General features: G+C 44.0%; 1 protein-coding gene, 1 non-coding gene and 1 pseudogene across 2 annotated transcripts; 2 read left to right on the top strand and 1 right to left on the bottom strand.

The window, feature by feature from the left end:
• The first annotated feature begins 19,309 nt into the window (after positions 1-19,309).
• On the top strand, positions 19,310-19,427 carry LOC126163865 (5S ribosomal RNA; annotated as a pseudogene).
• Positions 19,428-245,393: 225,966 nt separating this feature from the next.
• On the top strand, positions 245,394-575,713 carry LOC126162862 (transforming growth factor-beta-induced protein ig-h3). The gene is made up of 7 exons (XM_049919639.1): positions 245,394-245,684; positions 529,914-530,114; positions 546,897-547,202; positions 558,811-559,020; positions 561,277-561,564; positions 569,740-569,943; positions 575,234-575,713. Exons 1-7 carry the CDS (start codon positions 245,486-245,488, stop codon positions 575,623-575,625), a joined length of 1,800 nt encoding a protein of 599 aa, XP_049775596.1. The 5' UTR covers positions 245,394-245,485; the 3' UTR covers positions 575,626-575,713.
• Trnas-cga (transfer RNA serine (anticodon CGA)) lies at positions 496,459-496,534 on the bottom strand. Its single transcript has one exon. It is a non-coding gene; the product is annotated as a tRNA-Ser (tRNA).
• Positions 575,714-576,716: the final 1,003 nt, after the last annotated feature.

Raw genomic sequence — 576,716 nt, 5'->3', positions numbered from 1 at the left:
TTACTTTTAAGAGGCACAAACAGATTTATTTTACCTCTCGTAACTTCAAGAGAAAGACGTTATAATCCAGAATCCGCATTAAACATCACGTTCCTTCATAACCAACTGAGCAGAGCCAGTTTTCGTTGGGAAATGACAAAGCGGAAGTCATGGTAAACAGAAATACAGTCGCCAGTAAACTTACTTACATTATAAAATTTTATTTTATTTGATGAACCGATAGCCATTTAAAGGGACAGGGCTCTTATTTTACTTGTACTTGATTGAACTAGAGACGTTTAAAAATTTGGTGCTGGACTGTGATTCGAATTCGTATCTCCTCTTTCGAGGATCTGAATCTCTCGGAACAGTATAGTTCAGTCATTTCGTTCCTTTTCCCAAGACTGCAATCTTCTCTAGCTCTCTTCCAAAGGTAAGTATGTGGGTCTGAAACCTGATCCAGTACAAAAATATTCATAATTTCATTTCTAGCTTTATCAAGTGCACACCCACCTGCTAGTGAAAATTAACGCGCAATTTCAATGTCTGTTCATGTGTTGCCAACAATCGCAACAGGTGTCGTTATTTCTGGTCAAACACGCACACATCTTACTGTTCATGAGTAAGCAACTGATACTTAAGCTATATTCGTGGATGCGCGGTAGGTGTGCAGTTCGATTGTCGCTTAGGCACAAAAGTTTGTATCCTTATTTTAGATTCAGACACCTAGCGGCTCGTAAGAAAAACCGATACGTAACATTTGATTTTTCTTAGTTAACAATCGGATTACGTGTTGGGTTCGTATCTCCGTCACAGAACTTCACATCATGCACTTCATCTTTAAATGCATGCACACTTTGTTACTTCAGAATGGAGGTATATCAGACATCTTTCGTGGTTAGATAACAGGGATGAAAGGGTCTTGATAGGAGTCACGGTTTATTACAAAAATTGTCGTCTTTTATTTTCAAGTTTAGATTTGGTTACTGGTATTGGCAAAACTTTCGGTAGTTCATGACTCTTCATGGCTAATAATCAATATGATGTGATTAGATTAGATTACATTACATTAGATTAACTCTTGTTCCATAGATCATGAATACGACATTTCGTAATGATGTGGAACGTGTCATTTTAATGAAAGATTTCTTTAAATACCATGATTCAATTTCTTTACAACAATTTTTTACACACTCTCTCATTGCTTTTTATTTCTCTCTCTCTCTCTCTCTCTCTCACACACACACACACACACACACACACACATTCTTTTTTATTTTTATTTGTATGTTCTGCTCGACTATCGGCGAGGCAGGAAAACGCCTGTGAATGACTTTCTTAGTTTTGAGTGCACTTACGAAAGAAATATAAAAACAACAATGAGAGTTACTGATTTATGATGCTCAGTTTGCAGTCAGTTCTGAGTATTATTAGTAACTACGCTCCAGTCCCTAAACCTAGTTACAGAAAGCGAATCAGACGCATTACGTATTCCAGGCCGTAGCAGCCGCGACTTGGATACACCAGCTATGGTCACTTCCCAGACCGCTGTAGGATCACATCGGTTCGTCTTCTTCCTGCTGGTACTGTAACTGAGATTTGGCAACAAGGCAACGTATGTTTGGCAACTCTGTGATCGACGAGTTACTTCCTGGTGTGCACGGAATTAAGCCTCAAAGTTCACTTGATTTTACCTGTCATTTCCATTGAATAATCTGAGTTATTATAGCTTGAAGGGTAACAAAAGATTGAAAATTTACGGTTTTCAGCCCAAGAAAGTCGTTGCAGGTGGAAATCGCAACTAATCTCGACCTTTAAATAGCGGTTTACGAGTTCTAGTTACTATTACCGTCGTAATAGGAAGCTGAGACCCATAACCCCTCGCCAGCTCTGTGGTAACGTGCTGACATGTGAAACAGCGTCTGATACGGTTCGCAGTACCAGTCTCACTGACTGAAACGTTTTTATCCCTTCTGTGAAAGAGCTACAAGCAGTCAGATCAAACATCAATACGGAAATCGCAAGAAAATGCTTTCAGCTCATAGTGCAATGTTGAAAAACTTACAATGCTGCACAACAGGTAACGCCTCTTTCCGCTGCTGACAAGCGAATTTTGGGTTTCTAGGAATACGTAACTATATTTATGAAATGCCACATTTGCATACCTCTTGAGTATGACACAGCATACCAATTAAACACAGACCCTATCAAAATCTAAGTGAGTAGTATTTTACTAATTCGTGTCGATAGAGGCATGCTTGTGTACAGATACTTTCGTCGTAAGGTTATCATCGTTAGTTTTATTTCATTTCTTATAATACAGTGCACAATTTTCGTAAGGTTTCCTTTAGTGTTGTTAAAACAATAGTAAACATGAGAGAGAAATTAATCATCAACGATATATGCGAATTCTCTTATGTTACCTATGACAGTCTGACAATGCACATGCAGTTTATTGATTACATGCATGTAGAAAATTTGTTCTGAGTTAAAGCTGTCAATCAAAGTTTGAAGAAGAATAAAATATCACTACCACACGACGGCTAATGTAGAAAATACTTTTCTGACATATTATGGCACGATGCGCTCTCCCTGCACATCTTCGAGATGCATCTGCTGCCTGCTGTCTATTAAACCTGAATAGGACAAAATGTCACAGTAGTTAGTCCTTTTTCCACATGCGACTACTTTGGGTTGAGAAGTGAAGGGAATTTGTTCAAAGTTCCATTAGATTGGTAACTTCAGCAGAGAGCAGAATTGCGTTTTAAAAAATGTAGCACTGAATGTATTCGAACTCGCGACATCTTATCTATGCTACAAGCTGACACGGAACTACAACAGCTCCAGAGCTCGGCAACTATTCCTTCAGAACTTTTGGATTCCACAGCACTGTGAGATTATGCATATGGCCATGTCTTGACTTCTGAGAGACAAACAGTTACAGCTTTTCTTTTGGACTGAACGACGTTTTCTAGTAACAGATAGCGCAATAGAATAGCTCAAGTGAAAAGGAACACTTCTTATTTAAACTTCTGCATCCTACAATGTTGGCAGTTGTGTGTAGGTGGCAGTAACGTGATTTTATTTCTGTGATTACAAAATAGTCGAATGTATGCACTGGGTAGCCGAGGCAGCTAGTTCATGGTGATTCGGTCAACCAAGTAAATGAATTTACTGAACATGCTGCAAATTACTACAGGGAGCCTGTGTGTCAGAATTCTCATCCAGTGTGGCACAACTGCGTTACGATAGAAAAATGACTCGCAGAGAAGAGGATTTCGTGGTCTGTTGGACGTATGGTAGGTTGTTATACCTATGGTCTGGGTTCGATTCCCACTTCTGTCAATGATTTTAGATAGGGAGAGACAGATTCCATTCTCTCCTGGCTACACCAAGTGAAGGAGATATAATGGCTGCATGGTCAGAAAATTCACATTAAAGATGATATTCCTTCTTTACCAAGTAGACGGTAGGTTGAACCACAATAAAGTCTGGAGTGGCGACATGTAGAAACTCTACCACCAGTAACCTTTCTTATACTAGTTATTTATTTCAAGTGACGACACAAACGCTATGTATGGTCACAGGACACTTATTCCATCTTTTATTTGAGCTTCTGTATGTCGATAAAATTGGTTCTGAACTGGGAATGCAACTCAGACCGCCCTTAACGCGGAATTTGATCCCTTCGTGGCAATACAGCTCGGCTACAATTTGTTGTTTGTTCAAAACTGCAGATTCCTCAACACCTTCACATATTATGCGTGAATGGGATCGAATCCTGGCCCGGCACTAAAGATTTAATTATGTATTATCAAGCTCTAGCATGAGAACACCTGTCTGCTGGTGGATAATAATTTTGATTTTTAATGTATTTTCATTCGCTGTCACACTAACGATATCTGACGTTTTTAACTCCCAGTGAGACACAGAACTATTTGCGAGATGACTGTAAGTTCAAGATGCTATTCTGAGCAGCTGGTGGAGAAAAATTCGGTAGCTGACGTCTCTTTGTGTGTAGTCAACAACGATATGTGTGGGGCTCTATTCCCAGTGAGCGCTGAACTCTTCGTCATATTATTTCAGTTCAAACATGCTCACATGTCACTGCTGGTGCAACAAACCCATATTTAACGTTAGTTTTCTCTAGAATATAACAGCGATAGGTGCCGGGTTGGAGTCCTGGGAAGGAAAAAATTAATTTTTCGTCTCGTCATTTCAGTTATAACATCTAGTTACTGCCGCGAAATTCCGATATGTCACATTTGACTGTGCTTCGATAGCAATCCGATTAGGTTCCGGGTTCGAATCCGTGTCCAACACACAGCTTTACCTCACGGCATTTCAAGTAAGTTACTTGTGAAGAAGCAATATTTAACATCTCTCGTAGTTCGTTAACAGGGACAATAGATGCTGGGTAGGAATTCGCGTCTGTTAAAAATGTTTGCGTTATGCAATTTAAAGTTGATATTTGCTAACTGATACTGTCTACAATCGAGGTATATCACTCTCTGTATGCCTAATCAGGAATGACTGTTAGTTTCCGTCAGTCACGAAATCTTTGCTTAGTCTGCATGAGCTGGGTTTGAATCCATATGCAGAACATGACGGTTCGTCGTGTCATTTAATGTTCATACATATTCTCAACTAGCTGCTCGTGAATAACTTAAATTTTTAATGTCATTTTGTGTTAAATAGTTCAAATGACTCTGAGCACCATGGGACTTAACTTCTAAGGTCATCAGTCCCCTAGAACTTAGAACTACTTAAACCTAACTAACCTAAGGACATCACACACATCCATGCCCGAGACAGGATTCGAACCTGCGACCGTAGCGGTCACGCGGTTCCAGACTGAAGCGCCTAGAACCGCACGGCCACATCGGCCGGCCCCCACCATCTGGTATCAATGCATTACCTTATAATCCATTATATATAATCATTTTCATAGTACACTTGATATTATAGATGAGTAGGACACAAGACAGGACATAGATAATGTCCGTTTGACGTCAACAGTGTGTAACATTTTACTTTTTTGAATAGGACAATGTTCCTCTCCAATAATTTTTAGATTAGTTACAATAAGCTTACGCTGCAAGAGAATTCGCTTGTATTTTTCAATATGTGGTCTGTTGTCGGTTTGAAGGCCTTCCATAACATCGGCAACGTAGTGCAACTCCACCGAGAGCTGTCTGGAGTAGGGTGGGGTTAGCTATGTGAAAGTTGTGAGCTGTCGAAGACGATCTTCATATTCCTAATGCGATTAGGACATCGTATACTCTTGACGACGTTTAGCACCTGTGCGGTCAGTCACCCAATTTCAGAATTCATTTTGAGTAATCCTGCTAAATTCCCAAAATACTGTCTTTTTATATTGATGAGTAATATGGATAGTCGTCACGTTCATGTGCCGTCTACAACGCAAATTTAATGTTACTATCCTAGGAACTAACCTGCAATACGTTTTGTATTTCATAATCGGAACTATCTGCATTAACCGTCATCAGAGCAATGTCAGGGAACAGAGTGCAGCAGTGCCTACTTGAGGACCTGCTTGAGTCGTGTTCTAAGGAAAGGGTAGTTGCTGGTTCACATTATATTACACTAGCGAGAAGTACCGACTTTTCCTTTTCTCTGCAAACATCCAGAACTAAATTCAGTAACTAAATGCTAAGAATATATTTTCATTGTGCCAACTCAAAGATCAATAGATATGGATATAGATATAGATTTTTATATTTAAAGCCATTCTCGTTCTGCGTTGGAATAAACATCATTCATTATTTGCTTGTTCTTGTTACGATTGTTATTGTCATTCTCTCACTCGCAAGAGTCTTATGCTGATGCTGTATGAATAAATTATGCCATTGGATACAAAGCGGTTTAGTTTTGAGACCTAACCCACGAGGGGGGAAGGCACAGTGGTCTGCTTCAGGAATTCCAAGCAATAAAACACAAAAAACAACCCAGGAAGGGTTCGAACAGCTACTTTCACGCAGAGACATGCATTTGGAATCTGTTCATCGTTACGGGGTCAAACAAGAGGGTCACATTACTGAAACAATGATCGGGCTACTTAGTATATAATAGAGCATACAGATTTCAAGAAGGAAACGTATGAAGACGCAGACTTCCTCGTTATCAATATGTGCGGCATATCTTTCGTGTTAACGAAAGTAAATTCCCGCTTTACCTCTTCTTACGTGTCAAATGAAATGAATGCCATGAGGAATAGAATATTTGTTGACTGCGTCTCTTCTTGCTTCCATCCTTACCAACATATTTCTTCATTTTCGTGGTAATCATGACAATCTATGTGCATGCTGCAAACGATTGCAAGTGGACAAATTCGACATCGAGGTGCAAAGCGTTTGGTATCTTACATTATATTCAATTCGAATAAGATTCCGGTGTATTTTTACTTCGTTTGTATTTTTAGATGATTATGAACGTTACGGAAATTTATCTCACATGCTTTATGTTGAATGAGAAACATTGAATGATCCGTTTTGCTTTCCCTACGTTGAAATGATATAATGTCGGCGTCAACAGCCTTCTTCCACGCCGGAAGCTGAAACTTGTATCATTCTGGATTAATGATAATTGAATGTCTCATATGTATACATAGCCCACAAGGCGACGTCAGAAACCACCAGGGGAGAACGCCGCATAAAAACCAAACGTGCGCGCGCGTCTCCACTCTGAAGAACCGTATCGGAGAATCACGGCAAGCATTTCGCTGAAGAGCTGCCTCGTCAGAGAGCCGAGAAATGGCATCGTCGTAGCAAGTATTTGTCAACACTCTGATAGTGCATTTACTTCCGGGTGTAGGTCGGCGTTACTTCGCTAAATTCACTTAACATTCGTTTTCCACATCGAAGACTCGTACGATATAATCCGCTGCAAGATGACACAATTAGAAAGTATATTTAATTTCTGGACTCCAAGAACGGCGTTCTTCACATAAGTAACACCTGTTTGTGTGTGCATTCGGGTGGACGACGGTGCAATCCCGTGCCCGGCCATCCTGATTTAGGTTTTCAATGATTTCCCTAAATCGCTTCAGGCAAATGCCGGGATGGTTCCTTAGGAAGGGCACGGCCGATTTCCTTCCCCATCCTTCCCTAATCCGAGCTTGTGATCCGTCTCTAATGACATCGTTGTCGACGGGACGTTAAAACAGTAATCTCCACCTCCTCTGTTTCTGTGTTTAAGGTTGCGTTTTGAGGCTCAGGCAACATCGCAGTGACTATAGTCCGCCTCTGGCCGCCAGTGTGTCGTTAGCTCAGAGGTTCCCTTGTGCGTTGTAGTGCTTGTACTATAAGTTCGAATCACGGTAGAAGCCGCTGACTAAAACATTTTATTTTCCATTTTAATTAATGGAGTTGCAAACTGCTAGTAAACATTTCTTATGCGAAATCTGAAGAATGCCTTTAAACATCAATCTTCGTCCGATTTCGACTTAGTAAATTAAGTTAATATCATGGATTTCTGCTTTGCAAATTCCAAGGTGCTTCACTGTAAAATAGGTCCTGAAAAGATTCAAACCGACTGTCAACGATATAAATTTGAGCTTTGTTCGTCATATAGGTCTAACATGTCAGAAGGTTGTTTATGAAGTGCACATGTTCATTAATATAGTTCACATCTTCTAAATTTTTGCAATAGCATTTAACTGTAGACGTTTTCTAACACCGGCGTTAGCAATTCCTTTCCGTTCTCTGAAACCTTCAAAACGACAAATTTATCTGGATTAAATCTGATGACCTTAACTATCACTTCCGATCAACAATAAATACTTCATGAACCCATACATGGAACTCCAAATGTGCAGTGTGCCTGCACTGCTACAGAGCATGCATTGCAAGGTATTCACACAGTTTATCGCATAGACTTACCATAAGGAATCAAACAAGAACTGTAATACATTTTACACCACAGACGCTCACTCTGGCTTGACGAAAACATCCAATCATTGACCAAAAGTTGCACAAATAATTAAGTTTGAAAGGAAAAGAAACGAGGTATGAAGCATTTATAAATTCATCGAATGTAGTGAGGTGGTTTAATTTCGTCCCAGTCTATAAAATTAATTTCGGGCCATACTCAGCTCTTGCCGATTACCCGCCTACTAATCAGGGCGTCTGTCTCCGTTGCTTTTGAGCGTGAATGGCAATTGTAGAAATTTTCTGTGGAGCAACATTTAATAATAAAGCGTTTCAAATCATCAAAAGCGATGAGCGGTAGCAGGCGCTTTCGATAAAGAACGGGGGAGTGCAGCGCCGCTGCTGTCGCCACGGCCGCTGCCAGTAGCCAGCAAATGGATCCCGGAGCTTTGCCGCATACGGCGTCCAGAGGAGGACAGTCTGCAGGAAATCTGCCGCAAAATCGTTACTAGATAAAATTTTGATATCGGTGTGTCACAAAGCGAAATAGATTGAATCTGCGCTACCATTACATTCACGTCTTCAGCATTCAGATAGAAGAGGCTATAAAAATATTTTATGCCAGCTGCTCTCGATCCACTGACATTATGAACAGAAACAACGCACGCTACCGCTAGACCACAGGCGTAATCAGCCTAGATTCTCTCTATCTTGGGACAAGTTTTCCTCCAGGAAGTGCCGCAGTCTACAGTGTTGCCAGATTGTGCAGATAACCGGACTTAGAGAATTAGCGAGTTGGCCAGTTTCCTTGTCCCATGTCGCGATCGGCGCGGATTTAGCCTCTGAAGCGGCCGGCCGCCGGTCAAGTTTTATGTCAAAGAGTGTACGTTTGTGCCGCTGGGACGAGATTCTTGATTCAACTGCTTGGAAGTTGTACCCAGATCTACTGTGCATTCCACCTCTGTCGTTTCAGACGTTTCTGGCTGAGGAGATTCAACGTCTATATTCTCCTCGAAATCAGTTATAATGTCAGAAACTGTACTGTCAGACGTTTCTCCCGATAGAGAAATATTGGAGATAGATCTGGAAAGAAGTATTTTTGGTTGTAGCTCGTTAAATATATCAATATGAGGTAAAAATTATTATTTACAATATCAAAGAAACTAAACAGATGTGCAGATGAAAGCAGTATGCTTAAAATCAACAAATATACGTACTGCCTCTCCTGTTGAACTGTCTCCAGGGAAGCCAAGTGATCAAGGAGAACCCATTTTCTTGGTTTTGCTGAGGCATGTGAACCTGTTCCAAGCTTTCTTTCTCGTTTATTTCTCTGATACGAGTCCCGAATATTCCTCCAATGAAAGATAAGTTTATTAACAATAAGCGCACGCTAGCGTCATTGCATTGTTTCAAGTTCTTGACAACAAGATAGGGTTACGCCTTACACATCTCTAGAATTTTCATTCTGAACGTCTACTGTATACACTGGCAGAAATGTGAAAGGAATAATGTCCGTGCTTGTTCACAAAATTTCCCCAAATTATACTTGTCAGTTTCTCCCGTGCAGAAACTTTTGGAACAAGCTAAGGCAACTTTCATAGCCGACTGACTCTTTATTCCCATCCAAATGTCCTTCCATATTCTTATATTCTGACAGCATACATCGTTATGGATGACATGGACATTTAATCTTGCCAAGCTGCACTCAAAAGATGACTCCAGGATATACAAAAGACGAATTTCAATTGTGAACTGTGTCAGACCAGAAGGGCCTTGTAAAACAGTTGTGCACTTTTGGCACAAGTTTTTTGAGCACCATCTTCTACCAATGAATTGAAGTGAAAGTGACAAATTACTTATTGCAGCATACTGTTTGCGCAATCTGTTGAGAAACGCCTTCCTCAAAAACGAACACCTATTGATTACAGAGAGCTGTACAACAATCTGGTGGTGGTTTTTCACAACTGGAAGGTATCATCAAGATACCAATCTACCATTTACTTTCAAAGTGAAGGTATTGTAAAATGTAACTTTCTCGTTGTACTTTAGATTGTTCATTTTATAATGTACTTGCCGTTTTCAATTTTTATCGTCACAAAAAAGAGTAATGCGAAAATTGACTTGCAAGTTCATTTTCATCATTCTAATTCTACATATGCATGGATTATACTGATTTTCATAGCAGGACTGAAAAATTTGCATTAATGGGAAAATAATATATATTCCACTCACCTGCCAGTTTCAACTGTGCACCAATTTCTTCCCAAATTCAGTCTCTGAACAAAGTGTCCCTATATTTAGGGGTCTTCAAATCGTAAAGGCAAGGATGTTGCGAGACCAGCTCACAGAGCATAACACCCTGTGAGTGGCTCATTTCAGTTTTCCTTGACTGGCTCGACATCTTTCTGGCAGCCGTACGTCTTTGTGTCGTCCGACTTCCGTCGCAATACTGCTCACTGGTGCAGTGCTGCGGCACCTGCCGCAACAGTCGCACGTCGCATCCCAAACTCGGACTGCGCATGCGCCAGTCACGTAGCAACCCGTCGCAGTCGCTAGTGTGCGTCACATCTTGGACAACGTACCTTTAATCTACCGTAACTTAAGAAAATCTACCATGAACCATGGACCTTGCCGTTGGTGGGGAGGCTTGCGTGCCTCAGCGAAACAGAGGCAGATAGCCGTACCGTAGGTGCAACCACAACGGAGGGGTATCTGTTGAGAGGCCAGACAAACGTGTGGTTCCTGAAGAGGGGCAGCAGCCTTTAGAGTATTTGCAGGGGCAACAGTCTGGATGATTGACTGATCTGGTCCTGTAACACTGCCCAAAACGGCCTTGCTGTGCTGGTACTGTGAACGGCTGAAAGCAAGGGGAAACTACAGCCGTAATTTTCCCCGAGGGCATGCAGCTTTACTGTATGGTTAAATGATGATGGCGTCCTCTTGGGATCTTCGAGCGGGGACTACTCAGGAGGATGTTGTTATCAGGAGAAAGAAAACTGGCGTTCTACGGCTCGGAGCGTGGAATGTCCGATCCCTTAATCGGGCAGGTAGGTTAGAAAATTTAAAACGGGAAATGGTTTGGTTAAAGTTAGATATAGTGGGACTTAGTGAAGTTCGGTGGCTGGAGGAACAAGACTTCTGGCCAGGTGAATACAGGGTTATAAATACAAAATCAAATAGGGGTAATGCAGGAGTATGTTTAATAATGAATAGGAAAAGGGTAAGCTACTACAAACAGCATAGTGAACGCATTATTGTGGCCAAGATAGATACGAACCCCCCGCCTACCACAGTAATACAAGTTTATATGCCGCAGATGACGAAGAGATTGATGAAATGACTGATGAGATAAAATAAATTATTCAGATAGGGAAGGGAGGCGAAAATTAAATAGTCATGGGTGACTGGAATTCGATAGTAGGAAAAGGGAGAGAAGGAAACGTAGTAGGTGAATATGGATTAGGGGGAAGAAATGAAAGAGGAAGCCGCCTGGTAGAATTCTGCACAGAGCATAACTTAATCATAGCTAACACTTGGTTCAAGAATCATGAAAGAAGGTTGTATACATGGAAGAAGCCTGGAGATACTGGAAGGTCTCAGATAGATTATATAATGGTAAGACAGAAATTTAGGAACCAGGTTTTAAACTGTAAGACATTTCCAGGGGCATAAGTGGACTCTGACCACAATCTATCGGTTATGAACTGTAGATTAAAACTGAAGAAACTGCAAAAAGGTGGGAATTTAAGGAGATGGGACCTGGATAAATTGAAACAACCAGAGGTTGTAGAGAGTTTCAGGGAGAGTATTAGGGAACGATTGACAAGAATGGGGGGAAAGAAATACAATAGAAGAAGAATGGGTAGCTTTGAGAGATGAAATAGTGAAATCAGCAGAAGATAATTAGGTAAAAAGACGAGGGCTAGTAGAAATCCTTGGGTAACAGATGAGATATTGAATTTAATTGATGAAAGGAGAAAATACAAAATACTGTACATGAAGCAGGCAAAAAGGAATACAAACGTCTCAAAAATGAGATCGACAGGAATGCAAAGTGGCTAAGCAGGGTTGGCTAGAGAACAAATGTAAAGATGTGGAAGCATGTATCACTAGTGATAAGATAGATACTGCCTACAGGAAAATTAAAGAGACCTTTAGAGAAAAAAGAACCACTTGCATGAATATCAAGAGCTTAGATGGAAACCCAGTTCTAAGCAAAGAAGGGAAAGCGAAATGGTGGAAGGAGTATATAGAGGATTTATACAAGGGCGACGTTCTTGAGGATAATATTTTGGAAATGGAAGAGGAGGTAGAAGAAGATGAAATGAGAGGTATGATACTGCGTGAAGTGTTTGACAGAGCACTGAAAGACCTGAGTCGAAACAAGTCCCCGGTAGTAGACAACATTCCATTGGAACTACTGATAGCCTTGGGAGAGCCAGCCTTGACAAAACTCTACCATCTGGTGAGCAAGATGTATGAGACAGGCGAAATACCCTCAGACTTCAAGAAGAATATAATAATTCCAATCCCAAAGAAAGCAGGTGCTGACAGATGTGAAAATTAACGAAATATCAGTTTAATAAGCCACGGCTGCAAAATACTAACACGAATTCTTTACAGACGAACGGAGAAACTGGTAGAAGCCGACCTCGGGGAAGATCAGTTTGGATTTCGTAGAAATACTGGAACACGTGAGGCAATACTGACCCTACGCCTTATCTTAGAGATTAGATTAAGGAAAGGCAAGCCTACGTTTCTAGCATTTGTAGACTCAGAGAAAGCTTTTGACAATATTGATTGCAATACTCTCTTCCATATTCTGAAGGTGGCAGGAGCAAGATACGGGAAATGAAAGGCTATTTACAATTTGTACAGAAACCAGATGGCAGTTATAAGAATCGAGGGGCCTGAAAGGGAGGCAGTGGCCGGGAAGGGAGTGAGACAGGGTTGTAGCTTCTCCCCGATGTTATTCAATCTGTATATAGAGAAAGCAGTAAAGGAAAGAAAAGAAAAAAAATGGTTCAAATGGCTCTGAGCACTATGGGACTTAACATCTACGGTCATCAGTCCCCTAGAACTTAGAACTACTTAAAGCTAAATAACCTAAGGCCAGCACACAACACCCAGCCATCACGAGGCAGAGAAAATACCTGACCCCGCCGGGAATCGAACCCTGGAACCCGGGCGTGGGAAGCGAGAACGCTACCGCACGACCACGAGATGCGGGCGAGAAAACAAAAATCCGGAGTAGGAATTAAAATCCATGGAAAAGAAATAAAAACTTTGAGGTTCGCCGATGACATTGTAATTCTGTCAGAGACAGCAAAGGACTTGCATGCCAGTTGAACGGAATGGATAGTGTCTTGAAAGGAGGGTATAAGATGAACATCAACAAAAGCAAAACGAGGATAATGGAATGTAGTCGAATTAAGTCGGGTGATGCTGAGGGAATTAGATCAGGAAATGAGACGCTTAAAGTAGTAAATCAGTTTTGCTATTTGGGGAGCAAAATAATTCACTATGGTCGAAATAGGGAGGATATAAAATGTAGACTGGCAATGGCAAGGAAAGCGTTTCTGAAGAAAAGAAATTTGTTAACATCGAGTATAGATTTAAGTGTCAGGAAGTCGTTTCTGAAAGTATTTGTATGGAGTGTAGCCATGTATGAAAGTGAAACGTGGACAATAAATAGTTTAGACAAGAAGAGAATAGAAGCTTTCGAAATGTGGTGCTATAGAAGAATGCTGAAGATTAGATGGGTAGGTCACATAACTAATGTGGAGGTATTGAACAGAATTGGGGAGAAGAGAAATTTGTGACACAACTTGACTAGAAGAAGGGATCTGTTGGTAGAACATGTTCTGAGGCATCAAGGGATCACCAGTTTGGTATTGGGGGGCAGCGTGGAGGGTAAAAATCGTCGAGGGAGACCGAGAGATGAATACACTAAACAGATTCAGAAGGATGTAGGTTGCCGTAGGTATTGGGAGGTGAAGAAGCTTGTACAGGATAGAGTAGCATGGATAGCTGCATCAAACGAGTCTCTGGACTGAAGACCACAATAACAACAACCGTAACTTATTTATAAAGAATAATTTCTATGGCTTTCCTCCGTTTTCGGATTTAAAGTGTAACTATTAAAATAAAATGGTTTAAATGGCTCTGAGCACTATGGGACTTAACATCTATGGTCATCAGTCCCCTAGAACTTAGAACTACTTAAACCTAACTAACCTAAGGACAGCACACAACACCCAGTCATCACGAGGCAGAGAAAATCCCTGACCCCGTGTAAATATTATCAAACAATTTAAATTATATGTTAAATAATTTCCTATATATACACTCCTGGAAATGGAAAAAAGAACACATTGACACCGGTGTGTCAGACCCACCATACTTGCTCCGGACACTGTGAGAGGGCTGTACAAGCAATGATCACACGCACGGCACAGCGGACACACCAGGAACCGCGGTGTTGGCCGTCGAATGGCGCTAGCTGCGCAGCATTTGTGCACCGCCGCCGTCAGTGTCAGCCAGTTTGCCGTGGCATACGGAGCTCCATCGCAGTCTTTAACACTGGTAGCATGCCGCGACAGCGTGGACGTGAACCGTATGTGCAGTTGACGGACTTTGAGCGAGGGCGTATAGTGGGCATGCGGGAGGCCGGGTGGACGTACCGCCGAATTGCTCAACACGTGGGGCGTGAGGTCTCCACAGTACATCGATGTTGTCGCCAGTGGTCGGCGGAAGGTGCACGTGCCCGTCGACCTGGGACCGGACCGCAGCGACGCACGGATGCACGCCAAGACCGTAGGATCCTACGCAGTGCCGTAGGGGACCGCACCGCCACTTCCCAGCAAATTAGGGACACTGTTGCTCCTGGGGTATCGGCGACGACCATTCGCAACCGTCTCCATGAAGCTGGGCTACGGTCCCGCACACCGTTAGGCCGTCTTCCGCTCACGCCCCAACATCGTGCAGCCCGCCTCCAGTGGTGTCGCGACAGGCGTGAATGGAGGGACGAATGGAGACGTGTCGTCTTCAGCGATGAGAGTCGCTTCTGCCTTGGTGCCAATGATGGTCATATGCGTGTTTGGCGCCGTGCAGGTGAGCGCCACAATCAGGACTGCATACGACCGAGGCACACAGGGCCAACACCCGGCATCATGGTGTGGGGAGCGATCTCCTACACTGGCCGTACACCACTGGTGATCGTCGAGGGGACACTGAATAGTGCAAGGTACATCCAAACCGTCATCGAACCCATCGTTCTACCATTCCTAGACCGGCAAGGGAACTTGCTGTTCCAACAGGACAATGCACGTCCGCATGTATCCCGTGCCACCCAACGTGCTCTAGAAGGTGTAAGTCAACTACCCTGGCCAGCAAGATCTCCGGATCTGTCCCCCATTGAGCATGTTTGGGACTGGATGAAGCGTCGTCTCGCGCGGTCTGCACGTCCAGCACGAACGCTGGTCCAACTGAGGCGCCAGGGGGAAATGGCATGGCAAGCCGTTCCACAGGACTACATCCAGCATCTCTACGATCGTCTCCATGGGAGAATAGCAGCCTGCATTGCTGCGAAAGATGGATATACACTGTACTAGTGCCGACATTGTGCATGCTCTGTTGCCTGTGTCTATGTGCCTGTGGTTCTGTCAGTGTGATCATGTGATGTATCTGACCCCAGGAATGTGTCAATAAAGTTTCCCCTTCCTGGGACAATGAATTCACGGTGTTCTTATTTCAGTTTCCAGGAGTGTATATAGTCTACAGTACTGCCCCTAATTTTAATGTGTCTCTGTTTATTTCGTAAAAAAAAGATGTTTTTAATTGTGCAAAGTCCACTTTTCGGCCTGTCATTGATATATGTGAATAATTTCAGTAATTATTTTATCAAAGTCCGATAGAGTTCTACGAGATGTATCCATAGACACCTCGTTTGTTGCAATAGGATTATTCATTGCCGACATATTCACTTTTACAATTCAGGAATTATTTATAGTATTTAACTTAAGATATCTTATAAACTGATATGGATATCGAAGCCGCCTCTTCACTCACGTAATCGTCCATTTTTTCCGCTTCAAATGGACCTACTGGCTCTTCAGTGACACATACGGTTCAATCTTTATTAATTTTGGGGTAAGTTTTAATATTACACTGGACGCGAGAAGGGGCCATGAGAAACGAGCAACCATTGTGCTGTCCATTGAAAGGGTTCTCCTGGTCACGCGGTCACCTTAGCGTCCGATGGAATTGCAGAGACAACCCCATCTGTGGGGCATAGTGTGAACGTGCTACACGTGCTACTGTCAGGCTGATTTGAGCGCTCAACACGAATGAGACCAGATTTTAGCCGGCGACCGTGCGTCCGCGATCGCGTGTGTGTGGCTGAATAAAGTGTTTCTTCACTTTATAATAAGCTGTCGTTTTGCAGTCTGCATATTTATTTCTCAACATATTCACCCTAGCGACGAACACATTTCTCCCAGCAAAGGACAAGTTTGTTGACATCGTCATTGCAGAATGTTTGACTCTGTTGATAGGACCGCAACGTCAGCTCTCCTTGCACCGCTTCATCTCTATCAACGTGAAGTCCCCGAATGTATTCTTTATGTTATGGAAACATGAAAATCGGAGGGGGGCAGGTCGGGACTGTATGGAGGATGATCGATGACAGTGAACCCAAGACGTCAAACTGTAGCAGATGTCACAGCGGTCGTGTGTAGTCTGGTATTGTCAGGCTGAAAGAGAGTGTGCTCCATGTGTGGAAGGACTCTTCGAATTTGTGTTTTCAGTTTTCTGAGGGTCTTGTAGGACCTTGTAGAGTCTATGGTGGTGCCCTCAGGCATGAATCTCAAATGCACAACGTATTGAACTTTCCAGAACACATTACTGATGTCAATATAATCTCCACTATGCACAGGTTTCATTTTGCTATGAATCTCAATTGCGGCCACGTTTCTGCTCCTAGAAACTGCATTGCAGCACGCTGTTTCTCACACGCCGACATACACTAGTCACATTAATGTGACCGCCTGTAAAAACTCGAATAACCGCCTTTTGCGGCGCGAAATGCTGCGAGATGTGCCGGAAGAGAGTCGGTGAGGTTGTGGAAGATACTGACAATTATGTAGACCCATGCTGTCTCCAGTGCCGTGCCCGTCACGGTTGAGGATTCACGACGTGAACAGTCCGAGTGAGGCGGTCCTCCACTGGGTTTAAATACGGGGAATTTGTTGCCCAGGAGAGTAGAGAATACTCATCCGATGCTCTTCTAACCACGCACGTACACTGCAAGCTCGTTGCATTTTCCTGTTGGTAGAAACTATCGTGCCGAGGAAAAATAAAATGCATGTATGGGTAGACGTGGTCCCCAGCTTAGATGCACACACGCGTTGATCCGCTGCGCCTTCCAGAATGACGAAATCACGCAGGGAAGGTCACGAAAACATTCCCCAGACCATAACACTCCTCCTGCCAGAACCTTTTCAACGATTGTTGCAAGGTGTTCGCTTCCAGGCGTTTCACTCCGTACGCGCCAACGACAATCTGTCTTCTGAAAAGGCCACCTGCCGCCGTTCAGTGGACGCCCAGTTGTGGTACTGGTAAGCAAATTCCAGGCTTCGTCAGCGTGGGTCCATGAGCCAGGCGCCAGCCGCGAAGGCCCCTTGGGTCATCTAAGCGGTCAGTTGCTCAACAGTTGTACGTCTACTCGCCTGTATACATCTCTGCAGCTGTCATTCACTCTTGTCATCTACAGCCCCTGGTGGACAACAGTTACCTTGGCGCCAGTTTTGAGTAGCTCCATTTCGCCAGGCACGGTATACTTTAACCACGGCGGTACGGAAACAGTTTAGAAACTTAGCCGTTCAGAAATGCTTCGACCTTAGGCCCAAAAGACAAATATCATGCCCCTTCGGACGTCAGATAAACCGCTCTGTTTCGCATTATGAGAACGACTGCACTATTTGCTGTATCTCTCGATACCCTTTTTACTTTATGTCCTCCACTGCAAGAGCCTGCACCTGCCGTCCACGAATATTTATCGCACGTCTACGTCGAAGATGGGCGGTGGTCTTATTTAATTTGACTGAACCGTCTCGTTAAGTTACACACCGCTACAATTAGGAGTCTCCTAGTTGCATAGATCTGCAACTTGCACCACCGAAGCGGGAAAGTCGACCGAGTAATATGCGTGACATGTAATATCTCAGCCTATATTGAGAACAGAAAAAGAAAATTCTGAGGCATTACTTTGCAGCACGCCCTCGTACTTATGGTGATTCCCAGCTGGAGTTTGTGTCAATTACGCCACTCGTATCACGCTTTATTGGTGGCATTTACGCACTCTCATAAGCTAGAAACGATATATCTCCTCCGTAGAGGGTAAGATGCTGTGACTAATCTTGCAAAAAAATGGTTCAAATGGCTCTGAGCACTATAGGACTTAATTGGTGAGGTCATCAGTCCCCTAGAACTTAGAACTACTTAAACCTAACTAACCGAAGGACATCACAGACATCCATGCCCGAGGCAGGATTCGAACCTGCGGCCGTAGCGGTCGAGCGGGTCCAGACTGTAGCGCCTAGAACCGCTCGGCCACACTAATCTTGCAAACAGGTACAGATACAATGCATTAATCACTGATTTCACTAGTTTTGGCATTAATATTATATATTGTTGTTTTTCCGCTTCTTCTGCAGAATATGTGTCCTCCGGTTTCCAGAGTAGTGAGTTGTGTTAGCTGCACATGACTCTATGTGAAGCAACAGGTTGCGCATAAAGTTACGCCGCTCTCCTGTTAACGTCAAGTTTGCTTACATCCACCTTCCAGGCAATCAAACCCCTTCTAGCTCTCCACTGTGACAAAACGAACACAGAAATAGTGACAGCTAAGTGCTGTTTTGTCTCGTTATTGCACTCTTCATCTCAGTGTTACAACTGAGTGTCCGATTATAATAGTGTCTAACAGTAACTGTGGTGGACAAACAAAAAAGGCAAGGCATGGTTCCCTGGAATTATGGAAGTGTAACTCACTTTTTTACGTACTCGTGACGCCTGCTCTCCCCGTGCTCACGACAATGGAACAAGAAGAAGCCAGACAAACAAAGTAGACCGACTGAATCTCCGTGAAGTCTGGTACAAGAGCTGACGTAGACCTACGAAGAGATGACTCGCAACATTTTCTTCCGTTTCAAGAATACAGACTCTCAGAATAAGAGCGTCACTGTCTGATGTTAACCGTGGAAGGGAGCTGCTTCGCCGAGCGATCGGTCATTGCCTGCTATGAAATTTCAAGACCCTAGCAGCATCTCATGGTATACTACAATCGCTACAACGCTACAACAGTTATTAATGTCAACAAATAATAAATGTTTAAAGCTGTAGTACTGCAACCAAAAATTATTGTTCGGTAAGGAGTGCTGTCGGCCAACGGCCTTGCCACAGGGATAACACCGGTTCCCGTCAGATCACCGAAGTTAAGATCTGTCGGGCTGGGCTAGCACTTGCATGAGTGACCATCCGGTCTGCCGAGCGCTGTTGGCAAGTGGGGTGCACTCAGCCCTTGTAAGGCAAACTGAGGAGCTACTTGATTCAGAAGTAGCGGTTCCGGTCTCAGAAACTGACATACGGCCGGGAGAGCGGTGTGCTGACCACATGCCCCTCCATATCCGCATCCAGTGACACCTATGGGCTGAAGATGACACGGCGGCCGGTCGGTACCGTTGGGCCTACATGAACTGTTCAGGAGGAGTTTAGTTTTTAGTTTTTAAGCAGTGCTGTCGAAAACTTGTTATAAATGGAATCGAAAGACACAAGTACGACAAAATTAGACAAAACAGAAGAGCAACGAAAAAAATTTAAAAATGGGACGATTAACTTAAGAAATGACAGAAAAATGCGAGAACAGTAGCGGGAGCTGGACAACTGTTAACATCAACGTCCTACGTTCGACGTTGCGATGCAACACAGAGTGCTCACTCAGCAGACGAGTCCAACAGCAGCGCCGCCTTAATGACCGCTGATCTCATGCAATGGGCAGCCTGCCCGTGGGTCTTAGTTTTCGGAACCAGTTTGGAAAGCAGTGTTATTTCGCGATCTACATTCAAAAAATAAACAATAGCTCAAAGACAAAAATACACACTGCTCTAAGGTGAGGTCGTGTCAACAGAGAGAGTAACCGGTCACAGTAACAAGTGACGAACCTACAATGAAAGAACAAGCTGCTTCCAATATTGCGTGAAAAACTGCCGGAAAAAGCTGCATGTGTGCACTTTCACCAAGACAATGCACCAGCGCATCGGGCGAACGTAACACCGCAGTTTCTACGTGAAAACAACTTTGAAGTGATTTCTCACGCTTCCTACTCACGTGACCTGGCTACTAGCGATGTCTCGCTTTTCCAACGATGACAGGCAGTCTCCGTGGACGAACATTCACTGGCCGTGCCGCTAGTACATCAGCGATTTTCTGTTGGTCAAATCATACTCTTAAATAAGTGTTCGCAGAGTTCGTGGAACCAAGGCGTCGACGTTGTGAAAAATGTCTAGGGCTGCACGGAGATTACGACAAGAAGCGACACAAATTTCACAGTTTCCGTGTGGTTAGGTTGAGAGAAAAAAAATAGAGGTGTTATGACTTGAATGCACCTCGTGTGTCTCTTGGGAATAAGTAATTTTTTGTCGGAGGGGCTTATAAACGCACGAAGCAGTTAGCATTAGTATTTCTATGAACGCGAGGCTAGTAAAACCTTTAGGAACACTGGTACATCAAGAAAATGGAAGGAAGAGAGAGTGTAATGTCACTCAGACGTCGGTGTCAGAAACGGAGCACAAGCTCGATTAGGTCAATGACAAGTAAGCAAATTGGCCGTTTACTTCTCCTGGAAACCACCGTGGCGCTAGCATTAATCGATTCAGAGAAACTTATACACTCCTGGAAATGGAAAAAAGAACACATTGACACCGGTGTGTCAGACCCACCATACTTGCTCCGGACACTGCGAGAGGGCTGTACAAGCAATGATCACACGCACGGCACAGCCGACACACCAGGAACCGCGGTGTTGGCCGTCGAATGGCGCTAGCTGCGCAGCATTTGTGCACCGCCGCCGTCAGTGTCAGCCAGTTTGCCGTGGCATACGGAGCTCCATCGCAGTCTTTAACACTGGTAGCATGCCGCGACAGCGTGGACGTGAACCGTATGTGCAGTTGACGGACTTTGAGCGAGGGCGTATAGTGGGCATGCGGGAGGCCGGGTGGACGTACCGCCGAATTGCTCAACACGTGGGGCGTGAGGTCTCCACAGTACATCGATGTTGTCGCCAGTGGTCGGCGGAAGGTGCATGTGCCCGTCGACCTGGGACCGGGCCGCAGCGACGCACGGATGCACGTCAAGACCGTAGGATCCTACGCAGTGCCGTAGGGGACCGCACCGCCACTTCCCAGCAAATTAGGGACACTGTTGCTCCTGGGGTATCGGCGAGAACCATTCGCAACCGTCTCCATGAAGCTGGGCTACGGTCCCGCACACCGTTAGGCCGTCTTCCGCTCACGCCCCAACATCGTGCAGCCCGCATCCAGTGGTGTCGCGACAGGCGTGAATGGAGGGACGAATGGAGACGTGTCGTCTTCAGCGATGAGAGTCGCTTCTGCCTTGGTGCCAATGATGGTCGTATGCGTGTTTGGCGCCGTGCAGGTGAGCGCCACAATCAGGACTGCATACGACCGAGGCACACAGGGCCAACACCCGGCATCATGGTGTGGGGAGCGATCTCCTACACTGGCCGTACACCACTGGTGATCGTCGAGGGGACACTGAATAGTGCACGGTACATCCAAACCGTCACCTAACCCATCGTTCTACCATTCCTAGACCGGCAAGGGAACTTGCTGTTCCAACAGGACAATGCACGTCCGCATGTATCCCGTGCCACCCAACGTGCTCTAGAAGGTGTAAGTCAACTACCCTGGCCAGCAAGATCTCCGGATCTGTCCCCCATTGAGCATGTTTGGGACTGGATGAAGCGTCGTCTCACGCGGTCTGCACGTCCAGCACGAACGCTGGTCCAACTGAGGCGCCAGGTGGAAATGGCATGGCAAGCCGTTCCACAGGACTACATCCAGCATCTCTACGATCGTCTCCATGGGAGAATAGCAGCCTGCATTGCTGCGAAAGGTGGATATACACTGTACTAGTGCCGACATTGTGCATGCTCTGTTGCCTGTGTCTATGTGCCTGTGGTTCTGTCAGTGTGATCATGTGATGTATCTGACCCCAGGAATGTGTCAATAAAGTTTCCCCTTCCTGGGACAATGAATTCACGGTGTTCTTATTTCAATTTCCAGGAGTGTATTTACATAGGTGGTCAGGAATTTAAACTGCGGTTCTCCTTCACGGCCCTGTAGTGTGCTGACTGTTGCGTATCTCACTCGGTGGCACATCAGTACTTATTGGGACAGAATAATGAGGAATGATAGGCTACCGAGATTTTTCCGCAATCTTACGCACCACAGTCTGAGAGGTTATCGCATTAGGCAGGGTGATCCTAACAATCATGTGAGTCGCCTTTATTTATACGCCTAGTTATGTTATCCAGAAGCCGACGTATCGTGTTGATTGAAGGCCACATGTACATTATTTTAAGGGGCGTTCAAAAAGGAACGAGCCGGAGTCTGGAATGCGCAAACCGGTGACCAGAGGGTAATATCGTGGCGTGTGTAATGTGGTGCCGGCCGAAGTGGCCGTGCGGTTCTAGGCGCTGCAGTCTGAAACCGCGAGACCGCTACGGTCGCAGGTTAGAGTCCTGCCTCGGGCATGGATGTGTGTGGTGTCCTTAGGTTAGGTTTAACTAGTTCTAAGTTCTAGGGGACTAATGACCTCAGAAGTTGAGTCCCATAGTGCTCAGAGCCATTTGAACCAATTCTGTAATGAGGTGTGGCTCCGACCAGAGCGTGGAAATTCACAGCCCGTCGCTAGGGGACACGCGCGCACGTCACGTGACTATACAGAGCTAGAAGCATCATGCAACAGTCGTCCAACACCGCCAGTCGCATTGCAAACAGTGACATAGAGGCATCAAAAGACGAACAAAGAGGTGTTGTTCGTTTTCTGACAGCGGAAGGAGTAGGAGGAACGGACATTCACTGACGAATGTCACAAGTGTATGGCGAACACTGCATGTCCCTTGCAAGGATCAAGGCGTGGCACAAGCGCTTCAGGGAAGGGCAGGTTTGTTAGCCGATGATGCACGGTCTGGAACACCACACTGCATTACCGATGACATCGTCCAGCTGGTGGATGCACTCATTACCCAGGACCACCGAGTGACAGTGAAAGTCACAGCCGCCGTGGTCGGATTAAGCATCGGAAGTGTTCACACCATAATGAAGGAACGACTGCACATGGGCAAAGTGTGTGCCCAATGAGTACCCCACAGTCTCCAACCACACCAAGAAGCATGTCGAATGGCCCACTGTCTTGCTCATCTGCAGCGCTATGCTCGGGAAGGAAATGTGTTCCTGGCACGAGTGATGGCCGAAGATGAGTCTTGGTGTCATCTATTCGAACCAGAATCCAGTGGAAGCGTCCATGGTCACTACCACCACAAAAAGCCAAGGTCACCCACACGAGTGCAGGATAGGTTATGCTGACGTTCTTCTTTGACCAAGATGGCCCCTTTCTGATTCATTTCCTGCAGCACGAGACAACAGTGAATGCCCAGCGTTATTCGCAAACTTGACCAACCTCGCCAAGCGACCAGATCAAAACGACCAGGCAATCTCACCCATGGGGTCATTCTGCTCCACGACAATGCAAAGCCTCATACGGCCAACACGGTGGCAGCATTCCTGCAGAAATTCAAATGGGAGCTTCTCGGCCACCTCCTATACAGTCCCAACCTCCCTCAGTGATTACGCCATTTTTGGTCCCATTAAAAAGGCTCTGAGGGGCAAACGATTTACCTCGGACGACGACGTCCAGCTGTAAGTGCGGAACTAGTTAACATCGCAGCCCCGGGAATTTTATGAGATAGCCATTCACTGCCTTGTGTCACAGTGGAACAAGTGTCTCAACAGCCAATACTTCTAACATACAGGTTTATGTAATTATGCTTCCGGCTCGTTTCTTTTTGACCATCCCTTGTAATTGAATTTTCTCCTGTGCCATTCATAAATGTGTCGTAAAGCAAATGGGAGGATGTAGTTTACCGCCTATTTAGTATTGCCAATGCCAAAGTTAGAAGCAGCAGTTCGGAACGGTGAACAAAATCAACTGCAGCACGATTGCACGATTGAAGGAACCATCACGGTTTTGCCTGAGAGTTACGAAATGTAATTTAAATCAGAATGACTGGATGGAGATTCTAACCCAGCTTCTCCCAAATAAGAGCTAACCAATGTTACACCTAACTTGTTTGAAGCATTCGAGGCACCGCATCGGATGTAAGGCAATTGACGAGACTGGAAATCCCCTCTGAAGGGTTCACACCTAAACTCTCTCATCCCCACTACCAGGTCGCCTGGTATTTGACTGTAAGGACCGTGACTCTGAAAAGGATCAAAACTCTGTCAACCTCTTCATCTCAGAGTACCAGTTGCACCCTACGCCCTAAATTATTTGTTAGATGTATTCCAGTCTCCATCTTCTGCAGTTTTGACCCTCTACAGTACCCTCTATTACCATGGAGGTTATTCCCTGATGCCCTGATGTCTTACCACCTGTTCCATCATCATGCCCATACTTCTTGTCAGTATTTTCCACAGATTTCTTTCTCCACCTATTCTGCTGACAACTCCTCATAACTTGTCTTATCAGGCCACCTAATTTTCAATATTTTTTGACACCAATAGACTTCTCTTTTCCAGGTATGTCCTCGTTCCTTTTGCTAGTCTGCTTTTGATGCACTCCTTGCTTCGTCAGTCTCAGATTATTTTGTTTATAGGTACCAGAATTCCTCAGATTCGTTACTTCGTGATCAACAATTTTGATGTTAAGCTATTCGGTATGTCATTTCTGCTACTTCTCATGTCTTTTTCCGGTTTACTCTCAGTCCATATTCTGTACTCATCAGTCTGTTCATTCCATTCAACAGAGCCCGTAATTCGTATTCACTTTTAACGATCATAGCAATGTCATCATTGAATCTTATCATTGATATCCTTTCACTCTGAATTTTAATCCCGCTCTTGAACCTTACTCGTATTTTCGTCAGTGCTTCTTCGATGTATAGACTGAACCATAGGATCTGCACCCCTTACATGCCTTTTTAATGTCGCATGGAGTAGCCTCTCGGTCTAAGGTCCCTTACCACGGTTCGCGTGGCTCCCCCCGTCTCAGGTTCGAGTCATCCTCGGGAATGGGTGTGTGTTGTCCTTAGCGTAAGTTAGTTTAAGTTAGGTTAAGTAGTGTGTAAGCCTAGGGACCGATGACCTCAGCTTTTTGGTCCCATATGAACTTGCCACAGATTTCCAAATTTTCCTTTTTAATCTGAGCTCTTCGCCTTTGGCCTTCCAGTCTTATAGTTTCGTTTTGGTTCTCGTACATGTTGTAACTTTACTCGTCTTTCCCTATAACTTGCTCGTATCTTTCTAGGAACTTCGAACATCTTGCAACGTTTTACACTGTCGAGCGCTTTTCTAGGCCGACGTATCTAGTGAAGGTGTCTTGATTTTTCTTCAATATTATTTCCATTATCAACCGAAACATCAGAACTGCCTCTTTGGCGTCTTTAAGCCTCCTAAAAGCAACCGGATAGTCATCTAAGATATCTCAATTTTCTTTTCCATTCTGCTGTATATTATCTTGTTAGCAGCTTGGACTCATGAGCTGTTAAACTGATTGTGCGATAGTTCTCGCACTTATCTGCCCTTGCAACTGTTAGGGGTTGAGAGCGAAGTGTGACGATACATGGCTTGAGCAGAAGGTGCAGAAAGAATTCGCGTTTGAGAATAAGTGCCTTGTAACGTAGACAGTGTCCTTACCTTATATTTCATTAAGGTGCAGTGTGCCTCATTAATACAAACGTATTGTGTTATCCACGACAGGTCTATGTTACTGGAAAGCAACGTTGTTCAGTGTGGCTTCAGGTGGTTCCTTGTTGCGGTGAAAAACACAATTTTATTAAAGGAGTTATTGTGTTTATGTTCGATTGTGTAGTATACATTTAGTATAGATTTATCGTATTTCTGCAGCTAGACAGCTGGAAAGTAAACGACGTTTCATACACTCAGGGCCACATCCACTTGCTATCACAAAAATATGCTTTCACACAGGATGCATTACAATCTTCGTGCCTTATCCTTCGTCCTCCGCTGGAACTTCAACCAACTTCCAGTACCAAACGATGAAATTCGTGTAGAAGTATACCACCCCTAGTCACAGTGCTGCACCTCTTACTATCCTTCCACTTTCCTTCATCCCAATTCTTCCCCCTCTATGGCTTTTATTTGCTACCTACGGTTTTTTCAAAGCCCCTTAGTCATATTCATCATTCCACACCCATCATCAACATGATCATTTTCATCTACCATCGGAATCAAAATTACACCACAACAGCATTGATTTTATGGTATGTGATTTTATTTTAACTGTGGCATAGGATCATCTAAAAAGTTTTAAAAATCATGAAAACTGTTGAGCAAACTGTAATTAATGAAACATTTAGTTTGATACACATAATACGTATCTGTTTTTTAAATTTTTTGTTAAGTACATAAAACCTTTGGCTGAAGAGCCCGCCCCTTGGCGGAGAACTGAAATAGCAACAAAGGAAAAAAAAAGAATCTCAGTTTGATTTGAAATTGACAGTCGTTTCAGTGGGACACAATCTCCCACAGAGACATTCATTACCTTATTTCAGTTATTTGTAAATAACTAAATCGAGGTAGTTAACGAGAAGCTTGCTTCCATTCAGCACGAGTTAAATTAATAGTTGTATAAAATGGCTATAATGTCTGTAATTCTGAAGGAAAACGATACATCCTGTTTAACACAAACTTCTGTACGTTTCCCAACGAGCATATCTGGCAGAATGTGACACGCTGGCTTCAGACTGATATCGTCAAATTGAATAAAAACTAACATCACGAAGTGATTGGTTGCTGAGTTATTCATAGCAAACTGCGCTAAACGAATAGCCAGGTAGATTCACCATGGAAAAGTAAATTTCATATATAATTTCATCCATAATGAAAGCTACTGAAGCTAGGGACGGTTCCTTTGAAGGTGACATTGAAGAAAATTCTCTGACACTCATAAATGGAAGGGTTCATTTTTTGAAAAATCCGGTTTCGCACTTACGCCTATCTTCAGGTAATTATATTCAGTTTCGTCTTTACACACTCAGTGCTGGAGTTCACAGTTTAACATAAAACGCAAATGATAAATGTCAACTAAAGAGACGTAAGTGAAAGCACGGTAAACGCGAAAGTGATATGAGTTGAATACACTAATGTTCTTACAAATAACTCGAGAATCCAAATGCTAATTGCATATTTGACTGCAAAGTATTAATCGGAAACACCATATTCTTTATTCACCCACAAATTCCCCTAAAGTGCTACAAACTGTGGACGAAATCTGAACACGCACCATCCTACGTGTTTACATTCGAGTATGGAAATTATGGTCAAAATGATTAGAGCGAAGAGGTACAGAAATATTTGTAATCAAGTTACGAAATTGATAACACTGTCACTGTCAACTAATGAGACTTTTGTTATTTTTGCTACATTATATTCGCCCTTATTGCTGTTAGTTGTTTCATCTGAGGAATAAAAATAGTAGTCTCATGATGTATTATTCACCAGTGTCTTGTCTGTTTAGAGGCCTATAGCGCGTGTTGCACCTGTCTTCAGTGGTATCGTATCAAGCATATCGCTTCTGCGTGTAGTTTCTAGGCATTCTGATAAGTTTTCAATTCCATTTTCCATATGTGAGACAGTTACTTCGTCAGTAACGGACACTGCCTTACTCAAAACAGCTCCGCTTGTTTGTATGGACACAGCCACCAGCATCAGCGTTTACTTGCGGCTTGCGTTGCATACTCCGTCAGCCGTCGCCAAATTTGCTGGCACAATACAGTATGTGCTTTTGTCAAGCGCTATTGTACGCTTATTCGCAGCCTACGCAACGCACATACTGAGCAGCAAACTGAGGTCCTAAAGCGAAAGTGTTAGGAGGTAAATATGAGTTCAGCGTGTTCTGGCGAGATTTGAAACACGGGCTCTAAAGACCTTACTGTCTAGCACCCAGAACACATTATCATCATCACTGTCATCAAGTTTAAAACAGTATGTGTCAGGTATTGTTCTTTTATGCTTACGACTGACAACTGCGAACATAACAACGCCAGCAGCGTCTGTGCTGTGCCTTTTGGGACATACATATCGCTTACTATCCACTTAAGCAACACTGTTCGCATACGTCGCGTAAATATGTCTGAACAACTTCCTACCACTGTCCTTTGTTAATAATTCGCTATGAATACCTGCTGTCCTTTTTTAAATGATTCCAGTGTTAGCGAATTAACAAGCAATCACTAAAACGATACACTAGCACGCTAGGTACAGCGTATTCTGTTAGATATAATCACTTATCGTCGAATAGCACTTCTAACGAGTACAATACTGTGTAATGTTCACTGCTTGTATCATATATCATCTACAACATTTGAGAAAGAATGTAATGAACAAATCGTCTGTCGGATGTAGTTCCGCATACATGACTGTTGGTAGCTCGTGTTGTACCTTGTCTTACGCACGTCACTGCTTTTCACCCAAGTGAGAAAATTAGCTCTAGCAATGACAGATAAAACTCTCCTTCTTTTGATGTGAGATTTATTCATTTGAGGATCGTGTTAGTTGATGCAGCTGTACTTACCCGACACTGCACCTACGTGCAAATCGCTCCAGCTTCTAATGCAGCGCGAGTTTGAAGTGCCACTGTAGGAACGACACGCTGACACTGTACTGACAGCTTCTCTGTGGGAAGAATGCAAAAATTTCAGTAAGCGTCGTTTCTTTCACTTTAGTTTTAGTTATGCTTAATCTTCTGTTTAGAGGCCTATAGCGCTCTGACGTATGCTCAGTTCGTCTAATGACTTCGAAAAAAAGTGTTCGATAATAATAATTTACTAGTGAAAATTCAATCAACTCGTAACAAATTCTTTTCTTTATAATCAAAATTCTCCGTGACATATTACTTGAGTAATTACTTCCGTCAAACAGAAGACCTAACAATTTAATAATAACGTAATTCTTTTAAGCACTTTTCCGTCATCATTACATGAAACCTATCATGTGGAAATAATATTGGATTTTATACACAACATCCGTATTGGGACTAAATATTGAAATAACTATTAAATCTTTTCCCTTTAGAATATTAGTTGCAGTTACATAACGTAGTAGCAAATATATTTTTAAAGCCGCAGAATTATATCGTTCGCTATTCAGTTCTTGACACTTAACGAAACACGAAATATGTTTACGAAATCCAGTTCCTATACAGTAACGCTCCTTAAATAAGTGAGTCTAACACTTTATTACAATATTTATACGACGATTCAATGTTAATTATTCTCGTTCAGAGAGAGTAAATCTCTCTTCGAACGACAACGTCAACGAAGTTACCCTTGACTTCCTGACAATCAACACTCTCTTTCTTTACTACCAAAGAAAATGTTTCGTAATATTGACTATTTGAAACATGATTCCCTTATCGTATAACTAGAAATATTTCGGAATTTTTCTTCACAGCCGGCCGCTGTGGCCGAGCGGCTCTAGGCGTTACAATCCGGAACCGCGCTGCTACTACGGTCGCAGGTTCGAATCCTGCTTCGGGCATGGATATTTGTGATCTCCTTAAGTTAGTTACGTTTAAGTACTTCTAAGTGTAGGGGACTGATGACCTCAGATGTTAAGTCCCATAGTCCTTAGAGCCATTTGAACCATTTTTTTTCTTCACAATACATTTAATATTTCCTTTTAAACACACGTGAGCACTTTAATAAGTTATTTTATTCAACAATAACTATTAAATATCTTTGTCTATTATCCAGACCTTAAAGATTATAAGTAGCAAATTTCTCGGGTTACTTTAAGTAACTCTCATTCTTAAGGTTGTTTATTTTTATTAATTATATTTCTTTCTTTCTTTCTTTCTTTCTGTTGGCAATCAGTAGTTGGCATTCTATTAATTGATAAGTCGAGAGACTTCCTTTTTTCACTTTGAAGAAATAACACTTTAGTTCTCGTTTGTAGTACACTTAATTGTCGTTATGTTACGAGGGAGGCAGCTGCCTACTAATCGGAATGAATATTACTAAAAACAAATATAAGTTCGACGTTTAAATGAAGTAAGCTACAGTGTTGTTTCAGGCCTTGGACCGATATACCCCGTGAACTAAGATGTTAAATTAGCAAGTCGTAACTTTCCTTTTCCAGTAGGTGAGACCGCTTTATCTATTTGGATCAAATGGTTCCGTGCTTAAGTCGCTCACCCCAGTGAGGACCAAAATTAAACCTGAGGATCTGTTTACTGCTGTTCCCACATAAAGTTCCCGCCATGTATGTAATATCTGCCTAAACCGATCTAACCACGAAATGGAGCTACTTTCTCTAGCATTGCCCTCAAATTTACAACCACATACAAAAGCTACCACTCAGCTAGCCTTGAGCGAGCAAGACAGGCACACTACTTCAACAAACTGCAGAATACTCCAGAATACTCACATCTTCGATCCGAACCAAATATCACCGAACCCCGAAAATTAACCTCTACTCACACAAACAAGGTCAACAGCAGTTTAAATACCTCCAGCATCGCTATATAAAAAAATCTCACGAAATTACTTCCACGTTAATCTGTAGCAGGCTAAGATCCCGACCCCCAAACTCCCGACACTCAACCAAGTGAATAGTATCACGAAAAAAAACTGTTTGTCACCCTATAATGATAGGTTGTAATTTGCTGAAAATCGTTGGAACACCAACACAAGTCCGGCGAACAACGTACTACTGCATGCTCTTCGATCGAGTCAAGAGAGAAATGACTTCAGCTCGAGTCCAGAAGATACTGATTTCCAGTCGATGCAAAGCGATACTGACTATCTATCTGCCACATGTTAATTTAATTAGAACTATTTTTAAAAACAAATGAACAGCGTTCCCCACCGCCAGTAACGATCAAATTAACATTCTTATTCTGGCCGCTGGTGCTGGCGTGGACGGCTGCGCGGTGTTTTAAACCGAGCGATCCTGGGTATTACTTTGCTGTCAACCGCCTCTTCGCCATTATACTAACCTATTACGTTTGTCTTCACTACTGCCACATAACAGAGAAATAAACATAAGAAACACACAACATACCTCTTTACATATAATACATTCAATACACCGTACCTTACCTAAAGTTGACTGACTTTGCGGTTGATATGTTGTAAACATAATGTAACACTTGCTCCGGAAGATTTGGATCCTTACAAGTCCCAACTTGTAATGTAGGGAAATATCTCATAGACCTGCAGGTACGGAGGGGACAAGCTGTGTACTATCTACAAAGAGGAAGTATGGAGGAAGCGCGGGCTCTAGCCAGAGGCACGGGGTAGTGGAGACGTAGTACTGAACATGGGCGTCCGCAGAAATTTATTCAGTCTGTGTACGGGGTGGGGGAGGGGTGGCAAGGCCCCCCCCCCAAATTTCTATACTTGACTCAAATGACTTGCTCAGTTTCGAGACGTGTTATGCTACAGAACTAATTTTATAGGTGACAGAAAAAAAGTATTATATTCCAGAGAATTGATGGTTGTCCAGGTATATGAGAATTCTGTAAGAAATAAAAATTCTGTGCACCAGATTTCAGGGCCGAAGGGGGGGGGGAGGGGGGAAGAAGAGTCCCCAATTGCACCCCCACCACCCACGCGCCCCCTACCTCTTGATGATGCCTACGGTACGTAGACAGGCAGACAAGCACAACGAATGTGGACAAGTACAAGTCCAGGTCAATGGTGCATTCCCTTGTCAGGTGTTAAAGAGCAAAATGGGATGACATAGCCCAACAAGAGTCCCGGTTCACTTCATCTCTGGGCATGGCCCTATCCATCGCAATTAATCAGAGTTCAGAGCAAAGCAGATGACACGTGTGTGTGTGTGTGTGTGTGTGTGTGTGTGTGTGTGTGTGTGTGGTGAGACTGGAACCCCAAAAGACGTCATTCTTCACTGCTGCGGCGCAGATTCCGATTCTGACTAGTGACACAACTCAAAAATGCATTACTTGAGAAAAACAGACTTAAAAAATTCTATAATACATATACTGTAATAGTATATGCGTCCTTTAAATTTCAAGTAACTAATTTTGGCAGCAAATTCCGTTATAGTCTGAATAATAATAATATGGACATTAGTTCTGTTTTCGTCGAATGTGATGTGTTATCGACTAATTATTAATTGATTCAATGGGTTATGACACATTTCCTGATTTTCTAAAAGCTTTTCTTGTTTTTATTACGACCGCTCAGGTAACATTTATGCCAATTTTCCACCTCAAATAACATTTTTTGTACTTACTGTGATATAATACGACATTCGAACCTCCATCACGCGAAACTAGTACTTATGTTAAAACAAAAAAAGAAAAATAAGTTGAGATTGTTGTATTAGAAACATTAAAAAACGCAGAATTGTAATTTATGAAAATTAGTAGAATGTAACAAGGAACATCAGTTAGGTCGTCCGCCCCCGGTAGCTGAATGTTCAGCGTGACGGATTGTCAATCCTCTGGGCCCGGGTTCGATTCCCGGCTGAGTCGGGGAATATTCTACGCCCAGGGACGGGGTGTTGTGCTGTTCTCATTATCATCCTATCATCATCATCTGCTGCATCTCGCCGATGTGGCGTCAAATTGAGAGACCGGCACCCGGCGAACGGTCTGCCCGATGTAATAATTAAAACTTCTGTAATCGTCAAAGCAGTGTCTGATACTAATGTAAGGTACTGACACTGTATACACACAAACCAAACAATGCAGTAATTATCGATATCAAAAATTATATTCAACTTACCTAATACATGAAAAGTTTCACAAGTCAGAATGTGCAGCTCTTCTTGAATGACCGTTTCCCACCTGCCAGTAGCGACGCAGTAGCGACACTCTTCTTGCCACGGCGACACTTCAAATAACCTGTAACGAAAGTGACACAACTTTCCTGAAGTGAAGAAATTGCGAGGCAGAATCTGACGTTTATCGTGCACGTTGGGATACTTCACACGTATTTTTCAGTGGCAAAAAATATAAATTGCCGTTTTTTTTAAGTGTGTCACATTTCTTGATGGGGTGCGATAAGTGTAATCCAGGCAACGTCCTTTTACGAAATCCTGCGTTCCGGAGGGACGTCACAAGCGTTGCCGTTTCTTGCAGACACACACTCGTAGAAAGAACTGCAAGCGTACATACATCACAGCAAGACGTGCAACATGATACTCGCGAGCACTACTATGTGCGACAGCTGCAGGAAACTCGAGCGACTGCCGCCGCAGCACTGCAAGGACGCTACACAGCCAGTGTAGTCTGTGCCCAACAGACGGCCACGATACGACTCAGCTATACGAACAGTTGCGAGGCCTATAGTGTAGTGTGCCTCTTCTGGATCCTCTCAAGCACAAACCGTTGCAAGGTTGCTGTCCTCAAAGCTCGTCCGAATATGGATATGTGCATAGTAAAAATACACAACTCGCCATTAAAATTGCTGCACCAATAAGAAATGCAGATGATAAACGGGTATTCATTGGACAAATATATTATACTGAAACTGACATGTGATTACATTTTCACGCAATTTGGGTCCATAGGTCCTGAGAAATCAATACCCAGAACAACCACCTCTGGCCGTAAATACGGCCTTGATACGCCTAGGCATTGAGTCAAACAGAGCTTGGATGGCGTGTACAGGTACAGCTGCCCATGCAGCTTCAACACGATACCATAGTTCATCAAGAGTAACGACTGGCGTATTGTGACGAGCCAGTTGCTCGGCGACCATTGACCAGACGTTTTCAATTGGTGAGAGATCTGGAGAATGAGCTGGCCAGGGCAGCAGTCGAACATTTTCTGTATCCAGAAACGCACGTACAGGACCTGCAACATGCAGTCGTGCATTATCCTGCTGACATGTAGGGTTTCGCAGGGATGGAATGAAGGGTAGAGCCACGGGTCGTAACACATCTGAAATGTAACGTCCACTGTTCAAAGAGCCGTCAATGCGAACAAGAGGTGACCTAGACGTGTAACCAATGGCACCGCGTACCATCACGTCGTGTGATACGCCAGTATGGCGATGTCGAATACACGCTTCCAATGTGCGTTCACCGCGATGTCGCCAAACACGGATGCGACCATCATAATGCTGTAAACAGAACCAGGATTCATCCGAAAAAATCACGTATTGCCATTCGTGCACCCACGTTCGTCGTCGACTACACCATCGCAGGCGCTCCTGTCTATGACGCAGCGTCAAGGGTAACCGCAGCCATGGTCTCCAAGCTGATAGTCCATGCCGCTGCAAACGTCGTCGAACTGTTCGTGCAGATGGTTGTCTCGCAAACGTCCCCATCTCTTCACTCAGGGATCGAGACGTGGCTGCACGATCCGTTACAGCCATGCGGATAAGATGCCCGTCATCTCGACTGCTAGTGATACGAGGCCGTTGGGATACAGCACGGCGTTCCGTATTACCCTCTTGAACCCACCGATTCCATATTCTGCTAACAGTCATTGGATCTCGACCAACGCGAGCAGCAATGTCGCGATACGATAACCGCAATCGCGATAGGCTACAATCCGACCTTTATCATAGTCGGAAACGTGACGGTACGCATTTCTCCTCCTTACACGAGGCATCACAACAACGTTTCACCAGGCAACGCCGGTCAACTGCTGTTTGTGTATGAGAAATCGGTTGGTAACTTTCCTCATGTCAGCACGTTGTAGGTGTCGTCACCGGCGCCAACGTTGTGTGAATGCTCTGAAAAGCTAATTATTTGCATATCACAGCATCTTCTTCCTGTCGGTTAAATTTCGCGTCTGTTGCACGTCATCTTCGTGGTGTAGCAATTTTAATGGCCAGGAGTGTATATCTCTGACAGCGACAATCGATAGGTTTTGTCCTGCCTTTAGCAACGACGAGAAAATTCAAAAAATTAGAGCTAATATAGAGGCTTAGCGACAATCATTCTTCCCACGCGCCATTCGCAAGTGGAACAGGGGAAGTGGGTGAGGGGGAAATGAGTTAGCCATACCAGAAGTACCCTCCCTTACACAGCATTAGGTGGCTTGCGGAACGTATTGTAGACGTAGATATCGTATTAAATGATTGTACTGGTCGGTCGCGAGATTTTGAAAATGCTCAAATGTTCAAATGTGTGTGAATTCCTAAGGGAGCAAACTGCTTAGGTCATCGGTCCCTAGACTTACACACTACTTAAACTTCCTTAAACTAACTTATGCTAAGAACAACACACACACCTATGCCCGAGGGAGGACTCGAACCTCTGGCAGGAGGTACCGTGCAGTTCGTGACATGACGCCTCAAACCGCACGGCAGCGGGAGAATTTGGCTTTCAGATAATTCCTCTCGCGCTGATACGGAAGTTGGCAGCGCGAAATGGTTCCTGGTTTAGTAAAATTGCTAATTAGAAAGCTCAGTAAAAAAAGAAAGTGGCATGTAGTCTTCAGTCAAGTTTGTTCAAATGGTTCAAATGGCTCTAAGCACTATGGGACTTAACATCTGAGGTCATCAGTCTCCTAGAACGTAGAACTACTTAAACCTAACTAACCTAAGGACATCACACACATCCATGCCCGAGGCAGGATTCGAACCTGCTACCGTATCGGTCGCGCGGTTCCAGACTGAAGCGCCTAGAACCTCTCGGCGAAAGCGTTGCAACGTACTTCCTCATACACAAGGTGCATGTCAGTGAGTTCTTCGGAATCTATGAGTTCTGCGAAACTGTACCGGTACTGCTCCATCGAACTGTAGTGTATTTCTCTGAATAGCTCTGAGTAACGAATGGGTCCGTCGTTCAAACACGTTCTGCCGTGAGACAATATAAATACGATACAACAGAGCCACCTTATGGACAAGTAAAGCAAACAAAACCTGCACCATGACTTCCTCGTAACCAGGCTCGTCCTCCTCGCTTCCTTGCAGGAAATAAAGAATGTACGTATAAATAAACAGCACAGTACGTGTAAACTTCCGCGCATATTAGCTGTAAACAAGCTGGAAAACAGTAATGCTAGACAAAATTTCCTGTTGGTGTTATGAATCACAGTTCTCTTTAAATGTGGATAAATATAAGCTAAATCCCGCAAAGAAGATAAAGGATGCTATAGAATCCGATTACAATTTTGCTGGAGACATATTGCCCACATCACACGGTATGTTATATCGAGCAGCGATAAAATGAGTGCTAGGGAAGCCTCAGATTTGTGAGAAGGTTTCTCGGACAGCGCAGGGCAACTGCGAAGGAAATCTCGTACACGAGGCTAGAACGATTAATTTTACAGTTTTGCTCCAGCGTTTGGAGTGCTTATCAAGCCGCCTGACAAAAGGCGTCGAACGAATTCAAAGACACGCTGCCAGGGTCGTACCAAGTCGGTAGAACTCATACGAAAATGTAACAGAAATGCTCGGGAAACATAAGTGGGAAGCCTTGGAAGAAACACGATTGAACTCTCGTGTAACCCTGTTGGATAAAGTTAGAGAACTTTTAATTGGAAGAAGATTGTGCGACCATTGTGCTGTCTTTATCGTGTATTTCGCGTAGGGACTGCACAGGACATACGCTGAAGAGCCAAGGAAAATGGTACACCTGCCTAATATCGTGTAGGGCCCCCCGAGCACACTAAAGTGCCGCAGCACGACGCGGCATGGATTCGACTAATGTCTGAAGTAGTGCTGGAGGGAACTGACAACATGAATCCTGCAGGGTTGTCCATAAATCGGTAACAGCCCGATGGATTGGAGATCTCTTCTGACAGCACGTTGTAAGGCATCCCACACATGAAGGGCTTATTCTTTAGTGGTACAAGTCCATTACCTCCACTTTTCTGCCTCTAATGCTTCTGAAATTAATGATCCAAACAAACAGAAAGAAAGGTTCATCTTCAGCAAGAAACCATTGCTTGGATATTTCTGGCACCTCAACTTCATATTTTTCAGCGCTCATTTAACTTTAGCACTCTGTAAATCAAAATTAACAAAAATGGACTTGTACCACTATTGAAATAAGCCCTTCATATGCTCAATAATGTTTATGTCTAGGGAGTTTGGTGGCCCGCGCAAGTGTTTAAATTCAGAAGAGCGTTCACTGTGCCATTCTGTAGCAGTTCTGGACGTGTGGGGTGTCGCAATGTCCTGCTGGAATTGCCCAAGTGTCACCCGTCAGAGTCGTATCTAGACGTGCAGAGTCCATGGATTCATGAGGTTCTCTCCATAACCGTCCACATCCATCCACTCGATACAATTTGAAACGAGACTCATCCGACCAGGCAACATGTTTCCAGTCATCAAAAATCCAATGTCGGTGTTGACGAGCCAAGTCGAGGCGTAAAGCTTTGTGTCGTGCAGTCATCGAGGGTACACGAGTGGCCCTTGGGCTCCGAAACCCATATCGATGATGGATGGTTCGTTGAATGGTTCGCACGCTGACACTTGTAGATGGCCCATCATTGAAATCTGCAGCAATTTGCTGAAGGGTAGCACTTCTGTCACACTGAACAACCCTCTTCAGTCGTCGTTGGACGCGTTCTTGCAGGATCTTTTTCCGGCCGCGGCGACGTCGGAGATTTGGTATTTTACCGGACTCGTGATATTCACAGTACGCTCGTGAAATGGTCGTACGGGAATATCCCCACTTCATCGCTACGTCGGAGATGCTGCGTTCTATCGCTCGTGAACCGACTTAAACACTAGGTTCAAACTCATTTTATAACTAGCCACTGGAGCAATAGTAACCTATCTAACAACTGCGTCAGACACTTGTTGTCTTATACAGGCGTTGCCGACCTCAGCGCCGTATTCTGCCTGTTTACATATCTCTGTATATGAATACGCATACCTATACCAGTTTCTTTGGCGCTCCAGTGTAAAGCTGATAATACTGGTACGGCGATCGTATGCAGTAAACCATACAGTGGCTTGCGGAATATACGCAGAACAGTACTTTCAGCCATCTCGAACACTAGACTTGTAGCTACTGTTGTTGTTGTTGTTGTTGTGGTCTTCAGTCCAGAGACTGGTTTGATGCAGCTCTCCATGCTACTCTATCCTGTGCAAGCTTCTTCATCTCCCAGTACTTACTGCAACCTACATCCTTCTGAATCTGCTTAGTGTATTCATCTCTTGGTCTCCCTCTACGATTTTCACCATCCACACTGCCCTCCAATGCTAAACTTGTGATCCCTTGATGCCTCAGAACATTTCCTACCGACCAGTCCCTTCTTCTTGTCAAGTTGTGCCACAAACTCATCTTCTCCCCAATTCTATTCAACACCTCCTCATTAGTTATGTGATCTACCCATCTAATCTTCAATATCCTTCTGTACCACCACATTTCCAATGCTTCTATTCTCTTCTTGTCCAAACTATTTATCGTCCATGTTTCACTTCCATACATGACTAAACTCCATACAAATACTTTCAGAAACGACTTCCTGACACTTAAATCTATACTCGATGTTAACAAATTTCTCTTCTTCAGAAACGCTTTCCTTGCCATTGCCAGTCTACATTTTATATCCTCTCTACTTCGACCATCATCAGTTATTTTGCTCCCCAAATAGCAAACCTCCTTTACTACTTTAAGCGTCTCATTTCCTAATCTAATTCCCTCACCATCACCCGACTTAATTCGACTACATTCCATTATCTTCGTTTTGCTTTTGTTGATGTTGGTTTTATGTCCTCCTTTCAAGACACTGTCCATTCCGTTCAGCTGCTCTTCCAAGTCCTTTGCTGTCTCTGACAGAATTACAATGTCATCGGCGAACCTCAAAGTTTTTATTTCTTCTCCATGGATTTTAATAGCTACTCCGAATTTTTCTTTTGTTTCCTTTAGTGCTTGCTCAATATACAGATTGAATAACATCGGGAGGCGCTACAACCCTGTCTCACTCCCTTCCCAACCAATGCTTCCCTTTCATGCCCCTCTACTCTTATAACTGCCATCTGGTTTGTGTAAAAATTGTAAATAGCCTTTCGCTCCCTATATTTTACCCCTGCCACCTTTAAAATTTGAAAGAGAGTATTCCAGTCAACATTGTCAAAAGCTTTCTCCAAGTCTACAATTGCTATAAACGTAGGTTTGCCTTTCCTTAATCTTTCTTCTAAGATAAGTCGTAAGGTCAGTATTGCCTCACGTGTTCCAATATTTCTACGGAATCCAAACTGATCTTCCCCGAGGTCGGCTTTTACCAGTTTTTCCATTCGTCTGTAAAGAATTCGCGTTAGTATTTTGCAGCTGTGACTTATTAAACTGATAGTTCGGTAATTTTCACATCTGTCAACACCTGCTTTCTTTGGACCTGTCTCATACATCTTGCCTGTCTCACACATTTTGCTCACCAGATGTTAGAGTTTTGTCAGGACTGGCTCTCCCAAGGCCGTCAGTACTTCTAATGAAATGTTGTCTACTCTTGGGGCCTTGTTTAGACTTAGGTCTTTCAGTGCTCTGTCAAACTCTTCACACAGTATCGTATCTCCCATTTCATCTTCATCTACATCCTCTTCCATTTCTATAACATTGTCCTCAAGTACATCGCCCTTGTACAGACTCTCTATGTACTCCTTGCAGCTTTCTGCTTTTCCTTCTTTGCTTAGAACTTTGAAACTAGACTGAAAGCCCAATGGGTACCTAGTTGCTTACCAGCAGCTATTACCCAATTATACAGCGGAGCTCGATTGAATTTTCAGGGAGGTTAAGTTTCTACTAATACAGTTGATGGACATGGGAAGACTAAAGAAGGCTCCACATGTGATTACGGAGACAGGCTGTGACACGTCCTTGTTGTTCGGGAGGCCTGTAACATGGGAAAGTTCGGGTTGAGATGTTGGGCAGAGTGCTAGAGACAGTGAGTGACCCCTGCGTGGGCCCCCGCCGTACGTTCCGTCCATCCATCCAGCCATCTGGGCTCGTTGGGCTGGAGGTCAGTGCGGCCGCATTGCCACGAATTACTTAATGCGATCCGCGCCGCGCCGCGCCGCGCAGTCTGGACCAACAGCTGAGCCCTAACTGACCCCACCCGCGCCGCCCTCGCTGGCCCTACCTCATGGCCGGCGGTCTCTGCGGCGCAGGAGAGTTCTGAATACACACTTAAACATCACCATTTCTCCCTTAAGTGCGTGGCTGAATGGTTCTCCAGTTGAATCTCAGTTCATCATCGTCATCATCATCACTACCCGAGTGGCCACCTTTCGCACACTGTTTTCCACATTTTGTATTCAGCCAGTCGCTCTCCAGGAGGCCATCGATCGGCACTGTCTTACACTTTTCTTCCACATTCTTTGTAGGCACCCTCTCTCCATTATCCCTTGTTGACTTAATTTCCAAATTTGATTTGCCTACCTGTCGTCATCCATCCTTCTAGGTGACCGAGCTACAACAGCTGCTTTATTTTTATGGCTTCGGCTTGCTGGCTTTCATAATTTATCTGATTCTCTTGCTATCATAATATATATAAATGACCTTGTGGATAGTGTCGGAAGTTCCATGCGGCTTTTCGCGGATGATGCTGTAGCATACAGAGAAGTTGCAGCATTAGAAAATTGAAGCGAAATGCAGGAAGATCTGCAGCGGATAGGCACTTGGTGCAGGGGGTGGCAACTGACCCTTAACATAGACAAATGTAATGTATTGCGAATACATAGAAAGAAGGATCATTTATTGTATGATTATATGATAGCGGAACAAACACTGGTAGCAGTTACTTCTGTAAAATATCTGGGAGTATGCGTACGGAACGATTTGAAGTGGAATGATCATATAAAATTAATTGTTGGTAAGGCGGATGCCAGGTTGAGATTCATTGGGAGAGTCCTTAGCAAATGTAGTCCATCAACAAATGGGGGTGGCTTACAAAACACTCGTTCGACCTATACTTGAGTATTGCTCATCAGTGTGGGATCCGTGCCGGGTTGGGTTGAGAGAGGAGATAGAGAAGATCCAAAGAAGAGCGGCGCGTTTCGTCACAGGGTTATTTGGTAAGCGTGATACCGTTATGGAGATGTTTAGCAAACTCAAGTGGCAGACTCTGCAAGAGAGGCACTCTGCATCGCGGTGTAGCTTGCTGTCCAGGTTAAGAGTGGGTGCGTTCCTGGATGAGGTTTCGAATATATTGCTTCCCCCTACTTATACCTCCCGAGGAGATCAAGAATGTAAAATTAGAGATATTTGAGCGCGCACGAAGGCTTTCCGGCAGTCGTTCTTCCCGCGAACCATGCGCGACTGGAACAGGAAAGGGAGGTAATGACAGTGGCACGTAAATTGCCCTCCGCCACACACCGTTGGGTGGCTTGCGGAGTATAAATGTAGATGTAGATGTTATTCATATGGTACCTTCCCAAAATGCCAGAGCTTCTTATCCAGAAGTCCATTTCCAACAGCAGTAGCCTCTCTGCACTTACCTTCCTCTCCGCCATGGATTTGTACACTCCTGGAAATTGAAATAAGAACACCGTGAATTCATTGTCCCAGGAAGGGGAAACTTTATTGACACATTCCTGGGGTCAGATACATCACATGATCACACTGACAGAACCACAGGCACATAGACACAGGCAACAGAGCATGCACAATGTCGGCACTAGTACAGTGTATATCCACCTTTCGCAGCAATGCAGGCTGCTATTCTCCCATGGAGACGATCGTAGAGATGCTGGATGTAGTCCTGTGGAACGGCTTGCCATGCCATTTCCACCTGGCGCCTCAGTTGGACCAGCGTTCGTGCTGGACGTGCAGACCGCGTGAGACGACGCTTCATCCAGTCCCAAACATGCTCAATGGGGGACAGATCCGGAGATCTTGCTGGCCAGGGTAGTTGACTTACACCTTCTAGAGCACATTGGGTGGCACGGGATACATGCGGACGTGCATTGTCCTGTTGGAACAGCAAGTTCCCTTGCCGGTCTAGGAATGGTAGAACAATGGGTTCGATGACGGTTTGGATGTACCGTGCACTATTCAGTGTCCCCTCGACGATCACCAGTGGTGTACGGCCAGTGTAGGAGATAGCTCCCCACACCATGATGCCGGGTGTTGGCCCTGTGTGCCTCGGTCGTATGCAGTCCTGATTGTGGTGCTCACCTGCACGGCGCCAAACACGCATACGACCATCACTGGCACCAAGGCAGAAGCGACTCTCATCGCTGAAGACGACACGTCTCCATTCGTCCCTCCATTCACGCCTGTCGCGACACCACTGGAGGCGGGCTGCACGATGTTGGTGCGTGAGCCTAACGGTGTGCGGGACCGTAGCCCAGCTTCATGGAGACGGTTGCGAATGGTCCTCGCCGATACCCCAGGAGCAACAGTGTCCCTAATTTGCTGGGAAGTGGCGGTGCGGTCCCCTACGGCACTGCGTAGGATCCTACGGTCTTGGCGTGCATCCGTGCGTCGCTGCGGTCCGGTCCCAGGTCTACGGGCACGTGCACCTTCCGCCGACCACTGGCGACAACATCGATGTACTGTGGAGACCTCACGCCCCACGTGTTGAGCAATTCGGCGGTACGTCCACCCGGCCTGCCGTATGCCCACTATACGCCCTCGCTCAAAGTCCGTTAACTGCACATACGGTTCACGTCCACGCTGTCGCGGCATGCTACCAGTGTTAAAGACTGCGATGGAGCTCCGTATGCCACGGCAAACTGGCTGACACTGACGGCGGCGGTGCACAAATGCTGCGCAGCTAGCGCCATTCGACGGCCAACACCGCGGTTCCTGGTGTGTCCGCTGTGCCGTGCGTGTGATCATTGCTTGTACAGCCTTCTCGCAGTGTCCGGAGCAAGTATGGTGGGTCTGACACACCGGTGTCAATGTGTTCTTTTTTCCATTTCCAGGAGTGTAGATGATCTGCTTCATCCTTTTTGTTATATTGCTGTCCCAGAGACCAGAGTTGGATTGCCTTATTGCTACGTTTCCTGGGCCTGTTCTGTTACTTACGTCAACTATGCTTCTGCCATTGGATGACACCGACATTCCCAAAGTGTCTGAAAGCATGACATTCTTTGATTTTTCTTTGTGCAACGACAAGTTCTTCTACATTTTTTTTTCTCCCACTGCTAAATATTAACTTCTTTTACGCGTTAAATTTCAGTCCTTATTCTTCAGTTTTTGCATCATGTTGCTTGCATTGTACTTCTCACCAATAATAACGATCTGATCGTCAGCGAAGAGAAGTGGCTACTGCCAACCGCAAGAGTAAAAGCCGTCTCGTGACGTTCCAGGCACGTGGCGTGTTGAGGAAAGTATATAAGCGGAACGGAGATGAATGGGAAATCAATGCTGTACCAACTCATCCACTTCCCACACCTTCATCTCGTTAAAGACCAATTTTGGGCCCGATACATTAATATCAAAACCCAGTGCCGGTACCCAAGTTCCCATCCGTAAACCACCAATCCAGATACCCTGCTGCGCCACTACGACCGTAATCCACCTTCCATGTAGCTTTATGACTTATCCATCCCCACTGGGTTGTCAACCAACTTCTAGTCCCCAACAGTAAAATCCATCCCGAGATATACCTCTCTTTCCAACTCTTATTACAACGCTCCAAACTCACACCATCCTTCGATTTTCGCCTTCCCCCTTCCTCCACCTTGCCGATTTTTAGTCGCCGCCTGCGGTTGTACAAGGCCAATAGCTAATGGCTCTGAGGACTATGGGACTCAACATCTGAGGTCATCAGTTCCCTAGAACTTAGAACTACTAAAACCTAATTAACCTAAGGATATCACACACATCCAAGCCCGAGGCAGGATTCGAACCTGCAACTGTAGCGGTTTAGCGGTTCCAGACTGAAGCACCTAGAACCGCTCAGCCACTTGGGCCGGCAAGGCCAATAGCCGTACTCTTTATTCCACTTTCATCATGACCATTAACATTGTCATGTATCACCAGCATCACCATTACACCGTGTTATGATTCACAGTCATCAGTGAACTTACTATAACTGTAAAATAAAATCGCCAAACAAGATATTAAAAACATCTGTATTTTCCAACAATATGTTTTTTTACAAAAATAATGTGTTATTGTCACCTTTTTTATATCTATCAACCAGCTCTTAAGTATATATAGCCTTTGGCTGAAAAGCGGTTTTTATCCTCTGCCAACCTGCCACTTTGTGGGGAGTTGAAGTAACAACAAAGCAAAAATAATGGATTCGGTCTGAAAGGGGGAAATCTATTGCTATAAGCAACAATGACATAGGGCATATTGTTATGACCCAGCGCTTGGGAATTAGCATGCCGAAAACGGTAAAGCTGGTCAGCTGTTTGCGATTGTTTGCATGCTGCTGTCATGTGTATCTGCAGAAGCGGTTGAAGGACGATGAAACCACGAGTAGATGACAAGGTGTAGAACGTCCATGCCTCATCACAGAAGCTGGATGTCGGAGGCTTACCTGCTCTGTAAAGCACGTTAGTAGGCGATCTGTGGCAGATGTGACGATGAAGTACACGGCTGGAGAAGGCACAAGTATTTCGGGGTACGCCGCTCAGCGCACATTATTGAAAATGGGCCACCGCAATAGACGACCTCTGCGTGTTCTCACGTTGAACCAACGACATCGTAGATTACGACGGCATTGGGCATCTGGTTAGATGAATCGCACTTCTTTTTGTCGAAGGTCGATTGTCGTGCTAGGACAGGCCGTCATGTCATCCAGGCTAACAGCTGTTGGAAACACCGACAGAGCCACGGACGCAGTCCAGTGGGAACAGTACTGTACTATAAGAGACAATCGCCTGTCCTTCCAGTGGACCTGTGGTAGTGCATTCGATTCCACTACGCCAGCTGTGGACTACGTGAACATTATTGTCGACCTCCTGCAGCTGTTCATGCATTATGTTTTCCCCTATGGTGACGGCATCTTCCAGCAGGCTAACTACCTGTGTTACAGGACCAGGATCGTGTTACAATGACTTGGGGAGCATGACAGTGAATTCACGTTGATGTCCTAGTCAACAAATTTGCCTTATCTGAATCCATTGGATCACATCTGGAATGCTGTCGGGCGCCAGCTCCTCGCCTACAAACCACTGACCTGTAATTTACGAGATTGTGTGGCATGGCTGTTGATACCTAATGCCACAGCTTTCTAAACTTATAAAGGACATGTCGAATCCAAGCCAAGCAGAATCGCTGCTGTGTTGCACCCCAATGATGATCTAACAAATTACGAGATGATCACAATATTTTGGTTCTTCATTGTATTAAGTAAAATGTAGTGAAGAAGTTTGGAATGAAACCCAGTACAGAGTTACTCACAGTTTCGTGCGCTTAACGTCTAAATTTTCGTATATAAAGAATTCTGGCGACGCTATTGGAATTGTCTACGACTGGTTCGTGATCACAGTGGAGAGGTTTCGCTCTGGATAAATTTTACCTCACTTACACCTTTAAGTAAAATAATCATTCTTTCTTTTCCATAGTCTTTTATCAGGCCATGTATGGGAGCCTCAGTTTCAAGATTTGACAGATTTTCATTTTTTTATTTCACTTTGTGGTGGAACTTCCTTCTTAACGTCGCAGTGGCCAAGGTGACCTAAGGTTAGTTAGTCGTGTGCGCCACCTGTCTGTGAATTGTGTAAAGTGTAAACTTGGTTCTGTGTGTGACCGTGTGTTAACTGTTTGTGCTAAGGACTATGGGACCAAACTGCTGAGGTCATCGGTCACTAGGCTTACACACTAATTGTTCTGAGTTAACCTAACTTACACTAAGGACAACAAACACACCCATGCCAGAGGGAGGACTCGAACCTCCGAGGAGGGGAACCGTGACAAGACGCCTGAGACCACGCGGCTACCCTGCGCGGCTTAACTGTTTGTGTGTTGTACTGTCTGGAGTGGAATTTGGAGATCAGTTCAGCATTTGCCTATACGAGCGTGGGTAGACATCAAAAAACGACACTCAGGCTGTTTTGTGTACCATCCCGCTGTCGTTAATTCGCTGCGCGGATTCGATCCAGGTCTGGTTCACTTAAAAAAATGGTTCAAATGCCTCTGAGCACTATGGGACTTAACAGCTAAGGTCATGAGTCCCCTAGAACTTAGAACTACTTAAACCTAACAAACCTAAGGACATCACACCCATCCATGCCTGAGGCAGGATTCGAACCTGCGACCTTAGCGGTCGCGCGGTTCCAGACTGAAGCGCCTAGAACCGCTCGGCCACACTGGCCGGCTCTGGTTCACTTCCCTGTCTTTCAATCAAGAACGCTGCGCGTTTCGTTTAACGAGTAGGTCAGTTAAGTTAAATAATAGTTCCTTTTTACATTACTTCCAGCATTACCTGATTGAACGGTGCTAGTTATTGTGACATTATTAAGTTAATGCTTAATGAAGGCAAGTAGACATTATTTATTTACTTTTATGGTCGACTGAAACAAAGTCAGTGGCCAAGAAAAGTTTTCTGTCTTGGTTAATGCGCATGTTATAAACATGGAATAGTCAGGGTTCCACCTGTACAGATGAGCCACGGTTGGCAGGTCTTTCTGTGAAGCTGCATAAGGCACGCTCCACATAAGACCTGTTTCAAAAACTCCATTGACGCTGAGTTTCCCGTGGTGTCTTCAGACTTTCCCTCATTACTTCCCCGAACTGCTTACTTGTCAGATGCCGATGCTGCATTAATCATATTGTGCACACAGTGGCTTGTTTCTAGCTTCCTAATATTCTCATAGCTGGTATACAATTACTGTTTCGTGAATCTTTCTGCTTAATTCCACGATAGCAACCGCATTACTCATTTCTTCTCTTATTGTCTTTATCGAGCGAGGTGGCGCACTGGTTGGTACACTGGTCTTGCTTTCGGGAGGACGACGGTTCAAACCGACGTTCGGAAATACTGATTTAGGTTTGCCGTGACTTCCCTAAATCGGTTCAGGCAAATGCCGGTATGTTTCCTGTGAAAGGGCACGGCCGATTTCCTTCCCAATCCTTCCCTAATTCGATGCGACCGATGGCCTCGCTGTCTGGTTCCCTCTCCAAAATCAACCAACCAATCTTATTGTCTTTAACGTCCTAAGCTACAAGATTGCAGAGAATTAAATACATCACGAGGTCTTTTGTTGATTCGCACTTCTCTCATGGTGATATCATATGCCTATTTTTACTGAAAGCGTGTCTTCACTGTCCTTTCCAGTTTTCCTCATCTCACTTTCTCTTCCCTGTCCCTCCTTCTTCCTGACCACCGTTACACCGAACGCGTCGTTCTTGAAAGCATTATAACGTTTCAGTCACCCCCTGAAATATTTCGCGGTTCTATATTTTCGCAATTATTTCTGTAATCTTGTCACCGCATATCTCCTGTGCCTCATTCGTCTGACGAATTTAAAATCTCTTTTTATAATTTATAATTTTTTATCTCGCACGTAAAAATCCGCCAGTGACATCGTCTCCTGAAATTTAACAAGAAGTCCTAGTGTAGTATCTTCCTTTCCTCCGCTATTTTTCTCGTAGTTAAGTGGATAATTCATTCCGTTTCCGTGTGAACTAGAGCCGCGTTATGTGGAATCGTTTACTTCTCAGTATTTAAATGAATTCAGCGATGTCACAAGAATTCACTTTACTTCTGTACAACATCTGAAACCACACTAGTTTTCATTCTGAAACAATACCGCTGGCAGAAGACGAAGCAACGATCAGTGTCATTCCATAGACCTATCCTACAAAAAAGGGTTAATTAACAGAAACCCTTTCAGAACGAAATTTTTATAACATTTACCAAAATGGAGACTCAGTTTTTCAGTTTTACCATACTGTAATAAACATGCTATTGATCTGTTATTTTTGCTTTCTGCCCGTTGAATGTTCCGCTGATAAAATACACTCCTGGAAATGGAAAAAAGAACACATTGACACCGGTGTGTCAGACCCACCATACTTGCTCCGGACACTGCGAGAGGGCTGTACAAGCAATGATCACACGCACGGCACAGCGGACACACCAGGAACCGCGGTGTTGGCCGTCGAATGGCGCTAGCTGCGCAGCATTTGTGCACCGCCGCCGTCAGTGTCAGCCAGTTTGCCGTGGCATACGGAGCTCCATCGCAGTCTTTAACACTGGTAGCATGCCGCGACAGCGTGGACGTGAACCGTATGTGCAGTTAACGGACTTTGAGCGAGGGCGTATAGTGGGCATGCGGGAGGCCGGGTGGACGTACCGCCGAATTGCTCAACACGTGGGGCGTGAGGTCTCCACAGTACATCGATGTTGTCGCCAGTGGTCGGCGGAAGGTGCACGTGCCCGTAGACCTGGGACCGGACCGCAGCGACGCACGGATGCACGCCAAGACCGTAGGATCCTACGCAGTGCCGTAGGGGACCGCACCGCCACTTCCCAGCAAATTAGGGACACTGTTGCTCCTGGGGTATCGGCGAGGACCATTCGCAACCGTCTCCATGAAGCTGGGGTACGGTCCCGCACACCGTTAGGCCGTCTTCCGCTCACGCCCCAACATCGTGCAGCCCGCCTCCAGTGGTGTCGCGACAGGCGTGATTGGAGGGACGAATGGAGACGTGTCGTCTTCAGCGATGAGAGTCGCTTCTGCCTTGGTGCCAATGATGGTCGTATGCGTGTTTGGCGCCGTGCAGGTGAGCGCCACAATCAGGACTGCATACGACCGAGGCACACAGGGCCAACACTCGGCATCATGGTGTGGGGAGCGATCTCCTACACTGGCCGTACACCACTGGTGATCGTCGAGGGGACACTGAATAGTGCACGGTACATCCAAACCGTCATCGAACCCATCGTTCTACCATTCCTAGACCGGCAAGGGAACTTGCTGTTCCAACAGGACAATGCACGTCCGCATGTCTCCCGTGCCACCCAACGTGCTCTAGAAGGTTTAAGTCAACTACCCTGGCCAGCAAGATCTCCGGATCTGTCCCCCATTGAGCATGTTTGGGACTGGATGAAGCGTCGTCTCACGCGGTCTGCACGTCCAGCACGAACGCTGGTCCAACTGAGGCGCCAAGTGGAAATGGCATGGCAAGCCGTTCCACTGGACTACATCCAGCATCTCTACGATCGTCTCCATGGGAGAATAGCAGCCTGCATTGCTGCGAAAGGTGGATATACACTGTACTAGTGCCGACATTGTGCATGCTCTGTTGCCTGTGTCTATATGCCTGTGGTTCTGTCAGTGTGATCATGTGATGTATCTGACCCCAGGAATGTGTCAATAAAGTTTCCCCTTCCTGGGACAATGAATTCACGGTGTTCTTATTTCAATTTCCAGGAGTGTATTTTTCTACACGATATCCCAAATTAACTCTTCCTTTCGCATAAGAGTTTCTCGGCTTTCTTGCCGTATCAGATCTGTTTGTAAACTCAAGTTTTCTACGACTTCCTCCGTCGACATCGTCAGGAATTAATGGTCACAATAATAGGCTGTGTGGTAATTTCGCAAGCATCTGGCCGAATCAGGTCATGGAGACATCACCGAATCACGGAAATTTCGTGTGCAGCTATATTTTATGTCGCCGTCTATAATAAAGAACATTAATAGTGAGAGAGAGATACGAAAAAAGTTGTCATATTTCGATGTCTTCCTTGAATGAAAACTGGGGGAAATGCTCGGCAGTTCTGTTTATAGCAAGACAATACATACTGACCTCTCTCTCTCAGCGTCCATAGTATTCATCATCCTGCTCAAAAGACAGCAGTTTTAATCATGCTGACACAAAGAGCCAAGACTGTTTCTGACAAGGACCATCAGGTATTCAAAAAAATATTTTACGGAAGAATGGTTATATTGAACGACACATGTAAGTTAGCTGTATCTAAGAAAGTAAACACGAAGATAATCAATTACCACGAAATGTCCAGACTAGAGCACCCCTTTCTTTCTTCGGAGCTACATCAAATAAAATAGACAGATTCCTGGACACACTAGGTATTCAATCTATTTTCCGACCATCTTAGACAGTGCTTCTTGCTAAACACAGTCATAGTAACAGTGCTCCCGGAATTTATAAACTTTCTTTTGATTGGTGTAGCAGATACTTTGGCTAGCCTTTACGTACTTAGAAAGCACCTACGTCACAAAAAATACCGCCATTTGGAAAAATCTGCCACTGCCAAGTACGGCCTCGCAAATAAAAATACAATTGTGTTTCATGAAACGAAAATCTTATCCCATGCATCTACCTACTAGAATTTGTTAGCAGAAACGTTGTTGAGACAAAAATGTGCAGGGTACATGGAAAATGGTGCTCGATGCTTCAAGCTACAGAGAAATAAGTTGAGTTATCCACCACCTAAAGGAATCAGCATCGCTACTAACGTTCCACCAGCACAGACATTAACAGAATTTACGGTAGAATATGCAAGTTCCGTGATTTCGTGATGAAATAATTAATAATAATTAAATAAGTCGTAGTAGATTTATACATCCGTAGATCTCTTTTCTAAGAACGCTGCACATGGCTTGGTATTACAATTCAAGAACAACAAAATAAAGTAATTCACATACATGGACATTTACATACTTACAGCTCTAGTATGACGAGGATGGGACAGGTAGTCAGTCGTGGCCTTGTCGTAAAAACTATCCTGGCATTTTCCTGAATTAATTTAGGGAAGCCATGGAAACCCTGAGTCAGGATGGATGTATGAATACGGGAGCGTCCAGCCTCCGGGATACAAGGCCACTCTATTTAAAACAATGATGTCTCTTTCGGTTTACTCCTAGTGTACAATACTGTTTTAAAAATAATTTATTTAGTGATATAAAAGGATAGTTCTGCACTGTTCATTCATCTCTCACTCCTACTCACTGCACACAATATGCGCACAGTGTTTCGTAACACTGCAAACACCTCATACACTGTTAGTTGACAGCAGAAAAATTTTGTGTACCGTAACATCCCATTTGCTGTCCTGAATATCTGAATTACCATACCGGTTCTAGGCACTTCAGTCCGGAATCGCGCGACCGCTGCGGTCGCAGGTTCGAATCCTGCCTCCGGCATGGATGTGGGTGCTGTCCTTAGGTTAGTTAGGTTTAAGTAGTTGTGAGTTCTAGGGGACTGATGACCTCAGATGTTAAGAATCACCATACCTAAGTAACGACTGAAATGTTAATCTCAGAAACATGCCTAACTTCGGAAGTACGTTTTTCCAGAAAAAAGAAGGAAACGATATAGTGTGAAAGTGTTATGTGGAATTCCAGATGTTTTATTATAGTTATCATTATTTACTTGTCTTACATTTTTTTAGCAAATCCCTTCTCTGTGTTACCTAACTAATCCTTCAAGGTATACAATTTATTGATTAACAGTTGCTTTTAATTGCCTTTTTAAGTACACTGTGGTTACGAAAGTCGTGGGATAGCGAAATGCACAAATACACAAGCCGGGAATATCGCGTGCGCAAGGTATGAAAGGGCAGAGCATCGGCAGAGCTCTCATTTGTATTCCGGTGATTCATGTGGAAAGGTTTATGACATGATTATGGCCGCACCACGGATATTAACAGACTCTGAACGCGGAATGGTAGTTGGAGCTAAATGCATAGAACATCCCATTTTGCAAATCGTTAGGGAATTCAGTATTCCGAGATCCACAATGCCAATAGGGCACCGATAATAGCAAATTTCGAGCATTGCCTCTCACCACGGACGACGCAGTGGCCGATGTCCTTCATTTAACGACCAAGATCAGCAGTGTTTGCGTAGAGTTGTCAGTGCTGACAGAAAAGCAACACTGCGAGAAATAACCGCAAAAATCTATGTAGGACTTACGACGAACGTATACGTAAGGACAGTGCGGCGAAATGTGCGCTACGGCAGCAGACGACCGACGCGAGTTCCCTTGCCAAGGGCACGACATCGCCTGCAGCGCCTCTTCTGGGCTCGTGGCCATATTGGTTGGACCCTAGACGATTGGTTGGTTGGTTGGTTTGGGGAAGGAGACCAGACAGCGTGGTCATCGGTCTCATCGGTTTAGGGAAGGATTGGGAAGGAAGTCGGCCGTGCCCGGACCCTAGACGACTGGAAAACCGTGGCCTCGTCAGTTGAGTCCCAGTTTCAGTTGGTAAGAGCTGATGGTAGGGTTCGAGTGTAACGCAGACCCCACGAAGCCATGGACCCAAGTTGTCGAAATGGCAGTATGCTAGCTGGTGCTGGCTCCATAATGGTGTGGGCTGTGTTTACATGGAATGAAGTGTGTCCTCTGCTCCAACTGAACCGATCATTGACTAGAAATGGTTACGTTCGGCTACCTGAAAGACCGATTTTCAGCTGTTCATTGACTTCATGTTCCCAAACAACCGTGTTATTTCCCCAGACGACAACTGTTAGCGATTGGTTTGAAGAACATTCTGAACAGTTCGAGCGAATTATCTGCCAACCCAGATCTCCTGACACGAATCCCATCGAAAATTTATGGGACATAATCGAGAGGTCAGTTCGTGCACAAAATTCTGCACCAGCAACACTTTAGCGTTATGGACGGCTGCAGAGGCAGCCTGGCTCAATATTTTTCTGCAGCGGACTTGTTCGAGTCCGTGTCACGTCGAGTTTCTGCGCTACGCCGAGCAAAAGGATTTCCGCCACTGTATTAGAAGGTTTCCAATGACTTTTATCATCTCATTGCAAGTTTGTTTTAGCAATTTCGTTAATCGCCTTTGGCAACAGTTTTCTTCATTGCTAGAAAACGCTGTTTGGACTTTTATGTCAATTCTTTCTTGGTAAATGTAAGTCAGTCTGGATCCTGTTCTATGATCTCGGACACGTTGTTTGTGCAATAATTCAAAATGTTCAAATGGGTGTGAATTCCTAAGGGACCAAACTGCTTAGGTCATCGGTCCCTAGACTCACACACTACTTAAACTAACTTATGCTAAGAACAACACACACACCCATGGCCGAGAGAGGACTCGAACCTCCGGCGGGAGGAACCGCGCGGTCCGTGACATGGCGCTGTGCAATAACTATCAAAGTTATTTTTGCTATGTACAAATGTTTGGCAAATGCACTCAGTCGGTACAGTTACTATCTACAGTGTTTTGAACAGATCCTTACAATGTGCTCGATTACTCTTTTTGCTTTTTATTATTCCTATGGTCTTTTTCTCCAGTTTGAAAACTGTGTTCATATTTTGTGCATTTGTTCTCCAGATAAGAATGTCATATCTAGGAAATGGGTGTACACGTGAATAACATGTAATTAAAAAACACTGAGTGCTACACACTGATGGCATGACTCTAAGGGCATAACAGGCTGACGACATTTTGCTTATAAGTATCTTTGTACCTCTATATCATTTCAACTGGGAATCAGTATTCTTTTCTAGAGATTTTGCATTTGTTACACAGCCTATGGGGATGCCAGCTACATGTAATTTAACAGTGCCATTTTTCCCTCTTTGAACTGAAATGAATGGCATTAGCTTTCTTTATGTTCAGTGTCACATTATTGCTTACTGACTAATTGTAAACTGCCTTGGGAGTTTCATTTGCTTACTCAGCAAAGAGTTATCTTTTTTTTTTCTCAGTTAATACACTACTGCTGTCATCGGCAAAGAGAACTTTTCCCCCATGATTAACACTGCTGGGAAAGTTATTGATGTTCATCAGGAGCAGTGTTGGTCCTGACGTGCTACTCAGAGTAACTCCTGTATCAAAGTATTTTTATTACGACAAGTGTTTTAGTAAAAGCTTAGATTTATTTGAGGCTGCGTAATCTCAACTCTTTTTGTACCCCATCTTCTTGGCGTGATCAGAAACACTCATTAGCTACCCCTCTTATTCCTAATTCTTCTAGTTGCTCAGTGGAATCTTACGATCAACAGTATCAACAGCCTTAGGAAGATATAAAAATATGCATGTCACACATCTATCTTTGACAAGAGCACCAAGTACAGCTTTTGTGAATTCTACTATTGCTTATTCCGTATTTCCGTCAGTTGGAAATCAAACTACTATTCACTTAAAAGATTGTATTTATTCAAGTAAGTCACTAATCTGTCTTTCATAATTCATTCTAGTAATTTTGAGACTGTTGACAGCAAGGGAATGGGCTGGTAATTTTCTACGTCTTCTGCATTGTCTTTCTTTAGCAGAGGTAAAACTCTTGCTTGTTTTAAACACTTCGGAAACGTTATTGATATGAAGGACTCATATGTTATGTCTGTTAAGGAAGCTCGTGTACACCCTGCATACTGTTTCAGTACACACAATGGCGCTTCATCTAAGTCTACCTACATTTTATTTTTTGTACAGTTTAATTGACCTCGTTCTCTTTGGTTGGTAGTAACACCATCGCACTTAGTGCATAATTATTCACAGGTTTTCCATTTGTGTTGAGGAATTTTTTTTGTAACTTCCCTTCAATACTCGAAAATGCTCATTCGCATAGTTTGCTAGGTGATGTGTATCATTATTACTTTATTCCCCTGCATTATCAGTAAGTTGTCATGGCTTTATTTGTCTCTCCCTGTTTCCTTTTTATGACATCTCAGGCTGCTTTGCTTTTATTCTCTGCATTGTATCCTGTTTTGTCATTAGATAACTTTTCTGCAGCAAACAGTACGTTCCCATAAATTCTTACGTAGCCACGACTGAAATTTAAGAACCCTGACTAATTATGACTCTTTTTCATGGAACTGAGGTACTTAAGGGTTGACGAGGATTTCTTAGTACCAGCTGTTATCCATTTCCTTTTGTGAGACATTGATACTGATGTGGGTTCTTTTGAAATCTCTTTTCAAAGTACAATTTAAATAATGTAGAGAATTTAGAGAATTTCTCATTTGCATTGGTTTCTCTGTGCACTTCACCCCAGCTTTGGTTTGCCAATTTCTTTGAAAAATCTTGTGTACTGATTTCTGATAAATGTCTTTTGTAGGCCTGTAGTTTAAGAAATTTTTTCAAACCCGACTTTACGGTTATTATTTAGCAGAAGTGGTCTGGTAGTCCATGACCTTTTACAGCTACATCACACTTTTTGCTTTCCATATTTGTGGCCACGTGTTCAGTTACTGTTGCTCGTATTGTTGATCTAATGACCAACAACGACATGCCAAAACTTTGAAAGATACGTGTGAGTGAGCCACTAGTTTCATTTGTGATATTTGGGCAACCATGCGAACTACATAGGAAAATACTATATGCTCTCTAAGTACGATACCTTCCCGACTGTGACGAAAGAGGAATTCGTTGAAAGCTTGAGTATGCAAACACATGTGACGTGGCAAGGAAAGTGAGAAACATATATCCAATAATGTCATCACGAAAAACTAAATTCTCACAATTTTTCTACTCTCCGGACCATACCAGCAGAATGAACGCAATACAAAACTGTCTCTATATAAGTTTCACTCTTAGTTTGCCCATTTATCGACAACCACGAACATTTGAATTATTCCATTCTTTGTGTTGTTGAAAAACTTTAAAGCGTAATAGAATAGTCACAGCTTTGTTTAGTGTGCTGCATGGGAATTAATGTCTGCTGGCCTGGCACGCCGGCCAACCTGAATGATTTTTAAGCGGTTTCCCACGCTCCTTTAGGCATGTGCTGAACTGATCTCCATCTACGTTTCAGAAAAAAACGATGCACAAACGGTTAAAATACGATGATACATTAAACTAAGTTTATACGATACACAGACCGATGAAGCATAAGACTTCTCTCCCTTAGGTTAACTCCCAGCTGTGGCAACAGGAACGGCATCCGGGCACAAAGTTAATATAAAATAAATTTCCTTATTATGCAAATATCTGACCCCTTACGTAGCTGTAAACTCTAGAAAAGAGAGAGGTTTGTGTAGTGAGTGTCTGAATTTCTGAAGGAGCTGGACAAAAGAAGAATATAGTATCACTTTGCAGAAAGGATTGAGCCGTTTGGTCACCAGCTTTTCTCAGACACCGAGCAAAGTGGCGCAGTTATTATTGTGCCAGACTCCCATTCATGAGACGTGGGGTTCAGTTCCCTGTTCACTCACCCATGGATTCCCTGCATCACTCAAAAGGAAACGTCTACTTAGCTCCACTGAAAACGCCGTGACCATCATCCATCCTCATTCTCCTTTTATCCAGATTTTCGCTCCGTCTCTGACGACTTCCTTGTCAACTGGTCGGTCAGCCTACGTGTAAGTTCGAATTTCTCAGATTTCTCCGTCATGATCTTTGCACAAAATGAACGGCGAAAGAAGTAACTGTTTACCGGACTCTTCTTGGAACCTATGATTTCCGTGTTTGGAGAGTAAACCTCTCTGTGTATTGCACCATGTCTCATGTAGTAGCGTCTGGAGTTTCATGAGCATCTTCGCTACGCTCTCGGAGTCACTAAACGATCCATGAAGAATCAGGCTGCTGTTTTTGGACCTCGTTTATCTCCCCTATTGATCCTACTTGGTAATGATCCCAGACTAAGGACGAGCACTAACTCAAGGATCAGATACAAACCTTAAGCTGCAATTTTTCATCCAACCTCCTCAAACGTAGAGCGTTCTTTCCAACAGAATAGTATACGATCAGACCGCGTCAAGCTGGTAGGTTACTTTTGGTAGAAACATTTGTTGGAAGTTCGATTCAGAAGAAGGAAGTGTTCGATATCCAGACAACTCCATGATTTAGCAATTTTAGACTTTCGTTTTAGGTGGAAGGTGGCATGTCTGAGCGCACAGTGTACGCAAAGAAGCACAGTAACTTGATCTGTCAGAAAAAAAAATCATGTGTTATGGACTAGGAATCCATGAACAAGTAAACAGTTATTGTTGACGATGGGTCATCAATCCGAAGTGTGGCTTGCACAACTACTGTAGCCTACATCCTTTGAACCTTTTTACTACAGTCGAACCTTGCTCTTTCTATTCAATCTCTGCCCGCCCCCCCCCCCACCCTCCCCCCTTACCCACACACACACACACACACACACACACACACACACACACACACACATTTCCCTCCATTACCAAATTAAATATCCCTTGATCCCGCAGTATGTGTCTTATCAGCCTATACGTTCTTTCAGTCATGCTGTGTCAAAGATATTTTCTCCTCGACTTGAACTCGGTCCCTCTACAATGTTTATGCTATCAACCAATCTTATATTCAGCATTCTCCTGTAACACCACATTTAGGAGCTTTTATGTGTGTAGTCGGTTCGCTGCATTTCTTGATCAGAGTTTCCTCTGAGTCCTAATTCGTTCACTTCCTGCGCTTGTAAAGACTCCAAGCAAGAAAAGCTGGTGACATTTTGTCAGCTTCTCGACTATAAAGTGATAATTGTTACAAAAATACGTTTAGAAGAGTATCTGATATCTTTTTTAAGTTATTCTGGTGATATAGTGTACTAACTGGCAATAGAAACATTTTATCAATGGCACTGGTTTCAGCTAAAATGTGTATATATATATATATATATAGTACTCCAACCCCAATACTTAGAGAATTGAGTTCATGTTAGTAGGAGAAAAAAAAGAAAAGACAGTCAGTAAAGCAAACACAGCACGTCGTCCCACGGAACGAGGAACCATTCCACCAGTACCCCTTTTTCCTTACAACACCCCACTCCGTCCACCCCAGAAGGTTTCACCGCCTCCTCAGGAAGTGATAATGCCCCAAAGGGTAGAACGTACATGTAATCCATGGTTCATCTTGTACACTGCCGAAAAAAATTAGTAAACCATTTTAGAGGTTTTCAACTCACTAAGATTTATTGTTGCAATAGTGCGTGTGAAGTACATGAAATGATTACATTTATAGATCAGTATCACAAGTTGTTCTGAGGTACCAGGTATCGACTCATGCTGAAACACATATCCACAGTTATCTCGCAAACGGCTCCTTACCTTGTTGCGATGTTTTCTTTCTACTGTCGTATTCTTTTACACATACCTGTGATGATAGATACTTGAGATAAAGCCTTACTACCTGGTGTAACCTTGTGAGGTGTCAGGCAAATCCAAGTCTCAGAGGATTTCTAGGTCTCACGGGATTCAATAAAAAATTTATTTGCATCGACTCTCTTGCAACACCACGCCTATGTGCACTGAATGGAAAAAACACACCATGGGTATGGGATCAACAAGCCAATGAAGAATTTTTAAAAGTGAAAAACGCACTAACAACAGCACCGATTTTAGCACATCCTGATCTAAAACAAAATTTTTGTATGGCCAAACCAGGTTTAGGAGTTGTGTTATTCCAAGAATACGAACAGGCAAGGCTAATATCATATAGAACAATTGCGTTTGCCAGTCGTGTACTCACAAAAAGCGAGAAAAACTTTACAGTCACGGAGCTGGAAGCATTGGCCATTGTATGGGGCTTCCAACGTTTTCGATACTTCCTATTTGGAAGAAAAACCGAAGTATACACTAACCACAAAGCATTAGAATTTCTGTTATCCGCCAGACTAACTCATGGGAGGTTAGCCAGATCGATGTTAATACTACAAGAATTTTACTTCACTATTGCACACATACCAGGACCAGTGAATGTATTAGCAGATGCTTTATCACGATGTCCACAGGGTGCATCCAATAACATAGGTTTGGAAGCTGCAGAAGACCAGTTTACAATGTACTATATGAAACAAGTACCTTTCGAAAACTACATTACAACAGCATTGAAAAAGAACAGGACAAGGATTCCGAAATACTAGGAATCAAACACAAGTGGAGAAGTAAGGATTTTCCAGACATTCGACAGCACTATCTTGTAAAAAACAATGTTTTATTTTTTAGATGAAATGTTGCAATGAATGAATGGTTAATTTATATCCCAGATGAACTAATTAATAAGTACATATGGTATACACATTTAAGTAATGGCCACTTTGGACCAAAGAAATGCTTTTTAAAAATAAAACAAACAAGCCATTTTCCTAATATGGAAAGATGAATTAGAACAGAATTAGTCAAATGCAAAAAATGTATGAGGGCAAAACACGTCATTTTCCAAACCAAGCCACCTATGTTTCCAATAATCCCTAAAAGATTAAAACAAATAGCTGCAACAGATTTGATGGGGCCCCTCCCACCTACAACAAATTTGATATACTTTCATATTTGTCGTTTTGGAACTTACTTCTAAATATGTTACCTTGACACCATTGAAACGGGCAACAGGTCTTACTATAAGTAAAGCATTTAGACAAGATTTTCTCAGACAAGTAGGTCGGGTGGAACGAATAATTTCGGATAATGGCCCACAATACAAATCAGTGCAATGGCAGAACACGTTAAAACAACACAAAATAAAACCCATCTACATATCTAAGTACAAACCCAGTGTAAATCCAGCAGAACGATCTATGAAGGACATAGGCACTTTATGCCAATTATATGCAGGCAAAAGACACAACACTTGGGATATATACTTTAAAGATTTTCAAGAAGTAATAAATGAAATGCGACATAGCAATACACTACTACCTCCAGTTACTGTACTTAAAAATATTGAACCCCCAAACATAACCAGAGAAAATGTTAGATTTCCTATTGTATCATGTAGACAGCACAAACAAGTCATAGCAACAGCACTCTCCAACATCAGGAAGGCAGCCATTAAAAGAAAAGAAAGAGGAGATAGAACAGCAATTAAAAGAACATTCTCAGTAGGCCAGAAAGTATTTGTAAAAACACACCATCTCTCCAGCAAACAGAAACACAAAATACATGAGTTTTCTGCTGCATACAAAGGACCGGTCATAATTAGCTGAATTGCTCATGATAATGCTGTGGAACTAATGAACACAAAAACAGGCAAAACCTTAGGACTTCACCATGTGAACCATATCAAAAAGTTTGAAGATAAATTTTATTACTGGTAAATAATTAGCACAATATTTCAAGTTTATGTTGCAGATAAGGAGAAAGAAAAATGAAGAGAGAGTAAGGTGGGGAAAAGAAAGTAGTTTCAATAAAAACAAAAACAAAAATAACACCAAGAATAGCATAGATTAAGGTGAAGGGATAAAGCGTAGATAGTCTAACAGCATGAAATACTAAAATGCTATACACCACGACACTACACAAAAATAAAAAACGAATTTGAGGATTCTTGTAGAAGTTAAGACTCAAAATATCTTAGAATTGTAACATGGAAAGGGCACCAAAATTTGTAAAGCTTTTTAAAAAGGGGTAAAACAATGTAGGTAATAGACATATGTTAGATGATTATAAGTAAAACTTTTTGTAAGAACTATTGTAAAAACTCCAGCAAGAAGCAAATGCAACGACCCACAAGTTGCAATGAGAGAAGTATCAAGAAAGGAAAGGACATAATTAGCAAGACACGATTCCTACAAGGCAGAATTATCGAGAGAAGGGAAAGGACAGTGAAACCAACAAAGAGCACTTGTATCTGAAGTCGGCAGTAAATCTACAGCTAAGGCAAACCCTGCTGGGACACAACGACACGGAAGGCCAGAAAGGTCCCGAGACGCCCCGACTCAGTGGAGCAAGCAAAAAACGGCCCGACGAGAAGACTGCTTGGGCAAGCCATCACTGGCAAAAAAAATATGTGTAAAAGTCACACTACTGCTATTAAACAGCACGCACATGTACAAAACTGAAGAAAACTTCCACAAAGTAGAACTGACACGTCCAAACAATTTATCAAACTGTTACTAAGAGTAGAACTTCAAAGCGACTAGTTATCAATAAATATTCCCATATCCTGCCCAGAGAAGAACCAAGAATCAAGTAAGAAGCAGAGAATAAGCAGGAAGAACAGAAGTTGAAGATTCGCAACACTGAGACCAAGAAAGAAGATGGTTGAAGAATAGACAGACGACATACCTTCCCAAATCCCTATTCTATTGTAAACTAGTCGTCTGCAAAGTATTACAACGAAAAACGACCGCTTTCAGAGACACATAACGATGACAACAAGTAAACCACGAAATTCTGCGCTCACAGCTCCATTCCATTGTGGGACATGCACAACAGCAACACACAGTTGCAAAACCAACAAGGAATGACGAAAGAGGCTGTACATCAAATACTTGCCCACATCCATCTCGCTCAAGTCCATCAACTTCGTGCATAAACATTCATAGGATAACGAAAACATGTAAAAGCGTGTGATGTAGGAATTGTGCAGAAGACGCGTGTGAAAAACTAAATAAGTAAAGCACACCAGACAGCTAATAACCTACAAAATAACAGTCATTGACTATGGACTATCGACAAAAAAAGTCATTAGTTCTGAAATGGACAGTATATAAAGAACAAAAGTAAGGCATAATAAATACTAAAACTATATGCCACTTATTTCCTCCTCATAAAAGGAAAAGAATAACTATATTTTACTTATTTTCTCATTATAAAAACAAAGAATAAAAAATTACCTTGTTGGATGTTTTCCCTTTTTTTAACATTTGTGCCATTTGTTAGGATAATATCTCAATACTTGTGTATGTATATTTCTTTGTCAAAGAAATTCTTGGAAATAATTCTTATTTGTTAGTGTAACAATGTTGAAATGAGTGTCTAGAAACAAAAACATTTTACTTGTACATGATATTTAGAAAATGTGTTAGGAATAGATTTTACTTAATTACTACATTCATATATAAAAAAAATTTCTAAGAAAATCGATGTGAAAGACTCCTCACTTTCGAAAGCAAACTTCTTAAAAAACAAACCTTACACTTAAATAAAGAAAGAAAATAATTAAAAATTAATAATGATAATAGCATAAAAATATTCTTCTCTGGTAAATATAAACATATTTTTGAGAATAATGTGGTAGAATATAAAAATATAAATTACTAATACAAACTAGCATAGAACTAGAATAACATGGCTGAACAGTAGGCAACAAAATTTAGATAAAGGAATACTTTTTGACTGACTTAGACAACGATTCAATCATTGCCTAACTTCAGTGCAAAAATTAAGTTCAGAGGGTGGTGATATGTAAGGTGTCAGGCAAATCCAACACCTTCCATGAAAACCCTGACATGATAGCAAATCCGGCAGTATGTCACATAGCTCTGAATAAATCCTGACATTAAATTAACCAAAGTAATATGATCAACGAGTGAGGAAATGGAATACCACAGACTAACACAAGAACGCCTAAATGCATGTCATAACTTCCCACCGTGAAACAGACGCAGTTCCGAGTGAAGAAACGAGAACAGAAGCCAAGAGCAGAGTCGTGTAGGCTAGGAGGCCCTAAGATAAGGGATGGACACCCACGTCGCCAGCCGACCGCCAGGAACACCCCCCAGCCCATGTTAAAAGATAGAGCTCTCCAGAAGAACAGTATAGATCTTACGATAACACTAAAAGAACCACACCAGCTGAAAGTTTTAGCGTGAGACTATACGCGTCTCTGTTACGTTGCAAACGTTAAAAACATTGCCCCACCACGATAAGTATAACGTTTCTCATTGGATATACAGAATTTTTGTAGGCGGAGCTTAAGGTTAACATTGAGACCCTGACTGGTCAGTTGAAAACACAGCTAGATACCTTTTTTTTAAACCAACTTCCGGTAAATTGTAGTAAGGAGAAGTCAGGAGGAGCTGCTTTCGAGACGGCGAGGTGCGTGTAGCTGCGCTGCCCGCTGCCCCCTGACAATGCCTGAACACCGACAAGGTAATGAACGCACGCGGTGCCGCCATAAGGCTTCACTCAGAACTGCAGAAGTCTCATCTGTTACATCCCCTTTTTACGTAATACTAGTGTCGATTGTCAACTAAACTTCGTGGTATTCACATTTGCTACTAGAAGTTAAAATCTGAAACGTGATGATTTTTCTGTTATATAATTATTGAGAAGCCACATCAGCCACTGTAATTTACGACAAGTTAAATAAGTAATTAAAGATAATTGAGGGTCACTGTAGACCATTTTCATAGTTTTCTCTTTTATGAAACTTAACTTAAATCTAGATTATAGATGTGATATGGCATAGGTCATCCTTCGATCAATTGTACAACTTGGAAACCCATTCAGGGAATATTCATTCACATTTTTGTTGAAGGCAGTTGGTTTTTATCATGCTGTATTAAAATATTTCCTTTTATCAATAGTGCAATTTATAAACAATGTTTTGTGAGTAGAATAAAATTTCCAATGGTAAACTTAACTGCTTTTTCGACGTTATTTTACCAGCTAACTAAAAATAGGAAAGCCTTGAACACCTTCCACTAAATTTAGTTAGTATTAGGATTCTTTTACAGGGAGTGCAGTGGAGCTGACGCTGAAATAATTAAGTATTTGATTATATCATCGCTAGTCTCACTGAACTCTTCTGAACTCTACATGCCATGTGTGGTCTGGCGTCTCCTTACCAGCAACAGGTCCCAGGTTCAAACTAGTCAATTCCCTAAAAAACACGCTCAGAGCGTCGTTGCGCGAAAGTGGAACGGAGACACGACTTAGAACAGACACCACGCAGAATGTTAAAACCTCCATCGACGCTTAGCAGGCACTAAGTGGCATCTAATCAGGCGTACAGATGGCGAATACTGTCCTCAGATATTGTGCCACGCCTGCTCGACCTATTCATGTACACTCATGCTCATAAATTAAGGATAACTGCAGAATGTGGTGCCACAAAGCGTTGCACTACACAAAACTGGCTCTAATAGTATAGGCACATAAGGAACACACACGACACAGATCTGTAAGTTCACGGTATTGGTGATGAGTTGTGAAAACCGTCCCGAAACACATGTGCTACAAAACGCCACTGTTTCCTGCGCATGTACCCCGACATCAATATGGGATATGGTCACTATATACATGAACACAACCAGCGCAACGGGTTGGCATACTCTGGATCAGGTGGTCGAGCAGCTGCTGGGCTATAGCCTCCTATTCTTGCATCAGTGCCTGTCGGAGCTCTTAAAGTATTCCTTAAATTATGAACGTGAGTGTAGTTTTGCAAGAGTAGTTTGGTTGACGAGTTGCACGAGACACTTCTCGTTCCATCATATCCCGCACGTTCTCCGTTGGAGACTAGTCCGGACGACGTATTAGTCAAGGAAGCTGCTTGCAGAGCACGTTGAGTTTCACGGACAGTGTTTGGGAAGGCAGTATCCTATTGGAACAACATAACACCTTCCTTTTGCAAGAACGCCAAAAGAACGGGTCTAACGACATTCTGCACGTGCCCCTCCAGGAACACCAAAGGTGAACGTAAGCTGTAGCTTATTGCACGTCAGACAATAAGGCGTAGCAAAAGAAGGAAGACTGGGTTTAAATTCCTGTCCACATTGAGGTCATTAGAGACGGAGCACAAGGTTCGATCATGCCAAGGATGGGGAAGGAAATCGGCCATGCCCTTTCAAAGGCCGGCCGGTGTGGCCGAGCGGTTCTAGGCGCTTCAGTCTGGAACCGCGCGACCGCTACGGTCGCAGGTTCGAACCCTGCCTCGGGCATGGGTGTGTGTGATGTCCTCAGGTTAGTTAGGTTTAAGTAGTTCTAAGTTCTAGGGGACTGATGACCTCAGATGTTAAGTCCCATAGTGCTCGATCAGTTGTAGAATTTTAGGGCCACGTATTATGTTTGAGTATAATGACTTTTCTGGAGACTAGAAATCTACTCTGTAGGAATCATCATGGGTTTCGAAAAAGACGATCGTGTGAAACCCAGCTCGCGCTATTCGTCCACGAGACTCAGAGGGCCATAGACACGGGTTCCCAGGTAGATGCCGTGTTTCTTGACTTCCGCAAGGCGTTCGATACAGTTCCCCACAGTGGTTTAATGAACAAAGTAAGAGCGTATCGACTATCAGACCAATTGTGTGATTGGATTGAAGAGTTCCTAGATAACAGAACGCAGCATGTTATTCTCAATGGAGAGAAGTCTTCCGAAGTAAGAGTGATTTCAGGTGTGCCGCAGGGGAGTGTCATAGTACCGTTGCTATTCACAATATACATAAATGACCTTGTGGATGACATCGGAAGTTCAGTGAGGCTTGTTGCGGATGATGCTGTGGTGTATCGAGTGGTTGTAACAATGGAAAATTGTACTGAAATGCAGGAGGATCTGCAGCGAATTGACGCATTGTGCAGGGAATGGCAATTGAATCTCAATGTAGACAATTGTAATGTGCTGCAAATACATAGAAAGAAAGATCCCATATCATTTAGCTACAATATAGCAGGTCAGCAACTGGAAGCAATTAATTCTATAAATTATCTGGGAGTACGCATTAGGAGTGATTTAAAATGGAATGATCATATAAAGTTGATCGTCGGTAAAGCAGATGCCAGACTGAGATTCATTGGAAGAATCCTAAGGGAAAGCAATCCGAAAACAAAGGAAGTAGGTTACAGTACGCTTGTTCGCCCACTGCTTGAATAATGCTCACCGGTGGGGGATCCGTACCAGATAGAATTGATAGAAGAGAAGATCAAACGGAGAGCAGCGCGCCTCGTTACAGGACCACTTAGTAATCGCGAAAGCGTTACGGAGATGATGGATAAACTCCAATGGAAGACTCTGGAAGAGAGACGCTCAGTAGCTCGGTACGGGCTTTTATTGAAGTTTCGAGAACATACCTTCACCGAGGAGTCAAGCAGTATATTGCTCCCTCCTACGTATATCTCGCGAAGAGAGCATGAGGATAAAATCAGAGAGATTAGAGCCCACACAGAGGCATACCGACGATCTTTCTTTCCACGAACAAAACGTGACTGGAATAGTAGGGAGAACCGATAGAGGTACTCAAGGTACGCTCCGCCACACACCGTCAAGTGGCTTGCGGAGTATGGATGTAGATGTAGATGTAGAGCCATTTGAACCACTTGAACCCTTTCAAAGGAACTATTCCGGCATTCGCCTGGAGCGATTTAGAGAAATCACGGAAAAACTAAATCTAGATGGCGGAACGCGGGTTTGAACCGTCATCCTCAAGAATACGATTCGAGGGTGCTAGCTACTACCTCGCTCGGTAGTAAGACTTGTGGTAGGGCCATTCTGTCTAGGACTAATGCACTATACGAGACAGCACTGACCAGGACTACGTCGTACTCGCAAAAGGCCATTTCATGCCTGCAGGTAGACTCTGCTTTCGTGGCTGAAGAGCACGGCGCGCCATTCCAAGTGATCCTCTGACTGCACCAGTCGAACCCCGCACTTCGATGCCATGGCGTGAGTGGAAGATGGGCTAGATGTGTGCGTATCCATAGTCCCACTGCTAATATTCGGTTTGCAGCAGTTCGTGTTGACACGTCTGGGCTCACGAGCCCTCTTATTTATGCTGTTGTAGCTGTACGACCTGCCGCTGCTGCCCCTGCAATCCTACGATCCTGACGGCCGTCTGAGCTGCGTGGACATCTAGAACCTTGTCTACGGGTGTGAGAACGTTCACGTGACCACTCATACCAACATTACTGGACAACCGAACAGCACGCCCAACTTATGTTGCAGTTCTCTGGAAGGACCACCCCGCCACTTGGAAGGCCACAATTTCACCTATTTCCAACTTACTTACTTTGATGTAGGAAGCACTAGCACTTCTCCGTGGCATGGTTGCCTGCTTCTTTCACACCTCTGCATCGCACTGGCTTTGAGCATTCCTTGTTAAAGGGTAGCTACAGATGGCTCTCTGAACTTATACCACAAGGCAATCTGTTGGCGGACGACGGTGAAACCACTATCATTACATCTACTGTAACTTAGGAGGCATATGCCGACATCAGATCAAAATCGACGTCGTCTTTCCAGATGTAATAATTTTTTTCCGGCAGTGTATATGTCATCTGTTTTGAAGATGTCATGAGATACAGATAGCTAGTACACTACTGGCCATTGCAATTGCTACACCACGAAGATGACATGCTACAGATGCGAAATTTAACCGTCAAGAAGAAGATGCACTGATATGCAAATGATTAGCTTTTCAGAGCATTAACATAAGATTGGCGCCGGTGGCGACACCTTCAACGTGCTGACATCAGTAAAGTTTCCAACCGGTTTCTCATACACAAACAGCAGTTGACCGGCGTTGCCTAGTGAAACGTTCTTGTGATGCCTCGTGTAAAGAGGAGAAATGCGTACCATCACGTTTCCGACTTTGATAATGGTCGGATTGTAGCCTATCGCGATTGCGGTTTATCGTATCGCGACATTGTTGCTCGCGTTGGTCGAGATCCAATGACTGTTAGCAGAATGTGGAATCGCTGGGTTCAGGAGGGTAATACGGAACGCCGTGCTGGATCCCAACAGCCTCGTATCACTAGCAGTCGAGATGACAGGCATCTTATCTGATGGCTGTAACGGATCGTGCAGCCACGTCTCGATCCCTGAGTCAACAGATGGGGACGTTTGCAAGACAACAACCATCTGGACGAACAGTTCCATGACGTTTGCAGCAGCATGGAATATCAGCTCGGAGACCATGGCAGCGGTTACCCTTGACGTTGCATCGCAGACAGGAGCGCCTGCGACGGTGTACTCAACGACGAACCTGGCCGCACGAATGGCAAAATGTCATTTTTTCGGATGAATCCAGGTTCTGTTTACATACAGCATCAGGATGGTCGCATTCTTGTTTGGCGACATCGCGGTGAACGCACACTGGAAGCGTGTATTCGTCATCGCCATACTGGCGTATCACGCAGGCGTGATGGTATGGGGTGCCATTGGTTACACGTCTCGGTCACCTCTTGCTCTCATTGACGACACTCTGAACAGTGGACGTTACATTTCGGATGTGTTGCGACCCGTGGCTCTACCCTTCATTCGATCCCTGCGAAACCCTACATTTCAGCAGGATAATGCACGACGGCATGTTGCAGTTCCTGTACGGGGCTTTCTGGATACAGAAAATGTTCGACTGCTGCCCTGGCCAGCACATTCTCCAGATCTCTCACCAATTGAAAACGTCTGGTCAATGGTGGCCGAGCAACTGGCTCGTCATAATATGCCAGTCACTACTCGTGATGAACTGAGATATCGTGTTGAAGCTGCATGGGCAGCTGTACCTGTACACGCCATCCAAGCTCTGTTTGACTCAATGCCCAGGCGTATCAAGGCCGTCATTACGGCCAGAGGTGGTCGTTCTGAGTAGTGATTTCTCAGGATCTATGCACCCAAATTGCATGAAAATGTAATCACATGTCAGTTCTAGTATAAAATATATTTGTCCAATGAATACCCGTTTATCACCTGCATTTCTTCTTGGTGTAGCAATTTTAATGGCCAGTAGTGTACTTTGGGGCACGTACCATTCCATTCACTTCCGTTCGCGTGTACCACGATTATAATTCTTGACGTACGTTTATGTGGTGCCGCGTGGTTTGATTTCTGCTCGAGCTGACAGATGCAGATGGGCCCCGGCGAGCGGCCGCTGGTTGCGTAACAGATTTGGCGAGTCGCACTCAGGCAGTTAACGAGCCGCGACCAGGGGTGCAGCAGGAAGAGCCAGTTAAAATAATGTGCCGGAGGCTGCCGCTCACGCCACTGACGAGCTCGGTACGCGCTCCTGCCGACGAGTAAGTGTCAGCCGGGACTGGAGAGAGCAGCCACTGGCCAGGGGCGTCACCAGCCTCTCCGTAGAACTCATCAGAACGTACAGTAACAAAGCGCAAAACCGACTCCACGCGGAGCGGAAGTGTTCGATCAGGCTTAAACGGTGAACGTTCGCTAATGTTCTTCTCTCTCTAAGACACCAAAGTAACGGCTACTGTTGTACTAACTGCTCTGGAACAAGCCTACCAAAAAAACTAACTTTTTATTTATTAACTCTGCTTATACATACCTTCTCCATACGGAAAGGCGGTATTTTCCGTGACGAAAGTACTTTGCTGATACATGTTTATGATTTCAACTTAAAACATGAAAATAAACTAAATGATCACCCAGAAAATGGGGGAGGGGGGGGGGGGAGGAGTCGAAATATGAGGGCTATTCGGAAAGTAAGGTCCGATCGAACCACAGCGAAAATAAAAAATGTTTTATTTTCAACAGTTTGCTAGACCTTCCAGCTACTTCTCTACGCCCCGACTTAAGGGGAGGTTTACTATCTTTGGCCCGAAAAAAGCATGTTCTTTGAGAATTTTTTTAGGGATGTGTTATAGATATCAATGTCAAATTTGTTCAAAATGTTTATTGATATTTCCTCTACAAACTGGAATTTTTGCGACCGGAAATGTCGAAGAGCAAAGGTGTAAGTGCTGTCGGAACGAAATAAAATTTCGATGTAGACCTCTACGCGCGCCCGTCTCGTGGTTGTGCGGTAGCGTTCTCCCTTCCCACGCCCGGGTTCCCGGGTTCGATTCCCGGCGGGGTCAGGGATTTTCTCTGCCTCGTGATGGCTGGGTGTTGTGTGATGTCCTTAGGTTGGTTAGGTTTAAGTAGTTCTAAGTTCTAGGGGACTTATGACCACAGCAGTTGAGTCCCATAGTGCTCAGAGCCATTTTTGAACCTCTACGCGCGGTATGTTACAGGTCAGCCGGCTACTCTCAAATCAAAACTGAGTTGATGTTAGCGAAGTATATAAGATTCTTTAGAAGTTGTACCTCGCTTAAGTTATTTGGACCATCGATTTTTCGACTTCGCCGGCCAAGTAAAAACATTTATAGTTGATGGATCGGAATAAAAGTGGTCCAACTCCTAGAAAATTTAGTTAGCTTCGTCGGAAACAAAGAATCATGCCAGTCGGTTCAGTAGATTTGTAGTCACCAAACCGCGCGATAAAAAAAAAAAAAAAAAAAAAAAAAAAAAAAAAAAAAAAAAAAAAAAAAGTCATTGCGAGAAAAAGGCGTCTGAAGTTTTGACTACATATAAATGCAATATTATGCAATTTTCGTTCAATCTGCTATTCCGGGTCCATAAACTAGACCTTCCCCTTTCTCACAGAGGGCGTTCTGCTCTATCTGGGCCATCCTGCGCTGCTCCAGAGCCGCTCGTACGGCCGGTGACAAGCGGTTTTCGGCCGCTTGAATCCGGAGGTCGTCCGAACGCTTGGCGAACTGCGTCGAATAGAGTCCCAGGGTGACGACCATCATTGTCATGGTCTTCAGAATTGCTGAATACCCTTCGTTGAAGCTGCTCATTGCCAGGAAAGTCGATGTCTGCTCAGAACTAAAAAGAGCGACGTGACGCGATCGACTGGCATACTGTGCAAAGCTTCATCGGATTTTCACTGTGTTTTCCATTTCAAGACCTAACGGTCCTTACTTTCCAAATAGCCCTCGTACATAATGCTATAACTTGGTTATTTACACAAATGAGCCGAAACATCGTGACCGCCTACTTAAGACCGCATTTCTCCGCCTTTGGAATGCGAAACAGCAGCGATTCTGCTTGGCAAGGATTAGTGAAGTCTTTGATGGGTTTCTGAAGGTATGTGGCACCTGCTGCCTTCACACAGGCCACGCAGTTCCCGCAAATGGACGCTCCTGAAGTTTCGCCATCCATTCTCAAACGGAAAGTTTCTAGGAAAAGTTTCAAATTTTTGAGCACATTTCAAGTTTTATTCAGCATTCTCGTACTATTTTCATTTCATTTTATGTTTTGTAAAACAAACAATTACTTTTGTTTCATGATCTGTATATTAATCAACTTCAGATTCCTGCTGCATTATCAATGAGACGTTTCCAAATTTCTCGAAAGTCATATATGTGGCTTATCTTTTCCAGGAAAATTTGTACATGATGGAATACTCCTGATTTCACTTTCTCAGTCGGTGTGTGTGTTTTAGTCTCGAAGACATAATGCCATCTCTCGGCAAAACATAAAGGTAAAATTTGTTGAACTGTGTTATCAGGTCTGATAACATTTTTGCACGATGCAGAAATGTTTGTAAGACAGAGTACTTCTATGCCCAGTTACGATGACCGATGGTGTGCAAGTACAGATCGGTGTGGGTAGGTTTTCTTTAGACGCCGTGGCCAAGGCATCCATTTCGTCTACGGTGGACTAGGACATAGAGAAAGGGCAACCCATTGTCTCACCTCCATAGTGATTGGTTGGTTGGTTGATCTTGCGAGAGGGGACCAAACAGCGAGGTCATAGGTCTCATCGGATTAGAGAAGGATGGGAAAGGCCGCACCCTTTCAAAGGAACCATCCCGGCAGTTGCCCGGAGCGATTTTTGGAAATCACGGAAAACCTAAATCAGGATGACCGGACGCGGGTTTGAACTGTCGTCCTCCCGAATGCGAGTCCAGTTGCTAACAACTGCGGCACCTCGCTCGGTCTCCATAGAACTGGATGTTACGTTCACGTAGTCCGCAACTGTTATTGTGGCTTCGATTACTACCACAGGTCCCGTGGAAGCTCGGACAAATTCTCGCCATAATTCACCAGCAGCACACATCCGTGGCACGGTACATGTTTTTGACGAGCCGTGGCGGCGTATCCACACGTGAGCATGGACCTGGTGTAACAGGAAACGCGCGATTCATCCGACCAGGTGACACGTTTTCGTAGATCCACGGTCCGATCTCTAGAATCCCGTGCCCACTGCAGTTGTAACTGACAGCGTCTTTGGGTCAACATGGGATCATATAGGATCGCCTGCAGTGCAGCCCCATGTTCAACAATGCGCACTGAAGGGTGTTCTACGAAACATTTGTGCCTGCACTAAGGCTGTACTCTCTCGTCATATCTGCCACAGCTTACCAACTATCCTGCCTTACAGAGTGGGCAAATCTATGACCTCCACGTGGACGTCCAATATCTTGTCCCCTACTCGTGGTTTCTCCATCTTTCTACCGTTTTCCATAGACGCTCAGGACACTAACACGCGGACAGCCAATCATGTTCGCCGTTTAAGACATTCTCGTTCCCAGGCACCAGGTCATAACAACCTGCCCTTTGTCAGAGCCTATTATTACGTAAATTGAAGGTGGAGAGAGGAGAAAGGAAAGGGAAGGAACTGATGGTATCTGCTGCATCCGAACATTATTGCAATCAGCGGCGACTAGTGTCAATCTGTGCTGAACCGGGACAGGAACCTGGGATCTCCTGCTTACTATGCAGCTGCGTTAATCATTTTGCTTCACGGACATAGTGTTAATCGCAACGCGCGGCCAGTCTCGGCACACTCATCGGCCGACTCACACTCTCACCTAGCACCACTACCTGTCGGCAGTCCTCGGCCATGTCCTCCGTGTTCGCTGATTATAGATTCTCGCTGGAAGTCGAACGTAAATGTGCATCCGCATTAATGATTATGGATTCACAGTCCATCAATGCGTATCAAATTATACACTGAAGAGCCAAAGAAACTGGTACATCTGCCTAATATTGTGTAGGGTCCCCACGAGCCCGCAGAAGTGCCGGTACATGACGTGGCATGGACTCGACTAATGCCTGAAGTAGTGCTGGAAGGAACTGACGCCACGAATCCTGCAGGGCTGCGCATAGAACCCTAAGAATATGAGGGGTTGGAGATCTCTTCTGAACAGTTCGCTGCAAGCGATCTCAGATATGATCAGTAATGATCATGACTGGGAAGTTAACTGGTCAGTGGAAGTATTTAAACCCGTAAGAGAGTTCCAGGAGCAACTCTGTAGCAATTCTGGACGTATGGGTTGTCGCTCTGTCCTCCTGGAATTGCCCAAGTCCGTCGGAATGCACAATGAACATGAATGGATGCAAGTGATCAGACAGGATGCTAACGTACGAGTCACCTGTCACAGTCGTATGTAGAAGTACCAGGGGTCGCATATGACTCCAACACCTTTACAGAGCCTCGACCATCTTAAACAGTCTACTGCTAACATGCAGGGCCCATGGATTTATGAGGTTGTCTCCACACCCGTACACGTCCAATTCATTGGGAGAGTCCTTAGAAAATGTAGTCCGTCAACAAAGGGGGTGGCTTACACAACACTCGTTCGACCTATACTTGAGTATTGCTCATCAGTGTGGGATCCGTACCAGATCGGGTTGACGGAGGAGATAGAGAAGATTCAAAGGAGAGCGGCGCGTTTCGTCAAAGGGTTATTTGGTAACCGTGATAGCGTTACGGAGATGTTTAGCAAACTCAAGTGGCAGACTCTGCAAGAGAGGCGCTCTGCATCGCGGTTTAGCTTGCTCGCCAGGTTTCGAGAGGGTAAGTTTCTGGATGAGGTATCGAATATATTGCTTCCCCCTACTTATACCTCCCGAGATCACGAATGTAAAATTTGAGAGATTCGAGCGCGCACGGAGGCTTTCAGACAGTCGTTCTTCCCGCGAACCATACGCGACTGGAACAGAAAAGGGAGGTAATGACAGTGGCACGTAAAGTGCCCTCCGCCACACGCCGTTGGGTGGCTTGCGGAGTATAAATGTAGATGTAGATGTAGATGTAGAACATGTTCCCAGTCAACAACAGTCTAACGTCGGTGTTGACGGGCCCAGGCGATGCATCAAGGGTACACGAGTGGGCCTTCGGCTCCGAAAGCACATATCGATGATGTTTCATTGAATGGTTCGCACGCTGACATTTGTTGATGGCCCAGCACTGAAATCTGCAACCCTTCCTAAAATTGTTGCAGATTTCGTCGTTGGTCCCGTTCTTCCAGGATCTTTTTCCGGCCGCAGCGATGTCGGAGGTTTGATGTCTTACCGGATTCCTGATATTCACGGTACACTTGTGAAATGGTCGTACGGGAAAATCCCCACCTCATCGCTACCTCGGAGATGCTGTGTCCCATCGCTCGTGGGCCGACTATAACACCACGTTCAAACTCAATTCAATCTTGATAACCTGTCATTGTAGCAGCAGTAACCGATCTGATATCTGCACCAGACACTTGTTGTCTTATGTAGGCGTTGCCAACCGCAGTGCCGTATTCTGTCTGTTTACTGAGCTCTATATTTGAATACGAATGCCTATACCAGTTTCTTTGGCGCTTCAGTGTTTGAGCGTATGGTGAGTCAAAGAGCAGAAACCATGCATTCATATAAAATCTCTTTTTTTTGTATATTTCCCCATTTCTGGCCTCTATCGTCACTAGATTGATTCCCCTTTCGTCGCTGCTCCGCTTACATACTTTCGCTATCGTGTCAATTGCTCGCAATGCTACGAAGGAGCATTCAGTCTCATGGTACGTAGTGGTCATAATATTTAGATCATTGGTGAATACACGAAGTGCGTTCATTTTTTAAATACGCAGTACGTTACGTGTACGAACAAATGATGCACTACGCAGACATAAATACAGTGAAAGAGCGTACATTCTCAAACAAAAACTGAAAACACATAGTAGAATTTTAACACACGTCTCCTTTATACCCATACCCTGTGTCTAATAATCTATATTACTGCAAGTACGAAGTACAGCCCTGTACCATAGAAGGGTTGTGAGAACATCTCTTATGCTACCTCATGCATAGATGCGCAAGTTCAGCATGGGATTCCGCCAGAGTGCACCCTCCACATGCATCTGCACGTTCTTTCCTCGCGCTTGGGTGCAGTGAAACATGCACAAGTCTTCAGCTCTACGGTACTCAATGAAAGGTGATTTGATCACTTTACTTAGACATAAATAGCGACCGACACAAACGCCTTTCAGTCTTTTATAATGCTTTTCATTTTTGTGAAGCTGGTTTCCATTTGAGTTATAGTAGCTTCACTTTATTTGCCACATATCCAGCTTGTCAAATGGTTCAAAAATGGTTCAAATGGCTCTGAGCACTATGGGACTTAACTTCTAAGGTCATCAGTCCCCTAGAACTTAGAACTACTTAAACCTAACTAACCTAAGGACATCACACACATCCATGCCCGAGGCAGGATTCGAACCTGCGACCGTAGCGGCCGCGCGGTTCCAGACTGTAGCGCCGTTAACCGCTTGGCCACCGCGGCCGGCTCCAGCTTGTCATCTCCAGTTTCAAAACGCATCCTTTATCTCCTCTATTTCCTCTTTTTCCTTCACTCGCTGCACCATGTCCGGTATGGATGTGTTTGCGAAACTTACTGTGTATAATTCGTTGTAAGATTCAGAAGTTGCGGTTTTAAAACTATTTTGTTACCAACAAGTTTTTTTTTAAACAAAGCCGTCATCTTTGTTATCATTATAATTGAATGTATTACCCTCAAAATTATAATTATCATCCGGTTACCGGTTATTTCGTATGAGACTTTGTGCAGAGCGTACCATTCTTGTTTCTTATGTTCTTATCTATATATATACACAGGGTGATTCAGCTGCCCCTACCAATGAGTTTTGTATGCAACCCACAATACGTTCGAAAACCACACACCAAATTTTCATATTCTTTCGCCTGATCTGCACAAACTTTTGCTCCTAAAGAAAAAATTAACAGGACCTTTTTGTAGAAAATTTAATGCAGTTAAATTTTGTGCTGTTATTGGTTTTCGCTAGAGGCTGTAGTTTTCGAACTATTCAAGACAAGCATACAAAAGTGACCTTCAAATGCGTTTTTCTTGAGTAATTCGAAAACCGTACCCTCCAGCGAAAACGTATGCCAGTACAGGTCTTAACTACGAGGCTTGACTGAAAAGTAATGCCTCCACCTTCGTAACTCTTCAACAGTTGGCAGCATTGGTAAGCGCCAGGTATTGGCTTGTTCCGTAGCCTCTTTTCTACAGCTCCAGTTGGCGGGAAGCCTTAGCAATGAACGGTCGTGTTGTTACAGGGTAAAGTATGGAACCCTGCGCAGACGGTCGGTCAATGCGATTTAAGCAACGTGCAGTCATTGAATTCTTGACAGCAGAAGGTGTCACCCCAAAGAAGATTCATCAGAGAATGAAAGCAGTTTATGGTGATTGTGTTGATGTGAGTACTGTGCGTCGTTGGGCGAGTATGTTTAAAGATGTTGAGGCTTGCTGCTTGACAAACAAAGAATTGGACGTCCTGTGACAGCAACGGCCGAGTTTCACAAGCAAAATGTTGACAGATATTTAGGACGATCGTTGTATCACTCAGAGAGGAACTGCAAGCACAATCGGCATTTCACAAGAACGTGTGGGGCACATTATTGTTTTGCCTGGCTATCAGAAGATATGTGCACGATGGGTACCCCAGATGCTGACTCCTGAAATGAAAGCGCACAGACTTGAAATTTGCCACGAACTCCTCTCGCGTTACGAGAATGAAGGTGACGCCTTTCTCCATTCAATTCTGAAAAGGACATCATTATGCTTCTGATGAAGACGTTGAGAGAACTGAGAGACTGTGATTGCCGGAACAGAGTGTCGACTTCTTCCGTGACGGCTTCAGAAAACTTGTTCATCGTTGGCAGAAATGTATCCAATTGGCTGGTGATTATGAGGAAAAGTGAATATTGGTAATTAAAGAGCACATTCTAAGGATTATTTCTGCGTTTGATTTATTAAAATATTCCCATCCACACCCAATTAACGAAGGTTGAGGCATTACTTTTCATTCAACCCTCGTACATTAAATTTCCTACAGGAAGGTCCTGTTCGTTTTTTCTGTAAGACTAACACTTTGCGTGTAGTGAGCGAAAGAATACGAAAATCTTGCACGTGATGTTTGAAGGCGTTGCGGGTTACATTAAGCCCATAGATAGGGCCAGCTGAATCAGTCTGTGTATGCAAGGTGAATCACGTAAAATGTAACATCCCTTTTATTTCGTAAACGAGTTCAGATACCCAAACAAGGTTTTCGGCAAATGATAGATCGCTAAGAGGTACATACTTTGGTATGTAATAAAAGATCTTAACTCGTGTATTGATCAAAATGCTTAAGCGAGTATGACATTTTTTTTTTAACGGAACGATATATTTGTCTTAACGCTTGAAAAGACGAGTACAGAGATATAATGCTCGTCAATTTTGAGGTCGAAACACTTTTCAAAAGAATCCGAGAACTATTTTTAAGTTGAAAAGCATTTCTCTCAAAATCGCCAGTTCCGTTGTAAACAAGCTCATGCCAGGATACTTTGGTTCAAATGGTTCAAATGGCTCTGAGCACTATGGGACTTAACTACTGTGGTCATCAGTCCCCTAGAACTTAGAACTACTTAAACCTAACTAACCTAAGGACATCACACACAGCCATGCCCGAGGCAGGATTCGAACCTGCGACCGTAGCAGTCGCGCGGTTCCGGACTGCGCGCCTAGAACCGCTAGACCACCGCGGCCGGCGATACTTTGGTATATCGAGCCTTTCTACTGTTTACTTGTCTTCACTGCAGAATTAGTAATAGCAGGCTTGTCTGTCGGCAGGTCATATTTGTTTCAACATTTTTTGCAATCAGACGCGTACATCATTGAGGAGAAGTTAGACATGCTGCTTTTATATACTGAATGTTAAACGAATGCTGTCAAAATGATAACTGAAAACTGCCTGAAAGAACTGTTGTTCTTTCCACAAAAACCTGGAAACCTACTCACATTTCAAATAGTTTTCCCAAGCCCATGTGACGCGTCAGAAGCTAACATATCTAGTGCATGTCGTAGTTCCATATACAAAAATCATAACTGACCCTGTATCTACTTATTCGTATAGGAAATGAGGTTTATCTTAGTAGCGCCAGCCTATCGTATTGCACGTAACGACGGAGCGTAGCATGTGAGCTATGCTTGGCGTTGTTTACACCTCAGTAGCGGATTATGGCCGTATTGCCTTACAGTTTCAGTGCATTTCTCGGACTCATTTGCGAAAGGTCTCCACTTCGATATTAACAAGCGCTGTATCACTGTAATTGTCTTTCCAAGACCTACTGAATGCAGTTATGAAAAGTATACGGTTCCGTTAAAAAACACACGTTACAATATCTCGGTTAATACCAGAGTACGGAGCATTATCCATACATCAAATTACGTGCCCCTCAGCATATTACCAATTGCAGAAAACCTCGTTTCAGTATCTGAAATTGTTCAGGAAATAAAAGAGGTGTTACGTCGTATATCACTCATTCTCTTGATACAAACGAGAAGTAATTTTGTTATGCAGGAAACAAATTACTGTCATCTAGAGTTTAGAAACTGCTGATTTCAGTGACGAAGAGAGGCACATGGCCAGATCTGAAGTCGTAGTCTCCAAATAGCTTTCATGTTACTGTAGGAATCTCAGATTCGTTTGTGATTTAGAAGTTAAAAGAAGTCTGTGATGAGCCTGTCTTTCAGCACATCAGATCAAAGTATTCTAATGAAACTGAAATCACGTAATTCAAAATTCATTGAACGGAAAAAGAGAAGCTTTTAGACAATAATTGTGCTGGATTCGCAACATCAAGAGGGATATTGGCAGGAATAGCGATAAATTGAATAACATCGTGGTCCAGGGTAGTGTCTTTAATTTGTATTGAAAACCGTAGGGATTTCAGGTAGAATCCCATCCACTGTTTAACTTCCAAATGAAAATCATCAGGAACTGCAGCCGAAGACTTCCGACAAAAGGGGTGACACTCGTTCTGCCAGTGGCCTAGTCAAATAGGACACAGAAGCAGGCAGAGGTTCGGGGCACACTGATGCCCTTGTGGTCGGAAAGTGCCCCTAAAAATGGTTCAAATGGCTCTGAGCACTATGGGACTCAACTGCTGTGGTCATAAGTCCCCTAGAACTTAGAACTACTTAAACCTAACTAACCTAAGGACAGCACACAACACCCAGCCATCACGAGGCAGAGAAAATCCCTGACCCCGCCGGGAATCGAACCCGGGAACCCGGGCGTGGGAAGCGAGAACGCTACCGCACGACCACGAGATGCGGGCAAAGTGCCCCTAAAAAGGCGGACGAATCAACAGCATATTGCTGCAAAAAGCAATGGAAACCAGTGCATCAAAGACACGGAAACTGTATCAACAGCACTTGTGGCCTATAGTTGATGAGGTGTCGTGATGGTCTCTCCATTGGCAAAAGATTCCAGATTAATCCCTCTTTCGGATCTGCAGGAAGGGACTGCCAGGCTGAAAATGACTATGAGACAAAGATTGAACAACCAACGCAAGGGTGACATTCTTTGAGTCAGAACATGGAATTTCATAAGTTTGAATGTTATAGGAAAGCTAGACAATGTGAAACAAAAAATGCAAAGACACAGTCTAGATATAACGGTTGTCAGAGAAGTGGAATAGAAATAAGATAACAATTTCTGGTCAAACGAATATTTGGTAATATTAATCGCTCATAAACAGGAAGGTAGGGCAAAGAGTAAGTTATTGCGAACAGTGCAGTGAATAGAATTACTCTTATCAAAATCGACAGCAAACCAACTGCAACAAGAAATGTTCACGTCTACAAGTCAACTTCACAAGCAGACTTGGAAAAGATGCAGAAATTATATGAGGATATTGAATGCGTAATTCGGTATGTACCGGGAGAAGAAAATTTAATAATAATAGGTATAGTAGGGGAAGGAAAAGACAGCTATGGAAGAATATGGGATCGGTAGTAGGAATGGAGGAGGACAGAGACTATTTATTTTCTGGAATACATTTCAGCTTGAAATAGGGTGTACGCTGTTTAAAAATCTCAAGAAGAGGAAGGAAAGGCTTGGAGACGCTAGGAGTTCCTACTGAATTACATAATGGTACACACAGATTTCGAAATCAGATAGTGCACTGTAAGGCATCCCCAGAAGCAGTTATAAACTCAGATCCCTATCGAGTAATGGCAAGCGTCCTGCTCCTGTTTCACACGGAAAGCCCTACGTGTCTACGGTCAGTCTATTTGTCTAACGTGGTGGTAATACATTACACTGCCCAAAAGATAAGAAATACCCTCAAGGACTGTGTTCGGTGGAGCCCCGGTATAATATGCCCATGCTGAGGGTTTGTAGTGTTAGTGATTCACTTGTCACGGTCGTCTGCGATCAGATGACGCATAAGAGGCCTTTCTGTGCACCATCTGTTTCGACTCTGCAGGCGGTATCTGTGCTGAGTTTAGAGGTGAACAGTGTTTGCAGCATTGGTTCTAGTGTACAATCAGGTTCCGCCAAAGAGTACGTACTCCTGCTGAACAGTCATTTGAATGGGGTCACATTGTGGGTCTTCAGGCAACTGGGTGGACGTAACGACGGACTGTCGCATATGTTGGGCACAGTGAATCGGTGGTGTCTCGCTGCTTTTAGTAGTGGTCTGTGGAACAAACCCATAACCGTAGACCAGGTTCTGGACGTCTGCGTAGTACAGGCGCACTTCAAGATCGACGCGTTATCGAGCAGCGATGGCCGAACGAACATCATCCACGGACGAAACCCGGGCACGAGTTTCACCTGTTGTACCACGGCCACCAATGGTTAGGGTCTGCCTCCTGAAGCACTAAGGACACGCGTGCCTCCGGCCGGCCTACCACTGACACCATGACACCACGAAGGATGGCTACTCTGGTGGTATCGTGAAAGAGGTTGTAACGTTGGAAATGCATATCCTCTTATTTCCATCTAGTGTACTGTAATTTTTTTCCTTGCTTTGTTACCTCAAGATATGACATTTCTGTCTCTTTATATATTGTAATTGTTTTACTGTTTGTATATATATATATTTATGCATTTATGTTGGTTTGTTTCGTAAATATTATTTGTATTTTTACGCTGGGTCTTGCCTAGGGAAAACTACTATCGAACGATTACATCGATAGGTCGTGTGAAGAATCAAAGTGTGTAGGATCTTTGGTAGTGTTAACTCTGCCGCGTGGAGCGCGGGCAGAGGGAGTCTGGCTGGAGTAGCGAGTGGAGCAGGTGTGTTGTGTGAAGCTCCTGCGAGTTGCCGCGCTTTTGGGGTTTGGCAGCGTGTAATTGCGCTCGACTTGCGATGATAGTTTCTGACATGGTGTCGCGGACGGGAAACATTAGCTGGCGCACATCAAGAGCCTGTTTCGTCTGGTGACCGTGTCGAGAAGAAGGCGCGCCAACATCCAGCTTCTGCAACAGCGACGGCCAACAATGAGTGACTGTCGCCACCTCCTCGATCGACGGCTTCATACCTTCAATCAACCAACAAGGAAGACTGGAAGCACGTAAATTTTTTGAACTGTATGGCAGACCTCAGCTTTTCAAACTTTTAAAATTGTTGCATCACATAATTACAGCAACTTATCATGAACCTTTGTTGCTCATTGTCCCAATTGCATAGTGAAGCAGGGTCCCTTCCTTTTCCGGAATGAACCCGAGTGTCGTTGAAATTCAAACGCCAGCATCATTCCACTTCACTACTTTAATTTCAAAGTTCAGTTAAAGTATTCATAGCTGGCTACAATATTTGGATTACACAAGCACAAATTAAGAGTGCGAGTTTTGTTACCGTATTTTAGCTTACCTGTGACTGCAGCTCAGCTTGGTACGTACTAAATTTTACAATTGTTAATTGTTCAGAATCATTTAATTCAAGTTCAAAGTTAAATCACTTCTTTCTAAATTGCGTAGATTCAAGTAGCTTTTGAAATGATTGTTGAGGTAGTCCAAGACTAACCGTATTTTACTGAATTTCGATGTGCTTCAGAAAGAAAGCTCACTATTATCTTCAGTCACTAACTTAACTTTCGATTTTCCGGTTTTATTAATTCTTTTGCTAAATTAAGTCAGAGTGTAGCAAAATTTATTACTTCTGACAAACTTTCAGTTTTCACACTACACGTGTCAACCTTCAGTTGCCACGCTTCTAGCGCTAATTATATGTGTAATAACCTTTCTTTTTCAGTTACTATAGTAATTGTCCTTAGGACTGGCGACCGTAATTTCCCCCAAATCTCAAATATCTAATTACCGCTAGTTAATTGTTAACGTAATGGCCGCACATTTACTTTCTTTATTAACTTTACGCCTATTTCAAAATTAATTTCAACCACTTTCATTAGCATTTTTCCTTTCATTTAGATGTAACCCTTTCCTCCCTCTTTACCGACAAATTAACCTCGGTGACTATTGCTTTTCCCAAATTTCCATTAGGTACATGCGGTTTAATTTTTCACTGTCGTTAAGGTCGATAAGAGAGGGGGAGGTTACAAGGTGACTGGTGATTGTAATGGTGGTCTGTCAGTTGTCGTCAGTGATGAGAGTAGCTTTTAGTCTGTGTGCAAGTGATGGTCGTACATGGTCATGGCGTAGGCCTGGTGAGTTTCCTGCTCTGGGGTGCATTCACCCACGACACATAGATCCCATCGCAGGTTCGATATTGTTGGGGGTCATCAGTTTCAACCGCTAACGTATTCAGTGTTTTTGCAAGGTAAGGTTACCACTGCCCGACAGATTTCATGGGCTGGTATCCCAGTGCTACTGCTATTTCTTCAACAGGAAGGTGATGTGTTTTTTCATCAGGGCAGTGCACGTCCACATAATATGGCTGCTGTGATTCCATATGTTCCTCGCGATGTGAAACAACGACCCTGGCCAGCAAGATTATGCAACGTCCCCTTAGCAAATTTATAAATTACAGTGCTGATAAACCCCTTACGTTATTTGATTTCCAAACATCTGAGCAAAACTGAACGTACTCAGACATCTCTCTCTTTACTTATTCTGATCATCACTAAACTGACACACAACATTTTTAGCGCAACGCAATCTGACTTTCAAAAATCCCTACAAAAGAATGGCCCAGACTAACAATAACCTCTACCTTTCATGAATCACTTACCTCACAAAAATCTTCGTTACTCGAACTACTGCAATACAGCGAGCGCCACTACTGCCAGCTAAATAAAAGATTCTAACTACTGATAGGCATAGTTAGCAAATGAAAGATTTTGATACAGAACAAACAATGTATTTGCCTTAATAGTGTTCAAAAGTCATAATATATATATATATATATATATATATATATATATATATATATATATATATATATATATATATATATATATATATATATATATATATATCAGTTCATGACATCCAGTCTTACAAATTTACAGTCTCTGATGGACACACGTCCAGGTCATCCGCTCTCAAAAATCCGCCGTCTCACTTCCCCACATCCACCACTGCTGGCGGCTCACCTCCAACTGCCAACGCTACGCTCTGTTCACATCCAGCTGCCCAACACTACAATAGCAAATAACAATGCAAACCAGCCACAGACTGCACACAGCACAGCCAGTGATTTTCATACAGAGCGCTACGTGGCGTTACCAATATAAAAACCTAAACAACCTACTTACAAGATCACCAGATCTCTCGCTAATTGAACACGAGTGGGACATGATGAAGCAAGAAACCACTCGTTCTTCGTGGCCTGCAAGAACCATTGCCAAACTGCAATAAAAGGCGCGGGATATTTTGGAACAATGAGTCCCAGGATGCCATTTTTCACCTTAGTGATCATTTTACATGTGAAAGTACAAACCTGCGTTGCTGTCGGAGGGGGTGGTGGGTACACTGTGTGCTGATGTAGTTACATGGGCAACCTTTACTGTAACATGTAGTTTTTCATTGCCGGCCGGTGAGTCCTAGCGGTTCTAGGCGCTTCAGTTTGGAACCGCGTGACCGCTACCGTCGCAGGTTCGAATCCTGTCTCGGGCATGGATGTGTGTGATGTCCTTAGGTTAGTTAGGTTTAAGTAGTTCTAAGTTCTAGGGGACTGATGACCTCAGATGTTAAGTCCCATAGTGCTCAGAACAATTTGAACCCTTTTTTTGTTTTGTTTTTCATTTGGTATGAATTTGTTTTCATATACTCCTGCAATGTAGACCTACGTATCACATCACTTACCAATAAAATGAGTTTGTCCTTGAGTGAGATGCATTTTTTTCCCGGCAATGTAAACACACAAACATTCGTCGTCAATCAGTCTATTAGTGAAAACCGTATTAAAATCCTTGTAGTAGTTTCTACGATTAACATTCACATACAGTCAGAAATATGCGGCGGGGAACTTTAATTTAGTAACATGAGTAAATTAAGAACAGACTGATGTTCAAGAGAATGGATTGCTGAGAAATGATGGGATGCTTCTGTAATTCTCCAGACCTGTAGAGAGTGTGACAGTGAATCTCACAGTAATATCATTTCGGTAAATGAGGAATGGACATATCTAAAAAGAGCAGTCACAAAAGTTGGACAGACGAATATATGCACAAGTAGAGTAAATGTGTCGAAATCTAGGGTAACAATAGAAATTCAACTGATCCTCAAAAGAAGTACGTACAGAAACATATGTATTCAATTCTCTCTTTCCACTAAACAGATTAATAATAGTTTAACTGCTTTCTTTTTTTCGTTTCTGAATCCGCAACTCAGGTGAGTCCACCATTCACATATGTATTAAGAGAATTTAATAAACATTTGTTTGGTTTAAACTATAACTATTTGGTTTCATGAATGTTATTAATCCTACAGGATATATCCAATCATTTTTAATATTCTACATCTACATATATACTCCGCTAGCCACCAAGCGGTATCTGGCGGAGGGCAGAATTCGCGCCAAAGTCATATTCCCCCCCCCCCCCCGCCCCTCACCCCCCTGTTCCACTCGCAGATCGCGCGAGGGAAAAACGACTGTCTGAACGCCTCAGTACGAGCTCTGATTTCCCTTATCTTTGAATGGCGATCATTCCGCGATTTGAAAGTTGGTGGTATTAATATATGCTCTACATCCTCGGCGAAGATGCTCGTTAAGTCGTCTACTTACTAGGGAACGTCTGAGAATTAATTTTGTATTAATTTTGTATAAAATATACAGACTTTAAAGCGACGGTGCACGATCAATCCTTCCACAAAAAACGAGTCAAGCCAACAAATTATGAACTACGTTGCCCACAACGATAGCAGTCTATAAAACTGCCGGTGCACTCGTATACTGATAAAATGAATTTTGATGTTCTCTGATCAGTCAGAACATTTTGACCACCTGCATAATATTCGGCATGTCCACCTTTGGCACTCATAACAGCGGCGACACGTCGTGGCATGGAAGCAGTGAGGCCTTGGTAGGTGTCTGGAGGGAGTTGGCACCACATCTGCACGAACAAGTTACCTAATTCCAGTACATTCCGAGGAGGGGTTCGATGGGCTCTGAGGTCACACTCAATCAGATCCCAGATGCGTTCAATCGGGAATAGATCTGGCGAGTTAGGGAGCCAGCACAACAATTGGATTTAGACACTGTGTTCCTCGAATCACTCCAGCGCACTCCTGGGCTCGTGACATGACGCTTTATCTTGATGAAAAATGCCACTGCCATCGGGAAACATGATCCTCTTAAAGAGGTGTATATGATCTGCAACCAGTGTACGGTACTCCTTGGCCGTCATAGTGCCTTGCACAAGCAGCACTACAGATGGCTTGGTTCAAATGGCTGTGAGCACTATGCGACTTAACTTCTGAGGTCATCAGTCGCCTAGAACTTAGAACTAATTAAACCTAACTAACCTAAGGACATCAAACACATCCATGCCCGAGACAGTGTAATGTCTCTTGCAGCGGTCTCTCCGCGATATTTTCAGAAATTTTATAAATTATATAACTCAGTACATATCTCGAAATATCTGTTCTTATCTTACCGATTATCAATGCAAAGTAGTTTCAAGCCCAATTATTCCTTGGAGCGTCCATTTACTCCATGGAATAGCTTCTCTGCTATCTATGTTTTCTCTTAGGAAAAAGAATAGGGGACTTCTTGCCGATTAGTCGTGAAAGAAGGATGTATATATATGTATTGTTGAGCTAGTCGCCATTTTGATGAGATTCTGTATGAGAAGGAATTTAATACATGAACTAAACTAAAGTAAGTGTGTTCACGTATTATTTAACTGATTATTATTGACAGTGTCTGCTTACTACGCTGTGTTGCACAGGATCAGTGGGGAACGTCTGATTTACACTGGACGAACCTGCCGTTTTGTATGCTCAAGATATCCAGTTACTTAAAATAAATAGGCTAACACGGTCTTACCAGCAGATCTCCGGTCTTCCCCATGTGATCACCGAAAGTTAATAATTATTACAAATGTTTCCAGGAGATCGACTGACAATTTTCGTCGCACCGAGACTTCGAAATTGCTTCACTGCCTTATGGAATTTAAGTTAAGCTCAATTTAATCAGGATAGAACAGTATTGAACTGTGTGAATGTGATAAGCCTGCTTTGTCAATGAAAATTCCCTTAATATACGCATGGTTTTGCTATCCTGATCAGTGAAGCTAAATCAGGCCGGTGTGAGAGAGGTTTTTAAATTTTTGATCCCACACAAAAGATATTAAAGCAGGATTCGAACCTGCGACCGTAGCGGTCGCGCGGTTCCAGACTGTAGCACCTAGAACCGCACGGCCACTCTGGCCGGCGCACTACTGATGCCCACGTGACTATTCCCCAGTGCATAATGGAGCCTCCACCAGCTTGTCTCTGTCCGACAATATAGGCGTCAAAGAGGTGTTCCCCTAGAAGACGCGCTACGGTCGCAGGTTGGAATCCTGCCTCGGGCATGGATGTGTGTGATGTCCTTAGGTTAGTTAGGTTTAATTAGTTCTAAGTTCTAGGCGACTGATGACCTCAGAAGTTAAGTAGCGTAGTGTTCAGAGCCATTTGAACCAACCAACCCTAGAAGACGACGGATTCTCGCCCTCCAATTGACATGTTGCACCAACTCCAGTGTCGATGGTCACGTGCCAATTTCAGTGGTAGCTGCCGATGTCGTGGTGTTAACATTGGCACATGCATGGTTCGTAGGCTGCGGAAGCCCATCGTTGTGAGTGTTCGGTGCACTGTGTGTTCAGACACACTTCTATTGTGACCAGCAGCCTGTCCTGTTTTACCAGTCTGCCCAGTCTACGACGTCCGACATATGTAATGAGGGGTAGCGCCCAACTCGACGACGTCTGGACGTGGTTTTACCTTGGTTCGCCACGGCCTGAAGTCACAACACTCCTCGAACACCCGGCAAGCCGCGCAGTTTCCGAAATGCTCATCCCGAGCCCCCGGCCATCAAAATCTGCCCTCGGTCAAACTCAGATTCCTCGCGCGCGTTCCCCATTCTACGCACACGCACCACGCTCGCTGATATGACATGCACAGAGCGTGTATCTGACTAGCTGTCATTCCTCGCCAGGTGACGCCGCTGTCGTCTGGACGGGTTTATATCGATAGTAGGTCGGTGGTCATAATGTTCTATCTGGTAAGTGTTTTTCTGCCTGAGGTGAGCAATAGCAATAGACGTATTCCTTTCCTTCTGTAGTCTTCAAATGGCGTCTGGTACAATAATTTCCTGTCCTGATATACACTAGGCCACAAAACTATATTCTTGAAGTACTAGTGTCCGCCGTGCAATTTGCAGGAATGAAATTGCCCTACGATCGAAACAACGAAAGAATTTCTTCCTTGAAAGTAGAAGCGAAACTTGTCAAAACTTCGTAAAATAGCAAGGCTCCTCTTTCCATAACAATGTATTTTCTTCCCCCCCGCCTCCCCCCTTAGCAGGCGTGCGATTTTCCAAAACGATAGTGTGGTGTTAGATGACCCCGTTAATTTAACTCAATTGACTCTGAACCGGGGACATGATCATTGTAGTCCATATCAAGATAGAAATTTTCATTCGGATAAAGATAATGAGGTATCGACACCTCACACTGTTGTTTTGCAATTAATTCAAACTGTTCTTGAAATTAATCATCCCATTTACACGCTTCATCCTACATGAAAGTTCCGTGGCGACAGGTGAAGATAACGTTATCAAGGAATAAATCGGCCGAAGAAACCCCAAAATCACAGGAAAAATATGAATTTTTTACGGCACTCTGGTATGGGAAAATTTTTATTGTTCCCATTTTCATTGGATCCACGTGAGACATTATATTATATGTCCAAGGATTTAAATCTGTGACTTGGCAAATTCCAATTTGTTTAAGTTGCTCATAATACCACCTTCCCCAAAGGCCTTTAGTACTAAAGACAGAAGGTCTAAGTGTTCTCAAATGAAGTGGTGCTAATTAGAATAGAGGGTTACATGCTTCAATAATTCTTCTCCCAGACTTCAGGTGGTGTTCTCAAAAAGGCTGTTGAAGATACTGAAAGTCCAAAAGATATTCTCTTAAACTGGTAACATCTTTCGTTATGTAAAAAGTTTGTATTATTTCTGCTATCTTCATGTAGCAATAGTTGCCAGTAACTATTCGTTAGATCGAAGCTGCTTAAATATTTTAATCCTATAAAATTTAGTAGAACACATTCCAAATTTTCCGGTTGACCACACTGAGCATAATGTTGCTGTTCACTGCATAAGTGCCGATGACTATAAGCATTGCTCTGTCTTTCTTTGTTACAGCAATAGTGGGTTAAAAAACTCACTATCTGATCGTTCAATTACATGATTGTCAAGCCTACTCTTTAGTTCTTTATTGACTGCTTCTCTTTTGGCCAAAGGTATCGGCTGAGATTTATTGCGAAATGATTCATGATCCTTGACTTTAATTTCGCAGGTGCATCCCCGAATCATACCAGACGTTTTTGAAAATAATACTTCTATCAGTTCTTCCTGTTTAGCTTCAGGCAGGGGCTCTAATGTCTGATACTTTTTCGAATACTAGTGAGAGCATCTTCATCATTATTAGCCTCTCGTAGTCCAGTGTCTTCGTCTGAATTCTGTACAACTGTAGTGCTCTCTTCATGCCGGAATCGCATTAATATCACGTTCATGCATGCAGCACCCCTTTCGGGTTGCCGGCCAATCCTTTAAATCTTCTCCCCTTCTCTCCAGGATTAACTTGTGTGAAATTCTCTTCAAAATCCACCTCCAGTTCCTTCTCTGTCAACGAGTATATACCGATAATTAAGCCAACATTGAGAGAACTCTGCTTTTACCCATCTTCTGGAATTCTGAACTTAAATAGTGCCTGACCTTTGAGGGATTTCCTTTAATTACCTGCAGTACAAATAGTGTACTCCTGAACTTAAATTTACACCTGTTTTAAGGAAAATCCTGGGAATGCAACCAGATAAGTCAGCCAAGAAAATAAATTTTCGGAGACACCACGCATCTCACTCGCTTAAGTCACAAAGACACGTATATACTGATACGTAAGACTTAACGTAAGTAACTTTCGCACGATGTTTCACTATCAAATAATGTAGCGCTATGAAATTTAGACCGCATATGGAAAGAACTTGTACAGTAAAATATACAAGGTAACTAAAGGAGATACGCAATGAGATGAACAGAAGTCACCGAGATTTATGGTGGTCCCGTGCACAGGGCGTGGTTATTGATAGGGTGTGTCATCACCGCGGACAGCAATGACTGGTCTACAACGTGCTCCCATCGTGGCAACAAGATAAGTAAGAAGTTTTTGTGGCAGGCTGTTCAATTCCTCCACCAGAACAGCTGAAAACTGCTGTATTCTCATCGGTGCCTGTGGACATGGTGCAATACGTCTCAGCAACGCATTTCACATGTGCTGGATGGCATTTAAGTTGGAGTACAGTCAGGCCAATCCATTCGCCAAATATTCTCTTGCTCGGACAGCTCCTCTTCCTGAGCTGTTCGATGCGGTCGCAGATTCTCAACCATAAAAATGGAGTCAGGGCCGAATGCTCCCCTGAAAGGACGAACTTAAGGCCATTTAGTGTCATAATAACGCTGACTGGTGAGTGAACTGTCCTCAATGATTAGGAGGTCAGTATGCCTCTCCACACCATAACACCTGTGCCGTGACACCCTAGACCCCAAGCACCGACGGCACCATGGACAACTTATTCGTCACTCAGGTTGCAGCGCGTTCAACCAACACCGACTCAGAGGAAGGCCTCGGTGCTTGTTCGTGACGTCACGCCAGCTAGGCACGGCGAACGCCAGGTCTGTTGCAGGCATACTCATAATGATGGTGTCTCCCTCTCTGATACAGGAAAATGTGAAACTATTGGCGGTAGTTGACCAACACACATTGCTCTGAGAGATTTCTGCAATCAATTAATTGTGCAGTTCATTACAGTTCTTAACAAATAGTGTACTCCTGAACTTAAATTTACACCTGTTTTAAGGATTGACATACAAAAACAACTTTATGGTCCAGCAGCAACAGAATTCGTGCTTATTCACCTTATTTGTAAATCTGAGGAAGTTACGTTTGTACTGGGATGCTATTACAAGAAACTGTGAACATATTGGTGCTCTTCTTTAGGTATCTTGGTTGACTGTGGGGTGAGGAGCACTGAATGTTAATGAAATATCTTGCTATTGTACACGTTGGGGGAGGGGGTGGGGGACAGCAGAAGAGGAAAAAGAGAGATACTTGTTTTAAGAAATAAAATTTTTTTACCTTATAAAGTATCTCCTTTCAGTTGCAAGAGGGGAATATTTAACTTTTTTAATGTGCATGTTTAAAAAGTTTAAGCTCAGCAGTATTTTCGATATATGAAGCTATTTTGTTTCCTGTTTAGAATTCCTTTAGTTGAAAACGACTGTAATCTAATGACTGGCAACTGTTGGACATTTACACATGTAAATAAGCTCACATTTCCAGTGACGATGTCAAAAGAAAATAAATAAATAAATAAAAGAAACGAGTTCATTGTAAGGGGGTTGGGGTAAGTTTCGATAACAAAATGGATCAAGTAAATATAGTTACTTGAATGTAAAATTTCCGAAGCTTGCAATGGGGCAAAGCATCTTCTCATATTGATCTACGTTTGTTTCGACAGGATTCAGTAATACAGAACTATGATCTTCACATGTAGCTTTACGATAGTAAGAAAATCTTTCATCTAAATAAAACTGCAGCCAAAACAATATGTGGTGTCACCGCCAGACACCACACTTGCCAGGTGGTAGCCTTTAAATCGGCCGCGGTCCGCTAGTATACGTCGGACCCGCGTGTCGCCACTGTCAGTGATTGCAGACCGAGCGCCGCCACACGGCAGGTCTAGAGAGACTTCCTAGCACTCGCCCAGTTGTACAGCCGACTTTGCTAGAGATGGTTCACTGACAAATTACACTCTCATTTGCCGAGACGATAGTTAGCATAGCCTTCAGCTACGTCATTTGCTACGACCTAGCAAGGCGCCATTATCATTTGCTATTTATCTTGTGATGCATGTACCATCAGACCGATGTTCACCAATTATGGATTAAAGTTAAGTATTCCATCAGCTACGTATTATTTTTACTAGACTCAACTCCTTTAACTGTTCCAGGCCTCACGCCAGCCTGCGTGAGCTTAAACGCGTGCCTTTCGGCTACCAATCATAGTGGCTTGGCTGTCTTGTCAAGTCACAACACAATACCAAACATTTTGTCCGAAAATTAGAGATTTATAGTGCGTTTCAGCCTGCTACAGACCTGGCGTTCGCCGTGCCTAGCTGACGTGACGTCACCAGCAAGCGCCGAGGCCTTCCTTTGAGTCGGTGTTGCTTCAACCCCTGCAGAGCAGACGACATTGAACTTTGCAACCTGGAAACCCCGCGGCCAGGCCAGCAGAGGGCGTCAATATCGCTCCACCCAGGTTACCAGGACGCATACACGGCGGCAGTGGAGGTCGTCGGCAAACTGCACCTCTTCTTACATCCGCTGTACCACGTGCCGACAACAGGCCCACAAGCATCCAGCTATGAGGCGGCTGTTCACCTCAACACACGAGCTCTGGACAGCAGTTATAACGCAGCCAGCAACCTGTAGATCTCCACTATGCCGCGCCAAGGACAGGGGCGCCGACTTGTGGACGGCACGACGCCTCCTCAACTGGGACCCTAGCTGATCAGCGACATGCTCGTAGAGACCTGGTGAAACTGTACTGCCGTTCTCCTTGCCGACAAGATGTTAAAGTGTTAAAACGGAAGTTTCTATCCTAGTCGGACTATGAGATTTCTTTACTGTTGGCTCTCAATACTTCTTCAGTGAAGTACACCATAAGAGTTCTTAAGTGTTCATTCTTCCTGGATGATGCTTGAATTTCGACTTGGTTTTAAAGCTGGACAGCGAAACTTATTTTTCCTTCTTAACCTAAGGCTATTAGGACTTCAAGACTCTACTCATTAAAGAGCGTGTGACTACAGAAAATTAATTCATTGCTTTTAACGTAAAGTGAAATTCTGAAGGTGGCAGGGCTAAAATACAGGGAGCGAAAAGCTATTTACAATTTGTTCAGAAACCGGAAGGCAGTTATAAGATTCGAAGGGCATGAAAGGGAACCAGTGCTTGGGGAGGGAGTGAGACAAGGTTGTAGCCTATCCCCGATGTTATTCACTCTGTTTATTGAGCAAGCAGTAAAGGAAACAAAAGAAAAATTCGGAGCAGGAATTAAAATCCATGGAGAAGAAATAAAAACTTTGAGGTACGCCGTTGACATTGTAATTCTGTCAGAGACAGAAAAGGACCTGGAAGTGCAGCTGAACGGAATGGACAGTGTCTTGAAAGGAGGATATAAGATGAACATCAACAAAAGCAAAACGAGGTTAATGGAATGTAGTCGAATTAAATCGGGCGATGCTGCGGGAATTAGATTAGGAAATGAGACGCTTAAAGTAGTAAATGAGTTTTGCTATTTGGGGAGCAAACTAACTGATGATGGTCAAAGTAGAGAGGATATAAAATGTATACTGGCAATGGCAAGGAAAGCGTTTCTGAAGAAGAGAAATTTGTTAACATCGAGTATAGATTTAAGTGTCAGGAAGCCATTTCTGAAAGTATTTGTATGGAGTGTAGCCATGTATGGAAGTGAAACATGGACGATAAATAGTTTAGACAAGAAGAGAATAGAAGCTTTCGAAATGTGGTGCTACAGAAGAATGTTGAAGATTAGATGGGTAGATGACATAACTAATGAGGAGGTATTGAATAGGATTGAAGAGAAGAGAAGTTTGTGGCACAACTTGACAGGAAGAAGGGACCGGTTGGTAAGGCATGTTCTGAGGCATCAAGGGATCACAAATTTACTATTGGAGGGCAGCGTGGATGGTAAAAGTCGCAGAGGGAGACCAAGAGGTGAATACACTAAGCAGATTCAGAAGGATGTAGGTTGCAGTAGGTACTAGGAGATGGAGAAGCTTGCACAGGATAGAGTAGCGTGGAGAGCTGTATCAAACCAGTCTCTGGACTGAAGAACACAACAACAACAACATAAAGTTCTTAGGAATTCAAGATCGTGTTCACTGAAGCATGTGTAACGCTTTCAAGTATTACGAAACTAAACTTATTTGTGTACTTTTGGACTGCGGAAGTTTAAGTGGCTCCGTTATTAATGAAGCTTCATTTACTTTCTTTCACTTACTGTAGTACTAGAATCCATTTTGTTTCACTTATTGTAGAACCGACATTTCTTTTGTTTCATCGCGGAGAATATTTGTGTACAATAAACTTTTGTTTGTTCTCTATGCCTAGGCTATTTACTTGTGCCACCAGCGGAGGACATCTCAACCTGGACCACCTAACGATCATATTTGACAATGTTCCTGAGTGCATTACGTTTTCCCACCTCTCGCCGTATGAGGGTACGTCCAAAATCACTACTGAAATTGAATCTTATCTCATTCGAGAACAACACGTGACCCCACTCCTGGCTGGTTCAGTCTCTATGCTCTCGGCATAATCGCCAACGCTGCTTGCACTAGCCGTTTGTCAACGGAACACACCGCACTGGTCGACGGGCAAAGAGACCACCCCTCTGCAGTCGCCGTGCCCACAGCGCTGTGTGAGATCGCGTGCCTCGCAGTCCCGTTAAATGTGATTGCAATTGCACCCACTGCTTGACGTGGGTCCTTCTTGCCTATTGCACAGTGTTTCAGTCATTTGCATGTGTAGTTGACAACGGTCGACCACCTCCTCTCCTCTGGGCAGCAGTGCATGCAGTTTGGAACATTCCCCATGCAAGTGCAGCAATGCTGTGAGCATTACCAAACTCCTAGATTATACTCATCACATTTTGTCTTTTTTCCAGTTCCCTGGTGGGAACATATGACGTCAGTTTAATGTCTACGCCCTCCGCCCCCGGTAGCTGAGTGGTCAGCGCGATAGAATGTCAATCGTAAGGGCCCGGGATCGATTCCCAGCTGGGTCGGAGATTTTCTCCGGTCAGGGACTGGCCGTTGTGTTGTTTTCATCATCATCGATGCACAACTCGCCGAAGTGGTTCAAAAAATGGCTCTGAGCACTATGGGACTCAACTGCTGTGGTCATAAGTCCCCTAGAACTTAGAACTACTTAAACCTAACTAACCTAAGGACATCACACACATCCATGCCCGAGGCAGGATTCGAACCTGCGACCGTAGCGGTCGTGCGGTTCCAGACTGTAGCGCCTTTAACCGCTCGGCCACTCCGGCCGGCTCGCCGTAGTGGTGTCAGATCGAATGACTTGCACCCGGCGAACGGTCTACCCGATGGGAGGCCCTAGTCACACGACATTTACATTTTTAATGTCTTCCCCTGGCCATGTTGTAATGAAGAACACCGCCACCGTGCTCAATATTTGCCCGCTGAAAGACTCTCTTTGTGTTTAACCGTTCCTCGTGTTGCGCAGCCAGCCCCATTTGGCTCTATAATCACGTTGACTCACTCCACGTGACCTCCAACTTCCTGTGAGACCTGTGGCGCCATGCTCCCTCAGTTTCATTTGTTACGACGGAGTAATTAATACGTTATGTTACCTTATCTATATTATCCTTAAGTCCTGCGAAACTGTGTACGTCTCAACATACACTCCTGGAAATTGAAATAAGAACACCGTGAATTCATTGTCCCAGGAAGGGGAAACTTTATTGACACATTCCTGGGGTCAGATACATCACATGATCACACTGACAGAACCACAGGCACATAGACACAGGCAACAGAGCATGCACAATGTCGGCACTAGTACAGTGTATATCCACCTTTCGCAGCAATGCAGGCTGCTATTCTCCCATGGAGACGATCGTAGAGATGCTGGATGTAGTCCTGTGGAACGGCTTGCCATGCCATTTCCACCTGGCGCCTCAGTTGGACCAGCGTTCGTGCTGGACGTGCAGACCGCGTGAGACGACGCTTCATCCAGTCCCAAACATGCTCAATGGGGGACAGATCCGGAGATCTTGCTGGCCAGGGTAGTTGACTTACACCTTCTAGAGCACGTTGGGTGGCACGGGATACATGCGGACGTGCATTGTCCTGTTGGAACAGCAAGTTCCCTTGCCGGTCTAGGAATGGTAGAACGATGGGTTCGATGACGGTTTGGATGTACCGTGCACTATTCAGTGTCCCCTCGACGATCACCAGTTGTGTACGGCCAGTGTAGGAGATCGCTCTCCACACCATGATGCCGGGTGTTGGCCCTGTGTGCCTCGGTCGTATGCAGTCCTGATTGTGGCGCTCACCTGCACGGCGCCAAACACGCATACGACCATCATTGGCACCAAGGCAGAAGCGACTCTCATCGCTGAAGACGACACGTCTCCATTCGTCCCTCCATTCACGCCTGTCGCGACACCACTGGAGGCGGGCTGCACGATGTTGGGGCGTGAGCGGAAGACGGCCTAACGGTGTGCGGGACCGTAGCCCAGCTTCATGGAGACGGTTGCGAATGGTCCTCGCCGATACCCCAGGAGCAACAGTGTCCCTAATTTGCTGGGAAGTGGCGGTGCGGCTCCTACGGCACTGCGTAGGATCCTACGGTCTTGGCGTGCATCCGTGCGTCGCTGCGGTCCGGTCCCAGGTCGACGGGCACGTGCACCTTCCGCCGACCACTGGCGACAACATCGATGTACTGTGGAGACCTCACGCCCCACGTGTTGAGCAATTCGGCGGTATGTCCACCCGGCCTCCCGCATGCCTACTATACGCCCTCGCTCAAAGTCCGTCAACTGCACATACGGTTCACGTCCACGCTGTCGCGGCATGCTACCAGTGTTAAAGACTGCGATGGAGCTCCGTATGCCACGGCAAACTGGCTGACACTGACGGCGGCGGTGCACAAATGCTGCGCAGCTAGCGCCATTCGACGGCCAACACCGCGGTTCCTGGTGTGTCCGCTGTGCCGTGCTTGTGATCATTGCTTGTACAGCCCTCTCGCAGTGTCCGGAGCAAGTATGGTGGGTCTGAGACACCGGTGTCAATGTGTTCTTTTTTCCATTTCCAGGAGTGTACATGCAATTGTACAATGGACATTGCCCTTTTATTCCTCTCAGTATAAATCTGCCTCCAGGCCTTTCACACGTTCGCGTATTGACATTCATCGTGATTTTAAACCCGTTTCCCGAAACGTTCGGACCGAGCCATTTCCCAAACCTTATTTAGCTTGCCTGCAAACGTGTCGTACATTACGATCGCTGTTCCTTGCACGTTTCGGCTATCGATTCTGTACTCTGTCCTTTGCAAGCTGTAGTCAATTTGGTTAATGAAACGAAATACGAATAAGGTATATTTGGCTAGGAGACCGGTCTTGGAGAGTTAGGCCACATGATGCAAGTCTTTTTATTTGACGCCACTTCGGCGACTTGCGTGTCGATGATGATGAAATGATGATGACAACACACACTCCTTAGCGGATAAAATTCCAGAACCGAGCGGGGATCGAAGCCGGGTCCCCGTGATCGAGAATCCACAACGCTAAGACCTCCGGCTACTGACGATTTGATTGGTGGTTTCGATGAAATGGCTCTGAGCACTATGGGACTTAACTTCTGAGGTCATCAGTCCCCTAGAACGTAAAACTAATTAAACCTAAGGACATCACACACATCCATGCCCGAGGCAGGATTCGAACCTGCGACCGTAGCGGTCGCGCGGCTCCAAACTGTAGCGCCTAGAACCGCTCGGCCACTCCGGCCGGCCTTTGGATTAAATCACTTCAGTGGGCTATGTTCGTGTTTCACGTGCCATGTCTCGCCGATCCAATCGAAATTCTCTTCGCTGTGGATCAGTATTGCGATTTCGACTTTTGTCATTATTTCTTTCCCATTGCTCTCGTTCTGCTTCGAGGATCTCAGTTCGATTGATCATTAAGCACACCTGCTCCATATCCAAATGCGACGTGGGGGCCAACTTTCCGCGTACCACAAATTATTACGTTTGTGTTTCGGTTAACATTAATCCTTCCTCTTTAACCGGGTCGTTGAATTTGGAATTGTCGTTCCAGTATTTCTGCGTACACTCTCCCATAGTACCATGATGTCTTGCACAGTTCGGTGGTGTCAGTCTTTTTGATTTTTGTTCCACGTTTTTGTCCAGACTAAAATTTATTCAGGAATGCTGTTTCAAATTTCAAGTTCCTCGAACGTGGAATAATTTTGAGATACAGTGATATCTCAGATGTATGCTTCGCCTTTAAGTTGGCTGATGCACGAATCTTTTTTTTCTGTCCTGTTTTAGGAATGCATGTTCGAACTGTTTGATAAAAGCTACGGAATGGACACTTTGTTTCGGTTCATATTCTTGGAAACATCGTGAGCTCATCCCGTTGTATATAATTATTTGAGGCGCGAAACAATCTGTGAATGTTACATTTTATTTGAAAAGGAGGTGACATACGCGGTAATATTTAAGAGAAAGCGTGTTTTCTTCAGACTGTTTTGACGAGAATTAACAATTCCCTTTGCACAATCTAAAGACACTACCATTCTGTACTTACAGGTGGGCTTTTCTTCGCTGGGTGGTGATATGTATGAACAAGATAAAAGATATAAAAGCATTCTCTGTTTTGTCTTTCACAGCTGTTATATTTTTATGCAAATAATCTACATAAGTGCTAATATTACGTGTTTAATTAAGGTGGAAGGAGTATATAGAGGGTCTATACAAGGGCGATGAACTTGAGGACAATATTATGGAAATGGAAGAGGATGTAGATGAAGATGAAATGGGAGATACGATACTGCGTGAAGAGTTTGACAGAGCACTGAAAGACCTGAGTCGAAACAAGGCCCCCGGAGTAGACAACATTCCATTGGAACTACTGACGGTCTTGGGAGAGCCAGTCCTGACAAAACTCTACCATCTGGTGAGCAAGATGTATGAAACAGGCGAAATACCCTCAGACTTCAAGAAGAATATAATAATTCCAATCCCAAAGAAAGCAGGTGTTGACAGATGTGAAAATTACCGAACAATCAGTTTAATAAGCCACAGCTGCAAAATACTAACACGAATTATTTACAGACGAATGGAAAAACTGGTAGAAGCCGACCTCGGGGAAGATCAGTTTGGATTCCGTAGAAATACTGGAACACGTGAGGCAATACTGACCTTACGACTTATCTTAGAAGAAAGATTAAGGAAAGGCAAACCTACGTTTCTAGCATTTGTAGACTTAGAGAAAGCTTTTGACAATGTTGACTGGAATACTCTCTTTCAAATTCTAAAGGTGGCAGGGGTAAAATACAGGGAGCGAAAGGCTATTTACAATTTGTACAGAAACCAGATGGCAGTTATAAGAGTCGAGGGACATGAAAGGGAAGCAGTGGTTAAGAAGGGAGTAAGACAGGGTTGTAGCCTCTCCCCGGTGTTATTCAATCTGTATATTGAGCAAGCAGTAAAGGAAACAAAAGAAAAATTCGGAGTAGGTATTAAAATCCATGGAGAAGAAATAAAAACTTTGAGGTTCGCCGATGACATTGTAATTCTGTCAGAGACAGCAAAGGACTTGGAAGAGCAGTTGAACGGAATGGATGGTGTCTTGAAGGGAGGATATAAGATGAACATCAACAAAAGCAAAACGAGTATAATGGAATGTAGTCGAATTAAGTCGGGTGATGTTGAGGGTATTAGATTAGGAAATGAGACACTTAAAGTAGTAAAGGAGTTTTGCTATTTGGGGAGCAAAATAACTGATGATGGTCGAAGTAGAGAGGATATAAAATGTAGACTGGCAATGGCAAGGAAAGCGTTTTTGAAGAAGAGAAATTTGTTAACATCGAGTATAGATTTAAGTGTCAGGAAGTCATTTCTGAAAGTATTTGTATGGAGTGTAGCCATGTATGGAAGTGAAACATGGACGGTAAATAGTTTGGACAAGAAGAGAACAGAAGCTTTCGAAATGTGGTGCTACAGAAGAATGCTGAAGATTAGATGGGTAGATCACATAACTAATGAGGAAGTATTGAATAGGATTGGGGAGAAGAGAAGTTTGTGGCACAACTTGACCAGAAGAAGGGATCGGTTGGTAGGACATGTTCTGAGGCGTCAAGGGATCACCAATTTAGTACTGGAGGGCAGCGTGGAGGGTAAAAATCGTAGGGGGAGACCAAGAGATGAGTACACTAAGCAGATTCAGAAGGATGTAGGTTGCAGTAGGTACTGGGAGATGAAGAAGCTTGCACAGGATAGAGTAGCATGGAGAGCTGCATCAAACCAGTCTCAGGACTGAAGACCACAACAACAACAACAATTTATTTTCTATTTCATCTTTATGCGTCACAAGCTCGCGGCTACTATGCTGTCAGACCTCAGAATAGTATTCCCATTTCACTGTTTATCGTTGCAATGTCTACATCGGGGCCTGCCATCAGATAGAAAACAATCGTGCTGCCATTCGTTGGCACACCCTAAGACCGGAGAAATTCGGCTTTAGGAATCACCACTCAACAACACAACAACTCCTCTGCGTAGTCGAGCATATAACACACGGCTACAACATGAACAAAGCCACAGGGGCCGTGTTCCTAGACATCTAAAAGGCTTTCGATCGTCTCTGGCACAACGGACTCATACGCAAACTAAGCGAAGCTGGTTTCCCGGACGGACTCGTACGTCTCATACACTCATATCTCACGAACAGATGTTTCAACACTAACGTGCAGGATAAACAATCAACGCAACACGGTATCCAAGCTGGAGTACCCCAAGGGAGCATCCTAGTGCCCATCTTGTTTAACCTGTACATTAATGACTTCCCAGCGACACAAAACACGACGTTAGCCGTCTACGCGGATGACACAGCCATCCTCGCGCAAGACTGGAAACCGTCGAACATCAGTTCACGAATACAGACAGCACTCAGAACAGCTGAGCCTTGGTTGGAGCGATGGCGTATTAAAGTAAACGTCGACAAGTGCGAAGCAGTTCTGTTCACACGCAGACCGAAACTACTGCGCAAACACCAACACTGTAGACCAATAACACTACATACACGCCCAATAAGTTTCCGAGAGAAAGTCAGGTACCTTGGTGTCTCGCTGGACCGGAAACTTACATGAGGGGACCACATCGAATACGTTGCCAACCGAGCGCACGCGAGACTCAAACAGCTCTACCCAATGCTCAACAGGGAAAGTACACTGAATAGGAGGGTGTCGAGGTCCATATACATGAAACTGATTAGACCTCTGATGACGTACGCAGCTCCCGTCTGGGGATATGCAGCTCCTACACGACTGCGCCGCCTGCAGATCATACAGAACAAGGTACTACGAATCATTAGCAACGCTCCACGCTACACACGCACCGTGGATCTTCACCATGAATACCGCCTTGATACCCTCAAGGAAGTATTCAAAAAACACGCCACACGACTATACAGGAACTCGAGACACTCGAACAATCCTTTCATCCTCACTCTGGGAAACTACGATCACAACCTCAGGTGGAAGCACAAGCGGCCAAAGACACTGATAGCTAGGGCATAGCCACCTATGGTAAACTAACATACGCAAACAGCGACAAACGTCGGCAAGCCCCTGCATATCAGCAACACTGACTGGCAACTACCAGCTGCTATTATTAGAGCCGACCAACAGGCCACAGCAGGGACACCGACGAGCTCGCCCACAGACGCACAAACAATCTGCCAACATTCCCTCACACTGTGCCTCCGGTATATGACCTATCGGACACAAGATCGATAGCAAACCTAACTGTTGCAGGTTGATGACGCTGAACGAGGACTCTGTACCAGCACCCAGCGCCAGCCGCCGAGCAGCACAAACGCACAACGTCAAGGTATCGACATGCATGATACCCACTACTAACAAAGCCTATCCTTGCACGACCTATCGCAGGCAGCAAGACAACTGCTACTGCTCTTACCACCCGACCTAACTTTCGCAGAGGTTTTTTTCTTTGGCTCTTGCCTTGGCACTTTTTTTCCTCTGCCCTTCAAACCGCTACCCTTCGTCAGATTTCGACCAATCTATCTCCAGATGAGCGCGTATTAATGGTTAATCCTAACCAGACGTACGCAAACATCGCAGTACCCACATCCTGCGACACCTCACTTTAGTGAATACTAACCCTTATGCAGAGATGGCAGTAGGCCTTTTGTGTTGGCCATCATGCCGGTGTGGGCGTGGAGGGGCTCCACCTCTATAAACAAACAAAAAAATTCGTTGTTGTGTACGCGAAGGATGCAGTCCTCATGATTCGTTGCTTTCTACTTGTGTGAACCCATGCGTCATTTGCGGAGTTGTGAAAAGTCCGTGGTGAAGTGCGCATCACAGTCAGTAAAGAAAACTTCTGAATTTCTAGGTATTAATGGAAGTACAGTAAATCTGACTACGATAGGATATAAAGAAACGTCAAGCCTCGTGTCATTAAAGTACTGGCAAGCGACAGACGTTTGCACTGGACGAGTTTACCCACGGAGTCATAAGAAGGAAATTCCACAACTCTCATGAGGAAAAGCAATTACCAACAGCCGTATTGGATTTGCTGATAACAGAGGGGGAAGACTTTCCTGATATGAGTGAAACAATCATTTGATGTGCTATTTGGAAACTAGATTTCAGATACAGGAAGTTCAAGAAAAACGCAAAAAAAATAGTGGAAAATAACCGAGTAGCAAGAAAAGGAGAGCAGTTTTAAGGAAAATAAGGCATTTGCGAAGCATTGGATGGACAATTTATTACACTGACGAGAGCTGATGTGGCGCAAATCATTGCAGAAGGCTTAGATGACAAGAACAAATAAACTCGTTATGCATCAGAAAATGTATACGATTATCAGAGAGAATATGTTCGAGAGTGGAAAGGAGGAATTCAAACACTGCCTGATTCAGGAGAAAGGATTATGATGTGCCGCATTGGGAACAAAGATGCGTTCGTGCAAAATAATAGTTTATGTTTTATTGGGAAAAAAGAGGTGCAGATAATCCGTCTGCGGTGAATGCCAGACACTACAGTGAGTTGTTTAAGAGTGTTCTCCAATAATTTCCGAACAGATTATAACGTTATAGTGACGTCTGTGGGTAGTGGCCGAGGAAATCCTCGCGTCTCTGAGAAAATAACTCACGTATATCATTTGTTCATGGCAGTTGTTTTCACCAGAAATCTGTATTCTTAGATATGGCATCCATGCACCACATGGAAAGATAAGCGTAATTGTATCCATGCGTCACCTGTCATGGGTAATTTTCCGTAGGAGTAAAACACAATAATTATTATTTAATTAAGTACAATAAAATTTATCATTTAACAATATCTTAGAATGCCAGAATGTGCGAAACAGGTGAAAATTATTGTTATCTTGGAGGAAACAATTTTGTTGCGAAAGGTGGTTATATATACACATCGCATTTTTTTTTCAAAGATATCTGTCATTTTGTTTACAGATGTGTTAGTCATGTTGAATATGCTATGCACAAAATTGAACGAAGTTATACGTTCTTAATTGTTTTTGCAATATTTCCACATTAATAACAACTATATATGCTTTCTCTGTTAACTAACCTGAAAGATGGCTACACTGAGTCACAGCGCCAGAGATTGCGCCAAAGAGTATTATTCCGCCGCCTCCACTGGCGCAGTAGTTGTTCAGAGAATGTCGAGGGCAGTTATAGTTCAGACGTTGTCGTGGGCAGTGCTTGTTGAGAGGATGTCGAGAGCAATACTAGTTGAAAGCATGTCGTGTGCAGTTATTGTTCTGCTGGGCGAGAGAGTACATGCTGTTCGGTTGGTGTAATGTATGTATGGAAGATGTTGCAATGATCACAGTGTATTTTTCGTCAATACACATGGAGGTAACAATTTTTTTTATTTCAAATCTCGTTAATAATAATGCCTCTTGATCTCAGGTTCAGTCAACAAAGCGTCTGGCTCGTGTTCATGTATTAGACTTGTAATTCTGGTTTCTATGTGCGATTATAGTATTTCTGGTTTTTCAACTATTTCATTGTAAATGGTGTTTAAAATTTCTTGTCGTATTGAGGAAGAACCGTGCCAGATACATGTACGTTGAGTCTCACTACCACACACAGAACAGTTACACTTGTGCTTTGTTGTTTCGTAGCTTTTATAGTTGCAGGGGACTTAATTAATGAGTTGTGTTAACGGAAATTTCCTTTCACTCTTTATTGTTATTTTATGCAGTCAGATTGCGTGCTAATACTACTCAGGGCCAACCGGTTAAGAGACTTCGTAACCGGATATACAGCTACTAAAATTACTTTTATTGTAATTATTTAATTAAGCCTCCATGCAAACCTCATTCATATATCAACTCATAAATCTCTAATGTTGTGAGCCAAGTAATTCTTTTGGTGTTGGCTGCGTCACAATACCGTCGTTTGACCTTGTCTTTACGTGGCCTACCGCTGACGCTGCGCTTGCTTTATTGTACTCTCAGGGGCGTACAAATTTAAGCTACGAGTGACGCTGTTGTTACCTATAGTATTATCTTTGACGCATTTACTCGACGGTGAAAAGTGCAATAAAAATATTGAGAATGGCTGAAAGGTTGTCAGCCAAAACATCTGTATACCAGTTAATAATATCCCGAATGCACTTCCGAAAATTGATGGAATATTCGATCCGCCGAGAAAACCTTAAGAAACCTGTAATCAGTCTGTCGGTCTCATTTAAGGCGAAATTTGGTGTTGAAGCCGTGTGTTCTGCTGTTCAGTTGTTGAGTGCACGATCAAGAGTTACTCTTCGATATTTATGAGTGACACCGGCGTGGCGGGCCTGTCCACTCTCCTCCCCCCCCCCCCCTTGTTTTTTGAAAAGTAATTTCAATTTTTTGAGTCTTAGTTGAAAGAAAATGATGGTGTTGAAGGGTTATATCTAAGCTTAACTAATGGCGCGTACCAAAAGCTCTTGTGCAAGAAGAATGAATAGTTCTTAGGTTTTACTAACATCGTACCACTCATGTTATTCATAAAAGAGACAATATTCCTAGTTTTGGTCAATTATGTTGGTATGACTATGTAACTCTATGAGTATGTAACTCTATGTAACTCTATGAGTATGTGGGCGAGTTATTCGGCCACCTCGAGCTGATGCTAAGGAGAGCTGAATTTGGTTGCCTGACTGGGTGCGAGTCGGTGGGGCGAGGAAGTCACACGGCCGCCACAGGCGATCTCAGGAGCAAAGAAACGAGGACGTCGCTGGAAATGGGTAAATGCCAGAGCTGGGAATTTGGATGGCTGTTGCCCACATGTCAGTTGTGTAGGATAGATAATGGCGGAATATCGGACAAGCTGGAAGATGGCTTCTTACAGCGCTACAAGAATCTATAATAATTCACAGTTAAGTGTTAAAGTAGATCTCAATATGTCTGCGATTTCAGTGAGGCGCATCCAATCACATAACAATATCTACAACATCTCTAAAACCACCGAAGTTAATATTTCACAGTGAATACACATTTTCACACGCACTGTCCGAATTAGCAACTTTTAAACACTTCATGCTTTTTCAACATGATAGCATTGTGTAGTAGCTATCATCTCTAAAAGCCACTCGTCTACATCTATTTTATATATTGACTTATAATGTCTTTCATATATTTTTCATCATCCAAATGTTTGGCAGGGCATCGTATTTTCCACAGTTACGTAGCAAATGAATGCAGTATGAAAACCTCATAACGATGTATTTATTTGATGAGCAGTTTATTATTTTGCCAGTAACTCTATTGAAATGTCGATTGTGAGTGCTATTAAACAAAAATGATGTATTAAGAGACACCACAGCTGAAAAGAGAATCAAAATAGGTTTCTGTCAAGAAGGCATAAATAATTACACTACTGGACATTAAAATTGCTACACCAACAAGAAATGCAGATGACAAACGGGTATTCATTGGAAAAAAAAATTGGCTCTGAGCACTATGGGACTTAATTCCAAGGTCATCAGTCCCCTAGAACTTAGATTTAAACCTAACTAATCTAAGGACAGCCGGCCGGAGTGGCCGAGCGGTTCTAGGCGTTACAGTCTGGAACCGTGCGACCACTACAGTCGCAGGTTCGAATCCTGCCCTGGGCATGGATGTGTGTGATGTCTTTAGGTAAGTTAGTTTTAAGTAGTTCTAAGTTCTACGGGACTGATGTCCTCAGTAGTTAAGTCCCATAGTGCTCAGAGCCATTTGAACCATTAACCTAAGGACATCACACACATCCATGCCTGAGGCAGGATTCGAACCTGCGACCGTAGCGGTCGCGCGGATCCGGACTGTAGCGCCTAGAACAGCTTGGCCACTGCGGCCAGCTGTCCTTAGATTAGTTAGGTTTAAATAGTTCTAAGTTCTAGGGGACTGATGACCTCAGAATTAAGTCCAATAGTGCTCAGAGCTATTTTTTTTCTGTAATCACATGTCAGTTCTAGTATAATATATTTTTCCAATGAATACCCGTTTGTCATCTTCATTTCTTCTTGTTGTAGCAATTTTAATGTCCAGTAGTGTAATTATTTATATCTTCTTGACAGAAACCTATTTTGATTCTCTTTTCAGCTGTAGTGTCTCTTAATACATCATTTTTAATAGCACTCACAATCGACATTTCAATAAAGTTACTGGCAAAATAGTAAACTGTTCATCAAATAAATACACACATATGACACATTATGAGGTTTTCATACTGTATTCATTTGCTACGTAACTGTGGAAAATACGATGCCCTGCCAAACATTTGGATAATAAAAAATATATGAAAGACATCATAAGTCAATATATAAAATAGATGTAAACGAGTGGCTTTTAGAGATGATAGCTACTACACAATGCTATCATGTCCTCCACAGCTCGTCCGATTATGGATATGTGCATAGTAAAAATACACTACTGGTCATTAAAATTGCTACACCAAGAAGAAATGCAGATGATAAACGGGTATTCATTAGGCAAATATATTATACTAGAACTGACATGTGATTACATTTTCACGCAATTTAGGTGCATAGATCCAGAGAAATCAGTACCTAGAACAACCACCTCTGGCCGTAATAACGACCTTGATACGCCCGGGCATTGAGTCAAACAGAGCTTGTATGGCGTGTGCAGGTACAGCTGCCCATGCAGCTTCAACACGATACCACAGTTCATCAAGAGTAGTGACTGGCGTATTGTGACGAGCCAGTTGCTCGTCCACCATTGACCAGACGTTTTCAACTGGTGAGAGATCTGGAGAATGTGCTGGCCAGGGCAGCAGTCGAATATTTTCTGTATCTAGAAAGCCCCGTACAGGACCTGCAATATGGGGTCGTGCATTATCCTGCTGAAATGTAGGGTTTCGCAGGGGTCGAATGAAGGGTAGAGCCACGGGTCGTAATACATCTGAAGTGTAACGTCCACTGTTCAAAGTGCCGTCAATGCGAACAAGAGGTGACCGAGACGTGTAACCAATGGCACCCCATACCATCACGCCGGGTGATACGCCACTACAGCGATGACGAATACACGCTTCCAATGTGCGTTCACCGCAATGTCGCCAAATACGGATGCGACCATCATGATGCTGTAAACAGAACCCGGATTCATCCGAAAAAAATGACGTTTTGCCATTCGTGCACCCAGGTTCGTCGTTGAGTACACCATCGCAGGCGCTCCTGTCTGTGATGCAGCGTCAAGGGTAACCGCAGCCATCTTCTCCGAGATGATAGTCCATGCTGCTACAAAGGTCGTCGAACTGTTCGTGCAGATGGTTGTTGTCTTGCAAACGTCCCCATCTGTTGACTTAGGGTTCGTGACATGGGTCCACGATCCGTTACAGCCATGCGGATAAGATGCCTGTCATCTCGACTACTAGTGATACGAGGCCGTTGGGATCAAGCACGGCCGTTTCGAATTACCCTCCTGAACCCACCGATTCCATATTCTGCTAACAGTCATTGGATCTCGACCAACGCGAGCAGCAATGTCGCGATACGATAAACCGCAATCGTGATAGGCTACAATGCGACCTTTATCAAAGTCGGAAACGTGACGGCACGCATTTCTCCTCCTTACAAAAGGCATCACAACAACGTTTCACCAGGCAACGCCGGTCAATTGTTGTTTGTGTATGAGAAATCGGTTGGGAACTTTCCTCATGTTAGTACGTTGTAGGTGTCGCCACCGGCGCTAACCTTGCGTGAATGCTCTGAAAAGCTAATCATTTGCACGTCACAGCATCTTCTCCCTGTCGGTTAAATTTCGCGTCTGTAGCACGTCATCTTGGTGGTGTAGCAATTTTAATTTCCGGTAGTGTATTTAAACACAATTTAATGACAATTCGTTGTCATTAAGTGAGAGTGTACTCATGCAGAATACTAACTTATTTATTTATGAATCAATCTTCAGTTGTAATTATTGTTAGTGATCTGAGTGTGAATGAACATTTATAATATTTATTTATTTATTTAAATATTGTTGTTATGTATTAGTTTAGTCTGGAAAGTCGTCATTTTCAATCAGATCTTGTATGTAGAGCTTAAGAACGCCAATCGAAAAGCAGACAGTAACAGAACTCCACAGGAATCAATTCGAGACGCATATTTTTCGAATGAAAAGGTCAAGGGAGCTATTCTGGACACTTAGATGTTCGTTCTGGAAGAAGGCAGACCTGACTGTGGTATCACGTGGTTTTTCGATGTAGTGGGTGATAGATTCTGGGCAGTGAACGGCCCCCACCATGCTTTAACTTTTGAAGGGTATATTTCGAGAAATCTGAATGTGCTCCACGCTCGGACTCTGTAGCTTTTTCTGCTTGTATTACAGAACTGAGGACAGAAAGACCTTGAGTTACTATTCTTTGTATGGTGGTATGTGCAGTGAATGAGCTGCACGGCATGAAAGCAGACGTGTGCCGCTCGACCCTATGACTACATCGAGCTATGTTTTTTTTAAACAGAGCCACGATTACCTCCAAGTACCTAATGTACGAGTAAAAGCACGTAAAGACGCAACTAGTTTGCTCGTATGGAATGCCATTTAGATAAGCAACTCAGTATCAGTACCCGTTAGGTACCGAAGATCTACGAGTGGTGACCCGACCAGAATTTAGTTTGAAAAATTATTGAGTTTGAAGCAGTTTTCACGGTTGTTTAGGACATAATACACAATAATCATACATACACTGTCGATAAATTGAACTGTTAATATTATGTAACTTTTTTTAAACTCTATAATCGCAAAATAAGTTTTAATCCAGGCCTAAATTCGCACGCATTAGGAGTTTTAAGTGCCATTATACACTGAAACGCCAAAGGAACTCGTGTAGGTATGCCTATTCAAACGCAGAGATATGTAAACAGGCAGAATACGGTGCTGCGGTCGGCAACGCCTATATAGGACAAGTGACTGGCACAGTTGTTGGATTGGTTACTGTTGCTACAGTGGCAGGTTTTTAAGATTTAAGTGAGTTTCAACGAGGTGTTACAGTCGGCGCACGAACCGCGGTACACAGCATCTCTGAGGCAGCGATGAAGTGAGGATTTTCCCGAGTCTACTGTAAATATCAGGAATCCAGTAACCCATCAAGTCTCCGACATCACTGCGGCCGGAAAAAGATCCTGCAAGAACGGGACCAACGATGACTGGTGAGAATCGTTCAACGTGACAGAAGTGCAACCCTTCCGCAAATTGCCGCAGATTTCAATACTGAAACATCAACAAGTGAGAGCGTGCGAACCATTCAACGAAACATCATCGAATTGGCTTTCAGAGCCGAAGGCCCACTTGCGTACACTTGATGACTGCAGGACACAAAGCTTTATTGCTCGCCTGGGCCCGTCAACACCGACATTGGACTGTTGCCTGGCCGGACGAGTCTAGTTTCAGTTTGCGTCCAGGGGATGGACTTGTAGGAGTATGGAGACAACCTCATGAATCAATGGACCCTGAATGTCAGCAGGGGACTGTTCAAGCTGGTGGAGGCTCTGTCATGGTGAGGGGCGTCTGCTGCTGAAGTGATATGGGACCCCTGATACTTCTAGATACGACTCTGACAAGTGACAGGTACGTAAACATATTGTCTGATCACCATCATAGATTCGTGTCCATTGTGCATTCCGACGGACTTGGGCAATTCCAGCAGGACAATGCGATACTCCACGCGTCCAGAATTTCTATAGAGTGGTTCAAGAAACATTCTGAGTTTAAACACTTCTGCTGGCCACCAAACTCCCACGACATGAGTATTATTGAGCATATCTCTGATCCCTTGCAATGTGCTGTTCAGAAGAGATCTCTACCCTCTCGTACTGTTACGGATTTATAGACAGCTCTGCAACATTCATTGTCTCAGTTCTCTCCAGTACTTCTTCAGACGTTAGTCGAGTCCATGAGACGTCGTGTTGTGGCACTTCTGCCTGCGCGCGGGTTCCTTGCACGGTGTTAGGCGAGTGTACCAGTTTCCTTGCCTCATCAGTATATATGGTGTGAGGCATCCAGATTGCTCCAAACAGTGGTTTGCGTCGTAATTTTTTCAACTTTTGTCAATAGTATCTCCGGTTTATACACGCTTGTGATCTATACCCTATCTATTGAGTCATGTCCCCCTCCCCCCCCCCCTCTTCTTCCAACAATTTACTACTGGTGACACTGGTGCTTGTTGTTGCTTGCCATTCCAGATCACCAATTGCCTTGCTGCATATCAGTTTTTAAGAAGGAAGTCACAGATTTACCGGGTGATCAAAAAGTCAGTATAAATTTGAAAACTGAATAAATCATGGAATAATGTAGATAGAGAGGTCCAAATTGACACACGCGCTTGTAATGACACAGGGTTTTATTAGAACCAAAAAATACAAAAGTTCAAAAAATATCTGACAGATGGCGCTTCATCTGATCAGAATAGCAATAATTAGCATAACAAAGTAAGACAAAGCAAAGATGATGTTCTTTAGGGGAAATGCTCAATATGTCCACCATCATTCCTCAACAATAGCTGTAGTTGAGGAATAATGTTGTGAACAGCACTGTAAAGCATGTCCGGAGTTATGGTGAGGCATTGGCGTCGGATGTTGTCTTTCAGCATCCCTAGAGATGTCGGTCGATCACGATACACTTGCGACTTCAGGTATCCCCAAAGCCAATAATCGCACGGACTGAGGTCTGGGGACCTGGGAGGCCAAGCATGACGAAAGTGGCTGCTGAGCACACGATCATCACCAAACGACCCGCGCAAGAGATCTTTCACGCGTCTAGCGCCATCCTGCATAAACATCGTACGTTCCAACAGGTGTTTGCCAGCCAGACTGGGGATGATGCGATTCTGTAACATGTCGGCGTACCTCTCACCCGTCACGGTAGCAGTTACAAAACCAGAATCACGCATTTCCTCGAAGAAAGAAGGCCCGATAACGGTAGATGTGGTAAATCCAACCCATACCGTGACTTTCTCGTCGTGCATTGGAGTTTCCACGACAGTTCTAGTAGTTTCGGTAGCCCAAATTCTGCAGTTATGGGCGTTGACGGACCCTCGGAGCGTGAAATGAGCTTCGTCGGTCCACAACACGTTACTCAACCAATCGTCATCTTACGCCATCTTTTGAAACGCCCACACCGTAAATGCCCTACGCTTCACTAAATCGCCAGGCAACAGTTCATGATGCCGATGGATTTTGTATGGATAGCACGGAGGGTACGCCTAAGTGCCAACCAAACACTAGTGTATGGAATGCCGGTGCGACGTGCGACTGTACGAGCGCTGACTTCCCCGTGCATAGACGAACCCGCTACAGTCTCCATTTCTTCCTGAACTGTCTCAGCAGCATTACGCCTTGTGCTCGGTCGGCCATTACGGGGTCTATCGTCTAAACAGCCCGTGGCTTCGAACTTCGAAATCATTCTCGCCACAGCTGCATTTGTCAACGGACCTTTACCCGTTCGAATCCCCTTTCTATGGCGATAGGATCGTAACGCTGAACTACCACATTCCCCATTCTGATAATACAGCTTCACTAAAAGCGCCTTTTCAGGTAACGTCAACATGCTGCGACTGCTGGCGCATCTGATTCTTTCTCTTTTTTTTTTTTTTCTTTATTGTATTTCAATTCCCCATCGGGGCGGGCTGGCAGCAGCATATGCGCTGCTCTTCAGCCGAAAGACATAGAACAAACAATAGAAGACATTTAAAAAGAACAAAGGAGAGAATATGGTGAACGTAGATGTAAAAAAGGGGGATCGTCATGGAAGGCAATAGACAAAAAAACGGGGTGACTGTAAAATGGAGATAAAAAACTGTTAAAACTGTTTAAAAGTAGCACACACAAAAAGCCACACACTGCAACAATTAAAAGAACACAAGGCACAGTATGACTGGAGCATGAAAGGTATCAAAATGGTTCAAATGGCTCTGAGCACTATGGGACTCAACTGCTGCGGTCATAAGTCCCCTAGAACTTAGAACTACTTAAACCTAACTAACCTAAGGACAGCACACAACACCCAGCCATCACGAGGCAAAGTGTTGTGTGCTGTCCTTAGGTTAGTTAGGTTTAAGTAGTTCTAAGTTCTAGGGGACTTATGACCGCAGCAGTTGGGTCCCATAGTGCTCAGAGCCATTTGAACCATTTTGATACCTTTCATGCTCCAGTCATGGTATCGACGGATGGTGTAGCACATAACAAACACTGATGGCGAATCTCAAGGCAGTACACAATTAAAATCACACCTCTTGACGCACAAGAGAAACAGCACTAAACATGATTCTTTCTCTCATTACAGCTCCTTTTATACACGATTGTCATGCGCAGTCACTGACGTTCTGCTGTCCAGCGCCATCTGTCGGACATTTTGTCAACTTTTTTTGTTCCAATAAAACCCCATGTCGCTCCAAGCATGTGTGTCAATTTTTACCTCTCTATCTACATTATTCCGTGGTTTTTTAAGTTTTCAAATGTATACTGAATTTTTGATTACCCGGTATATCTGTGGTGGATTTGGTGCCAGCTGGCTCTTTTGATAGTAAAGCGTAGAGTTTGTAAAACATGGGCGAGCCTCTCTTCAGAATCTTCAGAAGTTGCCTCTCGAGATAATAGAATCGAAATAAGCAAATAAGGCTTCGCATACAGAGTCGGCTTGTTGGATCTGCCAGTACGATGGTCACTAGTGTGGGCACGGCGGCCCCAGATGTCTATCTGTTGCTCGTATCTCGGACAGGCCTCCCAGCTGGCGGGCAGCAGGGCGGAGCCATCAGCGAGATGGCGGCTGACCGCCGTCCCTGAATAACCAACAGGCCGCGGGCGCCTGATGGACGAGCCGGCCCGGGCAGCTGATGGATTAGCCGGGAAGCGCCGCTCCGGCCTGCCCTGCTCTACCGTTAATTAACTCGGCCCGATGCGGCGGCCGCCGCCGCGACGCCTGTGGACGCCGGCCTCACCGCGGCACCTCCCACCCAGCGCTGGCCCGCTAATGGACGCGGCGGCTTCGTGGTCGGCCGTCCGCGGGCGACTCGCTCCTTGGTAGCGCCCACAGGCCATCATTTGCCGCTCCAGCGCTCTCTGTCGCAAACTCGTGCTACTGTTTCCTCCAACACCACTGCAGGGAATCACCCCTCCAGTTCGAGCCGTACAAAGAGTAAAGTTTTTATTATACACTCCTGGAAATGGAAAAAAGAACACATTGACACCGGTGTGTCAGACCCACCATACTTGCTCCGGACACTGCGAGAGGGCTGTACAAGCAATGATCACACGCACGGCACAGCGGACACACCAGGAACCGCGGTGTTGGCCGTCGAATGGCGCTAGCTGCGCAGCATTTGTGCACCGCCGCCGTCAGTGTCAGCCAGTTTGCCGTGGCATACGGAGCTCCATCGCAGTCTTTAACACTGGTAGCATGCCGCGACAGCGTGGACGTGAACCGTATGTGCAGTTGACGGACTTTGAGCGAGGGCGTATAGTGGGCATGCGGGAGGCCGGGTGGACGTACCGCCGAATTGCTCAACACGTGGGGCGTGAGGTCTCCACAGTACATCGATGTTGTCGCCAGTGGTCGGCGGAAGGTGCACGTGCCCGTCGACCTGGGACCGGACCGCAGCGACGCACGGATGCACGCCAAGACCGTAGGATCCTACGCAGTGCCGTAGGGGACCGCACCGCCACTTTCCAGCAAATTAGGGACACTGTTGCTCCTGGGGTATCGGCGAGGACCATTCGCAACCGTCTCCATGAAGCTGGGCTACGGTCCCGCACACCGTTAGGCCGTCTTCCGCTCACGCCCCAACATCGTGCAGCCCGCCTCCAGTGGTGTCGCGACAGGCGTGAATGGAGGAACGAATGGAGACGTGTCGTCTTCAGCGATGAGAGTCGCTTCTGCCTTGGTGCCAATGATGGTCGTATGCGTGTTTGGCGCCATGCAGGTGAGCGCCACAATCAGGACTGCATACGACCGAGGCACACAGGGCCAACACTCGGCATCATGGTGTGGGGAGCGATCTCCTACACTGGCCGTACACCACTGGTGATCGTCGAGGGGACACTGAATAGTGCACGGTACATCCAAACCGTCATCGAACCCATCGTTCTACCATTCCTAGACCGGCAAGGGAACTTGCTGTTCCAACAGGACAATGCACGTCCGCATGTATCCCGTGCCACCCAACGTGCTCTAGAACGTGTAAGTCAACTACCCTGGCCAGCAAGATCTCCGGATCTGTCCCCCATTGAGCATGTTTGGGACTGGATGAAGCGTCGTCTCACGCGGTCTGCACGTCCAGCACGAACGCTGCTCCAACTGAGGCACCAGGTGGAAATGGCATGGCAAGCCGTTCCACAGGACTACATCCAGCATCTCTACGATCATCTCCATGGGCGAATAGCAGCCTGCATTGCTGCGAAAGGTGGATATACACTGTACTAGTGCCGACATTGTGCATGCTCTGTTGCCTGTGTCTATGTGCCTGTGGTTCTGTCAGTGTGATCATGTGATGTATCTGACCCCAGGAATGTGTCAATAAAGTTTCCCCTTCCTGGGACAATGAATTCACGGTGTTCTTATTTCAATTTCCAGGAGTGTATATACTAAGATGGTATCTGTTCTTTCCGAAAGAACAGATACCATCGGTGACCATGCAGCTCGTTAGAATCGAATTACAATGAAATGAACACCCTTAGCTGCTTACAGGCGTTGACATTCGTCGACAGGGACAGATGAAAATGTGTGCCCCGACTGGGACTCGAATCCGGGATCTCCTCCTTACATGGCAGACGCTCTGTCCATCTGAGCCACCGAGGACACAGAGGATAGTGCGACTGCAGGGATTTATCTCTGGCACGCCTCCCGCGAAACCCACGTTCTCAACGTATTGTCCTGCACTACATTCGTAGTGCCCCGCCCATTATACTCGTTACTCGCGGCGCGTTGCCGAGTCCCTTAAGAGTTCGGGCACTGTGCATTCACACAGAAGAAGATGGTCAAATGGCCGGTGAGCCTTAACTATACATATACTAAGATGGTATCTGTTCTTTCGGACATGTCCGAGCCTTAACTATATATATGTCCTTGGGGGGGAGGATGTACCATACTAACAAGTAAAACCGAAATCATTAAAAAAAAATCAGCTTAGCAGTTTATTGAAATAATTTGTATTTATTGTACATTTATTTTAAACATAGTTGCATTCCAATGCAATTATAACGAGAAATATTGCACTACTGAAAAATGTTATAAAAATGTTAAGTTGTGAACGTTAATTTCCGTCACAACGAGGTTGACTATTGTGACATTTCGAATTACATAATACGGAAGACGATTTACAAAAGCATTTTTTAGTCGAACACTTTTTTAAGCTAATGCACTTTTTGAACCCTTGTTCTCCAACAATAGATTGTTTGGTAACCACTTCCCATAGACTTATTTTTTCTCTTGCTACTTCTTCGACATTGATAAAATTTTCCTTGCACAATTTAAATTGGCTCCTAGTGTACAATGACTTCAGTTTACCAGTTTGGCATCCTAAATACCTATCACTACTGATATTATAGGTTTTGAATCAATTTTTGCCCTGTCTGCATCCACTACTTTAATTCTCACATTGTGTCCAACCGAAGGTTTCGAAATTTTGTTACATGAGGCTGCTTTCATTTTCTTAGCGTGCAATTGAAGACCTTCTTTGGAAGCTTCTCGGATCCGTTTCATTTTATTAACACTGTTGGAAGTAGTCAGCGTCTCGTCACAACCATCAGCTGGTGGCGGTGTCTCGTTGTTAACTGTCATCAAATCCTGTGTCTCTGGTGCTTCCTCACCTGCTGCAGTCGCACTTTTCGCACTTTCTACCTCCGTTCCTTCTGTTCCACTACTTGATACACTGGCGTCAGTTCCTTGGCCATCGTTTTCAATTTCCTGTGCGTCACTGGAATGGAGTTTTACATTGTTTCCAAGTCTTCTCCAGTGTTCATATTTTTTATTCAATCACTTGGAATAGCTGAGGTCGCAATGCCTATTTTCATTGGAACCCTAAACATGGCTTCATATGGTGAACATCTGATCCCTTCACGATAAGCTCTATTTTTCATTGCTTGCCCGAACCTCATCCCTTCAGACCATTTTGAAGATTCATTTGTTTCCATCTAAGTTGATAACGTATTTTCGATACCTCGATTTGCTCTTCCGACTGATCCCTGAGACTGACTGTGCCTCGGTTTCCCGTGGACTATCTTTATGACACTCCAAAACCCACATAAACTTTGAACGACTTGGTTACAAAACTCTCTGCCATTATCAGAGTGAAGGATACTTGGAGCACCAAAGATGGAAAAAACGTCCAAAAGATGATATGTTGGCTCATTGGCCCTTTTCGAAGTTAGTGCTCGGTTAACAAATTTTGTTAAATGATCTTGGTGTACAAGTGTGAACTTCGACTTATTGTCTGGGTTTGCCTGCATGTCGATTAAGTCAACTCGGCATCGTGAATTTATTTCACTGTTTATTATAGATTTCACTACAACATCCCTTTTCAATGTTTTTTGCTTTGTCTGACATGGTTCACATAATCGATTGATTCAACAGTCGCATTCTTGTACTTACGATTCAGTTCCACAATCATCCGTGCTCGGCCGCCACGGCCTATAGCAATGTGGTTCTCATGCAGTACCTTAAACATTTAATCAAAACGATCGTAATAAAGAATTTCTTCTTTTCCAACAGACACCGTTGATACGAGTTTCTCTTCACCTCCAATGTTGAGAACATCATATCGCTTCAAACATCTGTAGTGAACAGATTTTTTATTGGAAACGATTTTTGCATTTTTCACTTCACTTAACAGGATATTATATTGCCCAGCAGTTACATAAAATATTGTTGTCCTTCTTCTTGTTTACTGATTTACTTAAAAGTTGGTAAAATCTGTTACGCATAACATCACTCATTTGATGCAAAGCTCCAGAAGAAACACCACTAAAACGAGTCGCAAAGATGACCATACGCACGATGCTCAACTCTGAAACCAAGCAGCGGTGAGCGGACTGAGAACTCAAAATTGCCAACAAAGAAACTTATCTGAACACAAAATTGACAAGAATGAAACATGTCTGAAACTGCACGATGGAGGTGGGAGTCTTCAATCCAGCTTTTAGCAAAAAAATGGTTCAAATGGCTCTGAGCACTATGGGACTTAACATCTGTGGTCATCAGTCCCCTAGAACTTAGAACAACTTAAACCTACCTAACCTAAGGACATCACACACATCCATGCCCGAGGCAGGATTCGAACCTGCGACCGTAGCAGTCGCACGGTTCCGGACTGAGCGCCTAGAACCGCAAGACCACCGCGGCCGGCAGCTTTTAGCAGTTTGCATTCGTAAATTCTAAGATTTTACCTTAGGATTTACCAATATCTCTTGGTAAAAGTTCGAAATATGAAATGAGAAATTTCGGACTTTTACCACACCGCGATGGTAAATCACTGGTCAATTCTAGCATTCACCAGTTATCTTACTTTTACTGTAACAGATAGATTAACGAAGCGCACAATGAATGCTAAATGATAAACTTCGTTAATCAATGAAAAAGCGAGAAACGACTGGCAGGCGCAGTGGGATTCGACCAAGACTGGATTATGGTGGGCTGCAACCTACAGTAACATTATCCACTTTATTTACCGACTGGAACAGAAGCAGGAGATTTATGTCAACTGTTACGCTGATGCCCCTAAACTGTGGCAAGTATCCAACCCACCTACTACGAATAGAAGGAATCTCCATTACATGATGAAATGATTGTGTGGTATTGTTAGCAGGGAGGAATTTCCACTGCCAGGATGCAAATCTTATTACAGATGACACTACATTGGGCAACTTGCGCGTCGGTGATGATGATGGCAACACAACACCCAGTCCATGAATGGAGAAAATCTCCAGCCCTGCCGGGAATCGAACTCGGGCCCGCTCCATTGTAGGCAAACACGTTACCACTCAGTTAAGCAGGTGGACTCCATTACACGATGTATCCTCTTGAGACGGAGACGTCAGCCATTTATTATTCTCGTGTACCGGAAGCAAGACACAACAACAATTTGTTATCCGAGTATTGGCTAACGCAAAAGTTTCCCTATGAAAATCGGCTGCAGTATGACTGTAAAACCAAAAGTGTGAACCATTATTAAATGTGATGTTAATATTTATTCATCCACTTTACAGGTTGTTGTGCTCCGTGGCCTTGGATTATATAATTTTAACAAATAAAGCAACCAGCCCCTTTTTTATGTATTTATATTTATGCCAATATGCGTTTCAGGATTTCTCCCATATTCAATTGGCGTCATACATATTTAATCTCCAGCTATAGTCCGATCCACGCACGATGGCGGTTCGCACAGTTCGAGAAACGGAAGGGGGACTGCATTGTTGCCGGTTCCAAGCGACAGTTGCGGTACTCGCATTACATGTACTTCGAGCTTGTAAAAGTGTATCCTGCAAATTATGTCTCTCACTAACTCGCTACGATCACGTTTAATTCTCGCTTTGTTTACGACATTTATAGCAGAGCGCTCACAACACTACTGAACGCTCATCAGCTGTTGGAGAACGGGTCACGTACGTGCGCAGAATGAGCCTAAATTCGACCGCTATCGTTTGTGACTTCGGCTGTAGTACATCGTTAAAAATACTGCAATTCTGCAGGCAGCTGCAACATCCAAATTGCAGTAGATGTTTTAACGAAGTACTGACTGCAGATTAAACATGTAATACACCTACTAAAATGGGTGTGAGCTCTAAAACCGTTTTGTCATACAAAAATTAACAAGAAGTTCCTGGTTTCTTCCTTTATTTTTGTGAACTAAATGTCATGTTCACATCTTAAATAAATGTGATTTAAAATATTGTGTACATGATGTGTAGATATATTGTATTAAATTATGTTTTCTGTAGCTGTTTTGGTTTAAATATCCGCCCTTGAATCTTCTTCTCGTTGCGGGGGTCCTACAGCTTACGCCGCGTCCCGCATCTTTGTCTCCAAACGTCTCGATCTCGCCATTCTTCCTCATCCTCTTCTATTCCTCTTCTCTCCATCGCTTCTAGGATATCACTTAAACACATTTCCCGTGGTTTTACTCTTATTATCCTTCCAACCGTTGCCATGAAAGTACTCTCTTGGGCCATCTGTCTTCAACCATTCCTCTGAGTGCCCAAACCATCCTAACTGTCTTTCTTTTGTTTTATTCGTAATACTATAATTATTCTGTATCCTTTCTCTTATTTTCTCATTTCTTATGTGGTCAAGTCGCGAAATTCTTCATGCGCTTCTCAAGTGGTGATTTCTAAAACTCTGAGTCTCTTATTTCGTTTCCGTGAGTTCTCAAAACTCACGCCTACAGCTTGTTTTTGGCTCCATGATGGATTTGTAGAAGTATATTTAACCTTTAAACTCATTTTTGAGGACCAAAGTACAGGATTTTAATTTTGGATAGCCGATATACCCTGCATGATCAGTTGTTCGACGTTTCTATCACATCTTTAGCCATGTGGAAGGTGCTACCCAGGTACTCTTTACATAATGCCACGCGGGGTAGACGCAAGGTCTACGGGCGTCCTGCAGCGGTTCGCGAGGCTCCCCCCGTCGGAGGTTCGAGTCCTGCCTCGTGCATGAGTGTGTGTGTTGTCCTTACCGTAAGTTAGTTTAAGTTATATTGTTGTTGTTGTGGTCTTCAGTCCTGAGACTGGTTGTTTGATGCAGCTCTCCATGCTACTCCATACTGTGCAAGCTTCTTCATCTCCCAGTACCTACTGCAACCTACATCCTTCTGAATCTACTTAGTGTATTCATCTCTTGGTCTCCCTCTACGATTTTTACCCTCCACGCTGACCTCCAATACTAAACTGGTGATCCCTTGGTGCCTCAGAACATGTCCTAAGAACCGATCCCTTCTTCTAGTCAAGTTGTGCCACAAACTCCTCCCCAATTCTATTCAATACCTCCTCATTAGTTATGTGATCTACCCACCTAATCTTCAGCATTCTTCTGTAACACCACATTTCGAAAACTTCTATTCTCTTCTTGTCCAAACTATTTATCGTCCATGTTTCACTTCCATTCATGGCTACACTCCATACAAATACTTTCAGAAACGACTTCCTGACACTTAAATCTATACTCTATGTTATCAAATTTCTCTTCCTCAGAAACGCTTTCCTTGCCATTGCCAGGCTACATTTTATATCCTCTCTACTTCGACCATCATCAGTTATTTCGCTCCCCAAATAGCAAAACTCCTTTACTACTTTAAACGTCTCATTTCCTCATCTAATTCTCTAAGCATCACCTGCTTTAATTCGACTACATTCCATTATCCTCGTTTTGCTTTTGTTGATGTTCATCTTATATCCTCCTTTCAAGACACTTTCCATTCCGTTCAACTGCTCTTCCAAGTCCTTTGCTGTCTCTGATAGAATTCCAATGTCATCGGCGAACCTCAAAGTTTTTATTTCTTCTCCATTGATTTTAATAACTACTCCGAATTTCTCTTTTGTTTCCTTTACTGCTTGCTCAATTAGATTAAGTAGTGTGTAAGCCTAGAGACCAATGACCTCAGCAGTTTGGTCCCATATCAACTTACCACAACAATTTTTACACAATTCAATAACATTTCCGTCAATGTCCAAGTTACTTCCCTCTTATTGTCAACATTGATATTCCATCTTCTCAAAATAAATTTTCAAACCCCATTTTTTACACTCTTTCAACAACTTCTTAAGCATGAAATATATATCTTCTATATGGTTTACTGCAACGACATGACCACCAGCATAGAAAGATGTTTACATACACTAGTTCCCTACTTCAGCTCCCACGCCCACGCACTTTCTATACCATAGATTCAGTGCCTTCTGTTCATACATGTTAAAGAGTGCGGGAGACAGCATCCTTTGTTCAGTCCTTTAGTTATTCTGAAGGCCTCTCTAGAAATTTCTTTCCCCACTTCAATGACACATTCTGGCGACTTACAGGTCTTTATGATATTTCTTACATAAATTGTTGGCAGTTCCCCTAACCACAACACTTCGAACAATAGATTTAGTGACACTATGTCGTATACTTTCTAAAGATCTGTGAACACAAAATGACTGCTTAGTTTCCTTTCCTGTCGCTTCCCCCGATCTGTCTTAGGGTAAAAATGTTATTTACACGTGACCTACCTCTTCTGAAGCCGTTTTGTTCTTCCACTTCATTTACTACCTTCTCCATTCTTAATTTTAACATCCTCCTGTATAGCCTACTAACCTAACTTATGATACTTACGCGACGATAATTGCAACACACTTTCTTGCTTCTTTTTTCATGTAAGGGACTTAGATACGCTAATTTCAACTTTACTGGTATTTCTTCCCTATGCTGCAAACATTTATTAAATAACTAGCTTAGGTATTCATGCAGAAAACTAGGACTTTACCTCACTAATACTATTGGCACATTTCCAGGCCCTGGAGACTTCCAAATTGTGATTTGAGTAGCCATCTTCTGTACCACCGAGCGAGGTAGTGCAGTGGTTAGACACTGGACTCGCATTCGAGAGGATGACGGTTCAATCCCGTGTCCGGCCATCCTGATTTAGGTTTTCCGTGATTTCCCTAAATCGCTCCAGGCAAATGCCGGGATGGGTCCTTTGAAAGGGCACGGCCGACTTCCTTCCCTAATGCGATGAGACCGATGACCTCGCTGTCTGGTCTCCCTCCCAAAACAACTCAACCTAACAACAACCTTCTGTACCTCTATCTCTTCACCCTTCTGGTTCCCCCATATCTTCCACTTTATTTCTTCGTTCTCTGTCCGTTATTCTGTTAGCAGGCCTTTAAATGCTTCTCCCACTTTATCAGTCTGATAATCTGCAAGTTTACTCTTTCTCTTACTTCTTTCCTCAACCCTGCAACAATTTTCGATACCGCCTTCACTTTCCTCATGTTTATCCTCCCAAATTTCATATTTCCTTTTGACATGTCCTTTTTTATTTCACTGTTAATTCTAGCACACAAGGCTCTACCACATTTGTCCCATGTTCTGAACCAGTTATTATAGAACATTCCGTTTTAGATTTACTTTTTCTTCTGTGTTTTGCGTCCACCATCGAGGGGTCCACTTTCTTTCTTCTTCTTGCTGCCCAAATGCTTCAAAAGCTGCTTCATGTACACATTTTTTAATTCCTTAGTACATACGTTCCGCCGTTCTTTATTCAAAGCGCCTCACTTTATTTGGCAACCGTAGTTTATAAATGACTTTTGTTTTAAGCGATCTAAGTTTTATTTAATAGTATCCACTGCCCTCGTGGGAATATTTTCCTCTTTAATTTGTCTTAGGCCCATGAATGTTACCATAACATTTCCACGGAACAGGAACTGACGTGAGTCGCATTCTGCAGCCGTGTGGACTCTGACATCAGAATTCTTATGCTGGAATTTTTATTTTGAATAATGTAGTCTATTGCTGAGATAATACTTCTGTAAGGACTGTTCCATGTGTACCCGTCCACCTGCTTGTGAGGAAAGAAGGCTACGGCACGCTTACTCACTAACAGTGTTTCGAGCAAATCAATGACACAATAGCCCAAACCCTTTAGTTCTGCTACTGGCGCGACCGCGATTTTCTGTCCTGGTCAGTCAAGTAGATCAGAAGGTAAGAATAACAGTATTATTATCAGTCATAGGCGAAACGCTAGACCAGACAAACTTCACCACTATAAAAAAATAAAAATAAAAGAAAACAGCGGCCATGAGTGCGCTGTCGCTGGATCCGGTTCAGGAATACGGAGTTCAAAAGTCCACTCGACTCTAGAAATTTAGCTTTTTCGTTTTCCATAGATTAGATTAGATTAGTAATTGTTTCATAGATCATGAATACGACACTTCATAATGATGTGGAACGTGTCAGGTTAATAAAAGGTGTGTACACAAGATATTACATTACACAAAATATTACATGACACTTTTTTGTGGGGGGTGGGGTGGGGAAATTACCCCCTTACTAGATCCAAAAATTCATCTAATGAGTAGGAGTTGCCATTCAGAGGTTCTTTTAATTTCCTTTTAAATGCTATATGGCTATCTCTCAGACTTTTGATGCTATTAGGTAAGTGACCAAAGACTTTTTTGGCAGCATGCTTTACCCCCTTCTGAGCTAAAGTTAAATTTAACCTTGAGTAGAGAAGATCATCCTTTCTCATAGTGTTGTAGCCATGGACACTGCTATTACTTTTGAATTCGTCCGGATTGTTAATAACAAATTTCATTTATTGATGTTCTTCCACAAACATCTGAACAACACCACAATCCCTTGATGGACATGGGACTACTGATCGTGATACGCCCTTGCCTCCTTTCGACCTTTTTGCTGTCTTACGCAGTCAGTTAGAAAATGGCTACGTTTGAATGTGGGCTCTGAAAGATCATACAAACTGGTACTTTTCATGTACACAAAGCGTCGCCGCTGATAAAAGAAACGGTCACTGACAAAGGGAAAAAAAGTCTTCCAAAGGACGGTAAAGTGGGACGAGTACGATTAGTGTTTAATATCCCTTTAACGTCAATTTGGAAATATGTGGTAAGGTCTTATGGGACCAAACTGCTGAGGTCATCGGTCCTCCGAGGGAGGACTCGAACCTCCGACGGGGGGAGCCGCGCGGGCCCTGACAAGACGCCACAGACCGCGCGGCTACCTCGCGCGGCCCCTGTCATGGCAGGTAGCAGGTTGGGGGAGTGGGAAGTAACTGTACCATAGACTATAACAATTTTAAGCAAGCAGACCTTAACAATACGATCCAATAAGGGTAAAAATGAAAACAAAATACATGTAGCGAGCAAGACCTTCAAGTATATGACGGTAGTCCAAATAATAACGACTTAAAGTCAAGTACAGAGAAGAAAATATGTTAGCAAACTCTTGACCCTCGAATATCTAGTTCAGTGGCAATCCGGAAAATGACTACACAGTTCAACAAACTTACTAACCTTCCAACTAAACAAGTGAAGATCTTTTATGTACACTCCTGGAAATTGCTGCGATGGAGCTCCGTATGCCACGGCAAACTGGCTGACACTGACGGCGGCGGTGCACAAATGCTGCGCAGCTAGCGCCATTCGACGGCCAACACCGCGGTTCCTGGTGTGTCCGCTGTGCCGTGCGTGTGATCATTGCTTGTACAGCCCTCTCGCAGTGTCCGGAGTAAGTATGGTGGGTCTGACACACCGGTGTCAATGTGTTCTTTTTTCCATTTCCAGGAGTGTATTTGTGTCAAATTACAACACTGACTGCAGTTTTTCGGATTTGCGGTTACCGCTTGAACAGGGCACCATAACTGACGTGCAAGACGAAATTAAAATTAACAGCTTCCGACATGGATTCCTTGGAAGTACATGTTGGCAAAAAAAAAAAAAAAAAAAAAAAAAAAAAAAAAAAAAAAAGTTCAAATGGCTCTGAGCACTATGGGACTTAACATCTGAGGTCATCGGTCCCCTAGAAGTGAGAACTACTTAAACCTAACTAAGCTAAAGACATCACGCACATCCATGCCCGAGATAGGATTCGAACCTGCGACCGTAGAAGTCGCGCGGTTCCGGACTGAAGCGCCTAGAACCGCTCGGCCACCGCGGCCGGCTACGATTACACATCTGCATAATTTAGACTTCAACCACCGTTTAAAAAATCATATAAAGTTATCTGAATTAACCATGACAAAATGCGAATGCTAAATCTTTACATTAATGGGACCCAATAAATATGAAATTTTAGCGGCGAACTGCAATAAAAAATGAAGAGTATAATTCGTAAAACACTGATAGCAGAATTAGACGTGGTAAGACGAAACATTTCGTACTGTAGAGCTACAGTTTTAACGGCGAGCGAGTTTAGAATGTTACACACGGGAATGCCTAAAAGTTTACACAAGAAACGAATAGAATGGCAAATTAACAGCGCAAGTATCGACTTAATCACAATGGGCGAAGTATAACAAGCACTCACCAAATTATAATAAGCCATACTACACTGCTGGAAATGGAAAAAAGAACACATTGACACCGGTGTGTCAGACCCACCATACTTGCTCCGGACACTGCGAGAGGGCTGTACAAGCAATGATCACACGCACGGCACAGCGGACACACCAGGAACCGCGGTGTTGGCCGTCGAATGGCGCTAGTTGCGCAGCATTTGTGCACCGCCGCCGTCAGTGTCAGCCAGTTTGCCGTGGCATACGGAGCTCCATCGCAGTCTTTAACACTGGTAGCATGCCGCGACAGCGTGGACGTGAACCGTATGTGCAGTTGACGGACTTTGAGTGAGGGCGTATAGTGGGCATGCGGGAGGCCGGGTGGACGTACCGCCGAATTGCTCAACACGTGGGGCGTGAGGTCTCCACAGTACATCGATGTTGTCGCCAGTGGTCGGCGGAAGGTGCACGTGCCCGTCGACCTGGGACCGGACCGCAGCGATGCACGGATGCACGCCAAGACCGTAGGATCCTACGCAGTGCCGTAGGGGACCGCACCGCCACTTCCCAGCAAATTAGGGACACTGTTGCTCCTGGGGTATCGGCGAGGACCATTCGCAACCGTCTCCATGAAGCTGGGCTACGGTCCCGCACACCGTTAGGCCGTCTTCCGCTCACGCCCCAACATCGTGCAGCCCGCCTCCAGTGGTGTCGCGACAGGCGTGAATGGAGGGACGAATGGGGACGTGTCGTCTTCAGCGATGAGAGTCGCTTCTGCCTTGGTGCCAGTGATGGTCGTATGCGTGTTTGGCGCCGTGCAGGTGAGCGCTACAATCAGGACTGCATACGACCGAGGCACACAGGGCCAACACCCGGCATCATGGTGTGGGGAGCGATCTCCTACACTGGCCGTACACCACTGGTGATCGTCGAGGGGACACTGAATAGTGCACGGTACATCCAAACCGTCATCGAACCCATCGTTCTACCATTCGTAGACCGGCAAGGGAACTTGCTGTTCCAACAGGACAATGCACGTCCGCATGTATCCCGTGCCACCCAACGTGCTCTAGAAGGTGTAAGTCAACTACCCTGGCCAGCAAGATCTCCGGATCTGTCCCCCATTGAGCATGTTTGGGACTGGATGAAGCGTCGTCTCACGCGGTCTGCACGTCCAGCACGAACGCTGGTCCAACTGAGGCGCCAGGTGGAAATGGCATGGCAAGCCGTTCCACAGGACTACATCCAGCATCTCTACGATCGTCTCCATGGGAGAATAGCAGCCTGCATTGCTGCGAAAGGTGGATATACACTGTACTAGTGCCGACATTGTGCATGCTCTGTTGCCTGTGTCTATGTGCCTGTGGTTCTGTCAGTGTGATCATGTGATGTATCTGACCCCAGGAATGTGTCAATAAAGTTTCCCCTTCCTGGGACAATGAATTCACGGTGTTCTTATTTCAATTTCCAGGAGTGTATTTTACTCATATTTTACAAATGTACCTAATGCTACAGTGCCTTGAAGAACATAGAAATGGCTCGTGAACGTGAATAGGGCTACGATAGGATACGATACCATGGATATACAGTCCATTCATGATAATGATTCTAAGTATTGCATGCAACATAATAAACTTCATTAATACAATGATGAAATCTTCTCGGATTATCAACCAAGTCAAGGCGTCGTTCTGTGGCAACGTTTCGATAAGTTTCGTACTCGTCATCTTCGTCTGAAGACAACGAATAGGAAACTTGTCCAAACGTTGCCGTAGTCTCAGCTGATAACCCTAGAAGACTTCATCAATGAAATTCGCCGAGAAGTCTTGTATTTCCATATTCATTAATACACTTGCCACACATAAGCTTGCGTAACACATACGTTACAGAGCCTACAGAAAAAGGTGAAAACCAAAAGAAGCAGATTTTACTACTGAAAAGTTTGATAAGAAAGCACCTGCTTTCGAAGTTACCGACACAGGTCTTAACAATTGCTCTGTAAAAGCATTAAACGTAACAGGAGAATATGGATACGACAAAACACGTCCTAAGCGTAAATAGCGCGAATACCAGCTTGGCGGCACCTCCGAAATAGGAAATTACAGCCAGCCATTGAGTTACTACTTACGGGAAACAAACAACAGAGCAGGGCACCACGAGAAAGAACAGCATTTGCTACACGCCAAACAACAGACCTACCCCAGGGCATAACGACCGCGGGAATGGTGAACTTCACAGAAGATTTAAACGTAGAAATTAAATATAAGTTGCTATCGGTGGACACATCACAAAAATAAGCGTCAAAAAAACATCAGACTTTACGTAAATAACGATAGCTGATCGCTCGGTGCACTTAACCTAACATTGTCCGCCTGCTTAGCTGGGTGGTAACGTGCTTGCCTCCCGTGCAGCGGGTCTGGGTTCAATTTCCGGTCGGGTTGGAGATTTTTTCCGCTCGTGGACTGGGTGCTTGGTGTCATCATCATTTCATTCTCATCACCGGCGCGCAAGTCGCCCAATGTGGCGTCGACTGAAATAAGAATTGCACTTGACGGCCGAACTTCCCCACAAGGGGCCTCTTGGCCAACGATGCCATACGCTCATTTCATTTCAACCTTACATTTAATATTTCTGTACAGCCACAAAACGAATCACGATGTGTGGTTCCAACAAGTACGAGGGTGAGTCAAATGAAAACCTTAAATTTGTAATAACAAATCGAAATTTCGCGCCGTTATCCTGTAAGTTGGTAAGCGTGCTACAAACAGCGTGCAGAATGGCCTGTAGGTGGAGCATAGTGCAGATGCACACATACCGTCGCAGTATCAGTATAAAGATGGCCGCCCCACTTGCGACTTGCACCAGGGAAGAACATCGTTCTGTTATTCGGTTTTGGCGTAGTGAAGGTGTGAAACCTATTGAAATTCATCGCCGAATGAAGGTTCAGTACAGTGATGCATGTTTGTCACAGCAGCAAGTCTACGAATGGAGTAGGAAGTTCGCAAATGGTGTGACTTCAGTGGAAGATGCTCCTCGTCCAGGTCAGGCACAATGAGTTATGACTCCACAGAACATTGCAGCAGTTGCACTGAATGACAATGCAGCATGTTTGCAGATTAGTCAGCACACCACATTATGCATGATGTGCTCCAGTGTCAAAAAGTGTCTGCAAGGTAGGTTGCACAGCAGCTGACTCCTGAAATGAGAGAAAGACATGTTGATGCTTGTGAAGAACTTCTTCGGCGCTTTGAATGAGAAGGTGATGGCTTCCTTGCAAGAATCGTTACTGGGGACGAAACCTGTGTTCACTTGCACCAACGAAGAGAGCGAGCAAGGAATGGCACCATTCGTCATCACCAAAACCACTGAAGTTTCGAAGAGAACCATCAGCAGGGAAGGTTATATTCTCTTTTGGGACGAAACAGGCGTCATTTTCGAGCATTACATGCCTAGAGGGACCGCTGTCACAAGTGCATCATACACAGATCTCCTAAAAAATCATCTGCGGCCTGCAATCAAATAAAAGCGACGTGAACTGCTGTCAGCAGGTGTCCTTTTGAAACATGACAATGCAAGGCCCCACACTGCCCGTACAACAGTTGCAACAATCACAGACCTGCATTTTGAGTGTCTTCCTCATCCACCGTACTCACCAGACCTTGCCCCAACTCATTTCCATATGTTTGGACCACTCAAAGACGCAATGGGAGGAAAGAAGTTCCGTTCTGATGAAGAGGTACGCCACGCGGTGTATGAGTTGTTGCGCGGACTACCAAAAGAATTTTTTTCTAAAGGAATTTATTTACTTTGTAAGCGTTGCAGGACTTGCATTGAACGTGGATGAGATCATGTTGAAAAAGTGCGTGCGGGAGATTATGTTGAAAAGTGATACAGCTTTGTACCACTTCTGCACAATAAATAATATTTTAAAAAATATTTAAGGTTTTCATTTGCACACCCTCGTACGTCAGAAAAACATTTCACAACCCAAACAGTGACGCACTACAAGGCACAGCTAATCAAGAAGCTGAAAAGCAAGAAACTTCGAGGAACAAGCAGAAACCTTATCATTAATATTTGTACCGCTTCGAGAAAGTAAGGTTATTCCGTGCTGCGGTTAGCGCTGCAAGGATGTAAGGCGCTAGGCTAGTCGAATACTAGGCCTGCGGCCACTTCCTCCGTATTCAGCTGTGCTCCGCCATGTAAAATACGCTGCAACCAACGCGGCTCACCAACAGCTCCGACCGCCTCCAGTCAGTCAACTCAACTGCCTCCCCAAGTCATCCTACACTCAAGTCAAATCAGAGCTAGGCTGTGCACAGCTACTCCACGTTGCAGGACGATATCGTGTCGTTACTAGGCAACGGCCGAAGACATGACCAGCAGGACCGAGGCTACCGCTACTCGATGTGCAACAGAAAACTGGATGGCGCACGGCTCAATTCCGTCGATGAAGAGGTCATTAGAGATGGAGCTGTTATGTACTACTTTGCATAGAATGGTAAGGAGATGTGGGCTACGGAGTGGTGCAGCAGATCTACGTCTACATCCATATTCTGCAATCCACCTGACGGTGTGTGGCGGAGGGTACCTTGAGTACCTCTATCGGTTCTCCCTTCTATTCCAGTCTCGTGTTATTCGTGGAAAGAAGGATTGTCACTATGCCTCTGTGTGGGCTCTAATCTCTCTGATTTTATCCTCATGGTCTCTTCGCGAGATGTACGTAGGAGGGAGCAATATACTGCCTGACTCCTCGGTCAAGGTATGTCCTCGAAACTTCAACAAAAGCCCGTACGGAGCTACTGACCGTCTCTCTTGCAGAGTCTTCCGCCGGCCGGTGTGACCGAGCGGTTCTAGGCGCTTCAGTGTGGAACCGCGCGACCGCTACGCTCGCAGGTTCGAATCCTGCCTCGGGCATGGATGTGTGTGATGTCCTTAGGTTATTTAGGATTAAGTAGTTCGATGTTCTAGGGGACTGATGACCTCAGATGTTAAGTCCCATAGTGCTCAGAGCCATTTGAACCAGAGACTTCCACTGCAGTTTATCTATCGTCTCCGTAACGCTTTCGCGATTACTAAATGATCCTGTAACGAAGCGCGCTGCTCTCCGTTGGATCTTCTCTATCTCTTCTATCAACCCTATCTGGCACGGATCCCACATCGGTGAGCGGTATTCAAGCAGTGGGCGAACAAGTGTACTGTAGCCTACTTCCTTTGTTTTCGTACTGCATTTCCTTAGGATTCTTTAAATGAATCTCAGTCTGACATCTGCTTTACCGACGATTAATTTTATATGGTCATTCCATTTTAAATCACTCCTAATGGGAATTAACTGCTTCCAGTTGCTGACCTGCTATTTTGTAGCTAAATGATAAGGAATCTATCTTTCTGTGTATTCGCAGCACATCACACTTCTCAACATTGAGGTTCAATTGCCATTCCCTGCACCATGCGTCAATTCGTTGTAGATCCTCCTGCATTTCTGTACAATTTTCCATTGTTCCAACCTCTCGATATACTACATCATCATCCGCAAAAAGCCTCAGTGTACTTCCGATGTTATCCACAAGGTCATTCATATATATTGTGAATAGCAACGCTCCCCTGCAGCACACCTGAAATCACTCTTGCTTCGGAAGATTTCTCTCCATTGAGAATCACATGCTGCGTTCTGGTATCTAGGAACTCTCCAATCCAATCAAATATTGGTCTGATAGTCCATATGCTCTTACTTTGTTCATTAAACTGTAACTTACCCTTAGAAAAATTAATGAATTACTCTGCTGATAAACCTTTACGTTATTTGATTTTCAAACAGCTGAGCAGAACTGAACGGACTCAGACATTTCTCTCTTTACTTATTCTGATCAGCACTAAACTGACACACAATATTTTGTAGCCGAAATAATTAACGAATACATAAATACAGTAAAGAGAACTTCTACTTAACTTATAGCTTTCTCCGAGCGTTGCGAATAAGCTTTATATAAAAAAAAAAATAAAAAATAAAAAAAAACGAGCAGCCATAAAGTCCAGCTGTTACCAGGAAAGAATTAAAGGAGATTGTACGGTGTCAGGCTCCCACTACTTGTGCATGAACGAACTGTGGAAGGCTGACTATGATTGAAGACTGTCGAAGGCTGCTACTGAGACTGACGGTGTAGCTTGCCACCAGCCGTCCTATAATGTGGCAGCAGAGGACGTTCGCAGTGCCCCGCGGGATTAGCCGAGCGGTCAGAGGCGCTGCAGTCATGGACTGAGCGGCTGATCCCGGCGGAGGTTCGGGTCCTCCCTCGAGCATGGGTGTGCGTGTTTGTCCTTAGGATAATTTAGGTTAAGTAGTGTATAAGGTTAGGGACTGATGACCTTAGCAGTTAAGTCCCATAAGATTTCACACACATTTGAACATTTTGACGCTTGTAGTCGGCGCCGCTGAAGGTGTGGCTCAGCGGGCGCACATCATTGCATCCGCCGAGTCCCCGCGCGACCGCTATCGGCGTCTGTCGGAAATGTGCGTTTCCGCTGCCAACTGTGAGACACCAGTGAGGGTGGTGTCGATCTATGATACCACAGGAGCAGGAGCTCGCACGAGGAAAGAACCAATCCGCCGTTCGCCTTAAGAGACATAGGGAAATCCCGGGAAACCTAAATCTGGAGGGCTGACTTCCTACAGGGTGTTTCAAAAATGACCGGTATATTTGAAACGGCAATAAAAACTAAACGAGCAGCGATAGAAATACACCGTTTGTTGAAATATGCTTGGGACAACAGTACATTTTCAGGCGGACAAACTTTCGAAATTACAGTAGTTACAATTTTCAACAACAGATGTGAAAGATATAGAAGACAACGCAGTCTGTGAGTGCGCCATTCTGTACGTCGTCTTTCTGCTGTAAGCGTGTGCTGTTCACAACGTGCATGTGTGCTGTAGACAACATGATTTTTCTGGTGTTGGAATTCCACCGCGCACAACACAGTGTTGTTGCAACAAGATGAAGTTTTCAACGGAGGTTTAATGTAACCAAAGGACCGAAAAGCGGTACAATAAAGGATCTGTTTGAAAAATTTCAACGGACTGGGAACGTGACAGATGAACGTGCTGGAAAGGTAGGGCGACCGCGTACGGCAACCACAGAGGGCAACGCGCAGCTAGTGCAGCAGGTGATCCAACAGCGGCCTAGGGTTTCCGTTCGCCGTGTTGCAGCTGCGGTCCAAATGACGCCAACGTCCACGTATCGTCTCATGCGCCAGAGTTTACACCTCTATCCATACAAAATTCAAACGCGGCAACCCCTCAGCGCCGCTACCATTGCTGCACGAGAGACATTCGCTAACGATATAGTGCACAGGATTGATGACGGCGATATGCATGTGGGCAGCATTTGGTTTACTGACGAAGCTTATTTTTACCTGGACGGCTTCGTCAATAAACAGAACTGGCGCATATGGGGAACTGAAAAGCCCCATGTTGCAGTCCGATCGTCCCTGCATCCTCAAAAAGTACTGGTCTGGGCCGCCATTTCTTCCAAAGGAATCATTGGCCCATTTTTCAGATCGGAAACGATTACTGCATCACGCTATCTGGACATTCTTCGTGAATTTGTGGCGGTACAAACTGCCTTAGGCGACACTGCGTACACCTCGTGGTTTATGCAAGATGGTGCCCGGCCACATCACACGGCCGACGTCTTTAATTTCCTGAATGAATATTTCGATGATCGTGTGATTGCTTTGGGCTATCCGAAACATACAGGAGGCGGCGTGGATTGGCCTCCCTATTCGCCAGACATGAACCCCTGTGACTTCTTTCTGTGGGGACACTTGAAAGACCAGGTGTACCGCCAGAATCCAGAAACAATTGAACAGCTGAAGCAGTACATCTCATCTGCATGTGAAGCCATTCCGCCAGACACGTTGTCAAAGGTTTCGGGTAATTTCATTCAGAGACTACGCCATATTATTGCTACGCATGCTGGATATGTGGAAAATATCGTACTATAGAGTTTCCCAGACCGCAGCGCCATCTGTTGTTGAAAATTGTAACTACTGTAATTTCGAAAGTTTGTCTGCCTGAAAATGTACTGTTGTCCCAAGCATATTGCAACAAACGGTGTATTTCTATCGCTGCTCGTTTAGTTTTTATTGCCGTTTCAAATATACCGGTCATTTTTGAAACACCCTGTAAATAAGAGTTCACTGTCTCATAACTGCGCCACATTCTGGATGGGACGTTAAACACCATTTTTTCCTTTTTCATTGCTCTGGTCCCAAACACAAATCCTCGATGTTTCGCAGTTCCCGGAACGCGCTCCTTGCGATAAGCCGCTCGAATACCAGGAGGGAGTGGCAGAGACTTAACACCGCCGCATCTCAGGCACGTGTGCAGAAGCGCCGACGTCCTCGGCAAAGCGCTCGCCGCAGCGTTGCATACCGGTTTCGCGGCTCGCACGTATTTCGCCGCACCGCCAAGGCGAGGCGGACTGTTTACGAGCGCGTCCGTGGGACGGGGCGCAGCCGCTGGCGCCGCCGCCTTATGAAGCCGTATAAAACGCGGGCGCTCCTCGAAATTTGCGGCCCGGCCGGCCGGCGAGAGCTGCGCTGACGCTGCCGCCGGCGTTGCTGGTGCCGTTCCTCAGATGACGTGGGGAGCGCCTGCCGCTTACGCCGCAGATCCCAGGGCATTTCCAGCGCGCGGCGGGCTGCGTTCTGGATAAGCCAGCGACGGTCTTAGGATCAAGCCGCGCCGAACCGGCCCTCTTTTGACACAGGCACACTTGTCAAGCCTGAGTCGAAAATTGACACATGTAAATCAAATTAAACATTCGCTTCCAAATACCAAATACGCTAATGGCCATTAAAATTGCTACGCCACGAAGATGACGTGCTACAGACGAGAAATTTAACCGACAGCAAGAAGATGATGTGATATGCAAATGATTAGCTTTTCAGAGTATTCACACAAGATTGGGGCCGGTGGTGACACCTAAAACGTGCTGACATAAGGGAAGTTTTCAACCGATTTCTCATACACAAACAGCAGTTGACCGGCGTTGCCTGGTGAAACGTTGTTGTGATGCCTCGTGTAAGGAGGAGAAATGCGTACCATCACGTTTTCGACTTTTATAAAGGTCGCACTGTAGCCTATCGCGATTTCGGTTTATCCTATCGCGACATTGCTGCTCGCGTTGGTCGAGATCCAATGACTGTTAGCAGAATATGGAATCTGATGGTTCAGGAGGGTAATACAGAACGCCGTGCTGGATCCAACGGCCTCGTATCACTAGCAGTCGACATGACAGGCATCTTATTCGCATGGCTGTAACGGATCGTGCAACCACGTGTCGATCCCTGAGTCAACAGATGGGGACGTTTGCAAGACAACCATCTGCACGAACAGTTCGACGACGTTTGCAACGGCAGGGACTATCAGCTCGGAGACCATGACTGCGGTTACCCTTGACGCTGCATCACAGGCAGGAGCGCCTGCGATGGTGTACTCAACGACGAACCTAGGTGCACGAATGGCAAAACTTCATTTTTTTCGGATGAATCCAGGTTCTGTTTACAGCATCATGACCGTCGCATCCGTGTTTGGCGACATCGCGGTAAACCCACATTGGAAGAGTCTATTCGTCAACCTTAAGAGAAGAGTGTACCCTAAAACATCAATTTTTTTAAAAAATTAATGGCTGCTCCACATCTTTGGAGTGTTTACTCTTAAATTCCAAAACTATTTGGCTGTATTCTATTTACAAGAATTTCTTGGAAATATTTGATATAAAGAATGCTGCCAAAGCGGTCAAGATAGCACCTGTCTATCAGAGGCTTGCATCTGATGCACTACTGGCAAGATGCACTGATGGCAAGACACAATATGCAAATGAAAGTCTGCACAGTGACATCTGGTCCAAATGTTCAAAAAAAAAAATACTTTTGTTCTGATCCTGAAGAAGCTGTTGTGTTGGGCTGATTTGGTGGAAGAGACCAAACGGCGAAGTCATCAGTCTCATCGGATTAGGGAAGGAAGTCTGCAGTGCCCTTTCGAAGGAACCATCCTAGAATTTGCGTGAGGCGATTTAGGGAAATCACGGAAAAACCAAAATCAGGATGGCTGGACGCCATATTGAACATTTGTCCTCCAGTGTGCTAAACAGGGTGCCACCTCGCTCGCTCTGCAGAAGCTGTTTCTCACAATCAGTACAATATGGGGTGTTCGAAGACTGAAGAATGCAAGAGTCCCAGAACTCCTATCCAGAAGATCTGCTTACCTAGAGATCAACGACTGATTAAACAGTCCACAAGATGCTGCCTGGAAAAAGAAAAAGTCTACCCTGGACTTGAAACTACAACACGAAGAGGCCTTATAGGGGCTTTGTATGTGTATTGTCTTACCATTTAATAAAATTTAAGAACCTATTTTCCCATAAATTTGATGGTCTAAATTCAGTGCCAAGCTTTTTATCCTAAATATTAACCGATCTAAATGGAATTTTTGCAGGGGGTAGTACTTGAGGTATTTGCATACTTCTATGCATCAATATTATCGAAAATATAGTGTGTCTGGTTTATTATTAAAATATGTACCGATGCTTAAAGGAAATTTAAGTTTGAAACTTGAAGAAAATACTGAAAGTAAATTAATAACATTTACCATAAAATGAATACATAGAAGTGTTGAACTACGTCTTTTAAATGTTCCTAAAAACTCTGGAACGTGAATACTGAGGTCTGAGTACCAAAAGTCGGTTTTAGAAAATACCATGAAAATAATATTAAAAATTCAAAATTCAAAACCAGCTAAGTTCAGGACTTCAGACTTAGGGCATTGCTACATCTCTATGTGATAGACGTGGTTTTAAAATTCAGTTGAAATCGGTAAAGTAGAAGGTAAGTTAAATTTTTGGGTGAGTCTCCATTTAAAAGAGAACTCGGGCCACTTTGGAGCATCGAAAGGGGGACGTAACTAGTACCTAAGATGTATGTCACGGCAATAATATGGTACTATGTGCTAGTTAATTGTATGGAATCAGCAGAATAAGGTGGGTCACCATGGACACGAGACAGAATGGCAGAAAGGAGCTATCGTGTTTATGCACAAACGAAAGTTGCCCGATTTGTTGTATGAACGTGAACTGTACAACGTGTCTACGAGGAATCGTGTACCAGTCGCAGGTAAGTCATATGGACTAGAGACGAAGGTCACGCCTTGTAAAGGTGGTCTGTTACTTGAGAGACTATATTAAAATATGCTACTGATGATAGAGAAGTGTGTATCCGCGTGAAAAGGTTCGAGCCAAATGCGGGTGTGCCCCATAATCCTACCGTCTCCACTTCCCTGCGTACAAGGCGCTGTTCATTACTCTTAATCGCTAAAAAGATTCCGAGATTCACAGTGTCAAGAGTGTGTCGAGAACATCACATTTCAGGCGTTACCTCTCACTACGGACAACGCAGTGGCCGACGGCCTTCACTTAACGACCAAGAGCAGCAGCGTTTGCGTAGAGTTGTCAGGGCGTGAAAGAACGGTAGAAATCAATGTGGGACGAATGTCGAATGTATCCGCTAGGACAGCACGGCGATATTTGCCATTAATGGGCTATGGCAGCAGACAACCGAAGCGAGTGTTTTGCTAACAGCACATCGCCTGCAGCGCCTCTTCTGCGCTAATGACCATATCGGTTGAACTCGACAGGAATACCGTGAGCTCGTCACACGGGTCCCGATTTCAGTTGGTAAGAGCTGATAGTAGGGTTAGAGTGTGGCTCGGATCCCCCAAAGCCACGGGCCCAAGTAGTTAACAAGGCATCGTCAAGCTGGTGTTGGCTCCATAGTGGTGCCGGCTTTGTTAACATGGAATTTCTTGGGTCCTCTGCTCCAAATGGACCGACCATTGACTGGAAATGGCTATGTTAGGATACTTGGAAACCATCTGCAGACGTTCATGGACATCATGTCACAAACAACAAATGAAATTTTGTGGATGACATTGCGCCAGTCACTGGGCTATAATGTTTCGCGATTGACTTGAAGAACATTCTGGACAATTCCAGCGAATGATTTTGGCACCGAGATCATCCGACATGAATCCCGTCGAACATGAGACATAATCGAGAGGTCAGTTGGTGCACGAAATTCTGCACCGTCAACAATTTCCCAGTTATCAACTTTTACACAGGCAGCTACCTACAGAAATAGAAGCAAAAGGAACTCATTTACTACCCACTTTACTTGACAATAATCCACACACACGAGGAAACATTGTACAGAGTGAACGTTCATGTGCAAAATTAGCAATACGCACAAGAAGCATTAATCTATCTCAGTTACACCTCATACACACATGACTTGCCCGCAAGGTACTGTGAAAAACTGTATTGAAGAGGTGTTACTCACAGGGAGCGCAACTGAATCAGCTTCCACTGACATGGGAGAGATAACTGCGTTACCCGCTAGGTAAGGAGTGCTATTTAGACATGCACAGAAATGAAGACATGACGTATTCCCGAGATACTGTCGTTTGGGACAGTGACCAATATTTTCATAAAAAAGGATTTGTTTTAGTTTATACTCACATTTTTTCTTTATCTTGCCTTCTGGCTAAGGCCTTCGGTACATCGTAGCGTCCTCAGACCACCCTGTGATAAAAAATTCTGAATACGTTGTTAAAGTAATGAGGTAATCCCAAAAGTAAGGTCTTCTATTTTTTTTGTAAATACATAGACCTGTTTATTTCTACAGTGGTTTACATCAGTTTACAGCTTGAACATTTAGCTATTTTTCGACATAATCACCATTTCTGTCGATGCATTTTGTAGACGCTGTGGCAGTTTTTGTATGCCCACGTCATACCAGCTCGCAGCCATGCTGTTCCGAAGTTATGAAACTCTTCTTTCACCACGTCGTCGGAGCTGAATCGCTTTCCGGCCAAAAGTCCTTTTAACCTAGGGAACAGGTGACAGTCACTGGGTGACAAGTCAGGACTATAGGGCGGGTGGTTGATTATGTTCCACTGAAACTGTTGCAGGAGAGCAACGGTTTGTCGAGCGATGTGTGGGCGAGCGTTGTCATGGAGAATGTGTGCGCCCTTGCTCAACATTCCTCTTCTCCAGTTCTGAATTGCATCTTTGAGTTTTTTCAGAGTGTCACAGTACCTGTCAGCGTTAATTGTAGTCCCAGCGATACAGCTCCGACGACGAGGAGAAAGAAGAGGTTCATAACTTTTCTGGACAGCATGGCGGTGAGCTGGTATGACATGGGCGTATAAAACCTGCCACAGCGTCTACAAAAATGCATGGTCAGAAATGGTGATTATATCGAAAAATAGCTAAATGTTCAAGCTGTAAACTGACGCAAACCACTGTAGAAATAAACAGGTCTATGTACGTATTAAAAAATGGGAGACCTTACTTTTGGGATTACCCTCGTAGAATCATTTACCTAATATTTGCTCTCTACAATGGCAAACGTATCGTACTAAACACAACCTTAAAACATATAGGTAGCCCCTTACTCCCAGCATGCAGTCGTCACACTCGCTAGCAAGTAGATGTGTCACAAACTGAAAGAAAAAATCAATGCCAAGCTTTAAATAGAGCAAACAGCTGCCACCAATGATGAGAGTGGCCACTACGCATAGAGTTTGTTTTACTTCTTACTCTGTACATAGCGTGAAAGCGTTTCTGAAGAAGAGAAATTTGTTAACATCGATTATAGATTTAAGTGTCGGGAAGTCCTTTCTGAAAGTATTATGGAGTGTAGCCATGTATGGAAATGAAACTTGGACGATAAATACAGGGCTATTACAAATGATTGAAGCGATTTCATAAATTCACTGTAGCTCCATTCATTGACATATGGTCACGACACACTACAGATACGTAGAAAAACTCAAAGTTTTGTTCGGCTGAAGCCGCACTTCAGGTTTCTGCCGTCAGAGCGCTCGAGAGCGCAGTGAGACAAAATGGCGACAGGAGCCGAGAAAGCGTATGTCGTGCTTGAAATGCACTCACATCAGTCAGTCATAACAGTGCAACGACACTTCAGGACGAAGTTCAACAAAGATCCACCAACTGCTAACTCCATTCGGCGATGGTATGCGCAGTTTAAAGCTTCTGGATGCCTCTGTAAGGGGAAATCAACGGGTCGGCCTGCAGTGAGCGAAGAAACGGTTGAGCGCGTGCGGGCAAGTTTCACGCGTAGTCCGCGGAAAATTGGCTCATGCCACAACTGGAGACCGACAGCGCCGACTTCATCTTTCAACAGGATGGTGCTCCACCGTACTTCCATCATGATGTTCGGCATTTCTTAAACAGGAGATTGGAAAACCGATGGATCGGTCGTGGTGGAGATCATGATCAGCAATTCATGTCATGGCCTCCACGCTCTCCCGACTTAACCCCATGCGATTTCTTTCTGTGGGCTTATGTGAAAGATTCAGTGTTTAAACCTCCTCTACCACGAAACGTGCCAGAACTGCGAGCTGGTATCAACGATGCTTTCGAACTCATTGATGGGGACATGCTGCGCCGAGTGTGGGAGGAACTTGATTATCGGCTTGATGTCTGCCGAATCACTAAAGGGGCACATATCGAACATTTGTGAATGCCTAAAAAAACTTTTTGAGTTTTTGTATGTGTGTGCAAAGCATTTTGAAAATATCTCAAATAATAAAGTTATTGTAGAGCTGTGAAATCGCTTCAATCATTTGTAATAACCCTGTAGTTTAGACAAGAAGAGAATAGAAGCTTTCGAAATGTGGTGCTACAGAAGAATTTTGAAGATTAGATGGGTAAATGACATAACTAATGAGGAGGTATTGAACAGAACTGAGGAGAAGAGAAATTTGTGGTACAACTTTTCTAGAAGAAGGGATCGGTTGGTAGGGCATGTTCTGAGGCATCAAGGGATCACCAATTTAGTACTGTAGGGAAGCGTGGAAGGTAAAAATCGTAGAGGGAGACCAAGAGATTAATACACTAAGCAGATTCAAAAGGACGTAAGTTGCAGTAGGTACTGGGAGATGAAGAAGCTTGCACAGGATAGAGTAGCATGGAGAGCTGTACCAAACCAGTCTCTGAAGACCACAACAACAAGAACAACGTAGCAGGCACTTTTATCGATAGTGGCTGCAGTTTGCTCTATTTAAGGCTTAGCACTGGCTTTGGCCCCCAACACAATATTAAAAGAAAGATACTTTTTACTATTTTAAATTCTTTTGGTGTGGAATCCTCTGTGGTACTGAACCGTAGGCTGCAGCCACCACACAGCCTGCGCGTAATGCGGCCCTGAGTTACTGCGCGCCACATACACAAGCGTTTAAGCAATCGTTCTTCTCACGGTCTACACGCGAATGGACCGGGAAGAAAGACTAAATCGTGGGTCAACGGGAAGTACTCTCTGCCATGCACTTCACACTGATCTGCACAGTATAGAGCGAGTGGCCAAAAATACAGAAAAATTAAAAACGAAATATACGCTGATGTGACAAAAGTCATGAGATACGTCCTAATATCGCGTCAGACCTCCTTTTGCCTGATATAGTGCAGCAACTCATCTACATCTACATCTACATCTACATCCATACTCCGCAAGCCACCTGACGGTGTGTGGCGGAGGGTACCTTGAGTACCTCTATCGTTTCTCCCTTCTATTCCAGTCTCGTATTGTTCGTGGAAAGAAGGATTGTCGGTATGCCTCTGTGTGGGCTCTAATCTCTCTGATTTTATCCTCATGGTCTCTTCGCGAGATATACGTAGGAGGGAGCAATATACTGCTTGACTCTTCGGTGAAGGTATGTTCTCGAAACTTTGACAAAAGCCCGTACCGAGCTACTGAGCGTCTCTCCTGCAGAGTCTTCCACTGGAGTTTATCTATCATCTCCGTAACGCTTTCGCGATTACTAAATGATCCTGTAACGAAGCGCGCTGCTCTCCGTTGGATCTTCTCTATATCTTCTATCAACCCTATCTGGTACGGATCCCACACTGCTGAGCAGTATTCAAGCAGTGGGCGAACAAGCGTACTGTAACCTACATCCTTTGTTTTCGGATTGCATTTCCTTAGGATTCTTCCAATGAATCTCAGTCCGGCATCTGCTTTACCGACGATCAACATTATATGATCATTCCATTTTAAATCACTCCTAATGCATACTCCCAGATAATTTATGGCATTAACTGCTTCCAGTTGCTGACCTGCTATTTTGTAGCTAAATGATAAAGGATCTATCTTTCTGTGTATTCGCAGCACATTACACTTGTCTACCTTGAGATTCAATTGCCATTCCCTGCACCATGCGTCAATTCGCTGCAGATCCTTCTGCATTTCAGTACAATTTTCCATTGTTACAAGCTCTCGATACACCACAGCATCATCTGCAAAAAGCCTCAGTGAACTTCCGATGTCATCCACCAGGTCATTTATGTATATTGTGAATAGCAACGGTCCTATGACACTCCCCTGCGGCACACCTGAAATCACTCTTACTTCGGAAGACTTCTCTCGACGTGGCATGAACTCAAGTCGGCCGGCCGGGGTGGCCGAGCGGTTCTAGGCACTACAGTCTGGAGCTGCGCGACCGCTACGGTCGCAGGTTCGAATCCTGCCTCGGGCATGGATGTGTGTGATGTCCTTAGGTTAGTTAGGTTTAAGTAGTTCTCAGTTCTAGGGGACTGATGACCTCAGAAGTTAAGTTCCATAGTGCTCAGAGCCACTGAATTCAAGTCGTTAGAAGTCCGCTCCTGATATACTGAGCCATGCTGCCTCTATTGCTGTTCATAAACGCGAAAGTGTTTACAGTGCAGGATTTTGTGTACGAACTGACCTCTGGATTGTGTCCCATAAAAGTTCGATGGGATTTATGTCGGGCGATTTGGGTGGCCACAACATTCGCTCGAATTGTCCAGAATGTTCTTCAAACCACTTGCGAACAATTGTTGCCCAGCGACACGGCGCATTGTCACCCATAAAAAATGCCGTCGCTGTTTGGGAACACGACGTCCATGATCGGCTGCAAGTGGTCTCCAAGTAGCCGAACATGCAGAGGAGCCAGTCCATGTGAAAAGAGCCCACACCGTTATGGAGCCGTTACCAGCTTGCACAATGCTCAGTTGACAACTTAGGTCAATGGGTTCGCGGGATGTGCGCCACACTCGAACCCCACCGTTAGCCCTTACCAACTGAAATTTGGACTCATCTGAGCACGACACGGTTTTCCAGTCTTCTAGGGTCCAACCGATATGGTCACGACCCTGGAGAGGCGCTGCAGGAGACGTGCTGTTAGCGGTGGCAATCGCGTCGGTCGTCTCCTGCCGTAGCCCATTAACGCCAGATTTCGCCGCACTGTCCTAACGGATAACTTAGTCGTACGTCCCGCACTGATTTCTGCGGTTATTTCGCTCAGTGTTGCTTCTCTGTTAGCACTGACAACCCGACGCAAACGCCGCTGCGCTTGGTCTTCAAGCGACGGCTTTCAGGCACCGCGTTGTCCGTGGTGAAAGGAGTATACTGGGGCACACTTGTATGTGGCACCAGAATAAGATAAGAACATTAATAAATTAAAATGAAACTAGTGTACTATAAACGATGATTCTCTCTGATAGGCTCGATAATTTCGATCGCTGACCGTACGTGATCACAGAGCCATAGATACTGTACTGCTTTGTTGGAGTAAGAGAGCGGTGGGCGCACAGTTGTAAGTAGGTGTCTGAGAGTGAAAGATGAGTAGGCAGTTTCTGTGGTATGCTGTGTTAAGCCACCTAGAGTTAGATTAATGTAGGTATGTCAATATTGTTGAACATGGCAGCAGAAGTCTTCTTGGAAATAGGGTAAAAATTTGAATAACTATGATTTCCGTTTTTGCCAGTGCGTTAGTATAGGTGAGTTGGCTGACAGTTTATAATTGTTGAGTAACCCCAGAATGGATTCAAACGATTTTGAGAAAGAGGCTAGTTAAATATTTCGTTTTTGTAGTGCTTTTAAAATTTGTTTCCAGAGCTATGCGTAATTTCATGATTTTCATTTATGTTGGATTAATTAAGCTAAATAATACATGCTGTTCAATCTCATTGGTTGTGAATCAATTGTGGGTAATGTAGCTTCAAATGTCAAATGTTTTTGAAAAGACAAACTTAACTTCCGATATACTTTTGCTAAAAAGCTGAATGTTAGTAATTCACCATAATCTGTACCGCCTGTCCGCCCCTGGTAGCTGAGTGGTCAGCACGACAGAATGTCAATACTAAGGGCCCGGGTTCAATTCCCTGCTGGGTAAGAGATTTTCTCCGCTCAGGGACTGGGTGTGGAGTTGTCATCATCATCATCATCATCATCTCCATCGACGCGCAAGTCGCCAAAGTACCGTCAAATCGTTAGGGAATTCAATATTCCGAGATCCGTACTGTCAAGATTGCGCGAGAATACAAAATTTCAGGCATTACCTCTTTTAACGTACGTACCGCCATCTGTATATGTGCATACCGCTGTCGCATGAATTTTGTCGCGTCAATGTATAAGCATGCCTAATACGATGTAGGAAAACCGTTTTCATTCAAAACAGCTTCCAGTTGTCTCGGAATGAATAAATGCAGGTCCGTATGGTTTTCTAGGGAATCTTATACCATTCTTACTGCAAAACATTGGCAAGTTCAGGCAAGGATGATGGAGTTGGACAGCGCTCACGCAACCTGCTCTCCAAGAATTACAGAACTAACATTCTGCATCAACATTTATACTCCGCAAGCCACCCAACGGTGTGTGGCGGAGGGCACTTTACGTGCCACTGTCATTACCTCCCTTTCCTGTTCTAGTCGCGTATGATTCGCGGGAAGAACGACTGCCGGAAAGCCTCCTTGCGCGCACGAACCTCTCTAATTTTACATTCGTGATCTCCTCGGGAGGTATAAGTAGGGGGAAGCAGTATCTTCGATACCTCAACCAGAAACGCACCCTCTCGAAACTTGGACAGCAAGCTACACCGCGATGCAGAGCTCCTCTCATGCAGAGTCTGCCACTTGAGTTTGCTAGACATATCCGTAACGCTATCACGCTTACCAAATAACCCTGTGACGAAACGCGCCGCTCTTCTTTGGATCTTCTCTATCTCCTCCGTCAACCCGATCTGGTACGGATCCCACACTGATGAGCAATACTCAAGTATAGGTCGAACGAGTGTTTTGTGAGCCACCTCCTTTGTTGATGGACTACATTTTCCAAGGACTCTCCCAATGAATCTCAACCTGGCACCCGCCTTACCAACAATTAATTTTATATGATCATTCCACTTCAAATCGTTCCGTACGCATACTCCCAGATATTTTACAGAAGTAACTACTACCAGTGTTTGTTCCGCTATCATATAATCGTACAATAAGGGATCCTTCTTTCTATGTATTCGCTATATATTACATTTGTCTACGTTAAGGGTCAGTTGCCACTCCCTGCACCAAGCGCCTATCCGCTGCAGATCTTCCTGCATTTCGCTGCAATTTTCTAATGCTGCAACTTCTCTGCATACTACAGCATCATCCGCGAAAAGCCGCCTGGAACTTCCGACACTATCACATTGGAACATGGCTTTGCCCTGATCAGCCAAAATCGTCAATTAACCCTTAGCTGTAATATGACCTTGCAGAGTAATAATGGGGCCCATCGAATACCACGATATGGCTGCCCATGTCATCACCGAACTCTACCACGTTTCAGTCTTAGGACGCAAACTCGGCCAGAAGTGTGGATCAAGACTCATTCGACCAAATAACTTCCTTCCATTGCTCTATAGACCACGTGTTGTGGCTTCAAAAATTGTTCAAATGGATCTGAGCACTATGCGACTTAACATCTGACGTCATCAGTCCCCTAGAACTTAGAACTACTTAAACCTAATTAACCTAAGGATATCACACACATCCATGCCCGAGGCAGGATTCGAAGCTGCGACCGTAGTGGTCGCGCGGTTGCAAACTGAAGCGCCTAGAACCACTCGGCCATAACGGCCGGCGTTGTGGCTTCGGCACCACTTTTTCCTGTACGGAATGGGGTTTTGCATCACTGACGAATAGTTCTGGAATTCAAGTTGGCCCTGCAGTTCGCTCCTTATTGAGCTCCCTTCGTTTTGGTGGTGACAGGGTTTGCAGCTTTCGGCCGCTTATTTTTCGTCACAATCCTCTTCAATGGCCGTCTGTCACTATCATTCATCGCACACTTTCGACCGCGCTGTGGCTTAGCAGATGATGATGTTCCGCTTTCCCGGTATGTGGTGTAAATCTACGAAACGGTGCCTCTTGGACCACCAAACTGTCGGCCGCGGTGGCCGAGCGGTTCTATGAGCTTCAGTCCGGAACCGCGCGACTGTTACGGTCGCAGGTTCGAATCCTGTCTCGGGCATGGATGTGTGTGACAGAGCGAGGTGGCACAGTGCTTAGACACTGGACCCGCATTCGGGAGGACGACGGTTCAATCCCGCGTCCGACCATCCTGATTTAGGTTCTCTGTGATTTTCCTAAATCGCTCCAGGCCAATGCCGAGGTGGTTCCTTTCAAAGGGCACGGCCGACTTCCTTCCCCGTCCTTCCCTAATCCGATGCGACCGATGACCTCGCTGTCTGGTCTACTTCACCTAACAACGCCCATGGATGTGTGTGATGTCCTGTTCTAGGGGGGGCAACGGCCTTGCCGCAGTGGTTACACCGGTTCCCGTGAGATCACCGAAGTTGAGCGCTGTCGGGCGTAGTCGGCACTTGGATGGGTGACCATCCAGGCCGCCATGCGTTGTTGCCATTTTACGGGTCGCACTCAGCCTCTTGATGCCAATTGAGGAGCTACTCGACCGAATAGTAGCGGCTTCGGTCAAGAATACCATCATAACGACCGGAAGAGCGGTGTGCTGACCCCACGCCCCTCCTGTGCGCATCCTCTACTGAGGGTGGTCCCGGTAGGCCACCCGTGGTCCGAAGACGGATACTTTTTTTTTTTTAAGTTTTAGGCGACTGGTGACCTCCGATGTTAAGTCCCATAGCGCTCAGAGCCATTTGAACCATTTTTGAACCACCAAACTCTTCGGCTGCGTCGTTCGCATTCATTTAGCCCCGACATGCTCCCACATCTACACGGACCATTGTTCAGACCACGACTGACACTTGCAACGCATTGAGGACGTTGTGTAAGTGCATTCCTGATCAAATACAACTTCGCAGCCTGCAGGCTTGGCTAGCAGCTATTTCTCGTGGTGTTCCCATATTTTTATCCATCGTCTGTAGATGAAGTTGTAGGATTCTGAGATGATTGCTATGAAAAGAACGCTGTCGATTTCCTTCCCCCTCCCTGTCCAATCGCAGCTGGTGCTTCCGTCGTTGGCAGCTTGTCATCTTCCTCGCAGGCCGCAGCCTGAAGTGAAGAGCGCGACGGCATTACAGTTATGCCCTTACCGCCTCCCCATCAAAGGGACGTAGAACGCGATGGAGACGCGGGCGAGCCCGCGGCGACACCTGCCGTCGGCGCCCCATCGGGCTGATCAAAGCGGCGCCGGCGTCTGCCCGAGCAGCGCGGGGGCTCAGCCCGTGTTGGCACAGCACTCGAGGCCACACGCCCAGGCCCGGGCGCCGCCTAACGAACGACCCCCTCAAAAGCCGAGCGGGAAGGGAGCTGTTTACCTAGCGGCGGCCGGCTCCGGCCCATCCGCGAGGGAACAGCCAACGGAAATGAAGGAGAGTCGGCCCACTCCACCTGTGTGACGTTCCGTGTGGCAACAAGTATATTTACGCTGTAAACCTTGCCTGCATCCTGCGAGTCCACATCTCCCTCGAGTGTAACCCTTATGTGTCTCAGAACTTCTGTAGCCACTGATATGAGACCAGTTTGCTTAAATATTATCGTGACACACTTTCATGGCATCAAAAAAAAAAAAGGACCTTTACACATTTATTACACTACTCGCCATTAAAATTGCTACACCACGGAGATGACGTGCTACAGTGCGCGAAATTTAACAGACACGAAGATGATGCTGTGATATGCCAATGATTAGCTTTTCAGAGCTTTCACACAAGGCTGGCGCCGGTGGCGACACCTACAACGTGCTGACATGAGGGAAGTTTAGAACCGATTTCTCATACACAAACAGCAGTTGACCGGCGTTGCCTGGTGAAACGTTGTTGTGATGCCTCGTGGAAGGAGGAGAAATGCGTACCATCACGTTTCCGACTTTGATAAAGGTCAGATTGTAGCCTATCGCGATTGCGGTTTATCGTATCGCGACATCGCGTTGGACGAGATCCAATGACTGCTACCGGAATATGGAACCGGTGGGTTCAGGAGGGTAATACGGAACGCCGTGCTGGATCCCAAAGGCCTCGTATCACTAGCAGTCGAGATGACAGGCATCTTATTCGCATGGCTGTAACGGATCGTGCAGCCACGTCTCGAACCCTGAGTCAACAGATCGGGACGTTTGCAGGACAACAACCATCTGCACGAACGGTTCGACGACGTTTGCAGCATTATGGACTACCAGCTCGGAGACCGTGGCTGCGGTTACCCTTGACGCTGCATCACAGACAGGAGCGCCTGCGATGGTGTACTCAACGACGAATCTGGATGCACGAATGGCAAAACGACATTTTTTGGGATGAATCCAGGTTCTGTTTACAGCATCATGATGGTCGCATTCGTGTTTGGCGACATCGCGGTGAACGCACATTGGAAGCGTGTATTCGTCATCGCCATACTGGCGTATCAGCCGGCGTGATGGTATGGGGTGCCATTGGTTACACGTCTCGGTCACCTCTTGCTCGCATTGACGGCACTTTGAACAGTGGACGTTACATTTTAGATGTGTTACGACCCGTGGCTCTACCCATCATTCGATCCCTGCGAAACCCTACATTTCAAAAGGATAATGCACAACCCCATGTTGCAGGTCCTGTACTGGCCTTTCCGGATACAGAACATATTCGATTGCTCTCCTGGCCAGCACATTCTCCAGATCTCTCACCAATTGAAAAGTCTGGTCAATGGTGGTCGAGCAACTGGCTCGTCACAATACGCCAGTCACTTTTCTTAATTAACTGTGGCATCGTGTTGAAACTGCATGGGCAGCTGTACGTGTACACTCCATCCAAGCTGTGTTTGACTCAATGCTCAGGCGTATCAAGTCCGTTATTAAAGCGATGAATGAAAGTTTGTACCAAGGCCAGGAGTCCAGCCCTGATATTGGCCTCACTAGGCAGATGCAGTAACCCTTACACCACACTGACACAGCAGGTTTTTACAGCTGTACTGACTATCCTAACACGCCTCCCTGCTCAATCCAAATTCTCGTTCACACCTCTGTCCACTTGGTATTCCCTTTGAACTCGAACAGCGCTGTGGAGGCTCTTCAACTGTATTGAAATGACACCTCAGCATGGCATGATGTTCGAGTTTAGAGACAATAGAAAGTGGACGGAGGCGTGAATAGAGATCTGGACTGAGGAGGGAGGCATGATAGGGTAGAGCATCCAGCTGTGTATAGCCACTGTGCTGTGGTGGCGTAGTGGTTAGCGCATCTGCCTGGTGGACAGGAGACCCATGTTAGAATCCCAGTCTTGGTAGAAATTCTGATTTGTTGCTTCGGTCTGCATGTGAACATCATTCACTTTTGAGATTGAAAAGATCTCTGGTATCATATACGTAGTTTCATTTGGTTGAGGCATCTGTGCCTGCGTTTTACTCAGGCTCCTCCGTTTCGTTCGATGCTAAGGCGCTATTTCAGTACAGTCAGAGAGCTTCTGTACCGCTCTTAGAGCTTAGGAGGATTACTAATTGGGCTGAGGCTTGAATGGGAATTTGGACTGAGGAGTGAGGAGTGCTAGAGTAGTACGTGCAGTTGTGTAAAGCCACTGTGCCGGAGTGGTGTAGTGGGTAGCGCATCTTTCTAGTGAGCAGCTGACCTGAGCTTGGCACAAATTTTCATTAAACACTTTGGTTTGTGTGTATAAATTCCACTCAGTTTATGGCCAAAGTGTTTCAGAGAAAACCTAACTGAAGCTCGTGTGCGTTTGATACGTAGTTGGATCTTCACTGCTTTTCTGTAGCTCAACCTGTCAAGAATGCTGAAAACGCCAAGCTGTTAGACATACCCGTGAGAAACGGAGTGAGACACGCTCACGACACTGATATCCACAACTGAGTTAACAGTGATCAGACGAGGAGTTTGACTACAGCACTTCGCCGTCCGGGGCCTCATCGGTCTGAAGTAAGCACCGAGTTGCCAGAATCACAAAAACCGCTCAGTTCATATACCTACACACGAGGACACAATTTCCGAATACATTTCACATGTCAGATTTATACTGTTACGACAGACTGCCTTGTGATCAGAGTGTATTTTGCAGGCAACCTCAGACATAAATCCAATATAATTCCTATTTTGTCGAGTTGTTAACGACGCGCGTCTATTTTAATTCCTTCTCCATTTGTTTCGTACCTCTGCTTTCCCACCTTTCTCTTTTGGTCATTCTCAAATGAAATGAGCGTATGGCATTGTTGGCCGGGAAGCCCCATGCGGGGGAGTTCGGCCGCCGTAGTGCAAGTCCTTATTAGTTGACGCCACTTCGGCGGCTTGCGGGTCAATGATGGTGAAAATGATGACGGAGGACACACAACACCCAGTCCCCTGCCGGGAATCGAATCCGGGCCCCCTGTGTGATAGACGAAAACGCTACCTCTACGCTACGGAGGATGACTTGGTCGTTCTTATCCCATTTATTAATTTATATGATTTCTTTCTGTCCTCTTCTATTCCCTTACTCTTTTCTCGATGATTTATCAGTTATATCCATTCATAAAGAAATCTGTATTTATTTACTGGTGAATGCATTAACATCTGAAGTTGAATCAAAATTCATTTTATCACTGTCTTTGGTGCAAAAATTTTATCTGCGTTCTGTAGTTTTGAGACAGAAAATTTAATCTTATGTTTTAATATTTAAGAAATACTGCTGTCATTATCATGACGATATCGTTAAGGCACGCTGTTAGAAACGCAATATTGTTGTTTCGAGTCCTGCAGTTTGCATGAACTTCAGTCTATATTGCCCTTCGTTATTATGAGAAGGTGGTCATGAACACTACTGACTTAATTAACATGCATGTCCGCCAATGCATCAGCATTCCGGCTCCATAGTCTCGTGTTTAGCATTGCTTCCTCATACAGTTGGGGTCGCAGGTTCGAACCCCACTTTGGGTAAAAAAATGGCTTTTAAATGTGCCATTATACATGTGGCCTCTATAGTGATAGAATGAAATTGTATTAAAGCCCACACATGAGTGTACGGAATTTTCAAATGAAGACTACGCAACAAGGTGGACACCCACCACAAAGTGTATAATATGACGTTGATGTTTGGTAGATACATCTACATATGACAAACTTTAACAATTTTGAGCTGGCAGTGTGGTCTAGTACCCAAACCACCATTTTTTTTGCTTACAGTAATGTAACAAAGAGATATTAGCTCCTATTAAGGTCCCTCTTTGTCCCCAGTCTCAGTATGTGAATGAGTAAGATGGAGAATTCTAGAATATGGTCTTTTATTTGCGTTGTTGTGTATTACTACAGAACTGAAAGAGAGAATTAAAATTAGCAGAGATATATGTTCTAGTACTCTGCAACGGCGCCAATCCACGACATCCCCGAACCTCACATTGCCTCACTCTTGATCCATTCTCAAAAAAAGAAAAAGAAAAAAAAAACGACGCATCACGAAGGAACTATCCGAATGGGACAAAATTCGGTACGTGTGACGTACATTTACGGGCAAATAAATGATAACAATTAAAAAAAACTGAATGAATTATTAGAGAGAAAGAGCTTCACAAACTGAGGAAGTCAACAACGCAAGCAGTTACTCGGCTTCGCATTGATTGATAAAGTTGGTCGATGTTCTCCTTCTACATCCACATCTACATATGTACTCCGCTAGGTACCAAGCGGTGTGTGGCGGAGGGCACAATTCGCGGAAAAGTCATATTTCCCACCCTCTGGTCCACTTGTGGATCTCGCGAGGGAAAAACGACTGTCTGAACGCCTCAGTACGAGCTCTGATTTCCCTTATCTTTGAATGGTGATCATTACGCGATTTGAAAGTTGGTGGTAATAATATATGCTATACATCCTCGGCGAAGATCGGATTTCGGAATTCAGAGAGCAGCCCCTTCCGTTTCGCGCGCCGTCTATCTGCAAGGGTGTCCCACTTCAAACTCTCATACTTGACGGATGTTACCGCTTCCAAAGACTAGGCATTTATTTTCTACTCGTACGTCAATGGGGATTTTCGCCTTGTTATACGCAGTAGGTTACACTTACTAATATTGAGAGATAACTGCCAGTCATTAAACCACGCATTTATTTTCTGGAAATCCTCATTGATTTGTTCACAACCTTCGTGTGATACTGCTTTCCTGTAGACTACAGCATCATCGGCAAACAGTCTAATGCCGCTGTCAATACCATCAACCAGATCGTTATTTAAATCGTAAAAAGCAGCAGACCTATTACGCTGCCCTGGGCACACCTGAATTTACGCTTGTTTCTGTTGAAGTCACCACGTTCAGGACGACATGCTGTTCCCTGTCTGTTAGAAAACTTTCTGTCCAACCGCATATGTCATCGGATAGACCGTAAGGGCGCGCTTTTTGGAACTATCGCGCCAAATTCTGTCCATTTGGGGCGTTATATCGTCAAAATCCCGAGATGATTGGAGGCCCTGCCCATAATGCTCCAAACGCTCTCAATCTGGGAGAGATCCGGCGAACTTGCTGGACAAGGTAGGGTTTGGTAAGCACGAAGGCAAGCGTAGGAACTATCGCCGTGTGGTGGCGGGCATTATCTTCCTGAAACGTAAGCTCAGGATGGCTTGCCATGAAGGGCAACAAAACGGGGCGGAGAACTTCGTCGACGTACCGCTGTGCTGTAAGGGTGTCGAGTATCACAACCAAAGGGGTCCTGCTATGAAAACAAAGGACACCCCAGGCCATCACTCCTGGCTGTCGGACCATACGACGGCCGTCAGTCAGGTTGATATCCCACAGCTGTCTGGGGTGTCTGCAGACACGGCCTGACATCTACATCTGCATCTACATACATACTCTGCAATCCACCATCGGTGCGTGGCGGAGGGTACCTCATACCACAACTAGCAACTTCTCTCCCTGTTCCACTCCCAAACAGAACGAGGGAAAAATGACTGCCTATATGCCTCTGTACGAGCCCTAATCTCTCTTATCTTATCTTTGTGGTCTTTCCGCGAAATGTAAGTTGGCGGCAGTAAAACTGTACTGCAGTCAGCCTCAAATCCTGGTTCTCTAAATTTCCTCAGTAGCAATTCACGAAAAGAACGCCTCCTTTCCTCCAGAGGCTCTCACCCGAGTTCCTGAAGCATTTCCGTAACACTCGCGTGATGATCAAACCTACCAGTAACAAATCTAGCAGCCCGCCTCTGAATTGCTTCTATGTCCTCCCTCAATCCGACCTGATAGGGATCCCAAACGCTCGAGCAGTACTCAAGAATAGGTCGTATTAGTAGTTTATAAGCGGTCTCCTTTACAGATGAACCACATCTTCCCAAAATTCTACCAATGAACGGAAGACGACTATCCGCCTTCCCCACAACTGCCATTACATGCTTGTCCCACTTCATATCGCTCTGCAATGTTACGCTCAAATATTTAACCGACGTGACTGTGTCAAGCGCTACACTGCTAATGGAGTATTCAAATATTACAGGATTCTTTTTCCTACTCATCTGCATTAATGTACATTTATCTATATTTAGAGTTAGCTGGCAGTCTTTACACCAATCACAAATCCTGTCCAAGTCATCTTGTATCCTCCTACAGTCACTCAACGACGACACCATCCCGTACGCCACAGCATCATCAACAAACAGCCGCACATTGCTATCCACCCTATCCGAAAGATCATTTATGTAGATAGAAAACAACAGCGGACCTACCACACTTCCCTGGGGCACTCCAGATGATACCCTCACCTCCGATGAACACTCACCATCGAGTACGACGTACTGGGTTCTATTACTTAAGAAGTCTTCGAGCCACTCACATACTTGGGAACCAATCCCATATGCTCGTACCTTACTTAGGAGTCTGCAGTGGGGCACAGAGTCAAACGCTTTCCGGAAGTCAAGGAATATGGCATCCGTCCGATACCCTTCATCAATGTTTCGCAAGTTGTCGTGTGAAAAAAGGGCGAGTTGCGTTTCGTAGGAGCGATGCTTTCTAAAGCCGAGCTGATGCATGGACAGCAACTTCTCTGTCTCAAGGAAATTCATTATATTCGAACTGAGAATATGTTCGAAAATCCTGCAACAAACCGATATTTAGGATATTGGTCTGTAATTTTGAGGATCCGTCCTTCTACCCTTCTTATATACAGACGTCACCTGCGCTTTTTTCCAGTCGCTTGAGACTTTACGTTGGGCAAGAGATTCACGACAATTGCAGGCTAAGTAAGGAGCCAATGCTGTAGAGTACTCTCTGTAAAACCGAATTGGAATCCCATCAGGACCTGGCGATTTATTTATTTTCAGCTCATTCAGCTGCTTCACAGCCCAAGGGATGTCTATCACTATGTCCTCCATACGGGAATCTGTACAAGACTCAAACGGCGGTACGTTTGTACGATCCTCCTGCGTGAAAGATTTCTTAAATGCTAAATTTAAAATTTCAGCTTTCGTTTTGCTGTCTTCCGTTGCCAGGCCAGACTGATCAGTGAGTGACTGGATGGAAGCCTCTCAGTGACTGGAGCAGAACTTTCTTCAGTGATGAGTCCCGCTTCGAACTGAGCCCCCGTGACCAGGGAAGAGGAGTCTGGAGACGCCCCAGACAGCGGTAGGATAGCAACCCGACTGTTGCCCACCGTACGGCCCTACAACCAGGGGCGCTATTTCTTTTCAGAACAGGACCCCTTTGGTTGTCATCCGCGGTACTCTGCATAGGGGTACATCGACGCTATTCTACGCCCCGTTTCGTTACCCTTCTTGGCAAGTCAGCCGGCCAGGGTGGCCGAGCGGTTCTAGGCGCTACAGTCTGGAACCGAGCGACCGCTACGGTCGCAGGTTCGAATCCTGTCTATGGCATGGGTGTGTGTGATGTCCTTATGTTAGTTAGGTTTAAGTAGTTTAAAGTCTAGGGGACTGCTGAACTCAGATGTTAAGTCCCATAGTGCTCAGAGCCATTTGAACTTCTTGGCAAGTCATCCGGGGCTTACACTTCAGCACGATAAAACTCGCCCGCACATGGCGAAAGCTTCTCCGTCTTGTATCTGTGCCTCCCAAACCCTACCTTGGCCAGCAATGTCACGGGATCTTTCGCCAATTGAGAATATTTGGAGCATTAAGGGCAGGATCCTCCAACCAGCTCAGGATCTAGACAATCTAACGCGCTAATTGGACAGAATTTGGCACAATATCCCTCAGTACATTCAACAACTTATCAGACAATGCCAATCCAAATACCTGCTTGCATAAGAGCCAGAGGTAGACCAACGCGTTACTGACTTGCTCACTTTGTGAAGTTCTTATTGTTGAATAAATTATCCATTTTTTTCTGAAATCGTAATTATTTTTGCCTGTACACGTACATCACATTGCGTCCCATTCGGATAATTCCTTCACGGAGCGTTGCTTCTTTTTTAATGTGTGCTTTGTGGAGAGTTTCAGAATTTATGTCAGGCCACTGGGGCGTGTAACTCTGCTCCTCGGGAACTGGATATGGAGATCCTTTCTCCCCTCTTTGTTCGCCAAATACTGCTGATGGAGATTGCTCCATCCTCCTGGATTCGAACCAGCGTTCTTCTCTTCGAGTGATACCAAACCAGCATACATTGACGACCTCGGGTGGCTGCTGAATAGCTGCGTAATCGCAACACTATGAAGGGCTTCATTAAATGCAAGTCTGAACTATTGTGTTACAGATAACGTTACTCCCATAAGGAAATTACTGCAATCGATTGCAAGCAAATTGCAATACTTAACAAAAGAAAACTGAAATGAGCGTTTGGCGTCATTGGCCGGGAGGCCCCTTACGGGGCAGGTCCGGCCGCCTTGGTGCAGGTCTTATTACATTCGACGCCACATTGGACGACCTGCGCGCCGGATGGGGATGAAATGATGATGAAGACAACAAAACACCCAGTCCCTGAGCGGAGAAAATCTCCGATCAGCCGAAAATCAAACCCGGGCCCCTTAGGACGGCAGTCCGTCACGCTGATCGTTCAGCTATAGGGGTGGACTTAACGAAAATAATGTACGTATATCTTACTCCCCTCATACGAACTCAAATACTTCAGTCGGTCCATAGTGAGTGTTTGTAAGTTGAAGATTTTCTCAAAGAACCAAAATCTTTTAATTTAAAAAGACTGTTTGCTTTTCAACCGTAACGGTCTGTTGTTGTAGCATCTGAGTCGTTAAGCGTCTAAATTTTCTACACATTCTTGTCTGTTGCATGATTCATCAACTACATGCGCACGAAAAGACGCTTTTAATATAACGCCGGAAAAAAGACACAGGAGTGGTATTATCTACCTCGTCATCGCTGGTGATTGTCAGGGTTATTATGTCAGGAGCTATTTCTGTTCGCTCTGATGTGAGGCTCAACGAAGGGCACCGCAGGACAGGAAGTGTATTGAAATTGCAGAATAAATCCTGCCTGTAAATATCCAATTAACTTTCTCAAATGATATCATTACTGGCAGAACCTTTTTTTGCAGGTGCCTGAAGGTCTGATTTTCTTTCCTCATTCGGAAAGATGTTATGGGTGCAATGAACTATTCTTCTTAATAACAGGCACTGGACAATAAAACGAATTTTCGCTTGCCATCAGCTTTCGTTAGTCGTGGTGCTGAAAATGAGGCTGTCAGTAAATCAGTCCCTTCTCGTTAAAGTAATACTGAAGTACGTGACGCTTCCAGTCTTTAAGTGTGTTAGTCAAGAAAGAAACGGTAGTGCAATATACAGTAGTCTAAACCACAATTACATTGCTTTATTTCTTTAGAGCCATCACGAGAAAATAGCTTCACGAAAAAAATACTTAATGGTACAATCTCTGAAAAGTCAGTATTAATCTGGATAAACGTCAAAGTATACTGTTTACTTCCAAGATACGTGACTCCATACTGTACATCAAATCACGATTATTTTAACAGAGGAGTTCCTTGAACTGACACCGTAAAGTATTTACGACTCAAAATTCCCAAAAATAAACTTCACGTGGAGTATAAACATCACAGGGGCATTCACAAAGGTTCACGGAAAGTTTCACAAGTTCTAATCTCTCCTCGAGGAACAATTGTTCAATATTGTTTCTCAACTGAAATTCTGTTCCCTATGATTCAGAAGGAGTCTGTTTATAAGGGACAATCAAATGAAAACGAGGCAGATGGAGAAAGGTAAGTAAACTGCTTATTACTTCAAAAGGAATCACCATAACTTTTAATGCATTTGTCCCGTTGTGAGACAAGAAAGTCAGTTCCACCTTGGAAAAATCTGTGTGGTTGCCTATGGAATTATGATTGTACCCAGGTGTGCACCTTTCGTTAGTCGTGGTGCTGAAAATGAGGCTGTCAGTAAATCAGTCCCTTCTCGTTAAAGTAATACTGAAGTACGTGACGCTTCCAGTCTTTAAGTGTGTTAGTCAAGAAAGAAACGGTAGTGCAATATACAGTAGTCTAAACCACAATTACATTGCTTTATTTCTTTAGAGCCATCACGAGAAAATAGCTTCACGAAAAAAATACTTAATGGTACAATCTCTGAAAAGTCAGTATTAATCTGGATAAACGTCAAAGTATACTGTTTACTTCCAAGATACGTGACTCCATACTGTACATCAAATCACGATTATTTTAACAGAGGAGTTCCTTGAACTGACACCGTAAAGTATTTACGACTCAAAATTCCCAAAAATAAACTTCACGTGGAGTATAAACATCACAGGGGCATTCACAAAGGTTCACGGAAAGTTTCACAAGTTCTAATCTCTCCTCGAGGAACAATTGTTCAATATTGTTTCTCAACTGAAATTCTGTTCCCTATGATTCAGAAGGAGTCTGTTTATAAGGGACAATCAAATGAAAACGAGGCAGATGGAGAAAGGTAAGTAAACTGCTTATTACTTCAAAAGGAATCACCATAACTTTTAATGCATTTGTCCCGTTGTGAGACAAGAAAGTCAGTTCCACCTTGGAAAAATCTGTGTGGTTGCCTATGGAATTATGATTGTACCCAGGTGTGCACCTTTCGTTAGTCGTGGTGCTGAAAATGAGGCTGTCAGTAAATCAGTCCCTTCTCGTTAAAGTAATACTGAAGTACGTGACGCTTCCAGTCTTTAAGTGTGTTAGTCAAGAAAGAAACGGTAGTGCAATATACAGTAGTCTAAACCACAATTACATTGCTTTATTTCTTTAGAGCCATCACGAGAAAATAGCTTCACGAAAAAAATACTTAATGGTACAATCTCTGAAAAGTCAGTATTAATCTGGATAAACGTCAAAGTATACTGTTTACTTCCAAGATACGTGACTCCATACTGTACATCAAATCACGATTATTTTAACAGAGGAGTTCCTTGAACTGACACCGTAAAGTATTTACGACTCAAAATTCCCAAAAATAAACTTCACGTGGAGTATAAACATCACAGGGGCATTCACAAAGGTTCACGGAAAGTTTCACAAGTTCTAATCTCTCCTCGAGGAACAATTGTTCAATATTGTTTCTCAACTGAAATTCTGTTCCCTATGATTCAGAAGGAGTCTGTTTATAAGGGACAATCAAATGAAAACGAGGCAGATGGAGAAAGGTAAGTAAACTGCTTATTACTTCAAAAGGAATCACCATAACTTTTAATGCATTTGTCCCGTTGTGAGACAAGAAAGTCAGTTCCACCTTGGAAAAATCTGTGTGGTTGCCTATGGAATTATGATTGTACCCAGGTGTGCACCTTTCGTTAGTCGTGGTACTGAAAATGAGGCTGTCAGTAAATCAGTCCCTTCTCGTTAAAGTAATACTGAAGTACGTGACGCTTCCAGTCTTTAAGTGTGTTAGTCAAGAAAGAAACGGTAGTGCAATATACAGTAGTCTAAACCACAATTACATTGCTTTATTTCTTTAGAGCCATCACGAGAAAATAGCTTCACGAAAAAAATACTTAATGGTACAATCTCTGAAAAGTCAGTATTAATCTGGATAAACGTCAAAGTATACTGTTTACTTCCAAGATACGTGACTCCATACTGTACATCAAATCACGATTATTTTAACAGAGGAGTTCCTTGAACTGACACCGTAAAGTATTTACGACTCAAAATTCCCAAAAATAAACTTCACGTGGAGTATAAACATCACAGGGGCATTCACAAAGGTTCACGGAAAGTTTCACAAGTTCTAATCTCTCCTCGAGGAACAATTGTTCAATATTGTTTCTCAACTGAAATTCTGTTCCCTATGATTCAGAAGGAGTCTGTTTATAAGGGACAATCAAATGAAAACGAGGCAGATGGAGAAAGGTAAGTAAACTGCTTATTACTTCAAAAGGAATCACCATAACTTTTAATGCATTTGTCCCGTTGTGAGACAAGAAAGTCAGTTCCACCTTGGAAAAATCTGTGTGGTTGCCTATGGAATTATGATTGTACCCAGGTGTGCACCTTTCGTTAGTCGTGGTGCTGAAAATGAGGCTGTCAGTAAATCAGTCCCTTCTCGTTAAAGTAATACTGAAGTACGTGACGCTTCCAGTCTTTAAGTGTGTTAGTCAAGAAAGAAACGGTAGTGCAATATACAGTAGTCTAAACCACAATTACATTGCTTTATTTCTTTAGAGCCATCACGAGAAAATAGCTTCACGAAAAAAATACTTAATGGTACAATCTCTGAAAAGTCAGTATTAATCTGGATAAACGTCAAAGTATACTGTTTACTTCCAAGATACGTGACTCCATACTGTACATCAAATCACGATTATTTTAACAGAGGAGTTCCTTGAACTGACACCGTAAAGTATTTACGACTCAAAATTCCCAAAAATAAACTTCACGTGGAGTATAAACATCACAGGGGCATTCACAAAGGTTCACGGAAAGTTTCACAAGTTCTAATCTCTCCTCGAGGAACAATTGTTCAATATTGTTTCTCAACTGAAATTCTGTTCCCTATGATTCAGAAGGAGTCTGTTTATAAGGGACAATCAAATGAAAACGAGGCAGATGGAGAAAGGTAAGTAAACTGCTTATTACTTCAAAAGGAATCACCATAACTTTTAATGCATTTGTCCCGTTGTGAGACAAGAAAGTCAGTTCCACCTTGGAAAAATCTGTGTGGTTGCCTATGGAATTATGATTGTACCCAGGTGTGCACCTTTCGTTAGTCGTGGTGCTGAAAATGAGGCTGTCAGTAAATCAGTCCCTTCTCGTTAAAGTAATACTGAAGTACGTGACGCTTCCAGTCTTTAAGTGTGTTAGTCAAGAAAGAAACGGTAGTGCAATATACAGTAGTCTAAACCACAATTACATTGCTTTATTTCTTTAGAGCCATCACGAGAAAATAGCTTCACGAAAAAAATACTTAATGGTACAATCTCTGAAAAGTCAGTATTAATCTGGATAAACGTCAAAGTATACTGTTTACTTCCAAGATACGTGACTCCATACTGTACATCAAATCACGATTATTTTAACAGAGGAGTTCCTTGAACTGACACCGTAAAGTATTTACGACTCAAAATTCCCAAAAATAAACTTCACGTGGAGTATAAACATCACAGGGGCATTCACAAAGGTTCACGGAAAGTTTCACAAGTTCTAATCTCTCCTCGAGGAACAATTGTTCAATATTGTTTCTCAACTGAAATTCTGTTCCCTATGATTCAGAAGGAGTCTGTTTATAAGGGACAATCAAATGAAAACGAGGCAGATGGAGAAAGGTAAGTAAACTGCTTATTACTTCAAAAGGAATCACCATAACTTTTAATGCATTTGTCCCGTTGTGAGACAAGAAAGTCAGTTCCACCTTGGAAAAATCTGTGTGGTTGCCTATGGAATTATGATTGTACCCAGGTGTGCACCTTTTTGTCCGAAGGAAATCAACGGGCACGAATGTCTTTCCTAAGGGCTCCAAAAATATGGAAACCACGTATTGAGAGATCGAGACTGTATGGAGGATGTGTGAGGTCTTCTCAACGAAGCATCTGCAGCGTAGACGAAACAACCTTGGCAACATGTGGGTCCCCCCCATATTGCACGAGTTCATCCGACTCTGATTTTCTTCTGGTGGCACATCTGTTCAAAAATGAAAAAACTCCATTATCCAAGGAGTGAGCGTAGCGGAGCAGATTCAGGAATCCTGAATCGCAATTCTAGGCAAGGTCCTAGTGGAGGTGGTTTCCTCTGACCTGTTACGAAGTGTCAAATGTGTATCTGTGTGGTGTGGATGACTGCGATGTGTGCTTTTACAGCCTTCAGTTCGGTTTGTGTTCTTATTGATGAACGGATCGAAGAGGGTGAAACTTGATGTCAGTATGCAGCCTTACTCTCTCGAATAGTACCAAGGGGCCGTTGAGCTTCACGTCCCCATTCGGCGTACTGATTAGCGTCAACGGTGTCACATGCGCTCGTTTCAAGAAACACTGCAGAGAGGTTTGAAATTTAACCCAGGATCTTGGCACAAAGACTGGTAATAAGAAACTTCACGCCACCACCTCTCCTCCTCTTGGCCACCAAATATTGGCACCGGCCGGATTCGAACCGGCGTACCTCCGAGTCGAGCGTGACAGCACACGTATGCGTTATCGACCTCTGCTATAGAGACAGATGCACGTCTAGTTGCTTCAATGTAAATTATACGCTAGAGAAGACATTGGTTAGCCCACATATAAGTAGTGTAGTAAAAGCAGACTGTACTGCTGAGGCCCCCTGTTCTGTAATTATTGTGTTGATGCATACGTTCGCAGCATTTTTGTTTTGCCATATTGGCATTCCGGTTGCTACGGATTTATTTGTCTATTGTCATTTTTTCTTTGTGTCCGCCCCCGGTAGCTAAGTGGTCAGTGCGACAAAATGTCAATCCTACCGCCCTGGGTTCGATTCCAGGCTGGGTCGAAGTTTTTTTCCGCTCTGGGACTGGGTATTTTGTTGCCCTAATCATCATCATATCATCCCCATCGACGCGCAAGTCGCCGAAGTGGCGTCAAATCGAAAGACTTGCATCCGACGAACGGTCTATCCGACTGGAGGCCCTAGTCACACGACATTTACTTTTTTTTTTCTTTGTAGTTCGCTGTTGCTGTCTGAGTTCACATATTGTCACTATTCCATTTAGAGATAATGAGTGGATCTGTGGACACTAGGAAATGGAGTGCCTAGCGGAGAAATCGGAACATTTCCGAGATGTTATTCTGTCTGAGTTCGATAGAGATGTGATAGCGGCGGAAGCATCCAGAAATATTTGCTGCGTGTGTGGGGATAATGCCGATGGGCAGAGAACAACAAGGGATTGGTTTTCTCATTTTATGGAGGATCGTTTTGACATTAGTGACTCTCCACGTTCGGGAAGATCTTCAGGTTTTGATAAAGTTCGTTTAAAAGCCTTAATCCACAACGATCCACGTCAGTGTACTCGAGATCTGGTAAATGTGAGAAACTGTGATCTTTCCACCATCGCGCTACATTTGCGTGCTATGGTGAAGATTCAAATATAGGGTGTATGTCTCCCGCACGATGTAAGCCAAAATCACAAATAAGCGGGTACCCATACATCCATCTCTGCTTGCTCGTCGTCAGTTCACTCGAGAACAGTAACAACAATTCTTATCCTGTATCGTTACAGGTGACGAGAAATGGTGTATTTGTGCTAATTTCAGGTAAAGAAAGGAATGGATGAGCTCACACAAAGTTACAACTCCCTGTACAAAGACCTGCGCGTATCCACAAAAGGTAACTTTATGTATCTGGTGGAACAACGACGGTGCGGTGAGCTTCCCCGAGGTGTGATCATCACTGAAGACATTTATTGTCAACAACAGACACGTCTCGCAGACGCAATTCAAGAACAGCGACCAGAAAGACTGTGTCAAGTGACGCTGCTCCACGATAAAGCCCGCCAGTATTTTGCTAGACTGACAAAGCACACTATATACACAACTGGCCATAAAAATTGCTACACCAAGGAGAAATGCAGATGATAAACGGGTATTCATTGGACAAATATATTATACTAGAACTGACATGTGATTGCATTTTCACGCAATTTGGGTGCATAGATCCTGACAAATCAGTACCTAGAACAACCACCTCCGGCCGTAATAACGGCCTTGATACGCCTGGGCATTGAGTCAAACAGAGCTTTTATGGCGTGTACAGGTACAGCTGCCCATGCAGCTTCAACACGATACCACAGTTCATCAAGAGTACTGACTGGTGTATTGTGACGAGCCAGTTGCTCGGGCACCATTGACCAGACATTTTCAATTGGTGAGAGATCTGGAGAATGTGCTGGCCAGGGCACCAGTCGAACAGAAAGGCCCGTACAGGACCTGCAACATACGGTCGTGCATTGTCCTGCTGAAATGTAGAGTTTCGCAGGGATCGAACGAAGGGTAGAGTCACGGATCGTAACATATCTGAAATATAATGTCCACTGTTCAAAGTGCCGTCAAAGCGAACAAGTGGTGACAGAGACTTGTAACCAATGGCACCCCATACCATCACGCCGGGTGATACGCCAGTATGGCGATGACGAATACACGCTTCCAATGTGCGTTCACCGCAATGTCGCCAAACACGGATGCGACCATCATGATGCTGCAAACAGAACCTGGATTCATCCGAAAAAAATGACGTTTAGCCATTCGTGCACCACCCAGGTTCGTCGTTGAGTACACCATCGAAGGCGCTCCTGTCTGTGATGCAGCGTCAAGGGTAACCACAGCCATGGTCTCCGAGCTGATAGTCCATGCTGCTGCAAACGTCGTCGAACTGTTCGTGCAGATGGTTGTTGTCTTGCAAACGTCCCCATCTGTTGACTCATTGATCAAGACGTGGCTGCGCCATCCGTTACAGCCATGCGGATAAGATGCCCGTCATCTCGACTGCTAGTGATACGAGGTCGTTGGGATGCAACACGACGTTCCGTATTACCCTCCTCAACCCACCGATTCCATATTCATCTAACAGTCATTGGATCTCGACCAACGCGAGCAGCAATGTCGCGATACGATAAACCGAAATCGCGATAGGCTACAATGCGACCTTTATCAAAGTCGGAAACGTGATGGTACGCATTTCTCCTCCTTACACGAGGCATCACAACAACGTTTCACCAGGCAACGCCGGTCAACTGCTGTTTGTGTATGAGAAATCGGTTGGAAACTTTCCTCCTGTCAGCACGTTGTAGGTGTCGCCACCGGCGCCAACCTTGTGTGGATGCTCTAAAAAGCTAATCATTTACATATCACAGAATAATCTCGCTGTCGGTTAAATTTCGCGTCTGAAGCACGGCATCTTCGTGGAGTAGCAATTTTAATGGCCAGTAGTGTAGAATTTTGGTTGGGAAGTCATTCCGCACCCACCTTATTCACCTGACTTTGCGCCCTCAGATTTTCACCTTTCCCGGTCTCTATCGAACAGCCTTCAAGTAACTTCCTCTGCGGATGAAAATGCTCTGCGAACATTGTTCGACGAGTTTTTCGCCTCAGAATCACTTGATTTCTACAGCCGGGATCGAAAAGTTACCCCAAGGATGGCGGATTGTTGTAAATAGTGAAGGAGAATATGTTATTGATGACTTAAGTCTGTGTACGTGTATCTTCAGTGTTTATTAAGCTTTTGGAAAAACGCCGCAAACTAACCTAACGCTACAAACCAACCTAATAGATTAGTATACTTATGAATGCATCTCGCTCCATGTCACAATCCAAGAAACTCGCACAGGATCCACTAAGTCCTACGTGAAATTAAATAATAGGTGAACGTTAAGTACTCACTTGTACAGGCTACTGTTAAAATACTACTGCCACGCTACTGATATGCCATGATACTAAATCACTGTTTCAGTGTCATATTAACACAGAATTCTCCACCTTTGTCACGTTTACGTACGCATTCGCGACCAGTGAATATCTGCGCAGCACTGAGAAAATTGCGGAGCAAGCTAGCGAGCATAATCCAACTTAGTATCACAGAAAGGACGCAATAGCGAGGCTTAAGTATTAATCACTGTCTAATCAAGTCTAATACCAGAAATAAAATCGTCATAAAATTCAGACAATACCAAAGGTCACTTCCTAAGCGATTTAACATATGCCGTTGGTCAAAGGAAATCAGACGTGTACCACAACATCTCAGATCCGACCGACACCTGCGACGTGATCTGCTGTCTTCTGAACCGCGTCACCGTCTCCTCGGAACAAGGGGCTGCTACCGGTATAAGTAAAGTCTCTAAAGTCAGTTTTCTTCAGTAACACTATCTGAACAGCTTTACTACTGCAAGACGTGACGACTGTTTATACCCACTCGAATATATCATCAAAATTTTATTATATCTAATCCTTTTTTGAAATATTACAATGCATCATGCACTGTTTTGCATCCACCCCGCCTCAGGGAAAGTGACAAGCCCATCTCTCCTGATCTAAAGGCTTTTTCTTCACATAAACTGCGCCTTACTTCTTTTCAAACCGGAAGGTTCGAGAACGAGGTTGGCACCTCTCCACGTGGAACCTCTTCCGCCGACGACAGCAACGTAGCCACACTGTCCGCCATCGCCTCTGTCACATTAAGCTGTTATTCCTCGCGTCTCTTAAGAACAACGAAAAACGTGTGTCCCATGATCATTTCTAAAGTTTGCTGCTTCTCTCTCTTTCAAATTGGGTAGGTCTAAATTTGTGGTCTGATTTTGATGTGGAATGCGGCAATAGAATTAGAATTTTCTGCTATATCTTATCAAATACAAGGAAAGATAATTCCTTTTCTAAATAATCTTCTTACGAAAATTTGCATCGGGGAAAAAGTGAGGGTAATCCACTGAGATAACACTGCAACCTCTCAAGCAATCAGCGAGAACTTTTCCAGTGCAGTGCCATCGAACGTGAGGTTAAGAAATCGGATAGGTTATTATGTGAGCAATCTGCCATGTTTACAACATGTTACAAGAAGAATGTAAGACAAACGTAATTGTCTTAAATACTGAAATCACAAAATTGTTGGATGTAAGGTCCGCCAGTTATGCAAAACACCGTTTTCCCAAGTTCCCAAACATGTTTCAGCATCACTGTGCCATCATCAGTGGGTTTCCGTTTTATTTGATCCTTGCGCTTGGTGTGCACAATTTTTCAGGACCATTTGTGTATTATTTAATACAGGTAGCTTGTCATGTTTTCGTGTGGCAAGCCCTTTTATTCTCAGCATCACGGTGAGGTGCAGTGAAGCACACGTGAATATAGCACGTAATAAATCACAGTAAAAATGTAGTGTAAAAGGATTCTGCCTTGAGCAAACACAATGTACGTTTTTTTCTTTTTCTGTTTCCTGAAGGCAGAATCCTTTGCCAAAACATGTTTATTTGAAAGTAAACACAGACACCAAAATGTGAACTTTAACCTCAATTTGAATAACTAAAAGTACACAGGGTGTATACGCCCCGGGACAACCGGGAAATCCGGGGAAAACCCGGGAATTTTTTCGTCCGGGAGAAAACCGGGGAAAAGCCGGGAATTTTTTAGAATTCCGGAAATTTTTCAGTGTTCTACTTTCCAGTTAACTTTTTGTAATTTTGGCTAGTAAAAACTGACACTCTAACGTCTGTCAACAGCAAAATGTGTCAATGGCTTTAGGACGAAGACTGTGCAATACTTCATAAAAACAAACTGCTTACGATTTTTTGCATTAGGTTCGTTTGAGCACTTTCCAGCGGGCTCAAACGCATGCGTAGTTGGATCGCATATGATCAGTACCTTCTCCAACTTCTGGCTACTTGGAGTGTGGCTGTTAGTGATTTTGCTGTTTCCTCTTCGTTCCAAGCTCGCACGTCAAATGAAAACAAAACGGATTTCTGTGGCTGGGAGCAATCAAGTGAATTAAAATATGTTCACATAATGGAAGGCTAAAACTGTTACTAGTTTGTTTACTGATTTTATTTTATTTCCACGTTTTTGGCTGTCGAGCATTAAGCGCCTTGCAGAATAATGAAGTTATTTTTGTCGGTTTGCTAAAGAAATTTGGCTTTTACTAATCTTTTCCGCAGAGTCAACTTATATGTAACGAAGTGTTTCAGTCCCAACTGTTAGATAGTTTCAACTGTTCGCTGATTTTCAACTGCACTTTTTCATCTTCTGGCACGTAAGGCATTAAGCCATAATAAAGAACCTAACATGAGATAATACAAAAGTGGTACTCCAAGAAAATTTACGTCCCAAAAACCACACGGAAAAGCTTAATATCAGGTTGGGGCCTACTTCATTGTGTATCTGGACATACGAATGTGCACTTTAAGCCGAGTTATGCATTTTAGTATGATTTACCAAATTCCGATGCTCTTGCAGTAGCCTCTGATGTCCTGTTTCCTTTATGACGTAATGTAAGTTCTGACGAACATACAGGCTTCCTACGTCATCGTAGCTGCGCACGCACAGTAACGCCTTTTTCTGATGCTCTCTGGAAGCTCCTGAAACGAACCAGTTTCTAAAAGATCGCAGGAAAATAAAGTTTCAAAGAAAATTTCCTTTTACGCAAGATGAATTATGTTACGTGTGAGATTGTTGGATGAATTTCTTTAGTCTCAGAGCGTTTGACTCTCATTTAAAACTTAATACTTTGAGGAACAGTCGCTCAGAAGAATTTCGCACCCAGAAAAACAGACATTTATTCATTATTTAAAATTTTATTGGCACATTTGTGTGATGTGTCTTAAAGTGTAACACACGAAAAAATGACCAATATTACATGTATACTATATGTACACTATGCGTATTAATTTAAACCATAAACGTTTCCAATTTGTGTTCGCGCTACTTAACAGTTATGTTGACTACATCACGTGGCCTAAGCTCTGAATATCTGCTGCCATCGGCTGGCGGGATCACGTGACATGAGCTATGATTGGCCTACAATGGCACATCACAATCTCGATTTCAATGCTTCTGAAACAAGTGTGCTGTGTTTGGTGGAATTCGAATTTATACTTACGTTATACGAAAATATGAGGAAAATATGTAGCAGCTCTCTCTCTCTCTCTCTCTCTCTCTCTCTCTCTCTCTCTCTCTCTCTCTCTCTCTAAATTGTATAAATTGCCAGAAAGTTTTACGCCGGTGTATGAAACCTTAAACAACTAGGATTGATAAGTTTTACAGTCTGGAGGGAAAGTATCCTATCCCGTAACACGGAAAAAGTGTATTTTCACTGGAGGAAAAGTGTATTTTTAACCGAGAAATCTGGGAAAAATCCAGGATTTTTTCCTTGTCCACGTATACACACCCCTACAACTTGTGGATTACGTTTAAAACCAGGTAGAAGAAATCGCTAAATTCCAAATTCATGGAAGCTAAATGACGGTGAAAGTCATTTAATGCCAAATTATGGAAGCTAAAAATTCTTTGTACCTGTTCGTCAAAACAACATCTTCTCCACATTAAACTAGGTGCCAAAATACTTAATTATGGATTGACTCAGCCTGGTCTTAATTAATAACTGTCAGCTATACTACTTTAGCTATGTCAAATCTTACGTTAGGTTGTGACGCGTATTCCCTGGAGTGGAAAGGAAGCTTCAACAAAGCAGTTTCTTGCTCTCAAGATGAGTGTGTGGTGAATTGAAATTTACTTACATACGACGGTCATTCCGTAAGTCATGGTAATTATGATACATCGTGCGAACATGTAGCAGCAACGTAATCGCAGTAAATGCATTCGAAAGCCCACGGCAAACATTTCGGAAATCAATGGACAGGTTTGCTGCAGCATGAGAAGATGACTTGGTACGAGCGCCTGAAACGTTGAGTGTGAGTTTGGCTGTGCTTCAATTTGGATGCTCCCGCACCCACGCTACTCACCAGATCTCTCATTCAATGCGACTTCGACGTCATTCCACAGCCGAAGAAACCGGTGCGTGGGATGCACTTTTCCAAACTGGGCGGGTATCTCACCGCATTTCGGCGACAGGTAGCTCACATTGATGGCGATGCCAGTGGCATTCAAAACATTCCCCATTGTTGACAACTATGTGTGGGTGCACTGCGGGACTACTGTGGAGGCAAGTAGTTGATTTTGATCCATTTTTGTTCAATCTGTACTTGTGCTCAATAAATTTACGCAGATTTCCAATGCGTGTGTTTCATTGCAACCTTTGCAGTGGCCTCCTGTACTGGATCACTATTTTATGTTGGCATTCAGATACACACTGCCTTGTTGGTCCAATGCACACTGTGGAATTCCCATGTTGTCGCAGAATCGCAAGATATACGATAGTTGCCGTCACTTATAGACTGACCTTCGTTATTAAAACAATGCACGCTAATCGCTAAGCTTATACTGCAATTTTCCACCTGCCACATGGAGTGGGTACGCGTTCTTCGTCGTCTTTCGATTATTAAAAATAACTTGAGAAACAGCTACACGCTTAGGACTCACAACAAGGTAATATGAATCAGAAGCATTGTGTCCGTTAGTCGTATGCTCTTGGATATCAAAGATGGTATAGTACTCCATATCAGACGAGGACATCAACAAACGATTCCCAAACCGAAATACAGTTCTGTATCATGAAGGACATGAAAGTAACTGGTGAGAATGGTTGTGGATACACGTGATAGGATCAATTAATTAATTAACATATGCGAAACTAGAACACAATTGCCAATTTCTTGGGTAACAAACAGATTCAGAACGAGTTCAACAAAGAAACAGATATAAATATTCATGAAGGAGGAACAGCGACCAGCTGCGAACACTCTGAATTTTATCGCAGAATTATTTCAACCAGATAATAGTAATCATCAGTGCATAAAAGACCTAGTGTGATCACAGTGACATGAACTTCAGGCGTCTTTAGATCACAATTTGAATACAGAAATATATATTGCAATGATTACAAAATATGCAGCCAGTGAAACCAAAGTGGTAGAATTTTAATTTTGTATTAGATTGTTCGTAACAGATCGCTGTTGTTCCTTCCGGAAAATACTCGTATAAAGGTCGCTGCACAACGGGTTCTTATTGCTTCCAACATCAACAGAAAAAAAGTAACAATCAGTGCCGACTTTGTCGAAATCCTAACTTGATGGAAGCGACAGGAAGCGACTAACCACACGAGAGAAGCTGTGGAAAAATCATGTGCAACGTGGAGAATGGGCAGTTTGCATCAGCTCTACAAGAAAGGTGGTTGCTGCGGAGAGGTAGATCGTGTTCACTGTAGTACTCAGTCCGAAGTAAATCAAAAGCTAAAACACTCGACTTAGACTCAATCATGGCAGCTTCCTTGCTCATTTGTACAACAGCTAAAAAAAAAAAAAAATCATATTCATGTATTACATTAATTCAGACGTGGGAGATCTTCGTTTGTTACAAATTCCACCAACATAAAGGACAATTACTCTCAAAAGTGAGAAAACGTAAGATACCATATCCCACAAGCATTACTAGTCTTCTAATAAAGAATGATGGGGCAGTTCTTAGATGTCTGATAAGATTTGTTTTGATTAGGAATTATAAAATCTAATCACAAACCTATAGATATGGCGCAACAATCATTTTCAATGGTTTATTATAAAATATTTTTATCTCAGAATTGAGACTTTACAAACCTATTTGTAAAGTCTCTTTTTTTAGTAAAACTTATTTATAAGCTTTTACATTTTTGCTAATGGTGAAGAAGTATTGTTTAATGAAATTAAAGTAACATTTCCACTTGTACGTTAAAAAAGTATTCAGGCTTTTCTCTAATTCTTGATGGCTAAATAATGTAGTTGTTGCAGCCTACATACCTTAATTATTGATGTTTAAATATTGCACACACGATGTACACACGCTAAAGGTAAGATAAAAAAATCTAGGATAATGCACGCTACTTTTACCATCGATTATTGGGAGAATTATCATTATCTTATTACCTTTCAACACAAGTTTACACAAATGTGACTTATTAATGTCCATTGCTTCCTTCATAATTTTGGTACTGCATTTATAAACTACGCTAAAACTATACGTCGTCGACCAAGTGTCTAGATGACTGGATAAGTTTTGTTACCTCTTAGTGGACGAGCATGGACGTCGCTAAGGGAAGGGGGAGGGGAGGCAAAAGGGCCACATGTCTTCGCCCCCCCTCCCCTTTCTGGAACCTGTACGGAGTTTTCATTCATTACAGAATCCTCATACATCAGAATTCTCTGGGGTATAAGAAGTTTTTGCTTCATTTATGAAATTTAGTTTTTTTGAATGACACGTCTCGAAACTGAGCAACTCATTTACATTAAAAACGGAAATTTTAGCGTCTTGCACCTGCCTGGATAAATGTCTGCGGACGTCCATGTGGGCTATTGATACGCTGTTGTCCTGCAATCTTCCCCCGGAAGACTTATCCGTTTTTAAGATCGGCTGAGTAATTATTTTGACAAGTTAATTAGAGTTGGTAGGTTTTATAGATGTTATTGTGCTCTTATGAGGTTTGATTGTTAAGAAGAATTGTTAAATGGGAATGAGAGTCAACGGAGCTGTTTTGAGAATACTGACGTACTAGGATGCGTTCATAACAACCAACACCCCTTCGCACAATTCTTCTCTTTAATTCAATAACATTTTCTGGCTATGAGGGTAAACACTACATTATCTTATCACGTAAAAAATATGTGAACTGAAACACAAACTTTTTGGGTAACATTTATTTCTTTCAATTGCAGTGACCGTTTCTAATCTTTTATTGCAACAATCAATTGTTTTTCTGGACAATATGCTTTTAAACCAGTGTACTTTGTCTAAAGTATTTTTGATGAGTAGATACGCTTCGTTAAATGCAAATCTCTAAGGTCTACAAAACAGATTCATACAGCTGCCGTAACTTCAGCACTGGACTCGAAAGATTCTTCAACCACGAATTTGTTAGATGTGAGACTAGCAAGTGGGCGAATTTCTTGACATGGGGCACAAGTAGAAGTAAGAGGATACCTAATCTGATAAATAGGATGGATATCGACTAGTTCTTGGGGAGGGTCAGTGCAAAAGAAACATTTTCAGTTGATGCAGGGACAACAGACCACGCGGCTGCTACGGTCGCAGGTTCGAATCCTGCCTCGGGCTTGGTTGTGTGTGATGTCCTTAGGTTGGTTAGGTTTAAGTAGTTCTAAGCCTAGGAGGCTGATGACCTCAGATGTTAAGTCCCATAGTGCTTAGAGCCATTTGAACCATTTGAATAACAGTCTCGATGATTAATCTGGTCTTGCAACAGCCAATATGTCCTTGCTATATTGGTACAGCGAACGACTGGAAGCCAGAGTAAACAAAAGCCACTATACCTCCCGAGAACATGCAGCTCCACTGTATGGTTGAGTGATAATGGAATTATCTTGGATAAAATGTGTAGGAGGTATCAGATCAGCGGGCGGGAGTCAGTCTTCCCCTGAGGGAGCCCGTTGTAACACGGTAAAAACGTTGGTTTTTGGTGTAGCTAAGATAGATACAAAGCCAACACTCATAACAGAACGAGTTATTCTGCCTAGTAGCACCGCAGATAACGAAGAAATTCTAAGCGCGTATGAGATGTTAAAGAAATTACTCAAATAGTAGAGGAAGACGAGTAACGGATATTTGATACCGTGAATGTGAAGAGAAGAAAAATAGAACGTGGACTGGGGGAAAGGAAATAAAGTGAAGTTGCTTGGTAGAATTTTGCACAAAGCATAATTTAATCACGGGTCTTGAGTCTTAAACTAAATTTTGTTTAAGACTCAAGAATGAAAGTTGTATACATGACAGTGAGCCAGAGAATTCAGATTCAGATTTTAAGCTGCAAAACGTAACCAGAGATGTATGTGAACTCAGACCTAACTTACTGGTTATGAACCTCACACTAAAACTGAAGAAAATGCAGAAAGATACGAAATTAATGAAATGGAGGATGGATAAATAAGAAGAACCAGAGGCTGATGAAAGTTTCAAAGGGAGTATTAGGTAACAAATGACAAACAGGGGAACGAAACACAACGGTACATGAATGTTTGGTTATGACAGATAGAACGCTGAAGAGAGCAGAGGATCAAATAGGCACAAAAATAAGGTTCTTGTATCATACATGGGATAATAATTTTAATTGGAGAAAGGAGCGAATATAGAAGTGCAGCAAATGAAGCACATAAAAGAAATACAGACGTCTAAATATGTGATTGACAGAAAGTGCAAAACAGCAAAGCTGATATTTCTATAGAAGAAACGCTAAGTTTTAGAAACATGCATCATTGCGGAAAAAAATGTTTCTGCCTGTCGAAAATTAAAGATACCTACAGAAAAAAGAGAAGCACCTCAAGGAACATCAAGAGCTCACTTGGCAAGCCAGTACTAACTGGAAAGTGGCAGGAATATGCACGGTGCAAGACAACTACATATACAAAATTTTGCAGTGTTTACAGAAGATAAAAAGAAACTTTCTTATATGATGAAAAAGTCGCTGGTATGCCATTTTCCGTCTATGGGTAGATGAAGATTTTGCCGCTAATGATGTTCAGAGACGGTATTCAGGTTACTGTGTGGCGACCATTGTTTTAGATATGTTGCTGACCTCCTATAGATTCTCTCTCTCTCTCTCTCTCTCTCTCTCTCTCTCTCTCTGTGTGTGTGTGTGTGTGTGTGTGTGTGTGTTTGTGTGTGTTTGTGTGTGTGCGGGGAGGGTAGGGGAGGGGGGAGGGGAGGGGGGAGGGGAGGGTATGAAGCGTTTTGTGCAAGAGACACCGACAGATTCTGCGGAAAAACCAACTGAAGCGCCAAAGAAACTGATACTGGCACACGTACTCAAATACAGAGGTATACAAACAGGCAGAATACGGCGCTGCGGTCGGCAACGCCTATATAAGAAAAGTGTCTGGCACATTTGTTAGGTCGCATAGTGCTGCTACAATGGCAGGTTAACTAGATTTAAGTGAGTTTGAGCGTGGTGTTACAGTCGCCGCACGAGCGATGGGACACAGCATCTCCGAAGTAGCGATGAAATGGGGATTTTCCCGTATGACCATTTCACGAGTGTACCGTGAACATCAGGAATCCGGTAAAACATCAAATCTCCGATATCGCTGCAGTCGGAAAAAGATCCTGTAAGAACGGAACCGACGGCGACTGGCGTGACAGAAGTGCCACCTTTCCGCAAATTGCTGCAGATTTCAATGCTGGGCCATCAACAAGTGTCGCCGTGCGAACCTTTCAACGAAACATCATCGATATGGGCTTTCGGAGCCGAAGGCCTAATCATGTACCCTTGATGACTTACTTACTTACTTACTTACTTACTCACTCCTCGGCTCTACAGCCCCTGAAGGGCCTTGGCCTGCATCACAATATCCTGCCATTATATCTGACCCATGGTTTTCCGTCTCCATCCTCTGATACCCAGTTTTTTCATGTCTTCTTCAACTCCATCCACCCATCTCTTTCTGGGGCGACCCCTCCGCCGTCTGCCTCCAGCCTTGCCATAAAAAATCCTCTTACTGCTCTGTCTTTTTCCATTCTGGCCACGTGCCCCCCCCCCCTCCCCACACCGCAGCCTTCTTATTTTAATGGTAGTAACAATGTCAGGTTCTTCAAAACGTTCTTGATTTGGGCAATATATTTTACGTAGCACCTTTCTCTCCCATATGCTAACGAACCTTTCCTCATTTACAGTCATGGTCCACGTTTCGGCACCATACATAACAACTGGTCTTATAATTGTTTTGTAAATGAGGATTTTAGATTTTCGTGATAGAAGCGAACTCCTAAGCATGGGTAATGCGGCAAAGTAGCATCTGTTACCTGCTGCTATTCTGGCTTTCACCTCCCTGCCAATGTCATTCGTCTCAGTGATAGTCGACCCAAGGTATTTGAAGTCTCTCACCCTTTCAAGCTCGCTGTCGGCTATCCTGGGATTTGGTAGGTTTTGTTGGTTGGCTATTACCATATACTTGGTCCTTTCGACGTTGACTGTCAGGCCAAGTTCCCTTGTACCTTTCTCCAGTTGTTGATACGCTTCGCCTATCACAGCAGTGTTTCGTGCGTGTAATACCACATCGTCAGCGTAAGCTAGGTACTGTAGTGAACGATTTAAGAAGGTTCCTCCTTTATTCAACTCTATCTGACTTATGACTTTTTCTAGGCAAAGGTTGAACAGCAATGACGAGATATTGTCACCCTGTCTAAGTACCTTTTTCACTTCCACTTCTCTGGAGATTTCGCCCTGTACTTTTACTTTATAGTTTGTTTCGCTGAGGGTCATCAAAGAAAGTTTAATGAGCTTCCTAGGTACACTCCTGGAAATTGAAATAAGAACACCGTGAATTCATTGTCCCAGGAAGGGGAAACTTTATTGACACATTCCTGGGGTCAGATACATCACATGATCACACTGACAGAACCACAGGCACATAGACACAGGCAACAGAGCATGCACAATGTCGGCACTAGTACAGTGTATATCCATCTTTCGCAGCAATGCAGGCTGCTATTCTCCCATGGAGACGATCGTAGAGATGCTGGATGTAGTCCTGTGGAATGGCTTGCCATGCCATTTCCACCTGGCGCCTCAGTTGGACCAGCGTTCGTGCTGGACGTGCAGACCGCGTGAGACGACGCTTCATCCAGTCCCAAACATGCTCGATGGGGGACAGATCCGGAGATCTTGCTGGCCAGGGTAGTTGACTTACACCTTCTAGAGCACATTGGGTGGCACGGGATACATGCGGACGTGCATTGTCCTGTTGGAACAGCAAGTTCCCTTGCCGGTCTAGGAATGGTAGAACGATGAGTTCGATGACGGTTTGGGTGTACCGTGCACTATTCAGTGTCCCCTCGACGATCACCAGTGGTGTACGGCCAGTGTAGGAGATCGCTCCCCACACCATGATGCCGGGTGTTGGCCCTGTGTGCCTCGGTCGTATGCAGTCCTGATTGTGGCGCTCACCTGCACGGCGCCAAACACGCATACGACCATCATTGGCACCAAGGCAGAAGCGACTCTCATCGCTGAAGACGACACGTCTCCATTCGTCCCTCCATTCACGCCTGTCGCGACACCACTGGAGGCGGGCTGCAAGATGTTGGGGCGTGAGCGGAAGACGGCCTAACGGTGTGCGGGACCGTAGCCCAGCTTCATGGAGACGGTTGCGAATGGTCCTCGCCGATACCCCAGGAGCAACAGTGTCCCTAATTTGCTGGGAAGTGGCGGTGCGGTCCCCTACGGCACTGCGTAGGATCCTACGGTCTTGGCGTGCATCCGTGCGTCGCTGCGGTCCGGTCCCAGGTCGACGGGCACGTGCACCTTCCGCCGACCACTGGCGACAACATCGATGTACTGTGGAGACCTCACGCCCCACGTGTTGAGCAATTCGGCGGTACGTCCACCCGGCCTCCCGCATGCCCACTATACGCCCTCGCTCAAAGTCCGTCAACTGCACATACGGTTCACGTCCACGCTGTCGCGGCATGCTACCAGTGTTAAAGACTGCGATGGAGCTCCGTATGCCACGGCAAACTGGCTGACACTGACGGCGGCGGTGCACAAATGCTGCGCAGCTAGCGCCATTCGACGGCCAACACCGCGGTTCCTGGTGTGTGCGCTGTGCCGTGCGTGTGATCATTGCTTGTACAGCCCTCTCGCAGTGTCCGGAGCAAGTTTGGTGGGTCTGACACACCGGTGTCAATGTGTTCTTTTTTCCATTTCCAGGAGTGTATTTCAGCCTTTTCCATTACATTCCGCAATGCCACTCTTGAGATTCTATGGTAGGCTTGTTTGAAGTCGATATAAAGCTGGTGTATGTTAATTTGATATTCGTCACATTTTTCAAGTAGTATGCGCAATATGCGCAATGCGCAATAGGCTTTCGGAGCCGAAGGCCTAATCGTGTACCACTGATGACTGCGTGACACAAAGCTTTAAGCCTCGCCTGGGCCCTTCAACATCGACAGTGGACGGTTGTTGAGTGGAAACACGTTTCCTGGTCGAACTAGTCTCGTTTCAAATTGTATCGAGTGGATGGACGTGTACGAGTATGGAGACAACCTCATGAATCCTTGGACCCTGCATGTCAGCAGGGGACTGTTCTAGCTGGTGGAGGCTCTGTAATGGTGTAGCGCGTGTGCAGTTCGAATTTTATGAGACACCTGATACGTCTAGATACGACTCTGACGGGTGACACGTACGTAAGCATCATGTCTGTCCATTGTGCATTCCGACGGACTAGGGCAATTCCAGCGGGACAATGCGACACCCCACACGTCCAGAATTGCTACAGAGTGGCTACGCTATAGAAACATTCTTCTGAGTTTAAACACTTGTAACCTCCCCTTCACTTATCGACCTTCCTAAGTTAATTTGTCGGTAAAGAGGGAGGAAAGGGTTACATCTAAATGAAAGGAAAAAATGCAAATGAAATTGGTGAAAATTAATTTTGAGAAAAGGGTAAAATTAATAAAAAAAGTAAATGTGCGGTCAGTACGTTAACAATTAATTTGCGTTAATTAGATATTTGAGATTTGGGGAAAATTACGGTCGCCAGTCCTATGGACAACTACTATAATAACTGAAAATGAAAGATTAATGCACATACAATAGATGGAAATAGGAGGATATGCATTTCCGGCGTTACACACTTCCGCTGGCCATCAAACTGTCCAGACAAGAACATTATTGAGCATATCTGGGATGCCTTGCAATATGCTGTTCGGAAGAGATCTCAATCCTCGCTTACTCTTACAGATTTATGGACAGCCCTGCAGGATTCACGGTATCAGCTCCCTCCAGCACTACTTCAGACATTAGTCGAGTCCATGCCAGGTCGTGTTCCGGCACTTCTGGGTGCTCGCGGGGACCCTACACGATATTAGGCAAGCGTACCAGTTTCTTTGTCTCTTCAGTGTAGTTCCCTGCTTGGCCAAAGCTGCAGCCAGTGTTCCTGAAACACCTGATGGTTTGAGCATGTTAGACAGTTAATAGTATGCTAGTATGCAGAGGCCAGTTGTGCATTAACGTGACGTACAACATTTGTAGCAACATTTCCAATTCAATACTCACAGCACGGAAGTGTGGACACCGTTCTGAACATCACGTGTGTCAAAAGCTTAATGCACCCCCGCGGGGGTAACGGTATCCCGGTCGCATTTTTGTCACAAAAAGTGTTTCTTTTTTTCTTCTCTAACACTCTAAAATTTTGTGTATGTAATTCTTCCTACACCCTGTATAGAAGGACTGTACAGGGGAAACGAACATGAAGGTAGTAGATGAAGATCATTTAGAATATATGATGCTGTGGGAAGAATGTGACAGAGCATTGAAATACCTAAATGTGTTGTGTGTTGGCAGAAGAGCCAACACCGTGTTGCTAGAGGAGGCCGAAATGCACGCGTTTAAGCTCACGCAAACTGGCGTGAGGTTTGGAACAGGACAATGTAATTAATATAGCCAATAAGGTACGTTGCTGCTGGAATACTTAACTTTAATCCATAATTGGTGTACATCGCTCTTGACGGTACATTTTTTACAATCTCAATATAAACTGGTAATGGCGCCTTGCTAGGTCGTAGCAAATGACGTAGCTGAAGGCTATGCTAACTATCGTCTCGGCAAATGAGGGCGTATTTGTCAGTGTAGCATCGCTAGCAAAGTCGGCTGTACAACTGGGCGAGGGCTAGGACGTCTCTCTAGACCTGCCGTGTGGCGGCGCTCGGTCTGCAATCACTGACAGTGGCGACACGCGGTTCCGACGTATACTAGCGGACCGCGGCCGATTTAAAGGCTACCACCTAGCAAGTGTGGTGTCTGGCGGTGACACTACAAAATGTATTCAAGGCGTCTGAAGTAGAAGACATTCCCGTGTAATTTCACCTGGTGCCCGCATCTCGTGGTCGTGCGGTAGCGTTCTCGCTTCCCACGCCTGGGTTCCCGGGTTCGATTCCCGGCGGGGTCAGGGATTTTCTCTGCCTCGTGATGGCTGGGTGCTGTGTGCTGTCCTTAGGTTAGTTAGGTTTAAGTAGTTCTAAGTTCTAGGGGACTGATGACCATAGATGTTAAGTCCCATAGTGCTCAGAGCCATTTGAACCATTCACCTGGTGTGCAAGATATTTGTGGTAGGCGGAATACGTTCAGATTTCAGAAAGAATATTATCGTGACATCAGTTTAATGAGCCATGGTTGCAAAATAACGACACACGACTTATTTAATGAAGAACTCAACAAGTGAAGGAATCTGATTACGGGAAAGATCAGTTTGGGTTCCGGAGGGAATGCAGGAATCCGTGAGGCCATACTGACCCTATGATTTATATTAGAAGATAGACTACAGAGAGGCAAACCTATGTTTACAGCATTTGTAGTTTTAATGGAAGCTTTTGAAAAGGTATAATGGATTACATTCTGAAAGGAGCAGGGATAAAATAGAGGGGGCGAATACTTAAATAAACGAAGTGAAAACTTATCTATGGCAGCTGTTATAAGAGTTGAATGACGTGAACGGGAAGAAGTAGCTGAAAAGGGAGTCAGACAGACCTCTGCAGTGAACAACGAGTAAAGAGAACCAAGGACAGATTTGACAGGGAAACTGAATTTAAGAGAGAATAAGTTGAATAATAGACACTTCGAGGTTTGCCGTTGCCATGGTGGGCAATAGCAAAAATGGATTGAGAAGAGCAGTTGAACTGAAAGGATAGTGTTTTGAAAAGGGGTTGTCTGAATCAAAATGTTCAAAAGTATGTGAATTCCTAAGGGACCAAACTACTGATGTCATCGGTCCCTAGACTTACACACTACCTAAACTAACTTAAACTAACTTATGATAAGAACGACACACACACCCATGCTCGGGGGAGGACTCGAACCTCCGAAGTTGTCTAATAAACAGCGCCAGAAGTAAAATAAAGATCGGAAAATGAATGAGACTCCAAAAATAATAGATGAGTTTCGTTATTTGGACTGCATAATAAATGACGACGGTCAAAGTAGAGAAAATGTAAAATGCAGATGGCAATAGAAAGAAAAGCGTTTATTAAAAACAGGACTTTGTTAATATCAAATATAAATTCAAGTCTTAGAAAGTCTTATCCGAAATTATTTGTCTAGAGTGTAGCCTGGTATGGAAGTGAAACATGGACAATAAATAGCATAAACAAGAAGAGAATAGAAGGTTTTGTGATGTGGTGCTACAGAAGAATGCTGAAAATTAGATATATAGCTGGATTAACCATTGAGAAGACACTGAATCGACATGGGAAGAAAATAAATTTGTGGCAGAAAGGGGAGGAGGAAATTATAGAGGGATACCATGGCTTGAATACAATAACCTGGTTCATATGGATGTGGGTAGCAACTGTTGTGTAGAAGTGAAGACTACCACAGGACAGAGTAGCGTGAAAACATGAATTAAATCAGTCAGTGGGCAGAAGATCACTGCAACAAGAGGGTGGATGTTTCAAGTTTTCAGTTGCAACAAGAGGATGGATGTTTTAAGTTTTAATTTTTCTTTTGCAAAATTACCTTTGAGGGCAAGTGCATTTTCCAGACCATTTTTTTTTTTAAAAAGCAGACCCATATTATGCACTTCTTTCATCAAGTTCATATAGGATAACCATTTGGAGAGATAAAACTGACTTCAGCTTTATTTTTAAATGAAGATCCGCCGCCTTGGATCTATTGCTGTGATTACCGCTTTATTTATGACGTGACATGCTGGACACAAGACTCATCTACAGTAACAAATTGGCCCCACATTCAGTTGGACACTTGATTCATAAATTGCTAAGACATTCATCTCAGCATTTGCTTACCGCGAATGTGTCTCCCATTTTGCGTAAAAAAAAATTTCATACTTAATTCAATTATGACATTCTGTAGTCTTTCTACTGATGTACTTATCGAGTCACCTATTTCATACATGTTTAGTCGCTGATGGTCCAACGAACTTTATCGATGTTTTCTGTATGGATGGAGTTTTTGGACGTGTTCCATGTCATTGTTGTTATTATTACTGTGAAAACATGCAGTAGTAAAAAGCTTTTTCAAGAACTAATTTTCACTCTGCAGTGGAGAGTGCACTGATTTGAAACATGGTGACAGATTAAAACTGTTCATTCTGACCATGACTCTGCTATATCCTTTCTACCAGAAGTGAGAGTCCTGCAAGATATGGAGGGGAACTTTTGTGAAGCTTGGAAGGTAGGTCATGAGGTACTGGCGGGAGTAAAGCTACCATGGAGGGTCGTGACTAGTTCTTGCATAACTCACTCAGTAGAGCACTTGCCCGAAAAATGAGAAAGATTCCAGATTCGAGTTCCAGTGGGGCACACAGTTTTAATTTGCCAGGAAGATTTAAGAAAAGTGGACTCAAATTTGGAATCACGGTGGTTCAAATCTTCGGCCAGTCATTCTGATTCAGGTTTTCGCGTGTTTTCACTAAATCACTTAAGGCAAATGCCTAGATGGTTCCTTCGGAAAAGGACGCAGCCGAATTTTTCCCTGTTCTTTCCTAATACGAGCTTTTGTTGATCTCGTTGTCGGCATAAACCCTAATCTTCATTCCTTTCTTTATCTGATATATTTATTAGACATCTCCATGCTTAATAACGATTATTACACGCTTTTATGCTGCTCCTGTATGTTGCTATGTCCATCTGCCCACCTTCCGTTCGATCGCCGTCCCAGTCTTCTCTGATCTCCTAGAATCCAGCAAAGAAGATTCAAACGAAGAATTGATAGCAGTAGTTGACAACTATTTTGCAGGCCGGGAGGAAACTGATTTTCGAGATGGGATTAAGGCTCTGGAACATCGTTGGATCAAGCCTATTAATCTACAAGGAGACTACACTGAAAACTAAAAAAAGTTTCAGTGATGTAAATACCGTACTTGTTTTCTATTCCTTTCCGAGAACTTTTCAAACCCCCCTTGTGCTTCACGAGGCGCTGTCTAAGAGACCCCAATGATGTAACACGTGTCAATAGAAAACAAAGAAGGTTCTAATGAAATTGTTAGCAAAACATTGTAGGATTCGCTATTTAAGGTGGATAGGATGGGTATAAAATCAGTCAGCCAGAACTGACGTTGGAGGGCAAGTTCGAAAATTCTCGTATGGTCTGAAACACCACGTCTCGTGAGTTAAGGGCGAACTTTGCATGAATTTTCATTGCCAATTGTCCGCTCCAAAGAAAGAATTCTACGATGTCATGGTAATATAGTTGAACCATTTGACCTAAACACAACCAACAGGACTATTTTAAAAACCTAAAACAAAACATTTCCATACATCGAGTTGATGTTTGGCTTACGTTACTGTACACATGTACCAACATAACAGATACAAACGTCACCTTTGTGCCTGGGCTAAAATTATAGTTCTTCCCCAAATAAAGCTAGGACGTATTGTTATGACCCCAAAAGTTCGTTTTCATTCCATGAACAAACAGCAGCCACATTTATCTTTGTCCATTTGAAAAATTACTCACGTGTACTAACCAGAGGTCCGGTTTTGTCTGGACAGTCCCGGTTTTCACATAAATGTCCTGGTGTCCCGAGTAAATCATTCGAGCCATATAATCGTCCCGGTTTTTCATCGAGAAATAAAATGCGTGCAATAATATTTTTCATTTAAATAAATTTCTGCGAAAGAAAAGTTTCCTAGAAGTGAAACCTTATATAAATACAGGGTGGCGCATGATTGAATTGGGGCAATAGCTTTCAAATTGTGCTTTCAACTTCGTGTAGCTCATTAAAATTACGCCACATGTCGTTGCGAGTTCATCGCTTCCGTGTGAGTCCGCCATTTCAGTTTGTCGCGATGGCGGACAAAGAACGGTTGACCGTCGCACAAAAGACAAAGATTGTGTTACTGTTCGTAGCGACAAACAGCGTTACATTGACACAGAGAATGTTTCGTGCTCATTTCGGCACATGGTGGGCTCCCAGTCCACAGACAATAAGCAGATCACATCAAAAACTGGAAGGTACTGGATCTGTTTTGGAGAGTCAGCGGCCACATGCACCAACCGTAGGTTCGCCGCTAAACAATGCAGCAGTTCGAGTGGCTGTGACTCGTAGACCGAGTAAATCAACAAGAAGAGCCACTGCCGAGTTGGGAATTTCACGCCCATCTGTACAAAGAACTATTCAATCCAACCTTCGCTTGTATCCATACAAGATGACTGTGGCACATAAGCTTACTGCGAGAAATAAGGAGCGGCGACTGCAGTTTGCAAGGTGGGCAATCGAGTAAGACCAAGAGGCAGCGCCGCACAACATATGGTTTTCTGACGAAGCTTATTTTTAAGTGAACGGGGCACGTGAACCTCAGCGAATAATCCACATGAAAGGCACCTACGAGGAGAATGTGTGCGTGTGGGTCGTATGTCAAGCCATGGAATCATCGGTCCGTTCGTCTTCGATGCTACAGTAACTGGTGAACGCTATTTACACATGCTGCGAAACCAGTTCTTTCCTCAAGTCATGGTCACATGTCTTCCATTGCAGACACAATGGTTCATGCAGGATGGAGCACGCCCCCATACTGCCAACCTTGTGCTTGATTTCCTATACGAAAGACTTAGGGTACTGTCAAACAGATTTCCAGAACGTTATGCAGAAGGAGGAATGCGGCCGTCTCACAGCCCGGAAATTAACCCAAGTGACTTCTTCCTTTGGGAGTTCCTTAAAGAAAAGGTGTACCACAGAAAACCCGAAAATGCAGTGCAACTTACGGTCATCGTTATGGAGTTATGCCGCGCCATTCCAGAAGATTTGTGTCATAGAATCGTCGCAAATACAAGTATGCGACCTGAAGAAGTTGTAAACCAAAACGGCAGTCACATTGAACATGTGATTCATTACGTTGTATTTCCAAGCTGTATTTCTTACTTCTACATCAATAAATTACAATTCATGTCAACAACAAATGTGTTATTCATGAAACAAATCAGGTGATTTATCGTGCGCCACCCTGTATATATTTTCACAGTATACAGGGTGTTACAAAAAGGTACGGCCAAACTTTCAGGAAACATTCCTCACACACAAAGAAAGAAAATATGTTATGTGGACATCTGTCCTGAAACGCTTACTTTCCATGTTAGAGCTCATTTTATTACTTCTCTTCAAATCACATTAATCATGGAATGGAAATACACAGCAAAAGAACGTACCAGCGTGACTTCAAACACTTTGTTACAGGAAATGTTCAAAATGTCCTCCATTAGCGAGGATACATGCATCCACCCTCCGTCGCATGGAATCCCTGATGCGCTGATGCAGCCCTGGAAAATGGCGTATTGTATCACAGCCGTTCACAATACGAGCACGAAGAGTCTCTACATTTGGTACCGGGGTTGCGTAGACAAGAGCTTTCAAATGCCCCCATAAATGAGTCAAGAGGGTTGAGGTCAGGAGAGCGTGGAGGCCATGGAATTGATACGCCTCTACCAATCCATCGGTTACCGAATCTGTTGTTGAGAAGCGTACGAACACTTCGACTGAAATGTGCAGGAGCTCCATCGTGCATGAACCACATGTTGTGTCGTACTTGTAAAGGCACATGTTCTAGCAGCACAGGTAGAGTATCCCGTATGAAATCGTGATAACATGCTCCATTGAGCGTAGGTGGAAGAACATGGGGCCCGGTCAAGACATCACCAGCAATGCCTGCCCAAACGTTCACAGAAAATCTGTGTTGATGAAGTGATTGCACAATTGCGTGCGGATTCTCGTCAGCCCACACATGTTGATTGTGAAAATTTACAATTTCATCACGTTGGAATGAAGCCTCATCCGTAAAGAGAACATTTGCACTTAAATGAGGATTGACACATTGTTGGATGAACCATTCGCAGAAGTGCACCCGTGGAGGCCAATCAGCTGCTGATAGTGCCTGCACACGCTGTACATTGTACGGAAACAACTGGTTCTCCCGTAGCACTCTCCATGCAGTGACGTGGTCAACGTTACCCTGTACAGCAGCAACTTCTCTGACACTGACATTAGGGTTATCGTCAACTTCACGAAGAATTGCCCTTACATTGCAGGTGTCCTCGTCGTTCTAGGTCTTCCCCAGTCGCGAGTCATAGGCTGGAATGTTCCGTGCTCCATAAGACGCTGATCAATTGCTTCGAACGTCTTCCTGTCGGGACACCTTCGTTCTGGAAATCTGTCTCGATACAAACGTACCGCGCCACGGCTATTGCCCCGTGCTAATCCATACATCAAATGGGCATCTGCCAACTCCGCATTTGTAAACATTGCACTGACTGCAAAACCACGTTCGTGATGAACACTAACCTGTTGATGCTACCTACTCATGTGCTTGATGCTAGTAATGTAGAGCAATGAGTCGCATGTCAACACAAGCACCGAAGTCAACATTACCTTCCTTCAATTGGGCCAACTGGCTGTGAATCGAGGAAGTACAGTATATACTGACGAAACTAAAATGAGCTCTAACATGGAAATTAAGCGTTTCCGGACACATGTCCACATAACATCTTTTCTTTATTTGTGTGTGAGGAATGTTTCCTGAAAGTTTGGCCATACCTTTTTGTAACACCCTGTATAAGCATACAGGATTTGGCTTATGCCTAAAGAAAGAGTAAGATATATGTTGAAAAGGAAATCAGGTACTACCTACCTCCGCCACTAACTTGCCGATCTTTCACTTTGTTTCTCTCAAGACAAGTAAAACAAAATCAAAGGAGCTATGAAGGAGCATCACTTAAACTGTTTCTCCTAACGCGACTGCAGTCACATGGAATTTAATTTTGTGAAGAATGTGAGTGATGGTTCAAATGGCTCTGAGCACTATGGGACTTAACATCTGTGGTCATCAGTCCCCTAGACTTGGAACTACTTAAACCTAACTAACCTAAGGACATCACACACATCCATGCTAGAGGCAGGATTCGAACCTGCGACCGTAGCAGCAGTGCGGTTCCGGACTGATGCGCCTAGAATTGTGAGCGATGCAGCGTGCGTTAGTAGCACTTATTGAATATTGTTTCTCATGTATGCACGCTTGCCGTAACAATCTGAAATCTTAAATTGTAATATGAAATATATGATTTTTATGTGATTACTGATTAATAATATTACGTATTTTTTAGGATTAACAAATTGTACTTAAGTACGGAGCAAGTCACTAAACATTACAGAAACTATATCCAGACTATTACAATAAAAAAGTATATATATCAGTATATTTCTGAAGTAAAGAGTTTTATTTACGTGTATTGTACCTACAATGAACCTGCATTTTCCTTTCCAATTCACAAAATGAAGATACATTCTTGCTACGGGATGTTCAGCTGCTTCATCGTCGTAGTCCTGTTATCAGTTTCAAAATATCACAATAGCTGACAAGAAATGAATGAGGAAGTGCAGTAATGAAGTTCGGGATGAACACAAGTGTTCCTGATGTTTCCCTCTGTAATCTGGTCTGCGTGCTCTTTCTGTCTGATTAATTGATCCGTTTTTTTCACACTTACATTTTCAATGCTTGTATGCACTTTTGTCATTCGTTAAAAGTTTCTGAGAGACACAGTAATTTCTTAGAACCTGTAGGATGCTCAGATGCAGCATATATCTGGGATTGTTATTTGCAGCATCTCTATTAAGGAAAACGGCTATAGTTCAAGTTTAATTAGTCTTTTTTCCTCTGTTTGCCTTATTCGCTTACCATTTTAACGTCTTTTTTACTGTTCTAAAATGTTTGCGCCACTGCGAACATAAGATTTGCCTCTACAACGTTGTTGAGGAAATTACTGAGAACTACTGTTTCGGATCTAACCGTCCCAAAATAGTTTTATTAATTGCTCTCCCATTCTAACGGAATTTTTTTCCCAGTTGTAAAGCTAGAAAATGTGAAGATACTCAAGTTTTCACATGGTATTCCGAAGTGGAAACACGGCTGAATACTCTCGGTAAAATAAACTCAGTCACTAGAAGACTTTGAAAAGGCTCGCAGATTCCTGTTGTCTTGTGTCATCTAAACAGGCGCAGGGGAAGCATTTTATTCTTCTTGCAAAAAACCGCCGCTCTGAAGCGCGAAGTGAACTCTGCGTAAACCAGAGACTCAAGAGGAAATTCACGGCTCAAATCATCCGCCACGGAATGTCTTGCGTCATTACAGAACCCCACTTAACCTGAAAGAGCTAAGCGTAAATTGGCTTAGTCATCCTAATCAAAGATTCTTTTCTAAACGCTTCTCTCACCGCTAGGGTGCAGCAATGCTTACGTACGTCAAACAGAATTTCCTCACTTTTCCGAGCAAACACTGGAATGTGATCTCTGAGCTGTTTCCGACGGGATCAAAAGAACATATACATAGTTTAGGATGTGCTTGGTTAGTTTCCCTGTGTACACGACACGAGTAGTCGAGGGAGGTGACACTGTTCTAAGATATTTACATTGTTATCAGGGGTATCGGTCTGTTCATTTATTATTTTCGTGACGAAGTATGAGCCAGCTGAGTTTGTGATTTAGAGGCGTGGGGTTTCAGTGATTTCATTTATAACTATCCCGAAACGAGATATTGCATATATTATAATAGAGAATGTCGTCATATTACATACAAGATAGTTTTATTTTATATTTTATACAAAAATTCCATAAGTAAATTAACTAATTTGTTTCGTGGCACTGAAACGTTAGCAATAATTTACTGAAGTTCAATATATATTTTGTTAATCAGTTGCGTTGTAAAATCTGTAAATAGTATGTATAATCATTGATACTTAACCCACATTTGGGGTCACACGTTTTACACAAGTCATAAGGCATAGTTAATAAGAAAAGGTTGTAAGGTGAACACAGCAGCGAGTAGCTAGAAGAAACAGGTTGAAGAGATAACGATCAGTAAGTAAAGCAAGAAATTATTGCCTAAGTTTGAAGAAAAGTGAACAAATGATGAGATCTGCTAACTGTTCCTTAACATCTATACAGTTTAAGAAACTCGCACATCATGACGTTGAACTGTCCCACGCCACTGGAGGCATAAAGAGAGCACAGCCCATGTACACGATGTAGAACAAGTTTATTAAAGAACACAAATCGAAAGAAGCTCCTTCTTGGCTGAATTATGTACAAGTACTGGTTGTGGTAGATTGTGGTTATCACTAACATGGCACAAATTCGTAATAGGGCAGACGGCTCCAAAACTGACAAACTCTAGTCTGAGTTCAGTTTCGAGCTGAAAAATACAACACAATGTAACAGCAACGGCCAGTACCAAAGTCCACTGCAGTCTCCAGTGAAGCGATTACTTCGTGACGATGCCTGAGGTAGCTGCCGGTAGTTCCAAGTGCGGTAGTGAATGAACATAGCAAGGCATCAGAGATTCTGATGACTTCCTTAAGCCGTCGGCACACGGACCGTGCATCCGAACGTTGAGCGTTGAGCGTGCCGAGTTTCTGACGTCTAGCGTGGAATAGCATGTTCGGGAGTCTTTCCGAACGTGCAGAGCAATATCTGGCATGCCAGATATTCTGAGCGTGCGTCTGAGCGTTGACCAATGAGGTGGCACAACGCCACCTACGTCACACGCACGCCGTCTCCCTTCAGTACAGAGTTGTGAGGCGCCATATTGGCATTCATTTCAAGCCTGTATGTATATATGCCGTTTCTGAGCAGCAGCAAATTGAAAATCACTGGAAAACTTGTTGTTAACTGTGTGATTCATTCCAATAAAATAATGAGAAACATCATATTCGTGGCAAAAGAATTATTGTAACTTGCGTATTATGAGAGTAGGCTATTTGAAGCCAGCGACCCACTGAAGATCTACCCAAAACGCATTGTTCTTTGTACAATTTATTATAATTAAACTTCAGTTCGTAACATATCTACGTTTCGGTTTTCTGCACGTCTCAAGATTCTATTATTTGACATGTAATACATAGTTGCTGTAGAGTAATGACTAGCGTCACTGCCTGCTGTCGAAGAGTTTGACTGGGCGGTGGATCGCGTCTTGCCATTTCCAATTTTTTTTCCCTAACATTCGCGTTTTTGTTGTGTTCTGATACTTTGTTATTAGTTTAACGTAAGTATATACTATAATATTTGAGGTTATGTAAATATAAGTTCACGTTTTTTTGAGGGGTGACTTTGTTCGATTGTGTTAATTTACAGGACAGCTTGCGCTACTTGTATAAAGATATTTTGCTCCTTTTTCTTTTACGATTCGTAATTCACATATTGCAAAGATTCTGCTACTGTGTAGGAACACTGATCAAGAAAGACTGAAATGGTTCAAATGGCTCTGAGCACGATGGGACTTAACTTCTGAGGTCATCAGTCCCCTAGAACTTAGAACTACTTACACCTAACTAACCTACGGACATCACACACATCCATGCCCGAGAGAGGATTCGAACCTGCGACTGTAGCGGTCTAGCGGTTCCAGAGTGTAGCGCCTAGAACCGCTCGGCCACCCCGGCCAAGTAAGACTGACCTTGGGGTTTTACTAAAATGTGGGTATGATGAAATAATGTTTATCTTATGCGGAGAAGTATTCCAAATTTGTACAGCACTGTTTGTAATGGAACTTTTATAAGCTTGTGTCCTTATTGATTGGACATGGTACTTTCCTTTTCGTGGACGATGGAGGAAATGTGCGTTTTAATAGAGCTAATGTGGGAATTTTACGCACGCCCTTTGAGTTAACAATGTGATCTACGAACTAGAAACATCCCTCAACTGCCGCTGGAGTGCGTTGCGATCGCGTATACCACGTTGGGGCCCACGTACCGTTTGCACGAGTCGCATCGCTCCTGAGCGTTCAGCAGCACGTTGAACTTGGCACGCTCAACGTTAACGTTCGACAGCACGGGCCGTGTGCCAACGGCTTTAGCGAGAGCTCTGGTTGATAGACCATTACTGTAGTTGATGTCCGGCCCAGAGAGCTCGAAGGAAAGAACTGGCGTGGCAAAGCTCAGCATTAGCCTAAATAGCCTGCCAGCACCAGGATACAGCTGGATATGTCTGCAGGCACGTGACCCCACGAAAAGCAAGCAGGTCCAGAGGGCCAGCGACATCTGATGACGCTCACGCTGTTGCCTTTTGTCCCAGCGAGCGCGTGACGTGTTCTGTCTGTCGAGTGCAGGTGTGCGCCCCGTGGCTTAGCCTGATAGGCTACTCGCATGACGCTGGTGTGAGAGGGGTTGCTGCTAGAGGAGCGACTGACCCATACACAGGGTAAGTCCCACGAACCTGAAGCTATTGCGTAACATTTTCTTTTGTGGACGCACGAAGGTCTTCGTACGGGGAGTTGCTGTGTTGATTGGTCACAACCATTCCTCGTAACAAATAACGATACAGGATAGGAATGGTTAGTGCTGTTCACGAGCCAACTGATGATGAGCAAGCAGAGATGCACGTATGGCCATCGTCGCATTTTTGTGATTTTGTCTTAGAGCAAATGGACCCATACTTCCGATTTTTGGACCTTCTCCATTGTATGCCATTGTCGCACGATGACAGACCGATCACATTTTCCAATTATCAAGTACAGCGTTGTGGACCATTGTGTGTTAATGCGTTTAAACGACCTTCATCAAACCCTGAATGTCATCCTGAATATTGAGAGTCATTAACGTCAAAATGATCCTCCTTAAAACGAGGAATCCATTTTCATGCCCCGCTCTGTCCAATGAGACTATCCCCATTCAAGACGCAAACGTTTCTGGCTGCCTCCGCTGCTGTCACACCTCTTCTAAAATCTGTTCAACAAAAAATACGCTACTGGCCATTAAAATTGCTACACCATAAAGATGAGGTGCTACAGACGCGAAATTTAACCGACAGGAAGGAGATGCTGTGATATGCAAAAGATTAGCTTTTCAGAGCAATCACGTGCTGACCTGAGGAAAGTTTCCAACCGATTTCTCATACACAAACAGCAGTTGACCGGCGTTACCTGGTGAAACGTTGTGATGCCTCGTGTAAGGAGGAGAAATGCGTACCATCACGTTTCCGACTTTGATAAAGGTCGGATTGTAGCCTGTCGCGATTGCGGTTTATCGTATCGCGACATTGCTGCTCGCGTTGGTCGACATCCAATGACTGTTAGGGGAATATGGAATCGGTGGGTTCAGGAGGGTAATACGGAACGCCGTGCAGGATCCCAACGGCCTCGTATCACTAGCAGTCGAGATGACTTATCTTATCCACGGGGCTGCAACGGATCTTGCAGCCATGTCTCGATTCCTGAGTCAACAGATGGGGACGTTTGCAAGACAACAACCATCTGCACGAACAGTTCGACGACGTTTGCAGCAGCATGGACTAAGCTCGGAGGCCATGACCCTTGACGCTGCATCACAGACAGGAGCGCCTGCGATGGTGTCTGGTCAATGGTGGCCGAGCAACTGGCTCGTCACAATAGGCCAGTCCTTGCTCTTGATTAATTGTGGTATCGTGTTGAAGCTGCATGGGCAGCTGTACCTGTACACGCCATACAAGCTCTGTTTGACTCAATGCCCAGGCGTATTTAGGCCGTTATTACGGGCAGAGGTGGTTGTTCTGGGTACTGATTACTCAGGATCTATGCACCTAAATTGCGTGAAAATGTAATCATATGTCAGTTTGAGTATAATATATTTGTCCAATGAATACCCGTCTATCATCTGCATTTCTTCTTGGTGTAGCAATTTTAATGGCCAGTAGTGGATGTCGGATACGTTCTGATTTCGCTACTGGACATCCATTTTCTAGCGACCACAGCTCCAAACGACAAAATGATAATATGTAAACTCAAGTAGCAACAGCGAACTACAAATAAAAAATGGCAATCGGTAATTAAGCCCAAAGCAGCCGAATTACCAACATGCATAGCAACAACGCTGCGAACTTATGCACCAACCTTTAGTCAAACATTTTTAGTAAGTGCAGAAAAATTAAATACTGTTTGTATAAAATGCATGTACAAATTTTAAGTTTCATTATTAGGCTATAACAAGTAAATTACACACTCGACTCACATTTGAAGGGGGGGAGGGGGGGGGGGGTGGCAGGTTTGTAGTCGCTACTGTCTGTCAGTGGTAGCTGCCGATGCTGTTGTCTTAAAACAGACATGGTTGGTTCCCTTCCACAACATCGCCAACGCGGGCTTGTGCTCCATCTCTAAGCCTGCGCATATATGTAGACCCGAGGGATATCTGTGCAAGCAAACTGCACAGGTATACTTGTGCAGGCGACAAGCAGACAAACGTTCCGCTTTACTTCAGTTGAGTTTATGGCACCAAGAATTGTGAACGATGGGATCAGGGTGAAGATTTAGTGTTGGCAAACAATTTTAAAAAAGATAAATCCATGGAATATCATGCAAAGATTGGTTGTTGACGCGTGTTTGGTGCACCTGAGTCACATAAATACAATAATTGTGTATAGAAGTAACAGACTGCTGTATTTACTTGAGAATGAACAAAACAGTGTGCTAGTAATTGAGTTCATTGGTGTCTCTTTTAATCATAAAGAATGATACCATTATGAGAAATGTCATTTCTCTGCACGAACAGCTAACAGCCACTTTGAGTCTTTTTGCAACAGGGCGATCATACCAGCGCCTCAAATATTCAACTATAATGTCACCGCAATCTCTTGGTCGCATAACTCTAGACACGTGTGATCCCATATACAAAGTTCTGGCAAAAGATTTTATTGGGGTATGTCTGAAACATGTACTTTTAATTTTAGTGTGAAGAATTATGTTCTGTAAAGGTACTTAAAAAAGACGTAGACATGTTTTTTGACGGAAACTGCGCTTCAACTGGATCACATATTTCTTGTACACCAGAGATGGTAAAAGGCCCCCACCATTTTAAATTTTTTGAAATTAATAAATTGGTGAGGGACTGGCTCGTAGTATATTGTCTTATGTACGCCTAGGGGATCCTACTGCTGCTATATGAAAATCCTCAGTGATAATCCATCTGTCCCACATTGTGTTTCATCGGTGTGCTAAGAAATAACAAAGCACGATTCTGTTTTGAACAGTACATCATTGATCATTTTCTCAGCAATCAAACGCTGGCGTATTTCCAGGTCTCTTGCCCTCATAGCTAGACCCCAAGAGATCATAGGTATCTTACAGTGCTCGAGGATTTTTGGAATGATCTCGAACTGAGAGCAGTACATCATTGGACAAATCCTCACTTTTATTTTGTTACTCTGTGTGTTTGATTGGACTATTTTGGGATCAGTGACGTTGAAGCTTCATAGTTACTGTCCGCCACTTCATTTACCTTATCAAAATATGGCAGTGTGACTTGAGCCTCCTGGCCGCTATGCTGATAGTAATGAACAAAAGGACTGTGTTTGTCCGAAAAAAATGTACATGTTATTTTAAAAGTACATTTAAGGATTTTCACAAGATTTATTACAATTCGGCTATTTATCTGTGTTCGTTTCAGTTTCCTTATTTTGCAGCAAAATGAGAAGAATAGGCTAAATTATTTTATGAACGAAACTGCATTCGCGCAATCGACATACCGAGTCTTTCGAAACCTTTACATCAAAGTCCAAGGGTGATAGATCACCTCATAAGGAACCACTTCAGTTCGAGACAAAATGTTTATTGATATTTCCTTGCGCTAGGACGACAACCTTTCACCAAACTATCGGGGTCTGGTAACCTGCTGTGCTGCATGCTACCTACCGCACTAAATTGACAGAGTGGTTTTGAACAGTGTCTTTAAGTAGAAAAAGATGTTTGAGCAGCGAATCAGGAACTTTAATTTTGCTCGGCCTATTCCCTTTCACGGAGCAGATGACTGGATTATTAGCAACACACACTGCATAAACACACCGAAGAATGCCTACGCTATGCTGTCCTCCTGCTTACTGATGGCGAAAAGCGTCAGTGAATGTTTTGTGTCTAACAAAAGTTCCCCATCAAGTGATCTATAACCCCTAGACTTCTGAGGCAAAGACTTCGAAACAGAATGTAGAGGCATAGTTCGTAGAGCAGATCCCAAATCCGCTTATTAGCAACGCAGACATAGTATGATAGTTCTAGGGATAGTGGATGCAAAGATTTCTGTTAGTACATTGTGGAAATAATCGTGGAATTTCTAATAGACATTCCAAGAGACATATCGTACAGAATACTAACTTTTTATGAAACTTCGGAATCGTCAGCTAAACATTCCAAATACCTCCAGTCTTCGAGGAAATTACGAAAATAACCCGCTGTTTGATTGTTGCAGATAACGTCTTTCCTCCTATACTATATACACTACTTGCCATTAAAATTGATACACCAAGAAGAAATGCAGATGATAAACGGGTATTCATTGGACAAACATATTATACTAGAACTGACACGTGATTACATTTACACGCAATTTGGGTGCATAGATCCTGAGAAATCAGTATCCAGAACAACCACCTCTTGCCGTAATAACGGCCTTGATACGCCTGGGCACTGAGTCAAACAGAGATTGGATGGCGTGTGCAGGTACAGCTGCCCGTGCAGCTTCAACATGAAACCACAGTTCATCGAGAGTAGTGACTAGCGTATTGTGACGAGCCAATTGCTCGGCCACCATTGACCAGACGTTTTCAATTGGTGAGAGATCTGGAGAATGTGCTGGCCAGGGCAGCAGTCGAACATGTTCTGTATCCAGCAAGGCCCGTACAGGACCCGCAACATGCGGTCGTGCATTATCCTGCTGAAATGTAGGATTTAGCAGGGATCGAATGAAGGGTAGAGCCACGGATCGTAACACATCTGAAATGTAACGTCCACTGTTCAAAGTACCGTCAATGCGAACAAGAGGTGACCGAGACGTGTAACCAATGGCACCCCATATCATCACGCCGGGTGATACGCCAGTATGGCGATGGCGAATACACGCTTCCAGCGTGCGTTCACCACGATGTCGCCAAACACGGATGCGACCATCATGATGCTGTAAACAGAACCTGGATTCATCCGAAAAAATGACGGTTTGTCATTCGTGCATCCAGGTTCGTCGTTGAGTACACCATCGCAGGCGCTCCTGTCTGTGATGCAGCGTCAAGGGTAACCGCAGCCATGGTCTCCGAGCTGATAGTCCATCCTGCTGCGAACGTCGTCGAACTGTTCGTGCAGATGGCTGTTGTCTTGCAAACGTCCCCATCTGTTGACTCAAGGATCGAGACGTGGCTGCACGATCCGTTACAGCCAAGCGGATAAGATGCCTGTCATATCGACTGCTAGTGATACGAGGCCGTTGGGATCCAGCACGGCGTTCCGTATTACCCTCCTGAACCCACCGATTCCATATTCTGCTAACAGTCATTGGATCTTGACCAACGCGAGCAGCAATGTCGCGATACGATAAACCGCAATCGCGATAGCCTACAATCCGACCTTTATCAAAGTCTGAAACGTGATGGTACGCAATTCTCCTCCTTACACGAGGCATCACAACAACGTTTCACCAGGCAACGCCGGTCAACTGCTGTTTGTGTATGAGAAATCGGTTGGAAACTTTCCTCATGTCACCACGTTGTAGGTGTCGCCACCGGCGCCAACCTTGTGTGAATGCTCTGAAAAGCATATCACAGTATCTTCTGCCTGTCGGTTAAATTTCGCGTCTGTAGCACGTCATCTTCGTGGTGTAGCTATTTTAATCGCCAGTAGTGTATGTTGCAACCATTTCGACAAGCTTAATTAGATTCATTTGTTAAAGAGATATTTTACCGACTGTCTCGGGCGAAAGAAGTTGTGGGAAATGGCTTTAGAATACTTACTTCTCACTTTAATGTACAGTGTGTCTCAAACCTTCTGGGTGAAATTGAAACGAGTCATAATGGGTACGCTACCGATTACATTGAGGCAAGAAAAATATATTTATTATCTGATGGACGTACATAGTGTACACCGCATTACAACAACTTACCTTACAGTAACTGTTCAAAGTGACGTCCGCCAGTGTCAGTGCACGCGTAGCCACGGCGCATGATGTTCTGCCGCATTCACTCAAAGATTCATGTTGTCTGCTGTAGGCAGCTTGGACCCTAGCAAGCAGGTCTTGATCCGTTTGTACAGGTGTTATATGCTCTAACGTCTTTACCTAACCCCAGAGAATAAAAAACCATAGGGGTAAGTCCCGGCGACTACGCTGGCCACGGGACAGGACATCCCTTTCAATCGAACAATGATGGCATGTGTTGTTCAGATGCCCGCAGATGTTAACAGTAAGTAGGCTGGTACACCATCGTGTTGAAACGATATCCTATCGCGGACAAGAAGGGGTACTGTCTCCAAGAACTGTGGCAGCACATCTCGCAGGACCGGCAGCGATGGCCGAGTGGTTCTAGGGGCTTCAGTCCGGAGCCACGCGGCTGCTACGGTCGCAGGTTCGAACCCTGCCTCTGGCATGGACGTGTGTGATGTCCTTAGGTTAATTAGGTTTAAGTAGTTCTAAGTGTAGGGGACTTTTGACCTCAGATGTTAAGTCCCATAGTGCTCAGAGCCGTTTGAAACAACTCGCAGGAACACCAGGTGACGTGGAGCAGCCAAACGGGGAGGTACCAAATAAAGTCCTGTCCGGTGATCTTTGACAATTCCCAGTGGTCGCCCAAGCGTTTACACAGAATGGTTGCTGGTGGCCATCGATGTGGCGTGGGGATTGTCCTCACTCCAGACATGGCTGTTGCTGTTGTCGATAACTCCATCACGGGCGAATCATGCCTCGTCCGTGAACAATACGAACTGTACGAAGTTCGGCACTACTGCAAAGCCGTGGATAACCTACTGGCAGAAATGAAAGCGGGGCTTGTCCGTTGGGTTGCTTGCGCACCTTTCCTTATGACACAGTTTTAATACCGGTTGCAACAGTACTCTCCACACTGTATCCGTCGAAGTGCGCGTTTCACGCGTAATTTGACGGGTGCTTACGAATATCGCTCGGTGATCAGCCATACGAACCTAAACTAGCTTAAAGTCAGGTGTTCGGACGTCTTTGGGGGGAACCCTGGCCGCCTCTCAAAATGGTTCAAATGGCTCTGATCACTATGGGACTTAACATCTGAGGTCATCAGTCCCCTAGAACTTAGAACTACTTAAACCTAACTAACCTAAGGACATCACACACATCCATACCCGAGGCAGGATTCGAACCTGTGTCCGTAGCGGTCGCACGGTTCCAGACTGAAGCGCCTAGAACCGCTCGGCCACACAGGCCGGCCTGACCAGTTATCTTTGGCGCAAAACGACCATGTTTCTCGTAAGTTGTTATCCACGGAGATAAACGTATTCCAATTAGGATGACGCCGTTTGGGAAAGCGTTCTCTGTACATTCGTGCTGCTGTACTGGTACTACATCCTGCCGTGCCGTACATTAAATACCTGTCTGCCAACTCTCGTGACGAGTAACTTTCTGTCTTTGACTGCGCGTCATCCACTGCACACGAAAACACCTCACCATGGACACATCACAAGCCGTCTGATGCAATGGACAACTCATACCAGGGATGGTGGTGTGCGTGCGGCACAAGTTAATGCGTCGGTGCGATGCGTGGCGTGCGGTCGTCAGATGACACACGTGCTATGAGCTAAGTCGTGCGCAGTATGTCTGTCCGGTGGTCAGGGGTGTACGCTGTTTATCACCCGCTGCCTGTGTCGGTGCACAACAGACACCCGGGATCTTTGCGAGAGTGCCGCAAGACTGCATGCGCCGTTGCAATGTATATATTGAGACTGGTGGTCGACGCTTTAAACAATTACTATGAGCTATGTTGTTATTATGCGTTGTACGCTGCGTATATCCGTAACACAATACATATGTATTTCCGACCACTGGTTCCTTATCTCAATATAATCGCAGTATCACCTGTTTCAGTTTGGTCCATAAGGTTTGAGACACCCTGTATATCGTACACAAATTAATTTAGAGCCACAGAACACAGAGAAAGGAGTAAAGGCTACTGTGCCTTACATATCAACCTGACGATACACGAATCCACTACTTAAGCACTTCGAAATAATTCGTAACATGAAAATGCTGCAGACGGGACTACTGTCTGTACAGACTGCGATACTTCGCTGTCCAACATGACTGCTTCAGTCACATAACAAAAAGAAAATCCCTCATAATACTAAAAAAGTCAGCGAGTATAGTATTTCATGAAGCAGCTTATGAGTGAAGGTACAATACTTTGACAAGCTAAACAAGCTCTTAAAACCAGACTTTTAAATGCCACATTTTTTACTTTAACATTATGCTTATTTTTTATATTAATACTGTTTAAGGTTGGAATGAAAGTTGTATTAATACTTGGTGTACTTCATACAGGGGTTACAAAAAGGTACGGCCAAACTTTCAGGAAACATTCCTCACACACAAATAAAGAAAAGATGTTAAGTGGACATGTGTCCGGAAACGCTTAATTTCCGTGTTAGAGCTCATTTTAGTTTCGTCAGTATGTTCTGTACTTCCTCGGTTCACCGCCATGATTTCATACGGGATACTCTACCTGTGCTGCTAGAACATGTGCCTTTACAAGTACGACACAACATGTGGTTCATGCACGATGGAGCTCCTGCACATTTCAGTCGAAGTGCTCGTACGCTTCTCAACAACAGGTTCGGTGACCGATGGATTGGTAGAGGCGGACCAATTCTATGGCCTCCACGCTCTCCTGACCTCAACCCTCTTGACTTTCATTTATGGGGGCATTTGAAAGCTCTTGTCTACGCAACCCCGGTACCAAATGTAGAGACTCTTCGTGCTCGTATTGAGGACGGCTGTGATACAATACGCCATTCTCCAGGGCCGCATCAGCGCATCAGGGATTCCATGCGACGGAGGGTGGACGCATGTATCCTCGCTAACGGAGGACATTTTGAACATTTCCTGTAACAAAGTGTTTGAAGTCACGCTGGTACGTTCTGTTGCTGTGTGTTTCCACTCCATGATTAATGTGATTTGAAGAGAAGTAATAAAATGAGCTCTAACATGGAAAGTAAGCGTTTCCGGACACATGTCCACATAACATATTTTCTTTCTTTGTGTGTGAGGAATGTTTCCTGAAAGTTTGGCCGTACCTTTTTGTAACACCCTGTATAAATGTAAATAAATGTAATTAATCACACAATTAACACTTCGTTTACTTACTTCGTCACTGCCACGTCTTTTCTCGCCACCCAAATTTGAAAATTTTGCTGAGCGGCTATCTGGACCCCCTTGGAAAGCAAATAAATCGCAATACCTGAGCGTTGGCTTGTGTAAGTCGTTTGTTGCTGCTCCAGACTTCTTTCACGCGTCAAACTGTTTTTTCTCTTTACGATAGTTGCTCCTCAGATTATTAACTTTCTTTACAACTGAATCCTTGGCAGCATCAGCTTCAGATATCTTAGATAAGATATCTGTATGGTGCGAAGAGTGACAATTGACCCTGAATAAAGAAAAGTGTGAAGTTATTCACGTGAGTACTAAAAGAAATCCGATAAATTTCGATTACACGATAAGTCACACAAATCTGAAGGCTGTCAATTCAACTAAATACTTAGGGATTACAATTACAAATAACCTAAATTGGAATGATCACATAGAGAACGTTGTGGGTAGAGCAAACCAAAGATTGCGATTCATTGGCAGAACACTTAGAAGGCGCAACAGGTCTACTAAAGAGACTGCTTACACCACGCTTGTCCGCCCTATTCTGGAGTATTGTTGTGCGGTGTTGGATCCGCATCAGGTGGGACTGACGGATGACATCCAAAAACGTTCAAAGAAGGTCAGCTCGTTTTGTATTATCTCGAAATAGGGGAGATAGTGCCACAGACATGATACGTGAATTGGAGTGGCAATCATTAAAACAAAGGCATTATTCGTTGCGACGGGATCTTCTCGTGAAATTTCAATCACCGGTTTTCTCCTCCGATTGCGAAAACATTCTGTTGGCACCCACCTACATAGGGAGAAATGATCATCACGATAAAATAAGAGAAATCAGGGCTCGCACGGAAAAAATTAAGGGCTCGTTTTTCCCGCGCACAGTTCGAGAGTGGACCGGTAGAGTGGCAGCTTCAGATATCTTAGGTAAGATATCTGTATGGTGCGAAAAGTGACAATTGACCCTGAAAAAAGAAAAATGTGAAGTTATTCACATGAGTACTAAAACTCTCTGCCAGGCACTTTATTGTGAATAGCAGAATAATCACGTAGATGTAGATGTTTCCTTCCGCTTCCTCAGTAACTTTGTATAAGCAGAACCTCTCATCTCACGATAGTGATACTCCTTGCTCTTCACGTCCCACCTACTAAATTCATAATTGTAAAACTCAATGAACTCTTCTCTGTATAAATAGATTTCACTTCTGATTTGAGAGGCTTTGGACACAAATATTTTAACGAAAACAAAACGAACGGTTTCCCAAACTAAAGGAAGGCTCTCTCTACTCTGCAGGCCCTACTTCAGCTGAACAGAGTCCTGTGCAAGTGTCGGATAAGCCGCACGCAACTGCAATTGTAGCCACAAGCGCAAGTAGAAAGAAACGTTTCTCGACTCTTGCTGGCAATTCGGAACAACTGCCGCCTTTACGGTTTCGTCGATAGTAGGTGGCACGCACGCCCAGTTTTACCTGCGGAGATAAACAATGCACGTAAACCTCTCCGCTATACCGCAACGTGTATGGGTGGCCTAACGATCTTGCTGCCGACGGAGAGTTAAAAGTGAAATTTCGTTCCTTGCAACACGAGTCCGCCTCGGCAGCAGAGGTCACTGCCACACGCCATTGCGACGGCACCCGCATCTTACAAGGGAACCTCCCCATCGCACCCCCCTCACATTTAGTTATAAGTTGGCACAGTGGATAGGCCTTGAAAAACTGAACACAAATCAATCGAGAAAACAGGAAGAAGTTGTGTGGAACTATGAAAAATATAAGCATGTGCATATAAGCGCATCAAGGATAGCGTGAGTTCAGGAGTGCCGTGGTCCCGTGGTTAGCGTAGCACCTGTGAAACGAGAGGTCCTTGGTTCAAGACTTCCCTAGAGTGAAAATTTTAATTTTTTTATTTCCAGACAATTATCAAAGTTCTGGCACTCACACATAATCAACTTCGCTCTTCAAAATTCCAGGACATGTTCAGATTTGCTTGGACATATGCAGGATTTGACGGTCTACACACGGAAAAATTTGATATCGTTAAAAACATGTTTTGATAGAGCACAGGGAAAACTATGCGACTGTGAAACTGTTGCATTCATTTGTTGCAGTTTATGCGACAAACTCTTATGTTTTCATCACTTTTTTGGGAGTGATTGTCACATCCACAAGAAAACCTAAATCGGACAAGGTAGAAGAATCTTTTTACCCATTCGCCAAGTGTACAATCTAGGTGGGTCGACAACATATCAGATGTGTTTTCCTGTGGAGGAATCGGTTGACCTATGACTTTGCGATCAAATGTTTTCGGTTCCCATTGGAGAGGCACGTCCTTTCGTCTACTAATCGCATGGTTTTGCGGTGCGGTCGCAAAACACAGACATTAAACTTATTACAGTGAACGAGACGTCAATGAACGAACGGACAGATCATAACTTTGCGAAAAGAAAGAAAGAAAACTTGTCACTGGAGGGAAGACTTGAACCAAGGACCTCTTATTCCGCAGCTGCTCACGCTAACCACGGGACCACGGCGCTCCTACGCGCATGCTGTCCTTGATGTTGCCTATCTTACGCATGGACTACTCAGTTTGTATATTTTGCTTATTTTTCTCATAGTTCCACATTACTTCTTCCTGTTTTCTCGATTGATCTGTGTTCAGTTTTTCAAGGCCTATCCACTGTGCCAACTTACAACTAAATCTGAGGGGGGTGCGATGGGGAGGTTCCCTTGTTAGGTAAGGCTCCGCGTTCTGCCCCAGACGACCGACCAACCGTCGTGTCATCATCTGCCAGCTGCATCTTTGGCTTGTGGTATGAAGGGGCATCGGGTCAGCACACTGCTCTCCCGACCGTTGTCGGCTCTTTTTACCTTGTAGCCCCAACTTCTCAGTCCTGTGGCTCCTCAGTTGGCATCACGAGGTAATCCATTTCAATCTTCCCACCAAGAAACGTCCCAGATCCGGGAACTGAATCCGGCTAGACAAACACGGTGCCCACTGAGCTATGGAGGCAGATGCTCCATAACCAGCTGGATTACAAAGGCGATACCTTTTAATTCGCTGTATTTGGTCGGAAGAAGTGGACAGGTGGGATCGCCTAGTTTCTGACCGTCAGGCTCTACCCTAACGCCCTGAGTTAAATCTCAAACCTTTCCACAGTCTCTCGAGGTGTGAGGATATGTGGCACTATTGAATAGTGGCTCCTTAAGCGTTATTCAATAGAGGTTATAGGCGGACCTGGCTTTCCCCCTTAGGATTAAAGACAATAAGGATTCCCGATATTTCTGCCTAATAATCCTTGAATGACCAACCAGTACCGCTTAGGTTTCGGATGTGTTGAGCTTTAACCCTATATTCTATGCTCATTTTGATAGTGCACACAGGTCGGTATTAAGATTGTCGACAACCGTCTTCAGGTTTATTTGGTTTACAAGACACAGCTGGAGGTCATCAGCATACAGGTGATATTTGCAGCAAGGCAAAATTGATGACACATGATTGACATACAATGAAAAGAGTACAGGACCTGACACCGAACCATGGGGACGTCTGATACTACCTGTCTCTATTCTGGTTTTATAGTGCCGGACAAAACGTGTTGCAGGCGAGACGTCAGGTATGTGCGAATCCAACGCACTTGGCGAGAAATTTAAGCTGCTAAGTTTGACAAGTAAAATGTCAAAGTCGACAGTGTCAAAGGCTTTACTGAAGTGTAAGAAGCACATGATAGTCGCCCCTTGTGCATCCATGGCAAGCTTCAGGTCATCTGTTGCCTTTATTAAGGCTGATGTTGTGCTCTGATGTTTACGGAAACCTTACTGGTATTCATCTAGTCGGTTGTTTGTAGTTACGTTCTTTTTTTCCTAAATAATCTATAACAAAATAAAAATGATGCTCTGTTACACAGGTAGTCTCCACAGCTTTCACATGACGCAGACACATTCGACACACAACGCTGACGAAAGGAAAGTCTAATTCACTATTTCAGCACGTCTTGGAAACATCCATGAAAATGGGTCACAATGTACAGCCACAAACTATTAGCTAAGCGTCACCATCTAAAATGCCGTACTTATGGATCCTTGTAGCATGTCGCTCCAAGGATCCAACTTCGTTATCAACAAAGAGCACCAAGAACAGCTTTTTGAGGCTGCTCTGTCTTTGGGATCTTAATATCGTTCTTTCCATCTTTTATGTAGTCCATCTGAACTGCGTACCCTATAGATTTGTTATTATACATTATATTTGGCTATCTATTGGCACCCTTTCTTTAAACATGATTCAGACATTTTATCTCATATGTTCCTATGTCTTCCAATACATGTCCTATACATGTAATCTAAGTTTTATACCTATTTCGTATGCTATTTACTATGTGTAATTCTTTTTTAGCATTGATCCAGAGTCGCAAGTGTCTATTAGCAGCATCCTCGCACGTTTTGAACGTGAACGCACCAAGCTACATGTTGCAGACGGAAATGTCCAAAATGTTCCAGCTCATCTCGAAGAGTTCCGTCACATATTTCAGAACATAGACATCCTTATAACACTTCTATCGGATACCTGGTTCAAACCAAGTATTCCCACAAGTTCGATAAATCTAGACGGCCACATCTTTCTAACACATGACAGATGTCACAGATAGGGGGTGAAGTAGGGGTGACCATACTCTATGATTTATCACCTACACACATCCAACAATTTTGACAATTGGTGGTAAGGTCTAATGGGACCAAACTGCTGAGGTCATCGGTGCCTAAGCTTATGCATTACTTAATCTAACTTAAACTAACCCACGCTAAGGACAACATACACACACATGTCCGAGGGAGGACTCGAACCTCCGACGGGGGGAGACACGCGGACCGTGACAAGGCGTTCTAGACCGCTCGGTTACCCCGCGTGGCATACATGTCCAGCAATAGTGAAGATAAAGAAGTAGAATGTATGTTCACAGAGATCAAATCCCTTAACATAAAATACCTGATATGTGTCGTCTACAAATCTTCTAAAGTAGGCGGTTTTGCCTGCCTCGAAACTGCTCTTTCACGTCTCGACTCGACATACGAACATATAATTGTAGCTGGTGTACACAGACATAAATTTTCTATACAACAGTCGCTCCAGTGTGAAATTTAAGCAGATGCTTTCTTCCTCAAATGTGTCGCTACTTCAATTTGTTCCTACCATCATACGAACAATAGTCACACTCATGTACATATATGGCATATCTCACCATGACATCATTTTCATTACTTACTCACTAGAATATCCTGGAAAGAAAACATAACTGACTGCATACCGAGACTTCAACCTCATTCATTTATCTGTTCTTGCAACTGAAGTGCAAAAAATAGTTTAGGGAACGAAAAAGTAATGGATTTACTAACAGTTTTACTCAAGTGTATGGCAAGTACACACCCCTAAAGATCGGAGCTGTAAGAAGGAAAACTGCACCTTGGCTAACTGAAGAACTAAAACAACTCATTAGAGTCAGAGACGCTGAACATCGGGCGTACAAACAACGCCCTACACCTGAAAATCATATTGCTTACAAATAGATGCGCAATAGAGTCGGTCAAGATGTGAGAAATGCTAAACTCAGGCATGTCCTTACATTAACCGACACAAGAAACAGACTGTCTGGCCTATGGAAAAATCTGGGTGGTCGTTGTATAGGCAAAGTAAAAGCTGCAGTTGATACCAACCGGTACTTCACATTATCTTCAATCACAAACGAAACAGAAAGTCATTGGTTATTTCATGGGGGCAAACAATAGTAGCCACGAAAAATTCTATCTAAAGCAAGTTACTTGTAATACCGTCGAAAAAGCCATAAAACGTATAAGATCAGCACCTACTGGACACGACGTGTTAAGCCACCACCTAAAAAGGACGTTGCCACCGCTGATTACAGACCTATTTGCCTTCTTCCTGCAGTGTCCACAGTCTTAGAACATGTAATCTACGACCAGCTAACAAATTACCTAACTACTAACAACCTACTAAACGAATACCAATCAGATTTCCTTAAACATCGCAGCACATCATCCTCCTTAAGGGGCTCCGGAAAGGCTCAAAATCATGAAAAGTTCAATTTTTACTTTTTTGCGTTTTCTGAATCTGCAGACTATTACCTTTTAATAGATATATAATTTGTTCAATTCCGAAGACTACAACTATTTTTAAATTTTTTTTGAAATGTGTTCTACATGGGCGTGACCCACTGTGGCGCTGTTAAACTGCTGTCAAGTGGTGGTATTATAATGTCCGTGTTCATCAGGTACATTTTAGTGATGTGAGATAAAGTATGTGTTGTGGGTAACCTGTGATGGTTCAATATATATCGCTGGTGTGATTGTCGATTGTTTCATGTTTATTTACTCTGTCGTTATCTCGAAAATATTCGTAATTAATTCTGTTTCTTGAGTCTCTGTTTTGTTGAAGTATAATAATGAGTAAAAGTAAAGTTGCTGTTGCGACTTTCTATGATGGCAACATTGTAGGGTGCAAGGTATTTAGAAATATGGGAATGAAGATAGGTTCTAACATGGTACGAGCGATGCTTGCTTTAGAGAAGGAACGCGTTTGGGCTGCAGACAGGGCTGTAAAGAGTCTAGAAATACAAGCAAGAGTAAACAGGAGGAGGAACAAGAGGAAGCTGGAGGAGGAGTTTGCAGAGGATGAAGATAATCCATCCTATGGACCTGGAATGCACTAAAAAGTTAATCCAATCTTTGTCGCTCGATTCCCAAAACTTTTATTTTCTCATACTAATTACATGTTTTCTAAGGATCTTCCAAACATATTAGTTTCAAACTTTCAGTAAATGTTACACAGTACCTTCTGCATAATTTAACACAGCCTTTTTCCAAAAAACTGTATATTTTTGAATATATAAATAAAAAATTGCAAAAAAATGTTGTGAATTTTCATTACAATTGACAAAAATCATCTTTAATAACTGAACTAAAATTTTGTAAAATCCCTGTGTTAAGTTGTAGCCCATATTCCAATAAATAATCTGTAAAAAGTTCAACTTCCTACCTCAAATACTTTGTGAGGAAAGATGTAATTTATAAGCGTTATTTTAACATTGCAAGTATAGGGCGTTCCGGAGCCCCTTAAGAGAGGCAACAGATGACTTGAAGCTGCCCATGGATGCACAAGAGGCAACTATCATGTGATTCTTAGACTTCGAATTTTTACTTCCCGAACTTAACAGTCCAAATTTCTCGCCAAGAGCAGTGCACCAGTTTCGCTCACACTTGACGTCTAGCCAACAATGGGTCATGTCCGGCACAATAACGTCGTAATGGAGGTAGGTAGGTAGGTAGTGCCACCTGTCCCCCAGCGTTCCGTATGACGTCCTGCACTTTTTCCGTTGTCCGTCAATGATGTATCATAAGTTTTGTCGTACTGCGAGTACCACATGCAGGCTGATGACCTGTAGTTGTATCTAAGTGCAAAACCAATAAACCTGAAGAAGGCTATCGAGCATCTCAATACCGAACGGTGTGCACTGCCAAAATTAGCGCAGAACGTGGGGTTAAAACTCAACCCATCTAAAACCAAAGCGGTACTGATTGGTTATTTAAGACTCATTAGCCAGAAATATCGGGAATCCCTGCCATAATTAATCGTAAATCAGACAAATATCAAGTTCTCTCCCTCAGCAAAGGGTCTAAATTGAACTGAGCACGTAACTGTAATGTGCAAGAAGGGATCAGCATCTCTTCATGCCCTATGAAATATAAAAAACTCTTCTCTCTTGAGCTGAAAAAGAAACTAGTACAAACACTTATACTTTGAATTATTGATTACAGGGATGTTGTCCTGCAAGGTGTTTTTCAGGAAATGTCACGGCGCCTGGAGCTGGTTGCGAAAGCTTGTGTTCGTTATTTATTTTATTTATTTAGCGTATGGCAAGTACAAATCACGTATGAAAAATCTAAAAGTACATAACACACAAAACAGTTACAATATCACAAACAAACATCCAGGTTAAAAATATAATCGATTGCACTGTTAGTCGCATCCATGAAGTCCCTTATTGGCCCAGGGTAGGCCCTCAGAGGGCATTCTACCACGATATGATGAATTGTCTGTCTGTCGGCGCCGCAGTCGCACTGTGGTGATGGCACTATGCTCCATTTGTACAAGGAGTCCGCACAGCGGCCGTGGCTCGTCCTGATCCTGTTAAGGGTAGACCAGATTTTGCGGGGCAAGTCAAAGCCCCGAGGTCTGTTAGATGTTCCCAATAAGGTGTTAACCTGAGGCGGTGTCTTTTCCTCCCATTCTTCTCTCCAGCGGTCCTCAAGAATAAAAGCGTTCTTTATCAGATCTTTGGCACTTGCGAGAGTTATATCTGTGATGTTCGACTCTTCGATCATATTTCAGCATCAGATGCACAGCTATCCCGCGTGCGTATAGAGATTTCCATATACTCTGTCATCCCTACTGTCTTATCAACGTACACTGTCCCTCATATCTCTCCTCGACCTTAGCGAGCAATACGGCAGAATCATACGCTTTTATCAGAGTAAAATTCCTTTCTATCTCACTCCACCGTTCTGCCACTTTCTGGAAGTCCTTCTCATTAGCAGGAACCTGACTCAGGAATGGCCTCCCGCATTATATTAGAGACAGCTTCAGAAGACGGTTAATGACATATCTACTAAATCAACAATAGTGAGTACCACTGACGCTGTATGCACTCGTTACCCCTGTACATCATTCTTTCGAACCAGATCCTCCTCGTTTCTCAGTATTCCTAGCAGGTGCATTGTCCTGAAATCTCCTTTCTCCAGAACTCGCAATACCAGGAAACATCTATTTCGTACACCTGTAAATTCTTTTTTTATCTGCTACTATCTTTTCTGTTATTCTCATTATTATTATCTTATTATTATTTTTACTGACAGAAACAGTAGCAATAGAAGTACTGCCAGTTTTAACTTTACTTCATTGTCAGCATTATTTACTCACATTGCCTCTATAGATACTCACATCATTTTAATAATAATAGTCTTATTAGAATTGTTACTTCTTAGGTAATTACGATGCAAAAAATGTCGGTTGGCTGGTTTGAGGCAGAGCACCAAACAGCGAGGTCGTTGGTCCCATCGGATTAGGGTAGGATGGGGAAGGAAGCCTGCTCTTTCAAAGGAACCATCCCGGTATTTGCCTGAAGCGAGTTAGGAAATCACGGAAAACCTAAACCAGGATGACCGGACGCGGGTTTGAACCATCGTCCTCCCGAACGCGAGTCCAGTGTACTACCCATTGCGCCATCTCGCTCGGTGTAAAAAAAAGATACTGTATGATTGAAACCTTGGTTCAATGTACGAGGGCTGATCAACAAAGATTGAGTTTGATTTTTTCACCGACGTTTATTACCCCATTTCAATGTTTATGTTGTTGTTGTGGTCTTCAGTCCATAGAATAGTTTGATGCAGCTCTCCGTGATACTCTATCCGTTGCAAGCTCCATCTCCCAGTACCTACTGGAACCTATATCCTTCTGAATCTGCTTAGTGTATTCATCTCTTAGTCTCCCTCTACGATTTTTACCCTCCACGCTGCCCTCCAATACTAAATTGGTGATCCCTTGAGGCCTCAGAACATGTCCGACCAACCGATCCCTTCTTGTAGTAAAATTGTGCCACAAATTTCTCTTCTCCCCCATTCTATTCAATGTTTACGTTACATTTTACAAATAACTCCTCTCCTACTTGAATGACATTTTTATAGCTTTTATAGCTTTTCTGCCAGTCCTTGAACACATGGTGTAGGCCATTCTTTGTCAGGTCCTTGAGAATCGCCTGACTTTTCTTGGGCACTGTTTTAAAGTTCTGAGGTCGAATGCCCCAAAGCTATGCGTTTAGTGATGGGAATAAACAAAAATCACAGGATGGAAGGTCGGGGCAATAAGGCGGATGTGGTACACGGGTAGCATTGAATTGAACCGGAAATTGCACGACTTGGTCTGCGACATGAGGCCATGTACTGTCATGATGAACAGCCACCCAGTCGGAGGAAGTTCTGGTTGTTCCCATGCCTTGTGCTTCCTCATTGTAGCCAATACTGACAGGTAGTATGCCGCAACAGTAGTGCGAGGGGGAACAGCATGCTGGTAAAGCACTCTATGATCGGCCAAAAATGTGATCACCATCACATTTCCTACAGATGGAACAACTGTCGACTTTTTTGGTGTTGGAGAACCTGGCGGTTTCCACACTGTGATGGCTGGTTTTCCTTCAGGATCATAACGATGCAGCAATGTTTCATCACCGGCGATAATGTACTGCAAAAATGAATCCCGTATCTCAGCAAACAGACGCTCGTCTCCATTCGCTTAGCCTTTTTTTCGGGAGTCAACAGTCGTGGCACCCAACTGGCATAAAAACCGGTCACATGGAGATGATCATGCGTAATCGTAAAGACATTGCCGTATGAAATTCTCCACACTTCACTGCGGTTACTTAATGTTATCTGCTGATTGTCACCGACAATCACAGGAGCTGTGTTGTTGTTGACTTCAGCTACAGCAGAAGCCGAAACACCAGGCACTCCTTACTTAGCACAGCACAGACAAGACGGCGTTCTTTGAAGTCCTTGAAGCACATAAATACTGTTGCACGAAGTAGTGCATCTTGAATGTACGCTTGTTGCAGCATTTCGTAAGTTCCAGTGGCTGTTTGGTTTAAACAAAAACACCATTTTATTGCACTGCACTGCTCCTGTCGCTTCACCTTCAATATCTGGTATGCAAAATGCAAAGAGCGTCTGCGAAGTAGAGCACTACTCCCAACCTACCGATACGAGAGTGCTGCGCCTATGGACATTACAGATAAAAACCAGCTCTTTTAAAATATTCATGGTAGAGATGGGAAACTATCAGTCCCAGTCTTTGTTGATCGGCCCTAAATCAGGTCCTAGGCGCTTCAGTCTTTAACCGCGCGACCGCAACGGTCGCAGGTTCGAATTCTGCCTCGGGCACGGATGTGTGTGATGTCCTTAGAAAGTTAGGTTTAAGTAGTTCTAAGTTCTAGGGGACTGATGACCTCAGCTGTTAAGTCATATAGTGCTCAGAGCCATTTGAACCATGTGGACCCCTAAATCAGGTCAGGATAAATAAATTCGAGCGTGAAACATCAGTTTCGCTTCCTAAATTTTTCGTTTTCATTTTTCTATCACAGTCTAACAGTTTATTCCAAAAGGCTTTCTAGAACTGCCGTAAGTCTATAAAACTCTCTGATTGATTCAATAATGGCATTGCTGCCTTTGGTTTTTAACTGTACCATGTAAGTCACAGGATGATTTAATGTTGATGTCAGTACCTCTGAAACATTCAACAAAATATTTAAATAGATTAATATGTTCCATAGGTTTGTCTCCCATTGACAGTTTTATTATTGTGAAGTGTTTCCTACTGGCTGCTTGCAGATGTGTTTTATATATACAGATATTTCAGAATTGCATGTCTTTTGTTATTATGCTCAGTTCATTAACTGACTTTTGTAAATTAGCTTCCTATTCTGATACGGGTCGTTACTACATTCAGACCCTGATTATTTCCCATTTACGAGAAACGTCTGTACAAAAGTTAAATAATGCAGCTGTTAAGGAACACATATAAATGACCATCCATCTTAAAAGGTAAAATATCCGTCACTCTGTGATATAACCGATAAGATGATGCAGTGGCACTTTGTATAGAACATTTCGTTACTTTGTGGATGTAAGCATTCAGGGAAAGAAAATGGTGCAGTATACGTAGACAGTACTTGGCACTGATCCCTGGAAAATATAACAAAGAGCCTTTTTACAAATCTACGCCCTCAGTCCGGAGCCGCGGGACTGCTACGGTCGCAGGTTCGAATCCTGCCGCGGGCATGGATGTGTGTGATGTCCTTAGGTTAGTTACGTTTAAGTAGTTCTAAGTTCTAGGGGACTGATGACCATAGATGTTAAGTCCCATAGTGCTCAGAGCCATTTGAACCATTTGAGCCTTTTTACAAAAAACATTTACTAGACCACAGATTTCCACTAGCCTTCGTCACAAGGAATTTACGTTTTTCATTAACGCACTGCTTCGCTGCAGAATACACAAGACAAAGCGAAAATTGCCTCTTGAATTTCCAGATGAATCTTAAAATTTCGTAACTTGTTACTGGTTCCTTGGTCTCGGGAAGTCGCTGCGGGTAACCTTTGACCTCCAGAGTTGGCTGACGTCATAAAGTTCCCCTTGAGCTCTATCCTTTGTGTGGCTCTCACAGTAAGCGTTCGTGCAGGCTATGTGTGTTAGATCGCGCCAAGACCGCTGGCGGAAAGACGTTTGTGATGCAGTCTTCACTACTGACTAGATTCATTTTCAACTAATTTCCGGAATCAGACCGTTATTGCTGGTAACGTTTGTAGAGCGTATTTTGGTGGCTCAGTGTGTGTGTTCTCCAGCTGGATTACCAACAGCCTTTTTCTTACACTTGACACTCCATACCTTACAAGATTGTGCACAACGTCTGACAGGACAAAAGCTTCCAGTAGCTCCAATAGAACCAATCCTACTAAAGCACTATAAAGATGGAACAGATTATTGGGTTACATAACATTTGTTAGATATGTAGCCATAAATCTACAGTACCGTCTGTTTCTGTTCAGGCCTCAAGTTTAATCTACTTGGCAACTAAAACAAGTAGAAAGATTTATATTTTCAATAAACTAGATAAAAAAGCAGTAGTGTCGTAGCTCAATGAGGAACCTGAAACTTTAGGTACAGGGCAGGAGCATGTAGACAGTAGAGGAAATACGGCTAAAGTTTAAAAGAATAGTTGATCACGCACTGGATAATGTGTACCTACTAGAAAGTTTCATAAAGGGAGCGATCAGTCACTGCAACGACACTTCTAGAGAAACAGAGACTACTGCAGAATAGGTTTAAAAGAAAGCGTAGGATTATAGATGGAGAGATGAATGAAACTAGTTTGGCCTGCAAGAGAGCAGTGCGGGAAGCCTTCAGTGACTGCAGTAGCAGAATATTCTCAAATGAAGAACCTTTTGTCATGCATAAAGCTGTACATGGCACCATCGTTAGTGTCCACTCACTCAAGGATGATATAGGATGGTGGCAAAGCAAATGCAGAAATCTTTAACTTCGTTTTTAAATGTGTAAACCACTAGATAGGACGACCGGGCCACCGCTGATCTATATGGGACCAATGGACAGTCTCTTGTAAGTCAGATCGACGCTGATTTGAATGTGGGGGGGGGGGGGGGGGGTAAAAACCCAATTTCTACCTGAACAGTATGGATATGAATGCGCTGTATAGCTTCCAGCAGTCCACGGCCGACTCGAGTCCCTTTGCTAACAGATCGACATAAATCTCAGATAATGCCATGGATCGACTAACATGGTCACTGGGACTTCAAACAATGGTAACAAGTAGAATACTCTGATGAATCACAGTTTCGACTGTATCGAGCTGACGGATGCATGGGGTTGTGGTGTACGCCCCATGAAGCTGTAGATCCTGCAGGTTAACAGGTAGTGTCCAGGCAGGGGGTAGCGTGGTTATGTTCTGGGCTGCGTCCATGTGGTGGCAATTAGGTACCATCATCCAGGTGCAGAGACAAATGAAAAATGCATGTTATGTGGACATTCTTGTAGGCCATCTGCATACCTTTTTGGATTAGAGATGCTTGATGATGAAAATGACATCTTTCTACAGAACAATCGACATGTCACTGCTTTTTGGTTGCACGCAGGTGGTTATATGATCCTTCCACTGATACACGACCATGGCTTGGCTCCTCAGATCACCAAGTTTTAATGCAAATAAGCTGTCGATACCAGCGTACGCCGAGTGAACCCAGCGCAAAACAGCCTACAGAAGAAAAATAGTGGGTGGCACTGCAAGATGGTGGATCAATATCCCTCCAGAACGATTTTTACAATTCGTGGAGTCCATGTGTCTACGAGTTACTGCTATTTTGAGGTCTTGCGGAGGATCGAATCGTTATTGACGTCACATTCTGTGCATTCCTACAGCTTCCTGATATTCAGTGTATTAGGTCTTTCTACTAAAAAGGTGCATGTGGCCCATTCACGAAAGGAGCATTCAGAACTTTTTATATTCCTCTGTACCAGCTATTATCAGTCAATTTCTTGTCCAAGGTCCCACGGACGCGACATGTAGCTCTCTGAGGAGTATTCGTAGGTTTCGCCCTGGAAACAGGTCCTTTTCTTGAGAGTTGTTCTTCGAGTAGTGGCCAGTTCATTTTTTCATCATTAACTTTACACTCTTTCCCCGGGTGTCATATATCAACAAGCGTCCTTCTCAAACACCATTCGCTAGTGGAACAGGAATTAGGGAATAGATAATGGTACCAGAAGTGGCCTCCACCGCACGTCGTAAGGTGGTTTGCGGAATGTAGATGTACAGAGTGGTCAGAAACAGCCGAAAACCTTGCAAGGGTGTTGCAGGGTAGGTTGTGCTGAGAAATAATTGTTAAGAAAAAAGTTCGATTCGTTGCGCCGTTTCCAAGTTAATTGACAGTGAAGTTAACCGATCAGGCCGTTTGCGCGCGCAGATTCAGTTGCTCTTATACGTTGATGACAGCGCATGTGACAGCTTTTTTGGCTAGTGTTCGATCCTTACTACCGCCCCATGTCCAATTTTTATCGCTTCTTGTTCGGTTTTATGAAACCAAAAGAATAACACGTTTGGCAGCACCGTCTCTGGCGGGCGGCTTGAATTTGCACGGGAAGCGGCCTGACTAATTTCAATGTTGATTGACTCGGAAACGGCGCAACGTATCGATTTTCTTCTTAAACACTTTTTTCTCAGCAACATACACTCTACAGAACTCTTACAAGCTTTTCAGACTATTTCTGACCATTCCATCGTCGACAAACTGTAGTTACCAGTAACGAAATGAAGGCTGCCATTTACTTTACTTGCAGCTGATAGTACGCGATAGTTTCACTCCTTGCTTCCATGTATTGTTCTTGCCAGATATTTGCACGCCGTAACTTTCATTGGTTATTCAATATTTTTATCATCGTCACCTCCCCTCACTACATGCGAAGAAACTATGCGTAACACAAGAAATCCTTCAGGTGATCGACGAAAGATGGAAATACAGAAACGTACAGGGAAATTCAGAAATACAAAACTACATTTCACTTAGAAATGAAATAAACAGGACGTGCAGGGAAGCTAAGGCGAAATGGCTGAGTGGAAAATGTGAAGAAATTGAAAAATAAGTGGCTGTCGGAAGGAATGACTCAGCATAATGAAAAGTCAAAACAGCCTTCGGTGAAATTAAAAGCAATGGCGGTAACGTAAAGAGTCCAATGGGAATTCCATTGTTAAGTACTGATGATAGAGCAGATGGATGGAAAATGTACTTTGAATGTCTCTATGAGGGGAAAAGAGTTGTCTCATGACGTGATAGAAGAAGAAACAAGAGTCTAAGGGAAGAGATAGGGGATCCAGTATTAAAATCGGAATTTAAAGCAGCTTTGGAAGAATTAAGATCAAATTAGTCAGAAGGGATAGATAACATTCCATCGGAATTTCTAAACTCATTGGGGAAGCGGTAACAAAACGACTGTGCACGTTGGTGTGTAGAATGCATACGCTTCAGACTTTCGGAAATACATTATCCATGCAATTCTGAATATAGCGAGAGCCGACAAGTGCCATTACTATCGCACAATCAGCTTAACACCTCATACATCCAAGTTACTGGTTAGAATAATATACAGAAGAAAATTAACGATCTGTTTAGCTCTAGGAAAGGTAAAGCCAGCAAGCAGGCAGTACTGATGGGTTGTTGCGGTTAATAATGGGAGCAAGACTGAAGAAAACTCAAGACACGTTCATAGGATTTGCAGACTTGCAAAAAGCGTTTGATACTGTCCGATGGTACAAGATATTCGAAATTCTGAGAAGAAATGGTGTAGGGTTATAGGTAAAGACGAGTAATATACAAATCCGTACAAGAACGAAAAGGGAATAATAAGAGTGGAAGGCGAAGACTGAAGAGCTCGGATTGAAAAAGGGTGAGACAGGTGTGCAGTCATTGGCCTCTACTGTTCAATCTATATATCGAAAAGTTATGAGGGAAATAAAAGATGGTTCAAGAGTGGGATTAAAATTCAGAGTGAAAGGATATCAGTGATAAGATTCGTTGATCGCATTGTTATTCTTAGTGAAAGTGAAGAAGAATTACAGGATTTGCTGAATGGAATGAACACTCTAATGAGTACATGATATGAACTAAGAGTAAACCGAAGACTGACGAAAGTAAAGAGAAGTAGCAGAAATGAGAACAGTGAGGACTTACTATCAGAACTGGTGATCACAGAGTAGATGAAGTTAAGGAATTCTAATACTTAAGCAGCAAAATAACCCATGACGGAAGGAGCAAGGAGGACGTAAAAAACAGGCTAGCACTGGTAAGGTGTGTATTCCTGGCCAAGAGAATTCTACTATCGTCAAATATTTGTCTTAATTTGAGGAACAAATTTCTGAAAATGTGTGTATGGAACATAGCATTGTGTAGTAGTGACACATGGACTTTTAGAAAACCGGAATGGAAGAGAATCGCAGCATTTAAGATGTGGTGCTACAGACGAATGTTGAAAATTAGATGGACTGACAATTAAATGAAATAATCGTATGGCATTGTTGGCCGGGAGGCCCCATGCGGGGAAGTTCGGCCGCCGTATTGCAAGTTCTTTTTAGATGACGCCACTTCGGCGACTTGGGTGCGTCATTGATGATGGAATGATGATGGACACATAACACCCAGTCATCACGAGATAGAGAAAATCGCTGGCCCCGCCGGGAATCGAACACGGGAGCCCGTGCGTGGGAAGCGAGAACTGCTACCGCAAGAGCACGAGCTGCGGACAGATGGACTGATAAGGTAAGGAATGAGGAGGTTCTCCGCTGAGTTGGCCAGGGAAAGACTGTATAGAAAACAGTGAAAAGAAGAATGGACAGGATGATAGGACATATGTTAAGACCTCAGGAAATAACTTCCATGGTACTAGAGAGAGCTGTAGAAGGTAATAACTGTAGAGGAAGACAGAGATTTGAAGACATTCAGCAAATAACTGTAGGTCGCACGCGCCACTCTGAAATGAAAAGGGCACTAGTTCTGAGCCATCAAACGTGTATTCAACTGCTACAGCGTTTTAATGTTTCACGTCAGGCACGATTTCTTTTCATGAAGATATAGCATTTCAATATCATTTTTTCCAGGATCACACTTCTTTGGTGCACACCCGAAGTTAATTGTATCTCTGTGGATAACAGTCTGTCAAGTGTGGTCAGGATTTCGGTTCCGCTAAATAGGTCAGGTATCCATTACAAGCAGGAGGTGGGTAGAGGGGGCTGTGTGGCATGGACTGGGCGGTTGTTTAGGTTATGGGGCCTCGGGGACACACAGAAAGTGCTTCAGTTTCAAAGAGTGCAGGTCAAACAGTGGAAGACAGGCTAAATACAGTTGGCGGAAGAGTGTTTGTTGCTGCTAGAAGTGGTTTTTCTTGTAGCGATATCTAAGTACATAGCTCCTGTGAGTTAGCACCGGTAGCACTGGTAGAGGTCATTCTTAGCAACCGGAATAAAATAATAATTGAATCCCTTTACCGACCTTCCATCTCAGATGATATAATTGCTGAAAGTTCAAAGAAAACTTTAGTCTAATTTCAAACACGTACCCGGCTCGTACAAATATAGTTGGTGGTGATTTCAATTTACTCTCGATATATTGACGAATATGTTTACATCCGGAGGTGTGCATAAAACATCATCTCAAACTAGGCATTCTCTGAAAATTATTTCGAACTGTTCGTTCATGAACCCTCTCGAACAGCAAACGGTTGTGGAAAAACGCTTGACCTTTTAGCAACAAATAATCCTGCACGAATAACGAGCATCAAAACAGATACAACGATTAGTGAACATAGGGTTGTCGTAGCGAGATTGAATACCGTAACTCCCAAATCCACCAAATATAAACAAAAATATATCTTTTCAAAAAAGTAGATAAAAATTCGCTTGACCCTTCCCTGAGAGATAATCTCAGTTCGTTCCAAATTAATGATGTAAGTGTCGACCAGATGTGGGTTGAATTCAAAGAAATAATATCGACAGCAATTGAGAGCTTTATACCAAATAAATTAACAAAGTTTAACCCCCTTAGTACACACAATAGGTCAGAACACTTTTGCAGGAATAACGAAAAAGGCATCCCAAATTCAATCGAACGCAAAACCCCCAAGATTTGTGATCTTATACAGAAGCCCGAAATTTAGTGCGGACTTCAATGCGAGATGCTTCTAATAGTCTCCACAACGAAAATTTGTGTCGAAACCTGCAGGAAATCCAAAGATATTATGGTCGTACGGAAAGTATGCTAGCGGCAAGACACAATTAATGCCTTCCCTGGGCCATAGTAATGGAAATAATATCGATGACTATGGTGCTAAAACAGAATTACTAAACACAGCTTCCAGAATTCCTTCACCAAAGAAGAAGAAATAAATATTCTCGAATTCGAATCAAGAACAGCTGCAAACATGAGGAACTTAGAAGTAGATATCCAGGGAGTAGTGAAGCAACGTAAATCACACAATAAAAGCAAGTCTTCCGGTTCAGATTGTATACCAATTACGTACCTTTCAGACTATGCTGATGCATTAGCTCCATACTTCACAACCACATACAACAGCTCGAACGACGAAAGATCCGTACCGAAAGACTGGAAAGTTGCAGACGTCACACCAACATTCAAGAAAGGCAATAGGATTAATCCACTAAGTTAAAGGCCCATATCATTAACGTCGGTATGCAGCATGAATTTGGAACATACATTGTGTTCGAACATTATGAATTACCTCGAAGAGAACGGTTTGACACGCTGTCAACACGGATTTAGAAAACGTCATTCTTTTGAAAAACAACTAGCTCTTTACTCACACGAGAAACGGTTTCAAATTGAGTCTATATTTCCAGATATCCAGCCAGCTTTTGACACCGGGCCTCACAAGCGGCTCGTAACCAAATTGCGTGCTTATGGAATGTCTCAATTATGTGACTGGATTCGTGATTTCCTGCCAGAAAGCTCACAGTTTGTAGTAACTGACGGAAAGTCATAGGATAGAACAGAAGTGATTTCTGTCTTTCCCCAAGGTAGTGTTTATAGCCCTTCTGTTGTTCCTTATCTACACTAACGACTTAGGAAATAATCCGAGCAACCGTCTTACGTTGTTTGCAGATGATGCCGTTTTTTATCGCTTCGTAAATTCATCATAAGATCAAACCCCATTGCAAAACGATGTAAATAAGGTATCTGTATGGCGCGAAAATCAGCAATTGACCCTAAATAATCAAAACTGTGGAGTATTCCACATGGCTGCTAAAAGGAATCCGTTAAACGTCGGCTACTCGATAAATCAACCGTATCTAAAGGCCGTAAATTCAACTAAATACCTAGGAACTACGAATACGAACAACTTTAATTGAAAAGAACACACAGAAAACATTGTGGGGAAGGCGAACCAAAGACTGCATTTTATTGGCAGAACACTTAGAAGATGAAGTAGAGCTACTAAAGAGACTGCCTACATTACGCTTGTCCGTCCTCTTTTGGAGTACTGCTGCGCGTTGTAGGATCCTTACCAGATAAGATTAACAGAGTACGTCGAGAAAGTTCAAAGAAAGGGAGTACGTTTCTTATTATCGAGAAGTAGGGGGGAGTGTGTCACGGACATGATGCAAGATTTGGGATGGACACCATTAAAAAAAAAAAAAAAAAAAAAAAAAAGGCGGAATCTTGTCACGAAATATCAATCGCCAACTTTCTGCTCCGGATGCGAAAATATTTTTTGACGTCGACCTGCATAGGGAGAAATGCTAATCATAATAAAATAAGAAAAATCAGAGCTCGCACCGAAAGATACACTGGTTAGCCAGAGCATTACGACCACCTATCTAATAGCTAGTATGTCCACATCAGGAACGTACAACAGCGACGACATGTCGTGGCATGAAAGCAGTGAGGCTTTGGTAGGTCGCTGGAGGGTGTTCGCACCACATCTGTATATACATGTCCACTAATTCCCGTAAACTCCGAGGAAGGTGGTGATGAGCTCAGACACGCTTTCAATCACTTCCCAGATGTGATCGATCGGGTTCAAATCTGGCGAGCTGGGGGCCAGCAAGCACAAAAATTGGAACTCGGCACTGTGTTCCTCGAACCACTCCATCAAGCTCTTAGCCTTATGAGACGGCGCATTATCATGATGAAAAATACCATTGCCGTCGGAAGACACGGTCGTCATGAAGGTGTGTACGTGGTCTGCAACCACTGTACGATACTCCTTGGGCATCGTAGTGCCTTGAACGAGCTCCACTGGACCCACGGCTGCACACGTGCATGCTCCCCAGAGCATAATGGAGGCGCCGCCAGTTCGTCTCCGTCCCGCAGTACAGGTGTCAAGGAGCTGTTCCACTGGTTAGATTAGATTAGATTAGATTAGTACTTGTTCCATAGATAATGAATACGATACTTCGTAATGATGTGGAACGTGTCAGGCTAATGATAGGTACCCATACAGGATATTACATTACACAAAATATTACACGACACTTAATATTTAATTTTTTTGTGGGGGTTGGGGAAATTACCCACTTACTAAATCCAAAAATTCATCCAACGAGTAGAAGGAGTTGCCATTAAGAAATTATTTTAATTTCCTTTTAAATGCTGTATGTCTATCTGTCAGACTTTTGATGCTATTAAGTAAGTGACCAAACACTTCTGTGGCAGCATAATTTACCCCCTTCTGAGCCAAAGTTAGATTTAACCTTGAGTAGTGAAGATCATCCTTTCTCCTAGTTTTTTAGTCATGTACTCTGCTATTGCTTTTTAATTCGTTAGGATTGTTAATAACAAATTTCATAAGTGAATATATACACTCCTGGAAATTGAAATAAGAACACCGTGAATTCATTGTCCCAGGAAGGGGAAACTTTATTGACACATTCCTGGGGTCAGATACATCACATGATCACACTGACAGGACCACAGGCACATAGACACAGGCAACAGAGCATGCACAATGTCGGCACTAGTACAGTGTATATCCACCTTTCGCAGCAATGCAGGCTGCTATTCTCCCATGGAGACGATAGTAGAGATGCTGGATGTAGTCCTGTGGAACGGCTTGCCATGCCATTTCCACCTGGCGCCTCAGTTGGACCAGCGTTCGTGCTGGACGTGCAGACCGCGTGAGACGACGCTTCATCCAGTCCCAGACATGCTCAATGGGGGACAGATCCGGAATCTTGCTGGCCAGGGTAGTTGCCTTACACCTTCTAGAGCACGTTGGGTGGCACGGGATACATGCGGACGTGCATTGTCCTGTTGGAACAGCAAGTTCCCTTGCCGGTCTAGGAATGGTAGAACGATGGGTTCCATAACGGTTTGGATGTACCGTGCACTATTCAGTGTCCCCTCGACGATCACCAGTGGTGTACGGCCAGTGTAGGAGATCGCTCCCCACACCATGATGCCGGGTGTTGGCCCTGTGTGCCTCGGTCGTATGCAGTCCTGATTGTGGCGCACACCTGCACGGCGCCAAACACGCATACGACCATCATTTGCACCAAGGCAGAAGCGACTCCCATCGCTGAAGACGACACGTCTCCATTCGTCCCTCCATTCACGCCTGTCGCGACACCACTGGAGGCGGGCTGCACGATGTTGGGGCGTGAGCGGAAGACGGCCTAACGGTGTGCGGGACCGTAGCCCAGCTTCATGGAGACGGTTGCGAATGGTCCTCGCCGATACCCCAGGAGCAACAGTGTCCCTAATTTGCTGGGAAGTGGCGGTGCGGTCCCCTACGGCACTGCGTAGGATCCTACGGTCTTGGCGTGCATCCGTGCGTCGCTGCGGTCCGGTCCCAGGTCGACGGGCACGTGCACCTTCCGCCGACCACTGGCGACAACATCGATGTACTGTGGAGACCTCACGCCCCACGTGTTGAGCAATTCGGCGGTACGTCCACCCGGCCTCCCGCATGCCCACTATACGCCCTCGCTCAAAGTCCGTCAACTGCACATACGGTTCACGTCCACGCTGTCGCGGCATGCTACCAGTGTTAAAGACTGCGATGGAGCTCCGTATGCCACGGCAAACTGGCTGACACTGACGGCGGCGGTGCACAAATGCTGCGCAGCTAGCGCCATTCGACGGCCAACACCGCGGTTCCTGGTGTGTCCGCTGTGCCGTGCGTGTGATCATTGCTTGTACAGCCCTCTCGCAGTGTCCGGAGCAAGTATGGTGGGTCTGACACAACGGTGTCAATGTGTTCTTTTTTCCATTTCCAGGAGTGTATATTGTGAGGCTACAGTGAAGATCTCTAGCTCTTTAAATAAGTGTCTGCAGGATGATCTTGGATGAGCTCCGACAATTATTCTGATAGCACGCTTTTGAGCAATGAACACTCTCTTACTCAATGATGAGTTACCCCAGAATATGATACCATACGAAAGCAGAGAATGAAAATAGGCGTGCTAAGCTAATTTACTGAGATGTATATCGCCAAAATTTGCAATGACCCTAATAGCATAAGTAGCTGAACTCAAACGTTACAGCAGATCTTCAGTGTGTCTTTTCCAGTTCAACCCCTCATCAATGCAGACAGTTGGAAATTTTGAATATTCTGCCTTAGCTACCGATTTCTGATCAAAGTCCATATTTATTAGTGGTGTCATTCCATTTACTGTGCAGAACTGTATATACTGTGTTTTGCTAAAGTTTAATGAGATTCCATTTGCAGAGAACCACTTAATGATTTTCTGAAAAACGTCGTTTGCAATTTCACCAGTTGATTCTTGTCTGTTGGGTGTTGTAGCTATACTTGTATCATCGGCAAAAAGTACCAGCTTTGCATCTTCGTGAACATAGAGTGGCAAGTCATTAATATATATTAAGAATAGCAGAGGACCCAAGACCCAAGAACCTTGCGGCACCCAATTCTTGATTATTCCCCAGTTTGAGAAATCACCAGTTTTTTGCATATTATGTGAACTGCTTAGTTCAACTTTCTGCACTCTTCCAGTTAGGTATGATTTAAACCATTTAAGCGCTGGAAGATGACGGATTCGCGCCCTTCCACAGGCGTGATGTAGAAGGTATCGGGATTCAACAGACCATGCAACGCACTACCACTGCACCAACTTCCAGTGCCGATTGTCACGTACCCTTCAGTCGTCGTTGACAGTGTCGTGATGTTAACTTTGGCGCGTGCGTGGGTCATCGGCTGTGAAGGACCATCGTTAGCTGTGTTCGGTGCACTGTGTGTTCGAACACAGTTGCGCACTGCCCAGAATTAAAGGCCGGCGTTAATTTCACCACACTTCGCCGCCTGTTCTATATTACCAGTCTACAAAGCCTACGACGTCCGACATCTGTGATGAGGGGCGGCCACCCAATCCCTCGACGTCTGGACACGGTTTCGCCACGTGTCGAAAAAACTCACCACAGCACTCCTCGAACATCCGACAAGACGTGTATGTTCGGAAATGCTCGTACTGAACCTCTGTGCCATCACAATCCTCTCTTTCCAAGCTCAGACAGATCGCGCGCCTTCCCCGTTCCAGACCCGCACAGCGCTCTCTCTGATACTACATGCATCGTGCGTGTGTCTGACTAGTAGTCATTCCTCGCCCGGTGACACTACTATCGCCTGGACGGGTCATATCGACAGTAGGTCGGTGGTCATAATGTTCTGGGTGATCATTGTATAGGTTGTAAGGTGGCTATAATTTCACACCTTACAAACACTCATCTGCATACTTTGCCGTGATCTACAACCACAATTTGGCATCATTTGATAGGTTGTACGTATGTGAATATTTAAAGAAGACTGACATTGTCACATACGCCTTGTAAATAATTGTTAATGCTGTTGCATGAAAGGTGATGAAGTGTCTTTATTAGCAAGTGTCTTTATTAGCAAAACGGCGTAATGAATGATTGCCTGTACTAGTAGAGGTTGGAACGCCAGTGGAGGTGAAACGGCAGGCGGAACTCAAGCCCTGGGTGGAAAAAAGCCCTCACAGGTGTGCCGCTCCTACTTGACATAGGAAGTGCCAAGACGGACAGTCTGGACATCTGGGAGCGGAAACACAATACAGCGGCGGCTGGCCGGTGTTGTAGCTAGGCCGGAATGATTATACTTCGGAAACTCTGAAAATCTTGGACGCAGCTGAGAGTAACGAGGACGGGTCACCTCGGAAATCACGCAGGCTGGGTTATTTCCGCGGATTTTACTCAGAAGCGTACCATTGTATGAGTATAGGTATTTCCTTGCAAACTATTCGCGTTGGACGACAAAAGACAAAAATATGGTTGGTCGGCATTCGGAAGAATCTGTAGGGAGGGAGAATATTCCGTGGTTTCGAGAAGATGATTTGTTTTCTGAGTTATGAAGGTGGGGAGCCTAGCCTTGCTCGGGAGCCAGCGGTAGAGAGAAGAGGTTCAAATGGTTCAAATTGCTCTGAGCACTATGGGACTCAACATCTTAGGTCATAAGTCCCCTAGAACTTAGAACTACTTAAACCTAACTAACCTAAGGACATCACACACACCCATGCCCGAGGCAGGATTCGAACCTGCGACCGTAGCAGTCCCGCGGTTCCGGACTGCAGCGCCAGAACCGCTAGACCACCGCGGCCGGCAGAGAGAAGAGGTCTTCCGTTTTTGAGCGCCCATGTGTGATGGTCACTCAGTATCAGCTTTGTTGGTACAGGCGGATTTGCTGTCTTTGGAGAGTTTATAGTTAGAACGGTTAGGCACTGTACTGTTGCGAACTTATACGATTCTGGACTTTGCTTCAGGGTTGGAAGTCGTCGTTGAGTACGCAGCGTTCAGTGATTGAGAGCACTTCTTCTGCCTATACTTACATTGAGACGTTATTTGAACTCCGTCCTTGTGGTTGGGAGTTCGCGTTTCTCGTCTATAGAACACAGAGAGGAGAAGGCAGTATTAGAGTATATTAGTCAGAGGATCGCCTTCTGCCGTCCTAGTGTTTGAAAGAGTTTTATTTTGTGGCGGGAGTTCTTCCATCGTCGCAGACGTGTACGAGAACCATCACTGACGAACCGGACGCAGTACATACGGTGATATTGCTAATTGCTTCGGCTTATTATGGCTATAAAGCTAAACAGCTGTGATCGCGCTAGTTTATTTCCACTGAGGTTCCACGCCACCGTAGTTCATCTTTGAAAGTAGTGTCTTCTAGTGTTTGGTACATAGATGATGTCAGTCATTTCGCGTTATTTATGTTAGATCGCGTGGCCATAAAAAAGGGCGGAGTTGGGCAATTGATCAGCAATTTTTCGTCAGGAAGTACAGACAATTTTAATATAAATGGTTGTTCTTAATCTAGAATAAACGTATAATGAGAAACAACGTTCATCATTTAGTAGTATTAGTTGCCTTAATCATTCATTTATGTTGAGGCTGTAATTTATATGTTAAAGAGCATTAAGAGATCCTAAGATCTGCTTCAGGGGGTAGCCAGACAGGGCCAAATCATCATTTTAGCGTTCAATATTTTCCGTTGCGCACAAGCATTTTACACCCGCGTGGAGTAGCATCTTGGAAGGTGTTCGTTCTTTCCGCGCACTGTTCGTGAGTAGAATAACAGAGAATCACTGTGAAAATGGTTCTATGAAACCTCTTCCAGGTAATTAAGTGTGATTTGCAGAGTAACCATGTAAATGTAGATGCAGATGTAGATGAAGAACAGCTAGTTGTGTTTGCCTATCGAGAAGTCGTTCGTCAAGTCTCAAACCGGATTTTGTATCCAATATGATCCTCATGTGTATTGTTTTGAATATCAGTTCGCGCTACCGACGACACTTCTTGAATTATATTACCAACGAAGGAACTGCAGTGGTTCCCACAGTGAACTCGCATTCGGAATGACGGCGGTTCAAATCCCTGTCCGACCATTCAGATTTAGTTTTCCCGCGGCTTCACTAACTCGCTTAGAGCAAATGCCAGAATGGTTTCTTTTATAGAACAAGGCAGGCCGCTTTCCTTCTCAGTTCTTGCACATTGGAACTTGTACTCCGCCTCTAATACCCCCGTCGTCGTCTGGACTTTAAAGCCCAATCGTCCTCATCTTTTCGCGAATCACAGATTTTAAAATTTTTCTTCGCATGATTAAATGCAATTAGATGATTGAAGAGGGCGAATGGGAACTTGCCCCATCCGAAATATGGAACATATAGATTTTATCCACTTCCGAATCCTCATCCGCTTCTATTAATTATTGTTTGGGACTCTTCTAACATGCAGATTATGTGTACTCTGAAATTATGTTCCCGATCGTGATTGTAAATACTGTTAGCTTCGCAATGGCTACGAATCCTGTTTCATAACGTGGCGATACGTAGTAGCAAAGACTAAATGACACTACTGTCTTCTGTCTGGAAAGTGTCTATTACCATTAGCTTCACCTTACATAAAAATCACATTTCCTTGCTCATAATACCTATAGCATGTCACGGTTAAATAGAACACTTATCAGGTGACTCACTACTACACACGTGAAACGTTCAAGACAGATTGACCTTAAGTGAAACCACGCGTCAAACTCAAACATGTTCCCACACCAACACAATAACCGCATCAGCAGATTGGCTGGTATCGATAGTAACACAAAATGAGTTTCAGTTGATGATTACAATGGTCAGTTGTAGATTTCGACCTTGATTACATTGACTATAAAACTCCATCGTAGCACTAAAATGGAGGAAAATTGCATGAATGCTTATCTGATCTTTTTTCATGTTTTGGTATGAGGATTACGTACCAAAATTTATAACTGTATTTTTGATAGCCCCTGTAGATGACATGGCAGTCTTTATTTCCTACTTCTCCACTTCTCAGGAGAGATAGCCAGTGGTACTTCACAACTGGTTATTTCTTATGTCAATTGGAGTTACCGCAAGTGTTCCGAAGTTTTTCTATTGAACTTTTTTTTAATTTTTACGGTCAACTAAACGTTGTTGGTATTGAATAAGAACATCATTCCTGAATATCCTTTTCCTTTAGTTCAAATTTTTGGTCAATTTGTTGCACACAGACAGGTTACAATAAAGAAAAAAAGCAATGATAATGATGTAACTTCAGTCTACATGCGGTTGTTTATTATCATGATGAAGTACTCAGTCGTTCGAACGCCAATTCTCTAGACGTTTCCTCCTCGGGTCCTCTCTCTAACGTCTTAGAACAGGAGGAGCGATCTCTTTATTAACAATCCCTTCAGTATTTATGAACAGATCAACCAGGACTCTTGACTTCTCGAGTTTTTACGTCCGAGGTGAAGAAACGCGACGATCGCTGGTTGGTTTCAGGGTCGTAGGCATAAAACCATCTATGTCAATAGTGACAGCCCTTGAAAGAAAATTTAGACCGCTTTGAAACAGCTGTTTAGATTCGCTGCAGACTTGCGCAAGGTCTTGCTTCTGATCTCCTTGAAAAAGACATATCCGAAACTTCACTGCAATTCGTTTCATGTTCAGTTCTTCTCCCAGAATACGTTTCCATGTACCACTGCGTATTCCCAAGGTGTTGCAGAGGTAGTGGATGGTCTCTCTGTGATCTTTCGCACTCAGGTCTCTCATTTTCTGAATACGTTCTGGTGTGGTGCGACTTGACGCCCAACCGGAATAGTTGTTCGTCAGTTTTTGACGACCTAAAGCTTGCTTCAGCATTTGGTGCGTTTCAGCAGCGGTTTCCTCTTGTCTGAAACAAAGCTTAATGCAGCTCACTGCGTTTTTTACGTCAGTCATCGAAAAGCCCCAGACCGACGGAAACACGACAATTGGAATACCAACTAAACCACTCGTGTCGCAGCCACTCGTCGCACACATTCAAGAGTGATATGTGGGAGGACGCTAAGAGGCATTTCACCGTACTCGTAACCATTTGTGCAGAAAATTCTGGTTTCGGGGACTAGTAGATAACATCTCGTAGGACAGCGTTCCATACTGAAGTCAGTGGTGACTCGTAATTACGCACGTGCAATTATCTGCCAAACGGTTTGAGGGTCCGTGGTTACTGACGCGATACCGCCTCCTGTATTTTTACCCACTTCACCATGCCTGCTGAGGATGAAAAGGCGCCCAGTGGGAACTGTTGGGCCGTCCGAGGCCTGTTCGGACGGACTTTATTTTAGGAGTTCGATACCAATGGCCTTGCTTCGACGAAAACAGCGGTTCTCGTAAGATAACCGAAGTTTAGCAACATCTTATGTGGCCAGCTGCAATTCACTCATTTCCCTTTGCTTTTATGACAAAGGGGAGAAAGTGTAGTCGGCAGACTTTGCGCCAGTGTCCTGGATTAAGTTTCAGATTGCGACCGAACCGCTGAATCTTTCCATCAGTAAATGGGGTATGTTCTCCACTGACTCGGTTGTTTTAACCCCCTCCACTGACGGAATGACCCACTTCCCAATTCCGTATGTATAAAACCAATACGGACTTGTAGCTGTCACGCCTTTGCGCTTACTGCTACGTATTTTAACTGTAAATAGCTCAGTCCCAATGGTAAGAGGTAGTAGTGAATTCACGTAGTTAATATTTGAAACCAGCACAGCTGCCACACGCTCAGCTCACTTTTACTCCACTCCTACCATCGCCATTGCACCACATTAACTAGGTGCTACGTGGACCTTGCTAAATTCACTTGCGTATACATTTTTGACCGTTACTCGCCAGTATTTACTTAATGAATAGTACACTCCTAACCGGACTATTTCCCTAAGAGCTGTGATGATTGAACGGGTTCGATCCATGGCCTACAGTGCCCTACAGTTCACACGGTAACACTGCCTACCTGACCCACTTAACTTGGTAGTGAGCTTATGTATCCAATCACCACTGCTAGCAGCAGTGGATAATCCTATCAGCACGACGAGAGCAGCAGACTTACCGTCGAATCCTCCTGAAAATACTTATAACTACGGTCGCCAGCTCTGAAGGAGCGAAAGAATAAATCAATTTTTGGGCTCGTTTCAAAGTGAAATGGCTTGAGTTGAATTTAAACTTAATTCTGAATATTACTATTTCTGATCATTCTAGATGATTCTACAAAGCAAATACCCTCTCAATTTCTGTGAGTTGGCTTGGTAATTACTCTTTGGACCATTGATACAGAATTAGTTAAGTGACTTTACTTGAAAGGTTGCTCAGAAAAATTTAAGTAACTGTAAATAAGCGACTCATTCTGGTGTGACCATTGCTCTTTTCAACATTCTTATACGCTAAAGTATTCTACAACCAAAAGAATTGTAAATGAAAGAGGCGATGGTGGCCTCAGTCTGATTTCACTATACTATGTTTGAGGTTACTACACTTTACAATGAACAACATGCGTCGTAATTTTACTCATTACTATATTCTGTCCTCTGCACTTGCATAAAAGAAAACTGGTATTCTCCTTTTACATGTATACAAAGTTCGACTTAACAATTGCAAGCAGTCTTGCCTTGGGTAGACGTGTCGGTGCTGGTGGTGAGATGCACGTGGTTAACGCAGCTCTTCACGCCTCATGCCCTTAATGGCGGCTGGAACTACGAGCTGTAGCACTCGTATAAGCTACTGCACGTCCGCCATAAATTCTGGGCGCAGGAACTCTTACAATCAGCCCCAGTGGCATAGAGGCAGCTTCGACAACCATTCGTCGCGTTCTACTCCACAAACGGCGACGATATTCGCCTCTTCGCTGTTGCACAATCACTTTTGCGTGAGCACAGTTACGCATGTCCGATCACGTCAACACTCCCCAGGCCATTTTTTGTTCAGTTCCTGTGTCTCCAGCTACCCCTAGCTACGCTCGTATCACCAAGAGTGGGGGCGTTCCCCTACCACCTTTTTACCGAAATCATTTAGTATTTAAGAATATTTATATTTACTACCCTGGAGTCCATACCAGTCATAATAATTTACTACTAGCGCTTTACAACATTAAATTATACAGTAATAACTTATAATTACCAAGAAAAAGAATACATTTGACTCCGAGAGCTTAGTGCATTGTCTGACAGGCAGCGCTAATTCCCAGTTTCGCCAATAGATGGCATCAGGGTGCACTCCCTGGCAGTCTCACACAAGCGCGCCCGTTTCAGACGCGCGGGCTCCAAATTACTGTCAGCCCACCATCATTTCAGTTCCATTACAAGATCTCTGTGCGGTGTCACGTGGAGTGAGGTCAGGTAGGCCTGATAGTCATCCGTCCGTCGGTTGGGAATGTCAAGCTCGGCGGCACCCTTGGTGCTGTTAGAGTGGAGTAGGCTGTGAGCCGGCACCGGACGTCACCCTCTCCCTTCCCTCGTCATCACACAACACAAACATGACACCGCACTACGCTAACCCATTACAGCCACCTACACTAATCAGAAACACTTAAACACACGATCTCACACTTTACCATAGAAAGGTGCCACTGCGCGAAAGACAGAAAGACCTTCCTCAATTACTAGCTTGAACCCGCCTTTCGAGGTCTCCTAGCCAACAATGCTATACCACCTAATTTTATACCCGTCTTAGAGTTCACTGTTAATAATGCCACATCTTTTACAAAAATTTGTACATTTAAAATTTGCAACCCTCCCACCCCCCTCCCCCCAAGCCCACTCCTCTTGGATGAATTTCTGTTGATGCCATCGCCAAGTACATAGCAGCTGATGTTTTCGCGAGCACGCTAGTGGAGTAAGCGTGAATTTTACTCGTGACAACACCTTCAGTTAAACTGCGCAGTTTATCAAATGTCCTGTCTGAACCATAAAATGTAGAAGTACCAGATACAACTGCGCAGTTCAGACATGCGGTTCACCTGCGCGAGACATACGTTTTTTGTGACAATGACCTGCGCAGTTCTCTCCCGCAATCGTACAGTTCGCACCGTTGCCGCAAACCTGAATGTCAACCTATTGCTGTCGTAACTTCCACGGGAACAGAAAGAGAGAAAATGGTGCTTTTTTTACTTCTATTGAGGGCTACCGGAATCTCGATCTGTGGCATACAGTATGTGCATCAGATTCCACTCCTCAGAAGAAGCGTCTGCGTAGATGTTTCTGATGTGTTGGCAGAAGAGCCAACACCGTGTTGCTAAAGGAGGCCGAAATGCACGCGTTTAAGCTCACGCAGGCTGGCGTGAGGTCTGGAAAATGACAAGGAATTATAGTAGCCAAAAATAGTACATAGCTTCTGGAATACTTAACTTTAATCCATAATTGGAGAACATCGCTCTTGATGATACATAATTACAATCTCAATATAAACTGGTAATGGCGCCTTGCTAGGTCGTAGCAAATGACGTAGCTGAAGGCTATGCTAACTATCGTCTCGGCAAATGAGAGCGTATTTGTCAGCGAACCTTTCCTAGCAACGTCGGCTGTACAACTGGGGCGAGTGCTAGGAAGTCTCTCTAGACCTGCCGTGTGGCGGCGCTCGGACTGCAATCACTGACAGTGGCAACACGCGGGTCCGTCGTATACTAGCGGCCCGCGGCCGATTTAAAGGCTACCACCTAGCAAGTGTGGTGTCTGGCGGTGACACCACAGTTTCAACCGAAAAACTGGAACTTCCGGAATCAGATGTGACTCGTCATAGTATAGTGCTTTTATTTCATTTATCCGGATCCAAAGGACACAGAAACACAACATAATTTAACACTGCAATATAATATTACACGCAGAGAATTTCGTACTTCATGAGTCCAATGTTCAGCAGAGAGGATGACGCAGTCATACGCCCCAAACAAGTCTTCCGTGTTACAGGGTTCATAGTCCAGCCTTGCCTCACATTGACAAAATTCATCTTCACTGATACCCCACTTCTTAAAATTAGTCTTCCATCAAGTCACCCCTGTTCTCAATCTGTTGAGGGTCTCCCAGGTCCCTCACTGGATATGGCAGCCTGATAGTATCTTCGCTTTTGCTCTCCATGATCCTTTTTTTTTTTTTTTTTTTTTGGTCATCAGTCTACTGACTGGTTTGATGCGGCCCGCCACGAATTCCTTTCCTGTGCTAACCTCTTCATCTCAGAGTAGCACTTGCAACCTACGTCCTCAATTATTTGCTTGACGTATTCCAATCTGTCTTCCTCTACAGTTTTTGCCCTCTACAGCTCCCTCTAGTACCATGGAAGTCATTCCCTCATGTCTTAGCAGATGTACTATCATCCTGTCCCTTCTCCTTATCAGTGTTTTCCACATATTCCTTTCCTCTCCGATTCTGCGTACAACCTCCTCATTCCTTACCTTATCAGTCCACCAAATTTTCAACATTCGTCTATAGCACCACATCTCAAATGCTTCGATTCTCTTCTGTTCCGGTTTTCCCACAGTCCATGTTTCACTACCATACAATGCTGTACTCCAGACGCACATCCTCAGAAATTTCTTCCTCAAATTAAGGCCGGTATTTGATATTAGTAGACTTCTCTTGGCCAGAAATGCCTTTTTTTCCATAGCGAGTCTGCTTTTGATGTCCTCCTTGCTCCGTCCGTCATTGGTTATTTTAATGCCTAGGTAGCAGAATTCCTTAACTTCATTGACTTTGTGACCATCAATCCTGATGTTAAGTTTCTCGCTGTTCTCATTTCTACTACTTCTCATTACCTTCGTCTTTCTCCGATTTACTCTCAAACCATATTGTGTACTCATTAGACTGTTCATTCCGTTCAGCAGATCATTTAATTCTTCTTCACTTTCACTCAGGATAGCAATGTCATCAGCGAATCGTATAATTGATATCCTTTCACCTTTTAATTCCACTCCTGAACCTTTCTTTTATTTCCATCTTTGCTTCCTCGATATACAGATTGAAGAGTAGGGGCGAAAGGCTACAGCCTTGTCTTACACCCTTCTTAATACGAGCACTTCGTTCTTGATCGTCCACTCTTATTATTCCCTCTTGGTTGTTGTACATATTGTATATGACCCGTCTCTCCCTATAGCTTACCCCTACTTTTTTCAGAATCTTGAACAGCTTGCACCATTTTATATTGTCGAACGCTTTTTCCAGGTCGACAAATCCTATGAAAGTGTCTTGATATTTCTTTAGCCTTGCTTCCATTATTAGCCGTAACGTCAGAATTGCCTCTCTCGTCCCTTTACTTTTCCTAAAGCCAAACTGATCGTCACCTAGCGCATTCTCAATTTTCTTTTCCATTCTTCCGTATATTATTCTTGTAAGCAGCTTCGATGCATGAGCTGTTAAGCTGATTGTGCGATAATTCTCGCACTTGTCAGCTCTTGCCGTCTTCGGAATTGTGTGGATGATGCTTTTCCGAAAGTCAGATGGTATATCGCCAGACTAATATATTCTACACACCAACGTGAATAGTCGTTTTGTTGCCACTTCCCCCAATGATTTTAGAAATTCTGATGGAATGTTATCTATCCCTTCTGCCTTATTTGACCGTAAGTCCTCCAAATCTCTTTTAAATTCCGATTCTAATACTGGATCCCTATCTCTTCTAAATCGACTCCTGTTTCTTCTTCTATCACATCAAACAAATCTTCACCCTCATAGAGGCTTTCAATGTATTCTTTCCACCTATCTGCTCTCTCCTCTGCATTTAACAGTGGAATTCCCGTTGCACTCTTAATGTTACCACCGTTGCTTTTAATGTCACCAAAGGCTGTTTTGACTTTCCTGTATCCTGAGTCTGTCCTTCAGACAATCATATCTTTTTCGATGTCTTCACATTTTTCCTGCAGCCATTTCGTCTTAGCTTCCCTGCACTTCCTATTTATTTAATTCCTCAGCGACTTGTATTTCTGTATTCCTGATTTTCCCGGAACATGTTTGTACTTCCTCCTTTCATCAATCAACTGAAGTATTTCTTCTGTTACCCATGGTTTCTTCGCAGCTACCTTCTTTGTACCTATGTTTTCCTTCCCAACTTCTGTGATGGCCCTTTTTAGGATGTCCATTCCTCTTCAACTGTACTGCCTACTGCGCTATTCCTTATTGCTGTATCTATAGCGTTAGAGAACTTCAAACGTATCTCGTCATTCCTTAGTACTTCCGTATCCCACTTCTTTGCGTATTGATTCTTCCTAACTATTGTCTTGAACTTCAGCCTACTCTTCATCACTACTATATTGTGATCTGAGTCTATATCTGCTCCTGGGTACGCCTTACAATCCAGTATCTGATTTCGGAATCTCTGTCTGACCATGATGTAATCTAATTGAAATCTTCCCGTATCTCCCGGCCTTTTCCAAGTATACCTCCTCCTCTTGTGATTCTTGAACAGGGTATTCGCTATTAGTAGCTGAAACTTGTTACAGAACTCCATTAGTCTTTCTCCTCTTTCATTCCTTGTCCCAAGCCCATATTCTCCAAAAACCTTTTCTTCTACTCCTTCCCCTACAACTGCATTCCAGTCGCCCATGACTATTAGATTTTCGTCCCCCTTTACATACTGCATTACCCTTTCAATATCCTCATCCACTTTCTCTATCTGTTCATCTTCAGCTTGCGACGTCGGCATGTATACCTGATCTATCGTTGTCGGTGTTGGTCTGCTGTCGATTCTGATTAGAACAACCCGGTCACTGAACTGTTCACAGTAACACACCCTCTGCCCTACCTTCCTATTCATAACGAATCCTACACCTGTTATACCATTTTCTGCTGCTGTTGATATTACCCGATACTCATCTGACCAGAAATCCTTGTCTTCCTTCCACTTCACTGACCCCTACTATATCTAGATTGAGCCTTTGCATTTCCCTTTTCAGATTTTCTAGTTTCCCTACCACGTTCAAGCTTCCGACATTCCACGCCCCGACTCGTAGAAGGTTATCCTTTCGTTGATTATTCAATCTTTTTCTCATGGTAACCTCCCCCTTGGCAGTCCCCTCCCGGATATCCGAATGGGGGACTATTCCGGAATCTTTTGCCAATGGAGAGGTCATCATGACACTTCTTCAATTACAGGCCACATGTCCTATGGATACACGTTACGTGTCTTTAATGCAGTGGTTTCCATTGCCTTCTGCATCCTCATGCCGTTGATCATTGCTGATTCTTCCGCCTTTAGGGGCAATTTCCCACCCCTAGGACAAGAGAGTGCCCTGAACCTCTATCCGCTCCACCGCCCTCTTTGACAAGGCCGTTGGCAGAATGAGGCTGACTTCTTATGCCGGAAGTCTTCGGCCGCCAATGCTGATTATTTATCAAAATTTAGGCAGTGGCGGGGATCGAACCCGGGACCGAAGACGTTTTGATTATGAATCAAAGACGCTACCCCTAGACCATGATCCTACAGGTGACATTATTCTCCACAGGTCAGTCTGGCGGGGTTGTGTTGAAGCTGGAACTGGTACTGTTGTACCTAGTGGTCAAGCGTGAGTTTCGAACAATGGATGTCATGGATTTGTTTCTTGCTTCTACTACCACATCTACATCTACATCGATACTCTGCAGATCACACTTAAATACCTGGCAGAGGTTTTATCGAACCATCGTCACAATAATTCTCTACGATTGCACTCTCGAATAGCGCGCGAAAAAAACGAGCACCTTTATCTTTCCATGCGAGCTCTAATTTCCCTTACTTTACCATAACGATCGTTTCTCCCTATGTAGATCGGAATCAACAAAATATTTTCGTATTCGGAGGAGAAAGTTGGTGACTGAGAAAATGAAAAGATCCCACCTCGACGAGCGCTTTTGTTTTAATGATGCCCACCCCAAATCGTGTATCATGTCCGTGGCACAATCTCCTATATTTCTCGTTAGTACAAAACGTGCTGCATTTCTTTGAGCTCTGTCAATGTACTCCGTTAATCCTGTCTGGCAAGGGTCCCACAACGCGCATCAGTACTCCAAAAAAGAATGGACAAGCGTAGTGTAGACAGTCTCTTTAGTATAGCTGTTGCATTTCCTAAGTGTTGTGCTAAGAAAATTCATTCTTTCGTTCGCTTCCTCACAACATTTTCTATATGTTCTTTCCAATTTAAATTGTTCGTAATCGTAATTACTAGGTATTTATTTGAATTTACGGTCTTTAGATTTAATTGATTTATCGTGTAACCGAAGTTCAACAGTTTCTTTTAGCACTCATGTGGATGACCTCACACTTTTCATTATTTACGGTCAACTGCCGATTTGTGCACCATACAGATATCTAAATCGTTTTGCAATTATACACTCCTTGAAATTGAAATAAGAACACCGTGAATTCATTGTCCCAGGAAGGGGAAACTTTATTGACACATTCCTGGGGTCAGATACATCACATGATCACACTGACAGAACCACAGGCACATAGACACAGGCAACAGAGCATGCACAATGTCGGCACTAGTACAGTGTATATCCACCTTTCGCAGCAATGCAGGCTGCTATTCTCCCATGGAGACGATCGTAGAGATGCTGGATGTAGTCCTGTGGAACGGCTTGCCATGCCATTTCCACCTGGCGCCTCAGTTGGACCAGCGTTCGTGCTGGACGTGCAGACCGCGTGAGACGACGCTTCATCCAGTCCCAAACATGCTCAATGGGGGACAGATCCGGAGATCTTGCTGGCCAGGGTAGTTGACTTACACCTTCTAGAGCACGTTGGGTGGCACGGGATACATGCGGACGTGCATTGTCCTGTTGGAACAGCAAGTTCCCTTGCCGGTCTAGGAATGGTAGGACGATGGGTTCGATGACGGTTTGGATGTACCGTGCACTATTCAGTGTCCCCTCGACGATCACCAGTGGTGTACGGCCAGAGTAGGAGATCGCTCTCCACACCATGAAGCCGGGTGTTGGCCCTGTGTGCCTCGGTCGTATGCAGTCCTGATTGTGGCGCACACCTGCACGGAGCCAAACACCCATACGACCATCATTGGCACCAAGGCAGAAGCGACTCTCATCGCTGAAGACGACACGCCTCCATTCGTCCCTCCATTCACGCCTGTCGCGACACCACTGGAGGCGGGCTGCACGATGTTGGGGCGTGAGCGGAAGACGGCCTAACGGTGTGCGGGACCGTAGCCCAGCTTCATGGAGACGGTTGCGAATGGTCCTCGCCGATACCCCAGGAGCAACAGTGTCCCTAATTTGCTGGGAAGTGGCGGTGCGGTCCCCTACGGCACTGCGTAGGATCCTACGGTCTTGGCGTGCATCCGTGCGTCGCTGCGGTCCGGTCCCAGGTCGACGGGCACGTGCACCTTCCGCCGACCACTGGCGACAACATCGATGTACTGTGGAGACCTCACGCCCCACGTGTTGAGCAATTCGGCGGTACGTCCACCCGGCCTCCCGCATGCCCACTATACGCCCTCGCTCAAAGTCCGTCAACTGCACATACGGTTCACGTCCACGCTGTCGCGGCATGCTACCAGTGTTTAAAGACTGCGATGGAGCTCCGTATGCCACGGCAAACTGGCTGACACTGACGGCGGCGGTGCACAAATGCTGCGCAGCTAGCGCCATTCGACGGCCAACACCGCGGTTCCTGGTGTGTCCGCTGTGCCGTGCGTGTGATCATTGCTTGTACAGCCCTCTCGCAGTGTCCGGAGCAAGTATGGTGGGTCTGACACACCGGTGTCAATGTGTTCTTTTTTCCATTTCCAGGAGTGTAGTTTTGATCTTCTGCTGAACTTACTAGACGATAAACAACGGCATCCTCTGAAAATAATTTAAGATGGCTGCTTAGTTAGTCCCCCAAATCGTTTATATAGATGAAGAACAGTAGCAGAGGATCTGTAATGCTACCTTGTTTTTATTCTTTACTGCTACTTGTCTTCTTACATCTGGAGTGCTATTACCATGAGTGAAAATCTCATTTTGACCGGGACTGGTCTTAGGTACCCGGTGACTATGTACCTTGTCCTATGATGAGCCGTATCAGCTTGGTTAGCGTGTGCAGCGTTTCTCCAGACTGGTGTGGCGCACTCCGCAGCAGAGAAACACAGAGCAAGGGTGTTGGGTTGCGCTCCCCTTGTCGTGTTTGTAGTTTACGGATAAGATTGTTCTTCGTGAATACCTTTTGTCTGGTGTCTGCAGGAGTTTGTTGTTTGTAGCTTAAGGCACGATCCAACCTCTAACTCTAGGTATCGGGTGTGGGGTGGGGGGAGGACAAAGTGATTAAGATTGCTTCCTTTCCAGGCGACTTTCAGATTCTTCTTGCCTCCTTATTGCGTAGGTGGACCGAACGAGGTGGCACAGTGGTTATAACACTGGACTCGCATTTGGGAGGACGACTGTTCAAACCCGAGTCCGGCCACCCAGATTTAGGTTTCCCGTGATTTCCCTAAATCGATCCAGGCAAATGCCACGATGGTTCCTTTGAAAGGGCAAGGCCGATTTCCTTCCCGGTCGTTCACATAATCAGAGCTTGTGCCCCATCTCTAATGACCTCAATGTCGACAGGACGTCAAACCCAGTCTTCTTTCCTTTGAGATGGTACAACGCACACACTTGAGTTTTATCCAGATTGGGTTGCAAGTGTTCGTTGTTAGAGTAGACAGCAATTTTTTCGAGAGCATATTTTAGCTTGAATTCTGCTTCTTCAAATGTCCCTTCCCTCCAAACGACAGCTGCGACGTCTGCATATATGAATGACCGGGTTCCATTGTTAAGTGGCTAATCATTGGCGTATATGTTACAAAATATTGGAATCAGCACACTTCCCTCGGAAAGGCCATTCTTCTGCACTCTCCATCGACTCTTTGTGTAATGTAGAGTGACAAGAAATCGTCTGTTCTGCAGAAGACACTGAATAAACTGCGTCGGTCGGTAGTCCTTAATTTTGTACAGCCTATTTCGTTAATTTCTTATGATTTATGGTATTATAAGCAATTTTAAGATCGATAATGTCAAGTTCTATAGTCTGCTTCCTTTCATACCCTTCCTCGATGTGCCGGGTTAAATTATCTGACTAGTACACTACTTTCCTGGTCTGAAACCTCACTGTTCTTAAACCATGTTCTTGTCGACAAAATCACAAATTCGATTCAAAACAATTCTCTCCAGAACTTTAAACAGAAATGATACAGTTCTGAAATTCTTAGTGTTGTTCAGTTCTTTGCCTATTTTAAGCAGTGCCACGACTTCTGCCTTTCGCCAGGTCTTTGGGATTACCATTCTAGCAATACAACTGTTCATTATGTTCAAGATACAGTTGATAGTTACAGGGCTAAAGTTCTTTATTTTCCCTGAGCTCGTGTCATCGAAGCCTACAGCTTTGTTACTTTTTGACCGATAAATAGCAGTTCTCTGTTCTTCATCTATATAAGATCACCATTCTCCAACAAAAATACTACAATGATAGTGTAGTGAAGAAAATAATTAACTTTAGATCCGCTTTTTGCGTAGAAAGAAGAAACACATCTACAGCTTTCCTGGGGGAAACCAGGCTTCTCAGAAACGTATTCAGAAAAAAAATCCACTCTTGTGCAACACAGCTTGCATTATTCACACATGACATCAGAGTCAAGTGAATATGTAGGCTGCATCTGCCTAGATTTACCTAGGGTGTTTAACACTGTACTACATCGTGTACTAGTACTCGAGACACTATCATACGAAGTGTCTTCGCAAATATCTGACTGACCCGAGGAATCTTCGACTAATAGAAACCAGAAAGTTATACTGGACGGCGCATGATCCATAGAAACGAAAGTAACAACGGATGTGCGCAAGAACGATGGAGAACAGACTTTCTAGAATAGTATCCCGCAGGACAAAAGATGGAACGAGAGGAAGAGGAAGATCCAGAATAAGGTGGCGATATAAGATCCTGGAGGAAACAGCTGCGATGAACAACAACACCAACTGAACAAACAGTGAACTCGACGGAAAGGAATGGAAGAGGCTCGTAGAGTAGGCATAATGCAAGGGTACTTCCACAAAATATGAATGAATCGGGAGACTTATGACTACTGAATGAGACATGAATCACTATTATTTATCCCGACAAAATTATTGAGAAAAAAAATTATAATCGATGACAACATTAATATAATAAGGCATTGGCATATCTGACAAAGGGGTAAGGAAGGAAGTGCTAATAATCATCAAGTGAATTAATTGTAATCACAAAATGTCCAGTGGTTGTTGTGATGTTAATTAAAAGCAGGTAGGACTGCAGAAGGAAATACCTTGGAGCTGAAAGCAAACTGCTCACTGACGTTAAAATACAAGTCTTCCGAACGAAGCGTGAGTCGAATTACTACAAAATGACTTTAATGACCCTACACATCGTCTCGTGGTTGCGGCTCGATCTTACTACACTATTGCAGGTGGAGTTTGAAGTGGTTACAAAATCAATCGTTGGCGGAACCAACGACCCCAACAAGTGGCCAAGTGCAGATCATATCGAAATACTCCTAAATCCTCAATACATCAGCTGAGATGACATGGCAGGTCGATGGAGTAGACGGAGTAGCGTGGAAATCCGGCGACGGAGAGCCCTGATGATCATTGAAGTCTGACCCAATTTTAATTGAAGGAGACTTCTTATTGCCGTCTTAGGCATCTCTCAATGAATCTGATAGCCTGAGTTCCGAATCTTCCGAGCGCCGACCGATAAAACTGCTCCTTACAAAACACTAGTTTTCTTTCGCTGCCTGGTTAATCAGTATCTTACATCCTACTATCCTCCACAGAAAAAGTCTCATCACTCTCTCTGTCTCTCTCTGCAACCAATGAAGCGGTCTACATCGACTCCATTTCGTTTCTCTTTCTGACTTTTAGTTTATTTATATTAGCCAATGCTGATGGTTTTTACATAGTTGTAAACATTTGTTTTTTTACTGGTTCAAAACTTTCATTGATGCCTCACGTTTTCAAAAGGCCAGGTCTGTGGATCCTAGTATATCTTCGAGATGCTTATTTATAGCTTTCAATGCTTTCTGGAGAAGCGGCCAGCTTTCTACATTTTGAGCACAATTGTGCCTTCTGCTACAAAGCGAACTTACTCACTCCACTTCCAGGTCGTAAAATGTTTATGCTAGGGGTTTTGCTCCACGGGAGATGCTATATTCGTACTCAAAGCTGGGGGCCCTACAGTGACGCCACAAGAAATTGTCGATGGGCAGTGGTCGATTGGTCCCCAGCTCTCCTTCGACGTGGCTTTAACGAACTGGATATAAGGAGCAGTCGACTCTACCGATAGTCACTGGTACTGCTGTTTATCCTTTTCGTCGGTGTCAGTTAAATATTCCAATCAAATGGGTCTTCCATTACGGATCTGCATACGTTTTGTGGCTGTTTCCGAAGAAACGGTTCCGTGACATTATGGTCGTTGTCACATACAAAGTAAAGGAAAGTAATGAAGGCAGCTATCTTTAGATGAAGATATTGCCTACAATAAAAAGAAAGCACCTCACACCATCTGATTACTAAATAGTGGTGAACATCTTGAGCACGTTACATAGAATAAGTATTTAGAACTGATATGAACTGGGACGATCATGTAAAATCAATATTAGGAAAGTCGAATGCATGGTTTAGATTTACGACGAGCGTCCTGGGCAACAGTGGAACATCTGCAAATGAAATCGCACCCAAGACGCTAGTACGATCAGTTCTAGAACATTGCTTCAGAGTTTGGAGTCCTTATCAAGTATATATGACAACAGGCAACGAACGAATTCAGAAATGTGCTGCTAGGATCATGCAGACCATAGGAAAGTGTAACAGAAATGCTCAGGGAATTTGCATGGGAACCCTTGGAAGAAAGACGATGCAGTTCGATAAATGTGAAGAACTTGTTTATCGTAGATGAGTGTGGGGCCATTATTCTGCTACCAACGGAGATGACTCCGTGACCACGTTTCTGCACCAACATACACTGACGGAAAAAAATAATTAATGCAGAATAATTAAATTTCGGTTCAAATGGCTCTGAGCACTATGGGACTTAACATCTGAGGTCATCAGTCCCCTAGAACTTAGAACTACTTAAACCTAACTAACCTATGGACATCACACACATCCATGCCCGAGGCAGGATTCGAACCTGCGACCGTAGCGGTCGCTCGGCTCCAGACTGTAGCGCCTAGAACCGCTCGGCCACTTCGGCCGGCTGACTCACTGGTATTAGAGTCATACAATATTACGTTTTTTCGTCCTGTCAAGTCCACAATTTTACATTTTTGAACATTTAGAGCAATTTGTCAATCTTTGCACCACTTTGAAATCTTATCAAGATCTGACTGAATATTTATGCAGCTTCTTTCAGATAGTTTTTCGTTATATATAACTGCATCATCTGCAAAAACTGTGAGGTTACCAATCATATTGTCTGCAAGGTCATTAGTATACACAACATGAACAGCAGGGGACCCAACTCACTTACCTAGGGAAGTTATTTCTACATCTGGCGATTATTCTCCATCCAAGATAATATGCTGCGCCCAGCCTACCAAAAAGTCCTCAATCCAGTTACAAATATCACTTGATACCCCATACGATCGCACGTTAGAAAATAAACGTAGGTGTGGTTCTGACAAGGAAAACTCCGTGATAAAATGACCCAGTGGATAGCCGTCAAAACCTGAACACAGGTCGGGCATGAAAACAGAAAGATGTACTGAACTGTGAAAAAGAAGCAAAAGGGAAACAGTGAACATTCCAAGCTAAAGAGATGCAATATCGAGCGAATTTGAGTAGCCACAGCATCGTGGTTCTGTGGTCACGGTGTTGGACTGTGAAGGGGAGATTCGTGTTCGAATCGGCTTTTCAAATTAGCTCGATGTTACACATCTTGAGCTTGGACTGTTCACTGGTTCGATTTTGCTTCTTTTCTTACGTTCAATATGAGGCGTAGCGCCTTCGCATCGCTCCTGTCACTTGTTAGGACGATATCGTTATAGGCATGAGTCATCGACAGATGTCACCAGCTGACATGGACCTGAGTTACAGAGCAGCACGTAGTTGTACTAGTAGGCGGCAGAGGTCAGCAGTCGACGGACAGTGCTAGCAGTCGTAGTCGAAACAATGTTGTAAAATTATGTTTGATTAATATTTAATGTATTTGCATAATTATAATTGTTTTATGTTGTTGTTGTTGTGGTCTTCAGTCCTGAGACTGGTTTGATGTAGCTCTCCATGCTACTCTATCTTGTGCAAGCTTCTTCATCTCCCAGTACCTACTGCAACCTATATCCTTATGAATTTGCTTAGTGTATTCATCTCTTGGTCTCCCCCTACGATTTTTACCCTCCACGCTGCCCTCCAATACTAAATTGGTGATCCCTTGATGCCTCAGAACATGTCCTACCAACCGATCCCTTCTTCTGGTCAAGTTGTGCCACAAACTCCTCTTCTCCCCAATCCTATTCAGTACCTCCTCATTTGTTATGTGATCTACCCATCTAATCTTCAGCATTCTTCTGTAGCAACACATTTCGAAAGCTTCTATTCTCTTCTTGTCCAAACTATTTACCGTCCATGTTTCACTTCCATACATGGCTACACTCCATACAAATACTTTCACAAATGACTTCCTGATGCTTAAATCTATACTCGATGTTAACAAATTTCTCTTCTTCAGAAACGCTTTCCTTGCCATTGCCAGTCTACATTTTATATCCTCTCTACTTCGACCATCATGAGTTATTTTGCTCCCCAAATAGCAAAACTCCTTTACTACTTTAAGTGTCTCATTTCCTAATCTAATACCCTCAACATCACCCGACTTAATTCGACTACATTCCATTATCCTCGTTTTGCTTTTGCTGATGTTCATCTTATATCCTCCCTTCAAGACACTGTCCATTCCGTTCAACTGCTCTTCCAAGTCCTTTGCTGTCTCTGACAGAATTACAATGTCATCGGCGAAACTCAACGTTTTTATTTCTTCTCCATGGATTTTAATACCTACTCCGAATTTTTCTTTTGTTTCCTTTACTGCTTGCTCAATATACAGATTGAATAACATCGGGGAGAGGCTACAACCCTTTCTTACTCCCTTCCCAACCACTGCTTCCCTTTCATGTCCCTCGACTCTTATAACTGCCATCTGGTTTCTGTACAATTTGTAAATAGCCTTTCGCTCCCAGTATTTTACCCCTGCCACCTTTAGAATTTGAAAGAGAGTATTCCAGTCAACATTGTCAAAAGCTTTCTCTAAGTCTACAAATGCTATAAACGTAGGTTTTCCTTTCCTTAATCTTTCTTCTAAGATAAGTCGTAAGGTCAGTATTGCCTCACGTGTTCCAGTATTTCTACGGAATCCAAACTATCTTCCCCGAGGTCGGCTTCTACTAGTTTTTCCATTCGTCTGTAAAGAATTCGTGTTAGTATTTTGCAGCTGTGGCTTATTAAACTGATTGTTCGGTAATTTTCACATCTGTCAACGCCTGCTTCCTTTGGGATTGGAATTATTATATTCTTCTTGAAGTCTGAGGGTATTTCACCTGTTTCATACATCTTGCTCACCAGATGGTAGAGTTTTGTCAGGACTGGCTCTCCCAAGGCCGTCAGTAGTTACAGTGGAATGTTGTCTACTCCGGGGGCCTTGTTGCGACTCAGGTCTTTCAGTGCTCCGTCAAACTCTTCACGCAGTATCGTATCTCCCATTTCATCTTCATCTACATCCTCTTCCATTTCCATAATATTGTCCTCAAGTACATCGCCCTTGTATAGACCCTCTATATACTCCTTCCACCTTTCTGCTTTCCCTTCTTTGCTTAGAACTGGGTTTCCATCTGAGCTCTTGATGTTCATGCAAGTGGTTCTCTTATCTCCAAAGGTCTCTTTAATTTTCCTGTAGGCAGTATCTATCTTACCCCTAGTGAGATAAGCCTCTACATCCTTACATTTGTCCTCTAGCCATCCCTGCTTAGCCATTTTGCACTTCCTGTCGATCTCATTTTTGAGATGTTTGTATTCCGTTTTGCCTGCTTCATTTACTGCATTTTTATATTTTCTCCTTTCATCAATTAAATTCAATATTTCTTCTGTTACCCAAGGATTTCTACTAGCCCTCGTCTTTTTACCTATTTGATCCTCTGCTGCCTTCACTACTTCATCCCTCAAAGCTACCCATTCTTCTTGTACTGTATTTCTTTGCCCCATTCCTGTCAATTGTTCCCTTATGCTCTCCCTGAAACGCTGTACAACCTCTGGTTCTTTCAGTTTATCCAGGTCCCATCTCCTTAAATTCCCACCTTTTTGCAGTTTCTTCAGTTTTAATCTGCAGGTCATAACCAATAGATTGTGGTCAGAGTCCACATCTGCCCCTGGAAATGTCTTACAATTTAAAACCTGGTTCTTAAATCTCTGTCTTACCATTATGTAATCTATCTGATATTATATAATCTATCTTACCATTATATAATCTATCTGATAATCTATCTGATTATCTATATAATCTATCTGATATCCATTATATAATCTATCTGATCTAACCAAGTGTTAGCTATGATTAAGTTGTGCTCTGTGCAAAATTCTACCAGGCGGCTTCCTCTTTCATTTCTTAGCCCCAATCCATATTCACCTACTATGTTTCCTTCTCTCCCTTTTCCTACACTCGAATTGCAGTCACCCATGACTATTAAATTTTCGTCTCCCTTCACTATCTGAATAATTTCTTTTATTTCATCATACATTTCTTCAATTTCTTCGTCATCTGCGGAGCTAGTTGGCATATAAACTTGTACTACTGTAGTAGGTGTGGGCTTTGTATCTATCTTGGCCACAATAATGCGTTCACTATGCTGTTTGTAGTAGCTTACCCGCGTTCCTATTTTCCTATTCATTATTAAACCTACTCCTGCATTACCCCTATTTGACTTTGTGTTTATAACCCTGTAGTCACCTGTCCAGAAGTCTTGTTCCTCCTGCCACCGAACTTCACTAATTCCCACTATATCTAACTTTAACCTATCCATTTCCCTTTTTAAATTTTCTAACCTACCTGCCCGATTAAGGGATCTGACATTCCACGTTCCGATCCATAGAACGCCAGTTTTCTTTCTCCTGATAACGATATCCTCTTGAGTAGTCCCCGCCCGGAGATCCGAATGGGGGACTATTTTACCTCCGGAATATTTTACCCAAGAGGACGCCATCATCATTTAATCATACAGTAAAGCTGCATGCCCTCGGGAAAAATTGTTTTATATGTGTAGTAATTAGCAGTGTGTGTGTTGTATGAGTGAAGAAGAATAGAAGTAAATGAAAATTGATTTGTTTATTCATGAAGTACCAGTTAAACAATACAGGGGATTTACTATAATTAAATGTGCAGTCAATTTATGGTATTAATAAATCGTGAGTAGAACACAAATTAATCGGTAATTTCAGAAGGAGTAATTTTATATTTGATACTTTTCTAAATTTATTTATTTAGCAATTGCCATAGAAAGAAATGTTTTACTATGGTTGGTCATTGAAGTAAAGCGCGGGTTAGCGCAGGGTAATACTGCAACCTGATTTGCTGTTTGTGATATCAGCCAATCATAAAAATGCAGGCTCGCGCCAATCTATGCTGGGAACAAAGCCTTTGGTGAGGCTGAGGTTTCGAACTAGTAACATCTCATTGAAAGCAACTCCGACGTAAGTACTGTAAAATCGCGGAAAAATGCTAATTACGAGTTCGCGAAGTAGTACAAAGTGTATTTAAGTGAACGGTATAGTGGAAGTCGTGTGGAATTTCGGACGGAATATCAAAATTATTGCTTTTGACTGTTAGTTAAAACCGCGTGGCTTGTTCGATCTAAGACTGGAACAGGTATCATGTGTAGAGCAGAGTGCACAACATTTGAGCGAGCATTTTCATAACTAAATGATCCGGTGAACTCTATTAACTTCCATAACGGGTGTAAATACCATAAACTGGCTACGTGTGTGATTGTGGTGTGTGTGTGAACTTAACATTGTGTTACCACTTAGTACGGACTTGGCAGTATTAACTGTGATCTTTATCGTAAGAATACACCTGAAATTTACATTGCCAAGTTAAAACTTTTATTTCAGTAGCTAGCCACATCCCGTTTACCGGACAATTCTATGTATGTTGCGACCTGCAATAGACAGTAGTGGTCTAGTATTTTCTACTACAGCTTTTAGCTAGACAAATGAACATTGCTGGACACTGGCAGGGCGGTTATAAGTAACGCGCCGCGCCGCAAATACACCCTCTTCCTGTTTCCGTGCTTGACCTGTGTTCAGTTTTTGACGGATTATCCACTGGGCCATCTTACCACGAAATCTGAGGGGGAGTGCGATGGGGAGTTTCTCTTGTGAGTCGGGTGCTGTTCGGAATTTAAGAAACACTGCATCTGCTTTACTGCCTTGATGCAAAGCTCTCAGTGTGTAGGCCACTCAAGAAAGCGCGGCGAGAATAGGCTGTGTTGTTCCGCGGAGCGGCGCGGCCCGGCGTGGCGCGAATACGCGTGTGACGGCCTGTGAAATCACGCGCGGCTGACAGGTGAAAGCGGCATGCAGCCGGCAGCGTGCTGCTGGCTCCGGTTACAACAGCGGCGGCGCGGGTCTCGGTCGAGAGAGCCGACACGCTATCGATTGTTGCCGGCAGCCGCGCTAGTTGCCGGCTCGGTCCGCGTGGCGGCGCTGGCGAGCCAGCGGCCGGCCGAGCAGTTAGTGGGACGCGCACGGGCCGCTCAGTCGTGGCTTGGCAGGCGATCGGTTGGCACGCAGGGCTTTGGCAGAGGAAAGGGCTAGCGAGAACCGTACAGGGGCGATTGCGATGGGCATGTGGTCTGCGAAGGTGACGGCGCTGCTGCTGGGCGCGGCGTGGTTGGCGGCCGCGGCCGCTGCAGACGCCGAGCCGCAGCGACTGCCCGACACGTCGGGCATCACTGGCGAGCTGACTGCCAGCTACGGCGTCGACGGGTTCTTCTCGCTATGGCTCGTCTTCAACAATGACGACAACGTGCACATGTCAGGTGAGTGGCGGCGGCGATGCAGATTCCATTCTAGCACACACCTGTTCCGTCTGCATTCCTGATGGATTCCGGCGTCGACACCGCCAACAGCCACTCGTACCGAACTACTCTTCAGTGTTTCGGTACAAGTATTAACATATTACGAGCCGGTAAGCGTTATTCCTGAATATATACGATGAAGACTTTCGACGTAGGTTTTGGGCTTTTATGAAATACCCAAAACATTAACACTGAGAGATTATTTATTTATTAAAACAGGAACTGACCAATGGCGCGCGCTCTCTCTCGCTCGCGCGCGCGCACACACACACACACACACACACACACACACACACACACACACACACACACACAGACTTCCTTACAAATTCATCTTCAGGCACACTAGACAGAAAATTTGAAAAGATTTATATTATGGCGATTTTCGTAGTAAATGTACGATATGTGTGTAGAATACGCACCAAACTACTCGTCAGAATGTTAACTAACACAGCTCTTCTGCAATTAACTTACACATCTAGCATGAAAAGTGCGCGAAATATGGCGCGCCCGTACACATCGACCTACGGTGAGCTGTTACCACAACTTCTGTTTCGCATTCACATACACTGTCTTACCAACTCAAGATGAAATTCTCACATTCCACCCTTGTCTAGACCTCAGTTTACACTACTAATCAGTCTGTCACCACAACCAAGATTTGTTGGGAGGGGAAAGGGGGGCGGGGAAGGTTGAAGCACTATCACACTCCACATTAAAAGCGTCTGCATTAAAACGTTCCACTATAATATGGATGCACTTACAGACCAAATGCCAAAACAGTGGTACAGAAAAAAGTCAGTAGCCTATTACCATAAAGCCACTATTGTACATAAACTATACAATAAAACCATTTAAACGTACATTTTCACAAATGTTGTTGTTGTTGCACAGCGCAAAATTATTTATAATTTTTTGGATTTTTATTCAAGGAAAAACAGTGGTCTTTATAATACCAGAACTTATTTCAGTACACGCAGTCGTGATCGCATTTAAGTTCTTTATTTTTATTTGTAGATGACCGGTTTCGATGTTCCATGAGATCTTCTTCGGCTCTTACAGTCCCTGATGACCGTACGTGGAACAGGCACATCTGTACAGGCGTGGAAGAAGATGATCTCTTAAGAGATCGAAACCGGTCATCTACAAACAAAAATACACAAATGCGATCACGCCTGTGTGTATTGAAATAAGTTACAAAATTATTTACCTTGCTGCATCAGCTTTCGATATTTCAACACTACAGCAGCTGCTGTAAAAAACAATACTTCCAGATGACAAAACCCAAAATGTGACAGATTTCTTGTGAAGCGAAACGTCTGATTAAATTATGTGGTAGAACCACTGAACGAGTAGAAGGCTATTGCGCTGAGGTGTGTTGGAAAGATATCTACTATCTATGACAGTGACAAGTCTTATCAATCTCTCGCACACAACTCAAACAGTCGATGGAGAACAGATCTTCCGCTCTGCAGCGGGGTGTGCTGTTTTGAAACTTCCTGACACACCCGGAAAGCGGAAGGCAAATATCTGGGCTCGAGTTCCAGTCTGTTACACATTTCTAATCTGTCAGGAAGTTTCAGTTGCAGAGACGTTTGTTATTCCTGCAACACACGAAGCGCCGCCCGTTGTGACCGAGCGGTTCTAGGCGTTTCAGTCCGGGACCGCGCTGCTGCTAGGGTCGCAAGTTCGAATACTGCCTCGGGCATGGATGTGTGTGATGTCCTTAGTTTAGTTAGATTTAAGTAGTTCTAAGTCTAGGGGACTGATGACCTCAGATGTTAAGTCCTGTAGTGCTTAGAGCCATTTGAACTATTTGAACACACGAAGTATACTGAAGAAACGCTGGGAGTGAACAAAAAAAATGGAAACACCGAAAACACAACATAATTAGCATGCCTAATACGATGCAGGAAAACAGATGGTATCAAATCAGCTTTCAGACGTCTCTAAATGGGTAAGAACAGATCCTGGATGATTTTCAAGGCAACTTTATACCTTTCTTCCTGCAAAATAGTAGCACTTTCAGTTAACGATGATATAGCGATCACACACCATTCTCTCCAAAGTAGACTACAAAGGCTCAATAATATAGAGATCTGGTGACTGTTGGCCAGGCGAGATGCGACAGTTCACCCCGTGCTGGTAGAACCGGCCCTGGATTACGTGCGCTGTGTAATCAGCGATGGAACGCAACACCACAATGCCATGGGATGTACCTCATCTACCAAAATGATGTATGATTCTTGGCTGTAGTGCAGCCTTCCAGATTAACTATGGAATACCACGGTATAGCTGCCCAAACCGTCGCCTAACGCCCGCCATTTTTCACTCTTGGAAACAGTGTGAAGCTAGACTCTTCGGGACCACGTCTTCCTGTTACGAGTATTAGCACGACTGCTGAGTGGCGTTGGAATTGCAGCTCGCTACGCAGTTCCCTGCTTGCGGAGCCCCCTTCGTGTTTTTTGGTTCGGACGATGTTCGCGAGTGCGACGTTCAGTTCTGCAGTGACTTCCCGTCACAATCCTCTTCAATGACTGTTCTGTCACGGTCAAGTAACACACACTTTCAACTCCGCTTTCACTTAGACGAGGAAGTTTTTCCGTTTCTGCTGTATGCGATATAAATCTTTGATACGGAGCCTCTTGAAATATCAAACACTGCGGCTACCTTAATTACAGATGTACCCTCCATACGATTACCAACAATCTGCCCAGTTTCAAAAGCACTGAGAACCAATAAATGCACTGATAACTACACAGAACTGACCACGACTGACATTTGCAACGCATGGAGAATATTGCACATGTGCCATTCGTGATCAGGTACATCAGCGCAACCTGTAGGCTCAACTAGTACCTTCATTTATGTTCAAAGATGCATTTCTCATGGTGCTTCCAGATGTTAGTCCAAGCCCCTTATCTGTGACTTAAAAATTCACACAACACATGAAACAAATTAAATTTGAGACTTTAACATTGTTTCTCTGTTGTCTATTGCAGCTTACCAATTAACGTTACGAAAAAAAATCGGATATTAAAGTGTACTTGCATTTACAGCGTCCATAAAGAAGCTAGAGGACGCAGTTCTGTTCGCTTTATGTATAGATACCATTTTTGTTTATTTCCAGTTAAGTGCTTGGTCTTTAACCAGAAAGCATACTATGTACTGTAGTTTTTTTTTAATTAATTACATATATTCCGCAGTTCTATATCAATATTCTGCACAGAAGTCGGTCAAGCATCACGTATGTTGTCACTGGTTTCCTCAGTGGTTAGAATAGAACCTGAAGATGACCATTGGCGTCCGAAACGCGTAATTTCATTTTGAAATTGTGGTGATTGTGCAGGTAAATAAATCAGTCTCGTCGCATATGTTTTGGACTTATTCACCGAAAGCCAGAGTGTGATAGAGAGCTACGACGCATTAATTTTGGGTTACTAACTGAGTGGACGCATTAACAAAAGTAAAAAAAAAAAGGGTAATGAAATGTAGGCGAATCAAATCAGGCGATGCTGAGGGAATTAGATTAGGAAATGAGACACCAGAAGTAGTAGCAAAATAACTTACGGCTGAAGCAGAGAGGATATCAAATGTAGAATGGCAATTGCAAGAACAGCCTTCCTGAAGAAGAGAAGTTTGTTAACAGCGAATATAAATTTAAGTGTTTGGAATTCCTTTCTGAAAGCATTCGTCTCGAGTGAGCATTGTACGGAAGTGAAACGTTGACGAGAAGGTGTTCAGACAAGATGAGATTATAAGATTTTGGAATGTGGCGCTACAGAAGAAGATTAGATGGATAAGTCACGTAACTAATGAGGAGGTACTGAATAGAATTGGCGAGAGAAATTTGTGGATCGGTCGACAGAACACATTCTGAGACGTTAAGGAATCGTCCATTTAGAATTGGACAGAAGTGTGTGTGTGTATGTGTGTAAGGGGGGGGGTCAAAAGTTGCAGAGGGAGACAAGCAGACGAGTACAGTAAGTAGGTTCGAATGGATGTGGGTTGCAGCAGTTATATGGAGACGACTTGCACGAAATAGAGGAACAAAACAGTCTTCTGACTGAAGACCACAACAACAACAACAGAATGGAGAGAAATGAATGTCTGCTACAGCAAAAACTGCTACTACTTCCGCCGCCTTCTTTTTTGTAAGCTTCAAATTCCACTGTCGGTATCGACTGTTACTGGCATTCCATGAGAATTCCTATAGTTCTCAAGGCATTCGCTGCACTGATGCACAAACATTACCTCCGGACTACATTGATGGGCGCCTACAGAATTTTGCAACAAATGAAAGTCACAGCATCTACGTCAAACGCTTCAGTGTGGTTGTCGGGGGTTCCCGGAGGGGAGAATTCAGGGTTAATTTCCACTCTCCACATCAGAAACCATTACTTAGGCACTTGTAGCTTATTTACAGTAAAATGCTGAAAAACATTACTTACTTCCATTGTTATACTAAATATGATTTTCTGTTACATGAATTTATGTTTAAGGGTCAGCATTCACCCATATTTAAAATAAATGAATTTAATTACCTAACATTAAGATACATTGCGCAAGTGATCCTTGTAGTACAGGGGGTGTGTAACTTGAAGAAAAGTTCCTGTCATTATATGTCCAGAAACCAATACTGGGCCGGCCGCGGTGGCCGAGCGGTTCTACGCGCTTCAGCCCGGAACTGCGAGACTGCTACGGTCGCACGTTTGAATCCTGCCTCGGACATGGATGTGTGTGATGTCCTTAGGTTAGTTAGGTTTAAGTAGTTCTAAGTTCTAGGGGACTGATGACCTCAGATGTAGAGTCCCATAGTGCTCAGAGCCCTCTTTGAACCAATACCGGTTAAGATACGGGCCACTGACAATCCATAGTTCACAGTCTGCATCTTATTAACATTTGAGGCAGGATTCACAAGATACGGCACATACGGGCTTTTGGGCAGATGCAAATTCTCGAGCAGTCATGGAGGTGAAGCTTCAGCGTCAATGTATGGGCAGATATTTTCGGTAATACTCGTAGGGCCGTACACTTCGCTGATAGATTAGTAGGCGATGTGTCTCACCGATGTGTACAATGAATTTCCAGCGCTGCTGGAGAATGTAGCCCTTGCAGAAAGCAAACGACTGGGGTTTATACACGGCGGGGCACTACCCCATTTTCCGCTGATCATGCCACCGTGCCTCTGTGCAACGTTCCATGGGCGATGGGCTGCTCGAGGAGGTCCCTCCCTTTCAGCGGACCTGAATCCATTACTCTTCTGGTTGTGAGGGCATTTAAAGGAACTGGCGCATGCCCACCCATCAACGGTCAGCAGACGTTGCAGGAGCGTGTGACTAATGCATGTGGCGCAAACGGAACGGAGGGAGGGGTATTTGAAACAATGCATCATTCGCTGCGAAGGAAGTGTCCGGATGCGTCGTAACCACACGCAGCACTGCCTACAGTGTCGGCTTTCACGTAACAGATTGGAATGAGAGGACAGGAATAAGCCCCATCGCAAAAGATATTTGTTTCCGAACATATCATTACAGGGACGTTTCTTCTAGTTTTTATCTATACTACCTCCTGTAGAAATATGGGACAAGTTTTTTAAACAATCTTTTTTAAACGGCTCACAGAAAAAAATCTCCCTCTCTTACATTACCGTGACGTTAACGATATTGGCGACGACGACGACGATGACGACATGCTATGATAATGATGAGGAGGGGGATGAGGAAACATGGCTGTATTTAGGGCGTTCAACACTGACGTGTTTGTGGACTAAGCATACGTCCAGAAATTCAGCACTGTCTGTAGCACTGCTTTACAGCCAGGAGAGTTGGGCGCATCAGTCACCCCGAATAGCAATCTTAAACTTTCTCTCCGTTTACTGGGCATTTTCATAGTCCACCAATCGAGGCATGTCATTCCAGGACAGGCTAAGAGAAGAAGAGACTATCATAACCGTCCAGCATAATAATGAAACTCTTTTTGTGCCGTTGCCTTGCGCAAGAAGAGGACACATTCTCAAAAGCTGGTCATAATGCAGTAAAGACAATCTGCAGTCTCCAATACAGCTTTATTTGCACGCACTTTTACGGTGAAACAAACTGAGAAAATGACGTTGCAGGAATTCTATGTAGAATCCATTAGGTGATACGTTTTCTGTAACTTTACCGTAATACAGGCGTCTGGCAATGTTTTACCACACAGGTAGTTCGCAATCAGACAGCAACATCTTGCCAAAACGCAACTTTTGCTCTGCAACAGTGTGTGCGGTTTAATGAAACTTTGTGACATATTAGCTCCGTGTGGGGAACCGTGACTTGAAACCAGACAACGATTTTCTGTTGTATAGGAAGGACCATTAGATGTTCTCGGATAGCTGAGGTGGTAAGATAATTCTGCTGTGCTTTACACTGCTAGGAAATTCAAATCCTCATCGTATTATTGATTACAGTTGTCTGATGATCCTTTAACACGTTGAGCACGCGTGACAAATTAAAACTTTATACAGTAAGACAGTCAGGGTTTGGATGAAACTGGGGAATGTGTTCGACAAACTGAAGATCTGAACGCGAGGCGTACTCGACTAACAAACTTGCCACGGAAGTCACGTATCTTGGTTCGAGTTCCTGGAGCGGCCCACAGTCTCAATTTGTGACGCGATTCAACGATGTGTATTCTTCGTAAAAGAGTTGTGTAATAGTGCCTGAGCACTGTGGTGAAGAAGACGGAATTCATCTGGTGGTGCCGGATACAGCGACACAGGAGAGTCTCTTCGCGGTTTGGATGAGGTTCTACAGGATATAGTGCTGCTACCTGGACCTCTGAGTCACTTCGCAAGGTGTGCTGTGGTAGCGAGCAGCTCGCGATGGGCAGGTGTATGGACTAGAATGCCTGTGTGGCACAGCCAGCACCCCTTATAGAGGAAAGCCTGCGCGTCCGCTCAGTGACATCACGCACAGAATCTGGTGCCAGTACTCTCGCAATTCGTTTGGCCACAGCAGTAGACTGTAAAGGGATCCGGACGACGAAAATTCGTAAAGAACCCCTTGGATACACAAAAGCATGACGACACCAACCTTACACAGGTGTGACCCATAGAAGCAACTGTGAAACAGTAGCAGAATAATTCAAAGTAATTCTCAGACTGTGTATCCTGTAGAACTATGAAATATTTAATGGTAGTGCTTCTTATGAGATAGACACTGTTTTTGCTTTTGTATTTCAGCTGCTATTTAACAGTCAATATATCATTTCATAACTTACATAAAAACTGACAATGTAATGAAGCTAATACAGTGCCAGTTATGTGCTACCCATTAGGTTAAACATGAGCACATAATTGTTTTCAAGTACTTTAGTTGTGTATCTATAAGACAGCAGTGTAAGCCACTGGCATTTATCTGAAATTGCAGACCCAAAAAGTAAGAATTTGTAAAATACACAAGTATTTTTTGTATTTTTTTTATTTTTTTTCATGTTTTCACAGTTTCTCCCTTACATTTGCTGAAAGCCTATTGATCCATTCATGTACTCATTCATTTCTCATTTCTATGATTTTGAAGCAAAGTAGTTATTCGTGCATTATAAAGTCGGAAGCTTACTATAATCACTAATAGTAACATTCCTTGCATTTCACTTCAAATTCCCATCAATAATTTATTAAAAACAAGCGACTGAGACACTGCTTTTACTTAATTTTCAATTTTGGGTATACCACATTCCTTGTTTTTGAACAGGCAACATCCTGAAGACTTTTACAGCAGAAAAAAAACAGAACTAAATACTAGAACCAGAATACATCGAAACTCGTCTGTATCTTATGTGCATGCACTTTATCATAAACTGACTTTTATTCCTAACAACAAACAGTAAGTATAAAGATATACTGAGATATTTAACTACTTAAGTATGAATGTGCTTGGGCTATACTGCTTGAACCTGCAGAAATATAATTCATACAACCTAAACCATCTAAACTGTAGAATTGCCAGGACAAGAAAACAAAACACTGTTTTCTTCGGCACTTAAACAGTTAAGATCTGATATATTAGTCAAAATGTCGCTGACCTTCCACACTGCGTAAGTGCCTATTCTTTGTTAGCACACTTAACCTCTTTTAAGAAATAAACAAAACAAATACTCACTCTTGCACTTGGAGAAGGAGTAAAGTTATCTCTGCGAGTACTTGACAACTGTTTCTTCCTCGTTGCTTAACCCTCCGGAAATTTAAACAATTACTTTTGGTCCACCGTCGTAATTCCCTCTACAATGCGGCGCAGAGCATCGAAACGGCATTTTGCAGGCAACGAAATTTGCACAGGCAAGAAAAACAGATCACCAGTTTAGTGCACAGAAAGTAAACAACCAAATCACGTACACTGACGCAGGAACACCATTCACAATAGTAGTAAGCTGACGCGAAACGCGCCGCACGACTGTTCACAAGCACTGTCCCATAAAACTGTTGAAGACTAGCTAGACTCCACGTGTAGCCATGTTGTGACGTCACGCACTACGTGGACAGGCTTTCTATTACAGGGGGTGCTGGCACAGCACAAACAGCGCATTAAGATCGATTTCCGCGATGCTTTGAGAAGCTTGCAGGAGGGGACGGATATTATTCCTACGAAAAAAAACTAAATTCCGTTCGAACAGGCCATGAAGGCCCTACGGTATCTACCGAGCGCCGTGTCATCCTCACCCGACAGGCGTCGCTGGATGCGGATGTGGAGGGGCGTGAGGTAAGCTCGCCGCTCTCCCAGTCGTTGTCAGTTTTCGTGGCCATAGCTGCTACTTTTCAGTCATGTTCCTCCTCAATCGGCCTTACAAGGGCTGAGTACACCGCACTTGGCAGCAGCTCTCCGCAGACTCGGACGGTCACCCATCCAAGTTCCAGCCAAGCCCGACAACGCTTCACTTGATCTGACGGGAACCGATGTTAACACTGCGGCAAGGCCGTTGGCCATTATTCCTCTGAATGCTGTATCCTGAAAGAGAACACATGTCCGCAATCGAAAAATTATTAAGTTTTACTATACTTGGACAAATGAAAAGCCTAAACTATTTACATTACTGGCCATTAAAATTGCTACACCACGAAGATGACTTGCCACAGACGCGAAATTTAACCGATGATGTGATATGCAAATGATTAGCTTTTCAGAGCATTCACACAAGGTTGGCGCCAGTGGCGACACCTACAACGTGCTGACATGAGGAAAGTTTCCAACCGATTTCTCATACACTAATAGCAGTTGACCGGCGTTGCCTGGTGAAACGTTGTTGTGATGCCTCGTGTAAGGAGGAGGAATGCGTACCATCACGTTTCCGACTTTGATAAAGGTCGGATTGTAGCCAATCGCGATTGCGCTTTATCGTATCGCGACATTGCTGCTCGCGTTGGTCGAGATCCAATGACTGTTGGAAGAATATTGAATCGGTGGGTTCAGGAGGGTAATACGGAACGCCGTGCTGGATCCCAACGGCCTCGTATCACTAGCAGTCGAGATGACAGACTTCTTATCCGCATGGCTGTAACGGATCGTGCAGCCACGTCTCGATCCCTGAGTCAACAGATGGGGACGTTTGCAAGACAACAAGCATCTGCACCAACAGTTCGACGACGTTTGCAGCAGCATGGACATCAGCTCGGAGACCATGGCTGCGGTTACCCTTGACGCTGCATCACAGACAGGAGCGCCTGCGATGGTGTACTCAACGACGAACCTGGGTGCTAGAATGGCAGAACGTCATTTTTTCGGATGAATCCAGCATCATGATGGTCGCATCCGTGTTTGGCGACATCGCGGTGAACGCACATTGGAAGCATGTATTCGTCATCGCCATACTGGCGTATCACCCGGCGTGATGGTATGGGATGCCATTGGTTACACGTCTCGGCCACCTTTTGTTCGTATTGACGGCACTTTGAACAGTGGACGTTACATTTCAGATGTGTTACGACCGTGGCTCTATCCTTCATTCGATCCCTGCGAAACCCTACATTTCGGAAGGATAATGCACGACCGCATGTTGCAGGCCCTGTACGGGCCTTTCTGGATACAGAAAATGTTCGACTGCTGCCCTGGCTAGCATATTCTCCAGATCTCTCACCAATTGGAAACGTCTGGTCAATGTTGGCCGAGCAACTGGTTCGTCACAATACGCCAGTCACTACTCTTGATGAACTGTAGTATCGTGTTGAAGCTGCATGGGTAGCTGTACCTGTACACGCCATCCAAAGTGTGTTTGACTCAATGCCCAGGCGAATCAAGGCCGTTGTTTCGGCCAGAGGTGGTTGTTCTGGGTACTGATTTCTCAGGATCTATGCACGCAAATTGCGTGAAAATGTAATCACATGTCAGTTCTAGTATAATATATTTGTCCAATGAATACCCGTTTATCATCTGCATTTTTTCTTGATGTAGCAATTTTAATGGCCAGTAGTGTATAAAATAAGGACAAAGATGAAAAAAAATTCGTTAAAAAAGACTTTCGAATAGCGGGAAATCATCTTAATACACTGTTGAAAATTCACCGTTCTATCTTTGTCAGAGACATCCGTATGGATTACTCGTTGGCACTAATAAACTATCATTGCGAGTTCCTTTAGAAATCCCATAGTTTATTCAAAACCCCAGTCACTTCCGTAGTCCTGTACAGGGTGCCCCAGGAAGAATGGTCAGTATTCAGAGACATGGCAAGAAGCAACACATGTCTTCCACTAAACAACTGCTCGTAGTTCTTAAGGAATGCCTTTACAGCCAATGTATACTACGTATTTTTTTCTTGTTTCCACCACCTCTCAAAATATCGAAAGAAAAGAGCTTGCAGTAGAAAGGATTTGTTTCACAGTGTATAAAATGCAGAAGTACTCATAGCTCTGAAGGTATGCGTTTTACAGCACATGTTTACTGGACTTTTTTTGCCCCGAACGATCGTTCCTGTCATGTCCCTGAACACTGACCATTCCTCCGGGGACACCCTGTATATTCAATTTTTGCTACATGGTCGGAGTCTCGTAACGCCACTTTCACGATTCAGTACCGGGCAAAGTGGCGTGACGTTATGTTGACGTTCTGTCTAGTGGGAACTCGCCGCTATTTGACGGTGATGTTTCCCTCCCGTTCCCTAAAGTTCCGTTGTCGTCCACTGTCAACTGACCTTTAGAGTAGATGTGACGAAACTCATCCATAATTTCTAAAGAACACTATTTCGAAATTCACACTGCACGTTAGCGAGATTTCAAGTCATTGGCTTCTAGACGTCTGTATGATTTTCTGACGTTTCCCGAGGGTGAGCGATTGTTAGTTTTTGTAGACTAATAGCATCACCAACGGAGAGTAAAAAAGGCTGGGAGTTCTTAATAGAAAAGCTTTTGAATAGCACGAAAACAAATTTTATACCGACCTAGTTATTATTATTATTATTATTATTATTATTATTATTATCGTATGCATCAATTACAGTAACACACATTTAGCAAAACAAAGAAATATATATATATAAAAATGAACATGTGAAATCATGTAAGTACACAAGTTTTAAAACGGTTCAGACTACACTCGGATGTTGATGGACTCGATCCAGCGTAGTGCCTCGTGGGATGCTTGCTGGGGCTTCTCAATGCCACCAGTAATCGTTCAGATCCAGTCGAGACTAAATACTTCATTATCAGGAAAACTGATCGTATATCTCTTGCTCTGGTGTTTGCCTGACCTCAGTTTTCACCAAACCGAGCTACAACTCCTGAGCAATTACCGGCCTGTACAGTCTATGACACAGAGTGGAGCTATTTAGGAATTGGACATTAGTATACACAATGGCCGTAAGAATTTGAGTGTAGCGTCTGTTCCATTCATCACGTTTAATGCGAGGACAAATGCCGAATGACTGAGTGTAAGAATCGACTGATTGGCTTCGGCCTCCCAAAAGTCATTAAGTGAGTTAAGTAGGAACTTCTGCTTTTTTGCCGCCGCGCGTATCATTCTAGTTAACGGGTAGCGGCAAACTCCGTCATCAGCAAGAAATTCACGTCAGCACTGCAGGCGAAAGACTGTCGTAACGGTATGGCAACCGCCGAAGTGTGTCAAGAATACTGTCCACAAAATTCCTGTCTCGATAAATAGAAACTGCTACAGTACCACACCGCTGGTTCCCATCGGCCCGTTTCCCAATGCGTATTCGGGAGAGATTTGTGTCACGCCGATAACTGAAGTAGAAATGCGCGCAACAGACCCTAGCTCATTCCTGCCGCCGGCTAGGGTGGCCGAGCGGTTCTAGGCGCTACATTCGCAGGTTCGAATCCTGCCTCGGGCATGGATGTGTGTGATGTCCTCAGGTTAGTTATGTTTAAGTAGTTCTAAGTTCTATACGACTGTTGACCTCAGAAGGTAAGTCCCATAGTGCTCAGAGCCATTTGAGCCATTTCATTCCTGCCGACGCTGTCACCCAATTACAGTGGGACAAGTGGCACCGACAGTGGGCCGTAGAGAACTGGAAAGGACTTACCTGGTCACAACAATCACACATACTTGGTTGTAAGTGAACAACGTGTCGTGTGGCGTTCATCGTGATCGTGGCCAGCAAAATACCCTCCAGAAGAAATAAAAAAAAATGGTGTCACGTTCGAGGAGATTACGTTGTTCGGAGGTTCCTTAATAAAGTGGAAATGGGTCTTTGCGTAAAGGGCACAGATACTTTGGATTTGAACATATAAACAAAGCTGCTAGAAAACCAGATTATTTTGTTTGTCTAATTTTTACGAGGACCGCAACAACAAGAACAGTCTCCCGCTATGGCAGCTCTACTGCCCATTGGGATAAACCTGGTACTGCTTGCAGTAAAGATAGCCCAGAATTCCCAGCCCCTGGAGTTGAAATGCACGTCGTAGATTTCGCATCAAGTGCGACAACGCGCAAAACGTCAGAGGCGACATCCATGCAGTCTGGCTACCCTTTCGAAACCTTTGTGACATGGGTGACTGGGTACTGATGACTCATATATCCACAACCCTAGCCAATTCCCGCCACAGTGGGCTACACCTATTACCAAAGATTGTAGAGATATTACAGAGTACTATAACAAGGGTCGCCATCTTTTTCTCGCGAACGTAATGGTGTAGTTTAACATTAGTCATGCCCCCCCCACCCCCCCAAAAAAAACCTACTTAACAACCATAAGTGGAAGAAATCAAAACGGTGTCAGACGCGCAGAGTGACATTTAATGTCTATAAAAGTCTGTTTGATTTTAGTTTCGAAAGAGTAGTTTTCCGAGTATCAGTCACCCCCGACATAAGTACTCTTTTCAGTCACTGATAACAGCTCTCCAGGAAACTCGTACTTACAAGCTTGTGTTGGACTTCAGAGGCAGAAACAGAGCCTACCAACATTCAAGTGGAGGAGGGGGAGAAAGAGGAGGAGAGAAAAGAGAAGAGGGAGAGGTAGTGTCAGATTTCTGATTCAAATCAGTGCTTTTCGAGCGAAACTCTGTGAAAAAACAACTGTAATCGCGCCTGTGGAATTTGGATCACACTTCACTGTAGATAAAGGTGAAATACGAAATCTAAAGACAGAAATGAGGGACGCGGCAGTTTCCTCAAAAAGAAGACACGCTATTGAAGTTAAATAAGAATGGTATACTTTTTAGTAATGGAATGTTTCGTTGGATAAGTCTCGTCTTGTAGTATTATTTTCAGGAGAGGCAGGTGGATCACTTTCTTGTGTTTCTTTTACCTGCCACGAACAAGTTCTGAAACTTCCGTTGGGTTTTCCAGGATGACTTCTAGCAACAGGAAAACCCAGGCTCTTTACATGCTACAGATGAACGTATCATTAAAATACTTCGTAAATTGTTCATGTAGAATGGTTTAGAGCAGGAAGAAGGTCAACTGTTGCAATTCCTTCTAGATGTCGTCATAGATATTTCTGATCGTCATTTTCAAGGAACTCTTCCGGTACTCGCCAGAAATTTAGTCCAATGCCTTAACCTTTTTGCTATCTTGCTCGCTTTCTTTCTGACAACTTTATTGATGACGATGCCAGATTATAGTACTTTAGACGGGTGATAGAAGCCACCTGTCTGAGTACTGGTAAATAGGAAATCAAATGGCAAAAACTAATAGTACAAGAGCAACGCGATCGGAAATGAGGACTAAGGTGGAATAAACCGCACGCACATGGTAAAGTGACGCAAAATTTCATGATTTGGGAAATTCTTGTATCAAGAGTAGAGATAGTAACTTTGAGGCTTTACTCTGCGGTAAACGTTATGTGAATACATGCAGCATCATTCCGAAACAAACGTAGCTACCTGGATTGAGAGGTGTCATCACATTGTTTGTGATATAACCAAAGTAATACTCTGGATTGTTTGCGCCAGGGAAGGCAGTGTATTTGTGAGTTACGAAGAAAGGCAACGTGCGCTTTGAGGACCGACTTAAAACAATGCGAAACCGGTCTCCAGCCGTGTGAACACAGGGCCGCCGGCCTAAGCTTCTCTGTTTCATCCACTTAGTCGCCCCACCAGCGACCCGCATGAAATACGGAACTTCCTGATCTGCAGTAGTAGATTTCGCATCAAGCAGTCCTCTAAGATATTTTTCTGGGGAACGACTACATGATGAAATAGTAGTTACTTGGAGATACACAAAACCAACTGAACGTTTCGGCTACACACGAGCTGTTTTGCGATAAAACTGGGCATATTGTAATAAGACGATAAGAAATTATACACAGAGACTGCTAAAAAGATATATAATTAGGAAAAGCTATTAGAAAATGTGACTTAATGTCGTATAGTCAAACTGTTTCGAATTTCAAAATACTACTTTCTATAATCAGCGAGAAGTATGCTTGAGAGACCCGAAGGAAACAGAAAGGGCCGGGCGTATTTTCCACCGTTTCGTAACGGTGTGTGGTCTTTCTTGTGCCTAGAGGCGTCATACGGCACCAGCTAGCTGATGTACACGGATCTTTTTATAATACCCCAGAAAATATTGCGTCATCGAGTTTTCAATATCTGTTTTTCCTAAACAAGATGGCGGACCCCACTTTGTCTACGAATTGCACATGCCACTTGATTCCAAGGCAGATGGCTTGAATGTCTTTAACTAAAGCGTGAAGTGGTTATTTCTATTTATTTCCACTGTTGGCCACTTTCGGCTAATAAGCCATTTTCAAGTGGTATGAAACAGCATGTGGAATGAATATAATGCAATATTAGCGTCTTTGTGATGGTTTCTGCTACCTGCTTACTCTATAGACACTTAGGTAGCTTCTTTGTATACATCAACGGTAATGTCCGTGCTTGCACAACGGACTATTAAGAAAATTCTCGTTGACTCCGAAAGTAGTGAGATAGATTAACATTTCCGAGCTGTCAATTATCACCTTTGTGACTGGAGCTTTCGTGTTCACACGAACTACAACAGCGCATTAACGTGCAATTAATTGCTGGTGTTACTGCCTGGCTTACGGTTTCCGGTGCCCTGACAGCTTGTTTTATGAGAGTTTATCCACACTGGTTGGTTTCCCCGTTTCATCTGCGATTTTTTAAATTGTTTTTATACCGACTGTATACATGACTCCTTGCAAATTTTAAGTATGCCTGCCATCTGCTGGTGGCTGGATGCCTTGGTGGTTTTTGCTTAGGCCCTTACACTACCGCTTGAAACTGACGTAATAGCTGATACGGTCAGTAGTGGCAAACGTTACCATTCCACAGATTTTCCACGATTGTGGTACCTGCCCGAAGAAAAGTAAGTTAATGGAAGCAATGCTCATTGTCGTAACTAATCTTCAAGGTAAAGAGACGAACTACGCTATAATCGCATATCACTTGTTCACCAGATTGTACTCCGATTTTTCCTCTAATTATAACACGTGATACCGAGGAACTTCTACTTCCGGTATACCACAACGTCACTCAGTACATCGATTAACTACTGTGTTTAGATGCTGTAAAGGATTTCGCGTTAAATACAGAGTTTGCACTACAATATTTTTTACAAGTTAAGGCTTCATGCGCCCAACATAATTTTATTGTTCGTCCCAAACAAGAGCCTAAAAAAATAGCTCAAATGGCTCTGAGCTCTATGGGACTTACCATCTGAGGTCATCAGTTCCCTAGAACTTAGAACTACTTAAACCTAACTAACCTAAGGACATCACACACATCCATGCCCGAGGCAGGATTCGAACCTGCGACCGTAGCGGTGGCGCGGTTCCAGACTGAAGCGCCTAGAACCGCTCGGCCACTGCGGCCGGCCAGACAAGAGCCTCATCATGAAATACATCATTTGTTCACACAAGATACTGAAATAAAGAATTACTCTGTTACTACTGCATTAAGTTCACATTTTTCGACTTCTGCAAAGTGCGTATATACTTTCTGATGCACGTTGTCTACGGATCAGAAAACCTATACTCTTACTTGTTTCTGTAAGCTGTCCGCACTTAAAAAATCCGTTGTACGCCAAGTTTCAAGAGTAACATGGACGTATTACCAAATCGAAAACAGTTCTTTGATGGAAACGCGACCATTACAAGGCCTGACTAGTTAAGCTACATCAGGACGCCTCATGAAAGACGTGTCATTAGACCAGGGCTTCCTAAAGCATGCTTCGTGGAAATGAAAAAGTGCTCTATGAAGACATGTTAATCACATGTCGTTTTCTTCTTTTCGACACTTTGACGGAGTGTGCGCTGATATGAAGCTTCCTGGCAGATTAAAACTGTGTGCCGGACCGAGACTCGAACTCGGGACATTTGCCTTACGCGGGCAAGTGCTCTACAATCTGACCTACCCAAGCACGACTCACAACCCGTCCTCACAGCTTCACTTCCGCCAGTCTCGTCACCTACCTTCCAAACTTCACAGAAGCTCTCCTGCGAACCTTGCACAACTAGCACTCCTGAAAGAAAGGATATGGCGGAGACATGGCTTAGCCACAGCCAGGGGGATGTTTCCAGAATGAGATTTTCACTCTGCAGCGGAGTGTGCGCTGATATGAAACTTCCTGACAGATTAAAACTGTGTGCCGGACCGAGACTCGAACTCGGGACCTTTGCCTTTGGCGGGCAAGTGCTCTACCATCTGAGCTACCCAAGAACGATTCACGCCCCGTCCTCACAGCTTCACTTCTGCCAGTACCTCGTATCCTACCTCCCGAGTTTGAGTCTCGGTCCGGCACACAGTTTTAATCTGCCGGGAAGCTTCATGTTTTTCTCATTTTAAAATTTTTTATTAATCTTCCAAATAAACAAGGTGTTCCATCAGAGTACCAGAATTCTCAAAGTGTTCCGCCAGAGGAAAAATTTGGGGACCCCTGCATTAGACGATAACGATTTCGGGTCTTTCCTTTCCATCACTTCAGAAGAACATCAGCAACATGAAGGCCACGGTCGAGACACTCCCAGCGTCCTGTGTGCCACGGGACACGAATACTTAGCTTTTATTTCATTTTTCCACCTGTGGCGCACAATGAGACTTCAAATTCACACTTAACCCTGTTAAACTATTGCACCATTTCCACCGAGATGCCTTGACTGACGGTAGCGCGATACTTATATATAAATACAGCATTCTGCGCGAAATCGTTTTCAGCATCCGAACCCAGCACTTGGTCAATCAATCACTTGGTGTGGGCAAAGCGGAAAAAATGAAATGATGTGAAAGAATAAATCTTTTCGCAACTAGACTATGAACGCGTATTCCGGCGTGATGTCGCTAGCATGTTCAGGCTATCCCCATCTTGACGCTTACTCAATGACGTGCACTGTGTATTGGTTTCACGTTTCACACACCGCCTTCGCCTAGCTCCATAAACACAAACGCAACAGGAGTATTTACACGCTCTCACAGCAGGCCACAATACGTGCCAAACCGGCGCGTGCGCGGAAAGCGTTCCGTTTCATCAGCTGAAGCACCGTTAGGCGTCTGTCACACATTTACACCGCTCTAGCTTTCCTTTTACTCTCATAATTCTGTCAAGCGCTACAGTTCCTACTCGCGGAGCCATTTACCTCCTCGCAAAAATATATACTAGACATGGCTATAAAATAACGCGAATGGTGCTGTTCCAGAGTAAGTACCCATGCGCCAAAGATGAACGACCAATAGCTGTGAAGCATTCAGTAAAACGCGGCATCTCTGGTGTCTGTAGACAAATCAGTGCGACCGTGGCCATCATTTGCGTAACAGCTATTGTTTTGTTTTGCTGAAACAATGATAGTTTAATAATAGAGCAACGAATTCTCGTGAAGTTTCACGTGAAACTAGGAAAACCTGCTGGTAAAAGAAGTGTTTGGCGCCGGGCTGTTTTATCACGTACGCGAGTTATCGATGGGTTCAAGCGTTTCCAAGGTGGCCGAGAAGACGTTGAAGATGACTCACGCCCGGGACGCCCTTCAGCACAGATGATAATATCGAAAGAGTAGGTTATCTGAGTCGACCCGACTGTCGGTTGACTATACGATCCATTGCTGAAACTGTAGGAATTGACTAAGAATGCGTTAGTAAAGTTTAATTAACCAACTTAACATGAGAAAAGTTGTACGAAACTGGTGCTGAAAATTCTCACGATCTAACAAAAAGGAACTCGTGAAAATGTTTGTACCGACTTTGAATACCATTGTAAACGACCGTAATTTCTTGGAAAGATTGATAATATGAGATGAATCTTGGTTTTTTACAAATAATCCCGAAATTAAGCGTCAGTCCATGCACTTGAAGGGCTTAACTTCACCGAGAACGGGAAAAGCTCGAATGAGCAAATCAAGATTCAAAGTGATGATCTTTTTTTTCCAGTATTCGTGGAACTGTGTATCTTCAGTGGGTTCCTGACGGTCAAACTATTAATCAGCTTCTTGCTCAACTCCGTGAGAGCATAAGAAAAAAGGTCCGAATTGTGGAAGAATAAGTCGTGGGTTCCGCATCAAGACATTGAACCGGCTCATACTGCGTTGTCTGATAAGAGGGTTCTAGAGAACTGCAACATCCCAGTGTTAGACCAACAGTCTTGTTTGCGTGGACTAGCATCATGTCACTTTTATATATTCCCCAAGTTCAAATCCATATTAAAAGGAATAAGGTTTCAGTCCGTTGAAGCAACGAAAGAAAAAGTATCGCGTGTCATCAAGGAGCTCATAGTAGAAGACCTCCAGCACTGTTTCCATCAGTGGAAAATTCACATAAGCATTGTCGGGATAGAAGAAGGAATTATATTGAGGGTGAAAGTAACTAAATATGTTTGGTTTTGAAATAATGTGTTTTATGGCAATAGGCCCGTTATTTTATACCCACATCATGTATTAGCGAAGTTCGGTGAAAAGTACACATCGTCTAAGAGTATGCATTTTATTTCTGTGTTAGCTGTACTTGGCAAGAAGCTGGCAATGGCTAGTCATCATAGCAGGCATAAGAACCAGATGTTTGCTAATATTTTCTGTGGTGTTTAAGTAAGTTTTTGCTAGAATCAATAGTAATTTAACCCTTTGACTACCTATTGTTTTCAAAGACGTTGTGTGTGGCTATTCTAATTAATGTCGTAGTCAGAAGTAACAATATAAAACGAATATTTTCCGTCGTTTCATGTTCCAACAGGGGGGGGGGGGGGGCAGGACAAACAGGTTTATTCATAAGTACGTTCGGGTTTTCATAAAATGATTGCGCAAAAACTACGAAACATGCAGAAAACACACACACATCAGTGGACAGAGCCTTTCTTCAAGTTTGCCACTCAGTCACTCACGTTACAGGTGCTCAATACGGGCTTTTTTGTGACTCAAACCTCAATATAAGGGTATAGTTCATTCACAGGATGTGTCCAGGAGGTGCGACGGTAGCCCGCTTTGCAAATCGCCTGACTGGGTTGCCTGTCTGCAGGCGCGAACTATTTCGATGCGACAGTACGGAACCGAGGGTTAACAATGAATCTCGAGGATAGCATAACTGACAGATGCAATCTGTAAGTATGAGACTGTAACACATACGTCCCGATGGTAGTCAAAGGGTTAGGCGGTGTTAACGAATCACTGCAGTTCACATTATTGCATTGGCCCGTAAGTCTACAGCGAACTGCTCCATTGTCAATGTGGTAGCAGCTATCATGTGGTGAAGCCCAACAATACTGTCAACTAGTGACCTTCCGGTCAATAGTGCTCACCATTGCGGTGGTTTATTCGGAAGTACCTGCTACCGGACGGCAACAGGGGCAGCAAAAGCCCTTTACTTATGGGTATATGCTTATAATGTTTATTCGGCGGGGGTCTGCCCCTACTCGAGTTAGAGCAAGACACGAAACTGCAGATCACGTCGGCTAGAGACAGTTGTCCAGTGAAGGAAACCCAGCCAGGAACATGTTTGGGAATGCTAGCGTCCAGTACGGCAAGCGTGCCAGGGTACTCGCGCAATTCTAATATGCACTCAGCAAAAATTGTCGTCTGTTGATAAAAGTAAACGGGGAGTCAACATTGTAAAATAATCTCTTTCACTCCGTGAACAATGTTCTCGAACAGAAACAGAAGGAAGGGGATGGGGGTGGGGGAGAAGGAAACCATCTTCTTCAACAGAAAAAAACTCTTTCTGCGAAAAGGAAATTGCTCGTAGCTTCTCAGAATGGTTGCGTAAAAAAATGCATTCGCCAACGGTGCATTTGTGATGACTGAGCATAGTACGATAAATATAATGAATGTTGGAAAGCGGCTTGAACGGATTATCAAGATGTAGTACGTTATCTACGTGACTGCTGCTGAAAAATTTCACGTGCGAACTCTTGCCAGATTGAATTCGTACTCTTATCCACCTGTGCGGGTATATGTACTCAGTTTTCGCTTTTGTCCGCTCTTTTTTTTTTTTTTTTTTTACTGTATCTCTCCTATGAGTGAAAACACATTTATGTGTATGCAGTAACTCAAATGACAGATTGGAGTATAAATAATTAGATCACAAGAAAGGCCACATAGTTATCCATATTTTTTCCTTAACCGCGTAATGTTACACGAACGTTCCATACGCAGAACCTGGAAACTACAACGATTAAACTATAGCAACTAGTGTTTGCTGCGTAATAGTAACAATCATGGAGGAATGGCTCTAAGCACTATGGGACTTAACATCTGAGGTCATCAGTCCCCTAGACTTAGAACTACTTAAACCTAACTAACCTTAGGACATCACACATATCCACGCCCGAGGCAGGATTCGAACCTGCGACCCGTAGCAGCAGCGCGGTTCCGGACTGAAGCGCCTAGAACCGCTCGGCCACGGCGGCCGGCCATGGGAGGAATAACAAACGACGTAGCTTCTAGGCGACAACACCAGCATCACGATGGAGACTAAATATGCCCAACTTTTTTGTCTTGTTTAAACTTGCGTAAAATAAAGCATTTTATAAAAATAATTCTTTAATTACCAACCATCAACTGCGCCGCCGACAATATCGCAAAGCTCTATACCCATTAATATTCTCGTACTTTAACCATTTGCCCTTTTTTCCTCACCACGTTGAAGAGCTTACTTCCTTAACGCCACATTACACGCTGAAACATTAGTCTGGTTTTAGGATAATGTGGCCAATAAGCTTCCGCGCATAGCCGTCTGTACAGGAAGCCAAGAACAAATGAGCAACAGAGAGATTAAAATACACTGGCGGAAAAAAATCCCAAAATAAAAAAATAATCAATGTAGAGTAATGAAATTTTGGAAATATATTTACCTAGGTAACATATTTAACTAATTAATATTGCAAGATCATAGTTTAATGTAAGCGCGAGATAAGTCATTGCAAATGTGAAATTCTGGTACATTAGTAACCGGTATAACCACCATAATGTTAAATGCAAGCATGCAGTTGCGGATGCATTGTGTTGTACAGGTGCCAGACGTCAGTTTGAGAGATGGAGTTGTATGCCTGTTGCGCTTGTTCGGTCAGTACATGGACGGTTAACGCTGTTTGTCCGATGACGTCCCCTATATGCTCGACTGGAGACAGATCTGATGATCGAGCAAGCCAAGACAACGTGTTGACGCTCTGTAGCGCTTGTTGGGTTGCAACAGCTGGGTATGTGGGGAAGCGTTATCCTGTTGGAAAACACTCCCTGGAATGCTGTTCATGAATGGCACCACAACAGGTCTAATCACCAGACATACAGTTCTGCAGTCAAGGTACGTGGGACAACCACGAGAGTGGTCTTGCTGTCACATGAAATCGCACACGAGACCATAACTTCAGTTGTAGATCCAGTGTGTCTAGCACACAGACAGGTTGGTTGCAGGCCTTCAATTGGCCTTCATCTAACCAACACTAGGCCATCACTGGCACCGAGGCAGAGCCAACTTTCATCAGAAAACACGATGGACCTCCACCCTGTCCCCAGTGAACTCTCGACTGACACCACTGAACTCGCATATGCCGATGGTTTGGGGCCAATAGAATACACGCTACACGGCGTGTGGCATGGAGCTGCCCTTGAATTAACCGATTTGCAACAGTTCGTTGTGTCAGTGTGGCGCCAAGTGCCGCTCAAATCGCTGCTGCGGATGTAGAACGATGCAGCGGAGCTATACGTCGAACACAACGGTCTTCCCTCTCGGTAATGCCACGTGGTCGTCCGAAGACCGGTCTTCTTGCAACTGTATATTCTCGTGACAACCTCTGTTAGCGATCATGTACAGTGGTTACATTCCTGCAAAGCTTTTCTGCAGTATCGCAGAAGGAACATTCAACTTGTCATACCCCAACTATGCGACCTCGTTGAAAATCAGTGGTGTCTTGATAGTGGCGTCTTCGTCATCTTAAAGCCATTCTTGACTGGTATTAACTCACCACGGCCAATCTCAAAGGTAACTATACTCATGCTCATAAATTAAGCATAATGCTGATACATGGTGCAACAACGCTCTGGTGGGCGGTTTGCGGTTTTAAATCACCTCGGGGTATGACCATACGGTGCATTTGACCTGCGGTCGTCGCACGGTGGCGCTGGCAGCAGTCCACATACGCAGAGGTTTGTTGGTGCATGTGAAAGTACGATGCAGCGAGTAAGTGTGCAGACGTTTTCAGACGTGGTAATGGTGACTGTGTGTTGAAAATGGCTCAAAGAACACATATTGATGATGTTATGAGGGGTAGAATACTACGGCGACTGGAGGCTGGTCAAACACAGCATGTCGTAGCACGGGCCCTCCGTGTGCCACAAAGTATGATTATGGCAACGATTCCAGCAGACAGGAAACGTGTCCAGGCGCTACAGTACGGGACGTTCACAGTGTACAACACTACAAGACCGATATCTCACCGTCAGTCCCCGCAGACGTCCACGGAGTACAGCAAGTAGCCTTGCTCAGGACCGTACCGCAGACACTGGAACAGTTGTCTCCAGACACACAGTCTACAGACGACTGAACAGACATGGTTTATTCGCCCGGAGACCTACAAGGTGCTTCCCACTGACCCCTGGTCACAGGAGAGCCCGTAAAGCCTGGTGTCAAGAAAACAGTACATGGTCATTGGAACAGTGGTTCCAGGTTATGTTCACAGACGAGTACAGGTATAGTCTGAACAGTGATTCTCGCTGGGTTTTCATCTGGCGTGAACCAGGAACCAGGTACCAACACCTTAATCTCCTTGAAAGGGACCTGTATGCAGGTCGTGGTTTGATGGTGTGGGGTGGGATTATGATTGGTGCACGTACACCCCTGCATGTCTTTGACAGGGGAACTGTAACATGTCAGGTGTATTGGGACGTCATTTTGCACCAGTATGTCCGCCTTTTCAGGGGAGCAGTGGGTCCCACCTTCCTCCTGATGGATGATAACGCACGGCCCCACCGAGCTGCCATCGTGGAGGAGTACTTTGAAACAGAAGATATCAGGTGAATGGAGAGGCCTGCCTGTTCTCCAGACCTAAACCCCATCGAGCACGTCTCACTCGACGTATCGCTGCACGTCTTCAAACCCCTACGACACTGCAGGAGCTTCGACAGGCACTGGTGCAAGAATGGTAGGCTATACCCTAGCAGCTGCACGACCATCTGATCCAGATTATGCCAACCCGTTGTGCGGCCTGTGTACGTGTGCACGGTGATCATATCCCAAATTGATGCTGGGGTACATGCGCAGGAAACAGTAGCGTTTTGTAGCACATGTATTTCGGGACGGTTTTGTCAACTTATCACCAATACCGTGGACTTTACATCGTGTATTTAAAGCAAGCCTGACTTGCATCCCCATAGTGGCGCTGCAAGCTACACTCCTATGCAGTTGGCGCGAAATTTGAATAGGAATCATCATTCAGGTGTACAAACACGCCTACCAACTTCCGTTTATGTCGCACAATTCTTTCATGGCGTTGTGACTTTTTTCGGTCGATGTATATACCCACTACTCCAACTGCAGTAGAACTTTCAGTCCTTTGGCTGTTTGAATAATCGCCTTAGCGAGTCTGAAACGTACGTTCAGACACCTCCCACACTATGCTCTTGTTGTTATGTAATGTAATGTCTTTCATTACGCGAAAATCTTTAAGTATTGTTATATTCGGTCTAACCATTATTTGGAAAAACTGTGTGCAAGATCCATTATTCATAATTGCGCTGTTAATCATGCCATCACGAAAGAACTAAAAGCTCCTCCTCTTTCTTTTTAAAATTCTGCCGACATTGTCCTCGATACTGGAGACTCCCACCTTTGAAAGGCGAGATATAATAGGGTTGCTTATGAGAATTAATTCTCCTATTCTTGATTCTGACCTCCTGTCCTGCACAGAATTCAAACTACACTTGCGTTCACTTCGGTTTATACTCCGCATATGGAAAGAGAATTCATTCTCGAGGGAGAGAGCTGGTAACACACAAAGTTTTTCAACGAAAAATAGGGAACAAATATTGTGGCGTTATGTCTCACCCATAATTGCGCCTACGTGAGAAAACCATGGGAGATGGAATTGGCCGTAATGCTATCTAATGCATTGTCGCGGCATTTATCTTCAGTGATTTAAGGCAACCATGGAAACCTAAATCTGGAAGCCAAGTGGGGTATTTGAATCCCGGTCACAGCTGCACCATCTGTGGTTTCGCTAAGAGTGTTGTATGTCTCGTGACAGCGAGAGCGAGAGCACCAGCAGCAGCACAGTACTGTTTGTATAAAGCGTTTATTTTGCATTTTGTTTACGACCTTCCACTAAGGAAGGGATTCTATTTGTGTTTATCTGCTCTGCATAGTAACTAACAGTTCTTGATAAAACTTTACGTAGTTTTCGTGTTAGATTTCTTAGTGTTTTCTTGATCGTTTAGAACAGAAAGCGCCCTAAAACCGTCATTTGTTTGTTTCGCGGCCGTTAGCCACTAGTCACTTGAATCAGCAGTTGTCTTGTGACAGCCAGAGCGAGAGCACCAGCAGCAGCGAGTACTGTTTGTATAAAGCGTTTTTGTACTTATTTGCTGCGCTTAGCTTTTAAATAGTTTTTCTGGGAAAACCTAGCGTAGTTTTCGCGTCTCGTATTTCAGTGAGTGTTTCTTGATTATCAGAGTAGCTCATCAGAAGATTATCTTGGGAATTTGTCACCGTATAGGGTAGGGTAAACATAGTCATGTGTAGGGACTGTGGTTGTTGTGAGCGGACGCAAGGAGAATTGGCCACTCTTCGGGGGCAGGTGGAGGCTTTGTCTGTTAGGCTCATCGAGCTCGAGGCGCAGGCGTCGGCTCGTAGTGGCGTTGGGGCAACTGTGGTGAGACCTATGCCTACTTCGGTGGCCTTGGAATCGCATGGAACCCCTGATGTCGCTGCGTCTTCCGGCAGTGAGCATCTTACCGGTCAGCCATCACTCCAGGGTGAATGGCGGACAGTGGTGGGCTCTCGCGTGCCTGGCCGAAAGGCGAAGGTGGGATCTGGCCGCGTGGCAGCTGCCTTACCCCTTTCCAACAGGTACGGGGTGCTTCCTAGTGGTGATGACATCGTTTCCGAGCCACCACAGGATGCCTCGCCTGTTGGGCCAGTGGCCGATTCTCCGGCAAGGTCCCGACAGTCACAGAGGGCGGGCCTATTAGTTATAGGGAGCTCCAACGTTAGGCGGGTTATGGAGCCCCTCAGGAAAATAGCGGGTAGGTCGGGGAAGAATGCCAGTGTGCACTCGGTGTGCTTGCCGGGGGGTCTCGTCCGTAATGTGGAGGAGGCCCTTCCGGCAGCTATTGAACGCACTGGGTGTGACCGGCTGCAGATAGTAGCACATGTCGGAACGAATGACGCCTGCCGCTTGGGTTCTGAGGCCATCCTTGGTTCCTTCCGGCGGCTGGCTGATTTGGTGAAGACAACCAGCATCGCACGCGGAGTGCAAGCTGAGCTTAATATCTGCAGCATAGTGCCCAGAGTCGATCGCGGTCCTCTGGTTTGAGCCGTGTGGAGGGTCTAAACCAGAGGCTCAGACGACTCTGCGACTATAATGGTTGCAAATTCATCGACCTCCGTTATTGGGTGGAGAACTGTAGGGCCCCCCTAGACAGGTCAGGCGTGCACTACACACCGGAAGCAGCTACTAGGGTAGCAGAGTACGTGTGGCGTGCACACGGGGGTTTTTTAGGTTAGAGGGACCCCCCCTTGGGCGAAACGATAAAATACCTGACGGCTTACCAGAGAGGACATTATCATCGTTGATAAAGAACGTCCGTCCTCAGAGACCAAAAACAGGAAAAGTTAACGTAATATTGGTAAACTGCAGGAGTATCCAGGGCAAGGTTCCTGAATTAGTATCTCTTATTGAAGGAAATAGTGCGCATATAGTATTAGGAACGGAAAGTTGGTTAAAACCGGAAGTGAACAGTAACGAAATCCTAGACACAGAATGGAATATATACCGCAAGGATAGGATAAACGCCAATGGTGGAGGAGTATTTATAGCAGTAAAGAATTCAATAATATCCAGTGAAGTTATTAGCGAATGCGAATGTGAAATAATCTGGGTTAAGCTAAGTATCAAAGGTGGGTCAGATATGATAGTCGGATGCTTCTATAGACCACCTGCATCAGCAACCGTAGTAGTTGAGCGCCTCAGAGAGAACCTGCAGAACGTCGTGAAGAAGTTTCGTGATCATACTATTGTAATAGGGGGAGACTTCAATCTACCAGGTATAGAATGGGATAGTCACACAATCAGAACTGGAGCCAGGGACAGAGACTCTTGTGACATTATCCTGACTGCCTTGTCCGAGAATTACTTCGAGCAGATAGTTAGAGAACCAACTCGTGAAGCTAACGTTTTAGACCTCATAGCAACAAATAGACCGGAACTTTTCGACTCCGTGAATGTAGAAGAGGGTATCAGTGATCATAAGTCAGTGGTTGCATCAATGACTACAAGTGTAATAAGAAATGCCAAGAAAGGAAGGAAAATATATTTGCTTAACAAGAGTGATAGGGCACAAATCGCAGAATATCTGAGTGACCACCATCAAACGTTCATTTCTGAGGAAGAGGATGTGGAACAAAAATGGAAAAAATTCAGAAACATCGTCCAGTACGCCTTAGATAAGTTCGTACCGACTAAGGTCCAAAGCGAGGGGAAAGATCCACCGTGGTATAACAATCATGTACGAAAGGTACTACGGAAACAAAGAAAGCTTCATCATAGGTTTAAGAGTAGTCGAATCATAGCTGATAAGGAAAAGCTGAACGAAGCGAAAAAGAGCGTAAAGAGAGCAATGAGAGAAGCATTCAACGAATTCGAACATAAAACATTGGCAAACAATCTAAACAAGAACCCTAAAAAGTTTTGGTCGTATGTAAAATCGGTAAGCGGATCTAAATCCCCTATTCAGTCACTCGTTGACCACGATGGCACCGAAACAGAGGACGACCGAAGAAAGGCAGAAATACTGAATTCAGTGTTCCGAAACTGTTTCACTGCGGAAAATCGTAACACGGTCCCTGACTTCAGCCGTCGCACGGACGCCAAAATGGAAAATATTGAAATAAACGATATCGGAATTGAAAAACAACTGCTATCACTTAGTAGCGGAAAAGCATCCGGACCAGACGAGATACCCTTAAGATTCTACAGTGATTATGCTAAAGAACTTGCCCCCTTTCTATCAGCAATTTATCGTAGATCGCTGGAAGAACGTAAAGTACCTAGCGACTGGAAGAAAGCGCAGGTCGTTCCCATTTTCAAGAAGGGTCATAAATCAGATGCGAATAATTATAGGCCTATTTCGCTTACGTCAATCTGTTGTAGAATAATGGAACATGTTTTGTGTTCTCGTATTATGACGTTCTTAGATAATACAAATCTCCTTCATCATAACCAACATGGATTCCGCAAACAGAGATCATGTGAAACTCAGCTCGCCCTATTTGCCCAAGAAATTCACAGTGCCGTAGACACTGGCGAGCAGATTGATGCCGTATTCCTGGACTTCAGGAAGGCATTTGATACGGTTCCGCACTTACGTTTAATGAAAAAAATACGAGCTTACGGAATATCGGACCAGGTTTGTGATTGGATTCAGGATTTCCTAGAAGAAAGAACACAACATGTCATTCTTAACGGTTCAAAATCTGCAGATGAAGAGGTAATTTCGGGAGTACCGCAAGGAAGCGTGATAGGACCTTTATTGTTTACAATATACATAAATGACTTAGTTGACAACATCGGTAGCTCCGTGAGGCTATTTGCAGATGACACGGTTGTCTACAAGAAAGTAGCAACATCAGAAGACTCGTACGTACTCCAGGAAGACCTGCAGAGGATTAATGCATGTTGCGACAGCTGGCAGCTTTCCCTAAACGTAGATAAATGTAATATAATGCGCATACATAGGGGCAGAAATCCATTCCAGTACGATTATGCCATAGGTGGTAAATCATTGGAAGCGGTAACGACCGTAAAATACTTAGGAGTTACTATCCGGAGCGATCTGAAGTGGAATGATCACATAAAACAAATAGTGGGAAAAGCAGGCGCCAGGTTGAGATTCATAGGAAGAATTCTAAGAAAATGTGACTCATCGACGAAAGAAGTAGCTTACAAAACGCTTGTTCGTCCGATTCTTGAGTATTGCTCATCAGTATGGGACCCTTACCAGGTTGGATTAATAGAAGAGATAGACATGATCCAGCGAAAAGCAGCGCGATTCGTCATGGGGACATTTAGTCAGCGCGAGAGCGTTACGGAGATGCTGAACAAGCTCCAGTGGCGGACACTTCAAGAAAGGCGTTACGCAATACGGAGAGGTTTATTATCGAAATTACGAGAGAGCACATTCCGGGAAGAGATGGGCAACATATTACTACCGCCCACATATATCTCGCGTAATGATCACAACGAAAAGATCCGAGAAATTAGAGCAAATACGGAGACTTACAAGCAGTCGTTCTTCCCACGCACAATTCGTGAATGGAACAGGGAAGGGGGGATCAGATAGTGGTACAATAAGTACCCTCCGCCACACACCGTAAGGTGGCTCGCGGAGTATAGATGTAGATGTAGATGTAGATATCCTTATCTTGAGAAACAAGTTGTCCGGGTATTTTCATTAAGAAAAAAAATTTGTTTCCTAACTTTACATTCTGTGCACATAATTGTGGAATGCTAGGACCATTTTCATCTCTTGCGACCCGTCTCGTAATACAGCAGGAAGCAAACATTTATATGTGCTCGGAGGATTTTCGGTGGATTCCTCGGGCGTTAGGCAGTGAATGAATGCGTGGACGTACAATCTCGAATTCTGAAGATGCACTGAGCCTTGATCTTTACGTACGGGCGTAAGAGGAATAGCAGATGGCGCCGAGGTCACACCAAGGCTACACATCGACGCACGCAGTTTCAGTAAAACTGAAATCATCAGTCCAATATTACTCTCGCAACACTACTGAAATCTTAACTCAAATGCATCCCTTCGGACACTTTGTTCAGACAGCCTATAAGACGTTCGCAACGTTTTCTGGATCAGGGTAAGTACAGGCTGTGTTTCGCAAAGATTCATCCAGTTTGTAACTCCATCGTCCTTCTCATCTTTGTCTCTGTGCTCTGCAAGCTATTTCCAGACCGCCCAATAGCATGACCAACGCCCGGCTCACTCACTTACTTCGCACAGAATGCTACAGCAACGTCAAGGCAATTAGCAACCAAGGATCACACTGCTTGTACTCAGAACCTTTGTGGTGTAACTTACCAACTGTTGAAAACCTCTGTCTGTAAACGTCCAGTATACAGATGTGATGTATGACACATCGAGTGAAAATAGAGCTTCCATCACTTTCCTTGAATGCCACAAATAAACTACATTGAAGCACCAAAGAACAAGGTATAGGCAAGTGTATTCAAATACAGATAGGCAGAATTGCGGTCGGCAACGCCTATATAAATGTCCGGCGCAGTTGTTAGATCGGTTACTGCTGTTACAATGGCAGGTTATTAAGATTCAAGTGAGTTTGAACGTAGTGTTATTGTCGCCACTCGAGCGATGAGAGACAGCATCTCCGAGGTAGCGATGAAGTGGGGATTTTCCCGTACGAGCATTTTACGAGTGTGCCCTGAATAACAGGAATCTGGTAAAACATCAAATCTCCGACATCGCTGCGGCCGGAAAAAGATCCTTCAGGAACGGGACTAACGACGACTGAAGAGAATCGTTCAACGTGACAGAAGTGCAACCTTTTCGCAAATTGCTGCAGATTTCAATGCTGGGGCATCAGCAAGTGTCATCGTGCGAATCATTCAACGAAACATCATCGATATATGGTCTTTCGGAGGCGAAGGACCATTCTTATACCCTTGATGACTGCACGACGCCAAGCTTTACGCCTCGCCTGGTCCCGCCAATACCGATATTGGACTGTTGATGACTGGAAACATGTTGCCTGATCGGACGAGTCTCGCTTCAAATTGTATCAAGCGGATGTACGTGAGACAACCTCATCAATCCATGGACCCTGCATGTCTGCAGGGGCTGTTCAAGCTGGTGGAGGCTCCGTAATGGAGTGGGGCGTGTGCAGCTGGAGTGATATGGGACGCCTGTTAGTCTAGATACGACTCTGAGAAGTGGCACGTCCGTAAGCATCCTCTCTGATCACCTGCAGCCATTCACGTCCATTGTGCATTCCGACAGTCTTGGGCAATTCTAGCAGGGCAATGCGATACCCCACACGTCCAGAATTGCTACAGAGAGGCTCCATGAACACTCTTCTGAGTTTAAACGCTTCCGCTGGCCACCAAACTCCCCAGACATGAACATTTTTGAGCGTATCTGGAATGCCTTGAAGGTACTGTTCAGGAAGAGATCCTCATCCAGTCGTACTCTTACGGATTTATGGACAGCCCTGCAGGATTCGTGGTGTCAGTTCCCTCCAGCGCTACTTTAGACATTAGTCGAGTCCATGGCATGTCGTGTTGCGGCACTTCTGCGTGCTCGCGGGGGCCCAACACGACATTAGGTAGGTTTGCAAGTTTTTTTGGCTCTTCAGTGTAGAAATCTTACAAATTTTACAAGATTATATCTAATGCATGATTCATTCATGACAGTTACGTAGGGCACAGTTAAATTACGTATAAATTTACAGAGTTTTTATTTCGATAAGTTTCTTACAACTTTATGAGTATATCTTTAACAACACACACTCATGCTACATTGCGGTGTTTTTTATATCATTATGTTTGGAATCAAAGTTTTCATTTACGTCTGACAAATGCACCATGTATCTCTACCGGACGCATGATAACAACCAGGCGATAGCCAAACTTGCAACATACTTTTGCGAGAATGTGTGGGAGTCAATGCAGCTGCTGCTGCTGCGCGGCGTGGCGGTTTACCCAAGTTGTTGGAAACGGAAATTTGTACTGACTCTAACTGGGGAGAATGAAATTTATGACACAGCTTGCGTAAAAGAAGGGATCAGTTGATGTTGCACATCCTGAGGCATCAAAGAAGGAATCGTCAATTTAGTAATGGAGGGTCCGCAGCTCGTGGTCGTGCGGTAGCGTTCTCGCTTCCCGCGCCCGGGTTCCCGGGTTCGATTCCTGGCCGGGTCAGGGATTTTATCTGCCTCATGATGACTGGGTGTTGTGTGATGTCCTTAGGTTAGTTAGGTTTAAGTAGTTCTAAGTTCTAGGGGACTGATGACCATAGATGTTAAGTCCCATAGTGCTCAGAGCCATTTGAGTAATGGAGGAAAATGTGTGTGTTGCGTGGGGAGGCGGGAGAGTGGGCAAAAACTGCAGATGGAGACGATGGATCGAGTACAAGAAGTATGTTCAGTTTGAGGTAGGCTGCAGTAGTTAAGAAGAGTTCTTCACAGTACAGGCTATCGTGCAGAACTGCGTCAAATCAGTCTGAGGGCTGCAACAACGCAAGACCACCGTCGTCAAATTTATAAGATTTTGGGGGCACCAAAATATCATTCTTGGGTGTTAGAGAGAGAGAGAGAGAGAGAGAGAGAGAGAGAGAGAGAGAGAGGGAGGGAGGGAGGGACCACCTGCGCTACCTCATTACTTAAATCTTTCCGTGCAAGCTCTGATTTCTCTTATTTCATTACCAATGTAATTTTTTTCCTATGTAGGTCAGAGTCAACAAAATACTTCACGTTCGAGGGAGAAAATTGGTGACTTAAAAAAATGAAAAGGATCTCGCCCCCAACGAGAAAAGTCTTAATGATTGCCACCCCATCCCGCATTTCATTCTCCCCCATTTCGCTGTAATACTGACCGAGCTGTACCCATTTAAAGTGTTTCAGTGTCCTCCATCAGTCCTATTAGTTAAGAATCTCATATCGCACAGCAGTACTCCAGAAGGGGACGGATAAGCGTAACGTAAATTTGTTGTATTTTCTAAGTGTTCTGCCAATAAAATGTAATCTTGCGTTAGCGTTCCCCTCACCGTTTGCTGTGATGGTTTCTATTTAACATGCTCGTATTTGTAATTCTTAGGTGTTTCGCTGAATCGACAACCCTTAAATTTGCGTATTATCGTGTAAACGAAATTTAACGGATTCCTTTTAGTACTCCTATGGAGGACTCCACACTTTTCATTATTTGGAGTCAACTGCCACTTTTCGCACCAACCACAGACTGCACACAGCACAGTCAGTGCTTTTCATACAGAGCGCAACGTGGCGTTACCACATAAAAACCTAAACAGCCTACTTGCACCACAAAGTAAGTTTGTGTTGCGTGCGTATGCATATTTTGAATTATTGATTTGTACTGTATCACCGTGGCGATTCCTATGTTATTGTAAGATGATCCTTGGCTGACGGAAGATAAATAAATAATTAATAGTAAACTCATCCCATGTCGACAGCACTAGTTACTTTGTGCGGATAAAGAGCCGGTTGTGTTACACAGTTGCGAATATGGATAGCCATCCGCTGTATAATGGAATGACAACAGTAAAAATATCTGTCGGACCAGGACTCGAACCCGGATTTCCCGTTTATCGTGAGTGGTCTGCATACATTAGCGTATCCGAGTACGCTTCACGGCTAGCCCAAACTTCCATATGTCGTCAACGATGTGTCGACAACCTGCACTCGTACGTCCATTGTGTACTCTACTGGCCATTAAAATTGCTACACCACGAAGATGACGTGCTACAGACGCGAAATTTAACCGACAGGAAGAAGATGCTGTGATATGCAAATGATTAGCTTTTCAGAGGATTCACACAAGGTTGGCGCCGCTGGCGACACCTACAACATGCTGACATGAGGAAAGTTTCCAACCGATTTTTCATACACAAACGGCAGTTGACCGGCGTTGCCTGGTGAAACGTTGTCGTGATGCCTCGTGTAAGGAGGAGAAATGCGTAACATCACGTTTGCGACTTTGATAAAGGTTGGATTGTAGCCTATCGCGATTGCGCTTTATCGTATCGCGACATTGCTGCTCGCGTTGGTCGAGATCCGATGACTGTTAGCAGAATATGGAATCGGTGGGTTCAGGAGGGTAATACGGAACGCCGTGCTGGATCCCAACGGCCTCGTATCACTAGCAGTCGAGATGACAGGCATCTTATCCGCATGGCTGCAACGGATCGTGCAGCCAAGTCTCGATCCCTGAGTCAACAGATGGGGACGTTTGCAAGACAACAACCATCTGGACGAACAGTTCGACGACGTTTGCAGCTGCATGGACTATCAGCTCGGAGACCGTGGCTGCGGTTACGCTTGACGCTGTATCACAAACAGGAGCGCCTGCGATGGTGTACTCAACGACGAACCTGGGTGCACGAATGGCAAAACGTCATTTTTTCGGATGAATCCAGGTTCTGTTTACAACATCATGATGGTCGCATCCGTGTTTGGCGACGTCGCGCTGAACACACATTGGAAGCGTGTATTCGTCATCGCCATACTGGCGTATCACCCGGCGTGATGGTATGGGGTGGCATTGGTTACACGTCTCGGTCACCTCTTGTTCGCATTGACGGCCATTTGAACAGTGGACGTTACATTTCAGATTTGTTACGACCCGTGGCTCTACCCTTCATTCGATCCCTGAGAAACCCTGCATTTCAGTAGGATAATGCACGACCGCATGTTGCAGGTCCTGTACGGGCCTTTCTGGATACGGAAAATGTTCGACTGCTGCCCTGGCCAGCACATTCTCCAGATCTCTCACCAAATGAAAACGTCTGATCAATGGTGGCCGAGCAACTGGATCGTCACAATACGCCAGTCACTACTCTTGATGAACTGTGGTATCGTGTTGAAGTTGCATGGGCAGCTGTACCTGTACACGCCATCCAAGCTCTGTTTGGCTCAATGCCCAGGTGTATCAAGGCCGTTATTACGGCCAGAGGTGGTTGTTCTGGGTACTGATTTCTCAGGATCTATACACCCAAATTGCGTGGAAATGTAATTACATGTCAGTTCTAGTATAATATATTTGTCCAATGAATACCCGTTTGTCATCTGCATTTCTTCTTGGTGTATCAATTTTAATGGGCAGTAGTGTATGTTCCCGCGCAGGAGAGACATTTTCTTTGGAAGTCGCTTGCCCGGTGTCGGCGGATAAATACGCTATTGCAATGCCCGTGTTGCTCAGAATTACCGTCCAATATTACGTCGGCCTTTCATGCATGGCAAGGCGACCGTGTCGCGATAAGCGGGAAATCCGCGTTCGAGTCCCGGTGCGGCAGAAATGTTCGCTGTGGCTATTCCATTATAGAGCTAATGATACCAGCAACTGCGAATACAGCTTGCGTATTCCGTAGCGGCTGTAATCGCCGCAGTGCCTGTTCCTTCGGACATGCGTGGATTTCTGAATCCGTGTCAGTTGTTTATTGCGAGGTATTCCATCTTGTTGAAACACAGTAATGTTCCAAAGGAGTTTACTAATTTTGACAGAGTATAGAATGGAGCTTAATTCGGTTTTTTTTTTCGGTATTGAGAGATCGATTCACCTGCGGAATGTGGTCCGGTTCGCTACTGGACGTCGGTCCGTTCACTGGAGTTGTAGGTGCGCCTCGTGTGTTGGTAAACTTATTCCGCGCCGGCTGCCTCTCCGCTGTCCCGTGTGGAGGCCATTACGCAGAAGGGCGTTGTCCAGCGCCCATTAGCGCGGCGTGCAGCCCGCGTGCCAACGCGCCTGGCGTATCCAGCGCGCGTGACGTGGCCGAGCCCTGACCTACGCCCGGGACACGCGTCCCCGTGCGAACAGCGGCGACTGCCGCACGAGCGTCCCAGTCCCGCCACCGGTACACCGCCGTCAAACCGAGCACCGTAGGGGTGGCGGCTACCGCTGAAACAACCGGCCTTCAGTTGTACCGGTTTTTTCCCATCGCTAGTTTCAGTTGACTATTAAAACTGCTCAAAATATCCGGTTTTTGAAATAACCTATTAAAGATTTTTTATTGCTGTTATTCCCAGAAATCAACGTAGGCTTCGAACAAAGATTTAAAAATTCTAAGAGTCTCTCAGATGTTTGTATAACACGTACGTTTCAAAATGCATAGAATCAAAATATCAAACACAACAGGTAAATAAAATAAAACTTAGTCTGTCCACTGTTCGCTGCTTTTCTCGGAAATTAATATCACCAGTGGCAAATAAAGTTAATATAAGACAGACAGACTGAATCTAGCATAGGTGTATACTTGCAGTCCAGCCACAACTCACATATCGACATGATGCCGCAATGCCAAAGACCTTCACAACATCGTTGACTTTGAAACCATAGTGGTAGTACCACCTTAGCCCATAGAGGGCACACTGAGCACACATGGTCTGTACAGTTATTTTAAAGCTTTTAATTGATGTTTTATACAATATTTAAGTAGTTCCATGGTTGTAAAGAGATATTTTGTATATAACTATTTTATGTTATTATTGTACATTTTTTGTACGTTTTGACGATTATGTGAACCGGTTTTACACTCATTGGTTGAGGTGAGGTAGCGAGAGAAGAGGTAGGCAGAGCATCTTCGTATTTAAGCGTATGCCCGTCAGTTGCTGGCACCAGTTGACATCGCAGCAGCTGAGTAGAGTGATCCACCTGCCATCTTCGAAGGTGCCATGGGTATAACAAGTCTTATTGTATTTCATCCTTATAAGCATTTGTCATATTTTAATGTCAACCTAGTAAGGTTTCTATTACTTTCTAAATTACAGGTCTGACGATGGTCATGTGAATGACCGAAACCGGTCACCTGTGTTCTTGTAGTACACGGGGTGCAATCAAGACTGAATTTTAAAAAGAAAAATCTTTTAAAAATTTTTTGATCGCTGTTCCAAATATGTTTATTAAAATTAATGAGGGCTTGAATACTACAAAAAAATTCACCCGTATTCTTCTGTTGATTCTAATTTTTTAAATCCCTGTTCAAGAACCATGTTGTAATGGAGGATCATACCACTATTTGGGTATTACGAATAATCAGTGCTAGAGAGTGGCAACGGAGGCCTAAGTAGTCTATTTTTTTCCTTAAGATATCCGTTTCCAAGTGCTGCAAGCAAATAAACTCATGTTATGTAGAGACAGCTAGCACAACAGAAACTTTCCATCTTTCCATTTTTATCAAAAATTTGAATGAATCGCTAAGCATTTAATTTATTACTGTTGCCATAACTTCCTTCCGCTTTCATTATTTCGTAGAAATGTCTGACGAATAATAAGCGTTTGTGTGAAATTTGTAGAGTTCTTTTTCTTCACGTATTTCGAATGAAAAGCTCTTTTTTAGTCAAATATACATCTTTATTTTTAACATTAATTTAAACAAAACTGGTATGTTACTGCCAAAATCAGAAACGCTTTCTCAAAAAATGCAAATGAACAATTTAGATAGTAGCAGATATAAAACATTTGCCAGGAAAATTTACGTAATTATACTCAAAATTTCACCATTACTTGTCCAGCCCCTTAATAAATACTCGTCCAGTGATGTGTCGATCTATAAGTCGATTCCTTTAATCAGAAACTGTATCACTCAAAGATGAAATCAATGTTTTAGAAGCTACAGAACACCCTACCGAAGTCGGTTTTTTTTTTTTTTTTTTTTTTTTTTTTTTTTTTTTTTGAGAAATGTTTGTGTAAAAGGGAAAAAAATTAACATCACTGCTGCGGCAAACTGATATATCGGTTTCATTCCTAGTTATCAGTAAAAAATAGTATTACCTGTTGCAACCGAGACCGAAAAAATTCCAACTGTCGCTTATTCAGAACTAAAATGCCGGTATCGAGTCTGACTGGCCTGTTTTTCCCGTCCCTACTGTGCCGTCAGCAGCATCAAATTACAGCACGGCACATAACGTGGCAGGTACGAGGAGTCATAATGTTTTCATTAACAGCTCGAAAAAATGGAGTTACGTAATTACATTTTGGTTTGTTTGTAGCATACGTCTGCATTACCTGGATGTGGTACGATACATGTACAGTCATTCGTCGTATTCTAGTTAAATTATCCTGCACTACGATCGCTCTTGTCTAACATGCAACTGCTCAATCGATGTGTCGCGTTTGAATCAGGTACACCTTTCGTTTGAAGGTGAGTGTGGAGAGGTCTGTGTTGCAAAATGAGCCCTGCTTCCCCCATACCACTGCCTCTGCGGGACGTGGCATTGCCCGAAATTCAGCGCCCTTGTAAAAGCACCTCGCGATATTTCTCTCGGTTGCGAAAAAATAACCACACACACATCGTCTAGAAAAGATTTACATTCAGGCCAACATATTCGGTGTCAATGAAACAGTTAGTTTCTCATATCCACATGTCGTGCATTTTGGCCGTTGACTTTTGCAGATAACTCTGTCATTTCTCTATTTATTTATTAATCAATGTATGTCGCGTGGCAAGGTTAAGACCTTCAGGCCCTCTCACGCCTAATCCTACATCCTTAGTGAGTCATCATTACAATACGTGTTGTACATGAGCGATACACCATGATAATAACAATAATATACTGCCGGAAAAGAATTACTACACACTTTTAGAGGTTTCTAAATCACTCAAGCTTTATTGTCGCAAGAGTGCATATGGAGTACATGAAATAAATACATTTACAGATTTACAGATCAATACCACAAGCAGTTCTTAGGAGATATCGACCCACGCTGGAACAACCATATTAGTACGTGGTGTAGCCTCCTCGGGCAGCTACCCAGGCGCTGACTCTGTCATCCAGTAGGTCGTACAGATGGCGAATATTGTCCTGAGATATCTTACGCCACGCCTGCTCGACGTATTTGATTCACGAGTCGCAAGAGTCACTTCTCTTCCCTTCATATACCACACGTGCTCGATTGGAGACAAGGCTGGACAGCATCCCGGCCAGGAAAGTTGCTGCACGTCTTGTAGACACATTGAGTTTCACGGGCAGTATGTGAGCAAGCTTTAAGCTGTTGGAACAATACATCACCTTCCTGTTGGAAGAACGGTAAATGAACAGATCTAACAACATTATACGAGGGCTGTCCAGAAAGTAAGTTACGATTGATCGCGGAATGAAAATCACAGTGAAAATCAGAAATGTTTCATTTGTAACAGTTAGCTACATCTTTCAGCTACTTCTCTACGTAGTCGCCGTTCTAACTCAGACATTCGTCGTAGCGTTGTACCAACTTTCCAATACCATCATCACAGAAGGCAGCCGCCAGTGCTTTCCGCCAATTCTCTACGCTGGCCTAAAGCTCGTTGTCTGTGCCAAAATGTTGTCTTCATAGCCAGCGGTTCGTTTGAGCAGAGATGAAACTCAGTGGGAGACAATTACGGGCTGTATTGTGGGTAACCAAACATTTCCAATTGAAACGATGCAGGAACATCTTCATTGCCCCTGCAGAATGAGGCTGAGAATTGTCTTGAAGAAGAAACCGCACGACAGTTATGTAATGTTGGTTGCATAGCTTCAGGGGAAAATTCTCACCATGCCCTCGTACTTGGCGGGAGACGCTATTTTCTATAACATCTTTACGCGCTCACTAAGAGCTCAGGAATGAAAAGAGCGACATAATTCTACCTAGAGTCATACTAGAGGCACTGCCTAACACATCTTTGCAAAGCTTTATCGGATTTTCATAGTCGTTTCCATTTCGCGACCGATCGTAACTTACTTTCTGGACAGCCCTCGTACATGTTACCGAGCACTGGTTAGCGTCCCATCCAGAAACACCAAAGGTGGACGATGGTTGTAGCTTATCGCATCCCAGATCATAAGCCCTGAGGTGGGCCCAGTGTGTGTGGGACGAATGCACTCTACGAGGTCCACGTCGTACTCCCAAATGACCATCACTCGCGTGCAGGCAGAATCTTCTTTCGTCGCTGAAGACTATGACGAGCCATTCCATCTTCCAAGTGATCCTATGACGGCACCAGCCGAGCCGTGTACGTCGATGCTGTTGCGCGAGTGGAAGGTCGACTAGAGGTGTGCTTGCAGGTAATCCCACAGCTAATAACCGGTTCACAACAGTTCGTGTTGACACGTCTGGGCTCACAAGCCGTCTTATCTGCGCAGCATTAGCTGTACCATCTGCCACTGCTGCCCGTACAGTGTGACGATGCTGACAGGCGTCTCTGCTGAGTGGACGTCCAGAACCTCGTCTACGGATGTGACAACGTTCTCGTGAGCACTGATACCAATGTCGTTGCACAACTGACAACTGGCGCAGTACGTCTAGGTTTTGAGGCAATTCTCCGAGAGGGCCAATCTCCATTCGAAAGGCCACAATATAATCCGTTTCAAACTCTTTCAGCTGTCTGTAGGAAGCACGAGAGCGTCTCCATAGCATGGTCGCCTGCTTGCTTCACACGTTTACACCACACGGAGGCTTCAGGTTGTGAGCGTTCCGTATTAAAGGGTAGGCATAGATGGCACTATTCTATCTTCACTCCTGGAAATGGAAAAAAGAACACATTGACACCGGTGTGTCAGACCCACCATACTTGCTCCGGAGACTGCGAGAGGGCTGTACAAGCAATGATCACACGCACGGCACAGCGGACACACCAGGAACCGCGGTGTTGGCCGTCGAATGGCGCTAGCTGCGCAGCATTTGTGCACCGCCGCCGTCAGTGTGAGCCAGTTTGCCGTGGCATACGGAGCTCCATCGCAGTCTTTAACACTGGTAGCATGCCGCGACAGCGTGGACGTGAACCGTATGTGCAGTTGACGGACTTTGAGCGAGGGCGTATAGTGGGCATGCGGGAGGCCGGGTGGACGTACCGCCGAATTGCTCAACACGTGGGGCGTGAGGTCTCCACAGTACATCATGTTGTCGCCAGTGGTCGGCGGAAGGTGCACGTGCCCGTCGACCTGGGACCGGACCGCAGCGACGCACGGATGCACGCCAAGACCGTAGGATCCTACGCAGTGCCGTAGGGGACCGCACCGCCACTTCCCAGCAAATTAGGGACACTGTTGCTCCTGGGGTATCGGCGAGGACCATTCGCAACCGTCTCCATGAAGCTGGGCTACGGTCCCGCACACCGTTAGGCCGTCTTCCGCTCACGCCCCAACATCGTGCAGCCCGCCTCCAGTGGTGTCGCGACAGGCGTGAATGGAGGGACGAATGGAGACGTGTCGTCTTCAGCGATGAGAGTCGCTTCTGCCTTGGTGCCAATGATGGTCGTATGCGTGTTTGGCACCGTGCAGGTGAGCGCCACAATCAGGACTGCATACGACCGAGGCACACAGGGCCAACACCCGGCATCATGGTGTGGGGAGCGATCTCCTACACTGGCCGTACACCACTGATGATCGTCGAGGGGACACTGAATAGTGCACGGTACATCCAAACCGTCATCGAACCCATCGTTCTAGCATTCCTAAACCGGCAAGGGAACTTGCTGTTCCAACAGGACAATGCACGTCCGCATGTATCCCGTGCCACCCAACGTGCTCTAGAAGGTTTAAGTCAACTACCCTGGCCAGCAAGATCTCCGGATCTGTCCCCCATTGAGCATGTTTGGGACTGGATGAAGCGTCGTCTCACGCGGTCTGCACGTCCAGCACGAACGCTGGTCCAACTGAGGCGCCAGGTGGAAATGGCATGGCAAGCCGTTCCACAGGACTACATCCAGCATCTCTACGATCGTCTACATGGGAGAATAGCAGCCTGCATTGCTGCGAAAGGTGGATATACACTGTACTAGTGCCGACATTGTGCATGCTCTGTTGCCTGTGTCTATGTGCCTGTGGTTCTGTCAGTGTGATCATGTGATGTATCTGACCCCAGGAATGTGTCAATAAAGTTTCCCCTTCCTGGGACAATGAATTCACGGTGTTCTTATTTCAATTTCCAGGAGTGTATTTGTGGGTGACGTGGAAACCATTATCAGTACATCTACTCCTCCCCCCCCAGGTGGGATACGCCGTCATCGGACCAAAATCAACGTCGTCTTTCCAGGTGTAGAACCGCGCGACCGCTACGGTCGCAGGTTCGAATCCTGCCTCCGGCATGGATGTGTGTCATGTCCTTAGGTTAGTTAGGTTTAAGTAGTTCTAAGTTCTAGGGGACTGATGACCTAAGATGTTGAGTCCCATAGTGCTCAGAGCCATTTGAACCATTTGAACCATCTCCCGATTTACGCGTATGTTGCGATATATAGAACGAATATCTGCCTCACTTATCTGGTGCACTATAAGATATAGTTCAGTTATTCCGAATCATGAAAATTGTCAACAGTGACCAAACATCAAGAACATTCAAAGTGGTAGTTTCCCTTCACTTTTTCTTGGTTCCGTATTAAAATGAATTTTTCTAATCGATATAAACCTTTGCTTCCCAGGGCAGCTCATCCTGCTAAAACGTCACTCATGGAGACAAATCCTCATTTATATCCTTTTTCGTTCGATGTCATTATATTCATAAACTTACACAAGTAGTATGGCTACTCCTCTTTCCATATTTAGAAGCCGTTACCATTTCTGTCAGCACTCCCGACTTTAAATCCTCCATTCAGCACTCATTGCTTCTCAGTTAATGAAAGACGAAGGCACCTGGTAGAATTTTGCATAGAGCATAATTTAATCATCGATAACGTTTGGCTTTCGAATCACGTAAGAAGTCTGTATACGTGGAAGAGACATATAGGTGGAAGAGACTTGAAAGGTTTCACACTGAGAGATTTAGAAACCAGGTTTCAAACTTTAAGAAGTTTCCAGGGGCAGATATAGACTCTGACCATAATTTATTGGCTATGAACTGCAAATCAAAGCTGAAGAAATTGCAAAAAGTTGGGAAATTAAGGATATGGATTTATAAAAATTGAAGTCACCAGTCTATCTTCTGTGAAATATATTTTGAGCTATGAATGTTACATTTTCTTCTCAATCTGAGTGTATACAACGTTTATTGTTATCCAGTAGGTTTTTCTCTATGCGTGAGTACAACCGCAGTTGTTATCCACTAGGTTTTTCGGTAAAACACTCATTGGAATGAAAATTTCGGATGCAGTGCGCTTCGCAGCTTCCATTTACTTGAGAAATAATACCTTTAAGCTGCCTACATATTGTTTGCTATTCGACCGGTTTTCGGAACCTGCCCATAATAAGAATTTTGCACTGATACAATTACACCCAAGTTCGCTAGGCAGTATATATGAAACTAACTTGGAAGTCATTAGTACAAGCAAAATTTGTGATCATGGACTGGTTATGAGAACCGGTTGAATAGTAAATAACTTGTACACATCCTAAAGGTGTTAGCTTAAAAAATGTCATTTATTCAAAAGCTATTCATTTTTCATTTCGCTACCCCAACACACACACACACACACACACACACACACACACACACACACACACACACACCACGTAATGCAACACGTAAAATTTCATTTCTTGTTCTCAAACGTGCCTTATGGCCAGTTGCCAATTGACGCATGCAAAATATCTTCACTTCAGTCCGCACAACCCAGTGTGGGTTCATGCTGATACTGTGAACTTAGTCGCTGACAGTGACAGTAAATGAGTACTTGCTTCTCTCAACGCCTATCTTCGACACCAGGCGTACTATGGAGATCAAACTGTGAGACCAAAATTGATCATTCTGGTTTTAATACGTCCACTCACGTTACGGCTCCACTACGCTGTACGAATCACTGAACCATGTGTGCGTAAAATGGGTACAGAACAGCACACATCAACTTCTTACGCTTGTGGTCTAGTATCACGGGATCTTTCTGTAAGTCCACAGGGCTCCGTTTTGGACACACGCTATCTTGGTGTGACTGCAAATACGTGATGTAACTGAAAATCCAAGAGCTATTTGTCCACTGTAGTTGTTGCCAATGAGAGTACACTTGCGTCGATGTTGAGACATCTTATATTCATTATGTACAGGGTTATTACAAATGATTGAAGCGATTTTACAGCTCTACAATAACTTTATTATTTGAGATATTTTCACAATGCTTTGCACACACATACAAAAACTCAAAAAGTTTTTTTAGGCATTCACAAATGTTCGATATGTGCCCCTTTAGTGATTCGGCAGACATCAAGCCGATAATCAAGTTTCTCCCACACTCGGCGCAGCATGTCCCCATCAATGAGTTCGAAAGCATCGTTGATGCGAGCTCGCAGTTCTGGCACGTTTCTTGGTAGAGGAGGTTTAAACACTGAATCTTTCACATAACCCCACAGAAAGAAATTGCAAGAGGTTAAGTCGGGAGAGCGTGGAGGCCATGACATGAATTGCTGATCATGATCTCCACCACGACCGATCCATCGGTTTTCCAATCTCCTGTTTAAGAAATGCCGAACATCATTATGGAAGTGCGGTGGAGCACCATCCTGTTGAAAGATGAAGTCGGCGCTGTCGGTCTCCAGTTCTGGCATGAGCCAATTTTCCGCGGGCTACGCGTGAAACTTGCCCGCACGCGTTCAACCGTTTCTTCGCTCACTGCAGGCCGACCCGTTGATTTCCCCTTACAGAGGCATCCAGGAGCTTTAAACTGCGCATACCATCGCCGAATGGAGTTAGCAGTTGGTGGATGTTTGTTGCACTTCGTCCTGAAGTGTCGTTGCACTGTTATGACTGACTGATGTGAGTGCATTTCAAGCACGACATACGCTTTCTCGGCTCCTGTCGCCATTTTGTCTCACTGCGCTGTCGAGCGCTCTGACAGCAGAAACCTGAAGTGCGGATTCAGCCGAACAAAACTTTATGAGTTTTTCTACGTATCTGTAGTGTGTCGTGACCATATGTCAATGAATGGAGCTATAGTGAATTTATGAAATCGCTTCAATCATTTGTAATAGCCCTGTATTTATCGCTAGACGATCAAGCAAATGATTGAATAGTACATACTTCGAAAGAACATAGGGGCACGATGTATTGCTGAACACTAGGACCTGTGCAAATGAGAGGACCTGAAGCTGAGAAAAAATATGCGTATAATATTTAATAGGAAAAAAATGACTAACATCATGTAACACTCTGTCTTTATCTTCTTATGTATTCTGTAGTATATGTTTGTGTTTCCTTCGCAAAATAAGTACGTTTATTGTCGTCCTAATACAGTTTTAAGTTATTGACTGTAGAATAATTGACTCAAACAACGCCACAAGACGTTTCTTCTTTCCAAGAACAGATGTAGAGTCTCCGTACTTCCACATATAGCGTATAAAAGCGATCCCGTTAATCATAGTTGCAATGAAAAAGAATGTAATACTGCTTAAGGAGAAAATGAAGCTGCAAATCGACATGGATATCAGCCGTATTCTGGTATGAATGAGGATAAAGACAATAGGAGCGGGATAAGTGATTAAGATCTACTACGAATTCCCTGGAAATTTCTTTAAAACTGTTGTAACTGAAAGAAGATATCTGTAACTCAAAATGCTTTAATACTGTGTACAGCAGTCTTCGAAGGATGTTTTATAAGTTTGTTAATGTCAAAATAATACGCTGAAACTTATGAGATATTAGAATCACAATTAACAGTGACTATGTAAAACTGTTCTCGTCCAGAAGGTGGTGTAACAACGCGGTACTTAACTAGTTATGATTCCAGTGAAAGTGGTCGGCCCGTGCCTTCCCCCAATCTGCGAAACGACTCACCTAGTTATAGTGGGTCCTACAGTTTAACTTTTATTCCGAACCATGGATGAAACCTGGGATTTCTCAGATTCACAAATGAAAGAATCGCGGCGTTTAAACGTTGGTCACCTGTATTTGGAGCCTTGCATTTGACCAGTTTTTTTTTTATTTACAAAATTTAAAACAAAAATATGTTCGTCCTCCTAACCTCAGCAAAAAACGAGGCACATATTGTAGGAAATATGTGAGGGAGGCGCGCCATAGTGGTATTTCATTCACGATACTGTTTGACTAATAACAGCGACGCCTCTAAAGCCGTCGACCCACAGGCGTTTTCAGTAAGCCAGAGGGACTCCCCTCGATTCACTCCACTTTTGCCACGCCCACCTCTCCCCCTTCACTCCGCGCGCACTCGCGTACGCACGCAACATCGAGGTGCACGTACCGTCAGTCAGACGGGAATTTGCCCGCCCTCGCTCTCGTCAAGTCTGCACACAGGAGAGTGTGTGACTCACTTCTGAGAGAAACTCGCATTAACCTTTCCAAAGTTCAAGGGACCATAAGCGGCACGTCCTTAATTACGTGAAAGCTGCCGTAAGCGAGGAGTTTACGGCAATAAACATGGGGAACTGGGCGGATGAATCCTCGCCTCTGAGCACGCACAGTCAGTTTTCCCAGATGTCAAGGACCTCCACTTCGCTGGAGTTGCTGGTCGGAAATCAAGAGGCCTGCCGGTACGTCCTCCTGCCTACAGAGCACGGCTTACCGGTAGAACAGCCGGCCGCTGTGGCCGAGAGGCTCTACGCGCTTCAGTCCGGAACCGCGCTGCTGCTACGGTCGCAGGTTCGAATCCTGCCTCGGGCATGGATGTGTCTGATGTCCTTAGGTTAGTTAGGCTTAAGTAGTTCTAAATCTAGGGGACTGATGACCTCAGATGTAAAGTCCCATAGTGCTCAGAGCCATTTGAACCAGTAGAACACCTCATCCGACCTGACGCCGTCTGTTAAATCTTTCTATCGGACATTCAGTTCTTAGTCCTTCCATACCTGGAAACTTAGACGTCCTTGGTAAACTGTGTTGCATGTTAAAGCGCTTGCCGGCCGCGGTGGTCTAGCGGTTCTGGCGCTGCAGTCCGGAACCGCGGGACTCCTACGGTCGCAGGTTCGAATCCTGCCTCGGGCATGGGTGTGTGTGATGTACTTAGGTTAGTTAGGTTTAAGTAGTTCTAGGTTCTAGGGGACTTATGACCTAAGATGTTGAGTCCCATAGTGCTCAGAGCCATTTTTTTGTTAAAGCGCTTGTCTGGTCTAACGATTTTATCCCTTTTTTCGCCCCAAATCCAGCTTACCCTCCTTAGAAGTGGCTCAGTTCTCCTTCCATTCGTCAGCACTTACCCGCTTTTGACAATGCTCCGCTGTACTCAAGACTTGGTAAATTTATTTGTTTTTAACTCAGCAGTAACACATTGGTAAATTTATTTGTTTTTAACTCAGCAGTAACTTAGTATTAGATGACGATCAGTTTGGCTTTAGCAAAAGTAAAGGCACCAGAGAAGCAATTCTGACGTTGCGGTTGATAATGGAAGCAAGACTAAAGAAAAATCAAGGCAAATTCATAGGATTTGTCGACCTTGGAAAAGGCCTTCGACATTGTAAAATGGTGCAAGATGTTCGAAATTCGGAGAAAAATAGGGGTAAGCTGTAGGGAGAGACGTGTAACATGCAATATGTATAAGAGCCAAGAGGGATAATAAGAGTGGACAACCAAGTACGAATTGCTCGGATTAAAAAGGGTGTAGGCTTTGACTCCTTCTGTTCAGTCTGTACATCGAAGAAGCAATGATGGATATAAAAGAAAGATTCAGGAGTGCCTTTAAAATTCAGCGTGAAAGGATATCAATGATTCGATTCACTGATGATATTGCTATCCTGAACGAAAGTGAATAAGGATTACGTGATATGTTGAATGGAATGAACAGCCTAATTAAGTACTGAATATGGATTAAGAGTAAATCGAAGTAAGAGGGAAGTAACGAGAAGTAGCAGAAATGAGAACAGCGAGAAACTTAACTTGAGGATTGATCATGAGGATTGATGTTCACGAAGTAGATGAAGTTAAGGAATTCTACTACCTAGGCAGCAAAATAACCAACGACGGACGGAGCAAGGAGGACGTCAAAAGCAGACTGGCATTCGCAAAAAGGGCATTCCTGGCCAAGGGAAGTCTACTAGTATCAAACAAAGCCCTCATTTGAGGACGACATTTCTGAGAATGTACGTTTGGAGCAGGGCATTGTATGGCAGTGAAACATGGACTGTGGGAAAACAAGATCACAAGAGAATCGAAGCATTTGAGATGTGGTGTTACGGAAGAATGTTGAAACTTAGGTTTTTCTGACTAGGTAAGGAAAATATGAGGTTCTGCGCAGAATCGGAGAGGAAAGGAATATGTGGAAAACACTGACAAGGAGAAGGGACAGGATGATAGGACATCTGGTAAGACATCAGGGAATGACTGCCACAGTACTAGAGGGAGCTGTAGAGGGCAAAAACTGTACGCTATTGTGTGTAACTAAAAGATGAGCTTATAAGAGAATATGTCTTCGGTTTAATGCCAAATCTCTCTGCAGTACCGCATCGGGGCCATGTGATGACGCGGTTGGCGGTCTGTCAGTAGGATGAAGGGTTGGTGTTTGTCTAATGATTCGGTCGGTGGCGATGGATTTGTCTACGTACAGTCCTGGTAGAAATGACTCGCCTGCACCTCACATTCCAGTCAGTAGCGGCCAATTATCAGCAGATGTCGATCGCCCCATACGTCCGTTTGCTGAACACTTTTTGCCGACCTGTGGACTCTAACACACCATATTATTTCCCACTCTCTTGATTACAAAAACCTCTTTTTCAACAGGATCTCTGTTCAGTGCGACGGTCTTACACCCCCTCACTGGAAGGTGCTATATGCCCACATGCTACTACTGTTCTGGTCGAGGTCGGAGCCAATATCTTATTGCATCAGTAACCTACCCATCATCCACGTACTGCTTACCGTGGAGTGCATCCTTCATTGGGCCAAACAGATGGAAGTCGAATGGGGAGGGATTCTGGACTGTTGGGTGTATGAGGAAGAACAGTCCAACAAATATCCTGCGGCGATATTAGACAAAAAATTGTCACGGCCAGCCTCGTAACTTGCAAGCAATTCCTCATATGTGCTCCTTCGTTGTTCTTTATGGTTTTGTGTTGGGCGGCGAGGAACCCAGCACGCACACACATCTTTAAGTACCCCAACTGGTCGACGAGTGTGTCAGCACAACGAACAGAGACGTACAGTTGGTCCATCGGCCACCTCGAGTGAGAGTGTCCGCACGTTCCAACATTGAAGGAGTCACAGCTGTGATTGGCCGGCCGGCAAGCGGGAGACCGGACAGGCTTGTGAGATCTTGTTGCGATGATGACAGACTCTTCGCCCAACGACTCGCCGTGCTTTGGTTCACCGCCAGCTATCTCCCAAAAGAAACTCAATGACAGCTCTGTGCAAAGAACGCACTCCCGCTGCAGACGCCATTTTGACGTACAGCGCCGTCACCTACCCGAACGTCACGAAACCATAGGGGCTGAAGGGAAGGGGGTATTCCACGATGTCCCAAAAGTAATTCCACATATTTTTTAACAGACGTTTGCCGGCCGAAGTGGCCGCGCGGTTCTGGCGCTGCAGTCTGGAACCGCGAGACCGCTACGGTCGCAGGTTCGAATCCTGCCTCGGGCATGGATGTGTGTGATGTCCTTAGGTTAGTTAGGTTTAACTAGTTCTAAGTTCTAGGGGACTAATGACCTCAGCAGTTGAATCCCATAGTGCTCAGAGCCATTTGAACCATTTAACAGACGTTTGTGTTGCATTACTTACTGAACGCCCCACGTATGTTAACTCTCAACGTGCTGCCACTTCGACTGCTCACCTGTCTGTAACAGACTGCTCAGATATCGTGTCTGCACTCGCAACGTACGCAACATCTAGCCCCAATAGTCGGGCATAGCAGAGGCACATCTTCAAATGGGACAACCTTCTCTCTAATTTTGGTCGCTCAGTTCGTAATGTTCATCTTGGAATGAGAGCTGCCAAGCGACAAATACTTCCACTTTCCGATAAAGTTTCTAAGCTATCGTCATTATAATCATTTCAAAATGCTGATCATGATGAGCTCCAATTGCCTACTAATAGTCAGGTCTTCGACAAATATTCCTTGATTTATTAGAAGAAAAGAAATTATGGTCGCCTATGAAGATTTAAGATCCTCATGATTATTATATAGAATGGTTCATGACACAGAAGATTTTTAAAATCTGTGTTCAGTCTTTATTGAAGAAATAGGTCAATTGTTGATCAGTTGTCAATTAGCTTGTGTCCTGCCACTATACCATTGAAGAAAAAAATAAGAAAACAAGCAAAATCAAATTTTACTTGACAGCGAAAGTCTCACACAGTGGAACATGATAAGTAAAATAGCAAGATCAGACTCTCAAAAAAAATTCCTACCACTGCCCTAGATTGTCTTTCCATAAGTAATTTTGACAATAATTCAGGTATTTAAAACCAAAATTTTACATTGACCTGTATCACAGCTCGTCGCTGGTACACAGGATTTCAGGGGTTGCCGTGTTAACTAAAGGGGCTCTCCATATCGGACTGTCCGCTTCCAGTATTTTCCCTGTACTAATTGTCAGCAGTTAGAATCGGGCCACCGTAGGAAAGTAAATATACTGCCGCATTTATCAGGCTCTCGTTAAGCTTCCTGTCAGCCGGAATTGGGAGACAACGTTCATTTATCTCCGTCGGCTCGATTTATTGAATCGTCGATTTATTGTGCGAATGCTTCCAGAAAGCGTTTTATCTGCGGCTGCATTTGTGAATGGCAGTAGTGATTGATATTAATAGTTTTAGGTGCAAGCAATTAGTACCACTCATGCAGTTCAACAGATAAAAAATTAAAAATTAATCGTCCATCTGTTTTTCTGTCAGGCCAGCCACTACGAAAATTCCACCTATTCCATGCTGCGCTTATTAGAAACTGTTGAATATAATGATTTATCAACATTTGCTTTTCTTGATTGACAAATGCGTTCAGCAGATTCCAATAAGTTGTTTGCATGTTCCCTTGGAATCAGCACTACATTAAGTAATTACCATGAAATAAATTAGAAGCGCAGGAATGCTAAAGCGAAATGTTTGCAGGAAAAATGTGATAAAATCGAAAAAGAAATGGCCGTCGTAAGGACAGATTCAGCACACAGAAAAGTCAAAACAACCTATAGTAAAAGTAAAAGCAAGGGCATCAGCTTTAACAGTGCAATGGGAATTCCGATGTTAAACGCAGAGCAGAGAGCGGAGAGGTGGAAAGAGGACACTGAAAGCCTGTACGAAGGGAAGGATTGGTCTGATGAAGTTGTGGAAGAAAAGGGTGTCGAAATTAAAGTCAAAGGGGATCCAGTGTTAGTCAGATTCTCACAGAGCTTTGAAAGACTTGAAGATTGGCTAAAATTTACGGACGCGCGAAATTTGGCACAGACTTCAATGCGAGATGCCTTTAATAGGTTCCACAACGAAACATTGTCTCGAAATTTGGTAGAAAATCCGAAGAAATTCTGGTCGTATGTAAAGTACACAAACGGCAAGACGCAGTCAATACCTTCGCTGCGCAGTGCCGATGGTACTGTTACCGACGACTGTGCCGCTAAAGCGGAGTTATTGAACGCAGTTTTCCGAAATTCCTTCACCAGGGAAGACGAATGGAATATTCCAGAATTTGAAACACGAACAGCTGCTAGCATGAGTTTCTTAGAAGTAGATACCTTAGGGGTTGCGAAGCAACTCAAATCGCTTGATACGGGCAAGTCTTCAGGTCCAGATTGTATACCGATTAGGTTCCTTTCAGATTACGCTGATACAATAGCTCCCTACTTAGCAATCATATACAACCGCTCGCTCACCGATAGATCTGTACCTACAGATTGGAAAATTGCGCAGGTCGCACCAGTGTTTAAGAAGGGTAGTAGGAGTAATCCATCGAACTACAGACCTATATCACTGACGTCGGTTTGCAGTAGTGTTTTGGAGCATATACTGTATTCAAACATTATGAATCACCTCGAAGGGAACGATCTATCGATACGTAATCAGCTTGGTTTCAGAAAACATCGTTCTCGTCCAACGCAGCTAGCTCTTTATTCGCACGAAGTAATGGCCGCTATCGACAGGGGATCTCAAGTTGATTCCGTATTTCTAGATTTCCGGAAAGCTTTTGACACTGCTCCTCACAAGCGACTTCTAATCAGACTGCGGGCCTATGGAGTATCGTCTCAGCTGTGAGACTGGATTCGTGATTTCCTGTCAGGAAGGTCGCAATTCGTAGTAATAGACGGCAAATCATCGAGTAAAACTGAAGTGATATCAGGTGTTACCCAGGGAAGCGTCCTGGGACCTCTGCTGTTCCTGATCTATATAAATGACCTGGGTGACAATCTGAGCAGTTCTCTTAGGTTGTTCGCAGATGATGCTGTAATTTACCGTCTAGTAAGGGCATCCGAAGACCAGTACCAGTTGCAAAGCGATTTAGAAAAGATTGCTGTATGGTGTGGCAGGTGGCAGTTGACGCTAAATAACGAAAAGTGTGAGGTGATCCACATGAGTTCCAAAAGAAATCCGTTGGAACACTACACTCATTCGTCCTCTGTTAGAATATTGCTGCGCGGTGTGGGATCCTTACCAGGTGGGATTGACAGAGGTCATCGAAAGGGTGCAAAAAAGGGCAGCTCGTTTTGTATTATCACGTAATAGGGGAGAGAGTGTGGCAGATATGATACGCGAGTTGGCATGGAAGTCATTAAAGCAAAGACGTTTTTCGTCGCGGCGAGATCTATTTACGAAATTTCAGTCACCAACTTTCTCTTCCGAATGCGAAAATATTTTGTTGAGCCCAACCTACATAGGTAGGAATGTTCATCAAAATAAAATAAGAGAAATCAGAGCTCGAACAGAAAGGTTTAGGTATTCGTTTTTCCCGCGCGCTGTTCGGGAGTGCCCGCAGCTCGTGGTCGTGCGGTAGCGTTCTCGCTTCCCACGCGCGGGTTCCCGGGTTCGATTCCCGGCGGGGTCAGGGATTTTCTCTGCCTCGTGACGGCTGGGTGTTGTGTGATGTCCTTAGGTTAGTTAGGTTTAAGTAGTTCTAAGTTGTAGGGGACTGATGACCATAGATGTTAAGTCCCATAGTGCTCAGAGCCATTTGAGCCATTTTTGTTCGGGAGTGGAATGGTAGAGAGATAGTATGATTGTGGTTCGATGAACCATCTGCCAAGCACTTAAATGTGAATTGCAGAGTAATCATGTAGATGTAGATGTAGATCAAATAAGGCAGAAGGGATGGATAACATTCCATCGGAATTTGTAAGAGTGTTGGGGGAAATGGCAAACGAACTTCTATTGGCTTGCAGAAACTATTCAAGTTGCTTGTAAAATATATGAGACTCACGATGTATCATCAGACTTCCGGAGAAATGACATCCACACAGTAACGAAGATAGCAAGGGCAGATAGTACGAGAACTATCACCCAGTCAACTTAACAGCTCATGGGCCAAGGCTACTGACCACAATAATGTATAGAAGAATGGAAAAGAAAATTGAGGATCTGTTAGATGACGATCAGTTGGAAAGGCGTCAGAGAGGTAGCTCACACGTTGAACTTAGTAATGGAATCAAGACTTAAGAAAAATCAAGAATCGTTCATATGATTCGTTGACCAAGAAAAAGCGTTCGACAGTTAAAATGCTGCAGAATGTTCGAAATAGTCAGGAAAACAGTTGTAAGCTATAGGTAAAGGCGGATAATTTACAAAATGTTCCAATAGGGAAGGGTATGAATAGAAAACGGAGAAAATTAAAATTCAGGACGAAAGGCTATCAGTGACAAGATTCGCTGACGACATTGCTATCTTCAGTGGAATTGGAGAAGAATTACGGTATCTGTTAAATGGAATGAAGATACTAATGAGTGCAGAGTGTGGATTGAGGGTAAAGCGAAGACTACCGAATGTAAATGCGGAATCGAGATAAGCGATAAACTTAACATCAGAACTTGAGACCTAGAAGTGGATGAAGTGATACAATTCTGCTACCCTTGAAAGGAAAATGGGGCACCATACGATGCAATGAGCTCGCGGTCTTGCGGTAGCGTCTCGCTTCCCGCGCACGGGGTCCCCGGTTCATATGATTCAAATGGCTCTAAGCACTATGGGACTTAACATCGGACGTCATGAGTCCCCTAGACGTAGAACTACGTAAACCTAACTAACCTAAGGACGTCACACACATCCATGCCCGAGGCAGGATTCGAACCTGCGACCGTAGCAGCAGCGCGGTTCCGGACTGAAGCGCCTAGAACCGCTCGGCCACAGCGGCCGGCCGTGCTTCCACATTTTCATTCATTTCCACCGAGCAGTTTATATCTTATGTTACTTTATCGACCTCGTCCTTACGTTTGCCAGAGCAGTGTACTCAGGTATACAAGGAACGAACGATTTCACACAATAAACGCCAAAAGTGTCTGATTTTGAACATTTAATTCTTCGAAATCTGAGACCCTACCGTCAACTGAAGGTTGGCTTGTTGAACTCCTGTAGTCATTACCGCATTCCGATAATTGTTCACTAATACTCTTGAGTCAACTAAAAAAAATTCTAGGAATACTATTCGTGGCGCGTTTGATAGAGGTAGCCGTAGAATTCTGAAGTCAAGCGTTTCGACGGCTGTTCGCTGGTTGTTTTGTTGCACGCTTCTAGTTAGCGCCGAGCGCTCTTCGTTTCCCCTTTGATCCTAGAACTCTGTAGCTCACTTGTGCCTGAAATAGCTACCAAGACTTGTTCCTACTATAACTGCAATCTGGCTTCTGATTTTACATCAAAAGCAGCTACCGTACCACTCTAGCAATAAAAATCCACGTGAGGCATTTGAGAAGCAGAATTTTGCAGGTGGGTGTGGGAAGATGATGAGAGAAAGGAATCTCAGCGTTGCGTGCACCAAAATTAGCCTTTTAGTGAAATTAGAGCCCCGATTCAAATCTGACTTTCTGCTCTTCGAATTGCGCGCAACGGCCCTGCTGTAGGCCTCGTGTGTAACTCAATAATCATTCTGCCATCATCTCTTTCGTGTCCGTAAACACAGCGCTGGTAACTGTACAATATTCTCCTAGGAGTAAATACTGTAACGAGAAAAGTTTTGTAGCGCCAGAGTATGGCATACGAGTATATAAGTGTAGGTGACCGAGTACATTCGGATTGCCATAGCAGACGTGTACGTATCGTTATATGCTCACCAATCTTTGAATAATAGGCACGACGCGGTGGCAACTGTAGACGTAAGTAACGTTAGGGAGTACTTATCGGTTTTCTTCACCCCCATTCCTACAATTGGCCATCTATACCTTTACTCGCACTTCTTGCGGGTAGGAATGGTTCTCATTGACTGAAGTTAAGCAAGTAGGTTAAAGCCGTCGGCACACGGACCGTGCTGTCGAACGTTAACGTTGAGCGTGCCAAGTTCGACGTGCTGCTGAACGCGATCGCAACGCACTCCAGCGGCAGTTGCGGGATGTTTCTAGTTCGTAAATCACACTGTTTACTGAACGGGCGCGCGTAAAATTCCCACGTTATCTCTAATAAAACGCACGTTTCCTCCATCGTCCACGAAAAGGAAAGTACCATGTGACAGGATTATAACAATTCCATTACGAACAGTGCAGTATAAATTTGGAATACTTCTCCGCATAAGATAAACATTATTTCATCATTCCCACATTTTAGCAAAACCCCAAGGTCAGTTTTACTTGATCACTGTTCCTACCCAGTAGCAGAATCTGTGCAACATGTGAATTAGGAAGCGTAAAAGATAAAGAAGCAAAATATCTTTATACAAGTAGCGCAAGCTGTCCTGTAGATCAAGCCAATGGAACAAAGTCATCCCTCAAAAAAAGGTGAACTTATATTTACATAACATCAACTATTCTAGTATATACTTATATTAAACTATAATAAAGTATTAGAACCTAATAAAAACGCGAATGTTACGGAAAAAAATTGGAAGTACTAAAAGGCAAACCACCGTTTTCGTTCGTTGTATCTGCTCGAGGCGGATGTCGCAAGACACCCGTTTCAGTTCGTCTTTGATCCATTAACTCAGGTTTTTTATTACAGAGGGCAGCTAACCCTTTGAGTAGACACGCTGAGCTACCGTGCCGGCTATTACGCTAAACCAACGCAACGTCATTTGGGTCTAATCATATTGTATTACAGTTTCTGAAAACTTTAATGGTAGATATGTTGTCAATTGAAATTTAATTACAACAAGTTGTACCAAGAACAATGCTTTTTGGGTGAATCTTCAATGTCTCGCTGCCTTAAAAATAGCCTACTCTCATAATACGCAAGTTACAATAATTCTTTTCCCACGAATATGATATTTCTCATTATTTTATTGGAACGAATCACACAGTTAAGAACGGGTTTTCCAGCGATTCTCAATTTGCTGGTGCTCAGAAACGGCATATACACGTACAGGCTTGAAATGAATGCCAATATGGCGCCTCACAACTTTGTCCTGAAGGGAGACGGCGTGCGTAGGTGGCGTTGTGCCATCTCATTGGTCAACTCTCAGACGCACGCACAGAATATCTGACGTGCCCGATATTGCTCTGCACGTTCGGAAAGACTCCCGAACGTGCTATTCCACGCTATGACGTCAGAAACTCGGCACGCTCAACGCTCAACGTTCGGATGCACGGTCCGTGTGCCGACGGCTTAAGCAGGATGTTGTCTGGACATGTTAACGTTTTGTTTTGTGCGCATTCTTGAAGACTTGTGTGTCACTGATATGTATTAAAAGCATAGATAGCCAAATTGTTTATAATTCCCTTGTCGTAAAGCAACGTCGTAGAATTCTTATCAACAATCCAGTAATTGTAGAATCTTTTAATGAGTTCAGAACACAGAAGTAACACTTCTAAATCATCGCGTACTCGATCTCTATATTCACATGATTTAAATTTTTAGCTTGCGGTAAAATAACGATTTTTGAGTGAATAACCGTGACAGTAACGTTTTACCCCCACTCTTATGGTAGTAGTATGTTCTGTGCTGGACATTACTACAAATAAGCAGAAAACTACTGAAACGTAATATTATTTCCATTTATTTGTTGTGGCAGATCTATATAAAAGCCAAGTTCCCATATGTAATACCTGAAAACGCACTTCGGATTATCGCTACAAGCTGGACAAGGACGTTCCTAGAAATACCCCACCTTCTCCCTTTTAATGTATGATATCAGACCAATTCAGTTTTCGTGTAATGCCTTATAACGATTGCAATTCTTTATAATAAAGTTTAGACCCCATGTAACAATTTTATTTTAAAAGGTAATCAGTTGTCTGTAACGGAGATGCATTCAAGCAGACAGCTATCATTGAATTTCTTTTGGTAGAGCATTCAAAGATGCTTACAGAAGGCCTACGGAGACCTGGTAGTGAACAAAAGCACGGCGAGTCGTTGGGCGAGTTACTTGTCATCGCAACAAGGTCGAGCAAACCTGTTCGATATCCCGCGTACCGGTCAGCCGTACAAAACTGTGACATTTGCAGTGTATGGACGTGCGCACACTGTTATTCTAGGTGACCGACAGAGAACAATAAAACACCTCGCTGCACAACTGGGCGTCTCGGTTGGCAGCGCTGACACACTCGTCGAGCAGTTGGGGTTCTCAAACGCGTGCGCGCGCTGGGATCCTCTCCGCCTAACAAAAGATTATAAAGAACAAAGAAGGGCAGTCTGTGCGGAGTTGCTTGTGCGCTATGAGGCTGATCTTGACAATTCTTTGTCGATTTTGGGTTTATCACTCCTAACCCGGAAAGGAACGACAATTCATGGAGTGGAGCCACATCACCTCTCCTCCGAAAAAACGGTTCAAAGCCGCACTCTCAACTGGTAAAGTCACGACGACAGTCTAGTTGGACTCCGAAGGAGTTGTTCTGTTCATGTTCTCCCTCATGGTGCAACGATAACAATGAAGTGTATTGTGCTAACCTCAGGAAATTGAAGAAACGACTTCGACGTGTTCGTCGCCACAAAAATACAAACGAACTTCTTCTTCTCCGTGACAACGCAAGGCCTCACAGAATTATGCACACCCGAAAAAAGAAATTGTTCAAATGGCTCTGAGCACTATGGGACTTAACATCTGAGGTCATCAGTTCCCGAAAACTTAGAGCTACTTAAACCTAACTAACCTAAGGACATCACACACATCCATGCCCGAGGAACTGCGACCGTAGCGGTCTCGCGGTTCCGAACTAAAGCGCCTAGAACCTCTCGGCCACACCGGCCGGCGTGATTGTGTTGAGTACCCAGTTACACCCGATGCCGTCAGATCTTGTGCTGGGCCTGTATGACGATGACTAATGCAATTTGGCAATCTTCGTTCACCTCGGAGCCTCCACACACGAATGTGCGTCCACAGCGATGCTACACACAGAACAAGGACTTCTGAATAAAGACTTGGTGCCATCCTTTTGTACACTGTTATCGTTGTGCGCTCCGCTGTCGACGCACTTCTCTCTGCTGCCGCGTCAAGGGAAGTTGCAACGACGGTCTCTGTGCTGCCAGTTCTTCGTGCCCCAGACTTCGTCGTACTGACCGTGTGGATATGAGTCCTGCTACAAAGAATCCCATTTTCTCACTCACGGTACTTGAAGTGGCCGTACGACCCTGCACGGCCGAGAGAAAAAATGTCTTTCCTCTCGGGCGCTAGTCATATGGGGTTGCTGAGATCCTGGATGGCGTTGAGTATCGCCCTCATAGATTCCCAGCAGGAATGACAGCCGTGAGATATGTATCACTACCAACAAGAATGACGCAGAACAATAAGATGCCGCTTCGATAGGCCACGACACAGCCGTTGTTGAATTCCGAGACGTGCTGGCAGCCGGTCGGGGTGGCCGAGCGGTTCTAGGCGCTACAGTTCGGAACCGCGCGATCGGTACGGTCGCAGGTTCGAATCCTGCCTCGGGCATGGATGTGTGTGATGTCTTTAGGTTAGTTAGGTTTAAGTAGTTCTAAGTTCTAGGGGACTGATAACCTCAGCAGTTAAGTCCCATAGTGCTCAGAGCCATTTGAACCATTTTTTGAACGTGCTGGCAGAAGTTTCTACTTTTTACACGTCACACAACACGCCCTCGTCACAAACAACATTCAGATTCGGTTTCTGGATGAGAAACACTCTGCTTAATCTTTCTTTACACTGACGTGACGAAAGTCAATCCGAGCGAGGTGGCGCTGTGGTGTGCACACTGGACTCGCACTAGGGAGGACGTCGGTTCAAATCCGCGTCCGGCCATCCTGATTTAGGTTTTCCGTCATTTTTCTAAATCGCTCCAGGCAAATGCCGGAATGGTTCCTACGAAAGGGCACGGCCGACTTCCTTCCCCGTCCTTCCCTAACGCGATGGGACCGATGACCTCGCTATTTGGTCCCCTCCCTGCATATCAACCAACCAACCAACAACGAAGTTCACGGGATAGCGATATGCACGTATACAGATGGCGGTAGTATCGCATACACAAGGTATAAAAGGCCAGTGCGTTGGCGGAGCTGTCATTTGTTCTGAGATGATTCGTGCGATAAGATGTTCGACGTAATTATGTCTGCACGACGGGAACTAACAGACTTGGAACGCGGAATGGTAGTTGGAGCTAGAGGCATGGGACATTCCATTTGGGAAATCGTTAGGGAATTCAATATTCCGAGATCCACAGTGTCAAGTGTTTGCCGAGAATACTAAATTTCAGGCGTTATCTCTCAGCACGAACAACGAAGTCGCCGACGGCCTTCACTTATCGACTAAAAGCATCGACGTTTGCGTGGTGGTGTCAGCGCTAACAGACAAGCAACAGTGCGTGAAATAACAGCAGAAATCAATATGGGACATACGACGAAATTATCTGTTCGGACAGTGCGACCAAATTTGTCGTTGGTAGGCTATGGCAGAAGCGAGTGTCTTTGCTAACGGTACGACATCGCTTGCAGCACCTCTTCTGGGCTCGTAACCATATCGGTTGCACCATAGACGACTGGAAAACAGTGGCCCGGTCAGATGAGTCCTGATTTCAGTTGGTAAGAGCTGATGGTAGGGTTGGAGTATAGTGCAGACCCGACGAAGCCATGGGCCGAGGTTGTCAAAAAGGCACTATGTAAGCTGGTGGTGGCTCCATAATAGTGTGGGCTGTGTTTACCTAGAATGGACTGGATCCTCCGGTCCAGTTGAACTGATAATTGACCATTTGCAGCCAGTCATGGACTTCATGTTCCCAAACATCGATGAAATTTTTATCCAAGATTTGCGCCATGTGACCGGGCCATAATTGCTCGTGATTGGTTTGAAGAACACTCTGGACTATTTGAGCGAATTGTTTGGCTACCCGGGTCGTCCCATAAGACCTTACCACAAATTTCGAATATCCAACTTCCACCTGCCACTAAAATGCTAATCATTTGCAAATCCGAGCCAGTTTGACATTTCTTGCATGCCGCATTCGTGGTGTTGCAACTGTAATGACCAAGCAGTGTGGATGGTAGAAACCTGAGCCACTTGTTTTCTCATAGGGCAAGCTGCACTCCTCTGGGGTGAGGGGCGTCGAGATGCGGAGACGAAATTAACGTTGTGCCGCTGGTTGCATAACCGAGACGTCAGTTCGTACGCAAAACCCTGCACCGGCAACAATTTGGCAATCATGGACTGCTGTAGAGGCAGCGTAGTTCGATACTTCTGCAGGAGACTTCCAACGACTTGTTGAGTCCATGCCACGTCGATATGCTGCAAAAGGAGGCCCGACACGATATTTGAAGATATCCTACGACTTTTGTCACCTCGGTGTATATACCGAATGTAGATGGTATTACTCCTAACTGTGCCGTCCGCAGCTCGTGGTCTCGTTCTCGCTTCCCGAGCACGGGGTCCCCGGTTCGACCCCGGGGCCAAGGATTTTCACCTGTCTCGAGATGACAGGATATTTGTGTTGTCCTCATCTACATCTACATCTACACTCCGCAAGCCACCTGACGGTGTGTGGCGGAGGGTACCTTCAGTACCTCTATCGGTTCTCTATTCCAGTCTCGTATTGTTCGTGGAAAGAAGGATTGTCGGTATGCCTCTGTGTGGGCTCTAATCTCTCTGATTTTATCCTCATGGTCTCTTCGCGAGACATATGTAGGAGGGGGCAATATACTGCTTGACTCTTCGGTGAAGGTATGTTCTCGAAACTTTGACAAAAGCCCGTACCGAGCTACTGAGCGTCTCTCTTGCAGAGTCTTCCACTGGAGTTTATCTATCATCTCCGTAACGCTTTCGCGATTACTAAATGATCCTGTAACGAAGCGCGCTGCTCTCCGTTGGATCTTCTCTATGTCTTGTATCAACCCTATCTGGTACGGATCCCACACTGCTGAGCAGTATTCAAGCACTGGGCGAACAAGCGTACTGTAACCTACTTCCGTTGTTTTCGGATTGCATTTCCTTAGGATTCTTCCAATGAATCTCAGTCTGGCATCTGCTTTACCGACAATCAACATTATATGATCATTCCATTTTAAATCACTCCTAATGCGTACTCCCAGATAATTTATGGTATTAACTACTTCCAGTTGCTGACCTGCTATTTTGTAGCTAAATGATAAAGGATCTATCTTTCTGTGTATTCGCAGCACATTACACTTGTCTACATTGAGATTCAGTTGCCATTCCCTGCACCATGCGTCAATTCGCTGCAGATCCTCCTGCATTTCAGTACAATTTTCCATTGTTTTAACCTCTCGATACACCACAGCATCATCTGCAAAAAGCCTCAGTGAACTTCCGATGTCATCCACCAGGTCATTTATGTATATTGTGAATAGCAACGGTCCTATGACACTCCCCTGCGGCACACCTGAAATTACTCTTACTTCGGAAGACTTCTCTCCATTGAGAATAACATGCTGCGTCCTGTTATCTAGGAACTGCTGAATCCAATCACACAATTGGTCTGATAGTCCATATGCTCTTACTTTGTTCATTAAACGACTGTGGGGAACTGTATCGAACGCCTTGCGGAAGTCAAGAAACACGGCATCTACCTGTGAACCCGTGTCTATGGCCCTCTGAGTCTCGTGGACGAATAGCGCGAGCTGGGTTTCACATGACCGTCTTTTTCGAAACCCATGCTGATTCCTACAGAGTAGATTTCTAGTTTCCAGAAAAGTCATTATACTCGAACACAATACGTGTTCCAAAATTCTACAACTGATCATTTCATCATCATTCATACAAGTGGCAAGATTGGACTGAGAAAAGATTGGGAATTTGTACGGGCGTTGATAACCGCATAGTTGAGCGCCCCACAATCCATCATCATCATCCTAACTGTACCACGCGGGGTAGCCGCTTGGTCTGAGGCGCCTTGTCACGGTCTGTGCGGCTGCCCCCCGTCGGAGGTTCTAGTCCTCCCTCGGGCATGGGTGTGTATTGTCCATAGCGTAAGTTAGTTCAAGTTCGATTAAGTAGTGTGAAGGCTTATGGACCGATGACCTCAGCAGTTTGGTCCCATAAGACCTTACCACAAATTTCGAATATCCAACTTCCACCTGCCACTAAAATGCTAATCATTTGCAAATCCGAGCCAGTTTGACCTTTCTTGCATGCCGCATTCGTGGTGTTGCAACTGTAATGACCAAGCAGTGTGGATGGTAGAAACCTGAGCCACTTGTTTTCTCGTAGGGCAAGCTGCACTCCTCTGGGGTGAGGGGCGCCGAGATGCGGAGACGAAATTAACGTTGTGCCGCTGGCTGCAGCGGCGCTTCCAGTTTCTGCAGGTCGGCCGGCGCCACTCGGGCGGCTGGCGAGGCGCCATGTGGAGCGGCGGGCGACCGCCGAGATCTCCAACTGCGGACGCATGCCTGCATTCCTCGCCAACCTGTTCCTCCTATTTAGAGAACCCGTTCCTGCCTGCAGCCTGCGCTCGGCTCTCTCATTATACACCTTTCAGCTCACGCGGAACTGCACCGGCGCGTACTTCTCAGCTACCAATTTACTGCTCCTTCCTCACTGCTCCCATTCCTCCTCAGTACGCGACCAGTACAATGCTACGTTACCTCTACGAGGCACAGCAAGCGGGATGGTCAAACAGTAAAGAGAATACCAGGTCAGTGGTCCTGACGCACACTGACAAAGGCATCCTACATGTCCGAATAAATTCTGCACGAAGAAACACTTTGATTTTAGGTCTCGTCGACATCAATGTCTTTACAAACGCAACACAGGCTCGGGCTGTGTCAAACATGGCGATGAAAATCGATCCTACCATTTCAAAGGAACCATCCCGGGAGTCGCCTGAAGGGTTTTAGGGAAATCGCGGAAAACCTAAATTTGGGTGAGCGGACAGGGATTTGAAAAATCGTCTCACCGAAAGCGTAGTTCCTTTAGCGAAACAGTACTACACCTGAATGACATTTTCACTCTGCAGCGGAGTTTGCACTGATATGAAACTTCCTGGCAGATTAAAACTATGTGCCGGACCGAGACTCGAACTCGGGATCTTTGCCTTTCGCGGGCAAGTGCTCTACCATCTGAGCTACCCAAGCACGACTCACGCCCCGTCCTCACAGCTTTACTTCTGCCAGTGGAAGGTAGGAGACGAGGTACTGGCAGAAGTAAAGCTGTGAGGACGGGGCGTGAGTCGTGCTTGGGTAGCAAAGATGGTAGAGCACTTGCCCGCGAAAGGCAAATGTCCCGAGTTCGAGTCTCGGTCCGGCACACAGTTTTAATCTGCCTGAAAGTTTCATTACTACACCTCATTTTAAAAGGTAAATCACCTCCTTCTTGTGAGGGGATCACGTCTTCTTGTTGACAGTGCCATTTCTCTTAGTCTCACTACGATTTCTTTCAGTTACCTTCTGTATTATACTTCAGCAGTTCTTTCTATGTATGGTCCAAGTTTCATCGAGTCATGGTGTTTGGTAACGGCATATCATACGATAGTTACTTTCGTCCGTAAGTTTTGCACAGTGGTGTAAGAACTGCTGTACTATTGACTTCGATGCATTTTTGACTAAGAGATACGCTGATTGAAAAAGAAGTTTTTTATATATAATTTATAAATATTTCGTGGAAATTGTCTAAATTACGATGAACTACAGTGAAGTTCTGAAAACGATGCCTTAGCCACCTACTGAACAGCTGCCTAACTCGAGAGAGCAACAGACCCTTGAGAATGTAGAAAGTTCGATCTAATTTGCATATGGTGTGGTGGTCTAGCAGTAGAGTGTGTGGCTGGAAATCGAAAGGTTGTGGGATCGAATCCTGGCTGAGCCACTACCTGTCACTCTGCCTTTCAACATGACAATCACCTCTCAGTGATGTGGAAATGCGCATTTCGAAATATGACGACGATTTCATACTAAATGGCTCTAAGCACTACGCGACTTAACTTCTGTGGTCATCAGTCGCCTAGAACTTAGAACTAATGAAACCTAACTAACCTAAGGACATCAGACACATCCATGCCCGAGGCAGGATTCGAACCTGCGACCGTAGCGGTCGCTCGGCTCCAGACTGTAGCGCCCAGAACCGCACGGCCACTCCGGCCGGCACGATTTCATACTGCCAATTTGTGCTTCCCTCGGATCAGCAACCCCAGTGTGCACGTTTAATTCATTGCAGGCTCTTCGAACAACGGGCAGTGAGTTAATTAATTTTGAAATATCGTAATAAATAGGACCAGTAACGAAAATATAATCACACCATCAGGCTGCGATGTGAGACAATCTGAAAGAATCAAATATTTTTAACCAATAGTTACACTGCAATCGATTGAGAACAACTGAGTAACGAAAAACACGTAGAAATCCCAAAAATGTGCTATTTTATTTTTCGCTGCAACCGAAACCTGCCGGCTGGGGTGGCCGAGTGGTTCTAGGCGCTATAGTCTGGAACCGCGCGACCGCTACGGTCGCAGATTTGACTCTTGCCTTGAGCATGGGTGTGTGTGATGTCCTTAGATTGGTTAGGTTTAAGTAGTTCTAAGTTCTAGGGGACTGATGACCTCAGATGTTAAGTCCCATAGTGCTCAGAGCCATTTGAACCAAGCGAAACCTTTTCCGAAAAACTGCTTCGTCAGTTTAACTTCGTTTACACAGAGTACGCATTACGTTCTTTGAGCAGCGAAGCAGATGCCCCAACTTGCAGCTTTTTGAATTAAACGTAGCTGTGGACAGATTATTTGCGTGGTACAACGAATAAGTATGCCATAAAGAGTCCACGATAAAGAATTTCGGCAATTCATCTCAACAGTGCATCACTTTGCATACTATGCTTCGCAAGAGGCGTGCTGTAACACGAGCTTAACATGTACATCATGCGTAGTTGTTCTTGTTTTTTCTTTAATGTTCGTGTCAACTCAGCCATCTGCGTGCAGTGTTTACATTGGTTATGAACTATTACTTACATCACAACATGCTTCCATCATTGACATGAGATGCCACTCCAAATACCAATTCAGTATGGAACACACGAAGTTCATGCCACCAGGCAACCTTCCTATCGTTCGCTTCCTACATCACGTAATTTACACGAAAGTAATGATATTCAGTTACTTAAATTTATTCGCAACTGTCCACAGTCGCCCGCAAACAAAATACGCTACGCCACACAAGTCGTCTCTCAGTAGACACCTAATGCTAACCGTGTGGGTCCGGTCGCTAGTATAGCTACAGTAAATAATACGTTACAGTCGCCATCATCACCATCATAATAATCATCATCACTGATGCTGCAGCTGTAGACGTCGGTGCTGGTTGGGAGGTGGGTAAAATTCTACTAGCGCTTCTACTTTAAAGGCTCTAAAATATTGCCCGTTCATCGCAAGGAAACTTCCGACACGAATTAAGACCCACAGGAACATAACAGAACAAACAGATAACAATGGCATAATCGTTGCCTGTCAGAATACAAACCACATCAAGTAGGTAAATTTAGAGAAGTCTGTTGTCCTTTACACCTTTCCTACGTACACTATGTGATCGGAAGTATCCGGAAACCTGGCAGGAAATGACTTACGACTTCGTGGCGCCCTCCACCGGTATTTCTAGAATTCAGTATTTTGTTGGCCCACCCTTAGCCTTGATGACGTCTTCCATTCTTGCAGGCATACGTTCAATCAGATGCTGGAAGGTTTCTTGGGGAATGGCAGCCCATTCTTCACGGAATGCCGCACTGAGTAGAGGTGTCGATGAGGCCTGACACGAAGTCGGCGTTCCAAACATTCCAAAGGTGTTCTATAGGATTCAGGTCAGGAATCTGTACAGGCCACTCCATTATAGGGATGATATTGTCGTGTAACCACTCCGCCACAGGTCGTGCAATTTGAACAGGTGCTCTATTGTGTTGAAAGATGCAATCGCCTCCCCGAATTGCTCTTCAACAATGGGAATCAAGAAGGTGCTTAAAACATCAATGTAGGCTTGTTCTGTGATAGTGTCACGCAAACCAACAAGGGATGCAAGCCCCCTCAATGATAAACACGACCACACCAACACCACCGCCTCCTAATTTTACTGTTGGCACTACACACGCTGGCAGATGACGTTCACCTGGCACTCGCCATACCCATACCCTGCCATCGGATCGCCACATTGTGCACCGTGATTCGTAACTCCACACAACGTTTTTCCACTGTTCAATCTTCCAATGTTTACGCTCCTTACATCAAGCGAGGCGTCGTTTGGCCTTTACAGGCGTGATGTGGGGCTTACGAGCAGCCGCTCGACCATGAAATCCAAGTTTTCTCACCTCCCGCCTGTCATAGTACTTGCAGTGGATCCTGATGCAGTTTGGAATTCCTGTGTAATGGGCTGGATAGATGTCTGCCTATTACACTTTACGACCTTCTTCAACTCTTCTGCGGTCTCTGTCAGTCAACAGACTAGATCGGCCTGTACGCTTTTGTGCTCTACGGTCCCTTCACGTTTCCACTTCACTATCACATCACAAACAGTGGACCTAGGGATGTTTAGGAGTGCGGAAATCTCGTGTACAGATATATTACACAACTGACACCCAATCACCTGACCACGTTCGAAGTCCGTGAGTTCCTTGTAGCGCCCCATTCTGCTCTCTCACGACGTCTAATGACTACTGAGGTCGCTGATATGTAGTACCTGGCAGTAGTTGGCAACACAATGCACCTAATATGAGAAACGTATGTTTTTGTGGGTGTCCGGATACCTTTGATCACATAGTGTATTCATTCCCGTTCCCTGTTGCTGAGAAAATAAAGTAGGAGGATCTGTTTTAGGACCTTCGGGAGAGAGTTAACGTGCTTCTGAATAGTTAGCCGCTAAGCGGCTGATCGTAAGTCTTCATTAGGAGCTCAGATAAGACCGTCAAGAAATAGCCATAAACAGGTTTACGGGAAACACCAGGTCGTGGGGTGGCTCGGTTTAACAGCAGCTGGAGCAACGCTGGTCGTAACTCCTTTAGAGACAATATAACGGACGGGGTGTCATCAAGTCTGCGTTGAATAAACACGAAGGTAGATTTACGAAAGACCCTCGTGTTAAGTACAGCGCATACACGAGGGTTCTGATAAAAGTTGCTGAAAATACTCAAATGAAAAAAATTCCATCTTAAAGCATTCATTCAGTAACTAGGTACGAATAAATTAACTTTCCAATTTGTATTTTGAGACACCGTTTCAAATCTCCATCTGACCATCCCTACTCAAACGTTACCTGGTTCCGTTAAAACAAGCCACATGGGTGCTAGGGTGATTCCTTCGTGCCACCGTCAAAGTGAGCAGCACTCCGCCAGTGATAGCCTCGATGTCAAAGTGACACGAACACTTCCTTTCTTTTATATGCAGAAACCAGGTACAGTATATAATAAAAAGTCTATCAAAAAAGGTGTTTTCCAATAATCACGTGTAATTTAGATCATTAGGAACTGAATATTTTTAGTTTGGATTAGAAGAGGCTACGATCTATTCGTTTTTACTGGAAGCACAAGGGGCCACATTCAGCGCTTCTCGTTTTGGTTACATTCCTGTCATTAGAGGCAGGAAAATTCAGTTCATATGGAAACCGTGACAACTACATTGTAACAATAGGTAGCACATAAGGCAGCGCGGAAACGAAACAAATACGTGACAGTTATTACATCCAGTTCCAGACCGACTGCGATACAACCGCTTTTACCTGTTAGAAAACTGAGTGAATGTTTATGTGATAATTAGTATTGGTTTAAGATATTTCAAATTCGTCTGTGCAACTACTAAAACTGCATTGTTTGGCAGTTGGAAAGACGGATTTGAAATGCTTTAAAATAACTGTAAGGCAACAAAGTACACTATCGCCGCACAATTTAATTATTATTTAGGTTTTCTGTCTTGATCGCACTATAACTTACGACATTGTGACACCAGACGGGTTTGATTTCTTTTCTGAAAGTCATACAGCCATCTCTTAGCGTTTTAGAAATTTTCTAGACATTTTCACGGAAATGCTATATTTATTTAAAAATTTCATAATTAGTTTTGAACTTCGTATATTATTTTGCTGAAGGAGAGCTGCTACATTTAGTTGGTAACGGTTGATTTGATCTTGATTAACAACTGGAAGAAATTAATTAGCAGGCAAGCATACATTCGGAAGAAATGAGATTATACTCAGTGAACGTGGTTGGGGAAAAATCCGAGTTTAAATCTTATGCGGATTACGAAACTTACACACTTTTTATTTGCCTTAATTTTGTGAAAGCACAAACATCATCAGCACAGGTTCTGTAAATACTGCATATATGAGACGCGTCTACTTACACAGCCATAATGATTTTTATAGATTTTTAAAATTGTTTCGCTTGTGAATATCAAGTAAAATTTACTTACGGCGTTTGTTGCTTATTTTTACGTATTTTGAAGACAACAGGTTCTTTCCTCGTAGGTACTGTAGTTGAAAAAACTTGTTTTCATGCCTCAACTGCCGTTTTTCGAGTGCAAACTCTGGTGTCAAATAGGGAAAAAGTTGCCTTAAAATATCTAGAAGGAAGCAATAAAAACATTGTCATATAACACCTATTGCGGAAGATAGCCAAAGAAATATATTGAGTAAATTTTACTTAATCTGGCATAGGAGAACATGGAGCCACATATGGCTAAGATTCAATTCAAGTGCGTGAGGAGCAAGTTATATACAAGAGGCATGCGACTTAGTAACTGACTGTACATGATTTATTTTGATGAAAGTGAATTGTTGATCCCACTTCAAAAGAAATCAGTTAATTTATGTAAATACCCTGTGCACATCACTTGACAAAGTTCTCTTTGATTAGTCGGAGTCATAACGAATGTTGGTTGTTGCCAGTACTATCTTCTTATTATGCCACTTTCTACTATCAGTTTGTCGTAAATACAAAAAGAAACAACTCTTAACCATACAACTTGCCCATCTGCCTCGGCGACAACTTGTTTCTTAAAGAAATACTGCCCACTTCGTCTGTAAGAATTCCAGTAAGAAGTTCAAGCGCTGCGATATTATTTTTCTTGCGTATATGTGATGTTTGTTTATGTGCTACCCGATTCGTTTCGCTTCCTTGATAACTGTAGTGCTCTGGTAAGACAAAGTACCGTTGTCATTAACAGCAGAAACTGAATTTTCATCTCAACCTGCTCTACTATCCCCGTCTCCTGAAGGGTAAAATATCGAAGTCACAATTCCACCAGTTTGTGTGTGTGTGTGTGTGTGTGTGTGTGTGTGTGGGTGTGTGTGTTCTGATACGAGAACACCTGGTTAACATTTGCATGGTGGCGTAGTTGTCAAGACTCAGAACTCAAATTTGGAAGAACTTGGGTCGAATCATAGTCCCACCATCCTTATATGGGTTTTCTCGGTTCCCTACTCATCTGCAGTCGAATTACTTCACTCGCCTTTCGCTAAGTGACCTAGTGCTGTGGCCGGAATGACCTTGACGTCGTAACGAAGTAAACTTTAACTTCCTTTTCTTTCTTCCTCTTCGTAATAGGACATCCAGTTGCAGTTTTTGAAGACCCACAAAATCTTTATTGCATATATTGCTGTTATACAGCAACTGAAACAATGTACAGATATTTCAAAAATGGTTCAAATGGCCCTGAGCACTATGGGACTTAACTTCTGAGGTCATCAGTCCCCTAGAACTTAGAACTACTTACACCTAACTAACCTAAGGACATCACACACATTCATGCCCGAGGCAGGATTCGAACCTGCGACCGTAGCGGTCGCGCGGCTCCAGACTGTAGCGCCTAGAACCGCTCGTCCACTCTGGCCGGCCGGCACAGATGTTTCCAAATACATTGGAAATACTTGAAGCAACGTGATATGCAGAGCGCTGAGCTACTTTAGCCTAAGCTACAGTTGTGATTCAGTAATCGATATATTTTCACCTACGATTCGCAAGCCACCTTTACGCGGTGTGCGGCGTGGGTGGGGGTGGGGGAGGGGGAGGGGGGAACTTCAGGTACCACTATCTGATTCCCCTTGCATGTTCTATTAATTAATGATTTGTGGGAAGTACGATTGTCGTTACCTCTACTCATGAACTCTCATTTCTTTGATTTTCTCGTCAGAGTAACTTCGCGATACGTATGTCGGAGGATCTAATACGTTGCCCGACTCTTCTTAGTATTTTAACAGTATACCTCTCTGTGATGTCCAGCGCCTCTCTTGTAGTTTAAGCCACTCAAGTACCTTCGGAATTTCCGTAACGCTCTCGCGTTTAACAAAAGAACCAGTGACGAAACGCCGCTCTTCCTTGGCTTTCCTCTATCTGTTCTATTAATTTTCAGACCACAAGCAATACTCAAGAGTCGGTGGAACGAGTGGTTTTGTAAGCCATTTCTAGCGTGGACGGATTATATTTCCGTAAGATCCTTCCACTGATTCTCAACCTGCCATCCACCTTTCCCACAATTAGTTCTGCTGCGGTCATTCCACATTACGGCGCTCCGAGCGGGTAATTCCGGGTAATAACTGCCAGTTGCTGCACCAAACATCGTAACCAGTACAAGTCTACCTGCATTTCCATACAGCCTTCTTATACTGCAATCTTCCTGTAAATAGCTTCGTCCCGGAACAGCGTCCCTGAGCTTCCGAAGTTATTCACTAAATAATTTATGTGTTTCAGCTCAGCGCGTCACCTCAAATGTTTACGAAACCGTTTAAGATATCGTAATTCAGTTTTCACCCAGATGAATTTTAAGAAAGTCATAACTAAACGATGTATAGACATATCCGCAGCTATAGTAATTAAAAATATATCGTGAAAGCTTGTATTTTTGCGCGTAAACAGCTCATATCCATATCATGTGTAACTTCATCAGCAGATTAACTACGGGACTGCAGAAGAGGCATGGATTCTAGTTCTCGATTCTGACGTAACATTACGATAATATGCTTCTTCTTCAGAGAATTCTTACTATCGATGAATCCTCCTTTGCAAATCATAGAAAAATAAATGTAAGAAATATGTATTAATGGGACGCTGAGGATCCGTACGGGCAGAGGCAGGATGAATATCAGAGGCAATAGAGTGTGAATGTTTGATGCGGGATTATTGAAGACTACGTGATTGATCCTTACTCCATTGAAGAAGTCTTAACGGGTAAAAGAAACGCACAATTTCCCACCGAAGCGCTAACAGCTGTCTTAGTGGAAGCAACACTTCAAATGCTTAGATGTACATAGTACCAGCATGACGGATGGCCAGATCACTATTGGCTTGTGTCTAGGAAAGATCTCGCTCAGCTCTTCGTGGTCGCTGGACATGAGGTGACTGTGTTATCATTTGATCATACAAAGAAGGCTTTCACGATCGGATGTCATAGTTGATTATGAGTCTTCCTGGCTATTTGGCGATGATCGAAGAAACTTTTCGGTTCCTGACGTTTCGTCCAGAGCTGCGTTGGTGGTCCGCGAATAACAGCAGGAAAAACAACGACAAAACGCTGCGATGGAAGAACGGGGTTTTCCTCGCTTTTATCAAAAAGTAACTGGTCAGGTGAACAATATTTTACAGAAACATGACATCAGAGCGGTTTTTAGACTAAATAAGGAAACAGGTAAGTTTTGTGCACTTGTGGGAACATCTACGCCGGAACTACCAAGAGAAGCTGAAAGAACATAAAAGTATTTGCCGACTACGGAAAACAGAAAAATTAGCTGTTGCAGAGACATGCTCTTCAGTCAAAAAATCATGAAGTGAAGTTTTCAAAATCCAAAATTTTATATACTGTGAAAACTAATGTATACTACTATATAAAGAAGCCGCCGAAACATAAGCTTAGCGATAATTCGAACAGAAAAGAAACCACCTTGAAACTCGATGACAAATGGACAATGTTTCTGCAGAATCGATAGCTAAGATTTTATTCTAGTCAAGCGACAACCCATGGTTAAGTTCCACCTCAGGCAGAGATTACCTCTGCTGATCACATGTAAACTCGACCACACCCACTTTGCACAGTTCTTATGTCGCTCTCCGGCGTCTGACTCTTCAGTGGGCAAGACTCAGCGCCGGCAGAAGCTTCTCTGAAGACGTCCAGCGCAGCTCTGGATGAAACTTCATGAACCGTAAAGTTTCGTAGACCACGGCCATACGGCCCCGAAGACTCATCACCAACTACGTCACTAGTTGGCCTTACGTTCCTCTGATTTGATGCTGAGAGATTTTTTTCTCTGGGTACACTCAAAGTACGACAACCCAAAGGGATTTAGAACATCGCATTGTTACAGCAAGTACAATTATATCGAAATAACCTTTCCAATTTGTCCAGAATTTTTTGAACCATCGATTGAAATGTGTATTGTAGTTAGAAGCTGGGCGTTTCGAACACTTATTGAGATAAATGGAATTTTAAAGTAGTCTTACGACCACAGCAATCGGTTTCATGTTCAAACTAGATAAATCCTAAGTTACAAATACTGTAAATTTTCCGAACCTACTAATCACATTTTGAAGAGTGAAACGCCGTCGAATTCGACTTTTTTAGCACTGAGATAGTAACTGTACAAATTACTATAACTGAAAAATCGAAGTTGGCACTGATATCTCTGTAGTTAATATAGCGACTGATTCAGGAGGAATGTCACATAATTTGTTAGATGATTCTACATGTGAAAATAAAGGAAAAACTTTTGTGATCATGTGTCCGATTTTCGATCATTATGAAACTGGAACGGGTTGAAGAATACATACATCCGTGAATGATTATGAAAACAATTGCGCATATTGCTTACCGAAATGCTGTGTAGGCGCTGTGGTGGACAGAATAATGGTGGGACAGATGAGTGATCGCCGGCCTAGTGGCCGAGCGGTTCTAGGCGCTTCAGTCTGGAACCGCGCGACCGCTACGGTCGCAGGTTCGAATCCTGCCTCGGGCATGGCTGTGTGCGATGTCCTTAGGTTAGTTGGGTTTAAGTAGTTCTAAGTTCTAGGGGACTGATGACCACCAATGTTAAGTCCCATAGTGCTCAGAGCCATTTGAACCATTTGAACAGATGAGTGATCCATCCTGCAGAGGTGTTAAAAAAGTCCCCCCACCTATCTCAATACACTTGTCAATGCGTTGAAGGGTTTGCTGTGTTGCACGTCGAACATCATCTCGGCTTTAATGCGGGGAACAAGTTCTTCACGTATAACCGTCTTCGTAGCGTACACATCTCCCTGTAACCAGCCCCATAAACAGAAGTCTGATGGGGTTAAGACGGGCCACTTAATGGGTCTGCCACGGCCAATGTACCGTTGAGGAAATGTTTTATTCAGATACTGGGATATTTATCTGGTACAGTGAATAGGTGATATCATGTTACAGGAACATCTGTCATTGTTGCTCTAATGTCACGTCTTCAAAAAGTGCAGGTAGGTCTTCTACCAGGAAATGAGCATGTGCTGCGGCTGTCATGGGATTTGGCAGGAACATAGGTCATCTATCATACCACACCAGACGTTCACTGATAACCTAAGTTGGAATCTTGTTTCCTAGTGTAATGTGGTTTCTCCACCCCCCTTGTATGAGAATTGCAAGTGTTCATGAAACCACTGAGTGTAAATATAGCCTCATCTGTAAATGAAGTGTATCGTTTGAGGTATTAGTGTACAGCCAATTGGCTCGGAGCACTATGGGACTTAACTTCTAAGTCATCAGTCCCCTAGAACTTAGAACTACTTAAACCTAACTAACCTAAGGACATCACACACATCCACGCCCGAGGCAGGATTCGAACCTGCGACCGTAGCGGTCACGCGGCTCCAGACTGTAGCGCCTAGAACCGCACGGCCACCCCGGCCGGCGTTCAGCCAATTACTCACAAAATTTTTGTCTGCTTACTGAGTCACCTGGATGCAAATGTTGCACAGGCTGCACATGGAATGGGTACCAGCCCTCGGTATGCAACGTACAATACATTCGCGTTTGTGGATTATCAAGCTGATGGCTAGTGTGGCGTATAATGGTGGTGGGACTCTGTCGTACCACTTCAAAAATGTCCTTCCTGTCCTCAACTGACCGGATGCCTTCACGTTCTGATGTTGCGTGTAGACTGGGTAGTGTTCCGTATTCACGTAATGCTTGAAAAACCCTGGGAAATGCCCTGGCACAGGAGGTTCGTCAAGCAGGGAAACGTCTCTGGTATTCTGTCACAGCTGCATGAGCACTGTCATTACAGTACCCATACACAAACAACATGTTTGCATATTCTGCATGGGTAAACGCATGCAGCATGTTAGTATTCATGGACACAATGGACATACTCAATTAAACCACACTCAAGCACTACACGCACATGGCCTCACAACTGCTCGCTGATCCACCCATGACTGCACACTGGGTAAGCTTCATCTGTTGCCGTGGTGCGACGTCACAGTGCTGCCGTCTGGTGGAGAACCTCTACACCTCTTTTAGGATGGATCATCCATCATCTGTTCCGCCATCACTCCTTCCACCACAGCACCTACACAGCACTTCAGTGAGTGATATCGACACTTGTCTTCATATTCATAGTAGTATCGACATTTATCTTCATAATCGTTATGGATGTGTGTATTTTTCAGCCTGCACCAGTTCGGCAACGATCGAAAATCGGACACATGCTCATAGAATTTTTTCGGTTTATTTTCACAAGAGAATCACCTAAAAAACTATGTGACATTCCTCCTGAATTACCCTACATATATGGAAAGAGAGGATATGTCATTTTGTGGGATTTTTTTCACAATTTATTTGAATGAAAATGTAATTACGGTGTGTTAAACGGTACAGGAAATTTCTTACATGAAAAATTTAAATGAATCTTCCTGCATATTGTAAACATCTCGATATCACTCGCTTAGGATTTCCCGAAAGTGACTTTAACATGTCGTTTTCGACCCATTAAGAATGGATAATTCTGAAAATTGTTTCCACAGAAGACTTTTACTAATCATAATGTAATGTAGCAGTTAACAATAATAGGGTAAAAAGGCTGCTGGGTATAGAAGACTGGTAACTGACACTCAACAGGGTAATATAGTGATTGTAAATAGTTGAGAAGACCCTATATAGTTTGACTACTCTCTCAGTGACCGGTTGCTGGTCTCAGTGACAACTACCGTGGAATACCTGCCTGAAATCATGTGAGATAGAATGGCCACTTATATGTTGCCGTGGGGAAGGCAGATGCCAGATCGGAAGTATACAGAAGAACAGGCCGCTTTAGTTGACGCAGCTCCCTGGTTGATCCTGCCAGTAGTCATATGCTTGTCTCAGTACAAGCCGCCTTAAGGTGAAACCGCGAATGGCTCATTAAATCAGTTATGGTTCCTTAGATCGTACCCACGTTACTTGAATAACTGTGTAATTCTAGAGCTAATACATGCTAATACATGCAAACATTAAACAACCTTACCTCAATAGGCCATAAACGATTTCATCTTCCACCACACCTAATCAAGTTGTACCATAATAGCATATTAACGTCAGTAGTGGGTTACGGATCGGGAGTCTGGGCACATAGGCTCACAAGTGTGGTGCCTGCCATGGCAGTGAGAAGAGTACAAAGAAACATGCTTTTAAGATCCATAGGGGCGTACAGAACTTCTCCAGGAAGTGCACTCTTAATAATAATGGGGCTCTATCCTTTAGATATCAAAATTCGTGAACAAGCAGCTTGGTACTGGGTCAAGAAGGGGAACAACGCGAAAATAGAGAACATCCTGGGAACACTGGTAAGGGACAAGGGAGAAATACGTAGAAGGGGCGAGGACTTATGGCAGCAGTCTTGGGAAATAGAAGAAACTGGCAGAAGAACCTTCGGGTTCTTGCCAAATGTAAAAGAAAGGCTAGGGATGAAGTACTTCGAGCCAACGCGGGGTCTAATACATTTTCTCACTGGTCATGGGCCCTACCCGACATACTTGTGTCGGTTTGGGAAAAAGGCTACACCCGAGTGTGACTGTGGTGCTTCGGAGGGCACTCCCGACCATGTGGTTTACGAGTGCCCCCTTTTCGATGATGTAGCAATGACACTAAGACAACAGCTTCCACATAATAACACATATGACTTATTAAGACACGAAGGAACTTTCGACACTCTAAACAAACTTGGCAAACGAGGTGTCACGAAAAGTATTGACGGCTTACTTGAGTGACTTTCACGTTTAACGAAATATACCAAATGTGTCCCATTACGGGATACATGAGGGTCTATCATGATTAACGACATTTACCGAATGTGACCAATTACCTTCATCCTATACCGCCTGTGCGTGGACAGGTCGACTTTTCAGTTGCAATCCGCCACGTGCAGGACTAGGGGGATCAGGGTACACTAATTAAGACTAAAACACCGGAATTGATGTAGGTTAGTACAGTAGTTGTAGCTTTAGATATAGATATTAAGTTAGGAACCTGCAGCGACAAACAATCTTGGCCAGCCCAGTGTCAGGGGCACGCTCATCGGGATTAGCTCGATGAGCAGGGCCTAAAGCAGTAGGTTTATATCTATGCTGACACTCCTGTAACGCTGCAGGCAGTTAGGAATTAACAAGTAGGAAGATACTAACAATTAGCAAGTAGAATACAGCTGTAGTCTGCCTATTATCTTGTAGAATCCTGTCTGTAGCTTACAATAATTAACATAGCACCATTTAATAAATAGAAATAGCTGCTGAACATCTAATATTGTAGATTAGTTACGACCCACTAATCACTAAGGTGGTGGGTTCCTTTGTATAAATATTGATGTTAATAAAGAATTTAAAAAAAAAAAAAACAGAGTCCCGACAAGAGATGGAAAGGACGCTTTTATTAGATCAAAACCAATCGGTCGGCTCGTCCGGACCGTTTGCCTTGGTGACTCTGAATAACTATGGGCTGATCGCACGGTCCTCGTACCGGCGACGCATCTTTCAAATGTCTGCCTTATCAACTGTCGATCGTTATCGACTTGTTTTGTGTCACACCGTCACATTTTTCAGAGTTTACTTTTGTAAATGTTTCTTTCCTGTTTATGCTATGTCTGCATCTATATGCATGGTACAGGGTACTCAGTATTGTACCATTTATTAGCGCTTCTTCCCGTTCCATTCGCGTATGGAGCATTGAGAGAACGACTGCTTCAATTCCTCTGCGCTTGTTGTAATCATACGGCTGGTCCCTGCAGAGGTTCGAGTCCTCCCTCGGGAATGGATGTGTGTGTTTGTCCTTAGGATAATTTAGGTTAAGTAGTGTGTAAGCTTAGGGACTGATGACCTTAGCAGTTAAGTCCCGTAAGATTTCACACACATTTGAACATTTTTTTGTTGTAATCATAATTTTGTCTCCATGGTCCCTACGAGCGAAATTGAAGAATGTTTGTAAGTTCTTAATACTGGTTCTTGAAATTTGGAAGTAGGCTGGGATAACTTGCGTCTATATTCGAGAGTCTGCCAATCCATTATTTCCAATATTCCCTCGATGCTCTCCCGTGAGTCAAACAAACCGGCAACCATTCGTGCCGCCCTTCTTCGTATACTTGTACGTTCAACATTTCTGTTAGCCCTATTTGGTACGGGTCCCACACACTTGAGCAATATTCTAAGACGGCTGGCACCAGTGATTTCCAAGCACTGTCCTTGACAGACTAAGTGTTTTTCCCTCCTAATGACCGAAGTTGGCCGCCTATCATACCTACGACTCAGCCTTTGTGATCATTGCATTTCATATCCCTGCAAACTGTGTGAGTTGACTGATTCTAATAATTAATCATTGATATTATAGCCATAGGATACCACGTTTTTTCGTTGAGTGATGATATAATTTTACATTTCTGAACATGTCCTTCTTTGCATCACTTTTAAACCTCATCAAAATCTAAGTCAATATTTGCGCAGCTTTTATCATACACTACTCTACTGTAGGTAACTGTATTATCTAAGAAAAGTCTAAGGTAACTATTAATATTGTGTGCAAAGTCATGAATATAAAACATGAACAGCAACACACTTCACAGAGGCACACATTAACTTACTTCTACATTTGCCGATGACTCTTCATCGACGATAATATGCTGTGTCTTCCCTGGCAATAAATTCTCAACCCAGTCACAAATTTCACCTAATACCGCATACCATCGAACACTTGATAATAATCGTAGACGTGGTAGTGAGTCAAATGTTTCTCCAAAGTCAAGAAATACCTGCATCTACCTGAACAGTTTTGATTCATGACTTTCAGGCTGTCATAGAAGAAAGTGCCAAGTTGGGTCTCGCACGTTCTGTGTTTCCAGAATCCGTGCTGGTTGGCACGGAGGAGGTCATTCAGTTCGTCGTACCTCTTTAAATTTTACTGCTTAGTCAATGACACATAAGTGCTTATATTTGGCTAGGAATTAATGTAACACAGTTTATAATTAATGTACGAGGGTAATCCCAAAATTAAGTTCTATTTTTTTATAAGTACATAAACCTGTTTATTTCTACAATGGTTTACATCAGTTTACAGCTTGAACATTTAGCTATTTTTCGACATAATCACCATTTCTGTTGATGCATGTTTGTAGACGCTGTGGTAGTTTTTGTATGCCCGTGTCGTTTTGTATACCAGCTCGCCGGCATGCTGTTCAGAAAGCTATGAACCTCTTCTTTCACCTCGTCGTCGGAGATGAATCGCTTTCCGGCCAAATGTTCTTTTAACCTAGGGAACAGGTGATAGTCACTGGGCGCTAAGTCAGGACTATAGGGTGGGTGGGTGATTATGTTCCACTGAAAATGTTGCAGGAGAGCAACGGTTTGCCGAGCGATGTGAATCGCTACTGAGGAAATTTAGAGAACCAGCATTTGAGGCTGACTGCAGTACAATTTTACAGCCGCCAACTTACATTTCGCGGAAAGACCACAAAGATAAGGTAAGAGAGATTAGGGCTCGTACAGAGTCATATAGGCAGTCATTTTTCCCTCGTTATGTTTAGGAGTGGAACAGGGAGAGAAGATGCTATTTGTGGTACGAGGTACCCTCCGCCACGCACCTATGGTGGATTGCGGAGTACGTATGTAGATGTAGATGTGTGGGCGAGCGTTGTCATGGAGAATGTGTACGCCCTTGCTCAACATTCCTCTTCTCCGGTTCTGAATTGCCCGTTTGAGTTTTTTCAGAGTCTCACAGTACCTGTCAGCGGTAATTGTGGTCCCAGCGATTCAGCTCCGACGACGAGGTGAAAGAAGAGGTTCATAACTTTCTGAACAGCATGGCGGCGAGCTGGTATGACATGGGCATACAAAAACTGCCACAGCGTCTACAGAAATGCATCGACAGAAATGGTGATTATGTCGAAAAAAAGTTAAATGTTCGAGCTGTAAACTGATGTAAACCATTGTAGAAATAAACAGGTCTATGTACTTATAAAAAAAATAGGAGATCTTACTTTTGGGATTACCCTCGTATTATGCAGTGTAACTGTGGTGCAGTTTGTGTAAATGGGTGTGCCCAACAGTTAATCAGGATTAAAATCCGAGATAAGTTGTGGCTCCCGATCACTATGACGATTCCATTCCTGTTGCACAGTATTTCGTCTCGTTAGGCGCTGCAAGCGACAATAACTGGAGTGCATGGAGTGAGCGAGTATAATGGTTCCAATGGCTCTGGGCACTATGGGACTTAACTGCTGTGGTCATCAGTCCCCTAGAACTTAGAACTACTTAAACCTAACTAACCTAAGGACATCACACACATCCATGCCCGAGGCAGGATTCGAACCTGCGAGCGTAGCGGTCGCGCGGTTCCAGACTGTAGCGCCTAAAACCGCTCGGCCACTTCGGCCGGCAGCGCGTATAAGAAGATCACTAGGTCAGTCAACGATACTTTGTGAAGAAGAATATTAGAATGATCAGCTTAGCTGGACGATCGGAAATTTAGTTTCTGTGAAGGCTTACATTTTGTTGGAAGGTTTCAGGGAAATATTTCCAGAGGAGATCTCATATATTTCCAGTTCTTCTCAAGTGCGCATGACAAGAGACATCGACAGGAATCAGAGACGCGGTACTAGGATTGTGACATATAGGTATAGCCCAGACGTAAATTTTACCGAAATGCTCGGGGAAATTAAATGGAAATGCTTGGACGAGAGAACACGTACTTTTCGCGAACCGTGTTAGCCGGCCAGGCTGTCCGAGCGGTTCTAGGCGCTTCAGTCTGGAACCGCGCGACCGCTGCGGTTGCAGGTTCGAATCCTGTCTCGGGCATGGATGTGTGTGATGTGCTTAGGTTAGTTAGGTTTAAGTAGTTCTAAGTTCTAGGGAACTGACGACCTCAGACGTTAAGTCCCACAGTGCTCACAGCCATTTGAACCATTTTTGAACCCTGTTGGATAAGTTTAGACATCACGTATTTCGACGAAACTATTCGACTTTTCCGCTGACACCACTGAATATCTCGCACACACGTCATAAAAAAATTAAGGCGCGTTATTTTGGAACAGGACAGGAAATCGAGAATAATGCTACGAACTATTCGCAGCCATTGATTGTACCGTGGCTTATGGTGTGTGCACTCAGGTGACAAAAGTCATGGGGTAGCGATATCCACATACACAGATGGCTTTGGTATCGCGTCCACAAGGTATAAAGGGGCAGTGCATTGGCGGAGCTGTTATTTTTGTACTCGGGTAATTATGGCCGCACGATGGGAATTAATAGGTTTTCATCGTGGAATGGAAGTTGGATCTAGACGCATGGGACATTCTGTTTCGGAACTCGATAGCGAATTAAATATTTCTAGATCCAACTGTCAAGAGTGTACAGAGAATAGCAAATTTCAGGCATTAAGTCAACACGGACACCGACCGACCGAGAGGAGTGGCTTTTCTGGAGAGTTGTCAGTGCTAGCAGACAAGCAACACAGCGTGAAACATCCCCAGAAATAAGTGTAGGATGTACTATGAACGTATCCGTTAGGACAGTGCAGCGAAATTTAGCGTTAACGGGCTATGACAGCAGAAGACCGACGCGAGTGCCTTTGATAACAGCACAACATCGCCTGCAGCACCTCTGCATCTCTCTGGGCTCGTAACCATATCGTTGTACCCTAACGTGCGCGTCATTTATGACGGCGGCCGAGTTTAGGTTCGTTCTGCGCATCTGACGTCACAAAACACAGTCAGCTAATGAACAGAGAACGACGTTGCCAGAGCTCGACTGCAGTGCAGAGCACGGACGAGTGTCTTCAGTTTTAGAAACGTTCAGTTAAAAATAAAGTAATTGAACAAAAGCAATGTCTTGATAGCAGACTTATTTTTATAGAAAGTTTGGAAAAAGCATTCTTTATACCAATTGCTTCATATTCTATTAATTAATTAAACCAAACAAGCAATAAGTCTCCTAATTCAGGCGATAGCAAGGAAAGGCGTTTGTATCATTGACACTAACCGCTTTTTCGCAATAAAGAACAGCGGTAATTGTTTATTTCCTATTGTACTTCGACTAAACGTGAATAATTCATAATCATACCAACAGTGTTTGTCGGTATTTTGCATGATATTTTAAAGTCCTCCGGGAGAAACATTTAATGACGAGCTGCGTTCGCATAGTGGTTAAAGTGTTTGGCTGCTAAGCGAAAGGTTCGGAGTTCAAATCTTGATCAGTGCTTCATATTTTCTTTATTTTAAAAACAATATCAAAGTGTCTTACTTCATGAATTTTATTCGTTTAAATGTAATTTTTTGAAATTCTAGTGGCAACTAAAATCGACCATACGGAAAGTATACGCTGTGGACTTTTACCTCTGCAAACTCTTCAAAATTTCGTGCAATGGTTTACTACATCTAATGCTGCACAATAACTGCGTTGAACATCGAAACAAAATTAAGTCATTTATGGGGGAACGTATCAGTCAAGAAGATGTGTAAAAATCAAATTTTTGGCCCAAATAGGTTTTGTGAAATCGAATGATAAAGTGTGTCAAAGCAGTCGAAACACCATGTGTCTGCACAGGCGAACAGTGCAATGATGACAAAATCGCGCACATCGTGGAATGCAGGGAGCACGTCTCTGTAGCAGCGAAACGGTTAATGCGGCTGTGGTGGCTTTACTTCATAAACGGCGCGCTCCCCCCTAAACGTAAGATTGCGAACTATATACTCTCCTGGAAATTGAAATAAGAACACCGTGAATTCATTGTCCCAGGAAGGGGAAACTTTATTGACACATTCCTGGGGTCAGATACATCACATGATCACACTGACAGAACCACAGGCACATAGACACAGGCAACAGAGCACGCACAATGTCGGCACTAGTACAGTGTATATCCACCTTTCGCAGCAATGCAGGCTGCTATTCTCCCATGGAGACGATCGTAGAGATGCTGGATGTAGTCCTGTGGAACGGCTTGCCATGCCATTTCCACCTGCCGCCTCAGTTGGACCAGCGTTCGTGCTGGACGTGCAGACCGCGTGAGACGACGCTTCATCCAGTCCCAAACATGCTCAATGGGGGACAGATCCGGAGATCTTGCTGGCCAGGGTAGTTGACTTACACCTTCTAGAGCACGTTGGGTGGCACGGGATACATGCGGACGTGCATTGTCCTGTTGGAACAGCAAGTTCCCTTGCCGGTCTAGGAATGGTAGAACGATGGGTTCGATGACGGTTTGGATGTACCGTGCACTATTCAGTGTCCCCTCGACGATCACCAGTGGTGTACGGCCAGTGTAGGAGATCGCTCCCCACACCATGATGCCGGGTGTTGGCCATGTGTGCCTCGGTCGTATACAGTCCTGATTGTGGCGCTCACCTGCACGGCGCCAAACACGCATACGACCATCATTGGCACCAAGGCAGAAGCGACTCTCATCGCTGAAGACGACACGTCTCCATTCGTCCCTCCATTCACGCCTGTCGCGACACCACTGGAGGCGGGCTGCACGATGTTGGGGCGTGAGCGGAAGACGGCCTAACGGTGTGCGGGACCGTAGCCCAGCTTCATGGAGACGGTTGCGAATGGTCCTCGCCGATACTCCAGGAGCAACAGTGTCCCTAATTTGCTGGGAAGTGGCGGTGCGGTCCCCTACGGCACTGCGTAGGATCCTACGGTCTTGGCGTGCATCCGTGCGTCGCTGCGGTCCGGTCCCAGGTCGACGGGCACGTGCACCTTCCACCGACCACTGGCGACAACATCGATGTACTGTGGAGACCTCACGCCCCACGTGTTGAGCAATTCGGCGGTACGCCACCCGGCCTCCCGCATGCCCACTATACGCCCTCGCTCAAAGTCCGTCAACTGCACATACGGTTCACGTCCACGCTGTCGCGGCATGCTACCAGTGTTAAAGACTGCGATGGAGCTCCGTATGCCACGGCAAACTGGCTGACACTGACGGCGGCGGTGCACAAATGCTGCGCAGCTAGCGCCATTCGACGGCCAACACCGCGGTTCCTGGTGTGTCCGCTGTGCCGTGCGTGTGATCATTGCTTGTACAGCCCTCTCGCAGTGTCCGGAGCAAGTATGGTGGGTCTGACACACCGGTGTCAATGTGTTCTTTTTTCCATTTCCAGGAGTGTACTATGGCACTGCTTGTCTTGGCGCGTACAACTGGCAACGCAGCAATCTCCTGCGTCTGGGGTGGCATGCGCGAAGATTAAAGAATTGAACTATAGATGACTAGAACACCGTGGCCTAGAGAGCTGAGTTCTGACAAGAGCTGATGTTAGGGTTCGAGTGTGGCTTAGACTCCACGAAGCAATAAACCAAGGTTGTCAACAAGGTTCAAATGGTTCAAATGGCTCTGAGCACTGTGCGACTTAACTTCTAAGGTCATCAGTCGCCTAGGACTTAGAACTAATTAAACCTAACTAACCTAAGGACATCACACACATCCATGCCCGAGGCAGGATTCGAACCTGCGACCGTAGCAGTCACGCGGTTCCAGACTGAAGCACCTTTAACCGCACGGCCACACCGGCCGGCTGTCAACAAGGCACTGTGCAAGGTGGGGGTGGCTCCGCAATGGTGTGATTTGTGTTACATGGGATGGACTGAGTCCTCTGGTCAAACTGAACCGATCATTAACTTCAAATAGATATGTTCGGCTACTTCATTTCCAGCAATTCATGGACTACACGTTCTCAAACAACGAAGAATTGTTTATGGATGACAATGCGCTGTGTCACCGAGCCACAATTGTTCGCGTCTGGTTTGAAAATCACTGTGGACAGTTCGAGCGAATGACCTGGCAACCCAGATCGCCCGACATGAGTTCCATCGAAGAATTATGGGACATAACTGAGAGGTCAGTTCGCGCACAAAACCATGCACCGGCAACACTTTCGCGATTATGTACGCCTATAGAAGTAGCATGACTCAGTATTTCTGCAGGGTACTTCCAACGACTTGTTGAGTTCTTGCCACGTTAAGCTGCTGCACTAGGCCGGGGAAAAGGTGGTCAGGCACGATATTAGGAGGTATCCCATGACTTTTGCCACCTCGGTCGATGTTAGGAGTTGTTCTCAAGTGTGCATGATAACAGACGTCGCCGGAATCAGAAGCGCTGCTAGAATTGTGACAGATCGGTATAGTCTACATAAAAATATTACTGAAATGCTCGGGGAAATAAAATGGAAATACTTGGAAGAAAGAAGATGTAGTTCTCGCGAATCCTGCTGGGTAAATTTTGAGATCATGCATTTGAGAGAAGCTATGCGACCTTTCTGTTAACGCTATTGCATACAGTACCGGCCATTAAAATTGCTACACCAGGAAGAAATGCAGATGATAAACAGGTATTAATTGGACAAATATATTATACTTGAACTGACATGTGATTACATTTTCACGCAGTTTGGGTGCATGGATCCTGACAAATCAGTACCCAGAACAACCACCTCAGGCCATAATAACGGCCTTGATACGCCTGGGCATTGAGTCAAACAGAGCTTGGATGGCGTGTACAGGTACAGCTGCCCATGCAGCGTCAACATGATACTACAGTTCATCAAGAGTAGTGACTGACGTATTGTGACGAGCCACTTGCTCAGCCAACATTGACCAGACGTTTTCAATTGGTGAGAGATGTGGAGAATGTGCTGGCCAGGGCAGCAGTCGAACAATTTTCTGTATCCAGAAAGGCTCGTACAGGACCTGCAACATGCGGTCGTGCATTATCCTGCTGAAATGTAGGGTTTCGCAGGGATCGAATGAAGGGTAGAACCACGGGTCGAAACACATCTGTAACGTAACGTCCACTGTTCAGAGTGTCGTCAATGCGAACAAGAGGTGACCGAGACGTTAACCAATGGCACCCCATACTATCACGCTAGGTGATACGCCAGTATGGCGATTACGAATACACGCTTCCCATGTGCGTTCACCGCGATGTCGCCAAACACGGATGCGACCATCATGATGCTGTACACAGAACCTGGATTCATCCGAAAAAATGACGTCTTGCCATTCGTGCACCCAGGCTCGTCATTGAGTACACCATCGCAGGCGGTTCTGTCTGTGATGCAGCGTCAAGGGTAGCCGCAGCCACGGCCTCCGAGCTTATAGTCCATGCTGCTGCAAACGTCGTCGAACTGTTCGTGCAGATGGTGGTTGTCTTGAAAACGTCCCCATATGTTGACGCAAGGGTCGAGACGTGGCTGCACGATCAATTACAGCCATGAGGATAAGATGCCTGTCATCTCGACTGCCAGTGATACGAGGCCGTTGGGATCCAGCACTGCGTTCCGTATTACTCTCCTGAACCTCATTCCATATTCTGCTAACAGTAATTGGATCTCGACCAATGCGAGCACCAGTGTCGCGATACGATGAACCGTAATCACGACAGGCTACAATCCGACCTTTGTCAAAGTCGGAAACGTGATGGTACGCATTTCTCCTCCTTACACGAGGCATCACAACAACGTTTCACCAGGCAATGCCGGTTTGCGTATGAGAAATCGGTTGGAAACTTTCCTCATGTCAGCAAGCTGTAGGTGTCGCCACCGGTGCCAACCTTGTGTGAATGCTCTGAAAAGGCAATCATTTGCATACCACAGGATTTTCTTCCTGTCGGTTAAATTTCGCGTCTGTAGCCAGTCATCTTCGTGGTGTAGAAATTTTAATGGCCCGTAGTGTATCTTGCATACCGATCATAAAATAGAGAAATTAGGACGCGTTATTTCTGAATGGGATTGAAAATCGTCGCGCGGAGTGGTCGCGCGGTTAGAGGCGCCATGCATGTCACGGATTGCGTGTCCCTTCCTGACAAGTTCGAGCTCTCCCTCGGGCATGGGTGTGTGTGTTGTTCTTAGCGTAAGTTAGTTTAAGTAGTGTGTACGTCTAGGGACCGACGATCTGAGCAGTTTGGTCCCTTAGGAATTCACACATACATTTTTGACAGAAAATCAACAATCGTGCTCCGAAATATCCGCCACCACGGACTGAACCGTGGGTTGTGGAGTGTGTATGTAGATGTTAAGTAAGATAATCTCAGTATCTGTAGAGAGAGAAGTCAGCTGCCACGCCCCAGTCTACAATGGTGTTGCAACCAGCTGCAGAGACTGAATCAGACAGGTGTGGAAGCAGGAAAAGCGATAGCCGGCGCAGCCTCCCTTTGTGGAGCAGACCCGCCAGACCGGCTGGCGGGCGAATGCCGTCACGCCGGCCTGTAATGCTCGAGCGCGCAGAGCAGAGGTCGGCTGTCCGCTGCTCCGCTCGTGGCATTGTGAGTAAACAAGGACGCGGCGACGCGCCGACCTTGCCAGGAACGGAAGGACGGCTCTCCGCAAAAGAGCAGCCAGCTGCGCCGCGCAACAGCCTAGGCTGGGCGCTGCCCCCCTGCTGCGCCCGCGTCGCGTCGCTGGCATCGCACTCGGCTACTTGTGCAAGCGGACGTTTTCCAAGTTTAGAAACAAAGTACTTCCAACATTTCGGAATAAATTCAAAATGGCAGCTGTAGCTAAAGTGTCCTCACGTCTACAGGGTGAAAAGTATTTAAACCGACAAACTCTGGGAGGTTGTAGGGGACATCAAAACAAATATTTTTCCCTAATGTCATTTCTTTCTATGAGGATTATTTAAACCGGTGGAGGCTGTATTACGCTCTTCAGTTGTTAGAGGCCGTATTACGATCTTCAGTAGTTAGAGAGCGTATTACGCTCTTCAGTTGTAGGCAACTGCTGTCCACCAGTGTAGTAGTGCATTGTCTCTGTTTACTAATGGAGCGATACACCTGGAGTGAGTACACTGATGCGGTTGGTGCGTACTACGTAGCGCACCACAACGGACGAGCCGCACAGTGGGTTTATCATCAAGTGCGGTCCTTCGTTAATGTGTGAGTCGGTGTTGTTGGGGACTGTTTAATTGGGCCGTATCTGCTACCTAGGCCATTAAATGGCAGGCACTATTACAATTTACTCGTCAGAGCATTTCCATACTTGCTCGAAGACGCCCCGCTCCCTACAAGACAACGCATGTGGTTCCAACATGACGGGGCGTCATTCCTGGACCGACGGTTCCCAAAAACGTGGATTGGCAGAGGTGGTCCTGTAGCATGACCTGCTCGATCCCCAAATATGTCCCCTCTGGACTTTTTTGTGTGCGGAGAAACGCGCAACCTTGTTTACACAACAACTGTTGCATCAGAAGAGGATCTGGTAGCCCGGATAGTAGCAGCAGGTGGAACAATTCAGGATACTCCTGGGGTTTCTGCCCGTGTCAGACAGAACATGATCCGACGGTGTAAACTTTGTCTACATGTCAATGGAGGCATTTTTGAAAATCTACTGTAATTCAAATTGGGTTGCGTTAATGTGTTGTCACTTGGTCAGAAAAAAATGGAAAAGTGTTTGTTAGTTTAATTAATTTGCCGCCAGAGAAATCTTCCTCTACCGGTTTAAATACTCCTCATAAGAAAAAAATGACATTAGGGAAAAATATTTGTTTTTGTGTCCCCTACAACCTCCCAGAGTTTGTCGGTTTAAATACTTTTCACCCTCTATATCTGTGCTCTGAAGGTCCTGGATTCGAATCCCGAAATTCGGTTAAAAATAAATTGCTCTGTCCAGGAATTGAACTCACGACTTTCAAGGTACAATCACGGACGTCATGAGAATTGTGTTACATCTGCCATTATGAATTGCTTCAGGTGAGAGGGCTGCGACAGGATGTCTTTGTCAAGGCACTTCACTTTACTCGAAGTACTTTAGTTTCCCTACCACTTCAGGATTCGTATCCAGAACGCACAGCGCACAATTACAGAGGTGAGTACGCTTGTTCTATATGCTGAATTTCTTCAGAGGAATGGGCAGGGACGAGGTAGCTGCGTCGTGGTCCTTTGTTTTACTACTCTCATTTCATTAACTGGCGTTCCATTGGCTGTAGATAGAATATTTTATGCACTGTGAATGAGAAACTTACAACACTTGTGTAACATCCTACAATACTTAATGTTTGCCGGCCGAAGTGGCCGAGCGGTTCTAGGTGCTTTGGTCTGGAACCGCGCGACCGCTACGGTCGCAGGTTCGAATCCTGCCTCGGGCATGGATGTGTGTGATGTCCTTAGGTTAGTTAGGTTTAAGTAGTTCTGAGTTCTAGGGGACTGATTATCTCCGATGTTAAGTCCCATAGTGCTCAGAGCCATTTGAAACATTTGAACTTAATGTTTATGGTTCAAATGGCTCTGAGCACTATGGGACTCAACATCTTAGGTCATAAGTCCCCTAGAACTTAGAACTACTTAAACCTAACTAACCTAAGGACATCACACACACCCATGCCCGAGGCAGGATTCGAACCTGCGACCGTAGCAGTCCCGTGGTTCCGGACTGCAGCGCCAGAACCGCTAGACCACCGCGGCCGGCCTTAATGTTTAATTAATCGGTTTACGGTTGATGGGAAATCATCAATTGTAGAGGTAAATATCTGTGGACGTGATCTTATGAGAACAAACAGTTTATGGTAGTGGTAAATTCCTATGAGACCGAACTGCTGAGGTCATCGGTCCCTAGGCTTACATACTAATATTTTGAAGAATCAGAATTTTCTGCTCGTTACCAGACTAAATTAATTTTCGGCTAAATTAATCTAGCCTTCTTCAGAAGCATAAAATTACTATAACATGCCTGACCAAGGCACAGTCAACATTAAAATTAAAACCTATAGTACCGTGATAGTATGTCTAAACTACTTAACTGAAGCCGTCCAGTCCCCGGCATCTCTTCACCACGCGGTCGGTTGGCAGCGGCAAGTACGTTGGCACTGACCGTTGCATGCGGAATTAATTTTAATGTTGACTGTTCCTTGCTCACGCATGTTACAGTAATTTTATGCTTTTGAAGAAGGCTAGATTAATTTTGCCGAAACATGGTAAATACCAAAAAATTTGCGCAACTGAGGCTCATTCTTCAAAATATTAGTCTATCACAGTTGCTGACGGGGTTGCAATATGCTAAAAATTCTTAGCTTACATACTACTTAAACTAATTTACGCTAAGGACAACCCACACCCATGCCCGATGTAGGACTCGAACCTCCGACGGGGGGAGCCGCACGAATTGTGGCAAAGCGCCCCAGACCGCGCGGTTACCTCGTACCCGTACAGACAGTTTCAACTAGGTGCATACCAAGAGATCTTAATCACTTACCACTTTACTCCCGTCATGTGTCTGACCTTTAATATTAAAGTTTTTTTAAGACAATATTGTCTTGTTCAATGCCCTTGAAATACGTCACCAAAGTTTTTTATATTTTGCTCAGTTTATTTTTCTTCTCCAAACAATTGGTTGAAGTTGTCATGCAGTTTATAAAGTTAATATGTTACATGTTTTACGTAAGCTAAACAGCTTCAGTATATTTTTATCGAAATAATTCTTCTCACTTTAGTCTAATGTCCAACGTTAGTAAGTGTCATCTATGACAGCAAACAAGATAAAATTGTCTTGCACAAGTGTAATATTAAAAATGCATGACCTTGCTAACCCAGTAGGTAACTGAGCGACTCTTTTGATGCATCTAGCTTAAAACCTTTGTTATTACAAAATTCACAGTCAAATATACAGTATGTAATGAATATAAATGCAGATATTTTTATATGTGGTACTTCAATAAGTACACACATCAGCGTGTTTGTTTTTTCCTGCGTCGAACAGTCTTCTCACAAACACTTCACAAACTTTGCGATGTGATGTTTTGTGCATGGTCGTAACTGCAACAGTAAGCCGACTACGTATGTCATCATAGACTACCCGTTTTGCACCCACGAATCCACACCGCAATACCTGGCCTGTTGCCCAAGTGAAAGGAAGCATTAACTGCTTGCTCTTGCCACATGTACGTGGCGGTTCTACTCAACCTAAAAACGTAAGACTTGTAATAACTATAATTATTAATCTTCAAATGACGTAAATACTGATGATGGAATGGCGTTCCGCACACCATACTCAGTCACCAATAGAAATATATGCACTTACACCCGTAACAGTGTATTCATTTGTGTACTATATGACCTAACAACCGAAACCGTTTAGTTAAATAACGAATGTTGCAGAATATTGCCTGTCGTTGTGGCCGAGCGGTTCTAGGCGCTACAGTCTGAAACCGCGCGACCGCTACGGTCGCAGGTTCGAATCCTGCCTCGGGCATGGATGTGTGTGATGTCCTTGGGTTAGTTAGATTTAATTAGTTCTAAGGCTAGGGATTGATGACCTCAGATGTTAAGTCCCATAGTGTTCAGAGCCATTTAAACCTTTTTTTTTTTTGTGCAGAATATTACACAACCGTCATATGTTTTTCATTCATTATACACTTCATTTCCATACTACTTACGGTAACGAATCGGAAGTAATCACGAGAGCGAATGGGATTCATACTCTGCTCTACTCTTTTTGTTGTTGTCTTAATACTCCAACTTCATTAACTGAATGTGGGGATGGCTGTATGTCTATATAGTTTTTATTTTTCAATTGGTTTGATGTAGTCCTTTGTAACTTCACTGTCTATACCAATCTCGGTATGTAGATACTTCATTTATTCACTTTACTCATTTTAAGCTACATATTCCAGTTTGTGGCTTACCAGCTGCTCAAACACCTGCGGACTCAAGAATACTCCTTGCAGATTGCATAACGGTAGTTGGTACGTTGAGAAGAAGACGACAACGACGCGCTGAAATTACCGAGGGTGTTCATGTCCGCAGCTGGGCGCCGCACGTGTACACTAAACAGCTAGCACACTTGCGACGACCAGCTGCTTTAAATAGCTACATGCGGATCGTGCCTGCAGGCAGACCTCATCTATACCGTTTCTACTGTGTGTCTAGCTTGTCTACACCAATAGTTAAACTTACTTTTTTTTTGTTGCCAGCCATAGTGACCGAGCAGTTCAAGGCGCTACAGTCTGGAACCGCGCGACCGCTATGGTCGCAGGTTCGAATAGGTTTAAGTAGTTCTAAGTTCTAGGGGACTGATGACCTCAGATGTTAAGTCCCATAGTGCTCAGAGCCATTTGAACCAAATTTATTTCTTTTTTAATTTATTTTTATTTTTATTTTTTATTTTTTGTAGTTTTCAATCTGAGGAGAGGTCCTGTTACAATCATTTTTATATTATAAATATTTTAAAGGATATATTTACGAGCTTTATACTATTACGCAGGAAATTACAGTCTTCAGTTGCAACTATCAGAACACTGTGACGTTTACTTTTGAGCGCTTACACGGGTGCGTCACAGTTGATGGGTTAGTATGTATCGTACTGGCGTAACGTATAGTTACGTATATGTCAGTTTAGTTTGTAATTTAGATTCCTGGTATTTTACTGCTTTTCCTCCTTTTGAAACAGATCATCTAGTGATGAACTGCTAAGAAGTAGAGGTAGGTAATGATACGATTTGTGTGAACCGTAGCACAAATATAACATTTAAAAAAATCGTTGACAAGGCGGTCACAAAGCAGTCTGCCTCGTATGCGTTGGACTCCAGTAATTTCTTTAGAAACTATCAGTGGTTAATTTCTGCATAGCTCTCGCATAATTAGAGAGTTAGTGACCTTCGGAGGATCAACAATCTGTACCGGGAGTCATGTGACCACTGAGTGCACTGCGCAACAGAATTAAAGAATCGTTCATTCGAAACACTGTAATTCCCTCCATTGTCACGCTTAAGTTTTAAATTTTGCGCAAAGGTGTGAACAAACTTCCTCTGTAATCATGCAAGAGCATGGCGCCCTGTGACGTCACCCTCCGACTTGGCATCGCTTCAAACAGCGAAAAAAGGCCACAGCTCAGAAGTTCATGTGGTGTGTAAGGGGGGTTAATGACGTCACATTGGCGCCAAATTTTTCTCCCAATGCCACCGTCTACATGCCGCACAACGGGAAGGTCGTCGTCGCCACTCGCACCCACATTTCACCCCTTCTTTTGACGCCTCTGCGTTGGAGGTCAGATCCGCGACGCCCAGGGTTGAAATCACGCGGTTTTCTTATGAATGGCCGACGGAAACATTCCAGACACACCACCGCTCAAAGTAACCTCGAAAGGGCCTCAGAGGGTGGCATAATGGGAATCAATGAAACCACTCCTTTCCAAGGTGCACTGATTGACACACATTTCGCGGTCGAAAACGACAGTTCGCAGTGCGATGAGCAACAGGAAGAGTTCCCCACACCTTCCGACTCCGCTGACATCCTCGGGCGGTTCAACCCTTCTCTAAGTACATTGTGGGGATGCATACCCATCGAACGTGATCGCACCCGTTTGGGACGTGGCGCGACCGCAATTTTTTGCTCTCGTGTACGAGTTGGACTCACTAAGGTTCAAATGGTTCAAATGGCTCTGAGCACTATGGGACTTAACATCTGTGGTCATCAGTCCCCTAGAACTTAGAACTACGTAAACCTAACTAACCTAAAGACATTACACATATCCATGCCCGAGGCAGGATTCGAACCTGCGACCGTAGCAGTCGCGCGGTTCCGGACTGAAGCGCCTAGAACCACTCGGCCACCGTGGCCGGCGGACTCACTAAGGACTGTTCAAAACAATTCGACGAAATTTTAACGTGATCAGAAGCAGATGAGAGTACTTATGCTTTGTCTTCCCTCCGATTTCGCGTTGTCCTGCGACATGATAACGGTTGATGTGACAGTGACACTAAAACGGCAAAGGGTCCCTCAACGACCCTTCAGATCGGCAAAACCCTCGGTAACATCTGCCCACTTTCAGTGAGAATTTCGAAATTGCACTTGTACGGAAAATACAAAAGCGCAGTAAATGAAGCAGGCGCAAAGGAATACAAACCTCTCAAAAATGAGATAGACAGGAAGCGCGAAACGGCAAAGCAGGAATTTCTAGAGAGCAAATGTAAGGAAATAGAAGCATGTATCACTAGGAGTAAGATGGATGCCACCTAAAGAAAAATTAGACAGACCTTTGGCGAAAAGAGAACCACATGTATGAATATCAAGAGTTCAGGTGGAAAACCAGTCCTAAGCAAAGAAGGGAAAGCAGAACGGTGGGAGGAGCATACAGAGGATCTGTATAAAGGCGATATACTCGAGGGCAGTATTATGGAAATGAAAGAGAACGTAGATGAAGATGAGAGGAGAGATATGATACCCTGTGAAGAATTTGACAGAGCACTGAAAGACCTAAGTAGAAACAAGGCCCCAGGAGTTGACAGCATTCCGTTGGAGCTACTGATAGCCTTTGGAGAACCAGCCATGACAAAACTCTTTCATCTAGTGGGCAAGATGTATGAGACAGGCGAAACACCGCCAGACTACAAGAATAATATAATTACAATCCCAAAGAAATCCGGTGCCGAAAAGTGTGAAAATTACCGAACAATCAGTTTAATAAGTCACGACTGCAAAATACTAACACGAATTATTCACAGACAAATGGAAAGATTTGTAGAAGCCGACCTTGGGGAACATCAGTTTGGAATCGGTAGAAATGTAGGAACACTCGAAGCTACGACTTATCTTAGAAGATAGATCAAGGAAAGGTAAAGTTACGTTTCTAGCATTTGTGGACTTAGAGAAAGATTTTGACAGTGTCGACTGGAATACTCTCTTTCAAATTCTGAAGTTGGCAGGTGTCAAATACAAAGAGCGATAAGCTATTAACAATCTTTACAGAAACCAGATGGCAGTTATAAGAGTCGAGGGGCATCAAAGTGAAGTAGTGGTTGGGAAGGCATTAAGACAGGGTTGTACCCTTTCCCTGATGTTGTTGTATCTCTAGATTGAGCAGCTAGTAAAGGAACCAAAAGAAAAACTTGGAGTAGGAATTAAAATCCATGGAGAAGAAATAAAAACCTTGAGGTTTGCCGACGACATTGTAATTCTGTCAGAGACAGCAAATGACCTGCAAGAGCGGCTGAACGGAATGGACAGTGTCTTGAAAGGAGTATATAAAATGAACATCAACAAAAGCAAAACCAGGATAATGGAATGTAGTTGGATTAAAGCAGGTGACGTTGAGGGAATTAGATGAGGAAACGTGACACTTAAAATAGAAAATTAGTTTTGCTATTTGCGAAGCAAAATAACTGATGACTGTCGAAGTAGAGAGGATATAAAATGTAGACTGGATACGGCAAGGAAAGCATTTCTGAAGAAGAGGAATTTGTTAACATCGAGCATAGATTTAAGTAAGGTTAGGTTAAGGAAAGGCAAAGCTACGTTTCTAGCATTTGCAGACTTAGAGAAATTCTAGCATTTTTGGACTTAGAGAGAGAGCTTTTGACAATGTTGACTAGAATACTCTCTCTCAAAATCTAAAGGTGACAGGTGTAAAATACAGGGAGTGAAAGACTATTTACAATTTGTACAGAAACCAGAAGGCAGTTATAAGAATCAAAGGGCACGAAAGGGAAGCGATGGTTGAGAAGGGAACGAGGCAGGGTCGTAGCCTATCACCCATGTTATTCAATCTGTACACTGAACAAGCAATAAAGGAAACCAAAGAAAAATTCAAAGTAGGAGTTGAAATGCAGGGAGAAGAAATAAAAACTTTGAGGTTTGCCGATGAAATTGTAATTCTGTCAGAGACAGCAAAGGACCTGGAAGAGCAGTTGAACGGAATGGACAGTTTCTTGAAAGGAGGATACAAGATGAATATCAACAAAAGCAAAACGAGGATAATGGAATGTAGTCGAATTAAGTTGGGTGATGCTGAGGGAATTAGATTATGAAATGAGAGACTTAAAGTAGTAAAGGAGTTTTGCTATTTGGGGAGCAAAATAACTGATGATGGTCGAAGTAGAGACGATATAAAATGTAGACTGGCAATGGCGAGGAAAGCGTTTCTGAAGAACAGAAATTTGTTAACATCGAGTATTGATTTAAGTGTTAGGTAGTCATTTCTGAAAGTATTTGTATGGAGTGTAGCCATGTATGGGAGTGAAACGTGGACGATAAATAGTTTGGACATCAAGAGAATAGAAGCTTTCGAAATGTGGTGCTACAGAAGAATGCTGAGGATTAGATGGGTAGATCACATAACTAATGCAGAGGTACAGAACAGAATTGAGAAAAAGAGGAATTTGTGGTACAACGTGACTAGAAGAAGGGATCAGTTGTTAGGACACGTTCTGAGGCATCAACGGATCACCAATTTAGGTCTGGCGGAAAGCGTGAAGGGTAAAAATCATATAGGGAAACCAAGAGATGAATACAGTATGCAAATTCAGAAAGATATAGGTTGCAGTCGTTATTGGGAAATGAAGAAGCTTACACAGGATAGGGTAGCATGGAGAGCTCCATCAAACCAGTCTTTGGACTGAAGACCACAACACCTGTACAGGCAGAACCCCTGACTATGTCCTAGGAGCTTGCAGATCGGCAAACCCGTCGACACTCTCCTAGTCGAGATAGCCTACTATCAGGAGCAAGAACAGTACCGCAGTGGCGAAAGACGAACAGCGCAGGTGCCTGGCAGTCTTGTCCCATCCTGTCTGTACAGGTACATTTTTAAGGTGTTCAAGAAAACCGGGTAGGTGAGGTTTTGCCGAACTCAGAGGTCTTAGAAGGACCCTTTGCCGTTATATTCGCGCATGTGTCAATGTCACCCCCCCCCTTCACTCCCTCCCCCCCTCCCGTCTTCCCCCCTATGATCACGCTACGGGAGGACGCGATATAGGAGTGATGAAAATGCATAATAGACTTTTCCTACTTCGGATCTTGTTCAAATTTCGCCGAATTATGTTGAACAAGCCCTAGTGGTTCCAGCCAGTACATGAGAGCAAAAACTGTAGCTGTGCTGAGCTCCAGAGGTGTCAGATCGCGTTTAACGGAGATTCAGACCCAAAGTATCCTTAGAGAAGGGTTGAAACTTGCGAGGTTGTCAGCAGTGTGAAAGGTTGTCAAGATTGTCACCTTCCAGCATGGGTAACGTAGAAGTAAATATCCTCGGAGTAGTGAAGCAACTCAAACCACTTAATAAAAGCAAGTCTTCTGGTCGAGACCGTATACCAATTACGTTCCTTTCGGAGTATGTTGATGCATTAGCTCCACACTTAACAATCATATACAACCGTTCGCTCGACAAAAGATCCGTACTCAAAGACTAGAAAGTTGCACAGGTCACACCAATATTCGAGAAATGTAGTAGGAGTAATCTACCAAATTACAGGCCCATATCGTTAACGTCGATATGTAGCAGGATTTTAGAACATATATTGTGTTCTAACATTATGGATTACCACGAGGGAAACTGTCTATTGACAAACAGTCAGCATGGGTTTACAAAACATCGTTCCTGTGAAACACAACTAGCTCTTTCAAATGGCTCTGAGCACTACGGGACTTAACATCTGTGGTCATCAGTCCCCTAGAACTTAGAACTACTTAAACCTAACTAACCTAAGGACATCACACACATCCATGCCCGAGGCAGGATTCGAACCTGCGACCGTAGCGGTCGCGCGGTTCCAGACTGTAGCGCCTAGAACCGCTCGACCACTCCGGCCGGCGAAGGTGGTTCGATGAACCCTCTGCCAGGCACTTAAATGTGATTTGCGGAGTAATCATGTAGATGTATATGTAGAGTAGAACGTCTCTAAGGCCTTTTCTGCAGATTCAGAGGGGCGGTGAGTCTGGAATATTTTCTTCGACCACTCATAAGAAAATTGCGTGATTTCAACGTTGTACGTCGCAGTTCTAACATCCATTGCAGGGGCGTCAAATGAAGGGGGAAAATGTGGGTAAGAGCGGGTGCGTTCGACCGTCCACAGTGTCGTCGGGCAGAATTGTGGTGGAATTTGGTGCCAGTTTAACATCATTAACCCACCTTATGCCTCACATGAATTTCTGTTCTTTTTTTTTCGCGTGTGTCGATACTTTCCTGTTCGAAGCGTACTCGAGCCTGAGGGTGGTGTCGCAGGGCGCTGTGCTTTCGCACCAGTAGAGAATAAGGTTATATGCATCTTTGAGCCAGATTTCAAACTTAAGCGTGGCAGTAGGTGAGAATTAAGAAGTTTCCTTCAGTTCTGTTGCGCGGGGCGTATGGAACACTTGCTGCTCGGAGCGCCCGGCAGCTGCCGGTGGAGACGGTCGGGCGTCCTGGGACGGCGCGCTGGCTGGCTGGGCGTCGCCGCCGGCCTTTGTGTCAATGGCGGCAATATTGATTTACGAGTACGGCTGCGCTGTGGCCGAGCTGTGTTCCGGTGTTATTCCGGAGGCGCGCGCGCCCCGCAGCTCCATAAAGCCGCCGGCAATTGCACGGCGCTGGCTCCTCCCACGGAAACTACCTGTCCTCGCAGCAAGGGACACTGCCCCGGCCCTTCAGCGGCTTCAGTTTAATCATCGTGCAACAGGTTCCAGTTCCTCGCAAACAAGTGTGCGGCCCCTGCAGAAGCGCCTGCACGAGTGGTCGGAAAGGAGGCTCGGTGGAGCAGAGTCAGGAAGACGTAAGCATCTTACACTACTGGCCATTAAAATTGCTTCACCAAGAAGAAATCCAGTTGATAAAAGGGTACTCATTGGACAAATATATTGTACTAGAACTGACATGTGATTACATTTTCACGCAATTTGGGTGCATAGATCCTGAGAAATCAGTACCCAGAAGAAACACCTCTGGTCGTAATAAAGGCCTTGATACGCCTGGGCATTGAGTCAAACAGAGCTTGGATGGCGTGTACAGGTACAGCTGCCCATGCAGCTTCAACACGATACCGCAGTTCATCAAGAGTAGTGACTGGCGTATTGTGACGAGCCAGTTGCTCGGCCACCATTGACCAGACGTTTTCAACTGGTGAGAAATCTGGAGAATGTGCTGGCCAGGGCAGCAGTCGAACATTTTCTGTACCCAGGAAGGCCCGTACAGGACCTGCAACATGCGGTCGTGCATTATCCTGCTGAAGTGTGGGGTTTCGCAGGGATCGAATGAAGGGTAGAGCCACGGCTCGTAACACATCTGAAATGTAACGTCCACTGTTCAAAGTGCCGTCAAAGCAAACAAGAGATGACCGAGACGTGTAACCAATGGCACCCCATACCGTCACACCGGGTGATACGCCAGTATGGCGATGACGAATACACGCTTCCAATGTGCGTTCACCGCGATGTCGCCAAACACGGATGTGACCATCATGATGCTGTAACTAGAACATGGACTCATCCGAAAAAATGACGTTTTGCCATTCGTGCACCCAGGTTCGTCGTTGAGTACACCATCGCAGGCGCTCCTGTCTGTGATGCAGCGTCAAGGGTAACCACAGCCATGGTCTCCGAGCTGATAGTTCATGCTGCTGCAAACGTCGTCGAACTGTTCGTGCAGATGGTTGTTGTCTTGCAAACGTCCCCATCTGTTGACTCAGGGACCGAGACGTATCTGCACGATCCGTTACAGCCGTGCGGATAAGATGTCTGTAATCTCGACTGCTAGCGATACAAGGCCGTTGGGATCCAGCACTGCGTTCCGTTTTACCCTCCTGAACCCACTGATTCCATATTCTGCTAACAGTCATTGGATCTCGACCAACGCGAGCAGCAATGTCGCTATACGATAAACCGCAATCACGATAGGCTAAATCCTATCTTTATCAAAGTCGGAAACGTGATGGTACGCATTTCGCCTCCTTACGCGAGGCATTACAACAACGTTTCACCAGGCAACGCCGGTCAACTGCTGTTTGTGTATGAGAAATCGGCTGGAAGCTTTCCTCATGTCAGCACGTTGTAGGTGTCGCCACCGGCGCCAAGCTTGCGTGAATGCTCTGAAAAGCTAATCATTTGCATATCACAGCATCTTCTTCCTGTCGGTTAAGTTTCGCGTCTGTAGCACGTCATCCTCGTGGTGTAGCAATTTTAATTGCCAGTAGTGTATATTATTCCTCAAGTCAATATCCCTTTTTCTCAACACATGTCAGTCGTACACGGATGAATGAGGTACTGTTAGAAAGGCTTTTAAACCGGTTCTAATACTGTATACCAATTTTGCGCTAAAGCATACTATTTGTGGGAAAATTTTAACGCAAAAGAGAAATTTAACTATTATAGACAAAAAGGCATCATGGATGCCCAACTTTATAGCTATATTTTACGAAGCTAATTTATTAATCACGAATAAGAGACACCCTCTTCAGATTATCTTATTACAAATAGCATTTATTTGTCTTAAAGTACTTATTAACTGGATAATTTGTATACAGCTTCGTCACGGATAGTAACCATGACCACTGGGGTAGTCCATTGTCTCTGCCCGCCGTACAAGTCGACTTTTCTAAACGAATGTATTTTTTGAAACGATGATCAGAACAGGCACCATGCATTTACACTTGCCCTTCATGGCAAGCCATCCTGGGGTTACATTTCAGCGAGATAATGTCCTTCTGCACAGGGCGAGAGCTTCTGCTGCATTTCGTCTCCGTTTGCCAAACTCTACCTTGGCGAGCAAGATCGACGGATCTCTCCTCAACTGAGAACGCCTGGAGCATTGTGGGCAGTACCCTCCACCTGTCTTGGGATTTTGACGATCTAACGCACCATTTGGACTGAATTTGGCATACTATCCGTCAAGAGTACATGCATTTTTTGGTCTGAGATTTTATAGGAAATATTTATCTGATCCTTTTGACAATGTTGCCTGGAATACTCTCTTTCAAATTCTGAAGGTGGCAGGGGTAAAATACAGGGAGCGAAAGACTATTTACAATTTGTACAGAAACCAGATGGCAGTTGTAAGAGTCGAGGGACAGGAAAGGGAAGCAGTGGTGGGGAAGGGAGTGAGACAGGGCTGTAGCCTCTCCCAGATGTTATTCAACCTGTATATTAAGCAAACAGTAAAGGAAACAAAAGCAAAATTCTCAGTAGGTATTAAAATACATGGAGAAGAAATAAAAACTTTGAGGTTCGCCGATGACATTGTAATTCTGTCAGAGACAGCAAAGGACTTGGAAGAGCAGTTGAACGGAATGGATGATGTCTTGAAGGGAGAATGTAAGATGAAGATCAACAAAAGCAAAACGAGGATAATGGAATGTAGTCCAATTAAGTCGGGTGACGTTGAGGGTATTAGATTAGGAAATGAGACACTTAAAGTAGTAAAGGAGTTTTGCTATTTAGGGAGTAAAATAACCGATGATGGTCGAAGTAGAGAGGATATAAAATGTAGACTGGAAATGGCAAGGAAAGCGTTTCTCAAGAAGAGGAATTTGTTAACATCGAGTATAGATTTAAGTGTCAGGAAGTCGTTTCTGAAAGTATTTGTATGGAGTGTAGCCATGAATTGAAGTGAAACGTGGACGATAAATAAGTTGGAGAAGAAGAGAATAGAAGCTTTCGAAATGTGGTGTTACAGAAGAATGCTGAAGATTAGATATAACTAATGAGGAGGTATTGTCAATAATTGGAGAGAAGAGAAATTTGTGGCACAACTTGACTAGAAGAAGGGATCGGTTGGTAGGGCATATTCTGAGGCATCAAGGGATCAACAATTTAGCATTGGGGGCCAGCGTGGAGGGTAAAAATCGTAGAGGGAGACCAAGAGATGAATACACTAAACAGATTCAGACGGATGTAGGCTGCAGTAAGTACTGGGAGATGAAGAAGCTTGCACAGGATAGAGTAGCATGGAGAGCTCCAGCAAAGCAGTCTTTGGACTGACGACCACAACAACACTTTTATCTATTAACTTGAAATTTGGTGTCTTTTTTTTTTTTTAAATTACGTTCTTTTAGGTCCTTATGATGCCAATTTTTTTATATCATCAATTTTTAATTTTTCAAAATAATGTAATGTAATCTAGTCAAGATACTCTATATTTCAAAATTTTGAAAACTATTTGTAGTTTTTAATGAAGTGTTGCATCAGATTCTATGCGTGCTTCAAATTTTTTTGTCCAGTTTTTTAATCCAAAATGTTAAGTCTTAGTAGCAGACATGACTTCCTAGATCCTACTTACACCTAACTCCTTAACAAGCATGTCGCGTGTAATAACAATTAAGGAATTTTTTATTTTTTAAAATCTCTTTTTGGTGGACATAAGTACGCCCAAACCACCCTACTTGGTCACAGACGTCAGTGAAAATGCGTTGGTATTGCTAGGGTTAAGTCCTGATTTTCTGCGAACTGGATCTGGTAATACGAGAAGAGACTAACGAACTGATACCCCTCCAGAAGCGAACCCTCAATCCGGGCCATTACGCTATTGTTTACTGCCAACGCAGCCGTCCCGGCCTTGGGGACGGCCAGCGGTGTACGAAACCGGCGGACCGGACACGCGGACAAAGCCGGCAATGCGGCCGTTTGCAGGGAGGCCGTGGCTCAGACTCCGCCGCCCGGCATACGGTATCAGCGCTCAGCCCGCAGGCCCGCGGCTCGTAATGGCCGGCTCACGGGCTTACCGGCCGTGTGGCCCACTTTACCCCCAGGCTGCTGGCGCTCGCTAATGGTCCTGCACTGCGTTACGCAGTCTGAAGGGGCGTTCACACGGGTCAGAGAAATTTCATATCGCCAACAGTATGTTGTTGTTGTTGTGGTCTTCAGTCCTGAGACTGGTTTGATGCAGCTCTCCATGCTACTCTATCCTGTGCAAGCTTCTTCATCTCCCAGTACTTACTGCAACCTACATCCTTCTGAATCTGCTTAGTGTATTCATCTCTTGATCTCCCTCTACGATTTTTACCCTCCAAGCTGCCCTCCAATGCTAAATTTGTGATCCCTTGATGCCTCAGAACATGTCCTACCAACCGATCCCTTCTTCTGGTCAAGTTGTGCCACAAACTTCTCTTCTCCCCAATCCTATTCAATACCTCCTCATTAGTTACGTGATCTACACATCTAATCCTCAGCATTCTTCTGTACCACCACATTTCGAAAGCTTCTATTCTCTTCTTGTCCAAACTATTTGTCGTCCATGTTTCACTTCCATACATGGCCACACTCCATACAAATACTTTCAGAAACGACTTCCTGACAGTCAACAGCAATATTGTCACTCAACATCGTCGGCCGCATCAACTGTGGCAACATGATGGGCACAAATAGCGACCACTATTGGCCAGCCGGCCGTTGTGGCCGAGCGGTCCTAGGCGCGTCGGTCAGGAACCGTGCGACTGCTACGTCGCAGGTTCGAATCCTGCCTCGGGCATGGATGTGTGTGATGTCCTTAGGTTAGTTACGTTTAAGTAGTTTCTAAGTCTAGGGGAATGATGACCTCAGATGTTAAGTCCCATAATGCTTAGAGCCATTTTTGAACTATTGGCCGGCAATGATTACGGCAGTACGTTTCCGGGCCACAAGTGTGTTTACACGGGCCACGCCATGACGGCGAAATGGACAACAGCGAACCAGTGATAACATAACCCACAACAACCGATACGGTGAAAGGTTACAAGCCGCCTGCCTTCCGTTCTTCCATTTACATTCTAGATTCGTCTGCCCCTTGTCACTATTCGCGATAGGCAGAACACTTTGGTTTCATAATGCTAAAAGTGTCATGTCATTTAATGCTGGGGAATGTGCACTGCAGATCCAAAGAAACTGGTACGCCCGCCTAATGTCGCATAGGACCCCCGCGATCACGCAGAAGTGCCGCAACACGACGTGGCATGGTTCAAATGGTTCTGAGCACTATGGGACTTAACTTCTGAAGTCAACAGTCCCCTAGAACTTAGAACTACTTAAACCTAACTAACATAAGGAAATCACACACGTCCATGGCCGAGGCAGGATTCGAACCTCCGACCGTACCGGTCGCACGGTTCCAGCCTGAAACGCCTAGAACCGCTCGGCCATTCCGGCCGACGTGGCATGGGCTCGACTAATGTCTGAAGTAATGCTGCAGGGAACTGACACCATCAATCCTGCAGGGCTGCGTATAAATCCGTAAGGATACGAGGGGATGGAGATCTCTTCTGAACATCACGTTGCAAGGCATCCCAGACATGCTCGATAATAAAATTTTTGAAAACATTATCAGCGGTCTTATATAATATAATTAAATATACAGTTAAAAACAGTCTTTATCGCAAATTTCTTTTATTTGGAGTGACCGGTTTCAATCCTTAAGGATCATCTTCAGACTCTGGAATAACATACGTACAGATAGAGCGATCCTTACAGTATCCTATATTCACTGAAATACAATTACAACTTGCATTTATCGCGGATCTCTTGCCCAACGTAAAGTCCCGAGCGACTGGAAAAAAGCGCAGGTGACGCCTGTATATAAGAAGGGTAGAAGTGAGACATAGAAGTTGCTGTCCATGAATCAGAACGGCTTTAGAAAGCATCGCTCCTGCGAAACGCAACTCGCCCTTTTTTCACACGACATCTTGCGAAACATGGATGAAGGGTATCGGACGGATGCCATATTCCTTGACTTCCGGAAAGCGTTTGACTCGGTGCCCCACTGCAGACTCCTAAGTAAGGTACGAGCATATGGGATTGGTTCCCAAGTATGTGAGTGGCTCGAAGACTTCTTAAGTAATAGAACCCAGTTCGTTGTCTCGATGGTGAGTGTTCATCGGAGGTGAGGGTATCATCTGGAGTGCCCCAGGGAAGTGTGGTAGGTCCGCTCTTGTTTTCTATCTACATAAATGATCTTTTGGATAGGGTAGATAGCAATGTGCGGTTGTTTGCTGATGATGCTGTGGTGTACGGGAAGGTGTTGTCGTTGAGTGACTGTAGGAGGATACAAGATGACGGTAAGGTGTCGTCGTTGAGTGACTGTAGGAGGATACAAGATGACTTGGACAGGATTTGTGATTGGTGTAAAGAATGGCAGCTAACTCTAAATATAGATAAATGTACATTAATGCAGATGAATAGGAAAAAATATCCTGTAATGTTTGAATACTCCATTAGCAGTGTAGCGCTTGACACAGTCACGTTGATTAAATATTTGGGCGTAACATTGCAGAGCGATATGAAGTGGGACAAACATGTAATGGCAGTTGCGGAGAAGGCGGATAGTCGTCTTCGGTTCATTGGTAGATTTGTGGGGAGATGTGGTTCATCTGTAAAGGAGACCGCTTATAAAACACTAATACGACCTATTCTTCAGTACTGCTCGAGCGTTTGGGATCGCTATCAGGTCGGATTGAGGGAGGACATAGAAGCAATTCAGAGGTGGGCTGCTAGATTTGTTACTGGTAGGTTTGATCATCACGCGAATGTTACGGAAATGCTTCAGGAACTCGGATGGGAGTCTCTAGAGGAAAAGAGGAGTTCTTTTCGTGAATCGCTACTGGGGAAATTTAGAGAACCAACATTTGAGGCTGACTGCAGTACAGTTTTACTGCCGCCAACTTACTTTTCGCGGAAAGACCACAAAGATAAGACAAGAGAGATTAGGGCTTGTACAGAGGCATATAGGCAGTCATTTTTCCGTCGTTCTGTTTGGGAGTGGAACAGGGAGAGAAGATGCCAGTTGTGGTACGAGGTACCCTCCGCCACGCACCGTAAGGTGGATTGCGGAGTATGTATGTAGATGTAGATGTAGATGTACATATACCCAGTACGGCAGATGGACTTCCATGAAGCAGAGGAAGGGGGCGTACTAAATTGAGCTCGAAACAGTGTCTGCACTCTTAGTTTAATCCATTCCCGTGGTAATTCCCTTACACATTCTGCTTTACATACAACCGTAACACCGCGAACTACATATGCAAAAAATTGTAGAAGACAAACTCAATGGAAGTCTTAATGGAATCCCAGTTAGGTTGCCAAAGACTACTTTACGGCAGTGGCCCCTTACTTTGCTTACATTTAGTACAAATCTCTCGCGCAGTATTAAGACCCAAGCGACTGGAACAAGTGCAGGTTACTCCTATATATAAGAACGGTTAAAGAACGGGCCCACAGAATTACACGCCAGTAACTCTAATATCGGTTTGTTACAGACATATTGGAATTTCGAATATAATAATTTTTTTCTGAGAGGGATGAGCTTATGTCCACAGATCAACACGGTTTTAGAAAGCTTCGCTAATGGGAAACTCAACTTGCCCTTTTCTCACATGAGATCCTGTGAACAATAAATGAAGGGCAAGAGGCGGATTCCTTACTCCTAGATTTCCGTAAAGCATTTGAAACGATGCCAGCAGCCAACTGTTAACGAAGGTACAAGCATACGGAATAGGTTCCCAAGTACGTGAGTCGCTCGAAGACTTCTTAAGTAACAGAACCCAGTATGTTGTCCTCGACGGCGAGTGTTCATCAGAGACAAAGGTATCGCCCGGAGTGCCCCAGGAAAGTGTTATTCCCTCTATACATAAATGATTTGCCGGGCAAGGTCGGCAGCAATCTGCGGTTGTTTGCTGATGATGCTGTGGTGAACGGCTAGGTCCGGAAGTTGAGTGACTGTTGGAGGTACAAGATGACTTATACTAAATTTCTAGCTGGCGTGATGAATGCAGCTATCTCTAAACGTAGAAAAATGTAAAGTAATACAGATGAGTAGGAAAACTAAACCCATAATTTTCGATTACAGTATTTGTACTGTACTGCTTGACAAAGCAGACGTAACATTTGCAAAACTGGAATTTTGTGGTAAGTTCTGTGGGACCAAACTGTTCAGGTCATCGGTCCCTAGGCTTACACACTACTTAATCTAACTTAATCTGACCAACTGCGACATGGTCGCATATACAAACAGTGATTCAATACTGTCAAATGTTTTTTTTATTCCAGTCTTTGATCACAATATCAATTGTTTAGAGATGACCGGTTTCAGTCCGTAATGACCATCCTCAGATCTTTCTTACACCATGTCCTAAAGTGATAAGGCCATAATGGCATCGTCGAAACATATAATCAGCACAGCATCGGCAAACAGATCTAAAATACACCTTATTTTAGATCTAAGTGACGATGCTGTGCTGATACACCTTATTTTAGATATATGTGACGATGCTGTGCTGATTATACTCGTATTTATATGTTTTGACGATGCCACTATGGCCTTATCACTTTAGGACATGGTGTAAAGAAGATCTGAGGATGGTCATTACGGACTGAAACCGGTCATCGTCTAAACAATTGATATTGTGATCAAAGAAAAAAAAAACATCTAACTTACGCTAAGAACACGCACACCCATGCCCGAGGGAGGACTCGAACCTCCGACGGGGAGTGCCGCGCGAATCGTGGCAAGGCACTTCAGACCATACGGCTACCCCACTCGGCTGTAACGTTTGCAAAGCAATATGAAATGGAATGAGAATGTAAGGATTGTAGTAGGAAAGGCGAATGGTCGACTTTTTATTGGCAGAATTTTATGGAAGTGTGGTTCATCTGTAAAGGAGGCGGCATACCTCATAAGACACTAGTGCGACACATTGTTGAATACTTTTAAACGGTTTGGGATCTGTACGAAGTCGAATTAAAGGAAGACATCGAAGTAATTCAGAGGCGGGCTGTTAGATTTCTTACCGGTAGTTTCGAAAAACACACAACTACTACAGAGATGCTCCGGGAATTCAAATGGGAATCACTGCAGAAAAGGCGAGGAGCACTATTGAGAAAATTTAGAGAACCGGCATTTGAAACTGGCTGCAGAATGATTCTGCTGCGGCCAACGTAAATTTCGTGTAAGGACCTTTCAGATAAGAATGAAGAGATTAGGCCATTAGGGCTTATACGGAGGCATATAGATACATGGCGTAGAGCGCCATAAATATCGATATTTGTTCAGTGTATAAGTGTGCTGTCTTTGAGAAGAGAGCTTTGGGACGATGTTGGCCGCTAACGGCAGTTAGTCTCCGGGCTTGTATCTGTCTAGAAGCGAAGTGCTAATAAATCTGTATCTGAGAGAATTCTAGTTGTTTACCTACAACTATATCCTATTCCCTCACCAGTCGTCTTTCTCCCCTCCGCCATGCTCCATATGGTGGCTTGCGGAGTATGTACGTAGACGTAGGTGGATACCACAGTAAATAGTGTACATTGTTTCACTAAATAATAAATCAGGTCTACCTGGGCACCATTCTCTTTGAATAACCTGGATAGAGGTAGAGGAATATGGAGTACAGTATACTTCGGCAAAAATTAAGCCGACATAATCACACCACCCGACGGAGGCAGTATAGCTGATGGTGTTACTTAGATTCCTCGATCTGCCCAGTACTCAGGAACACATTTATACATTTGTTGTAGTTGAGGATACTTCAGTTCACAGCTTACAAACACAAGTTCTGAAAAAAAAAAGACCCAGCAACTGCACCTTGTAACTAGAAATCGTTATTGTTCCTTTCCCTGTGCACGTTGAGTCAACATCTGAGCCGCCAGACGCTCGACGTTTTATCAGCAGCCTACCGCAAGCTTTCGTTTCCTGGCCTTGTTTTATCACCGACTGTGGTTTCCTGCCCTCTTTCATCACAGAAGTGCCACGGGGAACAAGTCGCTGTATGTCATGTTCGATGGGCACACGTGATTGACAGTTTCTAAACCTGACACAAAGCAGACAGCAAAGCCAGTGTCGCGTTATGCGTTTCTTTGTTTCACGCTTTCCTCTGCCAACAGCCAACATCAGCATAAAACTGCCCTATATTCTAAGACGCGTAAAAATATTCAAAGACCTGTAAATACATATCCTAACTGTAAAGTGGAGGTAGTTGAACAAATTACAAAATTTTCAGAAAGTCGTCTTAAAGTCACGTGCAACAAGATCAGCTCTCACAGAAACTCATCTGGATCTGATGTGGAGGTATTTTTTTTTTCCACGAACATTTATTGGAACGGCATAGTGCTTATTTTGGCTAGTTGTGAGGTTTCCGTATCGTACCAGCGTAACCCTTGCAATTTACCTCGAATGTTAATTTACTGTGAATAGTCACTGACGATGAAATGGCACGATAGCTTTCACTATAATGAAAGAAAGAAATCAGTTTTCAAATGTTTGCGGGTTTGCGTACAGCGGAAAGCTAAAAGCTAGATAGCTACTGTCTTCCAACCACCACTACTTCTGTAATCGGTAATATACTTGCAGCATAAAAATGCATAAAAAATATGGGCACCACAAAACACTTTCATATCAGCCAGTTTCACCTTTAAGTTATGCAGTACCTAGTGTGATCAACAAGCATACACGGAAAACTATTATGCAAAGAATTCAGACTTGTCTGAAATTAAAGTAATTGGAATGTACTAAAAAAAAATATAGTAGCGCACTTTTAACTGAGCTACACTCACAATCACCTCAAGATACTAATTTATACACAGTGGAGAAAGCACACCTAACCTTCAGAGTAAGCGATTCTTTTAAATTATTACATCCATCAAAAAGTACCCAAGGCAGCACAGAAATCCGCCAATTATGTTTTCGTAAAATAATGTTAATAAACTTGGAGTCTGAACGCTGAATGGGAGATCTTTAGCCGAATGCAGATACCTATTCCAATCACTTTTACATTGTTTTAATAGGTTATTGTAATAGTTAAATGCGGCAATTATATAGCACAGTCATTTCTTAAACAACACTGTTGTTCAAGAATTATATCAAAGTAAGAAAATTTGGTAATTTTCAAGAATGATTGCCTATGGAAGTCGCGGGGTCCAAACAATACATATCGAACGCGCAATCGTAAATCGATCATGCAACTCTGGTGGTGGTCGTTATGCGTATGTTTACGGTGGTCACTGCAGCTACGACAAAAGAAGAGCGTTACAAAAATACTTGTAATTGCAAAGGAGACGACTTACCTTACTCGTCGTCGGTGTTTTCTTGTTAAAGTCCATTACGGTGGTCTGGATGGATAATTTGGAAGAGTCGAACCATGTATACTCGTTCGCTTTCCGCAATGAAATTGTAACGGTATTTCAGCATCGAACCTTTTCTTACGAAGTTTCACACTCTCTAGATAGTCTAGATAGTTCCTTCTTTCCTCGTACGGTAGTACTACATATTTGCGATAACAAGTCAAACAATTACATTTTTCCATGTGAGATAATCCGCCAAAGAAACATCAAGAACATCAGACATCCCACTCACTAACGACATACATCGTCTGGGTTTCCCTAGCAACCCACAAATAATTCACGGAGGTATGTAATTTAGAACAACTACGGGAACAACGGGAAACAGGTGAAAATTACGATCACAAATGATCACAACGCCCGCCACTAGACTCGCATGATCGATTTACGATCGCACGTTCGATATGTGTCGTTTGGACCCCGCGACTTCGATAGGCAATTATTCTTGGAAATTACCTAAAATTTGGTAACTACTCACTACGTCTACCTCGCCATTTGTATGGCAACACAGTGCCGTGATACTACTATTACACACTATAAAAGTTTAATATCGTCTCTACCCAGACTCCATCAGCAAGCGATCTGACTGAATATCAAACTGCATTTACTTGTTTCGCCAGTTGTTTATCATCTTTGGATGTTCGACCATAGTGTTTAAAGCGAACCAGCGTAACTTTTCCTTAAGCGGAAGCAACATATAAACTTTTTCAGTGCTTAATGGAAGGTAAAATCATGAGAACGTTTCAAACAGATCAGAGAATTTACATAAAAAGCGGCTGTTGAAAAAAGATGATTGTCGGGCGCAGACATTTGCTAAAGCTAAACAGCTTAGCGTCTGTAATCAGTGCTGACCGTGACTTCAAATCGTCACATTATAAATCATGGCAAACAGATGGCAGCGATATAATACCATGTATTCGCACATTGGTATAAAAAACTATAAAACGTTGATATATGATTACTGTGCAGCTGTAGATAAAGTATTATCCAACATTCCCAACCTTCAGAGTAACTCTTAAAAATAGTTTCTGATAATTTATTTTCAAGAGAACCATAGTATGTTTTGTGAACATTTTCTTGCGTAACTGAGATTTCTGCTTGGCGCATCTGCTGGCCGTTGCATTGCTTTTATTGTTTCTTGCCAGCATAATGCAAGCCTTTGCACTGAATTCCATTTTGCGTATTAGCATCTTTCATGAAATGATGGTGGAACATCCAACAGGCAAAAGTACATAATTTCTTCCATGCAAAATCCGTACTCGGAGCTAAAATGGGCCAACTATCCAGTCACGTTGTCATTTCCATTTAAATTTGTAACACGTAACAATGTCTGCCTTTTGGCCTTCCACCGCTCTAATAATGCAAGCCTGATATTAAAATCGAGTACACACCTTGGATAAAACATGTGTAATTTTGCACTAATTTTATTTCGACTTTCCCAGAAAAATATTCTTTTTGGCAGTATTTACATGATATTATTAAGCTTCATCCTAGCAGACTGGTCTCTCATTCTGGAGGACGACGGTTCAAACCCACATCCGGCCACCCTGATTTAGATTTTCGGTGATTTCCCTAAATCGTTTCAGGCAAATGCTGGGATGGATCCTCTGAAAGGGCGCGGCCGACTTCCTTCCCCATTATTCCTTAATCTGATGGGACCGATGGCCTCACTTTTGTTCCCCTCTCCCAAATCAAGCAACCAACCATGCTTTCATCCCCCATTAATATTAACAGTCAACAAATAAACATCATTCTATCTCTCGACAGATGGCTTTCGTGTTCAGCTACATCATTCGCTCGCATGTCTTGAACTTCTTTAAATAAATTTGATAAAGGAACTCAGAACTGCTCGCTATAAAATACAACGTATGACATGGACTGTAAGTTTCTCCTTGAGCAATGACCGATGTGCTACTTCTTCGTCATCCTTGTTGCCAAAGGGGAAAGTGGGTCACCCTGCACATGTCCTCTGAAGGACAATTTTGTCAATTCTTGAGTACTGCCGATCATGAAACAAATACGCCAGCTCCACGAAGTATCAGAGTAGAGAGATGGAAAAACATTAAAATAATAAAATACCTGCAAAATGTGGTTCTCCTTATGAGTGCTGTTTGTTTGTATGTGGGTCACAAAAACAAATGGCTACATGATAGTAGTGGGTATTCTTAGGCAAAACAAATCACGCATTCTCCTCATAGTTTACGCTTTAATATCAGCACATAGTCCGAATTATGTATCATCTCCAATGACATTGCTGTCGCTGGAATGCAAAGTACCAGTCTTCCTATCGTAATTACGTTAGTAATGTGGTTGCAGTGATTTCCTGGATTTAAATAGTAATATGCTAGAAATTCCCACGTCGAACAAGTATTGTTTCAGTTCAGCGTATCCTTCAAACCGAAAAGTGAGAGTCGAATGTGTACCACCTGTTCACTGTTTCACTGTCTATTAATCGCTCTGCCTCCTAGTTGTGAATCCGTAGAAGTAGGGAGACCTGTAGTCGCTAGTGTTTTGCCCCTGATAGCTGCTGAACTTGACTATCAAACAATACTGTGTGAAGAGAGTAAATTTTTCATTCTGCAGCGTAGTGTGCCCCATTTTGAAACTTCCTGGTAGAGTAAACCTGTGTGATTCATCGGAGCTCTAACCCTCAGTTAGCCTTTCGCGGGCAGTTCCTTTAGTTGCTGAGCTTCGCAATACCCTTAGTCTAGGAGGGCTGGTCCAATAAGGTATGTTTGAGAGTTTGTGACATTTCGAAAGTAGCGAAAGATGCTACTCTATCCAGTGCAAGCTGCTTCATCTCCCAGTACGTACTGCAGCCTACATGCTTCTGAATCTGTTCAGTGGATTCATCTCTTGGTCTCCCTCTACGATTTTTACCCTCCACGCTGCCCTCCAATACTAAATTGGTGATCCCTTGATGCCTCAGAACATGTCCTACCAACCGGTCCCTTCTTCTAGTCAAGTTGTGCCACAAACTTCTCTTCTCCCCAATCCTATTCAATACCTCCTCATTAGTTATGTGATCTACCCATCTAATCTTCAGCATTCTTCTGTAGCACCACATTTCGAAAGCTTCTATTCTTTTCTTGTCCGAACTATCTATCGTCCATGTTTCACTTCCATACATGGCTACACTCCATACACTCTCAGAAACGACTTCCTGACACATAAATCTATACTCGATGTTAACAAATTTCTCTTCTTCAGAAACGCTTTCCTTGCCATTGCTAGTCTACATTTTATATCCTCTCTACTTCGACCATCATCAGTTATTTTGATCTCCAAATAGCAAAACTCCTTTACTACATTAAGTGTCTCATTCCCTAATCTAATTCCCTCAGCATCACCAAAGTTAACTCGACTACATTCCATTATCCTCGTTTTGCTTTTGTTGATGTTCATTTATATCCTCCCTTCAAGACACCGTCCATTCCGTTCAACTGCTCTTCCAAGTCCTTTGCTGTCTCTGACAGTATTACAAAGTTTTTATTTCTTCTCCATTCATTTTAATACCTACTCCGAATTTTTCTTTTGTTTCCTTTATTGCTTGCTCAATATACATATTGAATAACATCAGGGAAAGGCTACAACCCTGTCTCTCTCCCTTCCCAACCACTGCTTCCCTTTCATGTTCCTAGACTCTTATAGCTGCCATCTGGTTTCTGTAGAAATTGTAAATAGCCTTTCGCTCCCTGTATTTTACCCCTGCCACCTTCAGAATTTGAGAGTATTCCAGTCAATATTGCCAAAAGCTTTCTCTAAGTCTACCAATGCTAGAAACATAGGTTTACCTTTTCTTTAGCTTGTAAGATAACTGATCTTCCCTGAGGTCGGCTTCTATCAGTTTTTCCATTCGTCTGTAAAGAATTCGCGTAGGTATTTTGCAGCCGTAACTTATTAAACTGATAGTTCGGTAATTTTCACATCTGCGAACACCTACTTTCTTTGGGACTGGAATTATTATATTCTTCTTGCAGTCTGAGGGTATTTCGCGTGTCTCATACATTTTTCTCACCAGATGGTAGAGTTTTGTCAGGACTGGCTCTTCCAAGGCTGTCAGTTGGGGCTGTGTGAACTGGTAATTCTGTATTTGAGTCCCGGTCAGGCACACAGGTTTAAACGGCCAGAAAGCTTCAACCTGTGCGACGTAGTGTCATAGGAATGTGACTGCTTTACTGGGCCGAGTGTTTCTTCGTGAAATTAGTTAGTAGTGAAACAGTTCTCGATTCGTCCCTGATGTTACTACGACTCCATATCGGGAAGGGGAATCTACTACTTACCTTTCGGGGCTGAGCGGTTCTAGGCGCTTCAATCCGGATCCGCTCTACTGCTACGGTCGCAGGTTCGAACCCTGTCTTGGGCATGGATGTATGTGATGTCCTTAGGTTAATTAGGTTTAAGTAGTTCTAAGTTCTAGGGGACTGATGACCTCAGACGTTAAGTCCCATAGTGCTCAGAGCCATTTGAACCATCAGAACCTTTCGGTGGTGCTAGACGTATAAAACACCTGCATATCAGTATAGCACGAGGAAAGCTGAGAATACTCCGGAAGCACAATTCCTCTCTAGATAGTCTAGAATCTAGTCGATTGGAGTAGAATTGTCTTTAGTGATGAGTTTCGCTTCGAACTGAGCCCAGACGACCGGTCAAGACGTGTGTGGAGACGCCCTGAACAGGCGTGGAATACCAACCTGACCGGCGCCTGCCATACGGCCCGACAACCAGGGGTGTTTGTCTGGGGTGCCATCTCTTTTCATATCAGGACCCCTTTGGTTGTCATGTGCGGCACCCTTACAACATAGTGATACGTAGACGACATTCTACGCCTCGTTTTGTTGCCCTTCATGGCAAGCCAACATGGCCTTACATTTCAGCAAGATAATGCCCGCCTGCACACGACGAGGGTTTCTACCGCTTGTCTTCGTGTTTGTGAAACACTAACCCGCCCAGCATGCTCGCGGGTCTCTCCCCAAATGATAGCGTTTGGAGCAATGTGGGAGTGCCTTCCAACCACCCTGGAATTTTTACGATCTAACACGCCAGTTGAACAGAATTTGGCTTCGTATCCCTCAGGAGAACGCCCAAAAACTCTTTCAATCAATTCTTTCTTTCTTTCCTTCTTTCTTTTGCTACTGCCTTTATCCCACATTGAGCGTAGGTTCTGCTGGGTTAAGTACGGAATTGGCATGGTTAATGTTAAGGGGTGGCCGGATGCCCTTCCTGCCGCCACCCCATACCCCTCAGGACGTAAGTAGTGTACCCAGCTGTCTGTGTCTAGTGTGAATAGTGAAATAGTGTGAATGTGTTTCAAATGTCTGAGAGTCGTGTAACTGAGGCGGTACGTGGGGACCAGCCCCGTATTCACCTAGTAGGATGTGGAAAACCGCCTAAAAACCGCATCCAGGCTGGCCGGCACACCGGCCGTCGTCATTAATCTGCCGGGCGGATTCGATCCGGGGCCGGCGCGCCTGCCCGAGTACAGGAAGCAGCGCGTTAGCGCTTCAGATACCCTGGCGGGTCAACAACACTTTCAATCAATGCCACGCCGAAAACCTGCTTGCATAAGAGCCAGAGGTCAACCAACGCATTAATGACTTGCTCAATTTGTAGTCTCTTTCTCCTGAATACATTATCCAGTGGTTCTGAAATAGTAACCATCTGTTTGTTGGCACATGTACAGCACATCTACCAACTTCTGTCCCATTGAGATAATTCCTTCGTGGTGCGCTGTTTCTTTTCCTTTTTTTTTTATCTTAGCGTGTATACCCGTATCGGCGTTGCGCTACATTGCACATACACTGCATCTCTCCAAAGCCATCAGTCTGCTCTTTTAAGGGAATGGCTAATGTTTTTGCCCAGTGAGCTTAGTATTTAGCAATGCTAATAGTCTTATTCAGTTTTTGACAATATCTGCTTAGGTGTAAGAATAAAGATCATCATTTATTTGGCATGGCAGAGTAGAACTTCCGGAGATAGTAACACGACCGAGGCTGTCACTTCGCGCCGGTTTCGTCTCCTCCGCCGCCAGCTGTTCCTGCCGAGTTGCCGAGATGCTTGCGCCCGACTCAAGCGTAGCGGCACGTTCCCTGCTTTGCATCAGCTGCGCACCTTAAATTAATTCCGGAGTTTAATGGCTTCTGACGAACTTTAGCGTCGCTAACCGTTCCCTACGGGGCGGGTCGCCGTAATTAAATACGCGTTGTTTTTCCCTTCTTTTTTGCTATATGCACTAGTGTATTAATTAAAAAGAGCGCAGAGCGAATTCGAAAATTCTCTTTTAATCGCCGGGAGCATGAATGAATATTTAATAAAGGAGAGCGCGCGCGTTTTATCTTCTTCATCCTCCCCCGCGCTCCGGGGGATGAAGTACAACGTGATGAAATTTATTTAAAAAAGGCTGGTTTTCGTCCACTTCCTGTTAACGTGTACATCATTATGTATGTTCTAGGTCAAACCACATGTACTGTTACAGCTTTCAAATGGGATAAAATAAGGCAGAGCTGACCCAATGCAATAAATTACGGTTAGTTGTTAAAGACAAAGGTGTACAGTCATTCACTGCAGCTGTTACGCTGAAATGCAATATTTCAACAATAAATGATGTAGTCGTGAATCAAATACAGGCATGGTGCTCTTGATATCAGCTTGTTAATTATGAAGCGGAGTTAATGTTAGCGATTTAAAATTTCTTTTTTTTTTTTTTTGGTCATATTTCAAAGAAAAATGGTAACTGTAATTCGGGTCACAGATAAAGTTTCGGTATGAAATTTGACCTTGTAATTAATTCCCGCCATAGTTAGCACATGAAAATGAATAATCAACAATGAGGTCAGAGAACGCGTTGATGAGTTTATTGTATTAATTAGAATTGATGACGGCAATTGAATGGACAGCAACAGAAATACACAGAAAACTGAAATTTCTTGGAATGCGTTTGGTAAAAAAAAAAAAAACAGCGTTTTCAAAACGGAAAGTTTACTTTTGCTGTGTAGAAAGAGATTTGAATTGCTGGCCTTTACTGAAATCGGGGGATTTCTCACTAGACTTCGAAGAGATACACAGAAAAGGATGCACTAGGTAAAACACAGAACAAATTGATTAGAAAGCATATGTTAGTGAAAGACATAATTATGATTGCAAAAGAAATGGAATGGACTAATGGAAATTGGAAGATTAAATCAGAAAGCATTAGGTAGCAAATGGACGCACACAGCTGAAGATGGCAGTATGAAAAATTAAGAAGCTGACGTCATCCAGTAGGGGTGTTAAGGAAGCGATGATAGGAGTGCGTGAATGTGCTAGAAATATAGTTTCTTAAATTACAGAAGGAAATCAAGGTAGAGTTCGTGTAATCTACGTGCCAAAACGAAATCAAAACTCTGCGTAGACAATATCCTTAGTCGAAGTTGAAACACATTCGTCATATGTTTTTAAACTTTAAACACAACATAAGTTATACAGTAAAATAGGTGACGTATGATACAGGAAACACGCGAAATATTTATACACTCCTGGAAATGGAAAAAAGAACACATTGACACCGGTGTGTCAGACCCACCATACTTGCTCCGGACACTGCGAGAGGGCTGTACAAGCAATGATCACACGCACGGCACAGCGGACACACCAGGAACCGCGGTGTTGGCCGTCGAATGGCGCTAGCTGCGCAGCATTTGTGCACCGCCGCCGTCAGTGTCAGCCAGTTTGCCGTGGCATACGGAGCTCCATCGCAGTCTTTAACACTGGTAGCATGCCGCGACAGCGTGGACGTGAACCGTATGTGCAGTTGACGGACTTTGAGCGAGGGCGTATAGTGGGCATGCGGGAGGCCGGGTGGACGTACCGCCGAATTGCTCAACACGTGGGGCGTGAGGTCTCCACAGTACATCGATGTTGTCGCCAGTGGTCGGCGGAAGGTGCACGTGCCCGTCGACCTGGGACCGGACCGCAGCGACGCACGGATGCACGCCAAGACCGTAGGATCCTACGCAGTGCCGTAGGGGACCGCACCGCCACTTCCCAGCAAATTAGGCACACTGTTGCTCCTGGGGTATCGGCGAGGACCATTCGCAACCGTCTCCATGAAGCTGGGCTACGGTCCCGCACACCGTTAGGCCGTCTTCCGCTCACGCCCCAACATCGTGCAGCCCGCCTCCAGTGGTGTCGCGACAGGCGTGAATGGAGGGACGAATGAAGACGTGTCGTCTTCAGCGATGAGAGTCGCTTCTGCCTTGGTGCCAATGATGGTCGTATGCGTGTTTGGCGCCGTGCAGGTGAGCGCCACAATCAGGACTGCATACGACCGAGGCACACAGGGCCAACACCCGGCATCATGGTGTGGGGAGCGATCTCCTACACTGGCCGTACACCACTGGTGATCGTCGAGGGGACACTGAATAGTGCACGGTACATCCAAACCGTCATCGAACCCATCGTTCTACCATTCCTAGACCGGCAAGGGAACTTGCTGTTCCAACAGGACAATGCACGTCCGCATGTATCCCGTGCCACCCAACGTGCTCTAGAAGGTGTAAGTCAACTACCCAGGCCAGCAAGATCTCCGGATCTGTCCCCCATTGAGCTGGATGAAGCGTCGTCACGCGGTCTGCACGTCCAGCACGAACGCTGGTCCAACTGAGGCGCCAGGTGGAAATGGCATGGCAAGCCGTTCCACAGGACTACATCCAGCTTCTCTACGATCGTCTCCATGGGAGAATAGCAGCCTGCATTGCTGCGAAAGGTGGATATACACTGTACTAGTGCTGACATTGTGCATGCTCTGTTGCCTGTGTCTATGTGCCTGTGGTTCTGTCAGTGTGATCATGTGATGTATCTGACCCCAGGAATGTGTCAATAAAGTTTCCCCTTCTTGGGACAATGAATTCACGGTGTTCTTATTTCAATTTCCAGGAGTGTATGTGCCTGGTGAATACGATATGATGTATTTACTGAATTTACTGAATTAATTATGTGGTTGTTTTGTTATTCTTAGAAAGTGGAACACATTTATTTATAAATTATTAAACAATTGTTAGTTGAACCGTATAGTGGCTGTGAGGCGTTCAGTAAAGCCACAATGTGGTTGGTATCCATATTAGTGTAGATGAGTACGAAATAAAGAATTTTACATCAGTATTGATTCTGGAGTCCTGATGCGTATTTTCAGTTGCCTTATCACTCCCAATGCCATCTTTCCTTCACAAGAAATAAACGGAATTTTGTAAGTGTTTAGATGGCCGTAATGGGCTTATGTACTATGTAGTGTCATGTTTGTGTTGAAGTTTATGAGAAAAGGGAGAAGGCTGAAATAGGTGCCAAAGTATGGCTTAGTCCTCACGAATTATCCTACGGGCGGATCACCATGAACAATGTAATATGGACCCGATCCATGATAGGTCTGGAATTTATCAAGGACAATGGCGCAAAATCTGATGGTCCGCAGCCACACGCCATCACCTCTCATCCTCTTGCCTGTAAAATAATGTCGATGGAAATGCCGTGCACCATCAGGTTTCGAGCTAGCTGCTTCCGAATCGAGCGCCGTGACACAGGTGAGCGTTAATTACCTTGGCTGCTGCGTTCTATTTTTATTTTCTTTCAGTACTTTATTTCACAGTACATAAATCTGAAGACGTTTATAAAAAGCTTATATGAGTCAACTCCAGTGAGTTTTCCAGGGTTTGGAAAATTAAGAGAGGTACTGACCCAACGGTACCGACCGGCCGCCGTGTCATCCTCAAGCCACAGGCGTCATTGGATGCGTATATGGAGGGGCATGTGGTCAGCACACCGCTCTCCCGTACGTATGTCAGTTTACGAGACCGCAGCCATTACTCCCCAATGAAGTATCGACTCAGTTTGCCTCAGAAGGGCTGAGTGCACTCCGCCTGGGCCGTTGGACCTTCGTGGCCTGTTCGGGTGGAGATTAATTTTAAAGGTACTGACACGCAGGAATTGAGTCGGTCTGTGATGTGCTCTGTTACAGCAGAGCTCTGTTCACGAAAGGAGTGGGTTACCAATGCCTCGAATGGGTGTCATCAATCAGAAAGATACAACAAATATCTGTCTGTCACTGACGCCAACGTAATTATTGCAGATACCGCTGTCGTACGTCACAATGTGGTAAGGGATTTTATGGTCCTAAACACAAGTAAAAGTCTGAAAAACGAAAATTAGGTACTACAATAACAACTTGCGGGGAATAAAAACTTGTACAGAATCTCACGTGGTCTGTTGCAGATAGAGCTGCTCGAAACGCCTGCTGCACATAGAACACCCAGCAGTTGTGAAGGCTATGGAGAACACGACGCCGGGCATGATTTCTTTAAACATGGAAATGTATTTAACTTGAACTGATAAGCTTTTCCATTTTTAATGGGCCTAGTGTGGCTCTCTCTCCTCCAGCTGTTACTTGGCAATTTTTTGAGCTTCAGTGAGCGTGCAATTCACAGTCCAGTTGGTGCAGTCCCTTCTGGGATGTTCATTCGAAAAGGTATCGGTACTGACCAGAATTTACGTCCTGCCTCCTGCAACTTAGTGAAGCGCTTTTCAGCCACGAGCTGAAACAGTGAGGCGTTCCTGGTGTAAAACAAGGTTCTCAAAGAATGAGCTCGGATATGGGACAAATTACTCGTCTGAAAGACTGATGGCATTATTCACACACAGCTTTTCGTAAACTGTAGATAAACCTGAACAGAGAAGAGCTTCTGCCTTCCTACCTTTCCTTAAGGCCTTAGACACTGTACCCCATAAGCCACCATCACACGGAATGTCTTCGCAGATATGTGATTGAGTCGATGAACATATGGGTAATAGAACCTCATACACTCCTGGAAATTGAAATAAGAACACCGTGAATTCATTGTCCCAGGAGGGGGAAACTTTATTGACACATTCCTGGGGTCAGATACATCACATGATCACACTGACAGAACCACAGGCACATAGACACAGGCAACAGAGCATGCACAATGTCGGCACTAGTACAGTGTATATCCACCTTTCGCAGCAATGCAGGCTGCTATTCTCCCATGGAGACGATCGTAGAGATGCTGGAAGTAGTCCTGTGGAACGGCTTGCCATGCCATTTCCACCTGGCGCCTCAGTTGGACCAGCGTTCGTGCTGGACGTGCAGACCGCGTGAGACGACGCTTCATCTAGTCCCAAACATGCTCAATGGGGGACAGATCCGGAGATCTTGCTGGCCAGGGTAGTTGACTTACACCTTCTAGAGCACGTTGGGTGGCACGCCAAACACGCATACGACCATCATTGGCACCAAGGCAGGAGCAACTCTCATCGCTGAAGACAACACGTCTCAATTCGTCCCTCCATTCACGCCTGTCGCGACACCACTGGAGGCGGGCTGCACGATGTTGGGGCGTGAGCGGAAGACGGCCTAACGGTGTGCGGGACCGTAGCCCAGTTTCATGGAGACGGTTGCGAATGGTCCTCGCCGATACCCCAGGAGCAACAGTGTCCCTAATTTGCTGGGAAGTGGCGGTGCGGTCCCCGACGGCACTGCGTAGGATCCTACGGTCTTGGCGTGCATCCGTGCGTCGCTGCGGTCCGGTCCCAGGTCGACGGGCACGTGCACCTTCCGCCGACCACTGGCGACAACATAGATGTACTGCGGAGACCTCACGCCCCACGTGTTGAGCAATTCGGCGTTACGTCCACACGGCCTCCCGCATGCCCACTATACGCCCTCGCTCAAAGTCCGTCAACTGCACATACGGTTCACGTCCACGCTGTCGCGGCATGCTACCAGTGTTAAAGACTGCGATGGAGCTCCGTATGCCACGGCAAACTGGCTGACACTGACGGCGGCGGTGCACAAATGCTGCGCAGCTAGCGCCATTCGACGGCCAACACCGCGGTTCCTGGTGTGTCCGCTGTGCCGTGCGTGTGATCATTGCTTGTACAGCCCTCTCGCAGTGTCCGGAGCAAGTATGGTGGGTCTGACACGCCGGTGTCAATGTGTTCTTTTTTCCATTTCCAGGAGTGTATATTATACTGAAGACTGTCCGGTAACAGTGGGAGAAAGACGGAAGTAATGAGGAGTAGCAGAAATGAGTTTAGCGATAAAATTAACCGCAAAATGCCATATTTTTGGATCACTATCCAATATTCTGCTCGCTGCCTCCTGATCCAGCTTCGTAGTTTTGATTTAACCATCGCCTTTGTGATAGTTAGGACACGTTCTGCTACAACAAATGGTGTCGTCGCAGCTGTCCTGGCCAAACTACCATCTTTTTCATTGCCGCTGATTCCTGAATGATCAAGGATCCACAGCAGGTTTGCCTTGTTGTTATTCTCTAGTCGCAAAGGGGCTTTTGCATCATGCTGCAGTTCGCAGCCTGTGGTCTTGTGGCTAGCGTTGCTACCTCTGGATCACGGAGTCCCGCATTCGATTCCCGGCAGGGTCGGGGATTTTCTCCTCCCGGGTATTGGGTGTTTGTGTTGTCCTCATCGTCTCATCATTATTCGGGGAGTAGCGAGATTGGAACTGGAAAAATTGGAAACTTGTACGGGCGCTGATGACCATGATGTTGAGCGCCCCACAAACTAACATCACCATTTTGCAACGAGCTTTAATTTCGTTGCAGGGGTGGTAGAGATTTCAGAGCTGCTTTGCTGAACGTAGACCTTAATTTGAGGAAGAAATTTCTAAGAATGTTCGTCTGGGGGCACTACTGAAAGTGAATCATGGACTGAGGGAAACTAGAAAAGAAGGGAATCGAAGCATTTGAGATGTGGTGTCAAAGAAGGATGCTGCAAATGAAGCGTACTGACAAGAAATGAGGTGGTTCTCTACAGAATAGAAGGAAAGGAATAGTATGCAGAACAAAAACCGAACAACAGCCGTGTTTCAGTCAATTCTTATTTATTTTTGTTTAAGTTACCAGTTTCAGCGCTTCACTGGTGCCACCTTCAGGCCCTTGCACATTTGAACTTTAACAGGTATAAAATGAAGTGCACATCTGAGTGTAACACAAGATATTAATACAGATACAAAGAACGACCTGCAAAGGTTGTTCAGCGAGCGGTTCTAGGCACTGCAGTCCGGAACCGCGCTGCTGCGGTCGCAGGCTCGAATCCTGCCTCGGGCATGGATGTATGTGATGTCCTTAGGTTAGTTAGGTTTAAGTTCTAGGGGACTGAGGACCTCAGATGTTAAGCCCATTTTTTTTTTTTTTTTTTGGCAGAGTTGGAGGTGGTTAACTGAACAGAATGTAACATAAAAGGAAATAAAGATTTAAATGTGCAAAAAAATGGCTCTGAGCACTATGGGACTCAACATCTTAGGTCATAAGTCCCCTAGAACTTAGAACTACTTAAACCTAACTAACCTAAGGACACCACACACACCCATGCCCGAGGCAGGATTCGAACCTGCGACCGTAGCAGTCCCGCGGTTCCGGACTGCAGCGCCAGAACCGCTAGACCACCGCGGCCGGCTTAAATGTGCACACAAACCACACTATAACAGAACATGTTCACAGACTGATTGGCAACAATAAACTAACACATAAAATACATCTAATAGAATCTATAAAAAGTACGACGTGTGATATTAACCAATCAAATGCATGAAACTGTCGGAAATTAGAACACACACTGGTAGAGGGGTGCACTTTTTTTATATATATAGAATGTAAAAAAACAGTCAGATCATACGTGTAAAAAGAATTCTAGTTCTGAAGAGAAAGCCACCCTTTTTCAGGTAAAGCGTAAATTTACATGTTCTCAAATGTATCGTGGTGCTAATTAGCTGTCATCAATGTACTATGCGTCACTCACGAAAATAACTAAAATAGCACTCATACTATCATAGAAAACGTATTTACTTGCAAACCCAACACACCTCATATTATTATGCGAGGGGCGGTATTCAGTGAACCACTGTGGAGGCACTCATAAACCTGAAAAGCATAGAACTTTATACCACACAAATTGTTATACGCTATGCAAATCTTTAACGTCGAGTGATGTGAACTAACTGAAGAGACAAATACTAAGTGTGGGCTAACAAGAAGCTCCAGGCATCATATCAACAGAAGAGGGAAATCATTTAAAACACATTGTTACAGCATTGTAAGATGATTCTGTAATTACCATTTCTCTTGGGAAATTTGTCCTTCGGTTAGTTTTCTGTGATGGTATGACAGCTATTTCAGTTATTTTCATTAGTGGTGCATAATGCAAGGGTGACAGCCTGCTAGCGCCACAATATACTTCATAATTGGTAACTATACGCTAAAATTGTTTTTTACTCGTATGATCTGACTGTGTCTTACATTCTGTATAAAAAATGTTAGGTACGATGTTAAGTTTTCTTACAGTGTGCACGTGTGTTCCTTGAGTGCATTGCGACTTGCTAATCCGTTAGTACGTGATAATCAGAAAAATGTTCAAATGTGTGTCAAGTATTATGGGACTTAACTGCTAAGGTTCTCTAAGCTTACACACTACTTAACCTAAAACATCCTAAGGACAAACACACACACCCAGGCCCGAGGGAGGACTCGAACCTCCGCCGGGACCAGCCGCACAGTCCATGACTGCAGCGCCTTAGACCGCTCGATGTGATAATCCAAGTAGTAGGTTATGAATGGAAGATGACATTCACCAACGCAGAAAAAACCAGCATGCTAATGGTGTATGGGGATTTGTGTAGAATGCGGTTGTTTCTTGTACGTTTTATGCCGTAAGATATCGTAACAGCAGTCAACCGTCTCGGCAGTTAATCATCACGCTCTTCAATCAGTTACGTGAAAGTGGTAGTGTAACATCTAAAGAATGTAACAGAAGGAAACGAGTGATGATAGAAGAGGGGGAAATTAACATTCTTGCTGCTGTTGCAGCTGATCTCACGCAGTCGCACCGAGCAAAGTCTCATGAGTCAGGCAAGTATCCTGTAACCTCCCCTTATAAAAATTATAAATGACTGTGCTGGTAAACCCCTTACGTTATTTGATTTTCAAACAGCTGAGCAGAACTGAACGTACTCAGACATTTCTCTCTTTACTTATTCTGATCAACACTAAAGTGACACACAATAATTTTAGCGCAACGCAATCTGACTTTCAATAATCTCTAAAAAGGAATGGCCCTGACTGACAATACCTATACCTTTCATGAATCACTTACCTCACAAGAATCTTCGTTACTCGAACTACTGCAATACAGCGAGCGCCAATACTGCCAGCTAAATAAAAGATTCTAACTACTGAAGACACTAACTACTGATAGGCATACTTAGCAAATGAAAGATTTTGATAGAGAACAAACAATGTATTTACCTTAATAGCGTTCAAAAGTCATAATATATACATCAGTTCATGACATCCAGTCTTACAAATTTACTGTCTCTGATGGACACACGTCCAGATCATCCGCTCTCAAAACTCCGCCATCTCACTCCCCACATCCACCACTGCTGGCGGCTCACCTCCAACTGCGCAACGCTACGCGCTGTTCACATCCAACTGCCCAACACTACAATAGCGACTATTCCAACAATGCCAACCAGCCACAGAATTCACACAGCACAGTGATTTTCATACAGAGCGCTACGTGACGTTACCAACATAAAAAACCAAACAGCCTACTTACAATCCTACGCATTCTCCATCGACATAGCTTCCATCTCTATCACAACTCTCTCCATGATGAACTGCATGGAAATGATTATGAGAATCGTATTGACACCTGTACATGGGCACTAAGACAGAATATTCCAGATGTATCGCGTATCTTGTTTAGTGACAAAGCGACATATACTGACCACAGTCAGGTAAACCAACCAAAACATGCACTATTGTTGTGTTGGCAATACCCGTTGGCTGCATCAGGTGGAACATCAGCGTCCACGAAGTATAAATGTGTGGTGGGGGATAGTGGACCACCAGCTCATAGGCCCGTTCTTGGTTGACGGAACACTGAACGCGCAGAAATATCGCAGCCTCCTGACAGACAATATTTCACGGGTGCTAGAAGACGTTTCTCTGCAGACTAGGAGGACCCTGTGGTACCAACATGATGGCCGTCCAGCCCACAGTGCACAAAGTACTACAGTGTGTCTCCAAGAACCGTTTCCAAATTGATGGACTGGACGCAGAAGACATGTTCCTTGGCCGGCCAGTTCGCCTGTATTTTCTGTTGGGAAAGCTGAAAGACGCTGTCTAAAAGAACATATCAACTAACCCGATGATATGCAATGGCTTTTTACTGCAGCCAGCTCGGAGCGGAGTGGCCGCGCAGTTTGAGGCGCCATGTCACGGATTGCGCGGCCCCTCCCGCCGAAGGTTCAAGTTCTCCCTCGAGCATGAGTGTGTATGTTGTTCTTAGCATAGGTTAGTTTAAGTAGTGTATAAGTCCAGGGACCGATGACCTTAGTAGTTTGGTCCCTTAGGAATTCGCAAATTTCCAGCCAGCTCGGATATCTCCGCTGCACGTGTGCAGCAATCGTTCTATTCCAGACTGGAAGCGTATACTGCCGCTGCCAGTGGGCATTTTGAGCACAATATCAGTTGGTCAGTTGTCTCGTTACTGGTCCGAATCCACACAACTAGTGTACGCACTTGTGTTATTCAATAGTGTGTGCTGTCACCGGTATTATGCAAGTGTCGGTGTGGGAACTTTTCAAAATACGACATCTTGTAAACGACTCGCACTAGAATCCTGCAACAAACACCACTGACATTCTAATTTACCCTAGTTTTAGTCAGTCGATGTCATTAGCTATTGTTCCATTTAAAAAGAAGTATACGTTTGAACAAAAAACACTTCCAAAGTACGAGGGTCACTCCAAAAGAAATGCACACTATTTTTTTTTTAAAAGTCTATCTTTTATTCTACATGTTTGAAAGTTTTACAGTGTGTAGACACATCCTTTAGCAACAATATTTTCATTTCTCCATATAATTTCCATCCCTCTCAACTGCCTTACACCATCTTGGAACCAGCACCTGTATAACCGCACGGCAAAATTCTGGACCAACCTGTTGGAGCCACTGTACGGCAGCGTGCACAAGGGAGTCATCATCTTCAAACCTTGTTCCACGAAGAGAGTCTTTCAGTTTCCCAAAGAGATGATAGTCACATGGAGCCAGGTCAGGACTGTAAGGCGGGTGTTTCAATGTTGTCCATCCGAGTTTTTTTTGTGATCGCTTCCACGGTTTTTGACTGACATGTGGCCGTGCATTGTCGTGCAATAGCAAAACATCCTGCTGTTGCCGATGTGGTCGAAAACGACTCAGTCGAGCTTGAAGTTTCTACAATGTCGTCACATATGCATCAGAATTTATGGTGGTTCCACTTGGCACGATGTCTACAAGCAAGAGACCTTCGGAATCGAAAAACACCACAGCCATAACTTTTCCAGCAGAAGGTGTGGTTTTGAATTCTTTTTCTTGGGTGAATTTGCATGATGCCACTCCATTGATTGCCTCTTCGTCTCTGGTGAAAAATGATGGAGCCATGTTTCGTCACCTGTCACAATTCTTCCAAGGAATTCGTCACCGCCATTCTCGTACTGTTCCAAAACTTCGCTGCATACCGTTTTTCTTGTTCCTTTGTGAGCCGCTGTCAACATCCTGGGAACCCACCTGGCACAAACCTTTTTTAACGCCAACACTTTCAGTATTCTCCAAACACTTTCTTCCCCTGTCCCAATGTAGCGTGACAGTTCGTTCACTGTGATGCGTCTGTCAGCAGTCATCAATTCGTTAACTCTCTGCACATTGTCTGGAGTGTGTGCAGTACGAGGCCGCTGCGAGGACAATCCTCAATAGTGCCGTGCCCGCTTTTATCACTTAACCTGCTTGCCCACCTACTAACTGTACTGCGATCGACAGCAGCACCTTCATACACCTTTTTCAACCTCTTGTGGATGTTTCCCACTGTCTCGTTTTCGCAACACAGGAATTCTACGACAGCACGTTGCTTCTGACGAACGTCAAGTGTAGTAGCCATCTTGAAGACATGCTGTGACGGCGCCACTCACGGGAACAGGTTGAACTAACAAGGGGAGGCCACGACGTTTGGAACTCGGATTTACTGTAAACTTCGTACACTCGTAGTACTCCACGAGGACAACAAAATGTGTAAGCAGTAGCGCTTACTTCTCAATCGTTACTGAGAAAATCGTAAGATAATTTCGGTCGTCGAATATATATCTGTGCGTGGCCATTTTAACTATGAAGCGGCAGCAGCCGAGTGGTGCCGGCACGGTAGCTCAGCGAGTTCGGTCAGCGCGTTAGCTTACCTTTCTAATAAAAAAAACTGAGCGAACGGATGAACGAACAAACTGATCGGGTGTTATCGGACTCCGCCCTGAACTAATTGAGCGAACAATATAGAACAAAATGCATTTAAAAAAAAAGTTTTTGGCGTTCAAGCCGATGGATCGCTGGATCGAGTTCCGTTCGTCAGTTTTTTTTTTATTTTCAACATAGTCATTTTCTTTACTATTTATATTACAATTGATATAATGGGAAAGATACGTGTAACTTTGATTAAATTTACAATGTTATTTGGCAGTCTACTAATTTTTATTATCACAAATAATATAATATTCATAACTATCGACTAGTAAAAGACCAAACGCATAAAGTGATTCTGAAAATGTATGCGTGTCCGTGTCTTCAAAACTGTTCGTTTTTAATTGAAAGAGAACGAGAAATTGCTTCTCGGAAGACCATATTAAAATACACTCGATACTGCATAACCAATTATCAGCGCCGATTTTTAAGGAAATACTGCGTTATGCATGGTTTGCTTCCAAACTATCGTCTGAAAGAGAGGTTTTTGAAAACGTTAACAGGGTTTGTTTTTCCACAGAAAACGTCAAAAGACCTTGCGTATGCGGTGCCGTTTAACTTTATATTTTCCATGTTTTTACGCAAAAAAAAAATCCTGCAACTTATACTCGCAATGTCGAAAGCGACGATTAATTGTATATCTTTCGAAACCCGTCAGTGCCGGTCAAAACTTGGAGGTAACGAGTCGTTTCGGGCTCCTTCCAGGTATAAGGGATTTCTCAAATCATGTGCAAGCATACATTTTCAGTATGACTTTATGCATTTGGTCTGTTACTAGTCGATAGTTAGAATTATTACATTATTTGTGATGATAAAAATTAGTAGACTGCCAAATAACATTGTAACTTTAATAAAATTTCATCCGATTACAAGTATTTTCCCCATTATATCAATTGTAATATAAATAATAAAGAAAATTATTGTGTTGAAAATAAAAATAAAAACTGACAAACGGAACTCGATCCAGCGATGCAGAGGCTTGAACGCTAAACATTAAAAAAAATTGTTTTTTATTGTTCGTTGAATATCTTGAGGGCGGACGTCCGATGACATCCATTCATTTTGTTCGATGATCCGTTCGCTCAGTTTTTTTTTTTTTTTTTTTTATATATAAAGGGTAGCTAACGTTCTGACCGAACACACTGAGCTACAGTGCCGGCCCCCACTTGGCTGCCGCCGCTACATGGTTAATATGGCCACACACAGATATATATATTCGACGACCGAAATTATCTTGCGATTATCTCAGTAACGCATGAGAAGTACGCTCGACGGCGTACACATTTTGTTGTCCTCATGGAGTACTACGATTGTACGAAGTTTGCAGTAAATCCGCGTTCCAAACGTCGTGGCCTGCCCTTGTGAGTTTGAAAACAAGTGGGAGCGATGTATCTATACACTGTAAAACTTTCACACATGCAGAATGAAAACTGTATTTTTTAGAAAAATAGTGTGCATTTCTTTTGAAGTGACCCTGGTATTGTTACAATCTGTTGATTGGCTAACAAAACGAGCCCCTGACTACCAGTCCTTTCAGCGAAAACCGCGAATCAGTAGCACTTTCCATGTCCATGTGAGGTTTTGGGTGATTCACCTAGTATACAAACGACTCATCAGATGTGATGAGCGGCGGCTGACTCGGCGCGGCTCGTGTGCCGTTCCAGGCTGGAGGCTCGCCGACTCCAGTGGGGAGCTGCCGGCACGCGCGCGGCGCCCCACCGCCCAGCTGACGCGGCCGCAGCCCGAGGCTGCCAGAGTCAATGACTCCGAACGCGGGGCGCCCCACCGACCCCCTGCCACATTCCTCGCTGCCGGCGTTGCTCCTCACACTTGTCATCACCAAACTATTCAGGCACCACCCGGTGTCCTCCTTCAAAACACCCACTTCACTGACCCACATTGCTAATACACGAGGCGGAAGCAGTTCTGGAACAGTGCACCACAATTCTCGGCAGAAGTTTGAATAATTCGCAAAATACACTACTGGCCATTAAAATTGCTGCACCACGAAGATGACGTGATACAGACGCGAAATTTAACCGACAGGAAGAAGACGATGTGATATGCAAATGATTAGCTTTTCAGAACATTCACACAAGGGTGGCGCCGGTGACGACACCTACAACGTGCTGACATGAGGAATGTTTCCAACCGATTTCTCATACACAAACAGCAGTTGACCGGCGTTGCCTGGTGAAACGTTGTTGTGATGCCTCGTGTAAGGAGGCGAAATGCCTACCATCACGTTTCCGACTTTGATAAAGATCGGATTGTAGCCTATCGCGTCTTCAAAAAAAAAAGGATCAAATGGCGCTGAGCTCTATGGGACTTAACGTCTAATGTCATCAGTCCCCTAGAACTTAGAACTACTTAAACCTAACTAACCTAAGGACATCACACACAGACATGCCCGAGGCAGGATCCGAACCTGCGACCGTCGCGGTCGCGCGGTTCCAGACTGTAGCGCCTAGAATCGCTCGGCCACTTCGGCAGGCTGTGGTGGTGGGGGAGGGGGGGTGGGGGGGGATGTACTGGGCTTCGATGGGACCTGTGGTAGGAACGGAAGGTACCATTACAGTGGATCATATGTCCTCTTGCATGTTTGATATCTTCCCGGACGACGACGTAGACGATTAACTGTACGCAAGAGTCTATACCGTTAACAGTCAAAAACTATTGATGCTATTTGTTGATTCTACTTCATTAAGTGAAAAATGCATGCACTGCAAAAACTATTTAGGGATCTAGACTCATTAAAAAGTTCACACACTACACTAAGGACATATGCTCCTCAATTTAACTACAAATTTTATGTAATAGATTTATGTAACTGAGTACATGCATATCTTATAGTGTAACTCTGAAAAACCTAGAGCTATTTCAATCAAACTTGCTACTCATATGATTTACTGTCTGAAGGGGAAAACCTATGGGATTAATAGACCACTAGCACCTCTAGGTGAGGGAATGAAGATGAGAAGGGTCGGATATGTAAAAATTAGTATAGCTCTCGAGCGTCTGAAGTAGTGTAACCCATTTTGGTTCTCACGTTATTTACTAACTCAAACAAAAAAGTGTGATAAGGCCTCCCAAGCCGCCGTGATTAATAGTGGAGAGGCGCCGGCAAACAAAACTAGTCGAAAGTGACTGTCATTAGTGCTGGATCTGTGGGGCGAATACAGCTGCGCTGAATCTTGTGGGAAACAGCGGAAACAATTGAAACTACGCATATATATTGTTAAACGACCAACCCGATGCATGGTGACCCTGTCCCAGTTGCCAATTGGCTATCTAATGGCTTCCAGGGCAATCAAAAATTTGGTTTTCAATACTGAAGGAAGCATAACTCACAGCACTATGCTGATGCAGAATGAAATTTTCACTCTGCAACGGAGTATGCGCTGAATGAAATTTCGTGACAGATTAAAACTGTGCGCTGGACCGAGACTCGAACTTGGTGTCTTTGCCTTTCGCGGGGAAGTGTTCTTCCGACTGAGCAACCCAAACACGATCACGACCCGTCCTTACAGCTTTACTTCCGCCACACCTCGTCTCCTACATTTCAAACTTCACAGAAGCGCTCATGCGATACTCACAAGACCTGCACTCCTGGCAGAAAGGCTGTTGCGGAGACTTGGCTTAGCCACAGCCTGGGGTATGTTGCCATAATGAAATGGGACACTTGCCCGCGAAAGGTGAAAGTCCCGAGTTCGAGTCTCGTACCAGCACACAGTGTTAACCTGCCAGGAAGTTTCATGTCAGGGCACATTCAGCTGCAGAATGAAAATTTCAGTCTGGAAACATCCCCCAGGCAATGGAAAGCCATGTCACAACAGTATCCTTTCTGCCAGGAGCGCTAGTCTTAAAAAGTTTCGCGGGAGAGCTTCTGTGAAGTTTGGAAGGTAGGTGATGAGGTCCTGGCGGAAGTCAAGCAGGAGGGAAGGGTCGCTAGTCGTGCTTTGGCATTTCAGTCGGAAGTGCACTTTCCCACGAAAGGCAAAGGTCCCGAGCCCGAGTCTCGGTGTGGCACACAGTTTTAATTTGCCAGGGAGTTGCATATTGATCCAGTGTTTGAAAATGAGGGCTGTTGGCGACTTCCAACGAACTTTATGTATAATTTCAAACCTTTCTTATGGTGTTTCCCGCTTACCTACTTAAAATCACTATTTAACACATTAACTCAGTTGTAAAATAAACATGAGTTCGAATATGGGAGTTGGATTCTTTGAAGAATCAAGTGTTTATTGGTATCCAAAAAATGGTTCAAATGGCTCTAAGCACTATAGAACTCAACGTCTGAGATCATCAGCCCCCTACACTTAGAACTACTTAAACCAAAGGACATCACACACATCCATGCCCGAGGCAGGATTCGAACCTGCGACCGTAGCAGCAGCGCGGTTCCGGACAGAAGCGCCAAGAAACGCTCGGCCACACCGGCCGGCTATTGGTATCCTTTCATAAGGAATTAAACATGCAAGGAATCATTTCCAAGTTTCATTATATTCTCACATTTCATCTTCCTATACACATAGATACGAACAGGTGATTTTACTATTTTTTGCTTGGACGGATCGACGATCAAGGAGGGGCTGGGGTATGATAAGTAGCAGGGTAACCGGCTTGTAAGGTACAAGCCAGCATAGTGAACTGAAGATACGACCGGGGTGGCATCACCGTCGAGTTTTGGCGCGAGAGACGGGGCTGGGAAGTAGTAAGATCGCATACTCTAGTGTTCTTGCATGTGGAGCGCTGTTGCACCCTACACATCTATGCACTAATGCGCTACGTATTAAACACTGACCAGTACTTTACTTTGACACTCCTTGTTAATCCATTGACTGCTTTAATCCCTTAATGTCTGAATAAATTTCATAGTGCTTTAGAGGTACCGGAAACACTCAGGAGAATGCAGCACTTGTAAGAAGCGTTGGTAGCTTCATGAAGAATCAGCATCTACAGTTACTGACATTCAAAAACAGTTAACGTTTCAGTCAATAGCACAGCATTGGTATGATGCGAATTCGCGGCACTCGGTGTTAATGCTAATTTTTGAGTAAGAACCTAACGTGTTTTGTCTTTTTTGTAACTATCGCCCTGTTTGCAGATGATGACTCATTTATTTGGCACTTCCTTTAATAGCATATTCGATAGACGAACAGTATCATTTCTTTGTCAGAGTTTCCTAGCTAGTCTTGAAGTCCAGTTCTACGCCGTCAAAACCAGTGCACTTTTCGCACAGTTGGTATTTCAGTGTAATGTTCGTAACATCGCGAAGATTGCTGCCTTGTGACGCTTTTCTCCAAGTTGTCATAGAGATATTTATTTTTGCTTTATATTTTGGTTTGATACTTGGATCCCATTCCGTTCAGCATCGTGTTCCTGCTGCCACAGTTTGCGCAACATCTGCACTCCTGGAAATTGAAATAAGAACACCGTGAATTCATTGTCCCAGGAAGGGGAAACTTTATTGACACATTCCTGGGGTCAGATACATCACATGATCACACTGACAGAACCACAGGCACATAGACACAGGCAACAGAGCATGCACAATGTCGGCACTAGTACAGTGTATATCCACCTTTCGCAGCAATGCAGGCTGCTATTCTCCCATGGAGACGATCGTAGAGATGCTGGATGTAGTCCTGTGGAACGGCTTGCCATGTCATTTCCACCTGGCGCCTCAGTTGGACCAGCGTTCGTGCTGGACGTGCAGACCGGGTGAGACGACGCTTCATCCAGTCCCAAACATGCTCAATGGGGGACAGATCCGGAGATCTTGCTGGCCAGGGTAGTTGACTTACACCTTCTAGAGCACGTTGGGTGGCACGGGATACATGCGGACGTGCATTGTCCTGTTGGAACAGCAAGTTCCCTTGCAGGTCTAGGAATGGTAGAACGATGGGTTCGATGACGGTTTGGATGTACCGTGCACTATTCAGTGTTCCCTCGACGATCACCAGTGGTGTACGGCCAGTGTAGGAGATCGCTGCCCACACCATGATGCCGGGTGTTGGCCCTGTGTGCCTCGGTCGTATGCAGTCCTGATTGTGGCGCTCACCTGCACGGCGCCAAACACGCATACGACCATCATTGGCACCAAGGCAGAAGCGACTCTCATCGCTGAAGACGACACGTCTCCATTCGTCCCTCCATTCACGCCTGTCGCGACACCACTGGAGGCGGGCTGCACGATGTTGGGGCGTGAGCGGAAGACGGCCTAACGGTGTGCGGGACCGTAGCCCAGCTTCATGGAGACGGTTGCGAATGGTCCTCGCCGATACCCCAGGAGCAACAGTGTCCCTAATTTGCTGGGAAGTGGCGGTGCGGTCCCCTACGGCACTGCGTAGGATCCTACGGTCTTGGCGTGCATCCGTGCGTCGCTGCGGTCCGGTCCCAGGTCGACGGGCACGTGCACCTTCCGCCGACCACTGGCGACAACATCGATGTACTGTGGAGACCTCACGCCCCACGTGTTGAGCAATTCGGCGGTACGTCCACCCGGCCTCCCGCATGCCCATATACGCCCTCGCTCAAAGTCCGTCAACTGCACATACGGTTCACGTCCACGCTGTCGCGGCATGCTACCAGTGTTAAAGACTGCGATGGAGCTCCGTATGCCACGGCAAACTGGCTGACACTGACGGCGGCGGTGCAGAAATGCTGCGCAGCTAGCGCCATTCGACAGCCAACACCGCGGTTCCTGGTGTGTCCGCTGTGCCGTGCATGTGATCATTGCTTGTACATCCCTCTCGCAGTGTCCGGAGCAAGTCTGGTGGGTCTGACACACCGGTGTCAATGTGTTCTTTTTTCCATTTCCAGGAGTGTACTTACTCAACTTTGACATTTTGTTTGTATGTTTCCGTAGTGTGACCGACATGATTTTTTATTTTATAAATCTTTTGACATTTCTGCCTGATCGTCCTCCTGCGATTACTAGATTCGATAAGCATTTGTTGAATAACGTTTACAACACTGCAGAAATTATATTTCGATCTCCTCACATTTATTCACACTAAGTTCCATTTCGATGATCAGCCTTATAAAAGGTAGTACCCTTAACATTTCAAATCAATTAGTAAGATACAGTAAATAATAAAAGTTTCAAGTAGTTGACTGGTAATGACTGACATGGACGTTCTCACTTTTAACTAACAAGCACTGAATTGTAAAATGTAAACTCCCACGACCGGAAATGTCACACTCAATAAAATGTCCGGACTGTTATGCCGTGGGCGAAAGGATTTCACCTTAAAACTCAACTCTTCGTCCCCATCTGAGGAGGACATTTTCTAGAGGGATCGTAGCTTCTTTGAATGTCCGATTCAGACCCTGCTACAGTAGCGAGCCAGTGTGTGAATCGAACATTCAAAGAAGCTTCGATCCCTCTTGAAAATGTCCTCTGCAGTTGGGGAAGAAACGTTGCGTTTTAAAGTGAAATGAATTCGACTACAGCGTAGTAGCCCGGAACATTTTATTAGTTGTAAGCACTGAATTACACAGAATTTAGCGTTTCAGTACCAGACACAGATTGACGCATGGTAACTAAAACTGTTTGGTCACAACTTAGGGGAACTACATGCTGTCTACGTAATGAATCCTTGCCCCAGCTGACTCAGGATTCGCCTGTTGAGAGACACGCATAGTATGGAAAAAGTAAAATGTTCAAATACAGGTTTTTTCATGTTATTAACACATGACAAAAACAAAACACAAAGACACAATAGGCAAAGAACTAGAAGCTGTATAACTAAAAATGACTAAACGATAGGTACTGTTTTATTAGCGGGAAGTTTCAGTATGCACGAGGATTCCCAAAATTTGCCACGAATTTTCCATATAGTGCAAGTTCCTAATTTGAGTAATTAAGAAACTAAAGTTATTTTAGTAAAAGTATACATTTTTAGAAACATAAATCAGAGCTACTAAACTGTAATACTGAATCTTGTAAAGAATTACAGTTTGAGACTGTAACATTCTAGAAAACAAAATAAGCTATGTAAATCTTAAAACAAAAAATTTTCAGCAATATTGAAATTCGACGTAGATTATTATCACTTCTTTAAATAAAATGTTGCCAGATGAACTAACTGTACTGTTGTCATGAGCAGGCTATAAATTATACTGAATAGTCGAGTTTAATGGAATACTGCGTGGATAAGAGATTTGCAGTGTTGTGTACATACGGTATATATACTACATGTGTAAGAAAAAATTATTATTTATTTAAGGAGTAGAAGCAAGACGAGCTCTCTTACCTAGCTACTTCCCACACTGTTAGTGTTTTTTTCTCCTTGTCGCCATTAAAATCAATGACGTTAAGAAGAAGCCGGCGCGACTCCCCACTAAGGAGTTTCCCATCACGTTCCTTGATTGCACTGCGAGGTAACAGATCGCTCTACTTTGAAATGAATCGTGGTTGTACGTTGGCAGCAGGCACGTGACTAAGTTAATTCCCGCTCTTGCCGGCTATACGTTCCGCATTGTAGAGTAATACATTGATGTACTATGTTGAGTTACAATCTCGAACGTTATGTTGAACTCTCAACACATGAAAGCCTCAGAAGAGACGCACATCCGATCAGATATTCCGCAGCTACGAAACCAGTTACTAAACTATAGCAAGGAATGGCTCCACCCTATCGCAAGACAATGAACACGCAATTCCCCCACCGTCGTATATGTAGACGTCTGGAACGCTCCTATAAATGGAGCCGAGTTTCATACGATCATATCAATTTACGACAGACGAGTTGTATAGCCTTAATCAAAGTCGTAATACTGGAGCTGGAAATGCGTTCCCGATTTCTGACGTCTCCAATTCTACGACTCGATCTCAGCTTGCCTCCTAAACTTCAGCATTACTACGGCACTACGTTGCAAACGTTTACGGTTAGCAACATTTGCGATACGGAGCGTTAATGTCGCCGCAGAGGCTGACGGTAAACGGTCTTCTATGCTGCGTACTACGGTGTCCTTTTTAGAGTATTCCGACCGCAGTTGGTTCAAAATTAATGCTGCACCAGGCTCACATTTTCAGGGAGCTTTATGTACGACTTCCACGCTCTCTAACTAATCTGAAATATGATTACGAGTTTTCAGCGAGAAGTTGCAAAATCCGTGCTGATTTGTAGCAGTTCAATAACGTGTCCATCTGCGCCATATAACATTGAACCGACACGTGCATTGTGACACCTTCTAAGCAAATGCTATTTTTTATATATTGGCAGTAATATGAAAGGAATATGTAACCGATTTGAAATATAGAGATTACTGATAACGTACGGCATTGAGTACTTTCTTTACAATTAAACAATGAATCCGAGAAAGAAATTTGCATGCGTTCCACAAGTATCTTTTTTTTCTTTTCTTTTATCAGGGTTTCCTTGCTATTCTTGAAGTCTAGTTCAACGCTGTCAAAACCTGTGCAGTTTTCGCACAGTTCGTTTCTACGTAATGTTCGTAATATTGCAAAAATTGCTGCCTAGTGTTTTCTCTCAGTTTCGACGTAATTTTCATGTGTATGAAGTGAATTGTGCGAAGACTGCAACATATCTAAGTCTATCCTTTTTACGTATATGTACTCCTTATCCCGTACCACATGGTTCTAATTTTAATAATATACACTCCTGGAAATAAGAACAACGTGAATTCATTGTCCCAGGAAGGGGAAACTTTATTGACACATTCCTGGGGTCAGATACATCACATGATCACACTGACAGAACCACAGGCACATAGACACAGGCAACAGAGCATGCACAATGTCGGCACTAGTACAGTGTATATCCACCTTTCGCAGCAATGCAGGCTGCTATTCTCCCATGGAGACGATAGTAGAGATGTTGGATGTAGTCCTGTGGAACGGCTTGCCATGCCATTTCCACCTGGCGCCTCAGTTGGACCAGCGTTCGTGCTGGACGTGCAGACCGCGTGAGACGACGCTTCATCCAGTCCCAAACATGCTCAATGGGGGACAGATCCGGAGATCTTGCTGGCCAGGGTAGTTGACTTACACCTTCTAGAGCACGTTGGGTGGCACGGGATACATGCGGACGTGCATTGTCCTGTTGGAACAGCAAGTTCCCTTGCCGGTCTAGGAATGGAGGACGATGGGTTCGATGACGGTTTGGATGTACCGTGCAATATTCAGTGTCCCCTCGACGATCACCAGTGGTGTACGGCCAGTGTAGGAGATCGCTCCCCACACCATGATGCCGGGTGTTGGCCCTGTGTGCCTCGGTCGTATGCAGTCCTGATTGTGGCGCTCACCTGCACGGCGCCAAACACGCATACGACCATCATTGGCACCAAGGCAGAAGCGACTCTCATCGCTGAAGACGACACGTCTCCATTCGTCCCTCCATTCACGCCTGTCGCGACACCACTGGAGGCGGGCTGCACGATGTTGGGGCGTGAGCGGAAGACGGCCTAACGGTGTGCGGGACCGTAGCCCAGCTTCATGGAGACGGTTGCGAATGGTCCTCGCCGATACCCCAGGAGCAACAGTGTCCCTAATTTGCTGGGAAGTGGCGGTGCGGTCCCCTACGGCACTGCGTAGGATCCTACGGTCTTGGCGTGCATCCGTGCGTCGCTGCGGTCCGGTCCCAGGTCGACGGGCACGTGCACCTTCCGCCGACCACTGGCGACAACATCGATGTACTGTGGAGACCTCACGCCCCACGTGTTGAGCAATTCGGCGGTACGTCCACCCGGCCTCCCGCATGCCCACTATACGCCCTCGCTCAAAGTCCGTCAACTGCACATACGGTTCACGTCCACGCTGTCGTGGCATGCTACCAGTGTTAAAGACTGCGATGGAGTTCCGTATGCCATGGCAAACTGGCTGACAGTGACGGCGGCGGTGCACAAATGCTGCGCAGCTAGCGCCATTCGACGGCCAACACCGCGGTTCCGCTGTGCCGTCCGCTGTGCCGTGCGTGTGATCATTGCGTGTACAGCCCTCTCGCAGTGTCCGGAGCAAGTATGGTGGGTCTGACACACCGGTGTCAATGTGTTCTTTTTTCCATTTCCAGGAGTGTACTTCTGTAGCATTACTTTCCGTTTCCGTAAATCATATTTTTGTTTTAGACTGAGATTAACTGAACGATTTTACATCTATGGTCATTTAATTTTTTTATATATATAAATTATTTAAATATTTTATTGTACTGTATATTTTAATTCGCTATTTCATATACTTCTTTTATCTTTTCCCAACTTTAGATATTGTACTTATAACACTAACTTGGACTTCATAAGGCTCGTGCTGACGTTGCTATGTTTGGTAGCACAATTATTTTTTGGGTATGAGATTTTGTCAACAATAAACATTTTTTTGGCTTCAGATTTCATTATTTTTTCCCCCTCTTTATTTTATCAGAGGATTTTAATATAATATTTTTTTGTTAGTCATAAAATCAGTTTTCTGAGAGATTATTCTGGAGGATATCTGATAAGCACTCTTTGACTTTATAATTCATCCTTCTCACTGTATTCCGTGTACTGTAAACCTATATTTTGGAAATATGGCTAGTGAAGCAGTTTCTCAAAACCGGTTTCTGTTCGAACCACGTGGTGTACTACCTCTGCCACATCTAGAAATGCACAGCATCATTTCTTCCTAAAAAAAAAACTGTCTTCAGACATACAATAAATGCATATATTGTCTATTTGTCACTTCATAAGCCACCTTATCTCCATGAGCAAATGATGGTTAATGATGAAGTAGCTTACCTTCCTAAGAGGCAGATCGTACTCTATAAAAACTTGCTTAACACAACGTCCTTCCAAATATTTTCAACTGTTCTCTTCAGTATACGCTACCAAAATAATTTTTAATCTATTCCGGGCCTTAGCACCTCCGCACAGGTACGTGTCATGCATATGTGTAACGGGATGAAGTTATTCGTGACAGAAATAGTTTACTTTTCTCGGTATTGTTCTCATAACAAATTCTATTATTCTTTAACTGTGCCACCGTTTTGCTTATAGGTCAGCTTACTCAACTTTTTAATAGTGTCGTTATTGACTCGATCTATCACCTAAAAGGTGAAATTATCAGACACAGTGTACGGAGGCGTGTCAACGTGAGCTTACCTTCACACGCACCACTCAAAGCAGACGCCTAACGCCATCTATTAGCTTCTCACAGACAAACAAACAAAAATTGGATCGCAAGTAACCGAATTTGCCTTCGTTACGTGCTTAATTTCGCCCCAACGAGTTTTCCTCTGCCCAGTGCGCTTCTGCTCTTCGCAAAGTAGAGATTCATCGCTACGGTGATACCTCACCGGAATAATTTTTTTTTTTTATCTCAGAAGACTAAGATTAATTCCCGAGAATACGTGAAAAATTCTTGAGAAATATTGCAAGTGAGATGTTGATTGTTTTTGTCTGGGCCCAGATCACACATTAGCTGATCTGGGATCTGGCTCATAGCCGGCCGAGCGGTTCTAGGCGCTACAGTCTAGAAACGTTCGAATCCTGCCTCGCGCATGGATGTATGTGATGTCCTTAGGTTATTTAGGTTGAAGTAGTTCTAAGTTCTAGGGGACAAATGACCTCAGAAGTTAAGTCCCATAGTGCTCAGAGCCATTTGAACCGTTTTTTTGGATCTGGCTCGTGTAAAAGCGCAAATCTCGGGGAAGTTTCATTATTTCTGAGCTGAAACATCAAATCGGTGGATCCACAAATTTGTTTTGCACTTACATCTTTATCCACGATCTGCAGACCACCGTGGAGTGCGTGGTGGAGGGTATTTTTCATTGTTAACACTTACCAGAGTTTCTTCTCATTCCATTCGCGTATTGAATGTATTCTTTAACGCCTCTGTGGGCGCTGTAATTAGTCAGATATTATGTTCGCTGTCCCACGTGTGGGATACATAAAGGGATGTAGCATAATCCTAGACTCGTCACCTTACACTGGATCTGAAAACTGTCGGTAGGCTTTCGCGGGATAGATGGAATCTATATTGTAGCGTCTGTCAGTTCACGTTTTTCGGCATTTCGGTGACTCTCCTCAAACAAATCGGCGACTATTGCTGCTGTCTTCTATGCCACCTGCTAGTTCTACCTGTGAAACGTCCCCTTTGAACAATTATACATGACTGTGCTTAAACTGACACACAATATTTTTTTACCGCAACGCAATCTGACTTTCAGTAATACCTACAACAGAATGGCCCTGACTAAATTAACCTATACGTTTCACAAATCACTTACCTCACAAAAATCTTCGTTACTCAAGCTACTGCAATACAGCGAGCACCACTACTGCCAGCTAAATAAAAGATTCAAACTATGGAAGGCACTAACTACTGATAGGCATAGTTAGCAAATGAAAGATTTTAATAGAGAAAAAACAATGTATTTACCTTAATAGTCATAACATATATATAGCAGTTCATGACATCCATTCGTACAAATGTACTGTTTCTGATGGACACACCTCCAGATTATCCATTCTCAAAAATCCGCCATCTCACTTCCCCACATCCACCACTGCTGGCGGCTCACGTCCAACTGCGCAACGCTACGCGCTGTTCACATCCAGCTGCCGCTGCCCAACACTACAATGGCAGACAACAATGCTAACTAGCCACAGACTGCACACAGCACAGCCAGTGATTTTCATACAGAGCGCTACGTAACGTTGCCAATAAGAAAATATAAACAGCCTACTTACACCTGGGCGCTGATAATCTAGGCGTTGAGCACCCGTAAGCTCCATTTCGCGCGCTCACACACACACACACACACACACACACACACACACGCACACGCACACACACAGTGTTACATTTGATGCGGGTCCAAAAGGATAGAGCAATATGTGTTACATCTGATCCGGGTCCAAAAAGATAGAGCAGTATTCTAGGACGAGTGGTACGGGTGTTTTGCAAACCCTGTCCTTTGAAGAACGTTTGTATTTTCCCAATATCTTAGAAATTTACCAAAGTCTAAACTCGTAAATACGATTGTTTTGTCACAAACCATTGACCGATGTAAAAAAAACAACAACAAACAATTTAAATCTGTTCTTTCTGTTACAGGTACGATGCTACAGAGACAAATGGTCAAGAACCCAATGGCGGAGAATACTTTCGTAAGACACCATTTTCAACTGTTAATTGTTCTGTCAGCGATACTATGAACGCTTCAAATTTTTTGCTATTTTAGTTGCACAGGTTTAGCTGCAAAGACGCTCAAGGGTCCTAGCTCGTATTTATATGACGACTATTTAATCAGCATTACAAGACGTATAAATGCACAGGAAAAATTGTGTGCATAAAATTTAGATTGCTTTTTATTAGCCTTAACGTGGAAGCCTTTCTTTTGTGTGTAATTCAGTCACCGACTGAGCTATTCAAATAATAATAATAATAATAATAATAATAATAATAATAATAATAATAATAATAGTAGTAATAATAGTAATAGTAATAAAAGACCCGCAATCATAGCCTCACTTCTATAAGTACCTCTCACCTACTTCCCAAACTTCACAGAACCTCCAGGTTCCAGGTTCGTGTCCCATCTGGCACATAGTTTTAATCTGCTAGGAAGTTTTAAAATACACTCATGCTCATAAATTAAGGATAACGCTGATACATGGTGAAACAACGCTCTGGTTGGCGGTTTGCGGGTTTAAATCACCTCGGGGTATGACCATGTGGTGCATTTGACCTGCGGTCGTCGCACGGTGGCGCTGGCAGCAGTCCACATACGCAGAGGTGTGTTGGTGCATGTCAGAGTACGGTGCAGCGACTAAGTGTGCAGACGTTTTCAGACGTGCTAATGGTGACTGTGTGTTGAAAATGGCTGAAAAAAAACACATATTGATGATGTTACGACGGGTAGAATACTAGGGCGACTGGAGGCTGGTCAAACACAGCAGGTCGTAGCACGGGCCATCCGTGTGTCACAAAGTGTGATCTCAAGATTATGGCAACGATTCCAGTAGACAGGAAACGTGTCCAGGCGCTACAGTACGGGACGTCCACAGTGTACAACACCACAAGAAGACCGATGTCTCATCATCAGTGCCCGCAGACGGCCTCGGAATACTGCAGGTAGCCTTGCTCGGAACCTTACCGCAGCCACTGGAACAGTTGTCTCCAGACACACAGCTACAAACGACTGAACAGACATGGTTTATTCGCCCGGAGACCAGCAAGGTGCATTCCACTGACCCCTGGTCACAGGAGAGCCTGTAAAGCCTGGTGTCAAGAACACAGTACATGGTCATTGGAACAGTGGTCCCAGGTTATGTTCACGGACGAGTCCAGGTATAGTCTGAACAGTGATTCTCGTCAGATTTTCATCTGGCGTGAACCAGGAATCAGATACCAACCCCTTAACGTCCTTGAAAGGGACTTGTATGGAGGTTGTGGTTTGATGGTTTGGGGTGGGATTATGATAGGTTCACGTACACCCCTGCATGTCTTTGTCAGAGGAACTGTAGCATGTCAGGTGTATCGGGACGTCATTTTGCACCAGTGATGTCAGTCAGGTCCCACCTCCCTCCTGATGGATGATAACGCACGGCCCCACCGAGCTGCCATCGTGGAGGAGTACCTTGAAACAGAAGATACCAGGTGAATGGAGTGGCCTGCCTGTTCTCCAAGCCTAAACCCCATCGAGCACGTCTAGGATGCTCTCGGTCGACGAATCGCTGCACGTCTTCAAACCCCTACGACACTTCAGGAGCTCCGGCCGGCACTGGTGCAACAATGGGAGGCTATACCCCAGCAGCTGCTCGACCACCTGATCGAGAGTATGCCAACCCGTTGTGCGGCCTGTGTACGTGTACATGATGATCATATCCCATACTGATGTCGTGGTACATGAGCAGGAAACAGTGGCGTTTTGTAGCATATGTGTTTCGGGACGGTTTTCTCAACTTATCATCAATACCGTGGACTTACAGATCTGTATCGTGTGTGTTCCCTATGTGCCTATGCTATTAGCGTCAGTTTTGTGTAGTGCCACTTTGTGTGGCACCGCATTCTGCAGTTATCCTTAATTTATGAGCATGAGTGTAGTACACATGCCACTGCTCAATCATCAGTTGTGCAGTAGTGGAGTACTAAACTAGTTGTAGTTATGGGAAACAACTAAGTCGTTCTCAGTCTGAATATTCTGTGACTTACCCCGCAGCCTCATTCACTGCTTCGTCAAAGATTTATCATTATTTTCTGGAGACTTCGAAAACCTGTAACAGTATTTTTGTCAGGAGATGAGAATACTGAATTATTAATACCATAACTATTATCACTTAATTATTATATACAGCTCCCCGTGGAGAACTCTCCTGCTAGCTCCATCCCCCACTTCAGAACCTCTTTCTGCACCTACTCGTCGGTAGAAAATTTAATTCCATTGATGCGTACCGTCAGGGAGGTGAAAAGATGGTAATCTGAAGACGTCAGCCGGCCGGTGTGCCCGTGCGGTGCTAAGCGCTTCAGTTTGGAAACGCGTGACCGCTACGGTCGCGGGTTCGAATCCTGCCTCGGGCATGGATGTGTGTCATGTCCTTAGGTTAGTTAGGTTTAAGTAGTTCTAAGTTCTAGGGGACTGATGACATTAGACGTTAAGTCCCATAGTGCTCAGCGCCATTTGATCCATTTTTTTTGAAGACGTCAAGTCAGGGGAAAACAGGGGTCATGGTTCAAAACATTCCAAATAAATTAGTCCATGAGCGCCTTGGTGACAAAGGCTGTATGAGGACGGTTTTTTTTGGTTATGGTTTTAGGGCGCAAAACTAAAAAAAAATGGTTCAAATGGCTCTGAGCACTACGGGACTCAACTGCTGTGGTCATAAGTCCCCTAGAACTTAGAACTACTTAAACCTAACTAACCTAAGGACAGCACACAACACCCAGCCATCACGAGGCAGAGAAAATCCCCTGACCCCGCCGGGAATCGAACTCGGGGACCCGGGCGTGGGAAGCGAGAACGCTACCGCGGCACAAAACTGCTACGGTCATTAGCGCCATGTGTATATGAGGACGGGTGTTGTCGTGCCACAAGCACGCTCCTCTCCTCAGTATTCACCTCCTTTTGTTGTGGATGCTCCTTTTGAGAGTCTTCTGGGTCCCTCAGTATCATCAGTATCATTCCCCCGCCCCCCTCCCGAGGCAGAAATTCGACCTAATGATGCCTTCTCGGTCCAAAACACGGAAACCATGATTTTTGTGGTTTTGAATCCTTCGGCAGATGGGGAATTGGTGTGACGCCACTGTGACGACTGTCTTTTTTTTTTTGGCTCAGGCGCGTAATGAGCCACCCACGTTTCATCTCCAGTCACAACACAGCTCAGAAAATTCTCACCTTCAAATTCATGTTGCACAAGAAACTTGCGAGAGCTATTGACAATATTTTTCCTGTGCTCCTATCTTACGAACAGTTTCTGGTATCCCAGCGTTTCTGTGAATATTCGTAAAAGAGAGTTCTGGAGAGTTGTGTAAACATCGCAGAAATTTCATCCAATCGGCGATTTTTTTTTTCTCCGAAGAGTGTCCTCGATTTTTTTTCCCGTTGTGTAGGAAGCGGATTACAGCACGCGTCTCACATCTGGCGGGATTTCTCACCGACATTTTTCATGCAACAGGTTACTACAGCGTGAATTTGCATACTACTGTGCCGGCCGCGGTGGTCGAGCGGTTCTAGGCGTTTCAGTCCGGAACCGCGCGACTATTACGATCGCAGGTTCGAATCCTGCCTCGGGCATGGATGTGTGTCATGTCCTTAGGTTAGTTAGGTTTAAGTAGTTCTAAGTTCTAGGGGACTGATGACCTCAGATGTTAAGTCCCATAGTGCTCAGAGCCATTTGAACCATACTACTGTGTTCCTGCGACGTTCACTCTGGTCAGGGGATTCTCCCTCCCCTCCCCCCCCCCCCCCTTTCTCTCTACCACTCTGTGTGGCCAACCCTCAGGAAACAAAAACCCACAGTCCGTTATGGTCACAGTACACTTACATTCTGAATGTACCTCATACTCAGAAAGTATCCCTCGACGAGCTCGGAAATATGGTCAGTGGAGTTGGGTTCACGCTGCATATTAGCTCTGGTTTATCCGTACAGTGTTTCAACGATAATCTGGGAACGCTGAAATAGTCCAGGGTATTTACGAGCCAAGCGATCCACCTGGCGGATTAACAACGAGGGCTGATGAACCGGCCAAAATCGGTGCAAAAAATGACGATGCCGTAGACGAACAGAAGGCAATAGGAAAAGACGACGAAGAAGATTTACAGTCCAGCACGGCTGAAATAGAATCGAGTGAGGGATTTAACATATGAAGAAATTTGACACAATTTTCTAAATTTAAAGTGACGAGCTATGCTCATTAATATAGTTCCAGCTTTGCGTGGACGAAAAGGCGTGTAAGTTACGACTGGAATCTCGTGCGCGTGTCTTTCCTTTGACTGTTTTTCGGGATTACCTTTCCTCCTATTTGTATTGCGTCATTTGCAATAAGTAAGGACATAACGAGAAAATAATCTGTACTCGGTGGTTTTAATGAGAGAATGGGAAACCGACGGCTTTCATGAAATGTCGCATAGTTCGAAATTTTTCTCTTTCTATGTAAGAATGTCGAGAATCTAAGGGCACCAGTATGTAAATGCACTAATGTTAGTAATTGATAGTTATTTAACAATGACAGTAGATCTTCACTTTTTCTTGTGCTTGAAGTTTGGAGACGGCTTTCAAGTATTTGTCCATTCTCCATGTAAATATTTAATGCCCTTGATGTGACGTTAGACGAAAATATCCTATTCCCAACGAATTTTATGCCAGTATCAGTTTTATTCAACTACGTAGAATTTCGCGTCATTTTTGCACATTATATCTTACGAAAAACGACGAGCATTCGAGAAATATTTAGCTTTGAAACCACGTAAATAGCAAGACGTCTGCTCGGTTTGCTTCTGTCGGAGAATCTCATCACAATATAACTGATAGGTAAATTTTCAACATAGCACTCAAACATAATAAAATAGGACAAAAATAAAGAACAGATGATACTTGATAAATAAGTCGCCAGGAAATAATATAATTGGTAAAAAAAAAAAAAACACCGAAACCGGCAATAAAAAGATTTTTACCTTTCCCAAGCCATAAGTATGAAATTACATTTAATGTCATTCGCCATGCTATTTACGTTTAAAAAGGAACAATAGTAGAGATGTGGTACATCCAGAGGTGTTCCTGCTTCTATTCATAACGCTCTGTCCTGAATAAGACACTATATTCTGCCTTCGACTGGAATCTTAACCTAATTGCAATCTACGTTCTTTGTCGTCGGAGCAATATCAGATGAGTAATGACGCTAGAATAGATAATTCTTCCTCACTGTAAAGTAGGTTTTCCCAGTCTGTGTTCCATGGGACACTTGGAAGTAGTTGGCCGCGGTGGCCGAGCGGTTCTAGGCGCTTCAGTCCGCAACCGCGCTGCTGTTACGGTCGCAGGTTCGAATCCTGCCTCGGGCATGTATGTGTGAGCTGTCCTTAGGTTATTTAGGTTTAAGTAGTTCTAAGTCTAGGGGACTGATGACCTCAGATGTTAAGTCCCATAGTGCTTAGAGCCATTTGAACCTTTTGAACTTTGAAGTAAATAAGTGGCCCGTGAAAAAACATGGAGTTTTCTTTCGAGTTTTTGACTATACAAAAGTTTTTTTTTAATTTTTTTTATGATTTCTGTGTTATTATTTATGATTTAAAATTGAAGTAATCACTGAATAAAACAAGTTATTTTATTTTATTTTTAAGGTTTCGTACCTCAGTTTGTAAAAATGGAACCCTTATAGGATAACTTTGTTGTCCGTCTGTCTGTCCCACTGTTAAGGACCATGTTTCTCCGGAAAGGGTAAACGTATTAAGTTCAAATTCATATCACATACTCAGGTCTGTTGTCCCTTGGAGGAGTAAAAATTTTAAGTTTCTAAGTCACGTAAATCGAAAACTACAGCTAATTATGTGACATATTTTGATATTCGAAAACTCACTCGTCAAAACCTATAGGGCGCTCCTGTTGACTCAGAATCTTGAATTTTTGCGATAATCAAGGTTTCATTGTACAGGAAAAAAATTAAAAATAGCTGATTTGTAATTATATCACACGAAAATATATTTTTTGTCATTTTTCATCTGTCTATCTGTCTGTCTTTTAAGACTCCCTTTTCTCTGGAAGTTAAAATTTATGTGACTTACGAAAGTGTATGTTCCCTTAGCGGTGTAAGAACAAATTAATCTTCTGAGTCAGTGGAGTCTAAAGATTCGGTCATTTGTGTCACTTGTTTTGAAAGATGCAAACTCACTCATCGAAACCTATAGGGTACTTTCCGTTGATCTAGAATCATGAAATTCATTAAGAAGCAAGGTTTCACTTAACAAATAGATGAAAAAAACGGAAACTTGTTATACTGTAACTATATGACATAAAAATATTTTTGTCATTTGACCCTATATCGCATTCATCTGTCAGAAGCATAATAGACGAACATTACTGCATGCAAAAATGAAATGCAAGTCATAATCATGTTTTACCAACTGAATAAAATGATTTAATAAATCTTCTTTCTCCACATGTTTAAAATGAAGTTCCTTGCTCGCTTCTCTTTGTATGTCCGGGCTAGACGAACTAATGTAGAGGTTCTGATGCTTTTGATTCGGGAAGGGGACAAAACAGCGAGATGATCGGTCCCATCGGATTAGGGAAGGAAGTCGACAGTGCATTTTGAAATGAACCAACCCGGAATTTGCATATAGAGATTTAGGTAAATCGCGGAAAATCTAAATCAACCCGTCAGGATAGCCGAGGGCGATAAGGCGCTGCTTCCTGGACTCGAGTAGGCGCACTTGCCACGGATCGAATCCGCCCGGCGGCTTAACGACGACGGCCCGTGTGCCAGCCAGCCTGGATGTGGGCTTTAGGCGGTTTTCCTCTTCCTACTAGGTGAATACCGGGCTGGTCCCCACGTCCCGCCTCAGTTACACGACTGGCAGACATTTGTAACACATTTACACTATTTCACCATTTACACTAGACGCAGACAGCTGGGGCACACTAATTCTGTCCCGGGGGGTATGGGGTGGCGGCAGGAAGGACATTCGGCCACCCCTCAAAATTAACCATGCCAATTCCGTACTTAACCCTGCCGACCCTGTGCACAATGCAGGATAAAGGCAGTAGCAAAAGAAGAAAGAAATGAAAGAAACGGAAAACCTAAATCAGGATGCCTGGGCGCGGGTTTGAACCTTCGTCCTTCCGAATGTGAGTCCAGTGTTCTAACCACCGCGCTCGGTTTTGATGCTGTCTTGGAATTTCCCGGACTAATATCTTGACAGTATCGATATCGATAACAGGCAGAAGTCGTTGACATACTCTACTCCCGGGGTGGATGAACTACATGTACGGGGTGAACATTAATAAAACCGACAAACTGCAGAGACGGATTCCTGACTGGAAATGGAGAAAAAAGCGTCCTATAAACTTGTCTCCAGAAATGCGTTGCTATTGTATATGACGCTGATGAATGACAGTTCTTCTGATCGCATGCCATGTGTTCCTTGTGTGTCGCAGGCTGTGTCATTGACGCAGTGTACTGTAAGTAGCAGAATAGCTCGGTATTCATGTTGGGAACAAGCCGGGGTGGTGACTGTGTACGGCCAAACAGATGGAAAGGGTCGAGAGGGAGCATGACTATACCAAAACAACTACTCTCATGGACACCAACACATCAGACACTTCATGTCCTTTTTAGGCGTTTTTGTGATGATGGATCCTTTCAGAAAGACGAATGCTCATGTAGGCGGCAGACTATGCGCACGCCAGACTTGGAGGACCGGGATCTGCACGCTATTGGGACAAACCTTAGTACTAGCTCCAGGAAAGTGGTCTGCTAACATAGTGTAGGTACGATTATGCACATCCTACATGGCAACCGCTACTACACTACTGGCCATTAAAATTGCTACACCACGAAGATGACGTGCTACAGACGCGAAATTTAACCCACAGGAAGGAGATGCTGTGATATGCAAATGATTAGCTTTCCAGAGCATTCACACAAGGCTGGCGCCGGTGGCGATACCTACGACATGATGATACGAGGAAAGTTTCCAACCGATTTCTCATACACAAACAGCAACTGAACGGGATTGCCTTGTGACACGTTGCTGTCATGCCTCGTGTAAGGTGGAGAAATGCGTACCATCACTTTTCCAACTTTGATAAAGGTCGGATAGTAGCCTATCGCGATTGCGGTTTATCGTATCGCGACATTGCTGCTCGCGTTGGTCGAGATCCAATGACTGTTAGCAGAACAGGGAATCAGTGAGTTCAGGAGGGTAATACGGAACGCCGTGCTGGATCCCAACGGCCTCGCATCACTAGTAGTCGAGATGACGGGCATCTTACCCGCACGGCTGTAATGGATCGTGCAGCCCGTCTTGAGCCCTGAGTGAACAGGTGGGGACGTTTGCAAGACAACAACCATCTGCACGAACAGTTCGACGACGGTTGGAGCAGCATGGACTATCAGCTCGGAGACCATGGCTGCAGTTACCCTTGACGCTGCATCACAGACAGGAGCGCCTGCGATGGTGTACTCAACGACGATTCTGGATACACGAATGGCAAAACGTGATTTTTTCGGATGAATCCAGGTTCTGTTTACAGCATCATGATGGTCGCATCCGTGTTTCTCGACATCGCGGTGAACGCACATTGGAAGCGTGTATTTGTCATCGCCATACTGGCGTATCACCCGGCGTGATGGTATGGGATGACATTGGTTACATGTCTCGGTCACCTCTTGTTCTCATTGACGGCACTTTGAACAGTGGACTTTACATTTCAGATGTGTTACGACCCGTGGCTCTACCCTTCATTCGATCCCTGCGAAACCCTATATTTCAGCAGGATAATGCACGACCGCATGTTGCAGGTCCTGTACGGGCCTTTCTGGATACAGAAAATGCTCAACTGCTGCCCCGGCCAGCACATTCTCCAGATCTCTCCCCAACTGACAACGTCTGGTCAATGGTGACCGAGCAACTGGCTCGTCACAATACGCCAGTCACTACTCTTGATGAGCTGTGGTATCGTGTTGAAGCTGCATGTGCAGCTGTACCTGTACACGCCATCGAAGCTCTGTTTGACTCAATGCCCAGGCGTATCGAGGCCGTTATTTCGGCCAGAGGTGGTTGTTCTGGATGCTGATTTCTCAGGACCTATGCGTGAAAATGTAATCACATGTCAGTTCTAGTATAATATATTTGTCCAATGAATACCCGTTTATCATCTGCATTTCTTCAAGGTGTAGCAATTTTAATGGCCAGTAGTGTATATCAACTGCAACGAGTGCAATTATTATTCCCTCTATCGGAAGGGCTTTGTCGATGGGTTTTGCGCCAGACCATCACGATTATGGGATTTCTGTTATCTGTCCTCTTTACCGACGAAGCAGCCTTAACGAGAACTGACCTCTTCAGTCCGTATAACCGTCATTTGCCGGCTACAAACACGACTCGTGGTCAGAATAATTCGCCAGCGCCATCTACCGTGACTATGCATTTCGGGACACATGTTTATAGGTCCTTTTTCCCTCCATTTCCAATCAGGAATCTGGCCCTGCAGTTTGTCGGTTTTATTAATGTTCACCCTGTATACGTAATTATGTTTTTTGCCGGCCGCTAGGCCGCGCGGTTCTAGACGCTTCAGTCCGGAACCACGTGGTTGCTACGGTAGTAGGTTCGAAGCCTGCCTCACAAATGGGTGTGTATGATTTCCTTAGGTTAGTGATGTTTACGTTCAAATGGTTCTGAGAACTATGGGACTTAACATCTGAGGTCATCAGTCCCCTAGAACTTAGAACTACTTAAACCTAACTAACCTTGAAACGTCCCCTTAGAACAATTTATACAAGACTGTGCTTAAACTGACACAGAATATTTTTAGCGCAACGCAATCTGACTTTCAAAAATCCCTACAAAAGAATGGCCCTGACTAACATTAACCTATACCTTTCACAAATCACTTACCTCACCAAAAATCTTCGTTACTCGAACTACTGCAATACAGCGAGCGCCACTACTGCCAGATAAATAAAAGATTCAAACTACGGAAGGCACTAACTACTGATAGGCATACTTAGCAAATGAAAGATTTTAATAGAGAACAAACAACGTATTTACCTTAATAGTCATTATATATATATATATATATATATATATATATATATATATATATATATATATATATATATCTCAGTTCATGACATCCATTCTTACAAATATCAAAACTCCGCCATTTCTCTCCCCACATCCACTACTGCTGGCGGCTCACCTCCGCTACGCGCCGTTCACATCCAGCTGCCGCTGCCCAACACTACAATGGCAGACAACAATGCAAATTACCCACAGACTACACACAGCACAGCCAGTGATTTTAATACAGAGCGCTACGTAACGTTACCAATAAGAAAACATAAACAGCCTACTTACAACCTAAGGACATCACACACATCCATGCCCGAGGGAGGATTCGAACCTGCGACCGTAGCAGCAGCGCGGTTCCGGACTAAAGCGCCTAGAACCGATAGGCCACACCGGCCGGCGATGTTTAAGTAGTTCTAAGTCTAAGGAACTGATGACCTCAGATGTTAGGTCCCATAGTGCTTAGAGCCATTTTCTTTTTCGCAGTTAAGTTTGTACGGAACCCTCGGTGCGCGAGTCCTACTCGCGGTTAGTCATTTTTTTTTTTTTTAGACAAAATTTTAGCCTTCGAAGTAAACAAGATGTTTAATCAAAGTTCCAGGATTCTGAAAGGGTTCCGTCAGAGGAAAAGTTTGGGAGCTCGTGCTGTACAGTACTTCCCCTGTGTGGAGGAAATGTTTGTGGTGGTTTAGCGGAGCCCGGCGCGGCTACGTCACGGCGTACCGCTAGCGCTGCCGTTGGCACACTGCGGTCTCGGCATACGAAGGCATTTCCGGCGCCGGCGCAGCCCGAGGGCCCGCCTGCCTGCCCGCCTGCCTGGAGCATCGACCTTTCGCTCTCGATCAGGGTCAAGCGCAGGTCCGCTCTTCTGGTGACGAGGTGCCTGCCTGCAGATCGAAGTGCCCGCTTTTGGAATACCGCCAAGGTATCGAGGCTCTGAAAGAAACAGCTTTCTCGCCTCGTAGCTATCGCTCTGGCACCCGGCGAGTGACACGACCACACTGTGATTCTTAAGCTGTAAAATAACGATGGAAACCATGGTTTGATAGACTAAACAGACAGGGAAGAAGCTGTCTATTAGGGTCTGAATAGAATGTTTCAGTTTAGACTCATCGATCACTTATCCGCTTCTTATGACCACAAATAGTGTAAATGTTTGAAGTGCACCTTTTATACATTTAGTACGGTATTCGCCAGAACGGCACAAACGTTCGTAGTCTAGTCTAAGAACAACAAATTTATTACGTGGTACAGCTGTCCTGTTTCACATTTACTCTGATTCTTTTTAAGTGGCGAATATAAAAGCAGTTTTTTTTTCAGCCAAAATGTCATATTCTTAGGATCCACCCGGTTGTTTCTCCTTAGTTGTGTCATCCGAATTTTGTGTGGTGGGGGGGGGGGGGGGGAGGGGTTGTGGTTATCGGCCCACAGCCCTCCGAATTGTAGGGCTGCCACCTCATGGCATAGACACCTGCCAAGGTTTTATTTCAGGGCCTTATCCCTTAGAGAGCTTACCTACACCTCGACTACAGAACGCTGTTCATTCCTCCGTAGAGAAGTCCAACGCTGTTCATTCCTCCAAATTTCAAATGTGTGTGAAATCTTATGGGACTTAACTGCTAAGGTCATCAGTACCTAAGCTTACACACTACTTAACCTAAATTATCCTAAGGACAAACACACACACACCCCCATGCCCGAGGAAGGACTCGAACCTCCGCCGGGACCAGCCGCACAGTCCATGACTGCAGCGCCTTAGACCGCTCGGCTAATCCAACGCGGCATTTATTCCTGCGTAGAGAAGCCTATATGCATCAACTTTGTCCTGTTTACCAAGATCTTCCGCTGTCTCATTAAAAGACTGAGTCTGTTGCCACACTATCACAGTGAGGAAATAAGGAAAGAATAACAAGATAGGACGTTGAGAGACACACTTAGTGTGGATACTCTGTGAAGTCCTGCCCGGCTTGGGCGACCCTACCGTTGTCACAATACAGCCGTTATGTCCTTTCACTTCACTGCAACACACAAACCCCCTCGCCCATACAGACAGTGTTTCGCTAAGGCGGAATGAGAAACCGACAGACTCTCTAAAATTTTGTACCGTCTATGAATTACGATAAACATTTCTCATTCCTTGTATCTCTTCCTGCATTCACTTCAGTGGTTCTTCATTCTCTTCATAATGAGCCTCCGTAAGTTTCTGCGACTATATTACTGCCGTCTTCTTGCAGTGCTCTTGGCTCTCTGAAGCTCTATTTGCAGAAAAGTCGCGTTAAAACCGCCAAAATCTGTTAAATTAAGAATTATTATTTTCTAACACTTTCTATCTTAAATCATCAAGTGGATAAGTACGTAGGGACTTCAGAAAGTAGGGTACACATGTCGTCCCACGCTAAGACTATCACGCAAACTGAGTGGCGCCTCGTTAGAAAGGAGTACAGATTCCAGGTTTCCTGCAGAGGCAGCTCTGCTGCAGTAAGGATAACAGGTGCATGCCAGTGAGCGAGTGAAATGGCCGAAACGTACTCCAAAATTGATGTACGCGGGACAACACAACTCTTGTGGGTAAAACGTCTAAATTACACACAGATTCACCGTGAAAAATTCTGGCGGTGTATGGACCAAATGCAATATCACGTCCAGCAGTAGCGAAATGGTGTCAACAATTTGACAGAGACAGCACAGACGAGAGCGGAGTTGATCGGGGAGAAAGGCCATCGACAGCGATCATAGGCGACTGTGTCCACCCAATCTTTTTGGCAGGCAGAAAAAAATTGCGAGAAGAGATTTACTGACGATAAGGATTTTTATACAGCTGTTCTCTGATGTGTCCGTGACCACGGAGCTGATTTCTGTCGTCGAGGCATTGAGCGCTTGGTAGAACGTTCCGACTTTGCACAGAGATTTGGTAGCTACGTTCATGTACCTGTGTCATTTTGATGCGTAGCGCGGCGTTCAATGAAACTGGCCTGCTATACTACGAGGTGCATTCAAGTTCTAAGGCCTCCGATTTTTTTTTTCTAATTAACTACTCACCCGAAATCGATGAAACTGGCGTTACTTTTCGACGTGATCGCCCTGCAGACGTACACATTTTTCACAACGCTGACGCCATGATTCCATGGCAGCGGCGAAGGCTTCTTTAGGAGTCTGTTTTGACCACTGGAAAATCGCTGAGGCAATAGCAGCACGGCTGGAGAATGTGCGGCCACGGAGAGTATCTTTCATTGTTGGAGAAAGCCAAAAGTCACTAGGAGCCAGGTCAGGTGAGTAGGGAGCATGAGGAATCACTTCAAAGTTGTTATCACGAAGAAACTGTTGCGTAACGTTAGCTCGATGTGCGGGTGCGTTGTCTTGGTGAAACAGCACACGCGCAGCCCTTCCCGGACGTTTTTGTTGCAGTGCAGGAAGGAATTTGTTCTTCAAAACATTTTCGTAGGATGCACCTGTTACCATAGTGCCCTTTGGAACGCAATGGGCAAGGATTACGCCCTCGCTGTCCCAGAACATGGACACCATTCTTTTTTCAGCACTGGCGGTTACCCAAAATTTTTTTAGTGGCGGTGAATCTGTGTGCTTCCATTGAGCTGACTGGCGCTTCGTTTCTGGATTGAAAAATGGCATCCACGTCTCATCCATTGTCACAACCGACGAAAAGAAAGTCCCATTCATGCTGTCGTTGCGCGTCAACTTTGCTTGGCAACATGCCACACGGGCAGCCATGTGGTCGTCCGGCAGCATTCGTGGCACCCACCTGGATGACACTTTTCGCATTTTCAGGTCGTCATGCAGGATTGTGTGCACAGAACCCACAGAAATGCCAACTCTGGAGGCGATCTGTTCAACAGTCATTCGGCGATCCCCCAAAACAATTCTCTCCACTCTCTCGATCATGTCGTCAGACCGGCTTGTGCGAGCCCAAGGTTGTTTCGGTTTGTTGTCACACGTTGTTCATTAAACTGTCGCACCCACGAACGCACTTTCAACACATCCATAACTCCATCACCACATGTCTCCTTCAACTGTCGATGAATTTAAATTGGTTTCACACCACGCAAATTCAGAAAACGAATGATTGCACGCTGTTCAAGTAAGGAAAACGTCGCCATTTTAAGTATTTAAAACAGTTCTCATTCTCGCCGCTGGCGGTAAAATTCCATCTGCCGTACGGTGCTGCCATCTCTGGGACGTATTGACAATGAACGCGGCCTCATTTTAAAACAACGCGCATGTTTCTATCTCTTTCCAGTCGGGAGAAAAAAAATCGGAGGCCTTAGAACTTGAATGCACCTCGTAATACTTTCTGAAGTCCGCTAGTGTCACTGATATGACCTGAGAGGACGGTTCGTCACGTATAATGTAGTACAATTTGTCGACATCAGACGTACAACAGCAGCGAGGGGTAGCCGGGCGATCTAAAGCGCCTTGTCAGGGTTCGCGCGGCATCCCCCGTCAGAGTTTCGAGTCCTCCCGCGGGCATGGGTGTCTGTGTTGTCCTTATCGTAAGTTAGTTTAAGTTAAAAAAGTAGTATCTACGCCTAGGGGCCGATGACCTCACAAGATTGGTCGCATAGGAACTTACCACAAATTTCCAAAATTTCAGACGTACAACAGTTTCAGACACGGCTATCTCTCAGCAACCGTATGTACGTCTAAGCATAGGAATCACACATCCAGCCGGTTGGAGATAACTGTTCGGTACTTTGACCTACTTTTCGACACCTCCAAGTATGTCTTCATCAGAATGAAATTTTATGAAACCGTAAAATTTCATTCCTAGAAAGCTGTAGTCAAAGTTTCGAGCAGATGTACCGAAGGCTTGAACATGTTTCATTTTAATTTTTGACTTGAGCATATCTGCTCGAAATTTTGACCATTACTTTCTCGCAACGTAATTTTACAGTTTCTTAAAATTTCATTCTGATGGGGACATCCTTCCAGGTGTCGAAACCTAGGTCAGTGTACTAAACAGTCACTTGCAACCGGATGGCTATGCTGAAAATCAGATGTACATGTTCTACCTCTACACCTATATCTATATGTACACAGATAACACCGCAAGCTACAGTACGATACGTGGAGGGAGGTACCCTGTGCCACTACTATTCATTCCCTTTCCTGTTCCACTCGTAAATAAAGTGAGAGAAAAATGACTGTCTATTTGCCTCCGTGTGAGCCCTAATTTTTCGTATCTTCGTGTCCTTCGTGGCCGCAACACAATCATTCGGCAACCACCTTTAAATGCTTCCTCTAAATTTCCTAATAGTGTTCCTCGGAAAGATCCTCGCTTTCCCTCCATGAATTCCCATTTGAGTTCAAGAAACACCTCCGTAACACATATGTGTTTTTCGAACCTACCGGTAACAAATCTAGCAGTCCTCCTTCAATCCTACCTGTTGGCGAATCCCAAATACTCGAGCACTATTTAAGAACATGTCGCACCAGCGTCTTATATGGGATCTCCTTTACAGATGAACCACACTTTCCTAAAGTTTTTCCAATAAACCAAAGTCGATCATTCGTATTCCCTGCCACAGTCTTCACATGATCGTTCCATTTCATATCCCTTTGCAACGTTACGCCCAGATAGTTAAACGACATGACTGTGTCAAGCACTACACTTCTGATGCTGTATACGAACATCACTGATTTGTTTTTTTCTACTTATCCGCATTAACTTACATTTTTCCACATTTAGAGCTAGGTGACATTCATCAACGAAGTAGAAATTTTTGTCTAAGTCGTCTTGTACATTACTGCACTCACTCAACTTCGACACCTTATCATACATCACAGCAAACCCTACAGATTGCTGCCCACCCAGTCCGCCAAACCATTTATGTATGTAGAGAACAACAGTGGTCCTGTCACACTTCCCTGGGTCACACCTGACGATACCCTTGTCTCTGATGAACACTCCGTAGAGGGGAGCATACTGGGTTTTATTACTTAAGAAGTCTTCGAGCTACTCACCTACCGGGAAACTTAATTCATATGCTCGTACTTTCGTTAACCCTGCAATGGAGCGCCGTGTCAAATGCTTTCCAGAAGTTTAAAAATGTGCCCTTTATCCATAGTTCGCACTGTGTCGTGTGAGACAAAGCAAAGCTTAGTTTCGCACGATTGATGCTTGCTAAAACCATGCTGATTCCTGGACGCAAACCTGTCAGTCTAAAGAAGATTTGTTATATTCGAACCCGGAATATGTTCAACGATCCTGCAGCAAACAGAAGTTGGGGATATTGGTCTGAAATTTTGCGGGTCCGTTGTTTCACCCTTCTTATATTTGGGAGTCACCTATGCTCTTTTACTGTCGCGCTGGTTGTGAGATTCGCGATAAATGAGAACTTCGTAAGTGGCCAGCGCCGTAGAATACTCATTACTAAGCCGAATTGAGATTTCATTCAGATATCGTGATTTAACTATTATCAAATCTTTCGGCTGTTTCTCTGCGCCAGGTATGCTCATTGCTAAGTCATCTTTGCTGGAGTTTGTCCGGTGGTCATATATTGATACGTTTGTAAGATTCTTGTGTGCGAACGAGTCCTTGAACGCGAAATTTAAAACTTCGGGTTTCGTTTTGCTATCTTCAACTGCCACACTAGATTGGTAAACAAGGGACTGAGTTGAAGCCTTAGACCCGCTTAGCAATTTTACATGGGACCAGAACTTTCTAGGTTTCTCTGCCAGATCTTTTGCTAAGGTATGACGGTGGTAGTTGTATGCTTCGCACCTAGATCCTTTCACAGACGCACGAATCTCTACCAACCTTTGCTTGTCAATATTTGTTCGTCCATTCAAAAGCACGAAAGTGGTCCTAAAAACTGCCGTAAAACCGTAAATATCATAAAGCCATGAACAAATGCGCACAGTTTTTATCTTAAATCTTTATCAATCCAAGCCTGTTGATGATAATTCATTACAGGCTCCAGTCACGTGAGCCAAATGAACACCAAACCAGAGGACGCACACAACCCTGTTTATTTCATGGACGGTATTCTTGTGTCCTATTTTCTTGTTTACTGCCTCCAGTCTGACGTTAATTTCTGGTACATTCTTCATTAGTTCTTTCAGCCGCTTAATTTGTCTCCTGGGCCTTTGTTTGAAGGGTATAAAGGGCCCATAGAAATTCTTTCTTTTTGTCTTAAAGAGTTTTGTGAGTTTTCCAGTTCTTTACTTGGTCGTAATTTGTTTTCTTAACAGTCTTCCTTAGGACTTACGATGATCCCAACAACTTTGTTTATTAACAACTATTATCATTGCTAACTTCTCATATTAGTTGTATTTCACATAGTCAATGACCGAGGATTAAAGTCCGAAACGTACAGAAGAACTTTAAATAAATCCGTGACTTTAGCCAACCTTTTATGCGTACGGAAGCTCACAGTAATATTTTTTATCCCCTTTCGCTACTCGACCAGGTCTTAAACTCACCCGCTGAGTCTATTTTTGCTAACAGCGGTACAATACCGCAACTGTGCTTTGCGGCTAAATTTTTAGTTAACCACTCATATGTTATCATCCCGTTAACTAGCACTGAGAAACATAGAAGAGGACATGAAATAAATTGATTACGCAGCCTGAAACGTGTATAGGACATCTAGTTGTCGTAATTGTGCGGGTTTCATATTCGGGAGGGTGACGGTTCAAGTCCGTGTCCGGGCATACTCATTCAGGTTTTCCGTGATTTTTCTAAATCGCTTACGGCAAATGCCGGGATAGTCCCGTCGAAATAACACGGTCACTTTCCTTCTCCAGCCTTCCCTAACCGGAGCTTGTGCTCCGTCTCGAATGACGTCGTCGTCGACGGAACGTTAAACACAAGTCTCCTCCTCTCATCATTTTGCTTCATTTGTAAGAAATTGCACGTCAGATGCAAAAGAGACTGTACAAAAATTTATAAAAAATTTTCAATGCTACTTGAACGTTTTGGTGCCCGTCAGATTGAACTGAAACTTGAAAACGGACCTATGAAAGACTATCAGAGATAACCACTCATTTAGTGACTTACCTCAGTTAGAAAGCCTACTGTACAGAAATCGCCAGAATTTGGAGGTACAGGAGGATAGTGCTGTCAAATTTTACGTTAAGAGTGGACCAGTTTTTTTAACCAAACAGAAATATCTCAGTAATAATGTCAGTCGTACGATACGAACTTAAGGATAATACAACATCTAGTCCCCGAGCAGAGAAAAATTTCCGACTCAGCGTGGAATCAAACCCGGGCTCCTTTATTAACAAGCCCGCCACGCTGAACGCGCAGCTACCGAGGTGGACCTATACAGAAGATCTAGTTCCAAAGTACTGCATGCACTAAATGCACAGCGTAGAAATTCACGCAGCTGCAAGAACATGTCAGTGGTCACACGTGAGGCTGCACTGATGAGTTGTGGTTGATGTTGGTTTACGCAGATGGCAAGTTAGGAATGTGTCGAAAAATCAGTGTGCCGTTCCGACCGGTGGTGGTATGTTCCATAGGGACATTTTTTTTCCCAGTTAGTGTTTAGTACCATCAGAAACAGAAGAGATGACGAAGAGGGAGGTCGCTAGAAAGTCGGGCTCTTGACAGAAAATGATTTTGAGAGTATGGTTACGTAATGTTGTCGTATAGACATGATTTTAATTCGTTGTACTGTTCAGATTGTAGTATAAGAGACAAAGATAAATAGGTCTCTCCAAAGTTAAAGATACTGCAACCATACTAGTAAAGTGCAGCCGTTCGTTCGCACGCTGAACCGCCATAGCACAACGAGAGATTCGGGACAAGGACTTCAGGATGAAAGCGTCTTCTGCTACGAAGTCATATTGGGTATGGAACAATACCTTAAATTTGGGTGGGGGTGGGGGGGGGGGGACGACGACCGTGTCCTATTCGAGGGATAAACTCAGCATTCGCCTGAAGGGATACAGAAAATCAGAATGAAGAAAAGGGACTTTGATCCACATTGCTCTGTGCATGTTGTAGCCAAAGTGCTCCCGCATTTTATTTCCGAATAGTACAAATTGCTATACAAATATTTATTTAATGTTTATTTAGCCTGACCAGATTAAGGCCGTAATACTCTCTCTTACATCAGACGCGGAACAGCAATGTTAAAAGACGTTGTCATACATCTGGTTCAATTATGTACGTCTGAGAAGTTATTATGAGAACAATTATAATTACCCAAAAATTATAACAGACAGTGCTAAAAATAATTGGCATTAATAATAATAATAATAATAAAGGGGTTAAGAGTAACAATATAATCGAAGTAGTGTTCAGTACCATCAGAAACAGAAGAGATGACGAAGAGGGAGGAGACTGAAATGACAACAATAGACTCAATAGGGAACTCTGTAGACAGCAGGAGGGGGGGGGGGGCGGAGGGAGATTGGATTGGACGAGAGTAACCAGCAGTTAAGCATATGGAAGAGATAGCTGTTGTGATAGGTGGACCACTATCTGTCTTTTGAAGGTTGAAAATAGTTTAATTTCTCTGTTATTTGGAGGGAGGTCGCTATAAAGCCGTCTCATCACAGAAAATGATTTTGAGAGTATGGTTACGTAATGTTGTCGTATAGACATGATTTTAATTCGTTGTACTATTCAGATTGTAGTATAAAAGATAAAGATAAATAAAAGGGAGTGTAACGACTAAGAAGATGGTAGAACTAACAGAGGTATGATACTCTTAAAACGTATCGGCACGTAGCCATGACAATGGTTCGTAGACAGGGATGTTATGGTCGAAATAGCGAACGTCACGAATGTATCGCACACAACGTTGAACGCCGTTTCCAGCCGGCGTGAGCTCTCATATGAAAGTCCTTGAAGAATAAGATCACCATATGCAAGTAAGAGCAGCATTAGTGAGTCTGACTTTCTTTCTATGCTCGAGAGGAAATTTTTTTTTTTAAACGTCTGTAGTGAATGAAGCGTCACTGACACCTTCGTGAATGCTATTACGTGTATCCCCAAGTGCCTTTCTTCATTTTCTAAAACGGTTCGTAATTCGTGACGATTTCGGTTAATTCCGGACAAGCGCAGCATCGCCAACAGCCAATTTCCCTGCCGAAATATTTTATCTTGTGCGTCGCTCACTGCAACAGTGAGACAAGTGCTGCTCTAATCTCTTCTTCTGAAGTGTGATTGTACTTGGTTATTGTGTCCCACAATTTGCTCATTGTTCTTCTCCGGCTTAAATGGTAAGTTGTGAAACCTACAGTGAAAATAAACGCTTTAATGATTCTAGTATTTACTGACAATCAACTCAAGTCGCCAGATCCTTGTATCTGAAAAAAATTAAAGTTCTCATATAATTAAATATTCCTTTAGACACGTGAGTCTCAGCTTTATCTACAATAATGATAGAAGTTTCATATCAGTGCACACTCCGCTGCAGAGTGAAAATTTCATTCTGGAAACATCCCTCAGGCTGTGGCTAAGCCATGTGTCCGGCGTAGCCTTTCTTCCAGGAGGTGTGCAGGAGAGCTTCTGTGAAGATTGGAAGGTAGGAGACAAGGTACTGGCGGAATTAAAGCTGTGAGGGGGGGGGGGGTGGGGGGTGTTGTCCTGAGTCGTGCTTGGGTAGCTCAGATGGTAGAGCACTTGCCCGCGAAAGGCAAAGCTCCCGAGTTCGAGACTCGGTCCGGTACACAGTTTTAATCTGCCAGGAAGTTTCGTAATGATAGAAGTTGAAGAAATGAATTAAAATTTGTGCCATAGCCGGGACTTGAGCCCGGGTCTCCTGCTTGCTAGGCAGATAAGTTAGCCATTACACCGCCCTAGAGATATAAGTAAGAAAACAGCACGGACAACCCTAGTGCAGTGCCCTCCCTAACTTAAACTTCAATTCACAGTTTCAGCCTGTTTTCCCCTATTTACAGCGTCAGTACTGGCGAGTTTCTCCGGTACTGGAATATCCCAGCTTTGTACGTAATGGGAAAATCCTGTACGAACCTCATGCATAGGTGATCCATTGTTGTTGTGGTCTTCAGTCCTGAGACTGGTTTGATGCAGCTCGCCATGCTACTCTATCCTGTGCAATCTTCTTCATCTCCCAGTACCTACTGCAGCCTACATCCTTCTGAATCTGCTTAGCGTATTCATCTCTTGGTCTCCCTCTACAATTTTTACCCTCCACGCTGCCCTCCAATACTAAATTGGTGATCCTTCGATGTCTCAAAACATGTCCTACCAACCTGTCCCTTCTTCTTGTCAAGTTGTGCCACAAACTCCTCTTCACCCCAATTCTATTCAATACCTCCTCATTAGTTATGTGATCTACCCATCTAATCTTCAGCATAGATCTCACATAACTAAATTTTCCTTGAGACATATGAGTCTGAACTTCATCTACTATGCCGGCCAGAGTGGCCGAGCGGTTCTAGGCGCTACAGTCTGGCACCGCGCGACCGCTACGGTCGCAGGTTCGAATCCCGACTCGGACAAGGATGTGTGTTCTAGGGGACTGATGACCTCAGCAGTTAAGTCCCATAGTGCTCAGAGCCATTTGATCTACTATAAAGATGCAAGCTGAAGAAATTCATTAAATTTAATTCGTTGCTTCATCTTCTATCATTATCGTAAGAACTAAAGTCTTCGAGAAAGTAAGCGAAATAGAAGAAACTGGCACCCCAAGTTCCAGAAGCTTAGCGTCTATCACAGGACGCAGTCAGTGACATTTGATAATAACGTGAGCAAGTTCAGCACGTAGGCCACTGTATGACTGATGTCTAGATGAAGTGATTCCATCACCTGCAGTCGAGCACTGCTGGCAGAAGTCTCGTGGTATTACAGCAGGGCGAGATACGGAATCCAGGAGAGTCCAGCAGAGAAGAGCTAAGTTTTCATCACAGTCCAGATGTACTGTGAGGAGAGGGTTGCGTAGCGCGGCTGGCAGTGATTTGAGTCCGCAGCCAAAAGAAAACTCACATCCGCCTGGTCTGCGGTCAGTTGCATCGCCGTTTACGTAGTTTCCCAGACAGCCAACTTGGTCAGTCGGGGGTCACGTGGCGTAGTTACGCCGCCTGTGTCTTAGCCGATAAACCTACTATGTCCATCGTATCTGCCTTCTACAGGATGTTACAAAAAGGTACGGCCAAACTTTCAGGAAACATTCCTTACACACAAAGAAAGAAAATATATTATGTGGACATGCGTCCGGAAATCTTTACTTTCCATGTTAGAGCTAATTTTATTACTTCTCTTCAAATCACATTAATCATGGAATGGAAACACACATCAACAGAACGTACCAGCGTGACTTCAAACACTTTGTTACAGGAAATGTTCAAAATGTCCTCCGTTAGCGAGGATACATGCATCCACCCTTCGTCGGATGGAATCCCTGATGCGCTGATGCAGCCCTGGAGAATGGCGTATTGTATCACAGCCGTCCTCAATACGAGCACGAAGAGTCTCTACATTTGGTACTGGGGTTGCGTAGACAAGAGCTTTCAAATGCCCCCATAAATGAAAGTCAAGAGGGTTGAGGTCAGGAGAGCGTGGAGACAATAGAATTGGTCCGCCTCTACCAATCCATCGGTCACCGAATCTGTTGTTGAGAAGCGTACGAACACTTCGACTGAAATGTGCAGGAGCTCCATCGTGCATGAACCACATGTTGTGTCGTACTTGTAATGGCACATGTTCTAGCAGCACAGGTAGAGTATCCCGTATGAAATCATGATGTCGTGCTCCAATGACCGTAGGTATAAGCACATGGGGCCAAATCAAGACATCACCAACAGTGCCTGACCAAACGTTCACGGAAAATCTGACGTGATTGCACAATTGCGTACGGATTCTCGTCAGCCCACACATGTTGATTGTGAAAATTTACAATTTCATCACGTTGGAATGAAGCCTCATCCGTAAAGAGAACATTTGCACTGAAATGAGGATTGACACATTGTTGGATGGACCATTCGCAGAAGTGTACCCGTGGAGGCCAATCAGCTGCTGATAGTGCCTGCACACGCTGTACATGGTACGGAAACAACTGGTTCTCCCGTAGCACTCTCCATACAGTGACGTGGTCAACGTTACCTTGTACAGCAGCAACTTCTCTGACGCTGACATTAGGGTTATCGTCAACTGCACGAAGAATTCCCTCGTCCATTGCAGGTGTCCTCGTCGTTCTAGGTCTTCCCCAGTCGCGAGTCATAGGCTGGAATGTTCCGTGCTCCCTAAGACGCCGATCAGTTGCTTCGAACGTCTTCCTGTCGGGACACCTTCGTTCTGGAAATCTGTCTCGATACAAACATACCGCGCCACGGCTATTGCCCCGTGCTAATCCATGCATCAAACGGGCATCTGCCAACTCCGCATTTGTAAACATTGCACTGACTGCAAAACCACGTTCGTGATGAACACTGACCTGTTGATGCTACGTACTGATGTGCTTGATGCTAGTACTGTAGAGCAATGAGTCGCATGTCAACACAAGCACCGAAGTCAACATTACCTTCCTTCAATTGGGCCAACTGGCGGTGAATAGAGGAAGTACAGTACATACTGACGAAACTAAAATGAGCTCTAACATGGAAATTAAGCGTTTCCGGACACATGTCCACATAACATCTTTTCTTTCTTTGTGTGTGAGGAATGTTTCCTGAAAGTTTGGCCATACCTTCTTGTAACACACTGTTTAAGTCTTCGTTCATCGATGGAAAGATATAAGTGATATGCAAACACAGCCGCAGACTGTTTTCGGTCGTAAAGTCACAGCTCCTGAAGTGCTGCACTCGCGGTGGTCAAACACTGTGCGTTGCGGTGCTGCTGACTATCGGGATGCTGTGTGCGTGGAACTGCGGCGGCCGAGACGGCGGCTGCCCGGCGCCCGGCAGGAGGTCCGCGACGTCGAAGCGGGGCTCGCCACTGCACGGTGGCGGCCGGCGTCGCTTGCCGGCCCGCTGATCGATACGGCGCTAACTGCAGCCTCAGCCACGGTCTCACACACCACACCACACGCACTCACTACGGCATCTCCCTCTCCCTTGTAACGTCCGAAAATAAATATATTACACTACTGGCCATTAAAATTGCTACACCACGAAGACGACGTGCTACAGACGCGAAATTTAACCGACAGGAAGAAGATGCTGTGATATGCAAATGATTAGCTTTTCAGAGCATTCACACAAGGTTGGCGCCGGTGGCGACACCTACAACGTGCTGACATGGGGAAAGTTTCCAACCGATTTCTCATACACAAACAGCAGCTGACCGGCGTTGCCTGGTGAAACGTTGTTCTGATGCCTCCTGTAAGGAGGAGAAATGCGTACCGTCACGTTTCCGACTTTGATAAAGGTCGGATTGTAGCCTATCGCGATTGCGGTTTATCATATCGCGACATTGCTGCTCTCGTTGGTCGAGATCCAATGACTGTTAGCAGAATATGGAATCAGTTGGTTCAGGAGAGTAATACGGAACGCCGTGCTGGATCCCAACGGGATCGTATCACTAGCAGTCGAGATGACGGGCATCTTATCCGCATGGCTGTAACGGATCGTGCAGCCACGTCTCGATCCCTGAGTGAACAGACGGGGACGTTTGCAAGACAACAACCGTCTGCACGAACAGTTCGACGATGTTTGCAGCAGCATGGACTGTCAGCTTGGAGACCATGGCTGCGGTTACCCTTGACGCTGCATCACAGACATGAGTGCCTGCGATGGTCTACTCAACGACGAACCTGGGTGCACGAATAGCAAAACGTCATTTTTTTCTGATGACTCCAGGTTCTGTTTACAGCATCATGATTGTCGCATCCGTGTTTGGCGACATCGCGGTGAACGCACATTGGAAACGTGTACTCGTCATCGCCATACTGGCGTATCATCCGGCGTGATGGTATGGGATGCCATTGCTTACACGTCTCGCTCACCTCTTGTTCACATTAACGGCGTTTTGAACAGTGGACATTACATTTCAGATGTGTTAGGACCCTTGGCACAACCCTTCATTCGATCCCTGCGAAACCCAACATTTCAGCAGGATAATGCACGACCGCATATTTCAGGTCCTATACGGGCCTTTCTGGATACAGAAAATGTTCGACTGCTGCCCTGGCCAGCACATTTTCCAGATCTCTCACCAATCGAAAACGTCTGGTCAGTGGTGGCCGAGCAACTGGCTCGTCACAATTCGCCAATCAGTACTCTTGATAAACTGTGGTATCGTGTTGAAGCTGCATGTGCAGCTGTACCTGTACACGCCATCCAAGCTCTGTTTGACTCAATGCCCAGGCGTATCAAGACCGTTATTACGGGCAGAGGTGGTTGTTCTGGGTACTGATTTCTCCGGATCTATGTACCCAAATTGCGTGAAAATGTAATCACATGTCAGTTCTAGTATAATATATTTGTCCAATGGTTTAAAAATGGTTTAATTGCTCTGAGCACTATGGGACTTAACATCTGTGGTCATCAGTCCCCTAGAACTTAGAACTACTTAAACCTAACTAACCTAAGGACATCACACACATCCATGCCCGAGGCAGGATTCGAACCTGCGACCGCAGCAGTCGCGTGCTTCCGGACTGAGCGCCTAGAACCGCTAGACCACCGCGGCCGGCTATTTGTCCAATGAATACCCGTTTATCATCTGCATTTCTTCTGATGTAGCAATTTTAATGGTCAGTAGTGTATTTGTCACTAGCTTTGCTGTAGCTCAATACGCTGAAATGCAAAAGAAAGAGAAGAGAAAGCACACTTTCTGATATATATGGGAATTGGATATACGTCGTTATCTCCTTCTCTCCTCTAACCCTGTCCATCTCCTCCTCCCCGTTTCTTTTTCTGCCCCTTCTTCCTTCCCCCTCACTGTCCATCTTCTCCTGCCCCCTCTCTTTCCCCCTCGCACAGTTCATCATCTCCTCCACCCCCTCTTCTGCCCATCGCCTCCTCTCTCTCTCTCTCTCTCTCTCTCTCTCTCTCTCTCTCTCTCTCTCTCTCTCTCTCTCTCCCTCCCTCCCCCTCTCCCTCCCACTCTCCCTCCCACTCTCCCTCCCACTCTCCCTCCCACTCTCCCCCCAACTCCTCCTGTCCACCCTCTCTGTCCATCTCCTTTCCCATCTCTCTCTGGCCCTCGGCCATATTTATAGCTACTGCAAATGCAGATTTTGTAGGGGTATTCTAATCATAAATCAATAAGCCATTATTACAACTTTCCTGTTTTGCTAACATCGAGTCACTATTGTATATTTTATAACGTTTCCTTGTTATTAAAGCCGGCCGCGGTGGCCGAGCGGTTGTAGGCGCTCAGTCCGGAAAAGCGCGCCTTCTACGGTCGCAGGTTCGAATCCTGCCTAGGGCATGGATGTGTGTGACGTCCTTAGGTTAGTTAGGTTTAAGTAGTTTCTAAGTCTAGGGGACTGATGACCTCAGATGTTAAGTCCGATAGTGGTTAGAGCCATTTGAACCTTGTTATTAAATTTATATCAATTGATGTATTACATACATTCAAAAAACAGACAGATGAAAACGCGCATTTATCAGTTGTGTCAAAATTTCAAAGCAATCCATAACGAATTTTTGGGGATATGAAATTTTGACGAGACGAATATCTACGTTTATACCTATATAGAAAATGTAAATATACCTAATCGCAAATCTCCGAAAGTTTTTGACCGATTGCTGTCAAATTTTAACACAACATTCCATTGATATACCTGTGTGTTTTTATTTATCTATTTTTAAATACATGTGGTACATAAATTTTCGTAAATTTAGTAATAGAGAAACGCTGCTACAAAAAAAATCTCAAAAACTTACATATACGTATATTATACATCATATGTTGAAGAATTGCGTACTTAAAAACACACCCGTATTAGAATTCAGCGTTTTGTCAAAGGTTCAAAGCATATGGTCACGAACTTTCTCAGATTAACGATTTTGAACATACCAACATTTAAATTTTAACGTTTCCCCGTTTATTGCATATACCCCAGATGGCGTTCCAGTAGGTATATAAAAATAAGTGAATATTCGAATACATTGTTTTGTGAGACTTTCAAAGCAATCTGTGAACAATTGTCGGAGATCTGAGGTTTTGAAGAAATGATTATCTACTTTTGTACTTACATAAAAACTGTATATGTATCTAATCGCAAAGTTCCGAAAGTTTTTGACCGAATGCTTTGAAATTTCGACTCAACGTTGCATTGCGATACGCGAATTTTTACATACCTTCTCTTTCAATAAATGTAATACACAACTTTTTATAAATTGGATAATAGGGGAACGTTGTTATAAAGATCTCAAAAAGGATATATAAATGATGTATTAAATAAAAAGATAAATAAGACACGCCTGTATTAGAATGCAACTTTGTGTCAAAATTTTTAGGCCAGTCGGTCAAGAACTTTGGGAGAGACACGACTTTGAAGAAATTAATATTTGCATTCCTATTTATATAAATGAAATAATAACAATTTGTAATTTAAGAATACATAAAATTAATTTATTTCTTGAAGATGACATCTTGCAAGTGAGCTCCATTTTTGTGTAAACACTCCTGCAGTCTTTTACATAAATTGTGCTTGGTTCGGAGTAACATTTCAATAGGAATTTCGGCAAATGCTTCTCGGGGCTTAGCTTTCAGTTCTTCTGTTGTAGAAGATCGACAGCGATACAGTTTGCTTTTGAGGTGACAGCAGAAGAAGAAAACGCACACTGACAAATCGGGACTTCTGTGAGGCCGTGGAATGTCACCGTTTCTCGAAATTATACGGTTGCCAAACCACTGGGGTACAGCAGCCATCGATATTCTTGCTTTGTGTGGGGGGTTGTCTTGCTAAAATCAGCTGTTATCAATGATTAGTGGGCATGTGTATAGTTTTTGCACAAAAATGGTTTCCAGCATGGCGGCTTACCGATCCGATGTGAATGTAGTCGCAAGGCCGTCCTTGTCCTCAAAGAAAAAAGCCTGTTACGCAACACGATCACTCGGTAACTTCAGCGTTGCTCAGTGGGATTTTCTTGTGCCCATAACGAAAATTTTGTTTATTACCCAATCCATTACGATGGAAATAAGATTCGTATGACATTGACGGGTTGTTAACAAACTCATTGTCTCGTTTATCTTTTAAAGAATCCGTTCACAGAATTGTCGTGGCATTAGCTGATCTCTGTGTTTCTGGAAGATCTGCAACTTGTATGAACGATAGCGTAAGTCCTGTACCAATACTTTTCGAACGTTTGAACTATGCAACTATAAAGACGATGCATGATGACGGATTGAACGATGTGGTTTTCTTATGACGCCAGCTCGAACAGCTTCCAAAATTGTCTGGAGGAACCGTTCGAACAAGGCCTCAACGTTTCCTTTTCATCGTGAACCTGTTTCCTCAAAATTACGTATCCACGGATTCATTACATCTGTTTATGGAACGTGATAGTGGTGCTTAATTTAAAGTGATGGAGACACTTTCAAATGGCTCGGAGCACTATGGGACTCAACTGCTGAGGTCATTAGTCCCCTAGAACTTAGAACTAGTTAAACCTAACTAACCTAAGGACATCACAAACATCCATGCCCGAGGCAGGATTCGAACCTGCGACCGTAGCGGTCTTGCGGTTCCAGACTGCAGCGCCTTTAACCGCACGGCCACTTCGGCCGGCGATGGAGACACTCCCTAAGTGCAGTCTTCACGCTGTCAATTGCTTTCGTAAAAAGCTTTGATGGCAAAAGCATGATGCGTGCTACTACATCCGTGTTAACTAAATGACAGGTGACGTGAACTAGTGTCCAAATGTTTGCTCAGCGCTAACAACGGTCCACCGCTTCCTGTAGAAAATTTCAAATATCTCGTTTCTGTGAATCATCTGAACTACGTAAAATTCAAAATTAATAGCCAAAAGACGCGGCAGGAAAACATGTTAATTTGGTTGAGTGTTGATATAGGACAAATCCAAATCTTCGCGCAGAGGGCGAGACAGGAAGCAAGAAGTGGTCCTCAGACCACAGGTCCCATGAAATATTGTCGCACAAAATATTAGTTGCCCCCTTACCGGAAGACGCTGGTGTCTTTGGAGCGCTGTGTGACTGCCGATGGGCTGCTCGTACGCCATTATATGCCATTAGCTGCCTGCTGTGACGTCACTGGTGCTCACGCGAGGCCTACGAGAAAGGCAGGCCGCGGCGCGTGCGTCAGGAGCCCGCTCGCTCAGCTCGGCAGACAGACTACGTTTCTACACCTGTTAACTCGTAACTAGCTGTGTACGTACAAACGAGAATTGCATCTTCTGCTAGAATCCGCTATTATGGAGTCTCGCTGTTATTAGTCCTACGATGATCGAAAGTCCATAGGCCTACTTATAATTTGTTACGGCTGTATTTGTGGACAATAAAATTAATCATGCTAAAATGATTACCAGTTGCATAAGGCACCATTTCTTCTATGAAATGAGGACTGTTAAGCAGAACAGACTAAATGCTATCAACAGCAATTCAGAGATTTATACCAAATAAACTAACAAACGACGGAGCTGATCCTCCTTGGTACACAAAACCGGTTAGAACAATGTTGCAGAAACAACGAAACAAACATGCCAAATTTAAACAGAAGAAAAATCCCGAAGATTTAGCGCGGAGTTCAATGCGACACGCCTACAACATTTTCCACAACGAAACTTTGTCTCGAAACCTGGAAGAAAATCGAAAGAGATTCTGGTCGTATGTGAAGTATGTTAGAGGCAAGAAACAATCAATGCCTTCTCTGCGCAATAACAATGGAGATACTATCGTAGACAGTGCTGCCAAAGCAGAGTTACTAAACACAGCCTTCCGAAATGCCTTCACAAAAGAAACGAAGTAAATATTCCAGAATTCGAATCGAGAACAGCTACCAACACGAGTAAAGTAGAAGTAAATATCCTCGGAGTAGTGAAGCAACTCAAATCACTTAATAAAAGCAAGTCCAGACTGTATACCAATTAGGTTCATTTCCGAGTATGCTGATGCATTAGCTCCATACTTAACAATCATTACAACCGTTCGTTCGACGAAAGAAAGTTGCACAGGACACACCAATAATCAAGAAAGATAGTAGGAGTAATCCACTAAATTACAGGCCCATATCGTTAACATCGATATGCAGCAGGATTTTAGAACATATATTGTGTTCGAACATTATGAATTACCTAGAAGGAAACGGTCTATTGACATACAGTCAACATGGGTATGGAAAACATCGTTCCTGTGAAACACAACTAGCTCTTTATTCACATGAAGTGGCTGGTTCAAATGGCTCTGAGCACTATGGGACTTAACTTCTGAGGTCATCAGTCCCCTAGAACCTAGAACTAATTAAACCTAACCAACCTAAGGACACCACACACATCCATGCCCAAGGCAGGATTCGAACCTGCGACCGTAGCGGTCGCGCTCACATGAAGTGCTGAGTGCTATTGACAAGGGATTTCAGATCGATTCCGAATTCCTGGATTTCCGGAAGGTTTTTGACACTGTACCACACAAGCGGCTCGTAGTGAAATTGCGTGCTTGTGGAATATCGACTCAGTTATGTGACTGGATTTGTGATTTCCTGTCAGAGATGTCACAGTTCATCGTAATTGACGGAAAGTCATCGAGTAAAACAGAAGTGATTTCAGGAGTTCCCCAAGGTAGTGCTATAGGCCCTTTGCTGTTCCTTATCTATATAAACGATTTGGGAGAAAATGTGAGCAGCCGTCTTCGGTTGTTTGCAGATGACGCTGTCGTTTATCGACCAATAAAGTCATCAGAAGATCAAAACAAACTGCAAAACGATTTAGAAAAAATATCTAAATGGTGCGAAAAGTGGCAGTTGACCCTAAATAACAAAAAGTGTGATGTCATTCACATGAGTGCGAAAAGGAACTCGTTAAACTTCGGTTACACGATAAATCAGTCTAATCTAAAAGCGGTAAATTCAACTAAATACCTAGGTATTACAGTTACGAACAACTTAAATTGGAAATAAAAATGGTTCAAATGGCTCTGAGCACTATGGGACTCAACTGCTGTGGTCATAAGTCCCCTAGAACTTAGAACTAATTAAACCTAACTAACCTAAGGACATCACACACATCCATGCCCGAGGCAGGATTCGAACCTGCGACCGTAGCGGTCGTGCGGTTCCAGACTGTAGCGCCTTTAACCGCTCGGCCACTCCGGCCGGCTAAATTGGAAATAACACATAGAAAATGTTGTGGGGAAGGCTAACCAAAGGCTGCGTTTTATTGTCAGGACACTTAGAAAATGTATCACTCCTACTAAGGAGACTGCCTACACTACGCTTGTCCGTCCTCTTTTAGAATACTGCTGCGCGGTGTGGGATCCTCACCAGATAGGACTGACGGAGTACATCGAAAAAGTGCAAAGACCGGCAGCACGTTCTGTATTATCGCGAAATATGGGAGAGAGTGTCACAGAAATGATACAGAATTTGGGCTGGAAATCATTTGAAGGAAAGGCGTTTTTCGTTGCGACGGAATCTTCTCACTAAACTCCAATCACCAACTTTTTCCTCCGAATGCGCAAATATTTTGTAGACACCGACCTGCACAGGGAAGAACCATCAGCACCATAAAATAAGCGAAGTCAGAGCTCTTACGGAAAGATATAGGTATTTATTGTTTCCGCGCGCTATACAAGATTGGAATAGTAGAGAATTGTGAAGGTGGTTCGATGAACCCTCTGCCAGGCACTTAAATGTGATTTTCAGAGTATTCATGTAGATGTAGATGAACAAGCCGTTATACAATTTATGTCGAGTGTTGACCTTAAATTATATTTTGTTCTAGTACTGAAACTTCCTGGCAGATTAAAACTGTCTGCCCAACCGAGACTCGAACTCGGGACCTTTGCCTTTCGCGGGCAAAAGCTCTCCTGCGCAGGAGAGCTTCTGTAAAGTTTGGAAGGTAGGAGACGAGGTACTGGCAGAAGTAAAGTTGTGAGTACCGTGCGTGAGTCGTGCTTCGGTAGCTCAGATGGTAGAGCACTTGCCCGCGAAAGGCAAAGGTCCCGAGTTCGAGTCTCGGTCGGGCACACAGTTTTAATCTGCCAGGAAGTTTCATATCAGCGCACACTCCGCTGCAGGGTGAAAATCTCATTTATGTTCTAGTACTGTTAATCAGTAGGACTTCATAATAGCGGATTCCAGTTGAAGATGGAATTCTCGTTAGTACGAACATGCCCAGCTGCGAGTTAACAGATTCAGAAACACATTTAGTCTGCTGAGCTGGGCGAGCGAGTCAGTTGAAGCCTGCCTTCGTGACTTGCCTGCCGCGGCCTGTCTTGCTCGTGGGCCTCGAGCTCACGCCATGGTCATATATGGGCTTACGTGTTCGATGCGCCCGCTTCAACCCACGCCGCACTGATCTGCAGGCCACTCTCTCTATAACACTACTGGCCATTAAAATTGCTAAACCACGAAGATGACGTGCTACAGACGCGAAATTTAACCGACAGGAAGAAGATGCTGAGATATGCAGATGATTAGCTTTTCAGAGCATTCACACAAGGTTGGCTCCGGTGGCGACACCTACAACGTGCTGACATGAGGAAATTTCCAACCGTTTTCTCATACACAAACAGCAGTTCACGGACGTTGCCTGTTGAAACTTGTTGTGGAGCTTCGTGTAAGGAGGAGAAATGCGTCCATCACGTTTCCGACTTGGATAAAGGTCGGATTGTAGCCTATCGCGATTTCGGTTTATCGTATCGCGATATTGCTGCTCGCGTTGGTCGAGGTCCAATGACAGTTAGCAGAATATGGAATCGGTTGGTTCAGGAGGGTAATACGGAACGCCGTGCTGGATCCCAACGGCCTCGTATCACTAGCAGTCGAGATGACAGGCATCTTATCTGCATGGCTGTACCGGATCGTGCAGCCACGTCTCGATCCCTGAGTCAACAGATGAGGACGTTTGCAAGACAACAACCATCTGCACGAACAGTTCGACGACGTTCGCAGCAGAATGGACTGTCAGCTCGGAGACCATGGCTGCGGTTACCCTTGACGCTGTATCAGAGACAGGAGCGCCTGCGATGGTGTACTCAACGACGAACCTGGGTGCACGAATGACATTACGTCATTTTTTCGTATGAATCCAGGTTCTGTTTACAGAATCATGATGATCAAATGGTTCAAATGGCTCTGAGCACTATGGGACTTAACGTCTATGGTCATCAGTCCCCTAGAACTTAGAACTACTTCAACCTAACTAACCTAAGGACATCACACAACACCCAGTCATCTCATGATGATCGCATCCGTGTTTGGCGACATTGCGGTGAACGCACATTGGAAGCGTATATTCGTCATCGCCATACTGGCGTATCACCTGGCGTGATGCTATGGGTGCCATTGGTTACGGGTCTCGGTCACCTCTTGTTCTCATTGACGGCACTTTGAACAGTGGACGTTACATTTCAGATGTGTTACGACCCGTGGCTCTACCCTTCATTCGATCCCTGCGAAACCCTACATTTCAGCAGGATAATGCACGACCGCATGTTGCAGGTCCTGTGCGGGGCTTTCTAGATACAGAAAATGTTCGACTGCTGCCCTGGCCAGCACATTCTCCAGATCTCTCACCAATTGAAAGCGTCTGGTCAGTGGTGGCCGAGCAACTGGCTCGTCACAAAACGCCAGTCACTGCTCTTGATGAACTGTGGTATCGTGTTGAAGCTGCATGGGAAGCTGTATCTGTACACGCCATCCAAGCTCTGTTTGACTCAATGCCCAGGCGTATCAAGGCCGTTATTACGGGCAGAGGTGGTTGTTCTGGGTACTGATTTCTCCGGATCTATGCACCCAAATTGCGTGAAAATGTAATCACATGTCAGTTCTAGTATAATATATTTGTCCAATGAATACCCGTTTATCATCTGCATTTCTTCTTGGTGTAGCAATTTTAACGGCCAGTAGTGTAAGAACTTTATCAGTGATTTCTGTTTCGATCGCTTTTTATTTATACAGTCCCGGAAGCCATCATAACAACCCACAAAAGAGGTTTCGTCAGATTTGATCTATTGACCGTTTTCAAAAGCATGCTTAGCTAAAGCAGATTTTTCGTGGTAGCGAAGGCAATAAAACCTCTCATGCTCCTTCCTGCGTTGTTCTACAGTACGTACTATTTGTCCGACGTAAGACTGGCCACACTTGCAAGGTATCTTGTAGACCCCAGGCGTTTCGAGACCTAATGGATCTTTAACTGCTCTCAGTAATTGCCGGATTTTTGTCAGGGGCCTGAAGATCGACTTGATTTTGTGTCTTTTTCGGTACGCAGCTCAACTTCCCGACATGGAAACGCAGAACGGTAAAAACCAAGTTTCTTTTCTTGCTCCTCGTCAGTGGTCTTTCGATTCTTGCTTGAGATCAAGTCATTTATTTGGCGAACTTTACAGCCTCTGTTGCAGAAAACCCTGCGTAGATGGTTCAGCTTATAGGGAAGCCAGTTAGTTCCACCTGTTGCAAACCTCGTTATTGAGAACTGGAGGATATTGCCTTAGACGTAGCATCTTTAATGGCTAGCTGTTTCATCATTTGGCTCCCCGGACGTGAAAAACGTGACTAGTCCTTGAACATTTCAATAATATTAACAGAAAAATCCAGTTCACCATGAAAGTAGAAAAAGGTGATGCATTGTCCGCCCCGACGTAGTCGTTCGCCGGAAACGAAATGGATGGCTTGGCCACAGCATCTAGACAAAACCTACGTACACTATCTGTCATCATCACCCGTCACATATGTTACAAATATCGGTACATCGTGCGAGAACGATATCAGTCGCCGATAAGCTGCCCCAAGAGCTGAACCATCCAGGGAAGGTCTTCTGCAATAACGGCTACAACGACAGTCAAATAAATGAAGTGATCTGAAGCAAGAATCAAAATAAGACCACCGACGAGGAGCAGGAAAAGAAACTAGCGTTTTTGCCGTTCTGTGGCTCCGTGTTGGGCAAGATAAGCCGGCTGCTGAAAAGACACAAAATCAAATCGATCTTCAGGCCTCCGACAAATATCAGGCAGTAACTGAGGCCAGTTAAAGATGCAGCGGGCGCAGAACACCTGGAGTCTACGAGATGCCTTGCGAGTGTGGTCAGTCTTAGGTAGTACAAACAGTGCGTACAGCAGAACAATGCACGAGAAGTTTTATCGCCTACACTATGCTCTGAAAAATGGTCACTGGGTCAAATTTGACGAAACCTCTGTCGTGGCTGGCTCTAATCGCTTCTGGAACTATGTAATTAAAGAAATCATCGAAATAAAAAACACCAATAACACCCTTAATAGAGTGCAGCAAATCGTGACTGGGGGCCAGCAATCGCAAGACTGAAGCGGATGCATGAAACGCAGAGTGAATGAATGCCTATATATAGCGATGCCGTGAGCACCATTGACGTCATAGCCGGAAGCTAATGTACGTAAGTGCCTACCAGCAGCGTATTGGCAGTCGTACCACTTGACAATACCGAAGATGTACTTGGCCTAGAACTCGTGGCATTTTAACCACTTGACGAGACTAGAAGCCCGAGATTATTTTATTCATTGTGAACGACTGATTATTATTGGTATAATAAAAAATATTCAGTCTAGAATGCAACTAATATTTACTTATTCTGATACCGGTTTCAGCCAAACAAGACAAATTTCAGACCACTAACTCCTTGGTAACGTGTGGAGCCAGTACCGCAGAGCTGCTGTACATACCAAAGGGTATGAGTCAACAACTGCTTCAAAACTTACTGATTATTATTACTACAGGAATAGAATTTAAATGCCGTTCAGCTCACCCGTCCCATCAGCTAGACACGTTACTGGTAGAGGAGTGCATACTTCAAATAATGGAGATCAGATTGCCCATATTGAGATAAATAAAGATGATACAGTATCACAGCGACGTAGTTCGCCGGAATTTTTGACAAGCGAGCTGTAGGTAGGCTAGTAAATCTCTAATCACAGCGCAAACTATCGAATGCAGCTAGTACTTATGTCCTAAGACGCAATTACATCACAGTAGAAACGGTTTCAGACAAAATGGACATTTAAAGAAAGAAGAAGGAAAGCAAGATCTGTATGGTATTGGTGGCTAGGTGATCCCCTGTGTCGTTCAGCCGCTTCGGCGGAAAGGGCTTCCTTCCTCTGCGCATATCGGTCTATTTATAAGCGGCGTATGAGAGGTGTATCTCAAGTATATCTGTTAAGCGTAGGTGCCTGGAACTGGCGTGTGCACAGTGCGCAAGCTTGTTTGTGTTGTGTTTCTTATCCATCATCTATCAGAGATCATTGGAGCAGCGGAAAGTTCCACGGGACTGGAAGAAGGCCCAGGTCATAGCAATCTATGAAAAGGGTAGAAAATCGAATGCACATAATTACCGGCCAACTCCACTGACATAGATTTGTTGTAGAATCATGGAATATATTTTGTATTCAGACATAATGACCTTTCTAGACTCTGAGAAGCTCATCTGCAGAAACCAGCACGATTTTAGTAAACAGCGATCATGCGAGACACAGCTGGCCCTCTTTGTGCATGATACCGGTTCCCAGGTTGATGCCATATTTCTCGACTTTCGAAAGATGTTCGACTCAGTTCCGCACTGTCACTTGCTCCAAAAAATGCGCGCTTACGGTCTATCCGATGACATATGCGGTTGGATAGAAAGTTTCCTAACAGACAGGGAGCAGTATGTCGTCCTGAACGGGGTGACTTCAACACAAACAAGCGTAACTTCAGGTGTGCCCCATGGCAGCGTAATAGGTCCTCTGCTTTTCACGATTTACATAAACGATCTGGTTGATGGTATTGACAGCGGACTTAGACTTTGCCAATGATGCTGTAGTCTACAGGAAAGTAGTATCACGCGCAAGTTGTGAACAAATCAATGAGGATTTGCAGAAAATAAATGCGTGGTTTAATGGCTGGCAGTTATCTCTCAATATTAGTAAGTGGAACCTACTGCGTATTACAAAGTCGAAAATCTCCATTAATGTAAGAGTACAAAATAAATGCCCAGTCTTTGGAAGCGGTAATTTCCGTCAAGTATATGGGTGTGACTATTCGAAATGATCTGAAATGGAATGATCAGATTACACAAGTAACGGGTAAGGCGAACTCTAGATTGCGGTTTATTGGTAGAATCCTGAAGCGATGCAGTCCTTCAACAAAGGAAATAGCTTACAATACGTTAGTTCGTCCAGTCTTAGAGTTTTGTTCGTCTGTGTGGGACCCTTACCAGTTGGGTCTGATTCAAGAGATTGAGAAGGTCCAAGAGCTGCAAGATTCGTGATTGGTACATTTAGCCATCGCGAGAGCGTTACAAATCTCATAGAAAGTTTGAATTGGGACACACTTGCAGATAGACGGCGCGCTAAACGGAAGGGGCTGATCACTAAATTCCGAAATCCGATCTTCACCAAGGATGTAGAGCATATATTATTACCACCAACTTTCAAATCGCACAATGATCGCTATTCAAAGAGGAGGGAAATAAGAGCTCGTACCGAGGCGTTCAGATAGTCGTTTTTCCCTCGCGCGATCCTTGAGTAGAACAGAGGGGGGGGGGGGGACACTGCTAGTGTCCCGTTTTCTTAAGGAATGGAGTTTTCTCAGCATAAGTGCGGGAGAACTCCCTTACTATCCACTGACGATGGACTACCAACAGCAGCCACAGGAGTTTCACGCGACACGGCTTTGACAGTGTTCAGCTAACCATAGGCTTCACAAGATCCTGAGGAGGATCCTAGCAGAAGGGCCGAAACGTCGATCGCATAGAAGAAAGACGACGCGGCCTAACAACTCAGAAGATTTTACTTTCGGTATCGGAACAATTTCCTAAATAACGCGTCTACAATTTTTCTCTTTTATTTTTCCAGTATGTATTCGTCATCTATAACTACCGGACGTTATAGCTAGCCGGTTAGGAAGAGGCTGTACAATAGGCTCTGATCTTTTTAAATATATTTAGTGCCCTGATTTCTTATGTGTCTACTTGGAGCTTGCTGAGCATATACTATGCATTCGTTCACTTAGCATCATAGAGTTTTGAGGTATTATGCTGAGTCTTCAAATAAAACCCGTTTTGCAAAACCATGCACAGTCTGCAAAAAAGTTGTGCTGCTGATATGAGCCGCATACGACATCAGCTACCAGTGGGCACCGATTTATATCAGTGGGACATCATAAAATGTTCCGGGCTATTATGTCGTGGTCGAATGGATTTGACCATAAAATCCAACCTTTCGTCCCCATCTGCGGAGGACATTTTCAAGGGGGTCGTTGTTGCTATCATTCCATGGTGGAAGACTGGTATACATCTCCTTGAGCATCAAAATCCAGGTGTGATTCAGTTTCAAGGGGGATCGTAGCTTCTTTGAATGTCCGATTCACACCCTAGGTCACTTCTGACTACAGGAATATTCTGCTTTCACGTGCTTCCGCGCACTGGCGTGACGTCACATGTTTTGAATGCGCGAGCGCAATTGGCCGTTGTCGACTGCCGTGGTCGGCTGTTTCTGTAAGAAAGGTACTCCAATTAAATAAACATAATTACAAGATTATATAGTGTAGTAAACTACATGAATATCGTACCCATATTTAAATTAATTATTGGAAAGGTAAGTGTGGACGAGATAGTTTTAGTAGGGTTGCTTAGACGTAGGAAACTGTTTCGTTGCCTTTTTTAGTCCATTGTTTTCTCTGATAGTGCCTGCTTGTATTAATATACTCATCATCAGAATGTGCGGCTTGATTTATTAGTTTCTGACAGGATTCACATTACTACACTGAAGCGCCAAATAAACTGGTATAGCCATGCGTATTCAAACACAGAGATGTACAAACAGGCAGAATAAGGCGAAGCGGCCAGCCACGCCTATATAAGACAAGTTTGGAGCATTTGTTACATAGTTTACATGGCAGGTTATCAAGATTTAAGTGATATCTTGGGTCGTCGGATGTTCTGCCGGATATCAGCGTCGTATTTGCACGATATTTCGGTAGCGTAACTCGTTACCTTCATCAGGTGCGACCTGAGACTACTCCTCGGGTGGACCTAGTCCAGTATTTATGCCTGTGACCTTACCCCTTCACCAGGCGCTCCCCGTTGCGGTCCGCGCCCCCTCGCTGCGATCTTCTGGAGCGCCTGGTGAAGGGGGAAGGCCACAAGCATAAATACTGGACCAGGTCCACCCGAGGAGTAGTCTCAGGTCGCACCTGATGAAGGTAACGAGTTACGCTACCAAAATATCGTGCAAGTGTGACGCTGATATCCGCCAGAACACCCAACAACCAAAGATGTCATTAGAAAGCCTGAAGAATTACAAGATTTAAGTGAGTTTAAACGTGGTGTTATAGTCGGTGCACGAGCGATGGGTCACAGCATTTCCGAGGTAGTGATGGAGTGGGGATTTTCGCATACGACCATTTCACGAGTATACCGTGAATATCAGGAATTCGGTAAAACATCGAATCTCCGACATCGCTGCAGCCGGAAAAAGATCCTGCAAGAACGGGACCAACGAAGACTGAAGACAATCGTTCTACGTGACAGAAGCGCAACCCCCCCGCAAATTGCTGCAGATTTGAATTCTGGGCCACCAACAAGAGTTATCGTGCGAACCATTTAACGAAACATCATCGATATGAGCTTTCGGAGCCGAAGGCCCCCTCGTGTACACTTGATGACTGGACGACACAAAGTTTTCCTCGGCCCGTCAACGCCGACACTGGACTGTTGATGACTGGAAACATGTTGCCTGGTCGGACGAGTCTCGTTCCAAATGGCATCGAGCGGATGGACGTATAGGGGTATGGAGACAAGCTCATGAATCCATGGACCCTGCATGTCAGCAGCGGACTGTTGAAGCTGGGCCTGTGGGGTGGCCGGTTCTAGGCGCTACAGTCTGGAACCGCGCGACCGCCACGGTCGCATGTTCGAATCCTGCCTTGGGCATGGATGTGTGTGATGTCCCAAGTTCTAGGGGGCTGATGACCACAGCAGTTAAGTCCCATAGTGCTCAGGGTCATTTGAACCTTTTTTTTTGTGAAGCTGGTGGAGGCTCTGTAATGGTGTGGGGCGTGTGCAGTTGGAGTGATATGGGACTCTTGATATGTCTAGATACGTCTCTGACAGGCGACACGTACGTAAGCATCTTGTCTGATCAAAAATGGTCCAAATGGCTCTGAGCAGTATGGGACTTAACATCTGAGGTCATCAGTCCCCCAGAACTTAGAACTACTTAAACCTACTAACCTAAGGACATCACACACATCCGTGCCCAAGGCAGGATTCGAACCTGCGACCGCAGCAGCAGCGCGGTTGCGGACTGAAGCGCCTAGAAACGCTCGGTCACAGCGGCCGGCCTTGTTTGATCACCTGCATCCATTCGTGTCCATTGTGCATTCCGACGGACTTGGGCAATTCCAGCAGGACAGTGCGACACCCCACACATCCGTAATTGCTACAGGGTGGCTCCAGGAACACTCCTCTGATTTTAAAGAATTCCTCTGGCCACCAGACTCCCCCGACATGAAAAATTATTGAGCACATCTGAGATGGCTTGCAACGTGCTGTTCAGTAGAGTTCTGCGGCCCGTCGTACTCGTAGGGATTTATGGACAGCCCTGCAGGATTCACGGATTCCAGCTCTACTTCAGACATTGGTCGAGTCGTGTTGTGGCACTTGTCGCTGGGGCCCTACGCGGTATTAGGCAGGTGGACCAGTTTCTTTGGCTCTTGAGTGTAGGAATGGTCCACGACATCAATTTCACCCGATATGAAGAAGAAGCGTTTATCCCTTCTCTCACCCATCGACCACCTCTCACGGCGCACGCACCCAGGAGCCCTTCGCGGTGCAGTGTCTCAGTCCGCTGGACCTACGCCGCCCGCACACACCTGCGTGGCCCTAGGGCAGGGAACAGCTTTCACCTTCGACGGCGTGAAAGCCGCAGGGTGAAAGCCGCGGCCGGCATTCGGCGCTGACGGCTTCTGGCGGCCGCGGCAGGTCGATAGCCCGCCATAGGGCATTGACAGGGTGTGGGCGCCTCGGCGGTGCACCGCGCGCTGCAGCAGCAGCAGCCAGCAGCCAGCAGCCAGAGGCGCCGGGCCGCGCTATTCTTAGCCGCGCTGCAAGCAAAACGACGCCAGCCGCGCGGCCGGGACGCCGGGAGGCGGCAGGGCTGCCGAGGGTCGACGGCACCCGCGCCGGGGCCGGCGGTACAATCCCTTCTACTTGGGTATTACTTGATACATCCCTGCAGTACGTCTACTGTGCTTTCAGACGATGCTGGGGGCTGCCTCTCGTCTCTCAAGACTCCGAGGAAGTTCCCATATTCTCCTGGCCCTACAAGCCGACGACACGGAGCGAGGTGTCGCAGTGGTTAGCAATCGCATTCGGGAGAACAACAGCTCAAATCTGCGTCCGGCCATCCAGATTTAGGTTTTCTGTGATTTCCCTAAATCGCTCCTGTGAAAGGGCACAGCTGACTTTCTTCCCCATTCTAGAAACAATCCGAGATTGTGCTCTGTCTCTAATAATCTCGACATCGACCTCACCATCCTTTCTTTCTTTACAAGCTGACCAAAATTTATTTCACTTTAGCTACTCTAATCCCACACGTAGTTATTTCCCCAAGTAACTCAGTTCTGCCGGCCGCAGTGGCCTAGCGGTTCTAGGCGCTTCAGTCCGGAACCGCGCGACTGCTACGGTCGCAGGTTCGAATCCTGCCTCGGGCATGGATGTGTGTGATGTCCTTAGGTTAGTTAAGTTTAGGTAGTTATAAGTTCTAGGGGACTGATGACCTCAGATGTTAAGTCCCATAGTGCTTAGAGCCATTTGGACCAACTCAGTTCTGCTATTGATCCACCCGGATACTTTTTCTTTTCACTTGCTGCTTTCTTTATATGACCCACCGTCTAATTTGTTGTGGTGGGTCTTATGTAGCAACTTAGCCGCTGTGACTGGGTTGGGGTCCGGAGTGACTGAAAGTAACACCACCCCGGCTCCCGTCCCCACTCACGCCGTTGCCAGTGTCCCCCGCCACGTGGAGGCGGGCTCTATTTATTTGATGTCTATCTGACTTGTTTTTCGTGATGCATTTTAATAACATTAATTAATATAAAGGAAGAGGGAAATATAAATACAAAATTTTAATAAGTAGGAGACTTAAAGAAGACTCAGAAGATAAGTAGGAGTATAATATAGTAGTTTCCCGTCACCTGGTTGTGGGTGGCGGCCAGGGTCTTGAAAAATCCTCAAGTCGCTGGCCGTCGCCCACCGTTCCTTTTTATATCTAACATCATATAAACTAAACATGACTAGTAAAAGTAAATTGAAATTGACACTCCATGTCTGGTCTACAACGCTCTTTGTGACACGCAATTCAGCAGTTTTCCCCGATCTACAAATTGTATCCGTCGGGTTGGGCTCTGGTACGAGGAACCACAATTAAGATCCTTGTGTTCAGGCCGTTCGCCGTCTCTTATCAGAAGGCGTAGGTCCCTTGAAGAGATGCCTAGCTTTAAGCTCCGGCTCAAAAATTATTGCCTCTTATTGGACATGGAGGTACTATTAACTATATACATATATGGTGCAATTCATTTTTATCTCTGACATCCTAAAAGCTAACATGACTAGTAGAAGTCCACCCGGACAGCCAGGCGCAGTAGCACACCGTTCCTGGTTCTCGGGGAGGCGCACCGGCCCCGGGTCGAACCGGCCCGACGGATAATGACGAAGGCCAGCCAGTGTGCCGGCAAGACTCCAGGTGAATTTTAGGCGTTTCCCATATTGAACCAGGCGACTACCGGGCTGTTACCAACGCCCCTCTCAGTTACACAATTCGCAATGATTTACAAAACTTTCGCGCAGTACAGTAAGGTGTACACAATCAGTCGTTTACAGCTCATTTGGCAGGGAAAATTGCGCTACGGGAGATAAAATTTGCAGAAGTGTGCCACGAGCGTAACTTTTTAAGCAGTCGGTATCCGTGACTGAGTACATATACTGATGACACTGATTTATTTCATCAGGGATGTCCAGTCTTTTAGCTCAACAGGGCCACATTGGAAGGAGAGTTCTTTTCGGCCACGCATAATACACTCCTGGAAATTGAAATAAGAACACCGTGAATTCATTGTCCCAGGAAGGGGAAACTTTATTGACACATTCCTGGGGTCAGATACATCACATGATCACACTGACAGAACCACAGACACATAGACACAGGCAACAGAGCATGCACAATGTCGGCACTAGTACAGTGTATATCCACCTTTCGCAGCAATGCAGGCTGCTATTCTCCCATGGAGACGATCGTAGAGATGCTGGATGTAGTCCTGTGGAACGGCTTGCCATGCCATTTCCACCTGGCGCCTCAGTTGGACCAGCGTTCGTGCTGGACGTGCAGACCGCGTGAGACGACGCTTAATCCAGTCCCAGACATGCTCAATGGGGGACAGATCCGGAGATCTTGCTGGCCAGGGTAGTTGACTTACACCTTCTAGAGCACGTTGGGTGGCACTGGATACATGCGGACGTGCATTGTCCTGTTGGAACAGCAAGTTCCCTTGCCGGTCTAGGAATGGTAGAACGATGGGTTCGATGACGGTTTGGATGTACCGTGCACTATTCAGTGTCCCCTCGACGATCACCAGTGGTGTACGGCCAGTGTAGGAGATCGCTCCCCACACCATGATACCGGGTGTTGGCCTTGTGTGCCTCGGTCGTATGCAGTCCTGATTGTGGCGCTCACCTGCACGGCGCCAAACACGCATACGACCATCATTGGCACCAAGGCAGAAGCGACTCTCATCGCTGAAGACGACACGTCTCCATTCGTCCCTCCATCCACGCCTGTCGCGACACCACTGGAGGCGGGCTGCACGATGTTGGGGCGTGAGCGGAAGACGGCCTAACGGTGTGCGGGACCGTAGCCCAGCTTCATGGAGACGGTTGCGAATGGTCCTCGCCGATACCCCAGGAGCAACAGTGTCCCTAATTTGCTGGGAAGTGGCGGTGCGGTCCCCTACGGCACTGCGTAGGATCCTACGGTCTTGGCGTGCATCCGTGCGTCGCTGCGGTCCGGTCCCAGGTCGACGGGCACGTGCACCTTCCGCCGACCACTGGCGACAACATCGATGTACTGTGGAGACCTCACGCCCCACGTGTTGAGCAATTCGGCGGTACGTCCACCCGGCCTCCCGCATGCCCACTATACGCCCTCGCTCAAAGTCCGTCAACTGCACATACGGTTCACGTCCACGCTGTCGCGGCATGCTACCAGTGTTAAAGACTGCGATGGAGCTCCGTATGCCACGGCAAACTGGCTGACACTGACGGCGGCGGTTCACAAATGCTGCGCAGCTAACGCCATTCGACGGCCAACACCGCGGTTCCTGGTGTGTCCGCTGTGCCGTGCGTGTGATCATTGCTTGTACAGCCCTCTCGCAGTGTCCGGAGCAAGTATGATGGGTCTGACACACCGGTGTCAATGTGTTCTTTTTTCTATTTCCAGGAATGTATATTTCACACTAACAACAAACGCTGAGAAAGAAAAAGGAGAGAGAATAGCATCGTATGGAGGCAGTTTCAAATTGAAAACAGTCAGTTTATCGTAACTTCACATAAATCTAATTCTATGGAAATTCTATTTCTTTTTCTTTATTGATCTTGTGATAGATGCTCTCTTCTTGGGCTGCAATGATGCTTCATTGTTCACCAGTATCGTACTATGTATCCAGTCGACGGTAAAATTTAACATATTTTCATATCTTTTGATACCACTTTTGTACTGTATTTTGCAGCTTTTGAAAATTGCGGAATGTCGAAACGCGTAAGGTGATTCTGGAAATAATGGGAAGTGTGGTGAAGACATCTGAAAGTTATTGCACAAAACTTGTAGAACTTTACAAGAGAGTAACAAAACACATTTCATTAAAAAAATACTCCGTATTAACTTCTGTTTCGTGCAGAACTCCATTCTTGTGATCAGGTGTTGCAAAGTTTACTGTAACTCCCTGTCGAGAAACGAACTGCGACATCGTCAACAGATCCTCCTGTTGTGGCATGACGACCATGCGACCATGCACCTTCTAGTACTGAATGTTTGAAAAATTTTCTTCATGATTTGACGTAACATAGCTAGAGTGACGTAACAGAGTACCGTGAACACAACAGCACTGGAAACGCGTTTTTGAAAAATAGTGGCAATGAGAAACATTGCCATTTCCACTCTTTATTTGCACAGACATCAACAGAAGTTTTGCATCATCCGTTTATTTCGAAATTCATGACACAGAAAACAAAAATTGGCTCCGAGACATGCGTATAGGTATACTTCAATACGTGCTCAAACGTCCTCTTTCTCGGATGTAGGCTTGAATCAGTCGTGGCATACCACTGATGAGATTCAAAAGACAGTCCTACTTCAGCGAGACCCACTCCTAAGTCACGATCTCGGAAATTTGTCGTAATTTCCTGTGGGACGAAACTTCTGAGGTCATCGGTTGCTAGACTTACACACTAATTACTAACTTAAACTAACTCACACACCCATGCCCGCAACTACCCCGCGTGCCGGCGTGAGCTCGTTTTGATCTATACAACGCATGTTCGATATGCCCATGTCCGTGGAACAGGTAGGCCACTCCAAGCTGGTGATCCTAGCATGCTGAAGGAACATTTTCACGAGAACAGCACGATTAGTACGCGAGTTATCATCCATCGAGACGAAACTGTCACAAAACCGTTGACCATATGGTCCCACTATTGGTTGCAATATCTTTCGGCAGCGTAGAACAGTGAGAATGCCCTGAACAACCAAGAGAGGAGTAAGGTGACCCCATGTTATGCCACCCTAAAACATCACTCCACCATCATGTTGCTGCACATGTGGAACACTGTGTTGGAGGAATTCCATATTACGCAGGTTGCCTCCAAACATATTGTCTCTGATTATCAGGATGTGCTGGCATAAGCTGTCGCCAGCACACCGGTCGGCAAAGATGTGCCACGAATATCGATAGTAGGTGCTGGATGAAGAGCGCTTATCGCAAGAGTGACCTGAGACTCACCAACAAGCAACAAGCCGCCAACGCCCTCGCGACAGCATGTATTTAGGCCGCCGCCGCTCACCAGAGGGCCTCACTGACTCATTCTAGTCTTAGTTCACATCACAGGTTACGACAGGACGTAGCGACCGGATTAGTGTAATAGCAAGAGTACCGATATTTTCTGAAAGAGGACTATTAAGGATGATCTTGTACGATGATCATGGATTCTGTTCAAGTGAAGTAGCAGCGGGGTCAGGGATTTTCTCTGCCTCGTGATGACTGGGTGTTGTGTGCTGTCCTTAGGTTAGTTAGGTTTAAGTAGTTCTAAGTTCTAGGGGACTGATGACCATAGATGTTAAGTCCCATAGTGCTCAGAGCCATTTGAACCATTTTTTTTTTGAAGTAGCAGCTTCTTGTAAATAAAGAAGCGTATTAATCCACGTGTGCGTTTGTCTTGTAGAAAGAGGATACGAGCCACCCATAACGACATCCTCTCCCTTACTCCCTGGATACAAGACTACATCGGATACAAACAGATGAGACTTTCGCCCGTAAACAACGCCCAGTGCTATTCGTAGTGCGTCATTTCTGCATAATATTCTGCTAATCTGTAACTGAGTTTGTGGTGTTGTGGTGTACCACGTGGTGCTCGCCACGGTTGTCGTGAATGGAGATCCGTATCATTCAAACGTCTCCTAACAATTCGATGCGAAACATTACGTCCTGTAGCCTCTTCGTATGCCGGATTCAGTTCTGGAGCACTCAGCCCACTGTTCCTTTGATTCGGATGCCGTAGACATCGATCATCATGTGTACCTGTCGAACGTGGACGGCCCGTGCGGTGTAACTCCTCAACACTGCCTGTCAGTTGGATCCGATTTCATGGATTCCGTATCCGCACCACATCACTTTCACTCTGGGTGCACATGACGAGCAACTTCCCTGGTTGACAATACATCTGTGCGTGTCTCGATAATGTGGAAACAACCATTGGTCGCGATCGTCCTTCGTGGCATGATGGATATTCACACTACTACCCCACTGACATTTCTAGTGCGTCCCTACTTTACCGGGTGTACCGGTATGAAATGAGCATTAAGATACAAATGTGTCAATAGGGAACATTTGTTGTGAACAAGCCTTAATTTTTTTTTGTTTAGTTGGTATGACATCTATCAAAGATATTTAGTATACATCAAGTCATGGAACAAACAACATCATACGTTCTCATCGTGTTAACAATGAAGAATTTTGTACCAGAAAGTGATGATTTGCGGAAAGCATTAATTTTTTGTTTTCATTTGAAAAAAAGTGCTGCAGAGTCGCATCGGATGCTTGTCGAGGCATATGGTGATCATGCTCTATCAGAAGCAACATGAAAAAGATGGTTTCAATGGTTCAGAAATAATGGTTTTGATGTAAGAAATGAAGAACGTGGAAGACCACCAAAAAAGTTCGAAGATGCCGAATTGCAAGCAATATTGGATGAAAATGATACATTGAATCAGAAACAAATGGCAGCAATGCTAAATGTTGCACAACAAACAATTTCTGACCGTTTGAAAGCTATGGGAAAGATCCAAAAGTGTGAAAAATGGGTGCCACATGAATTGAATGAAAGACTGATGGAAAAACGAAAAACCATTTGTCAAATTTTGCTTCAAAGACATGAAAGAAAAGCAGTTTTGCATCGAATTGTTACTGTCGATGAAAAATGGATTTATTTTAAGAATCCTAAACGGGAAAAATCATGGGTTAATCGCGACGACCATCAACATCGACTGCAAAACCATATCGATTCTTCAAGAAGACAATGCTCTGTGTTTGGTGGGATCAGAGAGGTGTGGTGTATCATGAGCTTCTAAAACCCGGTGAAAGTGTGAATACCAATCGCTACAGACGACAAATGATCAATTTGAACTATGCATTGATCGAAAAAAGACCACGATGGGCCAGAAGACATGGCAAAGTAATGTTTTCACACGACAATGCACCTGCACACAAAGCAAAACTGGTTCAGGATAAAATAAAATAAAATGGTTCAAATGGCTCTGAGCACTATGGAACTTAACCTCTGAGGTCATCAGTCCCCTAGAACTTAGAACTACTTAAACCTAACTAACCTAAGGACATCACACACATCCATGCCCGAGGAAGGATTCGAACCTGCGACCGTAGCGGGCACGCGGCTCCAGACTGTAGCGCCTAGAACCGCACGGCCACTCCGGCCGGCAGAATCAAAACACTTGGCTGGGAGCTGCTACCCCACCCCCGGTATTCATCAGACTTGACTCCTTCCGACTACCATTTTTTTTTTTCATCAATGGGACACGTATTGGCTGAGGAACACTTCGATTCCTACGAAGAAGTCGAAAATTGGGTGTCTGATTGGTTTGCTCCAAAAGATGAACATTTCTATTGGTGTGGTGTCCAACAATTGCCAGAAAGGTGGTCAAAATGTGTAGAAAGCAATGGTCAGTCCTTTGAATAAAATGTTTTTACTTTTCAATTCAAAATTAGTGTTTCATTTTCACAAAAAACGCTCATTTCATACCGGTACATCTGGTACTTTCAACAGAAAAGCCGGAGTCAATTCGAGTGTGGTTTTCTACCTGTAGGTAGGTTCAAATGGCTCTAAGGACGATGGAACTTAACATCTGAGGTCATCATTACCCTAAACTTAGAACTATTTAAACCTAACTAACCTAAGGAGATCACACACAACGACGCCCGAGGCAGGATTCGAACCTGCGTCCGTAGCAGCCGCGCGGTTCCGGCCTGAAGCGCCTAGAACCGCTCGGCCACGGCGGCCGGGCGTAGGTAGGTCTCGTGATGACTGTGTGTATGTTTACAAACAACATCAGAGGTGACTTTTCGATCGGTGCAGGAACAATCACAATAGCAACACACTTGAACGACATTTCTAAGTTTTGTAACACTGTTGTTTGCGTGTGTGTTTGCTGGTCACTTGCTTGAGACTGTACCAAGTGAGGTGTTTGGTGACAGTGGAATGATCATATAAAATAAATTGTTGGTAAGGCGGGTACCAGGTTGAGATTCATTGGTAGAGTCCTTAGGAAATGTAGTCCATCAACAAAGGAGGTGGCTTACAAAACACTCGTTCGACCTATACTTGAGTATTGCTCATCAGTGTGGGATCCGTACCAGATCGGGTTGACGGAGGAGATAGAGAAGATCCAAAGAAGAGCGGCGCGTTTCGTCACAGGTTTGTTTGGTAACCGTGATAGCGTTACGGAGATGTTTATCGAACTCAAGTGGCAGACTCTGCAAGAGAGGCGCTCTGCATCGCGGTGTAGCTTGCTCGCCAGGTTTCGAGAGGGTGCGTTTCTGGATGAGGTATCGAATATATTGCTTCCCCCTACTTGTACCTCCCGAGGAGATCACGAATGTAAAATTAGAGAGATTCGAGCGCGCACGGAGGCTTTCAGACAGTCGTTCTTCCCGCGAACCATACGCGACTGGAACAGAAAAGGGAGGTAATGACAGTGGCACGTAAAGTGCCCTCCGCCACACACCGTTGGGTGGCTTGCGGAGTATAAGTGTAGATGAATGTAGGTGTAGACAGTAAGCTCTAGTTGTGGGGTGGTGCAGTAGGGCGGTTAGCCGTTAAGGAGCAGAGCGGAGCCGGTGCGGACGTCGCGAGCACGGCTAGGGCTTCCAGCCGGCTGCCCGGCCAACTCCTCGCCAGCGGCTGGCATTGATTCAGGAAGCCGCTGCAGTCGACAGGCGTTACTTACGCCTCTGGAAGCTCTGAGCCCCAGGGTAAGCGCGCCCGGCGCACTGCGCAGACTGCGTGCCAACGGCCTGCGACAAAAAGCGAGCGCGCCAGTCCGAAACCACTCGCCGCGCGACGAATCGCATCCTGTCGCTCTCAAGTAACGCTTCTTCTGCAATCGCGGACTGAAAGCTGTCTTTATTGAATTAAGAACTGCGGCCTGAGCTCTGCTAATGGCTTGCTGGGTTTTGCAGCCACGCTGAACCTCTTCGCTCTGTAATTCTTGAGTTCGCTAGAACCGATTTTCTGTTCACGCCACACTAACTCAGTACCTCTGGAATTATTACGGTCGCAGGAGATAGTTAGAAGACCTGTTCACGTAGCGGAAAGCATTGACCACTGTAGCTTAGCAGGAATGCGTGCCAGGCTAACGTATAATCCGCGCTCTGAGTGAAATGGCAGTTTTTATTGTATTTCCCACGGAAAATGTAAATCTGGTGAAACGTCCCCTTAGAGCAATTATACATGACTGTGTTTCAACTGACACACAATATTTTTAGCGCAACGCAATCTTTCAAAAATCCCTACAAAAGAATGGCCCTGACAAACATTAACCTATACCTTTCACAAATCACTTACCTCACAAAGATCTTCGTTACTCAAGCTACTGCAACGCAGCGAGCGCCACTACTGCCAGCTAAATAAAAGATTCAAACTACGGAAGGCACTAACTGCTGATAGGCATAGTTAGCAAATGAAAGATTTTTATAGAGAACAAACAATGTATTTACGTTAATAGTCATCAAAAGCCATAATATATATAGCAGTTCATGACATCCAGTCTTACAAATTTCAAAATTCCGCCATTTCTCTCCCCACATCCACCACGCTACGCGCTGTTAACATCCAGCTACCCAACGCTACAATGGCGAGTATTACAACAATGCCAACCAGCCACAGACTGCACACAGCACAGCCAGTGATGTTCATACAGAGCGCTAAGAAAACCTAAACAGCGTACTTACACTGGTGCCGCTTTTTCTATCACAGAAACACACATAAATGTTTACACAATGACCATCTTACAATTTTTTTTTCAAGTTATACAGGATGATTTCGTTAAACTGGTACAAACTGCAGGAGAAGATTCCTCAGAGACGAGGAAGAAAAAATGTCGTATGGACGTATGGTTGAAACACTTTCTAAGGGGGATGACCGCACTCATCAGATACACTCCTGGAAATTGAAATAAGAACACCGTGAATTCATTGTCCGAGGAAGGGGAAACTTTATTGACACATTCCTGGGGTCAGATACATCACATGATCACACTGACAGAACCACAGGCACATAGACACAGGCAACAGAGCATGCACAATGTCGGCACTAGTACAGTGTATATCCACCTTTCGCAGCAATGCAGGCTGCTATTCTCCCATGGAGACGATCGTAGAGATGCTGGATGTAGTCCTGTGGAACGGCTTGCCATGCCATTTCCACCTGGCGCCTCAGTTGGACCAGCGTTCGTGCTGGACGTGCAGACCGCGTGAGACGACGCTTCATCCAGTCCCAAACATGCTCAATGGGGGACAGATCCGGAGATCTTGCTGGCCAGGGTAGTTGACTTACACCTTCTAGAGCACGTTGGGTGGCACGGGATACATGCGGACGTGCATTGTCCTGTTGGAACAGCAAGTTCCCTTGCCGGTCTAGGAATGGTAGAACGATGGGTTCGATGACGGTTTGGATGTACCGTGCACTATTCAGTGTCCCCTCGACGATCACCAGTGGTGTACGGCCAGTGTAGGAGATCGCTCCCCACACCATGATGCCGGGTGTTGGCCCTGTGTGCCTCGGTCGTATGCAGTCCTGATTGTGGCGCTCACCTGCACGGCGCCAAACACGCATACGACCATCATTGGCACCAAGGCAGAAGCGACTCTCATCGCTGAAGACGACACGTCTCCTTTCGTCCCTCCATTCACGCCTGTCGCGACACCACTGGAGGCGGGCTGCACGATGTTGGGGCGTGAGCGGAAGACGGCCTAACGGTGTGCGGGGCGGTAGCCCAGCTTCATGGAGACGGTTGCGAATGGTCCTCGCCGATACCCCAGGAGCAACAGTGTCCCTAATTTGCTGGGAAGTGGCGGTGCGGTCCCCTACGGCACTGCGTAGGATCCTACGGTCTTGGCGTGCATCCGTGCGTCGCTGCGGTCCGGTCCGAGGTCGACGGGCACGTGCACCTTCCGCCGACCACTGGCGACAACATCGATGTACTGTAGACACCTCACGCCCCACGTGTTGAGCAATTCGGCGGTACGTCCACCCGGCCTCCCGCATGCCCACTATACGCCCTCGCTCAAAGTCCGTCAACTGCACATACGGTTCACGTCCACGCTGTCGCGGCATGCTACCAGTGTTAAAGACTGCGATGGAGCTCCGTATGCCACGGCAAACTGGCTGACACTGACGGCGGCGGTGCACAAATGCTGCGCAGCTAGCGCCATTCGACGGCCAACACCGCGGTTCCTGGTGTGTCCGCTGTGCCGTGCGTGTGATCATTGCTTGTACAGCCCTCTCGCAGTGTCCGGAGCAAGTATGGTGGGTCTGACACACCGGTTTCAATGTGTTCTTTTTTCCATTTCCAGGAGTGTAGGTGGCCCGCCAAACGACCGTGTACTGTACAACGTTGTCTGCAACTGTCAGTAACTGCAGGACTTACAACGCGCTCAGGCCTTAATAAAGTCCACACAGAATAAAATGTGCAGTCAGCTGGGCAAGCATGGGCAGAGCAGTAGTGATGGGGATTGTGTGCAGCTTGCCAGTGTTCTGTCAGGGAAATGTCGGGAGCTGCAGGGGAAGTGCGGTACTAAACTGAAGTCTACGCTCATACATTTTTTTAAATATTAAGCAGAGCCTCTCCACACACTGTCCGCAGCTCGTGGTCTTGCGGTAGCGTTCTCGCTTGCCGCACACGGGGTCCTGGGTTCGATTCCCGGCGGGATCAGAGATTTTCCCTGCCTCGAGATGACTGGGTGTTGTTGTGTCGTCTTCATCATCTCCATTCATCCCCATTACGGTCGGAGGAAGGCAACGGCAAACCACCCTCCGCTAATACCTTGCCTAGAACGGCGGTGCGAGTTGTCCGCATCGTCCCCTACGCTCCTCGGAGTATGGGAGCTCATCATCATCATCTCCACACACTTGCATGGCGACCATCCAAAAAGATACACTGTCACCTCTGTTTTCGTTAATATCTAAAAAGAATTCTTCTGAAAACTCAACAAAAGCAGGGATTTATTTTCGCCCGACTTTTTAAACACTTTTTTGAGAAGCATCAGGAGCGGCACATTTTGAGTAAAACTTATATTTGTCTTGCTGCCTTGTTAATATTTGCTTCTTTTCCCAACCAAAGTGGAGTGTACACAATGTCGCCTCACTAACAGGTTGTCCATACGCAATTGCGACATAATTCGGAAACAGTGGTGTACTAAGTTTATTAACTGAGAAACTGAAGACAAGTAAAGTCACAAGATTATGAAAAAGCACGTGTTCAGCATAAAAATAAACATGTAATGGCTTCACTTACATTCTTCAAAAACCCACAGCATTTCTACTTTCACCAGCTATAAATGGTCCTTAAAAATTATGTCCTTTCATGGAAAAAGTCTGTAGTTAGTGAAATAATGGGCTAGATAAGGAAGTTCTGCATAATAGCCATATGGCAAAATACTCTCCTCTTGCGTGCTATTGCTTCCGTATCTCAAGCCGTTTATGAGATGCAAGGAATATTATGGATAACTCATTTTGGCTTTATCGCTGACACGTATCATCACAAATGAGTAAGCTACATAAAATCAGTTTTCTTGGGTTGGCGCCAGATAGACCTCCAACTAGGTGTATAAAAAAAAATCAATTCAATATGTTAGCGAACTTTCGTACGCAGGAAAATATTGTGTAATATACACCAAACACAAAATCATAGCGACTCCTATTTTTCATTATAACCTGTATCGAATTTCGCGCTATGTCGTACTTGCAAATGTCATAATAACTATGACCGTTGCCCGCATCTCGTGGTCGTGCGGTAGCGTTCTCGCTTCCCACGCCCGGGTTCCCGGGTTCGATTCCCGGCGGGGTCAGGGATTTTCTCTGCCTCGTGATGGCTGGGTGTTGTGTGCTGTCCTTAGGTTAGTTAGGTTTATGTGGTTCTAAGTTCTAGGGGACTTATGACCACAGCAGTTTGGTCCCATAGTGCTCAGAGCCATTTTTGAACTATGACCGTTAACGAAATGATGAGTGCCGGCCGGAGTGGCCGAGCGGTTCTAGGCGCTTCAGTCTGGAACCGCGCGACTGCTACGGTCGCAGGTTCGAATCCTGCCTCGGGCATGGATGTGTGTGATGTCCTTAGGTTAGTTAGGTTTAAGTAGTTCTAAGTTCTAATGGACTGATGACCTCAGAAGTTAAGTCCCATAGTGCTCAGAGCCATTTTTGAAATGATGGGCACGTCATCATCAAGCTAACATATAATGCTGTAAGTAACACAAAATGAATTCCAGAACGTGATTTATCGCTAGAACTCGACTCACGAATGTCTTCTTCGTTCTGTCTCCTCCAGCCACGATGTATGCTTTCTAAAAAATACTTATTCAATATAATAAACATATCCTAACAATAAAAGCGGAAAGTTTACGGAGAAAAAAATTATGTTCCAAAAATACTCTTTCACGGTAATTGGTCGCGTGGATTACGATGGTAGAGTGCCGGTTTTGCGAAACTCCTGGAACACAACTGCACGAAACCGGCGCTCGCGCAAATATGAGAGGACCTGTCAACAATCCATATTAAACTACACAGATTTTGTTTTCAATTTCTACGAGTGGATTACATATGTAATCCTTACGACCACTGCAGAATTATCAACTTCATACCGTTATGAAGTTAACTGTAGCTTTCAGTTCGAATAATAAGATCAGAGATACGTTTACAATGAGCGCTCTTCCATTGATGAGTTACTGTGCTAAGTATTAAAGTATGTATAGTCTTTTATAGAAGTCAGTCTGTTGTGTAGTTTAGTTTCCTAATACTCGTATTTTACTAAACCCTTTTTCTTACACAGCACTAAATTCGGATCTACCGCCCCTTTTCCACTGTTAAATACAAACAATTTGCACGAAGTATATAAGGAATACAAGGCATATACAAAAAAAAAGCTGAGAAATTTTGGAAATATGGCAGATCCTCCGAGAATCAATGGCCTCCTTACGAAAACGAAAGAGGAAGTTTTATAGAATCTAGAATGTTCCATTATAGTGAGATTGGATGTGGGCTCTATTGTAGAAAGACGTTATCAAGTGTACGAACGGAGTAATCTTAGACTATTAGTATCAGACATAATCGAATACAATGACGCCATGAAGTCAATACAATAAAACAAACGCAAGATTTCACGAGTCTGTGATATCAATATCACCCTCAATCAGTACAATATACTGGATATGTACAAAGAAAATCAGTGCGACAAATTATGAAAGTGATGAAATGTCTTCGTTGACGGATTGTCTAAGATCGAACACGTTGGATTTCAGGATTTCGGAATACTCAACAGAAGGTAAATTAGAGTCCCTTCAGTGACTGAGTATAATATTAGACTCGAGCAATCGCAAAAGGAAGAAGATTTGGATGTAACGTGTCGTCGAAGATGTTTCATTATAGGCGGAGCACAAGCTGGGGCTGATGAGGGACGAGGATGAGGAAATCGGACGTGAACTTTCAAAGGAGCCATCCTGGCATCTGCGTTATGTGGTTCAGGATAATCTCGAATAATCTAAATCTGAAAGGCCGTACCGGGACTTGAACTGCCCTCTGCCGAATACGAGTTTAGTATATTTACTACTACACCACATCTTTTCGTACGCTACAAAGGGACCTCTTGTGATCTACGCTTTCCAAGTTATTCCATAGTGTACATGAATACACGAATTTAGACATTTATAAGTTTGTTAAATTATCCAAGTGCAACCCTCCGTTATTTCATAAATTATATGAATGTGCGGTGTCTGTTCTTTCGGACACGTCCAAAAAAACAGACACCACACATTCGTATGATTCATTCACTTCGATTGTCAATGAATCCACAACCTTCAGTGAGGATGCACATTTCATTTACGTTCGACCTCCAGTGGGACATGGACAGAGACTATGGATAAGTGCCGCTGGGTGGGACTGTGGGTCAGCTAGGCGGTGTGCCGAGATAGTCTATACATTGTGATTAAGACAGTGTCCGGGTGGCGCAGTGGTTAATAAGCAGGAGATCCCAGGTTCGAGTCCTGGTGCGACACACATTTTCATTCATCGCCGCTGATACCGCGTAAGGTCCCGATGCAGCTTGTAATACTCTTTCCCTTTTTTTAATTGATTAGACAATCGACCATTACTCCGATGGAACGATACTAGTTGTGGAACTTAAACGTAATCTGTGAAACAAATTGTACTAGTTTCTATAGCTAGGGATCTTGTCTCCTTCACACACTCTCTCTTTTCTTGTCGTGTGGTAGACGCACGCTGTAATTAAGAGGTGCATTATTTTTTCATGCTTGTAGATTTTAGGACAATACATACTTTGAAATGAAATACTCATGTTTACTAAAATGTTTGTAGCTATTTTATCCTAACTTATTTCTTATCTTTTTCAGCTTTCGCATCAGGTGCACAATGTAGCAACACCCCATTAGGCTAATGAGTGTGTGTTTCTGTATTTCAAAGTCTCGTTATAATAATACTTATCTCCGAAAGACTGAGAGAAAACTTTTGTTATAAACCAGAGAAGAATAATTATAAGTCGATCTCATTCGTTCCTTCCACTTCCTTTCCTTTCTCCCCCGCCGCCTCCAGTTTATATAATATTTCATAAATCTGAGGAAACCGTAATAAGAAAACTAAAATAATGGTTAATCGCTACAATTTTCTTTGAACAACAGTCTTTAATGTAAGGATGTAAGCCTCTTTAGACTGTTTTAATGTATTAAATAATTTTGATCAGAAAATCGCACCCTATTACTATTAGTTAAACATGGAGTATTCACCTCGTGGTGTTAAGTCTGCGGTGAAAACTAAGGAAATTAAAGTTTTCCCTACTGTCAGAAGTTGCTACTATGCGCTGTATTGCAATTTGAGCAGGCAGGAGATGATCTGCAAAGAATTTCACCAACAGTGTAAAAATCTCACTGCGAACTCTGCCTACTTTGTCCATTCTCTTCCCACCGCCTCTATCTGGCGCTCGCTCACACTGACAGGGGCATCGTGGTGCGGCGAATGCATCTTTCGTGTCACGTGCCCCAAGCAAAGATAACGCAAATGGAAAACAAGATTAATGGATGGAAGTTTAGGTCAAAGTGAAGAGACGGACGACAAGGTCGACAGGAAAACAAACATGTGCCACTCTGTCCATCATAGCCACGAGCGTAGAGAACAAGGAGAAAGAGAAGAGTAGTTATCTAGCAGCACAAAGAAGAGGAATATATTTGTATTTACTAGCAGTCAGTATACTTTTACTTCAACGCAAGTATTAATCCTACCTAAAGACCACAAAACCTGTCAGCAAACACTTTCGGAATTGAACGAGGTCAACAAACCAAGAGTACGCAAACAGTCAGACTTACCGTTGAAGAAAACATCACAAAGAAACTGCTCTTTAAGGATATACACACCGGTTCTTCAGAACATAGCAAAGTCCTTCTGCATCACATTTGACACATTGTTGAGATATTTTCACTGAAGATGCATAATATCTACGTGTACATTTACATCTATACTCTGCAGCCACTGAGAAGTGCATAACAGAGGATACTTACCATTGTACAACGCATTAAGATTTCGTCCCGGTCCATTGACGTATGTAGTGCAGTAACAATGATTGCGTGAAAAACTCTGTTTGCGCTGTAATTAAGCTAACCTTGTATTCCCGATACCTACGTGAGCGATGTGTAGAGGTTGTAGTGTATTCCTAGATTCCTCACTTAATACTCGTTCTTGAAACTTTGTAGCAGGTTTTCGTTGAGTAGCTTGTATCTCTTAAAGCATTTACTACCGAGTGATTATAATTAAACTACAGCTGCTCACGCAGGGCCAGTGTGGACTGTAATTATTGTAGGCCAGTTAGACTTGGTGTGTATGCAAACGTGGTGATGCAGAACCAATTTGCGCTGGGGAAGAAAAAAAAAAATAAAAAACAAGTTCCAAGCAGATTAAAACTGTGTGCCCGACCGAGACTCGAACTCGGAACCTTTGCCTTTCGCGGGCAAGTGCTCTACCATCTGAGCTACCGAAGCACGACTCACGCCCGGTACTCACAGCTTTACTTCTGCCAGTACCTCGTCCGTCTCCTACCTTCCAAACTTTACAGAAGCTCTCCTGCGAACCTTGCAGAACTAGCACTCCTGAAAGAAAGGATATTGCGGGGACATGGCTTAGCCACAGCCTGGGGGATGTTTCCAGAATGAGATTTTCACTCTGCAGCGGAGTATGCTCTGATATGAAACTTCTTGGCAGATTAAAACTGTGTGCCCGACCGAGACTCGATCTCGGGACCTTTGCCTTTCGCGGGCAAGTGCTCTACCATTTGAGCTACCGAAGCACGACTCACGCCCGGTACTCACAGCTTTACTTCTGCCAGTACCTCGTCTCCTACCTTCCAAACTTTACAGAAGCTCTCCTGCGCAGGAGAGCTTCTGTAAAGTTTGGAAGGTAGGAGACGAGGTACTGGCAGAAGTAAAGCTGTGAGTACCGGGCGTGAGTCGTGCTTCGGTAGCTCAAATGGTAGAGCACTTGCCCGCGAAAGGCAAAGGTCCCGAGTTCGAGTCTCGGTCGGGCACACAGTTTTAATATGCCAGGAAGTTTCATATCAGCGCACACTCCGCTGCAGAGTGAAAATCTCATTCTGGAAACAAGTTCCAGTTTCGGCCACCAGGTGCAAACCTGGCGCTGTGCACTGTTTGTGAGACTATATGACATCCACGCTGTCATTTGACAAGAGTGAAGAGTGTGGCTATGTAGAAGAGAGACCGTGGTATGTTAGTGAAGCTCTTATGTGAGCGGCAGCAACTACAGTGCTGCATTGAGAGAGTATCGCCGACTGGAAGGTCGGAGAAAAGGCCAGAAGTCATTAAATGGTTTCAAGAAGATGATAATGAAATTCGAAACCACGGGTGAGCTTCGTGTGGCACGTGGAAGAGGAAGGCAACCTATCCCGGTGGAAGTTATTGACGAGGTTGCTGTTGCTGTAAATGATCGTGCAACGCAAGCCCCGAGTAGTGCTAGTGGTCATGCAGTGTCACGAGAATTGTCCAACGCAAGGTCAACAGCACGGAAAGTTTTGCGGTCTATATTACACTGGCACCGTACAAGACACAGACGGTGCAGAAACCGTAAAATCATGATCGGCACAACGTTCTGAATTTGCTCTTCGTTTTCTGGCAGGTATCGTAGCTAATGACATATAGGCGGGCAATATTCAATGGAGCAGCGAGGCACATTTTACATTACAGGTTGCAGTAAATACACAGAACTGCCGGATTCGGATCACTGTTTAACCACACACTGTGCACGAAGAGCTATTGCACTTGCCGTATGTAAATGTGTGTTGTGGATTTCCAAGCACGTTTATTCTCTGGCCGTTCTTCTTTTTGGGAGAATACACCCGAAGGGCTTGTCAGGTGTACTGTGACGTCTGCACCGAGAACTCCTTGTACATCTTGTAGTTCATGCTTTGGAAGACAACTGTGTGGTAACCATTGGTTTCATGCAAGATGGTTAATAAGAAAATCAACATTATGCCTTTCTCAGCTGTTTAATCTTTTTGCCCACGTTCCCTTCCTAATCTATTACATACAGAAACATTTCTATACGTCTTTCTTGCATTTACAGAGTCAGATTTGCACCTGGTGGCCAAAATTGTAACTAATTTTTCTAGCATAAATCGGTTCCCTAATAATGCATTAGCATTTCTACCTGGTTTAGCTGCTATACAAAAATTATAGCCCTCACTACTGCTCCGTTAATAACTGCATTTTAATTATAACCACTCTGTTGTTTAGATTTATCAGCATCTCAGTGACGCTCTGCAGTGGGTCAAGCAAACCTGTCACCTTTCGGGCTACCCTTCTTTGTATTCGTTCAGTAGTCTCTGTTAGTCGCATTTGGTTTGGGTCCCACAGAACCGAGAGTGTTGCCATATTGTATTTTTATTCAAGGATGGGAGGAAGTCGGATACGAGATCTACTTTTTTCGTATTTGTATTTATTAGATAATATCACATCATTACTGGTTTATTTTTATTACTAAGCGGCTAACAGAATATCGTTTAAATCGAGATCATTAGAGAGCTAGATCAAACTCATTTCCCACTGATGGAAAGGAAATAGTGACCGGCTCCATCGTCTGCAAACATTTAGGTAGATTATAAGAAAACTCTTGATGGGCAGATAAACATCTGAACTCAATTATTCCCGAATACAGACCCAGCCTCTTAATCACTACGCTACCTCGCTCGGTAACGGTGGAAAGTTTGCGATCGTTAATGACATTGTCCCACATGTAATAAAAGCAGAGCACGGACAACAATGCTCCTATAATAATCACATGTGATACACATCAAGTGGTCTTTGTGTCTCTTGATAACTGGCGAGTGTAACACGCTGCAGACAAATCTCCAGCCTAATTGTAGATATTCCATAACAGCTACCTTATTTACAACACAGTGCTTTTTTGGACGCAGGGAGCGCCAAAATCTAAGAGCGAAAGATGGGTTTTAGTGCAAACTTCTTCCAGAGGTTTTCGTTTAGAAGCAACCATTTGTGTTGACAATAATAAAAATTTCAGCTCACATGTCCGCAGTTGCATGACGTGGCACAAAATAAAAACGTCCACTCATCTCAGCATTAGCCAACGCTATAACTGGAGAATACTAATTATAGACAGTATCTGCAAATTACGTAAAGATCACGCCGGGAGATGGTGCTTAAGAGGCCCCTAGGCTCGTCTTGCTTTCTGCCAGCTCAACGTTCTACGAGGAAAACGTACAGCATGTGTTTGCCTTAGAAGTGTAGAGAAAGGGTAGGAGGGTTGTCTTATGTCGTATAAATGGTCGCTTTAAGGAAATTAAGCAAGTGATAACATCACATGGGTCGCTGTCAAATGCTAGTATCACTTCAGAATCTGAACTTCTACGATTTGTTATTCCATTCAGGATATCTCTGCGCCTCGGTGTAAGTAGCCTTATGACTGTTCAGACACCCTACCTGAATATTTTCTGTAGTGGACGTCATATTCCCAAAAAAGAAATTTCCCAGCCTCCATTTTTGCGCCTAACGATGTTGTACTGTCTCTTTCGGTGACGTAATGAATTTCGTTGCTGCGATTTTTCCATTGTTAACTGGTCGTGTGAACAGCTTAAGAACTCTTGAGAGTGTCGTTACGTGTGTGTCTAAGAGCGTAGAATGTTATTTTCTATGAATGAATTTTAGAAATTTCCTTTGTCTATCCAAACAGATAGATTTTAGTATAATTCTCCATTGAAAAACCATTTCCCTTTTTCACTTCTAATGTAGCTCCCAGTAATGTTGCTATGCATATGCACAACGTTGACATTAAGACCCCTCATTTAGGGAACCATTATCATCTTAGGTCCGGTGGTTCAGATACTCGTGCTCAATAAGAAATTTGTCAAAGTTAATACATATTATTCCCTCAAATATGGGGAGTGAAAGTACTGTCAGGCAAACTGCAGGCACGAATTTGTCGACTTGGCTAATAACGGAAGAAGCTCTGTACAACAACATGCGCAACAGTGAGTTGCGATCCATTACTGCCCTACCGCCGTCCACCGCTCACGGGTCCCAAAAAAATGGCTCTGAGCACTATGGGACTCAACTGCTGTGGTCATAAGTCCCCTAGAACTTAGAACTACTTAAACCTAACTAACCTAAGGACATCACACACATCCATGCCCGAGGCAGGATTCGAACCTGCGACCGTAGCGGTCGGGCGGTTCCAGACTGTAGCGCCTTTAACCACTCGGCCACTCTGGCCGGCCACGGGTCCCAGGCGCGCACATGTCAACTAATATGCTGAATAGGATTTAGGTCTGGTGACGTCAGCGGCCACACAAGCACCTTCATGTATATCGTGACATAAATCTGGGACCGGTGGGATGTTGCGCTGTCTATAATGTGGATCCTCACAGAACATAACATTTCGCTACGCGTCCTCGAGTAATTATTCACGGCCATTTCGCGGAAAGTACTTCTCCAACTGAAGTCATTTGCACGCAGGTCCTTTGTCGGTGACAGGTATTACAGGTAAAACTTGTGATCGTGCACTATTCGCCAAAAACATGCCAGTAACTGCAGTAATTTCTCGTAAGCTCACATGTATTGCAAATAAGAAAACAAACACGTTCATGTTCTCACCTCTTCTGGTCTCCGTGTACTTATCGCCACGCCATCTCAAGTTACTTCTTTCTGGAAGTTGTTGTTCAGCAGGTGAGGACGTAATGGCTGGTGTAGCTCTTCGACCAGTGACTGAGTCACTGTCATCGCGTCTCCATTCACTGAGCATCAGCAACATGACAACGTACTCGTTGGATACGAATGCCAGGCTTATTCGACGTTGGTATTCGTGGCAGACAGAACCTCGTTTGTATGTACGAGGTTTGAAACTTTAAAAGTGGAAACTATTTATTTACAGCTCGTACAAAATAGATACGTGTTTCAAAGTTTTACTGACCTTCAGAATAGTCACCAGCATTGTGTATAGCCCGTTGCCAGCGATGTGGAAATCGTAGGATACTCTTAGGACTGCCAGTTGTGTTGACAGTTCGAGCGGCGCGGTCTGTTGTCCAACGAATTTGTAGCAGTTCTGAAGCGAACGCCGTGAAGTGTTTCCTTCAGTTTAGAAATCAAGTTGAACTCACGAGGGCTTAAGTCAGGGGAGTGCAGTAGGTGGTATAACACTTAACAGCCCTATCAGTCAAACAAATCAGTAACAGCTTGCACTGTACGTGCTTGAGCATTATCCTGCAAAATGATGGTCAGGTCCTGCAGAAAGTGTCATCACTTCTGTCTCTATGCCGTTCATTTGTGGAACGCAACCTACGACCAGCTTAGAGACAGAAGTGATGACACTTTCTGCAAGACCTGACCATCATTTTGCAGGACTATGCTCAAGCACGTACAGTGCAAGCTGTTACTGATTTGTTTGACTGATGGGGCTGCTATGTGCTATACCGCCTACTGCACTCCCCTGACTTAAGCTCTCGTAAGTTCAACTCGATTTCTAAACTGAAGGAAACACTCCACGGAGTTCGCTTCAGAACTACTACAAATTCGTTGGGCAACAGACCGCGCCGCTCGAACTGTCAACACAACTGGCACTGCTAAGAGTATCCTACGACTTCCACATCGCTGGCAACGGGTTATACACAATGCTGGTGACTACTCTGAAGGTCCGTTAAATATTGAAACACGTATATATTTTGTGTGAGTTGTAAACAAATAGTAGCCACTATTAAAGTTCCAGGGACTTCAGCTAGAAGTACGCGGGTGGCGACCGCGGGGACCCGAGCTGAGTCTGACATTGCTTCCACTTACTTGTGTCAGGCTCCTTTCTCCTTCCCTGTCGGCCTCCCTTGGCCAACTCTTGCTTTTTCGACCCCAACGCTTCGCTACATCATTAGGGTTGTTCATCTCCAGCACAAACTTCCAGCGGAAAAACATACATAAAGGAACTTGGGTGTCACCAAATGGGAGAATTGTAAATCAAATAGACCATGTAGCCATTGATCTCACAGCCAAGAGATGGGCGTTAGATGTTAAGACAGTGCGGGGTGCCGAAGGTGGGAGTGATCATTTCTTGGTCAGAGGCCTTTTAAACATACAGTGTAAAAGAAGAACGGGGCCTAAGGGCGGAAAGGTACCATGTGGAGAAACTAAAAGATGAGGCAACGAAGACCGGATAACAGTTGCAACTTAGTAACCGCTTTGAAGCAGTCAGTGAAATGGACGCGAATTAGGACTTTGAATTAATGTGGGGAAACATCCAGAGCTCAGTTAGGGATACAGCAAAGGAAACATTCATGGGAAACCCATTGGGCAAGAAGATCTGGTTCAGAAAGGAATGTGCAGATGCCCTAGAAAGGAGAAAGGAAGCCAGGAGCAAGTGGCTGAAGGGGACAAATCTGGCACAAGGCAAAGCACAATTTGAGGAGGTCCGAAAGACTACACAAGCAATCCTGAGAAGAGCAAAGAGGAAATACATAAGGGACATCGTCATTGAAGCAGAAACAGACTTCAGAGGACAAAAGACTAGGGAAATGTTTCTGAACGTGAAGTACCTCTGCAAAGGTCACCAGGCCAAGCAGAAATTTGTCAAAGATTCCCATGATAAGATCCTGACGAACGATAGGGACATAGCTGAGAGATGGAAAGAGTACTTTCGACAACTGCTAAATTGTGATGAATCGAAACTGCAGTTCTATTTCCACTACCCAATTACAGCCGATGCAGACTATTCCCCACCTACCCTGGATGAGATAAAAACCAGAATCAGACACCTTAAACTGGATAAGAGTTCAGGTGAAGATGGAATACAGGTTGAAATGATCCTGGCAGGAGGAGAGAAACTTTCAGAAAAAATACACCAACTGATACAGGCAATATGGACCAAAGAAGAACTACCAGGAGAATGGAAAACAGCTCTAATTTGTCCAATACATAAGAAGGGCGACAGACTGAAATGTGATAACTATCGAGGAATCGCCCTGCTTAACGTCTGCTATAAGATCCTGTCCAATTGCCTCATACATAGAATTCAGCCAGTGGTAGAATCGGTGATTCGGGAGTACCAGGGAGGTTTCCGGCCAGGACGGTCAACAGTAGCTCACATCTTCAGTCTCCGGCAGCTCACTGAGAAACTGGGTGAATATGGTAAAGATCTGCATATTTTATTCATTGATTTTAAGAAAGTCTATGATTGCATACATAGCAAGAGCCTGCTCAACTGTTTAAGGGAGTTTGGAATAGCAGAGAAACTCATCCATCTGATAAAGAGCTGTCTGAACGAAACACGTGAAAAGGTGAAGATGGGAAATCGCGTAACTGAGGAGATTGAAATTGTGACAGGACTCAGGCAAGGAGATGGTTTGTCCCCTATCCTGTTCAACTTTGCCCTCGAGAAGATCGTACGCGAGACCTTCCAAGAGAACGAAGGGATTGAAATCGAAGGAAAGAGACTGGCATACTTAGCCTATGCAGACGACATCTGTTTACTGTCTAGGTCGGAAGAGGAGCTGGAACAAATGACCAAAGCACTAAAGGAGGCTGCCAGCAAATTTGGGCTAAAAATAAACGAAGCCAAGACAGAGTACCTCGTTATGATGCGTGGTCATTGTCAGACTGCTGATCATCTACAATCACTGCAGGTTGGGGACCAGTACTACAAGAGAGGGCAAGAATTCAAATACCTAGGGGCACTTTTCACTGAGAACTCGTCATGTGAATCAGAGATCAATGCCAGAATACAGGCAGGAAACCGATCTTACCACAGCCTAACACAACTGCTTCGGTCCAGATATCTCTCCAGACAGTTCAAGAATCGACTGTACAAAACCCTGATCCATCCTGTTGTTCTATATGGCTGTGAGACATCAAGTATCCGCAAATAGGACTTCCATAAGCTCCTTGTTTTTGAGAGAAAAGTGCTTCGGAAGATCTTTGGTCCGGTTCTGGATGCAGACACAGGGGAATGGAGGATCACATACAACCAAGAGCTTGAGGAACTATACCAGCAGCCCAACATAGCAGGAACTGTCGAAAGCCAAACGAATGGAGGATCACAGATGTCCTCGGAAGCTCCTGGATTTCACGCCTACAGGAAAGAGACCGCCAGGGAGACCCAAGAAGCGCTGGAGGGATGGACTCCATGAAGATTTAAACCAAGTGTCAATAGATGTGAACGGATGGCAGATAGCAGCATTGGACAGAATACAGTGGAGGAGGAAACTTGTAGATGCGTGCGGTCCACTGGGCCTGATCACGTAGTAGTAGTAGTAGTAGTAGTAGTAGTAGTATTAAAGTTCCAACCCTTGTATATTTCGATCTGCCTTCTGTATGGTTGTGTAAAGATACATGCTATATAGTCTACTCATTTTACTAAGGTTTGAAGCTCCTCTTTTCGTTCTTCTGTGTTTGCGATTTAAAAACTGGGTTCCTATGAAAATCAGCCTTATGCAAACACAATTAGTTTATTTTTATATTTACCCAGACACGTTTCGACACCAATGTGTCATCTTCTTTGGGTCAATTTTTTATTTCTGTAAAGTACAATATCACATCTATAATAATTTAATTGCTGTAGGCCTACGAATTACAATATGTGCAATTTGCTTTGTTGTGTTTAGTCACCTTAAAATTATATCGCTAACTGAACTGTATCATTATACATCGGATTTAATGCTCGGTTTCGTCGTTTTTTTGACATCATGTCATCTGCAAACTAGCCACGAAGAAAATTATTGGCTAGATTCACAGGCCAACGAAAAAAGTTTTTCGAAAAACTTTTTTTTCCACTCTGATAGCTGATCTTTAAAGATTTTTATGAGCTGGAACCAAATCTAGCCTTAGTTTTTATGTATCACACATAGTTTTCGAGCACTGTGCTTTTTATTATATGGTATAAAAATCCTATGTTATATGGTAAATGGGGAAATTAATGAAACACTTTGTTACAACATAAGCATGGTTTGTATTTACAGTAAGCTACTTAAAACAATGATATGTGTTAATAGAGGTTTCACTTGTCAGCTGGAATTGGTTTGTATTTTCTTTCTCTTTCTTCATTGAAGCTGAATGTCTGAGCAGTACAGTAAATCACCTTCTTGTTGAAAAAACTTGTAAAATTGCTGCTTTCTCTGTCTATACATGTATATGCTGGTTCCAACTACCAATAAGTTCTTTTCTTTTAATCTAGAGCCAAGCATTTGAGCTTTTTCTTTCGTTAAGCCCAGATCCCTAACCAAAACTTTAAGCTCGGTCTTAGTAAACAATTTGGGCTCTAGACTTCCTGTATTACAATGGAATTCATCATCATCTGGTTCATCTAAACCAGACTGTACATCAGAAAATACTTCTGTTGGAATAGAATTTACATCATCTGGTGATTCAGAAACCGGCAAATCTACATCATGCCCTATTGGTCGGATGGCGGACGGAAGGTTAGGGTAGCTTATGACCTTGTTTTTCGAATTATGACCAGTAATATCAACACTGCAAAAGTAGCAATCATCAGAATGATTTCTTGGCTCCCTTCATATCATAGGAACAGCAAATCTAAACGCTTTTTTCTCCTTTTTGGACCATTTTCTCAGATCTTCAACACACACAGAACATACCTTATGCGGAGCCCAAGATTTATCTTGATCACAAAGTTTAGATCCAAAGTATGATAGATAAACCTTTTTCACAAAGTCTGTAATGTTTCTTTGGTGTTTTTGATCACAAACTCACCACAGATATAACAAAAACTGTCAGCAGAGTTTTTACAACCCCGATTAGACATTGTACTGAGCACATGTACAGGAAATGGGAAAGTGAGGTTAGGTTGACAGTAAACAAAACACCATCAATTAACAAAAAAATAGAATCGACCTTTTTGGCCAACAAATGTTTCTCAGCAGTGCTACCAACGTCATCTACATTCACCACACCTCCTTTTTAAATTATTTTAACTATTTAAAAGCTGTTAAATTCTTTAAAAATCGTTTAATTTAATAAATTTAACAGTAAAATGTGAAGAAATGGTGGGTGACAGTTTTTTAAGTATCATATTTGGATTCCCCACTCTAAAAACATAAGAATAAGGTATTTTGAGCAAAGAAGTTTTTCCACCATTGGCCTGTGTTGCAGATGACTGATGGACTGGTGTATCATTTCACTTCACAGCAGGGCTCCTTTGGTCGCCATCCACGGCACCCTTGCAGCACAGTGATACGTCGACAATATTTTGCGTCCTGTTTTGTTGCCCATCACAGCTAGCCATCCTGGACTTACATTTCAGCAAAATCGTGCCCACCCACATACGCCGAGTGTTTCTACTGCCTGTCTTCGTGCTTACCAAACCCTACGTTGGCCAGCAAAATCGCCGGATCTCTCCCCAGTTGAGAACGTTCGAGCAGAGCCCTGTAACCAGGTCGGGATTTTGACGCTCTGACAGGCCAATTGGACAGAATTTCTCACGATATCCCTCAGGAGGACACCCAACAACTGTATCAATCAATGCCAAACCGAATAACTGCTTGCATGTGTGCCAGAGGTAACCCAGTATGTTATTTACTTGCTCAATTTGCGAAGCTCTTTATCTTGTCGTGCGTCGATTTTTGTTTTGTCCTTAGAGTGTATTTTGTAAGTTACAGACAAAAACACGTTACGTGAAACATTCTGTGAGCATGCACTATCGTTATTGATTTCTAATTTCTACTACCAGTCACTTTTTTATTTTATGTTTAATCTAACATAACACAACACGTTTCGAACATGTTCTGTTCATCTTCAGGCGTTTATACATACATACATACATACATACAGAGAAATGTTACTTAAAAAGCAATAGTCTTAAACTAAATTAATCCAGAACTCTTTGCCCATTGCTTGTTACTGTAAGGGCTGGTGTGACATTTGGGGGGAGGAGGAGGGGAGGCAGCGTACGGCTAGAAATCGAAATCAGTGATGTCTTCTGCTGGTTTTCTTCCTTGTGGTTGACTATATATGATGTCACAGCCTCTATAGGATGCAGATAGATTTGCATCAGTTATGTGTTACGAAAATAGCGTGAAAGACTTTTATATGACAGTGAATCACTTACGATTTCATCATCTTGCTGCTTCACTTGCATCACTGGTGTAATGGCGGAGCTGTTGATTGACATTACGCTATTGCACGTTGTAATCTTTACCTGAGCAGACTGCGCATTAAGGACAGGCGCCGGTCGCAACACAGTTCCGCATCACACCTTAGAAGCTTCTGCATATTAATGTTTCCTCGTCCGTGGGAGAGGTCGCATTACTCACGAGGAATGTGTGACTCAGGTGCTTATGCAACGTGCACCAGTTAGGCTTTCAACACGCCATGAGAACACGCTAAAAGACCGGGAAAGCACAGCACACTGCTGCGTCACTTAACCACACGGCAGGCGTGTTATCTCCTGGAAGCGTGGGGAAGGTCACGGCGGGGACGCAAAGTGACAAGTCCTGTCACCGCTGGCCTTGAAAAGCGAGTGCCCCCAACATCGATGACAGCAGCTTTGTTCCTCGAAAAGCCTTCGAAAGCTGTTCGCAAACAACACGTCTAGTGTGGACATCAGGCTCGCTCACATGCTATACACGCCGGGTATCCTCCCTAAGGGTCGTCAGGCGATGTCTGATGTTGTGGCAGATTTTTGCAATTTCGTTTTTACTTTGGGTATCTGTAGTCAGTCCGAATAAATACTGCTCATCACATCTTTCATGCGACGTCCAGTGTCGACGGGAAGCAGCTGTCTGTCGCCCATTACAAATAAAATAATTTTTAAAGCGGAATAGTGCACTACTAGCCATTAAAATTGCAACACCACGAAGATGACGTGCTACAGACGCGAAATTTAACCGACAGGAAGAAGATACTGTGATATGCAAATGGTTAGCTTTTCAGAGAATTCACACAAGACTGGCGCCGGTGGCGACACCTACAACGTGCTGACATGACGAAAGTTTCCAACCGATTTCTCATACTCAAACAGCAGCTGACCGGCGTTGCCTGGTGAAACGTTTTTGTGATGCCTCGTGTAAAGAGGAGAAATGTGTACCATCACGTTTCCAACTTTGATAAAGGCCTATCGCAATTGCGGTTTATCGTATCGCGACATTGCTGCTCGCGTTGGTCGAGATCCAATGACTGTTAGCAGAATATGGAATCGGTGGGTTCAGGAGGGTAATACGGAACGCCGTGCTCGATCCCAACGGCCTCGTATACTAGCAGTCGAGATGACAGGCATCTTATCCGCGTGGCTGTAACGGATCGTGCAGCCACGTCTCGATCCCTGAGTCAACAGATGGGGACGTTTGCAAGACAACAACCATCTGCACGAACAGTTCGACGACGTTTGCAGCAGCATGGACTATCAGCTCAGAGACCATGGCTGCGGTTACCCTCGACGCTGCGTCACAAACAGGAGGGCCTGCGATGGTGTACTCAACGATGAACCTGGGTGGACGAATGGCAAAACGTCATTTTTTTCGGATGAATCCAGGTTCTGTTTACAGGATGATGGTCGCATCCATGTTTGGCGACATCGCGGTGAACGCACATTGTAAGCGTGTATTCGTCATCGCCATACTGGCGTATCACCCGGCGTGATGGTATGGGGTGCCATTGGTTACACATCTCGGTCACCTCTTGTTCGCTTTGACGGCACTTTGAACAGTGGACGTTACATTTCAGATGTGTTACGACCCGTGGCTCTGCCCTTCATTCGATCCCTGCGAAACCCTACAATTCAGCAGGATAATGCACGACCGCATGTTGCAGGTCCTGTACGGGCCTTTCTGGATACAGAAAATGTTCGACTGCTGCCCTGGCCAGCACATTCTCCAGATCTCTGATCAATTGAATATGTCTGGTCAATGGTGGCTGAACAACTGGCTCGTCACAATATGCCAGTCACTACTCTTGATGAACTGTGGTATCGTGTTGAAGCTGCACGGGCAGCTGTAGCTGTACACGCCATCCAAGCTCTGTTTGACTCAATGCCCAGGCGTATCAGGGCCGTTATTACGGCCAGAGGTGGTTGTTCTGGGTACTGATTTCTCAGGATCTATGCACCCAAATTGCGTGAAAATGTAATCACATGTCAGTTCTAGGGTAATATATTTGTCCAATGAATACCCATTTATCATCTGCATTTCTCCTTGGTGTAGCAGTTTTAATGGCCAGTAGTGTATGTGTCCATTCGATAGAGCGATACCAAATTAGCCTACTCCGATATTATTTTTATCGATGTGTATTAACAGGAACACTAATACGAAAGAATAACGAGTACACCAGTAGCGACTGGGCAGCGCTGCTGCATGGCAGTAGAAGTAGCACTGGCCAAGGCAGTGCTGTCACTGATGGAGTACTGGTTATTCTTCGTGTTTTACTGTTACTGTTATTACACATTGATAAAACTAATTTCGCACTAGACTAATTTGGGACTTCCCTATCCAATGGGCACCTAAAATTTCGCTTTAAAAATGATTTTGTTTGTTACAGAGAAGAAATCGACGCTCCCTATCGACTCAACTTTTGCATGAAGGACTTGGTGAGCTGTATTTGTTTAGGCTGACTCCAGCTGCAGAGTGCATAGAGGAAATTGCAGATATCTGCCGCAACACAAGAGCGTCTTATTAAGTGGACATTACATTTTCGTTCTCTTCCCCTCCCCCCCGACCATCCTCTACTGTTTCCCTTCCTGCCTCTCTTTCCACTTGCCCTTGCATATTGCCTTTGTACTCTTAACATCCTACTTTCTTTTTCTGCTCTTTATTATTCATGCAGGCAGTAAAATACCCACTGGCCTCCAATAAACTTTATTTCCAGTTGTTTGCTTATAATTAATTACACGGTGCATTTGGAGCTACACAGGTAAACGCAGTGGTACTGAGCCTGAGGCATGGGGTTCAAATCTACCTTTTTGCCGATTGTTTCCTTGATTTGTATGCTTTGCATTGCTTTGTATGTGAAAAAATGCGCAATTGTTTTCATTCTATGTTAAAATGTAGACTGTAACTGTGTGCATAGGCCGTTTACAGGACCGGCGAAAATAACCCTCAATACGAGGCTGTGCTTTAAAGCCTGTAGCCTTCGATCCCGCCATCTGACTGTTGTAAGAAGTGTATATTTCTATTGTCTATTGTCAAATCACAATTTATGAAAGATGTTTATATTTTATTAATAGAATTAAGAAGGAATAATTAATATTTGTCATGTTGGAAATAATTGTGGTAGTAGGGAATGTCTGCACCAAAGTATTGTTGACCGCAAATTGATATAATTTTAAAAAGTGCGGGAGAGACCGCGTATGGATACATTTTAAGAAAAGAGCGGGAAAGCTTGCGCATTGATACATTTTGTAATGGTAGCAGGGATTGTCTGCACCAGAAAGCATTGTTGGCAGGAGAGACTGCACTTTAGCGTTCGTAGGAAGTCAATAGTAAGCGAGATGTGAAGCGAGTTGGTAGCAGGTCTGAAGCGAGAGGTTGAGAGGAGTAGTGTGCTTGCCAGCCACCAGCTATGATTTATAAGTGATTATAAACGGATGTACAGAGACATCAGCTAACTATTATCATAAGACGAACTAATATTATTGAATTATTTTCTTTGCGAAACTCAAGACTACTGAAGGTATGTTTGCGCAATGCTGGTTGTAAGATTATTGTAAAAAGTAAGTCCCATTTGAACGTTTGTAAAATCATTTCATTACCAACAATAAATATTTGAAGCGTTTTCAGAATATAATTAATTTTTGCCAGCAATGTTGCATTACTAATTATAATCCATCCCAAAAACCATCAACATAAAACTTTGCAAAAATTTTATTGTTGTCAAGAAAAATTGTAACTATGAATTACGTAACTTCAGTCAAATTGAAGAATAACGTCAGCTTTGCTAATAAAGAATAACGTCAGCTTTGGTAATAAATATAGTCACTTATTATGACAGCCCACCAGCAGTTAATAGAGTATAGTAAACCAGAGTAATTATATTCATGTCGCAGTTCGATGTAGCAGTCAGATGGCGATCCAGTAACAGTAAAAATAGGTAAGGAACAGTTTTGGGTTATCGCAGATAACGACTGAGGGCCACGACGGCGACACATTCTATGTTTCGTCGAAATAATCAGAAAATCACTTTTAATAAGCAGCAATTAAATTTGTATGCGAAGATAGAGAAAGAGAATAAGTTTCAAAGGGAAGATTTCATTTGTTATTATTAAGCAAGAGAGAGAAATCCTAAGGAAAGGTTTCATAGTTTATTGTAAAAGGGAAGGTTATCATTAACAAAAGAGGTATAGAAGAGACGGGAAGGTTTCACTGTCATTAGCTACATTACTTAACACTTCTGACGCCATGACAATACTCCAGCTGCTGTGTTCTGTCAAACTCTTCGCTGTCATTTGTACTAGTACTTGCAGACATGTCGCCGATGTACTCTTCCCTTAATGGTTCTGTTAATACCGCGATCCCTGCAAACTGATAAAACTCTGAACACCATTGCTATTTTGTTGTTGAGATTATCAGAAGTAGTGGCTAGGAGCCAGATGGAGGTGCTGAATAAATTGTTAACAGTGTACATATTCCACCCCAGTAGCTGGATCTGGGGATCCTTCTGAAGGTGGTTGTATTGCTACAGGGCTTTTGATTATTGACTTTGGGATGGTGAGAAGATTAACCCCATCTCATTGGTCACGGCGAGGCTAGTAACCATTAGTTAGATTGACTGGACAGGGTGGTAGTGGAGGGAGTTAATCCAGGTAGAGAGTAAACGTTTCCGATTAAATTTGTGGAGTAGTAAGTCGCGTAATTTGTCCTGCGCGCCGCACTCTGCTAACGAGAACCCGATTTTCCAGAAACTTCGCTCAGTGCAAAGGGTTCAAAATAAGCAAACACCGTCTCGGCTTATCCGTAGATACTCGACCGTTCTGAGAAAACAATAGTCAAAGCTTTATAGGTATTTTCCGGGTACTTTATGTGCCTTTTCCCGCTCGTGCAGCGCCAGAACCGCTTGACCACCGCGGCCGGCCCCAAAATATGTTCTACTTCATTTTACTGCTTGCCGTTACTACCCATTTCCCTAGTCTTCGGATCATGGGTGCTTTTGGAAATCCATGTTATCAAGCTATGCTTATTTACTTATCGCATGGCCTCTTGACACAGTGGCAAAAATAGAGTGTAGAGCACAATATTTGTAATGTAAAATCTTACATACATCTAGAGCATTTACGTAATCTATCGCCAGCAGGAAGTCTTCTGGTCTGTCATCGTATGATCTTGTGGGGCATTCTTCTGTGGTGTTTCTGATTGTCTGTGGTTACCCGCAATCACAAGCCGAGGATGGTTGCCTACCCCATAAGGGTAAAAAATGTGCACATCTACCGTGGTGGGTTATAATTCTCTTTAACACTGACCATACTCTCTTGCAATAAGAACTTTAGTACCAAAGCTGCAGGCAGTATTCATCTTGTTCGAATATTTTACACAAAACATAGTAATGAAACAGTGGTTGTCCATCGAAAGTGCAAGTCACAAATCATCCTTGAAGGAGCTTTCAGTTTAGATCGCGTAAACCATTTAAACGTTCAGTAACTTTACACGTCTCAGCGAGTGTTCGGTGCGTAAAATTTACGTCACACTTCTCTTGTTGGCAGCGTCTTCCTCAACTCATCCCCAAAATACCCTCTGACAGTGCCAAAGTAGTTCTGCGGGTTGCACGCCGATATTTCTCCCCGTTAACGAAGGAAAACAATTTTCATAATGACTGCGTAAATGTAGAAGTAAGCTCAGCTTCCGATTTCTCCAATACATTCCTTCAGACGTTCCGATTAGAGGCGGGAAGGGTGGGAGAACATAAAAAGAAAAGTTAGAACACTGGGAGTCTCTGCTTCTTGTTCAGTTAGAAAAGATACAAAACTTGGAAGCCAGAATACGATGCACATCACTCAGCTCCTTCTGTAGCAGGATTCCTGGCCAATTCTTTCTTTACAGTTAATGACTTTCCGATAGGATCCCTGGGCGACATTTCTCCCTCGAGCATATTTTCCAGGAAATAAATTACTCTGCGCGTTTATCGAGAAGGGTTAAATCGACGGACTTGCGGCAGTTACAAACTAATTAACGTCTAAGGCGAAAATAAATAAAAGTACTTCTGTTCAGGGACTAACAGAATCCATTCGACTTGGTAACTCTGTGTGGAATCTTTGTTATCATTGAAGGAGACAATGCCGTGATAAGTGATAAATAATTCTTTCTTAATTATTAGTAACATCTGATCCCAATAGTACTTCACCGTTGTAAATGCATTGGGGATAGTACGTTTAAGTATGTCTTATATATATTGCATCTATAACACCGTCTTCTCGTATAAATTAGTTTTCGGTGTCTGACTAACTAGTAATTCCTTTTCGTGACTATGCGACGATTAACGTTAGCCTGTTTTCTTTTTTCCCTCAGATGACAGGTGCGATTGTGGAATGGACATAATGTAGAATTTATTGCGCAATGAATTGCAATATGAACTGTACAAGCACATAAAATAATTCTAGTTTTTACTAACGTCATAGTGGCCTACAGACAGACGTATCATTTAGTGGAAGAGGAGATCAGTGTTCCACGTCCCATCGACAACGAGGTCATTAGAGACGGAGCAAAAGCTCCGATTAGGGAACGATGGGGAAGGAAATCGACCGTGACCTTGCAAAGGACCCATCCCGGCATTTGCCTGAAGTGAATTAGGGAAATCGCGGAAAACCTAAATCAGGATGGCCGGACGCAGGATTGAACCGACGTCCATCCGAATGCGAGTCCAGTGTGATAACTACTGCGCCACTCGCTCGGTATCATTTAGTAAGTCGTACATCCGACCAACAATCATTTTATTGCAAACAACCTTCTCTCTCAGTCTTTGCACCTGAACAACTTAGTGCTTCATGAGAAGAATCAATGAAGTTTAGACTATTATACAGAAACAGGAACTGTGTAGTCACTCATCTTACCGCAAAGAACCCGAACGCAGCGAAGTGAAATTCGGCACTCGCCACCAGCTTCTCATTAAAACTGCAGTCTTATTTGACCGCCAGGGTTGGCGGCGATTGGGAGTAAAGTAAAACAGTAGCAATGCAGGGAATTCAAAGTTTTATCATTCGGAGTAAGGGTGCAAAAAAAGGAAAAAAAGGGGTCCATAAATAGTAGCTGCTCGTAAATTTTCACGTATTCAGTCTCTTTGCTCCGAGCTAGCGAAATTCTTAGTCTAGGCGCCTACCTGGTGTGACGGGCTAGTTCGTTCACTGATTGTGAGTGATGTTTATAGAAGAAGCTTCTATTGCAGAGGACGACGAACATTCGAATATGTAACTTCCTGGCAGATTAAAACTATGTGCCGGACCGAGACTCGAACTCGGGACCTCTGCCTTTTGTGGGCAAGTGCTCTACCAACTGAAAGAAAGAGCACGTGCCCGCGAATGGCAAAGGTCCCGAGTTCGAGTCCGGGCCGGCACCCAGTTTTAATCTGCCAGAAAGTTTCATATCAGCGCACACTCCACTGCAGAGTGAAAATCTCATTCTGGAACATCCCCCAGGCTGTGGCTAAGCCATGTTTCCGCAATATCCTTTCTTTCATGAGTGCTAGTCCTGCATGGTTCGCAGGAGAGCTTCTGTAAAGTTTGGAAGGTAGGAGACGAGGTAATGGAGGAAGAAAAACTGTGAGGATGGGGCATGAGTCATGCTTGGGTAGCTCAGTTGGTAGAGCACTTGCCCGCGAAAGGCAAAGGTCCCGAGTTCGAGTCTCGGTCCGGCACACAGTTTTAATCTGCCAGGAAGTTTCATATCAGCGCACACTCCGCTGCAGAGTGAAAATCTCATTCTGGATTCGAATATGTGTCACAGCCTAATGAAGACGTTGAAGAATCGGGACATAAATACGCTCTAAGACAAAAAGAAAGAAAAATAAAAGACGGTGCACCAGGTGGGAATTATCCGAATGGCTCGTAATCGGGGCCCAATTCCAAGCGGGACTCATTACTGAAGACAATTCTACTCCAGTCAACGAAATATCAGGCCGAAGAATTGTCTGGAGACGCTCCGGAGAGCAGCGGGATACCAATCAGACTGTCACCCAACATACGGTCCGATATCCAGGAGAGATGGTCCTGAGGTGCCATTTCTTTTCAGTTTAATGGCAAGCCATACCGGGCTTACGTTTCAGCAAGATAGTGCCCACCCGCACACGACGAGAGTTTCTGCTGCTTGTCCTCGTGCTTGGCAAACGATACCTTGGCAGCTCAATTTGTGAAGTTCTTTCTCTTGGATACATCATCCATTTTCTCTAAAGTTGTAATCATTTGTGTGTCTGTACATGTACATTACATCTACCGATTTCCGTTCGGAAATTCATTCGTGGTGCATCGTTATTTGTGTCTTGGAGTGTAGACAAATATAGGAGAGAAGGAAATGCAGGTTGAGGTAAACGCAACCACCGATGCACCAAAAGGACTCAATCGTGTAACGATAAAAGGCAGTCGCTGACCCACTTGGGTCAATCGATGTGCAATAATGAAGAAAGCCTTGCCGCTTACCTTTATCGTGGATCCTTTTCTCGTATCATTCGCACTGATAAGTTCTTAGATGTCGCCCACATGGTCTGTAATCATGTCCAACATGCTTTTTTTGTTTTACGCGTTCCTCCTCAGAGCGAGCACTTGTTTGGGAAACTGGAACAATATATGATCAAGAGTTTCTTCTCGCATCCTACATTTATATCCAGATTTTAATCTCTACCCAGTCTGGCACAGATATGTCGGATAACGTCTACGAGTGATGAGGAAGTGCACTGGACACTTTGTTCACTGAGAATGACGTATTTTAATCTCTCCCGAATGTCACATAACATCAACATGCAAAACCTAAACGCTAGGATGTTATGCACCAACATAATATTTTGATTGTTGCAGATACTCGTCCAATGTAAATCAAAAGCGTGGTGTCACCGCCAGACACCACACTTGCTAGGTGGTAGCCTTTAAATCGGCCGCGGTCCGTTAGTATACGTCGGACCCGCGTGTCGCCACTATCAGTGATTGCAGACCGAGCACCGCCACACGGCAGGTCTAGAGAGCCCCTAGCACTCGCCCCAGTTGTACAGCCGACTTTGCTAGTGATGGTTCACTGTCTACATACGCTCTCAATTGCAGAGACGACAGTTTAGCATAGCCTTCAGCTACGTCATTTGCTACGACCTAGCAAGGCGCCGTCTTCAGTTACTATGTCTTCTGAACGGATAATATTGTGAATCATGTACCTTCAAGAGCGACGTTCATCATTAATGGATTAAAATTAAGTATCAAACTAATTACGTCCGCTTTGTGAATTCTAATTCCTTGTCATGTTCCAGACCTCAAGTCAGTATAGTCCTTCCCTCCTCACGCCAGCCTGCGTGAGCTAAAACGCGTGCATTTCAGCCTCCACTAGTAACACGGTGTTTGCTCTTCTGCCAACATAACAAAAAGATCTTGCTGTTGCAGCGCCTATAGCCCTAGAGGTAATAATTAAAGACATTTCTTGTTCCTCAATCCCGCCAACAACTTTGGGAGAGCTCCAAACCGCTAATGAAACACTGAGCAAAATACACGACGGAAATTCCCGAGATAAGAGGCGCCCAAACACGGTTTGTAGAGCGGAGGGAGCCCTGATGAGCAGGAGGCGTGCAGACACTTGCCGGGTTGCCGGGTCGTATTCCAGGGCGTGCTTCTGCGCTGGGCTGCCGTTTCCACGGCAACAACCCGCGCTTCTAACCCACTTCCTCCTCCCTTCTTCCAGCCACCGCCGCGGTCTTATTTGCGAGGGGCTTCTGCCGTTTCGCGAAATCGGAGCCAATCCCGACGGGGCGGGGAATTCCCTCGAGTTTATGGACAGAATTAGGGCGGGGGATCGCCGCCGTAAAGAAAACAGTGCCGCTGATATTCCGGCGCCCCGCGATCACAGCGCTACTCGCGGCGCCCCAGCGAACGAGCTACTCCGGCAGTAATCACTGATGACAAATCGTGAGCTTCTTTCCCCCGTGAGTGAGTGCCAAACTTTACGCCTCCTTTTCCGAGTCCATGAAGTTCACCGAGTCGGTTCCTCGATGGTATTCATATCCCTGACGAGGCCGTCTTCCTCCGACTAGCAACGGAGCCACAAGTCAGGGGATTCAATTTCTTTGGCAAAGAGTTTAAAGAATCTCCCAGTATGGAAATGCAAAATCCTTGATAATGCAGTGAAGAGCGTTTTGCTCTGCCTAAAGGGTTCCACATGAGAGCTCACTTAATAGGATAAAGCTTTTCTGCCATATCTCTACAGTTGATTCCTTCGTTGCCGTTTGTTACATTGTTATCTTTACAATTATCGTCTTTTCTTAAGTGAATGACTACTGTTATCGTTGCCCCAAATGTGGTTCTTTTTATTACAAAACCATCATCATTGGCGATTTGTTTTTTTCTACTTTACGTAGGTGCATTGCTGAAACTAGGGATGTGCGATGTTGGTAAAAGCCGGCCGCGGTGGCCGAGCGGTTCTAGGCGTTTCAGTCCGGAACAGCGCGACTGCTACGGTCGCGGGTTGGAATCCTGCCTCGTGCATGGATATGTGTGATGTCCTTAGGTTAGTTAGGTTTAAGTAGTAGCTCAGAGCGATTTGATGTTGGTAAACCATCCACGCAGATTTTGATTTCATCATCGACGTCTAAACATCGATGGCCGTAAATAATCGACTGCAAAACATCGATACTAAATTGAGAATTTGAAGAGTGGCTCAAAAAACAACATACGGATACATATAATATCGTACTTATTAACCAATAAATACACCAACAATTACCATCACCATATTCCATGTTTTCTCCTCTGATTGTGAAGACAATATTTATGAGAAAAATTACTCGTTCACTGTATTACACTGTTGTCAGAGAGCGCAACATGCTTTTGAGAGCAGCCTTTGAAAAGTTTATACAGCTCAAATACTTGAAGCACAGGTGTCTTTTTGGTAGTACCGATATGTGACTCCATGCTTAGTATTAATAGCAGGAGTAAGAGTAGTAATTTTAATCAACCGTGGATCAGTCTAAAAGGATACCGGATATTGTCTAGGTATTGCAATTTAAGATCAACAAAAATAAAGTAATTCACATACACAGACATTTACATACTTCCAGGTCTAGTGTAACAAGGATGGCCGGCCGTTTTGGCCGAGCGGTTCTAGGCGCTTCAGTCCGGAACCGCGCAGGTTCGAATCCTGGATGTGTGTGATGTCCTTAGGTTAGTTAAATTTAAGTGGTTCTAAGTCTAGGGGACTGATGACCGCAGATGTTAAGTCCCATAGTGCTTAGAACCATTTGAACCATTTTTTTGTAACAAGGATGGGACAGATAGATGGCTGTGGCCTTGTTCTAGGAATCATCCCTATATTTGCCTGCAGTAATTTAGGAAAACCATGGAGAACCTAAATCAGCATCACTGGATGAAGATTGGAGGCACGAAATTCCCGAATACAAGGGCACTTTACTTGAAACGACGCTACCTCAATCTGGTAGTCCTTAAGAGTACAATACTGTTTTACTAAGATGTTATTTTATAATGTCATAGGGTAATGCTACACTGTTTATTCAGTTCTCATTCTCAGTCGCTTCTCCTTCGCTAGCCAGAAAAAGTGAGTCAGCGATCACTGTGTTAGTATTACACACTGCATACTTTTCAGAGTAAGTTTTTCTAGGAGAGAAAAACAGAAGGCAAAAATGTACTGTGAAAGTGTTATGTGGAACGACAGATATATTATTACCGTTCTTATTATTTATTTGCGCTACATTGTTTTACCAAATCCCTACTCCGTGATATCTGAGTAGTCCTTCAATGTATAGAATGTATTGCTTAACAGGTACTTTTTAACTGACTTTTTGAATACTTTTGTTTTAGCAATTTCTTTGATCTCCTTATTGTACTGTTTCATTCTCTCTGGTAGGAAACGTAGTTTTGAGTTTTTATGTGCATTCCTTCTCGGTAAATGTAAGTTCTAATGGGTCCTGTTTAAGTTCTAGACAGCGATCTTCCGAATAATAACTCAGCTGTGATGGTAGGTCCACTTCCGTTCCAGTTTCCAAATAATTCCTTTCTTTCGCTAATAACGTTCACTCCATAAATCAGTAAATATATTAATCTGAGGTAAGGGACCCTGGTCCGGAAACGAACGTGCCGAAATTTATAAGCGAAAATCTTTCTGAGACCTCTGACGTGGAATACCCGTAGCGATGTTGTTGTTGCTCAGATGGTGCGGTAGGCAACTTGCAGAGGTTGCAATATGGACCAAAACAAGAAAAAAGTGTCTAGTATACATGGGCTATAAAATGCATTCCTCACATGCTATGAGCATTTGTTCATCTTCGCTGCCGTGAAATACATCTCCTCTACTGAGCAAGTGTCACAGCTCTTAAGCTATGTACTTTAGAAGCCTTGTTTACTAGACGTTTTTCTGGTTTTGGTCCATACTACCCCCTTGGAAAGATGCCTACCCTATTATTTGAGTAACAGCAGTACCTGTGCATGTATTCCACTTTTAGAGGTAAGAGAACGGTTTTCGCTTGTAAGATTCGACTCGTTCGTTTCCAGACCAGAGTCTCTTACCTCAACTTGATACATTTATCATTATCCACCTAAAAGTTTGTAAGACCATCACAGACTCACGCGATATGTACATACAGTACATATAAAGGCGCCTATAACCTCGGCGCTGTGTAGCATCGTTGGATGACGTTTCCGGTCACGGGTTCCTGTCCTCATTTTGTTCCTCAAGACACCTTCTATATCCCCTCGAAATTTGTCGGTGTAATTTGAAAACACCATGCACATATTGCTCCTCACCACCACGTTTAACAAGTCGCAGAAGTTGATGACGTCATGTGGCATATTCAAAACAAAACAAAAAGAGATTCGTTTAAATGACGAAAAAACATCGATTATCATCGAACATCTCTAGCAGTCGAGCCGTAGCTAGGATAACTGACACCCAGGACAAAAATAGACTATGCGGACTCACCTTCACTCCCCACCCCCTCTTGCCACCATCTCTCCATTTTGAGTTCGACATACTTTTAATTGAAGGAAAAATTACACATATCAGCAGTATCCTTTTTTGTGCGGTACGATTAAAAAATGGAGCAACACACAACCCTAAGCCGCCTCGCTCGCAACAACGTGATTTTAGACGTGACACCAATTTCCAGCCGGATTGTTTCTAAATGTATTTATTCACGACAGCGCTTTCAGACAGTTTTGCCATTCTAAAGTGAGAATTCACTATGAAGTATTGCAAACCCTGATCATTCTTTCTAAGGGCACACTTTCCTCGTGTCATCTATATTTACATATTCCATAAGCATAACAAGACAGGAGCCTTTGTCATTCCTTTCCAGATGTCACAAGTGCTACGTTATTTTACATAAACGACGAAGACTCCTGTCCTGTTATGCATATGGAGTATGTAAACATGGATGACATGACGACAGTATCCTCGTAAAAGGAACGACCCTGCAGTGACGCACTTCGTAGTGAGCTGTCAGTTGAGAATGGTATAGTAGGCCGAAAACTCTGTCGTGAGTAAATTTAAGAGCATTCCGGTTGGAAAATGTCATTTCTAAAATATTACAGAATTGTGGACACAAGTAGACAGAAAATTATAACGAGATTGCTTTTTCCGTGTTTTGCTGCCGATCAATGCAAAGCTCTGACAAGTAAAATGACAAACGAAGATATACTCCTTCCACTTTCGTAGCAGGGGCGGTGGCAAGGGGGGCCTATGGGGGCTATAGCCCCCCCCCCCTCCCATGGTGTATCATATTACACTGGATAAAATGACTTCAGAAGTCAGCGAATATATTACTCTGACAGGTTCAATCTTTTTTTTTTATAATTATGTAGCAATATAGGTTGCAATGTATTTCAAACACATTTTAACAGAAGAATAAGTGAGGCAAATAGCTTACTACCTAAACCAATAAATATCATATAACATAAAATACGTGTCTTATTATTTATTAATACACATTTTTTACCCTGAACTCCAAAAGTTACCAAATGCTACTTTAAGCAACGCCAAATTTTACCAGTTTGTCGGTAGAGGATTCTAACTCTCCTTTTGTTAAGCGATATTCCATTCCCCCAAAACTCCCTTCCTCCCCCGCCCCCCCAATTAGCCCAACTCTTGACCGATTTCTAGAATCGCCCCGGTTTCATAGGGTTTGTTCATTCAGGATATCGAGAGTGGCTCCATCTAGTAGTCGAAAACAAGAAACAAATTAGGTTTTACGTAACTGCTGCTCAACACAATCCAATTGAAATCTCCACAAGGTGTCCACCCCCTACCACCTCCATTCCCACCAATCTGTTCCCTTCGTTTTTTCTTTTTTTTTCCTCCCCCCCCCCCCCCCTCCCACCTCCTCCACTCCAGAGGAGTGGCGCAGTGGTTATCAGGCTGGGTTCGCATTCGACAAGATGTTTGTTCAAATCACGGTCCGACCATCCAGAGTTAGGTTTTCCATTATTTCCTTAAATCGATTAAGGCAAATGCCTGTGTGTTTCTTTTGAAAGAACACAACTAATTTCCTTCCCCATCCTTCCATAATTCGGCCTTGCGCTCTGTATCTAATGATCTATATGTGTAGGTGACATTTAATCCTAATCTTCCTTCCTCCCATCCTTCCTTCTTTCTTTTCTTCACTCGGAAACGGCGCTCAGAGTACGCGCGCAGTTTACCATAGCTTAGTTATGCCTCTGCCTGGTTTCAATTGGTTCTAACGTATGAGGAGGGTTCTGTGCTGGTGTAAGCTGTCGCCAGCACACCAGTCGTCAGAGATGAAGCTCGAAGATCGATAGTAGGCGCTGGATCAAGTGCGCCTATCACGAGAGAGGCCAGAGACACACAGACAAGCAACACGCCGCCAACGCCCTCTCGACAACATGTATTCAGGTCACCAGCGCTGACTGGAGGGCCTCACTCGACTCACTATTCCAGTCGCAGAGCAGGTATAGTTCATCACACGTTACGACAGTACGTAGCAACCAGATTAGTGGATATAGCGAGACTAAAGTTTTTAATAGCGAGATTACCGATATTGTCTATTACTGATGAGCTTGTACATGGACTCTATTCCAGTTAAGTAAATATTTCAAGTACATGCAAATAAAGAGTCATATTAACCCACTTGTGAATTTGTGTTGTAGAAAGACTACATCCTCTTCCTTATGGCACAAGACTACAGATTCAATAAGTAATGCAACACACTTTATGTTTTCCAAACACTATATTATTGCGAACTCTTTTGGCTACAAAAACATACTTTTCAACGTAATATCTGTTAACTGTGGAGGCCTTACGCCGTATTGCTGGGAGGGCCAGTCTGATCATACAATAAAGGCTTTCACGACCGGATGTTTCAGCTGCCGAGAATTCCTCCGGGTTGTATGGCCGTGGTCCATAGAACTCTTCTGTCCCTGATGTTTCGTCCAAAGCTACGTTGGACGTCTTCGGAGGTGCTCCTGGTTGTGCTGAGAGTCGGCAAGACTCAGCACAATCAGGAGTACCTCCGAAGATGTCCTACGTAGCTTTGGACGAAACTTCAGGGATAGAAGAGTTCCATGGACCAGGGCCTGTCTGCCCACCAGGTATCACAATACCAGTCGACGTCGGAGCCAACGTCTTGCTTCATCAATAACCTAACCGTCAATCATGTACTGTTTACTGCGGAGTGCATCCTTCATTGGACCAAACGAATGGAAGTTGGAACGTGCGTGATCTGGGCTGTAGGGTGGATGAGAAACAAAAATCCAATAAAATTCTGTTAGCTACTCTCGGGTGCGCAGACTTGTGAGGCCTTTCGTTCTCATGCAGAAGGAGAAGTGGCGACGAACACACTGAAGTCGTTTCTTCAATCTCCTGAGGTTAGCACAGTACACTCCAGAGTTGATTGTTGCACCATGAGGTAGGACATCAAACAGAATAACCCCTTCAGAGTCCTAGAAGACCGTCGCTATGACTTTACCGATTTAGGATGTGGCTTGAACTTTTTATATGGAGGAGAGTGGTCTGAAGCCACTGCATGGATTACCGTTTTGTTTCCCGTTCGAAGCGTTGAGATCATGTCTGATCCCCTTGACGATGTTTGACAAAAGATTGTTACGACCGGCCTTATAAAGCGCAAGCAATTCCATACTGGCGGTCCTTCGTTGCTCTTAATTGTCTTCTGTTAGACGGCGAGGAACCCAGCAGCCACTCGCATTTGAGTACCCCAACTGGTGGACGAGTGTGTCAGCGCTACCAACAGAGATGTCCAGTTGAGCAGCAAGGTGTGATACATCGATCACCTCGAATGGGAGTGTCCGCATGTTCCAGCATTACGGGAGTCATAGCTGTGTGCTGCCGGCCGGCACGCGTGATACTGGACAGATCTGAGCGACCTCGTTGCGATGATGACAGACGACTCACCCAACGACTCACAACGCTTTTGTTCACTGCCAGCTTTCCGCAGATATTCTGCAAGCGCCTATGAATATCTGCAATGCTCTGGTTCTCCGCCAAAACAAATTCAATGGCAGCTCTCTGCTTGGAACCCAACTCCGTCACAGAAGCCATTTTTAAGGCTACGCCTGGCGGTGCCACCTATCGATACTTCATGAAACTATAGGATCTGAAGCGGGAGTATTCCAGGATGTCCCACAACAAATTCCGCATTTCTTTTCAACCGAAATTTATCGAGCACAAAATGTTTCGCTTTGCTTATTGAACGCATCTCGTACTATTACGCTTAGTATAATAATAACGCTTCCAGCGGCACAATAAAACCAAGTCCAAGTGAAAAAAAACTGTCAGCAGACGGCACGCTTGTTTCTCAGAGTAATACAAACCTGCGCTGCTGATTCTTCCACTATAAAACAGAAACTCGTAAACCTTAACACTACAGGGACTCGTAGCATACAAAAAGGCACTGTTTTGAAGCTGCTACCTTGGCGTGTCCAGATATTTCTTGGAAGCTACTCTATTAGTTCTGTGACTTTCTGTAGATTCTTTACATTTACCTTCATAGCGAAGAGAAAACTTCGTGCGTCCTGCACGTGGCCACAAAAAATGTTCACATGCTCTCGAGGTTCCTGTGCTCGAGGAAGGTGAGAATAAGTTAGTGACGCAGAGTCCAGTATAGCTTACAATAAAGGTCCATCTAAAAAGGGTGAGGAGGGTATCTCCATCTGAATAAGAATCCATGTCACGCAGCTTGAAATATTATTTAAGGTAAAGGAAAAAAAAATGGTTCAAATGGCTCTGAGCACTATGGGACTTAACATCTATGGTCATCAGTCCCCTAGAACTTAGAACTACTTAAACCTAACTAACCTAAGGACAGCACACAACACCCAGTCATCACGTAAGGTAAAGGACTTAGGTTTCTTGTCATTCCAGTAAGAACCTGATTTCACGCGTCTGTCCGCTTTGTTTCATTTAAATACACGAAAATTTTTTTGGTAAATGTCTGCACTCAGAACAAAATGATGTAAAGGTAATTCCAAGAATATTATCGGTATAAAAATCAGCCTGTGGCTGAAGCAAAACATTTTCTTCGCTTGTCTTTTGTAAGAGCATAGTTCTGTATGTTTTTGGAATGTTTTTTTTTCCTCATTCTGCCTTGACGAATACTGTTTAGTTATTAGACTTTAGATGGTTACGTTCTAAGAATTAAAAATGAAACTGACGTGAAAAACCTTTTACTGTGGATATTTAGAAGTTTGTCTTCAACATTGTTTCAGATCGGTGTGGCTCAAGCAATAGAATCGACAGATCATTGTGAAGGGGCGTAACAGCGGAAAACGTATTGCGTTCGCTCATTAGTTTGATACTGGTCTTAGGAAACTGTGGCCCTGCGATTCGCTGCCGACTATTTTAATCCGTGTTGCACTTACTACGGGCAAGAATTTATTGTTAATAATTCGGTCATTGCCGGCCGTTATGACCGAGCGGTTCTATGCGCTTCAGTCTGGAATCACGCGACCGCTACGGTCGCAGGTTGGAATCCTGCCTCGGGCATGGGTGTGTGTGATGTCCTTAGGTTAGTTAGGTTTAAGTAGTTCTAAGTTCTAGAGAACTGATGACCTCAGATGTTAAGTCCCATAGTGCTCAGAGCCATTTGAACCATTTTTAATTCGGTCAGTCGTCTCTGAACAGTGATTTTGTCGGGCTTCGATAACTTCCGATACAAGTCCTGCCCCCCGCCCCCTTTAAATTAATACTGACGGATGGTGGGCCACAAAAATCGACTCAGATACTTGAAGTAACAAATCTAAAACTTTTACTGAGCGTCTTACAAGGTCATACCGCTCACAACAGCAGTGCGTCCTTAAGGATACATTCCAACCATCTAAATGAAGTGTTTCTCTCTCTCCTTCTGGTGATATTCGCGGTATTGTTAAAGGCTATCATTTATCTCAATTTCTGCTAAAGTAAACAGATCGCCACATTCACTAATTTTTCGTTCAATCCAAGTAATAAGTAAATTTCTATACGAGAATAACGCGTCAAGCTTTTCTGAATTCAGAAAATAACACGTAAGACGATATTTACTGGGTGAAAGAACCATAGTAATTGTTCCACGTGACTCTGGAAATTTTACCATTGTTACCAACTAAACATGGTTATAACAAATAGTTCAAATGGCTCTTAGCACTATGGGACTTAACATCTGTGGTCATCAGTCCCCTAGAACTTAGAACTACTTAAACCGAACTAACCTAAGGACATCACACACATCCATGCCCAAGGCAGGATTCGAACCTGCGACCGTAGCGGTCACGCGGTGCCAGACTGCAGCGCCTAGAACCGCACGGTCACAACGGCCGGCATGATTATAACAGTTGATAACGCTAACTGCTGTCGTAACGGGGTGTGAACCACCAGTGTAAGAGATACGCAAGACCTACCAGGATAGCCAAGCCCGTTAACGTGCCATTTCCGGGATTTGGGGAGGCGAGCCCGCCCCGGATCGAATCCACCTCGCGAATTAACGACGATGGCTGGTGAGCTGGCCAGCCTGGATGTGGTTCTTAGGCGGTTTCCCACTTCCAGCAAGGTAAATACCGGTCTGATACCCCACCTAAGGTACACACTACGCAAACTCTTAGAAAACGTTCTCACAGTTGAACATGAGATTTACTCTAGACGCAGATACATAGGAAATTCTGTACAAGAGGGATTGGTTTCTTCGGAAAAGCGACCAACTGTCACTAACACTGACAAAACCCATGTAACAAACATACTTATATGAATATGGTGTTTGTTCTTTCAGACATGTCCGAAAGAACAGACACCATATCCATATAAGTATATAGTTCTGGCAATACCGGCCATGTCCTTCCTCTTCTGTGCGGATGTACACATATTACCCGAACTCTTACGGGGCATGGTAAGAATGTCTTCCACGAGTAATGAGTGTGTTGGGTAGGGGCACTACGAATGTAGTGTGTGGACATATAAAGTGAGAATGTGGGTCTCGCGGGAGGCGTGCGCGAGATAGTCCCTGCAGTCGCATTATCCTCTGTGCCCTCGGTGGCTTAGATGGGTAGAGCGTCTGCCATGTAAACAGGAGATCCCAAGTTCGAGTCCCGGTCGGGGCACACATTTTCACCTGTCAGCAGCTGAAGGTATTAATACATAATTCTATTTTCATGTAACAAATGGCGACCCTGTACAAGCGGGGAAAATGCAAAGAGGAAGAAGAAGTGGAAGACAGACACAGAATACTTTGAGTGTGTACCGGCCTTTGCTTTGCTCAAAATGCAGTAATTATCAATTACACAGAGAACTATGCCCTTATTTAATAGCCGGCCGGTGTGGCCGTGCGGTGAAAGGCGCTTCAGTCTGGAACCGCGTAACCTCTACGGTCGCAGGTTCGAATCCTGCCTCGGGTATGGATGTGTGTGATGTCCTTAGGTTAGTTAGGTTTAATTAGTTCTAAGTTCTAGGCGACTGACGACCTCATAAGTTAAGTCGCATAGTGCTCAGAGCCATTTGAACCTTATTTAATATAGAAAACGCGTGGCATTGATAGTCATTGTTATGTACCCTGATGTGCAAACACAGCCTGCGCACAGCAACTGAATATACTGACCAGTCTTTTTTATTAAATCATGGGATAGGTAGGTGAATCATTTTATTAATAGCGACAATAAAATGTTACATCACCATTCAGCTTAAATTCGTCAGTACAGCCATGCCCTTCCATCCGAAAATGAACACCTTCTGCTGGCCCCACTTTTCTTCTATTACGTGTATTACTCGTAAAAGTAGACTTTCGCACATCTCTGTTTGCACACTCTGAGAAATGAAATATCTTATACACAATAACATCTCTTTCATTAAAATTCTCAAGGCCAGGCAGTGAAGCAGAAGTACATCCAACTACTACTTCTGTTATCCAACATTACCTTCAGCAAAAATACCAGTATTGTCTACTCCCAAATCAAGCTTACGACAAACAAACAAGCAAACAAACACATATGGGCCAGCATGGAGGGTATTCTGTGTAGTTCCTTTCACTGCTTTATCATTTATTCTCATTAAACCAGATGTCAACTCCAAACCCTTTATTAGTTTGTACACTGCAGAACGCTGGCAGGTGCAGTTCATTTATAACTACAATGAAAAGCCCGTAAGTGTCTCGTATTGCCCTATTGGCCCCCAAGGTCGCTTTATCTTACGGTGAGATATTCTTGTAGAGTTCGTGGACGATTCCGTCAATGTTCCCCACCAACCAATAACTTCTGGTAAACTCCCAATAATTAGGGGTAAACTGCTACGTCGCACAGGACGATAGTACCTCCAAACATGCTCGCATTTGTCTTATTGTGTGGATGTACGTCATACGTCAGGTGGAGGGCACATTGAACATTTGTGAAACGTCAACCTCAGCGTAATTATAAAAAATTAAAATACTAATCAGTCTTGATCGTAAGGATTTATTAAAAATCACACGTCACATGGTAACCAGTTTCGGTTTTGCCCACCATATCTCATTGGGTGATGAGCAGAGGCGACGGCGGAGCATTGGTAAGTGTCGGAGGACAAATACAAACTTACCAATTCTCCGCCATTGACTATGCTCACCACCCGATGAGGCATCGTCCGAAGATGATTTTTGATAAAATCGAAACCGGTTACCATATGAGGTGTGATTTTCAGTTTTTAATAAACTTGTGGTCAAGACTGATAAGTATTTTAATTATCTATCAGATCGCTGTTAATTTCCAACAATGTTTTCAAAATTAATTATAAAAAGGCCTGTGTGTATGCATGTGGAAGATATACCCTTGTAAAATCGGGCGCTTCGTTTGAAAATCAAAACTCTGCAAACCTAAGTTAAGTTAAAATTTACTCTAAGTTCCTATCTTCATTGATGAAGATATACTCTTGTGTAACCAGACGAATCCGTTTAAAGCGTCGACTGTTATATACGAAAGACTGACAAAGCAACATCTCTCAACTTACCGAAAGAAAGGAGGAAGATTATAGCGTAATGTCCTGTCGACAGCGTGATTGTCAGAAATATATCGCTAGTGGAGAAGTGTGTAGTAGGAAATCGATTGTGGTAAATGTAGCAAGAGAGTTTCCAAACTAAATGTCTCTGTTAGCTACACGAATCGCCAAAAACATTCTATTCTCTTTCTCCATTCGGTACTGCGCAATTTTGTGTGTTAACCCTGGATGTTGATTTGGAACTTTGGAAATTTGTGGTAAGAACTTATGGGACCAAACTGCTGAAGTCATCGGTCCCTAAGCTTACACACTACTTAATCTAACTTACACTAAGGACGACACACACATCCATGCCCGAGGGAGGACTCGAACCTCCGACGGGGGGAGCCGGTCGGACCGTGACAAGACGCCCCAGACCGCGCGGCTACCCCGCGCGGTGATTTTCAACTACACATGCCATCTCTTTTCCCTTTCTAGTTTATAATTCCATTTCTAATTCTTCCCGCTCTTTTTCCGGCTATGGCACGAACCGCTTTATCAAATACATCATCACTGGACTTTAGTAAACATGTCCAAATCGATTGACTTCCGTCAGCTGCCAGTGTCCCGTTTATTGCCTCCTAAGTTATTATGTAGCCTGGAACTGACCGGTCTCTGAGTATTTCCCAAGTTGTCGCCCAGATGATCATCGCCATTTGAATCAGTTACCTAATTTGTCTACTACACTTGTTGAGTGTTCTGAGGAGGACTCTTAAGTAATTACAGTACATAATCAGCTTACCAAGAAGGATCGAAATGAAAAATGCAGGAACCTCTGGGAAATCTTCGTAGCTCGGCTCCTTCTGGTGGGATGAGTTTGCTTAGCTGCAGCAACGCAGATGAAATTTACTGCTGCAGAGAGCGGCCACGAGGCCGTATAATAATTAGTCTTGGACAGCCGTGCGGACACGGGGGAGGGGGGGTGGGGGGCACTTCCTAGTTGCAGTTCATCACTGTTGCGCGAGAAAACTTCCATGCATTGTATTGTCCGGAGAACGCAAAGTTGTGGAAGACATCAGTGTTCTCTCCTTTTTTTGTACGAGAGTCATCCGTCTTATGACTGGTTGACGCAGCGCAACACAACTTCCTCTCCTGTGCTGATAGCTTCACCTCACAATAGCACTTGCGCCCAAAGTTCTCGAATATTTGTTGGATACATTCCAATCCCTGTCTTTCCTCACATTTTTTTACTCTCTGCGGCTTCCCCTAGTACACATTCCCTACCACTCTTTTAGTCTGTGTTTACCACATCTTCCTTCCCAGATTCCACAGATAACATCCTCATTTCATCTTTTATCAGTACACTTCATTATCAGCATCCTTCTGTAAAATCACATTTAAAACGCTCCTCATACACTCCTGGAAACTGAAATAAGAACACCGTGAATTCATTGTCCCAGGAAGGGGAAACTTTATTGACACATTCCTGGGGTCAGATACATCACATGATCACACTGACAGAACCACAGGCACATAGACACAGGCAACAGAGCATGCACAATGTCGGCACTAGTACAGTGTATATCCACCTTTCGCAGAAATGCAGGCTGCTATTCTCCCATGGAGACGATCGTAGAGATGCTGGATGTAGTCCTGTGGAACGGCTTGCCATGCCATTTCCACCTGGCGCCTCAGTTGGACCAGCGTTCGTGCTGGACGTGCAGACCGCGTGAGACGACGCTTCATCCAGTCCCAAACATGCTCAATGGGGGACAGATCCGGAGATCTTGCTGGCCAGGGTAGTTGACTTACACCTTCTAGAGCACGTTGGGTGGCACGGGATACATGCGGACGTGCATTGTCCTGTTGGAACAGCAAGTTCCCTTGCCGGTCTAGGAATGGTAGAACGATGGGTTCGATGACGGTTTGGATGTACCGTGCACTATTCAGTGTCCCCTCGACGATCACCAGTGGTGTACGGCCAGTGTAGGAGATCGCTCCCCACACCATGATGCCGGGTGTTGGCCCTGTGTGCCTCGGTCGTATGCAGTCCTGATTGTGGCGCTCACCTGCACGGCGCCAAACACGCATACGACCATCATTGGCACCAAGGCAGAAGCGACTCTCATCGCTGAAGACGACACGTCTCCATTCGTCCCTCCATTCACGCCTGTCGCGACACCACTGGAGGCGGGCTGCACGATGTTGGGGCGTGAGCGGAAGACGGCCTAACGGTGTGCGGGACCGTAGCCCAGCTTCATGGAGACGGTTGCGAATGGTCCTCGCCGATACCCCAGGAGCAACAGTGTCCCTAATTTGCTGGGAAGTGGCGGTGCGGTCCCCTACGGCACTGCGTAGGATCCTACGGTCTTGGCGTGCATCCGTGCATCGCTGCGGTCCGGTCCCAGGTCGACGGGCACGTGCACCTTCCGCCGACCACTGGCGACAACATCGATGTACTGTGGAGACCTCACGCCCCACGTGTTGAGCAATTCGGCGGTACGTCCACCCGGCCTCCCGCATGCCCACTATACGCCCTCGCTCAAAGTCCGTCAACTGCACATACGGTTCACGTCCACGCTGTCGCGGCATGCTACCAGTGTTAAAGACTGCGATGGAGCTCCGTATGCCACGGCAAACTGGCTGACACTGACGGCGGCGGTGCACAAATGCTGCGCAGCTAGCGCCATTCGACGGCTAACACCGCGGTTCCTGGTGTGTCCGCTGTGCTGTGCGTGTGATCATTGCTTGTACAGCCCTCTCGCAGTGTCCGGAGCAAGTATGGTGGGTCTGACACACCGGTGTCAATGTGTTCTTTTTTCCATTTCCAGGAGTGTATATTCAGGTTTTCTTACATTCCGTGATTCGCTTCCGTACAACGCTGTGCTCCAGACGTTCATTCTCGAAACTTTGTTCTTCGAATTAATGCCTATATATTAGTCGATTTACTTTAATGAAGAATACGACCTTCGCCTGTGCTAGGCTGCATCTCATATCTGGGACTGTAAAACAGTTAAGATCCTTAGACACCAGGAAGGCATCTGGCCCAGACGGTATCCCCGTAAGATTATATGTTAACTGTGCTACAAATATAGCACCATTCTTATCCATTATCTATCAGATATCATGGGAACAGCGGAAAGTTCCACGGGACTGGAAGAAGGCCCAGGTCATAGCAATCTATAAAAAGGGTAGAAAATCGGATGCACATAATTACCGGCCAATTTCACTGACATCGATTTGTTCTAGAATCATGGAACATATTGTGTTCAGACATAATGACCTTTCTAGACTCTGAGCAGCTCATCTGCAGAAACCAGCACAGTTTTAGGAAACAGCGGTCATGCGAGACACACCTGGCCCTCTTTGTGCATGATAAACAACAGGCTCTAGATACCGGCTCCCACGTTGGTGCCATATTTCTCGACTGTCGAAGGGCGTTCGACTCAGTTCCGCACTATCGCTTGCTCCAAAAAGTGCGCGTCTACAGCCTGTCCGATGACATATGCGGTTGGATAGAAAGTTTTCTAACAGACAGGTTGCAGTATGTCGTCATGAACGGGGTAGCTTCAACAGAAACAAGCGTAACTTCAGGTGTGCCCCAGGGCAGCGTAATAGGTCTTCTGCTTTTTACGATTTACATAAACGATCTGGTTGATGGTATTGACAGCGGCATTAGACTGTTTGCCGATGATGCTGTAGTCTATAGGAATGTAGTTTCACACGAAAGTTGTGAACAAATCAATGAGGAATTGCAGAAAATAAATGGGTGGTGTAATGACTGACAGTTATCTCTCAATATTAGTAAGTGTAACCTACTGCGTATAACAAGGCGAAAAACCCCATCAATGTACGCGTACAAAATAAATGTCCAGTCTTTGGAAGCGGTAACATCCGTCAAGTATCTGGGTGTGACTATTCGAAATGATCTCCAATGGAATGATCAGATTACACAAGTAACGGGTAAGGCAAACTCTAGATTGCGGTTTATTGGTAGAATCCTGAAGCGATGCAGTCATTCAACAAAGGAAATAGCTTACAATACGTTAGTTCGTCCAGTCTTATTGTTCGTCTGTATGGGACCCTTACCAGTTGGGTCTGATTCAAGAGATTGAGAAGGTCCAAAGAAGAGATGCAAGATTCGTGGCTGCTACATTTAGCCATCGCGGGAGCGTTACAAATCTCATAAAAAGTTGGAAGTGGCACACACTTGCAGATAGACGGCGCGTTAAACGGAAGGGGCTGCTCACTAAATTCTGAAATCCGATCTTCACCCCGCGCAATGATCACCATTCAAAGATAAGGGAAATTAGAGCTCGTACTGAGGCTTTCAGACGGTCGTTTTTCCCTCGTGCGATCCGCGAGTGGAACAGAGGGGGGAATATGACTTTGGCGCGAATTGTGCCCTCCGCCACACACCGCTTGGTGGCTAGCGGAGTATGTATGTAGATGTAGATGAAGATATTTTGGTTGTTTCGTGCGTCATGCGTTACTTTGTTCCCAGGATAGCAGAAATCTTTGACTTCGTCTACTACCTTCTCCCCATTATTAATGTTGAATTTCTATCGTCTTTCTTTCGTTTGCTTTTAGTCCACATCCACTGCTGAGCGAAATCTTCATTTCATTCTGTTGGTCCTGCCTCTACAGCCATCCACTGCTGCGGAAGTGCTACGGGTGCAGGATTTTGTGCACGATCTGACCTCTCGATTATGTCCCACAAATGTTTGATTGGATTCGAGTTGGGCGATCTGGGCGGCCAAATTATTCGGTCAAATTGTCCAGACTGTTCTTCAAACCAGTCGCGAACAACTGTGTCTCGGAGACGTGGCGCGTTGTTATACATAAAAATGCCATCGTTGTTTGGGACCATGAAGTTCATGAATGCAAATGGTCTCCAAGTAGTCTAACATAATCATTTCCAGTCAATGATCGGTTCAGTTAGAACAGAAGACTCAGCACATTCCGTGTAAACACAGCCCACACATTTAGATGATAATGCCATGGGGAAGTATTTTTATATGAGTTTGTTTCGCAAACCATTCTAGTTATTAAATTGGCAAACTGCTTAGCGTGAATAAAATTTTCTGTTTCTTGATCATACGTCTCACGTAATGACCATGCTGACAAAATTACCGAAACTTAGTCTAAGACATGCCTGCACCACCAGACGTTATTTCCACGGGCTATTTCCAAATGTAAAGTGAAGGCGATAAAACTGGGGACACTATACTATTTAACATTTACCTTACACCATACAGTGGTTCGCGCAGTACTAATATAGGTATCTAATACATAAAATCCTACCAGTTTTTGTGGTAGTAAAAGAGGAGAGAATACTTCGTGGTAACTGTAACTTTGCTTGCGCTGAAACGCGTACTTTAACTGCTAAAATGTAGGCCACGACTGAAATGCAAAAGCCAATAGCGCGTCTAAAAACATGGACAGAGCAGTTTACTTTGACTATAGAGGAGCACTAAGCTGTAATTTAAGCTCCTCGAGTGATTTTTGACGATCTAGCTAATAGGACATTCGCAAACTTTGCAACATATGGTATGCATTTGGAATACACTAACTACTGGCACATGTAAAATAAACGATTGCTCGGAACATGCGAAAGTCATTAAACTCAAATTTCCGCCATGTGCTTACTGCTGAAGATACACACAGCCAGTACGCAAATGTATAGTTCGGCAGGATTTGATTTTGAATACGTAAATTTGAAACGTCAGCGTTAAATGAATGGTAAACTCGTCAGATACACACCACGTTGAGTACTGGCAGCAGACTGCCGGGGGATGCTCTTGAAAGTGGGTCTCTGACAGTATAGAGGTTACGTTACCTTTTGATGGCACACATTTCGAAATTAGCTCGCAGTAATATTTTAACAGCGCTTGTGTTTGCTTTCGTTTTGGAGAACATAGTATTGTTCAATTTAACGTTTGCTAACGACCCATTTTTCGCTCGTGCATGTTAATATCTGATCCATGTACTGTATAAGAAAACTGTTTCGTTCCCTATGCGACCTCTTTGTCTTTCTGTTTTTCTGATAGTCGACTTGGAGTTGTGTCTCTTCAGCCATGGAATATTTTTATTTTATTTTTGTGGATGGGACTTCTTATTTAACAAAATAAATCACATTTCAGATCGAAAACAACGGGGAAAAATATTGCCTTGGCCAAAGTAATTGATAAACGGTGTTTCCTATGTATGCCTCCTATCTGTTAGGCAGAGAATTCTTATTGTGAGAGTCGCGCTATCATCAAATTTTCGTCTCGGTTTTGGACGTTGTCGTTTACTTATTCGTTTCTACAACATGGTCCCCGGCCAGAAATACATATGATGGTTACAAGTAACGAACAAGATCTCGTCCTCAAAATTCACAATTTTCTTTTACATCGAATGAGGTGATGCAATGATTAAGATGGTGCTGCACTTTTATTTTGGAAAACATGAGTTTATATCTCACTGCGACCATCCAGGTTAAGTTTTTCTGTTATTTTCCTAAATCTGTTACGGCCATTGGTAGGGTGGTTCCTTAGAAAAGTCCGCAGCTCGTGGTCGTGCGGTAGCGTTCTCGCTTCCCACGCCCGGGTTCCCGGGTTCGATTCCCGGCGGGGTCAGGGATTTTCTCTGCCTCGTGATGACTGGGTGTTGTGTGCTGTCCTTAGGTTAGTTAGTAGTTCTAAGTTCTAGGGGACTGATGACCATAGATGTTAAGTCCCATAGTGCTCAGAGCCATCCTTAGAAAATGGCACGGCCAATTTCATTCCCTATCTTTTCCTCCAGTACACGCCTGTGCTACGCCTCTTAATGAGCTCAGCATCGATTGGCCATTAAGCTCCAATCTGTCCTCTTTCTGTCCTTTTAGTTCTATAAAGAATTACTCCATGAGTGGCAGATGAGCTAGAAGTTAACTATTTATTTCTAGTATAGCAATATTTTCAAAAGAGTACTTGACCAGAAACCCAAAAGCATTCCTGTATGCAGAAGGATGTATTGTATTTCTGGCTTTCCAGGACTGACAAAGTTAAAAAACTAGACATTTTCACAAAAAAACTAGACATTTTCATACGGAGTTCTCTGACGAAATTTCTAAAGGCTACATTCATCGTCGTCGTCGTTCGTGGCCATCAACACCCCAGCTAAGGACTTACGTTCCATGAGGACGACGAAGATAAAAAGGAACTAACAACGGCTCCCACAGAGGTGTATAAACACTTCCAAACGTTCAAGAATTTATCCACTATCACGGGATTAGTATCAGGACTGTAAACACTGGTCAAACTATTCGTCACAATGTCCCATTCAGTTAAACCTCGGCAACAATCAGAAGCGGGAACGTTACAAAGGTTTGAGGAACTTGTATCATCACCAGGCGCTCGCAAGAATTTCGGATAAATTATGTACGTTTTCAGCCGGATATCGGTTATCTAACCAGTATACACGATGGGGTAAGACAGACCACTCAAACTACGCTAACGAGCCAAACCATTATGACCACTGTTTACCACATGACCGAATGTCGTCTAGTGGCTTCACACGCACGTAATGCTACAAAGAAAGCATACAGGTTGTTCAAAAATTCAGTGAGCAAACTTACAGACATGATGACAGACAACCATTTATTTCGTTAAGCAACAAAGTGTTGGAAATTCATATTGAGAGGTACAGAGTCTCCAGGGTGGCATTGGGTGTGAATGAGAATAAAACGATGTTGAATGTGTTTCAGTCCTTTATTGTACGGATCATTGTTACAATAAATGTTCAAAATGAGTAGCATGAATTTCAGCACAGATCCGGTAAAGATGTCACAGAGTGCCCCGAATTCGACGGAAAATGTCCGGCGTGTTCTGTATGTGTGTGGCTTCAGAAGACTTCTGTGCAGCCAATTCCTCCTCCGAGTCCACAGGGGTACAGTACACTTTGTTTTTCATCTACCCACCGAGAAAGAATACTAATGATGTGCATGCCATGCAGGTCTCTCGATGTGCACCGCTCCATGTTTCGTTGCGCGACCGTCGAGCAGGCAATACAACGCTACATCTTGTTTACTGACTCAATTCGAACGCCAGGACGTCAAAAAACTACCTACCACAAATCAACTATGGCCTAACGGTGTTTGAAGGAGGTACTTTTTGTTTATCTCCTTAGCTACGGACGCTCTTACTCGTACTTAGTGCTCACTCAATGCATGGTATACAAACGTCTACGCGTGATGATCACGTCACGGGGAACAACTTTTGTTAGAGGGGAGCTGTTCGCTAACGCTTCCCGGCGACAGTAGGCGTTACCTAAGACTGGTTAGACATGTATTACACTAGCGAACTTTCTTTGATAGAGACATGTGATCAGATATTCATCATATTTTCTTTGACAAACATATTTGACGTAGCGCTGATAGGGGTCTTACACTGCCATCAAATTTTCTTTGACAAAGATCTTTTACGTTGTAGTTCCTTCAGAATGGCCGACGAAGACTTATTACTGTGCTCTGCAGTTGCTTGTATCACCCCTGCACTGTGTTTACATTTGGAACAGGAGCAGAAGAAAAGTAAAAGGAAACTTACTCTGTTGGGCCGGAGGTTTCACGGCGGAAAGCTAAAAGCATCCAACAAAATCTGATGCAGGAGCTCCAAGTTGAGGACGTAAAGTAGTATGAAAATTACTTGCGAATGGACGAGAGTACATTTCAATACGTGTTCAAGAAAGCGGTTTCTCATATTACGAATTAGAACACTCACCTAAGAAATGCTGTATCCGCAAAAGACAGACCTACTGTAACACTGCGATTTCTTGCAACAGGAAAAAGCTACTTTGGTTTATAGTATAGCACTCGACTACCGCAATGCATATTGACGAAAATAGTTCCAGATACCTGTGAAACTATTTATAAAGCACTGAAGACAAATAACGTTTTTGTAAATACTATAGCCAGTAAGAAGTATTTTTATTTCTACAGACGCTGTAGTTCTCCTTTATATCCTCGGGGGTACATTCTGGCCGTACTTCACGGTTAATGGCCTCCGAAATTTTCTTATAGTTCTCACCTCTTCTTCTCCTGCTTTGTATTCGGGATGCCGCAAGTTATGCAGTGCTCCATCTGCCTCGTCAATTTTCTATCACTTTCGTTGTAGGTGCGGTACACCATGTAAATTTCGAAGCCAGGTTGGTAAGCATTAGATGTCACACAGCTACAATGCCACTAGCGCTCCAAGCAGTTATTTTATCCATGCAGTAAATATAGGTCTTGTAACAGCCTTCCGTATAGGCTACGCGTTAGATTTGATAAAAGAAAATGTGACCAAGTTCCTTATTACACTATGAAATTTTCTTAGACAAATAAACTTTGTCAACGGAAATTTGGTAGTCTAATACCGGTGTTATGACACTGAGAGGCTGTAGGGCGTAGTCAATCTATGGCGTCCACATGCAATGTGTGTTGCGTATCATCCCGTCATCTGTTCTGCGTGAAAGGCCGTAGGCCGGGCAAAACTGAACTTCTTCATTAGCTTCTAAAATATCTTTATCTGCTTAAAGATATCCATTCTTTCTGTTTTCTTGTTGAAAACCATTGTATCAGTTTACTGGGGCAGGCAGTATGTGGCACACCTGGTTAGTAGAGCCGGTAATTCGATGAAATCTTGTCATCCCAGAGCCAGCGAATACAGGGAAACGTCTGGCACCACTGGGAAGAGTCAGCTACATTTTGTGTCTAGCAAACGTTGTTCCCAATGACGTTATGTATCACCCTTAGACGTTTGACTCAAAGACTTAGAAACACCCTGTGTATGTTTCCGACATCTGGTTGCCTAGCGAAATATACTTGACGCTAGCTCCGTCGTAAGATTTATCATATTGGGCATTGAATTATTGAACAAACCGATAAGCAGAGCGGAGAGAGATACAGAATAAATTAGCGACTACATGGGCCGTTTTTGGTAATTCCGCTGACACGAGCGACTTTGAGCCGGCCTGTGTAGCCGGACGGTTCTAGGAGCTTGAGTCTGGAACCGCGCGATCGCTACGGTCGCAGGTTCGAATCCTGCCTCGGGTATGGATGTGTGTGCTGGCCTTAGGTTGGTTAAGTTTAAGTAGTTCTAAGTTTTAGGGGACTGATGACATCAGGTGTAGTCCCTTAGTGCTCAGAGCCATTTGAACCATTTTTTTGAACGAGCGACTTTGGCAAAGGGCTACTGTAGTATGGAAAATGGTTGATGGACCGTTAAACCACGGAGTATACGATAAGGTGTTGGACGTCGGCGTCTGATCACAGAACGTGCTTTCCTGCTCTGTAAAGCAGGATATGCGGCGATATATGGCAGAATGTACGACATAATAGAATACTGGTGCAGGCTCAAATGTTTAGAAATATACCGTTGAGCATAGCAGAGGAACTCCGCAGCCTGTGACCCTTGTGTTCTGCATTGTTGGCTCAGCGATACAGGCAATAACGATTGCACTGGGCACGGAATTATCGAGATTGGACGATGGATCGATAGAAAACAGTCACCTGGTCGGATGTACCACATTTCTTGTCGCAGTTGGTTGATAATCGTGTGTCGGATACGTTGTTATCCAGGCGAACCGCTTCTCGAAACATACACCTCACCACGGGCGCATGCCTGTGTGAGCAGTATTACCTTATGGGAGATATTCAACTGAGCTTGCATGGGAACTGAATGCGCCGTGATAACTGTAGATTATGTGGACATCATTGCGAAACACTTGGACTCCTTCATTCTTGGTGTCCTCTTCGGTGGTGATGGCATCTTTCAACAGTATAACCGTCTGTGTCACAAGACCAGAATCGTGCTACAGTCGTTTGAGGAACTTCGTAGTTATCTCTCGGTGATATCTTGCGCACCATATTCGCCTGATCTGAAACCAAAGGCACGTGTCTGGGAGCTATCTATGAGACGGCATCTCCGCGCTCACCAACCACAGGAGCGTAAATTACGTGAATCGCATGATCTGTGCGTAAATGTCTGGTGCCACATACCTGCGGAAACGTGTTGAGGACTTGTCGAATCCAATTTACTCAGAATCGTCTGTTGTATTGTTTTCGTGCTATTAAGCAGGTGGTCAGAATGTTTCGGGTCGTGAGTGTATAATGGAAAGCTCGTCTTTTTTTACCTTGCGATTGCATGTTCGATTCACAAGAGAAAGCTCGGGAAGTATAATCCTAAAGAATATGAGACGGATATTTCATAGCACATGAATGAAGGGCATATTTCAATAGTGGTACAAGTCCATTTTTGTTCATTCTGAGATGTTGTTTTTGTTGTAGTCTTCAGTCCTGAGACCGGTTTGACGCAGCTCTCCATGCTACTCTATCCTGTGCTAACTTCTTGATCTCCCAGTATTTACTGCAACCTACATCCTTCTGATCTGCTTAGTGTATTCATTTCTTGGTGTCCCTCTACGATTTTTAGCCTCCACGCTGCTCTCCAATGCTAAATTTGTGATTCCTTGATGCCTCAGAGCATGTCCTACCAACCGGTCCCTTCTTCTTGTCAAGTTGTGCCACAAACTCCTCTTCTCCCCAATTCTATTCAATGCCTCCTCGTTAGTTATGTGATCTACCCATCTAATCTTCAGCATTCTTCTGTAGCACCACATTTCGAAAGCTTCTATTCTCTTCTTGTCCAAACTATTTAGCGTCCATGTTTCACTTCTATACATGGCTGCACTCCAAACAAATACTTTCAGAAATGACTTCCTGACACTTAAATCTATACTCGATGTTAACAAATTTCTCTTCTTCAGAAACGCTTTCCTTGCCATTGCCAGTCTACATTTTATATCCTCTCTACTTCGACGATCATGAGTTATTTTGCTCCCCAAATAGCAAAACTCCTTTACTACTTTAAGTGCCTCATTTCGTAATCTATTTCCCTTAGCAACACCCGACTTAATTCGATTACATTCCATTATCCTCGTTTTGCTTTTGTTGATATTCATATGATATCCTCCTTTCAAGAGACTGTCCATTCCATTCTACTGCTCTTCCAGGTCCTTTGCTGTCTCTTCTGACAGAATTACAATGTCATCGGCGAACCTCAAAGTTTTTATTTTTTCTCCATGGATTTTAATTCCTACTTCGGATTTTTCTTTTGTTTCCTTTACTGCTTGCTCAATATACAGATTGAATAACATCGGGGAGAGGCTACAGCCCTGTCTCACTCCCTTCCCGACCACTGCTTCCTTTTCATGCCCCTCGACTCTTATAACTGCCATCTGGTTTATGTACAAATTGTAAATAGCCTTTCGCGCTCCCTGTATTTTACCCCTGCCACCTTTTGAATTTGAAAAGGAGTATTCCAGTCAACGTTGTCAAAAGCCTTCTCTAAGTCTACAAATGCTAGAAAAGTAGGTTTGCCTTTTCTTAATCTATTTTCTAAGATAAGTCTTAGGGTCAGTATTGCCTCACGTGTTCCAACATTTCTACGGAATCCAAACTGATCTTCCCCGAGGTCGGCTTCTACCAGTTTTCCCATTCGTGTGTAAAGAATTCGCGTCAGTATTTTGCAGCTGTGGCGTATTAAACTGATAGTTCGGTAATTTTCACATCTGCATTCTGAGATACAGAGTCCTAAAGTTAAATGAGCGCTGAAAAATCTGCAGTTGAGATACCAGAAATATTCAAGTGCATACTTGAATATTTCTGGTATCTCAACTGCAGGTTTTTCAGCGCTTATTTAACTTTAAGACTCTGTATCTCAGATTGAACAAAAATGGACTTGCACCACTATTGAAATAAGCCCATCAAATGATTGTTGCCAATCAGTACATTTGCGCTAGGTGCTCGAACGCGCAAAGAAAAGGGCGATCTGTCGTTCGCAGCAGGGCGTGGTGACTTTGAGGGCGCTCTGAGGCCGGTAACCGGAGAACAGAGGCGGCGGCCACGTCTGGGAGTGAGAGTCGGCGCGGATTCGGGTCGCGCGTTCCCCCACCCTCCCCTCCGGCACCCACACGGCTCTGCACGCATCTCACCGTTCCAGGCAGCGGCCTGAGGCCAAGGTCTCGCCTCGCACTCTGACCTCCTAACCGTAGTGTCTCCTCCCGAAAAGGACTACCGGGACACTTACTGGCGAAACAGCAATGAGCAGCAGCAAACTCAGATACGTCGCTATCGAGACATGCGCACTCAATGCTTAAGTAATAGAACCCAGTACGTTGCCCTCGATGGTGAGTGTTCATCGGAGGTGGGGGTATCTTCTGGAGTGCCCCAGGGAAGTGTGGTAGGTCCGCTATCTACATAAACGATCTTTTGGATAGGGTGGATAGCAATGTGTGGCTGTTCGCTGATGATGCTGTGGTATACGGGAAGGTGTCTCGTTGAGTGACTGTAGGAGGGTACAAGATGACTTGGACAGGATTTGTGACTGGTGTAAAGATTGGCAGCTAACTCTAAATATAGATAACTGTAAATTAATGCAGATGAATAGGCAAAATAATCTTGTAATGTTTAAATACTCCATTAGTAGTGTAGCGCTTGACACAGTCACGTCGATTAAATATTTGGGCGTAACATTGTAGAACGATATGAAGTGGGACAATCATGTAATGGCCTTTGTGGGGAAGGCGGATAGTCGTCTTCGGTTCATTGGTAGAATTTTGGGCAGATGTGGTTCATCTGTAAAGGAGACCGCTTATAAAACACTAATACGACCTATTCTTGAGTACTGCTCGAGCGTTTGGGATCCCTATCAGGTGGGATTGAGGGAGGACATAGAAGCAATTCAGAAGCGGGCTGCTAGATTTGTTACTGGTAGGTTTGATCATCACGCGAGTGTTACGGAAATGCTTCAGGAACTCGGGTGGGAGTCTCTAGCGGAAAGGTGTTCTTTTCGTGAATCGCTACTGAGGAAATTTAGAGAACCAGCATTTGAGGCTGACTGCAGTACAATTTTACTGCCGCCAACTTACATTTCGCGTAAAGACCACAAAGATAAGATAAGAGAGATTAGGGCTCGTACAGAGGGATATAGGCAGTCATTTTTCCCTCGTTCTGTTTGGGAGTGGAACAGGGAGAGAAGATGCTAGTTGTGGTACGAGGTACCCTCCGCCACGCACAGTATGGTGGATTGCGGAGTATGTATGTAGATGTCTGTAGATGTAGAATGCAAAAAAAGTGAAGCACCCAGAAAACATGGTCAAATTACAATGTGGCTTCGAACAGGTACACACTGTCGACGGGTACAATCCTCTCTGACAGACAGAACGACCACTAGAGTGCATTAGTGGTGTTCGTGTTTAGTGTACTTGCCAGACGTATACAAGATGCATGGACGCCGTCAGAAGTTGATCGATTGCTGTGATGCAGCGTACGCGTGTGAGACAGCGTTATCACCACGTGCTAGGGCTTGGAATTGGACACATTGTGGGTCTCCATTTGGCCGGCTGGTCGAATCGTGCAGTATCAAGATTTGAGGGACTTCCGGAGGTGACATTGGCGGGATGTTGGACTGCATGGGAACGTGAGGAACTTGTACTCGTCCTCGACTTTCCTGTACAACCACACAGAAAGGTCGCGCCAGGCACGTTGTAACCCGTCACATTTGCACTAGAAATCCGAGAACAGAGCAGCATTCTGTGTTATCTCATCACATTGGCTGCAGCCTAGCAGCATCCGGACAAAGTAAGTACCATCCCAAGTGCAGACTATTGTTAACATCATAGCACAACCGGCTACGTTTGGAGCGGTGGAGTGACCGGGAAGTATGAGCGGCTGATGATGGCACCGCATTGTGTTCAGCAACGAAACGTGGTTCTGCATTACCCCAAGTGACAATCGTCGGCTCCTATGACAGCTGCGTGCGGAGGGTTTCACACTCCCGATGTTCTGAACAGGCTGTCCTGGCGCCTTTGTGAGGGGAGCCATCGTGTATGACTTCAGATCACGGTTGTCAGTGATTGAGTGAACTCAGACGGTACAATGATACGTCACGGATATTCCGCGTCTTCAGGTGTTACTTCTCACGCAACAGAATCGTGGTGCCATTTTTCAACAGCACAATGCTCGTCCGCATATGGCACGTGTCTCCATCAACCGTCTGAGCGATGCTGAAGTACCCCTGTGATCAGCAAGATTCCCAGATTTGCTTCTGTTAGAACACGTGTGGGCCTAGTTAGGACGACAACTCCGTCCCAGCATAGTACCCAGGATATGAGGAACCAGTTGACAACAGATGTGGACCATCTTGGCTCAGTAGAGGATACAATGGCTATGTAACAGCCTTACCAACCGAATCAGTTCATGCATCTAGGCCAATAAGGGTGCAAAACCATACTGGTAAGTAGATTCATGCTGCCAAGCAGTTTGTAAATTTGACTCGATTTTTAATCACTGAAATAGCGTCACAAACCCTCTCAACCTGTTAAGATTCATTTCGTTTCCTCCTCCCATTCAGGACGCGTCACTCTCTTCGTCAGGCAGTGTACATGGACAGCGACACGGAGAGATCGACTAAGCAGTCACGAAGATGATTTTATTTGGACAAGTATTTAATCTCGCGTTTACAGTGCAAGACTAATGAGCAAATAATAATGGCAGTGCTTGTACAAAAGGATATATTACAATGAATACCGCTTGCTGCATATAGGTGTTGATATAGGTCCACGGGGACAGTTGAAAGTGTGTGCCCCGACCGGGACTCGAACCCGGAATATCCTGCTTACATGACAGACGCTCTATCCATCTGAGCCACCGAGGAGCCCGTATGCAGCTAGAGGTATTCATTTCATTGTAGTTTCATTCTAACGAGCTGCATGGTCACCAGTGGTATCTGTTCTTTCGGAAATGTCCGAAAGAACAGACACCATCTTCATATACAAAAGGATATATGCTTGAGGAAAGAAAGGAACTTAGCTAGAAACGGTATGGGGACGCATGAGGTGAATGAGACAATGAGAGCATAGGAATGGCAACCACAAGAGAGAAGAAGATGAAACCAAGAGAAGAGGCACACTTGTAGAGATGCAAGGGAAGCCGGCTTCTGAATGACGCGGGCGGGTGGATAGGGGGTGGGGGAGAGGGGGGCGAAGGCTGATTGTGCACTACAGATCGCATTCAGACCAGTTTCCTTGGTGATTGCATAGCCCCGTTAGACACACGGATTTGTTTATTCTCGCAGTTTAATTTCAGTATTTCCGAACTGATCGACAGTACTTGAAATTAACCTAACATTACGAGTCACAGGAGCTGACAATAAAAATCTTAGCCTGAATTAAAAATTACCCCGTCTCAACGTTATCAGAAACTAGAGTCACAAATTTATCTTGATTTTATATTGATATGGGTCCGCAGCTCGTTGTCGTGCGGTAGCGTTCTCGCTTCCCACGCCCGGGTTCCCGGGTTCGATTCCCGGCGGGGTCAGGGATTTTCTCTGCCTCGTGATGACTGGGTGTTGTGTGATGTCCTTAGGTTAGTTAGGTTTAAGTAGTTCTAAGTTCTAGGGGACTGATGACCATAGATGTTAAGTCCCATAGTGCTCAGAGCCATTTGAACCATTTGATATGGAGCACGATATCCGTATTGAAATTAATGATACTACCAACATTTAGCTAATACTAAAGGCTGGAATGGTGATATTCTGCAAATATTTTTCTTATTTTCAAAACTGAATGACTAATTATACAGTTCAGCGTTTTCATTTGTGACCATAAATTGAGATTCTACTAAATGTCTTTTTGTGGAGATCCTGAAACAAAATTAATATATCATTAAAATTTTGACTACTACGGCCAGGCTACCTTCTCAGTCTACTTCGTCATTAGCTATGGCAGGCAAGATACTGTTCGCATCGCGGCGAGAGGTTGTGTAGATCCGTCTTTGACGAAAGGAGGGCTGGAGTAAACGAGTGATGAGATTAGAGAATAAATTACATCAGATGTTCTTTTCGTTCCGATAGACCCATCGTGAAGAGATGCTCTAAGATGTAGAACACGTTAGAAAACATGAGTACACAGTAAATATTGACAAATAACAACATGTGTGCTAAAGAACCTCCGCAGAAGGCAAGTGAAATGGTCCTCACTGATGCTAAAGAACTCAAAAAATCTTGAACATTTTTCGTTTAAAAGGTAGTAATAACCTTATCACAAAACGTAAATGTTCAATACAGAGGTGCACATGATAATTCTTAGGCTACTGCAGCCTGCATCATCAAATAGAAAAAAATTTACAACGCTTACTTAAGAGTATAATGATCGCATCACTGCACTGAATTTGTACGGAAGGCAGATTGTACGTAATAATCTCATTACTTCGTATTATTAGTAGCAGACACAAATTAGTCGAGTCTACTACGAAATTCAAAATATAGTCGAAGGAGTTGGCCACAAATAAGAGCTTTAAATTCCCTTAAAATGAACTTTATCAGTAGCTTAACTTTTTATGGCTGCTGGCAAGTTACTGAAAATGTGTGTTCCTGAATAACAGACATCTTTCTGGATCAAAATAAGTGACTTTAAATCTTTGTGAAGATTATTATTGTTTCTAATACTGATTCCATGAACCGATCTGTTGGTTTGAAAAAAAGACATATTTTAATGAAAAATTTCAGTAAGGAACAGATGTATTGGGAAGCAGTAGTTAATTACCTAGTTCCCAAACAGCCCTCTGTATGAAGTTCTTGATTTCACACAACAAATAATTATTATGCGTGTTTCGACTCAGAAAATTTTAGCTTGGTTTGATGAGGTACTCTAAAAAATCGTCGTGTATGACATTATGGAATGAAATTAAACAAAGTAAGCGAACTTCTTTATTTTTGTATCACCTACGTATGACAGCATTCGCATTGCAAATAGAGATTTGTTTAGGCGCTTCAGCAATCCTCTACTTCTTTTTTCATCTTCTGCGTCTTCGTCGTCTTCTGCGTCTTCGTCGTCTTCTGCGTCTTCGTCGTCTTCTGCGTCTTCGTCGTCTTCTGCGTCTTCGTCGTCTTCTGCGTCTTCGTCGTCTTCTGCGTCTTCGTCGTCTTCTGCGTCTTCTTGTTCCTCTCCTCTTCCTCCTCCTCCTCCTACTACTACTACTACTGCTGCTGCTGCTGCTGGTGCTACTGGAACTCATTCCGCTATGGATGTTACAACAGAAATGCTTTGTGCCTATTTTGAGAAGGAAGAAACGTCTAGATCAGTAGAGGTGGAGCTCTTTCTTGAACCTGAGGATGAGCTGTCAACTGACGACGCCGTAAAAGGCGAAAAGCGGTTTGAATTCAAGTAAACCTCAGGAAATTGTTTCCTATTTAGTATTAGATAATCATAGTTACCACAATTTGAGAAGTATATACTTCTTTTTATTGGCAGTGCCCTTCGTCGCAGTGATTCATTTCACAGGATTGCAGTGACGTCACACTATAATTCACATTTGTACGTCAGCGCGGGGCAGGTTTCGTCAGGGTCACAGAGGAAAGAAACGACAGAGGAGAAAGGCTTGCGGAGTTCTGCGATAGGCTTCAGCAAATACACTATATGGAAAGATGAGGGGGAGGAGGAGGTTTACAGTCGGAACAGATATTCACGAATAGCGGTGTTCGATTTACCGTCTAATCGCTCTTACTTAAATTTTCCCCAGTTTTCTTCATCTCTTCAGGTGACTAGCGAAATGGTTCTTCAAAACGGCAACAGACGATGCAGTATATGACGAATAAATGAAGCAGTGAAGCGTCTAGAAGACATGGTCGGATGTCAGTGAAATTTCGCTCACTCTAGTATGTAAGTGATAAGTACAGCAATTCTCTGTGACAGGTAGAACGGCAATCAAAGTGCATTACTGAAACTTCCTGGCAGATTAAAACTGTGTGCCGGCCGAGACTCGAACTCGGGACCTTTGCCTTTCGCGGGCAAGTGCTCTACCAACTGAGCTACCCAAGCACGACTCACGCCCCGTCCTCACAGCTTTACTTCTGCCAGTACCTCATCTCCTACCTTCCAAACTTTACAAAAGCTCTCCTGCGAACCTTGCAGAACTAGCACTCCTGAAAGAAAGGATATTGCGGAGACATGGCTTAGCCACAGCCTGGGGGATGTTTCCAGAATGAGATTTTCACTCTGCAGCGGAGTGTGCGCTGATATGAAACTTCCTGCCTGCTCGAGTGTCTCCCACGTGAGTTGAGCAACTTCTACGTTACGACATTTGCCACATGGGCACTTGCGTTATCATGAGCTTTGAACACCATTCCACACAGGTGGTTTTCGACAGCCGCGCTGCCCCATACACATTCTTAGTTCTACGATGGCTGTCTACTGGTGTTTGTCCTTCGGCAGCCATGAAAAGAATAGCAGCATGTTGGTCCTGTTTGGACACGTTTAGTCCGCTTTTACCCCACGCACGTCGGAAAGACACGAATGTCACACTTACCCCTTAGCTACATGTCGGTGCTTATATATCCGTATCAATATCTCTCTACGTTTTATATATGCTGCAGCAACCTCCTCAAACGGAAACTTTTTGATCGACCCAAATACTCACAAAAGCAGATAAAGAGAAACCAGTTCCGTTCCTAAGACACAATCCCTAATCGTTGCAAATTATGTAAGCATAGACCAGACATGGCTTAAATTCAAAGAATTAGTATTGACTGCAATTCAGAGATGGTTTGATGAACCTTCTGTCAAGCACTTACGTGAGAATCTTCTATACCACGAAATCTCAACGATTCGATTCTTTTGTTCCGGTTTTCCCATTGTCCATGGTACCAGACGTACATTCTCTGAAATTTGTTCTTCAAATTAAGGTCTATGTCTCATACCAGTAGCCTTCTCTTGTCCAGCAGTGCCCACTTTGTTTGCGCTAGTTTGCTTTTTTCGTCCTTGCTTCGTCTGTCATGGGTTGCAGAATTACGTAACTTCGTTTACTTCGTGACCACCAACTTCTATGTTAAGGTTCTCACTGCTCCCATTACTGCTACTTCTCATAATTTTTGTTTTTCTCCGGTTTACTCTTACTCCATGTTCTGTATTCATTAGACACTCATTACATTCAACAAATCCTGTAATTTTTCTTCACTTTCACTCAAGGTTGAAAAGTGGTAAGCGAAACTCATCACTGATATTCTTTCACGTTGAATTTTAATCTCGCTCTTGAACCTTTCTTTTATTTCCTTCATTGTTTTTTCAATCTATAGATTGAACGGTAGTGGCGAAAGATTGCATCCCTGCCTTCCATCCTTTTAAATCTGAGGACTTCGTTCGTAGTCTTACAGTCTTATTGTTTCCTCATGGTCCTTTTACGTGCGGAATATTATCCATTTTCCCCATTTCTTAGTCTTGTTTTTCTCAGAATTTCGAACATCTTGCACCATTTTACGTTGTCGAACTATTATCCACGTCGACAAATCCTATAAGCATGTCTTGATCTTTCTTCAGCCTTGCTTCCATTGCCAAACACAACGTCAGAACTGCCTCTCTGGCACCTTTACCTTTACTAAAGCCAAACTGATCACCAACTAATAGATCCTCAGTTTTCCATTATTCTGTATATTATTCTTGTAAGCAGATAGGATGCATGAGTTGTTAAGCTGATCGTGGGACAGTTTTCGCACCTATTTTGCCTTGCTCTCTTGGGAGTTGTGTCGATGACGTTTTTCCAAAAGTTTGATGGTACTTAGCCAGTCTCATAGATTTTAAACACCAACTTGAATAATCTTTTGGTTGCCACTTCCCCCAATGATTTCAGAAATTTCGATGGAATGTTGTCTATCCCTTCTGCTTTATTTGATCTCAAGTATTCCAGAGCCTTTTAAATTCTGACACTAATACTGGATTCCACATGCCTTCCATATCGAATCCATGTCATCAGACAACTCCTCTCCCTCACAAAGGCCTTCAATATACTCTTTCCACCTAACCGCTCTCTCGTCCGCATTTTATAGTGGAATTCCCATTGCACTCTTCATGTTACTATCCTTGCATTTCATTTCACAGAAGGTTGTTTTTTGACTTTTGTATACGTTGAGTCAGTCTTATCGACAACCATTTCTTTTTAGATTTCTTCACGTTCTTCGGAGAGCCATTTCGCCTTATCTGCCTTGCAGTTCCTGTTTATTTCATTTCTGAGAGATTTGTATTGCTGTGTTCCTGTCTTTCGCTGAACGTTTTTGTATTTCCTTCTTTCGTCGATCAGTTAAAGTACTTCTTCTGTTGCCCAAGGTTTCTTCTTCGTACCTATGTTTCTCCCTCCAACATATATTTATAGATCTGACAGCAGCTTATGACACAGTTAATCATAGAAGACTTCTTATGAAGCTGTACAATGCCACTAGAGACTACCAGCTAACCTGTTTCATAAGGAATCTCCTTGAAAACAGAAGATTTTTTGTTGAATTCCAGGGCAAGAGAAGCAGATGGAGATCACAGAAAAACGGATTACCCCAGCGTAGTGTGCTTGCTCCAGCTGCGAACAATAGAATAATAATTAAATTACTAATTAACATTTATCCGCTACATAGTTTAGTATGTTTATGGCAGAGACCGCAAGTGAGAGGTACCACTACCTGAAGGAACACAGAGCTTCATCTATGCAGATGATTGTGCTATCACCGCCCAAGCCCGCTGCTTTGAAACTATTGAAGAGATCTGTTCAAATCATTGAGAGAACTGTCAGCTTACTACAGGGAAAACCAGTTGAGATCAAATCCTGAAAAAACACAGACTTGTGCTTTCCATCTTAAAAACCGGCAGCAGCTACAGCCCTCAAAATCACCTGGGAAGAAACATCACTAGAACACTGTACGTATCCCAAATACCTAGGGGTCACCCTTGACCGTGAATTAACATATAAGAGGCACCGCCTAATACCAAGCAAGAAGTGGCAGCGAGGAACAATATCACCAGAAAGCTATCAGGCACAACGTGGAGAGCACACGCCAACAGTGTTACTCTGCCGGAGAATACACAAGCCCAGTGTGGCTCAATTCTTGCTATGCCAAAACAGTAGATGTCGCTCTTAATGATACTTGTCGTATCACCACCGGTTGCCTGAAGCCTACTCCTCTGGATAAACTGTACAGTCTCGCGGGAATTGCATCCCCCGACATCCGCCGAGATGTAGCAGCAAAAAGTGAGAAGAAAAAATCAGAAACTTCTGAAGCTCACCCCCTACATGGCTATCAACCAGCAAACCTACGACTAAAATCCAGAAAGGGCTCCCTCAGATCTACCGAGGCTCTAGTTGGGGTATCACAGCAATGCTGAATCGAACTATGGCGTGCATGGCTCACCAATACTGTGTGACGAATTACACCAAGCGAAAGACTACCACCCGGCTACACAGAGAATTGGAGTACATGGGGATCCCTCAACGGACTACGCTCGGGTGTCACGAAAAGTAAGAGTAATCTGACTAAATGGGGTTTCGTAGAGGAGCCGTCACTGTGAGTGTGGAGCAACGCAGACGCCCTTCCACCTGCTCCAGTGCACCCAATGTCCAGCAACATGCATAACAGAAGACCTGCTACATGCAACGCCAAATGCAGCAGAGGTCGCTAACTTATGGGCGCAAAAGTGTAAATAATTGTCTTGTAAATATATATACACACACGATATGTAAATATTGTACATTATTTGATACATCGTAAATGCTTCTGAAAAGAATAAATAAATAAAAAATCTCCAACATATGTGACAATCCGTTTTAGACATTCCCACTCCTCTTCAGCTGAACTGCTTAACTGCTTACTCTGGCGTTGCTCATAGCAATATCCAAATCCTTAGCGAACTTCAAACTCGTGTCATGCTTCCTCACTAATTCAGTATCTTACTTCCTTCCATACTGATTCTTCCGGACGCTTCTCGTAGACTCCAGCCTACTCTTTATCATTACTAAATTTTTTTCTGAGTCTATATCTACACATGAGTATACCTTATAATCCAATATCTCATTTCGGAATCTCTGTCTGACCATGATGTGATCCAGCTGGAAACTTCCGTGTCTCAGGTTCTTTTCCAAGTATATCTCTTCTGCTTGTGATCTTGAACAGAGTGTTCGTTATTATCATCTGAAATTTATTGCAAAACTTATACCTAAAATTTATTGCAGAACTCAGTTACTCCATTTCCTTTCTCATTCCTACTGCCAAGTCCACATTCTCCCGTAAAGCTTTCTTGTGTTACTTCCCTTACAATCGCGTTCCAGTCTCCCATGATTAAATTTCCATTTCTCTTTACATACTGAATGACGCGTTCAGGTCCGCATACATTTTCTCTGTCTCTTTATCTTCTGCTTGCGACGTCGGCGTTTATACCTGTACTTTCGGTGTCGGCGTTGGCTTTCTGTCAAATCTGATGGGTACAATCCTATCACTGAGATGTTCACAGTAGCTCACTCTCTCCCCTGCTTTCCTATTCGTAACGAATCATTTTCCCGTTATACCATTTTCTGCTGCCTGCTTTCTCTTTAAATTACCGTATATTCGTCTGACCAGAAATCCTCCTTTCACTTTACTGACTCCCACTATATCTAGATCGAGCCTTTGCACCTTTCCTTTTCAGATTTTCTAGCTTTCCTGCCTCGTTCAAACTTCTGAGATTCCGCCTTCTGGCGTGTAAATTTTATCCTTTCGTTGGTTATTCCATATTTTTCTCAGGGTCATCTCCCCCTTGGCAGTCCCCTCGCGGAGATCCGAACAGGAGACTAATCTGGATCGTTTTGCTAATGGAAATACCTTCATGACACTTTTTCAGGTACATGCCACATGTTTTATGGATGCACCTTGTACGTCTTCAATGCAGTGATACCCATTGTCTTCTGCATCCTTATGCCATTGATCATTGCTGATACATCCGCCTTATAGGGGCAGTTACTCGCCCTAAGGGGCAAGAGAGTGCCCTGAACCTCTGTCTGTTCGTCCACCCTGCCGTTGGTAGAACGAGGGCGACTTCTTCTGTCGGATTCTTCGGCCACCATTGATGATGATTTTAATTTAAAATTTAAGCAGTGTTTAATGTGGGATTTTTGTGTGTAGAAGTCGTTTGTGAGTAATGTTAGTGTGGCACTGGGCTAAGTGCTGTGTGTTACTCGGTATTTTGCGAGCTCGTTTTTGTTGTTTTGTCAGTGAGTTATTTTAATATCGTTAGTTATTGGCTTCTGATTTGTTTCCGGTTTTGAAATTTTCAGGTCATTGTGTTGTTAATGGACTGAATGTTAATTTTTTGATTTTTCGTTTACTAATAGTTACGTATCTTACGACGAAATTTACTTGTCGTTCGTTTGGTTGCTGCTATGATCGTTGATATGCTGATATAAGTAAATTTCTCTAGTGTTGGCGGAATGTGTGAAGTGTCTGTAATGTGTGGAATTTATGAAATGGTGCGAAGTCTCTCCTTCCCAAACTAGGGACTGTTGTATGTGGTGGCTCTGAGCACTATGGGACTTAACATCTATGGTCATCAGTCCCCTGTTGTATGTGGTGTTTCCAGTGGATTTCAGTAATATTTATTATGGTTTTTTTTAGTGTCTAAACAAATATTAGCCTAACCCAATAAAAGCACACGCAATTCTCATCATTCAGTGGAACCATAAAATACAAAAACGAAAACTGTTGGTGTCGTAAATTTTGCTTGATCTATATCGCACAAACGGAACCCTCGACACCAGGAACTCACAAAGGACTGGAAAACCTGGTATCACAAATTATATATATATCCCACGGCCAATCGGAGCCCATGGCGGCAATTTTCTGTAGTTTACAAATGGGTCGTTGTCGACCTACACACACAACATTAGTAATTTTGGTTCCTACTGGCATCAGCTATCCAGGGTTTAAATTTCGTGGCACAATTTTTCTCCACCCTGTATATAACAGGTTTGTGCATTTGTTTATGTGCTTAATTTTCTTTGAGATGAGGGCATCGAAATTATGTTGGAGTAGTGATTCAGTATTTTATGAATTTTTGGCTCTTGTTGATAACTGAAGTTTTTAAACAGTAGTTTATAATGGTAGGTATGGTGGGTCAAGCGAAATTTGCGATATCAGGTTTTCCAGTTTTTTGTGAGTTCCTGATGTCGAGGGTTCCGTTTGAGCTATATAGATCAAGCAAAATTTACGACACCAACGGTTTTCGTGTTTGCATTTTATGGATAAATTGAATGATGAGAATTTCGTGTGCGTTTTTGGGTTAGGCTAATATTTGTTTTGGAGTGGTGTTATTCTTGTTGTCGTATATTTAGTGTGTCCCCACCTGAAACCCCCTAGTTCCTGCGGTTGTCCCGTTAGTTTCATTGTATTGCTGGTGTTCAATATTTCGCGTGTTACTTATGTTTGTTTGTAGGCGTGATGAGTTGATTATGATGATGTTTGGTTTGTGGGGCGCTCAACTGCTCGGTCATCAGCGCCCGTACTAATTCCCAACCGTTGCTCAGTCCAATGTCACCATTTTGATGAATGATGATGAAATGCTGAGGACTACACAAACATCCAGTCATCTGCGTAATGAGATACCTCACGGTCGTCATATTGTATACTTTTGAAAAAAGAATGTCAGCCATTCTGAAGACGTCATATGTCAACGCGGATGGGTAGAATCGCAACTTCCGGCAATCCAGTTTCGGAATGTGCGATTGTACGGCAACAGTATAAACCATTACATGTCTGTGAGATCTTCTTCCACTAATTGTATTTCCTCCCTGAACTTAGACAGGACAAAGAGCGTTTCCAATGCAACATCATGATATTTCACTATATAATTCTCACCGTTTTAATGTGACGCTACTGTGTCTCCGATTTTCACAAGCAGCTGTCTAGACATCCTGCAGACAAGTCAGCAGAAGTGGTGGCGGAAGCTGTGACACTCCTATTTCACTTTATTCAGACTATATTGCTATAATTACATAGCTTACGCTCAATTAGTGTTAAGTGAAACTACTGCAGAGAGAGGACGTCGCTTACGCAAATTAGCTGTACGACGCCACAGTGAATTATATTTTCCCACTCAGTTGCTTAATTAAAGCAGCGAAGCAGTTTCAGTGGAGTAGGCTCTTTGCGGAGGCGTTGGAGAGCCCCAGAAAGATCCTGTGCTGGAAATATTTGTGTTTGTCTCGCTATTCTACGCCACCCCCCCCCCTCTCTCACACACACATTCTAATATTCTGGTTAGAGATGGCTTTCGTAGTAAGGTAACGATTTGTTCGTTTTTGCCCGATTGCAGTTTTTATCACCACATACATTCTCCTCTGTCCATTCTGTTGACAGGAAGGAAGTTAAACGTCAAAAAAAAAATTTGCTATAGAATTTATTTAAGTTTCTCTTCATTCTCGAAGACAAAGCTAAGTCATAGAGAGACAAAACATCAACAAAAAAATTTGCTATCCGCAAACTGTAATGAATTTAAAACAACAGAAAAAGGACGTTAGGTGTAAATGTATCTGTTAACTGGTATGTATTATTCCTGAAAACCCTGTTAAGCAATTAAGTCAGTTCCCGAATTCTCTTTTCCTCTCTCGATTAACGTAGTTCCACACAGATCATAATAAGGCTGTCACAACCCTTACATAGTTTCGTGTCTTTTCATGTAGTTGATTATTTACCTCTCACTTTCGGTCTCTGCCATAAACATACTAAACTATGTAGCGGATAAATGTTAATTAGTAAAAAAAATGGCTCTGAGCACTATGGGACTTAACATCTATGGTCATCAGTCCCCTAGAACTTAGAACTACTTAAACCTAACTAACCTAAGGACAGCACACAACACCCAGCCATCACGAGGCAGAGAAAATCCCTGACTGTTAATTAGTAATTTAATTATTATTCTATTGTTCGCAGGTCCAAAATATCAGATAATGTAGCGAATTTTCTGCTCTTTCACTTGCGTTTTGTCATACTTAAAACTTGGACACGGTGTAATATTAAGTAGTTCAATTGATTGTCCGCCCATAATGCTTCCTACTGTTACCTAACGTGGGTCTCACGTCGTGTGGAGCATGGAAGTAAACATATTACTACTGAAACGTTGTCGCAATGCGAGAAACACGACTTTTACTCTTAAGGTATTAGTTGCCGCTGCATTGCTTTTCGTGTGGCCGGAGTCGGTTATAAATCTTTGTAAAGGCATGTGGATTGTGACCTCACACACTGTATTTTGACAGCTATTAACGAGTTTAATGTACGAAATTTTCAGCTTTATGGCCGGGTATATTGTGATGCGTCGAACAGGAATTATATCCACCACTTGCTATCACACAGCATTCATATACGGTTTCTGTCTGTAATGTGTCAAGAAGCACGTTGATTTTTTTTGTGTTAAGTATTGTAATGCATTTTCCTGTTATCGATTTCATAACGTAATACGCCAACATATTCCCAAAAAGCTGAAGGGAAAAGAAACACAATAACCGTTAATTTCAACATAGGGTGTACATCGCTCCCTCCCTCCCCAGCCGAAGAAGCACTCTTGCGAAAATGCGCGAATATCTGCCGTGTCTCTGCAAGACAAATTTTCCTCCTGAACTACTGCTTCCCGTCGCTTCTGCCTCGTCTGCTAATTACCGAGAAGTTCTTTTCCGCTGGATTAGCGTTCTGGCGTCACCATTTGTCTTCTTCACGCCAGCGGGGGCTCTAATAAGCTTTAAAGTAATGCGCAAGAAACACATCTGGCTAGTCCTCCGCAGTGGCGGCAACCCGACGGCAGGCAGCGATCTCGCGCTCAGTCACCAATGCAGTTTCTTTCTTATGGATGAACTCAATCTACTATTAGGGCCTAATAAGGAGACGCCGCACGCAGTTATTATTACATTTAACTGCCCGTTAGTATTTTATACTCGGCAACTAGGTATCATTGAACGACTTCGTGAGGCTACATATTCGCTGGCATTCAACTGTACACATCTCAGCATAACCTCATACATGGAGGTCTGAAGTTTTGGTGTTGGCACTTGATAGCGCGCGCCATTTATAGGCCCCATAGGCTTGGCTTTACATAGAAACAAAAACAGGGGTTTTCCTTGGCTGTTTTAGAGTTAACAAGGCCAAAAACAAAGAGAGAACTGTGGGTAAAGACGTAGCTAATGCAAGGAAAGAAATTTACTCATGTTCTGTTACTTAAGCAGCTGGATCCGACATTTTCTTAATTATCTACGAATGAATGAATCATACATTTCGGAGGTGCCGAACATCATCAAACCATTCTTAACGTAAGAGAATATAGGCATGAGAGAGGTTGTTAGTTACGTTATGACTTCTAGCCACTGGCATAAGCTAAGAAGACCTCAAATTCATTGCTGTTGCATTCCCATAATTATCATTTAAAATGATTCCTGGAACCTGTAATACGATTTACAGTTCCATGAGGAAATAGATCATGGTAAGGCAAAATAAGTGAAACAGAAGATGTACATGTAAACGTTATTAATTCAAATGCCTCTGAGCACTATGGGACTTAACATCTATGGTCATCACTCCCCTAGAACTTAGAACTACTTAAACCTAACTAACCTAAGGACATCACACAACACCCAGTCATCACTAGGCAGAGAAAATCCCTGACCCCGCCGGGAATCGAACCCGGGAACCCGGGCGTGGAAAGCGAGAACGCTACCGCACGACCACGAGCTGCGGACGTTATTAATTCATTTATGTATGTAACATAAGAGATGAAATGTAAATTTGAGGAACAGATTTCAGATTCGAAGAAGAAAGACCACACATGGTGGTGGCGCACATCATCTAAGAAAGACAACAACAGTTACATAAGAAATGAAGCATGTACGAGGGCAGTTCAATAAGTAATGCAACACATTTTTTTTCTGAAACAGAGGTTGCTTTATTCAGCATTGAAATACACCAGTTTATTCCCCAATCTTTTAGCTACACAACACTATTTTTCAACGTAATCTCCATTCAATGCTACGGCCTTACGCCACCTTGAAATGAGGGCCTGTATGCCTGCACGGTACCATTCCACTGGTCGATGTCGGAGCCAACCCACGGATTGCGTCCTTCATTGGGCCAAACATATGGAAATCCGACGGTGCGAGATCGGGGCTGTAGGGTGCATGAGGAAGAACAGTCCACTAAAGTTTTGTGAGCTCCTCTCGGGTGCGAAGACTTGTGTGAGGTCTTGCGTTGTCATGAAGAAGGAGAAGTTCGTTCAGATTTTTGTGCCTACGAACACGCTGAAGTCGTTTCTTCAATTTCTGAAGAGTAGCACAATACACTTCAGAGTTGATAGTTTGACCATGGGGAAGGACATCGAACAGAATAACCCCTTCAGCGTCCCAGAAGACTGTAACCATGACTTTACTGGCTGAGGGTATGGCTTTAAACTTTTTCTTGGTAGGGGAGTGGGTGTGGCGCCACTCCATTGATTGCCGTTTTGTTTCAGGTTCGAAGTGATGAACCCATGTTTCATCGCCTGTAACAATCTTTGACAAGAAATTGTCACCCTCAGCCACATGACGAGCAAGCAATTGCGCACAGATGGTTCTCCTTTGCTCTTTATGGTGTTCGGTTAGACAACTAGGGACCCAGCGGGAACAAACCTTTGAATATCCCAACTGGTGAACAATTGTGACAGCACTACCAACAGAGATGTCAAGTTGAGCACTGAGTTGTTTGATGGTGATCCGTCGATCATCTCGAACGAGTGTGTTCGCACGCTCCGCCATTGCAGGAGTCTCAGCTGTGCACGGCCGGCCCGCACGCGGGAGATCAGACAGTCTTGCTTGACCTTGCGGCGATGATGACACACGCTTTGCCCAATGACTCACCGTGCTTTTGTCCACTGCCAGATCACCGTAGACATTCTGCAAGCGCCTATGAATATCTGAGATGCCCTGGTTTTCCGCCAAAAGAAACTCGATCGCTGCCCGTTGTTTGCAACGCACATCCGTTACAGACGCCATTTTAACAGCTCCGTACAGCGCTGCCACCTGTCGGAAGTCAATGAAACTATACGAGACGAAGCGGGAATGTTTGAAAATATTCCACAAGAAATTTCCGGTTTTTTCAACCAAAATTGGCCGATAAAAAAAATGTGTTGCATTACTTATTGAACTGCCCTCGTAGTAACTGTTAGACATTTAAAAAAATCACGCAATTTGCCTTTTACAGCAGAGGACTTGGATATAGGCCGGGGAATTTTAAAACTTATGACAATGAAGCAAGTACATTATGTGAATTAACGTCAGTTGAATGTTGATATTTCGGTTTTTAGATTTCATTTCCGATTAGTATCGGAAATAAAACATACAAATACAGAATGTTGATGGACGTTTCTCCTCTATCCACTGAGAAATACAGTATTTAATTACCCATCATTTCATATGATATATTTAAAGCAAAGATCTGTTGCGGATTCATTAAATGAAAACTACATTTCTTTCATCTTTGTTGCTGTACTCGCACGACGTGTCCCACAAACATCTGCAGTTTTTAATTTTCTCCAGAAACACTCAACTGAAAGTTTCGTCCGCCTCGCACACTGTCCTACCCGCCCGACATCCCGATAAGGATTGTTCGTCGGTCGGTCGGTCGGTCGAAACGCTTACACACATCGAAATTGTCCGGCGGGCGGTCGCTCTGTTGGTGCATGTGTAGGAGCCTTACCGGAAACATCTACTCTCTTGTTGATGGACAACCACGCCGGATCGCAGTTGACGTGTGCCTGACTACGCTCGAGGATGCAGTGTCGTCACGCTTCGATGGTGGTTTAGCGTGGAATGTTTGACTGCGTGCTCTTGCGACGTCAGTCCGATGTATGAACAGTTTTGCGCTTGGAGGCCTAGACGATCTTTAATGTCTTCCACTACCTTAACCCAGTGGTTTCTGCTTGAAACCGCCATTTATTTTAATTTGTTTTTTCAAGTATCAGTGCCATTTGCATGAAACCACCGATGCTAGTGCAATACAGAGACTTCTAGTGACATACTGATGTTCTTCTATCTATGTGCTGCACTATAGCAGATAGTTAATAGCGTTCAAAGGAACAGCCGGCGCGGAGAGCGTGCTACGTGATTGTACGAGATTGTGCCCGTACTGAGCCCATTGAAAGTAAGTATATCTAAGTTACTGAACGTAAATTTGCCGTTGTACTACTGCTTTTATGAGTATTATCGAAATGAAAACGCAAGGGCAGTACGTAGTTGTGACACAAAGTTTATTGAAATTTAGGCCAATTTTTGCTTGTTATTTAGGACTATAATTAGTTTTAGATATCGTCAGTTTATGGAAATTTCGAGAATTGAGATTTTCTCTAGGAAAAATGCGAATATGCTTTCAAATATATCATATGAAACGAGTGATAAAATTCTGTTTTTCTCAGCGGAAATCATCAGTCGGTTCTGCTAAGAAATTCATCAATGGAGCAGGAGTTGGCCAGCAATAAATCTTTTACTCTTGTCAAACTGAACTTCATTATTATTTATAGTTTTATGGCTGCTGGCGTGTTGTTGGAAATGTGTATTAGTAAACAGTGGGCACATTTCTGGACCAAAAGTGACTTTAAATTTTCGTGAAAGTTATTTCTGGTACTGAAAAACCCTCCTTAAAACAACTTAGTTTACTTTTTAACAATTTCTCCTTGTGTTTGTTTCTTACTACGATAAGATTATGTGATAAATTTTAAAATTGTTTTTTCGTGTTGTCGAGACTCCAAAGGTTAAATATTCTTGAGTGTCCAACTAAATGCGTGACTGGAATTTTACACAAATAACGCATCTTGTGATTTTACGTAAATCCCTTCGCACCCAGATTATACTTACTTCTAAAGAGCTAAGAGCTATGAAAAAGGTGCATTCACTTCCATTTCTCGAAGCACAGAGCAATGTAAGGGCTCATAAACATTTAGTGCGCAAATTTACACCGAAACAATGCATTGTACAGAAGTGTGTGTATATATATATATATATATAATTTCTGCATGGGTGTCCTCGTATCACTGACTAAAGTTTGAACGTTCACAGCCCTACAGTGTTCAGCGTCTCATACCTCACATTCCGTTTTATTACCAACAAGACCACGTTACGGTGCAGAGCAATGTAGTGCCGTCGACGCGACATGGTAGCGTAGTGTGTGTTTCTCACAAAAACTACACATATGATTTAACTTTTTTTTAGTTGTCAGGGAAAATCCAAAACACTGGAATGCTATGCATTTCGTTCATTTTTATGCGCAGAATTTCCTTGCAATATTTTAAAAATGTGCAGAAATGAAGTAATACTTGTAAAGCGAATCTGTGAAATCCTTAAGAATGTTCTTAGCCCAGAAAACAGTTATCGCAACAATTTAGGGTGAGAGTTGACTAAGTGGGTTTAGATTACATTAGACGTACTTTTCGTTCCAATTTATCCATAGTGAGGAGATACTCTGGGGTTAGGAACATGTCAGAGCACAAGAATACACAATAAATGTTTACAAATTACAAACAGATATGCTGATGTACCTTTCACATATCATAAACGAAATTGCATTTGAGGATGTGGAATCGGTAAAAAAAAAAAAAAATCTTAAGCTTATTTACATTCAAAAGGATATAAAACAGGTCGCCAAATATTAAATGTTCAATACACTTCGGTACATATAATTCTTAGGCTATTGTTGCCACGCATTATCAAATAAAAATGTCCGCCCCGATAGCTGCGTGCTCAGCGTGACGGATTGCCGACCTACGGGCTCGGGTTCGATTCCCGGCTGGATCGGGGATTTTCTCCGCCCAGGGACTGGGTGTTGTACTGTCTTCAACACCATTTCATCCCCATCCGGCGCGCAGGTCAGCCAATGTGGCGTCGACTGTAATAAGACCTGCACTAACTCGGCCGAACGTGCCCCGTAAGGGGCCTCCCGGCCAATGACGCCACACGCTCATTTCCATTTCCATCAAATAAAAATGTAATAAAAACCTCTTGCAGCACTTATTTACAACAATCGCATTATTGCACAATCTGTACGGAAGTCAAATTGTACGCAATATTCACATTGTGATATTATTGATACCATACCTGCATCAGTCGGTTCTGCTAAGAAATTCATAAATGGAGCAGGAGTTGGCCAGCGATAAATCTTTTACTCTTGTCAAACTGAACTTGATTATTATTTATAGTTTTATGGCTGCTGGCGTGTTGTTGGAAATGTGTAGTAGTAAACAGTGGGCACATTTCTGGACCAAAAGTGACTTTAAATTTTCGTGAAAGTTATTTCTGGTACTGATTCCATGAACTAAACTGTTAGTTTCAAAAAAGATGTATTTTTAATGACTAATTTCATTAAGGAATAAATATATTGGGGAGCAGTAGTTGGTACCCTCAGTCTCTAAAACAGCCATCTGCAGGACGTTCTTGAGTTCACACCACAAATAATTCGTATTGCATGTTTTTGGGAGCGGAGAACGTTAGCTTGGCTTTTGAGTGACAGATAATAAACCCATATGCCATTATGGAATCAAAGTAAGCATACTACACTACCTTTTTTTATTTTATATCATCTTTGTCAACTTCTCTTTGCTTGTCACATTGTAAGCATATACTGGCAGGGAACCTTTCGTAATTTCTGAACTGCATATAGTATGTTTTTTTTTAAAGTTTAGTAACAGAGAATTGGCTAGGAGCTTTTTTTAAATGTCCATGAAAATTTCATTAGCCGCCCTTTAGAAGGTTATACTCGATTTATTCTTTATTGCAATGTTTGCGCACACCGTCTGGAAATTGTGGCATTTCTTCAGTGAACGCTAAACATAGGAACTGTGGGTTTCCATTAATTTGCTTAACTTACAGAAAGATGAGCATTAAGTGGCCCACTTCCTTTGGGCACACTGCTTTTATTCTGTTCGAGAGTTTCACGTACCTGTATTACATCACAGCCTTTCGCTGTACTGTTAACGGCATAATCTCTTATTACAAAAAATCATTTTTTAACGGCGTTATGCGAACAAAATATGCTGTGCTCGTTGTGTGACAACGTAAGTTCTCTTCTGAGAGCCGTAAGGAACCTGAGTAAATAACCAATAATTTCACGTGCTGAAATAACACTAAAATGTTGGGGAAATTCGTGTGATTATCCGGTTTTTCGGTAATGTAATCTGATAAATTTTTTATAGATTCTGAACAAGTGATAGGAGCGTAGAGTTTGTAACGGAAGTTTAGAGTTCATTTTCTGGACTTAAATGCATTCCGGAATAGATTAGTTGTTTAGAAAGGGAATGAGACTACTGGGGCCTGGATTAAGGAACTGTCCTGGCGCTCTGTTGAATGTTTCAGTTAAATTATGGGAAGTTAAACCAGGATGGCCAGACAGGGATTCTAGCCTCGTCTCTTCCAGTACCCTTTCACCACGTTGACTACAACATTACCTAGCACTAATGTATGCTGTCATAAGTCGCTGTAAGATTGACCTTATCTTTATTTTCGTCAGGTAAACGAATCCCCATGAAAGGTTAAATCCACAACTCCTATGGATATATTTCTTCATAGGCGTTGTTTTTGTCCAGAAGTACGTGTTCACAGCTTAACTTTTCATTAATTCAATACTGGGTAACAAGAAAAGTATTATGGAATGTTTGCTTTGTTGGTAGCATCACAAAAATGTTTGGATCACGCGCATCAGCTCAGCATTCCACGATGGCTGACGCCAGTGTTGCCACCATCAAAAGTTTTCAAACGAGATTATTGATTCAGCTCGAGTGACACACTCAACCACCGTCCCCGACCTCTCTTTTAGCTTCACCAACAATAAATTATCAAAAGCAAAATTTTCAACCTACAATTCAAAGTTTAACCCTAGAAAACTAAAGAGGGGAAAATTCTCCTAAATCAAAGTAAATATTACTACTCGAAATTTTATTCAAAGGAAGACATAATTTATAAATTATACATTAGTTTATTACGATTATTAGATATACAGTAGTATGTTAATTCCAAATTTAGTACGAAATATCCTATTTTATACCCTAATGCCATCTTAAAATTAACTAGGTTTTAGTAATCTAGGATTAACGAAATCTTTTTAACTGTTACTGTTCTTTGTAAATTAAACAACAAAATTAAATCAAAATATCCACGGGTATATAATATTAATTATGCCTTGCGATGAATCTACGGTTTTCATCATTTGGATTTGCAGCTCCTTGTGTTTACTATGTCATCATCATCGTCATCATCATCATCATTTAAGACTGATTATGCCTTTCAGCGTTCAGTCTGGAGCATAGCCCCCCTTATAAAATTCCTCCATGATCCCCTATTTAGTGCTAACATTGGTGCCTCTTCTGATGTTAAACCTGTTACTTCAAAATCGTTCTTAACCGAATCCAGGTACCTTCTCCTCGGTCTGCCCCGACTCCTCCTACCCTCTACTGCTGAACCCATGAGTCTCTTGGGTAACCTTGCTTCTCCCATGCGTGTAACATGACCCCACCATCTAAGCCTGTTCGCCCTGACTGCTACATCTATAGAGTTCATTCCCAGTTTTTCTTTGATTTCCTCATTGTGGACACCCTCCTGCCATTGTTCCCATCTACTAGTACCTGCAATCATCCTAGCTACTTTCATATCCGTAACCTCAACCTTGTTGATAAGGTAACCTGAATCCACCCAGCTTTCGCTCCCATACAACAAAGTTGGTCGAAAGATTGAACGGTGCACAGATAACTTAGTCTTGGTACTGACTTCCTTCTTGCAGAAGAGAGTAGATCGTAGCTGAGCGCTCACTGCATTAGCTTTGCTACACCTCGCTTCCAGTTCTTTCACTATGTTGCCATCCTGTGAGAATATGCATCCTAAGTACTTGAAACCGTCCACCTGTTCTAACTTTGTTCCTCCTATTTTGCACTCAATCCGTTTATATTTCTTTCCCACTGACATTACTTTCGTTTTGGAGACGCTAATCTTCATACCATAGTCCTTACATTTCTGATCTAGTTCTGGAATATTACTTTGTAGTTAAAATTGTAGGATGTAAAGTCCTCCGGTTATGCAAAACACCGCTTTTTCCAAGTTCGGAAGCAGTTGATCAGAGGCAGCTTCCACTGGGACTATGCCTACTAAGACACTGCGGTGTTCAAATCGAGTAACAGGTACAATCGGTTACGTTGTTCATTGAAAATTGAATGTAGCAGTACTTTTTGTAGTCGTCGTACTATTGGAGCTTTTTATGCATTGGCGCCGGTCGTGACCGAGCGGTTCTAGGTGCTTCAGTCCGGAACCGCGCGACCGCTACTGTCGCAGGTTCGATTCGTGCCTCGGGCACGGATGTGTGTGATGTCCTTAGGTTAGCTAGGTTTAAGTAGGTCTAAGTTTTAGGGCACTGATAACCTATGTTTAGTCCCATAGTGCTCAGAGCCATTTCTTCTGCATTTACGTTTCTCCGATCTCAGAACTGACTCACTCAGCTAAATATAAGGAGTGCTACAGTTTCAAAATTAATTCCGAACAGTGCAAATAAATATTTTCTGCATACACGAATCATTGTCAAAGAAGAGAGAAGGTACAGAAAAATTCTAGCACTGTCTCCGGATTGAACCCTAAACCTTTGGGTTAGTGACCTGACAGCCCCTACACATCCACCAATTTATCGATCGGTCGACCGACCTATCGTCTGACCAATTTCGTGTCAACCTACACATGTCACGACTGACTGCACTCAGCGATTACGGCGCTGCCTTGTGTGGTGATTTGTTTATCGTAGGTTCGTTCAGTTTACTCTACGAGATCTCGCTTGGATTGACACAGAAATAATAACTGGGGTCTGCATTGGCTGTTTTAGAGGCAACAAGGACAAGAAAAGTCGAGAGAAAGCTGTGGGCAGAGAAGTGGGTAATGGAAAGAAAGAAATTCACCCACTGTTACTTAAGAAGCTAAGAGGCGATGTTTTTCGTAATTATCTAAGAATGGACGAAACGCCCATTTCGGAGCCGCTGAACATTATCAAACTATTCTTAAGGGAAAAAGTCATGAGAGGCTGTAAGCTGCGAGGAGAGGCTGTTAGCTACATTACGGTTTCTAACCATTGGTAGAACTTCAGAGGGTGTCAAATTCAGTGCTGTTGTAGCACGATAATTAGATGAAATGCTTCCTGAAATCTGCAGTGTGGAGCATGAAAAAAGCACCCGTAAATTTAAAAAACTCATTTTAAATTAGAAGAAGACATACTATAGATCTGGTGGCCTACATCCTCTAATAAATACAGCAGATGCATAAGAAATGAATTTAGCAACTGTTAGAACTGAAAAAAAGAAAAGCAGAAGGCTTGGTTATACCCTGGACTCAAACACTTAGAACAATGAAGCAAGTATATTTTATAAACAAATGTCCATTGACTGTCTATATTAAGGATCCGTATGTCACATGAAACCATTATGGATTTCTTAAAAATGAAACACGTGCTTCGTTTCTTTCATCTCTATTGCTGTACTCCTCGCATGACGTGTCCCACAAGCATTTGCAGTCTTCAGATTTTTTCAGAAACTGTTATTAAAGTTTCGTCCGCCTCGCACAGTCATGTGCTGAGTGACAAGACCAACTTTTGTCGGGCGGTTTGCCATAGAGCACAGTTTAGTGGGTGGAATGGTGGGGTGTCGGCTGTTGGGTAGTCCTACCGGACCGTCATCCCGACAAGAAATGGCTGGTTCAAATGGCTCTGAGCACTATGGGACTCAACTGCTGAGGTCATTAGTCCCCTAGAACTTAGAACTAGTTAAACCTAACTAACCTAAGGACATCACAAACATCCATGCCCGAGGCAGGATTCGAACCTGCGACCGTAGCGGCCTTGCGGTTCCAGACTGCAGCGCCTTTAACCGCACGGCCACTTCGGCCGGCTCCCGACAAGAAAACTTGGTCGTTCGGTGGCCAAAGCGCCTACACACGTCCAATTTATCGGTAGGGCGGTTGGTGCGTGTGTAGGTCTTTAGTAATCTGCAGATCCTGGTTTCGCACACGTCGTTGCAAGCTAGTATGACGTTGCTGTTTTCACTACAAATAAAAAAAAGAAAATTCAGATGTTATGATGCGGCTTCCCATATACTACGAGAATTCAAAGGTGAAGACAATTTTTCAGAAGAAACTTTAGTGCTTGGAATCAGTCGTTCCTGTAGTGGGAAAATAGATCGCGAATTACACTATTACCGCAACTTTATTTAGAACTGCCCTGACGAAGTAACGGCCGGTGTGGCCGAGCGGTTCTAGGCGCTTCAGTCTGGAACCGCGCGACCGCTGCGTCCGCAGGTTCGAATCCTGCCTCGGGCGTGGATGTCCTTAGGTAGTTAGGTTTAAGTAGTTCTAAGTTCTACGGGACTGATGATCTCAGATGTTAAGTCCCATAGCGCTCAGAGCCATTTGAAACATTTGATGACGTAACTGGCTCGAAGGAGCCGAAACGTCAGCGCCGTTTATCGCTTGATGATGAGCGCTGCTTCCGGCCGGGAACCGAGAAGCCCTGCTCTGTGGTCGTTTTCGATTTGATCACGTCCAGCAGCGGGAGAAACCTGCGGTCGACGTGCGCCTTTCGTGGGAACGCGAAGGCAGTCCGGTCGCGACTGCGTTCGCTTAGTCAGTCGATTCCTGGGAAGGAAATCGGGTCCAGGGCCGGCCGTGTGTCATCGCCCGGAATGCGGTGGCGCCGCTGTGGGGAGTGCACTGCGAGGTGTCGACGCGGAATCCGGGTTTCACTGCGCCCAGCTGGCGAGAGAGAGAGAGAGAGAGAGAGAGAGAGAGAGAGAGAGAGAGAGAAGACACTCTGTACCTTAATAAGTTCGAAACAAAATGACTTACTCACTTCTCGTAGCTTGGGTTCAGTGATGCAAATTTTTGTGAATGACGTCATTGTTGCATTTGATGTAAAATTGCTTATTTGTACAATACACTGTTGTAGTTATGGCCATATGGCCTTTATCAATTGGAAATAATTTAGTACATGTAAAAAGCTAAAAATTTGACCTCCACGTTATCCTTCATTAAATTTCCAGTTCCAAAACGCTGTAGAAAGAGAACCATTGCTCTGGAAAATTTGATCAATACATGGCACTATAAGCGTTAGAATATGCACACCAACAGACGCGCACCAGTCATCTCTTCTTCAGTGTGCGTACGAGACGTCCAACCTTCTTGTCAAGTTGTGCCATAAACTCCTCTTCTCCCCAATTCTGTTCAGTACCTCATTACTTATGTGATCTACCCATCTAATCCTCAGCATTCTTCTGTAGCACCACATTTCGAAAGCTTCTATTCTGTTATTGTCCAAACTATTTAGCGTCCATGTTTCACTTCCATACATGGCTACACTCCATACAAATACTTTCAGAAATGACTTCCTGACACTTAAATCGATACTCGATGTTAACAAATTCCTCTTCTTCACAAACGCTTTCCTTGCCATTGCCAGTCTACATTTTATATCCTCTCTACTTCGACCATCATCAGTTACTTTGCTCCCCAAATAGCAAAACTCCTTTACTACTTTAAGTGTCTCATTTCCGAATCTAATTCCCTCAGCATCACCTGACTTAATTCGACTACATTCCATGATCCTCGTTTTGCTTTTGTTGATATTCATCTTATATCCTCCTTTCAAGACACTGTCCATTCCGTTCAACTGCTCTTCCAAGTCCTTCGCTGTCTCTGACAGAATTACAATGTCATCGGCGAACCTCAAAGTTTTTATTTCTTCTCCATGGATTTTAATACCTACTGAGAATTTTTCTTTTGTTTCCTTTACTGTTTGCTTAAGATACAGGTTGAATAACATCTGGGAGAGGCTACAGCCCTGTCTCACTCCCTTCCCCACCACTGCTTCCCTTTCATGCCCCTCGACTCTCATAACTGCCATCTGGTTTCTGTACAACTTGTAAATAGCCTTTCGCTCCCTGTATTTTATCCCTGCCACCTTTAGAATTTGAAAGAGTATTCCAGTCAACATTGTCAAAAGATTTCTCTTAGTCTACAAATGCTAGAAAGGTAGGTTTGCCTTTCCTTAATCTTTCTTCTAAGATAAGTCGTAAGGTCATTATTGCCTCAAGTGTTCCAACATTTCTACGGAACCCAAACTGATCTTCCCCAGGTTGGCTTCTACCAGTTTATCCATTCGTCTGTAACGAATTCGCGTTAGTATTTTGCGGCTGTGACTTCTAAGAGGTATGAAAAAGGGCATTGTTCCGATGTCTGCTAAGGGTCTGGAGAAAATTATTTCAAAAGTCGAAAAGACACGTTCTTTTTCGAAGTGCAGTGTGGCAGAGGGATGGAAACAATTTATCCGACGTTGTCGAAAATGTGGCCACAGCATTGCAGGTGGTGTCGACACATTCTCCGCACATCTAATTTACTTAAATACCTTTTCGACCAGTAGACCCAATTCAAAAGCTAAAGTGATTATCAGGAACCAGCCTCAGTCGTCAGTAATCCCTATCCTTAACCACCACGAACACGATTTTATATTTGTAGAATCACAATAAACATGTCTTCTTGATGAAACCATTGTAGATAATTGTGTGAATTTTGTATACAAGAATTGCATAAAATTGAATTTTAACGATTACATTACAGCACATGGATCTAAATTTTGAAAGTAGCTATTAAAAAAAACAGGCAGTAATGTTCAGAAGTGGATGGAACTACATTGCATGTATTACATAGATGTGTCTTCAGACCTTTTCAATTCCTACATTTAATTTTTCTTCAGCTTAGTGGACGCATCGAAGGAATTGAGTCCACATTCTCATTGCGATACTTAAACTTGCATTAGTCTAGATTATTTGTATATTTAAGTCTATCCTTTTTTTGTTCGGCGACAGAAGTTAGTCATTCCCATTAAGATTCGTGTAATTCCAAAACAAAACGCTTAGTAGCCCGTTAAATTCTACGTATAGAATTGTAGTTACTATGTGTGTTCGTAATAGATACCAATGACGGCTCTTTTAAGACTCAGAGAATAACTTGTTTCAAGAATGTCTAGCAGCGACCCTCGCCTGGGTTGCCAGGTGTTCGGTAAGAGTTCAGGATTTTTAGAATTCCGTTCATATCGCTGTCGTAATTTATTCATTGATTTGCAAAATTCTGTAGAATTATATACTGTTATGGGCACAATAGAAGAGGATACTGAATGACATAAGAAAGATTGCTTCTTCGCATCAAAAGCTAACCAAGAAATGCTAAAAACAAATAAGGCTGAGCGAAATAAATTAAGAACTAAGCTCTCGTAGCCTGCCAAAGAGCTGAAGATCATCTTCAAAAGTGATTTGACTGTGAAAAATATCCTTTTTAAGATTTTCAGTTACGTGGATGCAGGAACTGTAACTCCTACATAAGAAAAAAGTAAAACTACCAGATGTACTGTACATGAAATTTATTCGCAGTAGCGAATATGGACAACCATCAGCTGTATAATGGAGTGACAATGAAAATTTGTGCCGGACCAGGACCCGAACCCAGATTGCCTGCTTATCGCAAGCGGTCGTCTTACTGTTTCACTATCCGTGCACGACTCACGGCTAAACCCAAACTTCCATATGTCCTTAACCTTGTGCGTACAACCTGTACTCATGCAACCGTTATATATATTCCCGTACAGGGGAAACATTTTACATGAAAGTCGATTACCTGGTGACGGCGGATAAATACGATATTGCAGTGCCTGTGTTCCGAATTAGGATGCAAAGTTTATTCGGACATGCAGATATGCTGAGTCGCCGCCGTACCTGTTCCTTTGGACATGCATGCTATGTGGTGAGCTGATAATCTCTCTTCGTGTATTTCAACCGTATAATCCTATATTGAGCCTGCAGACACAGTCACCATGACAACGGAAGATGCAGAAACTATTAGTTCATATGTTACCACAAACGGCCTCTAATCGCATGTATAATAGGGTCAGCACCAATCAGTCCCGTTACAACTGTTCGTGTCCGCTTGCTATATCTGCGGTGCACTGACGCACCAATAAATATGCCAAATGAAGCCCTAGTAATTTATACCCCGAACACACGGATTTCATCGGACTAAGTTATTGGTTGTGGAATAATGAGATCTCGTCGTCCAATTTGGTGTAGTCAATTTTATGATTAATCTGAATACGTGCTTAATGCTCATATACTAACATTTCTCTTATGACAGTAGCTATTCCAATAAAATTGAAAAGCTTGATTAGGCCTCTAACCAGTATAGTAATTACCTGCTCTCCCCTTCATTACCAAAGAATGCAACTGTGTTTTTGACGTGGTGAGGTGGGATAAAAAAGACCAAAACACACACGCACACGCGCGCGCGCGCGCGCGATCCTCACCTGTACCGTTGCATTCTGATTATAGTTCAAAATTAATGAAAAATAAACATTTTGATTAGAGAAATTTGACAATGGGTAGGTAGGTGCAATGGTACCAACCAATGTACGGAGAAAAATCGCTATCTTCCTGTTACACAGCTACAATCTAGAAATTAACTTTCAAGCAGTGCTTGCTCCATTTTGATGTTGGCTTCTTTATCCATCTGCTACTGATTTGAATTGCATCGTGGTTTGGATTTTACATTAAAATGTAGGTCTCCGTATCACTGTCAGGTAAGACAGTTTTAAAGTTGGAGGGTGTGGCTGTGGCATCATAATAAATGCCAGACTACTCAGGTTCCATCTCCGCTCATTCGTAGGATTTTTCTCTCTTATCACTTCTTTCATCTCTGGCAATGTTTGTTCTACTGTCGCATTCTTACAATACAGGAACTCTAAAACAGCACACTGCTTCACACGAACAGGTGCAGCAGCCCTTTTGACGAAGTGCTGCGACAGCGCGACTTACAGAAGCAGATTGAATTAAATTTGAATACCAACTGGAAGAATGTTTCTGTGATTTCTGCGAACAGCAAAGATATGGAACAAAAGAATCATTTCCGAAAAAAAAAATTGTGCATATCTTTGTGAGTGACCCTCCACAATTGTACAAATCCTATGTTTAGTTGCTTGCAGATGGCCTCTGCCTACGAACCTGTTGGCAAAACTTGGAATGACTTTCCAGAAGTTCATGAAATACACTCATTGTTTCCATTAGCAGCAAAAGAAGTCAAAAACTAAGGACAATTTTTTAAAGTAACTTTTATCGCGGAAGCAACTTTGCAAGTAACATAATTACTCTTGTAACCTCCCCACAAAATTTTGAACAAGGACAATAATTAAATGTTAATGGGAATCGTGTTAAACGTAGCCTCCCAGCAAAAATAAAAGAAAAGTATATGATAATGAAAATGTGCAAAAATGTTAAGTCCCACAAAATTAACGTTATGCTAAACCTGATAAATCTTATAAGGCCAGCTGCGCTAACCTTAGGCCCTGTGCAATAACCAGCGTGATAAATTGATTCTTGGAGGAAAAGCAAAGGAAATTTTCTTTCAACTTAAGTAAATTTTTTCTTTAACGAAATGCAAGGGAAATATTATTTCCAAAAGGATTGTTTGTTAAAATGCTTAGTTTGAAAACAAAATTATTATTGGGGCGATTCTTGAACAAATTAGTTACAGTTAATTTACATTACATTATCAGATGTGCGCAAAGCTGCTTCATTGCCTTATTTAAAAAATATACCTCGTCCTGAATCTCGACCAGAGTCCCATGTCGGCGCCCGCCGACTCCTCACACAACAGCTAACTCGCAACTGTACTACATACTCTCGCGACTCGCTACGTACCACTACTCTCTTGCAACCGAGCTGACTACATGCTCTCTGGTCAGAGATTCTGTGGCTCGCCATCGCTGCCTATGAAACGTACGCGTTTCACTCTAAAGAACCTCCTACAACCTCTATGCCAGGCCTGGCTCCATGAGCGCTAGCACTGTGGTCGCGCTCCTGCCCAGCGCTCAGAGTTCTGTGGTGAATGGGGCTCAGGGGCGAGGAGGAACTGGAAATTGAAGGCAGTACCAGAAAACCGCTACAGGAGACAGTCGCCTTGTCAGAAACCAAGCAGTTTTCTGGCAACACTGCTTACGTTAGGTTAATGGTCTGCATTGGGGATACGCACTTGCCAAAAAAGAAAGTGGAAAAGCCACATCGTTCAGTTCTGAATGGGAATTGCGTTACCTCTCCTATCTTTCAAAAGCCTTGCAAAGTGCTTACTGTGCCATCACACTATTATGGACCGAGCGGGGTGGCGCAGTGGTTAGACACTGGACTCGCATTCGGGAGGACGACTGTTCAATCCCGCGTCCGGCCATCCTGATTTAGGTTTTCCGTGATTTCCCTAAATCACTTCAGGCAAATGCCGGGATGGTTCCTCTGAAAGGGCACGGCCGACTTCCTTCCCTAATCCGATGAGACCGATGACCACGCTATCTGGTCTCCTTCCCCAAAACCAACCAACCAACCACTATTATGGGATGGAAAACCGCTTTTTCGAACATTACAACACCATCCAAAGAGACGATAAGCCGGCCGGAGTGGCAGAGCGGTTCTAGGCGCTTCAGTCTGGAACCGTGTGACCGCTACGGTCGCAGGTTCGAATCCTGCCTCGGGCATGGATGTGTGTGATGCCCCTAGGTTAGTTCGGTTTAAGTAGTTCTAAGTTCTAGGGGACTGATGACCTCAGCTGTTAAGTCCCACAGTGCTCAGAGCCATTTCAACCATTTGAAAGAGACGATATGATGTACCTGTCTGACGAACGACAGCAACTGCTAGCTGAACGGAAAGCGGCCATTAGATAAAAAACTGAATTAAGGGTGAGTAGAGTCGTGACAATCTTTTATCCTTGGCATCACACAGTATCTGAACTCATTGTGTGTCTTAATGGAAAGAGATAATCATTTGGTAACAGATATGGCGGACAAGATTGATGTTATTAAACAAAAAGTAATCCTATAGAAAGACTAGGTTGAGGTTCATAACGTGGCACATTTCCCGTAACTCGTGACAGTTCCTTGTGGACCAGACGTGGATAAGTTTCAGTAATTGAAAGTCCGTCCTCGGTAGCTGGGTGGCGCCGGCACGGTAGCTCAGCGTGTTCGGTCTGTGTGTTAGCTCCCCTCTGTAATAAATACAACTGAGTTAATGGATCAACGACGAACATGAACGGGTGTCTTAGGACGTCCTCCCCGAACAGATCCACCGAAGACGAACAAAATGACATTAAAAAAAAAAAATTGGTCAGCGTGACAGAATGTCAATCCTAAGGGCCCGGGTTCGATTCCCGGCTGGGTCGGAGATTTTCTCCGCTGGGTGTTGTGTTGTCCTAATCATCATCATTTCATCCCCATCGACGCACAAGTCGCCGAAGTGGCGTTCAATCGAAAGACTTGCACCAGGCGAAAGGTCTATCCGACGGTAGGCCCTAGTCACACGACATAATAATAATAATATTATTTTCTTTCCTTTCTCAGACCTTAGGTCTGGTTAAAAATGGAAAGTGACGCGGACCTTAATCAAGCGTGACTTCCTTTTAACTGTACGGTATATGTTATATTGCATTTAGGAACTTTCGGGTGATTGAACATGTATCAATAATTACGGATTTCTGTAGTTTTATATATAAGTTTGGATGTAACTGTATTGCATTGATGTACTGGTGGATATTGTGTGGTATGACCCCTGTTGATAGTATAATTGGTATGTCAACTTTATCCTGATGCCACATGTCCTTGACTTCCTCAGCCAGTTGGATGTACTTTTCAATTTTTCTCCTGTTTTCTTTTGTATATTTGTTGTATTGGGTATGGATATTTCGATTAGTTGTGTTAACTTCTTCTTTTTATTGGTGAGTATGATGTCAGGTTTGTTATGTGGTGTTGTTTTATGTTATAATGGTTCTGTTCCATTATTATTATTATTATTATTATTATTATTATTATTATTATTACTAGTAATTGAAACATTTCATCATGAACTCTCGAAGAGATTCCAAGACATTGCACAACTGAAGAAGGATTTATATTTGTCACACCATTCTCGAATTTGGCTACTAATGTACCTCATTACTTCAAACTTGAGCTGACAGATGTACAGCACAGCACTCAGCTCAGCGGCCTGTTTGTCCAATCCAGGAATTTACAAGACTATGATAAAATGTTACTCAAAGAGCAATATCATGGACTGCACAAACAGACTATTGAAGTTATTTCGAAGTTTGGTTCAACACGTGAGCGAACGGTTTTCTTTCTTTTTTTTTTCTGTTATGAAAGTGACGTAGTCCCAGCAACTTCCAGGTTTAGCAGATCTTAATCTGCGTAAGTCCCCGTCTTTGACTCTACTACGAACCATAGTTCCAGATATATTACGTATTCTAAAATAGAAGTGGGTTTAAATATATAAGCATCATAACCTAAAATTAAATGCCTATATGTAAAGCTGCTCACCATATTAGCACTGTAAATGTAAATGCCGTGTGGCTAGGGCCTCCCGTCGGGTATACCGTTCGCCTGGTGCAAATCTTTCGAGTTGACGCCACTTCGGCGACTTGCGTGTCGATGGGGATGTAATGATGACAACCCAACACCCAGTCCCTGAGCGGAGAAAATCTCCAACCCAACCGGGAATCGAACCCGGGCCGGTAGGTGTGACATTCCGTCGCGCTGACCACTCAGCTACAGGGGCGGACATATATTAGCACTATGTAATATACTTACTTAACTAAGTAATAAAAGCTTTGACAGTAAAATAAAAATTTGAAAAAAAAACGTACTTCATAAATTCCTGCTTACAGAAGTATGCTGCAGTATTCGCTCCTTACAAGCAGTTGCACTGTGCTGCAAACACGTCTTCTTAAGCTTGCCGCGCGTGTGCGGCCTTCATCATGTAGCCGTCTCACACAGATGTTCGGAACATTACAGTGGAGGGGTTATGGTTCAAATGGCTCTGAGCACTATGGGACTTAACTTCTGAGGTCATCAGTCCCCTAGAACTTAGGTTAGTTAGGTTTAAGTAGTTCTAAGGACATCACACACATCCATGCCCGAGGCGGGATTAGAACCTGCGGCCGTAGCGGCCGCGTGGTTCCAGACTGAAGCGCCTAGAACCGCTTGGCCACTCCGGCCGTCGTGGATGGGTTAGCCGCGGTGCTGGGTACACTGGAGTGCAGTCTTGGAGCGCAAATCTTGTTCGGGCTTGCTCCAAGCACTTGGTCCGCCTCTTGCTACGCTTCCTAAATGTGTTTTGGAAGCAGTTTTCTGGCACCATAAACACTCACCCTTGCACCACCTCCAAAACCTCATCTTCCACAAATACTTGGATTCACTCAGGTGCTCCTCCATCGGACTAATCGGCGAAAACAGCTAGTAGCTAGGTCAGGACTGTACGGTACGTGCTCGCGCAGCTCAAAACCAATATTATTAGTGCACTGCACTGTTTTTTTAGGGCATAACCCTAAAGCAAACCAAACCTTTTGGAAGCCTTCATTGTGGGTTTCAGGTTTCTCAGTAATTGCCACTATTCACTATTTTGCCTCAGTAGCGCCACAGTCGAGTAATTTTCTCTTTTTGCGAAGTTCTGTTTGTACTTCCTCAGTTACCACAATTTGTTTGCATTCTTGAGATCCTATTCAGCATTTTTTTAGACAGTGATGTTTGGATATGGACTGCGTTTGTTATGAGCAGACACAAGGGAAATTGGCTGCTGTCCATAAACAGCTGGAGGCTGTGTTGGCCACGGTCGACATTCTTCTGGCTACTGCTCGAGGCAGCGACGGTAACAGGGCGCAGCTGACGACCCACGTGACCGGTTTATCGCTGCATCTTCTAATTCGCACTGTCTGACTACTTTGTCTTCACTCGAGAGTGAATGGCAGACAGTGGTGGATTCGCGTGTCACTGCGAGGTGAGACTTGTGAGCCAATATGGGATGCTTCTTCTGTTGGTCAGCGTCCGATTTTCCTGTCCAGACCAGATAAGTGGAATGGGCAGGTTTGCTAGTCAATTAGAGCGACAGTGTGAAGAGTGTAATGGAGCCCCTTAGCTAAATAGCATGCAGGGCGGGAATGAATGCCCGTGTATACTCAGTATGTTTGCCGGGTGGAAGGGGCCATCCCAGCGACTGTAGAGTGCGCTGGGTGCAACCCCCTTGCAAATAGTGGCACGAATGACGCCTGCAAATTGGGTTTTGAGTCCATCCTCAGTTCCTTTCAGCGGATGGCTGGTTTGGTGAAGACAACTAACAAAGCACGTGGTGCAGAGTAACCTGAGTGTTGGTAGCATCGTACCCAGGGTCGATCATGGTCCTCTGGTTTTGGGCAAAGTGAAAGGTCTAAACCAGAGTTTCGGACGACTCAGCGAAGGTACCGGATGGAAATTTCTCAACGTCCGCTATCTGGTGCAGAATTGTGGGGTTCCCCCTAAAAGGTTAGGTGTGCACCACACGCAGGAAGCGGCTATAAGTGCAGCGGAGTTGTGTGGCACGCACATACAGATTAATATTAGAGAAAACCCCTCTTGGGATTAGAGACGGATTGCCTGCCAAAATCGAAGTTAAATCAGCCACAATATTTTCAGAGAATGCTCGTCCTCGAAGCTAGGATACAGCAACGGTTAATACACTCCTGGAAATTGAAATAAGAACACCGTGAATTCATTGTCCCAGGAAGGGGAAACTTTATTGACACATTCCTGGGGTCAGATACATCACATGATCACACTGACAGAACCACAGGCACATAGACACAGGCAACAGAGCATGCACAATGTCGGCACTAGTCCAGTGTATATCCACCTTTCGCAGCAATGCAGGCTGCTATTCTCCCATGGAGACGATCGTCGAGATGCTGGATGTAGTCCTGTGGAACGGCTTGCCATGCAATTTCCACCTGGCGCCTCAGTTGGACCAGCGTTCGTGCTGGACGTGCAGACCGCGTGAGACGACGCTTCATCCAGTCCCAAAAATGCTCAATGGGGGACAGATCCGGAGATCTTGCTGGCCAGGGTAGTTGACTTACACCTTCTAGAGCACGTTGGGTGGCACGGGATACATGCGGACGTGCATTGTCCTGCTGGAACAGCAAGTTCCCTTGCCGGTCTAGGAATGGTAGAACGATGGGTTCGATGACGGTTTGGATGTACCGTGCACTATTCAGTGTCCCCTCGACGATCACCAGTGGTGTACGGCCAGTGTAGGAGATCGCTCCCCACACCATGATGCCGGGTGTTGGCCCTGTGTGCCTCGGTCGTATGCAGTCCTGATTGTGGCGCTCACCTGCACGGCGCCAAACACGCATACGACCATCATTGGCACCAAGGTAGAAGCGACTCTCATCGCTGAAGACGACACGTCTCCATTCGTCCCTCCATTCACGCCTGTCGCGACACCACTGGACGCGGGCTGCACCATGTTGGGGCGTGAGCGGAAGACGGCCTAACGGTGTGCGGGACCGTAGCCCAGCTTCATGGAGACGGTTGCGAATGGTCCTCGCCGATACCCCAGGAGCAACAGTGTCCCTAATTTGCTGGGAAGTGGCGGTGCGGTCCCCTACGGCACTGCGTAGGATCCTACGGTCTTGGCGTGCATCCGTGCGTCGCTGCGGTCCGGTCCCAGGTCGACGGGCACGTGCACCTTCCGCCGACCACTGGCGACAACATCGATGTACTGTGGAGACCTCACGCCCCACGTGTTGAGCAATTCGGCGGTACGTCCACCCGGCCTCCCGCATGCCCGCTATACGCCCTCGCTCAAAGTCCGTCAACTGCACATACGGTTCACGTCCACGCTGTCGCGGCATGCTACCAGTGTTAAAGACTGCGATGGAGCTCCGTATGCCACGGCAAACTGGCTGACACTGACGGCGGCGGTGCACAAATGCTGCGCAGCTAGCGCCATTCGACGGCCAACACCGCGGTTCCTGGTGTGTCCGCTGTGCCGTGCGTGTGATCATTGCTTGTACAGCCCTCTCGCAGTGTCCGGAGCAAGTATGGTGGGTCTGACACACCGGTGTCAATGTGTTCTTTTTTCCATTTCCGGGAGTGTATATTAGTAAACTGCAGGAGCTTCGACGGAAAGAATCGAGAATTAGTATCGCTTATTGTAGATTATAAGGCCCAGATAATATTTAGGAACAGAACGTTGGTTGAAACCGAAATCCTAAGTTCAGATTGGAATACCAGCAGTAAGGATAGGTTAAGCGCAAATAGTAGCGGCGTATTTATTGCAGTGAAGAATCCGAGATTACTTAGCAAGGTCACGCATTCTGAATGTGAGTTAATCTGGGTAAAGTTAGGCATCAACTGTCCGGCGGTGAGCCCATCCACGTGGGAGAGCCATCACTTGATCAAATGATAGTGTGTCCTGTTTTAGCGTAACTTGCTAATTTCTCTTCGAAACTCTTAAATTTTAATGCTAATTTCTTCTGCGAAAGTTAGTCGTCAAATTTGGAAATTAATGATGTAAGAACATAAGCGCTTCAGTTAAACTTGTTTTTGTGGAGGAAGGCAGGGAGGACATCTCATCTCACATTTGACTACACGCCCGTATATCTTTAATTCTTGTCAGAGGCATCAGTCACAAGGAAGGTTACGAAAAGCTTAACACTTACACACAAGTGTACGTGCACCATAGGCATTAATGCATTTAAACATGGAAATAGAGAAACATGGCAGTAATTAAATAAAATTGAGCAACAAGTGGGCCACGTCCAAGGCTTAAGAGTTGGCATACAATCGTAAGTATCTGTACCTGAGTAAACACTCGTAAATACATTTAAGGGTAGACGAATTAACAAATATTAAAAAATTAATTTCGCCCAGAAACAGACTACGTCCAAGGCATTAACGTTGGACGGAATTAGATCTTCAGTGTATGACATTCACAAATGGCAATTGGGCTGTTGACATTGTCTGCTCCTCCCCCCACTCACAGGTTGAGGGTCTACTAGCGAAATACCAAACTGTGGGTGAGTATCAGAGGTCAAACTACTCATTTTGCTTGGGTACCTGCCTCACACTTGATGTCAGGCGGAGTTATCCCTGCTGGCACATGCACCTGCTCCACATTAGTTGGTCTCAGGCATCCAGTGATTTGCGACACATCTCATTCTGAACAGTGTCCACCTGTCCAGCATGTCAAGAATTGTCAGACAAGCGCTGCACATTCGCCCGCAGAATAGCACAACGTCAATGCAGGAGTCCAGATAGTGGCTGGTTGTTTGCCCCAGTTAGGTTCCCATACAAGAGAACCTCCCCATCGTACCCCCCTCAGATTTAGTTATAAGTTGGCACAGTGGATAGGCCTTGAAAAACTGAACACAGATCAATCGAGAAAACAGGAAGTTGTGTGGAACTATGAAAAAATAACCAAAATATAGAAACTGAGTAGTCCATGCGTAAAATAGGCCATATCAAGGCTAGTGTAATCTTAGGAGCGCCGTGGTCCCGTGGTTAGCGTGAGCAGGTGTGGTTAAAATCTTCCCTCGAGTGAAAAGTTTAATTTTTTTTATTTTCAGACAATTATTATCTGTCCGATGCGAGGTAACTGCGCCGTAGTATGGGTTCGGAAAATATTCATTGACATTGTTGTTTAAGTCGCGAGCTGTATTTGCTGGATTCATATTGCCCACGGAATACATCTCGCCTATTTAATGCACTCTCGTCCAAAGTAGCGAACAGTCAACTGCCAGCCAGGGAGCCTCGTTAGCAGGAATACTCTCTCTTCCGTGCGCTGTAATCGACTGACGTGTGTTTCGATGTTTGTTTAGGTGTAGCGTCCCCATATTACGGGGCAGTTACCTCGCATCGGACGGACAGACGGACGGACAAATAATTGTCTGAAAATAAAAAATTAAACTTTTCTCTCGAGGGAAGACTTGAACCAAGGACCTCGTTTCGCAGCTGCTCACGCTAATCACGGGACCACGCCACTCCTGAACTCGCGATCTCCTTGATGTTGCCTACGTTGCGCATGGACTACTCAGTTTGTACATTTTGCTTATTTTTTTTCATAGTTCCACACAACTTCTTCCTGTTTTCTCGATTGATCTGTGTTCAGTTTTTCAAGGCCTATCCACTGTGCCAACTTATAACTAAATCTGAGGGGGTACGATGGGGAGGTTCCCTTGTTAGTATCCGCATGATATTCGTTGCCAGCGGAGTGGTTGACATACTCTGCATCCAGGACACACATCGAGATTTTCAGGATAGGCACCCCAAAATACTTGGCATGATATAGTCGCAGAACGACCTCATGGCAGCGCTATTTTTGCGTAACCTAGCCAAGACATTAACTCTGCTGGAATCACTGCAAAGAACAATGTCATTGTGTCGATACAACAGCTATGTAGCAGTAAAAAACGTTTACTTACGTCTTGTCCTCGTAATTACTATAGATGTAGCTGTGAGACCCTGCAGCAGTGACTGATGTGACGGCTCGGCTGACAGGCGGCTGTTGTTGTTTCAGAGGAGCCGTTCACCATCTTCACCCCGCTGAACAACAACGACACCCAGCCGGCGGCGGAGCGCCTGCTGTCGCAGCCGGCGCAGCTGAAGCGGCTTCTCCTCGACCACATCGTGTTGGGCGTGCGCCTCGATCTCAGTCTCAGCTCTGCGATCCATGTCACCGCGCTCGGCGGCAGGACCATCCACGTGCGCAGGATCAACGGTAAGTCTCTACAGTTTCCATAAATGACAAAAAATCTCCTCTGGTTGAATTAGAGATCCGTCAAAAAGAGAGGTATTCCAGGGTCGACAGAAGCGTCCGATACCACGCGTCGGCTTTGACCCGTTACGTAAGGCTGTTGTGTGTGACGTCATGACGGCGCGGAGTTTGGTTTGTGGGTGTGGCGTGTTTGTAGATGTCGTGGTGTTGTGGTTTGTTGTGCTCTCTGGTAGTATGTTCAGGGTTTTAGTTTGTGTGGTGTAATGGGCTCAGTTTGCTTTTGCATTATCCAGAACTGTTAGTGTCGGTTGTGTTTGCAGTGGAATTCGTTTCAGCAAGTTAACGATTTTGTGTGAAGGTTAATTTAGTGTTGTTCGCTGTACATTGTGTGGTAATTTTAGTAAAATTAATCGGTTGTTGTTTTTGTTCAGGAATGGATATGACGGATGAAATTAACAGTGCGCAGGTCAAGGGAAGTGTTCGATCACAATGTGTGGCTGTGTATGTTGATATTGTTATCGGGAGATGTTTTTGAGCTATATAGCCCAAGGGAAGTGTTTGATCCTAATTTATGGGATCGGGAGCTGCTGTTGAGCTATATAGGTCAAGGGAAGTGTCCGATTCCAGATGATATTTAGTGGTATTTGGGGAGTTTTGTGATGTCGGTTTTTTTCGTCGTTTTGTGTGGTTTTGTATGGGGGTGGGTGTGTAAATCTGTTTATATTTAGTTTGCCCCCACCCAAAAACACCTCATTTCCCGCGCTTGTCTTGTTAGTGTCATTAGGCTTTTGTGGAAAGTGTGTGTGTTTTTCGATGTATTTTCGTCCTCATGTGTACGTACCGACTATATATGCGCCATATTGGAATCGTGGTTTATGGTCGTTTCCGCCATATTTGTGACGTCACGGGTCATAGCAGACGGGCGGAATGGGACGCTTCCGTATTCCAAATCATCAGGGACAAATATAAAAAACTCGGCTATTATTATTATTATTATTATTATTATTATTATTATTGTTCCTGTTTTTCTAGGACCTTAGGTCTGGTTAAAAATGGAAAGTGACGCGGACCTTCATCAAGCGTGACTTCCTTTTAACTGTACGGTATATGTTACATTGCATTCAGGAACTTTCGGGTTATTGAACACGTATCAATAATTACGTATTTCTGTGGTTGTATATATACGTTTGGATGTAGCTGTATTGCGTTGATGTACTGGTGGATATTGTGTGGTATGACTCCTGTAGTTGATAGTATAATTGGTATAATGTCAACTTTATCCTGATGCCACATGTCCTTGACTTCCTCAGCCAGTTGGATGTATTTTTCAATTTTTTCTCCTGTTTTCTTCTGTATATTTGTTGTATTGGGTATGGATATTTCGATTAGTTGTGTTAATTTCTTTTTATTGGTAAGTATGATGTCAGGTTTGTTATGTGGTGGTGTTTTATCTGTTATAATGGTTCTGTTCCAGTATAATTTGAATTCATCATTCTCCAGTACATTTTGTGGTGCATACTTGTATGTGGGAACGTGTTGTTTTATTAGTTTATGTTTTATGGCAAGTTGTTGATGTATTATTTTTGCTACATTGTCATGTCTTCTGGGGTATTCTGTTATTTGCTAGTATTGTACATCCACTTGTGATGTGATCTACTGCTTCTATTTGTTGTTTGCAAAGTCTGCATTTATCTGTTATGATATTGGGACCTTTAATAATATGCTTGCTGTAATATCTGGTGTTTATTGTTTGATCCTGTATTGCAATCATGAATTATTCCGTCTCACTGTATATATTGCCTTTTCTTAGCCATGTGTTGGATGCGTCTTGATCGATGTGTGGCTGTGTTAGATGATACGGGTGCTTGCCATGTAGTGCCTTCCCCTTCCAATTTACTTTCTTCGTATCTGTTGATGTTATGTGATCTAAAGGGTTGTAGAAGTGGTTATGAAATTGCAGTGGTGTAGCCGATGTATTTATATGAGTGATTGCTTTGTGTATTTTGCTAGTTTCTGCTCGTTCTAGAAAGAATTTTCTTAAATTGTCTACCTGTCCATAATGTAGTTTTTTTATGTCGATGAATCCCCTTCCTCCTTCCTTTCTGCTTAATGTGAATCTTTCTGTTGCTGAATGTGTGTGATGTATTCTATATTTGTGGCATTGGGAACGTGTAAGTGTACTGAGTGCTTCTAGGTCTGCGTTACTCCATTTCACTACTCCAAATGAGTAGGTCAATATTGGTATATCATAAGTATTTATAGCTTGTTTCTTGCTGTCAATTCTGTTTTTAGTATTTTTGTTAGTCTTTGTCTATATTTTTCTTTTAGTTCTTCTTTAATATTCGTATTATCTATTCCTATTTTTTGTCTGTATCCTAGATATTTATAGGCATCTGTTTTTTCCATCGCTTCTATGGAGTCACTGTGGTTATTCAATATGTAATCTTCTTGTTTAGTGTGTTTTCCCTTGACTGTGCTATTTTTCTTACATTTGTCTGTTCCAAAAGCCATATTAATATCATTGCTGAATACTTATGTTATCTTTAGTAATTGGTTGAGTTGTTGATTGGTTGCTGCCAGTAGTGTTAGATCATCCATATATAGCAAATGTGTGATTTTGTGTGGGTATGTTCCAGTAATATTATATCCATAATTTGTATTATTTAGCATGTTGGATAGTGGGTTCAGAGCAAGATAGAACCAGAAAGGACTTAATGAGTCTACTTGGTATATTCCACGCTTAATCTGTATTAGCTGTGATGTGATATTATCTGAATTTGTTTGGATATTAAGTGTGGTTTTCCAGTTTTTCATTACTATGTTCAGGAACTGTATCAATTTAGGATCTACTTTGTATATTTCCAATATCTGTAGTAACCATGAGTGGGGTACACTATCAAAAGCTTTTTTGTAATCAATGTATGTGTAGTGTAGCGACCTTTGTTTAGTTTTAGCTTGATATGTCACCTCTGTATCTATTATCAGTTGCTCTTTACATCCTCGTGCTCCTTTGCAGCAGCCTTTTTGTTCTTCATTTATAATTTTGTTCTGTGTTGTATGTGTCATTAATTTCTGTGTAATGACTGAAGTTAATATTTTGTAGATTGTTGGTAGGCATGTTATGGGGCGATATTTAGCTGGGTTTGCTGTGTCTGCTTGATCTTTAGGTTTCAGATAGGTTATTCCATGTGTAAGTGTATCAGGGAATGTGTATGGGTCTGCAATGTACATGTTAAATAATTTAGATGTGAATGTGTTGAGGTGAATTTCTTTAGCCAGAAATTTGCTATTTTATCATTTCCAGGGGCTTTCCAATTGTGCGTAGAATTAATTGTTCGGGTGACTTCATGTTGCAAAATTATCACTTCAGGCATTTGTGGTATCATCTTGTATGAGTCTGTTTTTGCTTGGATCCACCGTGCATGCCTGTTATGCTGTACCGGGTTTGACCATATGTTGCTCCAGAAGTGTTCCATGTCTGTTATGTTTGGTGGATTGTCTATTTTAATGTGAGTGTTATCTATTGTTTGGTAAAATCTCTTTTGGTTTGAGTTGAATGTTTGGTTTTGTTTCCTTCTATTTTCACTTTTTTGTGTCTTCTAAGTCGTTTGGCCAATGCTTGTAATTTCTGCTTCTTTTCATCTAATTGCTCTATTGCTTCTTGTTGTGAGATTTTACCTAACCTTTTTCGTTTTTTGTCTGATATTTCATTTCTTACAAATTGTGTTAGCTGTCCAATGTCTTTTCTCAGTTTTTCTATTCTGATCTGTAGCCTGTGTTGCCATGCTGGTTTTGTGGGTTTCTTCGGTGTGTTAGTTGGTTCTGATCTCTGCCTAGTGTGCATATTTAATGTAGTGAGTGCTCCTACATAAACCAGTAGTTGTAACTCTTCCATAGTTGTATTTTCATTTATTTTGTTGTGTATGATTGTGTTGATAGTTGTTATTGTAGTTTCGACTTGTGGGTTATTTGGTGGTCTATGCAAGAATGGTCTAATGTCTGTATTTGTGTCTTTGTATTCTATATATATCAGCTGAAATTTTTCTTCTATATCTAACATGTGTGTCACTTCGTGTTCTATTTGTGCTTGTTCTGGTGGCTGTCTTAAGATTTCTTTTTCCTCTGATTGTTTAATTGACGCGTTTTGTTCTTTGTTTGTTTTCTCTGGGATGTTTGAGTCCATTACTGTATTTTCTTCTTCTAATTGCACATTTTGTTCCAGTATTTGTTGTAATTGTTGTTTGATGTTTTCTAATTCTGACTGGGGTATCCTGTTATTTTTTATTATTACATGGATCTGATCAGCTAGTCGTTGTTCTGTTAAAAATTTTAATTCCTGGTATCTGGTAATAAATGTTGTGTATACTTGTGATCTGTATCCAGTTGTGTTGGTTCCTAGGTTTGTTGCTTGGTAATAACAGAACATGAGGTGTCCATTAACTTCATCTGACCATCTCATCCTCTTTGTTTTCCTTCTAGGGTGGTTGCAGGAAGCATATCCTGCAAAACACCTCTATTTGTATTTAAATCATTTTCCAGTTGGCTAGCAGTGTCGTTACCATTGTGGGCGGGCATAGGGTTCAAGCGTCGTCCACGACCATGACGGCGCTTGTCCGAGGCTGCTTTAGTTCTGTCCTGAACCAAGTAATCACACTAAAAGGGGGGTTAGCCCTATTAGTGGTTTGTTCTTTTCGTCGCCTTTTACGACTGGCAGAACATACCGGAGGCCTATTCTTTTCCCGGGTCTCCACGGGGATTATTATTATTATTATTATTATTATTATTATTATTAGTATTATTATTTCTTTTTCTCAGACGTTATGTCTGGTTAAAAACGGAAAGTGACGCGGACCTTGATCAAGCGTGACTTCCCTTTAACTGTACGGTATATGTTACATTGCATTTAGGAACTTTCGGGCAATTGAACATATATAAATACAGATTTCTGTAGTTGTATATATACGTTTGGATGAAGCTGTATTGCGTTGATTTACTGGTTGATATTGTGCGGTATGACTCCTGTAGTTGATAGTATAATTGGTATAATGTCAACTTTATCCTGATGCCACATGTCCTTGACTTCCTCAGCCAGTTGGATATATTTTTCAATTTTTTCCCCTGTTTTCTTCTGTATGTTTGTTGTATTGCGTATGGATATTTCGATTGGTTGTGTTAATTTCTTCTTTTTATTGATGAGTATGATGTCAGGTTTGTTATGTGGTGTTATTTTATGTTATATTGGGTCTGTTCCAGTAGAATTTGTATTTATCATTCTTCAGTACATTTTGTGATGCATACTTGTATGTGGGAACGTGTTGTTTTATTAGTTTATTTTGTATGGCAATTTGTTGATGTATTATTTTTGCTGCATTGTCATGTCTTCTGGTGTATTCTGTATTATTATTATTATTATTATTATTATTTCGTGTGGCTCACTGGCCTGGTCGTCTTTCAGTTGGACGCGACTTCGGCGACTAACATCTCCATAACCTACTTTAGTTACCCAATCTGCGACAGGGACCTTAAGTTTAATGTGAAATCCAAACCATGTGTCGTTTCTGGCGACTCATCACACCACTGAGAGATGGAAGCTAGGGTAAATCACAAACTGAAAAATAAATGGTCAGACAGTGATTCGATCCCACGATCTCTTGGTTTCCAATCAAGAGCTTTACTGCTAGACGATCAGGCCCAACGTCATCTGAATAAGTTAATGTGAAGTACAAAAATGTGCCTTGGAGATAGTTCAAGAATCTAGGTTTTTCTGACGTTTTCTTCACCACCCCATCTATTGTTGATGACATTTAAGTAGTCGACCTGCGTTGATAGTGGGGGAGACCTCTGTGCTTCAGAGACTCAGTAATGTTTCTGGTCCTAGTTTTCGACAAAAAGATTGCGTCAGTCCTTCTTGTAATCAGTTTGGATGCGAGTGGATGATTTTCACACACTCTGTGTACATGATCAGTTGCTTAGTCACTGGTGTTCTTTGTATCCTTCTTCATATGTCCAAATATCTATCATCATTCCACAACTGCAATACCACATGGGATTATATCCAGAATCTTGACTGTAAAATTAGCTAGCAGATTAAAATTGGTGTCGGACCAAGACTCGAATCCGGGAAGTGCCCTACCAACTGATCCAGCCAAACATGACTCACGATCCATCCTCACAGCTTTACTTCTGCCAGTACCTCATCCCCTGCCTTCCAGACTTCACAGAAGTTCTCCTGTGAAACTGCAGGACTAGCACTCGTGGAAGTACCACCCAGGAGGCTCGCCACTCTTTGGCGGGTTTGTGTTTGACTACCATGGGTCGCCAGCCTTTCAGCATCTTTCCCTTCAGGCTGCATGTTTATCCCCTTGCTGTTCCTTTTCCTCTCCCTTGGGGTAGATGTCTGAGGTGTTTCTCGGAATGTGTTCTGCATTTTCAGTAGCTGGCATAAGAACAGTCTCGCCACTGTTTTTCATTCCTTTTTCCCTTTCTTCGTTCACCTTTCCTATCCTTCCTGCGCTTCAGCGTTTGAGTCTCCTCTTTTTCTTCTTCCTACCTGTGTGCTCCTGAAGGCTGGCCCATGCGTCTGACGTGTAACAGGCGACTGGGCAACGCGTAATTCCCAGCCCTGAGTCGACAGGTAGGGTTAGCACGTATCCCCTCGTACAGGCCAGGCCCAAGAAGAGATGACTGCCTGAGCTGCTACCTTCCCAAATTACCGACTGATCCCTCTGTCAGGTGTTCGGGAGGTGTGACCTAAAGTGTGAACAATCACCTAAGGTGTATGAGCCCCCAGTTGGAAGAAGCACGCCATCGGAGATGCTGGCAATCAAGGGGATTTTCTCGCAATGAGCCAATCATGATCTTCACAGTCCACGTCTACCAAACGTAGACGGTATGAAGCTCTCGATTCCAAGATCCTCCCAGGTGCACAACGGTTCCCTGTGGCTTCACTTACTGAAGACAGTCAATCCTTTGCAGCGGTGGATCCGTTTGTTATTCAGAAAGGCGTTGATACAATTGACGACCTTGTGAAACCCTGCTCTCATTTTCGCCGGCTTTTGGAGACTACTACTGATTCTGAAGTACAACAAATATCTGCAGCTTCGCTTCTCCATTGTGTCAAGGCCCATAGAACTCTGAATTCCTGCGGTGGTGTTCTTTACACTAGGTTGATCGATGGTCTGACCGTGGCAGAAATCCAAATGCGTCTCTCTGATGCGGGTGCCATTGCTGTCCACCAGGCATTGAGAAAGGTAGATGAATATTCAGTGCCCACACTCACTCGTTCTCTCATCTTTGATAGTGATGCTTCCATCCAAGCTCAAAGCAGGCTATGAAGTCATCATAGTGTGAACATACATTCCAAAACCCGATGCGCTGCTACCAGTGTCATCGTTTCAACCACACTCAAATGTCTTGTCGACACTTGGCTGAATGTGTAACCTGTGGTAGGATGTGCATGAGAGTGATTTTCCGCCTCCTTCCCTCCGCTCTATCAACTGGAATGGCGACCATGCTGCCACCTCTCGAGATTTTCCTATGTATCTCGATGAGCGGGCTGTCCAGGAGATCTGGTTAAAGGAAAAAGTGCCTTACCCGGTTGCTCGCAAATCATTGACTACTCTAAACCCTGCATTCTACCATCTGGCACTTACAGTACTGTTCTTTCTACATCTCGCTCCATGAAGACATATCCACGCAGACTTGCGACCTCAAATTAATCACTGCGGTCGTGAAATAGCTGAAATCGCCTAGTGTCATGGTAGCATCACTGTATCCTCGTCCAGCTGTGCAACAAGCCACCAAACATTTTTCTCTTGGGGTGAAGTTACATACACAACTGGCAGGCCAGAAAGGACAGGAATAGTACTCCTACGTCCCTCCAGCCAACAAACATTTGAGTCTTCCTCTGCCAACAGGAAAGGCTCCAAGAAGCCAAACAAAGGCAAATGGTCTCCTTCTTCGCCAACTCGGAGACCTTCTTCGACAGTGTCGCCAGGTGACATCCTCGCCCAGTCAACTTCCGTGTCGCCAGTGTGCACCGCCAACCGTTTTTCTGCCCTGGACTCCGCAGACCAACAGAGGGAGAATGCCGACGCCCCTGTAGATCTCATGGACTAGGTGTTCCAGCCTCGGCGCCCTGTAGCAGTCTTTGAAGGCTGGCACTCGGCAGCTCCCGAGGTGACACTCTTTCATTTTTTCCCTCCTCCCCTTTTCTCGTTATGACCATCCTCCAGTGAAATGTTTGTGGCCTTCGATCAAACAGAGAGAATTTATGGCTGCTCTTAGAATCTTTCCGTCCACTTGTTCTCTGCCTCCAGGAAACAAAATTGCGTCCTCGCGACCACTTTGAGCCCTCACTTTCCTTCCCAGTCAGTTTTGACCTCCTCCCCTCCTCCCTCCCTGAGGACGGCATTCCATCTTATGGGGGAGTCATGCTGCTCCTATGGGATGATGATCATAGTCATCCCATATCCCTGACTACCCACCTTCAAGCTGTTGCAGTTCACCTTTTCCTTCCTCACTTGATAAATTCCCTTTGTACTGTTTACATCCCTCCATCATTTGATGTCACCAGGGCAGACTTCCTCCAGCTTATTGGGCAGCTACCTCACTCCTTTCTGCTGCTCAGTGACTTCAATGGGCACCATCCCCTTTGGGGTTCTCTCAGAACCTGTCAGAGACGCTCTCTTGGCTGACCTTCTCAATCAACTTAATCTCCTCTGCCTTAACAATGGAGTACCCACGTTCGTTTCAGACTCCACACACAAGTATTCCCATTTGGACCTGTCCTTCTGCACTGCCCAGCTTTCCCGTCGTCTCGAGGGTTCCATTCTCTCTTAAAACTACTCGAGCGGCCATTTCCTGCGTGATATCCGTCTGCTGACTGCTACCCCACCTACATGCACACCCAATTAGCCGACTGGAGACTTTACACCTCCAGGTGACCATCGACGAACATTTCCCCAGTTGTGATGACCAGATAGAATATCTTGCAAACGTTATTCTTTCCACCGCAGAATGTTCCATTCCTCGCACTTCCTCTTTACCTCGGCCTGTCCCAGTCCCTTGGTGGACTGAGGCGTGCCGCGACGCAGTTCGCACGAGGAGAAATGCTCTCCACGTTTTAAACAGTCGTCCTACAATGGCACACTGCATTCATTGTAAACAGTTGCATGCACAATGTCGTCGCGTTCTTCGGAATAGCAAAAAAGCTAGCCGGATTTAATTCACTAGTTCTTTTAACAGTTCCACTCCCTCTTCCATCGTGTTGGCCAACCTCCAATATCTCTCTGGGACCAAGGTCCTGTCCCCAATTTCCGGCGTGACACTAGCAGACTATGTCTCGGTGGACCCTACTGCTATCTCCAACATCTTTGTCCGTCATTTTGCGCAGATTTCGAGCTGCTCCTACCATCACCCTACCTTCCTCCACGGGAAACTAGTGGAGGCGGCTCAGGTGATACCCTTCACTTCTCAGAATCATGAGTGCTACGGTACCGCCTTTACTATGAGGGAGCTATAGATAATGCTCTCACTACATCCAGATGGAGCTAGGTAATGCTCTCACTACATCCAGGTCCTCCGCCCCATGGCCAGTCGATGTTTACATTCAGATGTTGCAGCACCTTCCTCTTCTGGGCATGCACTTTCTCCTTCATATGCACGACCGCATCTGGGCAGAGGGCACGTTTCCCAGACGCTGGCGTGAAGCCACTGTCATATCCATACCTAAGCCTGGTAAGGATAAACACCTTGCTTCTAACTACCACCCCATTTCTCTCACCAGCTGTGGTTGCAAAGTGATGGAATGCATGATTCATGCCTGGCTGGTATTGTGGCTCGAGTCTGACAATTTACTAACCAATGCACAGTGTAGATTTCGAGCGCGCCGTTCTGCTGTTTGTCCACCAACGTCATGAATGGTTTTCTACGGAAATCCCAGACTGTGGCCGTGTTTTTAGATTTGGAGAAATTCTACAACACATGCTGAAAGAGTAGTATCATCCGTAGTCTCTACATGGGGACATCTGTGACTGGATGCCTAGTTTACTTCAGGAATTTTTAAAAGACAGAGTTTTCAAGGTACGTGTGTGTTCTGCCTTGTCGGACGCCTTTATTCAGGAAAACGGTGCGCCTCAGGGTTCCGTCCTCTTTGCTACCGCCATTAACTCCATTGTGGCCTGTCTCCCGCGCGACATCTTCAGCTCAGTTTTCCTTCACGATTTTGCCATCTATTGCAGTTCTTCACGGACCTGTCTTATTGAGTGGCATCTTCAGCGACATCTCGATCGTCTTTACTCACTGGCCATCAACAATGGCTTTCGTTTTTCCACCGACAAAACCGTTTGTATGAATTTATGGCGGCGCAATTGGTTTCTTCCAGCGTATGTATATCTTAGGCCTGTTGCTCTTCCGTTCGTTGAAACTACGAAATCCCTGGGGCTCGTACTCGGTAGAACTTTCTTGGTCCTCCCACGTGTCTTACCTGGCGGCCCGCTGAATGCAGTATCCTACGTCTTCTCAGTGGTACTTCCTGGGGAGCAGATCGAACTATCCTCCTCAGTTTGTACCGGTCCCTTGCCCGTCCGAAACTAGACTATGGGTATTTCGTGTATGCATCTGCTCGTCCGTCCCTCTTACGCCGTCTCAATACTAGCCACCATCGTGGCATCCGTTTGGCCACTGGCGCCTATTACACTAGTCCAGACGAGAGCCTGTATGCGAAAGTTGGCAAGCTACCGCCGTCCTACCGCCGTGACTTTCTTCTCAGCAGATAAGCGCGCCGTTTGTCTGCCATGCATTGTCACCCGTCTTATGACTTCTTTGATCACCAGCATGGGGCGACTCCCTCTCCTGTTACCTCCTGGAGTTCGCTTTTACCTCTTGCTCCGGCAGCTACCTGCCACTTTCTCGATGGGTGTGTACCCTTCACCACATTGGCTTCGTACGGCGGCCCGTGTTCACCTTGGCCTTCAATCGCTTCCTAAGGACACTACTCAAGCCCCGCTCCAGTGCCTTTAGTTTCACGAGCTTCGCACGGAGCTTCGCACGGAGCTTCGCACGGAGCTTCGCACGGAGCTTCGCACGGAGCTTCGCACGGAGCTTCGCACGGAGCTTCGCACGGAGCTTCGCACGGAGCTTCGCACGGAGCTTCGCACGGAGCTTCGCACGGAGCTTCGCACGGAGCTTCGCACGGAGCTTCGCACGGAGCTTCGCACGGAGCTTCGCACGGAGCTTCGCACGGAGCTTCGCACGGAGCTTCGCACGGAGCTTCGCACGGAGCTTCGCACGGAGCTTCGCACGGAGCTTCGCACGGAGCTTCGCACGGAGCTTCGCACGGAGCTTCGCACGGAGCTTCGCACGGAGCTTCGCACGGAGCTTCGCGATAGTGCCTTTGTGTACAATGATGGTTCTCGGACTCACTGCGGTGTCGGGTGTGCCTTTGTCACTGACACTAACGTTTATTGGTATCAGCTTCCGAAATACTGCTCACCATTTACAGCAGCCCTCTTCGCCCTGCATCAGGGCACGCAGTACATCTGTCGATACACGCTTTTCAATTGCGTCATCTGCTCACTCTCTGTGCCCTTCAAAGCCCGTGTGTGCTGTACACCATCCATCCCAAGTGCAACAAGTCCAGAAAAGCTGTCACTTGCCCAGTCTTGATGGAGCCAGTGTGATGTTTATGTGGTTTTCTGGTCACGTCGGTCTGAGAGGAAACGAAACCGCTGATGCTGCTGCCAAGGTTGCAGTCCTCGTACCTCAGCCCACTAGTTCTTACGTCACCTCCAATGATGTCTGCATTGCCGTCTGTCAGCAGGTGGTGTCATTTTGGCGTCACCACTGGTCCTCCCTTCATGGCAACAAGCTCCGGGTTATCAAGCCTCTCCCAGTGGCATGGACGATCTCCTCTCGGCCCTCTTGCCGTGAAATCATTTCAGCTGTATCGGGCACCGTCTTTTTAGCCATATAAATTCGTTAAGTGGTGTTCCCCCACCACTTTGTGCTCATTGCGCTTAACCATTGATGGTCCGCCATTTCCTGAGTGAATGCCCCTTTTTTAACCATGTACATTCTCTTTCGTGTTTGCCGTCTGAGTTATCGGCTGTTTCAGCGAACGACGCGCGGGCTGTCGACCGCGTTTCATTTTTTATTCGTCGTAGCAATATGGTGAAGGACATTTAATCTTTAGTTCAGGACCTCCGTTTCACTATGGTGCATTTTATAGACCTTTCCCCACGTCCCTGTTTTTAGCTATCTTCTCTTCCGTCGATTGGTATTAATGTGTAGTCGTTTTTAACTCCTCTCTTTCTCTTCGTGTACTACAGTTCTGAAAGGGGCGCTTGTGACCCTAGTTATTTTTGCTCACTAAAAACAAAATGAACTGATCAATATTTAGTTACCTTTTCCGTGAAGGCTTTGTTTTTTCAGGTGATCCTTCATTTGATCTACGTATTTTAAGCTGTAATATGAAGAGCAAAATAGTCTCAAAAATTCCCTGAGGTACAGTTATAAGCCAAACAAAAATAAAATCCTCCAAAATGGCATTCACGACACAAATATCTTTAAAAGTCTGTTGCCATTAAAACTACATTCTTGCAGCGCTAAGCAGTCGTAGAAATGCGCCCATAAGGTTTCACCATTAACATATTGGAGGGCAATCAAATGTGTTAACAAGGTTAAGAGAAACAGTCACAAGCCACAGGATATTAGTCACCAGAAACAAATCGTTTTATATAATCAACGAAACATCATCTAGGCTGGAACTATTAATCGATGATTGGCAAGATCCATCGCCGTCTGTAGCCAAAGGATAAAGCTGTTCAGTTGCACAATTGTCTCACATATATTTCCTGAAGTTGCGAAGATGCTTGAGATGTTTGAAGCATGTCATGTTGCTGTGGTAGTGACTACATATCTTCTGAAAACATCACCAGCTGGCAGAGCACAGAACTGCTCTCCGTCATAGCCTGCCGTCTGCTGCAGAAAGACTTCCGCAGATTTCATTGCTGGGCCATCAACAAGTGTGCGCTTGCAAACCATTCTACGAAACATTATCGATGTAGGCTTTCGGAGGTGAAGGACCACTCCTGTACCCTTGATGACAGAATTGACACAAAGCTTTACGCCTCGCCTGAGCCCGTCAACACCGACTTTGGAATGTTGATGACTTCAAACATGTTGCCTAATCGGACGAGTCTCGTTTCATATTTTATCAAGCGGATGGACGTGTATGCATATGGAGATAACCTCATGAATCTATGGGCCCTGCGTTTCAGCAGCGCACTGTTCAAGCTGGTGGAGGCTCTGTAATGGTGTGGAGCGTGTGCAGTGGGAGTGATATGGGACCCCTAACGTGTATAGATACGTCTCTGACAGTTCACACGTACGTAAGCTTCCTGTCTGATCACCTGCATCCATTCATGTCCATTGTGCATTCCGACGGACTTGGGAAATTCCAGCAGGACAGTGCGATACCTCACACGTCCAGAATTGTTCCAGGAACACTCTTCTGAGTTTAAACACTTTCGCTGGCCACTGAACTCTCCGGACATGAACATTATCTCCATCTATATCTACATCCATACTCCACAAGCCACCTGGCGGTGTGTGGCGGAGGGTACCTTGACTACCTCTATCGGTTCTCCCTTCTATTCCAGTCTCGTATTGTTCGTGGAAGAAAGATTGTCGCTGTGCCTCTGTGTGGGCTCTAATCTCTCTGATTTTATCCTCATGGTCTCTTTGCGAGATATAAGTAGGAGGGAGCAATATACTGCTTGACTCCTCGGTGAAGGTATGTTCTCGAAACTTCAACAAAAGCCCCTACCGAACTACTGAGCGTCTCTCTTTCAGTGTCTTCACTGGAGTTTGTCATCTCCGTAACGCTTTCGCTATTACTAAATGATCCTGTAACGAAGCGCGCTGCTCTGCGTTGGATCTTCCCTATCTCTTCTACCAACTCTATCTGGTACGGATCCCACACCGAACAGTATTCAAGCACTGGGTGAACAAGTGCACTGTAACATACTTCGTTTTCGGCCTGCATATCCTTAGGATTATTCCATGGAATCTGTCTGGCATCTGCTTTACCGACGATTAATTTTATATGGTCATTCCGCTTTAAATCACTCCTAATGCCTACTCCCAGATAATTTATGGAATTAACTGCTTCCAGTTGCTGACCTGCTATATTGTAGCTAAATGATAAAGGATCTTTCTTTCTATGTATTCGCAGCACATTACACTTGTCTACAATGAAACTACAGTATCGTCCGCCAAAAGCTTCAGTGAACTTCCGATGTTATCCACAAGGTCATTTATGTATATTGTGAATAGCAACGGTCCTACGCCACTCCCCTGCGGCACATCTAAAATCACTCTTACTTCTCTCCATTGAGAATGACAAGCTGCGTTCTGTTATCTAGGAACTCTTCAATCCAATCACACAATTTGTCATAGTCCATATGCTCTTACTTTGTTCATTAAACTACTGTGGGGAACTGTATTAAACGCCTTGCGGAAGTCAAGAAACACGGCATCTACTTGAGAACCCGTGTCTATGGCCCTCTGAGTCTCGTGGACGAATAGCGCGAGCTGGGTTTCACACGATCGTCTTTTTGGAAACCCATGCTGACTCCTACAGAGTAGATTTCTAGTCATTATACTCGAACATAATACCTGTTCCAAAATTCTACAACTGATCGACGTTAGAGATACAGGTCTATAGTTCAGCACATCTGTTCGACGTCCCTTCTTGGAAGCGGGGATGACCTGTGCCCTTTTCCAATCCTTTGGAACGCTACGCTCTTCTAGAGACCTACGGTACACCGCTGCAAGAAGGGGGGCACGTTCCTTCGCGTACTCTGCGTAAAATCAAAGTGATATCCCAACAGGTCCAGCGGCCTTTCCTCTTTTGAGCGATTTTAATTGTTTTTCTATCCCTCTGCCATCTATTTAGATATCTACCATTTTGTCATCTGTGTGATAATCTAGAGAATATTATTGAGCATATCTGGGATGCCTTGCAACGTGCTGTTCAGGAGAGAACTCCATTCCCTAGTACTCTTTCGGATTTATGGTGTCGATTCCCTCCTGCACTACTTCAGACGTTGTTGAGTCCATGCAACGTCGTGTTGCGGCACTACTGCGTGCGTGTGGGGGCCCTACACGATATTAGGCAAATGTACCAGTTCGTTTGGCTTTTCAGTGTGTGTGTGTGGGGGGGGGGGGGGGGGAGGGGGGCATGTCTATTGCTGTGGCCATGTCCGAAAAAACACACCACATACAGGGCTATTACAAATGATTGAAGCGATTTCATAAATTCACTGGAGCTCCATTCATTGACATATGGTCACGACACACTACAGATACGTAGAAAAACTCATAAAGTTTTGTTCGGCTGAAGCCGCACTTCAGGTTTCTGCCGCCAGAGCGCTCGAGAGCGCAGTGAGACAAAATGGCGACAGGAGCCGAGAAAGCGTATGTCGTGCTCGAAATGCACTCACATCAGTCAGTCATAACAGTGCAACGACACTTCAGGACGAAGTTCAACAAAGATCCACCAACTGCTAACTCCATTCGGCGATGGTATGCGCAGTTTAAAGCTTCTGGATGCCTCTATAAGGGGAAATCAACGGATCGGCCTGCAGTGAGCGAAGAAACGGTTGAACGCGTGCGGGCAAGTTTCACGCGCAGCCCGCGGAAGTCGACGAATAAAGCAAGCAGGGAGCTAAACGTACCACAGCCGACGGTTTGGAAAATCTTACGGAAAAGGCTAAAGCAGAAGCCTTACCGTTTACAATTGCTACAAGCCCTGGCACCCGATGACAGTCACACGCTTTGAATTTTCGGCGCAGTTGCAACAGCTCATGGAAGAGGATGCGTTCAGTGCGAAACTTGTTTTCAGTGATGAAGCAACATTTTTTCTTAATGGTGAAATGAACAGGCACAATGTGCGAATCTGGGCGGTAGAGAATCATCACGCATTCGTGCAGCAAATTGGCAATTCACCAAAAGTTAACGTGTTTTGTGCAATCTCACGGTTTAAAGTTTACAGCCCCTTTTTCTTCTGCGAAAAAAACGTTACGGGACACGTGTATCTGGACATGCTGGAAAATTGGCTCATGCCACAACTGGAGACCGACAGCGCCGACTTCATCTTTCAACAGGATGGTGCTCCACCGCACTTCAATCATGATGTTCGGCATTTCTTAAACAGGAGATTGGAAAACCGATGGATCGGTGGTTGTGGAGATCATGATCAGCAATTCATGTCACGGCCTCCACGCTGTCCCGACTCAACCCCATGCGATTTCTTTCTGTGGGGTTATGTGAAAGATTCAGTTTTAAACCTCCTCTACCAAGAAACGTGCCAGAACTGCGAGCTCGCATCAACGATGCTTTCGAACTCATTGGGGAGGAACTTGATTATCGGCTTGATGTCTGCCGAATCACTAAAGGGGCACATATCGAACATTTGTGAATGCCTAAAAAAACGTTTTGAGTTTTTGTATGTGTGAAAATATCTCAAATAATAGTTATTGTAGAGCTGTGAAATCGCTTCAATCATTTGTAATTACCCTGTACATATGAATTAAAGAACTTTGTTCGCTATCTTCTTCCATAATTAACATTAGGGCTGTAAGACGACAATCTCCCATAGCGGTAGGTCATTTCGTTCCATTGGATACGGATGAAAAGTAAACTTTGATTAGTTTCGATTTCGCAGAACCCCTTCCGGACGGGACCCATGGAGTAGGATTAATGTAAAGCAACGCTACACAGGCACGCAGTACGCGAACGGCGCGCGAGTGGTGCTGGAGCGCGTGGACGTGCCCGGCGGCATCCTGGTGGTGGTGGACGGCTACCTCTTCCCGGAGGACCTGCAGGCGGAGGCGGCGCCGCCTGCCGCGCAGTCGCTCGTCAAGGTGACGGCGCCCCCAGCAGCCCCCACTGCGCCGGCGCCCGGCCATGACGCCAACTCCACCTTCCTCGAGAACGTCAGCCACGTGCTCTCATTCCTCAAGAGCGGCGTCCGTGTCTTCAGGGACTTCCTCTCGCGCTCCAACGTCTCCCAGCTGCTCAAGGACGGTAAGTGCAGTGTGCGAGGACCAAATCACACGTCTCTCAAAATCAGATTCTTCGTTAATTTCGGTTTGGATTTCAAAAAGCTCCCTCCGTAGAATATTCTGTTTTTTCAGTTCACGAAGCAGATTCTACAGACTTTAAGCAAGGGAATATTGCCAACTGGTATTTTCTGTGCTTTATCTAAAGCGTTTTATTGTGCAGTTTGCAGTATTCTCCTACAGATGTATGTGAAATCCTGTTGGTAACTGATTTTCATATTCAACTATACTCAGATCCACGAACGATAGCGGTTTGTGCAGACAGAGAAAAAGTAGAGAGATGGCATTGCTGGCGGTACACGCATACACGTGCTTTGAGATTAGATTAGTTTTTCATTCCATAGATCCGTGCTGAGGAGCTCCTCGTGGATGTGGAACATGTCATTGTTTTATGCTGAAATAACAATACTAATAGTATGAATATATACAATACATCATTTGTTTCTATTAAAAAATTCGTCAATGGAGTAGGAGTAGTTGACCACGAGTCTTTCAGGCTCCTTTTAAGCTGATCTTTATTTGTAACTAAATTTGTTATGTTTGCTGGCAAATTATTGAAGATGAGTGCTCCTGAGTAGTGGACCCCTTTTTGAACTAAAGTAAGTGCTTTTAAGTCCTTGTGCAGATCATTTTTGTTCCTGGTATTGTATGTATGAACTGAGCTATTTGTTGGAAAAAGAGATATATTATTTAGGACAAATTTCATTAAGGAGTAAATATACTGAGAGGCAGTAGTTAGTATACCCAGTTCTTTGAAGAGGTTTCTACAGGACGTCCGTGAATTTACTCCACAAATAATACGTATTACACGTTTTTGGACTCCGAAAACTTTTCTTTGACTTGAAGAGTTACCCCAAAATATTATACCATATGACATTATGGAACGAAAGTACGCAAGCTTTTTCATTTTTATGTCGCCTATGTCTGCTAATACTCGAATTGCAAATACAGATTTGTTAAGGCGTTTCTGCAGTTCTGTGGTGTGCTGCTCCCAACTGAATTTATCAAGTTGTAATCCCAGGAATTTGACTGTCAACTTCTATCTGCTCTTCTTTATACTTTATGCATATGCTGGGTGGAAACCTCTTACAGGTTCTGAATTGCATATAGTGAGTCTTTTCGAAGTTTAATGTCAGTGAGTTGGCTTTAAACCGTTTATTAATATCCATGAAAATATCATTAGCAGATCTTTCTAGAACTACACTCGACATACTATTTATTGCAATACTTGTCATCTGCAAACAAAAGGAACTCTGCTTTTCTCAGTGTAACCGATGAGAGATCATTAATGAACACAAAAAAGCAATGGCCCTAAGATGGATCCTTGTGGGACACATGTAATTTCTTCCCATTCTGATGATTGATGACTTAATTCCCTAGTCCCTTGCACTGACACCATTTGTTTCCTGTTTGTGAGGTATGACTTGAACCATTTTTCAGCACTGCCCATGACACCATAGAATTCTAATTTATTTAAAAGGATGTTGTGATTCACACAATCGAATGTCTTTGACAAATCACAGAAGATACCTGCTGCTTGTAATTTGTTATTTAATGAATTAATTACATTTTCACTGTAGGTGTAAATAGCCTTCTCGATATCAGAATCCTTCAGAAATTCAAACTGTGTTCTTGATAATATGTTATTTGTGGTCAGATGGTTGAGAAGCTGCCTGTACATTACTTTTCTAAAATTTTTGAGAATGCTGCAAAAAGTGAAATCAGTCTGTACTTTGATGGTATCTTTTTATCCCCTTTCTTGAATAGAGGCTTAACATCTGCATATTTTAGCCAGTCAGGAAATGTCGCAGTTATAATTGACTGGTTATGCAAGTAACTTGGAATTGTACTAAAAACAACTATAAAACGATGCAGAGTGTTGCATTAAGAAACTCAGGAAGTGTTTACATTAAAACAGTTCCTTCACAAAAGGGAATATCATTGCAGGTGTACCACAGAGACCAATACTGGGCCTACTGTTGCTCTTGTTACATATAAATCGTCTACGTCTACATACATACTCTACAAGCCAGCAAGCTGTATTCGTTGTGGGTACCTTGTACCACTGCCACTAGTTTCCTGTCATGTTCCACTTGTACATGAAGTGAGGAAAAAGGATTGTCTATATGCTCCTGTACAAGTCGTAATTATTCTTACCATGTCTTAACGGATCATATGAATAACGTACATTGGTGGCAGTAGAATCGTTTTTGCAGTCTGCCAATTCCCAAAATTTTCTCAATGGCGTTTCATGAAAATCACGTCATCTCCATCCAACGATTTCCATTTGAGTGATGGAGATGCCTCATTAACAGTTGTACATTGATCAGACTTGCCAGTAACAAATTCAGCAGCATGCTTCTGAACTGTTACAGTGCCTTGTTTTAATTCGACCTGGTTGGAACCAAAATATTCAACCAGTAGTCAAGAATGGGTTGCACATGTGTTCTATATGTGATCTCCTTTACACATAAACTACTCTTTCATAAAATCCTCCCAATAAACCAAAGTCTAAGATTCACCTTCCCTACTACTGACATTACACACTCGTTTCATTTCATTTTCTTTGCAGTGTTACACATAGATATTTAATTACTATAATTGTGTCAGGATGCATACAGAAACAAGGAGGACCTTACGAAAAGGAAATAAAAAAAGCTGTACCCGAAGCACACCACAGAGTTCTGAGAACAACCAGAAAGAAAGCAACATCCACAATGTATATGGCATTGTAAATAATACCAGGAAATGTCAACTGCAGGCAGCAGCTCTTTAAATCAGTGGAAACATTATGGTTGGATCACAGACCTGGAAAGAATATTTTGATAACTTACTGGACTGCCTTGAACCAGAAAACAACCTAAAGAAAACTTGCCCTACTATAGCTGAACTTCTTGCAAATGACTCAATATACAAAGTAGTAACCAGCAGTCAGAAGAAACTGAAAAACCACAAAGTGGCTAGAAGTGAAAGAATACCAGTGAAATTACTGAAATATGCAATAATAAAGTTAATGAGAAAATGTTTCATCCTATTCTTAAAATTTGGCAAGATGAAAAAGTGCTGGTGAATGGAAGGAATCAGTCTTTGTCTCTATACACAATAAAGGAGATAAACGGAACTGTAGGAATTAGTGGAATATCCATACTAGTCACAGTGTACAAAGGACTCTCTTGTATAATATTGCAAAGACTCACTCTCCTATATTGAGGACATATTAAAGGACTACCAAAATGGTTTTCAGAAAAACAGACAGCATGTCTGCGTAGAGTCAATCACTGAAAAAGTATGGGTGTAAAACAGCAGCAGCAATTACCTGTATTTCTCCCAGTGTGTTCAATGTTCACAGTTGAGTCACCTTTCGTCAGTACAGATATAGTGAAAAACAAATCATACATGTGTTGCGCTATTCACCAATAGCGCACAGGGTGACTCATGATAATAGAGTTGGCACCAAGATCTACAGCCTTTCTGCCATAAGCAGAAATTGTTTCCAACAAGATTGGTTATATTTTGTGAAAATACGCATGGGAAATGTGGTCTCTGGCCTCCACCTAAGATTATGGTCCTCTTTGGTTCTATTAATGATGATTTTTGGTTTGTGTAAGGCAGGTGTCTGTCACATGCCTTTGCAGGTGTGGCATGTCATACATTTGTCAGATCATGTGGACTGTGAAGGAGTGGTGTGCAGAGCATAAGAATCACAGACACTTGAGAGCTGAGCAGATTTGCTATTGCAATAAATTTTCTTGGCACCAGTCATCCTATAGAATATAGCAAAACAGAGAATCTAGCACAAATTTCCAGCTATTGGGATAGTGCTACTATGGAAGCAGTTGAAATAAGATTGTCAAGTAATCTTGTAAATAGACATAGAGGTTTCAGAAACTCATCAGCCTGGTCAAAATATGTATGGAGAAGCCAGTGAGCAGGGTGACATACTGCAAATCTTCATCAGACTGTTTTGAGGACAAAACTGCACTGAAGCAAGGTGGTGCTCTGTCTCCACTGACCTTCAACTGTGTCATAAAAAAATTAATAAGAGAAACCAAATGAGCAACAAATGAAAACATCACAGATAAACAACTAAATATATTGGCCTATGCAAATGACATAATTTTAATAGGAAATAACAATGGTGAAACTGAAATGCTGTTCAAGAAACTAAATGAAACCACATGAAAATAGATGTAAAAATTAGTGAAGCAAAGGAAATGTGTAGGATCGTACAACAGGAAACCATGATAATCTTCACATACAGAACTACACTTTCAAGAACACTCCCAACTTCAAATAGCTTGCCATACACATAAATGACTGCATTAGAAGATAATTCAAATACCAAACTAGACTATAGAATGAAAATAAAGCTTACTTTTCTCTCCAAAAGCTTCTGTCCTCCAAACTCTTGACCAGGAAAACCAAGCTGAAACTCTAAAACAGTCATCAGGCCAGTACTGATATATAGTGTGTAAGCATGGAGCTTGAGCAATAGAGGATGACCACCATTTATGTCTTTGAAAATAAAGTGACAGAAAAGTCTTTGTGCCAGCATTTGACCAATTGACACAAACCTTGGCTTGAAGATAAATGAAGAACTAGTTAAGCCAGCCAGCCAACCCTTGGTAGTAGGAAACTGCACATAACAGCAAGAACTGTAGGCAAGCAGTGAGAGTGTTAAGAGGTTGTCACATCCCAAAGAAGCCGAGAGAATGAACGAGTGTCAAACAGTATACCACCAATATTGTACTTGAACATTACAGGATTGTTTTTTGTACTTATCTACATTAGTTTACAGTTTTCTATGTGTAGAGCAAACTGACATTCACCACAGTAAAGAAAAATTCTGTATGTCATTTTATATCCTCCTGTAGTCACACAACAAAGACACTTTCCCTACACAGCAGCAGCAGCAGCAGCAGCAGCATCATCAGCAAACAGTTGCAGACTACTGCTCACTCTGTCCATCAGATTATTTATGTATAGAGAACAAGAGTGGTTCTGTCACACTTTCCTGGGGCACACCTGATGATAACCTTGCCTGTGATGAACACTGTCCATAGTTTGTCTAGCCACCTTCTCCACTTTCTGGGACCTTCATTAAGTCTGCAGTGGGGCACTGTCAGTTGCTTTCTTCTATCATGTATCCAAAAAGCAGGAATAACTCCCTTTGCTGATAATACAAGTAATAAATAAAGACTAATGAAGTGACTCTTTAAAATATAAAAATTTCTTGAAATTTAATAATTGGTTCTCTGCAAATGGACTGTCACTGCATTTAGATAAGATACACTACATACAGATTAAGCTTATCCATTACAGATGACTGTTAACTGAATGTAAATACATAAAACTGCAACCAGTCACTTTTTTGAATAGGTAGTTATTATTCCATGAAATGGTTTTCAGACCTTTTCAGGTTCATCTTCTGATGGTTTTCTGGAAGTTAAATAACTTTCTTGCATATTGCTGGTTGCTGGCTCTGTGACACGAAGATGGAACATGCTTTGATGCGTTACCTATTCAAAAAAGTGACAGGTTGCAGCTTTATGTATTTACAGTATATACAATTCAATATTGTAGGTGATCTGACCACATTATCACAAAGAATGCATGGAGGTAAATCAATAAATGTAACAGAGTATTCTAAATTTTTAGGTATTCATACTGATAAGAACCTGAACTGGAAGTCACATATTACAGATATTCTTAAATATCTACACCATGCAGCTTTTGGATGATGGGTAATATAAGATAGTGGAGACTGAAAATGTCTGGAAGTTGACTTAACTTTCCCAATTTTCTTTCACTAATGTCTTAAGACAAGATTTTCTGGGGATAACTCATGATTGAGGGGAACGCATTTGTTGTGCAGAAGCTTCTAACCAGGATAATATGTAGTGTCCACTCTAGAACATGTCTTTCAGCCATAATGTTTGATGTTACTCTTGTGGTCGTTACGTGAAATACATGTTGAAGTGTTTGGCAATAAAATGTACACAGAGATGTTAAATACTACCATTATCCTATCTATGAATAAATCTACTACTGGTGGAATCTATAGTTTTTATATGCAAATAAACAGATATATATTTAAAATATGTACAATTACTGAAATATTATAAAATACTAAATTTAAAAATCCATTCATAAATCTATCCTGTGCCCTGCTTAAAGACCATTGTTTTCCACTGGGGAAAAAAACATTGCTGCTAAATCTTCTGTGAGAATATCCTTGGCTACCACAGGGCCCCAGTCTTTTCAGCATTACTTCCTTTCCATGATGCAAGCTTATACTTCCACTATCCCTTTCCTCCTCTGCCTCTCCATTAGATGGTTTTCTTGGTGTAGACACTGGTTGGACATGCCTTATGATCTGGGACTAAAGTTTCCATGCCCAGTGTTTCCTACAACTTTTCATTCAGTTAATGGATGGGCTCGTTGTTGAGTTTGACCTACCACCAATTTTCAAAATTTAGCCATGCCGTTGTGGGGGCGGTCATAAAGTACCTGCGTGGTGGTGGCCCCCCTGACCATGTAGGGATCATGCAGTTGATACCTGAGCTGAAAACTTCCCATGTATGCCATGTAGTATGTGCTCATCATGATTGTGGCATGGGGACTCTGAGCAATGGATTACTGGGCAGGTAGCCCTTGCTGACACTGGGTCGCGCCCATGGAAAGAGCCCCCGTTTGGAGTGGGTAGCACCATGGCGAATGATCCACAGATGAAGTGGATGAAGTTATCTCCTCCTGGTGGTCATATGGCCCCAACAGTCTCTATGGAAGGAAAGTCTTCATTTGATGCAGATAGATAAACCATGCAATGTTCCATTCCCTGGCTATGATGTGAGGGGGGCATGAGCTAAGTAGCATAGAGAAATACTCCCTGCAATACTTGGTTTACACAAGGGCTGATGAGGATTCCTTCTTCACCACAAAGCCCTTATTATTAGTGGAGAACATATAAAAGTTCGAGGAAGTTGCAGCCATTCCTAAAATGAAAAGTGGGTCAATTTTTATCAAAAAAGGATCCCCTGCCCAGTCAAGAGTGCTGCTCACTTGTAAGAAGTCGGGTGACCTACTGGTGACTGTCACTCCCCATAATAGTCTAAATACAGTTCAGGGCATCATTTTTCACAGAGACCTGCTCTTGCAATGTGGTCATGAGCTACATGTCAACCTGGAATGATGGCATTGTCTGTCGTGTCCATGGGCAGTCGGAGGACAACAGAGTTGCTACTGGTTACTTCGTATTGGCTTTTGAGGGTGATTCATTGCCTGAAAAGGTCAAGATGATGGTATACTGATGTGAGGTGAAACCATAGGCCCCCCCCCATGTGGTGTTTGAAATTCAGGCACATGTCTTTGTGCTGCAACATTAGCTCCATCTGTTTAAATTGTGGGTAACCACTGCATGCAAATGCCACTTGTGCCCCTCTCCCCACCTGTGTTAACTGTGAAAAGCACCATTCTTCCCGCTCACCAAATTGCGCCATTTTCCAGAAAGAGAAGAAAGTAAGACTGTGGTCAAACTAACTTGTCAAGAGGCCAGGAAGAAGGATGAGTAGTTGCACACAGCATGTATGACAGTGTCATATGCTGCAGCTACAATGTTGTCACTCCCTTTGGTGATGGTACTACCACTCATTACACCTCATACAGTGGGTCCACAGGGCTGCTAAATCTTGTCTGCCCCCTCCCCCCACTCCCTGATGGTTGGGGGGCTTTCCTCTTGCTGCTCCCTCCACAACCACTTTGGGATTGTTGGCTTCCCTCCCAGTGGGGATATTGGCCCCACCTCCCAACTGCAGACAGTTCTCCTTCCCTGGGACACTTCTTTCCAAGGATTCTGTTGGTCTACAACTGTACGCCAGCCACTGACTGAAGTACCCACAGGCTGCTGGTCACAGGGATTCATGATCACCATCATTGCCTGAAACTGATTCAGAGAAGCCATTGGAATCGTCCAAGGAGAGAAAAGATTAGTAGTAGTGCTCCAAGGAGGAAGAGATTTTGGTGAACTCCACACAACCATATCCTGCCTGCTCCACTCATGTGGCTGAGGCAGCAACTCTGGAACCTCCTGAGGCCCCGGGTCATACCACGGAACACAGAACCGGTGTGTGTTGATGTCATAGCCCCTCGGCTAGTGGCAGCAGGTCACCATAGGGCATAATCTGCCTCCTTGGTCCTTTCATGGACTCCTGCTGTGCCCTTCAGGAGACTTTGTTTCCAGCAAAGTGGACCCCAGCCCTTTGTGGACACCAGGGATGTTGCTGGCTCCACATTGGCCATACTTGGCTGACCCATGGTCATCTCGTCCTTCACAAGGACCCACCCCACTGTCATTGTGGTTCTTGTTTGGCGGTGGTCAACATTTTGTAAACTGTCCCAACCCAGCCATCCTCCAGTGGAGTCTTAATCTCCCAGAGTTGCTATGCCTAGTTTTATGAGGTGATGCCTCAGTGGCTGACTTAGTTTTGTTTTATTTGTGAAGGGGGCCTGTTACCACTCTCTTTAAGGAAGGCCCACTTCACCATATCAGCCCACTGAGGGGTTGGCAGAACACTCTGGTGCCTCCTCTACCAGACCAGGCTGCAACTGTCTTGGTGACCCACCTCAGCCCTCACCCTGTCTGCTCTTTTACTCTTCCTGCCTCTCTCGCATGGTCTGTTCAGCTTGTTAGTCTTACGTCTATCTGTGCTTCTGTTTCCCTGTCTGTGTTGCCAGTCTTTCCTAGGCAGTTTCTGAGTGGGTTACCTCAGGTAAGTGATGGGCAGGGGTGGGGGGAGGCCTGCAAGTAGGGGAGAAAAAAAAAAAATATATATATATATATATAATAGAGGGAAACATTCCACGTGGGAAAAATATATTTAAAAAGAAAGATGATGAGACTTACCAAACAAAAGCGCTGGCAGGTCGATAGACACACAAACACAAACATACACACAAAATTCTAGCTTTCGCAACCAACGGTTGCCTCGTCAGGAAAGAGGGAAGGAGAGGGAAAGACAAAAGGATTTGGGTTTTAAGGGAGAGGGTAAGGAGTCATTCCAATCCCGGGACCGGAAAGACTTACCTTAGGGGGAAAAAAGGACAGGTATACACTCACACACACACACACACACACACACACACACACACACACACACACACACACACACACACACACATCCATCCGCATATACACACACAAGCAGACATTTGTAAAGGCGAAGAGTTTGGGCAGAGATGTCAGTCGGGGCGGAAGTACGGAGGCAAAGATGATGTTGAAAGACAGGTGAGGTATGAGCGGCAGCAAATTGAAATTAGAAATTAGCGGAGATTGAGGCCTGGCGGATAGCGAGAAGAGGATATGCTGAAGGGCAAGTTCCCATCTCCGGAGTTCTGACAGGTTGGTGTTAGTGGGAAGTATCCAGATAACCCGGACGGTGTAACACTGTGCCAAGATGTGCTGGCCGTGCACCAAGGCATGTTTAGCCACAGGGTGATCCTCATTGCCAACAAACACTGTCTGCCTGTGTCCATTCATGCGAATGGACAGTTTGTTGCTGGTCATTCCCACATAGAACGCTTCACAGTGTAGGCAGGTCAGTTGGTAAATCACGTGGGTGCTTTCACACGTGGCTCTGCCTTTGATCGTGTACACCTTCCGGGTTACAGGACTGGAATAGGTGGTGGTGGGAGGGTGCATGGGACAGGTTTTACACCGGGGGCGGTTACAGGGGTAGGAGCCAGAGGGTAGGGAAGGTGGTTTGGGGATTTCATAGGGATGAACTAAGAGGTTACGAAGGTTAGGTGGACGGCGGAAAGACACTCTTGGTGGAGTGGGGAGGATTTCATGAAGGATGGATCTCATTTCAGGGCAGGATTTGAGGAAGTCGTATCCCTGCTGGAGAGCCACATTCAGAATCTGATCCAGTCCCGGAAAGTATCCTGTCACAAGTGGGGCACTTTTGGGGTTCTTCTGTGGAAGGTTCCGGGTTTGAGGAGATGAGGAAGTGGCTCTGGTTATTTGCTTCTGTACCAGGTCGGGAGGGTAGTTACGGGATGCAAAAGCTGTTTTCAGGTTGTTGGTGTAATGGTTCAAGGATTCCGGACTGGAGCAGATTCGTTTGCCACGAAGACCTAGGCTGTAGGGAAGGGACCGTTTGATGTGGAATGGGTGGCAGCTGTCATAATGGAGGTACTGTTGCTTGTTGGTGGGTTTGATGTGGACGGACGTGTGAAGCTGGCCATTGGACAGGTGGAGGTCAACGTCAAGGAAAGTGGCATGGGATTTAGAGTAGGACCAGGTGAATCTGATGGAACCAAAGGAGTTGAGGTTGGAGAGGAAATTCTGGAGTTCTTCTTCACTGTGAGTCCAGATCATGAAAATGTCATCAATAAATCTGTACCAAACTTTGGGTTGGCAGGCCTGGGTAACCAAGAAGGCTTCCTCTAAGCGACCCATGAATAGGTTGGCGTACGAGGGGGCCATCCTGGTACCCATGGCTGTTCCCTTTAATTGTTGGTTGGGTTGGCAGGCCTGGGTAACCAAGAAGGCTTCCTCTAAGTGACCCATGAATAGGTTGGCGTACGAGGGGGCCATCCTGGTACCCATGGCTGTTCCCTTTAATTGTTGGTTGGGTTGGCAGGCCTGGGTAACCAAGAAGGCTTCCTCTAAGCGACCCATGAATAGGTTGGCGTACGAGGGGGCCATCCTGGTACCCATGGCTGTTCCCTTTAATTGTTGGTTGGGTTGGCAGGCCTGGGTAACCAAGAAGGCTTCCTCTAAGCGACCCATGAATAGGTTGGCGTACGAGGGGGCCATCCTGGTACCCATGGCTGTTCCCTTTAATTGTTGGTTGGGTTGGCAGGCCTGGGTAACCAAGAAGGCTTCCTCTAAGCGACCCATGAATAGGTTGGCGTACGAGGGGGCCATCCTGGTACCCATGGCTGTTCCCTTTAATTGTTGGTTGGGTTGGCAGGCCTGGGTAACCAAGAAGGCTTCCTCTAAGCGACCCATATAATATATAATCATTGCATTCTAATTATGTGGGCTTCCAGCTGCTTCACCTTGCCTGCCTTTCTTCCTATATCCCCTCTTCTTTTTTGTTCCTTGTCTAGCCTTCATTGACCATTGGTAGACTTTAAAGTTTTCTTCCCCTCGGTTTTTGTGGTAGACCATGTCTGATCTATGGTCATGTAGACCTGTCTATCTGAGGAGAAAACTACTGATAACCTAGTAGTCTGGTTCCTTTGATCATCCAATCATAATAGGAATATTACTAAGCTTTTATTCATTGTTGTCTTGTGTATGTAGCTCACAACTATGGGGAATTTGTCACACTAGGCCTGTTCTGCACTTGGGCTAGAAAGTAAGACCCACATCACACAGATAGAATAATATTGCTATGATACTAAAAAAAGGAAGTACTGCACAAATCATTTTATAGTCCATCAGTATTTAAATTTCATTGTTTTGTGTCTTACAGTCAACAAAATGGCAGTTTTTGTGTAAATCATAATTACCAGTAATAATTTGTAAATACACATGTCAATTGTTCTTAACACATTGTCCATTACAGGTGAAGAGTACACAGTGTTTGTGCCAATCGACAATGCTTTCCAAAGGTGGCATCCTATTGACTGGGGATTTTATCCCTTCTCTGTGCCAGAATTCACAGAAAGTATCATGATCAACCACTTTGTGAAAGGGAACCTACGTCAAAATAAGATAAAAGATGGGCAAACAGCAGTAACATTGGGAGGGCGTGAAATTCACTTTTCTAAAGAAGGTAAGTAAATTATTTTTCTTTCTTCTTCCTTATTTATTTATTTGTTTACGAACAACTAGTTTATAAATGTATCACTTCTGTTAACACTTTTTACAAATAATACTTATGACAATTATGTGTGTAATGATACATTTGTTTAAAAATACAATACATATTGTAGGAATTTCTCCTTGCCAAAGTCATTTTATTCATCCTTCCACTTACGTTAAGCAGCATCGTGGTCACCGACATTGGCCAGAACATGAATTAATATAAGAGACACTTTGTTTGCCACTACCATGAATAAGTATAAGGATTGTAACTTCCTAGTTGATTCTACTGTGGTCTTATAAAAATGCTTCATAGCAAATTTTATAAGAGTCACTACTAAGAAACCACCTGTTGTTAGACGATTAATGTAGCCAACAAATCTTACAAAACAACTAAAAAATGCACCAGTTACCACTAAATGCAAGAATGATTCATCCAGTTACCTTTACTGCAAAGCATGTGTTTGATCACTTCAAAGGCAGTTAAAATGGAGGTGAATGATAAGATGATACAGTAATTTGTTAAACTTACTTTCCTAAGCATCATTGCCAGTATGAGATCTCTCAACATTTATACAATACATTGTCAAATAATTTGTCTTATTCCTAATTACTACTAATTAAAAGCAAGGAATTACAGTACGAACAAAAATAATACATCTTCTCATAAAGTGTGTATGCTAGACCATGTGTGTCACTTTATGTATTATTTATTTACTTATTTCCATCACATAAAATGTTTTCTAATGAGTGGCTATGGCAAATCCTGCTAACTACTAAAGAAAAAGAATGGTATATTGTAATTTTAGAATAAATTCTCTGCTGTTACATAAAATTGTGGCGTACTGTATTGGTAATTTCCTTGAAGAGGCACATTATAAATTGTTTATATTAAACTAAATTGAAACTATATCTAAACCTAGAGCAATCTTGCATGGGTACTCACCCATCTAAGTGTTGCTACTTCTATTTGATGTTACTTAAGGTTATCTTTTGAAGGAATTCTAACAATTTACACCATACAAGGTTTCCTGGGATATGTAAGTAATGCTGAATCAGAAAAATACTGTTTATCTACATCCATCAATAGATTCTGTTAACCTTGAAAATTATTTAGTCTATTACTTGTTCTGCTCCTGTGACATCATGCATACACCCACAAAGTTCTTAGATTGTTTTAGTTGTACTCAGATTAGCATTCTATTATCTAAACTGATCCTTCCTTGTTTCCTTGTTCTTCAGCTGCTCTTCTGTCCCTTCTTGTCAGTTCATGCTGTCTTTCCTTTCACTGTTATTCTTGGACATCAGCTGAGTTCCATCTTTATGGTTTCCATGTGTCTCTGTCAGATAAAATTCTAACTACTGTAGTGACACCTTCTGGCTTACATTGTTGAACATACCTGAAAATATTCTATTTGTGCATTGCACACTCGATGGTGATATGCTCTGGTGATCCAAGCTGTCTGTAGTCACACACATTGTTCCATTGTTTAATCCTATACGGATATGCTGAGTATGGTCTGTGACCAAGAATAAAGTGGACCATATAACATTACCTGTGAAATAAAGTCTGACCTGGCCATTCTGAAATAGTACCTTAAACTGTTGCAAGCCACACACCTGTGAGAATGAAGCAGGCCACTACAGATTACCAAATGCCCCTGTGACTTCCAACAGTGTACAGAGTACACAGTGCTCCCTCAGTGTACATGTATATGTTTTTTCTTTTATAATATTCAGTGCCTGATTGATCACACTTCCATCAATTTCTCTTCCTGAAACTGATGATGATTTTCATTGCACCCCCTCTCTTCTCTTAGCTACTTTAGTCTCTTGGACAGCAATCTCTCTTGCACTTTTCCAGGTTAATCAAAATGCATATTGTTTGGTAGGACATCACCAATGTGGGATCCTTACCACCCCCTTTATTAATAGTGAAGACCTGTGCTGATTTCCATTGATATGTGTTTATCCATTGCAACATATTTGCCAAGTAAGGTGCAGTCTTACCCTCCAGTGCTTCATAACTTCTGCCTTCATGCATTCTGGTACAGGTGACTTTCATTTCTTTAACTGACGTACAACTAGTGTTACTTGTTCTCTGAGAGAGAGAGAGAGAGAGAGAGAGAGAGAGAGAGAGAGAGAGAGAGAGAGAGAGAGATATTATGTACGCGAGCAATTTGTTATTGTATATTATGATATTTACATATGATTTACTTTCTTTCAGAAAATTCTGGACTTTCTGTGAATGGAGCAGCTATTGTAAATGGTGATACTCCTGTGTCTGGTGGAAATATAATGTTCATTGGAGAAGTTTTATTTGTTAATGATGGAGTAGTGCAGCGACTTCACATGGAAAATAGGGATAAAGAAACACCACCTCTCCTTGCCTTCCCGTGGTTTGGCTCCCAGTTTTTGTCACATGCATTTCTTGCACTGGAGGAAAAAGAGCAATTTACACACATTACCAGATTTGTAAATTTGGCTGATCTGGCTCCACACATCACTGGTTCAGGTAATGTCATTTTATAACATTAGATGATGATGATGATGATGATGATGATATAAAAGCCCTTGCTGCTGTAGTATGAAGTTTATGCATTTTACTATTCAGTTTCTAGAGTGCGGCAGTGTGGGAGCATTCAGCATCAGTCTTTAATGTAATTAATTATTTATTTTTGTCATTGCAAGCTCCCTTCTAGCTCTCATCAGCAAATATGGCTAGGGATTCTCACTGTTGTAGGATCTTAGAGGAGATGATTCCTGTTCCTGGACTGCTGGAAACTTTATTGCCATCTGTTGACCAGGTGTATATGACAGCAGCTAATTGTGCTGACCAAGTAGTTGTAGAATAGTCTCCTGTTGTTACAAACACATTTCAGACCTTAATAGCTGCTTCTATTATGATACTGATACAGAGACAGAGGCACCAGGCTCCACTTCCCTTGCTCAACCAGTGGTTGTTGTTTATTGACATCCAGGCAGCCACAGGGGATACGATACAGCTGAAGCTGTAACCAGATCAGATCTTTTGCATGAATCACTCTTAGGAAAATAGCACTGTGGGAGTTAAACATAGCAAACATGTGCTCAGTTTGTGTCCTGGGGGGGGGGGGGGGGGGGGGATTGTCAGCTCGGTGGAAGAGGTTATCCCAGTCCTAGAATCATACAAGACCAATGGTTCCTTTGAGGTGCAGATCACTGCTCATATGAGCAGTCAATGTTTCTTAGTATACCAGACTATGTTCAGTTTTTCAGAGGTGGGCAAAATTCGAGAAGACAGCTAGAATCAATTGTGGAGTCTCAATGCATTAGCTGCCACTTTGCAGCATGTCCATTGTCTAGAGCCAAGTGGATGGTAAACACAACTGACATTGTGTTATGAGCTCAGCTGTAGAATCCTTGACATGCACCATATACTGGGGACTTCTAAAATAACCCTGGATGGGTCAGATGTGCACTACACACCCAGAAACAGTCACTTAAATGGCAGAATACATGCAATGCATGCGGTGTTTTTTTCCTTGTACATTTTTAGTTAGATGGAACACTAAGGTCCCCTATGTAAAATCATTGTAATCATCTAAACCATATACATAAACAGAATGGCTAGAAAATGTAGAATGTGATAACATTAAAACTGCTGGGACATCCTTAGCACAGTACCACAACACTCATCTCTCCAAGTTAGTAGTCATCTTCATTCACATCTTGTAAGGGACTGAGTTTTGGGTGAAACCTACAGAAGAAAGTAAGGAATTTTCAGCAACACCTGCAACACATATTAGGAAAGCAGAAGTGACTCCCGACGAGGTGGGTTGTCTAGTAGCAAGCAGAAACATTAACTGTAGCAAGGTCCAAATGAATCCATCTACGAACAATAGTAGATGGGGTTGGAAGACATAGATCGATAACGCAATAGTTTTACCAGTTACTGTATTCAGCCACATCAGTCATTCAAAATTCCCTAAACTTGATAACATGGAAGTGTACTAAACATATGGTGGTTGTGATATCATATACTGATACCAGCCTACTGGTGTCAAAGTTGGCAATGCAATCGCAAGTTTGTCAGTCACAGATAGTGGTTGTGCAGCATCTGGCAGACTCAATGGCACACGTGCTCTGAGTCACACCTCCAGCAGCTCTAGACTAAAAGTGCCCTCTGCCACTACAATATAGGATGGCCAGTGGCAGCCACACAGCCCACTCACACTCGGAGCCATTTTGCTCTGTGATGCTAGCTGCCTAGTCTTGGCTCAGATGCCACCATTCATGCTTTAGATCAGAGAGCCTTGTCCTTTTTGACATTGAAAGCTGGACTCTTTCTTGCAGTATTATTTGTAATGTGTCTTCAAAAACCTGCAGAAATAAAATTTAAGTAAATCTTCTGTTTCCTGTGATAACTTGTTTGCTAATCTTTTCAGCTCCTGTCCAGCTTTCCTATGATGACAGTTGTGACACCACTCAGTAACCCACTTCTCCTTACCATTGTGTGCAAAGTCATACAAATAGTGTAGCAAAGTAATAATGAATACATTTTTAGATAGCTGCAGTGAGTAATTAGTCTGTTAGACTACAAACAGTGCAACTGACAAACAAAAAATTAAGTTTTGTGACTACAAACACACTTTTTTTTTTCAAAGGTGCCACCAAAGAGGTGGGACATAATGAGTCAATTGCTATTAAAGGGATGAAGGTCACCAAAGGCAAAGGTTCATGCAGACACAAATTTCTATAACCCTCAAGAATGTGTATTTTATTTGTGTAATTTATTTAGAGAGATCTGAATTTTTATTCACTAAATATAAATTCATCTAAAAGTGAGATACACAGATGTAGTTCACTTAACTGAATTGTTGATTCAGAGAAAATCACCGTTGTTCTCAAAGTTCATTCTGCAGTATCCTCCTTACTTTGCGTTTACTACTGTGGTAGGCATTTATGAGGGGTAGTCATAAAATTTTAATTCTCACTTAAAAAAAAAATATTTACATAATTTTGTTGTTTCTATGCAGGAACACATGCAATCCTAGTACACATTGAAATACCTGTGCCACAGTATGGTAGCATAACAACCAAAGCAAAGATGTGAAACCCATTGATAAGTAGGGTATTGTGCAGCAGCTTATTTTCGGCAGCAGTGGAAGTGTTGCAGTTGTGCACCAGTGAACAAACAAAAACTTAATTTTCTAACTTTACATTTTTCTAGTTGGTTATTAAAACTTCCTGACAACCTCTCACAAATATGTTTAACTAAAACTTTTTCTTCAACTGTTAATATTTATTTATTTTCATGTTGGAAAAGTTTGTTGGAAAAGTTTTTTTTCTTTGTGTGTGTGTGTGTGTGTGTGTGTGTGTGTGTGTGTGTGTGTGTGTGTGTAAACTGAAATGTAATGAATTGCAACCTAACTCATGCTAACTGGCTGGCATGAACACTGACACCTAAGTATAGGCTCTTACAATTGACTACAAGTGTATGAATCTCACACTTTTTTTGAATTAAGGTCTAATGCCCATAGGATATGCAAGAAAAAGAAAAAGGAATGGCTGAAAACAAAATTTCAAGGAACAGAATGAAACATGAAAATGAAGTCTGGAAATTTTCCACCAACAGCAAATGCTTGTAAAAATAGAAACTGTAAGATGATCAGAGATGACCAAAAATACTGCAGAGAAGGGCTGCATGTTTTGATGATATGCTTAGTACAAACTCAGACCAGGTAGCAAGAAATCCACAAAAACAGGAGGAGAATAAAGAGGCAAGAGAAGATGGAAAGGAAGAAGGAAACAGTCCAACAATGCAGGAGGTGGAATCAGTGATATATAAACAAAAAAATAGCTGGGAGTCATCCTCAAATATCTGAAATACATGCACTGATAATTAATACATGCCTGAGGACTTGAAAACTGGAATAATATGCTCTATAAATAAGAAAGGGAGAATACCAGTGTGGTTTCCTGCCAAAATAGCAGCAGTTCTGACCAGATCTCCACTTCCTGTTTGTTGATTCTAAGCAAGTGCTTCACAGTGTTAATAGGCCAGCATTGTATAAAGTACTAAAAGAACTGGGTGTGTCTGACAAGCTAAGAAGATTAGTTGAGTTAAAAATAAAAGACACAAAGGCAAAAGTAAGTGAAGAACAAAGTTCCAAGAGCTTTGACTTTATAGATGAAGTGAAACAGGGTGATGCTCTCTCTGCAGTCCTGTTCAACTTAGCATTGCATATTCTGACACAAAAGACAGACAAGTGAGGAACAATAATGATAAAAGCTACTAAAACAGTGTAAGCAAAAGGAGCAAAAACTGGACTTATGGTACATGAGGACAAGGCCAAAAACATGGTAATGTCCAATTCTCAGGCAAGATCACCACTGTATGTCTTGAAGCCATCTAATAAATGTTTTAAAGAAGTCAACTGCTTCGATTATTTAGGTGTTCTCTTAAACAGTCTTAATATTAAGAGGTAGTTTATTAAAGAAAGGATACAAGCAGGAAACAGTCTGTTACACAAACTTAGTTGTTCAAGATTTCTCTGATTACAAGAAAAGCCAAAAAAGTAAACTGTTCTCTTGTGCAACCAGTTATTATGTATGAGTCAGAAATGTGGACAATGACAAAAGCAAATATGAGCAACCTAACTGTATTTGAAAGGAAAACCCTGCAAAAAATTTATGGGCCCATGAGAGACGCAGAGGATTGGAGAGAGAGGTAGAATAATGAACTAAGACAGCTTATACAAGTGAAAGATATAGCAAAATTTATTAAATCTCAAAGAATATGCAGGTCAGGACATACGAAGAGAATGACAGATGACAGGAAGTCCAAATGAATAATGAGTCAGATTGTGTTCCACCAGATGGAAGGGCCAATCAAGTACTAGATGGCTGGACAGTGTAATGAAAATCTACATTGCTCTTTTACTTTCAACTTAATTTCTATGTAAACACACCAAAACATAAAGGTTGCACATTTCAGAAGTGAAGGAGACTTGTCACTGAGTACCATAAGTGTTGAATCATTGACAGGAACACACAAAAGTTAGAGAAAACTTGGTAGCTTTTGGGAATCAGTGCTTTTTCAAGAGTACAAATGCATGTGCACACACATGACTATGCCCTTACATAGTGCTGGCCGGACAACACTATGTTATAATAGGAGCTTGGTGGGTGGAGTGGTTGGGGTGTGGGTTGTCAGGTTGGATATGGAGGGTAGATGGTGGGAGAGGCAGGAGGAGGGGTTGGGGGTCAGTAGTTAGTGGCTCAAAGGGAGGAAATGGTTTGCTGGCTAGGAATGTGGGAGGGAGGGGTGGCAGGTGTATATGCTAGGTATGTGATGCACAGATACTGTAGCCGGTGATATGCAGTTCATGATGAAAGTTGTGTGGAGACATGAGTTGGGTAGAGGTGATTGGACAGAGGAAGGGGATACATTTGGGTGGAGGTTATGTAGGCATTCAGTTAACAGAGATTGGGATCATCAGGGTTACAGGAGTGAAGGATGAGTTGTAAGGATAATTCCCATCTGCGTAGTTCAGAAAAACTGGTGATGGAGAGGAGGATCCAGATGGCCCAGGTTGTGAAACAGCCACTGAAATTGAGCTTGTTGCTCATTGTGCTCAGCTGTGTGTTGTGCCATTGGGTGATCAACTTTTCTCTTGGCCATCTTACTAGTTTTATGTATGATGGCTATCCACAAAAGTACATTACATTTTTGTTTGTGTCCGTTAGGGGCGGGGCTAGCGCGGCTATTTTGGTGTCATGGCATTCCGCAGCTCAGTCGGCATCCTGCCGTGGTAGTGAGAGGTTCGTGTTGTACTCCGTTGAGTTACTGTGACAGTCTGAAATGTCAGCGTTAATTGAAAATGCCGCAAAGTGTGAAGTGCGTGCTGTAATAAGGTTTCTGACTGCAAAAAACTGTACACCGATAGAAATCTATCGGCAGCTTTGTGAAGTGTATGGGGACAACATAATCACTGAAGGTGGAGTGCGTCAATGGGTCATAAAATTTAAAAATGGCTGAACTAACATTCACGATGAAGAGCGAAGTGGAAGACCCAGCATAGTGACTGCCGAACTTGTCGGAAAAGTCGATGCTGCGGTCCGTGAAAACAGTAATTTCACAATAACGGAACTCTCTGAGTTCTCCACAAATTTCACGAAGTTGGTTGCACGAAATCATTACCAAAAAGCTTGGTTACCACAAGTTTTGTGCAAGATGGATACCAAAAATCTTGACAGAGATTCACAAAAATCAGCGATTGGCTGCTGCGTTAATGTTTTTGGACGCTTACGAGAAAGATGGCGACTCATTACTCGATCGCATCGTTACTGGTGATGAAACATGGGTTAAGCATGTGAACTGCGAGACAAAATTGCAGTCAATGCAGTGGGGGCACACAAATTCCCCCCAAAAACCCAAGAAATGCATGCAGACAATGTCGGCAAGGAAGGTGATGGCGACTGTCTTTTGGGACAGAAAAGGTGTGATTTTTGTGGATTTCCTGGAAAGAGGCACTACAATAAACTCCCAAAGGTATTGCCAAACTCTGCACAACCTCAGAAGAGCAATACAAAACAAGTGCAGGGGAAAGTTGGGCTCAAAGATCTTGCTGATTCAAGACAACGCCTGGGCCCACACGGCAAATGCCACTCGTGAAGTTCTCGAATCTTTTAAGTGGTAGTTGTTTCCTCATCCGCCGTACAGTCCCGACCTGGCACCGAGTGACTTCCACTTATTCCCAGCAATGAAGAAGTGGTTGGCTCTGCAGCGTTCTGATGACGATGCACAGCTTCAAGCAGAGGTAACCACGTGGTTGAGGGCGCAGGCGGCAGAATTTTACGACAAAGGAATTTCCAAGCTCGTCCATCGCTACGATAAGTGCCTTAATTTAAATGGCAACTATGTAGAAAAGTAGTATTTAAGTGTGGCTTTCATCTGTATACAATAAAAAAAATTTCCAATTATTTATTTATTTTTAATTCCAAAACGTAATGTACTTTGTGGATAGCCCTCGTATATACTGGTATTAGTAGAAAAGCAGAAACTTTGAAAAATGCTACTACTCTTCATCTAACAAAAACCCAATGCTGCTTTGAACTTTTACATCAAACTAAGCATTTATGTATGGGACTTCACTGGTCTTGAAGAACTTTCATGGTTGTATAAATGCTGAAAAAGTAAAGACCTGTGTAACGTGAACATTAGTGCTAGAAAGTTACATACTTGAGTCCAGATATTCTGATAAATTATAGAACTATTGACTATAGTTTATCTGGTGTAAATTGATCCCTGACAGTTGCAGTGGCTGGTGCAGCAGCTTTCTGGCCTACATTAACAATAAGGTAATGCAAGTTTGTAAATGTGTTCATGGCAATGCTGCAGTGTTGTCACAGATCTCTAAGATGGCTACTACCTTTACCTGCAGGCATTGGTACTTCATAGGTGAAAGTTTGCAACAGCACTGCAACCTGTCAGGGACCTTCTTATGCCATCTCGACTATAGTAAGGTCCTTTTTTACTTTCCTGCTGGTGACCTATACAACATTTTACACATGAATAAAAAGTTACGTAGCAAACCATAGCTAGAGAGACATAGCCCACATATAATTATTTTCACTTCACCTTGAATTCACTCTTACTATTAAATGCAGATACCATTAGCAGACAAGAAAATGTATTTGAACTTGAATATAGGAATCCCTAGGTCACTGAAAAGACTTAAGCAGAATGTTAATTTTTTGATTTAATGTATTCCTGTTGCAGCAAATTTCAGCGAAATAAATAGTTACTGACTTTAGCAGCACTGTCACAGATAATTATTTCATTTGACTGTATTGTGTGTCCGTGTGCTAGCAGTCTTGTCCACAGGCCAACACAGTGTGAAAATTACAACTGAAAATAGCCACAACTGAAATTTTTGGTTTATTTATCCATGTTCTGGTGCCACCACAGCTTCTCATTCATCTGGATGCCTTGGTATTTCGCACTTTTTCCACATAAGTGGAAAAGGTGAAGTCTCTCCTATTGACAAAAATGGATAAAAAACAAATGTACAAGATGTTGCAGGATCTAAGGAGATATTAAAGGAACAAAAGAAGAAACAAAAGTATCTTTCCTCAGCAGGTCAGCATTGGTTCAAGAAAATCCACTTGGGTGAAATACAGCTCACTCTAATCATGCCAGAGATCTTGAAAATAGAAGATGCAGCTGAATATATCTGAAAGGTTATTGCTAGATGGGTGATGGGGAAAAGGTGACTGGCTTAAGACAGTATTTCCACTTTGTCTGATGAAAGGAAGCTTTCTTTAAACTTATATAAAATGGTCCTGGGGAAAATATATCGCAACTGTAAAGAAAACTACATACAATGCTTTAGTGCAGTCAACATTGTAGTGCTGAGATGCCTTTTCCACATTCTTATAATTGTTCTCATTTAAACAAGTGCTGCTTCTGTCACACATATTTTGTTTACTTTTTAATTTAATTTTTGAAATGATTGTTTATGGAAATTAGGTATGACATCATTGTTTCAGCTACCCAGATACAGATTTCTTGATGTACAAAATATTTGCCACTACAGAACACATGCCCCAAATGCATGAATAATACACAAAACTGAAATCAAAATAAGTGAAAATTTTCAATTATCAATGCATCAAAATTTTATTTATTTATTTATTTTTTCAGGATACACATTCTTTGTACCAACTGATGAAGCATTTGAACGTCTGGGAATTGATAAAATGCCAAACAACTATCTTTCAACTGGAGATGGATTTCAGGTTCTGCTCAATCACTTCGTAAAGGGCAGACTTTACAAAAGAGATCTCACTGACGGTAAACAGTTCCTTACTTTGGGGAATAAGACACTGCACATCAGAAGACATGAAGGTAAATTCTGGACTTTGGTGCCAATGCTTATTAACTTTCTGTATTATGCACCTACTTGCATAGCCTTTTTTTATGGTAACTGTATCTATTACATACTACTATACATTGACAACACATCAGATGCTATTAAGCATTCTAAAATCTGAGGAAAAAGATAGATTTCACTTCAGTTTTAGCTAATTGAATGGTGATGGGTTTACTGATTTATTTACTTATTTATTTATTTATTTATTTATTTACTTACTTAATGTTCCATGGATACATACAGAGGTGAGTTCATCATTGATGCAGAGTATGTCAAGATCATGATGACATATATTTACATTATTTTTCAATTTACTGGTAAACAGATACTACCAAGTGAAGTGGAATAGTGGTTAGCACACTGGACTAACATTTGGGAGGTATGGTTCAAATTTACATCCATTTATTCAGATTTAACTTTTCCATGATTTCACAAACATATTCCATGCAAATGTTGGGATGTTGCCTTTAAAATAGAATGGCCAATTTCCTTCCCCATCCTTGATACAATCAGAGCTTGTGCTCCATCTCTAATGACCTCATTGTTGACAGGGTGTTAAACCCTAATCTTCCTTCCTTCAACAGACACTACAGTATAACAAATAAAACAAAAAATCATTCTCATCTTGACTCTTCAATAATGATTTGTTTAGAACAGGGATAGTTGTTGTCATACTATTGCTCAAATCATTTCAGCAGTACATATACAATAAAAATACCATTACTACACAATGACTGAAAGAGAATAACCTAACCTACATGGAACACTTGAGTCAACATTTGAAAATCATGAAGCTTTTTGTCTATATCTCTTCTAATAGGCTTTTATTCACAAGTTCATCAGCAGAGTAGATTGAGTGATTCAAGAGAAAATGATGTAGTTTAGTTCTGAAAAGGTGTTAACTATTTCTGAAGTTTTTGTGTTCAGTGGGAAGAAGACTGAAAATCTTTGCACCAGCATACTAAGCACCTCTCTGCACCAGGGACAGATTTCTTAATTGATAGTGTGTGTGTGTCATTCCTATGTCTAGTGTCACACATACAAACTGCCGAGTTTTCAAAAAGAGTGAAATACTTTATAACAAAGTATATTAGAGAAAGATATGTTGAAATAGGGGCGAATGTTACTAGTTAGGTAAATATGAGGGAGAAGTCAAATGAAAATGAGAACATTGGAAAAAAGTAAGTATCCAATTTACTATTTCAAAATAAATCACCATAAATGTTATCAAATTTATCCAACTATGAGACAGTACCTTCCTGGAAAAAGATTGTAGTTGTCTGTGGAACAATGATTGAACACAGGAGTGTACCTCTTTATCCAAAGCAAATAAATGGACACAAATATCTTTTCTTGGGTCTCCAAAAATGTGGAAATAGCATTGGCAGAGATAAGGCCTATGTGGGTGATATGTAAGGGCTTCCCAGTGAAGATTCTTCAGCATAGTCAAAACAACCTGCCAACAAAATGCTGGCCCACATTTTGCCGAGGTTGTTTTGAGTATGCAGCAGAAGTTTTGCTGGAAAGCCCTTACACTCCTCCATACAGTCTCAAACTCTCCCCATATGATTCCAGTATTTTTGGAGCCTTGAAGGACATTTGTGGCCATCGATTTGCTTCAGATTAAGAGGTTCGTGCTTGGGTGTAATCCTGGTTCCATAGACAACTGAAAACATTTTCTCATAAAGGCTTTCACCATCTTGTCTCACATTGGGATAAATGTGTTAAGTTATAGTGATTGCTATTGAAATAATAAATAGTTTACTTACTTTTTCCATCTGTCTCATTTTCATTTGACTGCCCTTTATAATTTATGATGGGAGGTTCTTGAACTTACTCTACAGATGACAATAATCCAATAATCACCCCCCCCCCCCATGTTAATTCCATATGACCTGACAGGGTGCACACAAGCAAATTAAGCTGCCTTTAAATTGTTTGGTTTCCAATATGTGGGAGGATTCTTAATTTAAGAGCTACTGAGCTCAATCTCTTCACAGTTTAATGGAGGTGGTAAAGCTTTCAGTCTGAGTGCCCAGGGACTTGCCACTATCAACTCTCTGAAACTGCGGGTTATCGAGTGTCTCTTATTCCTCTGGGTTTTTGTGACATGATCTAAACAGCATAAAAATTATGTTAGCTTAAAGGGAACTGATATTAAATTGAGTCAAGATGTTTGATACATTGTTGTTGGTGACTGGCAATTTTATGTTATGATGCTGATGTCATCTGCAAACATGGTAAATTTCCACTCAATGCTATTCACAGCTGCAGGAAGAACATTAGTACAAATCAGAAACAGTAAAGGATGCAGAGTGGACACTGCAGGACTCTGTGATCACTAACACCACAGTCTGATGTGACACCTACTCTCAATCTGCAATCCAAAGCTCCCAAAATCACTTTCTGCTTCTTTTTAGTAAGATAGAATTTCAATGTGTCACCTAATGGGCACCTAATGCCAGACTAGTGTGCTTTCTCTAATAGCAATTGGTGACCCATACAATCCAGTGCTTTAGTCAGATCACACCAGATATCCACTGGTGAACTGTTATTGTTTGGGGACTAAAAGATAACTTCCACAAATGTAAATATTGCCTGTTTAGTCATCATATATTTCTGAGAACCTAATTCTCTTTTAGTTAAAATACTGAACAGTTAAAGATCTTCAACAATCCTAACATGTAACTACTTTTCAAATACTTTTGAAAATTCTGTAAGAAGTTAAATTAGTTTGTAATTATTCACATGTAAGGCATCCTGTGTACAATATATGTACTTAAAAAGAGTGTCATATGGACAAATAAGTAAATAAATAAATCCCCCTTTTTGAAGAGTGTTTACTGTGGCATATTTCATACACTCTGAGAATATATCTTGGCACACTGCTGAGTTGAGGATGTAGCTCAGTATTCTATACATTTTACTGGAGCAGTGTTTCAGAAGCTTGTTTAATTTTTAATAAGACAGTGCTGTTCTTTTGTTCTCTGGTGGTTGTAGGAGGTAACATTATTTCATCAAAAGTAGCTGGAGCTTGCTGTTTGAGAATGTCCGTCACTTCTTGCAGGTCTGATCTGCAGCCTATCTGCTAAGATGCACTTCGAAAATATTAATTGAAGATTTTGGCAGTCTGTTTATTACTAATTTAATTTTTGTTGTGGTTAAGGATGTACCAGATGTGTTGGATACAACTACTTTAACTGATGAAAGAAACTCTACTTCATATTTACAATAGACAGTGGTACCAGCAAGAAGAAATTTTCACTTTTGTGCCATCATATGTATTTATGATCTGATTCTTTTGACCTATTTTTCTTTGAAAGTTAAAAATAATCCAGCTGCTGGTTTAAAAGAGTAATGTATGCTCCTCTTGATCCTTTAACTTTATTGTGTGTTTAAAATGTGATTATGATTCAGTGAGTCAAAAAGAGTCCAGAGATAGTATTCAGTGCAATATATGTAGTTAAAGTAACAAAACTATTTCAACACAGCACTTTGCCATGCACTGTTACCTCTACTAACGAGATAAGATGTATAGTTTTTGTTCAGTGTTATGCCAAGTACCCATAATTTCACATTATTCCATTCTTGGCAGCACAATATTTTCTCTTTAATTTGCTGCTTACAAAGTTCTTACTTTAATTTTAAAACTTTCATAATTACTTAATGTTTGTACAAAAGATTCTCTTGTGCTTAGAATATTTATTTAATGTACAACAGAGCACATACAAAAATTAGATAATTAATAGTACAAAGCCAATAAGGCTGGTGATAAATCAACAGTTTTTGCAGCACACAGTACGTGTGCGTGTGCGTGTGCGTGTGCGTGTGCGTGTGCGTGTGCGTGTGCGTGTGCGTGTGCGTGTGCGTGTGCGTGTGCGTGTGCGTGTGCGTGTGCGTGTGCGTGTGCGTGTGCGTGTGCGTGTGCGTGTGCGTGTGCGTGTGCGTGTGCGTGTGCGTGTGCGTGTGCGTGTGCGTGTGCGTGTGCGTGTGCGTGTGCGTGTGCGTGTGCGTGTGCGTGTGCGTGTGCGTGTGCGTGTGCGTGTGCGTGTGCGTGTGCGTGTGCGTGTGCGTGTGCGTGTGCGTGTGCGTGTGCGTGTGCGTGTGCGTGTGCGTGTGCGTGTGCGTGTGCGTGTGCGTGTGCGTGTGCGTGTGCGTGTGCGTGTGCGTGTGCGTGTGCGTGTGCGTGTGCGTGTGCGTGTGCGTGTGCGTGTGCGTGTGCGTGTGCGTGTGCGTGTGCGTGTGCGTGTGCGTGTGCGTGTGCGTGTGCGTGTGCGTGCGCGTGCGCGTGCGCGTGCGCGTGCGCGTTCTGATCTTCTCTAAGGACAATATTGTTTGATATCTTGAAAGAAACTTCAGCCATGATCGTATCAGGTACAGAAGCCACTGAAAAATATTTTTACGTTTCTAAAAGCAAGATAAAGTGACAGGAAAAAGTCCTGGATAGAATATAAACAATGAAAGGTGTAAAAGTAATCACTTCATATATATATAGCTGAAGCAAGGAGCAATTGATTGGTATACAAAAAAACTGATCTTCTAACCAATTAAGTTAATGCATTTTTTATAAGATTGTCTAATGGCTGAGCCAGTGAGTGTTCAAAGTACTACCTACCTTATAGGTACCTACTTGAATTATTTGTTAGATTCTTCAAAGTTTATTAAAAGGTAGAGCCTTAATGAATTTAAAATTAATATCTGTATTACATAAACTAAAATGTGAAAAAATAGAATGTACAACATTAATCCAAAAAATTGGAAGTGCTGTTTTTGTTTGCATAGTAGTACACTGGGAACTGTTCTTTGTGTAATTGAGAAGAAAAATAAAAATTTCTCCACATGGTGTTTGCATACCAAAATAAGCCAGTAAACAAACTACTAAATTTTGAGTCCTCTCCATGTATTATATATGTATTTCTTAGTAGTCTGTCAGTGGAATTAATTCATATATCAATTTTATTTTAATATGTACTTATTTTGGTAGCCCAGGATGTCAGGTGGATCTTTGCTACTGAAAGAAAATAACACTGAATGAATGCCCCACTGCCCTTTGCTCGATTGCATTTTTTGGACATTTTCTGCACTTAGTTTTTGGTAACTACCTATTACACGTCTCATTTATCAACACATTTCCACTTTTTCGGAATTTCAGTACACTATTTGTAGTTATATGCCCTTTTTTGTCAGCTATCATGTTTCATTATTGTTGTACTACATTACTCAAAGCAATGTTTTTGAAATACACTTAACTCTTTTTTATTGCAGATAACATCACTGTAAATGATGCAAATATTGTGGAAAGTGAAGTATTTGTTTACAATTTGGGAACAATGTACTACATTGACCATGTGCTGTTCCTAACAAAAGCTGATATTCCTACAACAACAGATTTGTCAACAACTACTGATGATGTGACAGTCACATCAACTACAGAATACTCCACAGATGTTGAAAGTGTTCCCAGTGAGTTAGTAGAAGAGAATGGAAATCTCACTGACATTTTGTTGGAAGAGTTGGACACACCTGCCACATCAGAAAGTAATGATTTGCTGGATACTGAAATGGGTTCTAGTCTGAAGAATACTTTGAACAGTGATGCTACTACTAGTGGAAGTGTGTCACTGCAAAACAAAAGTTCAGCTGAACCACAACACTAAATATGTAGGAAACACAGTTGTGGCATGTACTGAGACTTTAAGTACAAATTTGGGTTATAACTGAGATACCAGTGTCATGTCTTGAGTGCATCAGGATGGTTTGCAATGAATGAATGTTCCCTTTCATTTTGGGGAGAATGTAGCCATGTGGCTGATAGACTGAAGAGTGACGTATGTTGACTGAATTGAAAATGTGTCCAGTATGATGTAAATGGAACTGTTCTAAACTGCACAGGAAACAAATATATCCATATAGAGATAGTTAAATATAAGTGTAAGTAATAAGTGTCAACAATACATGTATTAGCATATCATTGTTACTTTATCCCATACTTCAGAGTAGCCAGCAATGTAATGTCCATAAACAGTCATTTCTCATTTTCTGATCTGAATCATCATTTATACAAAGAATATGTGCATCATAGATATTTTCAAAGGCATTTTATCAAGCAGATACAATACTACATAATTTCTTTTGTAAAAAAAAATCGTCCAAAATAATGTATTACATATAATTTATTGATGTCTATTCTACAAAATGTACTGATTTTAAAATATTTAAACTATTTAAGATTTAAATATATACAGTTTTTAATAAATCATAATTTATTTCTTTAAAACTCTCCCCAAACCATTCCCAAGGATACAATTATTTTACTGCACTTATGCTCTCAAAAAAATTTTTACTATTGCATAGGAAGTACTTCTTAATTTATGCTACAAATAAAATCAGAGTCAGTTTTACACAAAATAAGCATAAATTACTACAGTATATTGTTTAGTGAGTGGTGGTTCATAAGGGGAAGGGAACGAGGTATGGACAGAATTTACAGTTTTATCCATTATGTATACTATGTCACTGATAAAGTTCAGCTCTTGCACTTTTGTGTGGTGAAGAAAGTAAATTTTGTGTGCTGTTCTTTACTTTCTTGTTGTGTTTCCTAATTCTGTTTTGCACTAACAATGCTTAACATGCTATGGCTGTGTGTTAAAACTATAATCAAAAAATTAAAATAAGTAATATTAGACTACCAGTATCATAAGTCACCCAAAGATATGGAAAAATACAATTGCTAGTACAGCCTTGAAAA

The sequence above is a fragment of the Schistocerca cancellata genome, chromosome 2 (assembly GCF_023864275.1).
Source record: "Schistocerca cancellata isolate TAMUIC-IGC-003103 chromosome 2, iqSchCanc2.1, whole genome shotgun sequence".
Lineage (NCBI taxonomy): Eukaryota > Metazoa > Arthropoda > Insecta > Orthoptera > Acrididae > Schistocerca > Schistocerca cancellata.
Note: the sequence above shows the minus strand (reverse complement) of the source record. Positions and strands in the feature narration are given on the sequence as shown.

Bases quoted from the DNA above. Each gene is read 5' to 3' on its own strand.
- LOC126162862 (XM_049919639.1), top strand. From the start codon at position 245,486: ATGGGCATGTGGTCTGCGAAGGTGACGGCGCTGCTGCTGGGCGCGGCG. The intron at 530,115-546,896 runs GTAAGTCTCTAC...AACGCTACACAG, and splicing joins CCACGTGCGCAGGATCAACG to GCACGCAGTACGCGAACGGC. The intron at 547,203-558,810 runs GTAAGTGCAGTG...TGTCCATTACAG, and splicing joins CTCCCAGCTGCTCAAGGACG to GTGAAGAGTACACAGTGTTT.